The 576,716-nt window shown below is 47.1% G+C and overlaps 3 protein-coding genes across 3 annotated transcripts; all 3 read right to left on the bottom strand.

The window, feature by feature from the left end:
- Positions 1-28,881: 28,881 nt before the first annotated feature.
- On the bottom strand, positions 28,882-33,537 carry LOC147965418 (uncharacterized). Its single transcript, XM_087530452.1, has 2 exons — positions 32,541-33,537; positions 28,882-29,339 (listed from the first exon to the last, which is right to left on the bottom strand). Exons 1-2 carry the CDS (start codon positions 33,349-33,351, stop codon positions 28,882-28,884), a joined length of 1,269 nt encoding a protein of 422 aa, XP_087386578.1. The 5' UTR covers positions 33,352-33,537.
- A 32,990-nt stretch (positions 33,538-66,527) lies between these two features.
- LOC125513616 (uncharacterized) lies at positions 66,528-73,672 on the bottom strand. Its single transcript, XM_087528133.1, has 4 exons — positions 73,471-73,672; positions 68,175-68,235; positions 67,487-67,573; positions 66,528-67,200 (listed from the first exon to the last, which is right to left on the bottom strand). Exons 1-4 carry the CDS (start codon positions 73,473-73,475, stop codon positions 67,108-67,110), a joined length of 246 nt encoding a protein of 81 aa, XP_087384259.1. The 5' UTR covers positions 73,476-73,672; the 3' UTR covers positions 66,528-67,107.
- Positions 73,673-497,566: 423,894 nt separating this feature from the next.
- Positions 497,567-498,494, bottom strand: LOC147965417 (uncharacterized). Its single transcript, XM_087527928.1, has 3 exons — positions 498,473-498,494; positions 498,126-498,398; positions 497,567-498,051 (listed from the first exon to the last, which is right to left on the bottom strand). The coding sequence occupies exons 1-3, from the start codon at positions 498,492-498,494 to the stop codon at positions 497,567-497,569; spliced, it is 780 nt and encodes a 259-aa protein (XP_087384054.1).
- Positions 498,495-576,716: the final 78,222 nt, after the last annotated feature.

Here is a 576,716-nt window from a genome sequence, read left to right as displayed (position 1 = left end):
GGATAGCTTAGCCAAGAGTCAAAGCTGGCTTGCTGCAATAACTCCACCACCTTCTTGAGAATGAGCATGTATAGTAGGTTCTGATGTAAGACTTGCTGAGTACCTTTGTACTCATGTTTTCTTAATTACTGTTTTTAGACGACAACACCGCCCCCTCCGATGGGTTTTATGTAGATCTCGACGTCGATGAGTGACTTGCCACCTAGGTGGTGATCCTGGCCATGGAGGGGCCTATGTAGATAGACAGGCTTCTAGAAGCCTTCTTTCTTTCTAGTGTCTGTACTCAGACTATTTGCTTCCGCATGTGCTTGTAAGCTTGTATGACTTGAGTGTCGGGTCATGTGACCCCTACCTGTATGAACATGTTATGTATGGCTCCCTAGAGCCTTTAAATAAAGTACTTGAGTTGTAGAGTTTTGTTGTGATGCCATGTTGTATTTACACATATCGACCATATTGTGTGTATGATTGAAATGCTTGGTATGTGTGGGATCCGACAATCTAGTTGTTTATCCTTGGCAGCCTTTCTTATGGGGAAATGTAGTCTGGTGCTCCTCGAGCCATAGTAGTCCGCTACAGCCCGGTTCACCGGAGTCCTGCTAGCCCAGTACTACTGCTCAGGACACTTGACTGGCCGGCATGTGTTTCACTTCATTCCTATGTCTGTCCCTTCGGGGAAATGTCACGCGGTGACATCCGGAGTCCTGCCTAGCCTGCTACAGCCCGGGTTCCCCGGAGTCCTCTTAGCCCAGTGCTACAGCCCTGATTCACTCGCTGATGACCGACATGCTCGATGTGATTCATGTATGCCTGTCTCCATAAGTCTGTGCCGCTTTGGGTTCACGACTAGCCATGGCGGCCCGGGTTCTCTGTCATATGGATGCAAGCGACACTATCATATACGTGAGCCAAAAGGCGCAAACGGTCCCGGGCCATGGTGTAACACCCCGGATGTAACTTTCCCAATTTGTACTCCAACTCTTGCCGTTTCCGGCGTTAAGTTATTTTATTTTCTCGGGTTCGGGTTTTTGTCTCCGTATGTTGTTTTTGTTGTCATGCATCTCATATCATGTCATCATGTGCATTGCATTTGCATACGTGTTCATCTCATGCATTCGAGCATTTTCCCCGTTGTCCGTTTTGCATTCCGGCGCTTCATTCTCCTTCGGTGGTCATTTCTACCTTTCTTTCGTGTGTGGGGATTAAACATTTCCGGATTGGACCGAGACTTGCCAAGCGGCCTTGGTTTACTACCGGTAGACCGCCTGTCAAGTTTCGTATCATTTGGACTTCGTTTGATACTCCAACGGTTAACCGAGGGACCGAAAAGGCCTCGTGTGTGTTGCAGCCCAACACCCCTCCAATTTGGCCCAAAACCCACCTAAGCCTTCTCCATCATCTAGAGCGTTCGATCACGATCGCGTGGCCGAAAACCGCACCTCATTTGGACTCTCCTAGCTCCCCCTATGCCTATAAATGTCTCCCCCATTCAAAATCACGGGTAAAAGCCTAACCTTCCCATCCCCTCGCGCCGCCGGACGAAAACTGCCGGGCCGGACGTGTCCGACCCGAGCGCCGCCGCCACGTGTCGCCTCCTCATTCTCCGCCACCTGCGCCCACTTCGCCGGATCCGCCAGGCCCGCGGGGCCCATCACCGGCCCGCCCCCGGGCCGTGCCTCGCGCCGCCGCCCGAGAGTCGCGCCGCTCGCGTCCGCCGTTCGCCGCGCCGGCCTCCGCCTCCAATGCCGCGCCGCCCGCGCCGGCGAGGTCCTCCACCGCCGCCGCCCCGCTTCGACTCCGGCGGCCGAGCTCGCCACCGCCCGCCGCGGCCACCGCCGCACTCGCCCGCGCCGCCCGACGACGCCACCGGCCGCGTCGCCCACTCCGTCGTCCGGCCGCGCCCCGCACCACCCTGGCCTCGCCTCTCCTTCCTCTCCCGCCGACGAACCCACCTCGCCGGAGCGAACCGACATCGCTGGAGCCACATCGGGAGGCGTGCGATCCAGATCCGTGAACAGTAAACCCTAGGGTGATTTTTCCTCTAAGTCCCTAAATTGCAGATCCAAGTGCTCATGTTCATGGCCTCATAACTTTGCATCCGTAGCTCCGATTTTTGCATATAGCATATCAAAATGTTCATCTCAGAGAGTACATCATTTCATTCCATTGCATCATTTTCATTTGAGTTCATCTTGATGCCCGAAATGCTGTTAGAAGAGGGCTACTTGAGATAATTGTCAGATCTGCTACTCCGTTTAGCTTTTTGTCATTTTTGCCATGATTATTGTGTGCATGATATGCCCGTGAGTTCTACATATGTTTTGTTAAGGGTTTTGTCATCTTTCCAGAGGTGCAACCCATGTATTTTTGTGATGTGTGTGGTGACTAGTGCAAGCTTGCAAAGTGGTGCACTTGTTAATTATGTTTTCAGGGACTTAGCAATTCCACTAAGTCCTTGATCTGTTTATCTCATGATGCCATATGTTCATGTTGTTTCCTAGTGATCCGTGCCTCTTTTGAAGATGCTCAGTAAGGATGTTTTGTTAATATTGTAGTGCTCTATCCATCCATGTCTTTGCTTGTAATTATGGAGCACCGTAGCTTGAGTCAATCGAGCTCTACTTTTGCTACTTTGTGAATCTGGGCAGATTGTCAACTTGTTTGCAATTTTGCCGATGATGTTGTAGTTGATCCGTGCATGCTATGCTATTGTTATTGCCATGTCTAGCTTGCATTTTGTGTGTTCTTAATGGGTGTATGCTTAGCTTATCATGACTTGCACCGTAGTGAGTGCATCGAGCTCGTAAACATGCCTACTTGAGTTATGTTTCAGCATGTGCCAGTTTTCACTAAGTCAGAAAACTGATTATGTTTTTGCTATGTTCACATGCTTGCAATTGTATTTTCTGATCCCTTTTGGCTCAAGGTCACTAAGGGACTTTTGTTAAGCTCTTTGAGTAGCTCCCTTCCATGTCTTACTTTGTCATGTTCAGGTCCTGTAGTATGTAGTTTTGTTGCTCCGAAGAGTGCTACCTGATCTGAAATTCCAGACAAGTGTTAATTTCACTAAGTCTGAGAGCTGTTTGTCATATGCATTTTTGCGATGCTTGTTTGAACCTGTTAATGGATGAATTGGCCATAGATCAGTGCTAGACTCTTGTTAAGAATCTTGAATGCATCACTGCCATGTATTTTCTTGTCATGTTTGGGTGCTGTAGCATGTTCATCTCATTGCATTTAGTTGGCTACTTGCTGTAAATCGCAGACCGGTGTCATTTTTGAATCGCTTGCCATTTCCAAACCGTAACTCCGATTCCGGCGTTCTTTATATCGTTTTCAAGCGATTTCATCTCATCTTTCCAGTGGAACACTTGGATTTCCAAGTTGAGGCCAGGATCTTGCATTTCCTGTCATATCTTGCATTTTGCATCCCGCATCGCATCCCGCATAGCATACCATCTTTGCATCATTTTGTTTGACCCTTGCACGTGGTTGATTGTGTCTTTGTTGCTTGTTTGTCTTGTTTGGGTAGATCCGGGAGACGAGTTCGCTAACGAGGAGCCCGTTGAGTTTGCTTTCGAGGATCCAGTCAACTCTGACAACTGTGCAGGCAAGATGATCATACCCTCGAAATCACTACTATCTTTGTTATGCTAGTTTGCTTACTCTTTTGCTATGCCAATGCTGCGATGCCTACCACTTGCTTTCAAGCCTCCCAAATTGCCATGTCAAACCTCTAACCCACCATTGTCCTAGCAAACCGTTGATTGACTATGTTACCGCTTTGCTCAGCCCCTCTTATAGCGTTGCTAGTTGCAGGTGAAGATTGAAGGCCGTTCCTTGTTGGAACATTTATTTACTTGTTGGAATATCATTATATTGCCATGTTATCTTAGTGCACCTATATACTAGGTAAAGGGTGGAAGGCTCGGCCTCTCGCCTAGTGTTTTGTTCCACTCTTGCCGCCCTAGTTTCCGTCATATCGGTGTTATGTTCCCGGATTTTGCGTTCCTTACGCGATTGGGTTATAATGGGAACCCCTTGATAGTTCGCCTTGATTAAAGCTTTTCCAGCAACGCCCAACCTTGGTTTTACCATTTCCCACCTAGCCTCTTTCACTTGGCTTTCCGAAGCCCGAGGGTCATCTTATTTTAGCCCCCCCCCCTGGGCCAGTGCTCCTCTGAGTGTTGGTCCAAACTAGAGTCCTGTGCAGCGCCCCCTTGGGGAAACTCGAGGTTTGGTTTTAGTTGTATGGAGAGCTCATCTGAGTGTGCCCTGAGAACGAGATATGTGCAGCTCCTATCGGGATTTGTCGGCACATTCGGGCGGTGTTGCTGGTCTTGTTTTAACCTGTTGAAATGTCTTGAAAAACCGAGATACCGAGTCTGATCGGAACGTCTTGGGAGGAGGTCTATTCCTTCGTTGACCGTGAGAGCTTGTCATGGGCTAAGTTGGGACTCCCCTGCAGGGATTTGAACTTTCGAAAGTCATGCCTGCGGTTATGGGCAGATGGGGATTTGTTAATGTCCGGTTGTAGATAACTTGAACCTTAACTTAATTAAAATGAATCAACAGAGTGTGTTACCGTGATGGCCTCTTCTCGGCGGAGTCCGGGAAGTGGACACGGTGTTGGAGTAATGTTTGCGCAGGTTGCTCTCTAGTTTCTCTCTCGCGCTTTGCCTCCTCTTCTCGCTCTCTTTTGCGAATAAGTTAGCCACCATACTTGCTAGTCGCTTGCTGCAGCTCCACATATTTTACCTTGCCATACCTATTAAGCTTAAATAGTATTGATCGCGAGGGTGCGAGATTCCTGAGTCCCTGTGGCTCACAGATTACTATTACACCAGATGCAGGGCCTGATGATTCCGCTCCAGGAGACGTGCTTGAGCTCAAGTGGGAGTACGACGAGGACTCTCAACGTTACTATGTTTCCTTTCCTGATGATCAGTAGTGGTGCCAGTTGGGGGTGATCGGGACCGTGTCGCATGTTGGGTTCTCTTTTATTTTGGCGTCGTAGTCGGGCCATGAGTGTTTGGTTGATGTAATGTTATTTATGTACTTGATTGACGTGGCGAGTGTAAGCCAACTATGTTATCTTCCCTTTTATTATCTTATTACATGGGATGTTGTGAAGATGGCCTAACTTGCGACATATGCCTTCAATGCGATTATGCCTCTAAGTCGTGCCTCGACACGTGGGAGATATAGTCGCATCGAGGGTGTTATACATGGTAAGGCGACACCCGTGGGGATACCGTGCGTGAGGCCGCAATGTGATATGAGGTGTTACCGGCTAGATCGATGTGACTTGGAATCGGGGTCCTGACACTCCTGACACTTGAAAACTTCTTGCTCCAATGCCTCGAGCCTTGCCTCCGTGCTTCCGGTCTTCCTTGGTCCCTCAGCATCGCGGATGTGCAACAGGAGATTTTTGCGTGATACGGGAGTCAAAATCTCCGGGAGATTATATAATTAATTTTTACTGACCAAAATACGTGTCGTGTACGAAAACAGAGTCCGGAGAGCACACGAGGTGCCCACGAGGTAGGGGGCGCGCCTAGTAGGGTAGGGCGCGCACTCCACCCTCGTGGAGCCCTCGTGTCCTTCCCGGACTGCTACTTATTTTTCTATTTATTCCAAAACATAGAAATATTGCCTTCAAAACTGTTTTGGAGTCGGTTTACTTACCGTACCACATACCTATTCCTTTTCGGAGTCTGAAACGTTCCGGAAAGTGTCCCTTATGTATTCCTCCGGGGTTACGGTTTCAATAATATTGGTTTCAAAATTTATGGGATTACCTGAGATATAATGTTTGATTCTTTGACCATTTACCACCTTCGGATTTGTGCCTTCGAAGTTGTTGATTTTTATGGCACCGGAATGATAGACCTCCTCGATAACGTAAGGACCTTCCCATTTAGAGAGAAGTTTTCCTGCAAAAAATCTTAAACGAGAGTTGTATAGTAATACATACTCACCTACATTAAACTCACGCTTTTGTATTCTTTTGTCATGCCATCTTTTAACTTTTTCTTTAAACAACTTGGCATTTTCATAGGCTTGGGTTCTCCATTCATCAAGTGAGCTAATATCAAATAACCTCTTCTCACCGGCAAGTTTAAAATCATAATTGAGTTCTTTAATAGCCCAATATGCTTTGTGTTCTAGTTCGAGAGGTAAGTGACATGCTTTTCCATAAACCATTTTATATGGAGACATACCCATAGGATTTTTATATGCGGTTCTATAGGCCCATAATGCATCATCAAGTTTCTTGGACCAATTTTTTCTAGATCAATTAACAGTCTTTTGCAAAATAAATTTGAGCTCTCTATTACTCAATTCTACTTGACCACTAGACTGTGGGTGATAAGGAGATGCAATTCTATGATTAACATCATATTTAGCAAGCATTTTACGGAAAGCACCATGAATAAAATGTGAACCACCATCAGTCATTAAATATCTAGGGACTCCAAATCTTGGAAAAATAACTTCTTTAAGCATTTTAATAGAAGTGTTATGATCAGCACTACTAGTTGGAATAGCTTCTACCCACTTAGTAATGTAATCAACCGCAACTAAAATATGTGTATATCCATTAGAGGAAGGAAAGGGTCCAATATAGTCAAATCCCCAAACATCAAATGGTTCAATAATGAGTGAATAGTTCATAGGCATTTCTTGACGTCTACTAATATTGCCAATTCTTTGACATTCATCACAAGATAAGACAAACTTACGGGCATCCTTGAAGAGAGTAGGCAAATAAAAACCAGATTGCAATACCTTATGTGTAGTTCTATCTCCAGCATGGTGTCCTCCATAAGCTTCGGAGTGACACTTGCGTAGGATCTGTTCCTGTTCATGCTCAAGTACACAACGTCTAATAACACCATCTACTCCTTCTTTATAAAGATGTGGATCATCCCAAAAGTAATGCCTCAAATCATAGAAGAACTTTTCTTTTGCTGGTATGTGAAACTAGGTGGTATAAACTTAGCAACAATGTAATTAGCATATCAGCATACCATGGAGCAGTATGAGAAGCATTTATGACATTTAATTGCTCATCAGGAAAGCTATCATCAATAGGAAGTGGGTCATCAAGCACATTTTCTAACCTAGACAAGTTGTCTGCAACGGGGTTCTGAGCTCCCTTTCTATCAACAATATGTAAGTCAAATTCTTGTAGCAAGAGAACCCATCTAATAAGTCTAGGTTTAGCATCTTTCTTGTCCATGAGATATTTAATAGCAGCATGATCAATGTGAATAGTTACTTTAGAATCAACAATACAAGGTCTGAACTTATCACAAGCAAATTCAACTGCTAAGAATTCTTTTTCAGTAGTAGCATAATTTCTTTGAGCATTGTCTAGGGTTTTACTAGCATATTGAATAACATTTAATTTCTTATCAACTCTTTGCCCTAAAACAGCACCTACAGCATAATCACTAGCATCACACATAATTTCAAAGGGTAAATTCCAATCAGGTGACTGGACAATAGGTGCAGAGATCAATGCTTTCTTAAGAATTTCAAATGCTTCTACACAATCACCATCAAAAACAAATGGTATTTCTTTTTGTAATAAATTAGTCAGAGGCCGAGAAATTTTTGAGAAGTCCTTAATGAACCTCCTATAAAATCTGGCATGACCAAGGAAACTTCTTATACCTTTGATGTCCTTGGGACATGACATCTTTTCAATAGCATCAACCTTGGCTTTATCAACTTCAATACCTCTTTCAGAAACTTTGTGCCCCAAGACAATACCTTCATTAACCATAAAGTGGCACTTTTCCCAATTCAAGACAAGATTAGTTTCTTCACATCTCTGCAAAACTCGATCAAGGTTGCTCAAGCAATCATCAAAAGAAGATCCATAGACGGAGAAATCGTCCATGAAAACCTCACAAATCTTTTCACAAAAGTCAGAGAATATAGACATCATGCATCTTTGGAAGGTAGCAGGTGCATTACATAAACCAAAAGGCATACGTCTATAAGCAAAAGTACCAAAAGGGCATGTAAAAGTAGTCTTTGATTGATCTTTGGCTGACACAGGTATTTGAGAGAAACCAGAATAACCATCTAGAAAGCAAAAATGTGTATGTTTGGATAATCTTTCTAGCATTTGATTGATAAAAGATAAGGGGTAATGATCCTTTTTAGTTGCCTTATTTAATTTGCGGAAATCAATTACCATCCTATAACCTGTAATAATTCTTTGAGGAATCAATTCATCTTTATCATTAGGAACAACAGTAATACCTCCCTTCTTAGGGACACAATGGACAGGACTTACCCACTGACTATCAGTAACGGGATAGATTATACCTGCCACAAGGAGCTTTAGTATTTCCTTTCTTACCACTTCTTTCATTTTAGGATTCAGCCGGCGTTGATGATCACGAACTGGTTTAGCATCTTCTTCCAAATTAATTTTATGTTGGCATAGAGTGGGACTAATGCCCTTAAGATCATCAAGAGTATACCCAATAGCAGCACAGTGCTTCTTCAGAGTTTTCAATAATCTCTCTTCCTCATGCTCTGAAAGGTTAGCACTAATAATAATAGGATATATATTTTTCTCATCAAGATAAGCATATTTAAGAGTATCAGGCAACGGTTTAAGCTCCAACACGGGATCACCCTTGGGTGGAGGAGGATCCCCTAAGATTTCAACAGGTAAATTGTTTTTCAGAATAGGTTCATGTTTAAAGAATACTTCATCTATTTCCCTTCTTTCATTCATAAACATATCATTATCATGGTCTAGCAAATAATGTTCTAAAGGATCACTAGGAGGTACGGCAATAGAAGCAAGACCAATAATTTCATCCTTACTAGGTAATTCTTCTTCATGGTGTTGTCTACTAAATTTAGAGAAATTAAATTCATGAGTTCTATCATCTAAACCGATAGTAACAACATCCCTTTTGCAATCTATGATAGCATTAACTGTGTTTAAGAAGGGTCTACCAAATACAATGGGACAAAATCTATCTTGTGGGGAACCAAGAACAAGAAAATCAGCAGGATATTTAGTTTTCCCACACAAGACTTCAACATCTCTAACAATCCACATTGGTGAAATAGTATCTCTATTGGCAAGTTTAATTGTGACATTAATATCTTCTATTTCAGCAGGTGCAATATCATGCATAATTTCTTTGTATAAGGAATGAGGTATTGCGCTAGCACTAGCACCCATATCACATAAGCCATGATAACAATGATCTCCTATTTTAACAGAAATAACAGGCATGCCTACGACAGGTCTAGGTTTATCTTTAGCACAGGGTTTAGCAATTGTAACAGTTTCATCACAGAAATAAATAACATGTCCATCAATATTATCAGACAAGAGATCTTTAACAATAGCAATATTAGGTTCAACTTTAACTTGCTCGGGAGGTGTATATGTTTTAATATTTCTTTTACGAACCATAGTTGAAGCTTTAGCATGATCCTTTATCATAACAGGGAAAGGTGGTTTCTCAACATATGCAGTAGGAACAATAGGATCATTATAAGTGACAATCTTTTCTTCAACTTTAATAGGTGCAGCTACTTTTACTTCTATGGGAGGATGATATTTAAACCACTTCTCCTTGGGGAGATCAACATAAGTGGCAAAAGATTCACAGAAAGAAGCTACTATCTCAGAGTCAATTCCATATTTATTGCTAAATTTACGGAAAACATCGGTATCCATAAAAGATTTAACACAATCAAAACTAGGTGTCATACCTAACTCCTTACCTTTGTCGAGGTCCCAATCTTCATAGTTGCGTTTAATTCTTTCCAATAAATCCCATTTGAATTCAATAGTCTGCATCATAAAAGAGCCAGCACAAGTATCAAGCATGGTGCGATTGCTATCATAAAGCCGAGCATAAAATTTTTGAATAATCATTTCTCTTGAGAGCTCATGATTGGGGCATGAATATAACATTGATTTAAGCCTCCCCCAAGCTTGAGCGATGCTTTCTCCTTCGCAAGGCCAAAAATTATATATGTAATTGCGATCACGATGAACAAGATGCATAGGATAAAACTTCTGATGAAATTCCAATTTCAATCGTTTGTAATTCCAAGACCCCATATCATCACATAGCCTATACCATGTCGATGCATCTCCCTTCAAAGATAAATGGAAGACATTCTTCTTAACAACATCTCCGGGTACACCTGCAAGCTTAAATAATCCACAAACTTCATCCACATATATTAGATGCTCATCAGGATGTTTTGTTCCATCTCCTAAAAAAGGATTAGCTAGCAGTTTTTCTATCATACCCGAAGGAATTTCAAAGCAGACATTTTCATTTTCAGTAGGTTCAGTAGGTGGAGGAGCAACTCTTTGCTCTACTGGTCGGGGTGAAGATACCCCGAACAAGCCCCTCAGAGGATTACTTTCCATAGTAACAAGTGACAGTAAATTTCAGCACACTATATAATTTTTTCCTTACCAAATTCCACCTACCAAAGGCGCTTCACTCCCCGGCAACGGCGCCAGAAAAGAGTCTTGATGACCCACAAGTATAGGGGATCTATCGTAGTCCTTCCGATAAGTAAGAGTGTCGAACCCAACGAGGAGCAGAAGGAAATGATAAGCGGTTTCAAGCAAGGTATTCTCTGCAAGTACTGAAATAAGTGGTAACAGATAGTTTTGTGATAAGATAATTTGTAACGAGCACAAGTAACAAACGTAAATAAGGTGTAGCAAGGTGGCCCAATCCTTTTTGTAGCAAAGGACAAGCCTGGACAAACTCTTATATAGAGAAAAGCGCTCCCGAGGACACATGGGAATATCGTCAAGCTAGTTTTCATCACGCTCATATGATTCGCGTTCGGTACTTTGATAATTTTGTATGTGGGTGGACCGGTGCTTGGGTACTGCCCTTACTTGGACAAGAATCCTACTTATGATTAACCTCTATTGCAAGCATCCGCAACTACAACAAAAGTATTAAGGTAAACCTAATCATAGCATGAAGCATATGGATCCAAATCAACCCCTTACGAAGCAACGCATAAACTAGGGTTTAAGCTTCTGTCACTCTAGCAACCCATCATCTACTTATTACTCCCCAATGCCTTCCTCTAGGCCCAAACAATGGTGAAGTTTCATGTAGTCGACGTTCACATAACACCACTAGTGGAGAGACAACATACATCTCATCAAAATATCGAACGAATACCAAATTCACATGACTACTAATAGCAAGACTTCTCCCATGTCCTGAGGAACAAAAGTAACTACTCACAAAGCATAAACATGTTCATAATCAGAGGGGTATTAATATGCATATAGGATCTGAACATATGATCTTCCACCAATTAAACCAACTAGCATCAACTACAAGGAGTAATTAACACTACTAGCAACCTACTAGCACCAATCCCGGACTTGGAGACAAGAATTGGATACAAGAGATGAATTAGGGTTTTGAGAGGAGATGGTGCTGATGAAGATGTTCATGGAGATTGCCCTCTCTCGATGAGAGGAGCGTTGGTGATGACGATGGCGATGATTTCCCCCTCCCGGAGGGAAGTTTCCCCGGCAAACAGCTCCGCCAGAGCCCTAGATTGGTTCCGCCAAGGTTCCGCCTCGTGGTGGCGGAGTTTCGTCTAAGAAGATGGCTTATGATTTTTTTTTCCATCGAGAGACTTCATATAGCAGAAGATGGCCACCGGAGGGCCACCAGGGGGCCCACGAGGTAGGGGGCGCGCCCCCACCCTCGTGGGCAGTGTGTGGCCCCCTGGTGAATTTCTTCCGCTGAGTATTTTTTTATATATTCTGAAAATGTCTTCCGTGAAGTTTCAGGACTTTTGGAGCTGTGCAGAATAGGTCTCTAATATTTGCTCCTTTTCTAGCCCAGAATCCTAGTTGTCGGCATTCTCCCTCTTTATGTAAACCTTGTAAAATAAGAGAGAATAGGCATAAGTACTGTGACATAATGTGTAATAACAGCCCATAATGCAATAAATATCGATATAAAAGCATGATGCAAAATGGACGTATCAAGTAGCCGAGGCATTTGAACCGTCGCCCTCCCTCGTCCAGCACCATCTCCACCCACCATTACTAAAAAAATTCAGTAGCCGCGGTGTATACTCAAACACCACCCCCCCCCCTCCACAATCCCCCACCCGCCCCCTCCTCCCCTCGAACCCTAGCTCGCGGTCGCCGCTGGCGCCGTCGCCAACCCCTTCCGGTATGCCCGTTCCTCCTAGCTTAGATAATAAAGTTTAGATTACCCAGTGATTCCCATACTGTTGCCCCACTCCCCTGAGTTTTTAGATGAGGCCTGCGGTGTCCCTCCCCGCCAGATCCACATCCCCTGCTCCAGAATGTCGCAGCCTAAGCTCGACCACGTATCCCGGGGAGCCCGACGAGCGTTTCGCCAAGAAGAGGTTTATCATGGCCTCTCTGGCAGACGTTGGCGAGGTGGCCGCCGTTCGCCCTGACATGTCGATCCCAGAGCAACACGTCACCGCGGAAGCCGGCGAAGACGTTGACTACGTTGCCATTCCGAAGGCTTCATCTCAGTGGGCTAGCGTATTACTGTATCTCGGGAAAGTTGGCTATGACATCAAGCTCGTCCATACCGACGGCTTCACGCGGGCCATGTCATAGGTTAAGTGGTCCATCCCCAACCCCTCTGGTTCAACCGTCGTCGATCTCTTCGACGACCCTACCGCTGATCTCCTCCGCCAAGCGGTCAAGGATTTGCAAGCTTTATACGCCATCGAGCCCATTTTGTCACTTCTAAAGGACACATTCTACGGCGGCGGCTGGGAATCCTCAATTGCCAAGTCAGATCTCATCGACCACAACCACAACCTCGAGGAGGGCGCCCACGAAGGTTCTTCCAAGGTGAAACAGCCCATCTGTGACATTAGAGAGTGCACCATGGGTTTGTGCTCTTCCAACTGGAAGGATCCCGTCCATGAAATGTGAGGCAACATTCTATCAGCAAATCTTACCTTTTATAGCTTGCCAACCCGTATCCTTTGTTGTAGTAGCAATTGCCGTGTGGTGCTTTAACTGTGTCATGTTTAATTATTTTAGTTATGCAAAAATGTATTGTTCAATAGGTCTATGTGATGTTTAAGTATGAATTGTCCACTTTAGTTTCACGAATGGTTATATTTTGTTGTTTATAGTGAGTAGATGCCTTGTTTATCTGTATTTGGTTGTTAGGTTGGTTGGAGTGAGCATTTTTCAGTTATCGAGCAGATGCCTTGTTTATCTGTATTTGGTTCTTAGTTTGGTTGCAGTGAGTATTTGTCCAGTTATCAAGGAGATGCCTTGTTTATCTGTATTTGGTTGTTAGGTTGCTTTTTTTAGCATTTGTCCAGTTATCAAGCAGATGCCTTGTTTATCTGTATTGGTTGTTATGTTGCTTTTTTTAGCATTTGTCCAGTTATCAAGCAAATGCCTTATTTATCTGTATTTGGTTGTTAGGTTGCTTTTTTAGCATTTGTCCAGTTATTAACCAGATGCCTTGTTTATATTTATCTGCTTGTTAGGTTGGTTGCAGTGAGCATTTGTCCAGTTTTCAAGCATATGCCCTATTTATCTGTATTGCTTGTTAGGTTGGTTGCAGTGAGACTTTGTCCAGTTTTCAATGGCTATATTTGGTTGTTATACTGGTCATTTATGCCTTGTTTATTTTAGTCATTCACAATGTGGTGTTCATTATGTGCAAGTCGGAACTGTGCCGCTCGACTACATCAATACCAGTTTGAACGGCTATATTTGGTTCCAGTTATTCCTGGTGTAGTTAACACATGCGCTTTATTTCAGTTGTACACATTTATCCAGTGTGATGTTTAAGCGTTACCTACATTCTATTCATTTCAACAATACCAGTTTAAACTGCAATATTTGATGGATGTTAAGCCTGCTGTCGGTAACATTGCCTTCCATTTTATATCTGCTTTAACAGCATGCTGAAACCAACACATTCAAGCTATCATTTGGAGATGATGTTGTTTACCTTTGCTATATTTGTTTGATGTTAAGATTGTTGTACTTATCATGCTTTCCACTACTTATGCAGGACAACAACGGGAGTGGCCACTATTTTCCGCCGAGGTTAGCTTTATCCCTCGGCTTGTACTCCCCCGTCGTTCCATAATGTAGTGCGTATAGATCCAGGCCTGGACACTAGTTAGATTCTATTATTGACTTGTTGCTTGTAGGTACATATGCCCTTGGCAATGATCCACGCATCGACCCTTTTTGCGTATGGGGTAATGAGATATTGATGAACAAGCATCAAGTGAGGAAACTGATAAGAATTATTAGCAAAAATATACGAATGGTGGCAAGCAAACTATTTGTTTATGCTCTATCCAACACAACAGTGAGTTGTGGGATGGTAACTACAAACTCTGTAGCCTTCTCTTTTTACTGCCCATAATGAGTTGTTAGACAACAATGTATGAATCTTTTTCGTTCCCAGTGGTTCCCGAAGCAGTTCACTCAAGATGACCTCGCAAAGTACATGATTGGTGGACACGCAATGAAGGTTAAAGTATTTCATCCAGACTACAATGAGCATCGGGAAGTCCTAATGAAGACAGTGAAGGATGGACGGGCAGCCATCACAAGTGGTTGGCCTAGATTCGTGCGCGCCTTACGCATGGAGGAGGGCACAATATGGGCATTCCGCTTCACCTTCTCCAGCAACCAGAATGTCTTTCGCCTCTCTCTTTACAGCCTTTAGTACAACTATGGTTCATCATTCTTTACTTGGTGCTTCTGTAGTTCTTCAGTATATGTACATGTGCATCGAATTATGGATTCATGGTTGAACCTATATTTGTAATAAACATGGTTGGATATGAAATAAGTGATTGCCTACTTTCAAATTCAAAACATGTGATTTTTAAATTAGGGATTAATTGGATTAATTATGGATTAATTAGGGATTACACTGCACACAGTTTGTGAAAGCGAAATGTGTGTGATATACGTGGAGATCAGAAACGTTTCTAGGATCCACTACGTGTGCGATCAATCTCCACTACACACACGGCTTTCTCTTGAAAACTGTTTGCGTTAGGCCACCTTGCACAAACGTTTACAACATAAAAAGTGTGTGTGATGGACAACCTTTGCCACACAGTTTCTTCTACGGACCATGTGTGATACATTCAATAACGCAAACGATTTAATAGGAAAAATTGTGTGTGATGTACCTGTGAACGGAAACGTTTTCCTTAGAGCGACTGTGTGGGATGTACATACGAAAGAAACGTTTAGCAGGGACTGACTGTGTGGGATGTACTTGTGACCGGAAACAATTTTGCCGTATAATTGTATTTTTTAGCTATATTGTACGTATTTCCGTATTTGAGCCCTTGCCGGTCGCACACGTTCTCATTTTGCCGAGCATGCGTGCGAGGATGGCATATCTCCGACGGTTTTTGGGTCGTGTGGGAAGGAACCCCCTATCGCCCACACTCACTTGCCGACGGTTCCAAATGCCGTCGCGGAAAGGGGTTAAAACCGTTTGTTTAGGACCGACGTGCACCAGTGCATGGCCTCGGAACATTGAGACCGAAAGGTCAAACGTGAATCATATAGTAGATATGATCAACATAGAGATGGTCTCACGTGATGATCAGGCATGGTTTAATTGATATGGATCACGTGATCATTTAGATGACTCGCGGGATGTCTATCTAAGTGGGAGTTCTTAGGTAATATGATTAATTGAACTTAAATTTATCATGAACTTAGTCCTGATAGTATTTGCATATCTATGTTGTAGATCAATTGCTCGCATATAGCTTCCCCGTTTTATTTATGATTTGTTCCTGGAGAAAACTAAGTTGAAAGATGATAGTAGAAATGATGCGTACTAGGTCCGTGATCTGAGGATTATCCTCATCGCTTCACAGAAGAATTATGTCCTTGATGCACCACTAGGTGACAGAACTATTGCAGGAGCAGATGCAGACGTTATGAACGTTTGACAAACTTAGTACGATGACTACTTGATAGTCTAGTGCACCATGCTTTACGGCTTAGAACCGGGACTTCAAAAATGTTTTGAACGATATGGAGTATATGAGATGTTCCAAGAGTTGAAAATGGTATTTCAGACTCATGCCCGTGTTAAGACATATGAGACCTCTGGCAAATTACTTTGCCTGCAAGATGGAGGAGAATAGCTCAGCTAGTGAGCATATGCTAAGAATGTCTGGGTACTACAATTGCTTGAATCAAGTGGGAGTTAATCTTCCATATAAGAAAGTGATTGACAGAGTTCTCTAGTCACTATCACCAAGTTATTAGAACTTCGTGATGAACTATAATATGCGAGGGATGACGAAAACGATTCCCATGCTCTTCGCAAATGCTGAAATTAGCGAACGTAGAAATCAAGAAAAAGCATCAAGTGTTGATGGTTAACAAGACCACTAGTTTAAAGTAAAAGGGCAAGGGAAAGAAAGGGAACTTCAAGAAGAATGGCAAGCAGGTTGCCACTCCCATGAAGAAGCCCAAAGCTAGACCTAAGCCTGAAACTGAGTGCTTCTACTGCAAAGGGAATGGTCACTGGAAGCAGAACTACCCTAAATACTTGGCGGATAAGAAGGATGGAAAAGTGAACAAAAGTATATTTGATATACATATTATTGATGTGTAGTTTACTAGTGTTCATAGTAACCCCAGGGTATTTGATACAGGTTCAGTTTCTAAGATTAGTAACTCGAAACAGGAGTTGCAAAATGAACAGAGACTAGTTAAGGGCAAGGTGACGATGTGTGTTGGAAATGATTCCAAGGTTGATAAGATCACCATCGCACACTCCTTTTACCTTCGGGATTAGTGTTGAACCTAAAATAAATGTTATTTGGTGTTTGCGTTGAGCATGAATATGATTGGATCATGTTTATTGCAATACGGTTATTCATTTAAGCCAAAGAATAATTGTTATTATGTTTACATGAATAAAACCTTCTGTGGTCATACACCCAAGGTGAATGGTTTATTGAATCTCGATCGTAGTGATTCACATATTCATAATATTGATGCCAAAGCATGCAAAGTTGATAATGATAGTGCAACATATATACTAGTGGCGTTGTCGTTTAGGTCATATTGGTGTAAAGCGCATGAAGAAACTCCATGCGGATGGACTTTTGGAATCACTTGATTATGAATCATTTGATGCTTGCGAAACATGCTTCATGGGCAAGATGACTAAGACTCCATTCTCCGGAACAATGGAGTGAGCCACTGACTTACTGGAAATAATACATACCGATGTATGCGGTCCGATGAGTGTTGAGGCTCGCGGCGGGTATCATTATTTTCTGACCTTCATAGATGATTTGAGCAGATATGGGTATATCTACTTAATGAAACACAAGTCTGAAACATTTAAAAGTTCAAAGAATTTTAGAGTGAAGTTGAGAATCATCGTAACAAGAAAATAAGGTTTCTACGATCTGATCACGGAGGCAAATATTTGAGTTACGAGTTTGGCCTTCATTTAAAACAATGTGGAATAGTTTCACAACTCACACCACCTGGAACACCACAGCGTAATGGTGTGTCCGAACGTCGTAAGTGTACTTTATTAGATATGGTGCGATCTATGATGTCTCTTACTAATTTGCCACTATCGTTTTGGGGTTATGCATTAGAGACAGATGCATTCACGTTAAATAGGGCACCATCTAAATCTGTTGAGACGACACCGTTTGGCAAAAACCTAAGTTGTCGTTTCTTAAAGTTTGGGGCTGCGATGCTTATGTGAAAAGGCTTCAACCTGATAAGATCGAACCCAAATCGGAGAAATGTGTCTTCATAGGATACCCAACGGAAACAGTTGGGTACACCTTCTATCACAGATCCGAAGGCAAGATATTCGTTGGATCCTTTCTAGAGAAGGAGTTTCTCTTGAAAGAAGTGAGTGGGAGGAAAGTAGAACTTGATGAGGTAATTGTACATTCTCCCGAATTGGAAAGTAGTTCATCACATAAATCTCTTCCAGTGATTCCTACACCAATTAGTGAGGAAGTTAATGATGATGATCATGAAACTTCAGATCAAGTTACTACCGAACCTCGTAGGACAACCATAGTACGTTCCGCACCAGAGTGGTACGGTAATCCTATTTTGGAATTCATGTTACTAGACCATGAAGAACCTACGAACTATGAGGAAGCGATGATGAGCCCAGATTCCATGAAATGGCTTGAGGCCATGAAATCTGAGATGGGATCCATGTATGAGAACAAAGTGTGGACTTTGGTTGACTTGCCCGATGATCGGCAAGCCATAGAGAATAAATGGATCTTCAAGAGGAAGACGGACGTTGATGGTAGTGTTACTATCTACAAAGCTTGACTTGTCGCAAAAAGGTTTTTCGACAAGTTCAATGTGTTGACTACAATGAGATTTTCTCACTCGTAGTGATGCTTAAGTCTGTTCGAATCATGTTAGCAATTGCCGCATTTTATGAAATCTGGCAAATGGATGTCAAAAATGCATTCCTTAATGGATTTCTTAAAGAAGAGTTGTATATGATGCAACCAAAAGGTTTTTTCGATCCTAAAGGTGCTAACAAAGTGTGCAAACTCCATCGATCCATCTATAGACTGGTGCAAGCATCTCGGAGTTGGAATATATATACTTTGTTAAGGTGATCAAAGCATATGGTTTCATACAGACTTTCAGAGAAGCCTGTATTTACAAGAAAGTGAGTGGGAGCTCTGTAGCATTTCTGATATTATATGTGGATGACATATTGTTGATCGAGAATGATATAGAATTTCTGGATAGCATAAAAGGATAATTGAATTAGATTTTTTTCAATAAAAGACCTCAGTGAAGCTGCTTATATATTGAGCATCAAGATCTATAGAGATAGATCAAGGCGCTTGATATGACTTTCACAAAGCACATACCTTGAAAAGATTTGAAGGAGTTCAAAATGGATCAGTCAAAGAAAGGGTTCTTACCTGTGTTACAAGGTGTGAAGTTGAGTAAGACTCAAAACCCGACCACGGCAGAATATAGAGAGAGAATGAAAGTCATTCCCTATGCCTCAGCCATAGGTTCTATAAAATACCAGACCTATTATGTACCTTACCATGAGTTTGGCAAGGGGGTATGATAGTGATCCAGGAGTGGATCACTGGACAGCGATCAAAGTTATCCTTAGTTACCTAAGAGGACTAAGGAAATATTTCTCAGTTATGGAGGTGATAAAGAGTTCGTCGTAAAGATTTACATCGATGCAAGCTTTAACACTAATCCAGATGACTCTGGGTCTTGATCTGGATACATATTGAAAGTGGGAGCAATTAGCTAGAGTATCTCTGTGCAGAGCATTGTAGACATAGAAATTTGCAAAATCATACAAATCTGAATGTGGCATACCCGTTGACTAAACCTTTCTCACAAGCAAAACATGATCATGCCTTAGTACTCTTTGGGTGTTAATCACATGGCGATATGAACTAGATTACTGACTCTAGTAAACCCTTTGGGTGTTGGTCACATAGCGATGTGAACTATGGGTGTTAACTACATGGTGATGTGAACTATTGGTGTTAAATCACATGGCGATGTGAACTAGATTACTGACTCTAGTGCAAGTGGGAGACTGAAGGAAATATGCCCTAGAGGCAATAATAAAATTGTTATTTATATTTCCTTATATCATGATAAATGTTTATTATTCATGCTAGAATTGTATTAACAGGAAACTTAGTGCATGTGTAAATACATAGACAAAACAGAGTGTCCCTAGTATGCCTCTACTTGACTAGCTCGTTAATCAAAGATGGTTAAGTTTCCTAACCATAGACATGTGTTGTCATTTGATAAACAGGATCACATCATTAGAGAATGAAGCGATGCACAAGACCCATCCGTTAGCTTAGCATAATGATCGTTTAGTTTTATTGCTATTGCTTACTTCATGACTTATACATAGTCCTCTGACTATGAGATTATGCAACTCCCGAATACCGGAGGAACACCTTGTGTGCTATCAAATGTCACAACGTAACTGGGTGATTATAAAGATGCTCTACAGGTGTCTCTGAAGGTGTTTGTTGAGTTGGCATAGATCGAGATTAGGATTTGTCACTCCGAGTATCAGAGAAAGTATCTCTGGGCCCTCTCGGTAATGTACATCACTATAAGCCTTGCAAGCAATGTGACTAATGAGTTAGTTGTAGGATGATGCATTACGAAACGAGTAAAGAGACTTGCCGGTAACGAGATTGAACTAGGTCTGAGGATACCGATGATCGAATCTCGGGCAAGTAACATATCGATGACAAAGGGAATAACATATGTTGTTATGCGGTTTGACCGATAAAGATCTTGATAGAATATGTAGGAGCCAATATGAGGATCCAAGTTCTGCTATTGGTTATTGACCGGAGATATGTCTCGGTCATGTATACATAGTTCACGAACGCATAGGGTCCGCACGCTTAACTTTCGGTGATGATTTGTATTATGACTTATGTGTTTTGGTGACCAAAGTTTGTTCGGAGTCCCGGATGAGATCACGGACATGACAAGGAGTCTCGAAATGGTGGAGAGGTAAATATTGATATATTGGAAGGTTATATACAGACACCGGAATGTTTCCGATAAGGTTCGGGGATTTTTCGGAGTACCGGGAGGTTACCGGAACCCCCTGGGAAAGTTAATGGGCCTAATGGGCCATAGTGGAGGAGAGGAGGCAGGCCACGGGAGGTTGCACCCCCCCCCCCCTTGCCCATCCGAATTGGACAAGGGGAGGGGTGCGGGCCCCCTCTTTCCTTCTCCTTCTCCCTCCTTTCCCCTTTCCCCTCTCCGTTGGAAGGAAGGAGGAGGTGGCCGGCCCACCAAGATTTCTCTTAGCCGTGTCCAGTGCCCCCCTCCACAATTTACTCCTCCGGTCATATTGTCGTAGTGCTTAGGCGAAGCCCTGCGCGGATCACATCACCATCACCACGCCATCGCGCTTACGGAACTCTCCCTCGACCCTCTACTGGATCAAGAGTTCGAGGGACGTCATCAAGCTGAATGTGTGCTAAACACGGAGGTGCCATAAGTTCGGTAATTGGATCGGTTGGATCATGAAGACGTTCGACTACATCAACCGCGTTAACATAAATCTTCCGCCTTCGGTCTACGAGGGTACGTGGACACACTCTCCCTCTCTTGTTGCTATGCATCTCCTAGATAGATCTTGCGTGATCGTAGGAATTTTTTGAAATTGCATGCTACATTCCCCAACACTACAAGGAGTAATCAACACTACTAGCAACCCACTGGTACCAACCTGAGGTTTTGAGACAAAGATCGGATACAAGATATGAACTAGGATTTGAGAGAAGATGGTGTTGGTGAAGATGTTGATGGAGATTGCCCCCCTCTCGATGAGAGGATCGTTGGTGATGATGATGGCTTCGATTTCCCCCTCCCGGAGGGAAGTTTCCCCGACAGAACAGCTCCGCCGGAGCCCTAGATTGGTTCTGCCCAGGTTCCGCCTCGAGACGGCGGCGCTTCATCCTGAAAGCTTCCTTCTGATTTTTTTCATGTCAAAACACATCATATAGCAGAAGATGGGCATCGGGGGCCTGCCAGGTGGCCCACAAGGCAGGGGGCGCGCCCAAGGGGTAGGGTGCGCCCCCCACCCTTGTGTCTGGCAGGTGGCCCCCCTCTGGTGCTTTCTTTGCCCAATATTTTGTATATATTCCAAAATAATTCTCTATGAAGTTTCAGGACTTTTGGAGTTGTGCAGAATAGGTCTCTAATATTTACTCCTTTTCCAGTCCAGAATTCCAGCTGTTGGCATTCTCCGTCTTCATGTAAACCTTGTAAAATAAGAGAGAAAAGGCATAAGTATTGTACCATAATGTGTAATAGCAGCCCATAATGCAATAAATATCGATATGAAAGCATGATGCAAAATGGACGTATCACCCATCATCTACTTATTACTTCTCAATGCCTTCCCCTAGGCCCAAATCATGGTGAAGTGTCATGTAGTCGACGTTCACATAACACCACTAGAGGAAAGACAACATACATCTCATCAAAATATCGAACGAATACCAAATTCACATGATTACTTATAACAAAACTTATCCCATGTCCTCACGAACAAACGTAACTACTCACAAAGCATATTCATGTTCATAATCAGAGGGGTATTAATTATCATTAAGGATCTGAACATATGATCTTCCATCGAATAAACCAACTAGCATCAACCACAAGGAGTAATCAACACTACTAGCAACCCACAGGTACCAATATGAGGTTTTGAGACAAAGATCGGATACAAGAGATGAACTAGGGCTTGAGAGGTGATGGTGTTAGTGAAGATGTTGATGGAGATTGACCCCCTCTCGATGAGAGGATCATTGGTGATGACGATGGCTTTGATTTATCTCTCCGGGAGGGAAGTTTCCCCAGCAGAACAGCTCTGTCGGAGCCCTAGATTGGTTCTGCCCAAGTTCCGCCTCAAGACGGCGGCGCTTCATCCCGAAAGCTCTCTTCTGATTTTGTTTCTAGGTCAAAAGACATCATATAGCAGAAGAGGGGCACCAGAGGCCTACCAGGGGGGCCACAAGCCAAGGAGGCACGCCCATGAGGGTAGGGCCCCCCACCCTTGTGGCCACCTGGTGGGTCCCATCTGGTGTTTTCTTCGTCCAATATTTTTTATTCCAAAATAACTCTTCGTAAATTTTCATGACTTCCGTGACTTCCCGGGGGTGCCCGGAACCCCTTCCGGTGATCCGATAACTACCCGGTGCACTCCGAAACTCTTCTGTTGTCCGAATATCATCATCATGTATATCAATCTTTACCTCCAAACCATTTTGTAGTTCATCATCATGCCCATGATCTCATCCGGGACTCTGAACAACATCTGGTCACCAAATCATATAACTCATATAACACTATATCGTCAACAAACGTTAAGCATGCGGACCCTATGGGTTCGAGAACTATGTAGACATAACCGAGACACCTCTCCGGTCAATAACCAATAGCGGAACCTGGATGCCAATATGAAATCCTTCATCCAGACTCCTTCATGCACTGCTTCCGAAGCAGCGATGTGATACGTCTCCAACGTATCTATAATTTTTTATTATTCCATGCTATTATATTATCTGTTTTGGATGTTTATGGGCTTTATTAAACACTTTTATATTATTTTTGGGACTAACCTTTTAACCCAGAGCCCAGTGCCAGTTTCTGTTTTTCCCTTATTTCAGTGTTTCACAGAAAAGGAATATCAAACGGAGTCCAAACGGAATGAAACCTTCGGGAGTGTGATTTTTGGAACGAACGTGATCCAGGAGACTTGGAGTTGAAGTCAAGGAAGCTTCGAGGTGGCCACGAGGTAGGGAGGCACGCCTGCCCCCCTGGGCGCGCCCCCCACCCTCGTGGGCCCCTCGTGGCTCCCCTGGCCGACTTCTTTCGCCTATATATGTCCATATACCCTGAAAACATCAGGGAGCAGAATAGATCGGGAGTTCCGCCGCCAGAAGCCTCTGTAGCCACCGAAAACCAATCTAGACCCGTTCCGGCACCCTGCCGGAGGGGGAATCCCTCTCCGGTGGCCATATTCATCATCTCGGTGCTCTCCATGACGAGTAGGGAGTAGTTTTCCCTCGGGGCTGAGGGTATGTACCAGTAGCTATGTGTTTGATCTCTCTCTCTCTCTCTCGTGTTCTTGAGGTGATACGATCTTGATGTATCGCGAGCTTTGCTATTATAGTTGGATGTTATGATGTTTCTCCCCCTCTACTCTCTTGTGATGAATTGAGTTTTCCCTTTGAAGTTGTCTTATCGGATTGAGTCTTTAAGGATTTGAGAACATTTGATGTATGTCTTGCACGTGCTTATCTGTGGTGACAATGGGATATCATGTGATCCACTTGATGTATGTTTTGGTGATCAACTTGCGAGTTCCATGACCTCGTGAACTTATGCATAGGGGTTGGCACACGTTTTCGTCTTGACTCTCCGATAGAAACTTTGGGGCACTCTTTGAAGTTCTTTGTGTTGGTTGAATAGATGAATCTGAGATTGTGTGATGCATATCGTATAATCATACCCACGGATACTTGAGGTGACATTGGAGTATCTAGGTAACATTAGGGTTTTGGTTGATTTGTATCTTAAGGTGTTATTCTAGTATGAACTCTATGATAGATCGAACAGAAAGAATAGCTTCATGTTATTTTACTGCGGACTCTTGAATAGATTGATCAGAAAGGATAACTTTGAGGTGGTTTCGTACCCTACCATAATCTCTTCGTCTGTTCTCACTATTAATGACTTTGGAGTGACTCTTTGTTGCATGTTGAGGGATAGTTATATGATCCAATTATGTTATTATTGTTGAGAGAATTTGCACTAGTGAAAGTATGGACCCTAGGCCTTGTTTCAATGCATCGCAATACCATTTGAGCTCACTTTTACCATTAGTTACCTTGTTGTTTTTATATTTTCAGATTACAAAAACCTATATCTATCATCCATATTGCACTTGTATCACCATCTCTTCGCCGAACTAGTGCACCTATACAATTTACCATTGTATTGGGTGTGTTGGGCACACAAGAAACTCTTTGTTATTTGGTTGCAGGGTTGTTTGAGAGAAACCATCTTCATCCTACGCCTCCCACGGATTGATAAACCTTAGGTCATCCACTTGAGGGAAATTTGCTACTGTCCTACAAACTTCTGCACTTGGAGGCCCAACAACGTCTACAAGAAGAAGGTTGTGTAGTAGAAATCATGATGTACTCTGCTTCACACGTAGATCCCGCCACGGCGCTCTACTTGGAACTGCACCAACTGATAGCTCCACCATTCAATATAAATATGTATCCGGTTTGTGACTTAGAGTCATCTGGATCAGTGTCGAAACTAGCATCGATGTAACCATTTACGACGAGCTCTTCATCACCTCCATAAATGAGAAACATATCCTTGGTCCTTTTCAGGTACTTCAGGATGTTCTTGACCGTTGTCCAGTGATCCACTCCTAGATTACTTTGGTACCTCCCTGCCAAACTTTATGGCAAGGCACAGATCAGGTCTAGTACACAACATAGCATACATGATAGTGAAGGAAATATGCCCTAGAGGCAATAATAAAGTTATTATTTATTTCCTTATATCATGATAAATGTTTATTATTCATGCTAGAATTGTATTAACCGGAAACATAATACATGTGTGAATACATAGACAAACTTAGTGTCACTAGTATGCCTCTACTTGACTAGCTCGTTAATCAAATATGGTTATGTTTCCTGACCATGAACAAAGTGTTGTTATTTGATTAACGAGGTCACATCATTAGTTGAATGATCTGATTGACATGACCCATTCCATTAGCTTAGCACCCGATCGTTTAGTATGTTGCTATTGCTTTCTTCATGACTTATACATGTTCCTATAACTATGAGATTATGCAACTCCCGTATACCGGAGGAACACTTTGGGTACTACCAAACATCACAACGTAACTGGGTGATTATAAAGGAGTACTACAGGTGTCTCCAAAGGTACATGTTGGGTTGGCGTATTTCGAGATTAGGATTTGTCACTCCGATTGTCGGAGAGGTATCTCTGGGCCCTCTCGGTAATGCACATCACATAAGCCTTGCAAGCATTACAACTAATATGTTAGTTGTGAGATGATGTATTACGGAACGAGTAAAGAGACTTGCCGGTAACGAGATTGAACTAGGTATTGGATACCGACGATCGAATCTCGGGCAAGTAACATACCGATGACAAAGGGAACAACATATGTTGTTATGCAGTCTGACCGATAAAGATCTTCGTAGAATATGTAGGAGCCAATATGGGCATCCAGGTCCCGCTATTGGTTATTGACCGGAGACGTGTCTCGGTCATGTCTACATTGTTCTCGAACCCGTAGGGTCCGCCCGCTTAAGGTTACGATGATAGTTATATTATGAGTTTATGCATTTTGATGTACCGAAGGTTGTTCGGAGTCTCGGATGTGATCACGGACATGACGAGGAGTCTCGAAATGGTCGAGACGTAAAGATTGATATATTGGAAGCCTATGTTTGGATATCGGAAGTGTTCCGAGTGAAATCGGGATTTTACCGGAGTACCGGGAGGTTACCGGAACCCCCCGGGAGCTATATGGGCCTTAGTGGGCTTTAGTGGAAAGGAGAAAGGGGCAGCCCAAGGTGGCTGTGCGCCTCCCCCCTTCCCCTAGTCCTATTTGGACTAGGAGAGGTGGCCGGCCCCCTCTCTCTCTCTTTCCCCCCCTCAAGGAATCCTATTCCAACTAGGATTGGGGGGGGGGGGAATCCTACTCCCAGAGGGAGTAGGACTCTCTTGGCGCGCCCTATGTGGCCGGCCAGCCTCCCCCCTTTGGTCCTTTATATACTGAGGCAGAGGCACCCCAGAAACACACAAGTTGATCCACGTGATCTATTCCTTAGCCGTGTGCGGCGCCCCCAGCCACCATAGTCCTCGATAATACTGTAGCGGAGTTTAGGCGAAGCCCTGCTGCTGTAGTACATCAGGATCGTCACCATGCCGTCGTGCTGACGGAACTCTTCCCCGACACTTTGCTGGATCGGAGTCCGGGGATCGTCATCGAGCTGAACGTGTTCTCGAACTCGGAGGTGCCGTAGTTTCGGTGCTTGATCGGTTGGATCGTGAAGACGTACGACTACTTCCTCTACGTTGTGTCAACGCTTCCGCAGTCGGTCTGCGTGGGTACGTAGACAACACTCTCCCCTCTCATTGCTATGCATCACCATGATCTTGCGTGTGCGTAGGAAAATTTTTGAAATTACTACGAAACCCAACAGATAGGACCTATGGTTGAGGCATAGGTCCTATCTACGACAGGATTACCGTACCACTTTGGTGTGGATTGTGCTCTGGTCGACCTACGAGGTTCAGAAGTAACTTGATCTGAAGTTTCATGATCATGATCATTTGCTTCCTCTGTAGTTGGTGTAGGCTTCACGGGAACGGTTTTTTATGATGTGCTACTCTCCAATTCGAGAGAAGGTACAATTACCTCATCAAGTTCTACTTTCCTCCTACTCACTTCTTTCGAGAGAAACTCCTTCTCTAGAAAGGACCCATTCTTAGCAACAAAGATCTTGCCTTCAGATCTGTGGTAGAAGGTGTACCCAATAGTTTCCTTAGGGTATCCTATGAAGATGCACTTCTCCGATTTAGGTTCGAGCTTATCAGGTTGAAGCCTTTTGACATAAGCGTTGCATCCCTGAACGTTAAGAAATGACAGCTTAGGTTTCTTGCCAAACCATAGTTCATATGGTGTCATCTCAACCGATTTAGACGGTGCCCTATTTAAGGTGAATGCGGTTGTGTCTAATGCATAACCCCAAAATGATAGTGGTAAATCGGTAAGAGACATCATAGAACACACCATATCTAATAAAGTATGGTTACGACGTTCAGACACACCATTACGCTGTGGTGTTCCAGGCGGCATGAGTTGTGAAACAATTCCACATTGTTTTAAATGAAGGCCAAACTCATAACTCAAATATTTGCCTCCGCTATCAGATTGTAGTAACCTTATTTTCTTGTTACGATGATTCTCCACTTCACTATGAAATTCTTTGAACTTCTCAAATGTTTCAGACTTGTGTTTCATCAAGTAGATATACCCATACCTACTCAAATCATCTGTGAAGGTCAGAAAATAACGATACCTGCTGTGTGCTTCAACACTCATCGGACCACATACATCGGTATGTATTCTTTCCAATAAGTCATTAGGTCACACCATTGTTCCGGCGAACGAAGTTTTAGTCATCTTGCCCATGAGGCATGGTTCGCAAGTATCAAATGATTCATAATCAAGTCATTCCAAAAGTCCATCCGCATGGAGTTTCTTCATGCGCTTTACACCAACATGACCTAAATGGCAGTGCCACAAATATGTTGCACTATCATTATCAACTTTGCATCTTTTGGAATCAATATTATGAATATGTGTATCAGTACTATCGAGATTCAACAAGAATAGACCATTCATCAAGGGAGCATGACCATAAAAGATATTACTCATATAAATAGAACAACCATTATTCTCTGACTTAAATGGATAACGTCTCACAATAAACAAGATCCAGATATAATGTTCATGCTCAACGTGGGCACCAAATAACAATTATTGAGGTCTAAGACTAACCCCGAAGGTAGATGTAGAGGTAGCATGCCGACAGCGATCACATCGACCTTGGAACCATTTGTAACACCCCGGATATGATTTACCCAATTTGTACTCCAACTCTTGCCGTTTCCGGCCTTAAGTTATTTTATTTTCTCGGGTTCGGCTCTTTGTATCCGTGTGTTGTTATCGTTGTCATGCATCTCTTATCATGTCATCATGTGCATTGCATTTGCATACGTGTTCATCTCATGCATTCGAGCATTTTCCCCGTTGTCCGTTTCGCATTCCGGCGCTTCGTTCTCCTCCGGTGGTCATTTCTACCTTTCTTTCGTGTGTGGGGATTAAACATTTCCAGATTGGACCGAGACTTGCCAAGTGGCCTTGGTTTACTACCGGTAGACCGCCTGTCAAGTTTCGTATCATTTGGACTTCGTTTGATACTCCAACGGTTAACCGAGGGACCGAAAAGGCCTCGTGTGTGTTGCAGCCCAACACCCCTCCAAGTTGGCCCAAAACCCACCAAAACCTTCTCCATCATCTAGAGTGTTCGATCACGATCGCGTGGCCGAAAACCGCACCTCATTTGGACTCTCCTAGCTCCCTCTACCTCTATAAATAGAACCCCATTTCCAATTCCCGGATCTTCTCCCCCCTAACCCTAAAAATCGGATCTCCACCGCCGGACATGTCCGGACGGAGCCGGACGCGTCCGGATCCGCCACCGCCAACCGCCGCCTGCCACGTGGCGCGCCGCCACCCGCGCCCGCTCCGGCCCGCTCCGGCCCGGGGAGAGCCCCCGAGGCCCGAGCCGCCCGCCGCCCGATCCCGCCTCCACCGGCTCCCGGCCGACCTTCTCCTCCATCTCCGGCCGCCCGGGCCACCGCACCGCCATCGCCGGACCGCGCCGCTCCGGTCGCCGTCTCGCCGAGTCGCCCCGGCCACCGCCGGCCAACTCTGTCGCCGCGCCGCACCGCGCCGGTCGCCGCATCGCCGCACCGCGCCCCTCGCCGGCGGAGCCGAGCTCCACCCCGGCCACCTCGCCGCCTCCCCGAGCTCCGGCCACCTCGGTTTCTTCTCCGGCGAACAGCTCCGGCGACCTCGGGAGACGTGCCAGATCTGAGATCTAAAATCTCGAGGATTGACTTTTTGCCCGAAACCCTAGTTCATATGCTCATGTTCACCGCATCGTAACTTTGCATCCGTAGCTCCGTTTTTGGCATATAGCATATCAAAATGTTCGCCTCAGAGAGTACATCATTTCATTCCATTGCATCATTTTCATTTGAGTTCATCTTGATGCCCGAAATTCTGTTAGAAGAGTGCTACTTGAGATAATTGTCAGATCTGCTGCTCCATTTAGATATTTGTCAGTTTTGCCATGATTATTGTGTGCATGATATGCCCATGAGCTCTACATATGTTTTGTTAAGGGTTTTTCCATCTTTCCAGAGGTGCAATCCATGTATTTTTGTGATGTGTGTGGTGACTAGCACAAGCTTGCAAACTGAGGCACTTGGTAATGCTGATTTCAGGGACTTAGCATTTCCACTAAGTCCTTGATCTGTTTATCTCATATGGCCATATGTTCATGTTGTTTCCGAGTGACCCGTGCCTCTTTTAAGGATGATCAGTAAGGAGGTTTTGTTAATATTGTAGTGATCTATCCATCCATGTCTTTGTTTGCAATTATGGAGCACCCTAGCTTGAGTCAATCGAGCTCTACTTTTGTCATTTCGTGAATCTAGGCAGATTGTCTACTTGTTAGCGATTTTGCCGATGATGTTGTAGTTGGTCCGTGCATGCTATGTTATTGTTCTTGCCATGTCTAGCTTGCATTTTGTGTATTATTGATGTATGTATGCTTAGTTTGTCATGACTTGCTCTATAGTGAGTGCATCGAGCTCGTAAACATGCCTACTTGATATCTGTTTCAGCATGCTCTAGTTTTCACAAATCTGAGAACTGATTATGTTTTTGCCATGTTCACATGCTTGCAATTGTATTTTCTGATCCCTTTTGGCTCAAGGTCACTAAGGGACTTTTGTTAAGCTCTTTGAGTATCTCCATGCGATGCTTTACTTTGCCATGTTCACGTCCTGTAGCATGTAGTTTTGTTGCTCCAAAGAGAGCTACCTGATCTGAAATTCCAGACAAGTGTTAATTTCACTAAGTCTGAGATCTGTTTGTCATATGCATTTTTGCCATGCTTGTTTGAACCTGTTAATGGATGAATTGGCCATAGCTCAGTGCTATACTTTTGTTAAGCATCATGAATGCATCCCTGGCATGTATTTTTATGCCATTTTTTGGTGCTTTAGCTTGTTCATCTTGTTGCATTTAGATGGCTACTTGTTGTAAATCGCAGAACGTGGCCATATTTAAATCGCTTGCCATTTCCAAACCGTAGCTCCGATTCCGGCGTTCTTTATATCGTTTTCAAGTGATTTCATCTCATATTTCCAGTGGCACACTTGGATTCCCAAGTTGAGGCCAGGGTCATGTGTTCCTTGTCAAATCTTGCATATGCATCCCGCATCGCATCCCGCATAGCATACCATCTTTGCATCATATTGTTTGAGCTTTGCACGTGGTTGATTGTGTTCCGTTTGCTTGTTTGTCTTGTTTGGGTAGAGCCGGGAGACGAGTTCGCTAACGGGGATCCCGTTGAGTTTGCTTTCGAGGATCCAGTCAACTCTGACAACTTTGCAGGCAAGATGATCATACCCTCGAAATCACTACTATCTTTGCTATGCTAGATTGCTTGCTCTTTTGCTATGCCAATGCTACGATGCCTACCACTTGCTTTCAAGCCTCCCAAATTGCCAAGTCAAACCTCTAACCCACCATGTCCTAGCAAACCGTTGATTGGCTATGTTACCGCTTTGCTCAGCCCCTCTTATAGCGTTGCTAGTTGCAGGTGAAGATTGGAGACCGTTCCTTGTTGGAACATTATTTACTTGTTGGGATATCATTATATTGCCATGTTATCTTAATGCATCTATATACTTGGTAAAGGTTGGAAGGCTCGGCCTCTCGCCTAGTGTTTTGTTCCACTCTTGCCGCCCTAGTTTCCGTCATATCGGTGTTATGTTCCCGGATTTTGCGTTCCTTACGCGGTTGGGTTATAATGGGAACCCCTTGATAGTTTGCCTTGATTAAAGCTTTTCCAGCAATGCCCAACCTTGGTTTTACCATTTGCCACCTAGTCTTTTTTTCCCTTGGGTTTCCGGAGCCCGAGGGTCATCTTATTAAACCCCCCCGGGCCAGTGCTCCTCTGAGTGTTGGTCCAACCCGTCAGCCGCCGGTGGCTACCAGGGGCAACTCTGGGCTGGCCTACCGGAAGTTTAGACAATCTGAGTGTGCCCTGAGAACGAGATATGTGCAGCTCCTATCGGGATTTGTCGGCATATTCGGGCGGTGTTGCTGGACTAGTTTTAACCTGTCGAAGTGTCTTGAAGAACCGAGGTACCGAGTCTGATCGGAACATCTCGGGAGGAGGTCTATTCCTTCGTTGACCGTGAGAGCTTGTCATGGGCTAAGTTGGGACTCCCCTGCAGGGATTTGAACTTTCGAAAGCCGTGCCCGCAGTTATGGGCAGATGGGAATTTGTTAATGTCCGGTTGTAGATAACTTGAACCTTAACTTAATTAAAATGAATCAACTGAGTGTGTTACCGTGATGGCCTCTTCTCGGCGGAGTCCGGGAAGTGGACACGGTGTTAGAGTAATGCTTGCGCAGGTTGCTCTCTAGTTTCTCGCTCGTGCCTTGCCTCCTCTTCTCGCTCTCTTTTGCGAACAGGATAGCCACCATATATGCTAGTCGCTTGCTGCAGCTCCACTTATTTACCTTGCCTTGCCTATTAAGCTTAAATTGTCTTGATCGCGAGGGTGCGAGATTGCTGAGTCCCTGTGGCTCACAGATTACTTCCAAACCAGATGCAGGGCCTGATGATTCTGCTCCAGGTGACGCGCTTGAGCTCAAGTGGGGGTTCGACGATTACTCTCAATGATACTATGTTTCCTTTCCTGATGATCAGTAGTGGTGCCCAGTTGGGGTGATCGGGACCGTGTCGCATGTTGGGTTATCTTTAATTTTGGCGCCGTAGTCGGGCCATGAGTGTTTGAATGATGTAATGTTATTTATGTACTTGATTGACGTGGCGAGTGTAAGCCAACTATGTTATCTCCCCTTTTATTATCTATATTACATGGGATGTTGTGAAGATTGCCTAACTTGCGACCTATGCCTTCAATGCGATTATGTCTCTAAGTCGTGCCTCGACACGTGGGAGCTATAGTCGCATCGAGGGTGTTACACCATTCCTGACGTGCATCGTCACCTCGTCCTTAGCCAATCTTCGTTTATTCTGCAGCTCTAGTTTCAAGTTACAAATATAAGCAACCGAACCAGTATCAAATACCCACGCGCTGCTATGAGCATTAGTAAGGTACACATCAATAACATGTATATCAAATATACCTTTGTTCACTTTGCCATCCTTATCCGCCAAGTATTTGGGGCAGTTCCGCTTCCAGTGACCATTCCCTTTGCAGTAGAAGCACTCAGTTTTAGACTTGGGTCCAGCTTTGGGCTTCTTCTTAGGAGTGGCAAATTGCTTGCCATTCTTCTTGAAGTTCCCTTTATTTCCCTTGCCCTTTTTCTTGAAACTAGTGGACTTGTTAACCATCAACACTTGATGTTCCTTCTTGACTTCTATCTCTGCAGCCTTAAGCATTGTGAGAAGCTCAGGAATTGTTTTGTTCATCCCTTGCATATTATAGTTCATCATGAAGCCTTTGTAGCTTGGTGGCAGTGACTGAAGAACTCTGTCAATAACACTATCAACTGGAAGATAAACCCCCGGCTGAGTCAAGTGGTTGTGATACCCAGAAATTTTGAGTATGTGTTCATTGACAGAACTGTTCTCCTCCATCTTATAGCTATATAACTTGTTGGATACTTCATATCTCTCAACCCGGGCATTTGCTTTAAATATTAACTTCAACTCTTGTAACATCGCATATGCTCCATGTCGTTCAAAACGTCTTTGAAATCCTGGTTCTAAGCCATAAAGCATGGCACACTGAACTATCGAGTAGTCATCAGATTGACCCTGCCAGACGTTCATAACATCTGCAGTAGCTCCTGCGGCTGGTCTGTCACCTAGTGGTGCATCAAGGACATAATTCTTCTGTGCAACAATGAGGATAATCCTCAAGTTACGGACCTAGTTCGTGTAGTTGCTACCATCACCTTTCAACTTAGCTTTCTCTAGGAATGCATTAAAATTCAGGGGAACGGTAACTCAGGCCATTGATCTACAACATATATATGCAAAACTATAAGACTAAGTTCATGATAAATTAAGTGCAATTAATAAAATTACTAATGAACTCCCACTTAAATAAACATCCCTCAAGTTATGTAAGTGATACATGATCCAAATCAACTAACCCATGTCCGATCATCACGTGAGATGGGGTAGTCATCAATGGTGAACATCTTTATGTTGATCATATCTACTATATGACTCACGTTTGACCTTTCGGTCTCCAGTGTTCCAAGACCATGTATGTACATGCTAGGCTCGTCAAGTTTAACCCAAGTATTCTGCATGTGCAAAACTGTCTTACACCCGTTGTATGTGAATGTAGAGTCTATCACACCCGATCATCACGAGGTGCTTCGAAACAACAAACTTTGGCAATGGCGCATACTCGGGGAGAACACTTTTATCTTGAAATTTAGTGAAGGGATCATCTTATAATGCTACCGCCATTCTAAGTAAAATAAGATGCATAAAGGATAAACATGACATGCAATCAAAATATGTGACATGATATGGCCATCATCATCTTATGCTTTTGATCTCCATCTCCAAAGCATCATCATGATCTCCATCGTCACCAGCTCGCCACCTTGATCTCCATCGTTGCGTCGGGGTCGTCTCGCCAACTATTGCTAATGTATATGGTTAAAGTAAAGCAATTACATGGCGCTTGCATTTCATACAATAAAGAGACAACCCTAAGGCTCCTGCCAGTTGTCGATATTACAAAACATGATCATCTCATGCATCAACATATATCGCATCATATCTTGACCATATCACATCACAACATGCCCTGCAAAAACAAGTTAGACGTCCTCTACTTTGTTGTTGCAAGTTTTATGTGGCTGCTACGGGCTTCTAGCAAGAACCGTTCTTACCTACGCAAAAACCACAATGATGAATCATAAAGTTTGCTGTTGTAACCTTCTTCAAGGATCGGTCGTAGTCAAATTTGATTCAACTAAAGTAGGAGAAACAAACACCCGCCAACCAACTTTATGAAAAACTAGTTGCATGTCAGACGGTGGAACCGGTCTCATGTACGTGGACATGTAAGGTTGGTCCGAGCCGCTTCATCCCACAATACCGTTGAATCAAAATAAGACGTTGATGGTAAGCAGTATGACTATCACCGCCCACAACTCTTTGTGTTCTACTCATGCATATCATCTACGCATAGACCTGGCTCGAATGCCATTGTTGGGAAACATTGCATGGAAAAAAATCTACGCACACGCAAGATCTATCCATCGAGATGCATATCAACTAGGGGGAGAGTGTGTCTATGTACCCTCGTAGACCGTAAGTGTAAGTTTTTAGTAACGTGGTTGATGTAGTCGAACTTCTCCGCGATCCAACCGATCGAGTACCGAACATACGACACATCCGCGTTCAACACACATTCATCTCGGTGACGTCCACGCCTTCTTGATCCAGCAAGACGGCGAAGTATTGGATGAGTTCCAGCAGCATGACGGCATGGTCATGATGATGGTGATGCTATCTTCGCAGGGCTTCTCCTAAGCACTACGAAAATATGACCGAGGGTGTAAACGGTGGAGGGGGGCGCGCACATGGCTAAGAGATTGTCGTGGTTATGTGTGACGCCCCCCTCCCACATATATATATATAGGTGGCGGAGAGGGAAGAGGCCAAGAGGCGCCCCAAGTAGGGCCGAATCCTACTTGGGCTCCTGCCCTTGCCCCCCCCCTTCCTTATTTGCTTCCGGGAGAAAGGAAAGGGGGAGATAAAGGAAGGGGGAGGCCGAATCCCCCCCCCCCTTTACGTTCCTCCCCTAGGCCGGCTGCCATAGGAGGGGTGCGCCAGCCCCTTGTGGGCTGGTGTGCTCCCCTCTTTTGGCCCATATGGCCCATATACTTCCCAGGGATGCCCGGAACCCCTTCCGGTGATCCGATAACTACCCGGTGCACTCTGAAACTCTTCCAGTGTCCGAATACCATCATACTATATATCAATCTTTACCAACGGATCATTCCAGAGTTCCTCGTCATGTCCATGATCTCATCCGGGACTCTGAAAAAAATTCGGTCACCAAATCATATAACACTATATCGTCAATGAACGTTAAGCGTGCGGACCCTACGGGTTTGAGAACTATGTAGACATGACCGAGACACCTCTCCAGTCAATAACCAATAGAGGAACCTAGATGCCCATATTGGCTCCAACATATTCTACGAAGATTTTTATCGATTAAACCTTATGACAACATACATAATTCCCTTTGTCCATCGGTATGTTACTTGCCCGAGATTCGATCGTCGGTATCTTCGTACCTAGTTCAATCTCGTTACCGGCAAGTCTCTTTACTCGTTCCATAATACATCATCTTATAACTAACTCCTTAGTCACTTTGCTTGCAAGGCTTCTTATGATGTGTATTACCGAGAGGGCCCAGAGATACATCTCCAATACTTGGAGTGACAAATCCTCATCTCGATCTATGCCAACTCAACAAACACCTTCGGAGATACTTGTAGAACATCTTTATGATCACCCAGTTATGTTGTGACGTTTGATAGCACACAAGGTATTCCTCCGGTATCCAGGAGTTGCATAATCTCATAGTCAAAGGAATATGTATTCGTCATCAATAAAGCAATAGCAATAAACTGAACAATCAATATGCTAAGCTAACGGATGGGTCTTGTCCATCACATCATTCTCCTAATGACGTGATCCCGTTATTAAATGACAACACATGTCTATGGTTAGGAAACCTTAAACATCTTTGATCAACGAGCTAGTCTGGTAGAGGCTTACTAGGGACATGGTATTTGTTTATGTATTCACACATGTATTTAAGTTTCCGATCAATACAATTCTAGCATGAATAATAAAACTTTATCATGAATAAGGAAATATATAATAACAACTTTATTATTGCCTCTAGGGCATATTTCCTTCAATATATGCTTCCGCTTTTGGTCTATAAGGGTATGTAGACACACTCCCCTCTCGTTACTATGCATCTCCTAGATTAGATCCTGGGTATTTCATAGGAAATTTTTTGATTTTCATGCAATGTTCCCCATCAATAAGAACTTGCATGGCATCTTTTGTCCTACCCTCCTGTGGCAGTGGGGTCCATTAAGAAACTAAGGGATATTAAGGCCTCCTTTTAACAAAGAACCGGAACAAAGCATTAACACATGGTGAATACATGAAGTCCTCAAATTATAGTCATCCCCAGAGAGTATCCCAACTATTGTCACTTTGGGTATGCGGATCATAACAACAACAAGTGCATATAACTAGCAGATTGGATCAAGAACTCAAATATATTCATGCAAACATAGAGCGTTCAAATCTGACATCATGTCGCTCGGGCCCTAGAGACAAGCATTAAGCATAGCAAAGTCATAGCAACATCAATCTCAGAACATAGTGGATACTAGGGATCATGCCCTAACAAATTGACTCGATTACATGATAAATCCCATCCAACTCCATGACCATCCAACAAGCCTACAAAGGGATTACTCACTCCCAGCAGTGAGCATCATGGAATTTTTGATGATGATGATGTCGATGAATCCCCCTCTCTGGAGCCCCGAACGGAGTCCATCTCATCCCTCCCGATGAAGAACAAGAGGTGGCGATGGCTCCGAATCGTAAAACGCGATGGAACTTTCTCTCTGATTTTTTTCTCCACGAGACGGTACCTATGGACTTGGAGGTAGGGCAAATGAAGTCTTCAAGGGCCCACAAGCCTGGGCGGCGTGCCCTAGGAGGGGCCACCTGAGCTTGTGGCTCTCTGGTGTCCCCCTCTGTTAGATCTTTTCGCCAGTATTTTTATATATTCTAGAAAAAATCTCTGTAAAGTTTCAGCCCAATCCGAGAACTTTTATTTCTGCTCAAAAAATAACAGCATAGTAGTTTTGCTGAAAATAGCGTCAGTCCGGGTTAGCTCCATTGAACTCATGCAAATTAGAGTCCAAAACAGGAGCAAAAGTGTTTGGAAAGTAGATACTTTCGAGACGTATCACCATCCCAGAGGGGGAAGCCATCACGGAGGTCATCTTCATCATCCTTGCTGCCTATATGGTGATGCGTGAGTACTTCATCCTCAGGGTTTAGAGTTTGTAGCAGTAGCTATGTATTTGATCTCTCTCTCTCTCTCGCTCGCTCGCTCTCGTGTTCTTGATTTGACACGATCTTGATGTATCATGAGCTTTATCAATATAGTTGGATCACATGATGTTCACCTACCTCTCTTATTTTCGTGGTGAATTGAGTCTTGATCTTTGATGTTTCTTTATGTTGGATTGAATATTTTGGATTCCATATCACTTGATGCATGTCTCACTCGCGGATACTCGTGGTGAAATTGGGGTATCTAGGTGACATTATAGTTGATTGATGCGTATCATATATATGGTATATGGTGTTGTCATAGTACGATCCCTAGAACTATCTGTGACACTTTGTAGTGGTTCATAAGATTGATTGGAAACACAACTTTGAGGTGGTTTACTACCTAGGCAATTTGATCCTACTTTGTCTGATCAGACAAGAGACTTTTAAGTGATTCTTTGCCGCACTTTGAGAGATTCTTATGTGATTCAATTATGTTAATGATGTTGAGAGATTGCACTAGTGAAACTATGAACCATAGGCCTTGTTTCTAAGCATTGGGGCACCATTTTCACACACTTTTGTTGCTTGCTACCTTGCTGTTTATTTGATCAGATTATAAAACCTATTTCTACCATCCATGTTACACATCTATCATCATCTCTTTGCCAAACTAGTGCACATATACAACTGACAATTGTATTAGGTGTGTTGGGGACACAAGAGACTTCTTGTATTTGGTTGCAGGATTGTTTAAGAGAGAACCATCTTCATCCTACACCTCCCATGAATTGATAAACCATAGGTCATCCACTTGTGTGAAATTTGTTGTTGTCCTACAAAACTCTGCGTTTGGAGGCCCAATAGAATCTACAAGAATAAAGTTGTGTAGCAGACATCAGAGTCACAGCATGGTCTTGAGCTACCATCCTTATTTTTGATGGGCTGATGACTGTGGCCCATGGCCCAGGGTCTTCTTGGCCGAGTCGTCGTGGGGTCATGGGCTTAAATGGGCCATCCATATACTTGGGTCTACCTCGCATTTATAACCCCGACAGTAGCCCCCGAGTCAGTCGAGGTCTTGGTAGAGAGAATGGTCGTATGCTTCTCCTTGGCAAGGTGTCCGACTATTCGGCGAGCTTGAGTTTCGACTAAGAGACTTTGGTGGACTCAGTATGTTCATGCCCTCGGAGGACAAAGAGGCAAGAAAATCGGATGAAGACTTGGCAATACCCATTTTTCAATCTCTTCTAGAGAAGATGGCCCGTGGTCCAATTGTATGCATATCATCCGATTCCAAGTGGTGATCTGGGGCATTTGGGCTCGATCATATCAAGCATAGCCATTCGGTATCCATCATGAGGAACACTTGCCAGATGCGTTTCTGCGGAACCAAGTCTGCGCAGCCGGATATTCGGTTCTTCGAAAAGAATCTGACTCGCGCCACGGGGAGGTATCTCGGGCGCTCCTTGCTCTTACACAGAACGGATCTACGACGAGTGTCGCTTCACTCAGGTTTCTTCGAGTGTCTGGCACTCGGATAATCATCGTGCCTCGGGCATGGGTTGCACGACTAGGGACGGACCCTACCAGCCGATTTGATTCGTGATTCTCAGTCCACTGAAGGTCCTTAGCCGATTGGAAGGCGAGTTGTGAGCAGTCATCATTGCGAATCTTTATGAGTCATCACATCGAGATCTTTTGCGTGTCCGTCGGGTTTCTTTCACACCGCGTGTGAGGGAAGACTCCTCGAATTCCTCGAGCCGACTGATAGAAAATCCAAGTGACGCTCTGCGGTGTAGTGGGTTTTAAATGTTGATCGTGTGGATTCCTGTGCTGAATTGACGCCATGACTCCTTTTTTGACACGTGCCGCGTAGGTTTGCGGCAGTTCGTTGCCCACTCTAGTATAAATATCGAGCCGAAGGATTTTGCACGTCCCCCACCTATCTCGCAGCCGCCTGAGTAGTTCCACCTTTCTCTTTGTCTTCAACCCCCCGAGCTCACGGATAGTCTTGTCTTCCTCCACCCGTGGTGACGAAAAAGGCGTGTGTGGAGACAAAGATGTCGCGGACAACGAAGGAGGTGTCGGTGACCTCGAAGGCCATTAGTACAAGGTCGTCCGCTACTATTATGCACAGTTTAGGTTTATTATAGTTTAAATTTATTTCAAACTTGTTAAATTCATCTGTTTATATGTAAAAATAATAATGAACTTTCTTAAATTCCGGTTAGATGGCCGGCGTTTGACTGGATGTCCGTAAATATGTTGGCGCATACCTCCAAACATGTCCACGATATTTGATGATGTGCATTTGGTGATCCGGGTAGGAGGTGCGTCACAGTCAGATGTGAGTTCGTTGATGTAATATGTTGAGTCAACAAAAAATAGTACTTGCTCCGTTCTAAAATAAATGACTTAATTTTAATACAAAGTTAGTATAAAATTGTGTCATCTATTTTGGAACAGAGGGAGTAGCTTTTATTATTAAAAAAGCAATGCATATAGCCAAACATATCGCTTCAACTCTCGCCAATAATGCAGGTGTGCAAGGACGGCGCACGGCAAGTACGAATGGCTGCGAGGAAACATGGGATGATTTGGTTAGCCACATGCATGTGGTCTGGGATTTGATTTGGACAGAGCCACGGAGCGTGGATTAATCAAGTCGAGTCACGGTGTCGCTTGCACGGCCGCGGCTGATATGCCCAGGCCGGACAAAGCAGAGCTAGTTATTGCTGCTAGTAGGAGTTGTTACCCGTCTGGGCACCCACCAAGATTCGAAGGATCGTGGTAAGCAGGCGCCTTTTAGCCCGTCCAGCTTAATTTAAACCTAGCTTTGCTGGGGACTACTGTAGTAGTACTACTAGAAAACTATAATCACACACACACACACACTACCGTATCAGCAGCAAGCAGCTACAGGAGTGGACTCGAGTCGAGCCCAGAACACGTATGTACAGTACAGTATGCGCCACTAACTCGCCCGTCGTCGCTACTGCACGCACGGTCATGGCGAATTGGCGAGATCGAGCGAGCAAACAGTCCCAGGGGCCATGGGGTGCCACAGTACCTGCTGTGCTGTGCTCTCTCGACAAGGAGGGAGGCCTGGCGGGCTGGCCCATGGAGATCACAATAAATCACTTACGTACGTACCAAAATGTAGCACGGGCGGCGACAAGCGCAGGAGCACGACTGATCTAAGCGGAAGGGAGCTGCTGATTCAAGGACCAAGGGCCCGGGATCAAGGCGTCCGTGGAGGCCACGGAGACGATCTCTTCCGCTGTAGCTGACGCGGAGCCATAGATTTTGCGCACGACGGCAGACGCAGACGGGGACTCACGTATACATGATGCGCTCCACTGCAATAATTGCGTTGCGTACAGGCACAGGTACAGCTGATTCGGATCGGAAAGGCGGAAGGACATGATCGATCGATACTAGACTGCTCCTATGTGGAATGGCTGGCTGTTTTTGGAAGGAAGGAGCGTCGTGCACGCGTATGCATGCGATTGAAACGGGATCCGGCTTGTCTGCTCTCTTCTCATGCTCTTATCCGTACTTCTACTTTATCCTACGGTTGTTTTTTTTCTCTTTTCTTTCTAATCTAATCATATGCATGCGTTTGAAACGCATCCGGCTTGCCTGCTCCCTTCTCATGCTCCCATCCACTTCATTCTACGGTTGTTTTTTTTTCTTTTTTCTTTATAATCTAATTATCTCCCCCCTGATTTTAAAGGGATGGGGTCATGCCTTATTTTGTTCTAATCAAATCAAGCCACGTACGCGTGAGCACGGATGGGCACACGCCGGGGGAGTAGGCAAGTCTCGTACTTTGAAACGGATCCGGATTGCCTGCTCCCTCCCCATGCTTCCATCCGTGCTTCCATTTCATCCTACAGTTATTTTTTTCTTTTTTTTTCTAATCTAATCATCTTCCCCCCTAATTTTAAGGGGATGGGGTCGTGCATTATTTTGTTCCAATCAAATCAAGCCACGTACGCGGGAGCACGGATGGGCACACGCCGGAGGAGCAGGCAAGTATCGTCCTTTGAAATGGATCCGGCTTGCCTGCTCCCTCCCCATGCTTCCATCCGTGCCCCCACTTCATCCTACGGTATGCTCCTCTGACATGTGCCCATCCGTGCTTCCGCGTACGTAAGGCCCGGCCTCATCTCCTTAAAATCAAGGGATGATTAGATTATAAAAGAAAAAAGAAAAAATAACCATAGAATGAAGTAGGAGCATGGATCAGAGCATAGGAAGGGAGCAGGCTGATCATTGAAACGGACGGATGAGCCTCCGGTCCGGACGTCATTCTTGCTTGCCTGAGCTTGCATGGCCGCAGCACGGCGCAGTTGATCACACCGTGAGTAATGTTTGGTAAGCAGGCAGAGGAAGGGAAAGGTGGCCTGCCACTTTTGCTAGAGGGCCAAGGTCTCGGCATGTTAGCATGGATATGGAATTTGGGGACCGTAGGAGCAGTTCTTGTGGGCATCACTAGACGATTTTGTGCATCCACCATCTTTTCTCGCCGGCAGAGGAGAGTTGGGCGGTGCCCGGTATTAACGTCGTTGTGGTCGTCATCGTCGAATGGAAAGAAGATAAGGGCCCCGCCGCATAATAAGTAACATATGGGGGTGTGATCAAATCTCAATCAACTAAGATTTAACTAAGTCTAAACACGCACAGAAAAAACACGCACAGAAAAAGAAAGAGAAAATTTAAAGTATTTTTTGCACGGTCGACTGAGATTTAGCTATCCCGATAACATATATACTCCCTCAAATTATGAACATAGGTTTTCGTCCAACTTTAAAGGTTGTTTTGACAGGCCGGCATTAGTGCTAACTGGAATTTTTTTTCAGAATTCGCAAGAGTGAGATGGACGTGTGAAAGACCTTTTTTTTTAAAGGATAACGCCGGTGTGGAAGACATGAAGTATGCATTTAGACTCAATGAGAGCAGGTCCACTCCCTCCCTAGCGCCAATCTAACCTTGGTAGGCGCCTCTAGGCTGCATGGCGGGCGAAAGTGAAAGCCCATGAACGTCACTCCAGATCCGCCATGACCACCTTTCAACGGCGCAATGGAGTGCATGCGCGCGGCCGGATCTGCGCACAAACGAAACGGACGCGGCGCCCGCACACACACACACACGCACACATACTCCTACATAGTACGCGGTTGCAGCAGGTACGCGTGATGATAGCACCATGATATCGCTTTCTTCAGCCCGGCGGCCCCTTAGCCCTAGGTGGGTGACAAAAGAGGCAAAATGGCTACGCACCCGGCCGGCCGGTAGAGGGACGATCGAATCGAAGCCGTGGCCAAATCCGCCGCATCTCGCGCGCCCCACCATTGTTCTGGGATTAGATTGGAAAGGAGGAATGATTTCGCTTGCTTGGCCGATGGAGCCGCAAAAGCTACGCTCGCTCGTCATGCAACAGCTTGACGCCTAGCTGCGTGCGAAAAGGGCTAGCTCCTCATCCACGTCTCAGCCTTGTTCGGCTTGATGATTATCTACTACTACTCCTACTTGGTAGGACATGGCCATGGGAGCAGTATATTAATATCACGAAGATATCAATTACATCAACCTCAGCATCTATAATATATTATAAAGACATCCAGGATGCACACAATCAAAAGAAAAATTAAAAAGAAAAAAAAAGAAAGGTCCCATCACAGTGATCGACTCCTCTCAACAGCAGCACACCTACCACCACCTAATACAACACCCGAAAAACATAAAAAGTCTCCAAACTCCAAGAAGAAAACAGTGCACAAGCGTCGTCGTTGCGCGATCCAAGATCTTAGTTTTTCACCCTGGAGAAAGTCCGCGCTTTCAAAACAATTCCTTCAGCAAGGCAACCGACAGACACAACCAATGAAGGTCAGGCCTTATGTTTTCATCCTGAAAGTCACAACTCGGCACCCGAGGAGTACCACCTAAAATGAAATCCGTCAGTGTTGCCATCCCCACTTATCACTGCTGCTACTGAGAGTTATCTGACACATGGCTGACTCCATCGCCTCCAAGGCTCCATCCGTCCAACCGATCCTCTGATCTCGGCCACCATGACTGATGTAGGATGGAACCCTAGATGGCCAATCTTTCACGAAAGGAGCGGATCCGCGATGAACACGAAGAACACGAGGGGAAAACATGAGAGAATGACTCCAACCAACAAGAACGATCACACATATGCTAGATCATCAAACACATAAGAGATACATGATCCACAGTCAACTAAGGACGATACAAGTAGCACGATCTTCTCCGTGAGGAGGTCTTAAGGTTCTTCCCGTGACGGGATCTTGAATCCGCTTGGGGATCTTCTCCGAGGAGGCGCGATCTCCGAGGAGAAGGTAACCAAGTGGATGAGCAAAGCTCTCACACAAATATGAGCTAATCCTTTGCTAACCCTAGAAAATTGGTGGAGGAGTCGTTCATATAGGCAAAGGGGCCGAAGGGGTACATGGGCTTCGGCCCAACACGCACACACATGTGGTGGTCCGGATGATCCGGACGGGCAACCGGATAATCCGGGAGGAGGTCCGGACGAGGCGAGTAGGCGGGCGACGTCGGCGGCTGCCCGAATCTCTGGAGGGTGGTCCGGACGTCCGGCTGGGGTCCGGATGATCCGGGACATGTCCGGATGGTCCGGCTTTAGGGTGCAGCTTCGGGTGTTCTCGGGTATCCACTTATCCGGATCGTCCGGGCTCTGTCCGGATCGTCCGGGACCTTGTCCGGATCGTCCGGGACCTCGTCCGGATCGTTCGGCCAGCCTGGTGTCGTGGTTCTAACTCTGACAGTGATGTAGGGGGGTGTGTATGGAGAGGCTAGATCTTAGCTATGGAGGAGTTGTAAGCACGCGAGGATTACGAGTTCAAGCCCTTCTCGGAGGAAGTAACAGCCCTACGTCTCGGTGCCCGGAGGCGGTCGATTGAATTATGCGTGTGTGAATAACAGAGGTGCGAACCCTTCATACTGAGGAGGGGGGTGGCTTATATAGAGTTCGCCGGTCCTCTCCTGCCCTCAGTAATGCAGGGTTTAAGGTACATTTAAGGTTGGGCGTTCCTGGTAACGCCCCTAATAAAGTGCTATAATGACCATAAAGACTACTTAATAGCCGACCGTTTGCCTGCGGAGTGACTTTGGGTCTCCTGGCAGTCGAGTGGTTGGCTTCATGGTCGAGTGATAGCTTCTTGGTCGAGTGTCTTGAATCCGTCGAGTGGGATACCTTCAAGTCGATTGAAAGGTGACTTCTTCTAGGGATGTCCTTGGGTAGGGCTCTTTGGACAGGTCCGTGCCCCTACCCTAGGTACATAGCTTCATCATTATCCCCCGAATGGATCGAGGTTTGAGTGGGGAAAGAGTTGGAGATCCTTCCGACTGGTTCTTTGGGCTACATGAGTGCCTCGTTTTGGGTCAGTCGTCATGGATGACGTCATCAACCTCTTCCAGTCGCCTTGATCCATTCCAGGCCTTTCGTCGAGTGAATTTCTTCACTTGTGACATACCGAGTGTCGGCGCGAGCGGGGTCTTCTGTTTTGACAAGTTGTTTTGCAGCCCGCGGATGTCGTGGGATTCGGATTTCGGGAAGCGCGCGGGACGGGAGCGGCCGCAGTAATCGGAAGCGATAAAGCGGAAGCTCCTCGATTTCCGTGCCACCTTTTTCGCCACGTACTGTGCGCGCGTCTGCTGCGGGATTTGACTGGATTGCCTGGGCCTACCAGTCAGCCACTCGGGAGCAGCCTCTTATAAGTAGCCAGCTCGGGGTTTCCAAACAGTGTGCTCTCTTCTTCCTCTCTCCCTTCGCAAGCTCCTCCGCCACCTCCGCTCTCACCCTAGCGCCGCAGACCCGTGCGAGATTTGCCGGCGACGATGGCGAAGGACAAGACATCCGCTCTGGAGCGCGCGAAGAAGGCGGCGGCGCAGGGGAAAGGGAAGAGATCTGCTCGGGGCGGATCTTCCTCAAGGTCTGCTCTGCCCCGCGGCTGGATCCAGGGCGACTGGATGCCGTCGGTGATCCGGCAAGAAGATCTCGACGACATGGTCGAGGGGGGAGTCATTCCCCACGAAGCTGCGCGTCTCCCGGGGAGAGAGATCGAACCTCACCCTCGCGACGGTGAGTGTGTGCTCCTAGCCACCCATGTCGACCGCGGGTTTTCTCTGCCGCCCCACCCTTTTTTCCGGAGCTTTCTGAACTTCTTCGGAGCGCAGCTCCACCACTTCACTCCCAACTCCATCGTATACCTTGGTGCTTTCATCTCCATGTGTGAGGGTTTCTTGGGTTGCCGCCCCCATTGGGGACTCTTCAAGCACATCTTTACCTGCCGTTCCCAATCGGTCAAGAAGGCCAAGTCGAGTGACGAAAGGACGCAGGTGATCCAGCTGTGCGGGGGCCTGGCGATCCAGACGAGGGGAAAGAGTTGTTTTCCATCTATCACCTTCCCGGAGTCGGTCCGCGGTTGGCAGGCGACCTGGTTCTACTGTCAAGACCAGGCGACCCTAGGACAGTCGACTGGTCTCCCCCCTTTCTCTCTTGACCGAGCTGAAAAACCTGCTTCTCTGAAAGTGACGCCGGAGGAAAAGGCCCAAGTCAAAGTACTGGTTGGTCGAGTGGTTGAGCTTGTCCGTGAGGGCGTGACTGGTATGGACTTGCTGGAGGTCTTCCTCCGGAGGCGCATCCAACCGCTCCAGGCTCGTGACCACCCGATGTGGCTGTACTCGGGTCTCGACGACACCACTCGAGTCCACCCAGAGGAGGTTACTGACGAGATGCTGGAGGGGTGGCTGTCGAGCATCACGGGGAACAAAGACAACCCCCGAGGAGCCAGGAGGGTAATTCCACTCGACAACTCGTATGACGTGGACCAGGTATGTCTTTATGCTCCTGACTGAGATCTTGTTTTCTTCATTGATCTTCTTTGAGTAGGTCGATTGACTTTCGTCTTGTCTGTTGTTTTCCAGGCGACTACCGAGATGTACTCGACACCCAACGGGGCACAGGGGCCAACTGAGGAAGGGGAGGCGAGCGGAGGTGAGAGTGGAGACGATCAAAGCGAGTGGGAGTCCGACGGTGAAGGAGAGGGAGGAGACGACGTCGACTCCAGTGAAGAGGAGGAGGAGGTTGAACCCCCCCCCCCCCCCGCCCGGAGGGGCGATCCAAGCTCACACACGACCCAGCGTGGGAGCGTGGTAGGGCGACTGCTCCTGTTGGGCAGTCGTCGAAACGCCCTCAGACCTCTTCTCCTACGCCGACTGGAAAGGCTCCCAAGCACCCACGCGCGACGCCGTCCAAGCCGCCCAAGGCTCTGCCCAAGATGAAGATGGCCGTCCCCACCATTTCTGGGTAATAATAAAACTTGTTTTCCTTTGTCGACCGTGGACAGATCCTTGGTCGATTCATTGAGCCAACTGACTGACTTTCGAGACTTGCAGTGCTGCTACTTCTGAGATCTCCGCCAAGGACGACGACCAAGAGATGGAGGATGCTGTTACCTCCAACCCTGGTACGATTACTGACGTTCCGCTTTGAGTCGACTGAACATTTATTGCAACTTTGGTCGATTGAATGTTTCCCTTGTAGCCCCTCCTCATGTTATCGACCTCCCGGATGACGACGACAACGAACCGCTGAGAGTGAGGAGGAACAAGAGGGCGTCGGCTGACAAGACCCCCCCAATCTGCTCCGGCGTCTGAGGCCGTAGCTCGGGATGGTGGCGACACCGCTCGGGCTTCTGTGACTTTCGCCATTCCTCTGACAAGTGTGCGGCCTTCGACGTCGACTGCGGATCCGCCTTCGCTTTTTGCCGCGTACCCTGTCCCTGAGGACCAAGCGGCTGCCGCAAAAGAGGCTATACGCCAGGCGGGAATCATGATGGAGCAAGTGAAGGTGGCTCGGGAGGCCAGCCAAGCAGCTTATGACGCGAGCTCGGCTCTTCAGAGCAACGTCCAGGTCAGTCGACTCAACACTTGGTCTGTTATGATATGCTGTTTGAAGAATCTCTTTTCCGAATATCTTTGTATCTGTACACCCACTGGGTGTGTCTGCCAATTCTTGGACGAGTGGGGGCACGCTAAGTGCACCCACTGGGTGTAGTCCCCGAGACTATGGTGGACTGCTGGCAGTCGACTGTAGTCTTTATATTGTGTTGCTGTAGCTGTATTTCTTCACTCGGTCTGGTCAGGCCATGTCGAATGGGACTGTATCCGGTCGACTGCGGGCAGTCGACTTTTTTTTACAGTGGGGGCACGCTGAGTGCACCCACTGGGTGTAGTCCCCGAGACTACTGTCGAATGTTCTTGATTCGGTTGTAGTCTTAGAAACGTCATCATTGTCTCTTAGTTACTCGGAAGCAACTTACTTTGGACGTCTGTCGACTGATTTTTCTTTTTACAGAAATCCTGCAAACTTGTAGCTCGCTATACTGAGTTGGAGAATCAGTAGATCCAGCTCAACCTTAACTTGGAGCTTGCTCAGGAGAATTTGAAGAAGGCGCAAGAAGAAGCAAAAGGTATGGCTGGTGAGGTTCTCCATTCTTGACGAGTGGCTTTTCTTTCTTGTCCATTCTTGATGTTGATTGCACTCGACGCGCCGCAGATAAACTGGAGGAAGCTCTAAAGAAGAAGGATCAAGATCTTGCAGAGGCACAGAAGGAGGTCTTGGACAAAACGAGGCTTGCTGAAGAGAAAATGGCCTCGGTCGGAGCTCTTGAGCAGGAGAACTCCAGACTGAAAGCTGCTCTCGAGGTAGCCAATCAAGAGGTCAGCCGACTGAAGAACGACAACGTGACTCTGCACGACAAGGCAGGTGAGCTGGCGGGGAAGAGGAACAATCTGGAGGCTTATCTCGGTGGACTCGCCAAGAAGCTGTTCGTCGTGCTCGAAGGTAATTACTCTGCCCCGACTGTCTTGCAGTTACCAAGTCTGTGTAGGGTCACTGTCTTATTCTTGAATCGTGTTTGCAGAATTCTGTCAGAACTTTGAAGAGGAGACCAGTCGAGTGGAGCCAGGCTTGGACCCTGCTAACTGCCTTGTGAAGGACGAGGCTGCAATGAACGTGCTCCGTCTGGAGTCTCGTATTGCCAGCGTGGTTGACTATCTTGCTCGACTGAAGGTTGCGATGTCGCGGATCGACACATCACTCTGGCCTAGGACGACGCTTCAGAACGACCTCGAGTCCCTGATGGCTCGACTTAATGAAGTCCCAGGTCGAGTGGCGGAATGGAAGAAATCTTCTGCTAGATGTGGTGCTGATGTCGCTCTGTCTCTGGTCCGCGTCCATTGCAAGGAGGCACGAGAAGAAAAGCTGGCCGCCATCCAAGTTGCCAATACCAGGAAGCACAACTTTCAAGACTTCATGAAGGCTTTCATTGCTGCTGCCACTCGTATTGCAGACGGAATCGACTTGGACGAGTTCGTCGCCCCTTCCAGTCCTCCTCCTGAGGAATGAAAAACTTTTATGCTTCACTTTAAATTTGCCTCGGAATGCCGAGTGGATTTGTAACCGTTAAACTCCGCCGAGCCGAGGGCTCGAGTACTTTGATCTGAGGTCTGGGACCTTTTAGGCTTTATCTGATCTTGATTTCTCGTTGAATATCTTCATGATTTGATTCGTCGAGTGGAACTTGATCTTCACTCGGAATAACCTTGTATTTGCGGCGCAACTCCGAAGGAGAAGGCAGCAGTCGACTTGCGCCTCGTCGTCCTTGCGGATTGGGTTGTGTCCTGTACTTAGGCGAGCACTGGGCTGCAGCTAAGCCTCCGAGTGGGAGGTTTGCTCTACACTCGGTAGGATTTTTAAACACTTAGGCGAGCGCTGGGCTGCAGCTAAGCCCTCGAGTGGGAGGTTTGCTCTCCACTCGGTAGGATTTTAAAACACTTAGGCGAGCGCTGGGCTGCAGCTAAGCCCCCGAGTGGGAGTCTGGCTCGCCACTCGGTAGGATTTTTAAACACTTAGGCGAGCGCTGGGCTGCAGCTAAGCCCCCGAGTGGGAGGATTGCTCTCCACTCGGTAGGATTTTTTCAAACTTAGGCGAGTGCCTGACTGCAGCTAAGTCTCTAAGTGGGAGAACTTAGGTGAGTACTGGACTACAGCTAAGCCCCCGAGTGGGAGGATTGCTCTCCACTCGGTAGGATTTTTCAAACTTAGGCGAGTGCCTGACTGCAGCTAAGTCTCTAAGTGGGAGAACTTAGGCGAGTACTGGACTGTAGCTAAGCCCCTGAGTGGGAGGATTGCTCTCCACTCGGTAGGATTTTTTCAAACTTAGGCGAGTGCCTGACTGCAGCTAAGTCTCTAAGTGGGAGAACTTAGGCGAGTACTGGACTGCAGCTAAGCCCCCAGTGGGAGGATTGCTCTCCACTCGGTAGGATTTTTTCAAACTTAGGCGAAACGGATTCGCAGCTAAGTCACCCACTGGGGGATTTCATATGCAAACAAGAGTGACAGCAATTATTGGAACACTCTTGTCTTTGATAAAAATGTACTGCAGAAATTTTTTCCTTATTACATCTCGTCCGAGTGAGAATTCAAGTGTAAAATGGGCAGAGTAGTTCCGCATTCCAAGCTCGTGGCTCGTCGATCCGGCGACCAACGTTGTAGAGATGATATGCTCCATTGTGGAGGACTCTGGTGATGATGAAGGGGCCTTCCCAAGTAGGAGCAAGTTTGTGTGGTTTCTGCTGATCCACTCGGAGGACCAAATCTCCTTCTTGGAAGGCTCGGCTCTTCACATTTCTGGCATGGAATCGACGCAAGTCTTGCTGATAGATGGTCGATTTGATCATAGCCATTTCCCTCTCCTCCTCTAGGAGGTCGACTGCGTCTTGCCGGGCTTGCTCTGCTTCGTCTTCGTTGTAAAGCTCGACTCTGGGGGCGTTGTGAAGTAGATCACTCGGCAGGACGGCTTCGGCTCCGTAAACCAGAAAGAATGGCGTTCTTCCAGTCGACCGGTTCGGGGTGGTCCTCAGTCCCCACAAAACTGACGGAAGCTCGTCGACCCAAGCGCCTGCTGCGTGCTTGAGATCACGCATCAGTCGAGGCTTCAGTCCTTTGAGAATTAGACCATTTGCTCTTTCAGCTTGTCCATTCGACTGGGGATGCGCGACCGACGCGTAGTCGACTCGTGTGCCTTGAGAGGCGCAAAAAGCTCTGAACTTGTCTGAATCGAAGTTTGACCCATTGTCAGTGATGATGCTATGCGGGACCCCATATCTGAATATCAACTCTCTGACGAAACTGATAGCAGTGCTGGCATCAAGATTTTTGATAGGCTTGGCTTCAATCCATTTAGTGAACTTGTCGACTGCCACAAGCACATGCGTGAATCCATTCCTGCCTGTTCTCAGTGGACCAACCATGTCCAGTCCCCAGACAGCAAAGGCCCAGACGAGTGGAATGGTCTTCAGGGCTGATGCAGGCTTGTGTGACATGTTGGAGTAGAACTGGCAGCCTCCACACTTGTCGACTATCTCTTTTGCCATCTCATTTGCTCTTGGCCAGTAAAATCCCGCTCGGTATGCTTTAGCCACAATGGTCCGAGAGGACGCATGGTGACCACAGGTCCCCGAGTGGATATCATCAAGGATTATCTGACCCTCTTCTGGTGTTATGCACTTCTGACCGATTCTAGTCGCGCTTTCCCTATACAACTGTCCCTTTATGACTGTGAAGGCCTTGGATCGGCGGACGATCTGTCGAGCCTCTTCCTCGTCCTCTGGGAGTTCTTTCCTCAAGATATACGCGATGTATGGTACCGTCCAGTCGGGAGTGATTGCCAAGACCTCCATGACTAGGTCGACCACAGCAGGAATTTCGACTTCAGTCGGATCTGTGGCACTTTCCGGTTGCGGGGCTTCTTCTGTAAAAGGATCCTCCTGGACTGACGGCGAGCGGATGTGCTCCAAAAACACATTGCTGGGAATGGCTTCTCTCTTGGAGCCTATCTTTGCCAGATCATCAGCTGCTTGATTTTTCAGTCGGGGGATGTGATGAAGCTCTAGCCCCTCGAATTTCTTTTCTAGCTTTCTTACTGTGTTGTAGTAGCCAGTCATAGCTGGGCTTCTGACGTCCCACTCCTTCATCACCTGATTAACCACCAAATCTGAGTCACCATAGACCATGAGGCGCCGGACGCCGAGTGAAATGGCCATGCGCAACCCATACAAGAGTGCTTCATATTCTGCTTCATTATTGGAGGAATCGAAGTGGATCTGGAGAACATATCTGAGCTTATCTCCTCGGGGGGAGACCAAGACTACCCCAGCACCAGAACCATTCAGCATCTTAGATCCATCGAAGAACATGGTCCAGTGCTCCGAGTGAACTTGAGTCGGAAGCTGCTGTTCAATCCATTCGGCGACGAAATCTGCAATTGCTTGGGACTTGATAGCCTTCTTTGCTTCAAACTTGATATCTAGGGGAAGGAGTTCAATCGCCCACTTTGCCACTCGACCAGTTGCATCTCTGTTATGCAAGATCTCTGACAGTGGAGCGTCGCTGACGACTGTAATGGAATGGTCAGAGAAGTAGTGTGCAACCTTCTTCGTGGTCATGTAGATCCCATATACAAGCTTCTGGTAATGGAGATATCTTTGCTTCGAAGGGGTCAAAACTTCAGACACATAATATACTGGGCGCTGAACTCTGAAGGCCTTTCCTTCTTCTTCCCGCTCGACTGTAAGTACTATACTGACAACTTGTCCCGTGGCCGCAATGTACAGCAGCAGAGGCTCTTTACTGATTGGGGCAGCAAGCAGTACTGTACTGACAACTTGTCCCGTGGCCGCAATGTACAGCAGCAGAGGCTCTTTACTGATTGGGGCAGCAAGCACCGGCTGGGTGGAGAGCAGAGCTTTGAGCTCTGCAAACGCTGCGTCAGCTTCTGGAGTCCACTCGAACTTGTCAGACTTCTTCATCAGTCGGTAAAGAGGCAATGCCTTTTCACCGAGACGAGAAATGAATCGACTTAGAGCGGCCAAGCAACCTGTAAGCTTCTGGACATCGTGTACACGCACAGGGCGCTTCATCCGGAGTATGGTGCCAACTTTCTCGGGATTGGCGTCGATTCCTCGTTCGGAAACAAGAAAACCGAGTAACTTTCCACCTGGAACTCCGAATGTGCACTTTGATGGATTGAGCTTGATATCGTATCCCCTGAGGTTAGCAAAGGTTTCGGCAAGGTCAGTCAGTAGGTCGGAACCTTTCCGTGACTTAACCACAATATCATCCATGTATGCTTCTACGTTCCGACTGATCTGAGTGAGCAAACACTTCTGAATCATCCTCATGAACGTGGCTCCAGCATTCTTGAGGCCGAAGGGCATGGTGACATAACAGAAGCACCCGAATGGGGTGATGAAAGCCGTTTTGATTTCGTCGGGTCCATACAGACGGATCTGATGGTACCCTGAATAAGCATCTAGAAAAGACAAACGCTCACACCCCGCGGTCGAGTCAACTACCTGGTCGATGCGGGGGAGAGGGAAATGATCTTTCGGGCAGGCCCGATTGATGTGTTTAAAGTCAATGCACATGCAAAGTGACTTGTCCTTCTTGGGGACCATGACAACATTGGCGAGCCACTCGGAGTGGTAAATCTCTCGGATGAACTCCGCTGCTAAGAGCCGAGCCACCTCCTCGCCAATAGCTTTCCTCTTCTGGACGACGGACCGTCGAAGATGTTCTTTCACAGGCTTGAACTTCGTGTCGACTCGTAGACGGTGCTCAGCCAGCCCCTTGGGAACTCCAGTCATGTCAGAAGGCTTCCATGCGAAGATGTCCCAGTTCTCACGGAGGAACTGGATGAGCGCTTCTTCCTATTTGGAGTCGAGCGTCGTTGAGATGTGAGTCGGGGCGGCATTGGGGTCGGTCGGGTGAATGTGAACTGGCTTAGTTTCACCGGACGACTGAAAAGCTGATTCTGAAGTTGGCTTCTTGGCTCGCAGCAATTCACTCGGATCAGCAGTCTTCTGGTACTCTTGCAGTTCGACTACCGACATCTGAGCATCAGCGATCTTTGATCCTTTCTGAAAACACTCCTCTGCTTTCTTCCGATTGCCTGTAACGGTGATCACGCCTTTGGGGTCGGGCATCTTCAACTTGAGATACACATAGCACGGTCGAGCCATGAAGCGTGCATAAGCTGGCCGGCCTAGAATAGCATGATAAGCACTTTGGAAGTCCACAACCTCAAATGTCAACTTTTCCTTGCGGTAATTCTTTGAATCATCGAAAACCACATCGAGAGCAATATGGCCGAGTGACTCGGCTTTCTTTCCAGGAATGACTCCATGGAAACTCATGTTGCTGGCACTGAGCCTGGACATCAGAATGCCCATCCCTTTCAATGTTTCTGCATACAGTATGTTCAGGCCGCTGCCACCATCCATCAGAACTTTGGTCAGTTGAGTGCCTTCGACAATTGGATCGACCACCAGAGCTTGCCTCCCAGGGGTGGCAATGTGCGCAGGGTGATCGGACTGGTCGAACGTGATGGTTGTCTGAGACCACTTCAGGTAGCTGGGTGTTGCCGGAGCAACCATATTCACCTCACGGTTAATGACTTTCAGTCGACTTTTGCTTTCGACATCAGCAAAAATCATCAGGGTGGAATTGATTTGGGGGTATCCATCGTCACTATCTTCCTTGTCCTCAACCCTGTCCGACTCTTTTTCCTTATCTTTGGACTGTTTGCCCTGAAACTGCTGGATCAGGAGCCGGCACTGTCGAGTGGTATGCTTTGGGTAAATAAAATTACCCTCTTCATCTTTCTTGGTGTGGATGTGGCATGGCAGATCCAAAACATCATTTCCATCTTGATCCTTGACTTTCTTGGGCTTCCAGGGGCCTTTGGGTTTTCCCTTGAAATTTCCCTGGGTTACGGCCAGGGCCTCCCCAAGGGCGGCTGGCTCGGCCTTCCGCTTCTGCTTCCGACTGGAATTGCCTCCGGTTTCCTGGGCGACTGCTTTCTGCTTGCCACTCCGGAGTCGATCTTCATCTTCTCCGTTAGCGTATTTGGTGGCAATTTCCATCATCCGATTCAGAGACATTTCTTCGGTCCGACCGAACTTCAGGTTCAACTCTCTGTTCTTGACGCCTTCTTTAAAGGCACAAACTACTTGGTGATCCGGTACGTTCTCAACTGTGTGATGCAAAGTGATCCACCTCTGAATGTAATCCCTCAGAGTTTCACTTGGTTTCTGCACGCAAGACCGCAATTCTGTAAGGCCTGCTAGTCGCTTGCATGTTCCTTCAAAGGTCGTGACAAACACTCGAGAGAGATCCTCCCAAGTGTAGATGCTGCTGGGTGCTAACTGATTCAGCCATGCTCTGGCCGAGCCCTCTAACAGGAGGGGCAAATGCTTCATAGCCACCTCATCATTGCCGCCACCAATCTGGACAGCCACTCGGTAGTCTTCGAGCCAAGTGTCAGGCTTAGACTCACCGGTGAACTTGCTGACTCCAGTCGCCAACCGAAAGTTGGGAGGAATCACTGCGGCCCTGATGGCTCGACTGAAACACTCTGGCCCCGAAACACGTACTCTGCTGCTGGCAGGCGCATCTCTGTTGTGGCCTTCCTGATGGACCCTGTTCCTGTCAACCAAACCTTGAATGAGGATAGATCTCGCGTCAAAGCCTGGGTCCCTGGGGTCAACTGGAATCCTCTTCCCAACACTATGAGGGCGCCTGTCATCTCGATGTCGAGGCGCATATGACCCGCTCCTCAGGGGAGGGGTTGGTACTCGACGTCGATCATCACGATCGGATCGGTGATCATACTGCTCATTCCTTCTATACTGATCATGCCGGTCACCACGTCCCTCACGCCTCGGGGGCGATCTCGGGCTGTGAGCCGACTGGACTGTATCTGTTGCAACGGATCGACTGTGGATCCTATTCCGCGACTGAGAAACAGCGGAATTCTGGTTTCCCGCCGCCCGGAGCAACGCTCTGATCTGCAACAAGCCCCTGCCAGCCTCCGACTGGGAGGGCTGAATCGATTCTGCTATACGGGCCGCGGCGGCCAAATTCTGAACTGGGGTTCGGTATACCTGCATCGGCGGGAAGAGCTGACGTCGACTAGACTCGGGAGCCCGCTGACGCGCTTGCTCGTCGAGTGCTCGCTGGAGATTCTCCAGTCGAGTGCGCTCGGCCAACTTAGCCAAGCGCGCGTCCTCCAAGGCCCGGGCCTCGGGGGTCTCTTCGACGATAGGAGTGTGGAGTGCGTCCATGTTCCGGCGGCGAAGCTCCTCTCGCTGTAATGACGTGAGAGGTTCGGGGAGATACTCATCGTGGGAATGCGACGGGTCGCCCCCACCTGCGCCTCCATCAGCGCGAGGGAAACCGGGAGGACTGTGCGTTCCATTGACCGCCAGAACCTCAGCCGCTGGGTCGCTGTTGTCGCACTCGGATGCGGTCTCCGCGGAGCCAGTCGAACAGGCCGCAGAGGGATTCGTCGGGCTCGATTGCCGCGACTTGTGGGGCGGCCGACTGGCGAGCCACGGCATGCCTCACCCACCTCTGAAGTCTCGACCGACCGGAGCGCTTGCGTCGGTGGGAGACAGAGCGGGGAGACGACACGGGGGCCGACCGATACTGGGTCGACGGCTGCCGCAGGAGGACGCCACGAACGCATGCGCGGAAGTGCGTCGCACCGCGGACGGGGAGCGCGTCGATGTCGAGTGGTGCCTCCTGAAGCCAGGCGGAGTCTTCGGCGATGAACGTGAGCGCGCCGAGGCGGATCTCGCGGCCCTCCACCAAAACTCCGCACGAAACCATGATCAAAGGAATCGGAAAAATCGCAACTTCTCCAACTAGGCGCTAAGACTCCGGCCCCATGGTGGGCGCCAACTGTCGTGGTTCTAACTCTGACAGTGATGTAGGGGGGTGTATGAAGAGGCTAGATCTTAGCTATGGAGGAGTTGTAAGCACGCGAGGATTACGAGTTCAGGCCCTTCTCGGAGGAAGTAACAGCCCTACGTCTCGGTGCCCGGAGGCGGTCGATTGAATTATGCGTGTGTGAATAACAGAGGTGCGAACCCTTCATACTGAGGAGGGGGGTGGCTTATATAGAGTTCGCCGGTCCTCTCCTGCCCTCAGTAATGTAGGGTTTAAGGTACATTTAAGGTTGGGCGTTCCTGGTAACGCCCCTAATAAAGTGCTATAATGACCATAAAGACTACTTAATAGCCGACCGTTTGCCTGCGGAGTGACTTTGGGTCTCGTGGCAGTCGAGTTGTTGGCTTCATGGTCGAGTGATAGCTTCTTGGTCGAGTGTCTTGAATCCGTCGAGTGGGATACCTTCAAGTCGATTGAAAGGTGAATTCTTCTAGGGATGTCCTTGGGTAGGGCTCTTTGGACAGGTCCGTGCCCCTACCCTAGGTACATAGCTTCATCACCTGGGACTTGGCTGATTTCTTCTCCGTCTTCACGCATGTCTTCCGCTTCCGATCCTTCTTGCTCCTTAACTTCTCCATGGCTAACTCCTTGATACATGAGTATGCATAGTGTGTCCGTTTGAGGTAGTAGCCATGTCTCATGTGCATCAAAGTGGAATCGTGAGAGGAGAGATGTCACCTCGGTTTCGAGAGCTCTTGCACGTGCTCGTGTCATGGGTCTTCTAGGCACTTGGTGAGACGATGATAGGTCCATGGGGATGACCTTGGGATGCTCCGCATCAATGACATTCTCCACCGCTATCTTCACTATGAAAATCGAGAAGCCGACATGTCCCAAGGTGTCATCAGCAAAGAGAGCTTCGCGCCACGCTCTCAGGATCTCGTAGGCTGATATGGGCGTGCACGACCGAAATCTAACCGGTCCAGATATCATGAACAAGATCTCCGGCGATCGTCCCGGAACACGTCGATGGCCAGATCGAGGAGGAACGATCATGTAGGGTGTTGTCGTGATGTGAGAAGAGCACGAGGACCGCCACCTTAATCATCACGGCGGCAGGCCCCCACGCCGCCCGATCCAGCCTGTCGCCGCCAGGCCGGGCGCCGACACCACCACGGTGCCTAGCAGTCGGCACCGTCAGGCACCACCGCGCCAGCCTGCAGCCACGTCCCAGAGTCGTCGATCCGCCCAAGCCCATCCGAGTCGCGCAAGATCGGCGCTAGGAGATGGAGCAGACCTCACGCGGATTGACACCACCACCGGAAGACTATCGGAGGCACCATCCACCACCGCCACACCTGCCGCAAGGGGCAAGTGCTGCACCACCGAGACGAGGACGGACACGAAGGCAATCCGAAGGCCGGCGGCGCCCAGATCTGGACCACCAGCCCCGGCCGTCAACGCTCCGTCCCCGCCACGTTCCTGAGCATCCTCGTCGCCGTCGACCCTTGCCAAACACACGGCGAAGACCTCCGCCCCACCCTGCCGCCGACCCATGCAGATAAGGAGTGCGCCGCCGAGCCGCCGCCACACGCCATCGAGGCCGAGAGAAAGGGGAGCGGAGGTTGCCCAGGGAACCACCCCGCCGCCGCTGTCATTGGATCCCGCCCGGGCTTCGCCGGCGGCGCCTCCAGCAGCGGCGAGACGTGGAGGATCATGTGTCACTAACCGTGTGCACGCGTGCGTGCGTGCGTGTGTGTGACATATGCTTGGTCTCGATCAAGTGTTCACATATATCCTAGCTGCCATTTCTAACTCCACTACCTTTTTGATTGATTTCCATAGAAATCTTAAAATATTGACATCTTTAAGATTTTTTCTGTATAGGTTGTTGGATTCATAAGAATTTTTCTGCATTGAAAACTTTTAGGATTTCTCTGCATTGATACCTCGCATGGCCCCCCTACACCGCGTTCTTTTCCAACACTGCCTACGGGATGCTCACGCCGATGGTCGCCTTGATGTTGCCCCATCGCAGAACCTTTGTCTCCAAACCGGGTCCTGTCCAAGTTGAATCGGTGTAGAAGTTCTCTTCGCCCCGCCAGTCTCGGAAAAATAGAAAATCTCGAAAAGAAAGAATTGCTTGTTTTCGTGTGTCGATGAAATTGTAAGAATCGAATGTACAAAACATCTTAATTCTGTGGTTTTTCAGATTCCTTTGTTTTAGAATCCTGCGAATCAAAGAAGTCATAAAATTCATGAGAAACCAGGAGATACTAGTAGAACAATTTTTTACCTCTCACGATTCTCATGCCACGGCCTAGAATTTAGATTCTACTAGCCAGCTAGCTAGTATAGCAATGCTGCGATTGATGATGACTCTAAATAGTTACCAATCATCATCAATCAGTAAAGAATTTTGGTAAAGCTCCTCTTCAGATGGAAGGTGCTCAAGAATCTACGAGCCTAGCTCGGCAGCCTTTCAACTAGACCTGGCCATGGGCAGCCCGGCCCGGCTGGCCCGGCTCGACCCGGCCCGAAAAAGCCTGACCCGGCCCGGCCCGACGCTGCTCCCGGGCCGGGCTCGGGCCTAGATTTTGAGCCCAGTGGCCTGGCCGGGCTGGGCCTGAGCTCATCATTTTTGCCGTTTTTTGAAGGGGCCCGACGGGCTTTTGCATGTTCGGGTCGGGCTTGGGCCCAAAAACTAGGCCCGATGGCCGGGCTCGGGCCCAGGTTTTTCGGCTTGGGCTTGGCTAGGCCTAGCCCGAAGCCCGGCCCAACCCGAGGTTTGGCCAGGTATACTTTCAACACAAAGGGAGGCACGTTTCATCAGAGGCCATCTTCTTCTTCTGGTAACTGTTGAACAATGTTTTATATACACACCAAGCTTTCTCCTAAACTAAAGTGAGAGGCCGTGCTTCCTATCCCTAAAATTATTATTTAGGAGTCTTCTTTAGGTTTTCTATTAAAATAAAAAGCTGCAAAAACAGAAGCAAAATCTCAAGCAAACAGGGCCTAACTCACGACTTACTGACCAGCCATGATACAACAAGAAGAAAGAGCCCGGGAACGAAGAACGCGCGGTGTTAGAATAAATCCGAGGCGCTCCGTCGATCTACCGAGAACCAATCAATCATACAAGCACGACACCGAGATTTGTTAACGAGGTTCACCATCATGGCTATATCCCCGAGGCCTGACTACGGGCGCTCCTTCCCATGACACCGTCACAATACCGCATCCCGGCCGCCCGGGCGCCGGCACACGCCGCCGGCTCCCCCTTGCGTGCCTGTGCTATTATGTTGGCATAGGTTACATCATGTGTCTACCCCCACTATATATGAAAGACCTAGGATACAAGTGTCCTACTAGGACACGACTCCATATCCTATCTAAATACAATACAACTACAAGTTCAACTGTAACCTACCTTGTACAATAATATTCGACTGAACTCTAACAAACTCCACCTTGACGAATATTCTCCACCATCTTGAATTCGTCTGTGCATCGAACCTCCGTGTACATTGGACTTGAGATACACCATGAGCACCGCTGCTACTCTCAGACTCCATGTGACTCCACCTGCAACTGTAGTCCCTTCTCGTCTTCTTCACAGTCAACCCTCGAGCAAAATTAAGTTCCTCATTACTCTATTTTGTGCTCTCAATTTCCGGAGTTTCCGTTCAACGCCATCACACACCGATAATTTATCTGCGTGAAAATGAACAACTCACATATTGGATGTCACATACAAGAGTTACCTGAACTTAACATCACCGCTCTTTCTTGACCGTCTGTCTGAAATTTGAAGGAATTTCACCGTCGCCCTATGTCACCTTGAGTCAAATTCACAGTTGTCTCATCCTTTTTCCGGATTATCCCTGACATGCCCCATAGCTATAGCACTCCGCCTCCTTTTGTCCTTGTCATCCGCACTTTGCCATGTGCACCGAAACACCACAGAATATACGGCCATGTACTCTCTCAGTTTTTGACAATTTCAGACTCTCCACCACTTTCTCAGATTCTCCATGGTCAACTCCTGTCCATCTTCCGGCACCGATAGACCCAGTCACCAACTTGAATCCGGTACTCGTCAACACTGCTTCAGCACCCCCTGCACACTTTGTCTGACCACATGTCTCACCATTAGTGCATTGGCCTGTCGCTGTGTCCCGTGCTTACCGCACGCCTCGCCGTTATCACTGCGTCGAGTCTCTGCTGTCCTGGTCGAGCCTCCCGAGTAGCTAGCCCCCACTGCCCCAACCCCCACTGTAGAGAACCACCGATCATCACCGACCGATGCCGAGTATCACGTCTCCATCAGACCATTGGTACCCAGTCTGAAACCACGTGTCTCTCGCTACCCCGCTGAAATAGGCTTCGACTCTCCGTTAACTTACGCCGTAGCCCCTCCATCAACTCAGAGTGTAGTCATCCGTCAGACTCCAGCTCCACCTTCAACATGACTCCATGTAGCCGCGCCTTGCTACCCCGCGCCTTGTTGAGTTCAAGCTCCCTTGTGCGCACTGTCTTGAATCAACCCCGCGTCATAGTCTGTCGAAGCCGCACAAGCCCTCAGGCCTGCACCACGTGTTTTCACGCCCCAGAAGTCGGTCACCATCAGCATCACGCTCCTATGTCGTCGTCGCTGAAATCACGACCGTCTTCTGCTTTGACCAACATCCACGTCGATCCGCTAGACTATCCAGTCCGACCCAGCCGAAATTATCCGACTGCAACCATGCTCCATCCTACATCGTGTCCGCCCGCACATCTCCGTGCATTGTCTTGACGCCCTGTGTATGCATGATTCTTATCACGACACACTCCAGACTCCTCCGAGCCTTGTACGCACGTCATTGCTATAAGCACACGAAGTCCATCTGCAAGAAAAACTGGACCCAAAGAAAAAATATCCGTGCAAACCTTGACCATGCTGGATCCCTTTACACAATTTCTTCTTCTTGTCTTGTCATGCCATTAGCTTCTCCACGTATATGCAAGCTCTTTTTTATTCAGCAACAAATCTCACGTCTTGTACCTGGACATCAGCCTCAATTGTGTCAGCTTTGCTCGTGTAGCACAGCAACCGAACTTGTCCTCTCCACGGCCTGCCTAACGCCAACTCTGTGGCTGGCCTCCATGGGCCTCGAAGGCACGCCTGTATGAGCCACCTCCTTCCCAAGGCTTCCTTGCTCTGGTGCCTGTAGCCTGCTGCTGCACCGGTCACACCTGGCTACCCACGCCCACGGTCGGGACTCCTATCGCCGCACGCTACACTTTGACCAATCTCGCCGACTCCTCTGGAACTCGCCGCCGCCAGCTTCGCTGCTTCGGATCGGGCCGATCCGATCTGCCTCCCTTGCAACGGCTGCTCGCTTCGATTGATTCTTGAAGAATTACCACCGACCCTGTGTATCTGTTTCTAGATCGCTTCCTCGCTCCAGGTTACAACTTGTAGCGACAACTCGCCCAGTGCTTCCACTCCCGCGACTACGATCGTCTTTCACAGAACTCCGTCGATATATTCTTCCTCCTCCTCTAGATCAATAATTCACAGCCTCCAAATAATTAAAATAAATTCGAGGCGCTCCATCGATTTATCAAGGACCAAGCAATCACATAAGCACGACACCGAGATTTGTTAACGAGGTTCACCATCATGGCTACATCTCCGGGGCCTGACTACGGGCGCTCCTCCTCGTGACGCCGTCACAATACCGCACTCCGGCCGCCCGGGCGCCGGCACACGCCGCCGGCTCCCCCTTGCGTGCCTGTGCTATTATGTTGGCATAGGTTACATCGTGTGTCTACCCCCACTATATATGAGAGACCTAGGATACAAGTGTCCTACTAGGACACGACTCCATATCCTATCTAAACACAATACAACTACAAGTCCAACTGTAACCTACCTTGTACAATAATATTCGACACAACTCTAACACGCGGCACCTTCTAGTCTTTCTTTATGCATGCTCCTCTTTTTTTTTGTCAATTTGAGATTGGTTTTACCATGCTTGCCGCGTGGTGCATGCTCTTCTCCTTGATTGGCCTTTGGTTGCGCGAGCACATGTACACGAGTGACTGCAAAACGTCTGAAGATCGGTGAGCCAAGCGTGTAGTGCAGCACCGTCCGTCACAGACTCACAGCGCCGTGTCCATGTGTCCATCAAAGAAACAAACGAAATACATTTCCGTAACCTCCACGCACATGAAATGAAATATCCTTCTCCGGGCGGACGAGGTGGACGTTGGCGTCGTTTCCACCAAGCGCAGAAAAAGGACGAGGTTTTCAGTTTTCACCAAGTGGTAAAGTAGGAAAAGGCCTTCACACAGATTTCACCAAGCGGTGAAACGCACACGGATTTGCCCGTCAAGCAAGCGCTGCAACGTTAGTCAAAAGGAGCGATCGCATCGGCCGTAAAAACCCCAAGTTTCTACCGCGGAAAATTCAGTGGCGAACCGCGTGAAATCTGAATATATATGTGCAATGTTGCTGTCAAGCTAACCAACAACGTTTCCGGGCCATGGATCCTGACGAGAGGTCTTATCTACCGATCCGAACGTGGGAGGCGCTAAGATATGTTTACGCCACTGGCCCGATCGCCCTATCTCAATCGCCCGTCAAAAGCCAGCATCATTAGCTCTACCAGCGGATACAGCCAAAGCGTGGTGTCGCTCTCCCACTCCGATTCCATTTCAGTCGTCAGTGCCGGCGCTGTAGCAGAATGAAAATAACGTGCTGTGCTAACCTTCGTTTTTTCTTTCTTTCAAGAAACATAATTTTCCCGAGAATCCTCGGTGCTAATACGTAAGCTTTGGTGTTAGCAGTCTACTGCTACGAGGCCTTGTGTTGCTATGGAATAGCAAAAAGGTATGAAATCGAGCTCTTTTTAGGTACTTTTTTCAACACAATACAAACGCAAACACTTGTATATGCACATATTCACTCACTTCAATAAACGCACGCACACACATCCTATTCCTATGAGCATCTTCAAGAGATTGCTAGCACGTCATCTTGAGATTGATGAAATCGGCACAAACGCCTTCATAGTCGAGGAGAACGTCTCCTTTCACTGAACGCACATCGTCAGATGTCCTAAAATAAATTTAAAAAAATGTGACCACCAATGTGCTTAGTTCACAGTACCTTTTCTACTTGAGAAGCATAGTAGATAATATAAACACATTCCTCTTTGTGCCATCAGTTTTGAACTTCAAATGTTGCCTAACTTTTCTTTCACATATTAACCATAGTTTTAAATAGCCGGCTATAGCCCCGCTATAGCTCTGCTATGCCTGTTTGAGGATGTTGCCATTAAATGATTTCATGTACAATTTACCGCTATAGCTATTTTTAAGGATTGCCGCTAAATGCCATAGCCCGGTATTTAAAACATTGATATTAACTCAACTACCTGAAACTGCACATCTCTTAGCCCTGAGTAGCAATACTGAAAATTGTGCCATATTAGCAAGCACAACAGTGACATCTAGAGTTCAAGCTTTATATGAAGTGGCAGGTGGGATAAGAGTGTGTTTGATTGAGTTGTGGATTTTGAAAAAACTACCGTGAGGTATGAACTATGGAAAATCTGAAAGTTGTTTGGTTGAGACAACTTTGAGAGTGTGGATTTGTCATGAACTGTCTGTAATGTCCATGGAAAAAATATGTTTATTTTTTAAAAAAGAGGATTGACCCCGGCCTCTGCATCAAGCGATGCGCACAATTATTTTATTATTTAAAGTGGCAAAAAAGTACAAAACTCATCTCATGTACAAAAGCATAAGCATAAGTGAATCATGAAAAAATGTTTATAACCTAAAATTGAACTTAAAGTAGTGATTTGCACATTGGTTCATGCAATGAACATTATTCACATTATTTTCGACAGGTCATGTACATCTTCTTTGTTAACGAAAACAGAATTTTTTAGGTTTCCTCTTTCTCGCGCCGGCTTCGCCGTTGGTCCGCCTCGTCACCGGTGGCCTTAGGGCCATGGCAGCGTGATGGATCATGACCTTTACCTGCGGGAGGGCTCCATCTTTAGATGTTTCTTCAAGTTTTGTTAGGGTTTGTGTCCTGCTCGGGAAGAGGAGACGACGGCGGCTTTCTAAACATGAAATAAGATTCTCCCCGCCTAGTCCTCGTTTCAATGGTGCGTCTAGCATAGTCGGGCAGCGTGTAGATGTGTGTCTCCGGTGGATCTGTCATTGGTGGATTTGCTCGGATTTTGTCGTAGTTCGTCTACATTTGTGTGTCTTTAGGGTAATCCTTCCGATCTATGCTACTCTTTAACGGTGGCGGTTGCTGTTCTGATGCGTTAGTCCAATGGGGTCTTAGCACGACGATTTCCCAACTGTCTACAACAACAAAGTTTGCTCGGCCCTAGCGAGGGAGGGGGATGACGGCGGCGCGCCTTCGGTTCGCTTCAGTGCTTGTAATGGTCGTTAGGTGGTCTACAGATGGATGCAATTTTTATTATTCAGTGTTTGTTGTACTACCATGACTGGAGATGAATATGTTTGAAAGTTTTTCAGAAAAAAACGAAAACAACTTTTCAAAAAAAGAACTTTTTCAATAAGTGGCCCTTTACTACTTAAAAAAATGTATCTGTTAGAAAAAGATCACGTGGGCAATCGCAATTTGCATAAAGAAACTGTCTGTGGTAATCTAGTCCTCGTTTGATGTTGTTAAATCTCTCATGTGACATTCTAAATCTAGTCCTTGCATCCATCGGAGAGGTAGTGCCCGTACTTGTCCGTGGAGATGGCGATCCCGAGGAGACCTGGCCATGGGCAGCCCGGTCCGCCCGACCCGGCCCGGCCCGACACTGCTCCCGGACCGGGCTCGGGCCTAGATTTTGAGCCCGGTGGCTTGGCCGGGCCGGGCCTGGGCCCGTCATTTTTGCCGTTTTCTGAAGGGACCCGGCCCAAAGTCCAAGACCCGGCGGGCTTTTGCATGTTCGGGCTGGGCTTGGGCCCAAAAACTAGGCCCGATGATCGGGCCGGGCCGGGCTCGGGCCCAGGTTTTTTTGGCTCGGGTTTGGCTAGGCCCGGCCCGAAGCCCGGCCCGGCCCGAGGTTTGGCCAGGTATAATCCCGGGACAGTGAAAGCCAAGTTGGCCATCGCACTGTGGCCGCAGTGGACAGACTCTCCATGTTTTTGTCATCTGCCAATCCAGGCGCAGCTGATTCAGGCCCTTGAATTCTGAACTGTAAATCAAGACCTGATTACAGCAACGCCACTGTGCAATCTCAGCTCAGACGGAGGCGATAAGGACTGTTTCTGAGCATGAGCTTTTTGCTGGCTCCTAGGTTTCGATTGGATGAGGAGTTAATCAGTAGAGTGGGACTCACACACGCCGGCTCGCCGCACTGCAGAGCTGCATGCGTGTGCTGCCGAGCTCTGCCGGATCTGTGGCGCGATGCATGTGTGCGTGCTTGAGCAAATCTCCCCCCGGATTTGCCTTGCCTTGTGGTGACTTGATGCACTAGCTACCAGTAGATTCAGAAAGATGGACTCAATAGCGGTTGCACGGCTCAGCTGTCGACGAGCGATTGATTGATGGGTGAGAGCTAGAGCCAAGTTTATGGCAACAGCTAAGCACGCCTCGGCTGTCGACGATGATTGACGAGTGAGTGAGCGAGCGAGCTAGGCACGCACGCACGCATGGTTATCTACCAGATGTGGACGATCTTAGCTCTTCTGTGCGCCAGAATTGTAGTCTCCAAGTTTCCTGTCGGTTCAGCTGCTTTGCGCCTCCACCTCTGCTGGGGAGCGGCATGCGCACACGTGAACAAGTTTAGGACAATAGCCAGGCGTAACAAGACGGCCTACACTTTTTGCACGCGCACCTGCAGTTTGCTATTCTCTCCGTGCTAAAACACAATGCGCATTTTGTTTCGTTAATAAGGAAACCTCTGATCAATGACTACTACGATATGTGGATTATATGCTAATAAAAAATGGCAACCGCGAGAAAAGTACTTTCGGAAACAAATACGGTGACGTGGTAAATTTCATGGCACATAACACCCGTTTGTGTTAAATAATCATCAATCAAAGTCTTGTCTTCACAAAACAAAAACAAAGAAAAGGTTCCAGCCAAATGACAGCTCTTCCTTGGTAGTACAATCCCAAGTGATAACTGCAGATTCATTTATGAATAGAATTCATCTGATGTGCGAGGACCTTTCTCCGGAGATTCTGCAGGGGTCCTTTTAGTGGAGCTACAGTACCACTACCAGCTGGTCAGTTGCATTGCAGTGTCCTGTAATATTAATGCCGCTGCATATGCTTCCATGCTTCATACAGCTCGTGATGATACTGCGGCACCATCTCCTTTCACTGCCATGGCTACAGATATAATGGTGCAGTATCGATGTGCAAGGTAAATTTAACAGGGCTCAGCTTACGACACTCGAGTATCTCAAGACAACAGCACAGGACAGGGGTAAGGAGATAAACATAAAAGCTGAAACGTTGGCAGGGGAAACGCCTCAGAAATAAGCAAAGAAAGCTCTCCGTTGAGCACCATTTTGGCGCATCATGGCACTAGCTCATTTTCAGGATCTTCCACCTGAGTGCATGCTACAGGTATTTCCTTGCAAGAGCCCTGACCTTGGTATTGAAATGAGAGGATGTGATGCGAGAACCAGGCAAGTAGAGTGGATTAAGGAATATCTGCACAGCAAAAACATGCAGAAATATAAGTAGAAATCTAGCACGACTGCGCAAGCAAGAAGAATGCTGGAATGGAATGCATGACAACATCCTGATCCTTGTGCAGCTCTATGACGTATAAAAAGAGCTCATGCGACACTAATGAAGTTTTTTTCATCCGGCTGCAAATAGTAGGATGGCATTTCAACACGTGTATTTTTTATATATATTCATATGAATGTCTGACTTAGTTTAGAACAGCAATCAAAATAAATGTAGCTTTCTCAGTACACAGCTAACAGTTTACCTTGATGTAAAGTTCGTGAACTTCCTGAAAGAAGCTTTTTATACCATCTTCACTCCGTGAATCATGAAGCAACATAAATCTAGTATGTGATGAACTGGCTGTTAAGAAAACAACTAGCAAAGTGCCCTGTGTTACATTGGATCCAAAATAGACTAATACATGCTCAGAAACTTGAAACAAAATCGTGTGTATATAAATTTATTCCTCTTGTTTGTTTGAATGAGGCAGGGGAGGGACGGAGATGAGATGGTCTGGGGGAGTAAGGGGTTTCTGCAAATGTGGAGCAGAATGGTCATATCCTTTGCAAAAATATCACAGCTTGCCTCGCAATGTTTTAGATGCAGATTGTATGGTCAGAATGACGGATGGCAGACACACCACCATCACCAACTGTTTCTTTATATATAGGAGTCAAGATAATACTACTATGAGGAAAAATTTAAAGAAATGTAGCAAGGGCAATCGCGGTTATGAGTTATCACTCTGACAGGAATTAAAGACATACACAAGACCCCAAATTTACCTGTTACGGCTATATCTTAAGTCGTTTGCAGACAGAATAATGATAATTCTGATCAAAGGAATTATCACCAAATTCTCACATTTCTAGATTCTTTTTCTGCCAAGACATCACACAAGATTTCGGCTCTCTAAAAAGACACCACATATAAGCACTCAAAAGGATATGACCAGCAGTTACATAAACAGACACCACAAGATCGTTGAATCTATCTACTGACTTCAGAAACCTGAAAATGGCGAAAAAGAGGAATAGTTATGTGAAGCAAGAAACAAGAAAAACTACAAGGCGTTCTACGTTGAATCTTTGGATACACCTTGACTGGGTAATGACAAATCAACAACCACTCACATTGCACTTGTAGCCCATGCACAGAATCAAACGACCCCCGAGCCGCTCCCGCGAGCGTCCTCGGGGGAAACCCTAGCGCGTCGCCCCTCGTCCTCCCTCGTCGATCTCTCCCCCCGCCGCCACCGCACAGCGCAGCCGGGCAAAGACCGGCCGGCGTTGGTGGCGGCGGGGATCTTGCCCCTTTCCTCGCGGTTGGCGTCCGGCGCGGGACGTCGCGACGCGAGACGGCGCTGGGCTGGGCAGGGCCCAGCGGCGCGGCGGAGGGCGTACTGGGTGGCGGCGCCCCTGCCTGGCGGCGGTGCAGCTGCGGCTCGAGGCCCCTCCAACGCACGGCGGCTGCGGCTTCTCTGGCGGCGGTGCGAGTTATCCCGGTGGCGGCTTGCAGGCGTGGCGCGGCGGAGCTCCGGCGATGACTCGGCGGCGGGCTGGAGGGCTAGGCACCGTCCAGTGGTGATGCCTCCGCGGCGGTTGCGGCTTGGGGCCCTTGACCCCGATCTGATCTGGATCTGGTGGTGCCTAGGTCTGGGCCATGGCGGCTGGCGAGGCATGGGAATCGTCGGGGCTTGTCGGCCTCTAGGCACCATGGGGGTGCCGGCGGCGACGCGTGCCCAGCGTGGTGACGCTGGTGGATGTGGTGGTCATCTTCTTCCTGAGATGGCCGGCCAGAGGCTTGGTGATCGGATCTCGAGATCCATCATCTTGACCCGGCTGCGAGTAGGAGAGACATGGTTGCCGGTGAAAACCGAGCCGACGGTAGGCGATGGCAGCATTTTCGCCGTTACCTTGATGGAGCCATCATCGTGTAACTACTGTCGACCCACTCGTGTTGCTCCGGGGGAAACCCTAGGATCTGGTGTTCCAGATCGGACGATGGCGGCACTGCGGTGTCGTCTCTCTTTTGGGAGCATCGTTTGCGGAGCAGCGCTGGATGTCAGAGGCAGGAGGTGGAGCGGCTTCGTCTTGCACAGAGCTTCGGTGGTGATGTCAAGTCATGCCTGACCGGCAGGTGCTACACTTTTTCATGCCTGGTCGGCAGGTGCTACGCACGACAGATCTTCCAAGGACTTCAAGCTGTGTCGGCTGGTGATACCTGGCAGCATGGCGCTGAGGTGTATCAGTGGCGACCGCGACGTGCTCAGCTATTTGCGCGCAGGGAGGAGGTGCCGTTTGGCGCCGTGGTGGCGTCAACGATAGCTAGACCGAGCAAGGTTGATGCATCAGTACGTTTCTGAAGATGGAGCGGTGGCAGTTGGCGGCGGCGGCATCTGAGTGCACGCCGGACCGGTGAGACCCATGCCTGGCAGGCGTCCTGGATGGGATCTCAGGTCTTAGATGTTAGATTTGGCTGCGATGTCTGTTTGGTATTAGGCCCAGACTATCTGCGCCCCTTCATCAGCTGGATAGAGATGCTTAGACGGCGGTTTTAGTCTTACTGTTGTATTACTTTGTAAGGTCTTGTGAGAATAATTAATAAAGTGGTTGTATGCATCGCCCATATGCAGAGGCCGGGGGTCATCCTCCTTTTTTTTAAAAAAAACTTGTAGCCCATGCAAGGTCCTGAACAACATCTAATGCAGCATGCAAAATGAACTGATGCTGATAAGCCTGATCTTCTTTTCTGCAAGAGGAAGTAAATTGGGTCCTCATGAAACAACTGACTGACATACGCTAATAGGATGACCTACAGGGAGAGGTAAATGCAATGCATGCCTCTACTGTTAATCATGTACAAAATATAAATATGAGAAATGGTGCATGCATTCTCGGTTGATCTCACATTTCTAGCATCCACGGTGAATGGCTCATCCTTTCTTTGAACCTTGTCAACGATCGAACAAATTTACAGATATGAACTGGGTACCATTTGATTAGTAAGATTGTCAGAGGTAGAGGGGTATGTAAAGGAGGAAGTAATAAAAGAGGAAGCCATTGGTAGTAGTAACAACTTGTCATGATCATTGGTTCATATAACATCCATGTCCTAGGTATTATAAAAATATATTATTTTTGCTAAGCGTCTACAATAAAATAGAATTTAAGAGTCCACCTCGAGTCTCGAGACGAAGAGGTTAGGCCTCCTTTGGTTTGCAGGAATTTTGTCGGAACTCTATATGATAGGATTTGCAAAGGAAAAATTCCTTTGAAGTCCTTTAGTTTATAGGAACGGATTCCTATTCCTATGTAGGATAGGAATCAATTCTTCACATTTTGAAGGAAAAAAACATTAGCCTAGACTCAATGGAAAAATTCCTATCCTATGCACCAAATAAAATCTCTTTCTCTAAAGGAATTGAGATGCATGTCATCTCACTTCCTATGATTTTTCTATTCCTATAAAATCCCTATCCTATGAACCAAAGGAGGACTTACTAGTTACTATGCCTCTATGAGGGGGGAAATAATGTGACAAGATCACAAGAGTTGCAAGTTTTCATCATTTGGTTATCTTAGAAAATAACTGTAAAGCTGATGTTTATAATACAGATGAACAATTTATTCTTGCTCGAGATGGGATGGACAGTAGATGTCCCATAAAGTAAGGTTGCAAACAAGTGATAATACTGTAATGAACAATACATGTGCACATTAATACATGATCTACTTTCAGATACAAGATTATGTGCATCGTGGATTCCATCAGTAGCAAAGGAATATGGGAACAAAACTACAATGAATATTTAACAAAGGCACGTATAAAAATACCACAAATGTAAGAAGTGGAGTAGAATATACATTAATTACTAAAGGGAATAAACTAAACGAATCATACTTTTGGAGCGGATCCAACTTCAGCATCATAGATTGGGATATCATTCTTACTGACAATCACAAAGCATGCTGTGCTCGCCATATCTGACAGGCAAATTGCAATTTGTTTATCTGAAAGTAGTTTAAAATTTCCGCAGACACTGAAACACAAATGTCATGACTACACAGCTAAAGCAAATTCATTTTTCGAATATTTGAAAATCACATAAGCATGAGACATGAGTAAGGCAACCTACCTCACCATGATACTATTATACATGAAGACATTAAGAACCAGGAACAGCTAAACAGTTGAAGTGTGTCATAATAGTAAGTAGCAGCAAGATAAATATCAGAGCATTCACTTAGCTAATATCAGATATATGATACAATATAGATGCCAAGTAAGTGAGAACATTACAGGGTTTAGACAATTCAATTCATTCTATCCACGAAACATTTGGCTTATGTAGTTTGCAGGTACAAAGCTACAAGCATCAATAGAGCTAAAGCTAAAGCAAAAATCAGGGAAGGACACCTATTTGTATGAAAAGATAGAAAATTGGAATTTTAACCATAAATACTCTTAACTTTTTGAAAAGAATATTTTTTGGTAAAAATAAATACCATAAATACCCTTAGCTGCATAGCATCCAACATAGCACAGTTGTCTTCTTAAAAAAATTATTATTTTTTGGTAAAACTATGCAGTACACTTTTAATTGCCGACTTAGTAAGAATGACAAGGCGTTATTCTTTAACTAATCTGTCAGGTGAAAAATTCCCCAATCATACAACCGGTGACGACACCAGTGCGCACTTCTGGGCGACTATACGTCTTTTTAGTTGCCTGCACGAAGAGAGCTAAAATTGGTGAACACCAGGATGCATTCACTAGTTGAATGGATCTACAAGTTGATGGATGGCTAAAATTGGCTGCCAATGACTTCCAACTTTACACTGTCTCTGGGATTAGGAATGCTAGAGATCAAGATTATCAGCTAACAAACCAGACCGGCGATTTTGGGGAACATATAGTCTAGATGAGTGCATGCCAGTAAGGGATGTTTGGTCATCCCTGCCCGTTTCAGTTGGACATGGCTGAGTGAAAATGTTTCTGGGTTGGCTGCATTACAGGATTGGTGGGGATGTTGCATGCGAGAGCGTGTTTGGTTGGATTTGTCCGTAGATATTGCAATCACTATTTCTACAGGGTGGTGAATTTGCCCCCTTATGTTGTGGGGTGGGTGGTTTGGAAAACAGCCAAGTCCTTGTGATTAAAAAATTTGTACTTTGAATCTAAGTTGACTACTTATGTTGTTTCTTAGGAAAATATACAACACCATCCACTCAGCCGTCTGTAACACATGCCACATGGGATTTTTATCTAGGTGGAGGGGAGAGAATGAAGAGAGAGGAGGAGGGTGTCTATAATCCCTCAGACAGTCGATATCCAAAAATATCGCTCCTTATCAACAACCATTTATCTCGTCTGTCGAACCCTCGTATCCCGTGCTCCAACATGGCGATATCTTTTCCTTTTTTACGCTGCCTACTCCGGCGAGACCTGCACGACATTGCGCTGCTTGGGTCGACGCCGAGGCACCACTAGCCGGCCAAGGAGCATCTGCCATGGATGCCAGCGAGCACATGTTCTGCTACAGAGCATCAGCCCTATGACTTCGTTGTGGGAGGCCTTGCCAATCAGTGGGAGGACATCAATGGTGCCTAGCAGACCCAACTCTGCTAGATGGACAGCAGCGAGCCAGCAGAGCATGATTGATGCTCCTTCTCGTCGTCAATGTTCAACTTGTTGGCTAGGCAGAGCGCCGTAGGACGGCGGTGCCTACGGACATAGCTTTTACTACTTGTCTAACACACACCTTGTCATCGGAGAGCATTGCGCTGGACTATGACTGTGCTCGCATCGTTGACTAGGGTGGAGGAGCGGCGGCGGCCAGACTGTGCAAGGTTTATTTTCAGTTCCTAATTTTGTGGGGTTGCAGATAGAAAATAGACAGACTGTTGTACAGGGAGTCTTCAATGCTGTCTAGAGGTGATTGCAACAGACGGGGTTATCTAAACTACTGAACATGTCATTATGCACCATTAGGATGTAATCAAGATAGGCACGATGCAGTTAGAATTCTGATCTATGCGCAATTCATAAATTGAAGGGGGCTCTACAAGTAATAGCACTCGGAATTGTTTGGATCACTTGGAATTGTTTGGGATCAAAATCGCGTCACGAAAAATCTCGTGAATCCTCGACGCCGCAATTGAACAACAAAATTGACAGGGAAGCAAAGACCGGATTGATAGGACCACCGCGCTCAGATTGGTCAGGGAATCCCGTTAAACTTACCTCATAGGCTCGAGGAGTCGAATGAATGGAGGGCGGAGAGATGCAAGTAGCGGCCGGAAGCACGACGGAGGTCAGCAGAGGAAACCCTAGCTTGGACGAAGACGTGGAAGAAGGTTTTTTTTCGATGGGAAGGAGGTGTCGGACGAGTAGTTTTGGCCCTTAGAGCATCCCGTACACCCAGTACCGGCAAAACATTTTTTAATATCACTTTTGTTCCGGAAGAACAGATTCCATAAAAATATTTTATTGTCCCGATAAAATTGCACAAACCCCAAAAAACATCAGTTAAATTACAATTGGATCCATCTAGACTGCTCCCACCGTGAGAATCTCGTGAGGGACAGAGGAGGAGCGTGGGCGCCGCCTAGGAGCAAGACAAAGACCACAGGGATGAATGTGACGAGCAGGCAGCAGCTAGCTAGCTTGTGGCGGCAGCTAGCTAGCTCGCTCGCTCGCTACGCAGCGGCTGCTAGCTAGCTAGCTAGCTCGCGGTGGCGACAGTAGCAGTAGCTTAGCTAGCTCGTGGGAGGGGACGGCGATGTGCGGCAGCTCGCATGGGGCGGCGGCGGTGAGATTTGACCAGAATTTGGCTCGGGAAGCCATGGCGCCGTTGCGAGGAAAGCGGTTGGGACTGAAACTTCACTCCCGTCAAAGGAGAGGTGAGCCTCCAAAACCGAGCGAAATCTCGATATAGAGGAAATGGACTCGCGAAATCGGGATCTCATAAAAAATCAGGACGATTGGATTCGAAGGATTTGTTCGGGACGGGTTTATGGGATACATCCCACAAATCAGCGGTTATCATATCTGATGGTCCGGTTTGCGAAATCTGTTAGAGATGCCCTTAGGCCTTGTGCACAATGCACATGCATTGTGCTTAAGTTGCTTAGAAAAATAAACTGTGATTTTTCTAAGCATTAGTGATTATCTCTACTTTTAGAGTGGGACTTGGTAGCTTCATCTTTAGAATTTAATTTTGTCTGGTTTTTTCATCCCATCCCCATCATCTACCACTTGTTTTTTTTCACCCACAAAAAACCAAGTCGCATGACCCCTTGCCTGGTCATGTATCATCTTCTAGGGTTCACCGTTGCCACCTGCCACACCAAAAACGTTGGAGCGAAGATCCATCTATCTAGACTAGATCGATCTCTTCTCCCGTCGATGACGAGCCCTAGCTAGCTTTAAACGCATGTGGTGGTCGTGTGCAGCGGCGAAGAATGCGAGGCGAGAGCTGCCGGATTTGTCCGCCTCGTCGTGGCCGATGATCGCGTCGCATGTGTCCGCGTCCTTCTCCAAACGGCAATGATAATGGAGGGAGCCACTAGCGCTGGCTAGGATCCCGATCGATGGACACGTTGGGTTGCCGCAAACCCTGGTTGATGATTTTCCCAAATGATAAGTGTCACACGTGTGGCACAAAGCAACATGGTCCAAACACCCTAATTACCATCCATTTTTCCACATTAAACAGATGACATCAGCGGAATCTTTTTGGTTTTTCGGACTTAAAAATGTTTTATCTCTTAAATAAAAATCCGATTAAAAATTTGATTTCATCATTAAATTAGTCTCAATGAGATCTTCAAAACTAAATCTCACATTGATATGTTTCAACGACTTTTTTTGGGTCAAAAGTTGGCATGATGTTACACTGAAGTTGCCATGGTGTTTACACTAAAGTTGTCATGTTATGTTTTATCATTTTTTTCTAGATTTAAAGCTACCATTTTATTTCAACTACTTTTTATGGTAAATTTTATTAATTTATCATGGCTGTTTTAAGGAATTAACCACGACAATTTAATTCATGGATCATGACATTTTTAGTAATTCATCATGGCAATTTTAGTTTATAAATCATGACAATTTTGGTATTTTCACCATGAAAATTATTTTTTGTATGAACCATGGCAAATTTTAGTGTATGTAAAAAATTTAAGTAATTCACCATGGCAATTTTAGTTTCTGGTCCATGGCAAATTTAAGTCATTGATCATGCATTTTTAAAGTAATTGATGACGGATTCTTTTTATTATGAACCATGTCCAAATTATTTCATGGATCATGACAAAATTTAGTAATTCACCATGGGAAGTTTAGTTTTTTAATTCTCTTTTTTATAAAATGTCAAAATTTACTTTAAACGTAGAAGAAAAAGTAGATGAAACATATGACGGCAACTCCAGTGTAAACACCATGACAATTTATATGCAATAGACATGACAACTTTTGACCGCCAAAAAATATCATCAAAATATATCAATATGGGATCTAGTTTTAAAGTCTTCGTCGCGGCGGATTTAATGGTGAAACGGGATATTCAATCGGATTTTTCATGTAAGAAATAAAGCATTTTAAAGTTTGAAAAACTCAAAAGACTCCCGCTGACATCATCTGTTTTCATGTGTGTGTTGGCGTTTGGTCTGACCTCCTTCAACCCACACGTGTGACACTTATCAGGATCCATGATTTTTTCACACTTGAAGAGGGGAAAAGACAAATCAAGAGCAGGTAAGGAAATAGTTGGAATTGGATTCATGAACGTAGCAAGATTCTTATCATCATGATATGCAGCAACATGTTAACATAAGTTATATACACACTGGTTTGTTACTTGCACACTTATTAAGGACTAAGCATTATTCTACAATTGTCTGTAGGCTCTTTCTTCAAATAACTTGTTATTCTTTCTTTGAAATGTTAGTTGTGTTCAACTTACTTCATGAATACAAATTACTAGCAAACTAGCACCAACATTACTTGCATCAAAACTCACATGTATCTACACGTGTGATGAAGGCATTTTATTTCTTTGTATTCATCACTACTTGTACTTGATCATGCTTCCTGCTATGTAGAAACAAGAAAAATAGATTTTCAGCACATTTTTTTATCTCACACTCCATTATAACGCTTCCTAGAGCCGGGACATCAAGGTATATTTTCCTCAAAAAAAAAGAATGGCACTTCTTGTCTGATTGTACCGAATGTTTGTAATCTGATTGTTGATACCGTCATTTACTTTAAAGTTGGATGCCTTGATCGATTGAGCAATAAACAAGAAAACTACGCCATCTCTTTCTTTGTGGACATAATCAATCTTCTTCTTCATCCTTGAGAAGTATCTTTTTTTCATTCTTGAGATTATCCTCGAGCTCGAGTAGCCCGAGTGTGGGGAGCACCACCGCGTGTTGGAGCGAGACTGGGAACGAGAATCCGATTGCTCAATGACACGATTAGCAAGCATTGTATAGCGTAATCACGCAGAGCGCGCCGCGTGACATGAATCCCGTCGAGCGCTGTCCAGATCGAGTACATGTCCATGGTGATCAACCACAACTTCGTGTTGGACCAATATGGTGATGATCGCAGGAAGCAGCGGCGTATCTAGCCCTCGTATCCCTGAACCCCTTCGAGCGCGACGACCACCACGACGGCTCCGTCCAGATCAAATACATGTCCTTGTCCTTGGTGATCAATCGTGGCTTTGTGGCGGCTGCGTCCCTTCATAGGGCACGAGGCCCTCTCCTGGCGGTTGCTTGGGCTAGGAGACGGGCAGGGGCGACGACCGAGACGACAACAAGCTCAACCCTCGGTCGAAGAAGATGTTGAACAAGCTCAACCCTTAGTTAGCCCTAGGGATAGATCGAAAGGAGAAACGAGGATGAGATGCAGGGTGGACTAGTTTTTGCTTGGGCTAGGTGTTTTCATGCGGGACAAGGGGGCAATCGTTGATAACCCACAAGTATAGGGGATCGCAACAGTTTTCGAGGGTAGAGTATTCAACCCAAATTTATTGATTCGACACAAGGGGAGCCAAAGAATATTCTCAAGTATTAGCAGCTGAGTTGTCAATTCAACCACACCTGGATAACTTAATATATTCAGCAAAGTGTTTAGTAGCAAAGTAATATGATAGTAGTGGTAACAGTGGTAAAAGGTAACGGTAGCAAAAGTAATATTTTTGGGTTTTGTAGTGATTGTAACAGTAGCAACAGAAAAGTAAATAAGCGAAGAACAATATATATAAAATCTTGTAGGCATTGGATCGGTGATGGAGAATTATGCCGGATGCTATCGATCATGTAATAGTCATAACCTAGGGTGACACCGAACTAGCTCCAGTTCATCAATATAATGTAGACATGTATTCCGAATATAGTCATACGTGCTTATGGAAAAGAACTTGCATGACATCTTTTGTCCTACCCTCCCGTAGCAGTGGGGTCCTATTGGAAACTAAGGGATATTAAGGCCTCCTTTTAATAGAGTACCGGACCAAAGCATTAACACATAGTGAATACATGAACTCCTCAAACTACGGTCATCACCAGTAAGTATCCCGATTATTATCACTTCGGGGTTAACGGATCATAACACATAATAGGTGACTATAGACTTGCAAGATAGGATTTAGAACTCTCATATATTGATGAAAACATAATAGGTTCAGATCTGAAATCATGGCACTCGGGCCCTAGTGACAAGCATTAGGCATAGCAAAGTCATAGAAACATCAATCTCAGAACATAGTGGATACTAGGGATCAAACCCTAACAAAACTAACTCGATTACATGATAAATCTCATCCAACCCATCACCGTCCAGCAAGCCTACGATGGAATTACTCACGCACGACGGTGAGCATCATGAAATTGGTGATGAAGGAAGGTTGATGATGACGATGGCGACGGATTCCCCTCTCTGGAGCCCCGAACGGACTCCAGATCAGCCCTCCCGAGAGAGTTTAGGGCTTGGCGGCGGCTCCGTATCATAAAACGCGATGAATCCTTCTCCTTGATTTTTTTCTCCCCGAAAGTGAATATATGGAGTCAAGGTTGAGGTCGGTGGAGCATCAGGGGGCCCACGAGGCAGGGGGGGCGCGCCCAGGGGGGTAGGGCGCGCCCCCACCCTCGTGGACAGGGTGTGGGCCCCTTGGCGTGGATCTTTCTTCTAGTATTTTTATATATTCCAAAATAATTCTCCGTTGATTTTCAGGTCATTCCAAGAACTTTTATTTCTGCACAAAAACAACACCATGGCAATTCTGCTGAAAACAGCGTCAGTCCAGGTTAGTTCCATTCAAAGCATGCAAGTTAGAGTTCAAAATAAGGGAAAAAGTGTTTGGAAAAGTAGACACGACGGAGACGTATCAACTCCCCAAGCTTAAACCTTTGCTTGTCCTCAAGCAATTCAGTTGATAAGCTGAAAGTGATAAAGAAAAACTTCTACAAACTCTGTTTGCTCTTGTTGTTGTAAATATGTAAAGCCGGCATTCAAGTTTGCAACAACGATTATGAACTAATCATATTCACAATAACACTTAGGTCCCATGTTTACTCATATCAATGACATAATTAACTAGCGAGCAATAATAATAAATCTCGGATGACAACACTTTCTCAAAACAATCATAATATGATATGACAAGATGGTATCTCGCTAGCCCTTTCTGAGACCACAAAACATAAATGCAGAGCACCTTTAAAGATCAAGGACTGACTAGACATTGTAATTCATGGTAAAAGAGATCCAGTCAAGTCATACTCAATGTAAACTAACAGTAATGGATGCAAATGACAGCGGTGCTCTCCAACTGGTGCTTTTTAATAAGAGGATGATGACTCAACATAAAAGTAAATGGATAGGCCCTTCGCAGAGGGAAGTAGGGATTTGTAGAGGTGCCAGAGCTCGGTTTTGAAATAGATATGAATAATATTTTGAGCGATATACTTTCATTGTCAACATAACAACCGAGAGATCTCGATATCTTCCATGCTACACACATTATAGGAGATTCCCAAACAGAATGGTAAAGTTTATACTCGCCCTCCACCAACAAGCATCAATCCATGCCTTGCTCAAAACAACGAGTGCCTCCAACTAACAACAATCCTGGGGGAGTTTTGTTTGCAGTTATTTTGATTTGATTTGCATAAAGCATGGGACTGGGCATCCCGGTGACCAGCCATGTTCTCGTGAGTGAGGAGCGGAGTCCACTCCTCTTGAGAATAACCCGCCTAGCATGGAAGATACAGACAACCATAGTTGATACATGAGCTATTCGAGCATACAAAACAGAATGTTTATTTGAAGGTTTAGAGTTTGGCACATACAAATTTACTTGGAACGGCAGGTAGATACCGTATATAGGTAGATATGGTGGACTCATATGGAACAACTTTGGGGTTTATGGAATTGGATGCACAAGCAATATTCCCGCTTAGTACAAGTGAAGGCTAGAAAAAGACTGGGAATCGACCAGCTAGAGAGCGACAACAGTCATGAACATGCATTAAAATTAATCAAAATCGAATGCGAGCATGAGTAGGATATAATGCACCATGAACATAAATATTGTAGAGGCTATGTTGATTTTGTTTCAACTACATGCGTGAACATGTGCCAAGTCAAGCCACTTGAATCATTCAAAATAGGATACCATCCTATCATACCACATCACAACCATTTTAATAGCATGTTGGCACGCAAGGTAAACCATTATAAGGCATGGCATAAGCAACTATAATCTCTAATTGTCATTGCAAACATGTTTCTTTCATAATAGGTTGAATCAGGAACGATGAACTAATCATATTTACAAAAACAAGAGAGGTCGAGTTCATACCAGCTTTTCTCATCTCAATAAGTTCATCATATGATCATCATTATTGTCTTTCACTTGCACGACCGAATAGTGTGGATAATAATAATAATAGTGCACGTGCATTGGACTAAGCTGGAATCTGCAAGCATTCAATTCAAGAGAGAAGACAAGGTAATATGGGATCTTTGTTAGATCAACAATAATGCATATGAGAGCCACTCAATCATTTTAATCATGGTTTTCTCCTCTCGACCCCCAAAGAAAAGAAAAGAAGTAAAACTATTTACATGAGAAAGCTCCCAACAAGCAAAAGAAGAACATGAGATCTTTTTGGGTTTTCTTTTAATTACTACTACAAGCAAGAAAGTAAACTAGCTAAAAGCTACAACTAATTTTTTTGGTTTTTCTTAAGGTTTATCAAACACACAAGAAGAAAGCATAAAAAGAGAAAATAAACTAGCATGGATGATACAGTGAAAAAGTATGAGCACCGCCAATTAGCATGAGTGTGTGAACATAAATGTAATGTTGGTGAGAAATACGTACTCCCCCAAGCTTAGGCTTTTGGCCTAAGTTGGTCTATGGCCACGACTGGCCTAGCAGATATCCAAAGTTGTAGTTGGGGTCGTACTGAGAAGAATCCCCCTGGTGTCACTGGTTGGCGATCTCTTCCGGATTCCACTGATAAACAGACTGTGGTGAGGATCAAATTGTGGTTCCGGCTCTGGCTCTGTAGCTGGTGCGGGGTTTCGGTAGGCATGAATGGTCTCCGGCGGAACAAGGTACTTGCCTGCAGATAAGTCAAACAAGGAAGGAGCAGGGAAAGTAATAGTCTCAGGGTGATTTTTATCAAATATCAGCTTGTACTTAAGCATCTTTTTCTTATTCTTAACGATAAAATCATGTGCTACCATATTCTTATAGTCTAGAAAAACAGGAGGGAACAACTTCTCTTCCTTCTCATAATACCTAATAGGTATGTTAAAGTGTGCAGCGAGGCGCGAGGCGAAGATGCCTCCAAGGACGGGGCCCTTAGTACGGTTAAGATTTAACCGCTTTGCAAAAATAGCGCTTATACTAAATGTGTCATCACGGAACAAGGCATGGCACAAAATAACAATATCAGGGGCACTAAGGTTGCCGCAGTTTCCGCGACCACTTAAGCATCTACTAGAAAATATTGCGAAGTAACATAAAACAGGAAAATGTATGCTAGTAATTCTTGCATCAAAAACTTTTCTCGTTTTCCGTACAACAATTGTATCAATAAACCCTTCCACATCATCACGATGTGGTTCCTCTACACTGCCCTCAAAAGGGATCAAACAAACCCGACAAAAATCACAAAGTGACATCTCCTTATGCTCATCATATAAATAAAATTCCACCGTAGGTGGTGAGCTCCTAGCATGGAAATGAAAGTTTTGCACAAATATATTGGTGAGTAAGAAATATTGTTCGCGTTGGTCGTGGATGAAGGTGGTGAGGCCTGCATGTAACGCCCCGAGACCGACACTCCAGATGCCTTCCATTTATCTCGTTGCCGTTGCGTGTTTCAACTATTTGTTGCCATGATTGATGAGTGCCATTGTCATATTTTGCTTCTTGTATCATGTTCATCATTCGGTTATATTGCATTGTCATGCCCATCATTGTCATATTGCATTTGTGCCCTTGTCATTTTGCATTTCATCATGCTCATCATGTGCATTGTGAGATTCACCTTGTTGTTTTACTTGCTCTATGTATGGTGTTGTTCTTAAACCCCTTTGCTATCTCTCTCAAACCTAGCCATGCACCATCATCTTCTTCTTCCTATTCTTTTAATTCTGTATGCAAGTGAGTTCTTCCCTGCCCCCATTAATGTTCACTCTTTTCCTAATGCTAGTTCACCATGCCTACATCCTCTCTGTCAATTTTCAGCTTATTTGAAAATGTTTTGGTTGGGTTAAAAAATGGCTCAAGTTTGAATTTAATTCAAACTTGAATTATTTTTATATCTCTAAAAATGCCCAAACCATTTTATTCAAATAGGTCTTAAGCCCAAGATCTCATATATATTTTTATATCATCCTAGTTCCCTACCAAACACCATGGCCTTTTCCTTTTCTAAACCTGGATATTTAAATTTTCAGAAGGAAAAATAAAGGGAAAGGGCTCTCCCAGCCGCATCACACTTGGCCTAGTTGCTCCCAGCAAACCCACAGCCCACCTTAGCGCCTCCCCGGTAATTTCCAGCATTGCACCCTCGCAACCCCACCTGCCAGCCTACCGTTGCCATCCTTTTCTTCCACCTCACGCTCCCCCTCTCGCTCACAGTAACTTTGCACCAGGGCATCACACATGGCCACGATGGCGACCTGGTCGTGCCCAAGCCCCTATTTAACCCCCTTCCATGTCCGCACCCATCCCCTAGGGTTTCCCTCTCGCCGCCGCCACCCTTTTCCCTTCCCCTGTTTCTCCTTCTTCCTCAAGAGACGGAGAACAAAGAGCACCACCGAGAGCTTCGCCATTGCCTACGTGGACGGAGGCCACCACAGTCATCTCCGGTATGTCCAATTTCTTCCTCGACGTCGGCTACTTCCATTCAGACGTCTTCCCCGCCCTAGCTCGCCTCCACTACGCCGCGTCATCATCTTCTTCCTCTGCTACCTCTTCTTCACAGACAACGCCGGTCTACGCCTCGCTACGTCGTCTCCGTTGCTTCCCCGCCAACAGCCCCATGGTGAAGATCCACACCTCCCAACTTCTTTCCCTATAGTTTTCCGCCTCGTAGTTGCCGATCCTTTCGCCCCGAGTTTGTCCGCCATGGACGATCTCGAGTTCGAGCTTGAGCTCGTGCCCCTGCTCTAGTCACCGCTCACACACTCACAACACCTGGAGCCAAGCAGTCGTACACCCTCTCCTCCCACACGCGCACTCTCATGCTCGATCGCGAGCCCATTGCCCTGCTTCGCCTGGCCGCCGCTATGACCAAGGCAATCTTGAGCTCGTCGAGCTCCTCTGTTCGGCCCCTTGCACACCCACACCCTCGCGTCGTTACTCTACCACACGCACCCTGGCATGTTTCCGCACCCCCGCCGGTCCTCTGCAACCACAGCAGCGGTTGCTGCTAGCTCCCGTCGCCGGCGAGTCCCCGTGCGCACGCTTCAGTTTTGGCCCTGGTCGCGATGCACATATGCTTTGTTACCTGTCGATCTCCCTTTTCGACACGAATACATAGCTGGCCCAGTGGCTAGCGCAGCCGCTATCGACCCGATGGGTCTGGGGTTCGAATCCCACGATCTCCCTATTTTCTGCACTGCTTCCTTTTCTTTTTTGCTCACACACACTCATCCGCTTCGGGCCAGATCTGCTGCTGGGCTTCCACAGTGTGCAGCATTCGGCCCGTTTCATGTTTTTTTCATAGAACGTTTTTCCTATTTTCCAGAGAGAGCAGTTTTGAAGAAAACCCCCTGTTGTTCATGCATATAATAACTCTCAAACCGTGCTTCGGATTAAAATGATTTAAATATGAAAAATGCTTAGAATTTTGTGCAGATTAATATTTTGCCACTTTCATCTATGTTAAAAACGTTTAAAATGTTGTTTGTTTAAATTTTCTTAATAACTTGCTAAACTGTTTTAATTCATAACTTAATAACCGTAGCTCCATTTTAAATAAACTTTATATGTAAATGGGGTGATGCCTAGTTTAACATGGTGCATTCATCTTGTATGTTTAACAACTCTAAAATATGGTTTAGGGCAGAACAGTACCAAATCCATAATATGCACATGGGGATTTTCCGGTTTTGTTGTTTGTTGTTCCGGCCTCATTTAAACTTGCCTAAATAGGTAGTTTTGTCATGATTCATCTCTTGCCATGCTAACCAACATTTAATATTGTTGATTACATAAGTGGGAGAGAACTAAATAAGTCATGTGATGTTTTGTCAATATGCAACTTGTTGCATATTGAGCTCCACTAAACTTGTAGTTTTGCTTGTGCACTTTGCCATGCCATGCCTCTTTAAACCGGACATGCATCATACTTGGTTGTGCATCATGCCATGTTTATGTGATGGTTGTTTACTATGTTGTTTGCTTCTTTCCGGTGTTCCTTCTTCGGGTTAGTTCCGATAATGTCGTGTTTGTGAGGATTCATTCAACTTCGTCCGTTTGTCTTCTTCATGGACTCGTTCTTTTTCATTGTGGGATCTCAGACAAGATGACCATACCCTCGAAATCACTTCTATCTTTACTTGCTAGTTGCTCGCTCTATTGCTACGCCGCGCTCCCTATCACTTGCTATATCATGCCTCCCATATTGCCATGTCAAGCCCCTAACCCACCTTTCCTAGCAAACTGTTGTTTGGCTATGTTATCGCTTTTGCTCAGCCCCTCTTATAGCGTTGCTAGTTGCAGGTGAAGATGAAGTTTGTTCCATGTTTGGAACATGGATATTGTTGGGATATCACAATATCTCTTATTTAATTAATGCATCTATATACTTGGTAAAGGGTGGAAGGCTCGGCCTTATGCCTGGTGTTTTGTTCCACTCTTGTCGCCATAGTTTCCGTCATACCGGTGTCATGTTCATTGATTTTGCGTTCCTTACGCGGTTGGGTTATAATGGGAACCCCTTGATATTTCGCTTTGAATAAAACTCCTCCAACAAGGCCCAACCTTGGTTTTACATTTGCCTAACAACCTATTACCCTTCCCTTGGGTCGGCCAACCCAAGGTCATCTTTATTTTAACCCCCCCGGGCCAGTGCTTGTCTAAGTATTGGTCCGAAACGGGTAGCCTACGGGGCCACCTCGGGGCAACTCGAGGGTTGGTTTTGATCGTAGCTTGACCTATCCGGTGTGCCCTGAGAATGAGATACGTGCGACTCCTATCGAGATTTGTCGGCACATCAGGTGGCTTTGCTGGTCTTGTTTTACCATTGTCGAAATGTCTTGTAACCGGGATTCCGAGCCTGACCGGGTGTTCCTGGGAGAAGGAATATCCTTCATTGACCGTGAGAGCTTGTGAAGGGCTAAGTTGGGACACCCCTGCAGGGTTTGAATTTTCAAAAGCCGTGCTCACGGTTATGGGCAGACGGGAATTTGTTAATATCTGGTTGTAGAGAACTTGACACTTGACTTAATTAAAATGCATCAACCGCGTGTGTAGCCGTGATGGTCTCTTCTCGGCGGAGTCCGGGAAGTGAACACGGTTCTTGTGTTGTGCTTGAACGTAAGTAGTTTCAGGATCACTTCTTGATCACTTCTAGTTCACGACCGTGCATGGCTTCTCTTCTCGCTCTTATTTGCGTATGTTAGCCACCATATATGCTTAGTGCTTGCTGCAGCTCCACCTCATTACCCCTTTCCTACCCATAAGCTTAAATAGTCTTGATCTCGCGGGTGTGAGATTGCTGAGTCCTCGTGGCTCACAGATACTTCCAAACAGTTGCAGGTGCCGATGATACCAGTGCAAGTGACGCAATCCAGCTCAGATGGGAGCTCGATGAAGATCTTGTTCGTTGTGTTGTTTCGTTTCCAGTTGATCAGTAGTGGAGCCCAGTCGGGGCGATCGGGGATCTAGCATTAGGGGTTGTCTTCTTTTATGTTGGTTCCGTAGTCAGACCTTGTTTGTATTCTGGATGATGTAATGCTATATTTATGTATTGTGTGAAGTGGCGATTGTAAGCCAACTCTTTATCCCTTTCTTATTCAGTACATGGGATGTGTAAAGACTACACCTCCCGCGACATGCCTACCATGCAGTTATGCCTCTAAGTCGTGCTCCGACACGTGGGAGATATAGCCACATCATGGGTGTTACAAGTTGGTAATCAGAGCCTTCCCCGACTTAGGAGCTCCCTGCTTGATCGAATCGCTGACGTTGTTGAGTCTAGAACAAAATGTTTTGAGTCTTAGGATTATATATATCAGAGAGTAGGATTCTTTTTACTCCTCAGTCCCTTCGTCTCTCTGGTGAGGCCTCTTGACGTAGAGTTTTGACTCTTCTCTTCTCAAATTTCACGAATTTTTTTAGGATCACGTGGGTATCTTGGAATCGTTTAGATGGTTTTGTGACGAGAACATTGTTCTTGGTGCCTCCTGACATTTAGGGGTTGTGGCAGTGTCCCGGGGAGTTGAGCTCCGAGGTGTTGTCGTCACAATTTTACTGTTGCAGTTCTGGAATACCTGAGTTCGCCGACATCGAAAATCTCTTTTATGCAGTTGTTGGTGAGATAACCTCGACGCCACCCAGTACTGGGGCGGGAGTTCAGGAGTATTGCCATAACTCGTATAACGGATGCTTTTCGAAGGTTGAGGTACATGATTTCCGAAGGTTTATTGGTTATGTGTTGAAGGATGGATACAACTGGATGTAAGATTTGCTAGTTTTGGGTGAGATATTATGCTTCCCCTGTATCCCCAACACCTGATTGCATAATCAGAAAGTTTCGGGAGTTTATAAGTGGGAATGCAAGTAGCTCCTAGAATATATTTTCAACAGACACATGATACGATATGGGATCTATCATATGTTTGTTTCCACCTTATTTTGTAAGCCAATCCTTTGTTTTGTTTTCAGTTGTGGTATTCGAGTTGCTTCAATGTCAAGTGTTGATTCCATACCTTTCCTAAGTGGTGTTCTCACACTTCTATGTGAATACTAATCCCTCATGATTATTGAGGTTATCATCCCAATTATATTTCCAACCGGCGTCCTTCTTTTCGAGATGATCCTATCATTTTTTCCATCTGTAAGATCAACTCAAAATCTTCTCAACGTTATTTGTGTCATCCGTCCCAAGTTACCTTTGTTTTTCCCGCCCTCGCACCCTTGTTTCTTCAAGGACTCGGATTTCTTAATCAAGTATTTAATTTATGGATGTGAAGTCTCTCCATTCTTTTCCGTTAATGTTCTTATCCGGTGGTTCTCATGAAGACACTAACGGAGCCTCAAGTTCATCATTATTCGTTCTCTTTCTTCTCCGGTGGATTCAATTCAAGCTTTTGGTATTAAAAATCCCTTTCCTCGTTTCAAATGTTTTCCCAAGCCGGTGCACCTCATAATCATTCCCCACTTGCTATTCAGTTGTTCCGGAGTGCTGAAGATATCTCGAAGATTCATGTTTCCACTCTGCATTTGTTCAAGCTCTTTCGAGGATGTTATCTCTTTTGAGCCATTTAATTCAGCCGGTGCAACCTCTCTTTCAAATCATTCAACGGTGTATCTTTTGAGTGGGACCTAACCCACAGGTCTTTTCCCAGGATCTTACCTGACTCTTCTAATTTTCCGGAGTTATCCTCAAATTCATTTCAAAGTTTGACATAAGAATGATGTGCCATCAGTCAAATGCCTTCTCCAAGATCTTTCACATTCTTTTCATCATTGGTTCAACCTTTCTAATTTCCATTCCGGAGTACATCAACAATTCATGGCGCTGTTTCTCGTCGTCATTCTCAGATTTGAAGCCCGAAGAAGATTTTTCTCTCAATCTTGTCCATTCTCTCGAAGATTCATGATTCTAGCTTGACGCCATCCTCTCATAATTGTTTTTGATTGTGAGAATTCTTTTCACCCACCTGAAGCAGTTCATGAGGTCTTTCCATTTTAGTCCTACGAAGGCCATCATTTTGGGTTTATTCATTCTCAGCTTTCACCTCTCGTTCTTGAATTCTTCCGGGGCATCATTCAAGTTTTCTCTAATCATATCATGATCTCTTCGTTCTCATGTATCTAAATTCTCTCAAGTATCTCTGTTCATTTTCTAATTCTTCTTGGTGTTTCGCTATCTTTTCTTTGTTCGCTTTCAATCCTTATGGTGGTTCCATCAAGATCTCACTTCATACGTTATCACATCAATTTATTCGTTGTTTCAATACTACCGGTGGTTCGTTGAAGACCTTCCCAAGTTTACGCTATATCTCTCCTTTATCATTTCCAATGAGAATGAGTAGTATGCCAAATCCGTTGCTTGTTATCAATTTAATTGATGAAGGATAAGCATAATGTAATTCTTATTCTTGTCTCATCCAAGTGATTAATTCCTTATTCCGAAGGCTCATCAAATTATCGGTTTCAATTGTTTCATATTTTCTTTTCCCGAAGTTCCAAGCTCTCTCAATTATATCATCGCGAAGATCCATCTAAATCATCACAAGGCTTCACTTTGTGTTTTCAACTTCTCTTTCTTTATATCATCCTTTTGTTTACCGGAGTTCTTCATGGAGGCTCTACATGGTGGTTCGTCAAGGATTCTTTCCATTCTTCAATTGTTCTTCAAGATTTCTCTCGAAGTTAAGATCCACCAAGCTATACTCTCAAATAAACATGGTGCCTGACACATGTTTTGTTTCGAGGAGTTCAAGAATTCTTCATCTTGCATTCTGTAGTGCAATTCTTTCTACCTTATCTTTTGAGGTGGTGTTATGTCATTCTTGACAATTTCCCTTCGTGTTTCATGAGTCACAAGTTGTCACGGATGAGATATGTAAACCCTTCATTTTCTTTTCGTTCAGGAGATCCTTTCCAATCCATTAACCTATTCGTTGGATTTATCTTGTGTCATTTCTCACCTAAAGCTTTCCCTAAGGATTGTGCTATTTATGGTGCTCATAAATGACCCAAGTTCTTCATTTATCCTCCCGGTGAATAAGTTTTCTCGTCACCTTGTTGATGTCAATTCAATCTATTGTTTTCGTTAGTGGCAGAATTTCACCTCATAATTTTGGGATGTTTTCCATAAGCCCACTACAAGCTTTTTCATTTCGTTGGTGGTTTTCCAACAACTTCGTTATAACCTTCTTGGAAGGGTGTTTTCCAAGCTCATTTGTGCAGAAGTTGTCATTTTCTTCTCAATTCTTTTCTTTCCGATGATCTAGCTTCTATTCGTTCGTTCCGGAAATGTTGCACTCTTCGACCCATCATCCCATTTTGTCAAAGATCATGTTTTTTCCTTGGCTTATCCTTTTAACCGGAGTGTCGTGTCCGTCATTCAAGTTCTTCCCATTTTGTCAAGTTTTACCTCCCTTCTCAACCGGAGTGCTGTATGAAATCTTTCTTACCCATTGGGGCCATTCTTTAAATAGTTCTGGAGGCAGTGTGTTTGTTATTTTCATCAAGTATACACTTATCTTGTCAAGTTCATGTTCAATTCCTTCCATTTACAGTCGGAGTGCTGCCCATATTATATAAATCGTATTCCCTCGGTATCTTGTTTTAACCGGAGTGGTTTCAATATCTATCTGTCACTCAACTTCTTGGTTCTCGTCGTGTCCCATGTTTCTCTTATCTAACGGAGTGTTTGCAATCTTGTTCATCTTCATTGTATTCTTTCTTTCAATTTGTTCAACCTCTCAAGGTTCGTGGTTTCACTCGTTTGTCAAAGTAGCAACTTTTTTTACCCCTTCCTCTTCCGTTTCTCCTCGGTGCCATCCTTAGATCTCGGGTTGAGATCTCTTGTTAGTGGAGGAGAGTTGTAGCGCCCCGAGACCGACACTCCAGATGCCTTCCATTTATCTCATTGCCGTTGCGTGTTTCAACTATTTGTTTCCATGATTGATGAGTGCCATTGTCATATTTTGCTTCTTGTATCATGTTCATCATTCGGTTATATTGCATTGTCATGCCCATCATTGTCATATTGCATTTGTGCCCTTGTCATTTTGCATTTCATGATGCTCATCATGTGCATTGTGAGATTCACCTTGTTGTTTTACTTGCTCTATGTATGGTGCTGTTCTTAAACCCCTTTGCTATCTCTCTCAAACCTAGCCATGCACCATCATCTTCTTCTTCCTATTCTTTTTATTTCTTTATGCAAGTAAGTTCTTCCCTGTCCCCATTAATGTTCACTCTTTTCCTAATGCTAGTTCACCATGCCTACATCCTCTCTGACAATTTTAAGCTTATTTGAAAATGTTTTGGTTGGGTTAAAAATGGCTCAAGTTTGAATTTAATTCAAACTTGAATTATTTTTATATCTCTAAAAATGTCCAAACCATTTTATTCAAATAGGTCTTAAGCCCAGGATCTCATATATATTTTTATATCATCCTACTTCCCTGCCAAACACCCTGGCCTTTTCCTTTTCTAAACCTGGATATTTAAATTTTCAGAAGGAGAAATAAAGGGAAAGGGCTCTCCCAGCCGCATCACACTTGGCCCAGTTGCTCCCAGCAAACCCGCAACCCACCTTAGCGCCTCCCCGATAATTTCCAGTGTTGCACCCTCACAACCCCACCTGCCAGCCTCCCGTTGCCGTCCTTTTCTTCCACCTCACGCTCCCCCTCTCGCTCATAGTAACTTTGCACCAGGGCATCACACATGGCCACGGTGGCGACCTGGTCGTGCCCAAGCCCCTATTTAACCCCCTTCCACGTCCGCACCCATCCCCTAGGGTTTCCCTCTCGCTGCCGCCACCCTTTTCCCTTCCCCTGTTTCTCCTTCTTCCTCAAGAGACGGAGAACAAAGAGCACCACCGAGAGCTTCAACATTGCCTGCATGGACGGAGGCCACCGCGGTCATCTCCGGCATGTCAAACTTCTTCCTCGACGTCGACTACTTCCATTCAGACGTCTTCCCCGCCCTAAGTCGCCTCCACTACGCCGCGTCGTCATCTTCTTCCTCTGCTACCTCTTCTTCACAGACAACGCCGGTCTACGCCTCGCTACGTCGTCTCCGTTGCTTCCCCGACGACATCTCTGATGCAAACAGCCCCATGGTGACGATCCACACCTCCCAACTTCTTTCCCTGTAGTTTTCCGCCTCGTAGTCGCCGATCCTTTCGCCCCGAGTTCGTCCGCCATGGACGATCTCGAGTTCAAGCTTGTGCTCATGCCCCTGCTCTAGTCACCGCTCACACACTCACAACACCTGCAGCCAAGCAGTCGTACACCCTCTCCTCCCGCACGCGCACGCGCACTCTCGCGCTCGATCGCGAGCCCATTGCCCTGCTTCGCCTGGTCGCCGCCATGACCAAGGCAATCTTGAGCTCGTCGAGCTCCTCTGTTCGGCCCCTTGCACACCCACACCCTCACGTCATTACTCTACCACACGCACCCTGGCATGTTTCCGCACCCCCGCCGGTCCTCTGCAACCATAGCAGCGGTTGCTGCTAGCTCTCGTCGCCGGCGAGTCCCCGTGCGCACGCTTCAGTTTTGGCCCTGGTCGCGATGCACATATGCTTTGTTACCTATCGATCTCGGTTTACTACATGAATACATAGCTGGCCCAGTGGCTAGGGCAGCCACTATCGATCCGATGTGTCGGGGTTCGAATCCCAGGATCTCCCTATTTTCTGCACTGCTTCCTTTTATTTTTTGCTCACACACACTCATCCGCTTCGGGCCAGATCTGCTGCTGGGCTTCCACAGTGCGCAGCATTCGGCCCGTTTCATGTTTTTTTCATAGAACATTTTTCCTATTTTCCAAAGAGAGCAGTTTTGCAGAAAACCCTCTGTTGTTCATGCATATAATAACTCTCAAACCGTGCTTCGGATTAAAATGATTTAAATATGAAAAATGCTTAGAATTTTGTGTAGATTAATATTTTGCCACTTTCATCTATGTTAAAAATGTTGTTTGTTTAAATTTGCTTAATAACTTGCTAAAATGTTTTAATTCATAACTTAATAACCGTAGCTCCATTTTAAATAAACTTTATATGTAAATGGGGTAGAAAAATGCCTAGTTTAACATGGTGCATTCATCTTGTATGTTTAACAACTCTAAAATATGGTTTAGGTCAGAACAGTACCAAATCCATAATATGCACATGGGGAGTTTCCGGTTTTGTTGTTTGTTGTTCCGGCCTCATTTAAACTTGTCTAGATAGGTAGTTTTGTCATGCTTCACCTCTTGCCATGCTAACCAACATTTAATATTGTTGAGTACATAAGCGGGAGAGAACTAAATAAGTCATGTGGTGTTTTGTTAATATGCAACTCGTTGCATATTGAACTCCACTAAACTTGTAGTTTTGCTTGTGCACTTTGCCATGCCATGCCTCTTTAAACCGGACATGCATTATACTTGGTTGTGCATCATGCCATGTTTATGTGATGGTTGGTTACTATGTTGTTTGCTTCTTTCCGGTGTTCCTTCTTCGGGTTAGTTCCGATAACGTCGTGTTTGTGAGGATTCGTTCAACTTCGTCCGTTTGTCTTCTCATGGACTCGTTCTTCTTCCTTGCGGGATCTCAGGCAAGATGACCATACCCTCGAAATCACTTCTATCTTTGCTTGCTAGTTGCTCGCTCTATTGCTACGCCGCGCTACCTACCACTTGCTATATTATGCCTCCAATATTGCCATGTCAAGCCCCTAACCCACCTTTCCTAGCAAACTGTTGTTTGGCTATGTTATCGCTTTTGCTCAGCCCCTCTTATAGCGTTGCTAGTTGCAGGTGAAGATGAAGTTTGTTCCATGTTTGAAACATGGATATTGTTGGGATATCACAATATCTCTTATTTAATTAATGCATCTATATACTTGGTAAAGGGTGGAAGGCTCGGCCTTATGCCTGGTGTTTTGTTCCACTCTTGCCGCCATAGTTTCCGTCATACCGGTGTCATGTTCCTTGATTTTGCTTTGAATAAAACTCCTCCAGCAAGGCCCAACCTTGGTTTTACATTTGCCTAACAACCTATTACCCTTCCCTTGGGTCGGCCAACCCAAGGGTCATCTTTATTTTAATCCCCCCGGGCCAGTGCTTGTCTAAGTGTTGGTCCGAAACGGGCAGCCTGCGGGGCCACCTCAGGGCAACTCGAGGGTTGGTTTTACTCATAGCTTGACCTATCCGGTGTGCCCTGAGAACGAGATATGTGCGACTCCTATCGGTATTTGTCGGCACATCGGGTGGCTTTGCTGGTCTTGTTTTACCATTGTCGAAATGTCTTGTAACCGGGATTCCGAGCCTGATCGGGTCTTCCTGGGAGAAGGAATATCCTTCGTTGACCGTGAGAGCTTGTTATGGGCTAAGTTGGGACACCCCTGCAGGGTTTGAACTTTGGAAAGCCGTGCCTGCGGTTATGGGCAGACGAGAATTTGTTAATATCTGGTTGTAGAGAACTTGACACTTGACTTAATTAAAATGCATCAACCGCGTGTGTAGCCGTGATGGTCTCTTCTCGGCGGAGTCCAGGAAGTGAACACAGTTCTTGTGTTGTGCTTGAATGTAAGTAGTTTCAGGATCACTTCTTGATCACTTCTAGTTCATGACCGTGCATGGCTTCTCTTCTCGCTCTTATTTGCGTATGTTAGCCACCATATATGCTTAGTGCTTGCTGCAGCTCCACCTCATTACCCCTTTCCTACCCATAAGCTTAAATAGTCTTGATCTCGCGGGTGTGAGATTGCTGAGTCCTCGTGGCTCATAGATACTTCCAAACAGTTGCAGGTGCCGATGATACCAGTGCAAGTGACGCAACCCAGCTCAGATGGGAGATCGATGAAGATATTGTTCGTTGTGTTGTTTCGTTTCTAGTTGATCAGTAGTGGAGCCCAGTCAGGGCGATCGGGGATCTAGCATTAGGGGTTGTATTCTTTTATGTTGGTTCCGTAGTCGGACCTTGTTTGTATTCTGGATGATGTAATGCTATATTTATGTATTGTGTGAAGTGGCGATTGTAAGCCAACTCTTTATCCCTTTCTTATTCAGTACATGGGATGTGTAAAGACTACCCCTCTTGCGACATGCCTACCATGCGGTTATGCCTCTAAGTCGTGCTCCGACACGTGGGAGATATAGCCGCATCGTGGGTGTTACACTGCATTCTCAGCCAATTCATAGAAATCATCATAAATCCCGGCTGCTCTCAAGAAATCATCACAAGGCCATTCACACGGCCGAACGTCCGCGGTGCGAGGGAGATTATACTTTGGTTTCTTGTTCTATTCACTCTGTTTATCCTTCAAGCTTTGGCTCGATGAGCCCCTAAAAAATCTCTTCATTATTTTTTGAAAATTTCTGAAATTTTTAGTAACTTCAAAATAAAAGTGAACCAAACTCAACAAAATTGATAGCAACTACTCCCACAAGTGCCTAGAGACTATATCATGCATTAAAACTACTTTTGACCATATAAATTTGACATGCAAGCTCAAGAACAGGGTCACCTAAGCAGCAAAAATTTGCAATAAATAAAGCACTAGAACAAAAACTAATTGGACCATTGGAGGAGTCACGTACCAAAGAATAATCCCCCAAAGCAGTGTGAATGGAGCTTTGAGCAAGGAGATCGAAGATGGCAGCAAGATTAGCTAGAACTCGTGCTTGAGCTGGTTAGTGATTTTTTTGGGAGGAAGGAGTGTGTGGTGGCTAGAATAAGTGGAGGGGAGCCACCATGGGCCCACGAGGCAGGGGGGTGCGCCCAGGGGGTGGGCGCGCCCTGGACCCTCGTGGCCAGGTGCTTGCTCCCCCTGATGAGTTCTCAGTGCCAGATATCTTCAAATATTCCAGAAAAAATCATATTAAATTTTCAGGGCATTTGGAGAACTTCTATTTTCGGGGTATTTCTTATTGCATTGATAATTCAGGAAACAAACAGAAAGATATTATTTTTGCTTTATTTAATATAAATAACAGAAAGTAAAAAGAGGGTACAGAGAGTTGTGTTTTCTAAATCCATCCATCTCATGCTCATCAAAATGAATCCACTAACAAGGTTGATCAGGTCTTGTTAACAAACTCATTCCGAATAACATGGAACCAGAGAATTTTCGCATAACACTAGGTTACCTCAACGGGGATATGCACATCCCCAACAGTAATAATATCATATTTCTTTATGACAGTAGGAAGAGGAAATTCAAAACCTCCAATAGTAATTGTTGAAAATTTTCCAATAGAACTGATACTGTTGACTTGAGGTTGTTTCCTCAGAAAGTGTACTGTATGCTCATTACCATTAACATGAAAAGTGACATTCCCTTTGGTGCAATCAATAACATCCCCTGCAATATTCAAAAAAGGGTCTTCCAAGAATAATAGACATACTATCGTCCTCGGAAATATCAAGAATAATAAAGTCCGTTAAAATAGTAACATTTGCAACCACAATAGGCACATCCTCACAAATACCGACAGGTATAGAAGTTGATTTATCAGCCATTTGCAAAGATATTTCAGTAGGTGTCAACTTATTCAAATCAAGTCTACGATATAAAGAGAGAGGCATAACACTAACACCGGCTCCAAGATCACATAAAGCAGTTTTAACATAGTTTATTTTAATGGAGCACGGTATAGTGGGTACTCCTGGATCTCCAAGTTTCTTTGGTATTCCACCCTTAAAAGTATAATTAGAAAGCATGGTGGAAATTTCAGCTTCCGGTATCTTTCTCTTATTAGTAACTATTTCCTTCATATATTTAGCATAAGGATTCATTTTAAGCATATCAGTCAAACGCATACACAAAAAGATAGGTCTAATCATTTTAGCAAAGCGCTCAAAATCCTCATCATCCTTTTTCTTGGATGGTTTAGGAGGAAAAGGCATGGGTTTCTAGACCCATGGTTCTCTTTCTTTTCCGTGCTTCCTAGCAACAAAGTCTCTCTTATCATAACGTTGATTCTTTGATTGTGGGTTATCAAGATCAACAACAGGTTCAATTGCTACATCATTATTATTACTAGGTTGAGCATCAACATGAACATCATCATTAACATTATCACTAGGTTCATGTTCATTACCAGCTTGTGTTGCACCATCAGAAATAGAAATATCATTGGGATTCTCAGGTGTGTCAATAACAGGTTCACTAGAAGCATGCAAAGTCCGATCATTTTTCTTTTTCTTCCTTTTAGAAGGACTAGGTACATCAATATTAATTCTCTGAGAATCTTGCTCAATTCTCTTAGGGTGGCCCTCAGGATACAAAGGTTCCTAAGTCACTTTACCTCCTCTAGTTGCAACTCTAACAACAAAGTCATTATTTTTACTATTCAATTCATTGAGCAAATCTTCTGAGCTTTAAGTACTTGTTCTACTTGAGTGGTAACCATAGAAGCATGTTTACTAATAAGTTTAAGTACACCTTTAACACTAGCCATATAATCACTCAAGTGTTCAATCATATAAGCATTATGTTTCAATTTTCTACCAACGTAAGCATTGGAGTTTTCTTGTTTAACAATAAAATTATCAAACTCATATAGGCATTGGCTAGCAGACTTATTACGAGGAATATCACCTTCATCAAATATATAGAGAGAATTTACCTTTACTACGTGTGTCGGGTTATCAAGACCGTGTGTTTCTTCAATAGGTGATGAATTAAGACCATGTATTTCTTCAACAGGAGGTAAATTCTTAACATCTTCAACTTTTATACCTTTTTATTTCATAGATTTCTTTGCCTCTTGCATATCTTCAGGACTGAGAAATAGAATACCCCTTTTCTTCGGAGTTGGCTTAGGAGTTGGTTCAGGAAGTGTCCAATTATTTTCATTAGTCAACATATTATTCAATAGAATTTCAACTTGATCAACTGTTCTTTCCCCGAAAACACAGCCAACACAACTATCCAGGTAATCTCTGGAAGTATCGGTTAGTACATTATAAAAAGATATCAAGTATTTCATTTTTCTTGAGAGGATGATCGGGCAAAGCATTAAGTAATTGGAGAAGCCTTCCCCAAGCTTGTGGGAGACTCTCTTCTTCAATTTGCACAAAATTATATATTTCCCTTAAAGCAACTTGTTTCTTATGAGCGGGGAAATATTTAGTAGATAAGTAAAAAATCATATCCTAGGGACTACGCACAGAACCAGGATCAAGAGAATTAAACCATGTTTTAGCATCACCCTTTAATGAGAACGGAAATAACTTAAGGATATAGTAATAGCGAGTTTTCTCATCATTAGTGAACAGGGTGGCTATATCATTTAATTTAGTAAGATGTGCCACAACAGTTTTAGATTCGTAGCCATAAAAAGGATCAGATTCAACCAAAGTAATTAACTTAGGATCAACAGAGAAATCATAATCCTTATCAGTAATAAAGATAGGTGAAGTAGCATAAGCAGGGTCATATTTCATTCTAGCATTCAGAGTTTTTTCTTTTAGCTTAGCTAATAATTTCTTAAGATCACTTCTATCATTGCAGGCAAGAAAGTCTCTAGCAGTTTCTTCATCCATAACATAATCCACAGGAACAACAGGCAATTCATATCTAGGGGGAGAATCTTCATCATCACTTTCATAAATATTATCAGTTTCGATAATTTCATTCTCTCTAGCCCTAGCAAGTTGTTCATCAAGAAATTCACCAAGTGGCACAGTAGTACCAAGCATAGAAGTAGTTTCATCATAAGTATCATGCATAGCATAAGTGGCATCATCAATAACATGCGACATATCAGAATGAATAGCAGGTGTAGGTGACGCAAGCTTACTCGAAACAAAAGGTGAATCAAGTGCAGAGCTAGATGGCAGTTCCTTACCTCCCCTCGTAGTTGAGGGAAAAATCTTGGTTCTTTGATCTTTCAAGTTCTTCATAATGATAAGAAGATATAAATCCCAAGTGACTCAAAGAATAGAGCTATGCTCCCCGGCAACGGCGCTAGAAAATGGTCTTGATAACCCACAAGTATAGGGGATCGCAACAGTTTTTGAGGGTAGAGTATTCAACCCAAATTTATTGATTCGACACAAGGGGATCTAAAGAATATTCTCAGGTATTAGCAGCTGAGTTGTGAATTCAACCACACCTGGATAACTTAATATTTGCAGCAAAGTGTTTAGTAGCAAAGTAATATGATAGTAGTGGTAACGGTGGCAAAAGGTAACGGTAGAAAAAGTAATATTTTTGGGTTTTGTAGTGATTGTAACAGTAGCAACGGAAAAGTAAATAAGCGAAGAACAATATATGGAAAAGCTCATCGGCATTGGATCGGTGATGGAGAATTATGCCAGATGCGATCGATCATGTAATAGTCATAACCTAGGGTGACACCGAACTAGCTCCAGTTCATCAATGTAATGTAGGCATGTATTCCGAATATAGTCATACGTGCTTATGGAAAAGAACTTGCATGACATCTTTTGTCCTACCCTCCCGTAGCAGTGGGGTCCTATTGGAAACTAAGGGATATTAAGGCCTCCTTTTAATAGAGTACCGGACCAAAGCATTAACACATAGTGAATACATGAACGGACTCCAGATCAGCCCTCCCGAGAGAGTTTAGGGCTTGGCGGCGGCTCCGTATCATAAAACGCGATGAATCCTTCTCCCTGATTTTTTTCTCCCCGAAAGTGAATATATGGAGTCAACGTTGAGGTCGGTGGAGCATCAGGGGGCCCACGAGGCAGGGGGGCGCGCCCAGGGGGGGTAGGGCGCGCCCCCCACCCTCGTGGACAGTGTGTGGGCCCCCTGGCGTGGATCTTTCTTCCAGTATTTTTTATATATTCCAAAATAATTCTCCGTTGATTTTCAGGTCATTCCGAGAACTTTTATTTCTTCACAAAAATAACACCATGGCAGTTCTACTGAACACGGCACCAGTCCAGGTTAGTTCCATTCAAATCATGCAAGTTAGAGTCCAAAACAAGGGCAAATGTTTTTGGAAAAGTAGATACGACGGAGACGTATCAATCATGAAGAAAATCGGTGGGAGATGCTGCATTAGTTCGATTTGATTGTACTAATCAATGGAGACAAGTTCTGTTTTCTAATCTAATCAATATATCAAATTAGATTTGATTTGAAGGAAACATGGAAGTATATATTGATTTGATTAGGAAAGCGTGGGTTTTTTCTTCCTGGGTTGATGCCTACCGTTTTTTAGGGGAGATAAAAATCGGATTTGATTAGGAAAGCGTGGGTTTTTTCTCCCTGGTTTGATGCTTACCAGTTTTCTAGGGAGATAAAAAATCGGTGGGAATGAGTTCTGATGGAGGTATCGATCGAGGGGGTGGGGGTGAGTGTCAGGGGTGTCGTGCGACATATGCCAAAGGATGGCTTATGATGGTGGGGGAGAGTAATACGTCGCCGGTGCCTGGAAACGGGATAATGCGTAGATAGGTACGCCAACGCATCTTTCCCAGATTCGGGGCTCTCCTAGGAGATAACACCCCTAGTCCTGCTCTGCAGGGTCTCCGCATGATCACTATCTCAACAAGTAGCTACAAGCTTGCTCCTTGAGCTGTATGCCTAGAGGAGGAAGAAGGGCAAGGCTAGCTCTACTCCTCTCTCTATGTGTGCGTGTTATCTAAGAGGCTGAATGTGATGCCCCTGATTTAATCGTACACTAATCATACACGCAAATGTGTACAATCAAGATCAAGGACTCACGGGAAGATATCACAACACAACTCTAGACACAAATTAAAATAATACAAGCTTTATATTACAAGCCAGGGGCCTCTAGGGCTCGAATACATCAGCTCTAATACAAACGAGTCAGCGGAATCAACAATATCTAAGTACAGACATAAGTTAAACAAGTTTGCCTTAAGAAGGCTAGAACGAAAGTAGCAACGATCGAAAAGGTGAGGCCTCCTGCCTGGGACCTCCTAACTACTCCTCAAAGCCGAACTCCATGTAGAATCATCCTCGGGATCCTCTGTCTCCTGGACTCCATCATATGATTGCAATAACCGAGAAAGGGGAAAAAAGAAGTAGCAAAGCAACCGTGACTACTCATCCAAAGTACTCGCGAGCAAGGATCTACACTACATATGCATTGGTATCAATGAAATGGGTAGTATATGTGGATTGAACCGCGGAATGCCGGAATAAGAGGGGGGTAGCTAGTCCTATCAAAGACTACGCTTCTGGCACCCTCCATCTTGAAGCAGTAGAAGAGAGTAGATGGTAAGTTAACCAAGTATCATCGCATAACATAACCCTACCCAGCGATCCTTGATACGTCTCCAACGTATCTATAATTTTTGATTGCTCCATACTATATTATCTTCTGTTTTGGACATTATTGGGCTATATTATCCACTTTTATATTATTTTTGGGACTAACCTGTTAACCGGAGGCCCAACCCAGAATTGCTGTTTTTTTGCCTATTTTAGGGTTTCGAAGAAAAGGAATATCAAATGGAGTCCAAACGGAATGAAACCTTCAGGATCGTGATTTTTGGAACGAACAAGATCCAGGAGACTTGGACCCTACGTCAAGCAACCAACAGGGAGGCCACGAGGTAGGGGGCGCGCCTACCCCCCAGGCGTGCCCTCCACCCTCGTGGGCCCCCTGTTGCTCCATCGACGTACTTCTTCCTCCTATATATACCTACGTACCCCCAAACGATCAGATATGGAGCCAAAACCCTAATTGCACCGCCGCAACTTTCTGTACCCATGAGATCCCATCTTGGGGCCTGTTCTGGAGCTCCGCCGGAGGGGGCATCGATCATGGAGGGCTTCTACATCAACACCATAGACTCTCCGATGAAGTGTGAGTAGTTTACCTCAGACCTTTGGGTCCATAGTTATTAGCTAGATGGCTTCTTCTCTCTTTTAGGATCTCAATACAAAGTTCTCCCCCTCTCTTGTGGAGATCTATTTGATGTAATCTTCTTTTGCGGTGTGTTTGTTGAGATCGATGAATTGTGGGTTTATGATCAAGTTTATCTATGAACAATATTTGAATCTTCTCTGAATTCTTTTATGTATGATTGGTTATCTTTGCAAGTCTCTTTGAATTATCAGTTTGGTTTGGCCTACTAGATTGATCTTTCTTGCAATGGGAGAAGTGCTTAGGTTTGGGTTCAATCTTGCGATGTCCTTTCCCAGTGATAGTAGGGGCAGTAAGGCACGTATTTTATTCTTTCCATCGAGGATAACAAGATGGGGTTTTCATCATATTGCATGAGTTTATCCCTCTACATCATGTCATCTTGCTTAAAGCGTTACTGTGTTCTCTTGAACTTAATACTCTAGATGCATGCTGGATAGCGGTCGATGTGTGGAGTAATAGTAGTAGATGCAGGCAGGAGTCGGTCTACTTGTCTCGGACGTGATGCCTATATACAGGATCATACCTAGATATTCTCATAACTATGCTCAATTCTATCAATTGCTCAACAGTAATTTGTTCACCCACCGTAAAATACTTATGCTCTTGAGAGAAGCCACTAGTGAAACCTATGGCCCCCGGGTCTATCTTCATCATATTAATCTTCCAATACTTAGTTATTTTCATTGCCTTTTATTTTACTTTGCATCTTTATCATAAAAATAACAAAAATATTATCTTATGATATCTATCAGATCTCACTCTCGTAAGTGACCGTGTAGGGATTTACAACCCCTTATCGCGTTGGTTGTGAGGATTTATTTGTTTTGTGTAGGTGCGAGGGACTGGTGCGTAGCCTCCTATTGGATTGATACCTTGGTTCTAAAAAACTGAGGGAAATACTTACGCTACTTTGCTGCACCACCCTTTCCTCTTCAAGGAAAAACCAACGCAAGTGCTCAAGAGGTAGCAAGAAGGATTTCTGGCGCCGTTGCCGGGGAGGCTTATGCAAGGTCAAGTCAAGATTTGACTCCTGACAACAAGCCATTTCTGGCGCCGTTGCCGGGGAGGTCTACGCAAAAGTCAACATACCAAGTACCCATCACAAACCCTTATCTCCCGCATTACATTATTTGCCATTTGCCTCTCGTTTTCCTCTCCCCCACTTCACCCTTTCCGTTTTATTCACCCCCTCTCTCTCTATCCTCCCTCTCTTTCTCTATTTGCCTCTTTCTGCCCGTTCCTCGTTTGCTTGTGTTAGATTGCTTGTTTGTCATGATGGCTCAAGATAACACTAAATTGTGTGACTTTACCAATACCAACAACAATGATTTTATTAGCACTCCGATTTCTCCTCTTACCGATGCTGAATCTTGTGAAATTAATGCTGCCTTGCTGAATCTTGTCATGAAAGATTCGTTTTCTGGCCTTCCTGGTGAAGAGGCCGCTACCCATCTAAATAGCTTCGTTGATTTGTGTGATATGCAAAAGAATAAAGATGTTGACAATAATATTGTTAAATTAAAGCTATTTCCTTTTTCGCTTAGAGATCGTGCTAAAGCTTGGTTTTCGTCTTTGCCTAAAAATAGTATTGATTCTTGGAATAAGTGCAAAGATGATTTTATCTCTAAGTATTTTCCTCCCGCTAAGATTATCTCTCTTAGAAACGATATTATGAATTTTAAGCAACTTGATCATGAACATGTTGCACAAGCCTGGGAGAGGATGAAATTAATGATACGTAATTGCCCAACACATGGTTTGAATTTGTGGATGATTATACAAAATTTTTATGCCGGATTGAATTTTGCTTCTAGAAATCTTTTAGATTCGGCCACGGGAGGCACTTTTATGGAAATCACTTTAGGAGAAGCTACTAAACTCCTAGATAATATTATGGTTAATTATTCTTAATGGCACACTGAAAGATCTACTAATAAAAAAGTGCATGCGATAGAAGAAATTAATGTTTTGAGTTGAAAGATGGATGAGCTTATGAAATTATTTGCTAATAAGAGTGTTTCTTCTGATCCTAATTATATGCCTTTGTCTACTTTGATTGAGAATAATAATGAATCTTTGGATGTGAATTTTGTTGGTAGGAATAATTTTGGTAACAACGCGTATAGAGGAAACATTAATCCTAGGCCTTATCCTAGTAATTCCTCTAATAATTATGGTAATTCCTACAACAATTCTTATGGAAATTATAATAAGATACCCTCTGATTTTGAATCCAATATTAAAGAATTTATTACTTCGCAAAAGAATTTCAATGCTTTGATTGAAGAGAAATTGCTTAAGATTGATGAGTTGGCTAGGAACGTTGATAGAATTTCTCTTGATGTTGATTCTTTGAAACTTAGATCTATTCCTCCTAAGCATGATATCAATGAGTCTCTCAAAGCCATGAGAATTTCCATTGATGAGTGCAAAGAAAGAACCGCTAGGATGCGTGCTAAGAAAGATTCCTTTATAAGAGCGTGTTCTTCTAGTTTCCATGATAATAAAGATGAAGATCTAAAAGTTATTGATGTGTCCCCTATTAAATCTTTGTTTTGCAATATGAATCTTGATAATGATGGGACTGAATATGATCCACCTTTACCTAGAAGGCGTTCCAAAAATTCGGAGTTTTTAGATCTTGATGCTAAATTTGATAAAAGTGGGATTGAAGAGATCAAAACTCTAGATGTTAATGAACCTACTATTTTGGATTTCAAGGAATTTAATTATGATAACTTCTCTTTGATAGATTGTATTTCCTTGTTGCAATCCGTGCTAAATTCTCCTCATGCTTATAGTCAAAATATAGCTTTTACCAAACATATCGTTGATGCTTTGATGCAATCTTATGAAGAAAAACTTGAGTTGGAAGTTTCTATCCCTAGAAAACTTTATGATGAGTGGCATGCCCGTCGATGAGGGAGGCCAAAGTGGCCGACCGCACAGGGCCCCCAAATCTTGGGGCCCCCGACTGGAGAAAAAAACGGAGTTGAACCGCCTGTTACAGCCTGAACCCTAGCGCTGTGACCCTTCCCAGTCCTCTGACCACGCATATTGCGCCGCCTCTGGCCATCTTGCATACTCGCCTGCGACGAATTCGACAACTGTTGGTCTGTTGCATACCGAGTTACCGACGCCAGCGGCCGCTCACCCTCTGTCTAGCCCCGCCTAGTATCTGCTCCGCACTAGTGCCAATCGCATGGTTTTCGACAGTGCTCCCCATCCTCTACACGGCCGCTGCAGCCGTGGTGCTGCTACCACCGGGTGCTGACCATACCTAGCCACGCCCAAAACTGGCAGTGAGTCCAAATCTGAGAAACGTCGGCACTGCTCGCAGCCTCGGCCACTGACCAGTGAGTAATTTCTTTGATTGAGATAGGCAAACAACAATACAAGATGTATTTGAACTGACATGATGTATGTGTTGATTTCAAGATTAGTGAATTTGAACATTTAACTGATATTGAATTGAAAAAGAACTGTATGCGTGTATGGATTAAATGCAAAATGATGCATATTTATATCAATTTTATTTGCTATTGCAGAAAAATAAGAAACAAATATATTTTCACCGGTTGCATGCAACAATAGTAAAGAGGAGTGTCTACAAATATGGCATATGGGAGGAATGGATAAAGCAAACTATTGATTTGGTATTCTCTTGTATCTCTTATTACAATTTGTTTTTTTGTCATGTTTTATATGTTTCTTTGATCATTGAGTATTGAGTTTAAATTCTCTATATATTGTGGGGTTGAGATAATTTTTGTATGCTTTCACATGAGGTATTTCCTGGATAGCTACGAGGTATTTTCTGGATAGTTCTTCAGTATACAAAATTTCAAAATTTATGACCCCATTTTGCATTTCGTCCCGGGCCCCCAAATTCCTGGAGACGGCCCTGATGAGTGGGAACCAACTATTAAAATTAAAATTAAAGATCATGAATGCTATGCTTTGTGTGATTTGGGTGCTAGTGTTTCCATGATTCCAAAGACTTTGTGTGATTTGTTAGGTTTCCGTGATTTTGATGATTGCTCTTTAAACTTGCACCTTGCAGATTCCACTATTAAGAAACCTATGGGAAGAATTAATGATGTTTCTTATTGTTGCAAATAGGAATTATGTGCCCGTAGATTTTATCGTTCTTGACATAGATTGCAATCCTTCATGTCCTATTATTCTTGGTAGACCTTTCCTTAGAACGATTGGTGCAATTATTGATATGAAGGAAGGAAATATTAGATTCCAATTTCCATTAAGGAAAGGCATGGAACACTTCCCCAGAAATAAAATTAAATTACCTTATTAATCTATTATGAGAGCCACTTATGGATTGCCTACCAAAGATGGCAATACCTAGATCTATCCTTGCTTTTTATGCCTAGCTAGGGGCGTTAAACGATAGCGCTTGTTGGGAGGCAACCCAATTTTATTTTTATTCCTTGCTTTTCTCTACTGTTTAGTAATAAATAATTTATCTAGCCTCTGTTTTGGTTGTGTTTTTTGTGTTTAATTAGTGTTTGTGCCAAGTAGAACCGTTGGGAAGACTTGGGGAAAGTCTTGTTAATCTTGCTGTAAAAAACAGAAACTTTAGCGCTCACGAGAACTGCTGCCATTTTTATTTGGGAAGTGATATTTAGTTAATTATTTTTTCATATGATTAATATATAAATTCCTCACGTCCAGAAATTTATTTTAGAATTTTTGGGGTTCCAGATCTTGTGCTAGCTACAGATTACTACAGAATGTTCTGTTTTTGACATATTCTGTTTTTCGTGTGTTGTTTGCTTATTTTGATGAATCTATGGCTAGTAAAATAGTTTATAAACCATAGAGATGTTGGAATACAGTAGGTTTAACACCAATATAAATAAAGAATTAGTTCATTACAGTACCTTGAAGTGGTCTTTTGTTTTCTTCCGCTAACGGAGCTCACGAGATTTTCTACTTTAAGTTTTGTGTTGTGAACTTTTCAAGTTTTGGGTAAGGATTTAATGGATTATGGAACAAGGAGTGGCAAGAGCCTAAGCTTGGGAATGCCCATGGCACCCCCAAGATAATCTAAATACACCAAAAATCCAAAGCTTGGGCATGCCCCGGAAGTCATCCCCTGTTTCGTCTACTTCCATCGGTAACTTTACTTGGAGCTATATTTTTATTCACCACATGATATGTGTTTTGCTTGGAGCGTCTTGTATGATTTGAGTCTTTGCTTTTTAGTTTACCACAATCAACTTTGCTGTACACACCTTTTGAGAGAGACACACATGATTTGGAAATTATTAGAATACTCTATGTGCTTCACTTATATCTTTTGAGTTATATAGTTTTGCTCTAGTACTTCACTTATATCTTTTAGAGCATGGTGGTGGATTTGTTTTATAGAAACTATTGATCTCTCATGCTTCACTTAGATTATTTTGAGAGGCTTAAATAGCATGGTAATTTGCTTAAATAATCCTAATATGCTAGGTATTCAAGATTAGTAGAATTCTCTTATGAGTGTGTTGAATACTATGAGAAGTTTGATACTTGATAATTGTTTTGAGATATGGAGATGGTGATATTAGAGTCATGCCAGTTGAGTAGTTGTGAATTTGAGAAATACTTGTGTTAAAGTTTGTGATTCCCGCAGCATGCACGTATGGTGAACCGTTATATGATGAAGTCGGAGCATGATTTATTTATTGATTGTCTTCCTTATGAGTGGCGGTCGGGGACAAGCGATGGTCTTTTCCTACCAATGTATCCCCCTAGGAGCATGCACGTAATACTTTGCTTTGATAACTTGTAGATTTTTGCAATAAGTATATGAGTTCTTTATGACTAATGTTGAGTCCATGGATCATACGCACTCTCACCCTTCCACCATTGCTAGCCTCTCTAATACCGCGCACCTTTCGCTGGTATCATACACCCACCATATACCTTCCTCAAAACAGCCACCATACCTTCCTATCATGGCATTTCCATAGCCATTCTGAGATATATTGCGATGCAACTTTCCACCGTTCCGTTTACTATGACACACTCCATCATGGTCATATTGCTTTGCATGATCATGTAGTTGACATTGTATTTGTGGCAAAGCCACCCTTAATAATTCTTTCATACATGTCACTCATTAGTCATTGCATATCCCGGTACACCACCGGAGGCATTCACATAGAGTCGTATTTTGTTCTAAGTATCGAGTTGTAATTCTTGAGTTGTAAGAAAATAAAAGTGTGATGATCATCATTATTAGAGCATTGTCCCAAGTGAGGAAAGGATAATGGCCCCACAAGTCGGGATGAGACTCCGGACGAAAAAAAGAGAGGCCAAAGAATCCCAAAAAAAGGGAGGCCATAAAAAAAGAGAAAAGGCCCAAATAAAAAAATATGAGAGAAAAAGAGAGAAGGGACAATGCTACTATCCTTTTACCACACTTGTGCTTCAAAGTAGCACCATGATCTTCATGATAGAGAGTCTCCTTTTTTATCACTTTCATATACTAGTGGGAATTTTTCATTATAGAACTTGTCTTGCATATTCCAATGATGGGCTTCCTCAAAATGCCCTAGGTCTTCATGAGCAAGCAAGTTGGATGCACACCCACTTAGTTTCTTTTTGAGCTTTCATATACTTATAGCTCTAGTGCATCCGTTGCATGGCAATCCCTACTCACTCACATTGATATCTATTGATGGACATCTCCATAGCCCGTTGATACGCCTAGTTGATGTGAGACTATCTTCCCTTTTGTCTTCTCCACAACCACCATTCTATTCCGCCTAAAGTGCTATGTCCATGGCTCACGCTCATGTATTGCGTGAAGATTGAAAAAGTTTGAGAATGTCATAAGTATGAAACAATTGCTTGGCTTGTCATCGGGCTTGTGCATGATTTAAATACTTTGTGTGGTGAAGATAGAGCATAGTCAGACTCTATGATTTTGCAGGGATAACTTTCTTTGGCCATGTTATTTTGAAGAGACATAATTGCTTAGTTAGTATGCTTGAAGTATTATTATTTCTATGTCAATATTAAACTTTTATCTTGAATCTTTCGGATCTGAATATTCATGCCACAATTAAGAAGAATTACATTGAAATTATGCCTAGTAGCATTCCACATCAAAAATTCTGTTTTTATCATTTACCTACTCGAGGACGAGCATGAATTAAGCTTGGGGATGCTTGATACGTCTCCAACGTATCTATAATTTTTGATTGCTCTATGCTATATTATCTTCTGTTTTGGACATTATTGGGCTTTATTATCCACTTTTATATTATTTTTGGGACTAACCTATTAACCGGAGGCCCAGCCCAGAATTGCTGCTTTTTTTTGCCTATTTTAGGGTTTCGAAGAAAAGGAATATCAAACGGAGTCAGATACGTCTCCAACGTATCTATAATTTTTGATTGCTCCATGCTATATTATCTACTGTTTTAGACATTATTGGGCTTTATTATCCACTTTTATATTATTTTTGGGACTAACCTATTAACCGGAGGCCCAACCCAGAATTGCTGTTTTTTGCCTGTTTTAGGGTTTCGAAGAAAAGGAATATCAAATGGAGTCCAAACGGAATGAAACCTTCGGAAACGTGATTTTCTCATCAGATAAGATCCAGGATACTTGGACCCTCCGTCAAGAAAGCCATGAGGCGGTCACGAGGGTGGAGGGAGCGCCCACCTGCCTCGTGGGCCCCTCGAAGCTCCACCGACGTACTTATTCCTCCTATATATACCTACGTACCCCCAAACGATCGGGGACGGAGCAAAAAACCTAATTCCACCGCTGCAACTTTCTGTATCCACGAGATCCCATCTCGGGGCCTGTTCCGGAGCTCCATACATGATTTGTGTTTTGCTTGTTAGTCTACCACAATCAGTGGGCGCAAACTTCGCCGGTGCATCCAAACCCCGTGATATGATACGCTCTTTCACACATAAACCTCGTTATATCTTCTCAAAACAGCCACCATACCTACCTATTATGGCATTTCCATAGCAATTCCGAGATATATTGCCATGCAACTTTCCATCATTCCGTTCATCATGACATATTCATCATTGTCATATTGCTTAGCATGATCATGTAGTTGACATAGTATTTGTGGCAAAGCCACCATTCATAATTCTTTCATACATGTCACTCTTGGTTCATTGCATATCCCCGTACACCGCCGGAGGCATTCATATAGAGTCATCTTTGTTCTAGTATCGAGTTGTAATCATTGAGTTGTAAATAAATAGAAGTGTGATGATCATCATTATTAGAGCATTATCCCAAGTGAGGAATAAAAAAAGAAAGGCCATAAAAAAAGAGAAGGCCCAAATAAAGAGAGAAAAAGAGAGAAGGGACAATGTTACTATCCTTTTACCACACTTGTGCTTCAAAGTAGCACCATGATCTTCATAGTAGGGAGTCTCTCATATTATCATTTTCATATACTAGTGGGAATTTTTCATTATAGAACTTGGCTTGTATATTCCAACAATGGGCCTCCTCAAGTGCCCTAGGTCTTCATGAGCAAGCAAGTTGGATGCACACCCACTAGTTTCTTTTGTTGAGCTTTCATACATTTATAACTCTAGTGCATCCGTTGCATGGCAATCCCTACTCCTTGCATTAACATCAATCTGTGGGCATCTCCATAGCCCATTGATTAACCTCGTTGATGTGAGACTTTCTCCTTTTTTGTCTTCTCCACATAACCCCCTCATTATATTCTATTCCACCCATAGTGCTATATCCATGGCTCGCGCTCATATATTGCGTGAAAGTTTATAGGTTTGAGATTACTAAAGTATGAAACAATTGCTTGGCTTGTCATCGGGGTTGTGCATGATGAGAGCATTCTTGTGTGACGAAAATGAAACATGACTAAACTATATGATTTTGTAGGGATGAACTTTCTTTGGCCATGTTATTTTGAGAAGACATAATTGCTTAGTTAGTATGCTTGAAGTATTATCATTTTTATGTCAATATGAACTTTTGTCTTGAATCTTTCAGATCTGAATATTCATACCACAGTTAAGAAGAATTACATTAAAATTATGCCAAGTAGCACTCCGCATCAAAAATTCTCTTTTTATCATTTACCTACTCGAGGACGAGCATGAATTAAGCTTGGGGATGCTTGATACGTCTCCAACGTATCTATAATTTTTGATTGCTCCATGCTATATTACCTACTATTTTAGACATTATTGGGCTTTATTATCCACTTTTATATTATTTTTGGTACTAACCTATTAACCGGAGGCCCAACCCAGAATCGCTGTTTTTTTGCCCGTTTTAGGATTTCGAAGAAAAGGAATATCAAACAGAGTCCAGAGGGAATGAAACCTTCGAAAACGTAATTTTCTCATCAGATAAGATCCAGTAGACTTGGACCCTCCGTCAAGAAAGCCACAAGGCGGTCAAGAGGGTGGAGAGCGCCCCCCTAGGGCGCGCCCCCTGCCTCGTGGGCCCCTCGAAGCTCCACCAACGTGCTTCCTCCTCCTATATATACCTACGTACCCCCAAACGATCGGGGACGGAGCAAAAAACCTAATTCCACCGCCGCAACTTTCTGTATCCACGAGATCCCATCTTGGGGCCTGTTCCGGAGCTCCACCGGAGGGGGCATTGATCACGGAGGGCTTCTACATCATCATCCAAGCCCCTCTGATGAAGTGTGAGTAGTTTACTTCAGACCTATGTGTCCATAGTTAGTAGCTAGATGGCTTTTTCTCTCTTTTTGGATCTCAATACAATGTTCTCCCCCTCTCTCGTGGAGATCTATTCGATGTAATCTTCTTTTTGCGGTGTGTTTGTTGAGATCGATGAATTGTGGGTTTATGATCAAGTCTATCTATGAATAATATTTGAATCTTCTCTGAATTCTTTTATGTATGATTGGTTATCTTTGCAAGTCTCTTTGAATTATCAGTTTGGTTTGGCCTACTAGATTGGTTGTTCTTGCCATGGGAGAAGTGCTTAGCTTTGGGTTCGATCTTGCGGTGTCCTTTCCCAGTGACAGAAGGGGCAGCAAGGCACGTATTGTATCGTTGCCATCGAGGATAACAAGATGGTTTTTTTTTATCATATTGCATGAAACTATCCCTCTACATCATGTCATCTTGCTTAAGGCGTTACTCTGTTTTTCACTTAATACTCTAGATGCATGCTGGATAGCGGTCGATGAGTGGAGTAATAGTAGTAGATGCAGGCAGGAGTCGGTCTACTTGTCTCGGACATGATGCCTATATACATGATCATACCTAGATATTCTCATAACTATGCTCAATTCTGTCAATTGCTGAACAGTAATTTGTTCACCCACCGTAGAATACTTATGCTCTTGAGAGAAGCCACTAGTGAAACCTATGGCCCCCGGGTCTCTTTCTCATCATATCAATCTGCATCACTTTATTATTGCTTTGCTTTTACTTTGCTTTTACTTTTTTACTTTGCATCTCTATACAAAAAATATTATTTATCATCTCTATCAGATCTCACTTTCGTAAGTGACCGTGAAGGGATTGACAACCCCTAAGCGCGTTGGTTGCGTTGAGCTATTGTTTTTGTGTAGGTACGAGGGACTCGCGCGTAGCCTCCTACTAGATTGATACCTTGGTTCTCAAAAACCGAGGGAAATTCTTACGCTACTTTGCTGCATCATCCTCTCCTCTTCGGGGAAATCCAACGCAGTGCTCAAGAGGTAGCAGAGTCCAAACGGAACGAAACCTTCGGGAACGTGATTTTTGGAACGAACAAGATCCAGTAGACTTGGACCCTACGTCAAGCAACCAATAGGGAGGCCACGAGGTAGGGGGCGTGCCTACCCCCCAGGCGCGCCCTCCACCCTCGTGGGCCCCCTATTGCTCCACCGATGTACTTCTTCCTCCTATATATACCTACGTACCCCAAATGATCAGATACGGAGCCAAAACCATAATTCCACCGCCGCAACTTTCTGTATCCATTAGATCCCATCTTGGGGCCTGTTCTAGAGCTCCGCCCGAGGGGGCATCGATCACGGAGGGGTTCTACATCAACACCATAGCCTCTCCGATGAAGTGTGAGTAGTTTACCTCAGACCTTTGGGTCCATAGTTATTAGCTAGATGGCTTCTTATCTCTTTTTGGATCTCAATACAAAGTTCTCCCCCTCTCTTGTGGAGATCTATTCGATGTAATCTTCTTTTGCGGTGTGTTTGTTGAGACCGATGAATTGTGGGTTTATGATCAAGTTTATCTATGAACAATATTCGAATCTTCTCTAAATTCTTTTATGTATGATTGGTTATCTTTGCAAGTCTCTTTGAATTATCAGTCTGGTTTGGCCTACTAGATTGATCTTTCTTGCAATGGGAGAAGTGCTTAGCTTTGGGTTCAATCTTGCGGTCTCCTTTCCCAGTGACAGTAGGGGCAGCAAGGCACATATTGTATTGTTTCCATCGAGGATAACAAGATGGGGTATTCATCATATTGCATGAGTTTATCCCTCTACAACATGTCATCTTGCTTAAAGCGTTACTCTGTTCTCTTGACTTAATACTCTAGATGCATGCTGGATAGCGGTCGATGAGTGGAGTAATAGTAGTAGATGCAGGCAGGAGTCGGTCTACTTGTCTCGGACGTGATGCCAATATACATGATCATACCTAGATATTCTCATAACTATGCTCAATTATGTCAATTGCTGAACAGTAATTTGTTCACCCACCGTAGAATACTTATGCTCTTGAGAGAAGCCACTAGTGAAACCTATGGCCCCCGGGTCGCTTTCTCATCATATCAATCTGCATCACTTTATTATTGCTTTGCTTTTACTTTTTTACTTTGCATCTCTATACAAAAAATATTATTTATCATCTCTATCAGATCTCACTTTCGTAAGTGATCGTGAAGGGATTGACAACCCCTAAGCGCGTTGGTTGCGTTGAGCTATTGTTTTTGTGTAGGTATGAGGGACTCGCGCGTAGCCTCCTACTGGATTGATACCTTGGTTCTCAAAAACCGAGGGAAATACTTACGCTACTTTGCTGCATCATCCTCTCCTCTTCAGGGAAATCCAACGCAGTGCTCAAGAGGTACCAGAGTCCAAATGGAATGAAACCTTCGGGAACGTGATTTTTGGAACGAACAAGATCCAGTAGACTTGGACCCTACGTCAAGCAACCAATAGGGAGGCCACGAGGTAGGGGGCGTGCCTACCCCCCAGGCGCGCCCTCCACCCTCGTGGGCCCCCTATTGCTCCACCGACGTACTTCTTCCTCCTATATATACCTACGTACCCCAAATGATCAGATACGGAACCAAAACCATAATTCCACCGCCGCAACCTTCTGTATCCACGAGATCCCATCTTGGGGCCTGTTCTAGAGCTCCGCCCGAGGGGGCATCGATCACGGAGGGATTCTACATCAACACCATAACCTCTCCGATGAAGTGCGAGTAGTTTACCTCAGACCTTTGGGTCCATAGTTATTAGCTAGATGGCTTCTTATCTCTTTTTGGATCTCAATACAAAGTTCTCCCCCTCTCTTGTGGAGATCTATTCGATGTAATCTTCTTTTGCGGTGTGTTTGTTGAGACCGATGAATTGTGGGTTTATGATCAAGTTTATCTATGAACAATATTTGAATCTTCTCTGAATTCTTTTATGTATGATTGGTTATCTTTGCAAGTCTCTTCGAATTATCAGTCTGGTTTGGCCTACTAGATTGATCTTTCTTGCAATGGGAGAAGTGCTTAGCTTTGGGTTCAATCTTGCGGTCTCCTTTCCCAGTGACAGTAGGGGCAGCAAGGCACATATTGTATTGTTTCCATCGAGGATAACAAGCTGGGGTTTTCATCATATTGCATGAGTTTATCCCTCTACAACATGTCATCTTGCTTAAAGCGTTACTCTGTTCTCTTAAACTTAATACTCTAGATGCATGCTGGATAGCGGTCGATGAGTGGAGTAATAGTAGTAGATGCAGGCAGGAGTCGGTCTACTTGTCTCGGACATGATGCCTATATACATGATCATACCTAGATATTCTCATAACTATGCTCAATTCTGTCAATTGCTGAACAGTAATTTGTTCACCCACCGTAGAATACTTATGCTCTTGAGAGAAGCCACTAGTGAAACCTATGGACCCCGGGTCTCTTTCTCATCATATCAATCTGCATCACTTTATTATTGCTTTGCTTTTACTTTTTTACTTTGCATCTCTATACAAAAAATATTATTTATCATCTCTATCAGATCTCACTTTCGTAAGTGACCGTCAAGGGATTGACAACCCCTAAGCGCGTTGGTTGCGTTGAGCTATTGTTTTTGTGTAGGTACGAGGGACTCGCGCGTAGCCTCCTACTGGATTGATACCTTGGTTCTCAAAAACCGAGGGAAATACTTACGCTACTTTGCTGCATCATCCTCTCCTCTTCGGGGAAATCCAACGCAGTGCTCAAGAGGTAGCAGAGTCCAAACGGAATGAAACCTTTGGGAACGTGATTTTTGGAACGAATAAGATCCAGTAGACTTTGACCCTACGTCAAGCAACCAATAGGGAGGCCACGGGGTCAGGGGCGCGCCTACCCCCCAGGCGCGCCCTCCACCCTCGTGGGCCCCCTGTTGCTCCATCGATGTACTTCTTCCTCCTATATATACCTACGTACCCCAAACGATTAGATACGGAGCCAAAACCATAATTCCACCGCCGCAACTTTCTGTATCCATGAGATCCCATCTTGGGGCCTGTTCTGGAGCTCCGCTGGAGGGGGCATCGATCACGGAGGGGTTCTACATCAACACCATAGCCTCTCCAATGATGTGTGAGTAGTTTACCTCAGACCTTCGGGTCCATAGTTATTAGCTAGATGGCTTCTTCTCTCTTTTTGGATCTCAATACAAAGTTCTCCCCCTCTCTTGTGGAGATCTATTCGATGTAATCTTCTTTTGCGGTGTGTTTGTTGAGACCGATGAATTGTGGGTTTATGATCAAGTTTATCTATGAACAATATTTGAATCTTCTCTGAATTCTTTTATGTATGATTGGTTATCTTTGCAAGTCTCTTCAAATTATCAGTCTGGTTTGGCCTACTAGATTGATCTTTCTTGCAATGGGAGAAGTGCTTAGGTTTGGGTTCAATCTTGCGGTCTCCTTTCCCAGTGACAGTAGGGGCAGCAAGGCACATATTGTATTGTTTCCATCGAGGATAACAAGATGGGGTTTTCATCATATTGCATGAGTTTATCCCTCTACATCATGTCATCTTGCTTAAAGCGTTACTCTGTTCTCTTAAACTTAATACTCTAGATGCATGCTGGATAGCGGTCGATGAGTGGAGTAATAGTAATAGATGCAGGCAGGAGCCGGTCTACTTGTCTCGGACGTGATGCCTATATACATGATCATACCTAGATATTCTCATAACTATGCTCAATTCTATCAATTGCTGAACAGTAATTTGTTCACCCGCCGTAGAATACTTATGCTCTTGAGAGAAGCCACTAGTGAAACCTATGGCCCCCGGGTCTCTTTCTCATCATATCAATCTGCATCACTTTATTATTGCTTTGATTTTACTTTTTTACTTTGCATCTCTATACAAAAAATATTATTTATCATCTCTATCAGTTCTCACTTTCGTAAGTGACCGTGAAGGGATTGACAACCCCTAAGCGCGTTGGTTGCGTTGAGCTATTGTTTTTGTGTAGGTACGAGGAACTCGCGCGTAGCCTCCTACTAGATTGATACCTTGGTTCTCAAAAACCGAGGGAAATACTTACGCTACTTTGCTGCATCATCCTCTCCTCTTCGGGGAAATCCAACGCAGTGCTCAAGAGGTAGCAGAGTCCAAACGGAATGAAACCTTCGGGAACATGATTTTTGGAACGAACAAGATTCAATAGACTTGGACCCTACCTCAAGCAACCAATAGGGGGGCCATGAGGTAGGGGGCGCGCCTACCCCCCAGGTGCGCCCTCCACCCTCGTGGGCCCCCTATTGCTCCACCGACGTACTTCTTCCTCCTATATATACCTACGTACCCCAAACGATCAGATACGGAGCCAAAACCATAATTCCACCGCCGCAACTTTCTGTATCCACGAGATCCCATCTTGGGGCCTGTTCTGGAGCTCCGCCGAAGGGGGCATCGATCACGGAGGGGTTCTACATCAACACCATAGCCTCTCCGATGAAGTGTGAGTAGTTTACCTTAGATCTTCGGGTCCATAGTTATTAGCTAGATGGCTTCTCTCTCTTTTTGGATCTCAATACAAAGTTCTCCCCCTCTCTTGTGGAGATCTATTCGATGTAATCTTCTTTTGCGGTGTGTTTGTTGAGACCGATGAATTGTGGGTTTATGATCAAGTTTATCTATGAACAATATTTGAATCTTCTCTGAATTCTTTTATGTATGATTGGTTATCTTTGCAAGTCCCTTCGAATTATCAGTCTGGTTTGGCCTACTAGATTGATCTTTCTTGCAATGGGAGAAGTGCTTAGCTTTGGGTTCAATCTTGCAGTCTCCTTTCTCAGTGACAGTAGGGGCAGCACGGCACATATCGTATTGTTTCCATTGAGGATAACAAGATGGGGTTTTCATCATATTGCATGAGTTTATCCCTCTACATCATGTCATCTTGCTTAAAGCGTTACTCTGTTCTCTTAAACTTAATACTCTAGATGCATGCTGGATAGCGGTCGATGTGTGGAGTAATAGTAGTAGATGCAGGCAGGAGTCGGTCTACTTGTCTCGGACGTGATGCCTATATACATGATCATACCTAGATATTCTCATAACTATGCTCAATTCTGTCAATTGCTCAACAGTAATTTGTTCACCCACCGTAGAATACTTATGCTCTTTAGAGAAGCCACTAGTGAAACCTATGGCCCCCGGGTCTATCTTCATCATATTAATCTTCCAATACTTAGTTATTTTCATTGCCTTTTATTTTACTTTGCATCTTTATCATAAAAATATCAAAAATATTATCTTATCATATCTATCAGATCTCACTCTCGTAAGTGACCGTGTAGGGATTGACAACCCCTTATCGCGTTGGTTGCGAGGATTTATTTGTTTTGTGTAGGTGCGAGGGACTGGCGCGTAGCCTCCTACTGGATTGATACCTTGGTTCTTAAAAACCGAGGGAAATACTTACGCTACTTTGCTGCACCACCCTTTCCTGTTCATGGGAAAACCAACGCAAGTGCTCAAGAGGTAGCAATACTCTCCTCGTTGCCCTGTGAGAGAGCGATCACCAAGTTGTATATGGTACTTGGAAGGGTGTATTTTGTTAAGTATCCGGTTCTAGTTGTCATAAGGTCAAGGTACAACGCCAGGTCGTCCTTTTACCGAGGGAGACGGCTATTTGAATAGATAAACTTCCCTGCAGGGGTGCACCACATTTCCCGACACGCTCGATCCCCTTTGGCCGGACACACTTTCCTGGGTCATGCCCAGCCTCGGAAGATCAACACGTCGCAGCCCCACCTAAGCACAACAGAAAGGTCAGCACGCCGGTCTAAATCCTATGGCGCAGGGGTCTGGGCCCATCAGCCATTGCACACCTGCACGTTGCGTATGCGGCCGGTGAGCAGACCTAGCAACCTCCATTACAAAGGAAGTTGTGTTACGCGGTCCAACACGGCGCGTGCCGCTCAGTCACTGACGTTACGAAGGCTTCGGCTGATACCACGACGTCGAGTGCCCATAACTGTTCCCGCGTAGTTGGTTAGTGCGTATAGGCCAGTGGCCAGACTCAGATCGAATACCAAGATCTCGTTAAGCATGTTATTTTGAAGTAACCGCGAACACCGACCAGGGCCAGGCCCACCTCTCTCCTGGGTGGTCTCAACCTGCCCCGTCGCTCCACCACAAAGATCCACACAAAGGGCTGTCGGGAAAGTATGTCCTTTCAGCCCCCAATTCATGAATCAACCGCGAGTACTCAACGAGCTGACCCGACTTTAGTCACAACATGTATCATGTGTAATTTGTATAGTATATACCCGTGATCAACACCGACGTGATCATGGCCCGATAGTATAGCATGGCAGACTGACAAGAATGTAGGGCCACTGATGATAAACTAGCATCCTATACTAAGCATTTAGGATTGCAGGTAAAGGTAACAATAGTAGTAGCAAGGACAGGCTATGCAACAGAATAGGATTAACAGAAAGCAGTAACATCCTACACTACTCTAATGCAAGCAGTAGAGAGAAGAATTGGCGATATCTGGTGATCAAGGGGGGGGGGCTTGCCTGGTTGCTCTGGCAAGAAGGAGGGGTCGTCAACACCGTAGTCATACTGGGTAGCAGCGGCGTCGGTCTCGGTGTCTAATGAGAGAAGAGGGGGAAGAAACAATAAATATAATGCAAACATAAGCATGACGATGCCTGACATGACAATGAGCGGTGCTAGATGGGCTCTAACATGGTAGTAGGTGGTACCCGCGAAGGAGGGAAACATCCGAGAAAGTTTTCCCGGTGTTTTGTGTTTTCGGACAGATGAACTGAAGGTGAAATGTTGCACGTTCGCTATGCTAGGAACGTGTGGCAGGCGAACGGACTACCGTATCCGGATTCGTCTCGTCATTCTGAGCAACTTTCATGTACAGAGTTTTTTCGTCTGACCTACGGATTATTTTATATTAACTTTTAAAGTTTTAATTCATTTACTAGATTTAATTTAGTTCGAAATTAAATTTAATGTTTAAATGCTATGGGTACACAGGAAGTGTACCAAGCCATTTCCATGAGAGGCTGACAGGGGGGACAGTTGACTGGGTCAACTGCCCAGTCAGCAGAGGCTGACTGGTGGGCCAGGGTTGAGTCATCAGCCCAGTCAAACCTGACCAGCAGGCCCCACTGGTTAGTGAGAGAGTTCAATAACATGTTTTATTTCTTTCAATTAAACCAATTACCTAGTGGGCCCGACGTGTCAGTGACTATTGACTTGTCAGTTTAATCAAAGCCATTTTTATTAGTGGAGGGGCCCACATGTTGTAGTCTAATTAGTTATTAGGGTTATTTTTCTTAACAGGGTTAGTTAGGGTCGGCGGGGCTCAAAGTCAGTGAGGTTTAGTGGGGGGGGGGGGGGTTATAGGCTAATCTTTGGGGCCCACGAGTTATTGTCCCGGGACCGGTGTTAGACGTGCGCGTGCCAGCGGAGCTCCTCGGCGAGAAGCAGAGCGGGCGGCGTGTGCGGAGTGTCCCACTCCGGCGACCATTCGGTCAGCCACAAGTGCCACACGGATGAGCGCCGTGATGCACATGCAGTGGCATGTGCAGGGGCGGCTGGAGCGATGGCTACGACGACGGCCGAGCGGTGGTGGCGGCGGAGATGCGAGCAGAGGGGAGCGGGCCGGGAGCGGTCAGCGCGACGGGCACATGACCGAGCGTGGTCTGGGACGCGAGGCAGGGTGCATGAGGAACTGCCGGTGCGGACGCAGGCGGTCGAAGGGTCGGCCATGGGGTTACAAGACGCGGAGGGGAGGGGAAAATGGCCACAGATGACTGAAAGCTCATAGGGGGCTCGAGAGGGCGGTCGATAGGGTCGGGGTAGCGCTCGGGGAGTACGATGGCGCCATGGCTCTCCGACGAGTAGAGGACGGTGCGGGGCAGCCGAGGTGCACGGGAGCAGTCCGGGACAGCATGGACGGGCGTCGAAGGAGTGGATGCGCGAGGCGACAGGTCCTTGGCGAGGACGATGGTGCAAGGACGGAGGGAGGGGTCGCGGGGCGGAGGTGATGGTTCATTGGGCGCGGGCGCGTCGGGTGCCCCCGAGATCTAGAGAGGGAGAGGGGAGCATGGGGGAAGAAGTGGGGTTCGGGGGAAGGAGTGGGGGTCATGGGGAGGGGATTGGTAGGGTTTGATCGCCCCAACGAGGTTGTAGGTGCCGGCCGAGCCGGCCTGGTTGGCCCAGAAGCCAGCTGGGCCATGGCCCAGTGGGGGGGGGGGGTTCTCTCTTTACTTTTTTTCCTGTTATTTTCTTTTTCTTTTCTTTTTATTTATACTTTTCTATTTATTTTAGCTGCCAAGTGATTTTTGTTAATTATGAAACTTTACACATAATTCCTAGCCAACACTATAAGGTTGTGTGAAAAGTTTGAGGCCAATTGGAACTGTTCTAATTTATAGTTGAATTAAAATGCTCTTATTTAATCTTGTTATTCCACTAAATGAATTCCAGGGGCAATTTGGGAAACCAAATGAGGTTGGTTCCAACATGTTCATTACTTAGTGAATATTTGCGACCGATCGAACATTTTTATTTGATAGTTTAAAGAAATATAATTTGACTTGTTATTTAAATTTGAATTTGATCTCAGTTTGAAACAAGTGAGGTTTAGCAAAAGTTTAATCATGATGACCTGGCATGATTAGCAAGGGTTGACTGTAGCTTAACTATCGGGGTGTCACAAATCTCCTCACTACAAGAAATCTCGTCCCGAGATTTAAGAGGTGTGGTAAGGATGAATGTTCTGGTTACGAAATTATAACGGATCTTTTTGGTCTTGCTTGCTATTATCAAAGAGGTTGATCCTTCTCATCGATGTCTTCATCTCTCTGCTCTAGGTCATCATGGTGAAGTCGTCATCCTTTCCTCAGGACCTTTATCGCACTTACGAAAGGATAGGAGGGAAAACTACAAGGACAGATGTCTGCGAGGACTGATATTCGGTAATTAGCCCAGGGATTTGGCCCAAGTTATCTCTCGAGTTGACACATAGGAAAACATCGAGAGCAAGGTAAGAAGGTACAATAAGGAGTTTCAACCGGCCAGGCAATCGTTTGATACCTAATCAGAAGGTGAAAGGGTTTCAACGTAACGAGAATAAGTAGTGTGTCTGATACCAAAATAAATCACTAGGAAGGTGGCTCGCGAATTACATGTGAAACCAAGTGCAAGGGATAACTTTGAAACATGGATGTACAATAGAGTCAGGTTCCGATCATGTGGAACTGTGGGTTATGGGCCCACCATGTGGGTTAAAATTAGAAGGAGCGAACACATCTTGCACGGTTATGATAGCAAGGCACGTCAGAGGATAGACTGTCAGTTATGCCGGCAACAACATCGGTACCAAGGGCGAGGGACGGAGAGAACCATTTTCCTGCTTGTTGAAACGAGGCGGACCAATAGGCAAAGTTCACGTCCATCGGTGGTTACCGGAAGGTCGTCAACAGTAGTAACAGGGTCTTACCGACAGAGTTGTACAACCGAGGTGTTGACATACGCAGGAGCATATTACTGAAGGAAATATGCCCTAGAGGCAATAATAAAGTTATTATTTATTTCCTTATATCATGATAAAAGTTTATTATTCATGCTAGAATTGTATTAACTGGAAACATAATACATGTGTGAATACATAGACAAACAGAGTGTCACTAGTATGCCTCTACTTGACTAGCTCGTTAATCAAAGATGGTTATGTTTCCTAACCATGGACAAAGAGTTGTCATTTGATTAACGAGATCACATCATTAGTTGAATGATCTGATTGACATGACCCATTCCATTAGCTTAGCACCCGATCGTTTAGTATGTTGCTATTGCTTTCTTCATGACTTATACATGTTCCTATGACTATGAGATTATGCAACTCCTGTTTGCCGGAGGAACACTTTGTGTGCTACCAAACGTCACAACGTAACTGGGTGATTATAAAGGAGCTCTACAGGTGTCTCCAAAGGTACATGTTGGGTTGGCGTATTTCGAGATTAGGATTTGTCACTCCGATTGTCGGAGAGGTATTTCTGGGCCCTCTCGGTAATGCACATCACTGAAGCCTTGCAAGCATTGCAACTAATGAGTTAGTTGCGGGATGATGTATTACGGAACGAGTAAAGAGACTTGCGGGTAACGAGATTGAACTAGGTATGGGATACCGACGATCGAATCTCGGGCAAGTAACATACCGATGACAAAGGGAACAACGTATGTTGTTATGCGGTCTGACCGATAAAAGATCTTCGTAGAATATGTAGGAGCCAATATGAGTATCTAGGTTCCGCTATTGGTTATTGACCGGAGACGTGTCTCGGTCATGTCTACATTGTTCTCGAACCCGTAGGGTCCGCACGCTTAAGGTTACAATGATAGTTATATTATGAGTTTATGCATTTTGATGTACCGAAGTTTGTTCGGAGTCCCGGATGTGATCACGGACATGACGAGGAGTCTCGAAATGGTCGAGACATAAAGATTGATATATTGGAAGCCTATGTTTGGATATCGGAAGTGTTCCGGGTGAAATCGGGATTTTACCAGAGTACCGGGAGGTTACCGGAACCCCCCGGGAGGTATATGGGCCTTAGTGGGCCTTAGTGGAAGAGAGGAGAGGTGGCCAGAGATGGGCTGCGTGCCCCTCCCCCCTTGGTCCGAATAGGACAAGGAGAGGGGGCCGGCCCCCCTTCCTCCTCTCTCTCCTCTTTTTCCCCCCTCCGCGAATCCTATTCCAACTAGGAAAGGGGGGGAGTCCTACTCCCGGAGGGAGTAGGACTCCTCCTGGCGCGCCTCCTCTTGGCCGGCCAGCCCCCCCTTTGAGCCTTTATATACGGAGGCAAGGGGCACCCCTAGAGACACAAGTTGATCCACGTGATCATATTCTTAGCCGTGTGCGGTGCCCCCTTCCGCCATAGTCCTCGATAATATTGTAGCGGTGCTTAGGCGAAGCCCTGCAACGGTAGTACATCAAGATCTTCACCACGCCGTCGTGCTGACGGAACTCTTCCCCGACACTTTGCTGGATCGGAGTCCGGGGATCGTCATCGAGCTGAACGTGTGCTAGAAATCGGAGGTGCCGTAGTTTCGGTGCTTGATCGGTCGGGCCGTGGAGACGTACGACTACATCAACCAAATTAACGCTTCCGTTGTCGATCTACAAGGGTACGTAGATCACACTCTCCCCCTCTCGTTGCTATGCATCACCATGATCTTGCGTGTGCGTAGGATTTTTTTTGAAATTACTACGAAACCCAACAGTGGTATCAGAGCCAGGTTTTATGTGTTGATGTTATATGCACGAGTAGAACACAAGTGAGTTGTGGGTGATATAAGTCATACTGCTTACCAGCATGTCATACTTTGGTTCGGCGGTATTGTTGGACGAAGCGGCCCGGACCGACATTACGCGTACGCTTACGCGAGACCGGTTCTCCCGACGTGCTTTGCACAAAGGTGTCTAGCGGGTGACAGTTTCTCCAACTTTAGTTGAACCGAGTGTGGCTATGCCCGGTCCTTGCGAAGGTTAAAACAGCACCAACTTGACAAACAATCGTTGTGGTTTTGATGCGTAGGTAAGATTGGTTCTTGCTTAAGCCCGTAGCAGCCACGTAAAACTTGCAACAACAAAGTAGAGGACGTCTAACTTGTTTTTGCAGGGCATGTTGTGATGTGATATGGTCAAGACATGATGCTAAATTTTATTGTATGAGATGATCATGTTTTGTAACCGAGTTATCGGCAACTGGCAGGAGCCATATGGTTGTCGCTTTATTGTATGCAATGTAATCACGCTGTAATGCTTTACTTTATCACTAAGCGGTAGCGATAGTCGTGGAAGCATGAGATTGGCGAGACGACAACGATGCTACGATGGAGATCAAGGTGTCGCGCCGGTGACGATGGTGATCACGACGGTGCTTCGAGGATGGAGATCACAAGCACAAGATGATGATGGCCATATCATATCACTTATATTGATTGCATGTGATGTTTATCTTTTATGCATCTTATCTTGCTTTGATTGTCGGTAGCATTATAAGATGATCTCTCAATAATTATCAAGAAGTGTTCTCCCTAAGTATGCACCATTGCGAAAGTTCTTCGTGCTGAGACACCACGTGATGATCGGGTGTGATAGGCTCTATGTTCAAATACAACGGGTGCAAAACAGTTGCACACGCAGAATACTCAGGTTATACTTGACGAACCAAGCATATACAGATATGGCCTCGGAACACGGAGATCGAAAGGTCGAGTGTGAATCATATAGTAGATATGATCAACATAGTGATGTTCACCAATGAAACTACTCCATCTCACGTGATGATCGGACATGGTTTAGTTGATTTGGATCACGTAATCACTTAGAGGATTAGAGGGATGTCTATCTAAGTGGGAGTTCTTTAAGTAATATGATTAATTGAACCTAAATTTATCATGAACATAGTACCTGATAGTATCTTGCTTATGTATGTTTGATTGTAGATAGATGGCCCGTGCTGTTGTTCCGTTGAATTTTAATGCGTTCCTTGAGAAAGCAAAGTTGAAAGATGATGGTAGCAATTACACGGACTGGCTCCGTAACTTGAGGATTATCCTCATTGCTGCACAGGAGAATTACGTCCTGGAAGCACCGCTGGGTGCCAGGCCTGCTACTGGAGCAACACCAGATGTTATGAACGTCTGGCAGAGCAAAGCTGATGACTACTCGATAGTTCAATGTGCCATGCTTTACGGCTTAGAACCGGGACTTCAACGATGTTTTGAACGTCATGGGGCATATGAGATGTTCCAGGAGTTGAAGTTAATATTTCAAGCAAATGCCCAGATTGAGAGATATGAAGTCTCCAATAAGTTCTATAGCTGCAAGATGGAGGAGAACAGTTCTGTCAGTGAGCATATACTCAAGATGTCTGGGTATTGTAATCACTTGATTCAACTGGGAGTTAATCTTCTGGATGATAGCGTCATTGACAGAATTCTCTAATCACTTCCACCAAGCTACAAGAGCTTCGTGATGAACTATAATATGCAAGGGATGAATAAAACTATTCCTGAGCTCTTCGCAATGCTGAAAGCTGCGGAGGTAGAAATCAAGAAGGAGCATAAAGTGTTGATGGTCAACAAGACCACTAGTTTCAAGAAAAAGGGCAAAGGGAAGAAGAAGGGGAACTTCAAGAAGAACAGCAAGCAAGTCGCTGCTCGAGAGAAGAAACCCAAGTCTGGACCTAAGCCTGAAACTGAGTGCTTCTACTGCAAGCAGACTGGTCACTGGAAGCGGAACTGCCCCAAGTATTTGGCGGATAAGAAGGATGGCAAGGTGAACAAAGGTATATGTGATATACATGTTATTGATGTGTACCTTACTAATGCTCGCAGTAGCACTTGGGTATTTGATACTGGTTCTGTTGCTAATATTTGCAACTCAAAACAGGGACTACGGATTAAGCGAAGATTGGCTAAGGACGAGGTGACGATGCGCGTGGGAAACGGTTCCAAAGTCGATGTGATCGCGGTCGGCGTGCTACCTCTACATCTACCTTCGGGATTAATATTAGACCTAAATAATTGTTATTTGGTGCCAGCGTTAAGCATGAACATTATATCTGGATCTTGTTTGATGCGAGACGGTTATTCATTTAAATCAGAGAATAATGGTTGTTCTATTTACATGAATAATATCTTTTATGGTCATGCACCCTTGAAGAATGGTCTATTCTTATTGAATCTCGATAGTAGTGACACACATATTCATAATGTTGAAGCCAAAAGATGCAGAGTTGATAATGATAGTGCAACTTATTTGTGGCACTGCCGTTTAGGTCATATCGGTGTAAAGCGCATGAAGAAACTCCATACTGATGGACTTTTGGAACCACTTGATTATGAATCACTTGGTACTTGCGAACCGTGCCTCATGGGCAAGATGACTAAAACGCCATTCTCCGGTACTATGGAGAGAGCAACAGATTTGTTGGAAATCATACATACATATGTATGTGGTCCGATGAATATTGAGGCTCGTGGCGGATATTGTTATTTTCTCACCTTCACAGATGACTTAAGCAGATATGGGTATATCTACTTAATGAAACATAAGTCTGAAACGTTTGAAAAGTTCAAAGAATTTCAGAGTGAAGTTGAAAATCATCGTAACAAGAAAATAAAGTTTATACAATCTGATCGTGGAGGAGAATATTTGAGTTACGAGTTTGGTGTACATTTGAAACAATGCGGAATAGTTTCGCAACTCACGCCACCCGAAACACCACAGTGTAATGGTGTGTCCGAACATCGTAATCGTACTTTACTAGATATGGTGCGATCTATGATGTCTCTTACTGATTTTACCTCTATCGTTTTGGGGTTATGCTTTGGAGACGGCCGCATTCACGTTAAATAAGGCACCATCAAAATCTGTTGAGACGACGCCTTATGAACTATGGTTTGGCAAGAAACCAAAGTTGTCGTTTCTGAAAGTTTGGGGCTGCGATGCTTATGTGAAAAAGCTTCAACCTGATAAGCTCGAACCCAAATCGGAGAAATGTGTCTTCATAGGATATCCAAAGGAGACTATCGGATACACCTTCTATCACAGATCCGAAGGCAAGACTTTTGTTGCTAAGTTCGGGAACTTTCTAGAGAAGGAGTTTCTCTCGAAAGAAGTGAGTGGGAGGAAAGTAGAACTTGACGAGGTAACTGTACCTGCTCCCTTATTGGAAAGTAGTGCATCACAGAAAACTGTTTCTGTAACACCTAAACCAATTAGTGAGGAAGCTAATGATAATGATCATGAAACTTCAGAACAAGATACTACTGAACCTCGTAGATCAACCAGAGTGAGATCCACGCCAGAGTGGTATGGTATTCCTGTTCTGGAAGTCATGCTACTAGATCATGATGAACCTACGAACTATGAAGAAGCGATGGTGAGCCCAGATTCCGCAAAATGGCTTGAAGCCATGAAATCTGAGATGGGATCCATGTATGAGAACAAAGTGTGGACTTTGGTTGACTTGCCCAATGATCGGCAAGCAATTGAGAACAAATGGATCTTCAAGAAGAAGACTGACGCTGACGGTAATATTACTATCTACAAAGCTCGACTTGTCGCAAAAGGGTTTCGGCAAGTTCAAGGGATTGACTACGATGAGACCTTCTCACCCGTAGCGATGCTTAAGTCTGTCCGAATCATGTTAGCAATTGCCGCATTTTATGATTATGAAATTTGGCAGATGGATGTCAAAACTGCATTCCTGAATGGATTTCTGGAAGAAGAGTTGTATATGATGCAACCAAAGGGTTTTATCGATCCAAAGGGAGCTAACAAAGTGTGCAAGCTCCAGCGATCCATTTATGGACTGGTGCAAGCCTCTCGGAGTTGGAATAAATGCTTTGATAGTGTGATCAAAGCATTTGGTTTTATACAGACTTTCGGAGAAGCCTGTATTTACAAGAAAGTGAGTGGGAGCTATGTAGCATTTCTGATATTATATGTGGATGACATATTACTGATTGGAAATGATATAGAATTTCTAGATAGCATAAATGGATACTTGTATAAGAGTTTTTCAATGAAAGACCTCGGTGAAGCTGCTTACATATTAGGCATTAAGATCTATAGACATAGATCAAGATGCTTAATTGGACTTTCACAAAGCACATACCTTGACAAAGTTTTGAAGAAGTTCAAAATGGATCAAGCAAAGAAAGGGTTGTTGCCTGTGTTACAAGGTGTGAAGTTGAGTCAGACTCAATGCCCGACCACTGCAGAAGATAGAGAGAAAATGAAAGATGTTCCCTATGCTTCAGCCATAGGCTCTATCATGTATGCAATGCTGTGTACCAGACCTGATGTGTGCCTTGCTATAAGTCTAGCAGGGAGGTACCAAAGTAATCCAGGAGTGGATCACTGGACAGCGGTCAAGAACATCCTGAAGTACCTTAAAAGGACTAAGGATATGTTTCTCGTATATGGAGGTGACAAAGAGCTCATTGTAAACGGTTACATTGATGCAAGCTTTGACACTGATCCGGACGATTCTAAATCGCAAACCGGATACGTGTTTACATTAAACGGTGGAGCTGTCAGTTGGTGCAGTTCTAAAAAAAGCGTCGTGGCGGGATCTACATGTGAAGCGGAGTACATAGCTGCTTCGGAAGCATCAAACGAAGGAGTCTGGATGAAGGAATTCATATCCGATCTAGGTGTCATACCTAGTGCATCGGGTCCAATGAAAATCTTTTGTGACAATACTGGTGCAATTGCCTTGGCGAAGGAATCCAGATTTCACAAAAGAACCAAGCACATCAAAAGACGCTTCAATTCCATCCGGGATCTAGTCCAGGTGGGAGACATAGAGATTTGCAAGATACATACGGATCTAAATGTAGTAGACCCGTTGACTAAGCCTCTTCCACGAGCAAAACATGATCAGCACCAAGGCTCCATGGGTGTTAGAATCATTACAGTATAATCTAGATTATTGACTCTAGTGCAAGTGGGAGACTGAAGGAAATATGCCCTAGAGGCAATAATAAAGTTATTATTTATTTCCTTATATCATGATAAATGTTTATTATTCATGCTAGAATTGTATTAACTGGAAACATAATACATGTGTGAATACATAGACAAACAGAGTGTCACTAGTATGCCTCTACTTGACTAGCTCGTCAATCAAAGATGGTTATGTTTCCTAACCATGGACAAAGAGTTGTCATTTGATTAACGGGATCACATCATTAGTTGAATGATCTGATTGACATGACCCATTCCATTAGCTTAGCACCCGATCGTTTAGTATGTTGCTATTGCTTTCTTCATGACTTATACATGTTCCTATGACTATGAGATTATGCAACTCCCGTTTGCCGGAGGAACACTTTGTGTGCTACCAAACGTCACAACATAACTGGGTGATTATAAAGGAGCTCTATAGGTGTCTCCAAAGGTACATGTTGGGTTGGCGTATTTCAAGATTATGATTTGTCACTCCGATTGTCGGAGAGGTATTTCTGGGCCCTCTCGGTAATGCACATCACTGAAGCCTTGCAAGCATTGCAACTAATGAGTTAGTTGCGGGATGATGTATTACGGAACGAGTAAAGAGACTTGCCGGTAACGAGATTGAACTAGGTATGGGATACCGACGATCGAATCTCGGGCAAGTAACATACCGATGACAAAGGGAACAACGTATGTTGTTATGCGGTCTGACCGATAAAAGATCTTTGTAGAATATGTAGGAGCCAATATGAGCATCCAGGTTCCGCTATTGGTTATTGACCGGAGACGTGTCTCGGTCATGTCTACATTGTTCTCGAACCCATAGGGTCCGCACGCTTAAGGTTACGATGACAGTTATATTATGAGTTTATGCATTTTGATGTACCGAAGTTTGTTCGGAGTCCCGGATGTGATCACGGACATGACGAGGAGTCTCGAAATGGTCGAGACATAAAGATTGATATATTGGAAGCCTATGTTTGGATATCGGAAGTGTTCCGGGTGAAATCGGGATTTTACCGGAGTACCGGGAGGTTACCGGAACCCCCCGGGAGGTATATGGGCCTTAGTGGAAGAGAGGAGAGGTGGCCAGAGATGGGCCGCGCGCCCCTCCCCCCCTTGGTCCGAATAGGACAAGGAGAGGGGGCCGGCCCCCTTCCTCCTCTCTCTCCTCTTTTTCCCCCTCCGTGAATCCTATTCCAACTAGGAAAGGGGGGGGGAGTCCTACTCCCGGAGGGAGTAGGACTCCTCCTGGCGCGCCTCCTCTTGGCCGGCCGCCCCCCCCCTTTGAGCCTTTATATACGGAGGCAAGGGGCACCCCTAGAGACACAAGTTGATCCACGTGATCATATTCTTAGCCGTGTGCGGTGCCCCCTTCCACCATAGTCCTCGATAATATTGTAGCGGTGCTTAGGCGAAGCCCTGCAACAGTAGTACATCAAGATCGTCACCACGCCATTGTGCTGACGGAACTCTTCCCCGACACTTTGCTGGATCGGAGTCCGGGGATCGTCATCGAGCTGAACATGTGCTAGAACTCGGAGGTGCCGTAGTTTCGGTGCTTGATCGGTCGGGCCGTGGAGACATACGACTACATCAACCAAATTAACCCTTCCGTTGTCGATCTACAAGGGTACGTAGATCACACTCTCCCCCTCTCGTTGCTATGCATCACCATGATCTTGCGTGTGCGTAGGAATTTTTTTGAAATTACTACGAAACCCAACAATTACTGCTTAGATCATATCGATCACAAGAAGGGTTGAACAAAACAATGAAAAGGAAAATGTGACTAGCAGATTAAACAGAACTATGGAAAGGAAAATGTGTTTAAACACATATTTCAGGGGTATATCCTTCCCAAGAACATGCAGATCATGATATCCTTGACAGAATAGGAAGTAGAAAACCATTTAGGTAAGTGGATAGGAATTTCATGACGTTACCCATACACTGGTGTTTGGATAATTGATAAAGAAAGTTTATCATTGCGCTTCAAATGTTCTTATTAATGACTGGAGTACCACAGACATGCTTTGAGATAGAATTGACATGGTTTTCAGGTAAAGGTCAGACTTTGGATACACAAAGGATCCATCAGGATAAACTTATTAAACAAGGCATTCAATTTCCTCATGTAAAAATGGTTAACCTTGTTAAAAAGGAAACTATAACACTAGGTCCTCCGGTCAGGTGTGCTAGGCATGACATCACCTTACCGGGTCATATGAGGACCAATGTTATAACTCTTGAAAATATGTTCCAACCATCATATCTGACTGAGATTCAGATCTGTTTGGTGTCAAGATACCTTAGACTCGGGATGCCTGAGAAGAAAAGGTGCAACACAAATTGACGGGATAACATTGTAAGATTCTCGGGAAATGAACTATGGAAGCAAATTCCAAAACAAGAGTTCATCATTAAACAAGGAGAAGAAGAGGATGTGGCTGATGGACTCAACGTCAATTCACCGAGATTTCCACAATTATGTTAACAAAGAGATGACAATTGTCAGGTCAAAAGATATAATGAGGTATGCTCGAGGAAAACATACACAGTTAAACATTGGTTGAAAGGTGCACCCGAAATATGGGCTTAGGTAGCATGATCAATGTTAGAATGGTGATTCGATAACCAATAGTCTAAGAATGAAATATCGACCATTAACTTCAAAGCAATAGGGTTGCTAGAAGTTTTGAAGTCGCACATCAAAGTTCAATTGTCAGTTTTCCGATTTAGAAACAACACGGGGACCAGGGAGTGAATGGATATGGCAAGAAGGATCACCTGTATCAAGAATTCTTAAGAGGTGGTGAAATTTTCTCATGACTTTCTTGACATAAAAGATGGTAATACTTCCAAGGTAAAGAAGAACAAATGCTGGGTAGCAAGGATCTCAAGGTATAACACAAAACACGAACAAGTTTGTGTTGAGAGGGAAATCAAGAATGTTGTCGATGTTAACACAAATCATTGAGGGGAAAGCAAGGAATTTCTCATCAGGGACTCAATGTACGTCTCGGAAGAAGTTAAAATGTTGACGATGACCACGACACATTTATCAAGAGGTTTCCAGAAGATGTAATCGATCGGCGACGACATCACACCAAGGGAATGGTGAAGCAGAAGGTTACTGGAACCATGGGTACGACACAAACTCTAAATAAAGTTTGCTATTCAAGGAGAAATGATATGACGAGGGAGATTAACGTAAGATTAGCTCATCATCGAAATTTGTGCTCCGGGAAGAAGGACCAAGTAGCACAATTACAATTAGCATGGTAATGATGTAGCCGAACAGGTTAGGAATGACGTGATCGGGTACAAACTCGTAAGTAAAGAAGATTACTAAAAGTTGTTGAACCGTAGTGCGGACTCGGTTCAGTTATCGGTGTCTTTGAGTGTTTACTAACTCAGAGCGCTTGAAAAATTGGAATCAATGAGAATGTAGTACTTGATGAAGAACTCATAAGAAGTTTTGCAGTTCCAAGATAATCTCGAGATACCAGGGGGGTAATACTCAATGATAGATCAAAGTAGAGGTTGGACTAGGGTATTGCTCTGCAGAAGACAAGTGCTTAAACTTGCCCGTGAAATGGGATCAGAGAAGAACATATGGTCGGAAACACGATTGCAAAGAATAAATTCACCGATACCAAAGGATATTATTTCAAGGAAATAGTTATTATTGCAAGAAGCTTCCATGATAGGATCTACATCGCGTCCATGGGCATGAACACAAAGGTTCAAGGTCGAATCCCACTTCCACAATGCATAACCTTCCATTCACTTCTCATCCTCAAAGAAGTTGTATGGTAGAAAATTATCTGGTAAAACACCAGAAGGGTATGACTTGTGAAAACCTTCGGGTTCATACGGTTTTTAGGGAAGGTATAGGTTCAACCCATCGGGGCATCTTAGAAACATATACCTCAAGCTTCAGGAGTGAATACCACCAACTCTAAAACGGAGAATGGTTGGCCAAATCCGAGAATAGGATTTACCAATGGCATTTTGTATCAGGGAAAGAACTTCCAAAGTGATTGAATATGAAGGACGTTGTCGGATAAAATCCAACAAAGAATCTGGTGGTCCTCAAGGGATCTGATGGGAGCATTGGTACTCAACCAGAGGAAGAAACAATGCAAATACATTGGATTATAGAAACAACTGACTAACTCAGAGCTCAATTGCAAAGGAATTGTGATTTACCAAGCGAAGGATCAAAAGTAGACGCTCTAATCAAGGATGGATAAGCTCAATAGACTTAGGGGCACAATTGACGGCAATTTGATTGGTCAAGAACCAGCTCATGTTTTAAAATGACGTCTGAGCCGGAGGATAATTTCTAGGATCTGATTGAGGATTGCGAGCATTCGCAACATATTGACTCAATGGACTCAAAAGATAGTGACAAAGGATGTCAATAAGATTACTATACTTATGGGATTAACCATAATGCAGGCAAGCAAGAATTTCAAGAACAATGGGCTTTTGAGGATCGGAAGATCGAATGGTATTTTGAAGACTTATGTGAAACACATGAACAATTGGGGACGAATTGATACTTGGTAAGTGTGAGGAATTATCCATAGGGGGTATTCATGTGGCAAGAACTGCAAGGCAGTAGGCACAAAGTATTCTCGGAACAATAGAGAGAATTTTGGGGTATCTTGTAATAACAAGATCAACGGGGAATGATTGTATGAATGGCAAGTGTACATGGCTATCCATAGGGGTTTATCGATGGAAGTGAATTGCAAAAGCGATGGCACATAGTCTCGAGAGCGCATCGTAGAGTGTCTTAGAAATCTTCTGGTGCAGCAGGCGATCATCGGTAATAAGGGGCTCTCTGGTTGGAAGTGATCACGAGATCTTAATGTTAGATTTAGCAAAATTCATTTAACCCGAATAGAAGGGAGATCAGAGTCCCAGAGTATAGATGAGGAATAAAAGATCCTAATACCACCCAATGGCGACGTGGGCCCATGGGCCCCACAGCCATGTTAGTAAAACAATTTTAATCGACTAGACTCAACTTCGTCCAAGGAGTGTGGAAGGGGGATTCCTACAGGCAGTCGACTTTGATACCAACTTGTGACGCCCCCGATTTAATCATACACTAATCATACACGCAAATGTGTATGATCAAGATCAGGGACTCACAGGAAGATATCACAACACAACTCTAGACACAAATTAAAATAATACAAGCTTTATATTACAGGCTAGGGGCCTCGAAGGCTCGAATACATCAGCTCGAATACAAACGGGTCAGCTGAGTCAACAATATTTGAGTACAGACATAAGTTAAACAAGTTTGTCTTAAGAAGGCTAGCACAAAAGTAGCAATGATCGAAAAGGCGAGGCCTCTTGCCTGGGACCTCCTAACTACTCCTCGAAGCCAAACTCCATGTAGAATCATCCTCGGGATCCTCTGGCTCCTGGACTCCATCATATGATCGCAATAACCGAGAAAGGGGGAAAAAGAAGCAGCAAAGCAACCGTGAGTACTCATCCAAAGTACTCGCAAGCAAGGATCTACACTACATATGCATTGGTATCAATGAAACGGGTAGTATATGTGGACTGAACTGCAGAATGCCAGAATAAGAGGGGGATAGCTAGTCCTATCGAAGACTACGCTTCTGGTAGCCTCCATCTTGAAGCAGTAGAAGAGAGTAGATGGTAAGTTAACCAAGTATCATCGCATAGCATAACCCTGCCCGGCGATCCTATCCTCGTCGCCCTTTGAGAGAGCGTTCACCGAGTTGTATCTGGCACTTGGAAGGGTGTATTTTATTAAGTATCCAGTTCTAGTTGTCATAAGGTCAAGGTACAACTCCGGGTCGTCCTTTTATCGAGGGACACAGCTATTCAAATAGATAAACTTCCCTGCAGGGGTGCACCACATTTCCCAACATGCTCGATCCCCTTTAGCCGGACACACTTTCCTGGGTCATGCCCTACCTCGGAAGATCAACACGTCGCAGCCCCACCTAAGCACAACTGAGAGGTCAGCACGGCGGTCTAAATCCTATGGCGCAGGGGTCTGGGCCCATCGTCCATTGCACACCTGCACGTTGCGTACGCGGCCTGTGAGCAGACCTAGCAACCTCCATTACAAAGGAGGTTGCATTACGTGGTCCAACCTGGCGCGTGCCGCTCAGTCACTGACATCACGAAGGCCTCGGCCGATACCACGACGTCGAGTGCCCATAACTATTCCCGCATAGTTGGTTAGTGCGTATAGGCCAGTGGCCAGACTCAGATCAAATACCAAGATCTCGTTAAGCGTGTTAGTTTGAAGTAACCGCGAATACTGGGTAGTCTCAACCTGCCATGTCACTCGGCCAGAAAGATCCATACAGAGGGCCATCGGGAAAGTATGTCCTTTCGGCCCCCAATTCGTGAATCGACCACGGGTACTCAACGAGCTGACCCGACTTTAGTCACAACATGTATCATGTGTAATATGTATAGTATATACCCGTGATCAAAACCCGACGTGATCACGGCCCGAAAGTATAGCATGGCAGAATGACAAGAATGTAGGTCCACTGATGATAAACTAGCATCCTATACTAAGAATTTAGGATTGCAGGTAAAGGTAACAACAGTAGTAGCAAGGACATGCTATACAACAGAGTAGGATTAACGGAAAGCAGTAACATGCTACACTAGTCAAATGCAAGCACTAGAGAGAAGAATAGGCGATATCTGGTGATCAAGGGGGGGCTTGCCTGGTTGCTCTGGCAAGGAGGGGTCGTCAACACCATAGTCATACTGGGTAGCAGCGGCGTCGGTCTCGGTGTCTAACGAGAGAAGAGGGGGAAGAAACAATAAATATAATGCAAACATAAGCATGATGATGCATGACATGACAATGAGCGGTGCTAGATGGGCCCTAACGTGGTAGTAGGTGGTACCGGCGAAGGAGGGAAACATCCGAGAAAGTTTTCCCGGTGTTTCGTGTTTTTGGACAGATGAGCCGGAGGTGAAATGTTGCACGTTTGCTATGCTATGAACGTGTGGCAGGCGAATGGACTACCGTATCCGGATTCGTCTCGTCGTTCTGAGCAACTTTCATGTACAAAGTTTTTTCGTCTGACCTATGGATTATTTTATATTAATTTTCAAAGTTTTAATTCATTTACTAGATTTAATTTAGTTCAAAATTAAATTTAATGTTTAAATGCTCTGGGTACACAGGTAGTGTACCAAGCCATATCCACGAGAGGCTGACAGGGGGGACAATTAACTGGGTCAACTGCCCAGTCAGTAGAGGCTGACTGGTGGGCCAAGGTTGAGTCATCAGCCCAGTCAACAGTCGTTGACTGTTGACTGGTTAAACCTGACCAGGGGGCCCCACTGGTCAGTGAGAGAGTTCAATAACAGGTTTTATTTCTTTCAATTAAACTAATTAGCTAGTGGGCCTGACGTGTCAGTGACTATTAACTTGTCAATGACTATTAACTTGTCAGTTTAATCAAAGCCATTTTTATTTGTGGAGGGGGCCCGCATGTTGTAGTCTAATTAGTTATTAGGGTTATTTTTCTTAACAGGGTTAGTTAGGGTCGGCGGGGCCCAAAGTCAGTAAGGTTTAGTGGGGGGGGGGGGGGGGGGGGGTTATAGGCTAATCTCCGGGGCCCACGAGTTAGTGTCCCGGGACCGGTGTTAGACGTGCATGTGCCGGCGGAGCTCTCCTGCGAGAAGCAGAGCGGGCATCTTGCACGGAGTGGCCCACTCCGGCGACCATTTGGTCAGCCGCAAGCGCCACACGGACGAGCGCCACGATCCGCATGCAGTGGCACATGCAGGGGGCGGCTGGAGCGACGACTACGACGACGACTGAGCGGTGGCGGCGGCAGAGATGCGAGCGGGGGGGGGGGGGGGGGGGGGGGGGGAGCGGGCCTGGCGTGGTCAGCGTGATGGGCACGTGACCAGGCGTGGTCTGGGACACGAGGCAGGGCACACGGGGATCTGCCGGCGCGGACGCAGGTGGTCGAAGGGTCTGCCATGGGGTTACGAGACGCGGAGGGGAGGGGAAAAAGGCCACAGATGACCGAAAGCTCACAGGGGGCTCGGGAGGGCGCTCGATAGGGTCGGGGTAGTGCTCGGGGAGGCCGGTGGCGCCATGGCTCTCTGACGAGCAGAGGACGGTGCGGGGAAGCCGAGGTGCAGGGGAGCAGTCCGGGACAGCGGGGACGGGCGTCGAAGGAGTGGAGGTGCGAGGCGACAGGTCCTGGGCAAGGACGATGGCGCAAGGACGGAGGGAGGGGTCGCGGGGCGGAGGCGACGGTTCATTGGGTGCGGGCGCATCGGGCGCCCCCGAGATCCAGAGAGGGAGAGGGGAGCGTGGGGGAAGAAGTGGGGTTGGGGGAAGGAGTGGGGGTCGTGGGGAGGGGATCGGTAGGGTTTGATCACCCCAACGAGGATGTAGGCGCCGATCGGGCCGGCCTGGTTGGCCCAGAGGCCAGCTGGGCCATGGCCCGGTGGGGTGGGGGTGTTCTCTCTTTACTTCTTCTTTTTGTTATTTTCTTTTTCTTTATACCTTTCTATTTATTTTAGCTGCCAAGTGATTTGTGTTAATTATGAAACTTTGCACATAATTCCTAGCCAACACTATAATGTTGCGTGAAAAGGTTGAGGCCAATTGGAACTGTTCCAATTTATAGTTGAATTAAAATGCTCTTATTTAATCTTGTTATTCCACTAAATGAATTCCAGGGGCAATTTTGGAAACCAAATAAGGTTGGTTCCAACATGTTCATTACTTAGTGAATATTTGCCACCCATCGAACATTTTTATTTGATAGTTTAAAGAAATAATAATTTGACTTGTTGTTTGAATTTGAATTTGATCTCAGTTTGAAACAAGTGAGGTTTAGCAAAAGTTTAATTATGATGACCTGGCATGATTAGTAAGGGTTTACTGTAGCTTAACTATCGGGGTGTCACACTGAACCCTTTGCATGGGCGCCCTGGGGGGTTTATATAGGCCTACCCCTCAGGTGTACAATGGTAATACGGCTGGGCGTAGGACCCATCCGCCAGTGTCTCTGGTGGCCGGCTTCTCCGCCGGCTGCTGGGGCCCGCCGCATGGTGGGTCCCACTAGTTGTCTTGTACTTCGCCGACAGGCCGCGCCCGCTGCTGGCGGGTCTTGCCGGCTGCTTAGCACTGTGGCAATGCCACTGATGATGTGTGCTTTGTCAGGGGGAGCGTGGCTACAGCGCCGCCGCCTGGTGGGCGTTTACTGTAGCCATTCCCCATCTCTTCTGATTAATGGCGCACCGACTTTGAGGGAAGGAGAGGGCCGGTTGCTGGGAGTCGGCCTCCTCCTCACCGACTGGTTAGGGCCTGTCGTCTTCTAGCTTCTCATAGTCAGGTAGGGCCCACCGCCTGCAAGCCATACCGACAGCCCGTAGTGGGAGCATGGCTCCTCCTATCATGGGTGATGTCATGGGTCGCATGGCAATAGTGCCGCGCCGGGTGAGGGATGCCCGCTCGGCACGTAGCACTGTGGCCATGCTCATCCTTGGATTCGGGGGTGGTAGGCTATACTGTAGCCACACCCCGTCTCCTCATCATAATGAGGTGCAAACTTTGAGGGAGAGGGGGTCCGACTGTCAGGAGCCGACCTCCCTAGAGGCCTCCTGGTAGGAGTCGGCCCACCTCATGGCCGTCCTCTGGGCCCTGCCTCCGTCTATCAGCCGGCCACTTGGACCAGTTGGCCCAAAGAAGGCGGCTATTCATCTGTGTGGTTTGAGGGATGCACCCGGTCCCGATGTCTTGAAATACCAGGGGGAGTGGATGAGGCTACCCGTGGCCATTTACTCCGACAGTAGTCCCCGAAGCTGGTGGGGCGCCGCGGCTGAGTAGGTGAGAAGCCTCAGCAGCTTCCCGCTCCGAGTGGTCTAGTGACTTTGCTTTGTTCGCCTTCTAGAGTGCCGATAGTAGGGAGTCGACCGTTTTTAAGCATGTCGCATGTCGAATGTGAAACACCCACGATGAGTCGGACGGCCGGCCTGCAGCCCGTTGCTTGCCCACCACGTGGCGTCAGTAGGCTGGGCCAACCTGCCAGCCCACGCGCGTGACGGGACATCACCGTAGACCTGGGCCCGCCACTACAGGGCCTCGGCATGCGCGCAGATCCGCTGTGGCCGAGGCGATCGGTTGGGCTTCCGTGGTAGTTATCCTGTGCCTTAATTGGCACGGTAATCGTGGGATCATGGGGGAGTGGGCGCAGTTAATCCCATGCCCCCCACGTTCGCGCCTCCTCGGCTCCGCCGCCTGAAGCTATAAGTAGGCAGAGGAGGGGGGCATCAGACGCATGCGCGTCCTCCTCGCCCTTCTTCCTCTTCTTCTCCATTGCTGCCGCAACACCCCTGCCTCTCGCCGAAGTGTTGCCGCAACCCGTCGTTGCCAAGCCTTTCCTCCCCGCGCGTCGCTGCTCCACCGCAGGTTCACGCTTTCGTTACTGCTCTGATGACCCACAAGTATAGGGGATCTATCGTAGTCCTTCCGATAAGTAAGAGTGTCGAACCCAACGAGGAGCAGAAGGAAATGATAAGCGGTTTTTAGCAAGGTATTGTCTGCAAGCACTGAAATAATAGGTGACAGATAGTTTTGTGATAGGATAATTTGTAACAAGTAACAAGTAACAAAATTAAATAAAGTGCAGCAAGGTGGCCCAATCCTTTTTGTAGCAAAGGACAAGCCTGGACAAACTCTTATATGATGTAAAGCGCTCCCGAGGACACATGGGAATATCATCAAGCTAGTTTTCATCACGTTCATATGATTCGCGTTCGGTACTTTGATAATTTGGTATGTGGGTGGACCGGTGCTTGTGTACTGTCCTTACTTGGACAAGCATCCCACTTATGATTAACCTCTATTGCAAGCATCCGCAACTACAGCAAAAGTATTAAGGTAAACCTAACCATAGCATGAAACATATGGATCCAAATCAGCCCCTTACGAAGCAACGCATAAACTACGGTTTAAGCTTCTGTCACTCTAGCAACCCATCATCTACTTATTACTTACCAATGCCTTCCTCTAGGCCTAAATAATGGTGAAGTGTTATGTAGCCGACGTTCACATAACACCACTAGAGGAGAGACAACATACATCTCATCAAAATATCGATCGAATACCAAATTCACATGACTACTAATAGCAAGACTTCTCCCATGTCCCCAGGAACAAACGTAACTACTCACAAAGCATAATCATGTTCATAATCAGAGGGGTATTAATATGCATATAGGATCTGAACATATGATCTTCCACCAAATAAACCAACTAGCATCAACTACAAGGAGTAATTAACACTACTAGCAACCTACTAGTACCAATCTCGGAATTGGAGACAAGAATTGGATACAAGAGATGAACTAGGATTTTGAGAGGAGATGGTGCTGGTGAAGATGTTGATGGAGATTGCCCTCTCCCGATGATAGGAGCGTTGATGATGACGATGGCGATGATTTCCCCCTCCCAGAGGGAAGTTTCCCTGGCAGAACAGCTCTGCCGGAGCCCTAGATTGGATCCGCCAAGGTTCTGCCTCGTGGCGGCGGAGTTTCGTCCGAGGAGATGGCTTATGATTTTTTCCTCATCGAAAGACTCCATATAGCAGCAGATGGACATCGGAGGGCCACCAGGGGGCCCACGAGGTAGGGGGCGCGCCCCCCACCCTCGTGGGCAGGGTGTGGCCCCCCTGGTGAACTTCTTGCACTCAGTATTTTATATATATTCTGAAAACGTCTTCCGTGAAATTTCAGGACTTTTGTAGATGTGCATAATAGGTCTCTAATATTTTCTCCTTTTCTAGCCCAGAACCCCAGCTGCCGGCATTCTCCCTCTTTATGTAAGCCTTGTAAAATAAGAGAGAATAGGCATAAGTATTGTGACATAATGTGTAATAACAGCCCATAATGTAATAAATGTCGATATAAAAGCATGATGCAAAATGTACGTATCAACTCCCCCAAGCTTAGACCTCGCTTGTCCTCAGGCGAAGCCGAAATCGAAAAGTATGTCCACATGTTTGGAGATAGAGCTGTCGATAAAAGTAAAATACGGACATGAGGGCATCATGATCATTCTTAGAACAGCAACTTACATAATTCTTGTCATATGATTTCTTATGCTAGAGTAATAATTCAATCACAATTTCAAGTATGAATCGTAAACTTCATTGAAAACTAACAAACTATAATCTCAGTCATTGGAGCAATTGCAATTTATAATAACATATGAAAGAGTCAATATACAAGAGCTTTTCAGCAAGTCCACATACTCAACTATCATATAATCTTTCACAATTGCTGACACTCACGCAATACTTATGGGTATGGAGTTTTAATCAGACACAGAGAAAGATAGGGGCTTATAGTTTTGCCTCCCAACGTGCCACCTTCGGGGATGAAACAATATCCGTTGCCTCTTATTGCTTTCAAAAGTTTTCGAGTGTCAACATAGAACAACAAGAGTGTTGTGTTCAATTTTGGAATTTTTCGGGGTTCGTTTGGACATTTTTATACATTAACTAGGTTTTCCAGGCATTTTGTGTGCATAATTCAAATTTGAACTACATGCACACTCTCCAATGCATATGAACTGGTTGAAAAATCAAATATGTGTCCTTGGGTTCATGCTTAGGTCCCATGAAATAAAAAGGAAGGAATAAAAAGGAATGAATTTTAAATCAAAAACTCGTGTGAAATTCATGAAACTTGGCATGCTATCATGGAGCGGCATCAACATGTCATGGTAAAAAAATTGTCAGCTTCCCCAGGTTTAATTCGGTTTCCATAGTTTAATTCGGTTTTTAAATATAAAACACTCATCGCAAACGTTTTAGTTAGAACACCCGTATGCAAACCGACAACTTGCCTGGGAAGCCAAGGGAAAATGTGCCGAGAAGGATTTGTGCAGCTCTTGATCGCAAACGTTTTAGATAGAAAACCCGTATGCAAAGTGAGAGCAGCGCATGATTTGTGCATCTCTTCAACGCAAATGGTTGTTTTGGATGAGCCGTGTGTAACCACATACAAACAATTATTTGGTATGTTGCCATTTGTCAAACTGGAAAGATTTGCATTTGTTGATCTAGTAACGATGCCATTTGTCCATCCTTGTAACACTGCGATTTGTCAAAATATGCAGCTAGAAATCATTAGCACTATCTAATTTTTGCAACTAAAATTCAGTAATTAAGCATAGATTTCATTCATAGATTAAGCAGTCGTTCTTAATTTATACTAACAGTTCAACTCGATAGCTGAACTGATCAAACTTCTCCCCACTTGTTGCCAACCACGTACTGAAATAGCTAGTTCAACTATATATACAAGCTAATTTTAAGTACATCGTACAGTTCGACCACACATCTATAGTCAGATGAACTGAACAAAATAGCCCCTAAATACTACTACTACTCCTACCACCGAGGGGCTTTGTGCTACTTCCGGCAGCCTCTCCTCTGCCGAGCGTGCTCACCCCCTCAGTAAGAGGCAGAGGAGGAGGAGCCTACTGACAAGTTGAACAAATGCAATACGGTACCTGCCGATGCTGCACGTTCAGCGACGCTCGCTAGCTCAAATGCCCACTGCCGCTCCAGACGATTCCTCTTGAAGCGGCTGGACTGCTCGTAGATCTCCTGATTCCTCGCGCTCTACGTCGGCGTGTGCTGTAGCCACGACTACGGTAAGTGTCTTTGTATGCTCGACGAGGCGGTCCTCCTCCTCCTCTCGCAGGAACTCGATGTAGCGCGCAAGGTCGCTGATGCACGTGCGGGCGTCCACCTTTGCCCCCCGCCTTCGGGCCGCGGCGGCGGAGCGGGTGATTATCCCGACGGTCGACGGTGGGCTGGCGGCCACGGCGGACGACGATGGGGTGGCGGCCACGACCACCACCTCCCGCCTTCGGCCGCGGTGGCGGAGCGGGTGATGGCCATGGTGGCCGCCAGTGGGGTGGCAGCCATGACGGCCACCTCCCGCCTTTGGGCCGCGGCGGCGGAGCAGGAGATGGCCCTGGCTTTCGATGGTGGTGTGTCGGCAACGGCGACCAAGAACAGCTGCTGACGGGCAGCGGCGGCGAAGCGTGTGGTGGGTCTTCCACTCACACCCAACAGGGACACCACGCGCACTACACTACGCCGGGGACTGCGCCGCCGCCGTGGTGTAGCCTCCCAGTTGGAGCTGTCATTTGATGACGGCGGAGTGGTTGAGCGACGACGACGGACCTGTGCCATTGGAGATTGTGGGAGAAGCAGATGAGATAAGCTACAGGGAGGGAGGGGAAATGCGACGCAGGACTCGCCGGCCGTGAGGGTTTTATAGCAGGCCGGTAAGCATTGAGATTTTGGGGGCTTTCACCGAGTCGGGTGGGAATCTTGCGTGGGAACCTATGAGGTTGTGCGGGAACGGGCTCACCGACGATTCATTGGCGCCACCGTTTGGCCAAAAGAACGCCCCCGCGCGCTGCGCAAGCTTGCGGTGTAAGCCGTCTACGGCAGTGGGGTGACATGACGTGCGAGAGGACACATTTAATAAAAAAACGTTTGCGATTTAATTACCTACTATACCCCCGTCCTGGTTTATAAGTACGATTTAACTAATAAAATATGAATGCATGTCACCAAAGAGTATATCGTTGGAGTCGTATTTGAACATAGTTTCTAGGTATACAATTTTTGTAACATGCATTAACACTGTTTTGGTTAAATTTAAGTTTATATACCATCAAGCGTTTGCCCGCAACACACACGGCTTATTCCATCACAAACAACTCGGATGGATCAATGGTATGCCACGTATAGCACACGCAACTCTAATATGATTCGTGCTTGATGTCTCCGACACCGCTCGCACAGTTCGTCTTATTTGCCACGTATCACTGTGCCGGCCTCTGCTCGCGTCCCTCGGCAAGCTCTGCTCGCCGTTAGGTGCTGCGGTGCGTTGTGCTCACCGTTAGGCACCGCGGCACGCTCTGTCGCGTCCGTTGGCGCACTCTGCTCGCGTCCGTCGGCGCGCTCGGCTTGTGGACAACTTTTCCTTGCGCGTTCAACTGCTATATGCATATATATACTAGCAAGATGCCCGTGTGTTGCACAGAACATCAAGATACATTTGTATGAGTAGTTTATCTTGTGAGAGAAAAGGATGAACGAGAAAGTCCTTATCTGCAAGTGTGAAGAGAGGTGCGGGTATCTTTTTGCAAAATTGTCATAGTTTGCTTTCTAACCGTCAAATACAGATCGGACAGTCTATATTACACGATGGCAGGCACACCATCATCACCAACTCGAACTTTTATAAGAGTAGAGATAGAGATGGTTGATCGCTGTTGAGGCGACCGCGGAGCGCTCTGCTCGCGTCCCTCCGCGCGCACTCTGCCAGCGGTTGGGCATGCGCAAGATCATGTCGGCGCCCCATATGCATGCGGTTGCGCCGTGCGCGTTGCGACGTGATGTAGTTACATGCGGCATGATGGAGTTACGCGTTGCAAATTAGAACTGCCATCAGGGCCTGCCGATATTCCTGGCCATCGGGTTTCCCCTTTAATTCCCATGGCCATTATAACATTAGTCTCCTCAACCTTTCGATCGCGCCCCACAACACAACAAGCACACCCACGACGACACATAGAGAGGGGATGTCCAGCGGCGCTCCAATGGAGTTCGGCGAGCATAGAGTGGAGACCCACGCGAGGGAGACGGATCTCTCGGTGGTGTACACCATCGACCCGGCCATGGGGGATGACTACATCGACAGCATTGAGCAGTTGCTTGCTCAAGACAAGTACAAGGTGGTCGGCATCGACCTCCAGTACACCACCGGTTGTCCCGGCATAGATCAGAAGGTTGCCGTCGCCCAGTTGTGCATGGGCCATCATGTTCGCATCTACCACTGCTCCGTGGCCACAGAGCCTTGCGACCGTTTCAAGAGGTTTGTCAACAACTCCGACTACAAGTTCGCCACGGTGGAAATCAGCAACGATGTAAACGCGCTCCGTGTTACGGGCTTGGCCTGCAAGAACCTTGTCGAAATCTGTGACCACTATAGGGTCTGGGGCAGCACGAAGAAGGACTCCCTGGTCGAACTCGCCTCGGCCATCATCGACCCCTACTATGAAAAGATGAAGCAGGATGCCTAGAGAACAAGTCCCGTATCCTGGCACGGGGTCTGGATGCGGCAACTGGATGAACCTCTCCTCAGGTTCACGGCCAAGAGCATGTACACATGCTACGAGATGCACAGGCGGATCGTTGACATGAAGAAGTGCCTCGTTACCAAAATCGACGAGCCTGAATCGAGCCACAAGCAGAGCAAGCGTCACAAGAAGTAGATGATGATCAGATGATCGTTTATGCTAGTTAATCATGCATGTAATATATAGTTTACTTTATTGTTGGTGTGTGGAAATGTCATGTGTATAGTAGCCACCCATGTAATTATGCATGTAATAGTTTACTTTTTGTTGGGGATGTAACATTGGGTTAACCCGCCCAGGAGGGGCCGGGTTAAGTCACGGCGGTCTATCAAGACAAAGCCCATAAAGACGCTGAAGATGGCGGTTCACTATGAAAACTCGTTAAAAGGCCCAAGGCCTAGAGGCAGCTTAAAGCCCATAAGCATAAACCGCCATATATGTATGACTTGTATTGTAAGGCATGTGCATTTGGTCACCGAGCCGGACACATTATATGAACCGGCCGGGACTCTGTAAAGCCGCTGGGTGTCAACCTGTGTATATAAAGGGACGACCCTGTGGCGGTTTAGGGCAAGAGACAACAGATCGAAAGCTAGGTCAAGTGTATTCGCTCCCTGGTAATCGAAACATAAGCAATACCACCTCAACTGGACTAGGCCTTTACCTTCACCGCAAGGGGCCGAACCAGTATAAACTCATGTGTCCTTTGTCCCGTTTAACCCCTCTAAGCTAACCTAGTGTGATGGCTCCACGACTAAGTCCTCACACTAGGACATCTACCGTGACAATTCCACGACAGTTGGCGCCCACCGTGGGGCTCGAACCCATGACCACAAGGTTAAGAGCCTTGTGCTCTTATGAAATTATCATATTGGCTTGATAGCCAAATTACCAAGGGAATCAGAGCTGTGCTCTTATGAAATTATCATATTGGCTTGATAGTCGAATTACCTTGGCAATTCGTCTATCAAGCCAATATGATAATTTCATAAGAGCACAGCTCTGATTACCTTAGGATTTTGGCTATCAAGCCAGTATTATAACTTCATCGGAGTATAGCTCTGGCCTACTTGGAGGATTAATGACCAGGCTACAAAGACAAAAAAGAGTCTGTTCCATAGCCCGACTCAAACATAGTTATACAATGAACCAGCAAAATATGATGATATTAAGTACTTGGAAGTATTGTCTTCTAAATTTTGGGTTATCACCCTTACTGCAATGGTATGGTAAGTGATACGTCTCCGTCGTATCTACTTTTCGAAACACTTTTTCCCTTGTTTTGGACTCTAATTTGCATGATTTGAATGGAACTAACCCGGACTAACGTTGTTTTCAGCAGAATTGCCATGGTGTTATTTTTGTGCAGAAATAAATGTTCTTCGAATGACCTGAAAATCAATGGAGATTATTTTTGGAATATATAAAAAATACTGGCAAAAGAATCAATGCCAGGGGCCCACACCCTGTCCACGAGGGTGGGGGCACGCCCCCTGCCTCGTGGGCCCCCTGGTGCTCCTCCGACCTCAACTCCAACTCTATATATTCATGTTCGGGGAGAAAAAAATCAGAGAGAAGGATTCATCATGTTTTACGATACAGAGCCGCCGCCAAGCCCTAATCTCTCTCGGGAGGGCCGACCTAGAGTCCATTCGGGGCTCCGGAGAGGGGTATCCGTTGCCATCATCGTCATCAACCTTCCTCCATCACCAATTTCATGATGCTTGATAACCCACAAGTATAGGGGATCGTAACAGATTTCGAGGGTAGAGTATTCAACCCAAATTTATTGATTCGACACAAGGGGAGCCAAAGAATATTCTCAAGTATTAGCAGCTGAGTTGTCAATTCAACCACACCTGGATACTTAATATCTGCAGCAAAGTGTTTAGTAGCAAAGTAATATGATAGTAGTGGGAATGGTAGCAAAAGGTAATGATAGCAAAAGTAATGTTTTTGGTATTTTGTAGTGGTTGTAACAATAGCAACGGAAAAGTAAATAAGCAAAGAACAATATATGGAAAGCTCGTAGGCAATGGATTGGTGATAGAGAATTATGCTGGATGCGGTTCATCATGTAACAGTCATAACATAGGGTGACACAGAACTAGCTCCAATTCATAATTGTAATGTAGGCATGTATTCCGAATATAGTCATACGTGCTTATGGAAAAGAACTTGCATGACATCTTTTGTCCTACCCTCTCGTGGCAGCGGGGTCCTAATGGAAACTAAGGGATATCAAGGCCTCCTTTTAATAGAGTACCGGACCAAAGCATTAACACATAGTGAATACATGAACTCCTCAAACTACGGTCATCACCGGGAGTGGTCCCGATTATTGTCACTTCGGGGTTGCCGGATCATAACACATAGTAGGTGACTATAGACTTGCAAGATAGGATCAAGAACTCACATATATTCATGAAAACGTAATAGGTTCAGATATGAAATCATGGCATTCCCTAGTGACAAGCATTAAGCATAGAAAAGTCATATCAACATCAATCTCAGAACATAGTGGATACTAGGGATCAAACCCTAACAAAACTAACTCGATTACATGATAAATCTCATCCAACCCATCACCGTCCAGCAAGCCTACGATGGAATTACTCACGCATGGCGGTGAGCATCATGAATTTGGTGATGGAGCATGGTTGATGATGACGAAGGCGACGAATCACCCTCTCCGGAGCCCCGAACGGACTCCAGATCAGCCCTCCCGAGAGGTTTTAGGGCTTGGTGGCGGCTCCGTATTGTAAAACGCGATGAATCCTTCTACTCTATTCTTTTTCTCCCCGAAAGCAAATATATAGAGTTGGAGTTGAGGTCGGAGGAGCTCCAGGGGGCCCACGAGGTAGGGGGGCCCTAGGGTGTGGGCCCCCTGGTCTTCATTTTTTATTATTTCCAAAAAGATGTTCCGTGAAGTTTCAGGTCATTCCGAGAACTTTTGTTTCTGCACATAAATAACACCAGGGCAATTCTGCTGAAAACAGCGCCAGTCCGGGTTAGTTCCATTCAAATCATGCAAGTTAGAGTCCAAAACAAGGGAAAAAGTGTTTGGAAAAGTAGATACGATGAAGACGTATCAACTCCCCCAAGCTTAAACCTTTGCTTGTCCTCAAGCAATTCAGTTGACAAACTAAAAGTGATAATGAAAAAGTTTTACAAACTCTGTTTGCTCTTGTTGTTGTAAATATGTAAAGCCAACATTCAAGTTTTCAGCAAATATTATAAACTAAACATATTCACAATAACGCTTAGGTCTCATGTTTACTCATATCAATGGCATAATCAACTAGCGAGCAATAAAAATAAATCTCGGATGACAACACTTTCTCAAAACAATCATAATCTGATATAACAAGATGGTATCTCGCTAGCCCTTTCTGAGACCGCAAAACATAAATGCAGAGCACCTTTAAAGATCAAGGACTGACTAGACATTGTAATTCATGGTAAAAGAGATCTAGTCAAGTCATACTCAATGTAAACTAGCATTAATGAATGCAAATGACAGCGGTGCTCTCCAACTGGTGCTTTTTAATAAGAGGATGATGACTCAACATGAAAGTAAATAGATAGGCTCTTCACAGAGGGAAGCAGGGATTTGTAGAGGTGCCAGAGCTCGGTTTTGAAATAGAGGTGAATAATATTTTGAGCGGTATACTTTCATTGTCAACATAACAACCAAGAGATGGCGATATCTTCCATGCTACACACATTATAGGCGGTTCCCAAACAGAATGGTAAAGTTTATACTCCCCCTCCACCGACAAGCATCAATTCATGGCTTGCTCGAAACAACAAGTGCCTCCAACTAACAATAGTCCCAGGGGGAGTTTTGTTTGCAATTATTTTGATTTGATTTGCATAAAGCATGGGACTGGGCATCTTGGTGACCAACCATTTTCTCGTGAGTGAGGAGCGGAGTCCACTCCACTTGAGAATAACCCGCCTAACATGGAAGATACGGACAGCCCTAGTTGATACATGAGCTATTCGAGCATACAGAACAAGATATTTATTTGAAGGTTTAGAGTTTGGCGCATACAAATTTACTTGGAACGGCAGGTAGATACCATATATAGGTAGGTATGGTGGACTCATATGGAATAACTTTGGGGTTTATGGGATTGGATGCACAAGCAGTATTCCCTCTTAGTACATGTGAAGGCTAGAAAAAAACCCGGAAAGGGACCAACTAGAGAGCGACAACAGTCCTGAACATGCATTAAAATTAGTCAACACCGAATGCAAGCATGAGTAGGATATAATTCACCATGAAAATAAATATCGGGAAGGCTATGTTGATTTTGTTTCAACTACATGCATGAACATGTGCCAAGTCAAGTCACTTAAATCATTCGGAGGAGGATACCACCCTATCATACCACATCACAACCATTTTAATAGGATGTTGGCACGCAAGGTAAATCATTATAAGCTCCTAGCTAATCAAGCATGGCACAAGAAACTATGATCTCTAGTTGTCAATGCAAACATGTTTATTCATAATAGGCTGAATCAGGAACGATGAACTAATCATATTTACAAAAACAAGAGAGGTCGAGTTCATACCAGCTTTTCTCATCTCAGTCAGTCCATCATATATCGTCATAATTGCCTTTCACTTGCACGACCGAATGATGTGGATAATAATAATAGTGCACGTGCATTGGACTAAGCTGGAATCTGCAAGCATTCAATAAACATGAGAAGACAAGGCAGTATGGGCTCTTTTATCAGATCAACAATAATGCATATAAGAGCCACCTCAGCAATTTAATCATGGTCTTCTCCTATCGACCCCCAAAGAAAAGAAAAGAAATAAAACTATTTACATGGGAAAGCTCCCAACAAGCAAAAGAAGAACATGAAATCCTTTTGGGTTTTCTTTTTAATTACTACTACAAGCATGGAAATTAAAACTAGCTAAAAGGTACAACTAATTTTTTGGTTTTTCTTAAGGTTTGTTAAACACACAAGAAAGCATAAAAAGGAAAATAAACTAGCATGGATATTACAATGAAAAAGTATGAGCACCGACATCTAACAATGAGTGTGTGAACATAAATGTAATGTCGGTGAGAAATACGTACTCCCCCAAGCTTAGGCTTGTGGCCTAAGTTGGTCTATGGCCACGGCTGGCCTGGCAGATATCCATAATAATAGTTGGCTTCGTACTGCGATGCAGCGGCTATTGCCTCCTGAGCTGCAGCATGGCGGCGAGCTGCCTCCGCCCTCCTCTCGTACTCATCTGCCTCCTCTCTAGTAATAAAATGTCTTCCTGTTGCCTGATAATCAAAGAAGGCAGGAGCAGGGAGAGTAATACAGATAGCATGACGTCTATCAAAGATTAAGCGATACTGGAGAGGTGATTCATTCCTCTCGACAAACTGGTGGTGAACCATAGCATTAAAGTCTAGGTAAGCAGGAGGCAATTCAATATCATCATTACGTATGGTTACACCAAGAAAATCAGCTAAGCGGGTTGCATAAATTCCTCCAAAGAAATCTCCATTAAATCTATTATGATGCAACCTACGTGCAACAATGGCTCCCAAATTATAAAATTTGTCTCCTAACACATCACTCTTAAGAATACTGAGGTCAGGGACACACATATGACATGCTTCATCTTTACCATTTATGCATCTACCCATGAAGAGAGCAAAATAATGTATAGCAGGAAAATGAATGCTCCCTATGGTAGCTTATGCTATGTCTCTAGATTCCCCCACAGTTATACTAGCAAGAAAATTTCTAAATTCAGATTTGCGGGGTTCACTAGCACTACCCCATTGTGGAAGTTTGCAAGCAGCGGTAAAATCCTCTAAGTCCATAGTATAAGATTTTTCATAAAGATCAAACAGGACCGTTGGAGAATTACGTGAAGATAAAAATTCAAACCTCCTTACAAAGGAACTAGTGAGATAGTGGTACTGGCGGCATTTTTCTGCCTCGAAGCTCACAAGATCAGCGTTACGCAAATATGCGTTAAATTCTTCCTTGATTCCCGCTCGATCCATAAAGTTTTCTGAAGGTCATTCACAGGGCCGCACTGGAGCGTCCCTTGGTAGCTCATCGTCAGCATCACGCATTGCAAGCCTGGGTCCTTGCTTCCTTGAAGAACCACCTTGGTACATTTTCCTAAGCATATTTCTACCTCTGAAAAATTTCTGAAATTTTTAGTAACTTCGAACAAAAGTGAACCAAGATCAATAAAATTGATAGCAACTACTCCTACAAGTGCCTAGAGCCTACATCATGCATTAGAACTACTTGGAACCATATAAATTTGACATGCAAGCTCAAGAACATGGTCACCTAGGCAGCACAAATTTGCAATGAATAGAGCACTAGAACAAAAACTAATTGGACCAATGGAGGAGTCACATACCAAGGAACAATCTCCCCAAGCAGTTTTGTGAGAGGTGCTTTGAGCAAGGAGATCGAAAATCACAGCAAAATGAGCTAGAACTCGTGCTTGAGCTGGATATTGGTGTTTGTGGGAGGAAGAAGAAGCGTGTGGGTGCAGGAATAAGTGGAGGGGAGCCACCATGGGCCCACGAGGTAGGGGGCGCGCCTAGGGGGGTAGGGCGCACCCTCCACCCTCATGGCTAGGTGGATGCCCCCCTGCTGTGTTCTCAGTGCCAAATATTCTCAAATATTCCAGAAAAAAAATCATATTTAAATTTCAGGGCATTTGGAGAACTTTTATTTTCAGGGTATTTTTATATTGCACGGATAAATCAGATAACAGACGGAAAATACTTATTTTTATTTTATTTAAAATAAATAACAGAAAGTAAAAGGAGGGTACAGAAGGTTGTGCCTTCTAGTTTCATCCATCTCATGCTCATCAAAAGGAACCCACTAACAAGGTTGATCAAGTCTTGTTAACGAACTCATTCCAAATAACATGGAACCAGAGAAATTTCGAATAACACTATGTTACATCAACGGGGATATGCACATCCCCAATAATAAGAATATTATATTTCTTTTTGACAGTAGGTATAGAGGAAATTCAAAACCTCCAATAATAATCGATGGAATTTTTCCAATAGATTTGATACTATGAACTTGAGGTTGTTTCCTCGGAAAGTGTACCATATGCTCATTACCATTAACATGAAAATTGACATTGCCTTTGTTGCAATCAATAACAGCCCCTGCAGTATTCAAAAAGGGTCTTCCAAGAATAATAGACATACTATCGTCCTTGGGAATATCAAGAATAACAAAGTCCGTTAAAATAGTAACGTTTGCAACTACAACAGGCACATCCTCACAAATACCGACAGGTATAGCAGTTGATTTATCAACCATTTGCAAAGATATTTTAGTAGGTGTCAACTTATTCAAATCAAGTCTGCAATATAAAGAGAGAGGCATAACACTAAGTGCATTACTAGTAGAGCCCTCAAACCCCTAAAAATAACTGCCTTTTTTTTTTACAGTTTTCATCGAAAAAACCCCGTAGACTAGAACCCCTTAACCCTCAAACCCTCAAATTTTTTAAAGGTCCAACCCTCAAACCCTCTCCCAATCCTCAAAAGTAAGGGTTGGGGAGCAAAACCTACGCCAACCCTCATTTGCGGTTATCCTCGCGCGGGAGGGAAAAATCCTCCCAACTCCCGCGCCCACGCCCGGGACCGCCGCTGCTAGTCGCCCCCGTCACCGGTGGCCGCCCTGTCGACCTCCCGCGCGCAACGACAATGTCGTTCATGGGGAATATTCCGTTATAAGGGTTGGGTTTGAGGGTTCTAATCTTTGCCCTTGTTTTTCAACCGGTAAAAGTGCACAAAAAGATCATTTTGGACCCTTAAAACGCTAGTGAGGGTTTGAGGGTTCTACTAGTAATGCTCTAACACCGGCTCCAAGATCACATAAATCAGTTTTAACATAGTTTCTTTTAATGGAGCATGGTATAGTGGGTACTCCTGGATCTCCAAGCTTCTTTGGTATTCCACCTTTAAAAGTATAATTAGCAAGCATGGTGGAAATTTCAGTTTCCGCTATCTTTCTTTTATTTGTAACAATATCTTTCATGTACTTAGCATAAGGACTCATTTTAAGCATATCGGTTAATCGCATACGCAAAAAGATAAGTCTAATCATTCCAGCAAAGCACTCAAAATCCTCATCATCCTTTTTCTTGGATGGTTTGGGAGGAAAAGGCATGGGTTTCTGAACCCATGGTTCTCTTTCTTTACCATGTTTCCTAGCAACAAAGTCTTATAATAATGTTGATTCTTTGATTGTGGGTTATCAAGATCAACAACAGGTTCAATTTCTATATCATTATCATTACTAGGTTGAGCATCATCATGAACTTTATCATTAACATTATCACTAGTTTCAGGTTCATTGCCAGATTGTGTTTCAGCATCAGAAATAGAAATATCATTTGGATTCTCAGGTGTTTCAGCAATAGGTTCACTAGAAGCATGCAAAGTCCTATCATTTTGCTTTTTCTTCCTTTTAGAAGGACTAGGTGCATCTATATTATTTCTCTGAGAATCTTGCTCAATTCTCTTAGGGTGGCCTTCAGGATATAGAGGTTCCTGAGTCATTCTACCAGTTCTACTAGCCACTCCAATAGAATAATCATTATTCTTACTATTCAATTCATTGAGCAAATCATTTTGAGCCTTAAGTACTTGTTATACTTGAGTGGTAACCATAGAAGCATGTTTACTAATAAGTTTAAGTTCACCTTTGACATTAGCCATATAATCACCCAAGTGTTCAAGCATACCAGCACTGCATTTTAGTTCTCTACCAAAATAAGCATTGAAGTCTTCTTTCTTAACCATAAATTTATCAAACTCATCTAAGCATGGGCTAGAAAACTTAGTAAATGGGATTTCAGCTTTATCATATCTATAGAGAGAATTTACCTTTACTACTTGTGTCGGGTTATCAAGACCATGTGTTTCTTCAATAGGAGATGGATTAAAATTATGCATTTCTTCGACAAGCGGTAAATTAAGACCATGTATTTCTTCAATAGGAGGTAAATTCTTAACATCTTCATCTTTAATACCTTTTTCTTTCATAGATTTCTTTGCCTCTTGCATATCTTCAGGACTGAGAAATAGAACACCTCTTTTCTTAGGAGTTGGTTTAGGAATAGGCTCAGGAGCTGGCTCAGGAAGTGTCCAATTATTTTCATTTGTCAACATATTATTCAATATAATTTCAGCTTCATCCTGTGTTCTTTCCATTAAAACAGAACCAGCACAACTATCCAGGTAATCTCTGGAAGCATCGGTTAGTCCATTATAAAAGATATCAAGTATTTCATTTTTCTTAAGAGGATGATCAGGCAATGCATTAAGTAACTTGAGAAGCCTCCCCCAAGATTGTGGGAGACTCTCTTCTTCAATTTGCACAAAATTATATATATCCCTTAAAGCAGCTTGTTTCTTATGAGGAGGGAAATATTTAGCAGAGAAGTAATAAATCATATCCTGGGAACTACGCACAAAACCAGGATCCAGAGAATTAAACCATATCTTAGCATCACCCTTTAATGAGAACGGAAATATTGTAAGGATATAAAGGTAGCGAGATTTCTCATCATTAGTGAACAGGGTGGCTATATCATTTAATTTAGTAAGATGTGCCACAACAGTTTCAGATTCATAGCCTTGAAAGGATCGGATTCAACCAAAGTAATTATATCAGGCTCAACAGAGAATTCATAATCCTTATCAGTAACACAGATAGGTGAAGTAGAAAAAGCAGGGTCAGGTTTCATTCTAGCATTAAGAGATTGCTGCTTCCATTTAGCTAATAACCTCTTGAGCTCGTATCTATCTTTGCAAGCTAAAATAGCTAAAGCAGCTTCTTTTTCCAAAACGTAACCCTCAGGAATAACATGTGATTCATATTTATTAGGGGGAGAGTCTTCATAATCACTTTCATCAATGTTATCAGTTTCAATAATTTCATTCTCTCTAACCCTAGCAAGTTGTTCATCAAGAAATTCACCAAGTGGCATAGTAGTATCAAGAATAGAAGTAGTTTCATCATAAGTATCATGCATAGCAGAAGTGGCATCATCAATAACATGCGACATATCAGAACGAATAGCAGAAGCAGGTTTAGGTGTCGCAAGCTTACTCAAAACAGAAGGTGAATCAAGTGCAGAGCTAGATGGCAGTTCCTTACCTCCCCTCGTAGTTGAGCGATAAATCTTGGTTTTTGGATCTCTCAAGTTCTTCATAATTATAAGCAGATATAAATTCCAAGTGACTCAAAGAATATAGCTATGCTCCCCGACAACGGTGCTAGAAAATAGTCTTGATAACCCACAAGTATAGGGGATCGCAACAGTTTTCGAGGGCAGAGTATTCAACCCAAATTTATTGATTCGACACAAGGGGAGCCAAAGAATATTCTCAAGTATTAGCAGCTGAGTTGTCAATTCAACCACACCTGGAAATTTAATATCTGCAGCAAAGTGTTTAGTAGCAAAGTAATATGATAGTAGTGTAATGGTAGCAAAAGGTAATGATAGAAAAACTAATGTTTTTGGTATTTTGTAGTGGTTGTAGCAATAGCAACGGAAAAGTAAATAAGCAACGAACAATATATGGAAAGCTCGTAGGCAATGGATTGGTGATAGAGAATTATGCCGGATGCGGTTCATCATGTAACAGTCATAACATAGGGTGACACAGAACTAGCTCCAATTCATAATTGTAATGTAGGCATGTATTCCGAATATAGTCATACGTGCTTATGGAAAAGAACTTGCATGACATCTTTTGTCCTACCCTCTCGTGGCAGCGGGGTCCTAATGGAAACTAAGGGATATCAGGGCCTCCTTTTAATAGAGTACCGGACCAAAGCATTAACACATAGTGAATACATGAACTCCTCAAACTACGGTCATCACCGGGAGTGGTCCCGATTATTGTCACTTCGGGGTTGCCGGATCATAACACATAGTAGGTGACTATAGACTTGCAACATAGGATAAATAACTCACATATATTCATGAAAACATAATAGGTTCAGATCTGGAATCATGGCACTCGGGCCCTAGTGACAAGCATTAAGCATAGCAAAGTCATAGCTACATCAATCTCAGAACATAGTGGATACTAGGGATCAAACCCTAACAAAACTAACTCGATTACATGATAAATCTCATCCAACCCATCATCGTCCAGCAAGCCTATGATGGAATTACTCACGCATGGCGGTGAGCATCATGAAATTGGTGATGGAGGATGGTTGATGATGACGAAGGCAATGAATCCCCCTCTCCGGAGCCCCGAACAGACTCCAGATCAGCCCTCCCGAGAGGTTTTAGGGCTTGGCGGCGACTCCGTATCATAATATATTTTTCTCTCCCCTATTTTTCTCTATTTTTCTCCTCTATTTTTCTCTCCCCGAAAGCAAATATATAGAGTTGGAGTTGAGGTCGGAGGAGCTCCAGGGGGCCCACGAGGTAGGGAGCGCACCCAGGGGGCAGGCGCGCCCCCTACCTCATGGGCCCCCTGGAGCGCGCCCCCACCCTTGTGGCTAGGGTGTGCCCCCTGGTCTTCATCTTTTGCAAGGATTTTTTATTATTTCCAAAAAGGTGTTCTGTGAAGTTTTAGGTCATTCTGAGAACTTTTGTTTCTGCACATAAATAACACCATGGCAATTCTGCTGAAAACAGCGTCAGTCTGGGTTAGTTCCATTCAAATCATGCAAGTTCGAGTCCAAAACAAGGGCAAAAGTGTTTGGAAAAGTAGATACGACGGAGACGTATCAATGCTCACCGCCGTGCGTGAGTAATTCCATCATAGGCTTGCTGGACGGTGATGGGTTGGATGAGATTTATCATGTAATCGAGTTAGTTTTGTTAGGGTTTGATCCCTAGTATCCACTATGTTCTAAGATTGATGTTGCTATGACTTTGCTATGCTTAATGCTTGTCACTAGGGCCCGAGTGCCATGATTTCAGATCTGAACCTATTATGTTTTCATGAATATATGTGAGTTCTTGATCCTATCTTGCAAGTCTATAGTCACCTATTATGTGTTATGATTCGTTAATCCCGAAGTGACAATAATCGGGATACTTACCGGTGATGACCGTAGTCTGAGGAGTTCATGTATTCACTATGTGTTAATGCTTTGGTCCGGCACTCTATTAAAAGGAGGCCTTATTATCCCTTAGTTTCCAATAGGACCCCGCTACCACGGGAGGGTAGGACAAAAGATGTCATGCAAGTTCTTTTCCATAAGCACGTATGACTATATTTGGAATACATGCCTACATTACATTGATGAACTGGAGCTAGTTCTGTGTCACCCTATGTTATAACTGTTGCATGATTGATCGCATCCGACATAATTATCCATCATCGATCCAATGCCTACGAGCTTTTCATATATTGTTCTTCGCTTATTTACTTTTCCATTGCTCCTGTTACAATCACTATAAAACCAAAAATATTACTTTTGCTACCATTACCACTACTATCACTACAAAAAAAGACACATCCGTGACATTTTGGGCCGAACGAAATTTCTTTCTGTCATACATATGACACTTCTATGACGATAATTGTGACAAAACTCGGTATCATCATAGATGTGGTGGGCTCCTACTTCTATGACAAAAAATCATGACAGAAAATGGGCTTTTCGTCCTGGGCAGGCCGGAGACGCAGCTGCCTGACATTCTTTCGGCCGTCCATGACGGAAAAAACCGTGGTAGAAGCGAGGGGGAGGAAAATTTCGGGGAGTTCCCGGTTACGATGGGAGGTCGGGGGCCGAGCGATGCGCGTTTCTCTCATACACGTACGCGTGTGCGTGCGAGGCGTTGGCTCTAATTGAACCCGAGTGAGGCGTTGGGCTCTAACTGAACCCGAGCGATTGCACTGCAGGCTACGCGTTACTGAACCCGAGCGATCGATCGATGGCTGTTAACTGAACCCGACCGAGCGATTCCTTCGCTACTGCTGCTAACTGAAGCCGATCGATGCTGCCTCTGGATGAACAGTGAGCATTGGGGGGGGGGGGTTGGATGAACAATTCCCGGTGGGGGTGGATGAACAGGACCCCGTGGTGTTGCCTCTGGATGAACAGGACCCCGATCGATCGAGCCGGTTGGGGCTGGATGAACAGGACCCCGTGGAGGGTTGGATGAACAGGACCACCCCGTGGAGGGCAGGATGAACAGTAGACAGTGGAGGGCAGGATGAACAGTAGCCCGTGGAGGGGTGGTTGAACAGGAGCCCGTGGAGAGGGCTGGTTGAACAGTAGCCGGTGGAGTAGCGCGCAGTGGAGGCTGGATGAACAGGAGCCCGTGGATGAACAGTCGCAGGTGGAGGCTGGAGGAGGTTGACGGTGGATGAACAATAGCTCGTGGAGGCTGGAGGGGGTCGACGGTGGAGATGAACAGTATCCCGTGGATTCCTGTTTTGCGGTACGCCACACCCCTCCCGATGAACAGGACCCCCGTTTCGACTGTCGCGCTCCAACACAAGTCCGTTTCGTCCGTTTTGCGGTACGCCACACCCCTCCCGATCAACAGGACCCCCATTTCGACCATAGGAGGCCCGTTTCCTCCGTTTTGCGGTACGCCAGACCCCTCCCGATGAACAGGATCCCGTTTCGAACGTGGCCGGTTGAACACAAGGCCGTTTCCTCCGTCCTGCGGTATGCCAGGCCTCGTTTCCATCGCCTGTTCCGTCCAAGGCATCCCGATGAACACAACGCATTCTGTTGCCTCCCCATGAACACGACGACGACGCTAGTTCTCCGTTCCGACCCAGCCATGTACACGAGCCCTGGCCGTACGTATGCGCGAGTAGGCGTTCGAGACCCCGCCCGTATGTACACATACGTGGCCGTATTTTCTTTCTTGCACCCTGGCCGCCGTACGTACATGTACATGCTACGTGCGTGCCTCTACTACAACACGTGCGCGCCTCTACATCGACCAGTATATATGTACGTACACGTTCGCGACCAGAATGACAACGCTGCATACGCTTCGACCAGGTGGGTCCCGACTGTCAGGCACTTCCTTGCGTGTGAAGATGTAGCTGGTGGGTACCAGCAGTCAGGGGCAAACGTTTTTTCACGAAATACGGTGGCCCGTCCGGTGGGTCCCCACTGTCAGGTGGAGGAATAATTATTTTGCGCGTAATAAGGAGGCATTTCCTTGCTGCGGTCGTGGACCCAGCTGTCAGCGTCTCCACGCACAGTACTCTTCCGATGGAAGTCGGTCGTTGACCACATTGACCACGCCGCGCCGAGAGCACCACGGCGGTGGACGACGGCGAGGACTAGGAAGGGGACGACGCAGAGCCGGGGAAGACGCGGCAGTGGAAGCCCGCGCGGAGAGGAGTACGAGGGTTCACTGGTTTGGCTGCGGTGTGAGGCTACCGTCGCCGCAGGGCCTGGCCAGCGGTGGGAATAGTAGGGGGTGGTGAGGCCTCCGCGGCAGCACAGCCAGCCACGGGAGCCAGGAGCATGCGGCACGACCGGCGCTGCTTTGGGCGGCTGGAGCAAGAAGACCAGAGGTTGAAGAAGCACTACGGCCGTTGGATGGACATCGTACGGTCACTGGATCTAGAATCGTTCATATTGACTAAGTTGACGAAGCCCTTCGTCCCCATCAACTTAGTAGGTCAGCCTCCCACCAAGGTGGGTCCCAGCTAGCCGGGGGAGTATTCATTTTTTGTGCATAATAAGGAGGCACTTCCGGTGGGTCCGAGCTGACAGCGAGGAGAACGTTTTTTTTGCAAAATACGGTGGCCCGTTCGGTGGGTCCCAACAGTTAGGGGGAAACGATTTTTTCACAAAATACTGGTGACCCGTCTGATGGGTCCCCGCTGTCAGGTGGAGGAATAATTATTTTGCGCGTAATAAGGAGGCACTTCCTTGCGGCTGCCGTGGACCCAGCTGTCAGCCTCTCCACGTACAGTACTGTTCTGATGGAAGTCGGTCGTTGACCACATTGACCACGCCGCGCCGAGAGCACCACGGCGGTGGACGACGGCGAGGCATAGGAAGGGGACGACGCGGAGCCGGGGAAGACGCGGAAGTGGATGCCCACGCGAAGAGGAGTACGAGCGTTCACCGGTTCGGCTGCGGTATGAGGCTGCCGTCGCCGTAGAATAACAGGGGGTGTGGGTGAGTAGAGGGATGCCCTGGCCAGCGGTGGGAGTAGTAGGGGGCGCTGAGGCCTACGCGGCAGCACAGCCGGCCACGGGAGGCGGGAGTAGGCGGTCCCACCGGCGCTGCTTTGGCGGCTGGAGCAAGAAGATCAGAGATTGAAGAAACACGACGGCCGTTGGATTGACATCCAAATCCAGCGGTTACGTCTGCTAGAATCGTTCGTTGACGTATATAATAACTAAAAAAATCTTGCATACGCGTCAACTAAACAGGCCCACAAGTCAGACCACTCCCTCTTTTTTTAATAATTTATATATAGCTCAAGGCAACTTCTTATGCAATTTATTGCAGTTGTTTTTTTGGTTGGCCAAGGCCAATTTTGCATATTTCTGTGGGTTCCAAACTATTTTGAATACTAAAATGTCCAGCTAGGTTTAAAGTACTTTGTAGATATATTTAAATTAGGTTAATGCCCAGTGAAATTGGAATCTAAAAATGTAATAAAATTTAGAAATTATAAAGTAATTGCCAATTTGTCATCTATTTTTATATTTACAACCCATTTCATATTACTTTCAAGATTTGCAGGCGTCCTGAAAGAGTTGCAGCCCATCAGGGTGTAGAAAAATAAGTAGGCCTGGATTGGGTATTCTTCAGAAAAAATAAACTGGGCTCATTTTCACAAAGAAAAAATAGCTGGGCTGGTCACATGGTGAACATAAAATATAAGCCTGGGCTAGACGGGCCACAACCCAGTTCAAACCCTACTCCGTCTCAACAATACCAAAAAAATACTGCTCGAGTAGCTACGTCCCAGGTGTCAGCCGATCTTGTGCTGTTCTCTTGTCTATTGACTATATACGCTCCCAATGTCGTGGGTCCCAGATGTCAGGAAAACACTAGGAGGAAGCATTTTATTTTTCCATACGCTGACGTGGTGGGCCCCTACTGTCATCCTCTCCACGTACTTCTACCGATTCCTGTTGTTTGTTGAACATGTTGACAACGCGAGAGGGCGGCGCCGCGGCGAGCGCACCAAAGCGCGTGGAGGACGTCGGCGTTAACGATTTAGGAGACGGTGGGGCGGCGATGCATGCGCTGAGGCACAGCCAGCCGTGGGAGGCGGAAGCAGGCGGCCCCGCCTGTCGTGGTTCTAACTCTGATAGTGATGTAGGGGGGTATGTATGGAGAGGCTAGATCTCAGCTATTGGGAAGTTGTAAACACACCAAGATGTACGAGTTCAGGCCCTTCGTGGAGGAAGTAACAGCCCTACGTCTCGGTGCCCGGAGGCGGTCGACTGGATTACTGGCGTGTGAATAACAGGGGTGCGAACCTTTCATAGTGACGAGGGGGGTGGCTTATATAGAGTTCGCCGGCCCTCTCCTGCCCTCAGTAATGCAGGGTTTAAGGTACATTTAAGGTTGGGCGTTACTGGTAACGCCCCTAATAGAGTGCTAAAATGACCATAAAGACTACTTAATAGCTGACCGTTTGCCTGCGGAGTGACTTCAGATCTCTGGGCGGTCGAGTGGCTAGCTTCATGGTCGAGTGGTAGCTTCTTGGTCGAGTGTCTTGAACCCGTCGAGTGAGATACCTTCAAGTCGATTGAAAGGTGACTTCTTCTAGGGATGTCCTTGGGTAGGGTTCTTTGGATGGGTCCGTGCCCCTACCCTAGGTACATAGTTTCATCATTAGCCCCCGAATGGATCGAGGTTAGAGTGGGGAAAGAGTTGGGGATCTTCCCGACTGGTTCTTTGGGCTACACGAGTGCCTCGTTTTGGGCCAATCGTCACGGATGACGTTATCAACCTCTTTCAGTTGCCTTGATCCATTCCAGGCCTATCGTCGAGTGAATTTCTTTACTTGTGACATACTGAGCGCCGGCGCGATTGGGGTCTCCTGTTTTGACAAGTTCTTCTGTGGCCCGCGGATGTCGCAGGATTCGGATTTTGGGAAGCGCGCGGGACGGGAGCGGCCGTAGTAATCGGAAGCGATAAAGCGGAAGCTCCTCGATCCCCGCATCGCCTTTTTCGCCACGTACTGCGCGCGTCTATTGCGGGATTTGACTGGATAGCCTGGGCCTACCAGTCAGCCACTCGGAAGCGGCCCCTTATAAGTTGCCGGCTCGGGGTTTCCAAACAGTGCGCTCCCTTCTGCTTTCTTCTTCCTCTCTCCCTTCGCAAGTCCTTCCGCCACCTCCGTTGTCACCCTAGCGCCGCAAGCCCGTTCGAGATTTCACCGGCGACGATGGTGAAGGGCAAGACGACTGCTCTGGAGCGCGCGAAGAAGGCGGCGGCGGCGGGGAAAGGGAAGAGGTCTGCTCGGGGCGGATCTTCCTCTAGGACCGCTCTGTCCAAAGGTTGGATCCAGGGTGACTGGATGCCGTCGGTGCTCCGGCAAGAGGATCTCGACGACATGGTCGAGGGGGGAGTCATTCCCCACGAAGCCGCGCGTCTTCCGGGGGGAGAGATCGAACCTCAACCCCGCGACGGTGAGTGCGTGCTCCTAGCCACCCACATCGACTGAGGGTTTTCTCTGCCGCCCCATCCTTTTTTCCGGAGCTTCTTGAACTTCTTCGGAGCGCAGCTCCACCACTTTACTCCCAACTCCATTGTATACCTTGCCGCTTTCATTTCCATGTGTGAGGCTTTCTTGGGTTGCCGCCCCCATTGGGGACTTTTCAAGCACATCTTTACCTGCCGTTCCCAATCGGTCAAGAAGGCCAAGTCAAGTGACGAGAGGACGCAGGTGATCCAGTTGTGCGGGGGCTTGGCGATCCAGACAAGGGGGAAGAGCTGTTTTCCATCCATTACTTTCCCGGAGTCGGTCCGTGGTTGGCAGGCGACCTGGTTCTACTGTCAGGACCAGGCGACCCCAGGACAGTCGACTAGTCTTCCTCCTTTCTCCCTCGACCGAGCTGAAAAACCCGCTTCTCTGAAAGTGACGCCGGAGGAAAGGGCCCAAGTCAAAGTGTTGGCCGGTCGAGTGGTCGAGCTTGTCCGTGAGGGTGTGACTGGGATGGACCTGCTGGAGGTCTTCCTCTAGAGGCGCATCCAACCGCTCCAGGCCTGTGACCACCCGATGTGGTTGTACTCGGGTCTCGATGACACCACTCGGATCCACCCGGAGGAGGTCACCGACGAGATGCTGGAGGGGTGGCTGTCGAGCATCACGGGGAACAAAGACAACCCCCGAGGAGCCAGGAGGGTAACTCCACTCGACAACTCATATGAAGTGGACCAGGTATGTCTTTATGCTCCCGACTGAAATCTTGTTTTCTGCATTGGTCTTCTTTGAGTTGGTCGATTGACTTTTGTCTTGTCTATTGCTTTCCAGGAGACCACCAAGATGTACTCGACGCCCAACGAGGCTCAGGAGCCAACTGAGGAAGGGGAGGCGAGCGGAGGTGAGAGCGGGGACGACCAAGGCGAGTGGGAGTCCGACGGTGAAGGAGAGGGAGACGACAACGTCGACTCCAGCGAAGAGGAGGAGGAGGAGGTTGAACCCCCTCGCCCAGAGGGGCGGTCCAAGCACACACATGACCCGGCGTGGGAACGTGGCAAGGCGACTGCTTCTGTTGGGCAGTTGTCGAAACGCCCTCGGACCTCTTCTCCTACGCCGACTGGGAAGGTTCCCAAGCACCCACGCACGACGCTGTCCAAGCCGCCCAAGGCTCTGCCCAAGATGAAGATAGCTGTCCCTACCATTTCCGGGTAATAATAAAACTTGCTTTCCTTCGTCGACCATGGACAGATCCTTGGTCGATTCATTGAGCCAACTGACTGACTTTCGAGATTTGCAGCGCTGCTACTTCTGAGGTCTACGCCAAGGACGACGACCAAGAGATGGAGGATGCTGTTACCTCCAACCCTGGTACGATTACTGACGTTCTGCTTTGAGTCGACTGATCTTTTATTGCAACTCTGGTCGATTGAATGTTTCTCTTGCAGCCCCTCCTCATGTTATCGACCTTCCGGATGACGACGACAACGAACCGCTGAGAATGAGGAGGAACAAGAGGTTGTCGGCTGACAAGACCCCCCAACCTTCTCCAGCGTCTGAGGCCATGGCTCGGGATGGTGGTGACACCACTCGGGCTTCTGTGACTTTCGCCATTCCTCTGACGAGCGTGCGGCCTTCGGCGTCGACTGCGGATCAACCTTCGCTTTTTGCTGCATACCCCGTCCCTGAGGACCAAGCGGCTGCTGCAAAGGAGGCTATACGCCAGGCGGGGATCATGATGGAGCAAGTGAAGATGGCTCGGGAGGCCAGCCAAGCAGCCTATGACGCGAGTTCGGCTCTTTAGAGCAACGTCCAGGTCAGTCGACTCAACACTTGGTCTGTTATGATATGCTGTTTGAAGAGTCTCTTTTCCGAAGATCTTTTGTATCTGTATCTGTACACCCACTGGGTGTGTCTGCCAATCCTTGGACGAGTGGGGGCACGCTAAGTGCACCCACTGGGTGTAGTCCCCGAGACTACGGTGGACTGCTGGCAGTCGACTGTAGTATTTACATTGTGTTGCTGTAGCTGTATTTCTTCACTCGGTTTGGTCGGGCCAGGTCGAGTGGAACTGTATCCGGTCGACTGCGGGCAGTTGACTTTTTCTCTCTTTCTCTATGTTTTTTTGGTCGAACCAGTGGGGGCACGCTGAGTGCACCCACTGGGTGTAGTCCCCGAGACTACTGTCGAATGTTTTTGATTCGGCTGTGGTCTTAGAAACGTCATCATTGTCTCTTAGTTACTCGGAAGCAACTTATCTTGGACGTCTGTCGACTGATTTTTCTTTTACAGAAATCCTGCGAACTTGTAGCTCGCTATACTGAGTTGGAGAAGCAGAAGATTCAACTGAACCTTGATCTGGAGCTGGCCAGAACAGAGCTGCAGAAGGTCAGAGATGGCGCCGCAGGTAAGACGACTTTGTCGACTGGCTAGCTTTTAGGCTTGAGTATCCTTCTGCTATTTCCGATTCAATCATTATTTCTTCGCAGAAAAACTGAATGAAGCTCTGGCGAAGAAGGATCAGGACTTGGCTGCTGCCCGTAAGGAGGCTGATGACAAGACCGCTCTGGCCGTACAGAAGCTGGCTTCGGTCGACCACTTAGAAGAAGAGAATACCAAGCTGAAGACCGCTCTGAATGAAGCCAACAGGGAGTGTTCACGTTGGAAGAAGGAGAACCTCACCCTGAACGAGAAGATGGAAGGCATCGCTCGCAGGAGGGACGACCTGGAGAGCTACTTGAGGAGCCTCGCCAAGAAGTTGTACATCAAGCTTGAAGGTGCACATTCAGTTCCGACTGGTTTTTTTTGTGTCGACTCAGTCTATGAAAATTGACTTATCCTTGGATCGTGTATGCAGAGCTTTGCCAGAACTTTGAAGAGGAGACTGGGCGGATCGAAACAGGTTTGGATCCAATCAACTCTCCCATGAAAGATGAAGCTGCCATGAATCTGCTCCGACTGGAATCTCGCATTGACGGCGTCGTGGACTACTTGGCTCGACTGAAGGTTGCCATGTCACGGATCGACCCAGCACTTTGGCCAGAGGCTACGCTCCAAAACGATCTTGAGTCTCTGATGACTCGACTTAACGGAATCCCTGACCGGGTGCAGGAGTGGAAGAAGTCTTCTGCTCGGTGTGGTGCTGATGTGGCTCTGTCTCTGGTCCGCGTCCATTGCAAGGAGGCGCGAGAAGAGAAGCTGGCCGCCATCCAAGTTGCCAATACCAGGAAGCACAACTTTCAAGATTTCATGGAGACTTTCATCGCTGCTGCCACCCGTATTGCAGACGGGATCGACTTGGACGAGTTCGTCGCCCCTTCCAGTCCTCCACCTGAGGAGTGAAAAACTTTTAAGCTCCACTTTAAATTTGCCTCAGAATGCGGAGTGGATTTTGTAACCGTTAAACTCCGTCGAGCTGAGGGCTCGATTACTTTGGCCTGAGGTCTGGGACCTTTTAGGCTTTATCTGATCTTGATTTCTCATTGAATATCTTCATGGTTTGATTCGTCGAGTGGATCTTGATCTTCACTCGGAATAACCTTGTATTTGCGGCGCAGCTCCGAAGGGGAAGGTAGCAGTCGACTCGCGGATTAGGTTGTGTCTTGTACTTAGGCGAGCACTGGGCTGCAGCTAAGCCTCCGAGTGAGAGGTTTGCTCTCCACTCGGTAGGATTTTTAAACACTTAGGCGAGCGTTGGGCTGCAGCTAAGCCCCCGAGTGGGAGGTTTGCTCTCCACTCGGTAGGATTTTTAAACACTTAGGCGAGCGCTGGGCTGCAGCTAAGCCCCTGAGTGGGAGGTTTGCTCTCCACTCGGTAGGATTTTTAAACACTTAGGCGAGCACTGGGCTGCAGCTAAGCCCCCGAGTGGGAGGTTTGCTCTCCACTCAGTAGGATTTTTTCAAACTTAGGCGAGTGCCTGACTGCAGCTAAGTCTCTAAGTGGGAGAACTTAGGCGAGTACTGGACTGCAGCTAAGCCCCCAAGTGGGAGGTTTGCTCTCCACTCAGTAGGATTTTTTCAAACTTAGGCGAGTGCCTGACTGCAGCCAAGTCTCTAAGTGGGAGAACTTAGGCGAGTACTGGACTGCAGCTAAGCCCCCGAGTGGGGGGTTTGCTCTCCACTCGGTAGGATTTTTTCAAACTTAGGCGAGTGCCTAACTGCAGCTAAGTCCCCGAGTGGGAGGTTTGCTCTCCACCCGGTAGGATTTTTTCAAACTTAGGCGAGTGCCTGAATGCAGCTAAGTCTCTAAGTGGGAGAACTTAGGCGAGTACTGGACTGCAGCTAAGCCCCAGAGTGGGAGGTTTGCTCCCCACTCGGTAGGATTTTTTCAAACTTAGGCGAGTGTCTGACTGCAGCTAAGTCTCCAAGTGGGAGAACTTAGGCGAGTACTGGACTGCAGCTAAGCCCCCGAGTGGGAGGTTTGCTCTCCACTCGGTAGGATTTTTTCAAACTTAGGCGAGTGCATGACTGCAGCTAAGTCTCTAAGTGGGAGAACTTAGGCGAGTACTGGACTGCATCTAAGCCTCCGAGTGGGAGGATTGCTCTCCACTCGGTAGGATTTTTTAAACTTGGGCGAAATGGATTCGCGGCTAAGTCACCCACTGGGGATTTCGTATGCAAACAAGAGTGACAGCAATTATTGGGACGCTCTTGTCTTTCGTAAAAATGAACTGCAGAAATTTTTTCTTATTACATCTCGTCCAAGGGAGAACTCAAGTGTAAAAGGGGCGGAGTAGTTCCGCATTCCAAGCTCGTGGCTCGTCGATCTGGTGATCAACATTGTAGAGGTGATATGCTCCATTGTGGAGGACTCTGGTGACGATGAAGGGGCCTTCCCAAGTAGGAGCAAGTTTGTGCGATTTCTGTTGATCCACTCGGAGGACCAAATCTCCTTCCTGGAAGGCTCGGCTCTTCACATTCCGGGCGTGGAATCGACGCAAATCTTGCTGATAAATGGTCGATCTGATCATGGCCATCTCCCTCTCTTCTTCTAGGAGGTCGAATGCGTCTTGCCGGGCCTGTTCTGCTTCATCTTCAGTGTAAAGCTCGACTCGGGGCGCGTTGTGAAGAAGATCACTTGGCAGAACTGCTTCGGCTCCATAAACCAGAAAGAATGGAGTTCTTCCAGTCGACCGGTTAGGGGTGGTCCTCAATCCCCACAGAACTGACAGAAGCTCGTCGACCCAAGCACCTGCCGCGTGCTTGAGATCACGCATCAGTCGAGGCTTTAGTCCTTTGAGAATCAGACCATTTGCTCTTTCAGCTTGTCCATTTGACTGGGGATGGGCGACCGATGCGTAGTCGACTCGAGTGCCTTGAGAGGCGCAAAAAGCTTTGAACTTTTCCGAATCGAAGTTTGACCCATTGTCAGTGATGATGCTATGCGGGACTCCATATCTGAATGTTAGCCCTCTGACGAAATTGATAGCAGTGCAAGCATCAAGATTCTTGATAGGCTTAGCTTCAATCCATTTGGTAAACTTGTCGACTGCCACAAGCAAATGAGTGAAACCACTTCTGCCTGTTCTCAGTGGACCAACCATGCCTAGTCCCCAGATAGCAAAGGGCCAGACGAGTGGAATGGTCTTCAGGGCTGATGCAGGCTTGTGTGACATGTTGGAGTAGAACTGGCAGCCTCCACACTTGTCGACTATCTCTTTTGCCATCTCATTTGCTCTTGGCCAGTAAAATCCTGCTCGGTATGCTTTAGCCACAATGGTCCAAGAGGACGCATGGTGACCACAGGTCCCTGAGTGGATATCATTAAGGATCATCTGACCCTCTTCTGGTGTTATGCATTTCTGGCCGATTCTAGTCGCGCTTTCCCTATACAACTGTCCCTTTATGACTGTGAAGGCCTTGGATCGGCGGACGATCTGCCGAGCCTCTTCCTCGTCCTCCGGGAGTTCTTTCCTTAGGATATACGCGATGTACGGTATCGTCCAGTCGGGAGTGATTGCCAAGACTTCCACGATTAGGTCGACCACAGCAGGAACTTCGACTTCAGTCGGATCTGTGGCACTTTTCGGTTGTGGGGCTTCTTCTGTGGAAGGATCCTCCTGGACTGACGGCGAGCGGATGTGCTCCAAAAACACATTGCTGGGAATGGCTTCTCTCTTGGAGCCTATCTTTGCCAGATCATCAACTGCTTGATTTTTCAGTCGGGGGATGTGATGAAGCTCTAACCCCTCGAATTTCTTTTCTAGCTTTCTTACTGCATTGCAGTAGCCAGTCATAGCTGGGCTTCTGATGTCCCACTCCTTCATCACCTGATTAACCACCAAATCTGAGTCGCCCTAGACCATGAGGCGTCGGACGCCGAGTGAAATGGCCATGCGCAACCCATATAAGAGTGCTTCATATTCTGCTTCATTATTGGAGGAATCGAAGTGGATCTGGAGAACATATCTGAGCTTATCTCCTCGGGGGGAGACCAATACTACCCCAGTGCCGGAACCATTCAGCATCTTAGATCCATCGAAGAACATGGTCCAGTGCTCCGAGTGAACTTGAGTCGGAAGCTGCTGTTCAATCCACTCGGCAACGAAATCTGCAATTGCTTGGGACTTGATAGCCTTCTTTGCTTCAAACTTGATATCTATGGGGAGGAGTTCAATCGCCCACTTAGCCACTCGACCAGTTGCATCTCTGTTGTGCAAGATCTCTGACAGTGGAGCGTCGCTGACGACTGTAATGGAATGGTCAGAGAAGTAGTGTGCAACCTTCTTCGTGGTCATGTAGATCCCATATACAAGCTTCTGGTAATGGGGATATCTTTGCTTCGAAGGGGTCAAAACCTCAGACACATAATATACTGGGCGTTGAACTCTGAAGGCCTTTCCTTCTTCTTCCCGCTCGACCGTGAGTACTGTACTGACAACTTGTCCCGTGGCCACAATGTACAGCAGCAGAGGCTCTTTACTGATTGGGGCAGCAAGCATCGGCTGGGTGGAGAGCAGAGCTTTGAGCTCTACAAACACTGCGTCAGCTTATGGAGTCCACTCGAACTTGTCAGACTTCTTCATCAGTCGGTAAAGAGGCAACGCCTTTTCACCGAGACGAGAAATGAATCGACTTAGAGCGGCCAAGCAACCTGTAAGTTTCTGGACATCGTGTACACGCACAGGGCGCTTCATCCGGAGTATGGTGCCAACTTTCTCGGGATTGGCGTCGATTCCTCGTTCGTAAACGAGAAAACCGAGTAGCTTTCCACCTGGAACTCCGAATGTGCACTTTGATGGATTGAGCTTGATATCGTATCCCCTGAGGTTAGCAAAGGTTTCCGCAAGGTCAGTCAGTAGGTCGGAACCTTTCTGTGACTTAACCACAATATCATCCATGTATGCTTCTATGTTCCGACTAATCTGAGTGAGTAAACACTTCTGGATCATCCTCATGAATGTGGCTCCAGCATTCTTGAGGCCGAAGGGCATGGTGACATAACAGAAGCACCCAAATGGGGTGATGAAAGCCGTCTTGATCTCGTCGGGTCCATACAGACGGATCTGATGGTACCCTGAATAAGCATCTAGAAAAGACAAATGCTCACACCCCGCGGTCGAGTCCACTACCTGGTCGATGCGGGGGAGAGGGAAATGATCTTTCGGGCAGGCCCGATTGATGTGTTTAAAGTCAATGCACATGCGAAGTGACTTGTCCTTTTTGGGGACCATGACAACATTGGCGAGCCACTCGGAGTGGTAAATCTCTCGGATGAACTCCGCTGCTAAGAGCCGAGCCACCTCCTCGCCAATAGCTTTCCTCTTCTGGACGGCGGACCATCGAAGATGTTCTTTCACAGGCTTGAACTTCAGGTCGACTCATAGACGGTGCTCAGCCAGCCCCCTGGGAACTCCAGGCATGTCAGAAGGCTTCCATGCGAAGACGTCCCAGTTCTCACGGAGGAACTGGATGAGCGCTTCTTCCTATTTGGAGTCGAGCGTCGTCGAGATGTGAGTCGGAGCAGCGTCGGGGTCGGTCGGGTGAATGTGCACTAGCTTAGTTTCACCGGACGACTGAAAAGCAGATGCTGAAGCAGGCTTCTTGGCTCGTAGCAATTCACTCGGATCATCAGTCTTCTGGTACTCTTGTAGCTCAACAACTGCCATCTGAGTGTCAGCAATCTTCGATCCTTTCTGAAAACACTCTTCCGCTCTCCTCCAATTGCCGGTAACGGTGATCACACCTCTGGGGCCAGGCATCTTCAACTTGAGATACACGTATCATGGTCGAGCCATGAAGCGTGCATAAGCTGGCCGGCCCAGAATAGCATGATAAGCACTTTGGAAGTCCATAACCTCAAATGTCAACTTTTCCCTGCGGTAATTCTTTGAATCACCGAAAACCACGTCGAGAGCAATCTGGCCGAGTGACTCGGCTTTCTTTCCAGGAATGACTCCATGGAAGCTCATGTTGCTGGCACTGAGCCTGGACATCGGAATGCCCATCCCTTTCAATGTTTCAGCATACAATATGTTCAGGCCACTGCCACCATCTATCAGGACTTTGGTCAGTCGAGTGCCTTCGACAACTGGGTCGACCACCAAAGCTTGCCTCCCAGGGGTGGCAATGTGCGTAGGGTGATCGGACTGGTCGAATGTGATGGCAGTCTGAGACCACTTCAGATAACTGGGTGTCGCCGGAGCAACCATATTCACCTCACGGTTAATGACTTTCAGTCGACTTTTGCTTTCGACATCAGCAAAAATCATCAGGGTGGAATTGATTTGGGGGTATCCATCGTCACTGTCTTCCTTGTCCTCAACTCTGTCCGACTCTTTTTCCTTATCTTTGGACTGTTTGCCCTGAAACTGCTGGATCAGGAGCCGACACTTTCGAGTGGTATGCTTTGGGTAAATAAAATTACCCTCCTCATCTTTCTTGGTGTGGATGTGACATGGCAGATCCAAAACATCATTTCCATCTTGATCCTTGACTTTCTTGGGCTTCCAGGGGCCTTTGGGTTTTCCCTTGAAATTTCCCTGGGTTGCGGCCAGGGCCTCCCCAGGGGCGGCTGGCTCGGCCTTCCGCTTTTGCTTCCGACTGGAATTGCCTCCGGTTTCCTGGCCGACTGCTTTCTGCTTGCCACTCCGGAGTCGATCTTCATCTTCTCCGTTAGCGTATTTGGTGGCAATTTCCATCATCCGATTCAGGGACATTTCTCTGGTCCGACCGAACTTCAGGTTCAACTCTCTGTTCTTGACGCCTTCTTTAAAGCCACAAACTGCTTGGTGATCCGGTACGTTCTGAACTGTGTGATGCAAAGTGATCCACCTCTGGATGTAATCCCTCAGAGTTTCACTCGGCTTCTGCACGCAAGACCGCAATTCTGTAAGGCCTGCGGGTCGCTTGCATGTTCCCTCAAAGGTTGTGACGAACACTCGAGAGAGATCCTCCCAAGTGTAGATGCTGCTGGGTGCTAACTGATTCAGCCACGCTCTGGCCGAGCCCTCTAACAGGAGAGGCAGATGCTTCATAGCCACCTCATCATTGCCACCGCCAATCTGTACAGCCACTCTGTAATCTTCGAGCCAAGTGTCAGGCTTAGACTCACCGGTGAACTTGCTGACTCCAGTCGCCAACCGAAAGTTGGGAGGAATCACCGCGGCCCTGATGGCTCGACTGAAACACTCTGGCCCTGAAACACGTATTCTGCTGCTGGCGGGCGCATCTCTGTTCTGGCCTTCCCGATGAGCGCTGTTCCTGTCAAGCAAGCCTTGAACGAGGACAGATCTCGCGTCAAAGCCTGGGTCCCTGGGGTCGACAGGAATCCTCTGCCCAACGCAATGAGGGCGCCTGTCATCTCGATGTCGAGGCGCATATGACCCACTCCTCAGGGGAGGGGTTGGCACTCGACGTCGATCATCACGATCGGATCGGTGATCATACTGCTCATTCCTTCTGTACTGATCATGCCGGTCGCCACGTCCCTCACGCCTCGGGGGCGACCGCGGGCTGTGAGCCGACTGGACTGTATCTGTTGCAACGGATCGACTCTGGATCCTATTCCGCGACTGAGAAACAACGGAATTCTGGTTTCCCGCCGCCCGGAGCAACGCTCTGATCTGTAACAAGCCCCTGCCAGCCTCCGACTGGGAGGGCTGAATCGATTCTGCTATACGGGCCGCGGCAGCCAAATTCTGAACTGGGGTTCGGTATACCTGCGTCGGCGGGAAGAGCTGGCGTCGACTAGACTCGGCAGCCCGCTGACGCTCTTGCTCGTCGAGTGCTCGCTGGAGATTCTCCAGTCGAGTGCGCTCGGCCAAATTAGCCAAGCGCGTGTCCTCCAAGGCTCGGGCCTCGGGGGACTCTCTGACGATAGGAGTGCGGAGTGCGTCCGTGTTCCGGCGGCGAAGCTCCTCTCGCTGTAATGACGTGAGAGGTTCGGGGAGATACTCATCGTGGGGACGACGGGTCGCCCCCACCCGCGCCTCCATCAGCGTGAGGGAAATCGGGAGGACTGTGCGTTCCATCGACCGCCAGGATCTCAGCCGCTGGGTCACTGCTGTCGCACTCGGATGCGGTCTCCGCGGAGCCAGTCGACAGGTCGAACAGGCCGCAGAAGGATTCGTCGGGCTCGATTGCCGCGACTTGCGAGGCGGCCGACTGGCGAGCCATGGCATGCCTCACCCACCTCTGAAGTCTCGACCGACCGGAGCGCTTGCGCCGGTGGGAGACAGAGCGGGGAGACGATACGGGGGCCGACCGATACTGGGTCGACGGCTGCCGCAGGAGGACGCCACGAACGCATGCGCGGAAATGCGTCGCACCACGGACGGGGAGCGCGTCGACGTCGAGTGGCGCCTCCTGAAGCCAGGCGGAGTCGTCGGCGATGAACGTGAGCGTGCCGAGGCGGATCTCGCGGCCCTCCACCAAAACTCCGCACGAAACCATGATCAAAGGGATCGGAAAAATCGCAACTTCTCCAATCAGGCGCTAAGATTCCAGCCCCACGGTGGGCGCCAACTGTCGTGGTTCTAACTCTAACAGTGATGTAGGGGGGTATGTATGGAGAGGCTAGATCTCAGCTATTGGGAAGTTGTAAACACACCAAGATGTACGAGTTCAGGCCCTTCGCGGAGGAAGTAACAGCCCTACGTCTCGGTGCCCGGAGGCGGTCGACTGGATTACTGGCGTGTGAATAACAGGGGTGCGAACCTTTCATACTAAGGAGGGGGGTGGCTTATATAGAGTTCGCCGGCCCTCTCCTGCCCTCAGTAATGCTGGGTTTAAGGTACATTTAAGGTTGGGCGTTACTGGTAACGCCCCTAATAGAGTGCTAAAATGACCATAAAGACTACTTAATAGCCGACCATTTGCCTGCGGAGTGACTTCAGATCTCCTGGCGGTCGAGTGGCTAGCTTCATGGTCGAGTGGTAGCTTCTTGGTCGAGTGTCTTGAACCCGTCGAGTGAGATACCTTCAAGTCGATTGAAAGGTGACTTCTTCTAGGGATGTCCTTGGGTAGGGTTCTTTGGACGGGTCCGTGCCCCTACCCTAGGTACATAGTTTCATCACCGCCGGTGCTGGTTTGGTTTTGGCGGCTGGAGGAAGATAGGACTGAAGAAACACGACAGACTGTAGTAATTAACAACCTTAACTGAAACCAGCAGGGGCACTTAACAACCAAAGCTGAAAGCAGTATGAGTACTTATACAGGTTCAACTGTACAAAGCACGCCTCGAACAGTGCTACTTCGCCTACAGTTAACCAAGGGTGAGGCCGTCAAGCCCTAGGACAAGGCCCAGGCGCCACCCCGCGCATCCACAACCTTCTGAAAGCGGCTTCATCTCGCAACGTGGTCAATAAACAGGATATTCGTTCTAGAGCCATGGAAAAGCATGAACATAATCTTCTGTCCTATTCTCCAAGATGGACAGGCCTTCATTATTTGAGACCACCCATGAATAAGTATCTTTTCACCTCCAAGGGGAATTGAGTAGGTCGACATAAACATCATGTTGTGACCAAGCGCAAGTCTGACCCGACCATGGTTAGGCATCTGTATAGGAACAATAGAACTCGCCAGTTCCTGTTTCAAGAAGATCATAGCTGTAAAACTGTGTATAAGCAATAGTTTATGAACAACATATATAACAGAAAACAGCTCGTACCATAAGTTTCTCGACACAGTTGGACCTGTTCAACGAGTGCAGTAGTGGCACACATATCCCACGTGGCCTTCCACCATTGAAATGCCCCACAAGGACCTCAAGACGATCAATAAAGTGTAGGAACTTGTGGATGTCGATCCAGTCAACTTCAGTGCCATTACTAACAGCCGAGTTATTACAGAGTAACAAACGAGCAGATTGCTTTACTCTGAAAAAACCTACACGTGCCACCAATTATAAGAAAATATTAGTTAGAAGTAGCATCTTCGTGAGAGATTCGTTGCTACTTCTAAAGTTAAATTGTGATTAGTTAGACAGAATAGGTGGATTAAGAAGTAATCGAGGCAATAAGCAAGAACCAGATACAAAACTAACATGTATGAACAATTGGAACGACGTCGGGGTGGAAGATCGCAGTGAAGATGAGACCAGGTTCTGCTATTTCCATCAACATTCATGCGCCAACTTTCAGTCCGTAACACTTGAGAAAGTTTATCCAAGTTCGGCCATAAAAAAAGCAGTGATCTTCTTAGTTCATGAACCCAACTCGGAACTTATATCTATGGCTTGTATTCACTGTGACCATTAAACTAGTGTATTCAGTTATGGCAAGGCCGAGCATCTTGAGTACATGTGTTCTGGCAGAGCAAATAATACACTGCAGGAAAAATAATATGAGAACACAGCATGTTCAAAAAACCCCCACCCTCCCGGATAGAAAAGAGGATTCTAGGAACATACTGTGCGCGTTTCAAAATGCCGTGTTAGGATGAGAAGGAACAAGTGTGGCGTCTCGCCGAGGGCGTAGAAACCTGTAGGGTACTCGCACTTTGGGCACTGCAAATGAAACACACTAGATTTAGTAGGAAGAAAAATGCATCAACGGCGGCGGCTGCCATCCTAGGATTACCTGCGACCAAGGGACTTGGGTTTATCGGGGATGGATGAAGAATTCGTACCTGGTTCTCCATGAGAAAACCCTATGCAATCGCCGAGAGGGGGTTTTCTCTGAACAAGCAGACGAGGGAGAAAGGGATGCAGGCCCAGTGAAATATTGCCGCTTCGTCCGTCTAGCTTACTGCTAAAGCTGGAAAGGGGGGGGGTTGTGATTTGACGAATCATTGGGCATTACTGCGACGCTACGACCGAGGTGTGTCTACCCTGAAGTTGTGCACTCTAATTTGTGCATATGGCATGTGGACCCCGTTGCTGGTTGCCCCACATATCAGCGAAAGGAAGTAGAAAGACATGAGTAACTAGTTACACATAAATATATTTTTTGACAGAGAGATACTCCCTCTGTAAAGAAATATACAGATCTTTTATATCACAGGCTCACCTTGCCGAGAAAAATACTCCCTCTGCAACGCACAGGCATTATGGGGGTTCAGCTGAGAATATAATACTCAGATGTTTTTTTTGAGGGATAAAAGCTTCTTTATTGAAGATTAACAGTCATATGTATACAAATAATTTCGGGGGTTCCTGTGAGCCAAAGATGGCATCCATAGGGCAAAGAAGTAGCAGCTTTTGCAAGCACATGCACTTCAACATTATACTCGCATTTTTCATGTATGATCTCCATGGTTTGGAACATATTCTTCTTCATCTTGATCTCGTCCATAATAACTTTGCTGGGCCCCAAGTATGCCTCTCCGATATGCTTGACTGTTGCTGAACAATCGGTGCTAATCTGAACTTGTTGCAGGTTTAAGTCAAGAGCCAGAGATAGCCCCTCGCAACATGCCATTGCCTCTAGGATCTCTGGATCAGTAACACTTTCGCACACCAGTGCCGATGCTCCAAGGAAGAAGCCTGTATGGTCCCGGCTCACAACTGCCAGGGCTCCCCTTTCACCATTGCGAGATAACACAGCATCAACATTCATCTTTTCCCAACCCACAGTAGGAGGAGGACGCCACTTCTGCACTGAGCTAGTGCTTCTCGAAACCAGGTTTTGGACTTTGGGCCACAGGCCGACCCTTCATGTTTGGGGGACCATGTGTTCTACTCGGCGCTTTTCATATTGCAAGCGATCGGTACGGCGCTGGTTTTAGATGCTGTCGCAAGTCGAATACACAAAATTGAATAAAGCACGGCAGCTGTTGGAATGAAATCGAACGATAGTTCCTAACCAGCAATCAGAGTTGCAATTCTATCAATGATATACCATGTGATAAATAATACTATCGTACTACTTATACACACAGGACATTTGTTTCACCATGCCAGATTATTACATCAAAATCTCTCGGAGGGTAGATCAGTTAGGCAGTTGCGTGCTGCTACTGAAGAATTTCAAAGTTGATTTGGACCAGCTCTCCTTGCCAAGAAAGTTCAATTTTGACATCATCCCCTACTGCAAGATATGATTTAGATTTGAACCTTGACCATCCTTTAGCATCAATCATCATGCGACCATCCTTTGTACTTACGATATATTGAGCAGGTTCATTCACACCAAGGCTGCGCATGGTAAGAGAAACTTGGCCACGGTCACCCGGATTGTTGAACGACTCCCTCGTTGCTCTAGGAATTCTCTGTTTGCAAACAAGAAGACATACCCAAACAGTTAGATCAACACAGTGAATCATGTGAAACAACATGGAAAGAAAAAAGAACGAAGCACTTGGGCGGCCAATGCTTACCAAGAAGGTGGACATGTCGGTTTTTGTAAGGACTTTGGTATATGAAGTGCGAACTGCAGCCCAGTCTGTTGCCGGTGCAACTGCACGGGCCAGAGCAGATGCAAGTGCAAGTGTTGGTGCAGGTGCCGAAGCCGCCGCTGCTGCCGGAGATGGTGCTCCTTGTAGAGCAGGTGCCGGTGTCGGAGCAGGTGCCGGTGTCGATGCCCGATCCTCCGGTAGATCAGACTGATCCTATGACGCGGTCGGTGCCCAATCCTTAGCTGGATCAGACTGAGCTGCTGCCGCTGTCAGTGCTAGAGCAACTGTCGGTGCTCGATCTATGCGAGACAGCAGCGATCGTGTCTGGTCTGCTATGATCAGCTTTCTAACTTGACTAGGATCCGTGACCGTGATCTAGTCTTTTTCTTCATTTCTTTTAAACACGAGAAGGACTAATTGTGGCGTTTTTGTTAAACCAAACTGCAATTCATCATAGGGATTCAGCTTGTACTCAGACAACAGATTGGTCCAATTTCTTCCATTAATATAAGTGATGGACAGTGCCTTCGTTACTGACACGACATAAGAAGTGAAACCTGCAAAAATAGCCATTGTAAAGCAAACCAAACGGTTTATTCTGTGATGAATTTCACATGGCAAAACCTGCATCATAAAATTGCAGGAAAAGAAAGAAAACATGACATTAAATCAATAAGATTTAGACATTAAATCAATAAGATTTACTTGATGTGACACAAGTGAATCCTTACCAGGCAATCACTATGTTGAAGTACTAAACAGAAGATTGATCGTTCAACTACGCATGGCATGCAGGGGCCCCGCCTACTCCCACAAGCAGGACAGTCCAAAGGTCGTGACAAATTGTATGGACCGAACATCCATGGGGCTGGAAATCCTTGTGGGTGCGATAAACCCTGCAATGCATATAGATATTGGAGTGTAACCATAATTGATAGACCGTCCTCACAAAAAATATGATATGGATACTTAAAAATATACAGACTGAATTGAGTGGACATACATTAACATAGACCATTCTCAGGACTGACCACACACCAAAAGCGGCAGTACTAATAAACAATACAGGGTTCACAAACACAAATCAAGTACTGAACAATAGTACTTACTACAGACAAGCAAAGTTGCACTAACTAAACTCTGCAGACTATTTTTTGCCACCGACCTACGGGATGAATCCCGCATAACTGACTAGGCCATGGACTTCGTGTGAGATGTCTACATGCACCATCACCATCTTGTCAACCTTGGAGAACCTAACAGAGTGGTCTTTCCATTCATAAACGTGATGATGAAGACAGGCCGCATCACATTTGTTGGGAAGCTTTACAAGAACCACACCCTTCGTAATCGAAGGCACATCCAGGAAATTGTTGTGGTCAAGTACAGCCTTGAGAACACGCCTGACAACAATGCTACATGAAAACACTAGTTCAGGACACGTGGCGACAAGGACACAAGAGCTGGATAGTTCAGCAGTAGAACTCATCATCAGGTATTCCAGTTCACACGGCATGACTTTGAGAACTTCATCTCCACCGCGGACCTGGTTCTAATTCAAACAGAAACCATATATTATTACTACCTCCGTTCAGAAATATAAGATGATTTTCGATATTATACTCCATATATGACTACATATACGCACAGAAATGAGTGAACAAATACACTAGAACATGTCTTCAAAGGCATGAGAGCAGAGGGATTACATGCAATATCCATAACACAAGTTACTGAGGCAAATATACCCTCTTAAAAGGTAGCATTGATGTTCATAAAGTACTCCCTCCGTCCCAAAATTCTTGTCTTAGATTTGTCTAGATACGGATGTATCAAGTCACATTTTAGTATTAGATACATCCGTATCTAGACAAATCTAAGACAAGAAATTTGGGACAGAGGGAGTATTTGAATGTAATCTATAAGAAATCTGTGTCAACCTCTCACATGTTTTGGTCAAAAGAGGAATTTAGAACCGTCATTTGGCACACAAAAATCACATGCAAGATCACCCAGAAAGTTGTACTACTAGTACTAGTACTGCATGTTAGATGAAAAAACACGATCAAGATCGAGAAAAAGATCATCAAGAAGAGATATTACCTGGACTTGCTTAATGAGGGATCCCGGAGGGGGGGCTTGGACAGGGCGATGGCTTTGAGCTTGTCTGCAGTAGTCTCGGCGGGGTGCTTGCGCTTCTTCGTACCATGAGCCTCGACGGTTTTGGCCGGAGTGATAGACATCACTTCAGCCGGTGCTCCAGCGTCCATCAAGAAACTGACAAATAGAAATAAAAGAAAAGAAACCATAATCACAAACCCAAAAGAAGAAAAGAGAGGGAGTTATAGGATTAGTCTCGGGGTTGCAAGACCGGGCCTTGGCCAGAATCAACACCATTGATGCGCTCACCTTTCCTTCTTTGGGAGAGAAGAACAATGGCAGAAGCATCTCGGGGTTTTCTTGAAGAAATGAGGAAAAAGATGGGGCAGAAGCGAGGGTTGGGTAGACTCGAAGCTGAGAGAGAAGAGTGAAATGATGGTTGCTTCGTCCGTCCAACTTACTGCTGGAAAGGAGGGGGTTTTGTGATTTGACGGCTCATTGGGAATTACTGCGGCGCTTCGATCGGGGTAGTCTACCGTCACTCTACTATGGAGTAATTTAGTGCATGGCTGGTGGACCCCGATGCTGACTGTCCCACACGTCGGCGAAAGTGAGTACTTTAGTGCATGGCTGGAGGAGGATCCACACAGTAGAGCGTGTCCACTATTTTTCAGAAGAAAAAAATGATCACAGCAAGCGTTTCCACTCTTACGACGGAGGAGTGCGAAACACGGCAGCCACTTGAACTTACACAGTGCTCCTACTACTAGGCATGTGCTGTGGTTCATACGTCAGTACTACACAATCTTGTTGCTAGTGTAGCAAGATATGAAGATAACAAATGATGTTGTGCGCATGTCAACTACTCCTATATGTAACATAGTACCGCTTTTTCGACTGTCCGGTCGAGAATGGACGGTGAGATCGATGTTAATAGAACTAGGTCCACAACGCACGGAGAGTACGGTGCCACAGTACTCCACGAAACATGAACCACATGAAGCACGAATAGTGTTAGGCAGGGTGTATGAAGGGTGCACGGGATGGGAGCAAAAGTTCCCTTCTCGACCCACTTTTGGTTGTTTGGCAGAGTGCATGAACGTTGCTTGAGTCCACACTAGTAGGTTGACAAAAATACACGAAGAGGAAACAACTATATTGAGATGAGAATGCAACCAAACACACCCACACGCTTTGTGCTACAGTGACTGATCTGCACCGTCTGAGTTTGATCCAACGGTCATATTGCGCCGAGACATGGACAAGCCCATGCAGAGGGTTTAGCCCGACGGCCGGCATCGTCGCGCTGGCACGACGGTAGGCATCACGCATCCGCAACACATGCGTGGCAACTTGGTTCACCAAGTGGCTGAGGCAATCCTGGACCTCGTCACGATCGGCCCGCTCGCGCTCCAGCCGGCTCCCCTGACGGCCTATCGTATCTCCCGCTTTCTGCAGCAATGCTGCCGATGCCTCGAGCATCTTTGTGGTGGACGCCTGCCGCTTTTGAAGCTCCATGAACTCCCGCACATAACGGAGGAGCATGGCACTCCTCTCCTCCTTGAGCTCACAGAGCTCCACGTCCTTGGCCCTGAGCTCCACATCCTTGGCATGGAGCTCCTGTGTCAGGAGCCTCACCTCGGACTGCGTGATCTGCTGCGCCGCCATGGCACCAGGTAGAAGCAATGGGGAGAGGAAGCAAAGGGGGCAAAATGGCTGAAAGGCAATGCAATCTATGGGAAGGCGGAGGGAGCGGGGAATCTTTTAGTTTTCACCATGGTAAAACACCAGTCGACGACTTCTCACATCAGCGAGCAGTGGGTACAGGTGGAGTCATCGTGACTAATTGCTGCCACGCCTCCTGCCGTCAATCAAAAAATTAAAAATCCTGCCGCGCCTGCTCCTGTCAATCAAAAAAAATTTAAAAATCCCGCCTCACCCAAACACCAGAGCAACGCCGCAGTGGATATTTAAATTTACCTGCTGGCAAGTAGATAAAAAAGGGGTGAAAAAAATGTGGCGGCGGCCTAGCTAATCGGTCGAACTAGCCCAACTAGCTAGCCACCGTGCTTCACTGATGTACTCGGCGGGAAAGGTGGTCTTTCGTGATTTGACGACTCATTTACTTTCTTCGGTGCTACGACCGAGGAGGACCCAGAAAACGCGCGGTAGGGCGTCCCACGTCAGGAAGAATATATGCGTGCACCACCCGGGAGGACCCTGAAACCGCGCGGTAGGGTGTGCCACATCTCTACACGGAGGAAAAATGTGCGTGTAAAAATATACTCCCTCCGGTCCTTTGTACTCTGCATATTAGGTTTGTCTGAAGTCAATCTCATCCAACTTTGACCAAGTTTATACAAAAAATTATTAACAATCACATAACAACACATTTATTATTAGATCCATCTCGGAATATATTTTCATATTATATTTATTAGATGTTATAGATGTTAATATTTTCTAATATAAATTTGGTCAAACTTAGCAAACTTTGACTTCAAACAAAGCTAATGTGCAGAGTAAAAAGGACCGGAGGGAGTACTATATCAGACGTAGTAGAGTACCTATGGTTCGACCTCGGGACCCATCCAGTCGGTTGAAAACACCCCACTAGCCACACAGCTTCATCATGCAAACGTGGCACGAAGGATAGATGTGGTTAGCTCCGTCTCGACCAGCCACAACGTTTCTTGTTCTAGGCGATTCTTCTATTTTCCAAGTTTTTTTAGTTGTAATAACACCACGGCAAGATAGCGCCGCTCTTTGTGTGTGCCCGTGCAAAGGTTAGACGATGGAGAGAAGAGAGATTGAGATCGCAGACCTGGGACCCACCAGTAAGTGAGATAACGGTCATGCACGTGTTGACGAGGCACTCCCTCTACTCTACTCAACGCAAGTACTGTATAAAATCAAGTTATGGGACAAAGCCAACAACCGTTCGTTTTTTTAGGCTATCGACTTACACTTTGTAGTCCAGGTCGCCAGTTCGAATCTCATCTTTCAGATTTGTTAGTTTTAGGTCCAAATTTGATTAATGACAAGTGGGACCCCCGTGTGTTGTTCCGATATTTCAGTGTAGGATGGTTTTTTTGAACAAACACTCTGCGCGGTTAGACAAGTAACGACACGAGTTACACGTTTTTTTGCAAGTTTATGAACAAAAATGACAGCGGCATAGAATATCACATCCACCCCGCAGCTTAGATACTATGGTGATACGAGTTTTTACACCGTTGGAAGTGAGATCCAATGGCTTGGGAGTAGTCTTTGTAATTATGCGCAATTTCCAAACTCTCCAAAGGTTTTTTTGCATATAAAACATTCAGGCCTCGTGTGTGCCGCTGCATCTTCGATCCAACGGCTCCCTGTCGGCGTTCTGGGAACGGGGGTCCCCAGACTTGCCTGCCTGCGGCCTACGGCGTGGCTCAAAGGAGGCCCGGCACGGCCCATCTTCATCAACGCAAGACTCAAGACCCTCGCGAGGGGCCAAGCCTCATGGGGCAGACGACGTGGAGCTTCCTCAGGCGCGGCCTCGTCAGGCTGGCTCACGAGGAGGCGGAGAAATCAAGGCGGGGTACCTCGCGAGGTGCCCGTGACGCGAGCCATGACGACTCAGGGCGCCAGGCGGGTGCCAGCCCGCGCAGCGTCCTCCTTTCCTCTTTGGTGCAAAGGGAGCAAGCGCAGCCGCGGAGTACTAAGGCATCAGACAAAGGTTGCCATTTCGGTGCAACGAGACCAAGACCAGGAGGACTACGAGACGGAGGTCACCATGGAGCCCAAGACGGCGTCATCACCAGAGCTTTGCGCAGGCGAAGACTGCTTTTGTCACGATAGTTGATACTTGCTGCCCCCCTTCAAATTAGCCCGCCATTGTTGGCTCCCTTCCCGCTCAAATATTTGGGAAGAGGACCAGGGCCTCTATAAATAGGACCAGCCGCCCGCAGAGCAAAGGGTCGACCGGTTGAAAAGAGAGAGAGAGAGAAAGGTGGCTGAACTCCTCCCAGCAGTTCATCGCCCCAGCCAAGAGCAGACCCTCGCGAGGCTGCTCTTCCTTGTATTGTTCATCATCATTAGCCCCAAGAGGCAATCCACCCACCACACACTGGAGTAGGGTATTACACCACAACGGTGGCTCAAACCAGTATAAATCTTGTGTCTCTTGTGCAGTTCTTTCAGTAGTCTAGATCTTTGCGAGATGGAGAGGTAGAAGGCGTAATCTCCGCGCACACCCCAGTGTTCGAACCTTAAGGGTCTGCCGAAACCCAAAATCCGACATTTGGCGCGCTAGGTAGGGGTGCGCTGGAATTCGTCTTCCACCGCCCCGTTCTCCTCCTACCGTCGCATCCATGTCCGATGCTCGTCGGGCCCGCGCCGAGCGCTGGGCCGCCATCGCTTCCCGCGTCACCCAGACGGCGCCCGTCGGCGGACGTCCTTGTCGTTCCCCGTCGCCCGCCATCAACACCGCCACCGGCCCGGCAGGGGGCAAGCAGCAAGCATCGTCTCAGCATCCATCCGTGCGGCAAGACGGCCGCACCGCTACTCCATCGCTCGCACCAGCTGGTTCTTCGTCCCGCGCGCTCCGCGCACCCTTGGAGGCTCGAGCTGCGCTCATCGCGGCAAACGAGCTCCTGCGCTACCGTCCCATCGATGATGTCTACGAAGAGTGGCTCGACCGCGTCGCCGAGCTCGTCCGCGCCGCGGGGGGCTCTCCTGCGCCGTCCGTTCCGCTGCGCCGCACCCCGTCCCGCGCGGGCAACGAAGCTCCGGGGGCGTACCAGCCGCATCCTCTCCAAGAAGACGCCATGGCTCCAAGGCGCGTGGCCCCTGGGCAGAACCCGCCCCGTCAGGTGCCAGCGCAGCAAGAACGGAGCTGCAAGAAGTCCCTCGCCCGCAAGGAGCTGCCCGGGCGCTCCCTGCTCCGGCACGCCACGACCCTGCTCCGGCTCCGGCACGCCAAGACCCCGCGCTGCTCCTAGCTGCAGCGCGTGGGGACCCTCAAGACCGAGCTCTCCACCAGCCGAAGCCTTTCGTGGCCACCGCAGGCTGCCGTGCCTACACCACCGAGCTGCGTAGCGTCGCGTGGCCCGGCAAGTTCAAGCCAGACCTGCCTCCTCGTTACGACGGCACGACTGACCCTACAGAGTTCCTCCAGCTCTATGAGCTAGGCATCGAAGCTGCCAGCGGGGACGAGAAGGTCATGGCAAACTGGTTTCCCATGGCGCTCAAGGAAGGAGCTCGCACCTGGCTCCTGAATCTGGCTCCAGGAACGATCTCTTCCTGGGACCAGATGCGCACCCGCTTCATCGCCAACTTCTAAGGTACTCACGACCGGCCACCCGCCGTGAGCGACATGCGCCGCATCAAGCAACAACCCAAAGAGACCCTGCAAAAGTACATCCAGCGCTTCAATAGCGCGTGCCTCAAGATCCCCAAGGTGTCCGAGGAGGCCATCATCTCCGCCTTCTCTGATGGTGTGCGCGACGTCAAGATGAAGGAGGAGCTGGCGATGCATGAAGACCTGTGCACCTCCCTGGAGCTGTTCAACTTGGCGACCAAGTGCGCCAGGGCTGAGGAGGGACGCCTCTCCCTCCTCGAGCTGCCTGCCGCAGATCCAGAAGAGAAGAAGCCCAAGGCCAAGGATGTGAAGCGCAAGGGGGTTTCCGTGCTTGCCGCAGAACCAGACACCAAGCGGGGCAAAGATCTGCTCGAGTCCTCCAGGGGCGGCCGGTACTGTGTGTACCACGACCTCCACACCCACAACACCAACGAATTCCAAGAACTTCGCGCCGTGCGAGAAGGAAGGGTCGGCCGTCGTCCCGAACGCGCCGATCGGGGCTACGGCCGAGGAGGAGGAAGAAACGCAGGACGCTGGGAAGACCACGGCCCGCGCCAAGGGTGGCGCGATCAACCTCGCGAGGATCGCTGGCGAGACCTGCCTCGTGAGGGGGACTGGAGGGATCAGCCTCGTGAGGATCGCCCACAGGGCAACGCAGGCCTCCCTCCACTGCCGCCTCAGCTAAGGAGAAATGAGGACCGCCATCGAGACGAAGGGGCTGGGGGCTTCCAGGAGCCACGCGCAATCGCCTGCATCCTGGGCGGAGCTCAAGCCCCAGCCTCACAACGCATCTTCAAGCAGTTTGCCCGCAAAGTGAATGCAGTCCTCCCCAGGCTTGAAGCAACGCGCCCTCTCAGGTGGTCGGCCTGCTCCATCACATTCAGCTCGGCGGATCAACTCAAGTGTGCGGCCACAGCCGGAGTCCTCCCGATGCTTTGCTCCCCAGTCATCAACAATGTACTGGTCACCAGGACCCTCATGGAAGGTGGGGTAGGGCTCAACGTCCTGTCCGTGGAAACATTCAACAATCTCCAAGTGCCTTACGACCAGCTTCAACCAACCAAGCCCTTCTCCGGAGTCACCGACGGCTCCACGGTCCCGATTGGGCAGGTCCGCCTCCCTGTCACCTTCGGGGCACACGACAACTACCGCACCAAGCTCATCGACTTCGACGTCGCCCACATCCGCCTGCCGTACAACGCCATCCTCGGGTACCCAGCGATGGCCAAGTTCATGGCCGTGACTCACCATGGCTACAATGTCCTCAAGATGCCAGGAAGTGGCGGAGTCATCACGATGCCCTGTGAAGAGAAGGATGCAGTGTGTTCCCTGGAGCGAGCCTTTCAGGCCGCGACACTGGAAGACCCAGATCGCTGAAGCAGGAGGCTTCCCGAGACCACCCCCAAGAAGAAGACATCGTCCGGACTGGCCCCTCGGGAGGCGGGCCCCTCAAGGCCCGCATCTGCCAGGGGGAACCTCCTTCCATCGCATAGGAAAGCGCGCCTGGCGCCCTCCTCAGGCCGGGCTCGGGGGCTCTCCCCTGGAGGGCCACCGACCTAACCAAGGTCATGAGGGAGGCGCTTGGGCACCACATGGAGGCGTGTTATGAAGCACGTTTCCCTCAAGAAGGAGCAAGGCAAGGAAGGTCAGACCCGCAGGGGTTCGTCGACAAGGCCATTCAAGAACTACAGGAATCAAGAATCATGAGAGGCTGCCACCGTCTACCGGCTGTGGCTCCCCATCCGGGCGAGGATGGTGGGCTGCGTGTCTGCATCGACATACCAGGGCTCAACCAAGCCGCCACGATGGGGCGCCTCCGGCCCTCGCGAGTGGGGCGCTGCGGGGGTCCGCCCCACAGCTATGTTCGCATGCCTTACGGCTTGCCGAGCGCGGTTGCAACATGCCAGCGCCTCATGAGGGGCATCACGGAGGCTCAAGAAGACAGGCGTTCCGCAGCCTTGGCGGAGATGGAGATGATTCGCGAAGAGCTACCAGTGCCTCCGGAGCCTCCCGAGGCCCCGGGGCCTGGGGGCTCGTGAGGATCGGCTTCCGCAGCCCGCCGAGTCTGCTGCACCAACACCCCCTCGCCCTCGACACCCTCAGGTGACATCTTACAAGTTTCATTTCCAGCTGGGAGCACCCTCCCAGGGCTGCATCATTCCCAGGCTGCGTGGGTCCGTCCCTACGGTATGTATCCCTTTTATTTCATGTCGTTAGCTTGCTTTGTTGGGGGCGCCCCTCGGGCTGCATCATCCCCAAGCCGCTCGGGCCAGGCCCAACGGCATGTATCTCCCTTGCGTTTATTTCCGGCTATGCATTCGCCCATCATGCTTGATTACTTGATGCCTGTCCACGGCACCTCTTCTTCTCCATGTCGACCACTTGCATGTTAAAGGGGGGGTACCTGAGCATCGCGACTCAGGGCTCTTACTGGCTCTCCAGCCCTCACCCTCTGGCCATGTCCACGGCATCGCGACCTGGCATACCAGCGACGGCTGAGACAAGCTCGAGGGCCGGGACCTGAGGACGTAGAGTGCCGGCATCTAACCAAATTTGCAGGAACACAGCACAAGATAAGGCCTAGTGCCAGGCGCAACCCGCCTAGAGGTAGGGCCCCGTGAGTCCCGCGATGGCTCACGGGTGCCCAGATACACCTCACCTAGCCCTACCGTGCCGGCCACGTGTCAGGGCGGGGCTGTACACGCCCCGGGGCTCCTCCCGGAGGGGAGCCCCCTCCCACGTACCAGTGGAAGCACCATGCTCCGTGCTGGCTGACGACACTACCGAGGAGCGGCTATGCCCGTACACATGCGGAAGCGCTATGCTCCGCGCTGGTGATAAACAACTGAGGGCGGCCCCCGGGCCGCATCAACCTCAGGGAGCCCAGAGCTCAGTGTCTAGCCTCATTGCAACGCCTCCCCTCGGGAGCGCCGCGCGAGGGGGCTGGGCACGGGGGTTGTGCCTGGGTCACGCCCAGACGTACGCCACCCAGCCAGGCCCCTCGGGCCTGGTTCACCGCACGTCTCGCCCCGAGTGGAGCCAAGGTATGAAGGCCGTTTGAGTGTCAAGGGGGACCCCTGAGCATCGCGACTCAGGGGCCTAACTGGTCCCGTAGCCCCTCACTCCCTAGTTCCGAAAGGCTAGTGCTGGGTGAGGCACGCGCGGGGCCGGGCTCTGCAGACGTAGAACGGTGGTCACACTTGCATCTCACCTCATCACTTGCTGTTTGGGCGTCAAGGGGGACTCCTGAGCATCGCGACTCAGGAGCCTAACTGGCTCTGTAGCCCCTCACTCCTTTGGTCCCGTCCTGGTTTCCGTTCGGGGCTAATGCTGGGTGAGGTACGCGCGGAGTCGGGCTCTGCAGACGTAAAACGGAAGATCCACCTACATCACACCTCCCTACTTGTTGTTCGTGCACCAAGGGGGACTCCTGGGCATCGCGACCCAGGAGCCTAACTGTCTCCGTAGCCCCTCACTCCTTTGGTCCCGTCCTGGTTTTCGGTCGGGGCTAATGCTGGGTGAGGTACGCACGGGGCCGGGCTCTGCCGGCGTAGAACGCAAGCAAGTAGGGAAGAAAAGCATAAAATCCAAGGAATTTAAAAGAAAATATTACAGTCCATACTATCGTCTCAATACCAAACGCGAGTTTAAACACCTCCCCGAGGCATGATGCATGTGCAGGAATTAAAAGCAGGACAGGAGCAGTAGAGGAGTCACTCGGCGGTGGTAGAGCAGCGCGGGTGGCCCCGTCTCATGGAGCAGCAGGACCGGCAACATCCTGCTTCGACTTGGTACCGAAGGCCCGGAACCTCCGCAGCAGAGCCTCCGCGCGACCCTTCACGGCCTCGGCAGCGGCGGCAGCACCCTCGCCGCTTACTGGCTCCAACAGGCTGTCGAGGTCGGCGCTGGGGTCGCGAAGGTAGATGTGGGTGAAGACCCGCGTCAGCGCAGCAGAAGACAGGACACGCGCCTCGGCCTCGGCCGTGGGGCCAAGGCCAAGGGTGACATCCTCAAGAGCACGAACCAGGAAGGGAAGCAGCTTGGCGGGGCCGTCCTTGGCACCGGCCAGCGGGCTCTCCAGGCCACTGGCGTAGAGCATCTTCAGCGAAGCACGAGCCTTCTCCTCCATGTCTGCGAAGGCCACGTGATCCTCGGCAAGAACCTGGGCCTTCTTGTCCAGCTCGACCTTCGTCGCCTCCAACTCCTTCCCCAGCGCACCCAGGCGGTCGCGGCGCTTCTTGAGCTTGGCCTCCCGGCCCTCGATGGCCACCTTGCGAGTCTTCATGCCTTCTTCTTGCTCCTGGCGAAGACGAACCTCTTTCGTGAGTTGGTCCCGCAGGCCTTGCAGCTTGTCCTCCAGCGCCTTGCAGCGATCGCGGACTTCAACCACCTCCTCCAGGGCTGCGTCACGAGCAGCCTTCGTCTCGAGGACGGCCTGCCTCTCCTCATCGCAGGCCGTCGAGGCTTGAACCAGCGCCGCCCGGATCGAGGCGTCGAGCGAATCCATCCTGAAGCTAGCTCCAAGCGCCCGGCCACCAGGCAAGGGTCAGCGAGAAGATCCTGCCGCAGTCGGTCCAGTCCAGCAACAACACACTCCAGGACGGCAGGAGGAGTTGGAGAAACAACAGTCGGCGGAACGGGGGAAGAAGGCGGCAACAGCAAGACCACAACGTCCTGAGGTGGAGCCTACTGCGCCCCAGCGGCTGTGGTGGCGGCAGTGGGCAAAGGCACCACAGGAGTCACTTGGGCCATGGGGGCTGAGCTCGCCCCAGCCAGCTCGGCCAGGCCTCGCGAGGACGACCGGACAGGAGAAGCCCGCACGCCACGGTCACCCCCCTCCACAGGTGGAGGCGCTGCCGCGGATGGAGCCTCAGGAGCCCCCTTCGGCTTCTTCGCCGCGGGCGCCAGCCTATTCAAGAGACGCGAACGTCAAGCCTCGGCAGCGGAACAAGAAATAAAGACAAGGGTCAAGCACTTACGGGTCATCGCCGGTGAGATCGGGCAGCCTCCGGCCAAACTTGAAGCCTGACAGCCGGCTGGAAGGGTCAACCTCGGAAGCAGAAGGCGCGTCTGCAGACTGCCTCGGGGCAGGGGCAAACCCGCGGGAGATCAGCCTGGTCCTGTCCTTCTTCAGGATCAGGGGCAGGCTCCCGTCGACCTGCTCGTCTCCATCCTCGTCATCATCGCTCGAAGAAAGGCGGAGATCGCGGGGCCTGCGCCGGGGGAGGGGAGCCCTCGACTCTTCGTCGGTCGCCTCGAAGTCAGGCCCCTTTTCCCGCTCCTCTTCGTCCTCCTCTTTGTTGGAGTCACCGGAGGGCACGTCCACCAGTCCCTCGGAAGCCGCCACGGGCACGAGCCCGTCCCCGTTAAAAATGGGCATGGACTCCACCACCCGCTCCCAGTCGTCGCGAAGGAACAAGGGCTTGGGAGCGCCCTCCAACCTTGCCACCTCGCCCCCGACCAGGGATTGGAGGACCGCGGCCAAACCTTCGTCGCCCAAGGCCGCGGGGCTCGGATGAGGCCTCCACATTGGAGGTGAGTACTGCCGGAGTGGAGCCTGCTGGTGCTCGAGGAACTCCCTCAGCAGCAACGCACCGGACAACTTCGCCGCCGCCGTGCTGACCGGCCTCAGGTCCGCGTCCATCTTCTCCAACACCAGTTTCGCGCGGGGGTCCGTGAGCTCCGCTCGGCACCAGTCGCTGGAGCTTGCGGGCTGCTCCGCGGGCAAGATCAGCCGAGGGTGGATGCGCCCGGCATCTACCAATACCCACTTGCTCCTGAAGCCCTCAATCCTCTTCCTGGGATTCGAGATGGCAATGGTGCCGCCATACGCGACGAAGCTTGCGCACGCGGAAGGAGAACCGCGAGAGACCCGGAGGGAGAAGTAGTGGCGCAGAAAGGGCACTTAGGGCTGCACCCCTACGTGAGCCTCGCAGTAGTAAGCGAAGATCGCCAGGAGAAGGACGGAGTTGGGGTGGAGATGCAGAGCCTGCAAGTTGTAATGGCGGAGGACAGAGAAGAAAAACTCGGAGAAGGGAGGCACCAGGCCCGCAGCAATGGAGCTTACAAAGAGAGGGTAAAAGGTGCTCCCACGGCCCTCAGGAGTGGCGGAGTCAGCCTTGAACACCTGCGCCCCATTGATGCCCTGCGCCGCCGCCATCTGGCGTAGCCTGGCAAGGCCCGCCTTGGACACGTTTGGCAAGTCCAGAGCAGGTGAGTACCAAGCTTCGGCCAGAGACTGACGAGGCGCCATGGCTTCCTAGGTCACGCAGCCGGAGTAGATCTGGAAATTTGGAGGAAGAAAGGGGAGGCGCAAGAAAGGGGATCTGAGCAGCAACCAGAGAAAGCAAAAGTCAAAGTCTGGGCAGATGCCGTTCCTTTATCAACCTGCGCGGTTGCAGGAGCACTTGCGTCCCATCAACCGCCACGCGGCGCCCAAGGCCGCAGGCTGTTAGGGCCCGCGGCGCTTCGCCCTTGCCCTTTCGCCTCTCAGCACGGCCAAGTCCGAACGCGCCTTGGGCCCGGGGGCTACTGTCGGCGTTCTGGGAACGGGGGTCCCCAGACTTGCCTGCCCGCGGCCTGCGGCGTGGCTCAAAGGAGGCCCGGCACGGCCCATCTTCATCAATGCAAGACTCAAGACCCTCGCGAGGGGCCAAGCCTCGCGGGGCGGACGACGTGGAGCTTCCTCAGGCACGGCCTCGTCAGGCTGGCTCATGAGGAGGCGGAGAAATCAAGGCGGGGTACCTCGCGAGGTGCCCGTGACGCGAGCCATGACGACTTAGGGCGCCAGGCGGGTGCCAGCCCGCGCAGCTTCCTCCTTTCCTCTTTGGTGCAAAGGGAGCAAGCAGCCGCGAAGTACCGAGGCGTCAGGCAAAGGTTGCCATTTTGGTGCAACGAGACCAAGACCAGGAGGACTACGAGACGGAGGTCACCGTGGAGCCCAAGATGGCGTCATCACCAGAGCTTTGCGCAGGAGAAGACTGCTTTTGTCAGGATAGTTGATACTTGCTGTCCCCCTTCAAATTAGCCCGCCATTGTTGGCTCCCTTCCCGCTCAAATATTTGGGAAGAGGACCAGGGCCTCTATAAATAGGACCAGCCGCCCACAGAGCAAAGGGTCGACCGGTTGAAAAGAGAGAGAGAGAGAGAGAAAGGTGGCTGAACTCCTCCCAACAGTTCATCGCCCCAGCCAAGAGCAGACCCTCGCGAGGCTGCTCTTCCTTGTATTGTTCATCATCATTAGCCCCAAGAGGCAATCCACCCACCACACACTGGAGTAGGGTATTACACCACAACGGTGGCCCGAACCAGTATAAACCTTGTGTCTCTTGTGCAGTTCTTTCAGTATTCTAGATCTTTGCGAGACGGAGAGGTAGAAGGCGTAATCTCCGCACGCACCCTAGTGTTCGAACCTTAAGGGTCTGCTGGAACCCGAAATCCGACACTCCCCAGTGCTCATATTAGGTGCTCCCCATAGCTTAATTACCTGCTATGCTGATTGGAGTAGTTGTGGGCCGAATGCTACGAAAATATAATCTAAACCGACCGGAATAAATGCCTACACAAATTAATCCAAGGTTGGAGTTCCCCTCGCAATGTAAATAGCTCCGGCTTTGCGAGGGATGGAGAGGTAGTAGCTTCAACGCGTGGAAGATATAGTGTGAGAAAGCGAGGTCAATCGAGAGACATATAGATAGAGAGACAAAGTGAGTGTGGTCCGACATTCATTGAACAAATATATATGCTCTGGAGAGATATTGTCCGATTGAGCTTTTTGGCAAGGGTGAGGGCTGTAAGATAGAGCTTGAGAGATGATCCAGTCACAGACGTGTAGATATCACTACAAAAAAATACACTTCCATGATGATACGTGTTTGTCACAGTAGGTCGCTTTTTTGTCATGCATGTACATCCATGACAAATTTATGACAGAATCAAGATAGTCATACCTGTGCTGTCGTAGAAGTGTTCCATGACATTACCAAAATTATCATCATGGAAGTGTCCACTTCCATGACAATAAATCGCGCGTCACAGAAGTGCTTTCGTCAAGGGTAACCGACACGTGGCATCCACCATAACGGAACGCCGTTAAGCTATCGGGTCGGGTTTCGGATCCATAACCCGTTAACAGCCCCGACCAATGGGAAATTTCCACGTGTAAAATTCTTATTGGCCGGACGAAACAGGTGTCAGCTCGTTAATGGGTTAGATAGGCGCCTATGATACGTCGACAGGTGGCACGGCCCAACAGAGGCCCATTCCTGTGAAAAGGCCGGCCCATGGAATGCTTGTTAACGGCCTGTTTGAATATAGCCCAATTTACAGCCCGCTAACCCAAGGCCCGTTACGCCCTATCCGAATTAGGCCCAGTAGCGTCATCCTGGCCATCCAATATGATTCCAGCCCGTTTTCACTTCTGGCCCATGTATGGCCCATGACGTCTTTTGGCCCATATGAGGCCCTATGTAACTCTTGGCCTACTAACGGCCCATGGTGAAACTGGCCCGTAATGAACAGTGTATCACTTTACACCCATTAATGGCCCGTGGTGAAACTGGCCCATAATGAACAGTGTATCACTTTATACCCATTAACGGCCCGTTATTCTGTTGGGCCGTTTCCAGCCCATGTTATCTTTCGGCCTTCTCAGAGCCCATTTATTCTTGGGCTCATTTCCAGCATTCATTTACTTACGGCCCGTTACTGTCATTTTCTGCTTGTGGGCCAAATTCAGCCCGTGGTTACAGTCGGCCCGTTTGTGGTCCGTTAATATGTTGGGACGATTTCATAGCGTCATCAAATACGGCCTATTAACGATGGCCCGTTATGGTCGGCCCATGAACGGACGATTCCAACTCTAGCCCGTTTACGGCCATAATGCGGTCTGTTTGGCCCGTGTTTGGCCAATCGATTAAACGACCTGTATAAGGCCCATTGATAATACGGCCCGCAGAAGGCCCATTGTTTCTACGGCCCATAGAAGGCCCATTGTTTCTACGGCCCGTAGAAGGCCCACTGTTTCTACGGCCAGTAGGAGGCCCAGTGTTACTACAGTAAATATTAGCCCGTGGTTATTGTGGCCTAGTTTTAAAAAATAGGCTATTGCAGCCACTAGCTAACCGCGGAAAAAGAACTACAATGACTACAAGCAAACAAATAAACAAGACAACAAGGAAATAATACGCAAGCAACTAACGCTTGGCTATCACGGCTATTACACATATTACATCCACTGGGCATCAAAGTTCGCCACCAGTGCAAATATAGGGAACAAAGCAGCATATCATATACACTGGTTGTCAAAGTTGGCGACCAGCGCAAATAAACGCCGCAGCAAAACAAATCCAGAACTGAAACCACTTCAGAAGATCTCAAGAAACAATATCCTGGGTACCCATAATGCTGGCAAGATGCTTAGCAAGCTTATTAACTTTCTCTTGTTTGGCACTTAAATCCTCCAGCGCTTGCTGTTGCACCAGAAAATATGCATCTGAATTCTGCAGGGACTTCCTCAGTCCTTTAGCTTCCTGTGACAGCACATCTGATCGATGTCTTTCCACTTGAAGTTGAGACTCAAGAAGGCGAACTGATTCTGGTAGAGAGTTCGAAGAGCTTGTGCCAGCAGTAGTGGCCAGTAACTCGAACACTACATCAAGACAGGACTTTTGGGTTCCCTCATTGTCGTCAAGATAGTTTTTATCAGCTTTCTTGGAGACCAACAGGGATGTCTCACTATCTTGAACCTTATCTGCATTACTTCCTTTACCATTGGATAACGCGGTACTGTTCTCCAATATTTTGTCCGCATTCTAAAAGAGAAACAAGCAGACACATCACATGTTTACCATGTTGTATATGAAACTCATTTTGGTAAATGAGTTCAGTAGTAAAGTGGACAGGATAACAGCATGAAACAAACATATGTCTATGTACCATGGTCACTTTATGGTCTATATCATTCTAGTTTTTGTTGCCAAATCAAGATAGAGACACAGTTCAAATAATATTTGTTCAAGACAAAGCAGAATAGACAGAATATAAGTGTGGGTAACTATAGAGCAATAACAACACTTGTAATGTGCATGACATGAGAACGTAACTGTTTATTCAATTGAAACTAAAATCAACATAGAGCAGGTTACAACAGCAAACCAGTTAAAGAAACAAGTTTAAAACATACCTGTTGCGCCATTGGAGTTTCAATTCCATCCTTCAAATTTGAAAATAGTTGGTATGAGTAAATACAGTCATGCAAGAACAAAGGAGTATGAACCATAGCTACAGAACCTGACCTGAGAACAAATTTTCTTCTCCTTTAATCATTGAGTTGGGATTCGGAGTGCTGGTCCTCGTGCTTTGGGCACTGCAGTTCCCTTACTAACTGCTCATGTTTGGGTGCTCTGTGGTGGAGACGGTGCTGTGTCAACTGGAACTGGGTTACTATCTATCGGGGTTGGGGTTAGAAGGGGTGTAGCTGGTTCTGTGTCCAACTGGGTAGGGGTACAATCTGCGAGTGTCTGGGTTATGTGCGGTGGATCTGGTCCTTGGGCAAGTACAACCGTGGTTCTATATGCATCAACTGGTAGCACTATCTTTTCTGAAGACAATGTTGTTACTCCCTTAGATACTGCCATCACGCTCTCCAATTCAAATGGCTGATAAACAAGAAAAGTAATTGAAAGTATAGACATTGTATGATACACAGGTGCAATGGATAGTGGGGAATAAAAGAGGGCATGAAATAATTCATATTTATTTTGTCTAACCAAACAAGATAGCATGACACAATTTCACATATATGATGGCTAACTAAACAGGATATCATGACACAATTTCACATTATGATGGCTAAGTAAAAAAGATGGAAATACATAGTTCAAAATATGAGACTATGTAAACAGGATGACATGACATAACTATATAATGTGTTTATTAAATAGGTTGGCATGCCATAATTCACATACATTCACGGATAGAATGCCATAATTCAAAATATGATGACTGCAAACACTAAACAGGATGAGATGATATAACTATATGATATCTTTATTAAATGGGTTGCCATGCCATAATTCAGATAGATGATGTGTATGTACTATGTAAACATGATGGAATGATATAATTCAAATATATGATTTATATAGTAAGCAAGTAAGCAGATGGCAATCCATATATGATGTAAAAACTAAGCAATGCAAGACAACATGCATGACATGGGTAATATAACCCTGCCAAGTTTGAGCATAGACCTCAGGGGGAAAATAGGACTGGTCATCAGTCTCTGAATCCTCCTCTGAGGAGCTCTCTGTAACCAGCAAGATGTCTGCTTCAGTAGGTAGCATTGTCTGCTCTGAATACCTTGTTTTCACTCCAGATACTTCCATCACCGCTTCAAATGGCTGATGCACAGGAAGAGTAGTTGAATATACAAACTTTGTCGACAAATGGAACACATAATACAAAAAAATGATAGCATGATATAATTCACATACATGATGATTGGCTAAACAACATGGCATTTCATAATTCACATATATAATGCCTTTGCAACAAGATAGCATTGTATAACTCACATATATAATGTCTTGCAACAAGATGGCAATGCATAATTCACATATATGGTAATTAGACACTGAACAGGTGGCATTCACACAAAGCATGTCTAAACTAATCAAATGACATAGCAATGCGAGACACCATACACACGATATGAGCAACATAACCCTGCCAAGTTAGAGCATACACCTCGGGGGGGGGGATAGGACTGGTCATCTGTCTCTGAATCCTCCTCTAAGGAGCTATCCGTAACCAGCGAGATAGGCGCTTTGTCAGATAGCATAGTCTGCTCTGAAGACCTTGTTTTCACTCCAGAATTTGCCATCACCGTGTCAAATGGCTGATGCACACGAAGAGCAGTTGAATGTAATAACATTTTTGACAAATGTAATATGTAACAAAAAAAGGATGGCCTGATATAATTTACATATAAGATGACTGGCTAAGCAGGATGGCATTGCAAAATTCACATATATGATGCCTGGCTAAACAAGATGGCGTTGCATAATTCACATAAACGATGAATAAACTAAATAGATGGCATTCGCCCAAAGGATGTCTAAACTAAGCAGATGACATATTTGATGTATAAAGTAAGCAATGCAAGACACCATATGCATGATATAACCAACATCAGCATGCCAAGTTAGAGCAAAGACCTCAGGGGGTAAATAGGAGTTGTCTTCTCCTTCTGAATCCCCCTCAGAACGGATATCTTCCTCTCGATTACAGTCCAAAATGCGTGGAGGGGGGCTGCCTTTGCGCCTACCATGGAGCGACGTCTGCATGAAATTTTATTGCCACGCAAGCCTCGTCTCTTTTGCTCTACATGTTCAGTTCCATTGTTTACAATAACTGTCATGCATAGGAATAAAACATAGTGAGATTATGTAAGGAGTGCATGCATAAATCCAGAGTGATGGTAGCAACCTATGGATAGACCCAAAACCAATAATAGCAGGCAGATAATGGCTTCAGTTAAAAAATACAGATAATGGCTTCTTTGCTGTTTGTTTCCCACCCAACATGAAACTCATAGTAGACACCGGAGATTAACTAGATAGTAGATAGATACTATTGATAGCGGCCCCGATATGTACCCCAAAACCATTTAAAAACTCAAGTTTGACCATTAGTTTGGAGCTGACTCAGAGTCTAATCGGTGAACAGGACGATAAAGTAGCATGTAATATTAAGCGATGCATAACGTAAGCAGACACGAAAGAGTGAGACCTCTCTTGCGGACCCGTGTAGTCCTCGAGGTCATCTGCTCGGTTGATGATGGTAGTGCAGTTTTCATGGCTGCCAGCAGCGGGGAAGAAGATCTGAGGCGGCGAAAGACAGTCTGGAGGCTGGATCCCTGCTGTGCTGGACCCTTCTGTCGTTGGAGCAGCTGAGCTGGGGTGGACGACGGCGCAACAGGAGCGGGACAAACGACGCAAGGTTTTCTTTGACAACTATCTGTAAGAGAAGTAATTCTGTAAGGTCTCGTTTGAATTGGAGGATTCCAACAATGCAGGGATAGGAAATAGACCGGAATAGGATAGGAATGCACATGCAAAATAGAGAATTTAAAAACACAGGATTTCTGCCAATCTGGGTGTTTGATTCACAACAATTGGAAGATCACAGGACGCAAAGAAGCATGGTGACATTAAGTCAAACCACAAGAAAATATACGGTTATAATGCTATTATGCTACTATCTCTTAGTCTTGTGCTTCATGAATAGGAATTTGAAAAGGAGGACAAGTGAAAATTAAAATTCCTATGTTTTTCTTTCAAGGAGACACTAAAGGAACAAATCCGTGTGCTCAGTGGACAATATATATATCATGTAGAGTAAAAAAGGGATGCAACAAGTGTAGAACCTCTTTGCCGAAGCCATGTCGATCTCAGCGTGATTGGGTTGGCCGGTGAGGATGCTTCAGCTGACTTGGCTGTCGGAGGAGGGGAAGAAGATCTTAGGTGTCTCGAGATGGAGCCCGAGGTACTGCTCCGCTGTGATGGAGGGTTTTGTCGTTGGAGCAGCTCCGGTGAGTTGTATGACGCCGAGGCTGAAGCAGGACAAGAGAGACAATGAACAACGTTAACCTGAGTGGAATTCTAATAGCATCTCCAATACATGACGTAAAATACATAACCACAAAGTGCTAGATGTAAAATACATCAGCCGCTCATCTCTGAACTTAAGTGTCGAAACTGAACTTAACTGTCGAAACTGAACTTAACTGTCGAAACTGAATTTTGCTGTCGAAACTGAATTTTGTTGTCGAAACTGAACGCACTAGCAAGGTGAGGCTACACGTCGGTCGACTGACTTTTTCATTTCTAGTAAGTCGATTTTGCAGCCGTTGGATACGAAATCAAGGGCCTGCGGTTCATCTTCAACCTCCACCCCCCTGAGCCAGCCAAACAGCAGCCCCCCGCCGCCCGCGGCCGGCGGTGCGCCGCCTCGCCCGCCCCGAAAACACTCCTCACCGCCGATTCGCCGCCGCCCCGGCCATCCCTCTAGGCCACCCTGTGCCAAGCTTTTTCTCCGGCAATCCCCACGCCACCGCCCCGCCACCGCCGGCGACCACTGCCCCATCCTGAACCCTAAGATAGATAGTGGGGTATCTCTCCGGCGAGCCCCCCTCCCCGCTGCGGCTGGTTCTTCCTTCACCCCGGCGAGCCCCCCACCACCTGAAAATCGACTGACCCAAAAGTCGATTCAGTTGACTGAAGTGTAGCTAAATTGGAGCAGCATCGCAAGTAAGAGCAAGAGCGAGAGCAGCAGTGCGAGCAAGAGCAATAGCAAGAGCAGACCAGGCAGGGGACCGAGAGCAAGAGCAGAGCAGCAGCGCGAGCGAGAGCTAAAGCAGCAGTAGGTCCTACTGATGTGGACGTCGCTGCCGAGGGAGCGACGCCATGGAGGAAGTGGCCGGCGATACCGCCGTGGATGGAGCCGCGCCGTGTCGGCTCGGGACCGAGCGCCGGCAGCGCCGTGAGATCGAATCAAGAAGAAAATGCGGCGATTAGTGTACAACCTCTTTGGTGGCGCTGATTAGGCCGCAGCTTCATCCGAGGAAACGGTGATGATGATGCTCTTCGGTGGTGCAGGTGAAGATGGCGGTGTGGGAATGGAGGTGGCACAAAAGACGAGGGGAACGTCGGGGCAGCTCCTTGGAGGTGGAGGACGGGGTGGCTGAATCGGCGGGACGATGAGATCGACGACGGATCCTCATCCGGTACGGTGGATGAGGGACGTCGAGGTGTTGCTGTGGACGACGTCGTCGGGGAAGAGGCTCCGGCTGGGTGGCGGACGGAGCAGGGTGTGGGGTTTCGTCGCGGGTTTTCGCGGCCTCGGTGAACAAATGGGTGGGCGGATGGGATGGCAGTGGGGAACCATGGCTTAGAGACGCGCTTGTCTGAAATGTGGGGTAAGTTATGAAAGTACCCCCACTGATTTGAGGCGGTTCTTTCGGTTCAGGGGTACCACGGGCATTTCGCGTGTCTGGATTTCACAGGAGGTGGGAGTTTTCGCGCGCGTTGTAATTTCGGAATAGCAAGGCGCGGCTTGAGATGGAGGGAGTTGTCGGAGCACAACGAGACAAAGATATATCTTAAATATTTCGGGCTAACAAGGCGCGGGTTGAAATTTCCGGATAAGCCTAACGTGTACTGTCCTAAATCAATGCGCCCTACAAATGTCATTCAAAACTTTGAATTCATGTTATGTTCAATTAAAATATTTCGCTACGTGTATAATGCGTGCAACCTACTACTCAAATGAACGTTTTAGTGCATTCCAAAGTTATATACTTCCGCTTCAATATGAACTAAATTTGAATTCGTTTCTCTATTTGAATAAGATCTACAGTAATGATTGTTGTGAAGTCAAAGCATTTGAATTCGTTTCTCTGTTTTAATAAGATCTACAATCATCATTATTGTCAAGTTAAATCTGTCGGATTCCGGGTTCCGGCAGACCCTTGAGGTTCGAACACTGGATGCGCGCGGAGATTTCGCCTCCTACCTTCCTGCACCCCTCCGCCTTGCTAGGATCTGAACTAAGGAAAGAACAACGCAAGAGACACAAGGTTTATACTGGTTCAGGCCACCGTTGTGGTGTAATACCCTACTCCAGTGTGTGGTGTGGTGGATTGCCTCTTGGGCTGATGATGATGAACAATACAAGGAAGAACAGACTCGCGAGGGTCTGTTCTTGGCTGGGGCGATGAACTACTAGGAGGAGCTCAGTCACCTTTCTCTCTCTCTCTTTCCGATCTTCTCTATCCTTCCAACCCTCCGGCCCAGCTCTCTTGGCTCTATTGGTGGCTGGTCCTATTTATAGAGGCCCTGGTCCTCTTCCCAAATATCGAGCGGGAAGGGAGCCAACAATGGTGGGCTAATTTGAAGGGGGACAGCTAGTATCAACTATCCTAACAAAAGTAGTCTTCGCCTGCGCAAAGCTCTGGTGATGACGCCGTCTTGGGCCCCACGGTGACCTCCGCCTCGTAGTCCTCCTGGTCTTGGTCTCGTTGCATCGAAATGGCAACGTTTGCCAGATGCATCGGTACTCCGCGGCTGCGCTTTCGCCCTTTGCACCAAAGAGGAAGGGAGGACACTGCGCGGGCTGGCACCCGCCTGGCGCCCCCGGTCGTCATGGCTTGCGTCATGGGCACCTCGTGAGGTACCCCGCCTTGATCTCTCCTCCTCCTCATGAGCCAGCCTGACGAGGCCGTGCCTAAGGAAGCTCCGCGTCGTCAGCCCTGCGAGGTTTGGCCCCTCGCGAGGGTCTTGGGTTTGTGTTGGTGAAGATGGGCTGCGCTGGGCCCCCCTTTGAGCCACGCCGTAGGCCGCAGGCAGGCAAGTCTGGGGACCCCCATTCCTAGAACGCCGACAGTAGCCCCTGGGCCCAAGGCGCGCCTGGACTTGGCCGTGCAGGGAGGCGGAAGGGCAAGAGCGAAGCGCCGCGGGCCCTAACAGCCTGCGGCCTTGGGTGCCACGTGGCGGTTGATTGGACGTGGGCGTCTCCACTTCCCCATGGCGCCTCGGCAACTGCACGGATTGGACAAGTCCCTGCATGCAAAGCGGGTCATAATTACATGCGATCGTGGGGGCCGTTGGTTGGCCATCGCCAGTTATAAGTATGGACCGGCGCGCGCCCTTCCAGTTCATCCCTCCTTGCTTCTCCTTTTCTTCATGGCCCCGTCAAGCAGGTTCTCGGCCGCAGAGAAGGGGAAGGCTCATCAGGTTGAGCCCGCCTCTACCCCACCCAATTGCGGCCGAGGGCGCCCTCGTAAACATCCTGTGGCCACCACGGTGGCTCCCCGCGGCCGTAGAGGCGATCTTCAGCACAGCGACGGGCGGATTGCTGCGGCTGGGGGCGCGCTCCGGCTGCGCGTCCCCCTAGGCCGCGCTTTCGCGCTGCTGAAGTGCTGCCGGAGTTCGTCGTGTGGTCGGTGGGGCCGACCAGCACCCGGCTTCCACTTCCTCGCTTCCTCCTTGGCGAGCTCCCGGCCGGCGCCCCGGGCGGCCTCTGGCTCCAGGCCGACGGCTGCTGCAGCCGGGCCTCATGGGTCTCACTGGAGGTCTCCGCGGTCGGGAGCCTGTTCCTGGCCCACGGTTGGCAGACGTTTGCCCGCGCGCGTGGCCTGGGCCGTCGGTGCACCCTACACTTCAAGTTCGACGGTGATGCCACCCTCTACGTGAGGGTGTTTGGGGAAGATGGTCGCCGCGCAGGGTGTTGCCCAGAGGGTGATGACCGCGGCTGGGAACCCAGCTCCGGCAATGATGGAGAGGGCAGCGCTCGGGCGGCCGGCGGCGCTCAGGGTTCCTCAAGCTTCTCTGGTTCGTCTTCAGGCGGCGACTCTTCTAGCAGTGGCCGCGGTCAGCCTCCACGCCGTCGTATCTGCTTGGGAGGTGGCAACATGTCTGCCCGCCGTCGCGCCCTGGTGAAGCGCGAGAGGGAGTCCGCCTGAGCTCCGGAGGCAGCTCGGGCCTTCCCTGCGGGCCGGTGTGAGGCGAGCCGCACTGGATTTGTTCTTTCTTTTCCTTTTTCCTGCGTAACAAAGATAATTGTGTGGAGCCCCGCGGGGGCGTGTTTGGGTTATTGCTGTTAATCATCGTTTTGCTTTCGTGACCGTACCTTCCGGCTACGTGCCCGAGCATGGATAGTTCCCGGCCCCGGCCGTGGGGGGGCGACCGACCCAGGCCCTTTGTTTGTGTCGCGGTGCCCGTGGGGCACGGACTGGAGGGGTGATCCTGTAAGGGGCCCAGGTTGCGAACTCTTTGAATGACTAGGATAGGAACACTCGCGAGGGCGCTTAGCTGCCCTCCTCGCGAGGCCTTGCACAAGAGAAGTCGAGGCAGGAGAGTGAAAAGTCGAAGAACCACAAGCCAAAGACGGCAACAACTTCAATAAAACTTCGAATGAGAAGGAACAAGCCAACTGCGGAAAGCAAATGAAAAGCCGCGTCCGGCACCTAATCTAGTCTTCGACGTCTTCTCACCAGCGCGGAGCTAAGTGCTGCCACTGGGCGTGGGAGGGAGCCCCAGGGCCAGAGGCCGGCGCTCCTGAGACTCCGGGGCGTGTACAACCCCAACTCATTATTACGTGAGAGTGTCACGGGCGGCGAGCTTCACAGGCATTGGCCTTCTTCACAGGCTCTGGGCCTTTTCCAAAACGCGATAGCTTCACAGGCATTCGCCTTCTTCACAGGCTCTGGGCCTTTTCCAAAATGCGATAGCTTCACAGGCATTCGCCTTCTTCACAGGCTCTGGCCCTTTTCCAAAATGCGATAGCTTCACAGGCATTCGCCTTCTTCACAGTCTCTGGGCCTTTTCCAAAACGCGATAGCTTCACAGGCATTCGCCTTCTTCACAGGCTCTGGGCCTTTTCCAAAACGCGATAGCTTCACAGGCATTCGCCTTCTTCACAGGCTCTGGGCCTTTTCCAAAACGCAATAGCTTCACAGGCATTCGCCTTCTTCACAGGCTCTGGGCCTTTTCCAAAACGCGATAGCTTCACAGGCATTCGCCTTCTTCACAGGCTCTGGGCCTTTTTAGGGGTAGAACCTCCGGAGGTGCTGGATGTTCCATGCATTCTGGACTGGCACCCCCTCCTGAGTCTCCAAGCGCGCGGAGCCGGGCCTGGAAACATGAACAACTTTGAATGGGCCTTCCCACACAGGAGAGAGCTTGTGCAGCCCCTCCCTAGAGAGAACCCGCCTGAGCACGAGGTCTCCTACCTCGAGAGTTCTGGGGCAGATGTTGCGGCAGTGATATCGCCGCAGTGCTTGTTGGTACCTCGCCGCTCGTAGCGCGGCTTCTCGGCGACTTTCCTCCCCCAGCACGAGGTCCATCCCCCGCATGGCGTCCTGCTGCGCCTCGTCAAACGCCAGGAGCCGCGCGGAGCGACGTCTGACCTCATGAGGGAGGACCGCTTCGGCTCTGTAGACCAGGAAGAACGGGGTCTCTCCAGTCGTCTTGGTCGCGGTTGTGCGGATGGACCACAACACGGACTGAAGCTCGTCGTACCAACCTCTGCCGCAGGCCTCCAGCTTCTTCTTGAACGTCCTGGTCTTGAGGCCCCTCAGGACCTCTGCGTTGGCTCGCTCGGCCTGGCCGTTGCTTCGGGGGTGTGCCACCGAAGCGTGGCATATCTGCGTTCCAAGGTTAGCACAATATGTTTTGAAGAGGTTACTGGTGAACTGCAAACCGTTGTCCGTGATGATGCGATTTGGCACCCCGAACCGGCTCACGATGCCCTTGATGAACTTGACCACGGAACCCACGGGAATGGTGCGGACAGCCTCTACTTCAGCCCACTTGGTGAACTTGTCCACGGCGACGTAGAGGTAGCGGTAGCCCCCAGGCGCCCGAGGAAACGGGCCCAAGATATCCAGCCCCCAGACTGCGAATGGCCATGAAAGGGGTATAGTCTGCAAGCCTCCTGCTGGCTGATGGATCTGCTTGGCGTGGAACTGGCAGGCCTCACAAGCTTTTACTAGTTCGACGGCGTCATTGAGCGCGGCGGGCCAATAAAACCCACTGCGGAACGCCTTGCCGACGAGGGTCCGTGATGATGAATGATGTCCACAATCTCTGCCGTGTATATCTTCCAGCAGTTCCTTCCCTTGCTCCCTGGAGATGCAGCGCAGGGATACATCGTTTGGCCGCTTCCGGTAGAGCTCTCCATCCTTGATGCAGTATGCCGTGGCCTGGCGTGCCACTCGCTCCGCTTCCTCCTCCTTCTTCGGTAGGGTCCCTTGCGTTAGGTAACTCCGGAGCTCCGCGATCCAAAATCCCTCCTGAGGTTCCATCGTCAGGAGTAGACGTGCTCTTGAGGCCGGGCCACAGGCCGGAGCCCCTGAGGCAGGTGGCTGGGGGAGCTCCTCCCGGGGCTGAGCTCTGTTTGATAATGACGGCAGGGCTGATGGCTTGAAGAGCCGTTCCTCGAAAACGCCAGGCTCCTGAGGTAACTGCCTGGATGCCAGTTTGGCGATGTCGTCGGCCTCCTGATTGGTGCCACGGGGCACATGCTGCAACTCCATCCCCCAGAACTGCTTCTCCATCTTGCGGACCTCCGCTAGGTAGGCTTCCATGTGCTCATCCTTCGGCTCGTACACCTTGTTGGAGAAATTGACAAGGAGCTGCGAATCGCCCTTGATGGTGAGGCATTTCACCCCCAGGGCAGCCGCGGCCTTCAAGCCCGCTATTAAACCTTCATACTCTGCTATGTTGTTGGAGACCTTTTCACCTTGCTGGAAATAGAGCTGCACGGCGTAATAGAGCTTGTCCTGAGCGGGCGATATAAGCACCGCCCTAGCCCCAACGCCATGCCTGGAGAACGCCCCATCGAAGTACATGACCCAGCCTTCTGGCGCCTCGCTTCCCGGGTGTCGGATTTCGGGTTCCGGCAGACCCTTGAGGTTCGAACACTGGGGTGCGCGCGGAGATTTCACCTCCTACCTTCCTGCACCCCTCCGCCTTGCTAGGATCTGAACTAAGGAAAGAACAACGCAAGAGACACAGGGTTTATACTGGTTCGGGCCACCGTTGTGGTGTAATACCCTACTCCACTGTGTGGTGTGGTGGATTGCCTCTTGGGCTGATGATGATGAACAATACAAGGAAGAACAACCTCGTGAGGGTTTGTTCTTGGCTGGGGCGATGAACTACTGGGAGGAGCTCAGTCACCTTTTTCTCTCTCTCTCTTTCCGATCTTCTCTAACCTTCCAACCCTCCGGCTCGGCCCCCTTGGCTCTGTGGGTGGCTGGTCCTATTTATAGAGGCCCTGGTCCTCTTCCCAAATATCGAGCAGGAAGGGAGCCAACAATGGTGGGCTAATTTGAAGGGGGACAGCTAGTATCAACTATCCTGACAAAAGTAGTCTTCGCCTGCGCAAAGCTCTGGTGATGACGCCGTCTTGGGCTCCACGGTGACCTCCGTCTCGTAGTCCTCCTGGTCTTGGTCTCGTTGCACTGAAATGGCAACCTTTGCCTGATGCCTCGGTACTCCGCGGCTGCGCTTGCCCCCTTTGCACCAAAGAGGAAGGGAGGACACTGCGCGGGCTGGCACCCGCCTGGCGCCCCCGGTCATCATGGCTTGCGTCATTGGCACCTCGTGAGGTACCCTGCCTTGATCTCTCCGCCTCCTCGTGAGCCAGCCTGACGAGGCCGTGCCTGAGGAAGCTCCGTGTCGTCCGCCCCGCGAGGCTTGGCCCCTCGCGAGGGTCTTGGGTTTGTGTTGGTGAAGACGGGCCGCGCTGGGCCCCCTTTGAGCCACGCCGCAGGCCGCAGGCAGGCAAGTCTAGGGACCCCCGTTCCCAGAACGCCGACAGTAGCCCCCGGGCCCAAGGCGCACCCGGAGTTGGCCATGTAGGGAGGCGGAATGGCAAGAGCGAAGCGCCGCGGGCCCTAACAGCCTGCGGCCTTGGGCGCCGCATGGCGGTTGGTTGGACGTGGGTGTCTCCACTTCCCCATGGCGCCTCGGCAACTGCACGGATTGGACAAGTCCCTGCATGCAAAGTGGGTCATGATTACCTGCAATCGTGGAGGTAGGCAGTTGGCCTTCGCCGGCCATAAGTACGAAACAGCGCGCGCCCTTCCAGTCCATCCCTCCTTGCTTCTCCTTCTTCCCGATCCTTGCTCCGTCTTGCTGCGATGGCTCCGATTTGCCGGTTGTCGACGGCAGAGAAGGGAAAGGCTCCCCGAGGGGAACCAGACCCACTCCCGCCAAAGAAACGGCTCGCCCCCCGTGGCCCGGACGAGGGGTCCCTTCAGGTGGTGTCGAGGCCTTGGTGCGAGTGGGTGCCGCCGGGGTTCCCGCTGCCTTTGTACGCCCACGTCGAGGGCCCCGAAAGAGCTGATGCTGACCGCCATGGGCGGCGCCGCCGTCGGCACCGACGGGTCATGAAGGTGTGGGTCGTCCCCCCTGGGGTCCACACCGAGGGCTCCTCCCAAGAGTTCGTGCTCCACGTCGCCATTCCTCTTCAGTCTTGGATCCGCCTTCCTCCCTTCTTCGCCTCCATCGTCCCGCAGGGGAGCCCCTGGAGCTCTGGCTGCAGCACGCCGGCTGCAGCACCCTCGCGACCGAGGCAGAGGTCGCGGTCGTTGCCCCGGGCGAGGTCTTCATGACTCGGGGCTGGAGAGAGGTCGCCCGGGTTTGCAGGGTAAGGGGCGTCTTCGCGGTCCACTTGGATTACGACGGTGCTTCGGTGATGCTCTTCAAGGTCTTCGATGCGAGCGGACGCCGGCTGGAGTGCTGCCCCGGGGAAGGTGGCCCGGACCCTGCCGCGATGAGGACTTGGCCCGACAACCGCTCCCTTGGCGGCTCCTCAGGCGGTGGAGGCGTCGGAGGCTCCAGCGACTCCGCGAGCTCTTCGCGACTCCGGAGACGAGCGACGACAGCTACGAGTCCCTGAGCCAGCTCCGCTCCTGGAGCAGGGCGGGCTCGTCAGGCCGCCGCCGACTCTGATCTGGATGGGGTTGGCGTCGGTGCTTGACGGCCCACTGTTGATGATGGCGTCTTTTGCAGGGTCGCGCGTAGTTTGTGTCCCTTTAGGATCTGTTCCCTGCGAGGAATCAAAAACATGCCCCGTGGGGGCTTGTAAGGCGCCCGTGATCCTGTTTTGTTAATATAACCCTTGTCATAGAATTGCGCGAGTTGCTCATTCTGTCTTAGCTCAGTCCTCCCTTTCAAACCTCATGAGGGCTTGGTGCTCTGCGCCGACAGGTCCCAGTCCCAAGGTGGCTTCAGCCGTCGCTGGTATGCCAGGTCGTGATGCCGTGGTCAAGGCCAGGAGGTGAGCGACCCGGAGTCCGGTAAGAGCCCCTGAGTCGCGATGCTCAGGAGGTCCCCTTTGGCGCCCAAGCAGCCGTTGTTTGGTGAGAAAGGAGAGCGGCGTCGCTAACACGGGATAGCATTAGGTGCGGGGATGGTGCCACGGCAGCTGGCGCTTCCGGGTGATGACTTATCTCGAGGATCAGGGGCAGCTCTCTGGTGTGTCGCCGGATCCGTGCATCGGCACACGCGAGGTTGCTCGGCGAGGTCCTTGTGTGTCTCTCCCCTCCTGCCTTTGCTCCCCTTTCTGCTCTATGTCCTCGGGTCCCGGCCCTCGAGTGAGTCTCAGCCGTCACTGGTATGCCAGGTCGCGATGCCGTGGTCAAGGCCAGAGGGTGAGGGCTGGAGAGCCGGTAGGAGCCCTGAGTCACGATGCTCAGGCACCCCCCCTTTAACGTGCAAGCAGTTCGCGCGGACGAGAGCGAAGGAGACACCGCAGGGGCCTCGACTGACGTAGCTCCTTCAAGAGGTCCTACAGGTCCATCACAGAAAAAACAAGGGGTTGCCATGACAATTGACAGTGAGCCGTCGGTTGCTTCCGAGGGGTAGTGAGGCACTGAAGGCTTGATGAGGTGATGCTATGCGGGGCTGCCGCGGCCAGAGCTCAGCCATCCAGGTTTGTCGGCGTTGCAGGGACGGACCCATGCGCAAGCGTCGTGCCGTTTGGGAGCAGCTCCGTTAGTTGGCGTCAGCTGAGCAGGCAACTAGGTAAAACACATTAGCCGCGAAGGAGTGGATTCGTTCAAATAGATGCTGGGAATGCGGACATCACTGGGTCAGGCCCGAGCGACTTGGGGGGTCATGCAGCCCGAGGGGCGCCCCCAACAAGGTAAGCTAACAACATGGAATAAAAAGGGATACACGCCGTAGGGACGGACCCACACGGCCTGGGAATTATGCAGCCCTGGGGGGGGGCGCTCCCAGCTGGAAATAAAACTCGAAAGACGTCACCTGATGATCTTGAGGACGAAGGAGCATTGATGTAGCAGGCTTGGTGGGCTGCAGGAGCCGATCCTCACGAGCCCCCAGGCCCAGGGGCCTCGGGAGGCTCCGGAGGCGCTGGCGGCTCCTCACGGGCCATTTCCATCCCCGCCAGGGCTGCGGAACGCCTGGCCTCTTGTGCCCCCGTGATGCCCCTCATGAGGCGCTGGTACATGTCAACCGCATTCGGCAAGACGTAAGGCATGCGAACGTAGCTGTGGGATGGGCCTCCGCAGCGCCCCACTCGCGAGGGCCAGAGGCGCTCCAGAGAGGCGACTCGGTTGAGCCCTGGTATGTCGACGCAGACGCGCAGCCCACCATCCTCGCCTGGATGGGGATCCACTGCTGGTAGGCGGCGGCCGCCTTTCATGACTCTTGACTCCTGTAGCTCCTGAATGGTCTTGCTGACAAACTCCTCAGGGTCTGGGTCTCCTTGCCTTGCTCCTTCTTGAGGGAAACGTGCTTCGAAACATGCCTCCATGTGGTGCCCAAGCACCTCCCTCGTGACCCTAGCTAGGTCGGTGGCCCTCCAGGGGAGAGCCCTCGAGCCCTGCCTGAGGAGGGCACCGGGCGCGCTTTCCTATGCGATGGAAGGAGGTTCCCCCTGGGCAGGCGCGGGCCCAGAGGGGCCTGCCTCCTGAGTGGTCAGGCCGGACGATGTCTTCTTCTTCTTAGGGGCGGTCTCGGGAGGCCTCTTGCTTCCACGATCCGGGTCTTCTAGTGACGCGGCTTGAAAGGCTCGTTCCAGGGAACACACTGCGTCCTTCTCTTCACATGGCACCGTGATGACTCCGCCGCTTCCTGGCATCTTGAGGACATTGTAGCCGTGGTGAGTTACGTCCATGAACTTGGCCAGCGCTGGGTACCCAAGGATGGCGTTGTACGGTAGGCGAATGTGAGCGACGTCGAAGTCGATGAGCTCGGTGCGGTAGTTGTCGCGTGCCTCGAAGGTGACAGGGAGGCGGACCTGCCCAATCGGGACCGTGGAGCCGTCGGTGATATTGGAGAAAGGCTTGGTTGGCTGAAGCTGGCTGTATGGCACTTGGAGGTTGTTGAATGTTTCCACGAACAGGACGTTGAGCCCTACACCGCCATCGATGAGGGTCTTGGTGATCACCACGTTGCTGATGATTGGGGAACAAAGCATCGGGAGAACTCCGGCTGTAGCCGCACACTTGAGCTGATCTGCTGAGCTGAACGTGATGGCGCATGCCGACCACCTGAGAGGGCACGTGGCTTCGAGCCTGGGGAGGACTGCGTTCACTTCGTGGGCGAACTGCTTGAAGATGCGCTGAGAGGCTGGGGCTTGGGCCCCGCCCAGGATGCAGGCGATCGCGCGCGGCTCCTGGAAGCCCCCAGCCCCCTCGTCCTGGTGGCGGTCCTCGTTTCTCCTTGGCTGTGATGGCAACGGTGGGAGGCCTGTGTTGCCTTGTGGGCGGTCCTCGCGAGGCTGATCCCTCAAGTCTCCCTCGTGAGGCTGATCCCTCCAGCCTCCCTCGCGAGGCGGGTCTTGCAAGCGATCCTCGCGAGGTTGATCGCGCCACCCTTGGCGCGGGCCACAGTCTTCCCAGTGTCCTGCGTTCCTTCCTCCTCCTCGGCCGTAGCCCCGGTCACTGCGGTCAGGGCGACGGCCGATCCTTCCTTCTCGTACGGCTCGGAGCTCTTGACATTCGTTGGTATTGTGGGTGTGGAGGTCGTGGTACACACAGTACCGGCTGCCCTTGGAAGGTTCAGGCTGATCTCTGCCCCGCTTGGTGTCTGGTTCTGCCGCGAGCATGGCAGCCCCCTTGCGCTTCACATCCTTGGCCTTGGGCTTCTTCTCTTCTAGGTCTGCGGCAGGCAGCTCGAGGAGGGAGAGACGCCCTTCCTCGGCCCTGGCGCACTTGGTTGCCAGGTTGAACAGTTCCAAGGAAGTGCACAGGTCTTCATGCATCGCCAGCTCCTCCTTCATCTTGACGTCGCGCACACCGTCGGAGAAGGCCGAGATGATGGCCTCCTCAGTCACCTTGAGAATCTTGAGGCGCGCATTGTTGAAGCACTAGATGTACTTCTGCAGGGTCTCCCCGGGCTGTTGCTTGATGCGGCGCATGTCGCTCACGGCGGGTGGCCGGTCGCGAGTGCCTTGGAAGTTGGCGATGAAGCGGGTGCGCATCTCGTCCCAGGAGGAGATTGTGCCTGGAGCCAGGTTCAGGAGCCAGGTGCGGGCCCCGTCCTTGAGTGCCATGGGGAACCAGTTCGCCATGACCTTCTCGCCTCCGTTGGCAGCTTCGATGCCCAGCTCGTAGAGCTGGAGGAACTCCGCAGGGTCAGCCGTGCCGTCGTAGTGAGGAGGCAAGTCTGGCTTGAACTTGCCGGGCCACGCGACGTTGTGTAGCTCGGCGGTGAAGGCGCGGCAGCCTGCTGTGGCCACGGGAGGCCTTGGATGACGGGGAACTTGGTCTTGCATGCTCCCACGCGCTGCAGCTGGGAGCAGCGCGGGGTCTTGACGCGCGGGAGCAGGAGCATGGTCGCGACGTGCTGGAGCAGGGAGCGCCCAGGCAGCTTCTTGCGGGCGAGGGACTTCTTGACAGCTCTGCTCTTGCTGCGCTGGCGCCTGACGGAGCGGGTTCCGCCCAGGGGCCACGCGCCTTGGAGCCATGGCGCCTTCCTGAGGAGGAGGCGGCCGAGGCGCCGCCAGAGCTTCATTGCCCGCGCGGGGCGGGGTGCGGTGCAGCGGAACGGACGGCGCACGAGAGCCCCCTGCGGCATGGACGAGCTCGGCGACGCGGTCGAGCCATTCTTCGTAGACGTCGTCGACGGGACAGTAGCGCAGGAGCTCGTTCGCCGCGATGAGTGCAGCCCGAGCCTCCATGGGCGCGCGGAGTGCGCGGGACGAAGAACCAGCTGGGATGAGCGAGGGAGTTGCGGTGCGGCCGTCTTGCCGCACGGGCGGATGCTGGGACGATGCTTGCTGCTCGTCCCCCGCCGGGCCGGTGGCGGTGTTGACGGCAGGTGACGCGGAACGGCGAGGACGCCCGCCGACAGGGGCCGTCTGAGCGACACGGGAAGCGAGCGCGGCCCGGCGCTCGGCGCGGGCCCGACAAGCGTCAGACATGGGCGTGATGGTCAGAGGAGAATGGGGTGGTGGAAGACGAATCCCGGCGCACCCCTACCTGGCACGCCAAATGTCGGATTTCGGGTTCCGGTAGACCCTTGAGGTTTGAACACTGGGGTGCGCGCGGAGATTTCGCCTCCTACCTTCCTGCACCCCTCCGCCTTTCTAGGATCTTTACTAAGGAAAGAACAACGCAAGAGACACAGGGTTTATACTGGTTCGGGCCACCGTTGTGGTGTAATACCCTACTCCAGTGTGTGGTGTGGTGGATTGCCTCTTGGGCTGATGATGACGAACAATACAAGGAAGAACAGCCTGGCGAGGGTCTGTTCTTGGCTGGGGCGATGAACTACTGGGAGGAGCTCAGTCACCTTTTTCTCTCTCTCTCTCTCTTTCTGATCTTCTCTAACCTTCCAACACTCTGGCTCGGCCCCCTTGGCTCTGTGGGTGGCTGGTCCTATTTATAGAGGCCTTGGTCCTCTTCCCAAATATCGAGCGGGAAGGGAGCCAACAATGGCGGGCTAATTTGAAGGGGGACAGCTAGTATCAACTATCCTGACAAAAGTAGTCTTCGCCCGCGCAAAGCTCTGGTGATGACGCCGTCTTGGGCTTCACGGTGACCTCCATCTCGTAGTCCTCCTGGTCTTGGTCTCGTTGCACCAAAATGGCAACCTTTGCCTGATGCCTCGGTACTCCGCGGCTGCGCTTGCCCCCTTTGCACCAAAGAGGAAGGGAGGACACTACGTGGGCTGGCACCCGCATGGCGCCCCCGGTCATCATGGCTTGCGTCATGGGCACCTCGTGAGGTACCCCGCCTTGATCTCTCCGCCTCCTCGTGAGCCAGCCTGACGAGGCCGTGCCTGAGGAAGCTCCACGTCGTTCGCCCCGCGAGGCTTGGCCCCTCGCGAGGGTCTTGGGTTTGTGTTGGTGAAGACGGGCCGTGCTGGGCCCCCCTTTGAGCCACGCCGCAGGCCGCATGCAGGCAAGTCTGGGGACCCCCGTTCCCAGAATGCCGACACCGGGCACAGGGACCGATCCTCGTCGGCCTTGAGGCCTGGCGCCTCCGTCCATTCTGCCACAAAATCCGCCAACGCTGCTCCCTTGATGACTCTGGTCGTGCTGAATTCGAGCTGAAACGCTTGCAGTTCTATGTTCCACTCGGCGACCCTTCCAGCTGAATTAGGGCTCCTGAGTACTCTCTCCAGGGGGTATGACGAGACGACCTTGATGGGGTGACCCTGAAAATAGTGCCACAGCTTGCGCGAGGCCACCAGTAGTGCGAGGAGGAGTTTCTGAGGCATGGGTTACCGTGCCCTTGCATCCCGCAACACCGTGCTGACGAAGTACACTGGGTGCTCAACAAGGTGGAGTGCGTCAGTGCTGGTGGCTCCCTTTGGAGACCGTGGCGCCTCTTAAGGCAACAGGCCCCCTGAGACTGGCCATCTGGAAGAGGGGCCTCTTCCGCCTCTAGTGCGCCCTTCTGCGGCGGCTGATCCTCCTCAGCCGCGGTGGTGGTTTCTGTAGGCCTTCCTTGTCCCTGTTCTGCCTTGTCCCGGGCTGCTGCCGTGGTTTTGGTTTGGCGCTCCTCTCTGACTGCCACCAAGGCTGCGCTGGCGGAGTAGGGAGTGGCGGCGAGGTAAAGCACTAGGGGCTCTTGAGGGCGCGGAGCCACCATGACCGATGGGCTGGTCAGGTATCTCTTGAGATCCTGGAACGCCTTGTCGGCCTCTTCAGTCCACTCGAAGGGCCCCTTTTCCTTTATTAGCTGGAAGAAGGGCAGTGCTCGTTCCCTCAACTTGGAGATGAAGCGCCCTAGCGCGGTCACGCGCCCCGTGAGCTTCTGCATTTCTCTGAGGGTCTTTGGCGGGCTCAAGTCTTCCACCGCCTTGACCTTCTCCGGGTTAGCCTCGATGCCTCGGTGGGACACGAGGAAACCCAAGAGCTTGACCGAGGGGACTCCGAACACACACTTCTCTGGGTTGAGCCGTAGGTTCACTGCGTTGAGGCTCGTGAAGGTTTCCTCCAAGTCTTGTATCAAGGTCCCGGCCTCCCGAGACTTTACCACAATGTCATCGACGTAAGCTTCAACATTCTTCCCGAGCTGCGGGCCCAAGGTGATGTGCATCAGCCGCTGGAAGGTTGCCCCTGCGTTACGCAGCCCGAATGGCATGCATGTGTAGCAGTACACCCCACACGGGGTTAGGAAGGCTGTCTTCTCGACGTCTTCTACCGCCATCTTGATCTGGTGATACCCAGAGAAGGCATCCAAGAAGCATAACAGGTTGCATTCCGCAGTGGAATCGACGATCTGGTCGATGCGGGGGAGCGGGAACGGATCTTGTGGGCATGCTTTGTTGAGGTTGGTGAAGTCGACACACATGCACTCCTTCCCTCCCTTCTTTGGCACAACGACAAGGTTGGCCAACCAATCCGGGTATCGGACCTCGCGAATGACCCCAGCGGCTTCTAATTTGCGGGTCTCTTGGACGATGAAGGCCTGCTTTTCTGTGGACTGCCGCCTGGCCTTCTGCTTCACAGGGCGCACGTTGGGGCACATGTTGAGGTGATGCTCGATTACACTCCTAGGGATCCCTGCCAACTGGTCAGGCTCCCAAGCGAATACCTTCTTGTTTGCGCGCAAGAACCCGACCAGGGCCTTCTCCTGCTCAGGTTTGAGGTGGGCGCCTATGGTGAAAGTGGCATTGGTGGATCCGTCCTCATCGACGGGTATCTGTTTGGTTTCTGCCTTGTCTTGGGTGAACAACTGTTTCTTCTTGGCGGGTGCAGCCCCCTTGGGCCCGGGGGTCTCCAAGTTGGCGGGCTGTGCCGATGCCGCCATCTTGAAGGAGAGCTTGAGCACCCGCAGCGCGTCCCCGGTGTCCCCGTGCACAGTGAGGACACCGCTACTCCCGGGCATCTTCATGAGGTTGTACGCCGGGTGCGTCGCGGCCATGAACTGGGCCAGCGCTGGGTAGCCGAGGATGGCGTTGTAGGGGAGGCCGATGGGGGCGATGTCGAAGTCGACCAGCTCCGTGCGGAAGTTGTCGTAGGTGCCGAAGGTTACTGGGAGCCGGATCTGTCCCAAGGAGCTGGACGACTTGCCCCCAACGCCTGAGAAGGGCCGGCTGGGTTGTAGCCGTTCCAGGGGTATGCAGAGGAGGTTGAAGGCCTCGACCGAGAGCATGCTGAGGCCCGCGCCGCCATCAATGAGGATTCTGGTGACGGCCACCTGGCAGATGGTGGGGGTGCACAGCATGGGGAGCGCACCCGAGCAGGCCGAGTTGGAGGGGTGGTCCTCCGAGCTGAAGGTCAGGCCGGTCTCGGGCGCTGCCCGGTCCAGGGGAGCCCCCTGCCGCGTGGAAGCGGCGCTGACCCGGCGGATGAACGACTTGACGTGGTTACTTGTAGGCGGTGCCTGCGAGCCGCCCAAGAGGGCCGCGACGACCGAGGGTGTTGGTGCAGCGCAATGGACGGGGGAGAGGTTGCGGGGCTCCATGGGCGCGCGGAGCATGCGGGACGAAGAACCAGCTAGGGTGAGCGAGGGAGTTGCGGCGCGGCCGCCTTGCCACACGGACGGATGCTGGGACGATGCTCGCTGCTCGTCCCCCACCGGGCCGGTGGCGGCGTTGACGGCAGGCGACGGGGAACGGTGAGGACGCCCGCTGACAGGGGCCGTCTGGGCGACGCGGGAAGCGAGCGCGGCCCGGCGCTCGGCGCGGGCCCGACGAGTGTCAGACATGGGCATGATGGTCGGAGGAGAACGGGGTGGTGGAAGACGAATCCCGACGCACCCCTACCTGGCGCACCAAACGTTGGATTCCGGGTTCCGGCAGACCCTTGAGGTTCGAACACTGGGGTGCGCGTGGAGATTTCGCCTCCTACCTTCCTGCACCCCTCCGCCTTGCTAGGATCTGAACTAAGGAAAGAACAACGCAAGAGACACAAGGTTTATACTGGTTCAGGCCACCGTTGTGGTGTAATACCCTACTCCAGTGTGTGGTGTGGTGGATTGCCTCTTGGGCTGATGATGATGAACAATACAAGGAAGAACAGCCTCGCGAGGGTCTGTTCTTGGCTGGGGCGATGAACTAGTAGGAGGAGCTCAGTCACCTTTCTCTCTCTCTCTCTTTCCGATCTTCTCTATCCTTCCAACCCTCCGGCCCAGCTCTCTTGTCTCTGTGGGTGGCTGGTCCTATTTATAGAGGCCCTGATCCTCTTCCCAAATATCGAGCGGGAAGGGAGCCAACAATGGTGGGCTAATTTGAAGGGGGACAGCTAGTATCAACTATCCTGACAAAAGTAGTCTTCGCCTGCGCAAAGCTCTGGTGATGACGCCGTCTTGGGCCCCACGGTGACCTCCGCCTCTTAGTCCTCCTGGTCTTGGTCTCGTTGCACCGAAATGGCAACCTTTGGCTGATGCCTCGGTACTCCGCGGCTGCGCTTGCCCCCTTTGCACCAAAGAGGAAGGGAGGACACTGCGCGGGCTGGCACCTGCCTGGCGCCCCCGGTCGTCATGGCTTGCGTCACGGGCACCTCGTGAGGTACCCCACCTTGATCTCTCCGCCTCCTCGTGAGCCAGCCTGATGAGGCCGTGCCTGAGGAAGCTTCGCATCGTCCGCCCGCGAGGCTTGGCCCCTCGCGAGGGTCTTGGGTTTGTGTTGGTGAAGATGGGCCGCGCTGGACCCCCCTTTGAGCCACACCGCAGGCCGCATGCAGGTAAGTCTGGGGACGTTCCCAGAACGCCGACAAAACCACCGTTTGTGTATTATCTTCACAGCACACCATGATTAGTCTCGAGTTACATATGAACTATGTGTACTCCTATATGAACTCCAACTAGATTTTTTGATTCCACTTTATTTTGATTTCAAATCACATTAAATTTCTAGCTCTACCTAGATCTTCATAATCTAAACCATGTCTCATATGTATAATGTGTTTATGACATTATGTATGGTGCCCCGCCCCCTACAAGTATTTAGATGTGAGTTGCAAACACCACACATTACCACAAATTCAAATAAAATGTGAGAATGTTCGATATATAGTATTGTTTAGATTGTTTGATATTTAGTTGTAAGCTGCGAACGCCACACATTATCACAAATTCAAATAAAATGTGAGATTGTTTGATGTATAGTATGGTTTAGATTGTTCGGCATTTAGCTGTGAGTTGCAAACGCCATGCATTATCACATTATGGTATAACATGTGCACATCACGTGTATCACCTCTATATTCATGCATGCAATGTTTAAAACACTATCATCTCCTATTCAAATATATGAATCCGCTTTCATATCAAATTATAATCTTTGTTAGTCTCTTACACCCACACAACCCTCTAACCTTTGTAGCTACCACTAACTTTCTCTTGTGCATGCACATGCCCTCCTCGCCCTCCCCCTCCCTCGGCATTCTATCCACCTGGCACATTCATTTTTTTCTTTAGGTCGTTCTCCCAGAGTCTCCACAACTCCTTTCTGACACACACCAATCAATAAACCTCTCCAGCGGTGCCTGCCTACAACATACAAACACACCTTCAATCTCCTCCTTTATGTGTCCTTGCCTCGTGTCTCTCATATGGTCAGACACACGTGTAAACTCTCGCCCCTCTTTTCATCGCTCTCACAATCGCACACTCCTACCCCTATCTAGCTAGTAGTTGGGCCTCTTGCACCACCTCCTAGCTCCATTCTCTCTGTCTATCCATTTCGCTGGGCCTTATTTGCCTCTAACAAATGGATGTACACCGACCGATCTCTCGCTATACATATAGCTTGCTAGGTCCTTATAACTCGTTTTTACCCACACGTCAATCGATCTACCTCATTAGTTGTGTCTCTCCCTTCCTCCGACAAACAACAATTGATCTACCGATCTAGTTAGGTTTGCTTACCAAACACATGGTTCCCCTTCATCATCCATGGATGTGTCCTGACAGATCTATCACGCACAGGCACACACAGAAACACATCCCCACTCTTATTGATAACATTGCAGTTCCACCCTCAGTTTGTCTAGTAGGCCTCTCCCACCATCTTCGAGAAGCAACTCCATCACCCATCCAGCACTCTACCCCTCTCCCTCCCTCTCTCCCTCCTCTCTCTCTCTCTGTCCCATCATATTTCCCGTCCTTCAGTTATTTATGGATGTCGACCTATCTCCCTCAAGACATAGCTGGGTCTCTCCTTCTCAACACATATACGAGTCGTTCTACCTCTATAGTTAGGCCTCTGCCTACCCCTCCCACCACCCCCTCCCCCCACACACACCGATACATCGAGCGCTCTAGTCATGTCTCCCTGCCACACACAAACTTGACGTGTGCCCTCTAACATTCCGATAGGCTAGTCGCCCTATATCTTTGACTTGTACACATAAACAATTTCGATGGCTCTCTTCATCGATCTCGCACCCACCCACTTGATCCTCTCTTTGACTCTATCGATAGCTATGACCCCTCCCTCTCTTCTCGTGGATTGCCTGACCCTCTATGTATGATATGGATAGGCCTCCATTTCACACACATTGCATGCAAAATTTTGTTTGAGATGTCATCGACACATATTCCCACAAATAATTCACGAAATCAGCCCCCACCCCAAAACAAAAAACACTCACGAACGCGGTTTGTATCTCTCACACACATCCCACGTAGGTGGGGGACGTGCACGAAAAGAAGAGGTGCATGCACGACACACGTACTCCTGTCTCTTTCCCAACCACACCCGTGCGGGTACACGGTGGAGCTCATTTCTGTACAAAAAAGGCAGCCCACATGGTAATTTGGCACGTGTACTGGTTGTCCACTTGGTGGAGGGAGGATCGTCTACCATGGGTGAACAAACAAATTGCGACTTGACGTGTTATGTTAAAAAAAGAGGCAAACCATGTGGGGCCTACCTTAGAGGCAAGGCTTTATACACTGGAGTACTTTTGATGTGTCCCATCAACTCGCAGAACGAGGAGAAGCTTGCTTAGTATGCCGTCTCCCCCGCCCACGAGCGCGGTGGCTCGCAAGATGAAGTGAAGCTTGCTTACCACGCCTTATGCCCGCTCCCTCGCCCACACGCGCGGTGGCTCGCAGCCCAAGGAGAAAATTTTACTACTCCCTCCGTTTACTCCTCGTCCCTACTACCTTGGTTATAGAGATTATACTATCATATTGTTTGGAATATATATGTCCTTTAGTAGATTTCAATATGAACTACTAGTACATACTCCAAACACTGATGTATATAGACGTATTTTAGAGTGTAGATTCACTCATTTTGCTCCGGATGTAGCACCCTCCCTCGCCCCCCGACCCTCGCCCACGTGGTGGATGTGCAGCAATTCATTCGGTCTCATATAGCCAGAACGATATATACTGCACTACCATTATTGCTCGACTTCCCGAAGAGGCGAAGAGCCAATCGCAAGGTTAATATCTTGGAGATGCCAAGCGCAAGGTTATAGGAGAACGAGTAGTAGGTGCCGCGTCATTTATAAATAAAGTTTTTTTTCTTCAGTGGAACGTACGCAATATGATAGGTTCATATGGAGAGAAAAGGAAACCGCTCCACTATATACATAGTTAGGACGGGCCAGCCTACACGGTTGCTTGCTGGGGTTGCTCTCTTCACACTCTCTCACACAAAACGACTGTGGCCACATCTCTAACATCCCAGCGGATCATGTCCGCTTGGGGAAGGGGTGGATGCTTAGTGTAGATGCGGTGGCCGTCGCCGACGGCGAGAAACCACTGTCGACACATCCCGATCAGGGGTCCCCGCCGTTCTCTCTCACAAAGCCGGTGAGGTTGCCTTCGTCCCTTCCTCACTGCCGTGACGTGGGCAGTTGCCGCCTCCCGCCGCCCTCCTCAAGGTTGAGCTATGTCCCTCAGGTACAACTCCCTTTACAGCCGGCTTGCACCACTGCTCCAGCTGCCCACATCACTCCCTGTGGATATTTCTCTACTTCTTTGCCCCGCGCATACCTATACTGGCTTCTACATACTGTATTTGTGATGAGTTTATGTCTCATCAACTAGTCCCAGTAATCTTATTCTAATCACGCTTGTTAAATTTCTTTGCCACAGGGATGCTCATCTCGATTTTGGTGAAACTGCACAAAATGATCCGATGGTAAAAAGGTTGCAAACTTCATTTATTAGGAAGCTCGAACGTTGCCAGCAAATTGAAGCCTGGTCAGGGTTCACGGTTCAAGGGCTAGGGACTGCATGGATCATTTTTTTCTTTAGTTGCCTCTGTTCCAAAATAAGTGTCAACTTTAGTAGTAGTACAACTTTGTACCAAAGTTTGCACAAAGTTGAGAAACTTATTTTGGAACGGAGGGAGTACATATTTGCTATGATCTGTCAATCATTGAGATGCAATAGCATGCATGTTAGTCTCCTTTGTATTTGATGAAATGTTGCAATGAGGAACCTTGGACGCAAGATACATGTAACAGAAGTTGGAAGCTTCATAGCATTGTACAAATTTATCTCGCTGATAAATTACAGTACGTACTATACTAGTACTTCCTCCGTTCCTAAATATAAGTCTTTGTAGAGATTTCACCATGAACCACATGCAGATCACTGAGCCTGCGTGTTTTCACTGCTCTTGCACGCCTTCGCTGTAAGAATGTAGAAAATTGTAATCTAGTAGGTATACCTCCTTTCACCGAAAGCGTGGGACATCCAGCAGTCCTACGACCTCAGTAATAAAGACCAATGAGCCGCCAAATCACATAGACTCAGCAGTAAGTTGGACGGACGAAGCAACCATCACTCTTGCGCCAGTGAGAGGTCGCGTCCGCTCTGCCCGGGCATGAATGCGGCACCGATTCTTTGGAGCGGCGCTGACCGTTTCGGGCGGGAAGCGCGCACAGGCGATGGAGGGGCTTTGGGTGGGCCAGGCTGGTCAGGAGCGGCCGTGGCAGCTGTCCGCATGTCCCTACCGGACACGCCAGGAAACAAGAGGATGCACCGACTCTCGCGGCTAAAATCGTACACTACACATGTCGGAGTAAATAGCCATGGGTAGCCTAGCCGGCTACCCCCGGCCCTTCTGAAAAAATTACGAGCCCTTCCGGCTCTCAAGAATCCAAGACATGGGGCCGCCTTCCCCTTGCTGGCTGTCACCCAGGCCGGCTTTCGAAAGGCGGCCCGACTTTAGCCCTCATGAAGAAAGCCATGGGAGGGCCGACTTCGAGAAGCCGGCCGCGAGGAGGCCGACTCCAAGAAGCCGGCTCCCATAGAGCGGTCGAGACCGTACCCTCAAAGTTTGCATCCACCTAGCGGCGATGAGACGGGGCGTGGCTACAGTAAAGCCTGCCACCCCCAAATCCCGGAGCACGATCGGCATAGTGCGCCGTACGGGTGACCATGACCCGCCCGGCGCAACACTGTTGCCATGCCGACCCTGACGCCATCCACGACGGACTACCAGCACGGCCCACGGGCGGTGGGTCCCTTCGGGCAGAGAGACACCCGAAGGCGGGCACACCTCCCCCAGTCGGCCCAAGAGAGAGCCGGCTCCCCGCAGCCGGCTAGCCATCTTCCTCGAAGGAGACGCCCCATTAAGGAGACAAGACGCGGTGAGGCTACAGCAATCGCCCGCCGGGCGGCGGCACTGTAGCCACGCCTACCACGACGAAGCCCACGTCACCAAGATGGAGCAACAGTAACCAGCCGCCGACCAGGTCCTGGACAGTGGGCCCTGCCTGTCGACCAAGGGGCCGCCAGCCGGCGGGACCCACCAGTCGGCGGGCCCCAGCAGCCGGCGCAGAAGCCGGCGAGCGCAATCACAGACGGCTGGGCCCTGCGCCCAGTCGGATTACCATTGTACCCCCGGGGGGTAGGCCTATATAAACCCCCCGGGGCACCCATGCAAAGGTTTAGACCCCCAGCTAGTTTTAGACACCACACAAGGAGAAGAAGCAAGCTAGCCGTGCCCTTCTTCCTCCTCCCACCGAACAGCTCAAGGAGCATTGTGTAGCTACTTGTCCATCTAGTGATCATGCGGAGACCCCGCAGAGCAGCAGTAGGGGTGTTATCTCCACGGAGAGCCCCGAAGCTGGGTAAGATTCACCGGCGTGCATGTCTTTGCCTCATCCCGTTTCCAGGCACCGGCGACGTCTTACTGGCTCCCACGATGATAAGCCACCTGTTGGCATATGTTGCACCTACCACCCGACATTTGGCGCCCACCGTGGGGCCAGGTGCACCGTCGTCCGGAGACCTGTTCTGGACGGGAACCCTCTTCCTCCCCAGCGAGCGTAGCCAGCCCGGCACGCCCGATGGCGGTTGCCACGACGCGCTGCAAGGCGTCACCAGCATCTGCGCGGCGAGCAGCCTCGCCAATCTCCTCGACGAAACCCTCATCTCCGACGAGCTCGCCTCCGATGCGGGCACCGACCACCTCGCCAACCTCCTCGGCCAGCTCCATGTCTCCAGCGAGCCCGCTGTGGATCTGGAGTCGGTTGGCTCCACCGACCCGATGCCTGTCGACTCCGATACGGCCTCCTTCGACACCTTCCCCACCAACGTCGTGATCTACAATGACCCGCTTCCTCGGACCGACGGCCGCGATACTGTCACCACCAAACTGATGGTCATCGGCCACGGCGGCCCGGCCGACGAGAGCGCCCACGACGCCCTGCACGCGGCGGCCCATGACTTGTCCACCCCCTCCCGGCTGATGCCGACGACGAAGCACTGGAGGCGGGCCGCCTCGCCCTCCTCGCAGAGGGCCGGAGTCTGGCTTCCGTGAGACGCCTCACTGAGGCCTACCAGCGCGAAGCTGACCGCGCCGCCTTCGGCACGCCGGCCCCGGGCGGGCCAAGCCGGGCCGGCATTGTCAAGCAATGCGGCGCCGTCACCGCCGACATGCTGGGAGTCGACCGCCCGGTCTATGCCACTCCGCTCGAGAACTTGCGTGCCGCCCAGGCGGCCGTGGACGAGTTGGACGGCTTGGAGGCCGAAGAACTCCCCCACATGACCCGGCGCATCCAGCAACTAATTGACGCGGCCACACGACGGTACGAAGCCGACGCCCGCGCGGGAAGCCCTCCACCGCGCCGAGATCACGGCGCGACGTCCCGGACACCGACTACGAGCAACGCCCGCGCGCGGCGCGATAAAGAGCCGGCGGCCAGCCGAAGCCGGACCTGAATCTCCATCGAGCGAGACGCGGACGGCCATCCCCGAGCCATGGAATGGCGGGGCAACCCGCCTCTGCCTCGACCCCGTGGAGAGAGATATCCCACCCCGCCGCTAGTGGCGCACCCGACTCTCAGGGGCCGACTAGGTCGCCGCGAAGGAGTCAGCGAGAACGACGCCCGCCATCGGATCGACCGCCTGGCGCGATCCCTGGCGCTGGAAGAAGAAGACGATGTCGGCCCGCCTTGTTTTGGCCCCCGCATCCGCGACGAGCCTTTCCCCAAAGGGTTCTCGCTCCCAAGAGACACGCCCAAGTACAACGGCTCCGTGAAGCCGGAAGATTGGTTGATCGACTACTCCACGGCGGTCAGCATAGCCAATAGCAACCGGCGCGTTGCCGTGAAGTACGTGCCCCTCATGCTGCAAGGCATGGCGCGGACCTGGCTCAACAGCCTCAAGCCTCTCAGCATCAACAGCTGGCTAGATTTCACCGAAGCTTTCATCCGCAACTTCACCAGCACCTACAAGCGGGCCCCAAGCCCAGGCAGCTCTCCCTGTGCATACAGGGCCCAGCCGAGTCCACTCGCGACTACCTCACGCGTTGGGCCGAGCTCCGCAATTCTTGCGAAGGGGTGCACGAGGTGCAAGCCATCGAATACTTCACTGCCGGGTGCCGAGAAGGTACCCTCCTCAAGCACAAGCTCCTCTGCGACGAGCCGACTACCCTCGACGAGCTTCTGGACATAGCAGACAAATACGCCACCGCCGACTCTTCGATGAAGACCGAGCTCCGGTAGACGCGTCCGGGAAAGTACTCAACCCGGCGCCCAAGACGCCGGCAGGGGATTCCGGCCGACGCCCACACCCGAACGACCACAAGCGCAAGGGCCCTGCGCCGCCTCCCGCCAGTCGGCAGGTGGCCACGGTCGAAGATGCGCTGCCTGAAGGGCGACCCGCGCCCAAGAAGCCCAAGGGCGGCCGGCCGGCTTGGCAGCCGGCTTTCTCCTACGAGCAAACTCTCGACGCCCCGTGCAAATTCCATAGCGGCGCGAAGCCATCCAACCACACAACCCGGAAGTGCCATTGGCTCACCCGAATCTCTAAAGGCAAGGGGCTCGCGCCGCCTCCGCCTGCTGGCCCGCCGCCTCCGGCTCCGCTGCCTCCGGCCGCTCGGCCCGTAGTCGGAGCCGTGCACGACGAATTCCCCGACGAGCAAGCAACCTACATCGTCTTTACAAGCCAGCTTGAAGACCGGCGCGGCAAACACCGAGAACACCAGGAAGTCAGCGTGGTCGCTGCCAACCCCGCCGGACACATGCATTGGTCAGAAAAACCCATCAGCTGGAGCCGGGCCGACCATCCGGAGGTGATGCCGTCTCCCGACTCTTATGCGTTGGTCTTGGAAGCCACCCTCGCGACGGACAGACGCGCTGCCCGCTTCTCCCGCGTGCTGATAGACGGCGGGAGCAGCATCAACATCCTGTACCGTGACACCCTGGAGAAGCTAAATGTCAAGATGAAGCAGCTCATGCCTACTCGGACAGTGTTTCATGGCATCATACCCGGCTTGTCCTGCGCCCCCATTGGCAAGATCAAGATTGATGTACTCTTTGGGGACAAGGAGCATTTCCGCCGGGAAGCAATATGGTTTGAAGTGGTGGACCTGGAGAGCCCCTACCACGCGTTGCTTGGCCGACCCGCCTTGGCCAGGTTCATGGCAGTTCCCCACTATGCATACCTCAAGATGAAGATACCAAGTTCCAAGGGCGTCATCACCGTAGCCGGCGATTACAAGAAGTCTTCCGAGTGTGCTGTCGCCAGCAGCCGGCTGGCCGAGTCCCTTGTGATTGCCGAAGAGAAGAAGATGTTGGACCGGGTCGTGGCCATGGCCAGCAAGCAGCCGAACCAGTCCCCCGACCCCAAGGAGTATGATGCCCAAGGATCTTTCCAGCCAGCCAAAGAAACCAAGAAGATACCCCTTGACCCCGAGCACCCCGAGAGGTTTGCCGTCATCGGGGCAAGCCTGAACAGCAAATAGGAAGGCGAGCTCGCTGATTTCCTCCGTGAGAATCGGGACATCTTTGCATGGTCCCCCAAGGATATGCCGGGTGTTCCGAAGGAATTCGCCGAGCACAAACTACATGTCCTAAAAGACGCGAAACCAGTCAAGCAGCCCCTCCGCCGACTATCAGAGGAAAAGAGAAGGATTGTAGGGGAGGAGATAGCCCGGCTTCTGGTAGCCGGCTTCATTATGGAAGTCTTCTTTCCAGAGTGGCTTGCCAACCCGGTCCTCGTGTTAAAGAAGAACAACAAGTGGCGCATGTGTATAGACTACACAAGCCTCAACAAGGCCTGCCCTAAAGATCCCTTTGCCCTGCCGAGGATTGACCAAGTGATAGACTCCACGGCCGGATGGGAGCTGTTGAGTTTCTTGGATGCTTACTCAGGATATCACCAGATAAAGCTAGATCCGAACGACCGCCTGAAGACCGCCTTCATCATGCCATTTGGAGCCTTCTGCTACCTAACTATGACATTCGGCTTAAGAAATGTCGGTGCCACTTTTCAGCGTTGCATGCAGAAGTGCCTCCTCAAGCAACTCGGCAGAAATGCTTACGTCTACGTGGACGACATTGTGGTGAAGACGAAGAAGCGCGGCACCTTGCTGGAAGACCTCAAAGAAACGTTTGAGAACCTACGCCGGTTCCAAATCAAGCTCAACCCCGAGAAATGCGTGTTCGGAGTGCCAGCCGGCCAGCTCCTAGGCTTCCTGGTCTCCGAACGCGGCATCGAATGCAACCCGGTGAAGATCAAGGCCATCGAGAGAATGGCGATCCCCACCAAGCTTCGAGACATCCAAAAGTTCACCGGATGCTTGGCCTCCTTGAACCGCTTCATCAGCCGGCTCGGAGAGAAAGCTCTCCCCCTCTACCGCCTCATGAAGAAGAGCACTCACTTCGAGTGGAACGACCAGGCCGACCAAGCTTTTCACGAGCTGAAGAAGATGCTGGCCACGCCGCCCGTCCTAGCGGCGCCGACTGAGAAAGAGCCCATGCTCCTTTACATTGCCGCAACCAGCCGGGTGGTCAGCACCGTCATCGTAGTCCAACGCCCAGAAGAAGGCCGAGCCCAGCCGGTCCAGAGGCCGGTGTATTATTTGAGCGAGGTGCTGTCCGCTTCAAAGCAGAACTACCCGCACTACCAGAAGATGTGTTACGACGTGTACTTCACCACCAAGAAGCTGAAGCCCTACTTTCAAGAGCATCCCGTCACGGTCGTATGCACCGCCCCGCTGGCCGAGATCATAGGCAGCCGGGACGCATCCGGCCGGGTGGCGAAATGGGCCATCGAGCTGGCCCCTTACACAATCTTCTACCAGCCCCACACCGCCATCAAGTCCCAAGCACTGGCCGACTTCCTCGTCGACTGGGCCGAGACCCAGTACCTGCCGCCGGCTCCCGACTCCACCCATTGGCGCATGCACTTTGACGGATCCAAGATGCGCACCGACTTGGGAGCCGGCGTCGTCCTTACCTCTCCCAAAGGCGACAAGCTTAGATACACGCTGCAGATTCACTTTGCCGCCTCCAAAAATGTAGCCGACTACGAGGCACTCATACACGGGCTCCGGCTTGCCAAGGAACTCGGCATCCGCCGGATCCTATGTTATGGCGACTCAGACTCGGTGGTTCAGCAATCATCCGGCGACTGGGACGCCAAGGACGCAAATATGGCAAGCTACCGCTTCCTGGTTCAACAACTCAGCGGATACTTTCAAGGATGCGAGTTCCTCCATGTACCGCGAGCTGACAACGAGCCAGCCGATGCCCTGGCTCGAATAGGCTCCACTTGGCAAGCAATACCAACCGGCGTCGCTCTACAACGCCTCCTCAAGCCATCCATCAAGCCGTCTCCAGAGTCCGATTCCATCTTCGTACCGCCTGACCCCGACGCGGCCGGGTCCGGCTCGAAGAACCAAGCAGGCGACCCCGGGACTTCAGTAGTCGGCCCGGGGGCTTCGGCAACCGGCTCGGGGACTGCCACACCCGGCTCGGGGACTGCAGTAGCCGGCCCGGGGACTGCACCAACACAATAGCCGGCGGCCGACTCCAGCATCTCACCACCCAGCCCGCCCACCCTGGTGGCAGTAGCCACATTGGCAGTAGGAGAAGTCGCGGCTCCATCATGGGCTCAGTCCATCCTCAACTTCCTAGTAAACCAAGATCTGCCGGCTAACGAAACAAAGGCAAGACAAGTCCAACGTCGAGCCGGAGCATACACAATCGTCAACAGAGAACTCATCAAGCGCAGTGTCACTGGAGTCCTCCAACGGTGCGTCCAGCAAGAGAAGGGCATTGCAATCCTCAGAGACATTCACCAAGGAGAATGCGGCCACCATGCGGCTTCAAGATCACTCGTCGCCAAAGCTTTCCGCCATGGTTTCTTCTGGCCGACTGCTTTGGATGACGCCAAAGAATTAGGTAAATATTGCAAAGGGTGCCAACTCTTCAGCTCCAAGCAACACATGCCGGCTTCGGCACTCAAGACCATTCCCCTCACCTGGCCCTTCGCCGTTTGGGGACTGGACATGGTGGGCCCATTCAAGACGGCGCGCGGCGGCATGACGCATTTGCTCGTCGCCGTGGACAAATTCACCAAGTGGATTGAGGCAAAGCCGATCAAGTAGCTGAATGGGCCGACTGCTGTGACATTCATCGTAGACATAACAACTCGGTACGGCGTGCCACACAACATCATCACCGACAATGGCACGAATTTTTCCAAAGGAGCCTTGGCACGTTTCTGCGCAGCCCAAGGTATCCGATTGGACTTAGCGTCCGTCGCCCACCCGCAGTCAAACGGCCAGGTCAAGCGAGCCAACGGCCTCATCTTCTCCGGCATCAAGCCCCGACTGGTCGTACCACTGGAGCGTTCAGCTGGCTGTTGGCTTGATGAGCTGCCGGCTGTCCTCTAGAGTCTGCGCACTACCCCAAACAAGTCAACCGGCTTCACTCCTTTCTTCCTCGTGTACGGTGCCGAGGCGATCATCCCAACCGACATCGAGTTCGACTCGCCCCGGGTAACCATGTACACGGAGGCGGAGGCCAAGGAAGCACGAGAAGACGGCGTCGACCTGCTGGAAGAAGGCCGGCTGTTAGCCCTCAGACGGTCTGCCATCTACCAGCAGGGTTTGCGCCGCTACCACAGTCGGAAGGTCAGGCCAAGATCTTTCCAAGAGGGCGATCTTGTGCTCCGGTTGATCCAGCGAACAGCCGGCCAGCACAAGCTCTCGGCCCCTTCATCATCAGTAGAGCTCTAGGCAATGACTCCTACTACCTAATCGACGCGCAGAAGCCCAATGCACGCAAGAGAGATGACTCCGGCAAGGAGTCGGAACGACCATGGAACGCCAACCTCCTTCGAAGATTTTACAGTTGAAATGCAGTATGTATCATGCTAACTTTTGTACTAAATACGAGACAATAGGCCCCCCGAGGAGGGCTCGAGGACTGCCATCTTTTATCTATGAATGAAAAGTATCATGCTTATGACCTTGTCATTTCATTTACTTGTTCCGTCCGGCACCGGGTTCGACTAGTCAGCCCAGGGACTGGCCGACTGGAGTTATATTAGAAGTCCTACCCGCGGTCAGACAAGTAGTGTGCCGACACCCAGGCTTAGCTCTTGCCAAAGTCGCAGTTCGAAGAACCGGCTGTCCGGCTGGCAAGAGTCAAAAGCAGGAAAGGATGCCCACACGAAAAATGGCCAGGGACCAACGGACTAATATAACGAAAGCTGGTTTGCCGCCTACCACCGACCGACTACCAAAGTAGCCGGCCGGCCGGTTTCCATTCACTTCACTTCAATCCAAGAAAGCTCGAGTACTTGCCTCCCCAAAGAGGGAAGGCGGCAAAGGAAAAAGCCTAAGGATAAAAAGCATACGCGAATGGAAACCAAACATGCACATAATAATATTTACATAAAAGACCTCCAAGAGGCCAGCATTCAACATAGTTTGAATACACCCCCAGTGGGTGGAACTGCGAAAACTTAATAAAGATTGTTCAAAAGGCAACAAGCAGGAAAAATAAGGACGGCAGGTCAAGCTGGCGGAGCGACCGACGAGCCGGGCTGGTTGGCGGAGATGGTTGTGCCGGCTGAAGGAGTGGCCGGCTGGCGAACCTCGGCTTGATCACCGCCTCCCGCAGAGGGCGTGCTTCCACGTGCCTCGTTGCTGGAGGCACGGTCAGCCTGAGGCCGGCCGGTTGTTCCACTAGCCGGCTCGACGTCTTCACCGTCCTCTTCTTCGTCATCCTCGCCCTCGTCGCTGGAGGCGATCTCCTCTGCCGAGTCCTCGCCCACCGCCGGGTTCAGCCCGAACCACTCCTCCGGCTGGGCAACGCCGTCATCATTGATTTCAGGTGCAAAAACGCTGATGTCGGTGCACTCGGCGATCGTCGAACCACGCTAGGCGATAGCCGGCCGCACCTCCTCCAGCTCCGCGTTGGCCTCCAGCCGCCAAGTGCGCAGCTGGTCCAGGTTCAGCCTCGGGTACCAAGCTCGAACGAACTGCAACGCCCGCCCGGCTCCAAGACGGGCCGCCGACGCCTTCCAAGCTTCAAAGCGACCGACTGCGACCTCCAGCCAGTCGGCAGTCCGGCTTGGGGTGCGGGGGATTGTCTCACCAAGCTAGAGGGCGGCCAACACCTGCGCCCCGGCACGTTGGAGCCGGCGAAGCATCCGGTGAGCCGGCTGCAGCCGCGCTTGGACAGCCAAGAGCTGCTCCTCAAGCGCCCGATTCGCGTCCGGCGCGATGTTGACCCCCGCCTGACGGCGCACCTCGCGATGGGCCTCGATGGTTTGGGCGGCGAAGGCGGAGTAGCCGGGAAAGTAGTCTGCACAAGAAAATAGGCAGCAGCACAAGTCAGGCCAAAAACCAGGCGGCAAGGGGCAGGAGAGGAGCGAGGAAGGCGGCTTACCATCGATCAAGTCCTCGATGCGGCCGAAGCCTTCATCCAGCGCTCGCCGGGTCTCAGCCCAGCTTGCCGCCTCGGTCTCAAACTCTGCCTTCAGGGCGGCCTCGCTATCCTGCGCTTTCTGCAGGGCCGCCTTCTAGCTCTCCTCTTGGTCAGCCAGCTTCTTGGCCAGGCGGTCACGCTCCTGGACCAAGGCAGCGTACTCAGCATCCTTGGTACGAAGGGCGGCCTGCGCTTCGCCGAGCTCCCTCCTCAAGTCGGCGTTGGCCCCTGAAAGCACGAAAGACGAAAGAGAAAAGAAAAACCAATAAGGAAAAAGTCGTCAAGGAAGATCCGACCCGACTGCTCAGCAGTCAGCCCGAATCTCAGGGACTACACCCAGTGGGTGCGCTGACGCGCCCCCACAGGAGACAGACAAGATCAAGCACTTACTTCGGCTGTTGGCCAGGTCGTCGGTCTTCCGACCCAACTCCTGAGCCTGGGAGTTGAAGGCGGCAGCACGGGAGTTATGATATTCCTGGAAGTTCAGACAGGAAGCAAAAATAAGGTAGTCGTCAAGAAAGATCCGACCCGACTGCTTAGCAGTCGGCCCGAATCTCGGGGACTACACCCAGTGGGTGCGCTGACGCGCCCCCACGGAAGAAATCAAGAGACCAAAGTGGCCAAGAATGAAAGACTCACCCGGATGGCGGCCCGCGTCGACAAGAACTCCTGGGTGTACTGCTGCAGCAGGGCGGCCTGAGCTTGAAGCCGGCTCCGGACCTCTTGAGCCGCCACATTCAGCTCGCCAGTCCCCCCGCTGGGAGTCCACTCGGACGTGGCGGTGCTGGCCGCCTCCAGATCCTCCGCCGACTGGCCGGCGCCCGCAACTCGGCGCGACTCCGGCGGAGCGGCGCCTCCCGCTGCGCGCCGACGCGTCACCGGCTGCACCTCGAAGCCGGCTCCGTCCTCCTGCTCACCCCGGCCGGCCCCTCTGGCGCCGCTGACGATTGGCCGCCTTGGCCCGCTCCGGTTGGCGCTGCCGGCGGCGCTCTCCCCGCGAAGACCACGAGGTCTTCCCTCCTCTCCATCAGCGGCGGGTCTTGGACGATTTCCTCCGCCAGGGGCAATGGGGTGTCAGGGGCCACGGCTCGGAGGGGAATGGCGAGCAGCGGAGGCTGGTTACGCAAACCCTCCGCCTCCGTTTTCGTGGTCGCTGCCTCCGCCTAGGCCATGGCTGCCGCGTCGGCCTGCTCCCTCGCCGCCTGGGCGGCCGCTTTTTCCGCCGCCTCACACTCCTCCCGCGCCTCACAGGCGTTCCACTTCGTGGCCTCCCTGAGGTCGGCGCGGGGGTCCACGCGGTGGGAGCCCGAAGACCCTCCAGTCGGCCCAACTACGGAGCCGCCCGGACCCCGCTCAAGGGAAAGCGGCGCCCTGTCCAGCGAGCGGGAAAAGGTTAGGAAGAATGTTCGAACAGGAGAGAACGATGAAAAGCATGCGACCAGGCAATCGACGACTTACGCTGAGACCGCCTGAGGCTGCTTCACCACCTTGCGGAAGCGGGCCGCTTTCGCGACCGCCTCATCTCGTTTGGTCGCCGCGGTGGAGGCTTTGGACTTCTTCGGCCAACTGCCAAAGAGGATTGATGCGGCCCGACGCTTCTGTGCGCCGCCGCTGGCAGCCGGCGCGATGGACGAGCCCGCGCCCTGATGGTCGGCCGTCGGCTGGCGACGCGGGGCGACTTCGGCTGCGGCATCATCCGGCCAGTCCTCAAGGATGGCGGTAAGCCCTGTGCCTCCGGGCTCGGCGTCGTCCCCCACGACGGCGTCTTCCATGGCGGCCGCCCCCAAATCCGGGTCGTCGACGTCATCCACCGTGCGGTCGGGGACGTACTGGCGTTCTATCCCTGCTGCCCCGGTCGTCGGCGGAAGAAGGGGGTTCTGCTAAGAAGAACCGACCGATCAGAAGCCGGCCATCATAAAGCCGGCCATCATAAAGCCGGCTACCAACAAAAAGAAGAAAGAGAGGAAAGCTTACCACGGGCGGAGGGTTGGCGCGAGAATACGGCACCTTGCCGTATCGCCAGTCCTCGGCGAGCTTGCAATTGGAGATATGATTTACCATGTACGACACCTCCGCATGAGGCATCTCCCTGGTGCTCAGCCGGCTTGGGTCGAAGCGGCCGCTCATCTGACACATCATGTGGGGCCGGCTTTGGAGTGGAAGTATCCGGCGCTCCACGAAGGCGGCCACCAAGTCGGCCCCGCTCAGGCCTTCCGACTGGATCATCACCCGAAGTCGGGAGACGGCAGCGTTCCCGGCCTGAGACAGTGACCTGGACCAGAAACTCCATGAGGGCTGCCTCCCAGCCTTGGGCCGGCTGCGTAAGCCGGCAGGTTGACGTGGTCTCCTTGCTGGGCGATGTTCTTCACGTAGAAGTACGACTTCTGCCAGATCTTCACCGACTGGATCAGGGGGATGGACGGGAACGGGTTGTTCTCGCCCGACCTCCTCATGGCGATATAGGCCCCGCAGGGGGCGGGCACGCCTGCGACGACGGTGCCGAGTTTGCTCTGGAAGAATTCCCCCAGAGCTCCAGCGTGGGGAGGAGCCCCAAGAAACCTTCGCAGAGAGAGACGAAGGCCGACAGCAGCATCACCGCGTTGGGCGTGAGGTGATGCGGCTGAAGATTGTAGAACTCGAGGAAGGAGCGCAGGAATCCGCTCGCCGGAAGGCCGAAGCCGCGCAGGAAGTGCGAGCGGAAGACGACCCGCTCGCCCTCCTCCAGTGCCGGCGAGATCTCCGTCTCTGGCGCCAGGCGGACCCGCACGAGGTTGGGGTCGGGCAGGCGCCGAGTCTGGCGGAGGAACTCAACATGGTCCTCATGGACGTTGGATCCATCCCACGAGCTCGACAGCGCCATGGGAGCAAGACGCTGTGGCGGCGCGGCGGCGCTGAGACAGGAGGCTGCGGCGGCAACGAGAGGAAGAAAGGAGGACGAGAAGGGGCGGAGCGAGAGAGAGCGTGCGAACCTCTGTCTCTCCCCCTCCCCCCCTACTTATAGGCTCGCGTGGCGGAGCCGAGGAGGCGAGGCGTGGGGAAACGTGGGGATCGATCGTGCCCACTCCCCCACGTCCCGCGTTTATTGCGCCGTAACGGCGAAATAAAATCGCCACGGGAAGGCGAGCGGTCCACCTGGGCCGCAGAAGATCAGCGTTCGGGCCGAGGCCTAGGAGTGGCAGGCCCGTGGGAAGGCCCGCGGTCAGCACGCGGGTCGACCACTTTCCCGCCTGCAAGACGCAGGGCTCCCCGAAATCGGCATACACCAGCAAAGCCGGCTCTTCAGGGTAGGAAGCTGACCAAGCTTCTCGTCCCTTTGTCCGCCTCGAAGCTCGATCAGCTTCGGGGACTACTGTCGGAGTAAATAGCCATGGGTTGCCTAGCCGGCTTCCCCTGGCCCTTCTGAAAAAATTACGAGCCCGTCCGGCTCTCAAGAATCCAAGACATGGGGCCGCCTTCCCCTTGCTGGCTGTCACCCAGGCCGGCTTTCGGAAGGCGGCCCGACTTTAGCCCTCATGAAGAAAGCCATGGGAGGGCCGACTTCGAGAAGCCGGCCGCGAGGAGGCCGACTCCAAGAAGCCGGCTCCCATAGAGCGGTCGAGACCGTACCCTCAAAGTTTGCATCCACCTAGCGGCGATGAGACGGGGCATGGCTACAGTAAAGCCTGCCACCCCCAAATCCCGGAGCACGATCGGCACAGTGCGCTGTACGGGTGACCATGACCCGCCCGGCGCAACAATGTTGCCATGCCGACCCTGACGCCATCCACGACGGACTACCAGCGCGGCCCACGGGCGGTGGGTCCCTTCGGGCAGAGAGACACCCGAAGGCGGCCACACCTCCCCCAGTCGGCCCAAGAGAGAGCCGGCTCCCCGCAGCCGGCTAGCCATCTTCCTCGAAGGAGACGCCCCATTAAGGAGACAAGACGCGGTGAGGCTACAGCGATCGCCCGCCGGGCGGCGGCACTGTAGCCACGCCTACCACGACGAAGCCCACGTCACCAAGATGGAGCAACAGTAACCAGCCTCCGACCAAGTCCTGGACAGTGGGGCCTGCCTGTCGACCAAGGGGCCGGCAGCCGGCGGGACCCACCAGTCGGCGGGCCCCAGCAGCCGGCGCAGAAGCCGGCGAGCGCAGTCACAGACGGCTGGGCCCCGCGCCCAGTCGGATTACCATTGTACCCCCGGGGGGTAGGCCTATATAAACCCCCCGGGGCACCCATGCAAAGGGTTAGACCCCCAGCTAGTTTTAGACACCACACAAGGAGAAGAAGCAAGCTAGCCGTGCCCTTCTTCCTCCTCCCACCGAACAGCTCAAGGAGCATTGTGTAGCTACTTGTCCATCTAGTGATCATGCGGAGACCCCGCAGAGCAGCAGTAGGGGTGTTATCTCCACGGAGAGCCCCGAAGCTGGGTAAGATTCGCCGGCGTGCATGTCTTCGCCTCATCCCGTTTCCAGGCACCGACGACGTCTTATTGGCTCCCACAATGATAAGCCACCCGTTGGCATATGTCACACCTACCACCCGACAACACAACATCTCTCTGTAGGAGTAGGTCGATCTATCGCTCTCTCTAACACACACATGGTGTTAAACACACACGCGCACACACACACACACACACGCACGCACCTTGGTCCCGTTGCACCTTCTAACGTGACTTATTACACCTAGACGGAGGGAGTAGTAAGTATACGAGATACGGTGGCACACTGACTTAACTCGAATACAAGTGCCCAAAATTTGTGTCCATGTTATAATAAGGATTCAGGAATGTATAAAAGGTTATTTCCCTCGCGTTGAACATAACGGGAGGGTTGTGTTTTGACTGGTTAAAATGTTTTCTAGGGTTTGCACGCTTCACACTCTCTCTCTCCAGTATATATACACGCCGGAGCCTCAGCGGTTGTAGTTGCTCTCTTCACACTCTCTCGCCCTCTCCAGATCTAAACAAGACTTCATTGGCCTCTCTCTCCCCTCACTGCTGCTCAAAGAGCCGGCAGGATCCGTCCGTCGGGAAGGGAAGGAGGCTTAACGCTGTCGCCGTCGGCGAGGGACTACCGGCGCAGCTGTTCACTTTCCACTCAGCGGCGGCGCGGGAGGGCCTCTGACCCCTTCTTCTTCGCCGCCGTCCCGTCGCCCGCCGAACCACGCCCCAAGAACCTTAAGGTATAATTTACTTACTCCACATGCATTGCTCTAGCTGCATGTATACCATGAATCTAGGACGCGGTTCAAAGAGGAAAGGAGTGGGCAAAGTTGTATATAGCATGAATCTTGGACGTGGTTCAAAGAGGAAATTTAGAGGGAAAGTTGTATAGCATTAATCTAGGACATGGTTCAAAGAGGAAAGGAATGGGGGAAAGTAGTGGGGAAATTTTTATCGCATAAATCTAGGACGTGGTTCAAAAAGGAAAGGAAGGGGCGAAAGTACTAGTTCAAAAACGAAAGGATGGGACAAGGCTGTAGAGTTTGAGCAGGACTAGATTTGCTGCGCTCACATAGGGAAAGGCGTCTGATAACAAAACTGGGACAACACGGACTGACATGGAGTTTTTTTAGTCCCTACACCGAAATGTCCCTGTAAACAAACACCCTCTAATAATGCCGCTGCAAAATTGATGCAATGCCACAGTTAAAAGCAAATTACATGTTTAACAAATTTTATTGTTAATATAATCTCTATGTTAATATTAATCAATGCCACCGTTTGAGAAATGCTACTGTCTTGCTTTCTTTCCCATTTAGATAAGGTAGATGCTTCTTTTTGTTGGCTTCTGTGTCATCCACCGTTATTGACCACTAATTGTTTCCTGTGCACCTCTGCGTAAATAGGGTTATCTGCTTCACCTCATTGCCATTGTGACCTTTTGTTGCACTGCACAAAACACTTTTGTTCTAAGAGTGTTTTGTGTAGTTCAACCAAAATGTCACACCGACAACGTTGCTTGATTGCTAGATCTTAGTGGAACTGCACAAGAGGAGATCTTACTTCCTATCCGTTAAGGTGAATTTGGTTCAGATCTTCTTCTTGTGAGTTATTTCAATTCCGCATCATGAGAGGTCAGTACTAGCCTTCTTTCACATGATTCTGCAGTGTGCATTCATATGTTGTGCTACTTGTATGATAATGTTGCTTGATTTTAGTGAACTTCACAAATGGAGACAAGACTTCCAATCTGTACATGCACCGTAATATCCCATTGAGGTAAGATAAGGATATTTCACAACTGCTGGCCTGTATTTTGCCACTTTCATCAGAAAATTAAGTTTAGTACTATACTTGTGCTCCCTAATTGACATGCCAAATCTTACGTTGAAGGCGAAGCTTGTTTGTTATTGAACCAAGTGATGAAGGGGAAGAACAAGGGGAAGAAAAACAAAAATCAACTCCCGGTGCTGTAATGAAGCACTAGAACTGTGATGGCACAAGTAATGATACAGTTTTGCATCTTAATTTATTGCTATGGCTGGAACGAGCAATTGTTTTGCCACTGATTTGATGCCACTCTTAATGTAATATGTAATTATCTCTACTTGTGCAAACAGAGATCTTCTTTGAAGATACCATATATTTTAGTGGAACTGCACAAGAAGATGTTGGGAACATTAAACTAATCGAGGAGTATATAGTAAGCTTGGCCACCACTATAGATGCTTCATCTGTATGCTCTACACAATAAGCCTCCTGACAAAGGTTGGTACTCGCCCACTGATTTCATCCATATGATTGAGCTTTGTCATCTCTATTGGTGTTGTGCTACTGTTTAGATACTGTCATGAAAAAGTGGTATTGTCCTTGAGAAGTGCTTCATCTATGCTGTTTTAAATATTTCCTTTCCTTTTTTTCGAGCAAACAGTGATGCTAGCATTTAGTAGTCCTCTTGTTGGTGCACAACAGGATCATCTTCCTCTGAAGAAGAATATGGAGTACGTGAAGTGATTAGTTCCGATTATGCCAGGATGAAGAAGCCCTGTCTATCTTATCACCAGAAGGAGCAGTTGAAGGATGGTTACATTACTCCACACAAGACCAAACTAACTTCAGCTCAGAAGGACTGACAAAATCTCCATTTTTTTGCTGTTGTTCTAAGATTCTTTCTGGTGAGTTCCATTTTTCTAAAAGTGTGCTCTACATGGACCATGTATGTTCCTGTTGAAACTGTCAATTCATAGTACAGTTTGCTCTATACTAATCACTTTTTTGTATTTGTGCAAACAGGGGTGCTCAGCTTGATTTCAATGGGAACTACACAAAATGTTCATGAATACATCAAATCATTCATTTCCACCAAAAGAAAGGAGGTGCCGATAAGTTCAAGGTGTTGCAACATATAAGGGCGAAATCATATAAGCTACGCGCGAATTTCGTTGATTTTGGTGGAACTGCACAAAAAGAACAGCTGGTTTATTTAGCACGAGGTGCCATGTCAATGTCCGAACTGATGGAAAACCCTGTCCATTCCACAATCGCAGACATTTGATATTTTGGAATGGGACAACCTTGTCAAATTTTGCTCATTGATTTTAGCAAGACATGCGTTTGATATTTTCGAATGGGACGCCCTTTGCTGTCAGCAACGTCGGTCAATTTTTTCTTTATTCTTTAGTTGTGAAGTAAATATTGCCTCTGACATGTGAGTCGCTGAGATGCATAATCATCGATTGTTTTGAATGTTCTCTATGGATTGCCAGGCCTATGTGTTTGATTGCAATGTACAGAAACGCTAAAAAGCTGCTCAAACTCTTTGTACTCCTTCTATTCCTTTTTACTTCACACATTGTGTAAGTGCATACTTTTTTGTATAAGATTGGTCAAAGTAGAGATACTTTGACTGCAGACAAAACTTGTATGCAGACTAGAAAGGACCGGAGGGAGTACATGTGAAACTGCTGCAAACGAGGTGATCACCCTGGGAATAATGCTAGCCCGTATTGTTTTGCATGTTCATCCAATGCCAGTGATACAGGAATTCAAAATAATCGAAATAAATTCATTCATACACGGTCGGATTTCATATAAACATGCCGGATTTCATTACATTTCAACTATAAAGGGGTGCGCTGGATGTATAATTAATTAACCAGCCTAGCTTGTCATAGCGATTAGGGCAACTAGGAGCCCAATGATCAGGATCACCACATGACAAACACCTTTATTCTTGTCATTCTTCTTCTTGAAGTTCGTGTGTTGCACAACCTTGTTCTTCCCATCAAACTTTGCTTTACCATCAAACTTGCCCTTGTTCTTGAACTTGTGGGGCTGGAAGTTCTTCTGTACCATATTGGCACTAGATCCTCCCTCAATTCCTCAAGCATGTGTGTCCTTTTCTCTCGCCTTTTCTTCCACATCAAGAGTGCCAATGAGATCCACGAAGGAGGAAGCTCGGTGATGAAGGAGGTATAATTAATTAACCGAAGCTACCCACCTGTGTCCCGCTGAGCCGAACAGAAGCTTAAGTGACTTAACTGCTGGTGCAGTTGCATAACTGACATGTGGCCTGTTGGGCCCACGTGTCAGTCAGCCAACTGCACCAGCAGTTAAGTAGAAGCAGCATTATTCTCCAGCAGAACTCCCCGACTCCACGTCACCGCCAAGAAGCTAACCGGCCGTCAATGGTCAACCCGCCTAGCTTGGCTTCAACTGGAGGGTAGCAGCGCTGGCCTTATGTAGGATCGAAAGTATGTCTAGAGGGGGGGGGGTGATTAGACTACTTGACCAAATAAAAACTTAACCTTTTCCAAATTTTAGTTCTTGGCAGATTTTAGCTATTGTAGGACAAGTCAAGCAATCATCGCACAATTCAAGCAAGCATGCAAAGAGTATATTGGCAGCGGAAAGTAAAGCATGCAACTTGCAAGAATGTAAAGGGAAGGGTTTGGAGAATTCAAACACAATTGGAGACACGGATGTTTTTCCCGTGGTTCAGATAGGTGGTGCTATCCTACATCCACGTTGATGGAGACTTCAACCCACGAAGGGTAACGGTTGCGCGAGTCCACGGAGGGCTCCACCCACGAAGGGTAATGGTTGCGCGAGTCCACGGAGGGCTCCACCCACGAAGGGTCCACGAAGAAGCAACCACCCACGAAGGGTCCACGAAGAAGCAACCTTGTCTATCCCACCATGGCCATCGCCCACGAAGGACTTGCCTCACTAGCGGTAGATCTTCACGAAGTGGGCGATCTCCTTGCCCTTACAAACTCCTTGGTTCAACTCCACAATCTTGTCGGAGGCTCCCAAGTGACACCTAGCCAATCTAGGAGACACCACTCTCCAAGAAGTAACAAATGGTGTGTTGATGATGAACTCCTTGCTCTTGTGCTTCAAATGATAGTCTCCCCAACACTCAACTCTCTCTCATAGGATTTGGATTTTGTGGAAAGAAGATTTGAGTGGAAAGCAACTTGGGGAAGGCTAGAGATCAAGATTCATATGGTAGGAATGGAATATCTTGGTATCAACACATGAGTAGGTGGTTCTCTCTCAGAACATATGAGTTGGAATTGTGTATGTGTTCTGATGGCTCTCTCCACGAATGAAGAGGAGGTGGAGGGGTATATATAGCCTCCACACAAAATCCAACCGTTACACACAGTTTTCCAATCTCGGTGGGACCGAATCAACAAACTCGGTCGGACCGAAAAGGTAAACCTAGTGACCGTTAGAGATTTTCGGTGGGACTGACATGCAACTCGGTAGGACCGATATGGTTAGGGTTTGGGCATAACGTAATCTCGGTGAGACCGATTACACAAACTCGGTGAGACCAAGTTTGGTAATAAGCTAACCAGAGAGTTGGTCAGGCAAACTCGGTGGGACCGATTTGCTCTTTCAGTGAGACCGAAAGGTTACAAAAGGGAAACACAGAGTTTACATTGCAATCTCGGTGGGACCGATTCGCTCTTTCGGTGAGACCGAAAAGTTACGAAAGGGAAACAGAGAGTTTGCAATCCCATCTCAATGAGACTGAGATCCCTATCGGTAGAACCGAATTGCTAGGGTTTGGCAGTGGCTTATGACAAGTGAAACTCGGTGGCGCCGGATAGAAAGAATCGGTAGGACCGAGTTTGGCTTAGGATTTAGGTCATATGTGGATATGGGAAAGTAGTTGAGGGTTTTGGAGCATATCACTAAGCACATGAAGCAAGAGGCTCATTAAGCAACACCTCATCCCTCCTTGATAGTATTGGCTTTTCCTAAAGACTCAATGTGATCTTGGATCACTAAAATATAAAATGAAGAGTCTTGAGCTTTTGAGCTTGAGACAATCCTTTGTCCTTAGCATTTTGAGGGTTCCACTTTCACATCCATGCCATGCCAATCATTGAGCTTTCCTGAAATAGTCATCTTGGAATAGCATTAGCTCAATGAGCTATATGTTGTTATGAATTACCAAAACCACCTAGGGATAGTTGCACTTTCAATCTACCCCTTTTTGGTAATTGATGACAACATATAGATCAAAGCTTCGACAAATGATAATAAGCATGAAATATATCGTCGCTTTGAGAAGTATGTGACAAGTAAGAGCTCCCCCTAAATTTGTGCATATTTAAAATTTGCTTTGGACTGCAAATGCACAAAGAGTTAGAGTCATGGGTTACTCTTCCATGTCACATACATCTTGGTGGAGCGCTTAAAATGATAAGAATGAAATACATGCACTCATCACCAGGAATAGTGAATGATCACATAAGATAGATAAGATGATAATATTAAGCAAACATTAAGTGTAGCTTATGATCAAACACATGATCATCAATGTCTCACGAGCATTGACATAGTATCTCACACAAAAGCAAACAAAGTTCAAAAAACCACCAACTAAAACAAGAGAGAATAAAAGCAACACTCTCTCTCGAAGCCTATGATCTATACATTTTCTCCCCCTTTGGCAACAAATGCATAGTGCTAAGTCGACACTCAGGCTTGATCTTCAGGTGGTGGTGGAGTCCGGAGCACTCCAAGGACGAAGCCTTCTATAAACGTGGTCGGAGTCGAGGCTGAAGTGGACGCTGGAGCTGGTGGAACTGAGGCTGTAGCTGGTGCAGACGTGGTGGCTCTGGGGTCAGCAACTGGCACTGCAGACGACCTCGGACCTCGTGGCACTCTGGCAAAGGCATCAGTTGTAGTCTTGCCTCTCCTCTCCTGCATGTCATCCTGGAGCTGCTCCACTGCAGTCTGAATCTCTGTCACTTTGACATCCAAGTCATAGAACTTTTGTTCCATGATCCTCTCTAAGCTTGCCTGGTTCTGAGTTAGGGTGGCTAGTCCTTGCTCAATCCACAGGGTGGATGCAATAAAGTAACCAAGCTGCTCTTGTTTGGTTTTCAGGAAATATTCAGATGCCTCCTCTTGAGTAGGCATCTTGGCAGCTTTCTCCTTCCTCGCCTTCTCCTTCTTGGCTTGTGCTTGGGCAGATGATGGCTCATTCTCAGTCATGACCACTTGATTATCTTCAAAGTATGGACGGATGGGCAGGTGTTCCTTGTCCAATAAGTATATGCCCGTGCCCATCTTAGAGTTGATGATCTCCTGAATCTGTGGGGCATATCCACAGCTCCTCTTCTGGTCTGCTGCTGTCCTCTTGATTGTTTCAATCATAAGGCTCATGACTTTGAATTTCTGTGGCACGTCAAAGATATGAAGCAAGTTGATCGCGTGGCCCCTGATCATCTTGTGATCTCCAGACTTGGGCAATAGGGTGTGCCTAAGAATCCAGTTGATGGTTGGCAGCCCTGACAGAAGATAGTGTACTGAGCCAAATTTGAACGTATCAAGTGCTTCATTTGGAATCTCCTTGTACATGTTTGACATTGAGTTGTGGTCCATCTTCTTCTTGGCATAAATGTCCAAGTCATCGTCATGCTCTTCTGGGGCATTAATCAGCTGAGCCCATTCAGCAACTGTAGACTGGTACCTCGTACCCTCTGACATCCATACAATCCTGCCATCTGGATAGAAATGGGCTATGGAGTAGAACTGCATGATGAGTTCCTCGTTCCACTTTGTGAGCTTCTACCAACAAAGTCCTCTACTCCACATGCCTTGAAGCTGTCCTGCACTCCAGGGTAGTACTCTTCGTTGTCCTTGATGTATTGCCAATCAACCCATCTCATATCACAGACAATTGGCTTCTTGTCTAGCAGCACTGTCTCATAAAAGTCTTGCTGCTCCTTGGTGTGAAACCTGTAGTCAACTGCAGTCCTTCTCCTTGAAGCATACGGGTCTGCTTCTCTCCACTTCCGGAGCCCTGAATATCTCCTGAGTTTCATATCCTCAGCCACAGGATGAGCATCGTTGTGGTCTGGGATCTTGGGCTTGAGCTTTCTAAGAACATTCTCTTCTTCTTCTTCTGCAGCTTCAGGCACTGGGGCCTTGTTCTTCTCAGTAGCTAGGATGCTTCTTGTGTTCCTCTTTGGCTTTGGCTTTGGAGCTGGCTTGGCCTTGGAAGCAGCTGCCCCTGTTCTTATGGCATCACCCATCAGCTTGGGTGCCTTAGGTGCTGGTGCAGCTACCTCTTCTTCTTCCTCCTCATCTTCCATGATGGAAGCCTTGCCAAGCACTTTGGCTACAGTTTTCTTCACCCTTTCTTTCCTCTTCTTGCCTTCAGCAGCAACTGGCTCAATGGGAGTGGGCTTCTCAGTTGAAGCTCTAGCCTTTGACATAGGCTGCCTGCCTGCTGGCCTTTTGATCTTCATCCCTGGTTTTATGCCCTGTGCTGGCTCAACTCTCTTGGAAGTTGCTTCCTCTTCTGCCACATAATCCTCATCTTCTGAGTCTGAAGTTCTCTTCTTTCTCTGTCTTGTGGCAGCTTTAGGCAGATTGCTAGGGGTGCTCCTGCTGCCATCATCTGAGGAACTTGAGGGACTAGTGCCCTCACTCATCTGCACTTGCTGCTCTGACAAGCTCTGGCTATCACTTTGGTCTGACATGATGCAAACTCTGACTGCTGACCCTGTGAATAGGTTATAGATGAGATAGAGTGGATAAGCATCACAAAATGCAGAGATTTTTGCAAAAGAATAATTCAAAAACTTAGTTTTAGTTTCCCAGTGAAAGCATCTCGGATCTACCGATTTCTAAACTCGGTGATACCGAAGCAGTTTTGGCACCTAAACTAGTGAACTCGGTCAGACCGAGTCACAGTTCGGTGGCACCGAGACTGCTAGGGTTTCACAGAGTTCCAAAATCGGTCACACCGATAAGTAATTCTATGTCAGACCGAGTCTCACTTGTGCAATGGCATAAGCCAAATCGGTGGGATCGAGTTTTTCAACTCGGTGGGTCCGAGATGGTTTCGGCGGAAACCTAACCCTAAAATTTTCGAATTAAACCTAATCTACGAGTTCATTGACTAGATAGAAGTTTAACAAACGTGGCAAGAATCATGATGATCACAATGTGGTAAGAATCGGATTGGGGAATAGCACAAAGATCGAGTCCATACCATAGTTCGGCGGAGACTCGCTACGGCGGCAACGGCGGGGTTGAATTTCCGTTGACGGCGACGGAGACCAGCGACTGGAGGCGGCTGGCGGCGAGGAGACGATCCGGAGACCAAGTTTGCAGAGCAGGCTATCGCGTGGGCGAAGGGGTTCGGAGAAATTTCCAAATTTTTGCCCGTGACTATATATAGCCCGACCCTGTCGGTGTGACCGAGTGGAACAACTCGGTGGCACTGAGATGCAAAACCGTATACAGTTGTTGCAACTCAGTGTGACCGAATGGTTCAAATCAGTTGCACCGAGATCGAAAACCTAGATCAACTTAATGATCTCGGTAGGATCAAAAGTAGGGTATCGGTCAGACCGAGAATCATAAAGAGGTTTTGGAAGTTTAAGTCTATGACGAATCGGGGACTCCGAGCGCTCCTCACACAGAGTGGTTCAAATCTGACTTGATCAAATTTTGTGATGTAGCATGAATAGAGTTTGAGACGAGAAAAGCATAGATAGCTAGAGGAGGTTCTTAGGCATTCTTGTCCATCCACTTGGCAAAAGGAAATAAAACCAAACAATCAAAACAACAAGTGGATGTCCTCGAATGAGTAAAATATGCAACCAGCATGCTCACACAATAATATGGCAAATGAAATATGTGACAAGGCATGCACAACCAATTCTAGCATCTATCAAGCAATTTGTGATGACAAGGTCATCTATATATGAGTATATTGACTTAGGAGTCAAGTGAGAACACTTGATCATAGGTCATACTCATCGTTTAAACTCAAGTGGCGTTACCACTTTTACATAAAGCATTGTTGTGTTCACATCTTTAGAGTTGCTTTAGCTCAAGTCTTAGAGTAAAGCTCCCCCTAGATGTGATATCCCCCCTTAGAGGGATGAAATAACCTCGGGTTTTGTCGATGATGACTTCATGTAGATGTTAAAGATGTGGATGCTCAATGTTGATGTAGATCACTTGGAGCTATCCATTTGAGTGAATTGCACTTTCAATACCTACACGGGTTAGTCCCACAAGGAACAAACAAGGATATCCATAGACATAGAGTGATGCACACACAAGATGATGTCCATGAAAACTTTTAGGTTACCTTGTCCCTTGTCTTACCAACAAGAGGGTTTGTGACTCCTTGAACTAGTGCAAGATGTGGAAGTTGATTGCACTTGTTCTTGCCAAAATGATAAGAGTGAAGTATGTTGGCGGAGTCACCCTCAAGAACTCTCTAGTTCTTCTTCTTTTGGATCCACACCATCTTGATGGGAATCCTTGGAGTTGTAGTCATACTTGATGAAGTGGAACTTGAAGTAGTTTTGGGAATCCAGTTGACTAAGGTCTTAGGAGCTTCTTCAAATGCATCAATTTCCTCTTGAAGCTTGTCCTTGCCTTTTTGCTTGTAGTCTTGTGGTGGAAGATCATCTTGAGCTTGTGTCCCCTCGAAAGAAGTATCATACTTCTCTTGTTGAGGAACAAACTTTGTCTTGGGGTATTGATCTTCTTCCCACTCAACTCCATTGGCATTGAACTTTCGTTCAAAACCAACACCTTGATTCTTCCGGTGCATTCCTTGCTTGCGCACAATTTCCTCGAATTGCTTACTCCCGGCAAGGCTTTTGTCCACTCCTTTCTCTATAATTCCCTTCAATAAGCTATTTTCTTGCTCAAGTGTAACTTGGCTAAGAGAATCATTAGTGGAATCAAGAGAACTACTAGAAGCAACAATATTGGATTTAGCATGATCATTATTACTGCTAGAGGAAGAATCTTTCTTGTTCTTGTTACTAGACTTGACTTGAGGCATGTAAGTGGATAAGAGTAAACGCTTGGCAATGTAAGAAGAACTTTTCTTGCGGAGATCATCATTGATTGCTTTTAAGAACTCATGCTCTTGCTCAAGATTGAGCTTTTCAAAGCGTAATTTCTCATGAGCTCTTAAAAGTTCTCGATGATCTTCGAAGATAGTTTCATGAGCTAACTTAAGAGTGTTGAGTTCTTTAGTTAGAGCCTCAATCTTCTCCTTATCATTGTCATTCGTTTTATCTTGATTAGCATGATTAATTGACGTTTCATCATAGTATTCATCATTAGAGTTGTCAACAAGCAAATCATCACCTAACAAGTCATCTTCATCACTATTGAAATCAACATACTCGGGGTGTGTTACCTTAGGACCTTTGGCCATGAAGCATCTTCCAATTCCTTCATTTGGTGAGTCAAATATGTTGTAGGAGTTGGTTGACACAAGTGCTAGACCGGCAACACCTTCATCTTGAGTATCTTCGGAGTCGGAGTGATAACTTCTCTCGGAGTGGCTGTCGGAGTTGGAGCCGGATACCCATTCACCAACATGAGCTTGATGTCTTCGTTTTGTGTAGCTCCTTGATGATTTTTCCTTACTTTCCGAATCCTTGCTTCTCCGTGAGTATCTTCGTTCATAACGATCATCTCTACTCCTTCTCTCTCTTGGTGGTGATTCTTTGCTTCTTCTTTTTGGAGAATCTTCTCTTCTCTTGTAGGAAGCCGTACACTCATTGGAATAGTGTCTGGCTCTTCCACAACTGTAGTAGTTTCGCTCTCGACTAGAAGATCTTTTGTCATTGTAGGACCTTGACTTGAAGCTTCTATCTTTGCTTCTACTCTTGTAGAACTTGTTGAAGTTCTTCACCATTAAGCTCAATTCTTCATTGAAGTTTTGTTTCTCACTTGATGATGTAGGGGCTTCACATGAGGCTTTGTAGGCACCACTTGATTTGTTGTGATGTTCCTCTTTATCCTTAAGTGACATCTCATGAGCAACAATTCTTCCAATCACCTCCGTTGGCTTGAGATCTTTGTAATTGTCATCATTTGGATCAATGTGCACACGGTATCATATTTTCCATCCAAGGCTCTTAGAATCTTCTTGATGATGAATCTATCGGTCATCTCTTCACTTCCTAAGGTGACAATATCATTTGTGATGAGAGCAAGCCTAGAGTACATTTCAGCGACACCTTCACCATCCTTCATTTTGAACTTGTCAAGTTGACTTTGAAGCACATCCAACTTGGATTCCTTGACGGAGTCGGTACCTTCGTGCATATCAATCAAAGTGTCCCAAATTTCCTTTGCATTCTCAAGACGGCTGATTTTGTTGAATTCTTCGGGGCACAATCCGTTGAAGAGAATATCACAAGCTTGAGCATTGTATTGCAACATCTTCAACTCATCTGCGGTAGCTTCACGGTTTGGTTCTTTCCCATCAAAGAAGTCACCTTGCAAACCAACACACACAATAGCCCAAACAGCGGGGTTATGTCCAAGAATATGCATTTTCATTTTATGCTACCAACTAGCAAAATTAGTACCATCAAAGTAAGGACCTCTACGGTGATAATTTCCCTCGCTAGACGCCATACTCTCCTAGGTTGTGAAACCAAGGCTATGACCACCAAAAGCTATGGAGATCAAAGCAAATGGAAACCTGGCCCTGATACCACTTGTAGGATCGAAAGTATGTCTAGAGGGGGGGGTGATTAGACTACTTGACCAAATAAAAACTTAACCTTTTCCAAATTTTAGTTCTTGGCAGATTTTAGCTATTGTAGGACAAGTCAAGCAATCATCACACAATTCAAGCAAGCATGCAAAGAGTATATTGGAAGCGGAAAGTAAAGCATGCAACTTGCAAGAATGTAAAGGGAAGGGTTTGGAGAGTTCAAACGCAATTGGAGACACGGATGTTTTTCCCATGGTTCGGATAGGTGGTGCTATCCTACATCCACGTTGATGGAGACTTCAACCCACGAAGGGTAACGGTTGCGCGAGTCCACGGAGGGCTCCACCCACGAAGGGTAATGGTTGCGCGAGTCCACGGAGGGCTCCACCCACGAAGGGTCCACGAAGAAGCAACCACGCACGAAGGGTCCACGAAGAAGCAACCTTGTCTATCCCACCATGGCCATCGCCCATGAAGGACTTGCCTCACTAATGGTAGATCTTCACGAAGTAGGCGATCTCCTTGCCCTTACAAACTCCTTGGTTCAACTCCACAATCTTGTCGTAGGCTCCCAAGTGACACCTAGCCAATCTAGGAGACACCACTCTCCAAGAAGTAACAAATGGTGTGTTGATGATGAACTCCTTGCTCTTGTGCTTCAAATGATAGTCTCCCCAACACTCAACTCTCTCTCATAGGATTTGGATTTTGTGGAAAGAAGATTTGAGTGGAAAGCAACTTGGGGAAGGCTAGAGATCAAGATTCATATGGTAGGAATGGAATATCTTGGTCTCAACACATGAGTAGGTGGTTCTCTCTCAGAACATATGAGTTGGAATTGTGTATGTGTTCTGATGGCTCTCTCCATGAATGAAGAGGAGGTGGAGGGGTATATATAGCCTCCACACAAAATCCAACCGTTACACACAGTTTTCCAATCCCGGTGGGACCGAATCAACAAACTCGGTCGGACCGAAAAGGTAAACCTAGTGACTGTTAGAGATTTTCGGTGGGACTGACATGCAACTCGGTAGGACCGATATGGTTAGGGTTTGGGCATAACGTAATCTCGGTGAGACCGATTACACAAACTCGGTGAGACCGAGTTTGGTAATAAGCTAACCAGAGAGTTGGTCAGGAAAACTCGGTGGGACCGATTTGCTCTTTCAGTGAGACCGAAAGGTTACAAAAGGGAAACACAGAGTTTACATTGCAATCTCGGTGGGACCGATTCGCTCTTTCGGTGAGACCAAAAAGTTACGAAAGGGAAACAGAGAGTTTGCAATCCCATCTCGATGAGACCGAGATCCCTATCGGTAGAACCGAATTGCTAGGGTTTGGCAGTGGCTTATGACAAGTGAAACTCGGTGGCGCCGGATAGAAAGAATCGGTAGGACCGAGTTTGGCTTAGGATTTAGGTCATATGTGGATATGGGAAAGTAGTTTAGGGTTTTGGAGCATATCACTAAGCACATGAAGCAAGAGGCTCATTAAGCAACACCTCATCCCTCCTTGATAGTATTGGCTTTTCCTAAAGACTCAATGTGATCTTGGATCACTAAAACATAAAATGAAGAGTCTTGAGCTTTTGAGCTTGAGCCAATCCTTTGTCCTTAGCATTTTGAGGGTTCCACTTTCACATCCATGCCATGCCAATCATTGAGCTTTCCTGAAATAGTCATCTTGGAATGGCATTAGCTCAATGAGCTATATGTTGTTATGAATTACCAAAACCACCTAGGGATAGTTGCACTTTCACCTTACTTGGACCCAAGCGGCAGTGACCTACCGTGTTCTACTCTTCCTCGTTTTCTATGTGGCGCGGCCTCGTTGGTAGCGGGGCGGGGCCTTGGCAGAGCCGGCGATGTCCTCTATCTCGTTGCCAGCGGGCGGCGCCTTAGCGGAGCGGTGGAAATCCTCCCCCGCGTTGCCGGCAGGGTGGGGCCTCAGCTGAGCCGGCGATGTCCTCTGCCTCGTTGTTGGTGGGGTGGGGCCTCGGCGGAGCCGGCGGTGTCCTCTGCCTCATTGTTGGCACCGCAGGGCCTCGGCGGAGCAGGGCCTCGTCGACGCCAGCGGAGCGGGGACTCATCGGAGTCGGCATTGTCCTCTGCCTCATCCTCGGTCTCGCCAAATAGCGCCTCGCCCACTTCATCGCCGTCTTTGCTAGCCTCTTTGTAGGCGGCCGCAGCCTCCGCCACCCGCATGCAGTACCGCCAGCGCTCGAGGCGGCCCTTGCAGTGGAGCGGTACGAGTCGAGCAGCGCCTCCTGCTCTGCCCGCTCCGCGGCGATCTGCTCCTCCGCCTGCAGGTGCTCCTGGAGGAGATGGTGGTTGTAGGCGGCATCAGCCTGCACCTCCGGGAACTGCTCCTGATGCATCTGCCTCACACTGTCCATATATTGGGCACGGGCCTCGCCGATGGTCATGGTGCAATGCACCGAAGAGGATGGCGCGGAGGAGGGGGTTGGCGCCGGATCGTCGACTACCATGTTCTCCATTGGGATGTCGTCGTCCTCCGGCTGCCTGCCGGCCAGCCGGTCGGCAGCAATGGCTGCCATCTCCTTGTGGTCCGTCGTCCGCCCGTCCCGAAGAGCGCTGGAGCGCGAGGAAGCCATGGTGGGCAGTAGTGGTGTGGACAGGAGAAAGGGAACGGATGCGGATGACTACGCCTATGGCCGGCGTAGCAGTTTATATAACAATGGTGGGCGGGTGGAGGGACGGACGTGTGGCGCCAGAGTAGCCGCCACGGCAACCGCGTATCATTAATGTGGGTGGCAGATGGACGGACGGACGACACTTGTGTCGTTTGAAGGCGGAGCAATCGCCTGCACTGGGAAGCGGGGCAGGCGGCGCTGACTGATTCGGGCGGAAAGCGCGCGCGAGCGAGGAGATGACTTTACTTGGAGAGGATGACAATGGGGACCCACCAGGTCCATAGCCTCACGTACGCAAGTGCCTCCTTATTTTATATATATATATATATGTATAAAACTATACTCCATCCATCTAGGTGAATAAGTCGTATTAGAAGGTGCATCACGTGTTGGGGAACGTAGCAGAATTTTAAAATTTTCTACGCATCACCAAGATTAATCTATGGAGTCATCTAGCAACGAGGGAGAGAGGATTGCATCTACATACCCTTGTAGATCGCGTGCGGAAGCGTTCAAGAGAACGGGGTTGATGGAGTCGTACTCGACGTGATTCAAATCACCGATGACCTAGTGCCGAACAGACGGCACCTCCGCGTTCAACACACGTACGGTTAGGAAGACGTCTCCTCCTTCTTCATCCAGCAAGGGGGAAGGAGAGGTTGATGAAGATCCAGCAGCACGACGACGTGGTGGTGGATGCAGCAGGATCCCGGTAGGGCTTCGCCAAGCGCAAGCGGGGAGGAGAGGTGTTATGGAGGGAGAGGGAGGCGCCTAGAGCAAGGGGTGCGGCTGCCCTCCCTCCCCCCTCTTTATATAGGGGCCTTGGGGGGGGGGCGCCAGCCCTAGGGAGATGGATCTCCAAGGGGGCGGCGGCCAAGGGTGGCTTCCCCCCAAGCCAAGTGGGGGGCGCCCCCACCCCTAGGGTTTCCCAACCCTAGGCGCAGGACAGGCCCAAGGGGGGGGGGGCGCACCAGCCCACTAGGGGCTGGTCCCCACCTAATTCAACCCATGGGGCCCTCTGGGATAGGTGGCCCCACCCGGTGGACCCCCGGGACCCTTCCGGTGGTCCCGGTACAATACCGGTAACCCCCGAAACCTTCCCGATGGCCAAAACTGGACTTTCCATATATAAACCCTTACCTCCGGACCATTCCGGAACTCCTCGTGACGTCCGTGATCTCATCCGGGACTCCGAACAACTTTCGGGTTACTGCATACTAATATCTCTACAACCCTAGCATCACCGAACCTTAAGTGTGTAGACCCTACGGGTTCGGGAGACATGCAGACATGACCGAGACGCCTCTCCGGTCAATAACAAACAGCGGGATTTGGATACCCATGTTGGCTCCCACATGCTCCACGATGATCTCATCGGATGAACCACGATGTCGAGGATTCAATCAATCCGTATACAATTCCCTTTGTCAATCGGTACGTTACTTGCCTGAGACTCGATCGTCGGTATCCCAATACCTAGTTCAATCTCGTTACCGGCAAGTCACTTTACTCGTGCCATAATGCATGATCCCGTGATCAACCACTTGATCACTTTGAGCTCATTATGATGATGCATTACCAAGTGGGCCCAGAGATACCTCTCCGTCATACGGAGTGACAAATCCCAGTCTCGATTCGTGCCAACCCAACAGACACTTTCTGAGATACCTGTAATGTACCTTTATAGTCACCCAGTTACGTTGTGACGTTTGGCACACCCAAGGAACTCCTACGGTATCCGGGAGTTGCACAATCTCATGGTCTAAGGAAATGATACTTGACATTCAGAAAAGCTACAGCAAACGAACTACACGATCTGTGAGCTAAGCTTAGGATTGGGTCTTGTCCATCACATCATTCTCCTAATGACGTGATCCCGTTATCAATGACATCCAATGTCCATAGTCAGGAAACCATGACTATCCTTTGATCAACGAGCTAGTCAACTAGAGGCTCACTAGGGACGTGTTGTGGTCTATGTATTCACATATGTATTACGATTTCCGGATAACACAATTATAGCATGAAAATAGACAATTATCATGAACAAAGAAATATAATAATAACCATTTTATTATTGCCTCTAGGGCATATTTCCAACAGTCTCCCACTTGCACTAGAGTCAGTAGTCTAGTTACATTGTGATGAATCGAACACCCATGCAGTTCTGGTGTTGATCATGTTTTGCTCTAGGGAGAGGTTTAGTCAACGGATCTGCCACATTCAGGTCCGTATGTACTTTACAAATCTCCATGTCTCCATTTTGAACACTTTCACGAATGGAGTTGAAGCGACGCTTGATATGCCTGGTCTTCCTATGAAACCTGGGCTCCTTGGCAAGGGCAATAGCTCCAGTGTTGTCACAGAAGAGAGTCATCGGGCCCGACGCATTGGGTATGACTCCTAGGTCGGTAATGAACTCCTTCACCCAGACTGCTTCTTGTGCTGCCTCCGAGGCTGCCATGTACTCCGCTTCACATGTAGATCCTGCCACAACGCTTTGCTTGCAACTGCACCAGCTTACTGCCCCACCATTCAAAATATACACGTATCTGGTTTGTGACTTAGAGTCATCCAGATCTGTGTCGAAACTAGCATCGACGTAACCCTTTACGACGAGCTCTTCGTCACCTTCATACATGAGAAACATGTCCTTAGTCCTTTTCAGGTACTTCAGGATATTCTTGACCGCTGTCCAGTGTTCCATGCCGGGATTACTTTGGTACCTTCCTACCAAACTTACGCCAAGGTTTACATCAGGTCTGGTACACAGCATAGCATACATGATAGAACCTATGGCCGAGGCATAGGGGACGACACTCATCTTTTCTCTATCTTCTGCCGTGGTCGGGCATTGAGCCGTGCTCAATCTCGTATCTTGCAATACAGGCAAGAACCCCTTCTTTGACTGATCCATTTTGAAATTCTTCAATATCTTGTCAATGTACGTACTCTGTGAAAGACCAATGAGGCGTCTCGATCTATCTCTATAGATCTTGATGCCTAATATATAAGCAGCTTCTCCAAGGTCCTTCATTGAAAAACACTTGTTCAAGTAGACCTTTTATGCTTTCCAAGAATTCTATATCATTTCCCATCAACAGTATGTCATCCACATACAATATGAGAAATGCTACAGAGCTCCCACTCACTTTCTTGTAAATGCAGGCTTCTCTATTAGTCTGCGTAAACCCAAACGCTTTGATCATCTCATCAAAACGAATGTTCCAACTCCGAGATGCTTGCACCAGCCCATAAATCGAGCGTTGGAGCTTGCACACCTTGACAGCATTCTTAGGATCGACAAAACCTTCCGGCTGCATCATATACAATTCTTCCTTAAGGAAACCATTAAGGAATGCCGTTTTGACGTCCATTTGCCATATCTCATAATCATAGAATGCGACAATTGCTAACATGATTCAGACGGACTTCAGCTTCGCTATGGGTGAGAAAGTCTCATCATAGTCAACCCCTTGAACTTGTTGATAACCCTTAGAGACAAGCCGAGCTTTATAGATGGTCACATTACCATCCGCGTCTGTCTTCTTCTTAAAGATCCATTTATTTTCTATGGCTCGCCGATCATCGGGCAAGTCAGTCAAAGTCCATACTTCGTTTTCATACATGGTTCCTATCTCGGATTTCATGGCTTCCAGCCATTTGTCGGAATCCGGGCCCGCCATCGCTTCTTCATAGTTCGAAGGTTCACCGTTGTCTAACAACATGATTTCCAAGACAGGGTTGCCGTACCACTCTGGTGCAGAACGTGTCCTCGTGGACCTACGAAGTTCAGTAGCAACTTGATCTGAAGTTTCATGATCATCATCATTAACTTCCTCTCTAGTCGGTGCAGGCACCTCAGGAACATTTTCTTGAGCTGCGCCACTTACCGGTTCAAGAGGTAATACTTCATCAAGTTCTACTTTCCTCCCACTTATTTCTTTCGAGAGAAACTCTTTCTCTAGAAAGGACCCATTCTTGGCAACAAAGATCTTGCCTTCGGATCTGAGGTAGAAGGTATACCCAATAGTTTCTTTAGGGTATCCTATGAAGACGCATTTTTCTGACTTGGGTTCGAGCATTTTAGGTTGAAGTTTCTTGACATAAGCATCACATCCCCAAACTTTTAGAAACGACAGCTTAGGTTTCTTCCCAAACCATAATTCATATGGTGTCGTCTCAACGGATTTCAACGGAGCCCTATTTAAAGTGAATGCGCCAGTCTCTAAAGCATAGCGCCAAAATGACAGCGGTAAATCGGTAAGAGACATCATAGATCGCACCATATCCAATAGAGTGCTATTACGACGTTCGGACACACCATTAAGCTGAGGTGTTCCAGGCGGCGTGAGTTGTGAAACTATTCCACATTTTCATAAGTGTGTGCCAAATTTGTGACTCAAGTATTCTCCCCCACGATCTGATTGCAAGAACTTGATTTTCTTGTCACGTTGATTCTCAATCTCACTCTGAAATTCTTTGAACTTTTCAAAGGTCTCAGACTGGTGTTTCATTAAATAGACATACCCATATCTACTCAAGTCATCAGCGAGGGTGAGAACATAACGATAGCCACCGCGAGCCTCAACACTCATTGGACCGCACACATCAGTATGTATGATTTCCAATAAGTTGGTTGCTCGCTCCATTGTTCCTGAGAACGGAGTCTTGGTCATTTTACCCATGAGGCATGGTTCGCACGTGTCAAATGATTCGTACTCAAGAGACTCTAAAAGTCCATCTGCATGGAGCTTCTTCATGCGTTTGACACCTATGTGACCAAGGCGGCAGTGCCACAAGTATGTGGGACTATCATTATCAACCTTACATCTTTTGGTATGCACACTATGAATATGTGTAGCATTACGCTCGAGATTCATTAAGAATAAACCATTCACCATCGGAGCATGACCATAAAACATATCTCTCATATAAATAGAACAACCATTATTCTTGGATTTAAATGAGTAGCCATCTCGAATTAAACGAGATCCTGATACAATGTTCATGCTCAAAGCTGGCACTAAATAACAATTATTGAGGTTTAAAACTAATCCCGTAGGTAAATGTAGAGGTAGCGTGCCGACGGCGATCACATCGACCTTGGAACCATTCCCGACGCGCATCGTCACCTCGTCCTTCGCCAGTCTCCGCTTATTCCGCAGCTCCTGCTTTGAGTTAAAAATGTGAGCAACCGCACCGGTATCAAATACCCAGGAGCTACTACGAGTACTGGTAACGTACACATCAATTACATGTATATCACATATACCTTTAGTGTTGCCGGCCTTCTTGTCCGCTAAGTATTTGGGGCAGTTCCGCTTCTAGTGACCACTTCCCTTGCAATAAAAACACTCAGTCTCGGGCTTGGGTCCATTCTTTGGCTTCTTCCCGGCAGCTTTCTTACCGGGCACGGCAACTCCCTTGCCGTCCTTCTTGAAGTTCTTTTTACCCTTGCCTTTCTTGAACTTAGTGGTTTTATTCACCATCAACACTTGATGTTCCTTTTTGATTTCTACCTCCGCTGATTTCAGCATTAAATATACCTCAGGAATGGTCTTTTCCATCCCTAGCATATTGAAGTTCATCACAAAGCTCTTGTAGCTCGGTGGAAGCGACTGAAGGATTCTGTCAATGACCGCGTCATCCGGGAGATTAACTCCCAGCTGAGTTAAGCGGTTATGCAACCCAGACAATTTGAGTATGTGCTCACTGACAGAACTATTTTCCTCCATCTTACAGCTGAAGAACTTGTCGGAGACTTCATATATCTTGACCCGGGCATGAGCTTGGAAAACCATTTTCAGCTCCTCGAACATCTCATATGCTCCGTGTCTCTCAAAACGCTTTTGGAGCCCCGGTTCTAAGCTGTAAAGCATGCCGCACTGAATGAGGGAGTAATCATCGGCACGTGACTGCCAAGCGTTCATAACGTCTTGGTTCTCTGGGACAGGAGCGTCACCTAGCGGTGCTTCTAGGACATAATCTTTCTTGGCAGCTATGAGGATGATCCTCAGGTTCTGGACCCAGTCCGTATAGTTGCTGCCATTGTCTTTTAGCTTGGTTTTCTCTAGGAACGCGTTGAAGTTGAGGACAACATGGGCCATTTGATCTACAAGACATATTGTAAAGATTTTAGACTAAGTTCATGATAATTAAGTTCATCTAATCAAATTACTCAATGAACACCCACTCAGATAGACATCCCTCTAGTCATCTAAGTGAAACATGATCCAGGTTAACTAGGCCATGTCCGATCATCACATGAGATGGACTAGCCAACATCAGTGAACATCTTCATGTTGATCGTATCTTCTATACGACTCATGCTCGACCTTTCGGTCTTCCGTGTTCCGAGGCCATGTCTGTACATGCTAGGCTCGTCAAGTCAACCTAAGTGTATTGCGTGTGTAAATCTGGCTTACACCCGCTGTATTCAAACGTTAGAATCTATCACACCCGATCATCACGTGGTGCTTCGAAACAACGAACCTTCGCAACGGTGCACAGTTAGGGGGAACACTTTCTTGAAATTATTACGAGGGATCATCTTATTTAAGCTACCGTCGTTCTAAGCAAATAAGATGTAAAACATGATAAACATCACATGCAATCAAATAGTGACATGATATGGCCAATATCATTCGCTCCTTTTGATCTCCATCTTCGGGGCTCCATGATCATCGTTGTCACCGGCATGATACCATGATCTCCATCATCGTGTCTTCTTGAAGTTGTCTCGTCATCTATTACTTCTACTACTATGGCTAATGCTTTAGCAATAAAGTAAAGTAATTACATGACGTTTATGTTGACACGTAGGTCATAAATAAATAAAGACAACTCCTATGGCTCCTGCCGGTTGTCATACTCATCGACATGCAAGTCGTGATTCCTATTACAAGAACATGATCATCTCATACATCACATATATCATTCATCACATCCTTTGGCCATATCACATCACAAAACACTTGCTGCAAAAAACAAGTTAGACGTCCTCTAATTGTTTTTGCAAGTTTTTACGTGGCTGCTATAGGTTTCTAGCAAGAACGTTTCTTACCTACGCCAAAACCACAATGTGAATTGCCAATTTTTATTTACCCTTCATAAGGACCCTGTTCATCGAATCCGATTCGACTAAAGTGGGAGAGACAGACACCCGCCAGCCACCTTATGCAACTAGTGCATGTCAGTCGGTGGAACTAGTCTCACGTAAGCGTACGTGTAAGGTTGGTCCGGGCCGCTTCATCCCACGATGTCGCCAAATCAAGATAAGACTATTAACGGCAAGCAAATTGACAATATCGATGCCCACAACTGCTTTGTGTTCTACTCGTGCATAGTAACTACGCATAGACCTAGCTCATGATGCCACTGTTGGGGAACGTAGCAAAATTTTAAAATTTTCTACGCATCACCAAGATCAATCTATGGAGTCATCTAGCAATGAGGGAGAGAGGAGTGCATCTACATACCCTTGTAGATCGCGTGCGCGCGGAAGCGTTCAAGAGAACGGGGTTGATGGAGTCGTACTCGACGTGATTCAAATCACCGATGACCTAGTGCCGAACGGACGGCACCTCCGCGTTCAACACACGTACGGTTAGGAAGACGTCTCCTCTTTCTTGATCCAGCAAGGGGGAAGGAGAGGTTGATGAAGATCCAGCAGCACGACGACGTGGTGGTGGAGGCAGCAGGATCCCAGCAGGGCTTCGCCAAGTGCAAGCGGGGAGGAGAGGTGTTACGGAGGGAGAGGGAGGCGCCTAGAGAAAGGGGTGTGGCTGCCCTCCCCCCTCTTTATATAGGGGCCTTGGGGGGGGCCTAGGGAGATGGATCTCCAAGGGGGCGGCGGCCAAGGGTGGCTTCCTCCCCAAGCCAAGTGGGGGGCGCCCCCACCCCTAGGGTTTCCCAACCCTAGGCGCAGGCCAGGCCCAAGGGGGGGAGTGCACCAGCCCACTAGGGGCAGGTTCCCCACCTAATTCAACCCATGGGGCCCTCTGGGATAGGTGGCCCCACTCGGTGGACCCCTGGGACCATTCCGGTGGTCCCGGTACAGTACCGGTAACCCCCGAAACCTTCCCGATGGCCAAAACTGGACTTCCCGTATATAAATCTTTACCTCCGGACCATTTTGGAACTCCTCGTGACGTCCGTGATCTCATCCGGGACTCCAAACAACTTTTGGGTTACTGCATACTAATATCTCTACAACCCTAGCGTCACCGAACCTTAAGTGTGTAGACCCTACGGGTTCGGGAGACATGCAGACATGACCGAGACGCCTCTCCGGTCAATAACCAACAGCGGGATCTGGATACCCATGTTGGCTCCCACATGCTCCACGATGATCTCATCGGATGAACCACGATGTCGAGGATTCAATCAATCCATATACAATTCCCTTTGTCAATCGGTACGTTACTTACCCGAGACTCGATCGTTGGTATCCCAATACCTAGTTCAATCTCGTTACCGGCAAGTCACTTTACTTATGCCGTATTGCATGATCCCGTGATCAACCACTTGATCACTTTGAGCTCATTATGATGATGCATTACCAAGTGGGCCCAGAGATACCTCTCCGTCACACGGAGTGACAAATCCCAGTCTCGATTCGTGCCAACCCAACAGACACTTTCTGAGATACCTGTAATGTACCTTTATAGTCACCCAGTTACGTTGTGACGTTTGGCACACCCAAGGAACTCCTACGGTATCCGGGAGTTGCACAATCTCATGGTCTAAGGAAATGATACTTGACATTCAGAAAAGCTACAGCAAACGAACTACACGATCTTTGAGCTAAGCTTAGGATTGGGTCTTGTCCATCACATCATTCTCCTAATGACGTGATCCCGTTATCAATGACATCCAATGTCCATAGTCAGGAAACCATGACTATCCTTTGATCAACGAGCTAGTCAACTAGAGGCTCACTAGGGACGTGTTGTGGTCTATGTATTCACACATGTATTATGATTTCCGGTTAACACAATTATAGCATGAACAATAGACAATTATCATGAACAAAGAAATATAATAATAACCATTTTATTATTGCCTCTAGGGCATATTTCCAACATCACGACCTAGGTGCAAGCAGATTGGTGGAAAAGAAGAATATTTCTCTCTTCTAAACACAACATTTAATCACAGCAGTTAAGAGGATGCCTTATTAGCTACCCATGCAGGCCATCGTAATTCATAGCATGCAAAGCGCTTTTATTTCTTGCCTAATAACCGCATGGACGTGCTGCATGCATTGGTCCTTGCCCGAGAAAAAAAAGGGAGGAAAGGGGTTTCCACGGGAGATAACGAGGCGGAGGTGAAAGCGCTCGCTGGAGTAATTTATTTTTCTTCCCCTTGGTTTCCTGACATCACGGTCCCACACAATTGTCAACCTATGTAGTAGTCAATAAACTAGAGAATTGCACAAGAAGCGGCCGACAGCTGGGACCAAGTAGCTCGAGCAGTATTTGTGTTTTTGAGGTGTGAGAACTACAGAGTTTTTCGATGTTTAACCCAGATATTAATTTTTCTCCTCTGAACAACAACGAAAACATCGCTGCAGGTATTAACTGGGCGGGCTGTGGCCTATCTAGCCCAGGCCAGATATCCAGCCCAGATATTAATTTTTTTCAAGCTGAAAATGGCTAGCCCAGCTATACTTTTTTTAGGAATACCCAGGCAAGGTCAAGTTGTTATTCTCCGCCCCGCTGGGCTGCAAATCTTTCCTAGGAGGGATGCATTAGGCTTAACAAGAAAATGGGCTTTAAGAAATAATAAATGGGATGAAATTATAAAAACTGGGTAGTAACTATAAAAAATGCACCAAACACGTGATTACTTTATAAAATATTATTTTTGGATATTGAAAATTTTAATTTCATTAATTGTTGCGAGCGCAATGTTTCATTGGATTTTTACGTAATATAAATTTATTTAATCTGACTAGAAATTTCGGGATAAAAATATTTCGGATCCCATCAAAATGTGGGAAATTTTATTGAATTCTGTTTTGAACGGTTGGTTGAAATGGGCTGTACTTTTAACAAACTGTAAATGGGCTGTAGTAAATTCCATTAGAATTCAAAAATGGGCTACACAATCTTACAAATCTCAAATGGGCTATAAGTTCTCTACCACACACTTCTGGCCTTACTAAGTTGACGCGTCCCCTAAAAAAACAGAGTTGACGCGTATGCAAGGCTTTGTCAACTTATAGTCAACACACGGTTCTAGAAGCAGTGGCCGTTGGATGTCCATCCAACAGATGCCGTGCTTCTTCTTCAATCTCGGATATTCTAGCATCACCCGCCCAAAAAATGATTCCTCCCCCTGACATCTGGGGCGCACTGTTTCGGAAGCTGACCCGTGGGCCTACTAAGTTGACGTACCATGGGCTTTGTCAACTTAGTCAATATAAATGATTCTAGCTGAAGTGACCGTAGGATGTCCATCCAACGGCCGTAGTGCTTCTTCAACCTCTGGTCTTCTTGCTCCAGCCGCCCAAAGCAGCGCCGGTCGTGCCGCCTGCTCCTGCCTCCCGTGGCCAGCTGTGCTGCCGCGGAGGCCTCATCGCCCCCTACTATTCCCACCGCTGGACAGGCCCTGCGGCGACGGCAGCCTCACACCGCAGCCAAACGAGTGAACCCTCATACTCCTCTCCGTGTGGGCATCCACTGCTGCGTCTTCACCGGCTCCGCGTCGTCCCCTTCCTAGGCCTCACCGTCGTCCACCGCCCTGCTGCTCTCGGCGCACCGTGGTCAACGTGGTCAAGGAACGACTTCCATCGGACGTGGACTGTACGTGGAGAGGCTGACAACTGGGTCCACGGCGGCAGCAAGGAAGTACCTCCTTATTACGCAGAAAATAACGATTCCTCCCCCTAATAGCAGGGACCCACCGGACGGGGCACCGTATTTCACGAAAAAACGTTTCCCCCCTGACTGCTCGGACCCACCAGCTACACCTTCGCACGCAAGGAAGTGCGTTCGGGCAAAAAAAAACGATTCGCCCCCTGACTGCTGGGAACCACCAGCTACATCTTCGCACGCAAGGAAGTGCGTCCGAGCAAAAAAAAGAAAACCAAAATGATTCGCCCCCCTGACTGCTGGGACCCACCGGCCCCCCGATTGCTGGGACCCACCAGCTACATCTTCGCACGCAAGGAAGTGCGTCCGGGCAAAAAAAAACGATTTCCCCCCTGACTGCTAGGACCCACCAGCTACATCTTCGCAGGAAGGAAGTGCCTGACAGTCGGGACCCACCTGTTCGAAGCGTACGTAGGATTGTCATTCTGGTCGCGAACATGTACGTACATACTGGTCGATGTAGAGGTGCGCACGTGTCGTAGTAGAGGCGCGCACGTGTCTAGTAGAGGCGCGCACGTAGCATGTACATGTACGTACAGCGGCCAGGGTGCAAGAAAGAAAATACGGCCACGTATGTGTACATACGGGCGGGGTCTCGAACGCCTACTCGCGCATACGTACAGCGAGGGCTCGTGTACATGCCTGGGTCAGAACGGAGAAACAGCGTCGTCGTCGTGTTCATGGGTCGGAACGGAATGCGTGGTTGTGTTCATCGGGAGGGCTTGGACAGAAGAGACGATGGAAACAAGGCCTGGCATACCGCACAACGGAGGAAACGGACCTCCTACAGTCGAAACGGGGGTCCTGTTGATCGGGAGGGGTGTGGCATACCGCAAAACGGAGGAAACGAACCTCCTACGGTCGAAACAGGGGTCATGTTGATCGGGAGGGGTGTGGCGTACCACAAAATGGAGGAAACGGACCTCCTACGGTCGAAACGGGGGTCCTATTGATCGGGAGGGGTGTGGCGTACCGCAAAACGGAGGAAACAGACTTGTGTTGGAGCGCTACGGTCGAAACGGGGGTCCTGTTCATCGGGAGTGGTGTGGCGTACCGCAAAACGGGACTCCACGGGATACTGTTCATCTCCACCGTCGACCCCCTGCAGCCTCCACGAGCTACTGTTCATCCACCGTCGACCTCCTCCAGCCTCCACGGGCTCCTGTTCATCCAGCCTCCACCGCACGCTACTGTTCAACCACCCCTCCGCCGTCTACTGTTTATCTAGCCCTCCACACCACGGGGTCCTGTTCAACCACCCCTCCATGGGCACCCCTCCACCATCTACTGTTCATCCTGCCCTCCACACCACGGGGTCCTTTTCATCCACCCCTCCACGGGCACCCCTCCACCGTCTACTGTTCATCCAGCCCTCCACCACACCACGGGGTCCTGTTCATCCAGAGGCAACGCCACCGCTCACTGTTCATCCACCCCCACCCCCCCGCAATGCTCACTGTTCATCCCATCGATCGGCTTCAGTTAGCAGCAGTAGCCAAGGAATCGCTCGATCGGGTTCAGTTAACAGCCATCGATCGATTGGTCGGTTTCAGTAACGCGTAGCCTGCAATGCAATCACTCGTGTTCAGTTAGAGCCCAATGCCTCGCTCGGGTTCAGTTAGAGCCAACACCTCGCACACACGCGCATACGTGTATGAGAGAAACGTGCATCGCTCGGCCCCCTCACCTCCCACCGTAACCGGGAAGTCCCCAAAATTTTCCTCCCCCTCGCTTCTACCACGGGTTTTTCCGTCATGGACGGCCCAAAGAATGTCATGCTGCTGCGTCTCCGGCCCGGCCAAGACGAAAAGCCCATTTTCTGTCATGATTTTTTGTCATAGAAGTAGGAGCCCACCACATCTATGATGATACCGGGTTTTGTCACAATTATCGTCATAGAAGTGTCATATGTATGACAGAAAAAAAATTCGTTCGGCCCAAAATGTCACGGATGTGTCTTTTTTTTGTAGTGTATATTTTGTGCGTGAGAGGAAGCAAGGTCAACCGATCACATAGGGTCGCCGTGCGATCGAAAGAGTGAGACGGGTTGGAGAGAGTGACCTAGATAGACGATGTGCGTGAGAGAGTATACAATGTGAATAGGTCGAATTGGGCTCAACATGGTGATATATCGTTTTTGTCCGAGAAAGAGCGAGGTCAATCGAGACATACAGAGAGAGAGAGAGATTGAGTGAGCGTGGCCCACCATGAGGTCGAAAGAGTGGTGGCGGCTTGGATGGACTGACCTAGATAGACAATCTGCGTGAGAGAGTATAGAGTATGTCGATCGAGGCCCGAACAGGGAGATATATCATTTGTGTGTGAAAGAAAACGAGGTTAAACGAGACTCAGATAAAGAGAGAGAGAGATTGAGCAAGTGTGGCCCGCCGTGTGGAAGAAAGAGTGAGACAGTCTCGAGGGAGTGACCTAGATATACAACGTGCGTGCGTGCGCATGCACGAGAGGTTGGGGGGCTAGATAGGCAATGCATGTATTTAGCGCGAGAGGGTGAGAGGGAGAGGGGGGAGAGAGAGAGAGAGAGCTCGGCATGGGGTGCAATGGCGGGTGTGTGAGGTAAATACATTTGGTAACAGAGTAGAAAAAGGGGTTGTGTAGTTGAGAGACTAAGAGATCGAAACATGGAGAGAAAGAATGAACGTGTGTTGGAAACCGATAGCTTCCTAAGGTGGTTAGGAGAGGAAGATTGACCGATACAGGAAGTATGTAGGGTTTGTGCGGGGGGGGGGGGGCTAAAAACAACATTTGAATGTACATAGTACGAGACTTAATATCGATGTTTCGATTCGGTGTACATTGTAAGATTTGAACCGAGGACCAGGCATACGGGTAATTATTTCGAATTCGTGCCATACTAAGTTTCGAAAAGTTGACATTGACTCGGTTTGTTGTGCTATTTTGTAGGTCATATGTTTGAATCCATCCAAAAGTTTTCTCACTACCATGGTGTTCATCATATACATATGAATTTGTATTAAAAAGTAGCATGGATATAGTGAAATGCGAAATCCACGTTAGAATTGGAGATCGCTACGTGACACACACTCTAATTCAAATAACTAACTACGTGACACACACTCTAATTCAAATAACTAATTATGTGACACACACACTCTAATCCACGTTAGCATGGGTACCGTTTCGATTTTTTTTCAAATAACTCCTCATTAATTAATTTATAGTACTCCCTCTGTTCACTTTTATAAGACCTTGAAGACATTTCAGACAATGTGCAAAACAGTTCATTTTAAGTTGTCTGAAACGACTTACAAAAGTGAGCAGATGGAGTATCTTGTTTCAAATGACTAATTATTGCAAGGAAAACACGGGCATGGTAATACATACAGATTCGTTTGCAAATGAAAGAAGATTCGTTTGCATTCTCAAATGTAGGCGCACCAGGCAAACCAGGGTCGTGTCGGGGTGGACGCTGCTTCGGTGCCTTAAAGGCAACTGCCTTTGGGTCACTGACATGTGGGCTAGCCACCTGTTGGGCCCATATGTCATGGACACAAAGGCAGGTGCCTTAAGGCACCGAAGCATAGTCCTGTCGGGGTGGTCGCGTGTGTCGGACGAACGCGTAGCACCCAGCCACCCACCCCCTCCCCCCCCAAAAGGACGACGACAATATAAGTTCGCGCTTCCATGTTTCGGATTGAAATATCTGGCAGCCCCAATTCCAGCCCTGCAAAATCTCTCTTCTCCACCGCCCCCTTCCGCGCCCAGATTGCTCAAACCCCTAATTCGCCGCCAACCCTCGAATCGCCCCTCGTCTCGTCTCTTTCCCCACCGTTCCCCACCTCTGTGCCGGACGACGACGACGAAGACGACGGTCGCGCTTCACCACCGCACCGGAGCTACCTCATCTACACCCTTGTCCACCGCACTGGTTGGTCCACCGACAACGTCGGCCGCCGCAACTGACGTGCCTCACAGACACCGAGTTCCACCGCATCAGGTGCGCTTCACTGTCGTCGTCTCCCAGCTCATCGGGGCTACTTCACCGAGAACATCGTCGCACCTCCGCCCCCCGAGGCCGTTGGGCTTCACCAACGGTCTCGTCCACCGCATCATAGTGCTCCGCTGCCACTCAAGATCTGCATCCGTGCGCGGCCAGCCAATGCCAGCGCATCACCCTCAACGGCTCTGAAGTGACCCGCACTCTAGCTAGGCGAGCATGCCCAAATGCCGGCCCGAACTAGGTATCCACACATCACTCCCTTGTGCACTGTTCCGACGATGTTTGGATATCCTTTCACTGCTCTCTTAGCTTACCCGCCTATGCAACTCTGACCTTAACTCTTATTTCTTCTGGAGATATCATCTGAAACAAGCAAATCCATATTTTAGCGAAGCATGACGGTGCTATGGGATCTGGTACACATCCTGCACACCCGTATAACCTTGTATGTATCTGTCCTCCGGTACAACATCAAGGTCGATTCCTCTTATTTGATCAACCATTCGCCGTGTCAAAAATGCAGAGGGGGATGCAAGGAGCACAAGGCCTGCACATCCAAGCAAGTGGTAACATGGACTTGTACATGGAATATCCCAAGCGCAAGCAGAGCTGCAGTGAGCCTGTACAACGAGCTAGCGTAAGTCCCTGCATTTCATTTAATTCGTACTGGCATTCGTGTATGATTTGTGTGCAGTGGCTGATCCATGAATTCAAGTTACCAGGGGCGAACATTTAACTTAAAAAATACGAAGGCACTTGCACTCCGGAAATCAACATAACTTGAGAAATGTGAAGCTACATGTATTTTGAAAACCAGCTAATGATCCAAAGTAGTTCGGATTATAAACACTAAATGATGTAAGCACCAAAAAACACAAAATACAACATGGTGTACAAGGACTACAAACATGGTCTGTACCTGCTTGAATTATTCGTTCTCTGGCTGAAAATATTGAAGTGTAATTGCATGTATAACCAGTGCGCAAACTGCATATCAATATATCTATCCTGCACAAGTATGCCAATAGTTTCAAACAACAGATTAGAAAAGTATTTATGCTATGTTGTCATGATACGGGGACTTTCTGGTAGATGGCCTCGATGTTTCCTCAAGCTATGAAAATGCACTATAATTTGCTTGTCATCAATGCCTGCAAATCTTTGTCTCTCTCAACATAGTAGATCATCATTAGACACTAAATCCTTCAATGAGCATGCAAAATGCTTGCATTAGATCCCTCATTAGACACTATATGTTCATCACTAGGAGCATGTAAAATGTTTGCATCAAATCCTTCATTAGCAGTCTGTTCATTAGGCACTTCAGGCTCAAGAACAACATGAGCTTGTATGTTTGCACCGGAAACTTGATTAGATACATCAGATTCAGCCAGTTCAGTATTGATTGCGGGAGTTGTAAAATAAGTAGAAATTGGTTTCATTTTCTCATAGATTCCCTACATACAAGCAGTTTTACAACACCGTCAGGTTTAACTATTGGCCAGAAATTGAAGAGTTGAATTAGATATAATCAGGGATGTGATGTACCTGCTCATTGCGCATGCTACTCTTGCAAGCTGCGACTGTCCGTTTGCGCAAGCTCGATGCCATGCCCGTGCTGCCACCACTGCCTCCCATGCAGGCTACACCCAGGGTTGGATCTTCATCTTCGTGTCCTTCCGTTCGCTTGAAGCCCGGCGACCGCCCTCCAACGAGGGCGCGAGGAAGTGCTGTGTCGGTCTGTCCAGCGGCGGCTAGGTTAGGAGCGAACCAGACTGGAGGCTGGAGCGAATGAATTGGGATTTTTCCTGCTGTCGATCGATATGGGAGGCGCTCATTTGGGCCGCGAGCCTGCTATAGGGCCTGCCTTGCACTTATATTATTGGCCCATCCAAATTGAAACATTTTTCTTCATTTTTTACATTGCCTGCTCGTGCGCTGGGACGAATAAAACTAGCATGGGCCAACCTGGACGACTCAAACTAGGTGAACACTTTCCAGCCACCTGAGGCGGCCGCCCATACCAGCCCCTATGGTGGCGTCGCCCCATTTTGCGTGTATGATTGAATAGTGAAAAATATTCCAGTGGCGCTTTTGATTTACCCATAGAATGGTTGAATTGCTTGTTTCTATGAACTGAGTTCGCCAATAATGTGAAGGATGCCAGTCTTTTCATCCTATTGTAGATTGCTTAGATCTCGATATGCCAAAAGTAATCGCATGAAATATACAGTAAAAGCCAGTGTGATGTGTTTGGCTACAACTAGTCTAACTACACGTCCTCATATAACATATCAAGGACGCACCATCTTATCAGATTAACCATTCGACTTACCCATGCAGTGTGGGAAGAAAGAAGTATTGGGACTGCGTATCCAAGCAATTGATGCCATGGACTCCTTCGTACAACCTTGTAAGCGAAAAAGAAGTTGCAGTGTGCCTGTACAAAGAACTAGCGTAAGTTTAGTTACCTGCTTCTCAGAATTTTAGTTAGCCACTTATTCCAAAATTGTTCAATTATGTTGCTTGGCTTAATTTAGTTTGCTACTGATTACATAATGGCATAGCCTGTTAATCATATCGTAGATTGCACCTATCTATGTGTTTGATACTTACTGTTAAGAATTACCTGTTTGCCTTAACTTAAATATCTACTTCTTTGTTTAACTGCTTTGCTGCTGCAACAACGGGTTACAATGATGTTAATAACTACTTTTCAGCATCCAATTGAAACTCTTTAATTCCTTGTTTGTTTAACTGGTTTGCTGTTATAACTCCTAGTTGAGATGTTTTGCTAACTTCAACTTTTCTGAATCCAATCAGAACTTTAATGGCAAAACAGGTTAGCCCAAGATCAAAGAGCGAGGTCCCCATGGACGTTGCATCATCCCACTGCAGTGGCACCGGCCCAATCGTGCATTATGAATTGCCAACTGCTGATGCTCTAGAGGCTAAACTAGTGTTAGAAAGAGATTCTGCTTCTGCACTTAGAGATGAAGTTGACATGTTGAGGAAGCAAACAACACAATCACAAGCAGTACTCAAGACAACCATTAAATATTTGGTGGATTTCAAAACGAAGCAAGCTAAGACTGACCAGATTGTTAAGGTCCTGAAGGAAAAAAGGAAATTAAATTCCTACTTGGTAAATCATAGGTGAAATGTTTTTTCCATAGTTGAATAACCTTTGTGTTGTCTGTTCATGTAATCAATCAAACCATTTGTTTTAGAGATCATGTAATAATTGTTTTTTTGTTTTTTGTTTGTAATTTTATTTGAGCACAAATCTGTATTAGTTGATAAGACTCGGAGACATTTCATTTGGATTGTTGTGCCAGACCTACAAATATGCCAATCGGGCTGAATGTGCATTCAGCAATAGTTGTATAGATGGACCATAAGTGGCACGCATCGGAAAGGGCCAAGATGCTGGCTAAAAAAAGGATGCTGTTGTAGCCAAAAAAAGTACAGCGGCCTGGATTATGTATGTTAGTTGATATTATTGATCCATATACTCTATAAGTGTTTATATGTCTGTTAGTTCCATACATTCTTGGTTGATTGACTCGGTATTTGAGTCTTGATACATCGCTTGTGTACATATCTAAATGGGAGTACACATTATGCTGCGAGTTGGACATGAAGTGTTCCAAATATTCAAATCCACCTTAAACTGGATTCTAGTTTCTGAATTTGAGTATCGGCATTTGTAAACCATATTCACATATGACAGTGGAATACATCTTTGTCGTCCTTTTCAAGATATATAAAAACACATAGAATGATTTATAAAGATGCATATAGGAATACAAAATGGATTCGAATTTAGTTGCCAGGGTAAACGTGGATGCTTATTGTCCGAAAATTCGAAAGAAACAGCAAAATGTCCACTCCCACATCGGCTGCCCGAAGCCAAGTGTTTGGGAGATGGAAATTACTGTCTACCCATTACACGGACAATCCATCAGCCCAATTTCCACTGCTCTAAATAGGGGTAGGTTAGTAACTTCAATTAGATGTGACACGACCGCCTCTGAGCCCATTCCGACACGGTGGGCGTCAAACATAGGCGGCAAAACTCATTTGATTCAAGCTCGTCCGAAAGACCTCTGTTTCTCCCTCCATTCCCCATTCATACATGGTGGGCGGCAAAACACCCTCTCCTCGTCCGAAATAGATGTAGGCTAATATTTTAAATAGGGGCAGATGTGTAACTTCCATCAGATGTGACACAACCGCCCTACCTGTCAGCCCGGTTCATACACCATGGGAGCCAACCGTGGGCGGCAAAACACCCTCTCCTCGCCCGAAATAGTTACCGGCAAATATTTGGGAGATGCGAGATTACCGTCCTATCCCCAACCGACGAGACGTCCAAATTTGAAAGGGGGATAAGTTCGTAACTTTCCCATATTTCAGACAGGCGCGTCCCAAAAACATGGTTCCCCGTACCTCCCTCCATTTTCCCATTCATACACCGTCCGCGCTAGAACACCCCATTCCCACACCAGCCTTCGTCCGCCACCCCATCCATCGCCGCCGTCCTCCACCACATCCATCGCCACCGTCCTCCACCATGCCGGAGCGCCTACCAAGACCGCGTCGTCCACTACTAGAGATGGACGTTTCTCATCCACGGCGACGGACCAATAGCCTTGCATCTCGTCCTCTCGCTTCATCGGCGCCATCGTCCTCTTTGCTGGGGCCGCTCACACGACCTTCTCTTCCACTGCAATGGGACTTATCCCCCGATGCACCCATCTACCGTTGCAGATCTGCTTCAACGCCACCGACAGCCATCGCACCTACGATGCCTACACGGCGCCGCAAGAGAGGTGGTACTTCATATCTCCTCAACTTTTTGATCTCAACCAGAAAATAGATCTTAACTTGGTTACTCTACTTTCTTTTCAGCTCTTAGAATTTAGTTCTTAGTTCGAAGCAAACAATGGATGCTAAATATCATTTCTCCGGTTTGTAGCTTCAAATCTGCCATGGCACAACTACAATACGGTTTAATTGATCATGCTTAGGGTTTAATTGATCATGTTGGTTCCGTGGTGGTTTCTTTAATAGAAATCAGAGGGGAAACCCTCTTTTGCTAAAAAATATATGCTTAGAGTTTCCCCCTTTTATGATCACTATACAATCAGAATACATGCTTCGTGTCATAATAACACTGCTACACCCATCAAGCTAAACAAGCTTAGTTGTTCAAATACGAATATGATATTATTAAACAGGGTTGTTTAATTGGTCAGCTAAATGTTCCTAAATTAGTTTCGAAAATGCATGTTCGCTGCTCGTGTGTGTATCTCTGTGTGTGGTCTTGTCAGCACGGTTGGGGAGGTGAACTTTGCATATGCAGGGGTTTATAGGGAGACACTCTCCGAGTTGAAACCGCAATGCATTCCATAGATAATCTGACTACTTTTTATGTTTTCATGAATCTCAGATTCTGAACAGCATCATAATGATTATGAGCTTGTGCGCATGAAAAGAATAAAGCAGAACAATGCCATGGCTGTCAAACTTGGCATTAAGGGACTGAAATCACATCTGGATGCAATGCAATGCAAACACCCTCCACCTACAGATTCATGCTCAGAATATGATCCTAACAGTGATTCTGAGCTAGAGGGAGACCTAAGTCAATGTAGCTCCCTAGTGGAGGAGTCAGAGGAAGATGCCCTATCTTATTCACCCATCAAGGTACTTGCTCTAACTTTGCAAGGTTACATTGCTCGCACATATCTTGCAACTGATGATTTGCATTGCTTCTACTTTGTTGAACTGCCACTTGCTTAGTTTACACATCGTGTATGTGAATACGCCCTGCCTATCTATTTTTAGTACATATTCCATCTGTCATCATACCATATTTATCCATTCAAATGTTGTTCTTGTGTATCAGATGTTCAAAAGGAAGAGGGCGATTGCTGATCGTGGAGGAGCACAAGCAAAGTATTTGGAAAAGGTAGTGGCACCTGATAAATTAAATAGCCCATTAGGTGTAGTTGAAATATCACCTGACCCACAAAATACCCCAACTCTAGCAGACTCTAGCCCTACTACACTGGTCATTTCTGATGCCCCAACTCAGCAGACCCCAACTACAGCAAACAATACGATTATGCTAGTTGACATAGCACCAGCTGTACGATGCAAAACCCCCATTCCAGCAAAGAGTACACCAAATCCAGTTGCCAAATCCCTTTTCCAACCAGAGAGAGCCCCAATTGCAGCAAATAGGACCCCTATTCCATTTCTTCCCAGTTTAGAAGACGAAGCTTATGTTGTTGTCAGGAACTTTATGCACATATTTCCTTCATGGAAAGATTATACCGCAGACACAGAACAGTTTCCAGTCTTCCCCCGCAACTTACGCGTAAGTAATGTACTAATGTTATTCATGGTCATTACTACATATGTTTCTGCTGACAGAAGACACAAGATTTCATTCTTTTAAATAGGTGAGGCGCAAACTGGATTGTGATGACAAGCAAGGGTTGGTTGCGCTTTTGAAGCACTCGTTGATGAAGTATCGTTCCTACCTGAGGCAATTGCACTTCGATGGCATGCCTCTGAACGAAATTTCTGTAAAGTCTCCGGTGCTACATTTATCCGACGGTGACTGGAATAATCTTGTTACACATTGGTCTCGGCTGCAGTGTAAGGTACTGTCTATGATATCACATCACAATTTGAACTACATTTCTGCATTTGCCTTAATGTATCACTTGTATGAAAACTGTTAGCAGAAGAACATTCGTTCTCAAGGGACCACAGAATCTCGCAACTATACTGCACACTGCATTGCTCTTGTGAGTACCTCTTGCCCTGTATGACCATACTTACTTTCATAGCTGTTTCATTATGTAGCATCACTGCACATGTTAGCCTCGTAATCGTCCATTTGGTGGCCATTATAAGATCCGTATGGACTCTTACATAAATTTAGAATCAACCTAATGCTTTTGAAGAGGTTTAGCTCTCCTGTCCTCTTGTAAGGACTGAACATGGTCTATCACTGTACTTACATTAACAGCTACTCCCTCCGTCCCATAATATAAGAACGTTTTGTACAGTACACCAGTGTTCAAAACACTGTTGTATTATGGGAAGAGGGATTGGTTCATTTTGTAACATTCTGCATCTTATCTCCCTCGCCCACCATTTACTAAAAAAGATTAGATCTATATTTAATCTTACCAACAAGTAGAATACACAGACAATGCCAGTGCAGAAGTGTAGCCCATTGCTCTTGTCAGTACATTTTGTCCTATAACGCTTGTACTTCCAGGGATTGGTAGTTGATTATGTAGCATCAATCTGCATCTTATCTTCATTATCCTCTATCCCTTCCAGTATTATCATATCTATAATTACTCTCTAGAAAATGTAGAGTACAGGCAATGCTTATGAAGAAGATTATGTGCTGAAATTCTTGAGTTATCCTTCCCTTGCCATGGAGAAGGGCATTATAAAGACGGTGTTAACTGTTAATGTAAGTCAGTCCTTCTAAAGCCTTTATCCTCAACTGCTGTTTAATTTTCTCATACTCCCTATCGTTTACTGCTGTTTAGTTTGCTGTTTCTACCAAAATGCATGTTTGTAAGAACCGTAAGTTCTAAGTTTTACTTGTAAAACCAAATTCCTTATTCATACCATGCACATTACTTAATACTCGCTATATGTATGCTTGTTTTTGTGGATCTATAATCCAGTGTGTGGTGAAGCAGCCCACGTTTGCACCTTGTCATCTCCTGTTTTATCTTACTGATGTGGCTGATGATATGAACAACATGCCATGCACATTATCCAAAATAGATACAATGATCTTCTTTGCCCTTCATCTATGCTTGTTATGTTGACATGGTAATCCAGTAGTGTGGTGAAGCTCCCCGCATAATGAACAATGCCAAATTATGCTATTGATATTTTGAACATACTCTTTATTTTCTAATTTGAAATTGGATAGAATTGAGAGAACAGTTATCATATTTGTTTATACACGTGCAAAACCTGTCATCTCTCTGCTTTGTTTCAGGGTGATATGCCTGATGGCATGCACAAGTCTGCTGAAGGCTGTGAGACAAACCCAACATATATTGCAGCAAAGAAGGCAAAACATCTTGAAGATAGCGAGACAACCCCAAAGTCTTGTCTTGATGCAGTGTTCAAGTTACTTGAGACTAATAGTCAGACAAGCTCACAAAATTCGTTGTCTGAATCAGTTCGACTTCCTCAGTCCCAAGTTCTAGCAGAAAGGCATTCTGCAACTCAACTTCGAGTTGAAGTCCTATCTCTAAGAAAGATTGCGGAGAACACCAATGAGAACCTCATCGCTAAACAGCTACACCTGGAAGCTATGACCGACATGCTAGGCTGGTCTCACAGCCTTGCTCAGCAGCTTGCGCAGCAGTTCCCCCGCAAGGCTAACCTTTCTTGAACTGTCTTGGAAGTGGTCTCGGTTCAGTATTATTTTGTTACGCTGCAATGGTGCCCAGTTTTTGTAATCTACTTCTTCGTTGCGCTTTATGATCACTGGTGGCAAACTTTGATGCCTAGTGGATGTAATATACCTTAAATCCTTTATTGTGTAGTGTAGGTTTATTCTTAGTTACTATGCCGCAATTTCTTTATTGTATAGAGTAGGTTTGTTCTTAATTCCTACTAGTTACGTAGCAGCCAGAAATGAACCCCGGCCCATGATTGTGCGAATCAAATCACGGGCTTTTAACCGGCCAAAATTGTCTGGGTCCTTGTTTGGCCCAATCAGATATCGGCTGCGAGCAGGCCGGATGCAAACTGGGCCGTAGTTAGGCCCAACTATATGACGGGCTTTTAACAGGCCGAATTTAATATAGGGCCGAAATGTTAGACGAGCCCTTAATAGGCCAAAACTAATATTAGGCCGAATTACTAAGTGGGCCTTTAGCAAGTGGGCCCAAAAGCATAGTGTCCAGTTGACGGACCGAATCTGATATGGGCCATAATTGAGCCCAAAGCCTCTTAAAGGGCCGGACCTGATCTGGGCCGTAATTTGGCCCAGAACGTGGTAGGCTTTTAACGGGTCGGATCTCATATGGGCGCTATTAGGCCCGGAGCGTGGCAGGCCATTAATGGACCGGATCAAATATGGGTCGGCATTTGGCCCAAAACATGGCAGCCAGTTAATGGGCCGGCCTACTAGGGTCCTCAAAATCTTGTGGGCCTACAGCTGGGCCGGCCCATTAATGTTGGCGAAATCTCGTGGGCCTTTAGCTGGGCCGGCCCATTGTGACCCGCAAGAATCTTGTGGGCCTTTACCTAGGCCAGCCCATTATGGCACAAAAAAATCTCGTGGGCCTTTACCTGGGTCGGCCCATTATGGCCCGCAAAATCTTGTGCGCCTTTAGCTGGGCCAGCCCATTATGGTCCGCAAAATTTCGAGCCCCTTTAGATGGGCCGGCCCATTATGGTCCGCAAAATCTTGTGGGCTCTAGTTGGGCCGGCCCATTTAAACTTGTTGGGCCGTGCCACGTGTCGATGTATCATAGGCACCTTCTGTCCAGTGAGTGGATGACATCTGTCCCGACGATGAGCCAACACGTGTTTCCTCTAGCCAATGATGATTTTACACATGGAAAATCCCCATTGGTCGGGGCTGTTAACGGGTTATCGGATCCAAAACCCGTCCCGATAGCTTAACGACGTTCCATTACGGTGGATGCCACGTGTTGGTCACCCTTGACGAAAGCACTTCTGTGACACGTGAATTATCGTCATGGAAGTGGACACTTCCGTGATGATAATTTTGGTAATGGCATCGAACACTTCTACGACAGCACATGTATGACTATCTTGATTCTGTCATAAATTTGTCATGGATGTACATGCATGACAAAAAAAGCGACCTACTGTGACAAACATGTATCATCACGGAAGTGTATTTTTTGTAGTGTATCATATTACTTTGCTACTAAATACCTTGCTGCAGATATTAAGTTTCCATGTGTGGTTGAATTGACAACTCAGCTGCTAATACTTGAGAATATTCTTTGGCTCCCCTTGTGTCGAATCAATAAATTTGGGTTGAATACTCTACCCTCAAAAACTGTTGCGATCCCCTATACTTGTGGGTTATCAAGACTATTTTCTGGCGCCGTTGCCGGGGAGCATAGCTCTATTCTTTGAGTCACTTGGGATTTATATCTGCTGCTCACTATGAAGAACTTGAAAGATCAAAGAACCAATATTTTTCCCTCAACTACGATGGGAGGTAAGGAACTCCCGTCTAGCTCTGCACTTGATTCACCTTCTGTTTTGAGTAAACTTGCGACACCTACACCTGCTATACATTCTGATATGTCGCATGTTATTGATGATGCCACTTCTACTCTGCATGATACTTATGATGAAACTACTTCTATGCTGGATAATACCGTGCCACTAGGTGAATTTCTTGATGAACAACTTGCTAGGGTTAGAGAGAATGAAATTATTGAAACTGATAATATTGATGAAAGTGATGATGAAGATTCTCCCCCTAGATATGAATTGCCTGTTGTGCCTGAGGGTTATGTTATGGATGAATAAACTGCTAGAGACTTCTTAGCTTGCAATGATAGATCAGATCTTAAGAAATTATTAGCTAAGCTTAAAGAAAAGTCTTTGAATGCTAGAGTGAAATATGACCTTTCTTTTGCTACTTCACCTATCTTTATTACTGATAAGGATTATGATTTCTCTGTCGATCCTGAGTTAATTACTTTGGTTGAATCTGATCCTTTTGATGGCTATGAATCTGAAACTATTGAGGCACATCTTACTAAATTCAATGATATAGCCACCCTGTTCACTCATGATGAGAAAACTCGCTATTACTTTATCCTTAAGTTGTTTCCGTTCTCATTAAAAGGTGATGCTAAAACATGGTTTAATTCTCTTGATCCTGGTTGTGTGTGTAGTCCCCAGGATATGATTTATTACTTCTCTACTAAATATTTCCCCGCTCATAAGAAACAAGCTGCTTTAAGGGAAATATATAATTTTGTGCAAATTGAAGAAGAGAGTCTCCCACAAGCTTGGGGGAGGCTTCTCCAATTACTTAATGCTTTGCCTGATCATCCTCTCAAGAAGAATGAAATACTTGATATCTTTTATAATGGACTAACCGATGCTTCCAGAGACTACCTGGATAGTTGTGCTGGTTGTGTTTTCAGGGAAAGAACTGTTGATCAAGCTGAATTACTATTGAATATTATGTTGACTAATGAAAATAATTGGACACTTCCTGAACCAACTCCTAATCCAACTTCAAAGAAAAGGGGTATTCTATTTCTCAGTCCTGAAGATATGCAAGAGGCAAAGAAATCTATGAAAGAAAAAGGTATTAAAGCTGAAGATGTGAAGAATTTACCACCTATTGAAGAAATACGTGGTCTTGATAACCCAACACAGGTAGTAAAGGTAAATTCTCTCTATAGATTTGATGAAGGTGATATCCCTCGTTATAAGTCTGCTAGCCAATGCTTAGATGGGTTTGATAATTTTATTGTTAAACAAGAAAACTTCAATGCTTATGTTGGTACACAATTGAAACGCAATGCTGATATGATTGAACACTTGAGTGATTATAACTCTAGAGTTAAAGGTGAACTTAAACTTATTAGTAAACATGCTTCTATCGTTACCACTCAAGTAGAACAAGTACTTAAAGCTCAGAATGATTTGCTCAATGAATTAAATAATAAGAAAAATGATAATGTTGTTAGAGTTATGACTAGAGGGGGTAAAATGAATCAGGAACCTTTGTATCCAGAGGGCCACCCTAAGAGAATTGAGCAAGATTCTCAGAGAATTAATGTTGATGCACCTAGTTCTTCTAAAAGGAAGAAAATAAAAAATGATAGGACGTTGCATGCTTCTAGTGAACCTGTTGTTGACACACCTGAGAATCCCAATGACATTTCTATTTCTGATGCTGAAACACAATCTGGTAAGGAACATGAACCTAGTGATAATGTTAATGATGATGTTCATGTTGATGCTCAACCTAGCAATAATAATGATGTGGAAATTGAACTTGTAGTTGATCTTGAAAACCCACAATCAAAGAATCAACATTATGATAAGAGAGACTTTGTTGCTAGGAAACACGGTAAAGAAAGAGAACCATGGGTTCAGAAACCCATGCCTTTTCCTCCTAAACCATCCAAGAAAAAGGATGATGAGGATTTTGAGCGCTTTGCTCAAATGATTAGACCTATCTTTTTGCGTATGCGTTTGATTGATATGCTTAAAATGAATTCTTATGCTAAATACATGAAAGATATTGTTACAAATAAAAGAAAGATACCGGAAGCTGAAATTTCCACCATGCTTGCTAATTACACTTTTAAGGGTGGAATACGAAAGAAACTAGGAGATCCCGGAGTACCAACTATACCATGCTCTACTAAAAGAAACTATGTTAAAACTGCTTTATGTGATCTTGGAGCCGGTGTTAGTGTTATGCCTCTCTCTTTATATTGTAGACTTGATTTGAATAAGTTGACACCTACTGATATATCTTTGCAAATGGCTGATAAATCAACCGCTATACCTGTCGGTATTTGTGAGGATGTACCTGTTGTGGTTGCAAACGTTACTATTTTAACGGACTTTGTTATTCTTGATATTCTCGAGGACGATAGTATGTCTATTATTCTTGGAAGACCTTTTCTTAATACTGCAGGGGCTGTTATTGATTGCAACAAAGGCAATGTCACTTTTCATGTCAATGGTAATGAGCATACGGTACACTTTCGGAGGAAACAACCTCAAGTCCATAGTATTAATTCTATTGGAAAATTTTCAACGATCACTATTGGAGGTTTTGAATTTCCTCTCTGTCAAGAAGAAATATGATATTCTTATTGTTGGGGACATGCATATCCCCGTTGAGGTAACCTAGTGTTATTCGAAAATTCTCTGGTTTCATGTTATTCGAAAATAGTTTGTTAACAAGACTTGATCAACCTTGTTAGTGGATTCCTTTTGATGAGCATGAAATGGATGAAGTTAGAAAGCACAACTTTCTGTACCCTCTTTTTACTTTCTGTTATTTTTCTTAAATAAAGTAAAAATAGTTTTTTTGTCTATTTTCTGAATTATCCTTGCAATAAAAAATACCCCGAAAATAAAAGTTCTCCAAATGCCCTGAAAATGAAATATGATTTTTTTTCAAGCATATTTGAGGATTTTAGGCACTGAGAACACAGCAGGGGGAACAACCACGTGCCCACGAGGGTGGAGGGCGCGCCCACCCCCTGGGCCCGCCCCTGCCTCGTGGACCCCACATGGGTCCCCTCCACTTATCCTTGCACCCACACACTTTGTCTTGCTCCAGAAAAAATCACTAGCCAGCTCAAACCCGAGTTCTTGCTCATCTTGCTGCCATTTTCGATCTCCTTGCTCAAAGTTCCATTCACAAAACTGCTTCGGGGGATTGTTCTTTGGTATGCGACTCCTCCCATGGTCCAATTAGTTTTTGTTCTAGTGCTTTATTTATTGCAAATTTTTGCTGCTTAGGTTGCCCTATTCTTGAGTTTGCATGTCAAATTTATGTGTTCAAAAGTAGTTTTAATGCATGATATGGCCTCTAGGCACTTGTAGGAGTATTTGCTATCAATCTTGTTGAGTTTGGTTCACTTTTATTTTAAGTTACTAAAAATTTCAGAAATTTTCAGAAAAAGATGAAGAGATTTTTGAGGGGCTCCTCGAGCCGAAGCTCGAAGGATAAGCAAATTGAAGAGAATAAGAAGCCCAAGTATAATCTCCCTCGTACTACGGAGGTTCAGCCGTGTGAATGGCCTTGTGATGATTTCTTGAGAGAAGCCGGGATTTATGAAGATTTTTATTATTTGGCTGAGAATGCAAGCCTCACCGCCTTCCTCCACGACCAGCGTGAACAGTATCTCTTACTCACCAATATTTTTGTGCAAAAGTTTCATTTCCATGCTTGGAGATCGCCACCTTCGATGGAATTTTATTTACATGATGAGCATAAGGAGATGTCACTTTATGTTTTTTGCCGAGTCTGTTTGATACCCTTTGCGGGCAGCGTCGAGGAACCGCATCGTAATGATTGGGAAGGGTTTATCGATACGATTGCTGTAGGGGAAACTAGAAAGGTTTCCGATGCAAGAATCACTAGCATACATTTTCCTATTATGCGTTACTTCACAATATTTGCTAGTATATGTTTAATTGGTCGTGGGAACTGCGGAAACCTTAGTGCCCCTAATATTGTTATTTTGCGCCATGCCATGTTTTGTGATACTACTTTCAGTTTAGGCGCTATTGTTGCTAAACGGTTAAATTTGAACCGTACAAAGGGCCCCGTCCTCGGAGGTATCTTTGCCTTGCGCCTTGCTGCACACTTTAACATACCTATCAGGCATTTTGAGAAAGAGGAAAAGTTGCTGCCTCCTATTGTTCTAGATTATAAGAGTATGGTAGCACATGAGTTTATCGTTAAGGATAAGAATAAGATACTTAAGTACAAATTAATATTTGGTAAAAATTATTGTGAGATTATTACCTTGCCTGCGCCCTCTTTGTTTAACATATTTTTAGGCACACACTTCATTTTGCCTGAGGCCATTAATGCGTACCGGGGCCAGATGTCAGCTCCAGAGCCTGAGCCGGAGCCACCATCCGATCCTCACCGTCTGTCTGTTTATCAGTGGAATTCGGAGGATATTGCCAACCAGTGGCAATCTGAGGACCCTTCTCAGTACGACCCCAGCTATAATTTTGATCCATGGGCATAGACCAACTTAGGCCAAAAGCCTAAGCTTGGGGGAGTACGTATTTCTCACTGACATTACATTCATGTTCACACACTCATGCCAATTGTCGGTGCTCATACTTTTTCATTGTATCATCCATGCTAGTTTATTTTCTTTTTAAGATTTCTTCTTGTGTGTTTGAAAAATCTTAAGAAAAACAAACAAAAAATTGGTTGTAGCTTTTAGTTAGTTTACTTTCCATGCCTTTAGTAGCAGTAATTAAAAAGAAAACCCCAAAAGATTTCTTGTTCTTCTTTTGCTCGTTGGGAGCTTTCCCGTGTAAATAGTTTTGTTTATTTTCTTTTCTTTGGGGGGTCGAGAGGAGAAGACCATGATGAAATTGTTGAGTGGCTCTTATATGCATTATTGTGGATCTAACAAAGAGCCAATATTATCTTGTCTTCTCCCTTGAATTGAATGCTTGCAGATTCCAGCCTAGTCCAATGCACGTGCACTATTATTATTATCCACACTATTCGGTCATGCAAGTGAAAGGCAATAATGACGATATATGATGAACTAATTGAGATGAGAAAAGCTGGTATGAACTCGACCTCTCTTGTTTTTGTAAATATGATTAGTCCATCATTCCTGATTCAGCCTATTATGAATGAAACATGTTTGCAATGACAATTAGAGATTATAGTTTCTTTTGCCATGCTTAATTTGCTAGGAGTTTATAATGGTTTACCTTGCATGCCAACATGCTATTAAAATGGTTGTGATGTGGTATGATAGGGTGGTATCCTCCTTTGAACGATTCGAGTGGCTTGACTGGGCACATGTTCATGCATGTAGTTGAAACAAATCAACATAGCCTCTACGATATTTATGTTCATGGTGAATTATATCCTACTCATGCTTGCATTCGGCATTGATTAATTTTAATGCATGTTCATGACTGTTGTCGCTCTCTAGCTGGTCGCTTCCCAGTCTCTTTCTAGCCTTCACTTGTACTAAACGGGAATACTGCTTGTGCATCCAATTCCACAAAGCCCAAAGTTATTCCATATGAGTCCACCATACCTTCCTATATACGGTATCTACCTGTCGTTCCAAGTAAATTTGTATGTTCCAAACTCTAAACCTTCAAATAAACATTCTGTTTTTATGCTGGAATAGCTCATGTATCAACTAGGGCTGTCTGTATCCTCCATGCTAGGCGGGTTATTCTCAACAGGAGTGGACTCCGCTCCTCACTCACGAGAAAATAGCTGGTCACCGGGACGCCCAGTCCCATGCTCAAATCAAATCAAAATAATTGCAAACAAAACTCCCCCAGGATTGTTGTTAGTTGGAGGCACCCGTTGTTTTGGGAAAGCCATGGATTGATGCTTGTTGGTGGTGGGGGAGTATAAACTTTACCATTCTTCTTGGGAACCATCTATAATGTGTGTAGGATGGAATATATCGAGATCTCTTGGTTGTTAGGTTGACAATGAAAGTATACCGCTCAAAATATTATTCATCTCTATTTCAAAATCAAGCTCTAGCACCTCTACAAATCCCTGCTTCCATCTGCGAAGGGCTTATCCATTTACTTTTATGTTGAGTCATCATCCTCTTATTAAAAAGCACCAATTGGAGAGCACCATTGTCATTTGCATGTATTATTGTTAGTTTACATTGAGTATGACTTGACTGGATCTCTTTTACCATGAATTACAATGTCTAGTCAGTCCTTGATCTTTAAAGGTGCTCTGCATTTATGTTTTGCGGTCTCAAAAAGGGCTAGCGAGATACCATCTTGTTATATCATATTATGATTGTTTTGAGAAAGTGTTGTCATCCGAGATTTATTATTATTGCTCGCTAGTTGATTATGCCATTGATATGAGTAAACAGGAGACCTAAGTGTTATTGTGAATATGGTTAGTTCATAATCCTTGCTGAAAACTTGAATGCTGGCTTTACATATTTGCAACAACAACAGCAAACAGAGTTTGTAAAAGTTTTTCTTTATCACTTTCAGTTTATCAACTGAATTGCTTGAGGACAAACAAATGTTTGAGCTTGGGGGAGTTGATACGTCTCCGTCGTATCTACTTTTCCAAATGCTTTCGCCCTTTTTTTGGACTCTTACTTGCATGATTTGAATGGAACTAACCCAGACTGATGCTGTTTTCAGCAGAATTGCCATGGTGTTATTTTTGTGCAGAAATAAAAGTTCTTGGAATGACCTAAAAATCAACGGAGATTATTTTTGGAATATATAAAAAATACCGGCAAAAGAATCAAGGCCAGGGGGCCCACACCTTGTCCGCGAGGGTGGGGGCGCGCCTACCCCCTGGGCACGCCCCTGCCTTGTGGGCCCCCTGGTGCTCCTCCGACCTCAACTCCAACTCTATATATTCGTGTTCGAGGAGAAAAAAATCAGAGAGAAGGATTCATCACGTTTTACGATACGGAGCCACCGCCAAGCCCTAATCTCTCTCGGGAGGGCTGATCTGGAGTCCGTTCGGGGCTCCGGAGAGGGGAATCCGTCGCCATCGTCATCATCAACCTTCCTCCATCACTAATTTCATGATGCTCACCGCCGTGCGTGAGTAATGCCATCGTAGGCTTGCTGGACGGTGATGGGTTGGATGAGATTTATCATGTAATCAAGTTAGTTTTGTTAGGGTTTGATCCCTAGTATCCACTTTGTTCTGAGATTGATGTTGCTATGACTTTTCTATTCTTAATGCTTGTCACTAGGGCCCGGGTGCCATGATTTCAGATCTGAACCTATTATGTTTTCATGAATATATGTGAGTTCTTGATCCTATCTTGCAAGTCTATAGTCACCTATTATGTGTTATGATCCATTAACCCCGAAGTGACAATAATCAGGATACTTACCGGTGATGACCGTAGTGTGAGGAGTTCATGTATTCACTATGTGTTAATGCTTTGGTCCGGTACTCTATTAAAAGGAGGCCTTAATATCCCTTAGTTTCCAATAGGACCCTGCTGCCACGGGAGGGTAGGACAAAAGATGTCATGCTAGTTCTTTTCCATAAGCACGTATGACTATATTCGAAATAGATGCGTACATTACATTGGTGAACTGGAGCTAGTTCTGTGTCACCCTATGTTACAACTGTTGCATGATTGATCGCATCCGACATAATTATCCATCACTGATCCAATGCCTACGAGCTTTTCATATTTTGTTCTTCGCTTATATACTTTTCTGTTGCTACTGTTAAAATCACTATAGAACCAAAAATATTACTTTTGCTACCGTTACCACTACTATCATATTACTTCGCTACTAAATACCTTGCTGCAGATATTAAGTTCCCAGGTGTGGTTGAATTAACAACTCAGCTGCTAATACTTGAGAATATTCTTAGGCTCCCCTTGTGTCGAATCAATAAATTTGGGTTGAATACTCTACCCTCGAAAATTGTTGCGATCCCCTATACTTGTGGGTTATCAGTAAGCTGGCTGTTTTCAATTACAGGTATGATATTCTTTTTATCATGATTGTACCGGCCCTGGTAATAAATTATTTTCATCACTAGTGGTTTTATATGGGGTATTATGACCCGCCCGCGGTAAACCGCCAGGGCAATTGTGATTTACTTGTGTGCAGGGTAATGATAAAATCTCATCTGCACAAATTGACGTTATCATAAGCATAAAGGGATACACTCTTCAAATGGCGGATCAAACGGTGTGGTACAAAGCAAAGACGCGCACGATGTCATGATAGATCAAAGTTTTACTAGCCTATTACATGACTCAGTGAGCCAAAAAGATCAAGTGTTTTCCAAAAGTTCAAATATTTGAACCGCCCAACAGATCAATCTTCTAGGTCTTGGTGACTTGAATCTTCTGGATCATCCTTTTCCGGTTCTTCGTCCTCTTCTGCCGTCTGGAAGTTTGGTGATGACCAATTAATGCCACGTAAGGCATGGAATTCAGCTTCATCATCAATAAGATTCGATGGGTCAACTTCAGGGGTGAAAGTATGCTTACGAATTGGAGGAATCAGATCCATCACTTTATAAGCCGGCGTGGGTTTCTTTTGATTCTCTGCATCATAAGCCGGTTGATACTTGGATAGATTTATCTCATCAGCAATCAAAGTCGCCACAGAACGTATTTCCTTCACGCAGGCAGCGAAGTCCTTCTGATCAAAAGCAGTACCATCTTCCTTCAAACTTGGATACCCAGTAGCTACCTCATCCGGGTCTAGCTCTAGTACCCATGCCTTAGCATGGCTCAAGACCGTCATGGCACCGGCTCTTGCACATGGCCATTTGATCTCCTGAATCCCTGCAGGCAGAATTGACAATTTTTTCAAGACGTCGCTAAACAGATTGGGTCCTTGATTTGTTGGTGAAATTGTGGCTAGCATGCGTTGAGCTCCAGTATACAGCTATTCAACAAGCGTATATACGGCTTTCAGCTTCACCAGCGTATCTTGACTAAGATTGCTGCTCCTTGAACCTATATAACAATTGTGGAATAATCAGTGGCGGTTTATAATATGAAATAAAGAGATTCAAGTTGAATGTTGGTATGGCGACTCACCAAAGATAGCAGAAACCATCTAGGATACATGGTACTTTAAACCAGTAAGCTCAGTGGTCACCTCTTGAAGAGCCGCTTTAGCTTTCTTAGCCTGCTGCGTCAAAGCAGTCTTTTCCTTAGCCCAGGCATTTCTTTCAGCCTCAAAACTGGTTTTCATTTTTTCCGTTTCAGCCACGCTAAATTGGAATTTTGAATCCGCTTTCCGGGTCTCAGATTCTCGATTCTCTAGCCGGGTATTTGCATCAGCTAATTGTGATTGAAGTTCAGCAGTGGCGTCTTGTAAAAACACAGAGTTACAAACACATTTATATCCAGGTTACAGGAATATAAGTCCCAAGTATTCTACAGGCAACAACACTTGGCACTTGGGGGCTAATGCCTACTGAAGAGTTCTTCCTACAACGGCTTATATGACCAAGTCCCATGCACTTTGCAAGCAACAGTACTTAACACTTGGGGGCTAATGCATATTTGCTCATATTTCATTACTACTTTATGATGACCCGGCAGTACCGCAGACAAACACAGACAGTTCATAGAGGCTATATGAGTAAGTTTTGATCTTTAAAACAATGATAAGTACCGGTTCATTCATGATGACTAAACCGGCCCTTGGGGGCTATGGATGCAATGTTGATCATTAAAATCCAGTTTAAGTGAAAGACGACTTTTTTTACCAAAGATGCTTTATATTCATTGCTATTTTAAAGTCTACATCATACTCAATTCTATTATACACAGTAGACTTGGGGGCTGACAGGATATGCATCATGTACTTAAGCCGGAATTCATACCTCATATTTTTGATGCATCTGCTTCACCATATTGATTTCAAGATCGCGGCTGGTGTGTACTTGGTTGAGGTAGCCAGAGAGTACTTCTCTACTGCTCAATTGAGAATAGTGGGCGACATCAAATCTCACTTTCCGTTTTTGAATGAACTCCTGTTTAGTAGAGTGTTTGGCCAAGACAGTTGGATTTCTGAAACCCACAAGAATAGGGGATCAATTGTAGCCTCTTTAGATAAGTAAGAGTGTCGAACCCAACGAGGAGCTAAAGGTAGAACAAATATTCCCTCAAGTTCTATCAACCACAGATACAACTCTACGCACGCTTAACGTTCGCTTTACCTAAAACAAGTATGAAACTAGAAGTACTTTGTAGGTGTTTTTGGATAGGATTGCAAGATAATAAAGAGCATGTAAATAAAAACTAGGGCCTGTTTTAGTTAAAGAAGCAATAAAGTTAGTATAGCGAGTGTGGAAAAGTGGTGGTAGGAGTTGCGAAATTGTCCCTAAGCAATTGACTACGTTACTAGACCGATAGCAAGTTTTATGTGGGAGAGACCACTGCTAGCATGTCATCTGATACATCTCCGTCGTATCTATAATTTTTGATTGTTCCATGCCAATATTCTACAAATTTCATATACTTTTGGAAACTTTTTATACTATTTTTGGGACTAACATATTGATCCAGTGCCCAGTGCCAGTTCCTGTTTGTTGCATGTTTTTTGTTTCGCAGAATATCCATATCAAACGGAGTCCAAACAGGATAAAAAATGACGGGGAGTTTTTTGGAATATATATGATTTTTGGAAAGAAAAATCCACGCGAGACGGTGCCCGAGGGGGCCACGAGGCAGGGGGCGCGCCCCAGGGGGGCAGGCGCGCCCCTGACCCTCGTGGCCACCCCGTAAGGCAGTTGATGCCCTTCTTTCGCCGAAAAAAATCTAATATCTGGATAGAAATCGTGTTAAAATTTCAGCCCAATCGGAGTTACGGATCTCCGGGAATATAAGAAACGGTGAAAGGGAAGAATCTGAGAACGCATAAACAGAGAGAGACAGAGAGTCATATCCAATCTCGGAGGGGCTCTCGCCCCTCCCACACCATGGAGGCCATGGACCAGAGGGGAAACCCTTCTCCCACCTAGGGAGGAGGTCAAGGAAGAATAAGAAGGAGGGGGGCTCTCTCTCCCTCGCTTCCGGTGGCACCAGAGTGCCACCGAGGCCATCATCATCACCGCAATCTTCACCAACAACTTCACCGCCATCATAACCAACTCTTCCCCCCTCTATGCAGCGGTGTAACCTCTCTCTTACCCTCTATAATCTCTACTTAAACATGGTGCTCAATGCTATATATTATTTCCCAATGATGTATGGCTATCCTATGATGTTTGAGTAGATCCATTTTGTCCTATGGGCTATTTGATGATCAAGATTGGTTTGAGTTGCATGTTTTATTATTGGTGCTGTCCTATGGTGCTCTCCGTGTCGCGCAAGCGTGAGGGATTCCCGCTGTAGGATGTTGCAATACGTTCATGATTCGCTTATAGCGGGTTGCGTGAGTGACTTAAACACAAACCCAAGTAAGGGGGTTGTTACGTATGGGATAAAGAGGACTTGATGCTTTAATGCTATGGTTGGGTTTTACCTTAATGATCTTTAGTAGTTGCAGATGCTTGCTAGAGTTCCAATCATAAGTGCATATGATCCAAATAGAGAAAGTATGTTCGCTTATGCCTCTCCCTCAAATAAAATTGCAATAATGATTACCGGTCTAGTTATCGATTGCCTAGGGACAAATAACTTTCTCGTAACAAAAAGCTCTTTAGTAAAACTAACTTAGTTGTGTTCTTATCTAAACATCCCCTACTTTTTATTTACATACTCTTTATTATCTTGCAAACCTATCCAACAACACCTACAAAGTACTTCTAGTTTCATACTTGTTCTAGGTAAAGCGAACATCAAGCGTGCATAGAGTTGTATCGGTGGTCGATAGAACTTGAGGGAATATTTGTTCTACCTTTAGCTCCTCGTTGGGTTCGACACTCTTACTTATCGAAAACTGTTGCGATCCCCTATACTTGTGGGTTACCAAGACCTTTTTCTGGCACCGTTGCCGGGGAGCAATAGCGTGGGGTGAATATTCTCATGTGTGCTTGTTTTCTTTATCACTAAGTAATTTTTATTTGCTGTTATTAGTTGTTCTTTATCTTTAGTTATAGATATGGAACACGAAATACCAAAAAAATTAGGTGTACTTGCTACTCATGGAGATGGGGAACCTCCTAAAATCCTCGATGCTGGTTATGTGAAAGATATTATGTACTACTTTAATAATCCTGAGAAAACCCCATTCAATTATGTAATGGGAGTAACGTTGGATCAACGTGAATACTTTAGGGATTACCTCTTGACACAAAAAGGGAAACTATTATGGGATCAAATTCATATATTGAATTCGTATGCTAGGCAACTATGCTTGAGATATGATTATACTTGTTGCTCTAGGATGAAGGCTCGACACCTTCCATTTTTATGCGAATTTAATGATAATAAAACCTTAGCTTGTTATGCTAATGGTATATATGATTACTATGATGTGGAACAAATAGAAGAATTTGTTGCTTTTATGGGTGCTTATGAAATTGAATCTATGTTTAAAGAGTTTGAAGATTTTGATGATCTGGTTTATAGACCTGAAAATTAGCTATCCTTAAATATTGCTATGAGAATTATGAATACAATTCCGATATTAATGCACTTATTGAGAAAGTGTCCGCTGTCCAAGAAGAGACTAATATTTTGCAGGAATCTATGGAAGAAGAAGTTGATGAAACTATGAGCTCATTGGATGACAAAGATGAGGAGGAGAGCGAAGAACAAAAGGAGGAAGAGCGGATTGATCACCCGTGCCCACCTTCTAATGAGAGTAACTCTTCAAATCATACATTGTTTAGTTCCCCTTCATGCTTACCGAAGGATGAATGCTATGATAATTGCTATGATCCCGTTAATTCTTTTGAAATATCCCTTTTTGATGATGCTTGCTATGCTTGTGTCCAAGATGCCAATATGAATTATGCTTATGAAGATGAACTTGCTATAGTTCCTTATGTTAAACATGAAATTGTTGCTATTGCACCCACGCATGATAGTCCTATTATCTTTTTGAATTCTCCCAACTACACTATATCGGAGAAGTTTGTGCTTATTAAGGATTATATTGATGGGTTGACTTTTACTACACATGATGATTTTGATATATATAATATGCATGTGCTTGCTGCTCCTACTTGCAATTATTATGAGACAGGAACTATATCTCCACCTCTCTATGTTTCCCACACGATAAAAATGCAAGAAACTGTTTATACTATGCATTGGCCTTTACATTGTGTGCATGAATTGTTCTTTTATGACATGCCGATGCATAGGCAGAGATTTATACTTCGCTGTTGCATGATATATGTTACTTTGTGCTCAATACTAAATTACAAATCATTGTTAATTAAAATTGGCTTTGATATACCTTGGGATCCGGGTGGATTCATTACTTGAGCACTATATGCCTAGCTTAATGGCTTTAAAGAAAGCGCTGCCAGGGAGACAACCCGGAAGTTTTAGAAAGTCATTTATTTCTGTTGAGTGCTTTCATATAGTTTAAAAACAACAAAAATAAAGACGGGAACCCAAAACTTTTTCAAAAAGGAAAGTGAAAGTGAGAAAGACAAGCATTGTTGAAGTGGGAGAGCTCCTTGAAATTTGTTCATGCTCACAGAAACTTTGTGAATCTTGATTACAAAAACTTTTCAATAAAAATAATTATCCCCTTGTACAATTCCATTGTATTATAAAAATAATGTGCCAAGGTTTGCCTTTAGGATGTTTACATTTGCTTGATGGTTTGTACGGTGCAGGACAGAAACTCTGGCTGTAGTGCGCGATTTTACATTTTTAGTTGGAACGTCAAACGGTTCTGATTCTTTTTGCACTGTCTTCCTATACAAATTTTTTATTTTTCCTAATTTTGGTAGAATTTTTCAAGTAACATAAGTATGGTGAATGTTCAGATTATTACAGACTGTTCTGTTTTAGATAGATTCTGTTTTTGATGCAACGTTTGCTTGTTTTGATGAAACTATCGATTTATATCAGTGGATTAAGCCATGGAAAAGTTATATTACAGTATACAAAATACAAAAACAAAATATGAATTGGTTTTCAATAGTACTTAGAGTAGTGATTTGCTTTATTATACTAATGGATCTTATCGAGTTTTTTGTTGAAGTTTTGTGTGGATGAAGTGTTTGATGATCGAGAAGATCTCGATGTGAGAAGAAGGAAGAGAGGCAAGATCTCAAGCTTGGGGATGCCCGAGGCACCCCAAGTAAACATTCAAGTAGACTCAAGCATCTAAGCTTGGGGATGCCTCGGAAGGCATCCCCTCTTTCTTCAACAAGTATCAGTATGTTTTCGGATTTGTTTTGTTCATGCGATATGTGCAATCTTGGAGCGTCTTTTGCTTTTAGTTTTCATTTTTATTTTATGCACCATGCTCGTATGAGATAGTCCTTGGTTGATTTATAGAATTCTCTATGCACTTCACTTATATCTTTTGAGTATGGCTTTATAGAATGCTTCATGTGCTTCACTTATATCATTTGAAGTTTGGATTGCCTGTTTCTCTTCATTTAGACAACCGCCATTTGAAGAATGCTCTTTTGCTTCACTTATATTTGTTAGAGCACGGGCATACCTTTTGTAGAAAGAATTAAACTCTCTTACTTCACTTATATCTATTTAGAGAGATGACAGGAATTGGTGAAAGTGCAACTATCCCTAGGTGGTTTTGGTAATTCATAACAACATATAGCTCATTGAGCTAATGCTATTCCAAGATGACTATTTCAGGAAAGCTCAATGATTGGCATGGCATGGATGTGAAAGTGGAACCCTCAAAATGCTAAGGACAAAGGATTGGCTCAAGTTCAAAAGCTCAAGACTCTTCATTTTATGTTTTAGTGATCCAAGATCACATTGAGTCTTTAGGAAAAGCCAATACTATCAAGGAGGGATGAGGTGTTGCTTAATGAGCCTCTTGCTTCATGTGCTTAGTGATATGCTCCAAAACCCTCAACTACTTTCCCATATCCACATATGACCTAAATCCTAAGCCAAACTCGGTCCTACCGATTCTTTCTATCCGGCGCCACCGAGTTTCACTTGTCATAAGCCACTGCCAAACCCTAGCAATTCGGTTCTACCGATAGGGATCTCGGTCTCACCGAGATGGGATTCCAAACTCTCTGTTTCCCTTTCGTAACTTTTCGGTCTCACCGAAAGAGCGAATCGGTCCCACTGAGATTGCAATGTAAACTCTGTGTTTCCCTTTTGTAACTTTTCGGTCTCACCGAAAGAGCAAATCGGTCCCATTGAGTTTGCCTGACCAACTCTCTGGTTAGCTTATTACCAAACTCGGTCTCACCGAGTTTGTGTAATCGGTCTCACCGAGATTACGTTATGCCCAAACCCTAACCATGTCGGTCCTACCGAGTTGCATGTTAGTCCCACCGAAAATCTCTAACGGTCACTAGGTTTACCTTTTCGGTCCGACCGAGTTTGTTGATTCGGTCCCACCGAGATTGGAAAACTGTGTGTAACGGTTGGATTTTGTGTGGAGGCTATATATACCCCTCCACCTCCTCTTCATTCATGGAGAGAGCCATCAGAACACATACACAATTCCAACTCATATGTTCTGAAAGAGAACCACCTACTCATGTGTTGAGACCAAGATATTCCATTCCTACCATATGAATCTTGATCTCTAGCCTTCCCCAAGTTGCTTTCCACTCAAATCTTCTTTCCACAAAATCCAAATCCTATGAGAGAGAGTTGAGTGTTGGGGAGACTATCATTTGAAGCACAAGAGCAAGGAGTTCATCATCAACACACCATTTGTTACTTCTTGGAGAGTGGTGTCTCCTAGATTGGCTAGGTGTCACTTGGGAGCCTCCGACAAGATTGTGGAGTTGAACCAAGGAGTTTGTAAGGGCAAGGAGATCGCCTACTTCGTGAAGATCTACCGCTAGTGAGGCAAGTCCTTCGTGGGCGATGGCCATGGTGGGATAGACAAGGTTGCTTCTTCGTGGACCCTTCGTGGGTGGTTGCTTCTTCGTGGACCCTTCGTGGGTGGAGCCCTCCGTGGACTCGCGCAACCATTACCCTTCGTGGGTGGAGCCCTCCGTGGACTCACGCAACCGTTACCCTTCGTGGGTTGAAGTCTCCATCAGCGTGGATGTAGGATAGCACCACCTATCCGAACCACGGGAAAAACATCCGTGTCTCCAATTGCGTTTGAATTCTCCAAACCCTTCCCTTTACATTCTTGCAAGTTGCATGCTTTACTTTTCGCTGCCAATATACTCTTTGCATGCTTGCTTGAATTGTGTGATGATTGCTTGACTTGTCCTACAATAGCTAAAATCTGCCAAGAACTAAAATTTGGAAAAGGTTAAGGTTTTATTTGGTCAAGTAGTCTAATCACCCCCCCTCTAGACATACTTTCGATCCTACAAGTGGTATCAGAGCCAGGTTTCCATTTGCTTTGATCTCCATAGCTTTTGGTGGTCATAGCCTTGGTTTCACAACCTAGGAGAGTATGGCGTCTAGCGAGGGAAATTATCACCGTAGAGGTCCTTACTTTGATGGTACTAGTTTTGCTAGTTGGAAGCATAAATTGAAAATGCATATTCTTGGACATAACCCTGCCGTTTGGGCTATTGTGTGTGTTGGTTTGCAAGGTGACTTCTTTGATGGGAAAGAACCAAACCGTGAAGCTACCGCGGATGAGTTGAAGATGTTGCAATACAATGCTCAAGCTTGTGATATTCTCTTCAACGGATTGTGCCCCGAAGAATTCAACAAAATCAGCCGTCTTGAGAATGCAAAGGAAATTTGGGACACTTTGATTGATATGCACGAAGGTACCGACTCCGTCAAGGAATCCAAGTTGGATGTGCTTCAAAGTCAACTTGACAAGTTCAAAATGAAGGATGGTGAAGGTGTCACTGAAATGTACTCTAGGCTTGCTCTCATCACAAATGAGATTGCCGGCTTAGGAAGTGAAGAGATGACCGATAGATTCATCATCAAGAAGATTCTAAGAGCCTTGGATGGAAAATATGATACTGTGTGCACATTGATCCAAATGATGCCCAATTACAAAGATCTCAAGCCAACGAAGATGATTGGAAGAATTGTTGCTCATGAGATGTCACTTAAGGATAAAGAGGAACTTCACAACAAATCAAGTGGTGCCTACATAGCCTCATGTGAAGCCCCTACATCATCAAGTGAGAAACAAAACTTCAATGAAGAATTGAGCTTAATGGTGAAGAACTTCAACAAGTTCTACAAGAGTAGAAGCAAAGATAGAAGCTTCAAGTCAAGGTCCTACAATGACAAAAGATCTTCTAGTCGAGAGCGAAACTGCTACAGTTGTGGACGACCCGGACACTATTCCAATGAGTGTACGGCTCCCTACAAGAGAAGAGAAGATTCTCCAAAAAGAAGAAGCAAAGAATCACCACCAAGAGAGAGAAGGAGTAGAGATGATCGTTATGAACGAAGATACTCACGGAGAAGCAAGGATTCGGAAAGGAAGGAAAAATCATCAAGGAGCTACACAAAACGAAGACATCAAGCTCATGTTGGTGAATGGGTATCCGGCTCCGACTCCGAAAGCCACTCCGAGAGAAGTTATCACTCCGACTCCGAAGATACTCAAGATGAAGGTGTTGCCGGTCTAGCACTTGTGTCAACCAACTCCTACGACATATTTGACTCACCAAATGAAGGAATTGGAAGATGCTTCATGGCCAAAGGTCCTAAGGTAACACACCCCGAGTATGTTGATTTCAATAGTGATGAAGATGACTTGTTAGGTGATGATTTGCTTGTTGACAACTCTAGTGATGAATACTATGATGAAACGTCAATTAATCATGCTAATCAAGATAAAATGAATGACAATGATAAGGAGAAGATTGAGGCTCTAACTAAAGAACTAAACACTCTTAAGTTAGCTCATGAAACTATCTTCGAAGATCATCGAGAACTTTTAAGAGCTCATGAGAAATTACGCTTTGAAAAGCTCAATCTTGAGCAAGAGCATGAGTTCTTAAAAGCAATCAATGATGATCTCCGCAAGAAAAGTTCGTCTTACATTGCCAAGCATCTACTCTTATCCACTTACATGCCTCAAGTCAAGTCTAGTAGCAAGAACAAGAAAGATTCTTCCTCTAGCAGTAACAATGATCATGCTAAATCCAATATTGTTGCTTCTAGTAGTTCTCTTGATTCCACTAATGATTCTCTTAGCCAAGTTACACTTGAGCAAGAAAATAGCTTATTGAAGGGAATTATAGAGAAAGGAGTGTACAAAAGCCTTGCCGGGAGTAAGCAATTCGAGGAAATTGTGCGCAAGCAAGGAATGCACCGGAAGAATCAAGGTGTTGGTTTTGAACGAAAGTTCAATGCCAATGGAGTTGAGTGGGAAGAAGATCAATACCCCAAGACAAAGTTTGTTCCTCAACAAGATAAGTATGATACTTCTTTCAAGGGGACACAAGCTCAAGATGATCTTCCACCACAAGACTACAAGCAAAAAGGCAAGGACAAGCTTCAAGAGGAAATTGATGCATTTGAAGAAGCTCCTAAGATCTTAGTCAAGTGGATTCCCAAGACTACTTCAAGTTCCACTTCATCAAGTACGACTACAACTCCAAGGATTCCCATCAAGATGGTGTGGATCCAAAAGAAGAAGAACTAGAGAGTTCTTGAGGGTGACTCCGCCAACATACTTCACTCTTATCATTTTGGCAAGAACAAGTGCAATCAACTTCCACATCTTGCACTAGTTCAAGGAGTCACAAACCCTCTTGTTGGTAAGACAAGGGACAAGGTAACCTAAAAGTTTTCATGGACATCATCTTGTGTGTGCATCACTCTATGTCTATGGATATCCTTGTTTGTTCCTTGTGGGACTAACCCATGTAGTTATTGAAAGTGCAATTCACTCAAATGGATAGCTCCAAGTGATCTACATCAACATTGAGCATCCACATCTTCAACATCTACATGAAGTCATCATCGACAAAACCCGAGGTTAGTTCATCCCTCTAAGGGTGGATATCACATCTAGGGGGAGCTTTACTCTAAGACTTGAGCTAAAGCAACTCTAAAGATGTGAACACAACAATGCTTTATGTAAAAGTGGTAACCCCACTTGAGCTTAAACGATGAGTATGACCAATGATCAAGTGTTCTCACTTGACTCCTAAGTCAATATACTCATATATAGATGACCTTGTCATCGCAAATTGCTTGATAGATGCTAGAATTGGTTGTGCATGCCTTGTCACATATTTCATTTGCCATCTTATTGTGTGAGCATGCTGGTTGCATATTTTACTCATTCGAGGACATCCACTTGTTGTTTTGATTGTTTGGTTTTATTTCCTTTTTGCCAAGTGGATGGACAAGAATGCCTCAGAACCTCCTCTAGCTATCTATGCTTTTCTCGTCTCAAACTCTATTCATGCTACATCACAAAATTTGATCAAGTCAGATTCGAACCACTCTGTGTGAGGAGCGCTCAGAGTCCCCGATTCATCATAGACTTAAACTTCCAAAACCTCTTTATGATTCTCGGTCTGACCGATACCCTACTTTCGGTCCTACCGAGATCATTAAGTTGATCTAGGTTTTCGATCTCGGTGCAACCGATTTGAACCATTCGGTCACACCGAGTTGCAACAACTGTATACAGTTTTGCATCTCGGTGCCACCGAGCTGTTCCACTCGGTCACACCGACAGGGTCGGGCTATATATAGTCACAGGCAAAAATTTGGAAATTTCTCCGAACCCCTTCGCCCGCGCGATAGCCTGCTCTGCCAACTTGGTCTCCGGATCGTCTCCTCACCACCAGCCACCTCCAGTCGCTGGTCTTCGTCGCCGTCAACGGAAATTCAACCCCGCCGTTGCCGCCGTAGCGAGTCTCCGCCGAACTAGGGTATGGACTCGAACTTTGTGCTATTCCCCAATCCGATTCTTAGCACATTGTGATCATCATGATTCTTGCCACGTTTGTTAAACTTCTATCCAGTCAATGAACTCGTAGATTAGGTTTAATTCGAAAATTTTAGGGTTAGGTTTCCGCCGAAACCATCTCGGACCCACCGAGTTGAAAAACTCGGTCCCACCGATTTGGCTTATGCCATTGCACAAGTGAGACTCGGTCTGACCGAGAATTACTTATCGGTGTGACCGATTTTGGAACTCTGTGAAACCCTAGCAGTCTCGGTGCCACCGAACTGTGACTCGGTCTGACCGAGTTCACTAGTTTAGGTGCCAAAACTGCTTCGGTATCACCGAGTTTAGAAATCGGTAGATCCGAGATGCTTTCAGTGGGAAACTAAAACTAAGTTTTTTAATTATTCTTTTGCAAAAATCTCTGCATTTTGTGATGCTCATCCACTCTATCTCATCTATAACCTATTCACAGGGTCAGCAGTCAGAGTTTGCATCATGTCAGACCAAAGTGATAGCCAGAACTTGTCAGAGCAGCAAGTGCAGATGAGTGAGGGCACTAGTCCCTCAAGTTCCTCAGATGATGGCAGCAGGAGCACCCCTAGCAATTTTCCTAAAGCTGCCACAAGACAGAGAAAGAAGAGAACCTCAGACTCAGAAGATGAGGATTATGTGGCAGAAGAGGAAGCAACTTCCAAGAGAGTTGAGCCATCACAGGGCATAAAACCAGGGATAAAGATCAAAAGGCCAGCAGGTAGGCAGCCTATGCCAAAGTCCAGAGCTTCAACTCAGATTCCTGAAAAGCCTGCAACCATAGAGCCAGTTGCTGCTGAAGGAAAGAAAAGGAAGGAAAGGGTCAAGAAGACCATAGCCAGAGTGCTTGGAAAGGCTTCCATCATGGAAGAAGAGAAAGAAGAAGAGGTTGCTGCACCAGCACCTAAGGCACCTAAGCTTATGGGTGATGCTATCAGGACAGGGGCTGCTGCATCCAAGCCCAAAGAAGCACCCAAAGCTGCCTCCAAGCCCAAGTCTTCCCCAAAGAGAAATACAAGGAGCATACCTGCAACTGAGAAGAACAAGGCCCCAGTGCTTGAAGCTGCTGAAGAAGATGATGAAGAGCACGTTATGTGAAAGCTCAAGCCCAAGATCCCAGACCACAATGATGCTCATCATGTGGCTGAGGACATGAAGCTCAGAAGAGACTCAGGGCTGAGGAAGTGGAGAGAAGCAGATCCATATGCTTCAAGGAGAAGAACTGCTATTGATTATAGGTTCCACACTAAGGAACAACAGGACTTCTATGAGACAGTTTTGTTGGACAAGAAGCCCATAGTTTGTGACATGAGATGGGTCAATTGGGAGTACATCAAGGAGAATGAAGAACACTACCCTGGAGTGTATGACAGCTTCAATGCTTGTGGAGTAGCAGACTTTGTTGGGCAGAAGCTCACAAAGTGGAATGAGGAACTCATTATGCAATTCTACTCCACAGCACATTTCTACCCAGATGGAAAGATCACATGGATGTCTGAAGGTACGAGGTACCAATCTACTGTTGCTGAGTGAGCACAGCTCATCAATGCCCCAGAGGAGCATGAGGATGACTTGGATATCTATGCCAAGAAGAAGATGGACCACAACTCTATGTCCAATATGTACAAGGAAATTCCAAACAAGGCACTTGATACTTTCAAGTTTGGGTCTGTGCAGGGCTGCCAACCATTAACTGGATCCTTAGGCACACTCTGTTGCCCAAGTCAGGTGATCACAAGATGATTAGAGGCCATGCAATCAATTTGCTTCATGTATTTGATGTGCCTCAGAAATTCAAGGTCATGAGCCTCATAGTAGAAACTATCAAGAGGACTGCAGCAGATCAGAAGAGGAGCTGTGGTTATGCCCCTCAGATTCAGGAGTTAATCAACTCGAAGATGGGCACAGGCATATACTTGTTGGACAAGGAACACTTGCCTATTCATCCAGACTTTGAGGACAACCAAGTTGTGATGAATGAGAATGAACCATCATCAGTTCAAGCACAAGCAAAGAAGGAGCAGGCGAGGAAGGAGAAAGCTGCCAAGATGCCAACTCAAGAGGAGGCATCTGAGTATTTCTTGAAAACCAAACAAGAGCAGCTTGGTTACTTGATTGCATCCACACTGAGGATTGAGCAAGGACTGGCCACCCTCACTCAGAATCAGCAGAGCTTAGAGAGGATCATGGAGCAAAAGTTCTATGACTTGGATGTCAAAGTAACAGAGATTCAGTCTAGAGTGGAACAACTTCAGGATGACATGCAGGAGAGGAGAGGCAAGACTACAACTGATGCATTTGCCAGAGTGCCAAGAGCTTAGAAATCACATGCAGTGCCAGTTGCTGACACCAGAGCCACCACTTCTGCACCAGCTACAGCTTCAGTTCCACCAGCTCCAGTATCTACTTCAGCCTCAACTCCAACCACGTCTACAGAAGGCTTCGTCCTTGGAGTGCTCCGGACTCCACCACCACCTGAAGATCAAGCCTGAGTGCCGACTTAGCACTATGCATTTTCTAGGATCTTTTTGGTAACTTGTTGCCAAAGGGGGAGAAAATGTATAGATCATAGGCTTCGAGAGAGAGTGTTGCTTTTATTCTCTCTTGTTGTATTTGGTGGTTTTTCGAACTTTGTTTGCTTTTGTGTGAGATACTATGTCATTGCTCGTGAGACATTGATGATCATGTGTTTGATCATAAGCTACACTTAATGTTTGCTTAATATTATCATCTCATCTATCTTATGTGATCATTCACTATTCTTGGTGATGAGTGCATGTATTTCATTCTTATCATTTTAAGCGCTCCACCAAGATGTATGTGACATGGAAGAGTAACCCATGACTCTAACTCTTTGTGCATTTGCAGTCCAAAGCAAATTTTAAATATGCACAAATTTAGGGGGAGCTCTTACTTGTCACATACTTCTCAAAGCGACGATATATTTCATGCTTATTATCATTTGTCGAAGCTTTGATCTATATGTTGTCATCAATTACCAAAAAGGGGGAGATTGAAAGTGCAACTATCCCTAGGTGGTTTTGGTAATTCATAACAACATATAGCTCATTGAGCTAATGTTATTCCAAGATGACTATTTCAGGAAAGCTCAATGATTGGCATGGCATGGATGTGAAAGTGGAACCCTCAAAATGCTAAGGACAAAGGATTGGCTCAAGCTCAAAAGCTCAAGACTCTTCATTTTATGTTTTAGTGCTCCAAGATCACATTGAGTCTTTAGGAAAAGCCAATACTATCAAGGAGGGATGAGGTGTTGCTTAATGAGCCTCTTGCTTCATGTGCTTAGTGATATGCTCCAAAACCCTCAACTACTTTCCCATATCCACATATGACCTAAACACTAAGCCAAACTCGGTCCTACCGATTCTTTCTATCCGGCGCCACCGAGTTTCACTTGTCATAAGCCACTGCCAAACCCTAGCAATTCGGTTCTACCGATAGGGATCTCGGTCTCACCGAGATGGGATTGCAAACTCTCTATTTCCCTTTCGTAACTTTTCGGTCTCACCGAAAGAGCGAATCGGTCCCACCGAGATTGCAATGTAAACTCTGTGTTTCCCTTTTGTAACTTTTCGGTCTCACCGAAAGAGCAAATCGGTCCCACCGAGTTTGCCTGACCAACTCTCTGGTTAGCTTATTACCAAACTCGGTCTCACCGAGTTTGTGTAATCGGTCTCACCGAGATTACGTTATGTCCAAACCCTAACCATATCGGTCCTACCGAGTTGCATGTCAGTCCCACCGAAAATCTCTAACGGTCACTAGGTTTACCTTTTCGGTCTGACCGAGTTTGTTGATTCGGTCCCACTGAGATTGGAAAACTCTGTGTAACGGTTGGATTTTGTGTGGAGGCTATATATACCCCTCCACCTCCTCTTCATTCGTGGAGAGAGCCATCAGAACACATACACAATTCCAACTCATATGTTCTGAGAGAGAACCACCTACTCATGTGTTGAGACCAAGATATTCCATTCCTACCATATGAATCTTGATCTCTAGCCTTCCCCAAGTTGCTTTCCACTCAAATCTTCTTTCCACAAAATCCAAATCCTATGAGAGAGAGTTGAGTGTTGGGGAGACTATCATTTGAAGCACAAGAGCAAGGAGTTCATCATCAACACACCATTTGTTACTTCTTGGAGAGTGGTGTCTCCTAGATTGGCTAGGTGTCACTTGGGAGCCTCCGACAAGATTGTCTCTCTCTCTCTCTCTCTCTCTCCGCGCCAGGCCAGCCGGCCCAGCAGGCCGTGGCCCAGCCCGCGTCGCCCCGTCCCCGACCTCCGCTCGGTCTCCCGAGCCAGCACGGGAGCGCCGCCGCCGCCATGGACGTCGTGTCGCCTCCGGCCTCCTCCTCGCCCCCTTCTCCAAGTCCTCCTCCCCTCCCCTCCTATAAAGGGCGCCGCCCCGGCCCCGTTTCCCTCTCTCTCCTCTCGCCGCGCCCCGCCGAATCGCGCCGCCTCGCCGGACTTCGCCGCTGCCGCTGCACGCTTCGCCGCCCTGTGCCGCGCGCCGCCGCCGCTTCCCCGCTGCTGCCGCCGGCTTGCTGCTTCGCCCCGCGCCGCTCCCCGTCCTAGCCGCGCCGCCACCTGCCGGTGTCACCGCTCCTCGCAGTCGCCGGAGCCGCGCCGCCCTCGCCGGAGATCCGCCGCCGGTTCCTCACTGAAGAACCGCCCCGAACCGGTATAAAACCGCCCCGGTCCGGTTTATTTTCCTTTTAGTTTTTTCTCTTTTCTATAATTTCGGCCAGGGACCTAGATGTGAATACTTTATTTACAGAATAGTCCCTATACTTCAAACAAGCACAACTTTTTACTCGTTAGTCCAAATTCAACGAAACCAAAGCCCAGTTCTTCGTTATGATCTCCTCTATCCAGTAAAACAACTCAAACATGTTTTTGAAAATTTTCAAATTTGAATTAGATCAGATTTGAATTCAAACTTCGTTTGATCATAACTTGAGTTTCGTAGCTCCGTTTGAGTTGATTCTTTTTGCAAATCGAAGCTCTTCACCTAAACCTTCTAATAAGGCCAAATTCACATAATTTTGGTACTGTTAGAAATAGTTTTATGTTGCAAGAGTTGTTTGCTTGGTTTTGATGTTTTCCGAATCGTCTTCTTCGTTCTTTCTGATCTTTTGAGTGATTGCTTATGTGTGGTTACTATTGCTTGCTTACGATAGATTGACCGGAGTGTGACGAGTAGATCTATCAAGAGTTTTGAGTGCGAATCATCTTCATCAACATTGCAGGCAAGTTCACACTTTGATCATACCTTTTTCTACAACCCAGTTTTATTGCATTAGATCAATCTTCACACATTTCATGATTAGGTTTATCTAAGGTGGCAACTTAAACACACATCTGGGTGGATTGAGGCACCTGGGGTTTCCAGGACTTGCCTGTTTTTTTTGGACCGCCACCCAGGCTCAAAGGGATCATGAGATTATTCATACTAGAAACTTCCGTGTGCAGCCACAAGCCATTATGGGCTCTGGCATAGTTGACTAAGTTGTGCGAACTCTTACAGTGGTAGACTAGCAGATGTAGGGGATGTAGGTGGTACGGTCTACCCGATCGTAAGGTGCTAGCGCTTCTGAAAGACTATGTCTCGCTCATCCGTCTTCTCAAACACCCTGTAGTGCGAGAAACCAAACGGAGGCGATCGAGTCTTGTGGGGAAAAGTGCGCAAACCTCTGCAGAGTGTATAAACTAATCATGATTAGCCGTGTCCCCGGTTATGGACATCTTGAGTATCTAGTTTTGGATTATCCTGTTGATCTCATCACATTACTTTAAATGAATATTGTTGGGTTTTAATGATGTTACTTAATTGGGATTGAGAATGCTGTCAACCATTCTCAATGTTCAACAACCACCATGATAGTTAAATAAATTATATTCCTTTGCAGTAGGGAAAAATTGGCTTTACGCAAAAACCTTATAACCATAGAGCTTTTCCACCAGCCAAATATGCATGTAGTGATAGTCTTTATTCATCTTTCTCTATGGTGTGAATTTGCCAGTACATTCAATGTACTGACCCGTTTTCGGGCTGCAACGTCTCATGTTGCAGGATTATCTTACGACGAGTAAGTGATACGTTAGGGTTACGATTTCTACACTCAACTTTGCCGTTGGTGTTGATGGGAATCCACAACCTTGTTGCTTCCGCTATATGGATTGAGGTAATAGTATTTATGTTACTTTTACATGTGATTTACCTCTGTTATAAATCCTCGAGTACTGTGTGTGTCAGCATACCGATCCAGGGATGACACTTAAGCACAGAGACTTGACCCATTCGGGTCGGGTCGCTACAAGATGGTATCAGAGCACATGTTGACTGTAGGACGTGACCCTAGAAACCGGCAAGCCCATAGCAAAGATTTTTTCTCTACAACTTTCCCTTTCAAAAAGACCTTTTACCTCTCTTCTCTTCTGAGCTTATTCAAAAATTCTCTTTAGTGAGACCATACCCCTTTCCCCTTTTGACCACTCGAAGATTCCACTGATGAGACCACTCCAAGAAGTACAAGATATCGGACAACTAAGACCACTTCCGAATGAAGAGTATTTTCCGTGCATCTGAATAATGGAAACTACAACGGTTGAAGGCCGAAGACAAGTAGAATTTGAAGGCTCTGAAGAATTCCCAGATTTATATGACCTAGGAAGGCTACCCTTATGGAACTTGGCAGACTATGGAAGTTGTCAATACCCGAGATCAAGGTGTATTGGAGAAAGACCAAAACATGGAGAGCATGAGAACTCAAAGTTTTGTCAAGAAAACCCTAAGGCAGGAGATATCAACTATGGAAGATGGCTCCTGGCAATGACAAGGGCAGAAACACGGTTATCCGTGATGTCATCGCCGCTGATGCTATTGTCACCATGCTGAGTTAAGGATGCATTTCTTCAGAATGGATTTGATGGAAGAAGGCTGATGGAGCACCTAACAGTAAGATGAAGTTTTAACCTTAGCTGGTGTAACGCCAGAATCTGGAGTAGTACATCAAGAAATTTTAAGATGGAGCTCCAGGAAGCCATATTAGACAAGGAAGCATTTCGTGAAGAACTTAGGAACCAGAAGCTGAAAGTAGCCAAGCTGGAGGAGCAAAACCTCGAGATTCGTCGGGAATTGAAGGACAGTAGGACATGGTTCATGCCAAGGATGATGAAACCTAAAAGTTTGGGACGCAACTCCAGAATAATAAAGGACGTCATGAGAGACTTCGCGTCAACAGAGATGATCTGGCAAAAGAACTTGAGAAAGACAAGCATGATCAGAAGAAGCCATTGGAGGTATGAACAAGGCTTGAAGAGTTTGGAGACGTTGAAGATTTATTGACCTTTAGAAGACCAAACCCCTGTTATATACCTACGTTAGATGCGACGTTTGTGAGCTGTCATTTGTTTGATGTTTTTCCGACAGCCACAAATAAAATCTGTCTTTTCAAAACCATTGTTTGTTTTGTGCATCCCTCTCCCTCTCTCTCATCTCACCCCAAAACCCTTGGACCCAATAGAGGATGAATGGAGATGAGCTTGTATTTTCTAGACCGATGAGTCAATTGGAGACAGACCGATGGATTCAGAACATGGGGGATCACATGGAGAATAACCCTGTAGTCGGAAAGGATATGACCCAGCATGCTTTTCAGTGCTTTGAAAGAGGTGCTGCTACTTGGTGGAGGATATACCAAACCATGAATGGATGGCAAGGAGTAACCACTTGGAGAGAATTTAAGTTGACTATGCCAAAGCCTCGGTTTGTGTCCCAAAAGTTGAAGCATTATAGAAAGGATATGAAGAAACCTTGTGCATACAAGATTTGTGGAGAAATCGGACACACCCATAAAGAACGCAAGGAAGAGTGCCCTAATTGTGAAGGAAGTCACCCAGTTGAAGAATGCCCAACTAGGCAGATTACTTGTTTCTTGTGTGAAGGGATTTCCCACTATCCTACTTAGTGTCACATTTACCCAATGGTACGAAGGACTGTACAACAGAAGAAAGAAGTAAAGAAAGGATCCCTTATGGAAATTTTAGAAGAACCCGTGATGAAGGAGGTCACACCTAAAGAGGAACCGAGTAAACCCTGCACTAAGTCTTGCTATTCATGTGGAGAAGAAGGACACATCTCCCAAAATTGTTTGAATGGGGATCTAGTAGAATTCCCGACAAAGGAAGTAGAATATGACCCACAGGAAATAGAAGCCATGATTGGCATGGAAAGGTCTAGGAAGAGAAGCAGATTGGATTCCAGGAAGGACCTGAGTCATATCACCTGTTACAGGTGCAAGGAGTCAGGGCACTACCTCAACAGTTGCCCCACAAGGAAACCTCGATACTTGTCAGAAGTAATATGTTTTAGTTGTAATGGAGCAGGGCACTTTGCCAGAGAATGCCCCAAGGAGAAGGAAACTTGTGCTAGATAGTTGAGTTTGCAACAAAAGAAATGGAGTAGTAGAAGTGAGAACATTTTTCTTTTATATTGAGGTGTTGAGTTGAGACATGTAATGGAAAAGCGAGAGATTGTAATCACTTGAGAATGAATAAAGTAGCAACGTTGGTACTGATATGGATTTTATGAGTTGTTACTCTATGAAGAAGGATTTTGACCATTTCGAGGATAAGAGAAATATGGTCTATGGAAGGTTTGTGCATTTTAAGGGTGGTAGTACCCTATAAGAACCCTTGACTCTTGGAAAAGATAAGGATACTCCACTGAGTGGATTTCGGACAAAATGAATATGAGTTTTGTCTCGATTTGTGCGATACCCCAAGAGTGTGTGGGATGAAGTTGGAGACGTCAGTTGTTTGGACCAAATGTGATCAAGGAGTCAGAAGAGAATGTTAAGTTGATTCGAGATAGACTGAAGGTAGCTCAGTCCAGGCAGAAGAGTTATGTAGACTCAAAAACTCAAGGAGGTAGTCTATGAAATTGGAGACAGAGCATGTCTTCGTGTGACCCCTCTGCGAGGAGTTAAACGATTTGGAGTTAAGTGACAGTTAGCCCCGAGATTTGTAGGACCATACCGAGTTTTGGAGCGTATGGGAGAAGTGGCCAACAAGTTGGAGTCACCCAAAGGACTGTCAGGAGTTCATGATGTGTTTCTCAGTTGAAGAGTGCCATGCAGAGATGGCCAATATTTCCCTGTAAGGACGCTTGACCCTGGAAAGGATAATGATGTTCCACGAAGTGAATATGGACTTCATAAGTATAAGTTTTATCTCGGTATGAGGGATATCCCAAGAGGATGAATAGATAAATTACTATTGGATGTAAAGGAGGTATGATGTTGGAAATATGGATCAATGAAAATTCCATGATGAGTCTGAGTAATCATGTCCTAGTTTGGTGCCAATAGAAGGAAGGAAGACAGTACAATTGGATGGATTAAAGAGTACTAGGAAGTTGGAAGTTGAAATAATGATCAGTTGCCCGATGATAAGTTCAAGGACTACAAGTGATGAGATGGGCCATAACTCACAGGCCCCAGGACCTGCCAAGAAGCAAGCACACTCTTGCTGAAGGAAAAACCCTGGAAGAGGATATGCCCTTATCGATAGACGATCTTATAGGAGTAACGCAAAACCTGAGAGTTGTGAAGGAACGATAGATGTTTGTTTGGCTTGCAGAATCTATGGAGTTATCCGAACTTGGTTCGTCGACAAGAGAAATTCTGCAATGCTTGTGAGGATGACCGAGTGTTAGAATGCGAGATTCGCTAAACTGTATACAAGGTAATGATTTGGGTGCGGGATGGATTGATCACCATACTGACTTACTCTTATTATTCGCCTTGCTATATGGGATGGTAAATCTGAGTGACTTGCCTATAGTAGAGAGACGACGATATTAAACCTTGTTAAACCTTAGAATGGTATAAGAATTTTTCCCTTGTACACGGCAGCTTTGCCAACCGTAGGTTATGCGGTGAGGATCACCCAGACCCATTTCCTGCAGGAGAAACCATAAATTGTTGACCACCATGAGATATCGATAGTTGTTTAGTTTTGGCGCCAGACCCGTCAGCTAAGAAGACCCAATCTTGGAATAACCTTACCAAGATGAAAGGACAAAAGAATTGAGGAAAAGGTTATGCCATCACCGGAAGAGCCTAGAGAAAGGAATTATACTGAAGATCTGAGAAGACCGACACTGTCAAGAATAAGGATGGAGTATATGAGTTTTGATAGAACCATAACCATGCTTCTAAGGGTGGTAGCACCCCAGACCCCGGAGACGATCGATGGATTTTGAGGAGACCCCCAAACCCTAACTTTTTTCTTGCTAGCCTCTCCGAATCTCGAGGACGAGATTTTTTTAAGGGTGGTAGGTTTGTAACATCCCAAAATTCTAAATTTTGGAAGGTTATAATAAATAGATAGATTTGATTGATTGTTTGATTGATTGTCTGAAAGTGAGTGAATTCGAAACTTTTGGAAGTTAAATGAGAGGGAATAAAAGGACTTTCCCAAACTTTCATATGTGCTTTCTGATCTCCATGAATTCAAATTCTTTTCAAATACAAAACCCTTGAGCGAAGATGATATGACTTCTTCCATTTAATTTAAATGAAAGGGTATTTGAAAATAATTGGATTTCATTTGGAAATATTTCAATTCATAAACCTCATGCAGCTCAATGATTTTCATGAGAGAAGATAAAAGGACTTCTTCAAATTATATGAAATATGAGTTGGGAGGTTCAAAGGATCAATTTCAAAGTCCTTTTGAAATTATTTTCAATTTGGATTTAATTGAGTATTATTCAAATTATTTTTCTCCAAAAACAAAATACATGGAAAATAGGGTAACATGATTCCCTACAATAGAAAATTGGAGAGAAATTAATTTGAAATCATTTTGGTATTTTAAAAATGAATTTTACGGGATTTTATTAGAGCAGAAGCACTTTTTGAATTATTTGAATTTTTCTGGATTTTATTTGACATTATAAAAATGTTCATGTCGTAGAAAATCTTTTTCTGAAAATTTTGATATATTGTATGCCAATATAATATTTTAGTTTATTATTTTTTTTGTTGCCTGTGAAAAATGTTAAAAAAAAACTCTTCGAACAGTGCCAGGCCGAAGCCCAGCACTGCTCTCTCTCTCTCTCTCTCTCTCTCCACGCCAGGCCAGCCGGCCCAGCAGGCCGCGGCCCAGCCCGCGTTGCCCCGTCCCCGACCTCCGCTCGGTCTCCCGAGCCAGCACGAGAGCGCCGCCGCCGCCATGGACGCCGTGTCGCCTCCGGCCTCCTCCTCGCCCCCTTCTCCAAGTCCTCCTCCCCTCCCCTCCTATAAAGGGCGCCGCCCGGCCCCGTTTCCCTCTCTCTCCTCTCTCCGCGCCCCGCCAAATCGCGCCGCCTCGCCGGACTTCGCCGCCGCCGCTGCATGCTTCGCCGCCCTATGCCGCGCGCCGCCGCCGCTGCTGCTTCCCCGCTGCTGCCGCCGGCTTGCTGCTTCGCCCCGCGCCGCTCCCCGCCCTAGCCGCGCCGCCACCCGCCGCTGTCGCCGCTCCTCGCAGTCGCCGGAGCCGCGCCGCCCTCGCCGGAGATCCGCCGCCGGTTCCTCACCGAAGAACCGCCCCGAACCGGTATAAAACCGCCCCGGTCCGGTTTATTTTCCTTTATTTCGGTTTTCGTTTAAAAAAACGGTTTAGTTTTTTTGATTGATCTATTTAGAGAACGTTCGCTGGTTAGGTATAGAAAACGAACGTTCACCTTTTAGTTTTTTTTCTTTTCTGTAATTTCGGCCAGGGACCTAGATGTGAATACTTTATTTACAGAATAGTCCCTATACTTCAAACAAGCACAACTTTTTACTCGTTAGTCCAAATTCAACGAAACCAATGCCCACTTCTTCTTTATGATCTCCTCTATCCAGTAAAACAACTCAAACATGTTTTTGAAAATTTTAAAATTTGAATTAGATCAGATTTTAATTCAAACTTCGTTTGATCATAACTTGAGTTTCGTAGCTCCGTTTGAGTTGATTCTTTTTGTAAATCGAAGCTCTTGACCTAAACCTTCTAATAAGGCCAAATTCACATAATTTTGGTACTGTTAGAAATAGTTTTATGTTGCAAGAGTTGTTTTCTTGGTTTTGATGTTTTCCGAATCGTCTTCTTCGTTCTTTCTGATCTTTTGAGTGATTGCTTATGTGTGGTTACTATTGCTTGCTTACAATAGATTGACCGGAGTGTGACGAGTAGATCTATCAAGAGTTTTGAGTGCGAATCATCTTCATCAACATTGCAGGCAAGTTCACACTTTGATCATACCTTTTTCTACAACCCAGTTTTATTGCATTAGATCAATCTTCACACATTGCATGATTAGGATCTAATTAAATTGTGGGATGGGAAGTAGATGAGGTAGTACCTATTACCTGTTTATTATCAAACCTTTGGGAGTTACTTCTACGTTTGCTTATTATGCCATGCTATGCTAGTAGACGTGGATTGGGTGAGTGAAATCCATGACAGATGTGAGATTGATAATTAATGGTTTATCTAAGGTGGCAACTTAAACACACATCTGGGTGGATTGAGGCACCTGGGGTTTCGAGGACTTGCCTGTTTTTTTTGGACCGCCACCCAGGCTCAAAGGGATCATGAGATTATTCATACTAGAAACTTCCATGTGCAGCCACAAGCCATTATGCGCTCTGGCATAGTTGACTAAGTTGTGCGAACTCTTACAGTGGTAGACTAGCAGATGTAGGGGATGTAGGTGGTACGGTCTACTCGATCGTAAGGTGCTAGTGCTTCTGAAAGACTATGTCTCGGTCATCCGTCTTCTCAAACACCCTGTAGTGCGAGAAACCAAACGGAGGCGATCGAGTCTTGTGGGGAAAAGTGTGCAAACCTCTGCAGAGTGTATAAACTAATCATGATTAGCCGTGTAACCGGTTATGGACATCTTGAGTATCTAGTTCTTGGATTATCCTGTTGATCTCATCACGTTACTTTAAATGAATATTGTTGGGTTTTAATGATGTTACCTAATTGGGATTGAGAATGCTGTCAACCATTCTCAATGTTCAACAACCACCATGATAGTTAAATAAATTTTTTTCCTTTGCAGTAGGGAAAAATTGGCTTGACGCAAAAACCTTATAACCATAGAGCTTTTCCACCAGCCAAATATGCATGTAGTGATAGTCTTTATTCATCTTTCTCTATGGTATGAATTTGCCAGTACATTCAATGTACTGACCCGTTTTCGGGCTGCAACGTCTCATGTTGCAGGATTATCTTACGACGAGTAAGTGATACATTAGGGTTACGATTTCTACACTCAACTTTGCCGTTGGTGTTGATGGGAATCCACAACCTTGTTGCTTCCGCTATATGGATTGAGGTAATAGTATTTATGTTACTTTTACATGTGATTTACCTCTGTTATAAGTCCTCGAGTACTGTGTGTGTCAGCATACCGATCCAGGGATGACACTTAAGCACAGAGACTTGACCCATTCGGGTCGGGTCGCTACACTACTTCGTGAAGATCTACCGCTAGTGAGGCAAGTCCTTCGTGGGCGATGGCCATGGTGGGATAGACAAGGTTGCTTCTTCGTGGACCCTTCGTGGGTGGTTGCTTCTTCGTGGACCCTTCGTGGGTGGAGCCCTCCATGGACTCGCGCAACCATTACCCTTCGTGGGTGGAGTCCTCCGTGGACTCGCGCAACCGTTACCCTTCGTGGGTTGAAGTCTCCATCAACGTGGATGTAGGATAGCACCACCTATCCGAACCACGGGAAAAACATCCGTGTCTCCAATTGCGTTTGAATTCTCCAAACCCTTCCCTTTACATTCTTGCAAGTTGCATGCTTTACTTTCCGCTGCCAATATACTCTTTGCATGCTTGCTTGAATTGTGTGATGATTGCTTGACTTGTCCTACAATAGCTAAAATTTGCGAAGAACTAAAATTGGGAAAAGGTTAAGTTTTTATTTGGTCAAGTAGTCTAATCACCCCCCTCTAGACATACTTTCGATCCTACAATTGGTCATTCACATGGTTAGTCATAAAATCCTACATAAACCTTGTAGATCACTGAATATGATATGATTGATTCCTTGTAATAGTTTTGCGATATAAAGATGGTGATATTAGAGTCATGCTAGTGGGTAGTTTTGGATTATTAGAAATACTTGTGTTGAGGTTTGTGATTCCCGTAGCATGCACGTATGGTGAACCGTTATGTAACGAAGCCGGAGCATGAGGTATTTATTGATTGTCTTCCTTATGAGTGGTGGTTGGGGACGAGCGATGGTCTTTTCGTACCAATCTATCCCCCTAGGGGCATGCGCAGTAGTACTTTTCTTCAAGGGCTAATAAACTTTTGCAATAATTATGTGTGTTCTTTATGACTAATGTTGAGTCCATGGATTATACGCACTCTCACCCTTCCATCATTGCTAGCCTCTCTAGTATCGCACAAATTTCGCCGGTACCATAAACCCACCATATACCTTCCTCAAAACAGCCACTATACCTACCTATCATGGCATTTCCATAGCCATTCTGAGATATATTGCCATGCAACTTGCATCATCGTCATATACATGACTTGAGCATTCATTGCCATATTGCTTTGCATGATCGTAAGATAGCTAGCATGATGTTTTCATGGCTTGTCCGTTTTTGATGTCATTGCTACGCTAGATCATTGCACATCCTGGTACACTGCCGGCGGCATTCATATAGAGTCATATCTTTGTTCTAGTATCGAGTTGTAATATCGAGTTGTAAGTAAATAAAAGTGTGATGATCATCATTATTAGAGCATTGCCCCAGTGAGGAAAGGATGATGGAGACTATGATTCTCCCACAAGTCGGGATGAGACTCCCGACAAAAAAATAAAAAAAGAAAAAATATTAAAAAGAAGAGAAAGGCCAAAAACGAGAAGGCCCAAAAAAATAAAAAAATAAAAAAATAAAAAAATGGGAGAAAAAGAGAGAAGGGGCAATGTTACTATCCTTTTACCACACTTGTGCTTCAAAGTAGCACCATGTTCTTCATATAGAGAGTCTCTTGAGTTATCACTTTTATATACTAGTGGGAATTTTCATTATAGAACTTGGCTTGTATATTCCGATGATGGGCTTCCTCAAATGCCCGAGGTCTTCATGAGCAAGCAAGTTGGATGCACACCCACTTAGTTTCAGTTTGAGCTTTCATACACTTATAGCTCTAGTGCATCCATTGCATGGCAATCCCTACTCACACACATTGATATCTTTTGATGGGCATCTCCATAGCCCGTTGATACGCCTAGTTGATGTGAGACTATGTTCTCCTTTTTTTCTTCTCCACAACCACCATTCTATTCCACCTATAGTGCTATGTCCATGGCTCACGCTCATGTATTGCATGAAAGTTGAAAAGGTTTGAGAACGTCAAAAGTATGAAACAATTGCTTGGCTTGTCATCAGGGTTGTGCATGATGTGAATATTTTGTGTGGTGAAGATGGAGCATAGCCAGACTATATGATTTTGTAGCGATAACTTTCTTTAGCCACGTTATTTTGAAAAGACATGATTGCTTTATTAGTAGGCTTGAAGTATTATTGTTTTTATGTCAAATGATAGACTATTGCTTTGAATCACTCGTGTCTTAATATTCATGCCATGATTAGATATGTGATCAAGATTATGCTAGGTAGCATTCCACATCAAAAATTATCTTTTTTATCATTTACCTACTCGAGGACGAGCAGGAATTAAGCTTGGGGATGCTGATACGTCTCCGTCATATCTATAATTTTTGATTGTTCCATGCCAATATTCTACAACTTTCATATACTTTTGGCAACTTTTTATACTATTTTTGGGACTAACATATTAATCCAGTGCCCAGTTCCAGTTCCTGTTTGTTGCATGTTTTTTGTTTCGCAAAATATCCATATCAAACGGAGTCCAAACGGGATAAAACTGATGGAGATTTTTTTGGAATATATATGATTTTTGGAAAGAAAAATCCACGCAAGACGGTGCCCGAGGGGGCCACAAGGAAGGGGGCGCGCCCCTGACCCTCGTGGACACCCCGTAAGGCGGTTGATGCCCTTCTTTCGCTGCAAGAAATCTAATATCCGGATAGAGACCGTGTTAAAATTTCAGCCCAATGGGAGTTACGGATCTCTAGGAATATAATAAACGGTGAAAGGGAAGAATCCGGGAACGCATAAAGAGAGAGAGAGAGAGAGACAAATCCAATCTTGGAGTGGCTCTCGCCCCTCCCATGCCATGATGGCCATGGACCAGAGGGGAAACCCTTCTCCCACCTAGGGAGGAGGTCAAGGAAGAAGAAGAATGAGGGGCGCTCTCTCTCCCTCGCTTCCGGTGGCACCTGAGTGCCACCGGGGGCCATCATCATCACCACAATCTTCACCAACAACTTCACGGCTATCATCACCAACTCTTCCCCCCTCTATGCAGCGGTGTAACCTCTCTCTTACCGCTGTAATCTCTACTTAAACAAGGTGCTCAACACTATATATTATTTCCCAATGATGTATGGCTATCCTATGATGTTTGAGTAGATCCGTTTTGTCCTATGGGCTATTTGATGATCAAGATTGGTTTGAGTTGCATGTTTTATTATTGGTGCTGTCCTATGGTGCTCTCTGTGTCGCGCAAGCATGAGGGATCCCCGCTGTAGGGTGTTGCAATACGTTCATGATTCGCTTATAGCGGGTTGCGTGAGTGACTGTAACACAAAACCGAGTAAGGGGGTTGTTGCATATGGGATAAAGAGGACTTGATGCTTTAATGCTATGGTTGGGTTTTACCTTAATGATCTTTAGTAGTTGCAGATGCTTGCTAGAGTTCCAATCATAAGTGCATATGATCCAAGTAGAGAAAGTATGTTAGCTTATGCCTCTCCCTCAAATAAAATTGCAATAATGATTACCGGTCTAGTTATCGATTGCCTAGGGACAAATAACGTTCTCATAACAAAAAGCTCTTTACTAAAACTTAGTTGTGTCCTTATCTAAACAGCCCCTACTTTTTATTTATGTACTCTTTATTATCTTGCAAACCTATCCAACAACACCTACAAAGTACTTCTAGTTTCATACTTGTTCTAGGTAAAGAGAACGTCAAGCGTGCGTAGAGTTGTATCAGTGGTCGATAGAACTTGAGGGAATATTTGTTCTGCCTTTAGCTCCTCGTTGGGTTCAACACTCTTACTTCTCGTAAACTGTTGCGATCCCCTATACTTGTGGGTTATCATCATCCCTGACTTGGAATTCTATGCACTTATGATTGGAACTATTAGCAAGCATCCGCAACTAGTAACATTCATTAAGGTAAAACCCAACCATAGCATTAAGATATATTGGTCCCCCTTCAATCCCGTATGCGTCAATTTCTATGCTAGGTTGAAGCTTCTGTCACTCTTGCCCTCCAATACATAGTCCTATCAACACACAACTAACTCTATGGTGTGATCCACGCACGCGCTCATATGATGGGCACCAAAGGACAGCAACATAACCACAGGAAAATTAAACCAATCAAAGCAATTCACCAATTATAGATAGGACAACGAAAATCTACTCATACATCATAGGATGGCAACACATCATTGGATAATAATATGAAGCATAAAGCACCATGTTCAAGCAGAGGGTACAACGGGTTGCGGGAGAGTGGACCGTTGTAGATAGATGGGGGAAGGTGATGAAGATGTTGGTGAAGATGGCCCCGGCAGCATTCCGGCGCCACCGGGAGAGAGGGGGAGAGGGTCCATAGATGGGAGAAGGGTTTCCCCTCTGGTCCATGGCCTCCATGGCGGCGGAGGGGCGAGAGCCCCTACGAGATTGGATCTGTGTCTGAGTCTCTCTCTATTTTTGCATTTCAGATTCCGGCCTTTCACCGTTTCTTATATTCCCGGAGATCTGTAACTCCGATTGGGCTGAAATTTTAACACGATTTCTATCCGGATATTGGATTTCTTGCGGCAAAAGAAGGGCAACAACCTCCTTACAGGGTGGCCACGAGGGCCCAGGCCGCACCCGGCCCCCTGGGGTGCGCCCCCTGCCTCGTGGCCCCCTCAGGCATCGTCTCACGTTGATCATTCTTCCCAAAAATCACATATATTCCAAAAAAAAATCTTCGTCAGTTTTTATCCCGTTTGGACTCCGTTTGATATGGATTTTATATGAATAAAAAAACATGCAACAAACAAGAACTGGCACTGGATCAATATGTTAGTCCCAAAAATAGTATAAAAAGTTGCCAAAAGTATATAAAAGTTGTAGAATATTGGCATGGAACAATGAAAAATTATAGATACGACGAAGACGTATCAGCATCCCCAAGATTAATTCCTGGCCATCCTCGAGTAGGTAAAAGATAAAAAAGATAATTTTGATGTGGAATGCTACCTAGCATAATCTTGATCATGTAATCTAATCATGGCATGAATATTAAGACACGAGTGATTCAAAGCAATAGTCTATCATTTGACATTAAGACAATAATACTTCAAGCATACTGATACGTCCATTTTGCATCATGCTTTTATATCGATATTTATTGCATTATGGGTTGTTATCTAACATTATGACACAACACTTATGGCCATTCTCTGTTATTTTACAAGGTTTACATAAGAAGGGAGAATGAATGCCGGCAGCTGGAATTCTGGGCTGGAAAAGGAGCAAATATTAAAGACCTATTCTGCACAACTCCAAAAGTCCTGAAACTCCATGGAATACCTTATAATAAATAATGAAAAATCCTCGCCAAAGATGAAGACCAGGGGGCCCACACCCTTTCCACGAGGGTGGGGGGCGCCCCCCCTAGGGCGTGCCCCCTACCTCGTGGGCCCCCTGGTGGCTCTCCGATAACCATCTTCTCCTATATGAACTCTTTCGTCGAGAAAAAATAAGAAGCAACCTTTCACGAGAAACTCCGCCGCCACGAGGCGGAACGTTGGCGGATCCAATCTAGAGCTCCGGCAAAGCTGTTCTGCCGAGGAAACTTCCCTCCCGGAGGGGGAAATCATCGCCATCATCATCACCAACGCTCCTCTCATCGGGAGAGGGAAATCTCCATCAACATCTTCATCATCACCATCTCATCTCAAAACCCTAGTTCATCTCTTGTATCCAATTCTTGTCTCCAAGTCTGGGATTGGTGCTAGTAGTTTGCTAGTAGTGTTAATTACTCCTTGTAGTTGATGCTAGTTGGTTTAATTGGTGGAAGATCATATGTTCAGATCCTTTATGCATATTATTACCCCTCTGATTATGAACATGCATATGCTTTGTGAGTAGTTACTTTTGTTCCTGAGGACAAGGGAGAAGTCTTGCTATTAGTAGTCATGTGAATTTGGTATTCGTTCGATATTTTGATGAGATGTATGTTGTCTAGCCTCTAGTGGTGTTATGTGAACGTCAACTACATAACACTTCACCATTATTTGGGCCTAGAGGAAGGCATTGGGAAGTAATAAGTAGATGATGGGTTGCTAGAGTGACAGAAGCTTAAACCCTAGTTTATGCGTTGCTTCGTAAGGGGCTGATCTGGATCCATATGTTTCATGCTATGGTTAGGTTTACCTTAATACTTTTGTTGTAGTTGCGGATGCTTGCAATAGAGGTTAATCATAAGTGGGATGCTTGTTCAAGTAAGAAGAGCAGCCAAGCACCGGTCCACCCACATGTCAAATTATCAAAGTACCGAACGTGAATCATATGAACGTGATGAAAATTAGCTTGACGATATTCCCATGTGTCCTCGGGAGCGCTTTTCCTTATATAAGAGTTTGTCCAGGCTTGTCCTTAGCTACAAAAAGGATTGGGCCACCTTGCTGCACTTTATTTACTTTTGTTACTCGTTACAAATTATCTCATCACAAAACTATCTGTTACCACTTATTTCAGTACTTGCAGAGAATACCTTGTTGAAAACCGCTTATCATTTCCTTCTGCTCCTCGTTGGGTTCGACACTCTTGCTTATCGAAAGGACTACGATAGATCCCCTATACTTGTGGGTCATCAAGACTCTTTTCTGGCGCCGTTGCCGGGGAGTGAAGCGCCTTTGGTAGGTGGAATTTGGTAAGGAAAAATTTATATAGTGTGCTAAAATTTACCGTCACTTGTTACTATGGAAAGTAATCCTCTAAGGGGCTTGTTCGGGGTATCTTCACCCCGACCAGTAGAGCAAAGAGTTGCTCCTCAACCTATTGAAAATTAAAATGAAAATGAAATTCCTTATGAGTATCCTTCGGGTATGATAGAAAAACTACTAGCTAATCCTTTTACAGGAGATGGAACAAAGCATCCTGATGAACACCTAATATATGTGGATGAAGTTTGTGAATTATTTAAGCTTGCAGGTATACCTGATGATGTTGCTAAGAAGAAGGTCTTCCCTTTATGTTTGAAGGGAGATGCATTGGTATGGTATAGGCTATTTGATGATACGAGATCATGGAACTATAGAAGATTGAAATTGGAATTTCATCAAAAGTATTACCATATGCATCTTGTTCATCATGATCGCAATTATATATATAATTTTTGGCCTCGCGAAGGAGAAAGCATCGCTCAAGCTTGGGGGAGGCTTAAATCAATGTTATATTCATGCCCCAATCATGAGCTTCCAAGAGAAATAATTCTTCAAAAAATTTATGCTCGGCTTTCTGAAAATAATCGCACCATGCTCGATACTTCTTGTGCTGGCTCTTTTATGATGAAGACTGTTGGATTTAGATGGGATTTATTGGATAGAATTAAACACAACTCTGAAGATTGGGACCTCGACAAAGGTAAGGAGTCAGGTATGACACCTAAGTTTGATTGTGTTAAATCTTTTATGGATATCGATATTTTTCGTAAGTTTAGCACTAAATATGGACTTGATTCTGAGATAGTAGCTTCTTTATGTGAATATTTTGCTACTTATGTTGATCTCCCTAAGGATAAGTGGTTTAAATATCATCCTCCCATAGAAGTAAAAGTAGCTGCACCTATTAAAGTTGAAGAAAAGACTGTCACTTATAATGATCCTATTGTTCCTACTTGTTATGTTGAGAAACCACCTTTCCCTATTAGGATAAAGGATCATGCTAAAGCTTCAACTGTGGTTTGTAAAATCAATATTAAAACATATACACCTCCTGAGCAAGTTAAAGTTGAACCTAATATTGCTATTGTTAAAGATCTCATGTCTGATAATATTGATGGGCATGTTATTCAGTTCTGCGGTGAAACTGCTAGAATTGCTAAACCTTGTGCTAAAGAAAAACATAGACCTGTGGTAGGCGTGCCTGTTATTTTTGTTAAAATAGGAGAACATTGTTATCATGGCTTATGTGATATGGGTGTTAGTGCTAGTGTTATACCTTATGACTTGTATAAAGAAATCAAGCATGAAATTGCACCTGCTGAGTTAGAAGATATTAATGTCACAATTAAACTTGCTAATAGAGATACTATTTCAGCAGTGGGAATTGTTAGAGATGTTGAAGTCTTGTGCGGGAAAACTAAATATCCTGCTGATTTTCTTGTTCTTAGTTCCCCACAAGATAGCTTTTGTCCCATTATATTCGGTAGACCCTTCTTGAACACTGTTAATGCTAAGATAGACTGCGAAAAGAATGTTGTTACTATTGGCTTGGATGATATGACCCATGAATTTAATTTCTCTAAATTTAGTAAACAACACCGTGAAGAAGAATTGCCTAGTAAGGATTACATTATTGGTCTTGCTTCTATTGTCATACCTCCTAGTGATCCTTTAGAACAATATTTGCTAGACCATGAGAATGATATGTTTATGAATGAAAGAAGGGAAATAGATGAAGTATTCTTTAAACAGGAACCTATGCTGAAACACAATTTGCCTGTTGAAATCCTAGGGGATCCCCCTCCACCTAAGGGTGATCCCGTGTTTGAGCTTAAACCATTGCCTGATAATCTTAAATATGCTTATCTTGATGAAAACAAGATATATCCTGTTATTATTAGTGCTAACCTTTCAGAGCATGAAGAAGAAAGATTATTGAGAACTCTAAAGAAGCACCGTGCTGCTATTGGATATACTCTTGATGATCTTAAGGGCATTAGTCCCATTCTATGTCAACATAAAATAAATTTGGAAGCAGATGCCAAACCAGTTCGTGATCCTCAACGACGTCTGAATCCTAAAATGCAAGAAGTGGTAAGAAAAGAAATACTAAAGCTTCTGGAGGCAGGTATAATTTATCCCGATGCTGATAGTCAATGGGTAAGTCCTGTTCATTGTATCCCTAAGAAGGGAGGTATTACTGTTTTTCCTAATGATAAAGATGAATTGATTCCACAAAGAATTATTACAGGTTATAGGATGGTAATTGATTTCCGCAAATAAATAAGGCTACCAAGAAAGATCATTACCCCTGACCTTTTATCGATCAAATGCTAGAAAGATTATGCAAACATACACATTACTGCTTTCTAGATGGTTATTCTGGTTTCTCTCAAATACCTGTGTCGGCTAAAGATCAATCAAAGACTACTTTTACATGCCCTTTTGGTACTTTTGCTTATAGACGTATGCCTTTTGGTTTATGTAATGCACCTACTACCTTTCAAAGATGCATGATGGCTATATTCTCTGACTTTTGTGAAAAGATTTGTGAGGTTTTCATGGACGACTTTTCCGTCTATGGATCTTCTTTTGATGATTGCTTGAGCAATCTTGATCGAGTTTTGCACAGATGTGAAGAAAGTAATGTTGTCTTGAATTGGGAAAAGTGCCACTTTATGGTTAATGAGGGTATTGTCTTGGGGCATAAAGTTTCTAAAAGAGGTATTGAAGTTGGTAAAGCCAAGGTAGATGCTATTGAAAAGATGCCATGTCCCAAGGACATGAAAGGTATAAGAAGTTTCCTTGGTCACACTGGATTTTATAGGAGGTTCATTAAGGACTTCTCAAAAATCTCTCGGCCTCTGACTAATTTATTACAAAAAGATATACCATTTGTCTTTGATGATGATTGTGTAGAAGCATTTCAAATACTTAAGAAAGCATTAGTCTCTACACCTATTGTTCAGCCACCTGATTGGAATTTACCCTTTGAAATTATGTGTGATGCTAGCGATTATGCTGTAGGTGTTGTTTTAGGGCAAAGAGTTGATAATAAATTAAATGTTATCCATTATGCTAGTAAGACCCTAGACAATGCTCAAAGAAATTATGCTACTACTGAAAAAAAAACTTTTAGCAGTTGTATTTGCTTGTGATAAGTTTAGACCTTATATTGTTGATTCTAAAGTAACTATCCACACTGATCATGCTGCTATTAAATATCTTATGGAGAAGAAAGATGCTAAACCTAGACTTATTAGATGGGTTCTCTTGCTACAAGAATTTGATTTGCATATTGTTGATAGAAAAGGAGCCGAGAACCCCATTGCAGACAACTTATCTAGGTTAGAGAATGTTCTTGATGACCCACTACCTATTGATGATAGCTTTCCTGATGAACAATTAAATGTCATAAGTACTTCTTGTAGTACCCCTTGGTATGCTGATTGTGCTAATTACATAGTTGCTAAATTTATACCACCTAGCTTCACATACCAACAAAAGAAAAGGTTCTTCTATGATTTGAGACATTACTTTTGGGATGACCCACATCTTTATAAAGAAGGAGTAGATGGTGTTATTAAACATTGTGTACCTGAGCATGAACAGGAACAGATCCTACGCAAGTGCCACTCCGAAACTTATGGAGGACACCATGCGGGAGATAGAACTGCACATAAGGTATTGCAATCCGGTTTTTATTGGCCTACTCTCTTCAAGGATGCTCGTAAGTTTGTCCTATCTTGTGATGAATGTCAAAGAATTGGTAATATTAGTAGACGTCAAGAAATGCCTATGAATTATTCACTTGTTATTGGACCGTTTGATATTTGGGGCTTTGATTATATGGGACCTTTTCCTGCCTCTAATGGATATACACATATTTTAATTGCTGTTGATTACGTTACTAAGTGGGTAGAAGCTATTCCATCTAGTAGTGCTGATCATAACACTTCTATTAAAATGCTTAAAGAAGTTATTTTTCCGAGGTTTGGAGTCCCTAGATATTTAATGACTGATGGTGGTTCACATTTTATTCATGGTGCTTTCCGTAAAATGCTTGCTAAATATGAAGTCAATCATAGAATTGCATCTCCGTATCACCCACAGTCTAGTGGTCAAGTAGAATTGAGTAATAGAGAACTCAAATTAATTTTGCAAAAGACTGTCAATAGATCTAGAAAGAATTGGTCCAAGAAACTTGATGATGCATTATGGGCCTATAGAATTGCATATAAAAGTCCTATGGGTATGTCTCCGTATAAAATGGTATATGGAAAAGCATGTCACTTACCTCTCGAACTAGAACATAAGGCATATTGGGCTATTAAAGAGCTCAATTATGATTTTAAACTTGCCAGTGAAAAGAGGTTATTTGATATTAGCTCACTTGATGAATGGATAACCCAAGCTTATGAAAATGCCAAGTTGTTTAAAGAAAAGGTTAAAAGATGGCATGACAAAAGGATACAAAAGCGTGAGTTTAATGTAGGTAATTATGTATTGCTATACAACTCTCGTTTAAGATTTTTTGCAGGTAAACTTCTCTCTAAATGGGAAGGCCCCTATGTTATCGAGGAGGTCTATCGTTCCGGTGCCATAAAAATCATCAACTTCGAAGGCACAAATCCGAAGGTGGTAAACGGTCAAAGAATCAAACATTATATCTCAGGTAATTCCATAAATGTTGAAACCAATATTATTGAAACCGTAACCCCGAAGGAATACATAAGGGACACTTTCCAGAACGTTTCAGACTCCGAAAAGGAATAGGTATGTGGTACGGTAAGTAAACCGACTCCAAAACAATTTTAAGGCAATATTTCTCCATTTTGGAATATTTAGAAAAATAGAAAATTAAGTAGCATTCCGGGAAGGACACGAGGGCCCCATGAGGGTGGAGGCGCGCCCTACCCCCATGGGCGCGCCCCCCTACCTCGTGAGCTCCTCGTGTGCCTTCCGGACTCCGTTTTCTTGCATGATATGTATTTTGGTCGATAAAAATTCATTATATAATCTCCCGGGGGTTTTGACTCCCGTATCACGCAAAAATCTCCTGTTTTTGTTTTGAGCTGTTTTTCTGACAGATCTAGATTATCATGACATCCCCAAGTGCTTCCAAGGACAAGTTCTTCGAGAAGGTCATCAACCCTTACCTCGCGGAGGTGCTGCGACACCCTCAAACCATTGAGATGCGTGATGGGTTTCTTCACATCCGCGATGCTGAGGGACCAAAGTGAACCGGAAGCATGGAGACGAGGCTCGAAGCAATGGAGCAACAAGTTTTCAAGTGCCATGGGATGGTGGAGCGTGGAATCAACACTAGCCACACGATGCTCGCGGAGTTCACTAACAACTATAAGCCGGATGCCAAGAACACCGAGGAGGCCATCTTCAAGCTACATGAGAAGATCGAGCACCTCCAAGCCCAAATCTATGACCTACAAAACCAAAACTGTGAGTATGAATATAGATTCAAAAGAATGAGTTTGGTTGCAGATTCGAGGATTCCGGAGACTCGATCATCCTTCTATGATGGTGAACCTATGCCTTGGAAGATGGATGACAAGCCCGAATCATCAACAACACCTCCACCTTCTTCACCAACCAAGGAGAAATAATCACATGGGTATGGGCACTCCCCTTGGCAACTGCCAAGCTTGGGGGAGGTGCCCCGGTATCGTATCACAATCACAACTCCTATCTTTACCATGTTCCTTAGTTCGATCCTATTAGTAGTATTTTGATCTAGTAGAATAAAGTTTATGGCATGATCTAGTCATGAGTTTTGCTTTATTATCCTTCTATGTAATCGAGTCCTTGAGCTATATAATAAAGATTAGTGTTGAGTCAAGGGCTTGATTTTCTTGCTATGATCTTGGGTGAATAAAAGAAAAGAGAAAAAGAATAAGAAGAAACAAAAGTTCATATTGATATTATTGATAGTAATGACTTCACATAGAAAGAGTTTGATGATTAAAAGTTGTTGGGAGTTGGCAGACATAGCTTTGGTCATCGTTGCAATTAATAGGAAGTAATAAGGAAAGAGAAGTTTCACATATAAATATACTATTATTGACATCTTTTATGATTGGGAGCACTCATCAAAATATGACATACTAAAGAGTTGATGTCGGACAAGGAAGACAACGTAATGGGTTATGTTTTCTTATATCTGAGATAAAGTATGTTTTCATGGATCATCCAACATGTTGAGCTTGCCTTTCCCCCTCATGCTAGCCAAATTCTCAGCACCAAGTAGAGATACTACTTGTGCTTCCAAATACCCTTAAACCAGTTTTGCCATGAGAGTCCACCATATCTACCTATCGATTGAATAAGATCCTTCAAGTAAGTTGTCATCGGTGCAAAGCAATAAAAATTGCTCTAAATATGTATGATTAGTGTGGGAGAAATAGGCTTTATACGATCTTGTGATGTGGAAGTAATAAAAGCGACGGACTGCATAATAAAGGTTCATATCACAAGGAGCAATATAAAGTGACGTTCTTTCGCATTAAGATTTTGTGCATCCAACCATAAAAGCGCATGGCAACCTATGCTTTCCTCTGCGAAGGGCCTATATTTTATTATTATCTTCTACCTTATGCAAGTGTCATGGTGATCTTCACCTTTCCTTTTTCATTTTATCCTTTGGCAAGCCCAGCATGTTGGAAAGAACCTGATATTTATTGTTAACATGGGGACATATTTGTTGTTATCGGCTTTCGCTTGAGGACAAGCGAGGTCTAAGCTTGGGGGAGCTGATACGTCCATTTTGCATCATGCTTTTATATCGATATTTATTGCATTTTGGGTTGTTATTTCACATTATGTCGCAATACTTATGGCTATTCTCTCTTATTTTACAAGGTTTACATAAGGAGGGAGAATGCTGGCAGGTGGAATTCTGGGCTGGAAAAGGAGCAAATATTAGAGACCTATTCTGCACAACTCCAAAAGTCCTAAAACTCCATGGAATACCTTATAATAAATAATGAAAAATCCTCGCCAAAGATGAAGACCAGGGGGCCCACACCCTTTCCACGAGGGTGGGGGCGCGCCCCAACGTCATGGCCCCCCTGGTGGCTCTCCGATGACCATGTTCTCCTATATGAACTCTCTCGTCGAGAAAAAAATAAGAAGCAACCTTTCGGGACGAAACTCCGCCGCCACGCGGCGGAACCTTGGCGGATCCAATCTAGAGCTCCAGCAGAGCTGTTCTGTCAGGGAAACTTCCCTCCTAGAGGGGGAAATCATCGCCATCGTCATCACCAATGCTCCTCTCATCGGGAGAGGGCAATCTCCATCAACATCTTCATCAGCACCATCTCATCTCAAAACCCTAGTTCATCTCTTGTATCCAATTCTTGTCTCCAAGTCCAGGATTGGTGCTAGTAGGTTGCTAGTAGTGTTAATTACTCCTTGTTGTTGATGCTAGTTGGTTTAATTGGTGGAAGATCATATGTTCAGATCCTTTATGCATATTATTACCCCTCTGATTATGAACATGAATATGCTTTGTGAGTAGTTACGTTTGTTCCTGAGGACAAGGGAGAAGTCTTGCTATTAGTAGTCATGTGAATTTGGTATTCGTTCGATATTTTGATGAGATGTATGTTGTCTAGCCTCTAGTGGTGTTATGTGAACGTTGACTACATAACACTTCACCATTATTTGGGCCTAGAGGAAGGCATTGGGAAGTAATAAGTAGATGATGGGTTGCTAGAGTGACAGAAGCTTAAACCCTAGTTTATGCGTTGCTTCGTAAGGGGCTGATTTGGATCCATATGTTTCATGCTATGGTTAGGTTTACCTTAATACTTTTGTTGTAGTTGCAGATGCTTGCAATAGAGGTTAATCATAAGTGGGATGCTTGTTCAAGTAAGAACAGCACCCAAGCACCGGTCCACCCACATGTCAAATTATCAAAGTACCGAACGCGAATCATATGAACGTGATGAAAACTAGCTTGATGATATTCCCATGTGTCCTCAGGAGCGCTTTTCCTTATATAAGAGTTTGTCCAGGCTTGTCCTTTGCTGCAAAAAGGATTGGGCCACCTTGCTGCACTTTATTTACTTTTGTTACTCGTTGCTCGTTACAAATTATCTCATCACAAAACTATCTATTACCACTTATTTCAGTACTTGTAGAGAATACCTTGCTGAAAACCGCTTATCATTTCCTTCTGCTCCTCATTGGGTTCGACACTCTTACTTATCGAAAGGACTATGATATATCCCCTATACTTGTGGGTCATCACATACTAATAAAGCAATCATGCCTTGTCAAAATAACATGGCCAAAGAAAGTTATCCCTACAAAATCATATGGTCTGGCTATGCTCCATCTTCACCACACAAAGCATTCAAATCATGCACAACCCTGATGACAAGCCAAGCAATTGTTTCATACTTTTGACGTTCTCAAACCTTTTCAACTTTCACATAATACGTGAGCGTGAGCCATGGATATAGCACTATAGGTGGAATATAATATGATGGCGGAGGTTGTGTGGAGAAGACAAAAAAAGGAGAAAGTCTCACATCGACGCGGCTAATCAATGGGCTATGGAGATGCCCGTCAATTGATGTCAATGTGAGGAGTAGGGATTGCCATGCAACGGATGCACTAAGAGCTATAAGTGTATGAAATCTCAAACTGAAACTAAGTGGGTATGCATCCAACTTGCTTGCTCATGAAGACCTAGGGCATTTGAGGAAGCCCATCGTTGGAATATACAAGCCAAGTTCTATAATGAAAATTCCCACTAGTATATGAAAGTGATAACTCAAGAGACTCTCTATATGAAGAACATGGTGCTACTCTGAAGCACAAGTGTGGTAAAAGGATAGTAACATTGTCCCTTCTCTCTTTTATCTCAATTTTTTTATTTTTTTTTCTCTTTTTAGGCTTCTTTGGCCTCTCTCTTTTTTTTGGGGGGGGGGGGCTTCTTTGACCACTTTTATTTTGATAACCTCAAATGGGACAATGTTCTAATAATGATGATCATCACACTTTTATTTACTTACAACTCAATATTACAACTCGATACTAGAACAAAATATGACTCTATATGAATGCCTCCGGCAGTATACCAGGATGTGCAATCATCTAGCGTAGCAATGACATCAAAAAATGGACAAGCCATGAAAACAGCATGCTAGCTTTCTTACGACCATGCAAAGCAATATGACAATGATGCTCAAGTCATGTATATGAAGATGATGGAAGTTGCATGGCAATATATCTCGGAATGGCTATGGAAATGCCATGATAGGTATGGTGGCTGTTTTGAGGAAGATATAAGGAGGCTTATGTGTGATAGAGCGTATCATATCACGGGGTTTGGATGCACCGGCGAAGTTTGCACCGACTCTCAAGGTGAGAAAGGGCAATGCACGGTACCAAAGAGGCTAGCAATGATGGAAGGGTGAGAGTGCGTATAATCCATGGACTCAACATTAGTCATAAAGAACTCACATACTTATTGCAAAAATCTATTAGTCATCGAAACAAAGTACTACGCACATGCTCCTAGGGGGATAGATTGGTAGGAAAAGACCATCGCTCGTCCCCGACCGCCACTCATAAGGAAGACAATCAATAAATACCTCATGCTCCAACTTCGTTACATAACGGTTCACCATACGTGCATGCTACGGGAATCACAAACTTCAACACAAGTATTTCTACAATACACAACTACCCACTAGCATGACTCTAATATCACCATCTTTATATCACAAAACTATTTCAAGGAATCAAACATATCATATTCAGTGATCTACAAGTTTTATGTAGCATTTTATGACTAACCATGTGAATGACCAATTCCTGTCATCTCTCTAAATAGATATAAGTGAAGCAAGAGAGTTTAATTCTTTCTACAAAAGATATGCCCATATTCTAACAAATATAAGTGAATCAAAAGAGCATTCTACAAATGGCGGTTTTCTAAGTGAAGAGAAACAGGCAATCCAAACTTCAAATGATATAAGTGAAGCACATGAAACATTCTATAAAGCCATACTCAAAAAATATAAGTGAAGTGCAATGAGCATTCTATAAATCAACCAAGTACTATCTCATACCAGCATGTTGCATAAAAGAAAAGTGAAAACTAAATGCAAAAGACGCTCCAAGATTTGCACATATCGCATGAACGAAACGAATCCGAGAACATACCGATACTTGTTGAAGAAAGATGGATGCCTTCCGGGGAATCCCCAAGCTTAGATGCTTGAGTCTCCTTGAATATTACTTGGGGTTCCTTGGGCATTCCCAACCTTGAGATCTTGCCTCTCCTCCTTCTCCTCACATCGAGACCTCCTCGATCTTCAAACACTTCATCCACACAAAACTCAACAGAAAGCTCGGTAAGATCTGTTAGTATAATAAAGCAAATCACTACTCTAAGTACTGTTGCAAAACAATTCATTTTTTTTGCATTGTAGCTACTCTAATATAACTTCTCCATGGCTTAACCCATTGATAGAAATCGATAGTTTCATCAAAACAAGCAAACTATGCATCAAAAACAGAATCTGTCTTAAACAAGACAGTCTGTAGTAATCTGAACATTCACCATACTTCTGTTACTCCAAAAATTCTGAAAAATATGAAAAATAAACAATTTGTATAGAAAGACAGTGCAAAATGTTTCAGAACCGTTTGACGTTCCAGTAAGAAATGTAAAATCGTGCACTACAGCCAAAGTTTCTGTCTTGCACCGTACAAAAGAACAAGCAATGTAAACATCCTAAAGGTAAATCTTGGCACATTATTTTTATTTTTAAACTTTATAAAAGCACACAACATAAATAAATGACTCTCTAAAACTTCTGGGTTGTCTCCCTGGCAGCGCTTTCTTTAAAGCCATTAAGCTAGGCATATAGTGCTCAAGTAATGGATCCACCCGGATCCCAAGGTATATCAAAGCCAATTTTAATTAACAATGATTTGTGATTTAGTAGTGAGCACAAAGTAAGATATATCATGCAACAGCAAAGTCTAACTCTCTTCCTATGCATCGGCATGTCATAAAAGAACAATTCATGCACACATAGTAAAGGCTAATGCATAGTATAAACAGTTTCTTGCAATTTTATCATATTGGAAACATGGAGAGGCGGAGATGTAGTTCTTCTCTCATAATAATTGCAAGTAGGAGTAGAAAGCACATGCATATTATATTCATCAAAATTATCATGTGCAACGGTAAAATGCAGCCCATCAATATACTCCTTAGTAAGGGCAAACTTCTCTGATATAGTGTAGTCGGGAGAATTCAAAAAGATAATAGGACTATCATGCGTGGGTGCAATAGCAACAATTTCATGTTTAACATAAGGAACTATAGCAAGTTCATCTCCATAAGCATAATTCATATTGGCATCTTGGCCACAAGCATAGCAAGCATCATCAAAAAGGGATATTTCAAAAGAATCAACGGGATCATAACAATCATCATAGCATTCATCCTTCGGTAAATTCAAAGGGAAATTAAACAATGTATGAGTTGAAGAGTTACTCTCATTAGAAGGTGGGCACGAGTAGCTAATCCGCTCTTCCTCCTTTTGTTCTTCGCTCTCCTCATCATCTTTTTCATCCAATGAGCTCCCAGTTTCATCAATTTCTTCTTCCATAGACTCCTGCAAAATGTTAATCTCTTCTTGGACAGCATAGGACTCCTCAATATATGGTTTAACATAGGCATTAGAAGCATAATTATCATAACAATATTTAAGTATGGCAATTTTTTTAGATTTTTAAAGAGTAGCATCATACTTTTCAATCAAAGAAGCAATTTCATAAGCACCCTTAAAAGCAACAAATTCTTCAATTTGTTGAACATCATAGCAATTATAAACACCCTTAGCATACGAAGATACGATTCCATTATCACTAAACTCACGTTGGTAGGGAAGGTGTTTCTTAGGGTCTTCAGAACAATAAGTAAAATCATATATTTCACATAAATTCTAGGCATAGCATTGCAAACGATGAATTTGATCCAGTAAAAGTTTCCCTTTTTCAGATAAGCAGTGTTGCACATAAAAAGGATGCTCATCTAATGATTTGCTCTCAACTAAGCTAGTAGGGGTTTCAGCACGAGCACATAGGGATCGAAGATGATCCAAGTAAAAAGCTTCAGGAGTGTGATAAATTTTGAGTGGTTCTTCAACCATTGGTGTAGTTGGTACAACTAATTTTTTCGTATTTTGTGTTTGCTACACATAACTAAAGATAGAAAACAAGAGCACAAAATAAAAACTACTTAGTGATAAAGCAAACAAGCACACACGAGAATATTCACCCCACGCTATAGCTCCCCGGCAACGGTGCCAGAAAAAGGTCTTGATAACCCACAAGTATAGGGGATAAATTGTAGCCTCTTTCGATAAGTAAGAGTGTCGAACCCAATGATGAGCTAAAGGTAGAACAAATATTCCCTCAAGTTCTATCCACCACCGATACAACTCTATGCACGCTTAACGTTTGCTTTACCTAAAACAAGTATGAAACTAGAAGTACTTTGTAGGTGTTTTTGGATAGGTTTTCAAGATAATAAAGAGCGCGTAAATAAAAACTAGGGGCTGTTTTAGGTAAAGAAGCAATAAACTTATTATAGCGAGCGTGGAAAAGTGGTGGTAGGAGTTGCGAAATTTTCCCGAAGCAATTGACTATGTTACTAGACCGATAGCAAGTTTTATGTGGGAGAGGCCACTGCTAGCATGTCATCCCTGACTTGGAATTCTATGCACTTATGATTGGAACTATTAGCAAGCATCCGCAACTACTAACGTTCATTAAGGTAAAACCCAACCATAGCATTAATATATATTGGCCCCCCTTCAATCCCGTATGCGTCAATTTCTATGCTAGGTTGAAGCTTTTGTCACTCTTGCCCTCCAATACATAGTCCTATGAACGTACAACGAATCCTATGGTGTGATCCACGCACGCGCTCATATGATGGGCTCCAAAGGACATCAACATAACCGCAAGCAAATTAAACCAATCATAGCAATTCACCAATTACCGATAGGACAACGAAAATCTACTCAGACATCATAGGATGGCAACACATCATTGGACAATAATATGAAGCATAAAGCACCATGTTCAAGCAGAGGGTACAACAAGTTGCGGGAGAGGGGACCGCTGTAGATAGATGGGGGAAGGTGATGAAGATGTTGGTGAAGATGGCGGAGGTGTTGGTGTAGATCACCGTCACACGATGATGGCCCCGGCGGCGTTCTGGCACCACCGGGAGAGACGGGGAGAGGGGTCCTGAGGGAGTCCTGGATTAGGGGGTCTCCGGACAGCCGGACTATATCCTTTGGCTGGACTGTTGGACTATGAAGATACAAGATTGAAGACTCCGTCTCGTGTCCGGATAGGACTCTACTTGGCGTGGAAGGCAAGCTAGGCAATACAGATATGTATATCTCCTCCTTTGTAACCGACCTTGTGTAACCCTAGCCCCCTCCAGTGTTTATTTAAACTGGAGGGTTACATACAATCATACCATAGGCTAGCTTCTAGGGTTTAGCCTCTCTGATCTCGTGGTAGATCAACTCTTGTAATACTCATATCATCAAGAATAAATCAAGCAGGACATAGGGTTTTACCTCCATCAAGAGGGCCCGAACCTGGGTAAAACATCATGTCCCCTGCCTCCTGTTACCATCCGCCTTAGACGCACAGTTCGGGACCCCCAACCCGAGATCCGCCAGTTTTGACACCGACATTGGTGTTTTCATTGAGAGTTCCTCTGTGCCGTCGCCATTAGGCTTGATGGCACCTACGACCATCGATAGAGATGCAGTCCAGGGTGAGACTTTTCTCCCCGGACAAATCTTTGTGTTCGGCAGCTTCGCACTGCGGGCCAACTCGCTTGGCCATCTGGAGCAGATCGAAAGTTACGCCCCTGGCCACCAGGTCATGTTTGGAAGCTTAAAGTACACGGCCGATATCCACGGAGACTTGATCTTCGACGGATTCGAGCCCCTGCCTTGTGCGCCGCTGGGTCACGATGAGTACGATTTAGCTCTACCATCGGACAGTGTTCGAGAAATCGCACCGGCAGCTGCTCCGACCCTCAATTCGGAGCTGGTTTCACCATCCGTGGACGGGTGGAAAGACCTCGCCACGGAGGTCGTATCCTCTGCGGTGATCGAGCCGAATATCGACCTTACCCTTCACGAGAGCCGTGTTGGCAAACTACCGGATCCTTCTCCGGCCACGGACTCCGAACCGCCTGCGCCCGTTCCTATCGAATCCTATTGGGCGCCGATCATGGAGTTTACCTCCGCAGATATTTTTCAGCACTCGCCGTTCGGCGACATACTGAACTCATTAAGGTCTCTCTCCTTGTCAGGAGAGTCCTGGCCGAACTACGTCCGGCAGGATTGGGATGCGGATGACAAAGAAATTCGCCGCCCACCCACCACCCACTTAGTAGCCACTGTCGATGATTTAACCGACATGCTCGACTTCGACTCCGAAGACATCGATGCAATGGAAGACGATGCGGGAGGCGAAGAGGAACCACTGCCCACAGGGCACTGGACACCCACTTCATCACATGACGTATACATGGTGGACACACCTAAAGAAAATAACGACGAGGAACGGAAGGACGCAGTGAAGGGTTGTTCCCTCGAGAAGCAGTCAAAGCGGCGGCGTAAACGCCGCTCCAAATCCCGCCTCGGGAGAAATAACGATCACATAGACCCAGCGTTAGAGCAGGGTGAACCATTGCCCGACCACGGCAACACGGAAAATCAAGCCGAACAACCCAACCCCGTCGAAGATAACAGTCCGGACGACATCACACCGGACAGGCGCCAGGAGCAACATAATGCCCACCAAAGGCTTGTTGCCTCGGCGAGGAGTCTGAAAAAACAGAAGCAAAGGCTCAAGGCTGCACAAGACACACTCAAAATCAAATGGAGTGAAGTACTCAACACTGCAGCGAAATACGGGAGTAATCGCCACACCAAGAGCTATCCGAAGCGAAAGTTGCTACCCGAATTTGATGAGGTGGCCTTAGATCCTCCACAATTAAAAAATAAAACGGCCATCTGATCAGATAGACGACCTCATAGCCAACATAAAGCGGCAATCGACGCCGCACATAAACCAGTACGCGATACGCGTAAGGCCTCGCATCAAAAGGACGGCGCAACCAGATCCATCTATGGACCACGCAGGCGCGCTCCAACATACAATGCAACACAACAAACATCCGAACACCACGGTACACCCAAATACAGGGGTGCCGCAAACCCTCTATGTTTCACCGACGAGGTGCTGGATCATGAATTTCCAGAGGGATTCAAACCCGTAAACATAGAGGCGTACGACGGAACAACAGACCTTGGGGTTTGGATTGAGGACTACATCCTCCATATCCATATGTCTCGAGGAGATGATCTCCACGCCATCAAGTACTTACCCCTCAAGCTCAAAGGGCCAGCTCGGCACTGGCTTAAAAGCCTCCCCGAAAACTCCGTCGGAAGCTGGGAAGAGCTCGAAGACGCCTTTCGGGCAAATTTTCAAGGGACATATGTCCGACCACCGGATGCAGACGATTTAAGTCATATAACTCAACAGCCCGGTGAGTCAGCACGAAAACTTTGGAATAGGTTCCTCACTAAGAAGAACCAAATAGTTGACTGTCCGGACACCGAAGCCTTAGCAGCCTTCAAGCACAGCGTTCGAGACAAATGGCTTGCCAGACACCTCGGTCAAGAAAAGCCGAGAACAATGGCAGCATTAACAAGCCTCATGACCCGTTTTTGTGCGGGCGAGGACAGCTGGTTAGCTCGATGCAGCACCAGCGACCCAAGTACATCCGAAGTCAAGGATGGAAACGGGAAATCACGACGCAGCAAGAATAAGCTCCGGAATAAAGAAGACTGCCCGAAGAGCACGGCGGTAAACGTCGGATTTACAAGCTCTCGGTCAGGGCAGCAGAAGCCGCCCTCCAAAGGCAACAGAGATGAATTGTCCAGCCTAAACAAAATTCTGGACCAAATATGTCAGATCCATAGCACCCCTAATAAGCCTGCAAATCATACCTACAGAGAATGTTGGGTCTTCAAACAGTCCAGCAAGCTCAACGCCGAACACAAGGGGCAGGATACACTAAGTGAAGACGAGGACGAGCCTCGCAAGCAAAGCACAGGGGAACAGAAGAAATTCCCACCAGAAGTCAAAACGGTCAATGTGTTACACGTGATAAAAGGGAGAGACAAAGAGGCACCTTTAGAGGAACATGCCCCAGGGCCTATCACCGTGGAGCTCCGCCACTTGTCATCCCAACCGATCACCTTCGACCATCGGGATTACTCGGCAAGTATCCAGCATGCAGGATGGGTTGCCTTGGTATTAGATCCAATAATTGACGGATACCACTTCACCCGAGTCCTGATGGACGGCGGCAGCAGTTTAGATCTGATATATCAGGACACAGTCCGCAAAATGGGGATAGACCCAACAAAAATTTGCGGCAGCAATGCTACCTTTAAAGGAGTAACACCAGGCCCGGAGGCTCATTGCAGGGGCTCCCTGCTACTAGAGGTTGTATTAGGCTTCCCCGATAACTTCCGCAGCAAACATTTAACTTTCCACGTCGCTCCGTTCCAAAGTGGCTATCAAGCACTACTCGGACGCGAAGCTTTCGCTCGCTTTAACGCAATACCGCATTACGCTTCCCTCAAGCTCAAGATGCCCGGTCCACGCGTCATCATTACAGTAAATGGAAATATTGAGCGCTCTTTGCGCGCCGAAGATGGTGCGGCCGCCTTGGCCGCCGCACACTAAACAGCCTCACCAACTCAAGCATTTGACAGGTCGTTAAGACCACGGACACAGCTAGACGAGTCCGGCTCAGCTATATGTAATTAATACAGGTTTAATGGCTATACCCTATTACAATACAAGGGGCTCAACGCGCGTGCAAAAGTGGCAATAAGGCTCACCTTTACTCATTTTCAACTATATATTGTTTATTTAGTATAACTTAACTTTTCCACGACAACTTTTCAATTAAGTTCCTCTCTTTTTTCAGATGACCATCATGCTACACCCGTCCAGGATACGGCACAACGGAGACACAGGCGCCGACGTGCAACAGGGACCCGTTCCAAGGATTCTTTGTAGATTAAGACCATGCGTAAACCTTTTTTAATGTCTCTTGTTGATTTACATCCCTCGGATTCTCAGTAAAACCGAGAAGGATGCTGACGTCTTGGCATGTGGCCATGCCAGAATAATGCACGTACCTGGACACCAGGGGCTTATTACAAAGGGTACTGTTTAGACCCGGTTTACACCATAAAGACCGAATACCTTAGGGAGTGTTCGGCGTCGCGAGTTTGGCCTTATATGCACTAGCTCCAAATCATGTCTTTGGTCAAATGTTGGGTTTGCCCGGCTCCTATGTTTTGGTGCCTTACGTTCCGCTCTATTGGCTAAGGCGGCACCAGGAGAACTACTGCGATTGTGCCCTGGTTCATCCGGACGAGCACCTCAGTAGAGAAAGCCGAAAACTGACTGTCATGATATAGTGTGAGACTGGTCAACCACTCGATGACCTATTGGAATCTTCAGGATTCCTCCGCATTAACGAAGGGCCGTTTCCCGACCAGGCATGTACGCACCCTGAATCCGGATGAGTGCGGAGCCACCAAGGGCTATATAGTAGCCCCATTGTCAAACTCCTATGGCTAAGTGAAAGTGTTAAAGCATTATAGTCTGGTTGCCTAGTTCGCTACGCTATCACCTCCTTATTAGGACCAAGACATTGGATTAAGTGTGAATACGCGTCTTCTGCGAACACCCCCGCATTGTATGCGTGGGGGATGAAGCCGACGACTGCAATCTTTCAGGTTATATACATGTATACATAAACGGCCGCACACGGGGCATCACAATACTTTCGGGCAAAAGTATAAATACAGCCTTGATAAATTCAATACAATGTTGTTTTTACAATCGGAATACATGTCACTCAAACATAACATTCTTCGAGCACTGGGCCTCTATCATAGGAGCGCCCTCAAGAACTTCTTCAAAATAGTGCTCGACAGCCAATCGGCATATGGCCGAACCCTGTGCCGCGATAGTGGTGGCGTCCATCTCCGCCCAGTATGTTTTGACACGGGCAAGGGCCATCCGCGAGCCTTCTATGCACGCCGACCTCTTCATCGCATTGATGCGTGGCACCGCACCAAGGAACTGCTGCACCAAGCTAAAATAGTTGTTCGGCTTCGGCCTTTTCGGCCACAGATGATCCACGACAGACCTCATGGCGAGTCCGGACAATCTATTGAGTTCGGCCATTCGGCAAGCTGATCAGTCAATGGAAGCGGACGCTCTGGAACGTTCAATTGCGACCAGAACAGCTTGTCCACTTCACGATCTGTTTGGTCTCGGAAGTATTCGGGCACATCAATAGCGCTCGCCGCTAAGTACAGATATGCGTCGACCGAACTCCACAGCCGATCCAGAGGGGCATACCGCGGATCGCCGAACTTCCTCCGCAGCATAAATGGCTTCCCAACCACAATATCCCCGGCTTCACGCAGTTCCTCCTTCTTTGCTCTCATTGCAGAGCGGGTGTCTTTGGTCGCCATTGTGGCCTTTTTGTGGTCCGTAGCCTTCGCCCGGCTTTCTTCTTCAAAAAACTGGCAGCTGTCGGCCGTGTCTTTTAACTTCATAGCCATTTTGGCCATTTTCTCTTTGCTCTCACTATGCGCGGCCTTCTCGGCTCTCAACTCTTCGGCCGCCTTCAAAGCGGCCGCATTACTACTTCTTGCTTGCTCCTTGGCTCGGTCAAGCTCCGCCCGCAGGGCCTCCATGATGGCAGCTCCATCTGCAGTCACAACATATTAAAGATACTGGCATCACTCTGCTCTTACTATGTGACATTCACTATAAATATCACCTACCCTGTGCCTCGTCAAGCCGCTTGTTAACAAGCTCGATGTCGGCATCCGCCGCATCTAGTTGCCGCTTTAGTTCGGCAACCCCATAAATCCGGCTAGCCACCGGAGCTCCAGCCACCTGCACATAAAGGCGGACTGGTTATTACCTAGGATTACGATCCTCTGATCGCTGCCGTTCTCGACGACAACCAGAGTCTCAGGGGTCACTATCTACACAGGGCACACCTAAAAATGTGCGATACCATCACAAATGTATACCATTTCACGTACATCAAAGCCCGTCAGTATACTCATAAAGTCTTCATGCAACCCATTTTCGACGGACGAAATCCTTTCAATCACCGTACACATTAATGTACGGTGCTCTTCTGAGATAGTCGCTCGCTCTAGTAGACCCTTCAGTATGTCCGACCGCATACCAGATGGTGCCGGACTCTTTTCCTTGCTCTCTTCAAGAGCCGGGTACTGAAGGCTTCGGGTGACCATGGGATTATCTTCTGGCCTTGCCGGATCCGGAGAAACTCTCTGTGATGACACTTCAGGGTCGCCCGCTTCTTGAGCCAGGGAGTCCGGGGGAGGCGTTTCGCTCTTCATCATCTCCGGAAGAAGATCCCCCGAAGACGAGCTCTGCTGAGAAGGGCTCAGATCTGAACTACAAGATAGATGCTTCGGTTATTTTCCTCAGAAGTAAGGTAGTACATCTTCACCACTAAGTACTTTTTGATTACTTACAGCTTGTTAGAGGGCTGATCCCCGCATGGACTTTGTGCAGCAAGAGCACCCTCCGAGGCGGGACCCTCTGGTGGAGTTTTCTTCTCCCGTTTGGAAACCTTGGTTTCCGGATAATCAGAGGTAGTCCTCTTCCTCCCCCGGGGAGGGAATGTCAGATTCCTTCCCTTGCCTATCCTCCCTCACGGAGGCACTCATTCCCTCGGTTGGAACAGGTAGCACTGGAGGCCTGCTTTGGCCCTCTCTATTCCCCCCTTCATATTCCTTTGAGGGCACCGAGCAACGTGCTGGCTCGAGCATCTTTTCCGGCACCGGATTGTCCAAGCCTTCGGGATGGGAAGCTGAACACCAGACCATCTTCGCCTTTGTTATCCAGTCCTAGTCAAAGAGCAATCCTTCAGAATGATGTCATGATAAAAGAAAGATAGTGTGTTCAGCTAGAGGATTACTTACCTGGGCCGCGGTGCGGTTGCTGCTCAGGCCCACGTCCTCGGAGGTGTCCGGACACTCTATTTGGGGTCCGAAGAATGACTTGTACATCTCCTCGTGCGTCAGGACGAGGAAATTCTGAATAGCGCGCGGCCCTTCTGGGTTGAATTCCCATAAACGGAGGGGCCGGCATTTGCAAGGCTGGACTTGACGAACCAGCATGACTTGCACTACCATAACCAAACTAAAATCTCCCTCGAAGAGATCCCGGATGCGGCTCTGCAATATGGGCACATCCTTGGCTGGACCCCAGCTCAGCCCCCTGCTGATCCATGACATTAGTTGTGGTGGAGGGCCCGAGCGAAAGGTGGGGGAAGCTACCCACTTGGCACTTCTGGGAGCAGTGATGTAGAACCACTCCCGTTGCCATAATCCGGACAGCTCTGGAAAGGAACCTTTTCGCCACGGAGCTCCGACAATCTTGCTTATTAATGCACCCCCGCACGTTGCATACTGCCCTTCGACCGTCTTCGGCTTCACATCAAAGGTCTTGAGACACAGGGCGAAGTGAGGGGTAATGCGGAGGAAGGACTCACATACGACAATAAATGTCAAGATGTGGAGAAAGGAATCAGGGGCTAGATCGTGGAAATCAAGCCTGTAATAGAACATCAAACCCCTTATGAAGGGATCCAGAGTGAGGCCTAGTCCTCCGAGGAAGTGGGAGATAAACACGACGTCTTCATTGGGTTTAGGAGTAGGGACGACCTGCCCTCGGGCGGGCAGCCGATGTGAGACTTCGGCGGTCAGGTATCTTGCCTCCCTCAACTTCTTGATATCCTCTTCCGTGACGGAGGAGGGTATCCACCGGCCCTGGAGGCTGGATCCGGACATGATTGAAGGTTTGAAGCACCTGACCTAGGCTTTGGGTGTTAGAACTCGAGGCGGGGGAAGGATTCGATTAAGCACGGGAGGAAAAAAGTAAAAGCCTTGACCCTTTATAAAGAGGGTGAATATCAAGCGTCCTCCTCGTGGCCGTTTGGGACTTGCCTAAAATCTAGGAGTCCTAGGCGTGGTTGGGTTACCCACGACCGTATTGATGAGAATCCCATAATAAGGGGGACACGATCTCTGCTTTGACAAAACGTGTCAAGAAACTGCCTCGCGTTATGTTCGAGGCTAGTTAAAGGAAACGGTTCGAATAATCACCGGGCCATGGCATAATGTCATGTTGCCAAAACGTGTCAGCAGATTAGATTTGTGGAAATATTATTCTCTCTACGGTGGTATGTGGAACTTATTTTGCAGGGTCGGACACTATCCTTGTATTCAAAATTCTTCCGTGGTGTATTCGGAGGAGGAACCCGCCTTGCAATGCCGAAGACAATACTGCACGCCGGACTCATCGTCATTGAAGCCTGGTTCAGGGGCTACTGAGGGAGTCCTGGATTAGGGGGTCTCCGGACAGCCGGACTATATCCTTTGGCCGGACTGTTGGACTATGAAGATACAAGATTGAAGACTTCGTCTCGTGTCCGGATAGGACTCGACTTGGCGTGCAAGGCAAGATAGGAAATACGGATGTGTATATCTCCTCCTTTGTAACCGACCTTGTGTAACCCTAGACCCCTCTGGTGTCTATATAAACCGGAGGGTTTTAGTCCCTAGGACAACATACAATCATACCATAAGCTAGCTTCTAGGGTTTAGCCTCTCCGATCTCGTGGTAGATCAACTCTTGTAATACTCATATCATCAAGAATAAATCAAGCAGGACGTAGGGTTTTACCTCCATCAAGGGGGCCCGGACCTGGGTAAAATATCGTGTCGCCTACCTCCTATTACCATCTGCCTTAGACGCACAGTTCAGGACCCCCTACCCGAGATCCGCTGGTTTTGACAGCGACAGGCCCCCTTCTTCTTCTTCTTCTTCTTCTTCTTCTTCCTTGACCTTCTCCCTAGATGGGAGAAGGGTTTCCCCTCTGGTACATGGCCTCCATGGCGGCGGAGGGGCAAGAGCCCCTACGAGATTGGATCTGTCTCTCTGTTTCTGCGTTTCAGATTCTAGCCTTTCACCGTTTCTTATATTCCCGAAGATCCTTAACTCTAATTGGGCTGAAATTTAACATGATTTGTATCCGGATATTGGCTTTCTTGCGGCAAAATAAGGGCACCAACCGCCTTACGAGGTGGCCACGAGGGCCTAGGGCGCGCCCCCTGCCTCGTGCCCCCCTCGGGCATCGTCTCGCGTTGATTCTTCTTCCCAAAAATCACATATATTCCAAAAAAAATCTCCGTCAGTTATTATCCCGTTTGGACTCCGTTTGATATGGATTTTCTACGAAACAAAAAACATGCACCAAACAGGAACTGGCACTGGGCACTGGATCAATATGTTAGTCCCAAAAATAGTATAAAAAGTTGCCAAAAGTATATAAAAGTTGTAGAATATTGGCATGGAACAATCAAAAATTTATAAATATGATGGAGACGTATCAATTTCCCGGTTCTGTAAAACCCATGCCAGTGATCATAACATCGTCGGCATGTGTCTCCGGCCGTTTAAGTGGGCTTGATAATTCAGTATGCAAGGGGTTGAGTACTGAATGGTCACCGGAAGGGTCAGGAATCTCTGGTGGGGCTTCATGGGCAGGTTCTTCTGGTTATTTTTCAAAAACGCCTAATGCTAGGACTTGCTGCTCCGGTTTAGGGACTTTAGGATCTTCAACCGACTTGGTCACCTTTGCCTTTTTGTTAGGCTTTGTTTTTCCACTGCACGGTTCATGAGAGATCAGTACAAGTATAAGAGCATAAGGAGATAGAAAACAAAAGAGATGTTACCCAGGGGCAGTCTTGAAATCCGGTAGCTGGGTTTGAGACGAGTCGTCAGAGGAAGAGCGAGAAGCCTCCTGATAGTTTGAATGGGAAGGAGTAAGTGGCTGACGAATGAGACCCACCAGGGGGTAAAAAGAGTTAAGTTTGGAAAGACCTCATTTTGCCGTTTTTGTGGATCTGGAGTATTTGATAAGTCGGACGGACGATAACTCTTCACCTCCGCTGGTCGGAGTTTGTCGCCGGATCTCGTGCTGTTGTTGCTTCAAAATAAAGTGAGGATCCAAATGAGCTAAGGGGTGTGAAAAGCTTACTTTCCGGGTTACCAGTCGAATTTTCTGGCAAAGGCTCTGAGTTGTACAAAATAATAGTTACCTGTTCTTCAGTTGCTTGGCTGGCCCCCATGTCATCCTGAGAATAATCAGCGTCAATAAGGTAATTGAAAAAGGAGCCAAGGGAGTCAAGGGCTACTGAGGGAGTCCTGGATTAGGAGGTCTCCAGACAGCCAAACTATATCCTTTGGCCGGACTGTTGGACTATGAAGATACAAGATTGAAGACTTCATCCCGTGTCCGGATGGGACTTTCCTTGGCGTGGAAGGCAAGCTTGGCGATACGGATATGTAGATCTCCTCCCTTGTAACTGACTATGTGTAACCCTAGCCCCCTCCGGTGTCTATATAAATCGGAGGGTTTAGTTCGTAGGACAACATCAATCATACCATAGGCTAGCTTCTAGGGTTTAGACTCTATGATCTCGTGGTAGGTCAACTCTTGTAATACTTACATCATCAAGATCAATCAAGCATGACGTAGGGTATTACCTCCATCAAGAGGGCCCGAACCTGGGTAAATGTGTCCCCTGCCTCCTGTTACCATCTGCCTTAGACGCACAGTTCGGGTCCCCCTACCCGACATCCGCTGGTTTTGACACCGACATTGGTGCTTTCACTGAGAGTTCCACTGTGCCGTCACCGTAAGGCTCGATGGCCCCTTCGATCATCGTAACAATGCGGTCCAGGGTGAGGTTTTCCTCCCTGGACAGATCTTCGTATTCGGCGGCTTCGTACAGCAGGCCAATTCGCTTGGCCATATGGAGCTAATCGAGAGCTACGCCCCTGGCCATCAGGTCAGGTTCGAAAACTTAAACTACACTGCCGACTTCCGCGGAGACTCCCATGTCAGGTGCGCCGCACAATCATGACGAGCATGACGTAACTCTACCGTCGGACAGTGTTCGGGAGATCGCATCTGCAACTACTCCGGCCTTCAATCCGGAGCAAATTGCGCCATCTGAGGACGGAGGGATAGACCCTGCCATGAGGCCGCACTCTTAGTGGCGATGGAGCCGGATACTGACGTCACCCCTTACGAGAGCCATGTTGCTGAACCATTGGATTCGTCTCCGGCCACGGACTCCGAGCCGCCTGCATCCGTGCCTATCAAATCCGATTGGGCACCGATCATGGAGTTCACCTCCGCGGATATCTTTCAGCACTCTCCTTCTAGCGATGTGCTAAATTCATTAAGGTCTCTCTCCTTGTCAGGAGAACCTTGGCTGAACTATGTCCGGCTAGAATGGGATGCGGACGACGAAGAAATTCGCTGCCCACCCACCACCCACTTAGTAGCCACTGTCGACGATCTAACCGACATGCGCGATTTCGACTCCGAAGACATCGATGGCACGGACGACGACGTGGGAGAGGAAAAGGAACCAGTACCCACAGGGCGTTGGACAACCACTCCACCACATGACATATACATGGTGGATACACCCAAAGAAAATAATGACGAAGAACGGCAGGATGCAGTGAAGAATAGCTCCCTCGAGAAGCAATCAAAGCATCGGCGCCGCTCAAAATCCCGCCTCGGCAAAAACAGCGATAACGGCGCAAGAGAAAACAACACTCCAGTCGACTCCAGAGGAAACGGCGACCACATCGACGCAGCGGTAGAGCACGATAAAACTGCAAACGGCGAACATAGTACGGATCCGATGTCCGAACACGGCGACGCCAAGGATAAACCTCATCAAACCCCCTTTGGGGAGGAAAACAGTCCGGACGAAGATGCACACATCACCCCGGAAACGCACTTGGAGCAAGAGAACCTCCGCAGAGGATTCTGAAGAAGCAAAAGCAAAGGCTTAAGGCTGCACAAAATATGCTCAACAGCAGGTGGAACAAAGTGCTCGACAACGAAGAAAAGTATGGTGGAAGTTACCACACAAAGAGCTATCCAAAGCGCAAGCTATTACCTGAATTCGACGATGAGGCCTTAGAGCCCACACAGCCGAAAAATAAAATGGCCAACCGATCGGATCAACCACCTTGTGACCGCGATAGAGCAGCTAACAAGGTCGCACATAAGTCAACACACGACCTACGTGAGGACTTGCGCCAAAAATCTAGTATGACCAGTTCCATCTATGGATCTCGGAAGCGCGCTCCGGCACAAAATCAAAACCGAATACTACAACCGTGCAAACGCCATGATACATCCAAATACAGGGGTGCCGCACACCCCCTATGTTTCACTGATGAGGTGCTGGACCACGAATTCCCAGAAGGATTCAAACCAGTGAACATAGAGGCGTACGACGGGACCACAGACCCTGGGGCCTAGATTGAGGACTTCATCCTCCATATCCATATGGCTCGCGGAGACGATCTCCATGCCATCAAGTACTTGCCCCTCAAGCTTAAAGGACCAGCTCGGCAATGGCTGAAAAGCCTCCCCGAAAACTCAATTGGAAGTTGGGAGGAGCTCCATGATACTTTTCGGGCTAATTTTCAAGGGACCTATGTCCGACCTCCGGATGCAGACTATTTAAGTCATATAATTCAACAGCCCGGAGAGTCAGCCCGAAAGCTTCGAAACAGGTTCCTCACTAAGAATAACCAAATCGTCGACTGTCCGGACGTCGAAGCCTTAGCAGCTTTCAAACACAGCATCCGAGACGAATGGCTCGCCAGACACCTCGGCTAAGAAAAACTGAGAACAATGGCAGCCCTGACAAGCCTGATGACCCGCTTTTGCGCGGGCGAAGATAGCTACTTAGCCTGCAGTAGCACCAGCGACCGAAGCACATCCGAAGTCAGGGATGGAAATGGAAAACCATGATGCAGTAAAAGCAAGCATCGCAATAAAGAAGATAGCCCAGACAATACGGCGGTAAACGCCGGATTTAGGGGCTCTCGACCAGGTCAGCGGAAAAAGCCTTTCAAAGGAAGCAGAGATGGACCGTCTAGTCTAAACAAGATTCTAGACAAACTATGTCAGATTCATGGCACCCGCGATAAACCTACAAATCACACCCATAGAGAATGATGGGTCTTCAAGCAGGCCGGTAAGCTTAACGCCGAACACAAGGGGGGAGACACCAAGCGAAGATGAGGACGAACCTCGCCAGCAAAGCACTGGAGGACAGAAAAAATTCCCACTAGAGGTTAAAACAGTAAACATGATCCATGTGACGAAGAGGAGAAGCAAACATCCACTCCGAGACATACGCGCCGTAGAGCCCGTCACCCCAAGTTCACCCCCTGGTTGGCCTGCCCGATCACTTTCGATCACAAGGATCACCCGACAAGCATCCGGCATGAAGGATTGGCTGCCTTGGTGTTAGACCCAATAATAAACGGATACCATCTCACACGAGTCCTTATGGATGGTGGCAGTGGTCTAAATCTGATATATCAGGACATAGTCCGCAAAATGGGGATAGACCCGACAAAAATCAGCCACAGTAATACTACCTTCAAGGGAGTAATACCAGGCCTAGAGGCCCGCTGCACCGGCTCTCTATTACTAGAGGTTGTATTCGGTTCTTCTGACAACTTTCGAAGCGAAAAGTTAACTTTCTACATCGCTCCATTCCGAAGTGGCTATCAAGCACTACTCGGAAGAGCGGCTTTCGCTCGTTTTAATGCAGTACCGCATTACGCTTCTCTCAAGATTAAGATGCCCGGTCCACGTGGCACCATCATAGTTAGTGGGAATATTGAGCGTTCTCTACGCGCGGAAGAATGTGCGGCGGCTTTAACAGCCGAGCACTAGACGGCCTCACCAACCAGAATAAATGACAGGTCGTCAAGACCACGGACACGGTTAGATGAGTCCGGTGCATCACTACATATACATGAGATTGGTTTGATGGTTAAACCCTCATAGACGGTACCAGGGGCTTCCCGTGGTAATCAGGGCTAGTTCGGCTCAACTTGACTTATCTTAATTTTAATGGCTTATTGATAATAACCAATTTTCCGGCACAGCAACTTTCACCTAAGTTCTTCTTTTTTACAGATGAAAATCATGCTACACCCGTCCAGGACATGGCACAACGGAGACACAGGCGCAGACATGGAGCAGGGACCCGCTCAAAGGTTTCTTTTCAGATTAAGACCCTGCGTAAACCTTTTTTACTGTCTCTTGTTGTTCACTTCCTCTGGATACTCAATACAACCGAGAAGGATGCTAACGTTATTGGCATGTGGCCACGTCAGGATATTGCATGTACCTGGACACTCGGGTTTATTATTAAGTGCATTGTTCAGCCTAGCATATGTTATAAAGACCGAATACCTTAGGGAGTGTTCGGCATCACGAGTTTGGCCTTATATACATCAGCTCCGAATCATGTCTTTGGTCAAACGTTGGGTTTTCCCGGATCCCGTGTTTTTCTACCTTATGTTCCGCTCTATCGGCTAAGGAGGCACCGGGATAACTACTGCGATTGTGCCCTGGTTCATCCGGATGAGCACCTCAATAGAGAAAGCCGAAAACTGACTGTCATGATAAAGCGCAAGACTGGTCAACCACTCGATGACTTAGCGGAATCTTTGGGATTCCTCCGCATTAACGAAGGGCCGTTTCCTGGTCATGTACCTACGCGCCCCGTATTCGGACGAGCGCGGAAGTACCAGGGGCTATATAGTAGTCCCACCGTCAAACTCCTATGGCTAAGTGAAAGTGTTAAAGCAATATAGTCCGATTGCCTCGTTCGCTGTGCTACCACCTCCTTAATGGACCAAGACGTTGGATCAAGTGTGAATACGCGTTTTCTGCGAACACCCCCGCATTATACGCGTAGGGGCTGAAGCCGACAACTACAAACTTTTAGGTTATATACATGTATACATAAACGGCCGCACATGAGGCATCATAATACTTTCAGGCAAAAGTATAAACACAACCTTTATAATTCAATAAAACATTGTTTTTACAATGGGAATACATGTCACTAGAACATAATATTCTTCGAGCACTGAGCCTCTATCGAACGAGCGCCTTCAAGGACTTCTTCAAAGTAGTGATCGGCAGCTACTCGGCCCACGGCCGAACCCTGTATTGCAATAGTGGTGGCCTCCATCTCTGCCCAGTATGTCTTGACACGGGCAAGTGCCATCCGTGCAGCCCCTATGCACACTGACCTCTTCATAGCGTCGATGTGCGGCACAACACCAAGGAATTGTTGCACTAAACTAAAGTAACTATTCGGCCTTGGACCTTCCGGCCATAGATGATCCACAACAGACCTCATGGCTAGTCCGGACAACCTATGGAGCTCGGCCCAAGCGGCCATTCTCTCATTCAACAACAGCAGATGCACTGGAGCATGGAACTATGACCAGAACAACTTTTCCACTTCATGATCTTTTTGATCCTTGAAATACTTGGCCGCATCAGCAACACTTGCTGCCAAATCCACATATGCGTCTGCAGAACTCCATAGTTGATCAAGAGGGGCATACTTTGGATCTCTGAACTTAGCCCGCAACAAAAAGGGCTTCCCAGCCGCGATTTCCCCAGCTTGACGCGGCTCCTCCTTCGCCGCTCTGATTTTGGAGTGGGCTTCCTTGGATGCTACCATGGCCTTCTCCAGGTCCATCGCCTTCACTCGGCTTTCTTTTTCAAGAAGCTGGTAACGGTCGGCGGCATCTTTCAACTCAACTCTTGGCTATTCTTTCCTTGCTTTGGCAATGCACAGCCTGTTTGGCCCGCAGTTCTTCGACCGCCTTTAGAGTGGCCGCATCACTATTCCTGGCTTGTTCCTTGGCTCGGGCAAGTTCCGCCCGAAGGATCTCCACGGCGGCAGCTCCATCTGCAGTCACAACATATTAAAGATACTGGCATCATGCTCCTCTTACCATGTGTTGATTACCGAAGAAATCACACACCCCGTGCCTCGTCAAGCCGCTTGTTGACAAGCACGATGTCGACATCTACCGCATCAAATTGCCGCTTCAGCTCGGTGGTGACCCACAAGTATAGGGGATCTATCGTAGTCCTTTCGATAAGTAAGAGTGTCGAACCCAACAAGGAGCAAAAGGAAATGATAAACGGTTTCCAGCAAGGTATTATCTTCAAGTAATGAAATAAGTGGTAACAGATAGTTTTGTGATAAGATAATTTGTAACGAACAACAAGTAACAAATGTAAATAAAGTGCAGCAAGGTGGCCGAATCCTTTTTGTAGCAAAGGACAAGCCTGGAAAAACTCTTATATGATGTAAAGCGCTCTCGAGGACACATGGGAATATCGTCAAGCTAGTTTTCATCACGTTCATATGATTCGCATTTGGTACTTTGATAATTTGGTATGTGGGTGGACTGGTGCTTGGGTACCGCCCTTACTTGGACAAGCATCCCACTTATGATTAACCTCTATTGCAAGCATCCGCAACTACAACAAAAGTATTAAGGTAAACCTAACCATAGCATGAAACATATGGATCCAAATCAACCCCTTACGAAGCAACGCATAAACTAGGGTTTAAGCTTCTATCACTCTAGCAACCCATCATCTACTTATTACTTCCCAATGCCTTCCTCTAGGCCCAAATAATGGTGAAGTTTCATGTAGTCGACGTTCACATAACACCACTAGAGGAGAGACAACATACATCTCATCAAAATATCGAACGAATACCAAATTCACATGACTACTAGTAGCAAGACTTCTCCCATATCCTCAGGAACAAACGTAACTACTCACAAAGCATAAACATGTTCATAATCAGAGGGGTATTAATATGCATGTAGGATCTGAACATATGATCTTCCACCAATTAAACCAACTAGCATCAACTACAAGTTGTAATTAACACTACTAGGAACCTACTAGCACCAATCCCGGACTTGGAGACAATAATTGGATACAAGAGATGAGCTAGGGTTTTGAGATGAGATGGTGCTGATGAAGATGTTGATGGAGATTGCCCTCTCCCGATGAGAGGAGCGTTGGTGATGACGATGGTGATGATTTCCCTCTCCGGGAGGGAAGTTTCCCTGACAGAACAGCTCCGCCAGAGCCCTAGATTGGTTCCGCCAAGGTTCCGCCTCGTGGCGGCGGAGTTTCGTCCGAGAAGATGGCTTATGATTTTTTTCCCATTGAAAGACTCCATATAGAAGAAGATGGCCACCGGAGGGCCACCAGGGGGCCCATGACGTAGAGGGGCGCGCCTAGGGGTGTAGGGCACGCCCCCACCCTCATGGGCAGGGTGTGGCCCCCCTGGTGAAGTTCTTGCTCTCAGTATTTTTTATATATTTGGAAAAGATCTTCCGTGAAGTTTCAGGACTTTTGGAGCTGTGCAGAATAGGTCTGTAATATTTGCTCCTTTTCCAACCCAGAATCCCAGCTGCCGGCATTCTCCCTCTTTATGTAAACCTTGTAAAATAAGAGAGAATAGGCATAAGTATTGTGACATAATGTGTAATAACAGCCCATAATGCAATAAATATTGATATAAAAGCATGATGCAAAATGGACGTATCACTCGGCAAACTCATCAGTCCGGCTAGCCACCGGACCTTCAGCCACCTGCACATGATGGCAACCTGATTATTTCATGTGACTATGATCCTCTGTTTGCCACCGTTCTCGACGGCAACCAGAGTCTCAGAGGCTACTATCTGCATAGGGCACACCTAACGTGTGCGGTACTGTCAAAAACATACACTATTTCACATACCTCAAAGCCTTTTAGTAGACTCATAAAAGCTTCATGCAACCTGCTTTCGACGGATGAAATCCTCTCAATCACCGTACCCATTAGCATACGGTGCACTTCTGAGATGGCCGTTTGCTCCAGAAGATTCTTCAATGTGTCTGATTTCACACCGGACCGTTCTGGACTCTGTCTGTTGCTCTCTTTAGGAGCCGAATAATGAGGACCTCGGGTGGCCAAAGGATTACCCTCTGGCCTTGGCGGATCAGGAGAAACCCTCCGCGATGACACTTCAGGGTCGCCTGCCTCATGAGGCGGGGTGGCAGGGGGAGGTGTTTCGCTCTCCATCATCTCCGGAAGGAGATCCCCCGAAGACGAACTCTGTCGAGAAGGGCTACGACCCGAACTACAAGACATATGCTTCAGTTATTGTCTTTAGAAATAATTTAGGATATTTTTACTATTAAGTACTTTTTGTTTACTTACATCTCGGTAGGGGGCTGATCCCCTTGTGGACAATGTGCGGCAAGAGTACCCTCCGAGGCAGGACCCTCTGGCGAAGATTTCTTCCCCCGTTTGGAAACCTTTGTTTCCGGGTCTTTAGAGGTGGTCCTCTTCCTTCCTTGGGGAGATGTAATTTTAGATTCTTCTCCCTGGTTATCCTCCTTCACGGAGGCGCTAATTCCCCTGGTTTGGATGAATAATGAGTGAGGCCTGCTTTCAGCCTCTTTATTCCCCCCTTTGTCTTCCCCTGAGGGCGCTTCATAAGGTGCCAGCTCGAGCATTCCGGCTAGTACTGGATTTGCTGAGCCTTCGAGAAGGGGGGCCGGACACCTGATCATCTTCGCCTTTGTTACCCAGTCCTAGTCAAAGAGCGACTTTTCAAAATAATGTTATGATAAATAAAAAGACAGCATGTTCGGCCACGGGATTACTTACCTGGGTATCTAGGCGATTACAGCTCAGACCCGCATCCTCGGTGGTCTCCGAACACTTTATTTGTGGTCCGAAGAACAATTTGTACATATCTTCGAGTATCATGCCGAGGAAGTGCTGAATAGTTCATGGTCCTTCCGGGTTGAATTCCCACATACGGAGGGGTCGACGTTTGCAAGGCGGGACTCGATGAACTAGCATGACTTGAATTACCATGACCAGGCTGACATGTCTCTCGAGGAGATCTCGGATGCGACTCTACAATATCGACACATCATTTACTGGCCCCCAGTTCAGCCCCTTGTTGATCCATGACGTCAGTTGTGGTGGGGGGCCGAGCGAAAGGCAGGGGCGGCTACCCACTTGGCACTTTGGGGAGCTGTAATATAAAACCACTCCCGTTGCCATAAACCGGACACCTCTGGGAAGGAACCCTCTGGCCACGGAACATCAGTAATTTTGCTTATCACGGCACCTCCGCACTCTGCGTGTCGCCCCTCGATCATCTTCGGCTTCACATTGAAAGTCTTGAGCCACAGGCCGAAGTGTGGGGTAATGCGGAGGAAGGCCCCACACATGACGATGAATGACGAGATGTGAAGGAGGGAATCTGGGGCTAGGTCATGCAAATCCAGCCCATAATAGAACATGAGCCCCTAACAAAGGGATCCAGAGTGAGGCCTAGCCCTCGGAGGAAATGAGAGATAAATACAACGCTCTCGCCGGGTTCGGGAGTGGGAATGACCTGCCCTCGAGCAGGCAGCCTGTGCGAGATTTCGAGGGTCAAATACATGGCCTCTCTTAGCTTCTTGATGTCTTCCTCTGTGACAGAGGAAGGCATCCACCGACCTTGGAGGTTGGATCCAGACATGGTTGAAGGTCCGAAGCGCCTGACCTGAGCCTTGGGTGTTGGAACTCAAGGCAGGGGAAGGATTCGAATGAGCACGAGAGGGAAAAAGGACAAGCCTTGGCCTCTTTATAAACAGGGTCAATATCAAGCGTCCTCCTCGTGGCCGTTTGGGACTTGCCTAAAATCGAGGAGTCATACCAACGGGCATGATTGGTTTACCCACGTCCATATTGATGAGAATCCCGTAATAAGGGGGACACCATCTCTGCTTTGACAAGACGTGTCAAGAAAACCGCCTCGCGATATGTGCAATGCTGGTTGAGAAAAACGGTTCGAATAAAGACCGGGCCATGGCATAATGTCATGTTGCTAAACATGTCAGTAGATTAGATTTGTGGAAATATTATTCTATCTACGATGGTATGCGGAACTTCTTTTGTAGAGCCAGACACTATCCCTGTGTTCAAAATCTTCTATGGAGTATTCCAAGGAGGAACCCGCATTGCAATGCCGAAGACAAATCTGTGCGCGGGACTCATCGTCATTGAAGCCTGGTTCATGGGCTACTGAGGGAGTCCTGGATTAGGAGGTCTCCCGATAGCCGGACTATATCCTTTGGCCGGACTATTGGACTATGAAGATACAAGATTCAAGACTTCGTCCCGTGTCCGGATGGGACTTTCCTTGGCATGGAAGGCAAGCTTGGCGATACGGATAAGTAGATCTCCTCCCTTGTAACCGACTCTGTGTAACCCTAGCCTCCTATGGTGTCTATATAAACCGGAGGGTTTAGTCCGTAGGACAACAACAATCATACCATAGGCTACCTTCTAGGGTTTAGCCTCTATGATCTCGTGGTAGATCAACTCTTGTAATACTCATATCATCAAGATCAATCAAGCAGGACGTAGGGTAGTACCTCCATCAAGAGGGCCCGAACTTGGGTAAACATCATGTCCCCTTCCTCTTGTTACCATCTGCCTTAGACGCATAGTTTGGGACCCCCTACCCGAGATCCGCCGGTTTTGACCCCGAAACTACCTCTGACTCAGAGCTGTCATCCAGTTCAAACATGCCGGAGGCACTTGATTTCTTCTTATTTTTCTTAGTGGTTTTCTTGGCGGCTTTCTTGGCAGCCCTAGCCTTCTTGGTACCTTCATGGTCATATTTCTTTTTCCAAAAATCAGAATCAACTTGTGAAGGTCATCAAAGGTTGAGTTAATAAAATATTTGAATAATGTGGTAAAAGTAAGTGAGTTTGGAGACTCATATCCGGTGGCGGGTTAAGTTTGCAGAAAGGGTTCAGACCCACTTTGCTGCAATCTTCTGGATCTTCATTCAGAAGGGACTTGGTTATTTTGTTGATTGCCTTGTCAGTTAAGCGCACAGAGCTGTGGCGCAGCGGATCCTTTATACCACCAGTGTAAGTACACATTAAGCCGGGCCGATGAGTCAAGGGTATGATTCGCCAAGAAACCCAGCATCGAACCAAATCAATGCCAGTTAACCCATTTCCCGGCAGAGATTTAACCTTTGCAATGGTGGGAGCAAGCTTTGCACGTTCGGCAGTGGTAAGATTTTCAGGAAGATGATGCTTTGGGTCTAGGCGCTCGACACGATAACCCGGCAATGGATTCTCATCAGCCAGACAGGTATCTTTGTAGTAAAACCATGTCTGGTTCCAATCATTGGGATGATTCGGCAAGCAAGCATAGGGGAAGATAGCATCTCTTCTTCATTGAATTGAGACTGCACCAAGTCCCAAACTGTGTCCGTTCGTGAACTCGTTTTGGCGGTTCAAATAAAAATATTCTCTAAAAAGTTCAACACTGGGCTCCTCTTGAAGGTATACTTCACAGAAGACTTGAAAGTTGCAGATGTTTGACACGGAATTGGGTCCGATATCTTGTGGATGGAGTTGAAAGAAGTGCAGAACATCTCAGAAAAATTTAGAGCCGGGCGGTGAGAAGCCCCGGTTCATGTGGTCAGTGAAAACAATGACCTCATCATCCTTTGGTTGATGTCGTTCTTCGTCTAGATTCAGGACGCGCCAATGCATGGCATTTTTTGCTGGTAAATAGTCAATTTTGACAACGTCTTTGAGCATGTTCTCAGTGACAATGGAAGGAACCCAGTTACATGAAGTGACTGTCCTTGGCGGCATTGTGAAGGAAGATGCGTGCAAGAAAGAAAAGTTTTTGCCGTTTTAAATTGATTTATTAAGCCAGAATTAAGACGTGGCAGTGTATTCAGAGTGGCGGCTTAAATGGAGCCTAATGACATATGGCTAGTGAGAACCGGTGATGTAAGCCGCCATGATCAGATTGGTATCTGTCAAAGTGTGAAATCTGCTAAGTGTTGAATAAACATGTTTTACAGACTGGAGCAGGGTATTTGGATCTAGCGTTGTGCGGAAAAGGAAAATAAATTTGAAACCGAAATATTGCAGTAGTGGAGGAACTAACACATTGGTGAGATTTCTGCGGCTCAAGGGCATGTTCAGTGATTAAGGCAAAGGATAGAAACAGGTTCTGCATATTTCAAAGCCCAGTTTTGGATCAAAGTAAGGATTAAACAGAAACGTGATGAAGAACGATGATGAACTCATAAGAACTGAAGAAACCCTAATGAAGATATATGGTGGAGAAGATAAGGTACTCACCGGAACCGCTGAGTGATACGTCTCCAACGTATCTATAATTTTTGATTGCTCCATGCTACTTTATCTACTGTTTTGGACTATATTGGGCTTTATTTTCCACTTTTATATTATTTTTTGGACTAATCTATTGACCGGAGGCCCAGCCCAGAATTGTTGTTTTTTGCCTATTTCAGTATTTCGAGGAAACAGAATATCAAACGGAGTCCAAACGGAATGAAACCTTCGGGAACGTGATCTTCTCACCGAACGTGATCCAGGAGACTTGGACCCTACTCCAAGAAGTTTCCAGGGAGGTCACGAGGGTGGAGGGCGCGCCCCCCTGGGCGCGCCCCCTGCCTCGTGGGCCCCTCGGAGCTCCACCGACGTACTTCTTCCGCCTATATATCTCCATATACCCTAAAAACATCCGGGAGCAACATAGATCGGGAGTTCCGCCGCCAGAAGCCTCCGTAGCCACCGAAACTCAATCTAGACCCGTTTCGGCACCCTGCCGGAGGGGGAAATCCTTCTCAGGTGGCCATCTTCATCATCCCGGTGCTCTCCATGACGAGGAGGGAGTAGTTCTCCCTCGGGGCTGAGGGTATGTACCAGTAGCTATGTGTTTGATCTCTCTCTCTCTCGTGTTCTTGAGATGATACGATCTTGATGTATCGCGAGCTTTGCTATTATATTTGGATCCTATGATGTTTCTTCCCCCCTCTTCTCTCTTGTAATGAATCGAGTTTCCCCTTTGAAGTAATCTTATCGTATTGAGTCTTTAAAGACTTGAGAACACTTGATGTATGTCTTGCCGTGGATATCTGTGGTGACAATGGGATACCACGTGCCACTTGATGTACGTTTTGGTTACCAACTTGCGGGTTTCGTGACATTGGGAACCTATGCATAGGGGTTGGCACACGTTTTCGTCGTGATTCTCCGGTAGAAACTTTGGGGCACTCTTTGAGGTTCTTTCTGTTGGTTGAATAGATGAATTGAGATTGTGTGATGCATATCGTATAATCATGCCCACGGATACTTGAGATGACATTGAAGTATCTAGGTGACATTAGGGTTTTGGTTGATTTGTATCTTAAGGTGTTATTCTAGTACGAACTCTAGGGCTGTTTGTGACACTTATAGGAATAGCCCAACGGATTGATTGGAAAGAATAACTTTGAGGTGGTTTTGTACCCTACCATAATCTCTTCGTTCGTTCTCCACTATTAGTGACTTTGGAGTGACTCTTTGTTGCATGTTGAGGGATAATTTTATGATCCAATTATGTTAGTATTGTTGAGAGGACTTACACTAGTGAAAGTATGAACCCTAGGCCTTATTTCCTATCATTGCAATACCGTTTACGCTCAGTTTTATCATTAGTTACCTTGCTGTTTTTATATTTTCAGATTACAAATACCTTTATCTACCATCCATATTGCACTTGTATCACCATCTCTTCGCCGAACTAGTGCACCTATACAATTTACCATTGTATTGGGTGTGTTGGGGACACAAGAGACTCTTTGTTATTTGGTTGCAGGGTTGCTTGAGAGAGACCATCTTCATCCTACGCCTCCTACGGATTGATAAACCTTAGGTCATCCACTTGAGGAAAATTTGCTACTATCCTACAAACCTCTGCACTTGGAGGCCCAACAACGTCTACAAGAAGAAGGTTGTGTAGTAGACATCAAGCTCTTTTCTGGCGCCGTTGCCGGGGAGGTGAGTGCTTGAAGGTATATCTTTAGATCTTTCAATCGAGTCTTTTAGTTTCTTGTTTTATCACTAGTTTAGTTTATAAAAGAAAATTACAAAAAAATGGAATTGAGTTTGTCTCATACGCTTCACCTTTTTAATATCTTTCGTGAGTATGATGGAAAGGATAATTGTGCTCAAGTGCTAGAAGAAGAAATCTACAAAATGTTTGGCACTAAATCTTTGAATGATGAGCATGATTGCAATGTTGTTAGTACGAATTCTTTGAATATCCATGATGCTAATGATGATTGCACTAGTTATGATGAAAATACCTCCTATAAACATGTCAATTTTTGTGGAGTAGATTGGGTTTGCAAGTACACACCGAATAGGGAAGATAGATATTGTAAGAGGCATAAGTACTTAGAAACTAAATTGTTGCAAGAAATTCTAGATGAATGTGCTGAAAGATTCAATATTTTTCGTGCCCCTTGTGAACTTTGCAATGAACATGGTCATTTAAAGCTCCAATGCTATTTGTTTCATGATAAAATCGTGTCCAAACATTGTGATAATTTGATTACCCTTGAGCATCATAAAGAGCTTAGCCTTCTTTTGGGTTATGAAGAAATGAAACGTATAACTGAGGGTATTCCAAAGTTTAATCTTGATAGAGTTCTTGATTTTGATCTAGAGAATATTTATATGTATTGTGCGGTGAATTGCATTGAAAATCCTTATATTGCCAACTACATAAAGAAAAGGAAACAAATAGAAGATGAAGAGAATACTAATGAAAGGGAAGAGACTTCCCAATATCCTCCTATTATCTCTTATGATGAATTAGGCAACGAGGAGGAGCCTCCTATTCAAGAAATCTCATTAATAAGGAGCTCCAAAAAGAGGATTGAACCCACACACGATGTGGTAGAGAAGAAGAAAAGAAAAAGGAAGAGAGGTAAAAAGGTATCTCTCCCAAATAAAGTTGCTCCTATTATTGTTGTGCCTCATGAAAATGAAGATGATACACTTGATGATGATCTCGTTATGCCTATTGCTTGTTGTGATGATTATGATTGGGAAGATAATGATACTTCTTATGATCTTGAAAATCTTTTTGGCACATGCTTGGAATAATATAATAATTGCTATACTATTGGTGCTATCCATGCTATTAATGATGAGAGTGATTATGCTTATGATACGAAAAGGCCCAAGCTTGGGGAAGCTATGTTTGATGAGGATGACATATTTGAGAATATATTTGCTGCAATTAATGTCTGTCCCAAGCTTGGGCATTCTATGTTTAATAATGATGATATTTTTAGCCTTCCATGTTTTGATATGCAAAGTGATTATGATGAGAACAAAGTTGCTACTTATGATGATTATTGTGATGAAACTTATGCTATAAAAAGTAGTGATGATTATATTTATAAAACTTGTCATGATTATGATTACCCCTTCTTTGAACATTACTCTTTTAATATGGAAACAATTTATAGTATTCGACTTCCCTATGATACTCCCACTATTCCGAATGAGATGAATTTTGCCTATGTGGAGAGTAATAAATTTTCTATGCTTGTAGATCACGAAAAGAATGCTTTAGGTGCTGGTTATATTGTTGAATTCATTCATGATGTTACTGAAAATTATTATTAGGGAGGAACATATTCTTGTAGAAATTGCAATAATATCAAGTTTCCTCTCTATGTGCTTAAAATTTTGAAGTTATGCTTGTTTTACCTTCCTATGCAAGTTGATTCTTGTCCCCACAAGTTGTTTTTTCACAAAATACCTATGCATAGGAAGTGGGTTAGACTTAAATGTGCTAGTCATATTCTTCATAATGCTCTCTTTATGTTACAATTCTTATCTTTTATGTGAGCATCATTGAAATCATCATGCCTAGCTAGGGGCGTTAAACGATAGCGCTTGTTGGGAGGCAACCCAATTTTATTCTATGTTTTTTGTTTTCGGTTCTGTTTAGGAATAAATAATCCATCTAGATTCTGTTTAGATGTGGTTTTATCTTTTAATTAGTGTTTGTGCCAAGTTAAACCTATTTGATCTTGCTGTAATTTCCAGAATCTTTGCGCTCAGTGCCCGGATTGTCAAAAATCACCAGAACGTGATAAAATAGTGATTCAAATTTCGGCTGATCAATAAACAAATTTCCCAGGTCGTCTAATTTTGGTAGAATTTTTTGGGTTCCAGAAGTTTGCGTTAGTAACAGATTACTACAGACTGTTCTGTTTTTGACAGATTCTGTTTTGCGTGTGTTGTTTGCTTATTTTGATGAATCTATGGCTAGTAAAATAGTTTATAAACCATAGAGAAGTTGGAATACAGTAGGTTTAACACCAATACAAATAAGGAACAATTTCACTACAGTACCTTAAAGTGGTCTTTTGTTTTCTTTCTCTAACGGAGCTCACGAGATTTCTATTGAGTTTTGTGTTGTGAAGTTTTCAAGTTTTGGGTGAATTCTTTTGATGGATTATGGAACAAGGAGTGGAAAGAGCCTAAGCTTGGGGATGCCCATGGAACCCCCAAGATAATCCAAGGACACCAAAAAGTCAAAGCTTGGGGATGCCCCGGAAGGCATCCCCTCTTTTGTCCACTTCCATCGGTAATTTACTTGGAGCTATATTTTTATTCACCACATGATATGTATTTTGCTTGGAGCGTCTTGTATTATTTGTGTCTTTGCTTGTTAGTCTACCACAATCATCGTTGCTGTACACAACTTTTGAGAGAGCCATGTATGAATTGAAATTTGTTAGAATACTCTATGTGCTTCACTTATATCTTTTGAGCTTGATAGTTTACTCTGTGTGCTTCACTTATATCTTTTTGAGCGTGATAATTTTTGCTCTAGTGCTTCACTTAGATCTTTTAGAGCACGGTGGTGGTTTTTTTAAATAAACTTGATCTCTCATGCTTCACTTAGATTATTTTGAGAGTCGTTAATAGCATGGTAATTTGCTTAATGTTAATATACTTGGTATTCAAGATATGTGAAACTTTCTTTTTAGTGGGTTGAATACTAAGATAAGTTTGATGCTTGATAATTGTTTTGAGATATGGAGGTGATAATATCATAGTCGTGCTAGTTGAGTAGTTGTGAATTTGAGAAATACTTGTGTTGAAGTTAGCAAGTCCCATAGCATGCACGTATGGTTAAAGTTGTGTAACAAATTTGAAGCATGAAGTGTACCTGGCTTGTGCATCCTTATGAGTGGCGGTCGGGGATGAGCGATGGTCTTTTCCTACCAATCAATCCCCCTAGGAGCATGCGCGTAGTACTTGATTTTTGATGACTTCTAAATTTTTGCAATAAGTATATGAGTTCTTTTGACTAATGTTGAGTCCATGGATTATACGCACTTTTACCTTTCCGCCATTTGCTAGCCTCTTCGGTACCGTGCATTGCCTTTTCTCACATTGAGAGTTGGTGCAAACTTCGCCGGTGCATCCAAACCCCGTGATATGATACGTTCTTTCACACATAAACCTCCCTATATCTTCCTCAAAACAGCCACCATACCTACCTATCATGGCATTTCCATAGCCATTCCGAGATATATTTCCATGCAACTTCCACCATCATCATCATCATCATGACATGCTTTACTTTTGTCATATTTCCATTGCATGATCATGTAGTTGACATCGTATTTGTGGCAAAGCCACCGTTCATAATTTTTCATACATGTCACACTTGATTCATCGCAATCCCGGTACACCGCCGGAGGCATTCATATAGAGTCATACTTTGTTCTAGTATCGAGTTGTAATCATTGAGTTGTAAATAAATAGAAGTGTGATGATCATTATTTTTAGAGCATTGTCCCAAGTGAGGAATAGAAAAAAAGAGAAGGCCCAAAAAAAGAGAAAGGCCATAAAAAAAGAGAAGGCCCCCAAAAAAGAGAAAGGCCATAAAGAAAGAGAAGGCCAAATAAAAAAATGATAGAAAAAGAGAGAAGGGACAATGTTACTATCCTTTTACCACACTTGTGCTTCAAGGTAGCACCATAATCTTCATAGTAGAGAGTCTCTCATGTTATCACTTTCATATACTAGTGGGAATTTTTCATTATAGAACTTGGCTTGTATATTCCAACGATGGGCTTCCTCAAAATGCCCTAGGTCTTCATGAGCAAGCAAGTTGGATGCACACCCACTAGTTTTCTTTTGTTGAGCATTCTTAGCTCTAGTGCATCCGTTGCATGGCAATCCCTACTCCTTGCATTAACATCAATTGATGGGCATCTCCATAGCTCATTGATTAGCCTCGTTGATGTGAGACTTTCTCCTTTTTTGTCTTCTCCACACAATCCCCATCATCATATTCTATACCACACATAGTGCTATGTCCATGGCTCGTGCTCATGTATTGCGTGAAGGTTGAAAAAGTTTGAGATTATTTGAGTATGAAACAATTGCTTGGCTTGTCATCGGTGGTATAGAAGTTGGGAACATCTTTGTGTGACGAAAATGAAGCATAGCCTAACTATATGATTTTGTAGGGATGAACTTCCTTTGGCCTTGTTATTTTGAGATGACATAATTGTTTGATTAGTATGCTTGAAGTATTATCATTTTTTATGTCAATATGAACTTTTGTCTTGAGCCTTTCGGATTTGAATATTCATACCATGATTAAGAAGATTTACATTGAAATTATGCCAAAGTATCACTCCGCTTCAAAAATTCTCTTTTTATCATTTACCTACTCGAGGACGAGCAGGAATTAAGCTTGGGGATGCCTGATACGTCTCCAACGTATCTATAATTTTTGATTGCTCCATGCTACTTTATCTACTGTTTTGGACTATATTGGGCTTTATTTTCCACTTTTATATTATTTTTGGGACTAACCTATTAACCGGAGGCCCAACCCAGAATTGCTGTTTTTTTGCCTATTTCAGTATTTTGAGGAAACAGAATATCAAACGGAGTCCAAACGGAATGAAACCTTCGGGAACGTGATCTTCTCACCGAACGTGATCCAGGAGACTTGGACCCTACTCCAAGAAGTTTTCGGGGAGGTCACGAGGGTGGAGGGCGCGCCCCCTACCTCGTGGGCCCCTCGGAGCTCCACCGACGTACTTCTTCCGCCTATATATCTCCATATACCATAAAAACATCCGGGAGCAACATAGATCGGGAGTTCCGCCACCAGAAGCCTCTGTAGCCACCGAAACTCAATCTAGACCCGTTCTGGCACCCTGCCGAAGGGGGCAATCCTTCTCCGGTGGCCATCTTCATCATCTCGGTGCTCTCCATGACGAGGAGGGAGTAGTTCTCCCTCGGGGCTGAGGGTATGTACCAGTAGCTATGTGTTTGATCTCTCTCTCTCTCTCTCGTGTTCTGGAGATGATATGATCTTGATGTATCGCGAGCTTTGCTATTATATTTGGATCCTATGATGTTTCTTCCCCCCTCTTCTCTCTTGTAATGAATCAAGTTTCCCCTTTGAAGTAATCTTATCGGATTGAGTCTTTAAAGACTTGAGAACACTTCATGTATGTCTTGCCGTGGATATCTGTGGTGACAATGGGGTACCACGTGCCACTTGATGTACGTTTTGGTGACCAACTTGCGGGTTTCGTGACATTGGGAACCTATGCATAGGGGTTGGCACATGTTTTCATCGTGATTCTTCGGTAGAAACTTTGGGGCACTCTTTGAGGTTCTTTGTGTTGGTTGAATAGATGAATTGAGATTGTGTGATGCATATCGTATAATCATGCCCACGGATACTTGAGGTGACATTGAAGTATCTAGGTGACATTAGGGTTTTGGTTGATTTGTATCTTAAGGTGTTATTCTAGTACGAACTCTAGGGCTGTTTGTGACACTTATAGGAATAGCCCAACGGATTGATTGGAAAGAATAACTTTGAGGTGGTTTCGTACCCTACCATAATCTCTTCGTTCGTTCTCCACTATTAGTGACTTTGGAGTGACTCTTTGTTGCATGTTGAGGGATAATTTTATGATCCAATTATGTTAGTATTGTTGAGAGGACTTACACTAGTGAAAGTATGAACCCTAGGCCTTATTTCCTATCATTGCAATACCGTTTACGCTCACTTTTATCATTAGTTACCTTGCTGTTTTTATATTTTCAGATTACAAATACCTTTATCTACCATCCATATTGCACTTGTATCACCATCTCTTCGCCGAACTAGTGCACCTATACAATTTACCATTGTATTGGGTGTGTTGGGGACACAAGAGACTCTTTGTTATTTGGTTGCAGGGTTGCTTGAGAGAGACCATCTTCATCCTACGCCTCCTACGGATTGATAAACCTTAGGTCATCCACTTGAGGAAAATTTGCTACTATCCTACAAACCTCTGCACTTGGAGGCCCAACAACGTCTACAAGAAGAAGGTTGTGTAGTAGACATCACTGAGCAATGGAGAGGCGCTGCAGTTTTTCTCTGGTCACGTTCAGGTTGATGCAGCGGCCGAGGTCGAGGAAGATGATGAGCTTCGCGGCGGTGGCAGTGCTCAGACATGCAGAGGCGTCACAGGGAGAGGTGGAAGATGAGAAGGAAAGAAGGGGGGAATGGGGAGGCTGTCGGGGCCTATTTATAAGGAATGGTTCAGTAGGCAGACGCAAGAAACGAGGAGGCCAAAAGATGATTATCCAGCCATTTCGACGCCTTGATTTTTGGGGTGGTTAATTAAAGATAAATATCCGTTAAGATATGTTGTGTCTTGTGCGAAATTAATGGCAGATGACGTCATGGCATGTTTCCGTAATTCCAGGAGATGACGTCATGGCGAGTTACAGTATCTTGTGAAGAACAAGTGAAGAAGGATTTTTTTCCTAAGTGTTGAAGATTGACATGAACAAGTTCAAATCAACCTGGGGCCTAATGTTGGGGATGTAACTATTGGGTTAACCCGCCCAGGAGGGGCCAGGTTAAGCCATGGCGGTCTATCAAGACAGAGCCCATAAAGACGCTGAAGATGGCGGTTCACTATGAAGACTCGTTAAAAGGCCCAAGGCCCTAAGGCGGCTTAAAGCCCATAAGCATAAACCGCCATATATGTATGACTTGTATTGTAAGGCATGTGTATTTGGTCACCAAGCCGGACACGTTATATGAACCGGCCGGGACTCTGTAAAGCCGCTGGGCATTAACTTGTGTATATAAAGGGACGACCTAGTGGCGGTTTAGGGCAAGAGACAACAGATCGAAAGCTAGGTCAAGCGTATTCGCTCCCTGGTAATCGAAACATAAGCAATACCACCTCAACTGGAGTAGGCCTTTACCTTCACCGCAAGGGGCCGAACCATTATAAACTCATGTGTCCTTTGTCCCGTTTAACCCCTCTAAGCTAACCTAGTGCGATGGCTCCACGACTAAGTCCTCACACTAGGACATCTGCCGTGACAATTCCACGACAACTTTGGTGTGTGCAAATGCCATGGTTGTAGTAGCCACCTATGTAAGTGGATGTTTAATTTGGTTATGCAAGCATGTCCTTATAAGTGTGTGTGTGTGTGTGTCTATATATATATGTGTGTGTGTGTGTGTGTGTGTGTGAGTGTGTGTGTTGTCCTGTATGCAATCCCAACGCACAACACACATGTGTTGTTACGTTGAACCATTTCTGTTCTCTTGTGTCAACGCAAACAGTTAATCCAAGTGAACCGCATGCCGTATATCGCACACACCTTGATCTGGCTGACCATTTCTTTTGTGTTGCCTAATCACAAACAGTTCATCCGAGTGAACCGTATGTTGTATATCACACACACCTTCATCTGGCTTCCCATTTCTTTTGTTTTGCGTAATCACAAACAGTTCATCCGAGTGAAACGTATGCTGTGTATCGCACACGCCTTCATCTAGTTGCCCGTTTATTTTGTTCCTCCTCATCGCAAATAGTTAATTGAACTGAACCGTATGCCCTTCATCGCACACGCAACTAAAATCTGAACCGTGTTTGATGCATCCTCCATCGCAAACGTTTTGCACCTTTTTTGATGGTTTTCATACACCACCATTTGCGGTTATTGCATCGCACACAATTTCTCGAAGGGTCTCTGATCGTAGTGTCACTTTAGCAGCATCCTGTAGTAGTGTTTGGACCCATTTTACTAACAACCTTTATCAGCTTCCTCACTTGATGCTGGTTCATCGATATCTCATTGCCCCGTACGCATAAAGGGTCGAAGCGCGGATCTTTACCAGTGACATATGTACCTAAAAGCACCAAGTTAATATTAGAAGCTAAACAGCAATTGCACAATGATGTAGCACAACACTCTTTTATAATATGTCTATATACATCTGTATGTGGTAGTCCATTTGAAATCTCTAAAAAAGACAAATATTTAGGAACGGAGGGAGTATCTTATAACATCCAATATACTCACATATTAGATGAATTAACATCTTATATTATGGGCCGAAAGGAGTTTAGTGCATTCTTACAAAATATCGGCTAATTAACTGCTCCTGTATCCAGGGGTTATAGTTAGTTTGAGCTAGATCGGGCTCAAATAGCCCTAAAGTATATCTAAACATGAGGGCTAGTTTGAGCTAGTTGCATCTATAACCCACCCAAAAAAACTATCCAACCCAAGAGGTGCTAATTGGAGCTAGTTCTCCTAGTGCATTTATTGTCAATCTAACCCTGCCATCCAAACAACTCTTTGGATGGAGTTAGTTCAGTGTTAGTAATGAGCTAGAAACTAACTCTAACCTCTAGCTAAGTTGAGTATCCAAACAGGGTTGTGTTGTTGTTGCTACTCTTCTACGTATATCTAGACATCATTAGAACATTAATGTAACACTCTTCCTTGTTGCTATGTAGCCTAGGATTGCATATTTAGACATTAAATACAGTGCATGTTGCTATGTAGCCTCAGATATATTACATATGGCCCTAGTTAAGCTAACGATAAATGGGTTGCAGATATATTCAGTTAAAAGTCCGATTCACCGATTAGTCCCTTATCAGCCGCCGACCTATATGGTACCAGCTACCGATATCCTGAACAGTGAGCAGATATAAGCCATGGGATGAAACTAACCTTGATGGAAAACATCAGTCGTTCCCAAAATTGTCCTGTATAGGTACATCGAGAAGCATGTTAAGCACAACAGTTCATACTTGCACATATAGAACATCACGGTGTGAATAACTGGAATGAACAAGGCATACTACGAACAACCAAAGATAGCATTTGAAATTGGACATATGCTAACTACAAACAACCGAACAATCAAAAAACTTTAAAAGAGGCATATGCTAGCTATAACAGGCTTAACAACAAGTAAATATATGCATTCCTATCGGTATGTTTAAAACTGGATTGATGAAATGTACTGCACAGTAAATAATTTCACATATAGAGCATCACATTGTGAACAACTGAAATAAACAAGGCATACTGCAAACAACCAGATATAGCAATTAAAATTGGACATATTCTCACTACACTACAAAAGGGACTCGACAAAACAAATCATGGGTTTCCCCCCTATGAAGAGGCACGGCAAAACAAATCATGGGTTTCCTCACTTGTCACGGATGGGCTTGTTCCCATCGGAAGAGCATGAACCCTGGATGCGCTCCATGTTGTCACAGATGGGCTCCTTCCTCTTGGAAGAGCACGACTGTAGGGTGCCCTCCTTGATGTCGTAGACAGGAACTTTCGCCTTGGAAGAGAAGATGGGCTCTTTCCCCTTGAAAGAGCCGGAGAGGGTGCCCTCCTCATGGTCGCCGTTGATGAGGTCTGACTTGGAAGCTGTGGATCCCAAGCCAGCGTCGCAGAACGTGTCCTTCAGAAATGACAAAAGGGGCTCGATGGCGGTGTAGAATGGCAAATTGTTGACAGCGAGCGAGAGGAGATCAGCGGCGGGGCCATGCATGAGATCGACGGTGGTTGAACCCGAGGGGTTGGTGAAAGCACAAGTGCTCCCTAGGTGATTTTGGTAATTAATGTCAACATATCTCTTGTTGGACTAATGCTTCTACCTAGTATGTTTCTGTAGCGACCCGACCTGAATGGATCAAGTCTCTGTGCTTAAGTGTCATCCCTGGATCGGTATGCTGACACACATAGTACTCGAAGGATTTATAACAGAGGTAAATCACATGTATAAAGTAACGTAAATACTATTACCTCAATCCATATAGCGGAAGCAACAAGGTTGTGGATTCCCATCAACACCAACGGCAAAGTTGAGTGTAGAAATCATAACCCTAACGTATCACTTACTCGTCGTAAGATAATCCTGCAACATGAGACGTTGCAGCCCGAAACGGGTCAGTACATTGAATGTACTGGCAAGTTCACACTTTGATCATACCTTTTCTACAACCCAGTTTTATTGCATTAGATCAATCCTCTCACATTGCATGATTAGGATCTAATTAAATTGTGGGATGGGAAGTAGATGAGGTAGTACCTATTACCTGTTTATTATGAAACCTTTGGGAGTTACTTCTACGTTTGCTTTTTATGTCATGCTATGCTAGTAGACGTGGATTGGGTGAGTGATATCCATGACAGATGTGAGTTTATTAATTTTAATGGTTTATCTAAGGTGGCAACATAAACACACATCTGGGTGGATTGAGGCACCTGATGTCTATCAGGACTTGCCTGTTTTATTTTTGGACCGCCACCCAGGCTCAAAGGGATCATGAGATTATTCATACTAGAAACTTCCGTGTGCAGCCACAAGCCATTATGGGCTCTGGCATAGTTGACTAAGTTGTGCAAACTCTTACAGTGGTAGACTAGAAGATGTAGGGGATGTAGGTGGTACGGTCTACCCGATCATAAGGTGCTAGCGCTTCTGAAAGACTATGTCTCGGTCATCCGTCTTCTCAAACACCCTGTAGTGCGAGAAACCAAATGGAGGTGATCGAGTCTTGTGGGGAAAAGTGCGCAAACCTCTGCAGAGTGTACAAACTAATCATGATTAGCCGTGTCCCCGGTTATGGACATCTTGAGTATCTAGTTCTTGGATTATCCTGTTGATCTCATCACGTTACTTTAAATGAATATTGTTGGGTTTAATGATGTTACTTAATTGGGATTGAGAATGCTGTCAACCATTCTCAATGTTCAACAACCACCATGATAGTTAAATAAAATTTATTCCTTTGCAGTAGGGAAAAATTGGCTTTTCGCAAAAATCTTATAACCATAGAGCTTTTCCACCAGCCAAATATGCATGTAGTGATAGCCATTGTTCATCATTTTCTCTATGGTGTGAATTTGCCAGTACATTCAATGTACTGACCCGTTTCGGGCTGCAATGTCTTATGTTGCAGGTTTCTTACGACGAGTAAGTGATACGTTAGGGTTACGATTTCTACACTCAACTTTGCCGTTGGTGTTGATGGGAATCCACAACCTTGTTTCTTTCGCTATATGGATTGAGGTAATAGTATTTACGTTACTTTATACATGTGATTCACCTCTGTTATAAATCCTTCGAGTACTGTGTGTGTCAGCATACCGATCCAGGGATGACACGTAAAGCACAGAGACTTGACCCATTCGGGTCGGGTCGCTACAAGATGGTATCAGAGCACATGTTGACTGTAGGACGTGACCCTAGAAATTGGCAAGCCCATAGCAAAGATTTTTCTCTACAACTTTCCCTTTCAAAAAGATCTTTTATCTCTCTTCTCTTCTGAGTTTATTCAAATTTCTCTTTAGTGAGACCATACCCCTTTCCCCTTTTAACCACACGAAGATTTGACTGATGAGACCACCCCAAGAAGTACGAGATATCGGACAACCGAGACCATTCGGAATGAAGAGGATTTTACCATACATTATGATAATGGAAACTACAACGGCTGAAGACCGAAGACAAGTAGAATTTGAAGGCTCTGAAGAATCCCCAGATTTGTATGACCTAGGACTGCTACCCTTATGGAACTTGACAGACTATGGAAGTTGTCAATACCCGAGATCAAGGTGTGTTGGAGAAAGACTGAAACAAGGAGCATGAGAACTCGAAGTTTTCCCTAAGGCAGGAGATATCATCTATGGAATGATAGCTCATGGAAATGACAAGAGCAGAAACCCAGTTATCCAGCGTGTTATGGCCCGCTAATGCTATTGTCACCGTGCTGAGTTAAGGATGCATGTCATCATAATGGATTTGATGGAAGAAGGCTGATGGAGCCCCTATCATAAGATGAATTTTAGCCCTAGCCGGTGTATCACCAGGATCTGGAGTAGTACATCAAGAAGTTAAAATGGAGCTCCAGGAAGTCGTATTAGACAAGGAAGTATTTCATGAGGAACTCAGGATCCTGAAGATGAGAGTAGCCAAGCTGGAGGAGCTACAACCTCGAGATACCGGAGAATTGTCAAGAACTGAAGGACAGTAGTACCATGGTTCATGCCAATGTTGAAACCCAGAAGTTTGGAATGCCACTCCAGAAATATTAAAGGACATCACGAGAAACTTTTTGTCAACAGAGAGGATCTGGCAGAAGAAATTAAGAAGGACAAACACGATCAGAAGAAGCCATTGGAGGCATGAACAAGACATGAAGAGTTTGGCGACGTTGACCTTAGAAGACCAAATCCCTGTTATACACCTACGTTAGATGCGACGATTGTGAGCTGTCATTTGTTTGTTGTTTTCCCGACAGCCACAATAAAATCTGTCTTTTCAAAAACCTTTGTTTGTATTGTGTGCATCTCTCTTGATCTCTCTTATCTCACCCCAAACCCATGAACCCAATAGAGGATGAATGAAGATGAGCTTGTATTTTCTGGACCGATGAGTCAATTGGAGACAGACCGATGGATTCAGAACATGGAGGAACATATGGAGAACAACCCTATAGTCGGAAAGGATATGGCCTAGCATGCTCTTCAATGCTTTGAAAGAGGTGCTGCTACTTGGTGGAGGATGTACCAAACCATCAATGGATGGCAAGGAGTAACCACTTGGAAAGAATTTAAGTTGACCTTGCTAAAGTCTCAGTTTGTGTCCCAGAAATTGGAGTCTTATGGAAATGATATGAAGAAAACTTGTGCATGCAAGCTTTGTGGAGAAATAGGACACATCCATAAAGAACACAAGGATGAGTGCCCTAATTGTGAAGGAAGTCACCCAGTTGAAGAATGCCCAACTAGGCAAATTACTTGTTTCTTGTGTGAAGGGACTACCCACTACCCTGCTCAGTCACATTTACCCCTTGGTACAAAGAACCATCCAGCAGAAGGAAGAAGCAACGAAAGGAGCCCTCATGGAAGGTTTAGAAGAACCTGTGATGAAGAAAGAGGTGGAGGACACACCCAAAGAGGAACCAATTAAACCCTACACCAAGTCTTGCTATTCATGTGGAGAAGAAGGACACATCTCCCAGAATTGTATGAATGGGGATCTAGTAGAATTCCCAGCTGAGGAAGTAGAGTATGACCCACAGGAAATAGAAGCCCTGATTGGAATGGAGAAGTCCAGAAAGAGAAGTAGATTGGATTCCAGGAAGGATCTGAGTCATGTCACCTGTTATGGGTGCAAGGAGTCAGGGCACTACCTCCGCAGTTGCCCAAAAAGGAAGCCAAGAACCCAAGGAGGCTATATAATCACAAGAAAACCTCGAAACTTGTCAGAAGTAATATGTTTTAGTTGTAAATGAGTAGGGCACTTTGCTAGAGAATGCCCCCAAGGAGACGGAAACTTGTGCTAGATAGTTGAGTTTGCAACAAAAGTAATGGAGTAGTAGAAGTGAGAACATTCTCTTTTATATTGAGGTGTTGAGTTGAGACATGTAATGGAGAAGCGAGAGATTGTAATCATTTGAGAATGAATAAAGGAGCATCGTTGGTACTGATATGGATTTTATGAGTTGTTACTCTATGAAGAAAGATGTTGGCCATTTTGAGGATATGAGAAATATGGTCTATAAAATATTGGAGCATTTTAAGGGTGGTAGTACCCTGTAAAGAACCGTTGACCCCTGGAAAAGATAAGGATACTCCACTGAGTGGATTTCGGACAAAATGAATACGAGTTTTGTCTTGATATGTGCGATACCCCAAGAGTATGTGGGATGAAGTTGGAGACCGTCAGTTGTTTGTGCCAAATGTGATCAAGGAGTCAGAAGAGAATGTTAAGTTGATTTGAGATAGACTGAAGGTAGTTCAGTCCAGGCAGAAGAGTTATGTAGACTCAAAAACTCAAGGAGGTAGTCTATGAAATTGGAGACAGAGCATGTCTTCATGTGTTTCCTCTGCGAGGAGTTAAACGAATTGGAGTTAAGGTAAAAGTTAGCCCCGAGATTTGTAGGACCATACCGAGTTTTGGAGCGTATGAGAGAAGTGGCCTACAAGTTTGAGTTACCCGAAGGACTGTCAGGAGTTCAAGATGTGTTTCATGTTTCCCAGTTGAAGAAGTGCCATGCAGAGATGGCCAATATTCCCCTGTAAGGACGCTTGACCGGGGAAAGGATAATGATGTTCCACGAAGTGGAATATGGACTTCATAAGTATAAGTTTTATCTCGGTATGAGGGATATCCCACGAGGATGAAGAGATGAAGTACTATTGGACATAAAGGAGGTATGATGGTAATATGGACCAATGGCAACCTCATGACAAGCCTGAGTAATCATGTCCTAGTTTGGTGCCAATAGAAGGAAGGAAGACAATACAATTGGAATGATTTAAGTATGCTAGGAAGCTGGAAGCTGGATGTTGGAATAATGACCAGTTGCCCGATGATAAGTTCAAGGACTACAAGTGATGAGATGTGCCATAACCCACAGGCCCCAGGACCTGCCAAGAAGCAAGAACACTCTTGCTGAAGGAAAAACCCTGGAAGAGGATATGCCCTTATCGATAGACGATCTTATAGGAGTAACGCAAAACCTGAGAGTTGTGAAGGAACGATAGATGGTTGTTTGGCTTGCAGAATCTATGGATTTATCCGAACTTGGTTCGTCGACAAGAGAAATTCTGCAATGCTTGTGAGGATGACCGAGTGTTAGTATGCGAGATTCGCTAAACTGTGTACATGGTAATGATTTGGGTGCGGAATGGATTGATCACCATACCGACTTACTCTTATTGTTCGCCTTGCTATATGGAATGGTAAATCTGAGTGACTTACCTATAGTAGAGAGACGACGATGAAAACCTTGTTTAAGCCTTAGAATGGTATAAATATTTCCCCTTGTACAAGGCAGCTTTGCCAACCGTAGGTTATACGGTGAGGATCACCCAGACCCATTTCCTGCAGGAGAAACCACAAATTGTTGACCACCATGAGATATCGATAGTTGTTTAGTTTTGGCGCCAGACCCGTCAGCTAAGAAGACCCAATCTCGGAATAACCTTACCAAGAGGAAAGGACAGAAGAATTGAGGAAAAGCTTATGCCACTACCAGAAGAGCCAGAGAAGGAATTTTCTGAGGATTTGAGGAGACCGACACCGTTAACAATATGGATGAAGTATATGAGTTTCGATGGAGCTGTAACCATGCTTCTAAAGGTGGTAGCACCCCAGACCCCTGTGATGATTGATGGATTTTTGAGGAGACCCCCAAACCCTAACCTTTTCTTGCTAGCCTCTCCGAATCTCGAGGACGAGATTCATTTAAGGGTGGTAGGTTTGTAACATCCCAAAATTCTAAATTTTGGAATGTTATAATAAATAGATAGATTTGACTGATTGTTTGATTGATTGTCTGAAAGTGAGTGAAATTCGAAACTTTTGAAAGTTAAATGAGAGGGAATAAAAGGACTTTCCCAAACTTTCATATTTGCTTTCTGATCTCCATGAATTCAAATGCTTTTCAAACACAAAACCCTTGAGCAAAGATGATATGACTTCTTCCATTTAAATTAAATGAAAAGGGTTGTTGAAAATATTTGAATTTATTTTGAAAATATTTTTCAATTCTGAAACTTTATGCAACTCAATGATTTTCACGAGAGAAGATAAAATGACTTCTTCAAATTATATGAAATATGAGTTGGGAGTTTCAATGTAACACCCCAAATTTTCAATTTGGTATGTTATACATTAGATCATCATGCATATCTTATTTTCTTGCAGTTTGGTCAATCCTAGAAATTTCACGCAACTCAAGGACCTTCGGAGAGAGTTGGAGATTTCGTTATTTTCATATTTGAGAGTTTTCTCGAATTTGAAAAGAGGATCATTTGATTTATTTATTTCATCTTCAATTATTTTTCCGATATCAAAATATGAGAGAGGGAATAATATGACTTTCCCAAAATATAGGAAAAATGAAGATTTAATAAATAGATCAAATTTCGTTTTCCGGTGTTTGTTTGTTTTTCTTTGGGATAGGGAAAAATGTGTGTTTTCGAAAATTGCATTTTAGGTCCGGAGTAAAGTTCATTTTGTTCGGCTCATTTTTAGGAGTCGGGGAAAATTTACTTTAGGTTTTTCGGAGTTCGTTTAGTTTCTTTTTCTTTTGTTTTCTGCGCGCGAAAACCAGCTAAAAAAAAACTCCCGCAGGCCAGCCGGGCCAAGGCCCAGCCGGCCGCCGCTGCGTCCCAGCCCCAGCCGCGCGTGCGCCAGCGCCAGCGCCAGGCGAGGCAGCCGCCGCCTCTTGCCTCTTAGCCGAGTCCTAGAAGGACTCTAGGCTAGCCCCTTTTCCCTTGTTTCGTTTTCCTTTTCCTACTCTTTTTCTTGTCCCCTACCCCAAGTAATCTCTCCCCTCTCCTATATAAATACTCCCATAGACCCCCCCCCTCTCCTCACACCAAAAACCCAAACCCCTCTCCTCCCCAAGCCACGCCCCACCCCGCGCCCCTCACCCGCCGCCGCCGCCCTAGCACGCCGCCGTCGCCACCGTTCGCCCCGCCTCGCCGGAGGTAGCCCCGCGCCTCTCTTTTTCTTCCCCGCGGTTCGGTTCTTTTAAAAGAAACCATTCTGGTTTTCTTTTCCGGTTTTTCTCTCCGATTCTTCGTTTCGGTTTCTTTTCCAAAACCCTAGATCGGTTTTCTATTTTCTTTTTTGGTTTCTTTTCCGAAAACCCTAGATCGGTTTCGTTCTTCTTTCGGACCGTTCGTCTCAACGAATGTGATCACCGATTATTCCCGGTTAACGACGCCCGTTCGTTTAACCGTTTGTCTCTTTCTTTTCGTCGGATTTATTCCGCGATCGCAATCTCAGATCCGATCTTCGTTCTAGTTTATCTTCTCGCCCGTTTATCGGAATCAGGTGATTCAAGCGCCTGGAGTTTCATCTCGAAACTGTCGTTCCGTCTAAACAACTTGAACAAGTTTTGTTATGGTAAAATTTGACCTAGTTTCAACTTGCTAGAACCGAGTTGTTTTCTTCCGCCGTTTGTTCGGTTCGTTCTTTCTTTGCAAACCGGAGTTCTTAAGTTGAACCTTCTGGTTCGTTCTCTCGTTCGAGTTTTACTTGTGCATTAGATGAGTACTTATTGTGTGGTTACTATTGTTTGCTTACAATAGATTGACCGGAGTGTGACGAGTAGATCTATCAAGAGTTTTAAGTGCGAATCATCTTCATCAACATTGCAGGCAAGTTCACACTTTGATCATACCTTTTCTACAACCCAGTTTTATTGCATTAGATCAATCCTCACACATTGCATGATTAGGATCTAATTAAATTGTGGGATGGGAAGTAGATGAGGTAGTACCTATTACCTGTTTGATTATCAAACCTTTGGGAGTTACTTCTACGTTTGCTTATTATGCCATGCTATGCTAGTAGACGTGGATTGGGTGAGTGATATCCATGACAGATGTGAGTTTATTAATTTTAATGGTTTATATAAGGTGGCAACTTAAACACACATCTGGGTGGATTGAGGCACCTGATGTCTATCAGGACTTGCCTGTTTTATTTTTGGACCGCCACCCAGGCTCAAAGGGATCATGAGATTATTCATACTAGAAACTTCCGTGTGCAGCCACAAGCCATTATGGGCTCTGGCATAGTTGACTAAGTTGTGCGAACTCTTACAGTGGTAGACTAGCAGATGTAGGGGATGTAGGTGGTACGGTCTACCCGATCGTAAGGTGCTAGCGCTTCTGAAAGACTATGTCTCGGTCATCCGTCTTCTCAAACACCCTGTAGTGCGAGAAACCAAACGGAGGCGATCGAGTCTTGTGGGGAAAAGTGCGCAAACCTCTGCAGAGTGTACAAACTAATCATGATTAGCCGTGTCCCCGGTTATGGACATCTTGAGTATCTAGTTCTTGGATTATCCTGTTGATCTCATCACGTTACTTTAAATGAATATTGTTGGGTTTAATGATGTCACTTAATTGGGATTGAGAATGCTATCAACCATTCTCAATGTTCAACAACCACCATGATAGTTAAATAAATTTTTTTCCTTTGCAGTAGGGAAAAATTGGCTTTTCGCAAAAATCTTATAACCATAGAGCTTTTCCACCAGCCAAATATGCATGTAGTGATAGCCATTGTTCATCATTTTCTCTATGGTGTGAATTTGCCAGTACATTCAATGTACTGACCCGTTTCGGGCTGCAACGTCTTATGTTGCAGGTTTCTTACGACGAGTAAGTGATACGTTAGGGTTACGATTTCTACACTCAACTTTGCCGTTGGTGTTGATGGGAATCCACAACCTTGTTGCTTCCGCTATATGGATTGAGGTAATGGTATTTACGTTACTTTATACATGTGATTTACCTCTGTTATAAATCCTTCGAGTACTGTGTGTGTCAGCATACTGACCCAGGGATGACACGTAAAGCACAAAGACTTGACCCATTCGGGTCGGGTCTCTACAGTTTCAGATAAGTTCAACAATGGAGTGACATGGACTAGAGGATGTGGAACCCCTTCAAGATGCTGAGGACAAAGGATTGGCTCAAGCTCAAAGCTCAGGACTCTACATTTGACTTTAGTGATCCGAGATCACATTGAGTCCATAGGAAAGCCAATACTATTAAGAGGGGATGAGGTGTTGCTCAATGGCTTTCTTGCTCAAAGTGCTTAGTGATATGCTTCAAAGTCCTCAACTACTTTCTCACATCCACATATGTGCCAAACCAAAAGTCAAACTCGACCCCACCGAAACTTTCTATCCGGCGCCACCGAGTTCTCTTGACATAGCCACTGCCAGAAACCCTAATCAATTCGGTCTCACCGATGGGATCTCGGTCTCACCAAGATGGGCTTGCAAACTCTCTGTTGCCTATTGCAATAATTTCGGTCCCACCGAGACATGCAATCGGTCCCACCGAGTTTGCTTGGCCAACTCTCTGTTTTGCTTATTACCCAAATTGGTCCCACCGAGTTTGTGTAATTGGTCAAACCGAGATGAGGCTTTACCCTAACCCTAGCACATCGGTCCCACCGAGTCGATTATATCGGTCCCACCGAAATGCCTAATAGTCACATTTTGAACTAAATCGGTCTGACCGAGTTTCATGATTCGGTCCCACCGAGTTTGGTGATTTGTGTGTAACGGTTAGATTTTGTGTGGAGGCTATTTATAACCCTCCGCCCACTCTTCATTCATGGAGAAAGCCATCAGAACATTCCTACACTTCCAACATACATTTTCTGAGAGTGAACCACCTACACTTGTGTTGAGGTCAAGATGTTCCATTCCAACCACATAAATCTTGATCTCTACCCTTCCCCAAGTTGCTTTCCACTCAAATCATCTTTCCACCAAATCCAAATCCTGTGAGAGAGAGTTGAGTGTTGGGGAGACTATCATTTGAAGCACAAGAGCAAGGAGTTCATCATCAACACACCATTTGTTACCTCTTGGAGAGTTGTGTCTCCTAGATTGGTTAGGTGTCACTTGGGGGCCTCCGTCAAGATTGTGGAGTTGAACCAAGGAGTTTGTAAGGGCAAGGAGATCGTCTACTTCATGAAGATCTACCTGAGTGAGGCAAGTCCTTCGTGGGCGACGACCATGGTGGGATAGACAAGGTTGCTTCTTCGTGGACCCTTCATGGGTTGAGCCCTCCGTGGAATTGCGCAACCGTTACCCTTCGTGGGTTGAAGTCTCCATCAACGTGGATGTACGATAGCACCACCTATCGGAACCTCGCCAAAAATCTCCGTGTCTCCAATTGCATTTGCACACTCCAATCCCATCCCCTTACATTCTTGCAACTTGCATGATTTACTTTCTGCTGGTCATATACTCTTGTCATGCTTGCTTGATATGTATTGTGAATGTTTAAACTTGTGCCAAAACTCCACTTCAACTTAAAGAAATTAAAAACTGCAACTTTTCTTACTTAGAGTCTATTCACCCCCTCTAGACACCTCTTCTCGATCCTTTCAATTGGTATTAGAGCCAGGTTTCCATTGCTTTGGTTTAATCACCATTGGAGGAAGATGGATGAGTCTACGTTGGGGAGTCTTAGACATAGAGTGCCTATTCTTGATGGAGAGTTCTTTCATGAGAGGAAAAATGAGATGCTTGAGATTTTCAATGAATATCATTTGAACAAGTACATTACTAGCGCTTGTGCACCTCATGTTGATTCTTTGCATCCTACCCTTGATGAGTCTATTGACATGATACGCAACCTTAGAACTGTTAATCTTATCACTAGAGGCTTGCCTAGAAACTTGATTGGATGTTTGCCTACTCTTGATTGTGCCTACACTATATGGAGATTTCTTTAGGAAAGATTTCCAAACTATTCCTTGCAAAACTTAGATGAAATTCTTCATAAGTTTATTGCCTTGAGCAAGATGAATTCTAGTAATCCTATGTTTGGTGATTGTCTATTTGAGCTTACCAATCTCATGCGTGCCAAAGGAGATGTTGGAATCATTAGCAACATCATATCCGAAGCTATTAGAGTTCATAAAGGTGACCATTGTGATGATCATTTATCTAATGAATTACCCTCTCTAGGAATTGATCAAATACAAGACGATGTTAAACATGGATACTATGATGAGGATGATGATAGTGACAGTGATCTTGACGATGCGATGAGACACTTTGGTCTTATGGCTAATCTTCGCGGCTACATGGCTGGAGGAAAGGAATGGGTTCTTGATAGTGGATGTACTGATCATATGACCGGAGACAAAGATATGTTTCGTGAGCTTTCTGAAAACGACGGCCCTCGAAAGTATGTCACTTTTGGTGATAACTCAAAGGGTAAGGTGGTTGGCCTCGGTAAGGTGGCCATCTCACATGATAGCTCCATACAAAATGTCATGCTCGTTGAATCTCTTGGGTACTATTTACTTTTAGTACATAGACTTGTTGATTTCGGTTTCAATGTCCTATTTACTGAAGTAGACTGCCAAGTGTTTCGAAGAAATAATCATAAAATGGTCTTTACCGGTATACATAATGGTGATCTTTACATTGTTGATTTCACTAAAAAGGCTCAACCTAGAACTTGCTTAATTGCTAAATCCTCTACAGGCTGGTTGTGCCATAGAAGGCTAGGTCATGTGGGCATGCGAAATCTTGATAAGCTTATTAAAGGTGACCATATCCTTGGAGTAAAAGATGTCATATTTGACAAGGATAGACTTTGTAGTTGTAACATCCCAAATTTTCAATTTGGAATGTTATACATAGATCATTCTTGCATATCATGTTTTGTTGCATTTCGTCTCGCGATACTCGAAATCCTAAGCAACTCAATGATCCTCGGAGAGAGTTGGGGATTTCCCAGATTTCGTATTTGACTTATATCAAATATTGAAACGAGGATTTTGGTTTTAATTATTTTTCTCTTCGAAAATATTTCATATTAATATATGAGAGGAGATAATATGACTTCTCCAAAATAAATGAAATATTGGAGGAAATATATTAATATCAATTTTTGCTTTTATTTGCAATTTTGGTTGCATTAGAAAAATTGCACGTTTTCAAAATTGCATTTTAGGGCCAAGAAAATGTACGTCTCGTTCTAAATATTTTATTTAGATGGAGAAAATTTGTTTTGGCATTTTTAGAATTTTATTTTATTTTCTAGGATTTTTCTGAGTATCGATAGAATTAATTTAAAAAAAACACGTCTAGGCCTAGCTGGGCCGAAGCCCAGCGCCGACCCCCTCGCCCCGCGCCGCCATCTCCTGGCGGGACTACGCCGCCGCCACCGCCGACAGGGAGTCCGGCTCGGACTCCCGTTCCCCCGTGCCGTGCCCCCTCCCCCAAGGCACCTCCGCCTCCCCTCCTTTAAAGCCGCACCCACCCCGCCGCCCTTGGAGCCCCACCCCGCCGCAAGCCGCCGCCCCGCCGCCGAAGCCGTCGCGCCGCCTGCCGCTACTGCTGAGCCGCCGAGCCGCCGCCTTGTCGCTATCGCGCCGCCGTCGCCCGGAGCCGCCGCCGCGCCGCGCCACCCCTCGTCGGAGCCCCGCCATGCCGGACCTCGCCGAGGTTAGCGTCGTTCATTTTTTTAGAAAACCGGATTGGTTTTCGTTAGAAAACCCTAGTCATTTTTTTCAGTTCGCCAGTTTTTCTTTTTATTGGACGTTCGTCCGGACGATCGTTTTAACAAACGGTTTTCGCCCGTTAGTTACAGATAACGAACGCTCGTTCGTTAGCCTGTTCATCAGTTTTCTTATATCAGATTAATCCGCGATTATTTCTGATCGTGATTTCTGATCCGATTTTCGTTTTAGTTTTTCTTTTGGCTCGTTAGTCGGAATCAGGCGATTCAAGTGCCTAGATCTTCGTCTCGAGACCCTCTTTTCGTTTAACCAACTTACACAAGTTTTTGCTACTGTAAAATTTGACCTAGGTCCAGATTAGTAAACGAATCTTGTTTCTTTCGCCAAATGAGTTACGTTGCTCCGTTTGATTTGATTCTTTTTTGCAAACCAGAGTTCTTAAGTTGAAATTTCTGGTTAGATCTTCTTATTTGAGTTTTACCCATGTTTCTTTGTTTGATTGCTTATGTATGCTATTGTTTGTTTGCGATAGAATTCCCGGAGTGCGAAGCGTGTTATTTGGAGTCTCTAGGATTCGCGGATCATCAGCAAGGCAAGTAACACTTTGATCATACCCCTTTATCACCCAGTTTTATGCATTAGTTCCAATCCTCAAACATTGCATGGTTAGGATGTCATTAACATGTGGGTTGGGAAGTAGTTGATGAAGTAGAACCTATTACCCTGTTACATTCAAACCCTTGGGAGTTACTTCTACGCGTAGCTTATATTGCTTTGCTATAATCGTAGACGTGGTTTGGGTGAGTGAAATCCATGACAGACGTGAGATTGTTAATTAATGGTTCAACTTAAGGTGACAACTTAAATACACATCTGGGTGGATTGAGGCACCTGGAGTACCCAGTGTTGCCTGTTTTTTTGGAAATCCCGGAGTACCCGTGTGATCTTCCTATGGACCGCCACCCAGGCTCAAAGGGAACTGAGATGATTCTGGCTTGAAACTTCCGTGTGCAGCCACAAGCTATTATGGGCTCTAGCATAGTTCAGTAAGTTACGTGAAGCTCTTGAAGAGGTGGATCAGCAGGTAGTGGGTTTGTAGGTTTGGTATGGTCTGCCCGGAGTAGAGAGTTAATGTTTCCGAAAGACTGTGTCTTGGTCATCCATTTCTCAAACACCCTGTAGTGCGAGAGAACCAACGGAGGAGATCGAGTCTTGTGGGGAAAAGTGCGCAAACCTTTGCAGAGTGTATAAACTAATCATGGTTAGCCGTGTCCCCGGTTAGGGACAATCTTGAGTATCTAGTACTTGGAGTATCTTAAGTATCTCATCACCCTAAAAATAATATTGTTGGGTTGTTAATCACTGAGGGAGTCCTGGATTAGTGGGTGTCCGGATAGCCGGACTATACCTTCGGCCGGACTCCTGGACTATGAAGATACAAGGTTGAAGACTTCGTCCCGTGTCCGGAAGGGACTTTTCTTGGTGTGGAAGGCAAGCTTGGCGATACGGATATGTAGATCTCCTACCGTTGTAACCGACTCTGTGTAACCCTAGCCCTCTCCGGTGTCTATATAAACCGGAGGGTTTTAGTCCGTAGGACGAACAACAATCATACCATAGGCTAGCTTCTAGGGTTTAGCCTCCTTGATCTCGTGGTAGATCTACTCTTGTACTACCCATATCATCAATATTAATCAAGCAGGACGTAGGGTTTTACCTCCATCAAGAGGGCCCAAACCTGGGTAAAACATTGTGTCCCCTGCCTCGTCTTACCATCCGCCTAGATGCACAGTTCGGGACCCCCTACCCGAGATCCACCAGTTTTGACACCGACATTGGTGCTTTCATTGAGAGTTCCTCTGTGTCATCACTTTTAGGCCCGATGGCTTCTTCGATCATTAACAACGATGCGATCCAGGGTGAAACCTTTCTTCCCGGACAGATCTTCATATTTGGCGGCTTTGCACTGCGGCCAATTCGCTTGGCCATCTGGAGTAGTTCGAAAGCTACGCCCCTGGCCGTCAGGTCAGATTTGGAAGTTTAAACTACACAGCAGACCTCCGCGGAGACTTCATCTTCGACGGATTCGAGCTGCAGCCGAGCGCGCCGCACTATCACGATGGGCATGATCTAGCTCTCCCGCCGAACAGTGCCCTGGAGGCCACACCCGCATCAGCTCTGACCCTTAATTCAGAGCCATGCGCCAATCGAGGATGGGTGGTTGGACACCGCCTCGGGGGCTGCAATCTCTACGGCAATCGAGCCGAACACCATCCCTATTCTCTGCGAAGCCCGTGACTCCAAGGAGCCGGACTCCTCTCCAGACTCCGAGCCCTCCGCGCCCCTACCGATCGAACCCGATTGGGCGCCGATCACGGAGTTCACCTCCGCGGACATCTTTCATCCCTCGCCCTTCGGCGATATTCTGAATTTACTAAAGTCTCTCTCTTTATCAGGAGAGCCCTGGCCGGACTATGGTCAACAAGGTTGGGATGCGGATGATGAAGAAATTCAAAGCCCTCCCACCACCCACTTCGTAGCCACTATTGATAATTTAAATGACGTGCTCGACTTCGACTCCGAAAACACAGACGGTATGGACGACGATGTAGGAGATGAACATGAACCAAGGCCTATAAGGCACTGGACAGCCACCTCATCTCATGATGTATACATGGTGGACACACCCAAAGGAAGCGACGACGAGGAACACAGGGATGCAACGAGGGATCGTTCACTCGAAAAGCAATCAAAGCGGCGACGTAAGCGCCGCTCCAATCCCCGCCTCGACAGAGACAACAGCCATACAGACCCAGCCATAGAGTAGGACGAGCCGGCGGACGACGAACATGCCTTCGAGCAATCGTCCGAACAGGGAAACTTGGATAAACAAACCGAACACCCCGTCCCCCGCGAAAACAACAGTCCAGACGACCTTACGCCGGATAGGCTCATGGAGCAGAAGAACCTCCACGAAGGGCTCATCGCTACTGCGCGTAGCCTGAGAAAGCAGAAGCGGAAGCTCAAAACTGCGGAAGATGCACTCAGAATCAGATGGAGCAAAGTACGCAACACCGCAGACAAATATGGCAGCAGTCGCCGCACAAAAAGCTATCCAAAGTGAAAGCTACTGCCTGAATTTGACGAGGAGGCCTTAGAACCCCCGCAGTCAAAAAATAGGAAAGCCACCCGGTCGGATAGACGACCGAATGGCCAGCATGGAGCGGCAAGCGGCGACGCACACAAGCTGGCAAGCGATCCACCAAAGGATCCGCATCAAAAAGATGGCCCAGCCAGATCTATCTACAGGCCAAGAAAGCAAGCTCTAGTAAGCAATGCAACACAACAAATATCCGAACATCACAGCACACCCAAATACAGGGGTGCCGCACACCCCCTATGTTTCACCGATGAGGTGCTGGACCATGAATTTCCAGCAGGATTCAAGCCCGTAAACATAGAGGCGTACGACGGAACAACAGACCCTGGGGTCTGGATCGAGGATTATATCCTCCACATACACATGGCCAGAGGAGATGACCTCTACGCCATAAAATACTTACCCCTCAAGGTTAAAGGGCCAGCCCGGCGTTGGCTCAAAAGCCTTCCCGAAAACACCATTGGAAGTTGGGAAGAGCTTGAGGATGCTTTCCGGGCAAATTTTCAAGGGACCTATGTCCGCCCTCCGGATACAGACGATCTCAGTCACATAACTCAACAGCCTGGAGAGTCAGCCCGGAAATTCTAGAACAGATTTTTTACTAAAAAGAATCAGATAGTTGACTGTCCGGACACCAAAGCCCTAGCAGCTTTTAAGCATAACGTTCGAGACGAATGGCTCGCCAGACACCTCGGCCAAGAGAAGCCAAGAACAATGGCCGCATTAACAAGCCTCATGACCCGCTTTTGTGCAGGAGAGGACAGCTGGTTGGCAAGATGTAGCACCAGCGACCCAAGTACATCCGATGTTAGGGATGGAAACAGAAAACCCCGACACAACAAGGATCAGCGCCGGAATAAGAGAAACAGCCCAAAGAGCACGGCGGTCAACGCCGGATTCAAAAGCTCGCGGCAGAATCAGAGAAAGCTGCCCCTCAATGATAACAGGGACGAGCTATCCAACTTGAACAAAATTTTGGACAAGATATGTCAAATACACAGTACTCCCGGGAAGCCTGCGAACCATATCCACAGACATTGTTGGGTTTTCAAGCAATCCGGCAAACTCAGCGCCGAACACAAGGGGCTCGACACACCAAGTGAGGACGATGATGAACCCCACAAGCAGAGCACCAGGAAACAAAAGGATTTCCAACAAGAAGTCAAAACAGTAAACTTACTTCACGTGACGAACAGAATGGCGCCAACAGAAATACGCGCCATACGGCCTATCCCAAAGGAGTCTCGCCAATGGTTGTTAAAACTGATCACCTTTAACCATCAGGATTACTCTAGAAGTATCCGAAACGCAAGCTGGACTGCCTTGGTATTAGATCCAATAATCGGCGGACTCCACTTTACAAATGTCCTAATGGACGGCGGCAGTGGTCTAAACCTGTTATACCAGGACACAATCCGCAACATGGGGATAGACCCAACAAAAATTAGACATAGAAAAACCTCCTTTCAAGGGGTAACGCCAGGCCCAGATGCCCGTTGCATGGGTTCTCTCCGGCTAGAAGTTATGTTCGGCTCCCCCGATAACTTCCGTCGCGAACAGCTAACTTTCCACATCGCCCCATTCTCAAGTAGCTATCAAGCACTGCCGGGACCCGAAGCTTTCGCCCGCTTTAACGCAATACCGCATTATGCATCTCTCACGCTTAAGATGCCCGGTCCACGACGCATCATCTCATTAAAGGGAAAACATTGAGTGTCCCCCCCGCGTGGAAGACAGTGCGGCTGCCTTGACAGCCCCACAATAAAGCGGCTTCACCAGCCAAAGCACCTAAACAGGTCGTCAAGACCACAGACACGGCTAGACGAGTCCGGCATAAACATACAATTGATAAAGGTTTAATAGCCATATGCTCCTGTACTAGGGGCTCCGCGCATATAAAACAAGAGACAATAAAGCTCAATTTTACACATTTCGATTTATACTTCGTTTATTTAGTATAACTCATGTTCGGCACGATCTTTCTTTAACGAAGTTCCTCTCTTTTACAGATGAACACCGTGCTACGCCCGTCCAGGATACGGCACAACGGAGACACAGGTGCAGACGTGCAGCAGGGACCCGTTCCAAGGATTCTTTTCAGATTAAGACCCTACGTAAACCTTTTTTACTTTCTCTTGTTGATACACATCCCCTGGTTTCTTGGTATAACCAAGGAGGAGGCTGGCGTTTTGGCATGTGGCCACGTCAGAGTTTTTGCGCGTACCTGGACACTAGGGGCTTATTACTAAGGGCGTTATCCCGCCCGCCCTCATAAAGACCGAATACCTTAGGGAGTGTCCGGCGTCGCGAGTTTGGCCTTATATGCATCAGCTCCGAATCATGTCTTTGGTCAAATGTTGGGTTTGCCCGGCTCCTGTGTTTTGCTACCTTACGTTCCGCTCTATCGGCTAAGGCGGCACCAGGAGAACTACTGCGATTGTGCCCCGGTTCGGCCAGGCGAGCACCTCAGTAGAGAAAGCCGAAAACTGACTGTCATGATATAACGTGAGACTGGTCAACCACTCAATGACTTACCGGAATCTTTAGGATTCCTCCACATTAATGACGGGCCGCTTCCCGGCCAGGCACATACGTGCCCCGAGTTCGGGCGAGCGCAGGCGCCACCAGGGGCTATATAAGTAGCCTCACTGTCAAACTCCTATGGCTAAGTGAAAGTGATAAAGCATCATAGTCCGATTGCCTAGTTCGCTGCGCTATCACCTCCTTTGTAGGACCAAGACGTTGGATCAAGTGTGAAAATGCGCCTTCTGCGAACACCCCCGCATTATGTGCGTGGGGGCTGAAGCCGACGACTGCCATCTTTCAGATTATATATACATATATGTTAAACGTCCGCACAGGAGGTATTATAATACTTGCAGGAACAAGTATAAAAAGCCTCTACAATTTATCAAAATATTGTTTTACAATAATGCTATTCGAATATAGTGTCCTTCGAGCACCACGTCTCTATTAAACGAGCACCTTGCAGAACTTCCTGAAAATAGTGCTCGGCAGGTACTCGGCTTCCATCCGAGTCTAGGGATGCAATAGCGGTGGCCTCCATTTCCGCCCAGTATGTCTTGACACGGGCAAGAGCCATCCGCGCACCCTCTATGCATGCTGACCTCTTCATCGCATTGATATGCGGCGCCGCACCAAGGAACTGTTGCACCAAGTTGAAATAACTTTTCGGCTCTGGCCTCTCTGGCCACAGATGACTCATGACATACTTCATGGCGAGTTCGGACAACCTATTTAGCTCGGCCCATTCGGCCAAACGATCGGCTAATGACAGCAGACGCTTCGGATTGTGGAACTGCGACCAAAAGAGCTTTTCCACTTCGCGATCTTCTTGATCTCGGAAGTGTTCGGCCGCATCCGCGGCACTCGCTGCCAAATCCAGATAAGTGTCCATCGTACTCCACATCCGGTCCAACGGAGCATGTTTAGGATCATAGAACTTCCTCCGCAGCATAAAGGGCTTTCCAGCCACGACCTCTCCGGCCTGACGCAACTCCTCCTTCATAGCCCTCTTCGCAGAGCAAGCATCCTTGGCATCGGCAACGGCCTTCTCCAGGTCCGTCTGTTCCGCCCGATCTTCTTTTTCAAGAAGCTTGCAACGGTCAGCAGCGTTCTTCAGCTTCACGGTCATCTCGTCCATTTCCTTCTTGCTTCGGCAGTGAGCAGCCTGTTCGGCTTTCAGCTCTTCAATTGTCTTTCCGGCAGCCGCATCACTTTTCCTGGCTTGGTCCTTGGCTCGGGCAAGTTCCGCCTGAAGATTCTCCAGGGCGGCAGCACCATCTGCATCAAGCGCACACATTGTAAGATACTGGCATAAAGCTCCTCTTACCAGGTGCCGCCGGAGCAATTACATACCTTGCGCCTTGTCAAGCCGCTTGTTGACAAGCGCGATGTTGGCATCTGCCACGTCAAGTTGCCGCTTTAGCTCGGCAAATTCATCAGTCCGGCTTGCCTCCAGACACTTCGCCACCTACATATGAAGGCGGCATATTAGACCTGGGATTACGATCCTCTGCGCGCCGTCACTTTTGACAACACACAGAGTCTTAGGGGCTACTATCTACACAGGGCGCACCTTATTTATGCGCAACTGTCCAAAAAGGGTACATTATTTCGCGTACCTCAAGACCTGTCAGTAAACTCCTGACGGCCTCATGCAATCCGCTCTCCGCGGATGAAATCCTCTCAATCACCGTACCCATCAATGCATGGTGCTCCTCTGAGATAGATGCTCGCCCTAGTAGATCCTTCAGCTCCTCCGACCGTGCACCAGACGGCGCCGGACTCGTCCGATGGCCCTTTTCGAAGGCCGGACGCAGAGGACTTTGGGGGGCCATATGACTGCCTTCCGGCCCTGCCGGATTCGAAGAAACCCTCCGCGATGATACCTCAGGGTCGCCCGCCTCGCGAGGCGGTATGGCAGGGGGAGGCATTCCGCTCTCCATCATCTCCGGAAGAAGATCCCCCGAAGACGAGCTCTGCTGAGAAGGGCTAAGGTCTGAGCTACAAGGTAAATTTTCGATTACTTTACTCAAATATAAAGCAAGGATTTCTCTCGTTCCTTAAAAAGAAAACTCCTCTCTACTTACGGCTCGGTGGAGGGCTGATCCCCTTGAGGGCATAATTCGGCCGAAGTATCCCCCAACACAGGACCCTCTCACGAAGATTTCTTCCCCCGCTTCGAGGCCATGGTCTCCGGGTCTTCAGAGGTGGTCCTCTTCTTCCCCCGAGGAGAGGAATTTTCGATTCCTCCCTTCCGGACAACCTCCTCCGAGGAGGCTATAGCTTCCTTATCCCCTCCCTCGCTTTCCTTTGAAGGCACAACCTCCAACATCCTGACTAGCACGGGACCCGGCGTGGTCTCGGGGAAGGGGGCCGGACACCTGATTAGCTTTGCTTTCGCTATCCACTCCTATTTAAAGGATAGCTCTTTTAGGGGCAATTTTGTGATAAATATATGGATAGCGAGTCCGTGCACAAGGCTACTTACTTGAGTATCCGGACGATTGCAGCTCAGACCTGCGTCCTCCATAGAATCCGGACACACTACTTGTGGTCCGAAGAACAATTTGTACATCTCCACGGGCGTCATGCCAAGAAAATGTTGGAGAACTTGTGGTCCCTCCGGGTTGAACTCCCACAGGCGGAGGGGGCGACGTTTGCAGGGCAGAACTCGGCGAATTAACATAACCTGCATCAACACGACTAGACTGATATCTCTTTCTAGGAGATCTCGGATGCGGCCCTGCAACAGGGGCACGTCCTTTGCCGACCCCCAGTCCAACCCCTTATTGACCCATGATGCCAGTCGCGGCGGGGGACCCGAGCGGAAAGCAGGCAGCGCCACCCACTTGGTGCTCCTCAGAGCTGTGATATAAAACCACTCTCGTTGCCATAAGCTGGACTCCCCTTGAAAAGAGCCCTCGGGCCATGGAGTACCAGCATTCTTGTTTATAAAGGCACCTCCGCACTCCGCGTGCCGTCCCTCGATCATCTTCGGCTCTACTTTGAAGGTCTTGAGCCATAGTCCAAAGTGAGGAGTAATACGGAGGAAGGCTTCACACACGACGATGAATGAGGAAATATGGAGGATGGACTCTGGAGCTAAGTCGTGAAATTCCAGCCCATAATAAAACATGAGCCCCCTCACAAAGGGATCCGTCGGGAAGCCTAGCCCCCAAAGGAAGTGAGACATGAACACCACACTCTCACCAGGCTTGGGAGTGGGATGACCTGCCCTTGAGCAGGAAGCCTATGCGAGATTTCGCCGATCAAGAACCTGGCCTCTCTCAACTTCAGCACGTCCTCCGATTGGCCTCGAAGGTCCGAAGCGCCTGAAATCTGGAGACTTGGGTGTTGGAACTCGAGGCGAAGGGCGAACTCGTTTGAGATTGAAAGAAAGGGCTAAGGCCTTGGTCTCTTTATAAGAGGTTGAATACCAAGGGCCCTCCCCGTGACCGTTTGGGACTCGCCTTTGATCGAGAAAACATACCAACGGGTAAGGTTGGGTTACCCACGCCCGTATTGATGAGAATCCCGGAATAAGGGGACACAATCTCTGCTTTGACAAGGCGTGCCAAGGAAACCGCCTCGCTAAACGCGCTGAGGTGGGATAGTAAAACGATTCGAATAAAGACTTGGTCGCGGTGTGATGTCACGCTATGGAATACGTCAGCAGATTAGATTTGTGTAAATATTATTCTCTCTATGGCAATATGTGGAAACTTATTTTGCAGAGACGGACACTACCTTTCTGTTCAAAATCTTCTATGAAGTACTTGGAGGAGGAACCCGCCTTGCAATGCCGAAGACAATCTGCGCGCCGGACTCGTCGTCATTGAAGCCTGGTTCAGGGGCTACTAAGGGAGTCCTGGATTAGGGGGTGTCCGGATAGCCGGACTATACCTTCGGTCGGACTCCTGGACTATGAAGATACAAGGTTGAAGACTTCGTCCCGTGTCCGGATATCACACCCTAGTTAGTTCAAGCATTAGAGTGTGCATCATGTTTAAATTCCTCTTAAATTTGCAAATGGGGAAGACAGAACCCCCAGCACCCCCCTGGAAACAACTAGGGTTTACTAAAATTATTTTCAATGAACCTGAAATGCCCTTCTAAAAAGTTCACTCTCTTTGTCTTGGGTTAGAACCTCTGGAAAAAATTGGTGCACAATTTTCTAGGTCAACAGAAGGTCATTGAATTAAATCATAAGTATTTGAATTTGGGCATTTAAATGCTATAAAATAATTTAAATGCTCAAATAATTCTGGAAATAAGTGTGGGCTCTTGGAAATAATCTAAACAGAGCCCCTAATTATTTTCAGGATTTTTAAAGATGTGTAGGTATTTTTAATAAAGCCCAACAGTTGCAGAAAAAACAGAAAAGAAAACAAATAAGAAAAAGAGAGAGAGGGAAACCCACCTGGGCCTCACCTGTGCTGGCCCGGCCCACCTGTGCTGGCCCAGCCCACCTGGCTTGGCCCAGTCGACTGGCCTTGCCAGTCGTCCTCCTCCTCCCACCAGGAGTACGAGGAGCGCGTGGCCGGCGCCCGCGGCCACACGCCGGCCACCTCCTGCTTCTGCCGACGCCCTGGAGGCGTCTAGGGGTGCCACGCCGACCCCCACGTCCCCCTCTCTCCCTCCCTCACTCTCCCCGTGCTCCTCTCCCTCCTCTGGCTCTCCTCTCACACGCACCGAGAGCCATTGTCACCGTCGTACGCCGTTGCCACGCCCACCGCCACTGCCTCGCCTCTCCGACAAGCCCATTAGCTCCGCGCTGCCGTCCTCGACCTCTCCGTCGACCCTCGCAAGCTCGGATGACCCCAAGACAACGTGGTGACCTTCTTCCCCGTCTACGGCCGCTGGATGCCGTCGTTCGATTCGCTGGCCTCAAGTCCTCCCCGAGCTCACTAGCCTGCTCCGCGAGTCCCCTGTGAGCCCATCTTTCCTCCACCCCTCTCCCCGCGCTCGTCCGCGTCCTCCAACCCCCTCTGCCATCGAGGCCGAGAGCTCGGCTCCGCCGGCCATGTCGCTGCCGTGGCCACAGGCACGTAAGCTCGAATCCGAGCACGCCTTCGTCTTCCACGCGCTCCCAGGAGCCTAATGCACCACTCCCCGCGCCTCGCCGTGCCCCGTAGCGTCGGGTTCATCCACGCCCGAACTCCGGCGACCGCCAAGGTTGTCGCCGGCGTCGTTTCCGGCCTCCCCGAGCCCCACTTCCTCCACCAAACGCTGCGGCTCGCTCCCCGCATCATGTAGCTGCTCTCCGTCGTTGTTTTGGTCACCGGAAATGCAAACCCGAGCCCCTCCGCCGCGTCTGACGTCGCCGGCATCAAGCCGCCGGCGAGTTTGACTCAGTCTGACCCCTGTGTGGGCCCAGGTAGACCCCCCTGGGTCTATCATAGGTGGGGCCGGTCTGCAAATCAGTTTAAGATTAGTTTTAACTAATTCTAATTAGTTTAGACACTGACATGTGGGCCTACGCCCCACTGACAGCTAATTAGTGATAATCAAATTCTGTTAACTAGTTGTGACACTGACAGAGAGGGCCCACCAGTCAGGTTTGACTGGCCGACCCATTTGACCGCTGACGTCACACCTATGTCATGCTGACGCATTAATTCAATTACTGGAATTATTCTTTAATAGGAAATTCCAGAAAATAGTCAAAACTTCTAAAAATCATAGAAAATCAACCATAGCTCCAAATGCAATGATTTATATATGAAAAATGATCAGAAAAATTCAATCTATCCATCTGTAATGGTTTCATGCATGACAAAACAAGTTAACCTTGCTGTTTAAGAAGAATAAGGTAATGCACTAATAAGGCCTTGTTTAATGAGCTAATATTTGAATCTTTGATTCAAATGAGTTCATCCCTTTTTGTTTTAGCTTGCATTAGGCCAAGACACTTTCATCTTGCCATGTCATAGCATGCATCATATTGTTGCATATTGCCATGTGTTGATTATGTTCGGTGCGACTTTCGTGGTAGGTTCTACCTCCGAGGATAACCCCGAGTATCCGTCTGAAGGGCAGTACCCTACTACCTCTACAACAGGCAAGCAACCCATTGATCATTCCGATACAAACCCATGTTCTCGCTTCTGCTCTTGTTTACTGCATTAAGACAACGCGATTCAAACTGCTGTGTGCTACGGTAGTTGAACCCTTATCCTCTGCATGACCTGTCATTGCCACAGTAACTAGATGAAAGCCACTAGCATGTGTAGGAGTTGATTGAGCCATGTATGTGATTCCTGCCTTGCTATGCTTGCTATGCTTAGAGTTGTGTCAGGTCTGGTTCATCTGGGTGATGGGCTAGAGTGATATGATTATGTCAGTAATGTGAGGGATGTGTTGAACATGTTTTGGTAAAGGTATCGATGAGAGGCCATGTAGGAGTACATGGTGGGTTTTTTCATTGAGGCCGTCCATAAGAACTGAGATCTGTATGTGTGTGATTTAAGATGCAGTTACTACCGTACATTGGGCCCGAAACCAATGGACCCTCTCGGCTTCTTAATCACCCTAGTACTCTGTCTAGGAGTTGCAAATAGTTTCTGGTGTTTGTAGGTTATGTGTTAGCGGTCGTGCGTAGCGCTGACCCTAGGGGTGGGCTATGTTGCGGTAGATACACCGTGGCCGGGTATGCCGGGCGCCCGTTTGGCGTCTCGGAACCCTGTTCACATCGTTCGGGGCCGTAAGTGGAAACCTCGGCCGGACTCCCTGTGGATGGAACCTGGATAGGCGATAAACCTGGACTAGAGACTTAAGTGTTTAGGTAGGCCGTGGCCGACACCCTCGCTGGGCTTCCGCTTGAAGGTTGCCGAGTACATGTCATGTAAACGGCGGTAAGTGGTGAAAGCATGTATGAAGAAGTACACCCCTGTAGGGTATAAAACTATTCGAATAGCCGCGTCCGCGATAAAGGACTACTTGGTTGCCTATACAGTTCATAGACAAGTTAATGGTTACTACTAAAAGACTCAAGATAAGTGTGAGTACCGAGGATGGCCCTCTCGTAGGATGACGAGGGAGGATCCCCGGTGGAGTATTGTGTTGGTGACTAGTGGACTCGTGTGCGAAACTATTTTACTAGTGGAGTTCCGTAGGATAGCTTAGCCAAGAGTCAAAGCTGGCTTGCTGCAATAACCCCACCACCTTCTTGAGAATGAGCATGTATATTAGGTTCTAATGTAAGACTTGCTGAGTACCTTGTACTCATGTTTGCTTATTTATTGTTTTCAGACGACAACACCGCCCCCTCCGATGGGTTCTACGTAGACCTTGACGTCGACGAGTGACTAGCCACCCAGGTGGTGATCCTGGCCATGGAGGGGCCTATGTAGATAGACAGGCTTCGAGAAGCCTTCTTTCTTTCTAGTGTCTGTACTCAGACTAGCTGCTTCCGCTTGTGCTTGTATGATTGTATGACTTGAGTGTCGGGTCATGTGACCCCTATCTGTATGAACATGTTATGTATGGCTCTCTGGAGCCTTTAAATAAAGTACTTGAGTTGTAGAGTTTTGTTGTGATGCCATGTTGTATGTACTCATATCAGGCATATTGTGTGTATGATTGAAATGCTTGGTATGAGTGGGATCCGACAATCTAGTTGTTTATCCTTGCAGCCTTTCTTATGGGGAAATGTAGTCTAGTGTTCCTCGAGCCATAGTAGTCCGCTACAGCCCGGTTCACCGGAGTCCTGCTAGCCCAGCACTACTGCTCAGGACACTTGACTGGCCGGCATGTGATTCATGTCATTCCTATGTCTGTCCCTTCGGGGAAATGTCACGCAGTGACATCCGGAGTCCTGCCTAGCCTGCTACAGCCCGGGTTTCCCCGGAGTCCTGTTAGCCCAGTGCTACAGCCCGGAATCACTCGCTGATGACCGACATGCTCGATGTGATTCATGTATGCCTGTCTCCATAGGTCTGTGCCGCTTTGGGTTCACGACTAGCCATGTCGTCCCGGGTTCTCTGTCATATGGATGCTAGCGACACTATCATATACGTGAGCCAAAAGGCGCAAACGGTCCCGGGCCATGGTAAGGCGACACCCGTGGGATACCGTGCGTGAGGCCACAAAGTGATATGAGGTGTTACCGGCTAGATCGATGTGACTTGGAATCGGGGTCCTGACAGCGTTGGCATCAGAGCCGGATTGCCTCTAGGTTCGTTGAGCCAAACTGGTCGATGTCGAGTCTAGAAATGCTTTAGTTATATGTAGGGGAATTGATTGTGGGAGGGAACATAAGGCTCTCTTACTCCTTTACCCTATGCCCTCTGATCTGAGTCATTCTCTTCTCATTCAACATGGGTTAAGGACTAGGCTCTCTTCTTCTATCAGGTTCACGTGTTACTAATCCGTAGTAGCTTATAGGATTGTTGTTACAAGCCTCAGTACAGTTTCTACTACTTTTAGTATGTTGCTAATTGAATCAGAACCTTGATATGATGTTGTTGAGTGGTATTGCAGACTGTTGTGGATGTCTCAAATCTTTTTCTGAGCATTTACAGCTGTTATGCTGTCCAATTTTCCCTAGAAATTCTAATGTCTTTGCATTGTGGTTGTGCTTTCAGATGGCCAACCGTGCTCAAAACCAAGTGGTTCGCCTGACCCGGTGCCTCGACGTGCCCGGTCATACTGCTATGTTAGTCCGGGTAATGATCGAGACGGGTTACCGTTGGTATCCCGAATACACTGTCGAAGAGCAGTTCCGCGACTTTAATCAAAGCTAATATTTCTGCACCGTCAGGATATTTCCTTCTTATCCTGGATCTACCGAGCCCCTTCACTGTTCCTATGGACTCGGGGTTACTGTTGAGATGGCTGTGCAGGATGCTGCCTATTCAATGATGACCATCATGCGAGTCCGGACTGGCCTGCTTCGGAACACCAACTTCCGTTACATGCCAGCTTCACTTCCGGGAGCGCAAGGGTATCTTCAGGCTATCTATGCTGACTCCACTCAGGAGGACTCATTAACTCATACCACTGCCGAGATGCTCGAAGATAAGGACCGAGAGAATTGGGCCTTGAGGTTGGAGCTATTCAATACCCATGCTGATCATTGGGCCACATTGACTCGGTTTGCACCTGCGGTGCCAGCTGGATGTATGGATACAAGGGATCTGTATCCTGTGAGATCTGCTCTGCTAGACATGGTGGATTGGCGTGATGTGGGAGGCATCACCCCACCCCGTGGTCCCCGCGGGCCACCGTTTGTTGGTCCAAGACCTCATCCTAGTCCCTATGGTCCACAAGCTCCTCAGGACCATCTGTTCCCGGATGATCACATTGAACTTCCAGGCTATGGAGGTGACTTCTATGAGGACTACTACAGAGCTGTCTGAGTTAGTAGTAGTACCACTAGTATTGTAACAGTTGTATCTCCACTGTCCTGCGTGACTTGTGGAATATGACTTTGTGTGTAATCAATTCCGGAGGTGTAGACAAATAATGTATAGGAGATTGGAATGCCTCCAATGAGATGTAATGTCTTTCATCATAGTTGTACTGTAGCCTGGGCTTGTACTAAACTATGTATGATGTGTATGACCGTTGGTATATATATGGCAGTTTTATATTACCATGTCATACGGATGAACATCTCTGCATTCTGTGTTATCCATTACATTCTGCACTTCCTTGCTAAGTTTGAGCCATCCTTATCTAAACCGTTGTCTTGTTTTCTCCTAGGATGGTCAACACCCATAGCAACCCTGCTGCCCTGGAGTAGGGGGAAGCCAGTGCAGCTAGGGGTGAAAATCTGCCTCACCCGCCTTCTCTGGCCGAAGTAATGCTGGAGGCGGAAAGAAACAAGCGTGAGACTAACTGCCTGCTGGAGAGGATTGAGCAGAACACTGCACGACATCCAAGAAATGACTTGGTGTCAATCAATGACTTTATCAAGCTGTACCCACCAAAGTTTAACCATTCCGTCGAGCCCCTCGACGCGAATGACTGGCTTTGTAGCATCACCCACAAGTTATGTTCTGCCAATGTAGCCGAAGCCGACAAGGTTACTTACGCTGCCTACCATCTCGAAGGCCCTGCTAGCCTCTAGTGGGAAAATTTTGAAGCTATGCGCCCGGTCAGCCAAATCACTACTTGGGCTGAATTCAGTGAGGCTTTCTGTGAGCATCACATTCCGAAAGGTCTCATGGATCGCAAGAGGGAGGAGTTCTGCAATTTCACCCAAGGAAGACTGACTGTGGATGCATATAGTCGTGAATTTGGGAATCTGGCACGTTATGCCCCTAAAGAGGTATTTACTAACGCTAAGAAGCAGGCAAGGTTCCGCAAGGGACTTAACCCTGAGCTTCGCCGCGATCTTCGTCTGCACGAGTGCACCTCCTTTTAGAAGTTGGTCAATAAGGCCATCAGTGCTGAGACAGGCCAGACTGATTATGACGCTTCACGCAAGCACTCCCGTGATTTTGGCTCTTCATCCGGCTCTGGAGCTCAGAAGCGCCGGGTGTGGATCCCAAGCACGGCACTGCCACCTAGGTTCATCCCGAGGCCATCCTTTGAGGCGCCTCGTCCCAACCAGCAGTTTGCACCGCCCAAGCCCTATGGTGGCCCTGCTGCTAATGCTGCTCCACGCCCCAATGTGGTGACATGCTTCAAATGTGGAGAGCCGGGTCACTATAGCCGAGAGTGTCCCCAGAACAACAACCCCAATCAAATTGGAAAGTCTGTTGGCCGTGGTAAGCCCGCGGGAAAGACATTCTACGCCAAGCCGGTCACCACTGCCCGTGGCCATGTCAACTATGTTTCAACCGAGGAGGCTCATGAGGATCCTAACGTCTTCCTTGGTACGCTCCTTGTTAACTGCCATCCGGCATCTGTTCTTTTCGATATTGGAGCATCTCATTCATTCATATCCGAGAACTATGCTCGATTGCACAACACGACATTTTGTGACATGCCCTCTACCATGGAAATTCAAACTCCTGGCTCTAGATGGCAAACTTCTAGAGTAAGCCATGGGAACGAAATTCTTGTCGATAGACTTGTCTTCCTTGCATCCTTAATAGCTCTCAAGTCCTCGGACATAAACATCATCTTGGGTATGGACTGGATGTCAGCTCATTATGCTAAGATTGATTGTGCCACTAGAACCGTTCAACTTACTCACCCATCGGGCAAGACAGTCAATGTCTTAACTCGAGTGGCCAAGCGCCAGCTTTACTCCTTAAATGCCAACCCCCTTCTAGACCTTGAAGATGTTCCGGTAGTCTGAGACTTTCCGGATGTCTTTCCAGAAGAACTGCCAGGTGTTCCACCTGACAGGGATGTCGAGTTTGTGATAGACCTTGTTCTAGGAACCATTCCAATTTCTAGAAGACCCTACAAGATGGCACCCTTAGAACTAGCCGAGCTTAAGAACCAACTCGATGAGTCCTTGAAAAAGGGTTTCATCCATCCTAGTTCCTCTCCTTGGGCTTGCCCCGTCCTCTTTGTCAAGAAGAAGGATGGAACGGACCGAATGGTTGTAGATTACCGACCTGTCAACTTGGTCACCATCAAGAACAAGTATCCGCTTCCCAGGATCAACGATCTGTATGATCAGCTCGCTGGATCCTCGGTCTTTTCCAAGATGGATTTGAGGTTAGGCTACCATCAGATCAAAATCAGAAACGGGGACATTCCCAAAACGGCCTTTGTTACTCGTTATGGCCAATACGAGTACACCGTTATGTCCTTCGGTTTAACCAATGCCCCAGCCACCTTCTCCCTGTTAATGAACTCGGTCTTCATGGAGTATTTGGATAAATTCGTCGTAGTATACCTCGATGACATACTCATCTACTCCAAGAATGAAGAGGAACATGCTGAACATCTAAGGCTGGTATTGATGGAACTTTGAGAGCATCGCCTTTATGCCAAATTCTCCAAGTGTGAATTTTGGTTGCCAGAAGTGACCTATCTAGGCCATGTAATCTCTAGTAAGGGTATTGCTGTCAATCCAGAGCGAGTTCAAGCTGTCCTTGATTGGACTCCACCTGAGACGGTCAAGCAAGTTCGGAGCTTCCTTGGCTTAGCGAGCTATTGTCGCCGCTTCGTCAAGAATTTCTCCAAGGTTGCTAAACCTCTAACTGAACTCCTCAAGAAAGATAAAAGTTCGAGTGGACTCCACAGTGCGAGTTCAGCTTTCAGGAACTGAAAAGACGCCTGACATCTGCTCCCGTACTGGTACCACCAGATTTATCCAAGGACTTTATTATCTATTGCGATGCCTCGCGACAAGGACTAGGTTGCATACTCATGCAAGATCGTCAGGTAATTGCCTATGCTTCACGGAAATTACACCCACATGAGGAAAATTATCCCACACATGATCTAGAGCTTGCAGCTGTAGTCCATGCACTTAAAACTTGGCGACATTACCTTCTCGGTAATCGTTGCGAGATCTTCACCGATCACCAAAGTTTGAAATATATCTTCACCCAAGCAGATTTGAATCTCAGGCAAATACGTTGGGTCGAGTTGATCTCGGATTACGACTTAGGAATAACTTACACCCCGGGCAAAGCCAATGTCATGGCTGATGCGCTAAGCTGTAAGTCCTATTGTAACAACCTGATGTTACAACAAAGTCAACCACTTCTCCATGAGGAATTTCATAAGCTTAATCTTCACATTGTTCCTCGAGGATTCCTATCCACCCTGGTGGCGAAACCTACCCTTACGGATCAGATCATCAAGGCACAGAAGGTAGATCCGGGAATCTCCCGTATTAAGAGAAACATTAAGAAAGGAGTCGCGAATTGTTTCTCCATTGATGATCAAGGTGTCATATACTTTGGAAATCGCCTAGTGGTTCCAAAGGCACGAAACCTGAGGCGGCTGATCCTTAAGGAAGCTCATGAATCCCCTCTCAGCATTCATCCCGATAGTACTAAAATGTATCAAGACCTACGCTAGAGGTTTTGGTGGACTAGGATGAAGAGAGAAATCGCTCAATACATTGCTAATTGCGACGTTTGTCGTCGTGTTAAAGCAGAGCATCAACGGCCTGCTAGCACCCTTCAACCTCTGGCTATTCCTGAATGGAAATGGGATAAAATCAGTATGGATTTCATCACTGGGTTTCCCAGGACCAAGAGAGGGAATAATGCCATCTTCGTCGTCATCGACCGACTTTGCAAAGTAGTCCACTTTCTACCTGTTCATGAGAGTATCACCGCTAGCCAGCTAGCCAATTTATACATCTCCCGAATAGTGTCTCTTCATGGTGTCCCATTGGAAATTAACTCAGACCGTGGGAGTCTCTTCACCTCTTGATTTTGGGAACGTTTCCAAAATGCTATGGGAACTCGTCTCTCTTTTAGCACCGCCTTCCACCCTCAATCAAGTGGTCAAGTAGAACGAGTTAATCAAATTCTGGAAGATATGCTCCGAGCCTCTGTCATCTCGTTCGGAACGGGTTGGGAGAAATGCCTTCCATTCGCAGAGTTCTCTTACAACAGTAGTTATCAAGCTAGTTTGGGCAAGGCTCCTTTCGAAGTTCTCTATGGATGAAAATGTCGAACGCCTCTTAACTGGTCAGAAACCGGGGAAAGACAACTCTTTGGCCCGGATATGATTCAGGAAGCAGAAGAGCAGGTTCGCGTTATTCGTGAGAAATTGAAAACAGCCCAATCTCGTCAAAAGAGTTAATATGATCATAAACATAAGCCTATGACTTATGAAGTCGGCGAGAAGGCTTACCTTCGGGTTACTCCATTAAAGGGAACCCATTGTTTCGGTATCAAAGGCAAATTGGCTCCTCGTTACATTGGACCCTTTCGCGTTCTTGCCAAACGAGGAGAAGTTTCCTACCAATTGGAACTACCTTCGCATCTTTCTAGAGTTCACGATGTCTTCCACGTTTCTCAACTCAGGCGTTGCTTCGCGGATCCTATCCGTGGAGTGGACCACGAAATGCTTGATCTACAAGATGACCTCTCATATCGGGAATATCCCGTTCATATCCTTGATCAAGCCAAGCGTACCACTCGACGCCATAACATCAAGTTTCTCAAGGTTCAATGGTCACACCATTCCGAGAAAGAAGCCACTTGGGAAAGGGAGGATCGTCTTCGACTCGAGTACCCCACCTTCTTCCCGGAGGATCCTAAATCTTGGGACGAGATTCTTTTGAGTGGGGGTAGTTGTCACACCCTAGTTAGTTCAAGCATTAGAGTGTGCATCATGTTTAAATTCCTCTTAAATTTGAAATGGGGAAGACAGAACCCCCAGCACCCCCCTGGAAACAACTAGGGTTTACTAAAATTATTTTCAATGAACCTGAAATGCCCTTCTATAAAGTTCACTCTCTTTGTCTTGGGTTAGAACCTCTGGCAAAATTGGTGCACAATTTTCTAGGTCAACAGAAGGTCATTGAATTAAATCATGAGTATTTGAATTTGGGCATTTAAATGCTATAAAATAATTTAAATGCTCAAATAATTCTGGAAATAAGTGTGGGATGTTGGAAATAATCTAAACAGAGCCCCTGATTATTTTCAGGATTTTTAAAGGTGTCTAGGTATTTTTAATAAAGCCCAACAGTTGCAGAAAAAAATAGAAAAGAAAACAAATAAGAAAAAGAGAGAGAGGGAAAACCACCTGGGCCTCACCTGTGCTGGTCCAGCCCACCTGGCTCGGCCCAGTCGACTGGCCTTGACAGTCGTCCTCCTCCTCCCGCCAGGAGGACGAGGAGCGCGTGGCCAGCGCCCGCGGCCACACGCCGGCCACATCCTGCTTCTGCCGACGCCCTGGAGGTGTCTAGGGGTGCCATGCCGACCCCCACGTCCCCCTCTCTCCCTCCCTTACTCTCCCCGTGCTCCTCTCCCTCCTCTGGCTCTCCTCTCGCACGCACCGAGAGCCATTGTCACCGTCGTACGCCGTTGCCGCGCCCACCGCCACTGCCTCGCCTCTCCGACAAGCCCATTAGCTCCGCGCTGCCGTCCTCGACCTTTGCGTCGACCCTCGCAAGCTCGGACGACCCCAAGACGACGTGGTGGCCTTCTTCCCTGTCTACGGCCGCCGGATGCCGTTGTTCGATTGGTCGGCCTCAAGTCCTCCCCGAGCTCACTAGCCTGCTCCGCGAGTTCCCTGTGAGCCCATCTTTCCTCCGCCCCTCTCCCCGCGCTCGTCCGCGTCCTCCAACCCCCTCTGCCATCGAGGCCGAGAGCTCGGCTCCGCCGGCCATGTCGTCGCCGTGGCCACAGGCGCGTAAGCTCGAATCTGAGCACGCCTTCGTCTTCCACGCGCTCCCAGGAGCCTAACGCACCACTCCCCGCGCCTCGCCATGCCCCGTAGCGTCGGGTTCATCCACGCCCGAACTCCGGCGACCGCCAAGGTCGTCGCCGGCATCGTTTCCGGCCTCCCTGAGCCCCACTTCCTCCACCAAACGCTGCGGCTCGCTCCCCGCATCACGTAGCTGCTCTCCGCCGTTGTTTTGGTCACCGGAAATGCAAAGCCGAGCCCCTCCGCCGCGTCTGACGTCGCCGACATCAAGCCGCCGGCGAGTTTGACTCAGTCTGACCCCTGTGTGGGCCCAGGTAGACCCCCCTGGGTCTATGATAGGTGGGGCCGGTCTGAAAATCAGTTTAAGATTAGTTTTAACTAATTCTAATTAGTTTAGACACTGACATGTGGGCCTAGGCCCTACTGATAGCTAATTAGTGTTAATCTAATTCTGTTAACTAGTTGTGACACTGACAGAGAGGGCCCACCAGTCAGGTTTGACCTGGCCGACCCATTTGACCGCTGACGTCACACCTATGTCATGCTGACGCATTATTTCAATTACTGGAATTATTCTTTAATAGGAAATTCCAGAAAATAGTCAAAACTTCTAAAAATCATAGAAAATCAACCATAGCTCCAAATGCAATGATTTATATGAAAAATGATCAGAAAAATTCAGTCTATCCATCTGTAATGGTTTCATGCATGACAAAACAAGTTAACCTTGCTGTTTAGGAAGAATAAGGTAATGCACTAATAAGGCCATGTTTAATGAGCTAATATTTGAATCTTTGATTCAAATGAGTTCATCCCTTTTTGTTTTAGCTTGCATTAGGCCAAGACACTTTCATCTTGCCATGTCATAGCATGCATCATATTGTTGCATATTGCCATGTGTTGATTATGTTCGGTGTGACTTTCGTGGTAGGTTCTGCCTCCGAGGATAACCCCGAGTATCCGTCTGAAGGGCAGTACCCTACTACCTCTACAACAGGCAAGCAACCCATTGATCATTCCGATACAAACCCATGTTCTCGCTTCTGCTCTTGTTTACTGCATTAAGACAACGCGATTCAAACTGCTGTGTGCTACGGTAGTTGAACCCTTATCCTCTGCATGACCTGTCATTGCCACAGTAACTAGATGAAAGCCACTAGCATGTGTAGGAGTTGATTGAGCCATGTATGTGATTCCTGCCTTGCTATGCCTGCTATGCTTAGAGTTGTGTCAGGTCTGGTTCATCTGGGTGATGGGCTAGAGTGATATGATTATGTCAGTAATGTGAGGGATGTGTTGAACATGTTTTGGTAAAGGTATCGATGAGAGGCCATGTAGGAGTACATGGTGGGTTTTTTCATTGAGGCCATCCATAAGAACTGAGATCTGTATGTGTGTGATTTAAGATGCAGTTACTACCGTACATTGGGCCCGAAACCAATGGACCCTCTCGGCTTCTTAATCACCCTAGTACTCTGTCTAGGAGTTGCAAATAGTTTCTGGTGTTTGTAGGTTATGTGTTAGCGGTCGTGCGTAGCGCTGACCCTAGGGGTGGGCTATGTTGCGGTAGATACACCGTGGCCGGGTATGCCGGGCGCCCATTTGGCGTCTCGGAACCCTGTTCACATCGTTCGGGGCCGTAAGTGGAAACCTCGGCCGGACTCCCTGCGGATGGAACCTGGATAGGCGATAAACCTGGACTAGACTCTTAAGTGTTTAGGTAGGCCGTGGCCGACACCCTCGCTGGGCTTCCGCTTGAAGGTTGCCGAGTACATGTCGTGTAAACGGCGGTAAGTGGTGAAAGTGTGTATGAAGAAGTACACCCCTGCAGGGTATAAAACTATTCGAATAGCCGCGTCCGCGGTAAAGGACTACTTGGTTGCCTATACAGTTCACAGACAAGTTAATGGTTACTACTAAAAGACTCAAGATAAGTGTGAGTACTGAGGATGGCCCTCTCGTAGGATGACGAGGGAGGATCCCCAGTGGAGTATTGTGTTGGTGAGTAGTGGACTCATGTGCGAAATTATTTTACTAGTGGAGTTCCGTAGGATAGCTTAGCCAAGAGTCAAAGCTGGCTTGCTGCAATAACCCCACCACCTTCTTGAGAATGAGCATGTATATTAGGTTCTGATGTAAGACTTGCTGAGTACCTTGTACTCATGTTTGCTTATTTATTATTTTCAGACGACAACACCGCCCCCTCCGATGGGTTCTACGTAGACCTTGACGTCGACGAGTGACTAGCCACCCAGGTGGTGATCCTGGCCATGGAGGGCCCTATGTAGATAGACAGGCTTCGAGAAGCCTTCTTTCTTTCTAGTGTCTGTACTCAGACTAGCTGCTTCCGCTTGTGCTTTTATGATTGCATGACTTGAGTGTCGGGTCATGTGACCCCTATCTGTATGAACATGTTATGTATGGCTCTCTGGAGCCTTTAAATAAAGTACTTGAGTTGTAGAGTTTTGTTGTGATGCCATGTTGTATGTACTCATATTGGGCATATTGTGTGTATGATTGAAATGCTTGGTATGAGTGGGATCCGACAATCTAGTTGTTTATCCTTGGCAGCCTTTCTTATGGGGAAATGTAGTCTAGTGTTCCTCGAGCCATAGTAGTCTGCTACAGCCTGGTTCACCGGAGTCCTGCTAGCCCAGCACTACTGCTCAGGACACTTGACTGGCCGGCATGTGATTCACGTCGTTCCTATGTCTGTCCCTTCGGGGAAATGTCACGCGGTGACATCCAGAGTCCTGCCTAGCCTGCTACAGCTCGGGTTTCCTCGAAGTCCTATTAGCCCAGTGCTATAGCCCGGAATCACTCGCTGATGACCGACATGCTCGATGTGATTCATGTATGCCTGTCTCCATAGGTCTGTGCCGCTTTGGGTTCATGACTAGCCATGTCGGCCCGGGTTCTCTGTCATATGGATGCTAGCGACACTATCATATACGTGAGCCAAAAGGCGCAAATGGTCCCGGGCCATGGTAAGGCGACACCCGTGGGATACCGTGCGTGAGGCCGCAAAGTGATATGAGGTGTTACCGGCTAGATCGATGTGACTTGGAATCGGGGTCCTGACACCGGAAGGGACTTTTCTTGGCGTGGAAGGCAAGCTTGGCGATACGGATATGTAGATCTCCTACCATTGTAACTCACTCTGTGTAACCCTAGCCCTCTCCGGTGTCTATATAAACCGGAGGGTTTTAGTCCGTAGGACGAACAATAATCATACCATAGGCTAGCTTCTAGGGTTTAGCCTCCTTGATCTCGTGGTAGATCTACTCTTGTACGACCCATATCATCAATATTAATCAAGTAGGACGTAGGGTTTTAGCTCCATCAAGAGGGCCCGAACCTGGGTAAAACATTGTGTCCCCTGCCTCCTATTACCATCCGCCTAGACGCAGAGTTCGGGACCCCCTACCCAAGATCCGCCGGTTTTGACACCGACAATCACCTTAATTGGGGTTCAGTTGGAGGAACCTTCTCAATGATGTTTCAACTACCATGATAGTTAAAATTAAAACCTATTCCTTTGTTGTAGGGAAAAATAGCAAAACTATAACCATAGCGCTTTCCACCAGACAAGTGTGCATGTAGTGCTAGCATTATTCTGTTTCTGCTCTACTGTGTTATTTTGCCAGCATATTCCATGTGCTGACCCGTTTTCTGGCTGCAACGTATTATGTTGCAGACTTTTTAGACGAGGAGTAAGGTTCGTTAGGTCGTTGCCGTGCAGCTCAGCTATGCCGTTGGAGTTGATGGACTCACTTTATCTTTCAAGCCTTCCGCTGTTATCGTATTAGATGGCCTTAAGCCATATTTATTGTAATAAGTTCTCTTTGGAGACATTCGATGTAATAAGTGTTTGATTGCTACTCTGTTATAAATCCTTGAGTACTGTGTGTGTCAGCATTACCGATCCAGGGATGACACTGAAGCACAGAGACTTGACCGTTTGAGGTCGGGCCACTAGAAGATGGTACAGAGCACACGCTGAGCATAGGACACGACCACTAAGCTAAAGCCATAGATCACTATTCTCTTCTCACTTCTGACTCCTCTCCATTTTCTACTCTTTAGGATGGTGGATGCAAGGAACAAGTTTGCAAAACCGGAGGAAGAATCACCTTTTCGACGACACCTGAAGGAAGTTACTAGGTACCTGAACATAGGAATACCAAGCTTCACCGGGACCTACAACGCCACTTTACCAGAAGAGGAGCGATGGATGATTCAAGTTCAAGTTCTAGGAAGGGCCTTCACGCCAGTCACTAAACCTATAGAGTTTTCTTCGACGCACCAACCTGGAGTTTAGGAAAGAGTATGGCAGCTCACATCACTATGGGACGCATTGGAGAAGTATATCACAAGGATCTTAAGGACACTATCTACCAGATATGTGGGCGCCAAGACGAACAATGGGAGATGATCAGCACCAGGAAGGATAGATCAATTGCAGCTTTCATCCAGGAGTTAAACTAGCACATTCGATGTCAGGAGAATCAGATGTGCGCAGACATGATAGATTTGAAGAAGGAAAAGACAAGGATCATCGAGCTGGAAGAAGAACTTAAGTCTACACGTGATGGATATGAGGAGGAAATTTCGACACTATTGGAGAAGAATGACGACCTGATTAAGAAGATCAGAATATTTATGGGAGATCCCACACAAGTAGAAGAAGATGAAGAACCCAAGGAGATTCGCCCGGACGACTACATCATCATTGATGACACCGACTCCGACCTTAGCGATGATGACTTTGAAGACGAAGCTGGAGCAGATATCATGGAGTCTGCAACCGAGCAATATTTTTAGTAGACCACCATATCAGTAGTAGTATTCCACCATGTAAATATAGTAGTCCCAGCACTTTTGCGATAGTTAGATCGATTGTATGCCTTGCTTGATTGAGTGAAATGTTTGTGTTTGTCTCAGGTGCATATGGGTAGTGCTTTCTCATTAGACCTCATTCTATTCTAAACTCTCCCCTCTAAACCCATCAGATGCCTCCGAGACATGACCCCGGATTTGCATTCCCACCCGAGCTCACTCAGTTGATCTAGCAGCAGAATACCCTAATGCAGTTGTTAGTTCAGAATCAGGGCAACAACAACAACAACAATCCACCACCACCACCACTAGTTGACAACTTAGCCCATTTTCTGAGGTTGCAACCGCTGGTGTTTTCCAATAGCACAGAGCCTATAGTAGCAGATGATTGGCTCCGTAAGATTGGAAGGGAGTTGACCACTGCAGGATGTACTATTGCTGAGAAGGTGCGTTTTGCCGCACATCAGTTGGATGGACCAGCAGCATCATGGTGGGAGAATTACACTGTCACCTACCCTATAGCCACGGTGACATGGGACCAATTTCAGCAATCTTTCCGTATAGCCCATGTCTCCACTGGAGCCATGAATTTGAAGAAGTGTGAGTTTTGCAACTTACGCCAGGGGAACCACGCTGTGGCTCAGTACACGGATGACTTTAGCAAGTTATCTCACTATGACCCTGATGATGTGGCCACAGATGCCGCAAAGAAGGAGAATTTTATGGAAGGGTTGAATGATGATCTGAGTATGCAGTTGATCGTGGCAACATTCACCAACTACCAGGAGTTGGTAGATAAGGCTCTTATGATTGAAGGGAAGCAACAGCAGATTGAGAGCCGTAAGAGGAAGTATGGACAAGGGAAGTATAACTCAGGAGCTCAGCAGAAGCCTCGCCTAACCCCGAACTCGGGAGGACTTGTTCATAACCATGGAGGCCACACCCATAATGGAGGAAGTAACCATAATCATACTGGCACAAGGAATGGAAATGGGAATGGAGCAAGCAACAATCAGAACCGCCCCAATCCAGCCACACCCACCAAGAGGGACCTAAGCCACGTTACTTGTTTCAAGTATGGGAAGACTGGACACTATGCCACGGAGTGCCCTGAAGGGAAGAATGGAAACGGAAACAGGAGCACTGGGAAGAAGCCCAATCCATTCAACAAAGGACAAGTGAACCACGTTAACGTGGAGGAGGTTGAAGAGCAGCCAGACGCAGTTATAGGTAAGTTTTTGGTTAAGTCATTTACCGCTCTTGTTCTTTTCAATACTGGTGCATCGCATTCATACATATCAAGGGAATTTGTGGATAAGTTTAAACTACCGACCCAAACCCTTAGGACCCCTTTGTTAGTAAGTTCACCTGGAGCAGAGTATATGGCTAGTCGATGGTGCGACCAGATACCGTTAACCATTGGTAGCCATGTTTTTCTGTCCAACCTAATTATCTTGGAGTCACAAGGATTGGATGTGATATTAGGTATGGACTGGATGTCAAAGTATGGAGGAAGCATTGACTGTGTTAGTAAGTCAATTTGTCTCACCACCCCGGAGGGAAAAAGGATCATGTATATATCTAGGCATGCGCCAAGAAGTAGCCAAGTAAATACCCTCACGGGAGTTGTTCAGGAGGAAGTGCCTGTAGTAAAGGATTATCTGGATGTTTTTCTAGAGGAGTTACCAGGCATGCCACTGGATCGAGATATCGAGTTCTTGATAGAGCTATTACCAGGCACAGGGCCAATATCCAAGAGACCCTATAGGATGCCCGCAAATGATCTGGAGGAGATTAAGAAACAAATCAAGGAGTTATTGGAGAAAGGTTACATTCGACGGAGTTCATCACCATGGGGAGCTCCAGTGCTTTTGGTTGAGAAGAAGGATAAATCCCTAAGAATGGTTGTTGATTATCGGGCCTTGAACGAGGTAATGATTAAGAACAAGTACCCATTGCTGATGCTCAATGATCTGTTTGACCAGCTGCAAGGAGCTATGGTGTTTTCGAAGATCGATCTGTGATCAGGATATCATCAGTTGAAGATACGAGAGAAGGATATACCAAAGACAGCCTTCACCACACGGTACGGGTTATACGAGTATATGGTCATGTCGTTTGGACTGACTAATGCCCCTGCCTATTTCATGAGCATGATGAACAAGGTGTTCATGGAGTAATTGGATAAGTTTGTTGTGGTGTTCATTGATGATATAATGGTATATTTGAGGAATGAAGAGGAACACAAGGAGCATTTGCGTTTAGCTCTCGAGAAACTTAGGGAACATCAGTTATATGCCAAGTTCAGCAAATGCGATTTTTGGTTGAAGGAAGTTGGATTCCTTGGACATGTTATATCAGGAGAAGGTATAGAAGTAGATCCCACAAAGGTTCGGTCAGTCACTGAATGGTTGGCACCCACTTCAGTTAGCGAGATCCGCAGTCTTCTTGGACTCGCAGGATACTATCGGAGATTCATTGAGAATTTTTCCAAGATTGTGAAGCCCATGATAGAATTATTGAAGAAGGATACCAAGTCTAAATGGATGGAATATTGTGAGGCAAGTTTCCAGGAGCTAAAGAAACGTTTGACTACAGCCCCAGTGCTGACCCTGCCGGATATACGCAAGGATTTTCAAGTGTATTGCGACACCTCTCGCTTAGGACTTGGAAGTGTGCTTATGCAGGACGGAAGAGTTGTTTCGTATGCCTCACGACAACTAAAACCGCACGAGTTGAACTATGCCCCGCATGATTTGGAACTAGCAGCCGTAGTGCATGCGTTGAAGACTTGGAGACATTACCTTATTGGAAATCATTGTGATGTGTATACGGATCATAAGAGTTTGAAGTACATTTTCACCTAGAAGGAGCTGAACCTTAGGCAGAGAAGATGGTTGGAGCTCATAAAGGATTATGACATGAAGCTTCATTATCATCCAGGAAAGGCCAATGTCCTAGCAGACGCCTTGAGCCGGAAGAGCTATGCTAATACCCTAATAAGCACGGGATTGCCGAAGGAGTTAGCAGAGGATCTCCGGGAAATACGTTTGGAGATTGTTCCAAGAGGTTTTGTTGCAACAATGGAGGTACAGTCTACATTGCTGGGAAAGATTCGAGAAGCTCAGAAGGATGACAAAGAGATTGCCAAGATAAAGGAGAAAATGAGCGAAGGAAAGGCCAAAGGTTTTCGTGAGGATGAGCACGACACCTTATGGTTTGAGGACCGTGTTTATGTGCCCAATAACGCAGAGATTAGGAAGTTAATACTTTAGGAGGCACATGACTCACCATACTCGATACACCCCAGAAACACCAAGATGTATTTGGATTTAAAGGAACGTTTCTGGTGGACAGGGATGAAAAAGGATATCGCCGAGTATGTGGCCGTATGTGATGTATGTCAGAGAGTGAAGGCAGAGCATCAAAAGCCAGCAGGATTGCTACAGCCTATGCCGATACCCGAATGGAAGTGGGATAAACTAGCCATGGATTTTATCACCGGATTACCCAGGACCAAATCAGGATATGATTCTATATGGGTAGTAGTTGACTGTTTAACCAAAGTGGCACACTTTATCCCAGTGAAAACAACTTATACTAGTGCAAAGTTGGCCAAGATATATATGACTAGGATCGTATGTCTGCATGGAGTTCCGAGGGCCACCGTATCGGATAGAGGGACACAGTTTACCTCAAAGTTTTGGCATCAGCTGCACCAGACCTTGGGAACCAGATTGGAGTTCGGTACAACATTTCACCCGCAGATGGATGGACAGACCGAGAGATTCAACTAGATTCTGGAGGACATGTTGAGAGCCTGTGCGCTAGATTATGGATCTAGTTGGGATGACAATCTGCCTTACGCAGAGTTCTCATACAACAATAGTTACCAAGACAGTCTGAAGAGGGCACCGTTCGAAGCTCTGTATGGCCGAAGGTCCAGAACACCATTAATGTGGGATGAAGTTGGAAGCCGATAGTTGTTTGGACCAGACTTGATCAAACAGTCTGAGGAGAAGGTTAAACTGATCCGGGATAGACTGAAGATAGCTCAGTCCAGACAGAAGAGTTATGCAGATTCGAAACGCAAGGAGGTAACCTATGAAATTGGAGAAAGAGCATATTTGCGAGTATCACCTTTGCGGGGAGTGAAATGTCTTGGAGTTTAGGGAAAGTTAGCCCCGAGATTTGTAGGACCATATCGTGTTTTGGAACGGATGGGAGAATTTGCCTACAAGTTAGAGTTACCTGAGGGACTGTCAGGAGTTCACGATGTGTTTCACGCTTCCCAGTTGAAGAAGTGCCATGCTGAGATGGCCGACATACCACTAAGACATACCGTACCTTTGGAGGCGATTTAGTTGGACAATGACTTGACTTATGAAGATAAGCCAGTCAAGATTTTGGAGTTTGCCAGTCGAGTCACCCGCAGCAAAGTCATCAAGATTTGCAAAGTTCAGTGGAGCCACCAAACCAAGGACGAAGCCACATGGGAACGAGAGGATGATCTCCGCAACGACCACCCACAACTATTTTCTAGCCAACCCGAATCTCGAGGGCGAGATTCATCTTAAGGGGGTAGGTTTGTAACATCCCAAATTTTCAATTTGGAATGTTATACATAGATCATTCTTGCATATCATGTTTTATTGCATTTCGTCTCGCGATCCTCAAAATCCTAAGCAACTCAAGGACCCTCGGAGAGAGTTGGGGACTTCCCAGATTCCATATTTGACTTATATCAAATATTGAAATGAGGATTTTGGTTTTAATTATTTTTCTCTCTGGAAATATTTCATATTAACATATGAGAGGAGATAATATGACTTCTCCAAAATAAATGAAATATATGGAGGAAATATATTAAAATCTATTTTTTCGTTTATTTGGATTTTATTTGCAATTTTGGTTGCATTAGAAAAATTGCACGTTTTCAAAATTGCATTTTAGGGCCAAGAAAATGTTCGTCTCGTTTTAAATATTTTATTTAGACGGAGAAAATTTGTTTTGGCATTTTTAGAATTTTATTCTGTTTTCTAGGATTTTTCTGAGTTTCAGTGGAATTAATTTTAAAAAAACGCGCCTAGGCCTTGCTTGGCTGAAGCCCAGCGCCGGCCCACCTCGCCCCGCGCCGTCGTCTCCTAGCGGCACTGCGCCGCCACGGACAGGGAGTCCGGCTCGGACTCCCGTTCCCCCGCGCCGTGCCCCCTCCCCCAAGGCACCTCGCCCCCCCTTTAAAGTTGCACCCACCCCGCCGCCCTTGGAGCCCCACCCTGCCACAAGCCGCCGCCCCGCCGCCGAAGCTGCCGCGCCGCCTACCGCTGCTGCCGAGCCGCGGAGCCACCGCCGCCGCCTTGTCGCTGTCGCGCCGACGTCGCCCGGAGCCGCCGCTGCTGCCCGCTGCCCGCACCGTCGCTGCCCCACGCTGCGGTACCCCTCGCCGGAGCCCCACCATGCCGGACCTCGCCGAGGTTAGCGCCGTTTGGTTTTTTTAGAAAACCGGATCGGTTTTCGTTAGAAAACCCTAGTTGTTTTTTTCGGTTCGTCGGTTTTTCTTTTTAGCGGACGTTCGTCTGGACGTTCGTTTTAATGAACGGTTTTGGCCCATTAGTTACAGATAACGAACGCCCGTTCGTTAGCCTGTTCGTCAGTTTTCTTTTATCGGATTAATCCTCGATTATTTCTGATCACGATTTCTGATACGATTTTCATTTTAGTTTTTATTTTCACTCATTAGTCGGAATGAGGCGATTCAAGCGCCTAGATCTTCGTCTCGAGACCCTCTTTTCGTTTAACCAACTTGCACAAGTTTTTGCTACTGTAAAATTTGACCTAGGTCGAGATTAGTAAACGGATCTTGTTTCTTTCACCGTTTGAGTTTCGTTGCTTCGTTTGATTTGATTCTTTTTGCAAACCGGAGTTATTAAGTTGAACTTTCTGGTTAGATCTTCTTATTTGAGTTTTACCCGTGTTTCTTTGTTTTATTGCTTATGTATGCTATTGTTTGTTTGCGATAGAATTCCCGGAGGTGCGAAGCATGTTATTTGGAGTCTCTAGGATTCGTGGATCATCAGCAAGGCAAGTAACACTTTGATCATACCCCTTTATCACCTAGTTTTATGCATTAGTTCCAATCCTCAAACATTGCATGGTTAGAATGTCATTAACATGTGGGTTGGGAAGTAGTTGATGAGGTAGAACCTATTAACCTGTTACATTCAAACCCTTGGGAGTTACTTCTATGCGTTGCTTATATTGCTTTGCTATGCTCGTAGACGTGGTTTGGGTGAGTGAAATCCATGACAGATGTGAGATTGTTAATTAATGGTTCAACTTAAGGTGGAAACTTAAATACACATCTGGGTGGATTGAGGCACCTGGAGTACCCAGTGTTGCCTGTTTTTTTTGGAAATCCCGGAGTACCCATGTGATCTTCCTATGGACCTCCACCCAGGCTCAAACGGAAATGAGATGATTCTGGCTAGAAACTTCCGTGTGCAGCCACAAGCTATTATGGGCTCTAGCATAGTTGAGTAAGTTACGTGAAGCTCTTGAAGAGGTGGATCAGCAGGTAGTGGTTTTGTAGGTTTGGTATGGTTTGCCCGGAGTAGAGAGTTAATGTTTCTGAAAGACTATGTCTCGGTCATCCGTTTCTCAAACACCCTGTAGTGCGAGAAAACCAACGGAGGAGATCGAGTCTTGTGGGGAAAAGTGCGCAAACCTCTGCAGAGTGTATAAACTAATCATGGTTAGCCGTGTCCCCGGTTATGGACAATCTTGAGTATCTAGTACTTGGAGTATCTTAAGTATCTCATCACCCTAAAAATAATATTGTTGGGTTGTTAATCACCTTAATTGGGATTGAGTTGGAGGAACCTTCTCAATGATGTTTCAACTACCATGATAGTTAAAATTAAAATCTATTCCTTTGTTGTAGGGAACAATTGGCTTTTCGCAAAACTATAACCATAGAGCTTTCCACCAGCCAAGTATGCATGTAGTGATAGCATTATTCTGTTTCTGCTCTACTGTGTTATTTTGCCAGCATATTCCATGTGCTGGCCCGTTTTCGGGCTGCAACGTATTATGTTGCAGACTTTTCAGACGAGGATTAATGTTCGTTAGGTCGTTGCCGTGCAGCTCAGCTATGCCGTTGGATTTGATGGACTCCCTTTATCTTCCAAGCCTTCCGCTGCTATCGTATTAGATGGCCTTAAGCCATATTTATTGTAATAAGTTCTCTTTGGAGACATTCTATGTAATAAGTGTGTGATTGCTACTCTGTTATAAATCCTCGAGTACTGTGTGTCAGCATTACCGATCCAGGGATGACACTGAAGCACAGATACTTGACCGTTTGAGGTCGGGTCGGTACAGTAGTGCTTGTCAGGCAGGAAAACAAGTTGGACGAAGTCACCCCGTGAAGAACATCATGACCACGAGAAGACCGCTCGAGCTACTTCACATGGATCTCTTTGGTCCCAATGCCTACAAGAGTCTCGGTGGTAACTCATTTGGTCTAGTCATAGTCGATGATTTTTCAAGATTTACGTGGGTGTTCTTTGTTGATGATAAATCACAGGTCCAAAAGATCTTCAAAAACTTTGCTAGGAAGGCCCAAACTAAATTTGACGTGAAGATCAAGAAGGTTCGAAGCGACAATGGAACAGAGTTCAAGAACGCAAATGTGGATACCTTTCTTGACGAAGAGGGGATTTCACACGAGTTCTCGGCTACGTACACACCTCAACAAAATGGAGTTGTTGAGAGGAAGAACCGGACTCGTATTGAGATGCCAAGGACGATGCTTGATGATTACAAGACTCCAAAACACTTTTGGGCGGAAGCGGTTGAGACAGCTTGTTATGCAACAAATCGCTTGTATCTTCACAAGCTACTCGGCAAGACGGCATACGAGCTCCTCACCGGTAATAAACCCCAAGTTGGATACTTTCGAGTATTCGGCTCAAAGATCTACATTCTAGATAAGCATCATCGTTCTAAATTTTCTCCTAAATCTCATGAAGGTTTCCTACTTGGTTATGGCTCAAACTCTCACACTTACCGTGTCTACAACAATTTCACCTGAAAGGTTGAAGAGACGGTAGATGTGAAGTTTGATGAATCTAACGGCTCGCAAGTAGAGCAATTGCCAATTGATGTAGGAGACAAAGACCCTTCGGAAGCAATCCAAGACTTGTCTATTAGCCAGATTCGTCCAACGGAGGTGAAGGAGAGTACCTCATCCGTCCAAGTGGAAGCTTCCACCTCACGACAAGGTGAACCAAGAGTTGATACGGAAACATCCACAAGTGGGACACACCAAGACGAAGAAAATGAGGAAGTACACCAAGATGAACATCAACAACCTCCTTCTCCACCACAACAAGAGAACGACAACGTCAACAATGAAGAAGGCCAAGAAGAAGAACAAGATGAAGAGGATGTTCCACCCCGAGCCAAGCAAAAGCTCCAACGAGTTCGAGAAAGAGTCGCCAAAGACCATCCCGTCAAGCAAATCTACAATGATATCCAAACCAGGAGAATCACTCGCTCTAAAACTCGTTTGGCTAATTTTTGTGAACATTATTCATTCATCTCAAGCATTGAACCTATGAAGGTTGAAGAAGCATTAGAAGATCCAGATTGGATAAACGCCATGCATGAAGAGCTACACAACTTTGAGAGAAATCAAGTGTGGACATTGGTCGAGAAGCCCGACAACAACCACAGCATCATTGGTACCAAATGGGTGTTTCGCAACAAGCAAGATGAAGATGGTCATGTCGTCCGCAACAAAGCACGTCTAGTGGTCCAAGGCTACACTCAAGTCGAAGGTATGGACTATGGTGAGACATACGCTCCCGTTGCTAGACTTGAGTCCATTCGCATCTTACTTGCTTATGCTAATCACCATGATATCACCTTGTACCAAATGGACATTAAAAGTGCTTTTTTAAATGGTGAAATTGAGGAGGAAGTTTATGTTAAGCAACCTCCCGGCTTTGTCAATCCTAAGAAACCTAATCATGTTTACAAACTTCACAAAGCTCTTTATGGTCTTAAACAAGCTCCTAGAGCATGGTATAAATGCTTGACCAAGTTCCTTATTGAAAAAGGCTTTGAAATTGGAAAAATAGATTCTACTCTTTTTACTAAAAGGGTTAATGGAGAACTATTTGTGTGCCAAATTTATGTTGATGATATAATATTTTGTTTGACTAACTCTTAGTTTAGTGAGAAGTTTGGAAAGCTAATATCAGAGAAGTTTGAGATGTCTATGATGAGTGAACTCAAATTCTTTCTTGGTTTGCAAATCAAACAAACTAAGGAAGGTACCTTTGTCTCTCAAACAAAGTACACCAAGGACTTATTCAAGAAGTTCAAAATGCAAGAATGCAAAGGTATGACTACACCCATGCCTACTAGTGGACATCTTGATTTGACCAAAGGTGGTGAACCGGTTGATCAAAAGGTTTACCGCTCCATGATTGGCTCATTGTTATATCTATGTGCCTCTCGTCCCGATATTATGCTAAGTGTGTGCATGTGTGCACGATATCAAGCGGCTCCTAAAGAATGGCATCTTAAGGCTGTGAAAAGGATAGTGAGATACTTAATACACACACCAAATTTTGGCATTTGGTATCCTAAGAGGTCTTCTTTTGATCTTGTTGGTTACTCCGATTCGGACTATGCCGGAGACAAGGTTGATAGAAAGTCCACTTCGGGTACTTATCAATTTATTGGTAGATCTCTTGTGTCTTGGTCTTCCAAGAAACAAAACTCGGTATCCTTATCCACCACCGAAGCGGAATACATTACCACTGGTTCATGTTGTGCTCAATTACTTTGGATGACCCAAACTCTTAAAGATTATGGGATATATGTGAAACATGTTCCTTTGCTTTGTGACAATGAAAGTGCTATCAAGATTTCTCACAATCCCGTGCAACATTCTCGAACTAAGCATATTGAAGTTTGTCATCATTTCATTCAAGATCACGTTGCCAAAGGGTACATTGATCTTAAGCATGTTCGTACCAATAAGCAATTGGCAGATATATTCACCAAACCGCTTGATGAGAAAGTCTTTTGTCATTTGAGAGCTGAATTGAACATCATCGATGCTTCAAACTTGGAGTAGAAACTCCATTTGGATACATGCAAGGCATGAGCCTTTGACTAATCCTTGATATTTCTTTCATGATGCTATTTATATGTCTTGGATATACTTGCACCCTTGCATGCTACCTAACCCTTGTAGGTACTTGGATGAACCTAAATCCATGAGATTGCAACTCACTCATATCTTGAGCAATTTCTACATCACCAAGTCTCTACACAATGGTGGTTGAAGGCAAGGAAGCACGAAACCCTTCAAACATATCCTTTGACAAATTCTACATTAAGTTTTATGATTGTCATCTTTGATATACAAGTGCTCTTCCTTGCAAAGCTAACCCATGTAGGAAGATGAACTCAAATTCCAAGTGGTGCTCCTAACTCTTGATGAGCTACACCAACCTTGAGCAACCCACACAAGTTTAACTACGTGATCAAGATCAACACCACCACCCAAGGTATGTTATTCCATCTTAGAGAAGCTTTACTCCAAGACATGGATCAAAGAAACTCAACAAGATGTGAATACATCAAGATGCTTAAAGGAAAAATGGTAACCCCATTTTGAGCTTAAACGATGAGTATGACCTATGATCAAGTGTCCTCACTTGACTCCTAAGTCAATATACTCTAACATAGGTGACTTTGTCGTCGACCAATTCTAGATGAAGTTCTCTTGTGTTTGTCTATGCTCTTGCATTTGTCTCGTGCATATTTATCTCGCCTTTCAAAAAAACTTCATCTAGATTTCCTTTTTGATTATTTGTGTTCTGCATTCCCTGCATCCAATTCATTGCAAATCTTTCAGCTAATTCCTTGCAAATCCTTGTGAGATCTAAATTGTCTAGTGAGCTGAGGTGACAAGTGTTTTCTCTGTGATGGACTCGGTCAGACCGATTTGTTTCCTTCGGTCCAACCGAATTCTTTCGGCTCCACCGAAGTATACAACTCGGTGCCACCGATTTCACTATAGGAAAGACAACTTGCCACTTGATTCCTGCATTCTTTTTGCTCCAGCTCCACTCAATGTTTCTTGTCCTCTACCAGCATCACATTCAACTTGCTACTTTGCATTGTGACTCAAGGACCGAACCCATTTGTAATAACAATCCAGAAGAGCCCTTCTTGGAAATTGATGTCAAAGGGGGGAGAGAGATCACTCAAAGCTTAATCTTAATCATTTCTATAGGGGGAGAGCATACTCAGGGGAGAGTGTAAGAAACCCAGATGCTTGGTATTCCAGAGGAGAGAAGTCACATGTCTTTAAGAGGGGAAAGACATGTTCATATTTGATTATTTGCATTAGCTTTGTTTCTTTTCATTGCTCTGATTTTTTGTTCCCTATCTTCTCCCAATATCCCATGGAAGATTCAGGGGGAGCAAGACATCTAAGGGAAGGAAATCCTTGAATTCATTGCACATCTTTACCTTTGGGGACATGTCTATATCCAATAGAGTACTCAGTACTCACTCTCTACATGTCATCCCAGTCTTGGTACTCTTGTGGTTTCCTTTGTTTGCTTTGGCTAGTAGGTGTATCTATGTTATCTATCCTTACTTACCCAGGTTCATTCCTTCCTAAGCCAACTCAAGACCACAAGGTAAGTATATGCATCAGAGTCATGTGTATGAGGATTTCTTGCTGATGAACATACTGTTTGCAAGAAGGACTCATGAGCATGAAGGTACATCGCCTATATTCACATCATTTGCTCTGATGCATATAGCCAAGATACATGTAACACATTGCTTACTCTGTCATGCTTATGCATTCACATGCTCCTATATTCCATATTTACATGATTGCATACATGTAGGGGGAACCTATATATGTTACATGTCTTTCCAAAGCTTTACTTGTTATTCTCTATATCTTTATATAAAGCTTTGATGTATGTTGTCATCAATTACCAAAAAGGGGGAGATTGAAAGCACAAGTGCTCCCTGGGTGATTTTGGTAATTAATGCCAGCATATCTCTTGTTGGACTAATGCTTCTACCTAGTATGTTTCAGATAAGTTCAACAATGGAGCGGCATGGACTAGAGGATGTGGAACCCCTTCAAGATGCTGAGGACAAAGGATTGGCTCAAGCTCAAAGCTCAGGACTCTACATTTTATTTTAGTAATCCAAGATCACATTGAGTCCATAGGAAAGCCAATACTATTAAGAGGGGATGAGGTGTTGCTCATTGGATTTCTTGCTCAAAGTGCTTAGTGATATGCTCCAAAGTCCTCAACTACTTTCTCACATCCACATATGTCCCAAACCAAAAGACAAAATCGGCCCCACCGAAACTTTCTATCCGGCGCCACCGAGTTCTCTTGACATAGCCACTACTAGAAACCCTAATCAATTCAGTCTCACCGATGGGATCTCGGTCTCACCGAGATGGGCTTGCAAACTCTCTATTGCCTATTGAGGGAGTATCGGATTAGGGGGTCTCCGGACAGCCAGACTGTTGGACTATGAAGATACAAGATTGAAGACTTCGTCTCATGTACGGATGGGACTTTCCTTGGCGTGGAAGGCAAGCTTGGCAATACGGATATGTAGATCTCCTCCCTTGTAACTGACTCAGTGTAACCCTAGCCCCCTCCGGTGTCTATATAAACCAGAGGGTTTAGTCCGTAGGACGACAACAATCATACCATAGGCTAGCTTCTAGGGTTTAGCCTCTACGATCTCGTGGTAGGTCAACTCTTGTAATACTCATATCATCAAGATCAATCAAGCAGGACGTAGGGTATTACCTCCATCAAGAGGGCCCGAACCTGGGTAAACATCGTGTCCCCTGCCTCCTATTACCATCCGCCTTAGACGCATAGTTTGGGACCCCCTACCCGAGATCCGTCGGTTTTGACACCGACATTGGTTCTTTCATTGAGAGTTCCACTGTGCCGTCAATGTAAGGCTTTATGGCTCCTTCGATCATCGCTAGCGATGCGGTCCAGGGTGAGGTTTTCCTCCCCGGACAGATCTTCGTATTCGGCGGCTTCGCATTGCGGGCCAACTCGCTTGGCCATCTGGAGCAGATCGAGGGCTACGCCCCTGGCCATTAGGTTAGGTTCGGAAACCTAAACTACACTGTCGACATCCGTGGAGACTTGATCTTCGACGGATTCGAGCCCATGTCAGGTGCGTCGCATGATCACGACAAGCATGATTTATCTCTGCCGTCGGACAGTGTTCGGGAGATCACACCTGCAACTACTCCGGCCTTCAATCCGGAGCAAATTGCGCCATCCGAGGACGGGTGGACAGACCCCGCCATGGAGGCCGCACTCTCAGTGGCGATAGAGCCGGATACTGACTTCACCCCTTACGAGAGCCGTGTTGCCGAACCACTGGATTCGTGTCCAGCCACGGACTCCGAGCCGCCTGCGTCCATGCCTATCAAATCCGATTGGGCGCCGACCATGGAGTTCACCTCCGCGGATATCTTTCAGCACTCGCCTTTCGGCGACGTGCTAAATTCATTAAGGTATCTCTCCTTGTCAGGAGAACCTTGGCCGAACTATGTCCGGCTAGAATGGGATGCAGACGACGAAGAAATTCACTGCCCACCCACCACCCACTTAGTAGCCACTGTCGACGATCTAACCGACATGCGCGATTTCGACTCCGAACACATTGACGGCACGGACGACGACATGGGAGAGGAAAAGGAACCGGTTCCCACAGGGCGTTGGAAAACCACTCCACCACATGACATATACATGGTCCCGCCATAGAAAAAATAGTGATACCGGCACAAGACACAATAACACTCCGGATAGTGCCGAAGACGACAACAATCCCCCAACACGATTTAGAGCAGGAGGGTGAACAAGCTAGCCCTCCAGAGCGGGCAGCAGATGGAGAATCGGAGGAGGACAATTACATGCCTCTCTCCGAAGACGAGGTGAGCCTCGGCAACGAAGAGTTTATCATGCCTGAGGATCCCGTCGAACAGGAGCGCTTCAAGCGCCGGCTTATAGCCACAACAAATAGCTTGAAGAAAAAGCAACAACAGCTTCGAGCTGATCAAGATTTGCTAGCAGACAGATGGACCGAAGTCCTTGCGGCCGAGGAATGCGAACTCGAGCGCCCAACCAAGAGTTATCCAAAGCGCAGGTTGCTACCTCACCTTGAGGAGGAAGCATTGAGACCCGCATCACCAGCGTATGATGCGGCTGACGGACCACCTCGTGGCAAAGACAGAAAGGCATTTCAGCCAGAAGTCAAGCCCGCACCCCGCAGCCAATCAAACAAAAATACCAAGGCCTGGGGCAACACGCAGGACCTGCGAGACGTATTGGAAAACAAGGCAAAACATGCAAGATCGATCTACGGATCACGGGGGCATGCACCAATACGCGACGATGATCGTCACACTGGATACACTAAAAGAAAATCCGGCCGAGCCGAACACGGCAGACAAGACTCGTATGAACCGCGTCGCGATAAAGCCCGGCACAGAGGCGCCGCGCACCCCTTATGCTTCACTGATGAAGTAATGGATCACGAATTCCCAGAAGGGTTTAAACCTGTAAACATCGAATCATACAATGGTACTACAGACCCCACGGTATGGATAGACGACTTCTTCCTCCACATTCACATGTCCCGCGGGGATGACCTACATGCCATCAAGTATCTCCCGCTAAAACTCAAAGGGCTGGCTCGGCATTGGCTCAATAGCTTGCCGTCAAACTCCATCAGAAGTTGGGAGAACCTGGCAGAGGCATTCCTGGACAATTTCCAGGGCACTTATGTGCGACCGCTAGACGCTGACGATTTAAGTCATATAACTCAGCAGCCAGGGGAATCGGCCAGGAAATTCTGGACCCGGTTCCTAACCAAGAAGAACCAAATTGTCGATTGTGCGGATGCAGAGGCCTTAGCGACATTGAAGCATAATATCCGTGACGAATGGCTCGCCCGGCACCTCGGCCAAGAGAAGCCAAAATCCATGGCAGCCCTCACGACACTTATGACCTACTTTTGTGCGGGCGAAGATAGCTGGTTGGCTCGTAGTACCAATACAGCAAGCAAACCTGGCATATCAGAAGCCAGGGATAGCAACGGCAAACCACGACGCAACAAACACAAGCGCCGTAAATATTGTGAAAAAGTGAAAAATGCGGCAGTTAATGCCGGGTTCAGGGGCTCAAAGTCCGGTCAGCGGAAAGGGCCACCCAAAAATACAAATCCGGGTCCATCCAGTCTGGACCGCATACTCGCTCACCAATGCCAAATTCATGGCACCCCAGAAACGCCAGCCACCCATACCAACAGAGAATGCTGGGCCTTCAAACAAGCCAGCAAGGCAGGCGCCAAAGACGAAGAGGGGTCTCAAAGCGACGATAGCGACGAAGAGCCTAGATCACTGAACACAAGAGGGCAAAAGAAATCTCCCCCTATTCAATCGGTGAATGTGGTATATACCACCCAAATTGCCAACTTGGACCAGATATGCACCCTTAGGGATGGCGGCTCAACGGAACTAGCCGCCCCACAATATAAGCTAAGGCCGGTCACCTTCAACCGCACGGATCATCCGGTTAACGCCAATCAGGGCAATCCAGCCGCACTAATCCTCGACCCAATAGTAGACGGGTTCCACCTCACTCAAGTCCTTATGGACGGAGGTAGCAGTTTAAATCTGCTTTACCAGGACATAGTGCGCAAGATGGGCATCGATCATTCAATGATCAAGCCCACTAAAGGCACTTTTAGAGGCATCATACCAGGTATGGAGGTTAGCTGTATATGCTCCATTGCCCTCGAGGTAATCTTCGGATCACCAGAAAATTACCGTATCAAAGAGTTAATCTTCAAAATCGCCCCTTTCCGCAGTGACTATCAAGCACTGCTCGGGCGAACCGCGTTCGCTCGATTCAACGCGGTGCCACATTATGCCTACCGTAAGCTCAAAATGCCCGGTCCACGCGGCGTCATCACGGTTCATGGCAAGGCCGAACCTTCCTTTGGCACCAACGAATACATCACTGCCTTAGCAGCAGAAACAATGAGCAGCACCTTGCAGCCGAACCTCGAGTCAATGCCCAGGCTCCCGGACACCGTCAAGGGGCGCCGAACTACTTCCTGGAAGGATACCCCGGCTCGTACAGAGCTCAACTAAAACACTCCGGCGAAAGGCCATGATAGGCCGAACTCAGCGGTTCAACCGCCCTCTGGCACGCAAACATTTCTTATAATTCCTTCGCAGGTTCACCTTTGCACCGACCAGGACGAACTCCACGGACGTAGCTTGAACGTGTCAGGGGATCCTTAGACATTCCCCACAATGAACGTCCGGCTAAAATATGGATCCGCACTCAACCTCTTCCCCCTAGTCACATCAGGTTCTGCTATCACAACTCCTTTTTTATCACATTACTTGTACCCATATGCGTAGACGTATTATTCAAATACAACATGTGGATTTATATGACGTTTACTGATACGTCCATTTTGCATCATGCTTTTATATCGGTATTTATTGCATTATGGGTTGTTATTACACATTATGTCACAATACTTATGCCTATTCTCTCTTATTCTACAAGGTTTGCATAAAGAGGGAGAATGTCGGCAGCTGGGATTCTGGGCTGGAAAAGGAGCAAATATTAGAGACCTATTCTGCACAGATCCAAAAGTCCTGAAACTTCACGGAAGATGTTTTCAGAATATATATAAAATACTCAGCGAAAGAAGTTCACCAGGGGGCCACACCCTGTCCACAAGGTGGGGGCGTGCCCCCCTACCTCGTGGGCCCCCTGGTGGCCATCTTCTACTATATGAAGTCTTTCGATGAGAAAAAAACCAGAAGTCATCTTCTCGGACGAAACTCCGCCGCCACGAGGCGGAACCTTGGTGGAACCAGTCTAGGGCTCTAGCGGAGCTGTTCTGCCGGGGAAACTTCCCTCCCGGAGGGGGAAATCATCGCCATCGTCATCACCAATGCTCCTCTCATTGGGAGAGGGCAATCTCCATTAACATCTTCATCAGCACCATATTCTCTCAAAACCCTAGTTCATCTCTTGTATCCAATTCTTGTCTCCAAGTCCGGGATTGGTACTAGTAGGTTGCTAGTAGTGTTAATTACTCCTTGTAGTTGATGCTAGTTGGTTTAATTGGTGGAAGATCATATGTTCAGATCCTATATGCATATTAATACCCCTCTGATTATGAACATGTTTATGCTTTGTGAGTAGTTACGTTTGTTCCTGAGGATATGGGAGAAGTCTTGCTACTAGTAGTCATGTGAATTTGGTATTCGTTCGATATTTTGATGAGATGTATGTTGTCTCTCCTCTAGTGGTGTTATGTGAACGTCGACTACATGAAACTTCACCATTATTTGGGCCTAGAGGAAGGCATTGGGAAGTAATAAGTAGATGATGGGTTGCTAGAGTGATAGAAGCTTAAACCCTAGTTTATGCGTTGCTTCGTAAGGGGTTGATTTGGATCCATATGTTTCATGCTATGGTTAGGTTTACCTTAATACTTTTGTTGCAGTTGCGGGTGCTTGCAATAGAGGTTAATCATAAGTAGGATGCTTGTCCAAGTAAGGACAGCACCGAAGCACCGGTCCACCCACATACCAAATTATCAAAGTACTGAACGCGAATCATATGAGCGTGATGAAAACTAGCTTGACGATATTCCCATGTGTCCTCGGGAGCGCTTTTCTCTATATAAGAGTTTGTCTAGGCTTGTCCTTTGCTCCAAAAAGGATTGGGCCACCTTGCTACACTTTATTTACTTTTGTTACTTGTTGCTCGTTACAAATTATCCTATCACAAAACTACCTGTTACCACTTATTTCAGTACTTGCAGAGAATACCTTGCTGGAAACCACTTATCATTTCCTTCTGCTCCTCGTTGGGTTCGACACTCCTACTTATCGAAAGGAATACGATAGATCCCCTATACTTGTGGGTCATCAAGAGTATTTTCTGGCGCTGTTGCCGGGGAGTGAAGCGCCTTTGGTAGGTGGAATTTGGTGAGGAAAAATTTATATAGTGTGTTGAACTTTACTGTCACTTGTTACTATGGAAAGTAATCCTCTGAGGGGCTTGTTCGGGGTATCTTCACTCCGACCAGTGGAGCAAAGAGTTGCTCCTCAACCTATTGAAAATGAAAATGTCTGCTTTGAAATTCCTTCGGGTATGATAGAAAACAAAGCATCCTGATGGGCATCTAGTATACGTGGATGAAGTTTGTGGATTATTTAAGCTTGCAGGTGTACCCGGAGATGTTGTTAAGAAGAAGGTCTTCCCTTTATCTTTGAAGGGAGATGCATCGACATGGTATAGGCTATGTGATGATATGGGGTCTTGGAATTACAAACGATTATTGGAATTTCATCAGAAGTTTTATCCTATGCATCTTGTTCATCGTGATCGCAATTATATATATAATTTTTGGGCTTGCGAAGGAGAAAGCATCGCTCAAGCTTGGGGGAGGCTTAAATCAATGTTATATTCATGCCCCAATCATGAGCTCTCAAGAGAAATGATTATTCAAAAAAATTGTGCTTGGCTTTCTGATAGCAATCGCACCATGCTTGATACTTCTTGTGCTGGCTCTTTTATGATGAAGACTATTGAATTCAAATGGGATTTATTGGAAAGAATTAAACGCAACTCTGAAGATTTGGACCTCAACAAAGGTAAGGAGTCAGGTATGACACCTAGGTTTGATTGTGTTAAATCTTTTATGGATACCGATGTTTTCCGTAAATTTAGCACTAAATATGTACTTGACTCTAAGATAGTACTTCTTATGTTGAGAAACCACCTTTTCCTGTTAGGATAAAGGATCATGCTAAAGCTTCAACTGTGGTTCGTAAAAGCAATATTCAAACTTATACAACTCATGAGAAAATTAAAGTTGAACCTGATATTGCTATTGTTAAAGCTCTCTTGTCTAATAATATTGATGGGCATGTTATTCATTTCCTTGATAAGACTGCTAGAATTACTAAACCTTGTGCTCAAGATAAAAACAGACATGTGGTAGGCATGCCTGTTATTTCTGTTAAAATAGGAGATCATTGTTATCATGGCTTATGTATATGGGTGCTAGTGCTAGTGCAATACCTTATTCCTTATACAAAGAAATTATGCATGATATTGCACCTACTGAGATAGAAGATATTGATGTCACAATTAAACTTGCCAATAGAGATACTATTTCACCAATGGGAATTGTTAGAGATGTTGAAGTCTTGTGTGGGAAAACTAAATATCCTGCTGGTTTTCTTGTTCTTGGTTCCCCACAAGATAGCTTTTGTCCCATTATATTTGGTAGACCCTTCTTAAACACTGTTAATGCTAAGATAGACTGCAAAAAGGATGTTGTTACTATCAGTTTAGATGATGTGTCTCATGAATTTAATTTCTCTAAATTTAGTAGACAACACCGTGAAGAAGAATTACCTAGTAAGGATGAAATTATTGGTCTTGCTTCTATTGCCGTACCTCCTAGTGATCCTTTGGAACAATATTTGCTAGACCATGAAAATGATATGTTTATGAATGAAAGAAGGGAAATAGATGAAGTATTCTTTAAACAGGAACCTATTCTAATGTTGGGGATCATAGCAGAAATTTAAAATTTTCTATGCATCACCAAGATCAATCTATGGAGTCATCTAGCAACGAGGGGAATAGGAGTGCATCTACATACCCTTGTAGATCACAAGCGAAAGCGTTCAAGAGAACGGGGATGATGGAGTCGTACTCGTCGTGATCCAAATCACCGATGATCCTAGCGTCGAAAGGATGGCACCTCTGCGTTCAACACACGTATGGAGCGAGGACGTCTCCCGCGCCTTGATCCAGCAAGGAGGAGGGAGAGGTTGAGGAAGAGGGCTCCAACAGCAGCACGGCGGCGTGGTGGTGGTGGAGCAGCAGTACTCCGGCAAGGCTTCGCCAAGCTCTTGCGGAGGAGGAGAGGTGTTGGGGAGGGGAGGGAATGCGCCTTGGATGTGGTGTGCAGCCCTCCCCTTGCCCCTCTATTTATAGGGGAAGGAGGAAGGGGGCCGGCCCCCTCTAGATGAGATCTAGAGGGGAGGGCGGCGACCAAGGGGAGGGGGCTTGCCCCCCAAGCAAGGGGGCGCCCCCCTTAGGGTTTCCCCCCAAACCCTAGGCACATGGGCCCATGGGGGGATGCGCCCAGCCCATGTAGGGCAGGTTCCCTTTCCTCTATGGCCCATTAGGCCCTCCGAGAGAGGTGGCCCCTCCCGGTGGACCCCCGGAACCCCTCCGGTGGCCCCGGTACAATACCGATATACCCCCGAACCTTTCCGGTGACCGTATGACAACTTCCTACATATAAATCTTCACCTCCGGACCATTCCGGAACTCCTCGTGACGTCCGGGATCTTATCCGGGACTCCGAACAACATTCGGTAATCACATACAAGTCTTCCTAATAACCCTAGCGCCATCGAACCTTAAGTGTGCAGACCCTACGGGTTTGGGAACCATGCAGACATGACCGAGACAACTCTCCGGCCAATAACCAACAGCGGGATCTGGATACTCATGTTGACTCCCACATGTTCCATGATGATCTCATCGGATGAACCACGTTGTCGAGAATTCAAGCAATCCCGTATACAATTCCCTTTGTCAATCGGTACATTACTTGCCCGAGATTCGATCATCGGTATCCCAATACCTTGTTCAATCTCGTTACCGACAAGTCACTTTACTCGTTCCGTAATGCATGATACCGTGACCAACTACTTAGTCACACTGAGCTCATTATGATGATGCATTACCGAGTGGGCCCAGAGATACCTCTCCGTCATACGGAGTGACAAATCCCAGTCTCGATTCATGCCAACCCAACAGACACTTTCAGAGATACCTGTAGTGTACCTTTATAGCCACCCAGTTAAGTTGTGATGTTTGGTACACCCAAAGCACTCCTACGGTATCCAGGAGTTGCACAATCTCATGGTCTAAGGAAATGATACTTGACACTTAGAAAAGCTCTAGCAGACGAACTACACGATCTTGTGCAATGCTTAGGATTGGGTCTTGTCCATCACATCATTCTCCTGATGATGTGATCCCGTTATCAATGACATCCAATGTCCATGGTCAGGAAACCGTAACCATCTATTGATCAATGAGCTAGTCAACTAGAGGCTCACTAGCGACATGTTGTGGTCTATGTATTCACACATGTATTACGATTTCCGGATAACACAATTATAGCATGAACAATAGACAATTATCATGAACAAGGAAATATAATAATAACCATTTTATTATTGCCTCTAGGGCATATTTCCAACAGTCTCCCACTTGCACTAGAGTTAATAATCTAGTTACATTGTGATGAATCGAACACCCATAGAGTTCTGGTGTTGATCATGTTTTGCTCGAGGAAGAGGTTTAGTCAATGGATCTGCGACATTCAGGTCCGTATGCACTTTACAAATATCTATGTCTCCATTTTGAACATTTTCACGAATGGAGTTGAAGCGACGCTTGATATGCCTGGTCTTCCTGTGAAACCTGGGCTCCTTGGCAAGGGCACTAGCTCCAGTGTTGTCACAGAAGAGAGTCATCGGGCCTGACGCATTGGGAATAACTCCTAGGTCGGTAATGAACTCCTTCACCCAGATTGCTTCTTGTGCTACCTCCGAGGCTGCCATGTACTCCGCTTCACATGTAGATCCCTCCACGACGCTTTGCCTGCAACTTCACCAGCTGACTACCCCACCATTCAAAATATACACGTATCCGGTTTGTGACTTGGAGTCATCCAGATCTGTGTCGAAGCTAGCATCGACGTAACCCTTTACGATGAGCTCTTCGTCACCTCCATAAACGAGAAACCTATCCTTAGTCCTTTTCAGGTACTTCAGGATATTCTTGACCGTTGTCCAATGTTCCATGTCGGGATTACTTTGGTACCTTCGTACCAAACTTACGACAAGGTTTACATCAGGTATGGTACACAGTATGGCATACATAATAGACCCTATGGCCGAGGCATAGGGGACGACACTCATCTTTTCTCTATCTTCTGCCGTGGCCAGGCATTGAGCCGTGCTCAATCTCGTACCTTGCAACACAGGCAAGAACCCCTTCTTTGACTGATCCATATTGAACTTCTTCAATATCTTGTCAAGGTACGTACTCTGTGAAAGACCAATGAGGCGTCTCAATCTATCTCTATAGATCTTGATGCCTAATATATAAGCAGCTTCTCCAAGATCCTTCATTGAAAAACACTTGTTCAAGTAGGCCTTTATGCTTTCCAAGAATTCTATATCATTTCCCATCAATAGTATGTCATCCACATATAATATGAGAAATGCTACAGAGCTCCCACTCACTTTCTTGTAAACACAGGCTTCTCCATAAGTCTGCGTAAACCCAAACGCTTTGATCATCTCATCAAATCGAATGTTCCAACTCCGAGATGCTTGCACCAGCCAATAGATTGAGCGTTGGAGCTTGCACACCTTGTCAGCATTCTTAGGATCGACAAAACCTTCCGGATGCATCATATACAATTCTTCCTTAAGGAAACCATTTAGGAATGCCGTTTTGACGTGCATTTGCCATATCTCATAATCATAGAATGCGGCAATTGCTAACATGATTCGGACGGACTTCAGCTTTGCCACGGTGAGAAAGTCTCATCGTAGTCAACCCCTTGAACTTGTCGATAACCCTTAGCGACAAGCCGAGCCTTATAGATGGTTACATTACCATCCACGTCTGTCTTCTTCTTAAAGATCCATTTATTTTCTATGGCTCGCCCATCATCGAGAAGTCAGTCAAAGTCCATACTTCGTTTTCATACATGGATCCTATCTCGGATTTCATGGCTTCCAGCCATTTGTCGGAATCTGGGCCCGCCATCGCTTCTTCATAGTTCGAAGGTTCACCATTGTCCAACAACATGATTTTCCAGGACAGGGTTGCCGTACCACTCTGGTGCGGAACGTGTCCTTGTGGACCTACGAAGTTCAGTAGCAACTTGATCTGAAGTTTCATGATCATCATCATTAACTTCCTATCTAGTCGGTGCAGGCACCTCAGGAACATTTTCCTGAGCTGTGCCACTCTCCGGTTCAGGAGGCAATACTTCATCAAGTTCTACTTTCCTCCCACTTACTTCTTTCGAGAGAAACTCTTTCTCTAGAAAGGATCCATTCTTGGCAACAAAGATCTTGCCTTCGGATCTGAGGTAGAAGGTATACCCAATAGTTTCTTTAGGGTATGAAGACGCATTTTTCCGATTTGGGTTCGAGCTTTTCAGGTTGAAGTTTGTTCACGTAAGCATCGCATCCCCAAACTTTTAGAAACGACAGCTTAGGTTTCTTCCCAAACCATAATTCATATGGTGTCATCTCAACGGATTTCGACGGAGCCCTATTTAAACTGAATGCGGCAGTCTCTAAAGCATAGCCCCAAAATGACAGCGGTAGATTGGTAAGAGACATCATAGATCGCACCATATCTAATAGAGTGCGATTAGGACTTTCGGACACACCATTATGCTGAGATGTTCCAGGCGGCGTGAGTTGTGAAACTATTCCACATTTCCTTAAGTGCGTGCCAAATTCGTGACTCAAATATTCTCCCCCACGATCTGATCGCAAGAACTTGATTTTCCTGTCACGTTGATTCTCAACCTCACTCTGAAATTCCTTGAACTTTTCAAAGGTCTCAGACTTGTGTTTCATTAAGTAGACATACGCATATCTACTCAAGTCATCAGTGAGGGTGAGAACATAACGATAGCCACCGCGAGCCTCAACACTCATTGGACCGCACACATCAGTATGTATGATTTCCAATAAGTTGGTTGCTCGCTCCATTGTTCCGGAGAAAGGAGTCTTGGTCATTTTGCCCATGAGGCATGGTTTGCACGTGTCAAATGATTCATAATCAAGAGACTCCAAAAGTCCATCTACATGGAGTTTCTTCATGCGTTTGACACCTATGTGACCAAGGCGGCAGTGCCACAAGTATGTGGGACTATCATTATCAACCTTACATCTTTTGGTATTCACACTATGAATATGTGTAACATCACGTTCGAGATTAAATAAGAATAAACCATTGACCAGCGGGGCATGACCATAAAACATATCTCTCATATAAATAGAACAACCATCATTGTCGGATTTAAATGAGTAGCCATCTCATATTAAACAAGATCCTGATACAATGTTCATGCTCAAAGCTGGCACTAAATAACAATTATTGTGGTTTAAAACTAATCCCGTAGGTAAATGTAGAGGTAGTGTGCCGACGGCGATGACATCGACCTTGGAACCATTCCCGACGCGCATCGTCACCTCGTCCTTCGCCAGTCTCCGCTTGTTCCGCAGCTCCTGTTTTGACTTACAAATATGAGCAATCGCACCGGTATCAAATACCCAGGAGCTACTAGGAGTGTTGGTAAGGTACACATCAATAACATGTATATCACATATACCTTTGGTGTTGCCGGCCTTCTTGTCTGCTAAGTACTTGGGGCAGTTCCGCTTCCAGTGACCACTTCCCTTGCAATAAAAACACTCAGTATCGGGCTTGGGTCCATTCTTTGGCTTCTTCCCGGCAGCTTGCTTACCGGGCGCGGCAACTCCCTTGCCGTCCTTCTTGAAGTTCTTTTTACCCTTGACTTTCTTGAACTTAGTGGTTTTATTCATCATCAACACTTGATGTTCCTTTTTGATTTCCACCTCCGCTGATTTCAGCATTGAATATACCTCAGGAATGGTCTTTTCCATCCCCTGGATATTGAAGTTCATCACAAAGTTCTTGTAGCTAGGTGGGAGCGACTGAAGGATTCTGTCAACGACCGCATCATCCGGGAGATTAACTCCCAGCTGAGACAAGAGGTTGTGCAACCCAAACATTTTGAGTATGTGCTCGCTGACGGAACTATTCTCCTCCATCTTACAATTGTAGAACTTGTCAGAGACTTCATATCTCTCGACCCGGGCATGAGCTTGGAAAACCATTTTCAGCTCTTGGAACATCTCATATGCTCCATGTTGCTCAAAACGCTTCTGGAGCCCCGGTTTCTAAGCTGTAAAGCATGCCGCACTGAACCAAGGAGTAATCATCAGCACGGGACTGCCAAGCGTTCATAACGTCTTGGTTTGCTAGGGGTGGTGCTTCACCTAGCAGTGCTTCAAGGACATATGCTTTCTTGGCAGCTATGCGGATGATTCTCAAGTTCTGGACCCAGTCCGTATAGTTGCTACCATCGTCTTTCAGCTTGGTTTTCTCTAGGAACGCGTTGATGTTGAGGACAACATTATCGTGGGCCATTTGATCTACAAGACATATTGTAAAGATTTTAGACTAAGTTCATGATAATTAAGTTCATCTAATCAAATTATTTAATGAACTCCCACTCAGATAGACATCCCTCTAGTCATCTAAGTGATACATGATCCGATTCAACTAGGCCATGTCTGATCATCACGTGAGACGGACTAGTCATCATCGGTGAACATCTTCATGTTGATCGTATCTTCTATACGACTCATGTTCGACCTTTCGGTCTTCCGTGTTCCGAGGCCATGTCTGTACATGCTAGGCTCGTCAAGTCAACCTAAGTGTTTTGCGTGTATAAATCTGGCTTACACCCGTTGTATGCGAACGTTAGAACCTATCACACTCGATCATCACGTGGTGCTTCGGAACAACGGACCTTAGCAACGGCGCACAGTTAGGGGGAACACTTTCTTGAAATTGTTGTGAGGGATCATCTTATTTATGCTACCGTCATTCTAAGCAAATAAGATGTAAAACATGATAAACATCACATGCAATCAAACAGTGACATGATATGGCCAATATCATTTTGCTCCTTTTGATCTCCATCTTCGGGGCGCCATGATCACCGTCGTCACCGGCATGACACCATGATCTCCATCATCGTGTCTTCATGAAGTTGTCTCGTCAACTATTACTTCTACTACTATGGCTAACGGATAGCGATAAACTAAAGTAATTACATGACGTATAAGTTGACACGCAGGTCATAAATAAATTAAGACAACTCCTATGGCTCCTGCCGGTTGTCATACTCATCGACATGCAAGTCGTGATTCCTATTACAAGAACATGATCAATCTCATACATCACATATATCATTCATCACATCCTTTTGGCCATATCACATCACACGACATATGCTGCAAAAATAAGTTAGACGTCCTCTAGTTGTTGTTGCCAGTTTTTACGTGGCTGCTATAGGTTTCTAGCAAGAACGTTTGTTACCTATGCCAAAACCACAACGTGATATGCCAATTTCTATTTACCCTTCATAAGGACCCTTTTCATCGAATCCGATCCGACTAAAGTGGGAGAGACAGACACCCGCTAGCCACCTTATGCAACTAGTGCATGTCAGTCGGTGGAACTAGTCTCACGTAAGCGTATGTGTAAGGTCGGTCCGGGCCGCTTCATCCCACGATGTCGCCGAATCAAGATAAGACTAGTAACGGCAAGTAAATTGACAAAATTGACGCCCAGAACAACTTGTGTTCTACTCGTGCATAGAAACTACGCATAGACCTAGCTCTGATACCACTATTGGGGATCGTAGCAGAAATTTAAAATTTTCTACGCATCACCAAGATCAATCTATGGAGTCATCTAGAAATGAGGGGAATAGGAGTGCATCTACATACCCTTGTAGATCGCGAGCGGAAGCGCTCAAGAGAACGGGGATGATGGAGTCATAGTCATCGTGATCCAAATCACCGATGATCCTAGCGTCGAAAGGATGGCACCTCCGTGTTCAACACACGTACGGAGCGAGGACGTCTCCCGCGCCTTGATCCAGCAAGGAGGAGGGAGAGGTTGAGGAAGAGGGCTCCAACAGCAGCACGACGGCGTGGTGGTGGTGGAGCAGTAGTACTCCGGCAGGGCTTCGCTAAGCTCTTGCGGAGGAGGAGAGGTGTTGGGGAGGGGAGGGGCTGCGCCTTGGATGTGGTGTGCAGCCCTCCCCTTGCCCCTCTATTTATAGGGGAAGGAGGAAGGGGGCCGGCCCCCTCTAGATGAGATCTAGAGGGGAGGGCGGCGACCAAGGGGAGGGGGCTTGCCCCCCAAGCAAGGGGGGCGCCCCCCTTAGGGTTTCCCCCCAAACCCTAGGCACATGGGCCCATGGGGGGATGCGCCCAGCCCATGTAGGGCTGGTTCCCTTTCCTCTACGGCCCATTAGGCCCTCCGAGAGAGGTGGCCCCTCCCGGTGGACCCCCAAAACCCCTCCGGTGGCCCCAGTACAATACCGATATGCCCCCGAACCTTTCCGGTGACCGTATGACAACTTCCTACATATAAATCTTCACCTCCGGACCATTCCGGAACTCCTCCTGACGTCCGGTATCTCATCCAGGATTCCAAACAACATTCGGTAATCACATACAAGTCTTCCTAATAACCCTAGCGCCATCGAACCTTAAGTGTGTAGACCCTACAGGTTCAGGAACCATGCAGACATGACCGAGACAACTCTCCGGCCAATAACAAACAGCGGGATCTGGATACCCATGTTGACTCCCACATGTTCCATGATGATCTCATCGGATGAACCACGATGTCGAGGATTCAAGCCATCCCGTATACAATTCCCTTTGTCAATCGGTACGTTACTTGCCCGAGATTCGATCATCGGTATCCCAATACCTCGTTCAATCTCGTTACCGGCAAGTCACTTTACTCGTTCCGTAATGCATGATCCCGTGACCAACTACTTAGTCACACTGAGCTCATTATGATGATGCATTACCGAGTGGGCCCAGAGATACCTCTCCGTCATACGGAGTGACAAATCCCAGTCTTGATTCATGCCAACCCAACAGACACTTTCGAAGATACCTGTAGTGTACCTTTATAGCCACCCAGTTATGTTGTGACGTTTGGTACACCCAAAGCACTCCTACGGTATCCGGGAGTTGCACAATCTCATGGTCTAAGGAAACGATAATTGACACTTAGAAAAGCTCTAGCAGACGAACTACACGATCTTGTGCTATGCTTAGGATTGGGTCTTGTCCATCACATCATTCTCCTAATGATGTGATCCCGTTATCAATGACATCCAATGTCCATGGTCAGGAAACCGTAACCATCTATTGATCAATGAGCTAGTCAACTAGAGGCTCACTAGCGACATGTTGTGGTCTATGTATTCACACATGTATTACGATTTCCGGATAACACAATTATAGCATGAACAATAGACAATTATCATGAACAAGGAAATATAATAATAGCCATTTTATTATTGCCTCTAGGGCATATTTCCAACATCAGAAACACAATTTGCCTGTTGAAATCCTAGGGGATCCTCCTCCACCCAAGGGTGATCCCGTGTTTGAGCTTAAACCGTTGTTTGATACTCTTAAATTTTCTTATCTTGATGAGAAAAAGATATATCATGTTATTATTAGTCCTAACCTTTCAGAGCATGAGGAAGAGAGATTATTGAAAACTCTGAAGAAGCACCGTGCTGCTATTGGGTATACTCTTGATGATCTTAAGGGCATTAGTCCCACTCTATGTCAACATAAAATTAATTTGGAAGAAGATGCTAAACCAGTTCGTGATCATCAACGACGGCTGAATCCTAAAATGAAAGAAGTGGTAAGAAAAGAAAAACTAAAGCTTCTTGTGGCAGGTATAATTTATCCCGTTGCTGATAGTCAGTGGGTAAGTCCTTGGTCATGTCGGATTTTATAGGAGGTTCATTAAGGACTTCTCAAAAATTTCTCGGCCTATGACTAACTTATTACAAAAAGATATACCATTTGTCTTTGATGATGATTGTGTAGAAGCATTTGAAATACTTAAGAAAGCATTGATCTCTGCACCTATTGTTCAGCCAGCTGATTGGAATTTACCCTTTGAAATTATGTGTGATGCTAGTGATTATGCTGTAGGTGCTGTTCTAGGGAAAAGAGTTGATAAGAAATTAAATATTATTCAATATGCTAGTAAAACCCTAGACAATGCTCAAAGAAATTATGCTACTACTGAAAAAGAATTCTTAGCAGTTGTATTTGCTTGTGATAAGTTCAGACCTTATATTGTTGATTCTAAAGTAACTATTCACACTGATCATGCTGCTATTAAATATCTTATGGAAAATAAAGATGCTAAACCTAGACTTATTAGATGGGTTCTCTTGCTACAAGAATTTGACTTACATATCGTTGATAGAAAGGGAGCTGAGAACCCCGTTGAAGACAACTTGTCTAGGTTAGAAAATGTGCTTGATGACCCACTTCCTATTGATGATAGCTTTCCTGATGAGAAATTAAATGTCATAAATGCTTCTCATACTGCTCCATGGTATGCTGATTATGCTAATTACATTGTTGCTAAGTTTATACCACCTAGTTTCACATACTAGCAAAAAAAAGTTCTTCTATGATTTGAGGCATTACTTTTGGGATGGCCCACATCTTTATAAAGAAGGAGTATATGGTGTTATTAGAAGTTGTGTACCTGAGCATGAACATGAACAGATCCTACGCAAGTGTCACTCCAAAGCTTATGGAGGACACCATGCTGGAGATAGAACTGCACATAAGGTATTGCAATCTGGTTTTTATTGGCCTACTCTGTGACGCCCGGATAATTAGGCTACAGTGAACCTCTACTAATGATGCCACGTCACCTCGATTACTGTTGCTAATCTCGCGTTAGTTCAAAACCGATTCAAATTCAAATTTAAAATAAAGTTAAATAATAAAACTTTTCAAACATTAAAATAAAAATGTTCGATTTGTACTAAATATTACCTAGATAATTATGGTGTAGAAGACACAGTTTTATAAAATGCCTAAATAAATTAAAATGAATTAAAACAGTAAAAGAAAATAAATAAAAGAAAAGAAAATACAAAAGTAGAAGACAAATAAAAAATGAGAGAAAAGGCTCCCCCCCACTGGGCCTCGGCCAAGCCACATGCCAGGTCGGCCCATCCCCACTCCCCCACTCCTCCTTATCCCCCCACTCCACCCGGTCAACCCCACCGACACCCCCACTCCTCCCCCACATCGTTCGCCCTCCCCCTCCCGATCCGATCTGGATCAGGGGCTCGTTCCACACCGCGCCGCCGCGACCCCCCCGTCGCCGCCTGGAGACCTCCCCCCCCTCACCTGACCTCGCCGGAGCCACCCTCGCCGCCCTCCGCCGGATTCCCCCTCGTCCCTGTCTGGATCGGCACCCGAGCCGAACCCCGACGCCCCGCCACCTCGTCGCCGGACCGCTCCCCGTCTCCGTCGCTTGCCCCGTCCTCCTCCTCGCCGGACTTCATCACGCCTCTTCGCCCCTCTCAACAACGCTCATGAGGCCCCAAACCGCCCTATCTCTGTCTCCTTCCCACTGCAATGTCGCAACACCGCCCGTTCCCCTATCTGTCACCGCGACCCCTTGCATGCACCGGTCGTGCCCGCGTCACCCCTGGATGGTGCTCACCGCACCCGCAGCCGAGTTCGCTCGCGCCCGCCTAGGCTGCGGCAACCCAGGGCCGCGCCCTGCCTCCTCACACCCGCCTCCCCTCCCCCCCCCACGCAACTCGTCGTCCAGCCTCTGCCGCTCTGCCGCGCGCGCTGCTGCTCCGATGTGCCGCTCCGCCCGCCGCATGCATCCTCGCTCACACCCCGCGCCGCTCCGCCTAGACCGCTGCTCGCGGCCACTCGTTGATCTGCCTCCCTTCGTTGGCGCCATCCGTGGGTGGGTGCGCCCTCCCTCGTCTGCTCGCCGTGGCCGCGCTCCAGCGAGCCACCCGCGGCGCTCCGGCTGGCTCCGCTTGGGACTCGCCCGTTCAGGTGCCCATGCCCGGTGCCCGCAAACCCCACACCTGCTAAGTCCCCCAAGGGCCAATGACATGTGGGGCCTAGCCCCAGTATGATTAAAAAAATTAAAATAAATAAATAATAAATAAATGTATTAATTAATTAAAGAATTAGTTAAATTAATTAATTTTGATTAATTAACTTAATTAACTACTGTTAATTAACAGAACAGTCAATGACAGTAGGGACCCACTAGTCAATTTGACCAGTCAACGGTCAATGCTGACTGGACTGTTGACTTTGACTGGTCCCACCAGTCAGCCTCTGCTGACTAGGCAGTTGACCAAGTCAACCGGGCCTACTGGTTAGCCACACAAGCCCTTCTGTGGATACACTTTTGTGTACCCATAGCAATTTAACATTTAATTTTTGAATTAAGACAATTTAGAAAATTATTTAAAACTTTGAAAAATAGTATATAATAAACCGTAGCTCGAATGGAAAAACTTTGTACATGAAAGTTACCCAGAACAACGAGACAAATCCAGATACGCAGCCCGTTCGTCTGCCACGCATCCCTAGCATAGAGAACACGCAACTTTCCCCCTCCGATTCATCTGTCCGAAAATGCGAAACACTGGGGATATTTTCCCGGATGTTTCCCTCCTTCACCGGTACCACCTCATACCGCGTTAGGGCACCCCTAGCACCGCTACTTATCTTGTCATGCATCATTATGCATCTGTTTGCATTATATTCATTGTTTCTTCCCCCTCTTCTCTCCGATAGACTACGAGACTAACGCTGATGCTACCCAGTACGACTACGGTGTTGACGACCCCTCTCTCTTGCCAGAGCAACCAGGCAAGCCCCCCCTTTGACCACCAGATATCGCCTACTCTTCTCTCAACTTCTTGCATTAGAGTAGTGTAGCATGTTACTGCTTCTGTTAATCCTATCCTGATGCATAGCCTGTCCTTGCTACTACTGTTGGTACCTTTACCTGCAATCCTAATGCTTAGTATAGGATGCTAGTTTATCATCAGTGGCCCTACATTCTTGTCCGTCTGCCATGCTAGACTATCGGGCCGTGATCACTCGGGAGGTGGTCACGAGTATATACTTATACATATATACATACTATACAGGTGGTGACTAAAGTCGGGTCGGCTCGTTGAGTACCCGCAAGTGATTCCGATGTAGGGGCTGAAGGGGCAGGTGGCTCCATCCCGACGGCCCTCGACTGTTACTTTGAGGTGGAGCGACAGGGTAGGTTGAGACCACCTAGGAGAGAGGTGGGCCTGGCCCTGGTCGGCATCCGCGGTTATGTCAAAATAACATGCTTAACGAGATCTTGGTATTTGATCTGAGTCTGGCCACCGGCCTATACACACTAACCAACTACACGGGAACAGTTATGGGCACTCGACGTCGTGGTATCAGCCGAAGCCTTCTTGACGTCAGCGATTAAGCGGCGCACGCCGAATTGGACTAGAATGCCTGCTATTGTATTCGGGAGGCTAGGTCTGCTTACCGGCCGCGTTCGCAACGTGCAGGTGTGCAACGGGCGATGGGCCCAGACCCTGCGCCATAGGATTTAGATCGGCGTGCTGACCTCTCTGTTGTGCCTGGGTAGGGCTGCGACGTGTTGATCTTTCGAGGCCAGGCATGACTCGGGAAAGTGTGTTCGGCCAAAGGGGATCGAGCATGTTGGGAAATGTGGTGCACCCCTGTAGGGAAGTTAAACTATTCAAATAGCCGTGATCTTCGGTAACAGGATGACTTGGAGTTGTACCTTGACCTTATGACAACTAGAACCGGTTACTTAATAAAATACACCCTTTCAAGTGCCAGATACAACCCGGGGATCGCTCTCTAACAGGGCGACGAGGAGAGGATCGCCGGGTAGGATTATGCTACACGATGCTACTTGGTGAACTTACCATCTACTCTCTTCTACATGCTGGAAGATGGAGGTGGCCAGAAGCGTAGTCTTCGATAGGACTAGCTATCTCCCTCTTATTCCGGCATTCTGCAGTCCAGTCAACATATGATACCCTTATTCCATTTGATACCAATGCATACATTTGTAGTGTAGTTCCTTGCTTGCGAGTACTTTGGATGAGTACTCACGGTTGCTTTGCTCCCTCTTTTCCCCCTTTCTTTACCCGATTGCTACGACCAGACGATGGAGCCCAGGAGCCAGACGCCACTATCGATGACGACTACTACAACTCGGGAGGTGCCTACTACTAGGTGCAGCCCACTGACGACGACCAGGAGTAGTTTAGGAGGATCCCAGGCAGGACGCCTGCGCCTCTCTCGATCTGTATTCCAGTTTGTGGTAGCCTTCTTAAGGCAAACTTGTTTAACTTATGTTTGTACTCAGATATTGTTGTTTCCGCTGACTCGTCTATGATCGAGCTCTTGTATTCGAGCCCTCGAGGCCCCTGGCTTGTAATATGATGCGTGTATGATTTTTTTATTTGTAGAGTTGTGTTGTGATATCTTCCCGTGAGTCCCTGATCTTGATCGTACACGTTTGCGTGTATGATTAGTGTATGATTGAATCGGGGGCGTCACAAGTTGGTATCAGAGCCGACTGCCTGTAGGAATCCCTCTTCCACACTCCTTCGCCGAAGTCGAGTCTAGACATTAGTAAACTTTTTACTAACATGGATGTGTGCCTTACGAGCCCACGTCGCCATCTAAGTGGTATTAGGATCTTTTACTCCTCGATCCTTACTATGGGACTCTGAACTCTCTTCTATTCGGGTTAAATGATTTTGCTAACTCTAACTCTAGGTTCTCGTTAATACTTTCTCCTGAAGAGCCCCTTCATTCCAGATGATGGCCAGCTTCACTAGAAGATTCCGAAGATACTCTCCATTATTCTCTCGAGACCTTGTGCCCACAACTTTTGCTATTCCCGACCACCGATAAATCCTTATGGATAACTGCTTACACTTCTCATTCTTACCTTTGTTCCTAGTTGCCCCTGTTATTACTTGATACCCTGAAAATTTCTTCGATAATTCGAGAATCCTTTGTGCCCACCGCTTTGCAGCTCTTTGCCGCAGACATACCCTTACGGATAATTTCTCGCACTTATCGAGTATCCGCTCATCCCCAGTTGATTCATGTATTTCACAAAAGTCTTCAAAATACCATTCGATCCCCGAAAATCCTCAACAGCCTATTGCTCTTGAAATTCTTGCTTGCTTGCATTATGATTAACCTCATAAGTACGGTAATCTTATTGGCATCCTTAGTCATTATCAGTTTGAGTCTATTGAATCATTATGTTGCGAATGCTCGCATTCCTTAATCAGATCCTTCGTTTCGTCCTTCCGGCTCAGACGTCATTTTAAACATGAGCTGGATCTCGACCAATCAAATTGCCATCGATTGTACCTCTAAGGCTATTCAACTTGTCCATCCCTAATCAGAGCATTGCTTCTGATCCCTTGTCTTGGAAATCATAATTCCTTTGCATTTGAGCTTTGAGTTAGTCAGTTGTTTCTATAATCTGATCTCCTTGCATTCTTTCTTCCTCTGGTTGAGTACCGATGCTTACATCAGATCCCTTGAGGAACATCGGATCCTTTATTAGACTTTGTCCGACAACGTCCTTCATATTCAATCACTTTGGAAGTTCTTCCTCTGATATATAATGCCATTGGTAAATCCTATTCTCTGTTTGGCCAACTATGCTCTGCTTTTGAGCTGGTGATATTTACTCTTGAAGATTGTGGTATATGTTTCTATGATGCCCCGATGGGTTAAAGCTATGCCTTTTCTAATCTGAGTAAACCCAGAAGCTTCTATGAGCCATACTCTTATGGTATTTTGCTAAATAAAATTTCTACACTACAACTTTATCAAAAGCGAGAAGTAAAATGAAAGGTTATGCATGGAAGAAGTGGGAGTCGACCTTGAGCCTTTGCGTTCATGCCCATGGACCCAATGTGAAACTTATCATCGAAGCTTCTTGTAAATGATATTAATCCCCTTGTTATAAGTTCGTCCTGTATCTATGTTTGGTCCTTTGCAATCATGGTTCCGACCATATTTTCTCATTAATACCATTTATTAGACAAGTTAAGTACTTGTCTTGTGCAGATCATTGCACCTGTCCAACCTTTACTTTGATCTACCATCGAGTATTACACTAGGATATCTTGATAATGTCATAGAACTACAAAACTTCTTATGGGTTCTTCATCAACTGTTATTTCTCACTGATTTCAATTTTTTCGAGTTCTGGGTTGTCGTCAACCGAGAACACCGATATGAGAACTGATTCCTCATTCTGGTTCGATAACCCTAATTAATTTTCGTTGCTTATGAGTTTAATAATCCTTCCCATCATTCCTAGCCTGATTGGCTATACCATTATTGGGCTAAATTTTAACTGTGCTACCTGGTCCTTATCCCCGGAGCACCACTTTTGACGATGAGCTAAGCTTACGTCAATTTTCCTCGTCATATCATTTCGTCTTGAACAACAAGATTGATTTCGAGTTTGTGTCGTACTCGTGGTTCTAATAATTTTTCGCTTCATCATTCCGTTGACTTGATGTCATCGCCGATTGGTTACATCCACTACACAAAAATACACTTCCGTGATGATACGTGTTTGTCACAGTAGGTCGCGTTTTCTGTCATGCATGTACATCCATGACGATTTTATGACAGAATCAAGGTAGTCATACATGTGCTATCGTAGAAGTGTTCCATGACATTACCAAAATTATCATCACGGAAGTGTGCACTTCCATGACGATAAATCGCGCGTCACATAAGTGCTTTCGTCAAGGGTGACCGACACGTGGCATCCACCGTAACGGAACGTCGTTAAGCTATCGGGTCGGGTTTTGGATCCGATAACCCGTTAACAGCCCCGACCAGTGGGGATTTCCACGTCTAAAATCATCATTGGCTGGAGGAGACACGTGTCAGGTCCGCGTTGGCACAGGTGTCACTCATCCAATGGGCGAGACGCGCCTATGATATGTTGATACGTGGACCGGCCCATCAAGTTTAAATGGGTCGGCCCAACTGAAGGCCCATAAGATTTTGCGGGCCATAATGGGCCGGCCCAGCTAAAGGCCCACGAGAGGTCCGGCCCTTTATGAGGCTTTGGGCTCAATTATGGCCCATATCAGATTCGACCCGTCAACTGGACACTATGCTTTTGGGCCCACTTGCTAAAGGCCCACTTAGTAATTTGCGGACCATAATGGGCTGGCCCCGCTAAAGGCCCACAAGATTGTGCGGGCCATAATGGGCCGACCCAGGTAAAGGCCCACAAGATTTTTGTGTGCCATAATGGGCCGGCCCAGGTAAAGGCCCACAAGATTCTTGAGGATCATAATGGGCCGGCCCAGCTAAAGGCCCACGAGATTTCGCCGACATTAATGGGCCGGCCCAGCTGTAGGCCCACAAGATTTTGAGGACTGGCTGCCATGTTTTGTGCCAAATGCCGACCCATATTTGATCCGGTCCATTAATGGCCTGCCACACTCCGGGTCTAATAGTGGCCCATATGAGATCCGGCCCGTTAAAAGCCTACCACGTTCTGGGCCAAATTACGGCCCTGATCAGGTCCGGCCCTTTAAGAGGCTTTGGGCTCAATTATGGCCCATATCAGATTCGACCCGTCAACTGGACACTATGCTTTTGGGCCCACTTGCTAAAGGCCCACTTAGTAATTTGGCCTGATATTAGTTTTGGCCAGTTAAGGGCCCGTTTACCATTTCGGCCCTATATTAATTTCGTCCTGTTAAAAGCCCGTCATATAATTGGTCCTAACTACGGCTCGGTTTGCATCTGGCCTACTCGCAACTGATATCTGATTGGTCCAAACAAGGATCGAGACAATTTTGGCCTGTTAAAAGCCCGTGTTTTGATTCGCCGAATCATAGGCCGGGGTTCATTTTGGGCTGCTGCCGGCCCATGAGCTGTTCGGCACGTTTCAGGCCCAACCTACATCGTGATTGCATGACGACCCGATTATGTACCGTAATTTTATGGTTTGGCTGGTTTACTGCGAAGACAGGATATATATATATACAGTAAAATAACTGCAGCATCGTGAATAAGAAAAAACCTAGACTATACAATAAAGAAATTACGGCATATTACATCCACTGGGCATCAAAGTTCGCCACTATGATAATAAAGCACAAGCAGACAGCAGATTACATACACTGGGCATCAAAGATCGCCACCAGTGCAAATAAACACGCCGATAAAATAATATACAAAACCGACAGCACTTCAATAGAGTTCAAGAAAGGTTAGCCCTGCTGGGGAGTTGCAGCGCAAGCAGCTGAGCAAGATGATGAGACTGTGGTTTTTCGACACTTATATCTTCCTCACTCTAAAAGATAAACAAGCAGACAGATGACAGGTTTTTCACATAAAAGTATCAGTGCTGACAATTCATCACATTTCTTACTGACAAATAAAGTGACACAGTTTAAAATTGCATTAACACAATATGGTATTGTTCAGGTCAAGACATGGCAGGAAATGACATTGTGAAGGAGTTGGCAGCTTCACGACACCACTGGATTACAGATCAAGAACTCATAAGTATCAATGGTTAGTGTGTTGTCAATTTATACCATTTCAGATTGGCAAATAAAGAGATGGTTTAAATAATAGTAGAATGATATGACATTGGTCATAGTTAAGACATTGCAGAATATGACATTGTGTTGTAGTGGGTAGGTTCACCACACCACTGGATTACGGATGAAGAACAAAAGTATACGTGCAGTGCAAAAGAAGATCACTTGCTCTGTATAGTTTAATTTACATGGTATGAAGAAGGAACTTGGTTGTACAACTGAAAACTTAAATTGAGAAAGGACAAACTTTTGTTTATGAACTACATAATAAACTTTAAACAAGCAATTTGATGCAAACACCAAAAATAAACAGTTGTTGCAGTCATGCCTAACCAAATATATACAACAAAGTTTGAAGGCTTGAGATGGACAAACTTACATTATTGGTGAAGACAGACTCTATAAAGGCCCTGTCCATGCTGATGGGGGGGGAATTCAAGAAGTTTACCACAGAATCTTCTTCAAAAGCATTGCCTTTATTCTACATTTTGTTAAGAGTAAATATAGATGTGATAATATACGAAAAAATGGAGAATATTTAAGATAAGATGAAGAGTGATGCTACATAACCAAGTAGCTATAAATGTAAGTGCAGCGATACAGGCAAAAGGTACAGCCAAGAGCAATGCACAGCTAAACTTCTTCAGTACCAACCTTATGGTAAGAGTAAATATATATCTGATGTGTAGAAAATGGAGGGCAAAGGAAAATAAGCTGCAGAGTGATGGTACATGAACAACTACCTGTCATTATAAGTACACTGATAAAAGACATCATGTACTTACAAGAACAATGCAGAGCTAAAAAAATATTGGCATTGGATATATTCTACACTAATGTAACCATTCATACAGATCAGATAATTTGGAGCGAACGATTGATAAGCAAGCTATCATGCATACTGCTGTCACATAATGAACCAGGTATGTATGCAAGTACAGTGATACAGGACAACAGGTACTAACAAGAGCAAAGCAGCGGGTAACATATTTGTGATATCCTGTCGTTCTTGTCAAACCAGAATTCTTCTTCGAGCAGATTTCCTGCAAAAAAGACCCGTAAGGCACATGCGGAAAAGTAGAAGTTCAAATTGTCATGTGATTTCATAGATAGTACCTCATCCTGGGAACGAGACTAGTGCATAACAAGGTTTTTCCATTCAATGTCTTCTAAATTTAGCACAGGAGACTTCATTGGAAATTCGTTATAGACTTCCCATCAAAGTGTGATTTCCTCAGGTAACACCAATACTGCTGCAATGCTTCCTTGAAAAGCACAAGCAAGCTTTGCTCGTCATGACTATCCAGATTGACCCTCGCCTAGTTACAACAATGTAATGTAAATCATTCATGTGTTCAATCAGCAGAAAACAGGAAAATAATAACCATGAATAATAGCACTTACACGTAAGTTGGACAGGAAGATGTGAAAATGGTGTTTGTCTTCACAATAATCTTCCCATGATGGGAATATATGCATGTAGTCCCTAACAACATTGAAAGCATTGTCTTTTAAATTGGGAATAAATGGAATGGGGTTCCAATCTGCAGGAATTGGCTGTCTCTGCAGTTGGGATAGGTCTTCGGCCGGTGGACTTGCTGTACTTTTTGCTGGAGTGGGATTTTTCTATGGTACAGCTGGTGCTATGGAAAATGAAATCGGTATACCTTTTGCTGGAGTGCAGGTCCTGTGTGGTGAGGCTAGTGGTGTGTCCAGTGATGTATGGGTACAGTCTGCTGGAGTCGGTCCTACGTTTTGTGTCACTGGTTGTACAGCCAATATAAGTGGGGTGCTGTATGATTTCTCCGGCACCACCACGTTTTTCAAGGACTTTGCTGGTGCTCCTTCAGGTTCGGCAATCAGCCTCTTCCTTTTTGATGTCTGATGCACAAGAACAGCATTTGAGTGGAAAAACATGGTATGATGACAAATGGAATATGTATTGATAATGGATGGGCATGGCATCTCGACATATATGATGAGTAAACTAAGCAGATGGCGGTGCAACAAAGTAGAAGAAATGCAAGACAACATATGCAAGATACCCGCAATCAATAAAACATTGCCAAATTAGAACAGACACCTTGATGGGTGAACAGGACAAGCCATCTGCCTTTCACTCCTCGAGGTTAGAATAGTCATTAGGATCATATTCTGAACAAGAATCAACAGGTGGGGAGCGTATGAGTTTCATTGCATCCAGAATGGCACTCAATGCCTTGGTGCCAATTTTGTAAGTCATTGCAGTGTTTAGCTTCAAGAGTGGACTGCTGCTAGTGCAACACAAAGCAGCTACGCAGATCATAGTGTAGATATAACGGGAAAACCTTAAGCATCAGAGTAAAATCAGCAAAGTGGAACTTGCTGGAATATATGTGCTAGTATTGCTGGTACGGCTAGAAAGGCTTCGGATACCAGCTCTCTTCAAGTGAAGGTGCGGTACAGTTAATATCAGTGTAACTCTCAAAGGTGACACAGCTCCCCGCATTACCTTGCTATTCTTATAGGATTCAAGTGGGCAGGCCACTACAAATCCTATTCCTATGTTTACAAGATCCTACGAATCAAAGAGGCTCAAAGTGTCCATCACAACCGAACGTATAGACCTCTACACTGCAAATGTCCCTGCTCATCTTCAGTACAAGGAACATACTATACTACTATCATGCTCCCTCCGTTCCAAAATATAAGTCTTGGTAGATATTTTGTAACACCCCGGATGTAACTTTCCCAATTTGTACTCCAACTCTTGCCGTTTCCGGCGTTAAGTTATATTTATTTTCTCGGGTTCGGGTTTTTTTGTCTCCGTGTGTTGTTGTCGTTGTCATGCATCTCATATCATGTCATCATGTGCATTGCATTTGCATACATGTTCGTCTCTTGCATTCAAGCATTTTCCCCGTTGTCCGTTTTGCATTCCGGCGCTTCGTTCTCCTCCGGTGGTCATTTCTAGCTTTCTTTCGTATGTGGGGATTAAACATTTCCGGATTGGAACGAGACTTGCCAAGCGGCCTTGGTTTACTACCGGTAGACCGCCTGTCAAGTTTCATATCATTTGGACTTCGTTTGATACTCCAACGGTTAACCGAGGGACCGAAAAGGCCTCGTGTGTGTTGCAGCCCAACACCCCTCCAATTTGGCCCAAAACCCACCTAACTCTGCTCCATCATCTAGAGCGTTCGATCACGATCGCGTGGCCGAAAACCGCACCTCATTTGGACTCTCCTAGCTCCCTCTACCTCTATTTAAAGAACCGCTCCGTTTTCAGATCTCCTTCCTCCCCGAAACCCTAAAAAAAATCCACCTCACGCGCCGAACATGTCCGTCCCGGCCCGGACAAACGCCGCCGCCGCCCGCAGCCACTGAGGGGCTGCCACGTGTCCGCCGCCGCCGCCTCCCACCGCGCGGCCCGGGAGCCCGTGGCCAGCCCGCCCGCGCACGCGCACAGGCCACAGGAGCCGCCCGCGCCGCCTTCGTCTCTCCCGTGGCCGAGCCGCCACCTCGCCGGCCCCGCCGCCTCCGCCCGCCGGCGCCACCACCAGCCGACGCCGGCACGCCTCGCCGCCCGACCGGCCTCGCTCGCCGCGCTGCCTCACCGGCCGCCGCCTGTGCCCGGCGCCGCCTCCTCCCTCCTCCGCCGGATCCGGCCCCGGCCCGGCCTCTCCTCTCCACTTCGGCGACGTCCGCGACGAATTCCGGCGAAGATCCGGCGATCTCCTCGGTTCCCGTGCAGATCTCAGATCCGGAGTGATTTGGGTTGACTTTTGTCTTTCTAACCCTAATTTTTATGCGATCTTTGACCTGTGATAACTTTGCATCCGTAGCTCCGATTCATGCATATAGCATATCAAAATGTTCATATTAGAGAGTGCATCATTTCATTCCATTGCATCATTTTCATTTGAGCTCATCTTGATGCCCGAAATGCTGTTAGAAGAGGGCTACTTGAGTTAATTGTCAGATCTGCTACTCCGTTTAGGTTTTTGTCATTTTTTCCATGATTAATGTGTGCATGATATGCCCGTGAGTTCTACACATGTTTTGTTAAGGGTTTTGTCATCTTTCCAGAGGTGCAACCCATGTATTTTTGTGATGTGTGTGGTGTCTAGTGCAAGCTTGCAAAGTGAGGCACTCGGTAATTCTGTTTTCAGGGACTTAGCAATTCCACTAAGTCCTTGAGCTGTTTATCTCATGATGCCATATGTTCATGTTGTTTCCTAGTGATCCGTGCCTCTTTTGAGGATCATCAGTAAGGGAGTTTTGTTAATATTGTAGTTCTCTATCCATCCATGTCTTTGTTTTCAATTACGGAGCAACCTAGCTTGAGTCAATCGAGCTCTACTTTTGCTACTTTGTGAATCTGGGCAGATTGTCAACTTGTTTGCAATGTTGCCGATGATGTTGTAGTTGATCCGTGCATGGTATGCTATTGTTCTTGCCATGTATAGCTTGCATTTTGTGCCTTCTTGATGGGTGTATGCTTGTCTTGTCATGACTTGCACCGTAGTGAGTGCATCGAGCTCGTAAACATGCCTACTTGAGTTATGTTTCAGCATGTTCCAGTTTTCACTAAGTCTGAAAACTGATTATGTTTTTGCTATGTTCACATGCTTGCAATTGTATTTTCTGATCCCTTTTGGCTCAAGGTCACTAAGGGACTTTTGTTAATCTATTTGAGTAGATCCATGCCATGCTTTACTTTGTCATGTTCAGATCCTGTAGCATGTAGTTTTTTTGCTCCGAAGAGTGCTACCTGATCTGAAATTCCAGACAAGTGTTAATTTCACTAAGTCTGAGATCTGTTTTCCATATGCATTTTTGCCATGCTTGTTTGAACCTGTTAATGGATGAATTGGCCATAGCTCAGTGCTAGACTTTTGTTAAGCATCTTGAATGCATCCCTTCCATGTTTTTTGTTGTCATGTTTGGGTGCTGTAGCATGTTTATCTCATTGCATTTAGATGCCTACTTGTTGTAAATCGCAGACCGGTGTCATATTTGAATCGCTTGCCATTTCCAAACCGTAACTCCGATTCCAGCGTTCTTTATATTGTTTTCAAGAGATTTCATCTCATCTTTCGAGTGGCACACTTGGATTTCCATGTTGAGGCCAGGTACATGCATTTCCTGTCATATCTTGCATTTTGCATCCCGCATCGCATCCCGCATAGCATATCATCTTTGTATCGTGTTGCTTGAGTTTGCACGTGGTTGATTGTGTCCTTGTTGCTTGTTTGTATTGTTGGGTAGAGCCGGGAGACGAGTTTGCTAATGAGGAGCCCGTTGAGTTTGCTTTTGAGGATCCAGTCAACTCTGACAACTGTGCAGGCAAGATGATCATACCCTCGAAATCACTACTATCTTTGTTATGCTAGTTTGCTCGCTCTTTTGCTATGCCAATGCTATGATGCCTACCATTTGCTTGCCAGCCTCCCAATTGCCATGTCAAACCTCTAACCCACCTTGTCCTAGCAAACCTTTGATTGGTTATGTTACCGCTTTGCTCAGCCCCTCTTATAGCGTTGCTAGTTGCAGGTGAAGATTGAAGGCCGTTCCTTGTTGGAACATTTATTTACTTGTTGGGATATCATTATATTGCCATGTTATCTTAATGCATCTATATACTTGGTAAAGGGTGGAAGGCTCGGCCTCTCGCCTAGTGTTTTGTTCCACTCTTGCCGCCCTAGTTCCCGTCATATCAGTGTTATGTTCCCGGATTTTGCATTCCTTACGCAGTTGGGTTATAATGGGAACCCCTTGATAGTTCGCCTTGATTAAAGCTTTTCCAGCAATGCCCAACATTGGTTTTACCATTCGCCACCTAGCCTTTTCTTTCCCTTGGGTTCTGCAAACTCAAGGGTCATCTTATTTTAACCCCCCCGGGCCAGTGCTCCTCTGAGTGTTGGTCCACCTGTCAGCTACCGGTGGCCACCAGGGGCAACTCTGGGCTGGCCTACCTATACCTTGAACAATCTGAGTGTGCCCTGAGAAAGAGATATGTGCAGCTCCTATCGGGATTTGTCGGCACATTCGGGCGGTGTTGCTGGTCTTGTTTTAACCTGTCGAAGTGTCTTGAATTACCGAGATACCGAGTCTGATCGGAACGTCTTGGGAGGAGGTCTATTCCTTCGTTGACCGTGAGAGCTTGTCATGGGCTAAGTTGGGACTCCCCTGTAGGGACTGAACTTTCGAAAGCCGTGCCCGCGGTTATGGGCAGATGGGAATTTGTTAATGTCCGGTTGTAGATAACTTGAACCTTAACTTAATTAAAACGAATCAACTGAGTGTGTTACCATGATGGCCTCTTCTCGGCGGAGTCCGGGAAGTGGACACGGTGTTGGAGTAATGCTTGCGCAGGTTGTTCTCTAGTTTCTCGCTCGCGCTTTGCCTCCTCTTCTCGCTCTCTTTTGCGAATAAGTTAGCCACCATATTTGCTAGTCGCTTGCTGGAGCTCCACTTATTTACCTTGCCTCACCTATAAGCTTAAATAGTCTTGATCGCGAGGGTGCGAGATTGCTGAGACCTTGTGGCTCACAGATTACTATTACACCAGATGCAGGGCCTGATGATTCCACTCCAGGAGACGCGCTTGAGCTCAAGTGGGAGTTTGATGAGGACTCTCAACGTTACTATGTTTCCTTTCCCGATGATCAGTAGTGGTGCCCAGTTGGGGGTGATTGGGACCGTGTCGCATGTTGGGTTCTCTTTTATTTTGGCGCCGTAATCGGGCCATGAGTGTTTGGATGATGTAGTGTTATTTATGTACTTGATTGACGTGGAGAGTGTAAGCCAACTATGTTATCTCCCCTTTTATTATTATATTACATGAGATGTTGTGAAGATTGCCTAACTTGCGACATATGCCTTCAATGCGATTATGTCTCTAAGTCGTGCCTCGACACGTGGGAGCTATAGTGGCATCGAGGGTGTTATATATTTCCACTATGGATCACATACAGATGTATCCAGATACATTTTAGAGTGTAGATTCACTCCTTTTGCTCCATATGTAGTCCATGGTGGAATCTATAGAAAGACTTGTATTTAGGAACGGAGAGAGTACATATTAAAGAAGAACAGAAGAGGAACATGGTAAAGAAGAGGAAGCAGATTTTGGATAATAAAATGTTGGTTGCACAGTGCCCACACATGATGAACCAGAGCGCATTAAGAATGCAACGCCCAGCTATCTCTCGACCATTTCAGGCGGTTGGATGAAGATCCTACGTCTCCTAACCCTTCTTCTTCCCCATCTCTGATTCTTCCCATACAGAACATTGCACGGGCCGCCGGCCGGACCACTGGCCCCCACCGCCTGTGTTCCTCCGCCACCCCCACCCCCGCCCCCACCCCAACCCCCACCCGCATCGAGTTTTCTTCGTTCAGCAAGGCCCCACAACCAACCGAGCCCCTTCGATCGCACCGGCGAACTCCGGCGAGCTCTAAAAAATCGACTGACCCAATTTTGAAATTTAGTCTACTGTGATTTAACTAGTGTGGAATATAAAAGGGGAAAACCATAAGCATTGGGAGTATAGTGTTGAGCATGCCATGGCGGATCTGAAGGTGCAAACCGGACAAAGGCAACTTCGCAACCAAGACAAGAAATCAGAGTAAAACAGTGGTGATCTATTTTCTTGTTGCGATAAATAAGTTGAGCAGATATGAAAGAGTACCGCCTCTGGTGCGGCGCCGTGTACGCATCTGCTGAGAATTTGATGGTGCTGCGGTAGCGATGGCTGTTGGCGGCATGGAAGCAGATCTAGGAGGGTATACGGTGGCTGCGGGGCGCGGTGAACAAGACGGTCGTAGGAGCGGCGCCGGCAAGGTGGACAACGGCGGGGATGAAGCGAGAGGACGAGATGCAAGGATCATGGTCCGAAGCCGTGGATGAGAGAGGTCGATCTCTTGTAATGGACGATGGCGTCGGGGTATCAGCTCCAGCATGGTGGAGGAGGACGGCGGTGGATGGGGTGGCGGACGGCGGTGGACGGAGGAGGGTGGGGTGGAGAGGGTGTTTTGGCGCCCACGGAGTATGGATGGGGAAAAGGGAGGTAGAGAGGAAGTGGGGAACCATGTATTCAAGGCGAGCTTCTCTCAAATGTGAGGAAATTTACAAACTTAGCCCCCGTTTCAAATTTCTACTACATGATAGCAACATTAGTCGGTTGGGGATAGGAAGGTAATCTCGCATACACCGAATATTTGTCGACGAGAGTTTGTTTTTGGCGCCCACCATGTATGAATATGAATCGGGGAGGGAGTCGATTTCGACCGAGGACACATTGTGTTTTGGCGCCCACCGTGTATGAATCCGGGTGAGAGGTGGTTACGTCACATTTGGGTGAAATAACAAACCTACCCCTATCGAAACCTATAGAAATCCAGCAGATAGGCTTTGCGTGGCAGGGATAGGCAGTAGTGATTTCCATCTCGCAGATTTTGGTTTCGGGCGGTTACTGCGACTTTCCCCGCTTCGTTCAAATGTTGCAGAGTGCACGTTTACCGTGCCAACTCAATTCGAATCCCGTTTGTATTCTATTTTTTCGGGCGGGATCCATTTTCAATTGGAATTACATTCTATATACATCATTTTTTATATATACTTTCAAAAGCACAACACCATTTATACATAAATATGGTTTACAAATGGCATGATCTCAGATTCATAAGGTTGTATCCATCAATTTAGATTTTCAAATATTTGAAACCACTTTATGTTGAAATCCAATGTATGCATTCCTCGCTAACTGTCTCCAATTAATGTGTGTTTCATGCGGGTTTTTTTACTTCTCAAACATGTATAATGTGTTTCACACACGCAACATATAGTGTAATCCTGTTTAGACATTAATTGCATATAAACCATGCATTGTTTGTAATTGAAGAATCTATGGATCACCAATATTGATAAACTATATAACATTACACATGTTCCCAAATTCAAATGAATATGCATGTTTGATACACCAATTTGCGTTATGATATTATCGATGTCGTGATCTCCAGTTTAAATATTTGAATCCCCTTTAATCCAGATATTCGTATCATATATCTATCACTCATGCTTATATAGGACTATCTCTCTGCACCTATACATGTTCATCGTCTCTCAGATATCTCTCGTGCTACCTGTATGTCGACAATGATCTTTTATCTTTGTAACACACTGACGGTACTCTCTCCCTCGGCCTTCATCACTCTATCTCTCTCTAAGTATATCTCGCTCCCTGCTATGTGTCTCTAACTATGATTCTCCATGTGGAATCTCTTTCTCTCACACAAACACAAAACTTTGTCTCCCGGGGTCTCATTTCTCTCTACTATTCCCATGTGTGCCACTCGCACACCCCTCATACAGAGATGTCTTTCGCTCCTTCGATATGAGAACCTACAACTCTTCCTCTTCAATATCTCTTTCTCACACACACACAAACTCTGTCTCCCAGGGTCTCATATTTCTCCATTGTTCTCTTGTATGTCGCTCACACACACCCTCTCTCCCTAGAGATATCTTGCGTTCCCTCGTATGTCTCTCTAGCTATCACTCTCGTTGTGAAATATCTTTCTCTCTCGCAGACACAAAACTCCGTCTCTCTGGATCTCATTTCTCTCTGATATCTGTTTGTATGTGACTCACATGCACCCTCTCTCTATCTCTCTCACACCAACACACATAACCCAGCCTTCTGATCCACTCGACTCCTATCTCTAACGCACACTATCTAGCATCTTTACCTTTCTATTTATCTGTTTCTCCATCAACCTTCTTTCTCGCCCTCACTCTTGATTCCTATCACGCACACTACATATGTTTCTCTCTACATGTAGTCAAGTGCCCTCTCACACACATATATAACTTCACCCTTTGAACCACCTGACGGTCATCTCCAACACCCAAACTAGCGGATGTCCCTCTAGCTAGCATCTCCATCTCTGTATCTATCTGTAGTTTCTCCATCAACATTTCTTTCTCGCACGGAGTCTTGCTTCCTATCACCCACACTATATATGTATCTCCATACATATGCATTTATAGGTTGGTCTCTTTTGCACAATCGTTGCGCCTCACTCCCTCTGCTCGCCATAGATGCATGCTCCTGCCCACGCCACTATCTCTTGAAGACAAAAACACATGCTCAATTGTCGGGCCTTCTTCCCTGCATTCTCACATGCATGCATATTGTCATACCGATCCGTCTCTCCCATGTCGTTGATCTTATGACTTATGTCTTCTTTCTTTTATCTCGATCATGCGCGCGCACACACACATCCCACGTATACATGTATACCTCTCACACATGCACGTTCAAGGTCTCTATGTCTCCATACGTAGTTAATTACCCTCAATCCTAACACCACATCGAATCATTCTCCTCTTTTGTGCACATAACTTCCGCCTGGATGGGTAAAACACACACTCACACTTAACAATCTCCTTCTAGCTACCCCCCCCCCCCCCGCCTCTCACTCTTCCCTTATATCCCTGAAACCAATAAGACCATCCCTTTGTTTAATTCCCACCTACATGCACCACCGATATATAGTAGTCTTCCTCGGTGTCTCTCTAACAAACACGTTCTCTCGATGTCGACTCCTCTCACGCGCACACACCTTCCCTTCCCTCTCTACGGGCATTTTCTCTCTCGCACCCCATCGTTGGTGGCCTCTGCCATACACATCACCTCTCTATGATGAAGCCATGCACACTTAAATTACATCCGCCACAGAGGACCCCGCGACACACACACACACACACACGCACACACACACACACCCACACACACACACTAAGACTCCATCTCTCTCTCTCTCTCACACACACACACACAAACACACACACACACGCACGCACGCATGCACGCACCCCCCCACACACACACTAAGACTCCATCTCTCTCTCTCTCACACACACACAAACTAAGACTCCATCTCTCTCTCTCCTCTTTCTCTCTCACACACACACAGACACTAAGACTCCATCTCACACACACATGCTCTAGGCAGAGCATTTGTTCCTACCACCCTTCATCCAACCTTACCCATATGATAAACAATCACCTTTATTTACTTGCATAACATGGAAAAATTCCACTTTACTTTAGTAGTCAGCAAACTTATCATCTGTACCCTTATAAAAAAACGAGTTGGCGGTGATGGTGTGCCTGCCATCTTGAAATACAGACCGTATGATCTATATCTGAGGATAGAAAGCAAACTATAATAATTTTACAAAAGATACCCGCACCTCTCTCCACATCATTATCTCCCGCAACCTCATTGCTCAGCAATTAAAAAAGGAATAAGTTTCTAGAACAATCTAGCATGCATGGTGGCCGCCTGCTGCCTGCCGGCGCCGTCCATCCCCATGCATCCGCCCATTCCGACCACCAGTCACCACCACACTCCACTCCTCCTCGCCTTATCTCTCATCTTTCATTTTTTGATGACATTCTTGAGATACCGGTTTTTCGATAAAATTCTCGAGATATCATTATTTTTACACATGGGATTACTCCTGCATGGGTCAATCACAACAGGTGTTTTGTAAAAAAATGCACATTGATGTTCCCTGCAATGCACGAGAATCTTGCTTGTAATTATATAACACAAATCACGAGCAGGAAGTGACATTTTTTTGACACAACCACGTTAACATGGCCACATAAATCACTAGCTAAAGTAAATACCATTATACTTATATCCCGATGCAAAAGGTTGAGTACATGTCCGAAGAGTAGAGTCGCACACACGCACTTTGTCTCTCAGAATCTCTCTCACACACACCAGTTACGTGACGCCCACTTAAGCAGACACATATGTTACAATTTGTGCACCCGCGGGTACACGTGATGCTGCGCATTTATTTAAGCCAGAAGGCGAACCCAAACAGTAGCTGCACTCATTCCCCTCCCGCCGCCTCTTCTCTGGTCGCCGTCGCCTGGTAGCCATGGGCCGACCGAAGGTAACAGCATACGCCATACTCCCGCCGGAGCGGCGCTTTAATATGGAAATTTTAGTGGTCATGCATGCATCTTTTTGTGCTAGCACTCCTATATAAGGGTTGACTGGTTGCTTCCCGCGGACGTGCGCGGGCGGTGGAAGAGGATGGAGAAGGGAAGTGGGCTGTGGAGTAACGTTTTTTACCACAATTTCTTAGGAAACTGAGTGCAATAATTGAGTAGTTTTGCAAACTACCAGTACTACGCCTGAAACTGTTCAAAACCTATACTCCCTTGATAGCGCGCGCTTCCCGCATGAAACGGTTAATGCCGCATTAATGCCGAGCCAGAGCGGAGGCGACCTCTCACTGGCACAGGCTTTGAAGTGGCGCGACAGCTGAGAGAGCGCCGCTTCCCGGTGCACGCGACTGCTCCGCGTCGAGACTGGCCATAGGCCCTGTTTGGATGCATCGGTTAGAGTTAGTTTGAGCTAGTTGGGGCTCAAATAGCCCTAAAGTATCCAAGCATGAGGATTTAAATTGGAGCAAGTTGCACTGAACCCACCAAAAAAAACTATCCCACCCAAGAGGTGCTAACTGGAGATAGTTCTCATCGGGACCACTGAAAAATCACTTTTCTCTCTCCATGAAGTGCATTATTGTCAATCTAACCCTGTCACCCAAACACCTCTTTGGCTACAGTTAGTTCAGGGTTAGTCATGAGTTAGTCTAACCTCTAGCTAAGTTAGAGTATCAAACAGGAGCAGTATAGGACATGCAAGTTGCTCAAAGCATACAGGCAAATTCGTACGTGAAAGGATTTTTTTTTCTTTTTGAAAACGGAACGTGAAAGGAATTTTTTTAGAATGCTCTTGGCATGTCGCTAACATGTGATAGTTAACCGACCTCAATAGATGGCAGAAACGCCAGCCCGCCGCACTTTGATAGAGACGAGGAGGGAGAAGCGATACGGGCTGCTGGATTACTAGAGATAGGTGTCGCATGGAAGCCAAGAAATATGGTGATAGCATGGGTTAGCCATGTACTAGTATGATGTAACTACACTGGGATGCTGTGTTTCGTACTCTTCCAGTCCACTGTGGAGATGATTGGTTAATTTATATCGCTGAATAATATTAAATATTATGAGTGCAGACGATCCACCACGAGGTTCCTTGCCCCTTCTCGGTCGTCCGGAATCTATGTTTTTCCACTCTATTTTTTACGTGAGCTTTGTTCATCCTTTTGCCAACACGCGAGACATCTAGCATGAAGGTGCACGTGTTATGCAAGGATCGTTCCATCTATATGAAGAACACGTGGGAGTGGAACTACGAGACGGACATGTACCCAGGAGTGGACGTACGAACTTGAGTAATGTAGCGCAGTAAGTGAAGTAGAAGGACACAAATGGTATGAACATGCGTGGCATATAGGGTGTGTTTGGTTGCGTTCTCATCTTAGCATAGTTGTTCCCTCTTCATGCATGCTCAACTCAACACCCCTGTTCATGCATGCTCTCTTCATGCATGCTTCTAGTGTATTTGTGCTAAACTAGTGTGGACACATGCACCCTCCATACACTCTACCAAACACCCAAAAGTAGGTCGAGAAGGGAACTCTTGGGCGGCATTTGTCTCTTACTACGTACTACCACTAAATGTTGTACGTGCAATGCACGGTGATGTTATGGAGTACGTGCCTAAGTACTCTACTACTACTATATTAGTTGGAGGCTCATATTAACTTTTATATTTGTGTACGTGTATGCCCCGAGACCTTCCAACTAGACGTGTCTTTCTCTCCAGGTTGCACTTTGTATCGTTCATACCACTAAGTACTACTACGTGTGGTCTCCGACCCAGAAGTGGAAGAAGTGGAGACGCTCTACCACACTATTTTTTACGTTGGGCTCTACCACGCTGTTCATGTCCCACTCCTTTCGCTGACGTGTGGGACATCCAGCACGTGCCGTGTTTGGCACCCTTCGTCCTAAGAGTTGAAACGCTAGCATTCATCAGAAATAAAAAATAATTATAATCGGCAGTGATACAATTTTTTTGTGAACCAATCATCAGTGATACTATACCACGCGGTTTCCATTCTCCTCGATATCGGAAAGAATACTTCCGTTCGCCAACATGTGGGACGTCGACCATCCTGGTCCACTTGCCATGCACACAGAATCCCAAGGGAGAGTCACCCAGGTCGTCGCGCCGCAGTAACAATGACTAATGAGCCGTCAAATCACAGGCCCACTTCCCACTTTGAAGTTGCTCGGACGAAGGAACCATCATGACTTCGTTGAATTCCGCTTCTTGAAGAAAACTACTGTACCAGCAGTACTGCTAGCTACAGTAGTTACTCCAACAGAGGCCTCCTTTCGTTCATAGGATAGGAATATGAAAATCATAGGAAGTGAGATGACATGCATCTCAATTCCTATAGAGAAAAAGATGCCATTTGATGCTTAGGATAGGAATTTTTCCATTTAGTCTAGGCTAATGTACTGGTAATTTGCTCTAAAAACTACAATAGTAACTAGTAGTCTTGGTACATGCTCGTACTCAGACACAGACACACACACTAACTACTAGTACTACTACTTCTCACATGCTGGCCAGACGCCGTCGTTCTCCTTCCTGACTTTGTCGGCGACACCCCACCATGCTTGGATCTCCGCCGACCACTCCGCAGCAGCGCGTGCGTCCTTTTATTTCTTGCGGCGGTGGGCCTCTCTTTTCTTGAGTGCTTTCTGACTTTTCCGCTCCCTCTGTGCGGCTTTGGCCGCCTCTTGCTCTACCGCCCATTCGGCCTTGGCATCTTCAAATTCCTCCCACATAGTTGTGAGGTCGCGAGTGGCGATGAACTCGGCACGGCGGGATGCCATCGCTTCCCTACCATTTTGTGTGCGGTCGTGGGCGGCGAGGAACTCGGCGCGGTGGGATGCCATCGCTGCCTTACCGGTTAGTGTGCGACGCGGTGGCATGAACGACGCTTGGTGAGAGCTCAGGGGTGGAGTGGCCGGACAACCGTATAGTGCATTGGTTTGTCAAGAGCTCAAGGACAGAAGACGAAGCAAATTTAGATTCCCCTTCAATCCTGGTCATTTATTACCGAGTAAAATGCATTGGCGGTCATCGAACTTGTCTTGATAGCTCACTTTGATCATTGTATACGAGATATGGTGATTATACGGTCACTGGCTCAGCGTATAGCTCCATATTTGTCTGGTTGACCAGTCAAACAGTCCGCATGCGCCTCATCAGCTCGTGTTCTTTATCTATCTACGCGGGCCTACCTGTCAATGGAGAAAGAAATACTGTAAAAACCAAAATTATGCGTATGTGGGGAATCAAACCACGGACTCGTCGCTGCAATGCACCCTCGTCAGCCAAATGAAAATGAAATACTTCGCGTCAGACACTCACGCTCACGCTGTCAAAGCATGCTAATGCATGCACGTCGCCCTCTAAATCAAAGTCCTGCTCATGGCGCAACGCAAATGGTGAGCCCATCACCTGCGCGCCCCGGCGGTGCCTGACATTACCGTTTAGACGTTTGATGGAGGTCTACGCGAACGCCGAGCATGTATTCACCTGGCTCAACACCAACGGTCATACTCGGACCGCCTTCCTCATGTATATAGTCCATCACAACGACAATCTATAAAACAGCCTAAGCTAGAGAGGGTACTGTGGTAGTATGGTACGGAGTATGTACTATCGTGGGCGACCGATCTTTGTGCCACTGCACACCGAAACCCCTTCCATCGCTAGTACGCGCTTCCCGCTTGAAACGGTCACCGTCTCTCCAGAATGTCAATGCCGCATTCACCGGACTTAGCTGCAGGTCCAATTGGTGTGTCACTGACATGCGGGCCAGATGCCCGTTGGGCCCACATGTCAGTAACCCAAACACATCTGCAGTTAAGTCACTGAAGCAGCGTCCGCATTCACGCCCGACGAACCTACTCCGGCGCCAGTTGTCCATCCGTCTGCTGCAGCTCATTGCCATTCCCCCGCTATATTAACTTGAGCCCCAGCTCCCAGCCATAGCCAAAGACCCACACTTATTCTCCTCTGGTCCCTTCCTTCTGTCGGCACCACTTCAACCATGGCCTCCTGGCGCTCCGAAGCTCTCTTGGACGTACTGTCGTAGGAGCAGACAAGGGACATCGGCGGCTCCGCTCTGGGCGCACTCCAAAGCTCTCTTCGACGTACTGTCGCAGGAGCAAACGAAGGAGATCGCCGGCACCCCCACAGCCGCCTTCCGCCACCACGACCACGAAGCCGGCGCGCGTGCGCGGGCGTAGCCGGCAGCGAGGAAGATTAGTACATGGTAGGTCGCCGCCACTCTGGTCCCGGGAAGGCCACCGCTACTCCACTCAGTCGACGCCAAGCTTGGTGGGGTAAACATCGGCGGCCGATTAGCCGCTTGACGGCGATGTGGAGGTGGAAATCTTCACAACCTTATGCTCCAGAGGAGGAGGTTATCGAGGCGGATGAGGAGGAGGCAAAGGCAATGGCCAGCTTTCTCGGGTTCATGGCTGAACATGGTGGTAGGGCGCCAGCGATCGTTTAGATTTGGTTTACAGTAGGTTTTAGTACGGTTTGTGCGAAATATGTAATGAATTTCGTCCAGTTTGTAGGAAAAGTTTTCAAAATGTAATGAATTTCATCCGGTTAATTTGAAATTTGCTTTGTTTGCACGAATTTCGTCTGGTTAGTTCATATAGTTGTTGAAAGGTATGCGCGCAGCATCGGATGGCATCCATCAGTGTCCTCGGACAGATGCCGGTGTAAATTTGTGGGCCAGCGCTGGAGATGCCCTAACTATCATGCTATAGTCGCTAACAATCCTCCATTATTTTGTAGGGAACAGTTACCCCTCGATCAAAATCAGATCCGCGGTGTTTCTCACTCCTCTCGCGTAAGAGTGTAAACTCTTGCTTACATAAAAATGGAGCAAGTGGACGGCACTGTAGCACGTCATATCACTCGAACTAGCCCTCCTAACGAGCGGGAAAGCACCGCCCTCGTCATTTTGTTCTGGATTTCTATCGATCGATCGCGCGAAAATGTTACGCTTCGCAAGTTCTAAAGGAAAAGGTGGCACACATACGACTCGTACGCGTCGCAACCCCGACAGTCCGGCTCGCGCGCCTCTCACCAGAGGGGACACGTGTTGTCTTGCAATTTCACTGACATGTGGGACCGTAATTGAATAAACCGTCGATAGCCAAAATCTAATCACTCGGCGGGCATCGGCTGAGAAGGGAGAAACGGGGGAGGGAGAAGAGATCGCCCGCCCGCCGCGCACGGACTCCAAGAAATATATGGTGATAATGTGAGGTGGGCCATGCTGGAGTCCGGACCGCTTCCGGAGCCCGCTCTCACTGCCCTGGCCCCTCAAGATGCCAGCTGCCCACCGCATGCATGCATAGCAAGTAGTACTCCTTATGTGGAGGAGAGAGAGGCATTGACAAAGTCAAGGAGTGGGCTCTGCAAGAGCCCGTCTCTACACAAGTTCCTAGGTATAAAAAAATTCTAAAAAAGGCATAAAAACAATTGTGTCTTAAAAAAGAAAGGTAAAAAAACATTTGAGAGGAAATAGATAGAGAGAAAGTGAGAAAAAGTTGTAACCTGGGCATTACATGAGGAAGGAGGGAGTGGTGCACATGCCAAGTTCACTGGGCTGCCGTGTTTCACACACCTCCATCGTAATAGTGGAGACAATAGCTTTCATCAAAAATAAACAATGAGTACTCGTTGCTCGTCCTCTATATCGGAAAGAATACTTTCATTCGCCGACATGTGGGACATCGACCATCCTGGTCCACCTGCCATGCACAAAATTATCTTGGTCTACCCCGGTCGTATCGCAGGCCCAACCTTTCCCACTGTAAGTTGTTCGGACGAAGGAACCATCATGACTTTGTTGAATTCCGCTTCTTCAAGAAAACTTACTGTAACCGCAATACTGCTACCACACGCGAAGACTGGACGGCACTGTACCACGTCATATCACTGAAACCCACTAGGCCAAACTAGCCCGCCTAGGTCATCTATTTTGGAACGGAGGGAGTACGTCTCTGCACTGCTATGATTTTGTGTTGCACGTTCTCTGTACTTTTGCTATGATTTTCCTACCCTTTGAACCAAATGAGGATTGAATGTATGTCGACTATTGTCTGGTTGATCGCTAAGCCTACAATTTTTGGAGCTAGGTCTATTGGTCGATCGACGAGGGATAAGTATAAGCATACCACGAGCTCATCAGCCCCAACGTTTCTCTTCGGTGAGTGTTTTGAAAGTACTGTAGCTCGCACAGTAGCTAGCCTACTAACACCAAGAATCATCAAACAAGCCCTGCTGATATGATAAGCAGTTCAAACTTACATCTAAGCATGCCATATATTACATCAAAAGCTGGTGAGGATACATCTGTTTCCATAACTCGGAGAGGGTTCGCATGATTCACTGCATGATTCACTATCAAACAAAAGTAGCAAGTTCCGCCCACATAAGATAGTGCACTAGCCCTAAGATGGTTTGATAACACGCATCGTTCTGGTAATTAAACACAGGGCAATGCAAACTACCCTGAAGGATTAGCGCGACCAACTATTTCTTGTCATCGATCTCTCGGGCAATGACCACAGCATGGATAGCGGCATGGGAATCGATTTCTGGGGCGATGTCCACATGACTGCCCATGACATCGAAATCAATCTCTGGGGTGATGTCCACAGGATGGACAGCGGCATCGGAATCGATCTCCGGGGCGATGCCAACAGGACGGGCCACGACATCGGAATCATCAAGGACGTCCACCGGCACCTGCACAACCCTAACATATTAGCAGGCACATTGCAAATAATGAAAAACCACAACTATGGTAATAAGACATTATTTTTTACCTTGTGCAGCTCACCGGGGGACCTCATCCCTCCGGGGACCATCTCCTCGTCCTCGATGGGGGCCATCACCTTGCCAGGGGAATACTGCTTCTCAACGGCGACTATCTCCTCAAACTCGGTCTTGAGCCTCACATAGGTGGCAATCAGAGTTCTTGGGGTAGGCACGGTGGGGCCCTTGATGTTCTTCCAACTTTCTTTGAGGAGTTCGTCCGCCAACGTCCTCAACTCTTTGGCCAGTGCTTGTTTCTTGGAGTTCTTCGTCTCCATGGGTTGGCCCGCCAACATGGTCAACTCGTTGGTCGGTGCTTGCTTCCTGGAGATCGCTGTCTCCAGTGGGTTGTCCGCCGGCAAATCTTTGCCTAGTGCTCCAGGATCCATCAATGAACTGACAAACAAAAAGCAATCGAAGGGAAACCACAATCGCAATGAAAACGGGAAAAGAATAGGGTGTGAGAATCGGTCAGTGCTTCGCAAAAAGAAGATTCTTGGAATGAAAATATAGCAGCATAACTGATTCGCCCACCTTTCCTTCGTTGGTACAGAAGAAAAATGCCAGAAGTGAGTAGCCTGGAGTGAGGTTTTCTTCAAGAAAGGGAAGAAAGGGCTTGAACGAGCGTTCCAGTGAAATGATGGTTGCTTCGTCCATTCCAACTTGGAGGCCACCTTACCACTGCTGGTAAAGGTGTGGGTTTTGTGATATGATGGGTCATGACAGCCACACCGGGGTGACAGGTGAGTCTCGACTGTAGCACCTCGATGTGATTTGGTGGATGGAACGCGGGCCCGGATGCTTTGAAATGTCCCCCATGTGCACCGCGACCAAGGCGGAGAGGAAAACGAGAGAACTACGTAATTAATGCATGAGTTTAATTAGGGTAGTTTTGTAAAGTATGAGATACATTCCTCCAATCGCAAAATGCCTAGGTTCATGAGATTTGAGATTTGAGCCCTATAAACCGGAAGGGAGGGAGTACTGCACATGGTGTAGTCTAGTCACTTGTTGAAATCTCTAGAAAGGCAAATACTCCTTTCCGGTTTACAGGGCTATACTACTCCCTCCGTCTAGGTGTGTAAGTCATCTTACGAAAACCAAATAGTCCCAAAACACTTAGTGCGGTGCATTAACTTCTACCTTGTTTCTTGTTTCTTGACATATCAACCAATAAGAGATGAGAGGTGTGCATGCTTTTAATGACATGCAATGGCTAGTTCATTGCATGCAATGCTATTAATTAGCAAATAAACATTAGTGACCCCAGGAGGAAACGGTGCTAAGCGCATGGACCTATGTAGAGTGAGTATCAACCAATGGATAATGGAGTTTAATTGTTAAACAGTAGCAATTTTGTCTCATGCAAGAGCCTGGCTAGTACTCCAAGGAACTGCACCACGCGAGCGTTCACAATTGCCACATTCAGGTTGCGCTTGGCTCTTCGCCTCTTCGAGAAGACGAACAATGATGTTACTCCTACTTCTACAGTATCGAATCCACTACTTCATGTCCGTCCACCTCATGCGGGAGGGATAGCGTGTAGCGAAAGCTTCTACTTACTTCTCCTGCCTTTGCGTCTATGACAGGTGGGCCCAACAGGTGGTTGGCCCTCCTGTCATGCAGCCAAAGGCAGGTGCAGTTAAGGCACCGGAGCTCAGTCCGCGAGGGAGAGGGCATTTTAGTAAGCAAATTTCTCGGTCTTTTACGAGTTGATGCACTCGATATAAGTCTTTTTACACATTTCAAATGGGCTACTTCGTATGTAGGAGTAGACATATTCTGCTTCATATGTAGTCACTTGTTGCAATCTCTAAAAAGACTTATATTTGGAAACGGAGGGAGTACAACGCATGCATGCCGTGACTTTCCTTTTGATACTTGCATGTGTTGATTTGATGCACCTTTCCAAATTTTGACTATAAATTTAACTAACCAAATTTTCATGCATGTCACAAAAAATTACGGGGCTGTTAGGATTGTGACTATGTTTGTCTTATGTTGCCACATTTTTTCCCACACTTGCCACACTTGCCTAACCTGAGTTGCTCAAATTGTTAGACACACTTTGGCTTGCCTAAGGGAATCTTTCCACAATTTTTGTGTCTATGACATGTGGGGTTCACTGCTAATAAAAAATTTCTTGTCTTAGGTGTGGCTAATAAAAAAGACTTATATTTACGAATGGAGGGAGTAGAAAATATAAATAATAATGCATGTTGGGGCAACCCACGTTTCCGCTAATTTTAGCCGTGGGCTTGTTCACAATTTTTATGAGGGGGTGGTTGTTCATTTAATGGAGGGACTTGTAGTACCAGACTTGAACGATACAAAGTGCGACCTGGCACACCGTAACACCACTTGGAACAAGCGGGTAGCTATCTCAAAAAACAATCAACAACTAAAAAACCGCAACCTGGCATGTAGTAGTACAAAATTTTAAAATATTGTTTTGATGGAGTGAAAAAGGAAAACTACCCCACTACGTATATATAGGCCGGAGCCTCCGTGCTTGCTTGCTAGGGTTGCTCTATTCACACACTCTCATCCTCTCCAGATCTAAACAAGATAGGGGTAGTAACACTGTCTTTCTCCCTTCAAAAAACACTAGCTTTCTATCCTCATCGTTGGTTACAGATCCAGATGTATCCCCCTCCACCGGTGAAGGGGAGGAGGGGCAGCGTTTAGGCCGTTGTTGACAGTGAGGGAGGAGACCCACTGCCGGCCACACTATTATCTCTGGCCAAGCGCCGGCGCAGAAGGTCCTCCAATCCCTTCGTCGTTGCCTGTGGGCGGATCCGGCCTCCCGCCGCCCACCTATCCACATCCCGACGACCTACGGGTATATCTTCGTTCGAAACCGCCTTAGCTCTACTTCCCCAGCTCACTACGTTGCTGCATGTGCATCATTTTCTACCTCTTAGCCCCTCTTGATCGGATGGTCCAACATCACATATTTTTTTTCTTCTATTGTTAGAGGTAAAGCTACTTCATGGAGTCGAATCTTGTACTCCCTTCGTCCGAAAATACTTGTCGTTGAAATGGATGTATCTAGATGTATTTTAGTTCTAGACACATCCATTTTGATGACAAGTAATTCCGGACGGAGGGAGTACTTGGTTCAAACAAGAAATAAAGTGGGGGTGGGGGAATTTAGTATGTACATCGGACTTGGTACAAACAGGAAGGAAAGGGGGTGAAAGTAGTACAGACTGGTCATCCAACCGGTCTCTTGGTCGGAAAGGGAAATATATGTGTAACGCTGTACACAGGGGTATGACCAGTACTAGATTTGCTATCCACACATAGGAGTAGGTGGCTAGAGTGAACAAAAATGGGACCAACCCAGATATGTTTCTTGGATGTTTGTTTCTCGGGGCAACAAACTATGAATCACCACTTTATGCCCCTGTTTACGTACATGGTGCTGGACTGCTAGTACACCCACTGTCCCATGCCCTTATACCAAATATTTAGGCTCCGTTCGGAATAAAGGGGCAGAAAACATAGGTCTTGATGAAAATAGAGGAATAGGAAAGGAATGTAGGTATAAAACTATGGAACAGCGAACCGGAGGAAACTCTCAAGAGAATGTGTTCGGATGGACTACGAAATGTACAGATTTGTTTTTTTAGAGTGGCATGCTTGGCAGTATGAGATGCTATTTGTTTATTTAGCTGCACAGTGACTACTCTTGTCCTCACCTCACGTACCACACATAGGTTGATTTTTTTATTCTGGCAACACAGCACAGCAACCTGTCTAACGCATGGCAGCGAGCGCCTGCCTCGGGCTTCTGCCCAAAAAATGAGCAGCGCGTGGATGTTTCTAATCCTATGGAATCAGTACTACCAGACCAGCTTTCCTATGAAACACTATTCACCTTTCCCGTGTTCCGAACGGTTCGAAGGGAAAGAATACCGTAGGAATTGTGTTCCTACGAAAATCCTGCACCAAACCTGTGAACCGAACGTAGCCTTAGTTGTTCTTAATCTAATGTCCCTGGTAAAAATGAAGCCATGCCACTATTATAAGCCATGACAAGTTTAGTCAAATGTTTTTTCCTGTAATTGTTTGAGACTCTGACTATTTCCTCTGTGCCTTTTTGTGCAAACAGGGATATCCAATTCACCTGGTTGTTGTGACCTTTTGGTGCACTGCACAAAACTCTTCTTAAAAGAAGTGACTTTTGTGCTGTTTAACTGGAATGTCAGAATGGAATAGTTGGTTCATTTTGGAGGAACTTCACAAAGGGAGATCTGTGCTCCAATCCTCATCATCCATATTTGCGCCATAACCTTCCTTTAGGTAAGAATGATATTTAATGCATGTGTTCATCTCTATTTTCCGACTGCCATGAGAAAATAATGCTGTTTTTTACTAGTACACTTGTACTCCCTCACGGACAAAACCAATTCTGAATTAGAAGGCCAATCATGTACTTGGTTTCACCAACTGGTGAGGAGAAAGAGAAACAGAGCATGAAGAGGAAGAAGAAGAAGAATAAACAGTGCCAAGGCGATCTTGCTGAAGCCAGAGGCCTCAGTCGAGGCCATTCAAGGGCTCCGGCAATGACTACCTTACATGTGAGACGGTCCTCCAGGGAGCCCTTCCACTTCTGCTGTCTCACTTAATTAATTAGGAGTACTTAAGTACCACTAATTTATTACTACCTAATTTTCCTGTTGGAGTTAAACAAATCTTTAGTAGGACCCTATGCTGAATCATGTACGTGTGTATGTTTGTCTATGGAGGTGAATCATGTGATGGAGCAGATAGGGAATATTATTAGTGTCATGACATAATAGTTCTATTGTTTTTCATGTCAATTTATTGCCATTGGTTCAATGAGGCAATGTTTTGCGTATTGTCCATCATGAATTTGATGCTACTGTTTGAGTAATATGCTAATGTCTTTCTATCTTTTCTCACTAAGCTAATGAAGGTTTCACCTTGTACCTACTTGTGCAAACAGGGATCATGTTGTGCCAATCATACATTTTAGTGGAACTACACAAGACAATACAATGAACTGTATCCCAGCCAGTGCTTTAACTCTGCTGGAAGTTCTTGATAATATTTCGATATAATCTCAGCACTGGTAAACAAGAGTGATTTCAACCATACATTTGAAGTGCACAAAAATATATACTATTGTGTGATTCCAGTGAGTGCTTTATCATCTCTTATGGGACTACATGAATAAGCTTTTTTTCTCAGGTTGGTACGGGCCTAAGGCCTTCATCCATATTAGTTTGCTGTCATCTCTACTTGTATCGTGCTACTGTCATGAGAAACTCCTTTATATTTGCACGTTAAAGTTTTGCAACCTATGATAAATGGCAATGCTTTGAGTGTTGAGTTGAGCTAATTGGCACTGATTAAATAAACAAATGCCTCTCTTTAAGCAAGACTACTATGTTGCTAACTTTACCCATTAAGATAATGAGGGTGCTTCTATTTGTTAGTGTATGTTTCATAAACTAGTCCCACTATTACAGTAATCTCACTCTCTCAATATATGTGCCAACATGGATGCTCGATTTTGGTGGAACTGCACAAAAACTTTGGGTGCTTCATTGCCTCGACAGCTTCCGTCCTTTCCTGTCAGTCGCTAATCTCTGCTTGCTTTCTTCCTTTGCTGTCAGTCGCTTGGCTTATCTCGGCTTCCAGTCAAAGGAAATAGTAATTAATATGCTACCTCACACAGGTTCGTACTGGTCTTTATCCTGATTATTGTGCCTGTCATATGTATTGGTAATTTGGTATTGTGCTACTATTTTCCAATTTCATAAAGGAGTAATTTGGAGCCTGAACTCGCAGGCAAATCATTACATCGGGTGATTTCAGTAGAACTGCAAAAATGATCAGATGGACAGGTACTTATGCTGCTGCTATGTACTCCAAAGTTCACTCAGACAAGCATCAATGTTGACAAGAAGTGCCTATATTCATTCGAGTATCAACCGGCGTCAACCAATTGTCAAACTCCAAGTATTAGGAGAGTGAACACCAAAAATATTGCTTGGTGCATAGCCCAGAAAAACGCAGTCCAGTCTTTGGTCCCAACCTGTGCCTTTTGGTTATCGGCACATATGGTAGCGAACTATATGGCATGGAGTCTAAAGATTCCAGACCAGTTGGTTGACGCGTATATTCATCTGGCACTTAATCAATCTATATGACAAGGATGCTCCATTTCAGTTGGATTGCACAAAAAATTTAGGTGGTTCATTTTCTCAACCGCCTCCTTTCTCATCTGCAATGTAGAATTTTGGCGAGATACAGGACCAAGATGAGCTAGTAAACTAGTTGGATGAAAGTAGTGTCCAAGTCGCTCAAACCTCCCTCGGCACGAGGCCACTATATAAGGATAAACCTACAAGCAAAGTTCAGATTGTCTGTGCTGCCTCTTATGTACTCGAAAGTTTACTCGTACAAGAACTAATTTTAGCAAGAAGTACCTCCGATTGAACACCATTTACCAGTCTGTACCCTAGGTAATTAAAGTTCGTCCATGGATCATATTGGTTGTGATCTCAATCATTTGGATGCATAAACATACTGAACATGTGTATATCTGAATCTTTTTGTGAATTATGTATGAATATTGTCATGTGATCTATCAATCATTTGGATGCATAGATATGCTGAGCTTGTGTATATATGAATCTTTTGAGTTGTTGATAGTGAATGTTGGCTATGAATATGAACGTGTCCTGTGAACCTGAGTTTGATATGAATGTTTTCCTTTTCTGTTGTATTTGTGTGTGAACTTGTTAGTATGCCTACTGTGGGGTATAAAACACAGGACTCTTATAAGGGCCCGTGCGTTGCAACGGGAAAAAATATGGCAGACACTTACGTTCTATTCTTCTTTACCGGGTCTGTCATTACATGTGCTCTGGTGTAATAACATCATAAATTACCAAACTGCTTTAGGAGTTTTTGTCTCAAGCACCACAGTGAGAATGATTGACAATATGAGCATCACCAGCCTGAAGAAAGTTGTTGCTGTTATGACTGGCATGGCCAAGAGGATATATGATGCGCACTGACATCCAACAACAACATTTATCATGGTTTCGGTTTTTTTCTGAACCAGTGCTATATTTGATTATTTGGCACAAAAAAGTTGTAATTCTTTCACTCCAACTACGGCCAACATGGCTCATCATTCTTCCAAAAGATGTCCCTTATGATATTTTTTCAGAAAAAAGGAGTGCATTGTCTCCTTGCTATCGTCTAACTGAAGGAAACTGAATGTGAAAAATTAAGTGTATATAGACTGACCCACTCGGAGTGCATACAAAAATATTTTTATCCAAGTCGTCAGTGCCAACACTGTACCTCCAATGTCCATTTGCATCTACACGGCTAGGTCTAATCTTAAGCAAGAATGAAACTACCAAGCAAACTGAGATAACAGCATGTAGCCGACCCCGGGCAGCAGGTGGTCAGGGATCATCAGCAGAGAAACACGAAGTCGGCTGACGACCGCCGAGCATGGCCAGGCCCATCTCGCTCTCGTGGCTGCCGTGGTGGCTCCCGGGCCTCTCCGTGGCTCCTCCACTCCGAGTCCACAACCCGACCTCGGCATTCCGCCTCCATCCTCCTCCGCCCTCTGTCCCGCGTGCTCCTCCACACCTCCCTCTCCAAGCCGACAGATCTGACCTTCCCCTCGCTGGATCCGGTCCACCACGAGCCTCAAGCCACCCTACCGCCGTGCTCGTGTCCATGTCGTGTGTGGTGTAGAGGTGGCCAACGTGTGGAACAGGCTGCGTCGCAGGCGTCTGTGCGCTGCGCCTCCGCTTCCTCACCCCGGCGACCGCCAGACTGAACAGCGTCACGCCGGACTGCCGTTTTGTTGTACAATTTCCCTTCGTTCTCATTCTGTGTTTGTTGATTCAAGAGGCTCGTTGTTGATATGCAATTTTCCAAGGTATATAAACTGGTAGACTTTCATGTAAGCAATCGAGGTGCGATTCCTCCGAGTACATGTGTGAAAATCAGGTAAGGTACAGATACAGAAGCGTGCATGCAGGCCGAAACATGCGTGTAGGCTCAATAAGAGAATGTGGACGTGGACCAATTGGATGGAAAAAGTTTTTAGTACCGCCTCGCAGCAATTGGATGGACTGTCGATCAAAACTAATGGAAAAAAACTAAAAGCGTAAATTCACGGAAAGAAGCGTATTGTGACGGTGAACCCAAAGAGTCAATCCCACGTGTATTTTATAGAGACTTATATATACATTATAAAAACATCCCACGTGTTATTAACTTATAAAAGTAAATGTTTAACGGAAGTTGGCAAGGAAAATTCTGGTTGTTTTTGACTCACAGGCAAGGAAAATCCTGGTGATTGCGTACAAAACCTTGCGAAGATTTTAAGGACCAATTTAATAATAACGCGCTCATTTTTATTTTGAGCAATAACTCGCTAATTTCTTAATTATATATATATAATGTGCCCTCCAGTTTATTCTTTGATATTAATTGCTCCTTCTAACATAACATTTTATATATAACGAGCCCACCTAATACGTGTATTTCAAGGAAGTGCAAATGAGCTGGGATTTCTTAGAAAATATAAATGGGCCTGATTGACGCGAAATTATTTGTTCACCCAGCCCAGCAAATGGATTGTACATTCTAGAAAACATGGGTTAAATATATGCCACATTTTTGCAGGCTGACATGTGGGCCAACAGGTCAAAGCCTACGCAGGCCATTGTCAACTTGGTCAAAAAATGATTGTGTCATCCACAGCCATTGGATTTATATCCAACAGCCGGCATGCACCTTCAATCTCTTGTCTACTTCCTCCAGCGTCACCGGGACCGCCTGGTCCGGCCTCCGGCGGCTAGCGGCTCTGCTTAGCACACATCGCTGCGAAGCGCTACCCCACCGCCGGCGAGGATATCCCTCCACCCCTCGACACCTCCTGTTATTCTCCACAGACTACAGCCCCACGCCGCAACAGAACCAGTTATAACCCTTATCCTCCTCTCAATCTGCGACTCCACTGCCGCGTTTTCCCATCTCCGAGTCATTCCCGTCCGGGGCCTCGCCGTCGTCCACCGCCTTGCTGCGTTCGGAGCGGTGTGGTCAACAAACAAGAGTCATCGGAAGAGGACTGTACGTGAAGAGCCTGACGGCTGGGATCCACGAGGTCCATGGTCGCATGCAAGGGAAGTTCCTCCTTATTAAGCTGGAAAAAACTGTTTCCTCCACCTGACAGCTGGGACCCACCGGCTGTATCTTCGCACGAAAGGAAGTGCCTCCTTGTTTTGCGAAGAAAATTATTCATCCCGTTGACAGCTGGGACCCGTCAGATTTGGTGACTGACTTGTGGGCCTACTAAGAGGACGTGTACGCACGGCTTTGTCAACTTAATCAACAAATGATTCTAGCAGCTGGACCATTGGATGTTAATCCAACAGCCGTGCTCCTTCTTCAACCTCTATTCTTGCTCCTGTCTCCCGTGGGCGGCACTGCGGCTGTGCTGCCGTGCACCCGAACCAGTGAAGTTTCCCACTCCTCTCCATCTGCGACTCCACTGCCCCGTCTTCCCCATCTCCGGGTCGTTCCAGTCTGGGTGCGCTCGGCACGGTGTGGTCAACGTGGTCAACAACCGAGAGTCATCAGAAGATGACTATACGTGAGAGGCTGACAGTGGGGATGCACCACGCCCATGGACGCATGCATGCAATGTAACGCGGCTAGGTCAACGTGGTCAAGGAACGACTTCCATCGGAAGTATACTGTACGTGGAGAGTCTCAGCTGGGTCCACGGCCGCAGCAAGTAAGTGCCTCCTTATTATGCGGAAAATAATGATTCCTCCAACTGATGGCAGGGACCCACTGGACGGGCCACCGTATTTTGCGAAAAAACGTTTGCCCCCTGACTGCTGGGACCCACCTGACGGGCCATCGTATTTCACGAAAAAAATGTTCCCCCCGCTGTCAACTCGGACCCACCGGAAGTGCCTCCTTATTACGCACAAAAAATGAATACTCCCCTGGCTAGCTGGGACCCACCTTGGTGGGAGGCTGACTTGTGGGCCTACTAAGTTGACGGGGACGAAGGGCTTTGTCAACTTAGTCAATATGAACGATTCTAGCTCCAGTGACTGTATGATGTCCATCCAACGGCCGTAGTGCTTCTTCAACCTCTGGTCTTCTTGCTCCAGCCGCCCAAAGCAGCGCCGGTTGTGCCGCATGCTCCTGCCTCCCGTGGCCGGCTGTGCTGCCGCGGAGGCCTCACCGCCCCTACTATTCCAACCGCTGGCCAGGCCCTGCGGCGATGGCAGCCTCACACCGCAGCCGAACCAGTGAACCCTCGTACTCCTCTCCGCGCGGGCTTCCACTGCCGCGTCTTCCCCAGCTCCGCGTCGTCCACCGCCGTGGTGCTCTCCACGCGGCATGGTCAACATGGTCAAGGAACAACTTCCATCGGAAGAGTACTGTACGTGGAGAGGCTGACAGCTGGGTCCACGGCCACAACCCAGTTTTTTTATGATTTGCCAAGTAAGTCGCTTTGTCAGGCCCGTTGGTCTGCAAATCTTTCAAGACGAGGAGAGATTTTATTCGGCTGGCCGAGAAAATGGCCCATCAGTAATGAGAAATGGGTTGTACATTTTTAAAACACATCAAACCGGCAATTAGTTTCAAATATTTTTTTTCATTTCGAGATTTTAAAATACATTAATTTTTATGCGTGGAGAATTTGTTGGATTTTATATTGATATACATTTATTTTTAAAATCAGTTTGAACGTGAGTCGAAATTTCAGGATTAAAAATAGTTCGGACCGCACCGAAATATGCAAAATTTCGTATAATTTTTTAACCGTGGCCACAATATGGGCTGTAATGCCAACAAAAAGAATATGGGCTCCAAAATAAACCTTAAGAATTAGTGTCGGTGTCAAAACCGGCAGATCTCGGGTAGGGGGTCCCGAACTGTGCGTCTAGGCAGATGGTAACAAGAGACAAGGGACACGATGTTTTTACCAGGTTCGGGCCCTCTCGATGGAGGTAAAACCCTACTCCTGCTTGATTAATATTGATGATATGGGTAGTACAAGAGTAGATCTACCACGAGATCAAGGAGGCTAAACCCTAGAAGCTAGCCTATGGTATGATTGTTGTTCGTCCTATGGACTAAAACCCTCCGGTTTATATAGACACCGGAGAGGGCTAGGGTTACACAGAGTCGGTTACAATGGTAGGAGATCTACATATCAGTATCGCCAAGCTTGCCTTCCACGCCAAGGAAAGTCCCTTCCGGACATGGGACGAAGTCTTCAATCTTGTATCTTCATAGTCCAGGAGTCCGGCCGAAGGTATAGTCCGGCTATCCGGACACCCCCTAATCCAGGACTCCCTCAGTAGCCTCTGAACCAGGCTTCAATGACGACGAGTCCGGCGCGCAGATTGTCTTCGGCATTGCAAGGTGGGTTCCTCCTCCAAGTACTTCATAGAAGATTTTCAACACAAAGGTAGTGTCCGGCTCTTCAAAATAAGTTTCCACATATTGCCATAGAGAGAATAATATTTACACAAATCTAATCTGCTAACGTATTCCGTAGCGTGACATCACACCACGGCCAAGTCTTTATTCGAGTCATTTTACTGTCCCACCTCAGCGTGTTTAGCGAGGCGGTTTCCTTGGCACGTCTTGTCAAAGCAGAGACCGTGTACCCTTCATTTACGGGATTCTCATCAATACGGACGTGGGTAACCCACTCGTACCCGTTGGTATGTTTTCTCGATCAAAGGCGAGTCCCAAATGGTCACGGGGAGGGCCCTTGGTATTCAACCTCTTATAAAGAGACCAAGGCCCTACTCCTTTCTTTCAATCTCAAATGAGTTCGCCCTTCGCCTCGAGTTCCAACACCCAAGGCTCCAGATTTCAGGCGCTTCGGACCTTCGACAATGTCCGGTTCTGACCTTCGAGGCCGATGGATGCCCTCCTCCATCACGGAGGAGGACGTGCTGTAGTTGAGAGAGGCCAGGTTCTTGACCGGCGAAATCTCGCATAGGCTGCCTGCTCAAGGGCAGGTCATTCCCACTCCCAAGCCTGGTGAGAGTGTGGTGTTCATGTCTCACTTCCTTCAAGGGCTAGGCTTCCCGACGGATCCCTTCATGAGGGGGCTCATGTTTTATTATGGGCTGGAATTTCACGACTTAGCTCCGGAGTCCATCCTCCATATTTCCTCATTCATCGTCGTGTGTGAAGCATTCCTCCGTATTACTCCTCACTTCGGACTATGGCTCAAGACCTTCAAAGTAGAGCCGAAGATGATCGAGGGATGGCACGCGGAGTGCGGAGGTGCTTTTATAAGCAAGAATGCTGGTCCTCCATGGCCCGAGGGCTCTTTTCAAGAGGAGTCCAGCTTATGGCAACGAGAGTGGTTTTACATCACCGTTCCCAGGGGCACCAAGTGGGTGGCGCCACCTGCCTTTCACTCGGGTCCCCCACCACAGCTAGTGTCATGGGTCAATAAAGGACTGGACTGGGGGCCATCCAAGGACGTGCCCTTGTTGCAGGGCCGCATTCGAGATCTCCTAGAAAGAGACATTAGCCTGGTCGTGGTGACGCAGGTCATGTTGATCCGCCGAGCCTTGCCCGACAAACGTCGCCCCCTTCGCCTGTGGGAGTTCAACCCGGAGGGACCACGAGCTCTCCAGCATTTCATGGGCGCAACGCCCGTGGAGATGTACAAATTGTTCTTCGGATCACAAGCCATGTGTCCGGATTTGACCGAGGACGCAGGCCTGCGCTGCAATCACCCGGATACCCAAGTAAGTAGCCTTGTGCCCGGAGTCGCTATCCGTATATTTATCATAAAATTTCCCCTAAAAGAGATGTCCTTTAAACAGGAGTGGATAGCGAAAGCAAAGCTAATCAGGTGTCCGGCCCCCCTCCCTGAGACCATGCCGGATCCCGTGCTAGTCAGGATGTTGGAGGTTGTGCCTTCGTAGGAAAGCGAGGGAGGGGACAAGGAAGCTACAGCCTCCTCGAAGGAGGTTGTCCGGAAGGGAGGAATTGAAAATTCCTCTCCTCAGGGGAAGAAGAGGACCGCCTCTGACGACCCGGAGACCATGGCCTCAAAGCGGGGGAAGAAATCTTCGTCAGAGGGTCCTGCGCCGGGGGATACTTCGACCGAATTATGCCCTCAAGGGGATCAGCCCTCCACCAAGCCATAAGTAGAGAGGAGTTTTCCTTTTTAAGAAATGAGAGAAATCCTTGTGTTATATCTGAGAAGAGTAATCTAAAATTTACCTTGTAGCTCAGACCTTAGCCCTTCTCAACAGAGCTTGTCTTCGGGGGATCTTCTTCCAGAGATGATGGAGAGCGGAACGCCTCCCCCTGTCGTACCGCCTTGCGAGGCGGGCAACCCTGAGGTATCGTCGCGGAGGGTTTCTCCGAATCCGGCAGGGCCGGAAGGTAGTCATATGGCCCCCAAAGCCCTCCGTGTCCGGCCTTCGAAAATGGCCATCAGACGAGTCCGGCACCGTCTGGTGCGCAGTCGGAGGAGCTGAAGGATCTGCTAGGGCGAGCATCTATCTCAAAGGAGCACCGTGCATTGATGGGTACGGTGATTGAGAGGATTTCATCAGCGGAGAGCGGATTGCACGAGGCCGTCAGGAGTTTATTGACAGTTTTTGAGGTACGCGAAATAATGTACCCTTTTTGGACAGTTGTGCATAAATAAGATGCGCCCTATGTAGATAGTAGCCCCTGAGACTCTGTGCATTGTCAACAGTGACGGCGCGCAGAGGATCATAATCCCAGGTCTAATATGCCGCCTTCATACGTAGGTGGCGAAGTGTCGGGTGGCCAGCCGGACTGATGAATTTGCCGAGCTAAAGCGGCAACTTGACGTGGCAGATGCCGACATCACGCTTGTTAATAAGCGGCTTGACGAGGCACAAGGTATGTAATTACTCCGGCGGCACCTGGTAAGAGGAGCTTTATGCCAGTATCTTACAATGTGCGCGCTTGATGCAGATGGTGCTGCTGCCATGGAGAATCTTTGGGCGGAACTTGCCCAGGCCAAGGAGCAAGCCAGGAAAAGTGATGTGGCTGCCGGAAAGGCAATTGAAGAGCTAAAAGCCGAATAGGCTACTCACTGCCGAAGCAAGAAGGAAATGGCTGAGATGGCTGTGAAGCTGAAGAGCGCTGCTGACCATTGCAAGCTTCTTGAAAAAGAAGATCAGGCGGAACAGACGGACCTGGAGAAGGCCGTTGCCGATGCCAAGGATGCTCGCTCTGTGATGAGAGCTATGAAGGAGGAGCTGCATCAGGCCGGAGAGATCGCGGCTGGAAAGCCCTTTATGCTGCGGAGGAAGTTCTGTGATCCTAAACATGCTCCGTTAGACCGGATGTGGAGTACGGCGGACACCTATCTGGATTTGGCAGCGAGTGCCGCAGATGCGGCCGAACACTTCCGAGATCAAGAAGATCGCGAAGTGGAAAAGCTCTTTTGGTCGCAGTTCCACAATCCGGAGCGTCCACTGTCATTAGCTAATCATTTGGCCGAATGGGCCGAGCTAAATAGGTTGTCCGGACTCGCCATGAAGTATGTCATGAGTCATCTGTGGCCAGAGAGGCCAGAGCCGAAAAGTTATTTCAACTTGGTGCAGCAGTTCCTTGGTGCGGCGCCGCATATCAATGCGATGAAGAGGTCAGTGTGCATAGAGGGTGCGCGGATGGCTCTTGCCCGTGTCAAGACATACTGGGCGGAAATGGAGGCCACCGCTGTTGCATCCCCAGACTCGGATAGAAGCCGAGTACCTGCCGAGCACTATTTTCAGGAAGTTCTGCAAGGCGCTCATTTAATAGAGACGCAGTGCTCGAAGGATACTATATTCGAATAGCATATATTATTGTGAAACAATATTTTGATAAATTGTAGAAGCTTTTTATACGTGTGCCTGCAAGTATTATAATACCTCCTGTGTGGCCGTTTAACATATATGTATATATAATCTGAAAGATGGCAGTCGTCGGCTTCAGCCCCCACGCACATAATGCGGGGGTGTTCGCAGAAGGCGCATTTTCACACTTGATCCAACGTCTTGGTCCTACAAAGGAGGTGATAGCGCAGTGAACTAGGCAACCAGACTATGATGCTTTATCACTTTCACTTAGCCATAGGAGTATGACAGTGAGGCTACTTATATAGCCCCTGGTGGCACCTGCACTCGCCCGAACACGAGGCGCGTATGTGCCTGGCCGGGAAGCGGCTCTTCGTTAATGCAGAGGAATCCTAAAGATTCCGGTAAGTCATCGAGTAGTTGACCAGTCTCACGCTATATCATGACAGTCAGTTTTCGGCTTTCTCTACTGAGGTGCTCGCCTGGCCGAACCGGGGCACAATCACAGTAGTTCTCCCGGTGCCGCCTTAGCCGATAGAACGGAACGTAAGTTAGCAAAGCACAGGAGCCGGGCAAACCCAACATTTGACCAAAGACATGATTCGTAGCTGATGCATATAAGGCCAAACTCGCGACGCCGAACACTCCCTAAGGTATTCGGTCTTTATGAGGGCGGGCGGGATAACGCCCTTAGTAATAAGCCCCTAGTGTCCAGGTATGCGCAAAACTCTGACGTGGCCACATGCCAAAACGCCAGCCTCCTCCTTGGTTATACCAAGAAACCAGGGGATGTGTATCAACAAGAGACAATAAAAAAGGTTTACGCAGGGTCTTAATCTGAAAAGAATCCTTGGAACGGGTCCCTGCTGCACGTCTGCGCCTGTGTCTCCGTTGTGTCGTATCCTGGACGGGCGTAGCACGGTGTTCATCTGTAAAAGAGAGGAACTTAGTTGAATAAAGATCATGCCGAACATGAGTTATACAAAATAAACAAAGTATAAATCAAAATGGGTAAAATTGAGCTTTATTGTCTCTTGTTTTATATGCGCGGAGCCCCTAGTACAGGGGTATACGACTATTAAGCCTTTATCAATTGTATGTTTATGCTGGACTCGTCTAGCCGTGTCCGTGGTCTTGACGACCTATTTAGGTGCTTTGGCTGGTGAAGCTGCTTTATTGTGGGGCTGTCAAGGCAGCCGCACTATCTTCCGCGTGGAAGGAACACTCAATGTTTTCCCTTTAATGAGATGATGCCTCGTGGACCGGGCATCTTAAGTGTAAGAGATGCATAATGCAGTATTGCATTAAAGCGGGCGAAAGCTTCACGTCCCAGCAGTGCTTGATAGCTACTTGAGAATGGGGCGATGTGGAAAGTTAGCTGTTCGCGACGGAAGTTATCGAGGGAGCCGAACATAACTTCTAGCCGGAGAGAACCCATGCAACGGGCATCTGGGCCTGGCGTTACCCCTTGAAAGGAGGTTTTGCTATGGCGAATTTTTGTTGGGTCTATCCCCATGTTGCGGATTGTGTCCTGGTATAACAGGTTTAGACCACTGCCGCCGTCCATCAGGACATTTGTAAAGTGGAGCCGCCGATTATTGGATCTAATACCAAGGCAGTCCGGCATGCATTCTGGATACTTCTAGAGTAATCCTGATGGTCGAAGGTGATTGGTTTTAACAACCATTGGCGAGACTCCTTTGGGATAGGCCGTATGGCGCGTATCTCTGTTGGCGCCATTCTGTTCGTCATGTGAAGTAAGTTTACTGTTTTGACTTCTTGTGGGAAATCCTTTTGTTTCCTGGTGCTCTGCTTGTGGGGTTCGTCATCGTCCTCACTTGGTGTATCGAGCCCCATGTGTTCGGCATTGAGTTTGCTGGATTGCTTGAAAACCCAACAATGTCTGTGGGTATGGTTCGCAGGCTTCCTGGGAGTACTGTGTATTTGACATATCTTGTCCAAGATTTTGTTTAAGTTGGATAGCTCGTCCCTGTTATCCTTGAGGGGAGGCTTTCTCTGATTCTGCCGCGAGCTTTTGAATCCGGTGTTGACCGCCGTGCTCTTTGGGCTGTTTCTCTTATTCTGGCGCTGGTCCTTACTGCGTCGGGGTTTTCCGTTTCCATCCCTAACTTCGGATGTACTTGGGTCGCTGGTGCTACATCTTGCCAACCAGCTGTCCTCTCCTGCGCAAAAGAGGGTCATGAGGCTTGTTAATGCGGCCATTGTTCTTGGCTTTTCTTGGCCGAGGTGTCTGGCGAGCCAATCGTCTCAAACGTTATGCTTAAAAGCTGCTAGGGCTTCGGCGTCCGGACAGTCGACTATCTGATTCTTTTTAGTAAGAAATATGTTCCAGAATTTCCGGGCTGACTCTCCGGGCTGTTGAGTTATGTGACTGAGATCGTCTGCATCCGGAGGGCGGACATAGGTCCCTTGAAAATTTGCCCGGAAAGCATCCTCAAGCTCTTCCCAACTTCCAATGGTGTTTTCGGGAAGGCTTTTGAGCCAATGCCGGGCTGGCCCTTGAAGCTTGAGGGGTAAGTATTTTATGGCGTGGAGGTCATCTCCTCTGGCCATGTGTATGTGGAGGATATAATCCTCGATCCAGACCCCAGGGTCTGTTGTTCCGTCGTACGCCTCTATGTTTATGGGCTTGAATCCCACTGGAAATTCATGGTCCATCACCTCATCAGTGAAACATGGGGGGTGTGTGGCACCCCTGTATTTGGGTGTGCCGTGATGTTCGGATATTTGTTGTGTTGCATTCCTTACTAGAGCTTGCTTTCTTGGCCCGTAGATAGATCTGGTTGGGCCATCTTTTTGATGCGGATCCTTTGGTGGATCGCGTGCCGGCTTGTGTGCGGCGCTGCTTGCCGCACCATGCTGGCCATGCGGTCGTCTATCCGACCAGGTGGCTTTCCTATTTTTTGACTGCGGGGGCTCTAAGGCCTCCTCGTCAAATTCAGGCAGTAGCTTTCGCTTTGGATAGCTTTTTGTGCGGCGACTGCTGCCATATTTGTCTGTGGTGTTGCGTACTTTGCTCCATCTGATTCTGAGTGCATCTTCCGTAGTTTTGAGCTTCCGCTTCTGCTTTTTCAGGCTACGCGCAGTGGCGACGAGCCTTTTGTTGAGGTTCTTCTGCTCCATGAGCCTATCCGGCGTAAGGTCATCCAGACTGTTGTTTTCGTCGGGGACGGGGTGTTCGGTTTGTTTATCCAAGTTGCCCTATTCGGACGGTTGCTCGAAGGCATGTTCATCGTCCGCCGGCTCGTCCTGCTCTATGGCTGGGTCTGTATGGCTGCTGTCTCTGTCGAGGCGGGGCTTGGAGCGGCGCTTACGTCACCGCTTTGATTGCTTTTCGAGTGAACGATCCCTCGTTGCATCCCTGTGTTCCTCGTCGTCGCTTCCTTTGGGTGTGTCCACCATGTATACATCATGAGATGAGGTGGCTGTCCAGTGCCTTATAGGCGTTGGTTCATGTTCATCTCCTGCATCGTCGTCCATACCGTCGATGTCTTCGGAGTCGAAGTCGAGCACGTCGTTTAAATTATCGATAGTGGCTACGAAGTGGGTGGTGGGTGGGCATCGAATTTCTTCGTCGTCCACATCCCAATCCTACCGGTCATAGTCCGGCCAGGACTCTCCTGACAAAGAGAGAGACCTGAGTGAATTCAGAATGTCGTCGAAGGGCGAGTGCTGAAAGATGTCTGCAGCGGTGAACTCCATGATCGGCGCCCAATCGGATTCGATCGGTAGGGGTGCAGAGGGCTCGGAGTCCGGAGAGGAGTCCGGCATCTTGGAGTCACGGGCTTCGCAGAGGACAAGGCTGTTGTTCGGCTTGATCGCCGTAGAGATTGTAGCCCCCGAGGCGGTGTCTAACCACCCATCCTCGATTGGTGTGGTCGGCTCCGAGCCAAGGGTCGGAGCGGACACAGGTGCGGCCTTCAGGGCACTGTTCGGCGACTGAGCTAGATCATGCCCACCAGGATAGTGCGGCGCGCTCAGCTACGACTCAGATCCGTCGAAGATCAAGTCTCCGTGGTCGTCCGCTGTGTAGTTTAAACTTCCAAATCTGACCTGACGGCCAGGGGCGTAGCTTTCAATCTGCTCTAGATGACCAAGCGAATTGGCCAGCAATGCAAAGCTGCCGAATACGAAGATCTGTCCCGGGAGAAAAGTCTCACCCTGGATCGCATCGTTGTTGATGATCGGAGGAGCCATCGGGCCTAAAAGTGATGACACAGAGGAACTCTCAATGAAAGCACCAATGTCGGTGTCAAAACCGGCGGATCTCGGGTAGGGGGTCCCAAACTGTGCGTCTAGGCGGATGGTAACAGGAGACAAGGGACACGATGTTTTTACCCAGGTTCGGGCCCTCTCGATGGAGGTAAAACCCTACTCCTGCTTGATTAATATTGATGATATGGGTAGTGCAAGAGTAGATCTACCAAGAGATCAAGGAGGCTAAACCCTAGAAGCTAGCCTATGGTATGATTGTTGTTCGCCCTATGGACTAAAACCCTCCGGTTTATATAGACACCGGAGAGGGCTAGGGTTATACAGAGTCGGTTACAATGGTAGGAGATCTACATATCCGTATCGCCAAGCTTGCCTTCCACGCCAAGGAAAGTCCCTTCTGACATGGGACGAAGTCTTCAATCTTGTATCTTCATAGTCCAGGAGTCCGGCCGAAGGTATAGTCCGCCTATCCGGACACCCCCTAATCCAGGACTCCCTCAATTAGCAAATGGGTTGTAAATTATTAGAAATAATGGCAGATGGGTTGTATGCTGTTTTCCACAGATTTGAGGCTTTCCTAAAAAAAGGTTGACGCACAAGCAGTGACTGTTGGATGTCCATCGAATGGTCGTCGTGCTTCTTCAATCTTTGCTCTTCCTGCTCCAGCCGCTCAAACAAGCGCTGGCGGTACTGCCTGCTCCCTCCTTCCCGCGGCCGGCTGTGCTGCCGTGCAGGCCTCATCGCCCCACCGTACTCCCATTGCTGGCCTAGCCATCCCTCTACTCACCCACACTTGCTGTTATTCTCCGGCGACGGTAGACGAACCAGTAAACCCTCGTACAGTCGTACTCCCCTCCGCGTGGGAAACAACTGCCGAGTCTTCCCTGCCTTCGTGTCGTTCCCTTCCTAGGCCTCGCCGGCGTCCACCGCCTTGGTGCTCTCGGCGCGGCCTGGTCAACGTGGTCAACGACCGACACCCCCTGTCATTCTGCGGCGACGGCAGCCTCACACCGCAGCGAACCAGTGAACCCTCGTACTCCTCTACGCGTGGGCATCCACTGTCGCGTCTTCCCTGCCTCCGCGTTGTCCCCTTCCTAGGCCTCGCTGTCATCCACTGCCCTGGTGCTCTAGGCGCGGCGTGGTCAACATGGTCAAGGAACGGCTTCCATCGGACGTGGACTGTACGTGGAGAGGCTGACAGCTGGGTCCATGGCCGCAGCAAGGAAGTGCCTCCTTATTATGTGCAAAATAATTATTCCTCCACCTGACAGCGGGGACCCACCAGACGGGCCACCATATTTCACGAAAAAAAACGTTTGCCCCTGACTGCTGGGACCCACCAGCTACATCTTCACACGCAAGGAAGTGCGTCCGGGCAAAAAAAACGATTCGCCCCCCTGACTGCTGGGACCCACCAGCTACATATTCGCAGGCAAGGAAGTGCGTGACAGTCATGACCCACCAGCTACATATTCACAGGCAAGGAAGTTCCTGACAGTCGGGACCCACCTGGTCGAAGCGTACGTAGCGTTGTCATTCTGGTCGCGAACGTGTACGTACATATATACTGGTGGATGTAGAGGCGCGCTCGTGTCGTAGTAGAGGCGCGTACGTGTCGTAGTAGAGGCGCGCACGTAGCATGTACACGTATGTACAGCGGCCAGGTTGCAAGAAAGAAAATACGGCCACGTATGTGTACATACGGGCGGGGTCTCGAATGCCTACTCGCGCATACGTACGGCCAGGGCTCGTGTACATGGCTGGGTCAGAACGGAGAAACAGCTTCGTCGTCGTGTTCATGGGGAGGCAACGGAATGCATCGTGTTCATGGGGAGGCAACGGAATGCGTCGTGTTCATCGGGAGGCAACGGAACGCGTGGGAGCCAACCGGCTGGGTCGGAACAGAATGCGTGGTCGTGTTCATCAGGAGGGCTTGGACGGAACAGGCAATGGAAACGAGGCCTGGCGTACCGCACAACGGAGGAAACGGACCTCCTACGTTCGGAACGGGGTCCTGTTGATCAGGAGGGGTCTGGCGTACCGCAAAATGGAGGAAACGGACCTCCTACGGTCGAAACGGGGGTCCTGTTGATCGGGAGGGGTGTGGCGTACCGCAAAACGGAGGAAACGGACCTCCTACGGTCGAAACGGGGGTCCTGTTGATCGGGAGGGTTGTGGCGTACCGCAAAACGGACGAAACAGACCTCCTACGGTCGAAACGGGGGTCGTGTTCATCAGGAGGGGTGTGGCGTACCGCAAAACGGGACTCCACGGGATACTGTTCATCTCCACCGTCGACCTCCTCCAGCCTCCACGGGCTATCGTCGACCTCCTCCAGCCTCCATGGGCTCCTGTTCATCCAGCCTCCATCGCGCGCTACTCCACCGGCTACTGTTCAACTACCCCTCCACGGGCACCCCTCCACCATCTACTGTTCATCCAGCCCTCCACACCACGGGGTCCTGTTCAACCACCCCTCCACGGGCACCCCTCCACCATCTACTGTTCATCCAGCCCTCCACCACACCACGGGGTCTTGTTCATCCAGAGGCAACGCCACCGCTCACTATTCATCAAAACCCCCCCGCAACGCTCATTGTTCATCCCAGAGGCAGCATCGATCGGCTTCACTTAGCAGCAGTAGCGAAGGAATCGCTCGATCGGGTTCAGTTAACATCCATCGATCGATCGCTCGGGTTCAGTAACACGTAGCCTGTAGTGCAATCGCTTGGGTTCAGTTAGAGCCCAACGCCTCGCTCGGGTTCAGTTAGAGCCAATGCCTCGCACACACGCGCGTACGTGCACGAGAGAAACGCGCATCGCTCGGCCCCCGACCTCCCACCGTAACCGGGAACTCCCCGAAATTTTCCTCCCCCTCGCTTCTACCATGGTTTTTTCCGTCATGGACGGCCCAAAGAATGTCATGCAGCTGCGTCTCCAGCCCGCCCTGGATGAAAAGCCCATTTTTTGTCATGATTTTTTGTCATAGAAGTAGGAGCCCACCACATCTATGATGATACTGGGTTTTGTCACAATTATCGTCATAGAAGTGTCATATCTATGACAATTTTTTTTCGTTCGGCCCAAAATGTCACGGATGTGTCTTTTTTTAGTGATCTTCTTGAAATCTCTCGACAACTGTGTTGTGATCATCATCAACATTCTGAGGTCTTCCAAGATATCGATCGAATTCATGGTGAGAAGTACCATCCTTTCCCCTTGATGAGTTGGGTTATCACTGACAACATTATTGCTTTCCCTCCAACACAAACTTGTTCGTGTTTTGTGTTATACCTAGAGATCCGTGCTATCCAGCAATTATTCTTCTTTACCTTGGAGTATTACCATCTTTGATGTCAAGAATGTCGTGAGAATTTCACCACCTCCTGAGAATTCTTGATACAAGTAATACTTATCACCATCACCATTCCTTCTCGGTCCTCGTGTTGTTCCTAACCGGAATACAGACAAATGAACTATGATGTGTGAATTCAAAACTTCCAGCAACCCTATTGCTTTGAACCAATGTTTAATTGTGTATGTTTTCCTCGAGCATACATCATTATACCATTTTTATTTGACAAATGTTATCTCCTTGTTCACATAATTGGGGAGATCCATCTTTTGAAAATCTCGATGGATTGTCACCGAGTCCATCAGCCATCTCCTCACCCTACCCCTGTTTTAATGACGACCTCTTGTTTTGGGACTCATTTCCATAGTTCATTTCCCTAAGAACCTTACAATGTCATCTCGACAATTTGTGTTGCACCTTTCTCCTCAGGCATCCTGAATCTGAGTTATCCTAACATCAATCAGATCTGAATCTTGGTCAGATATGATGATTGGAACATATTCCCAAGAGTTATAACATCCGTCTTTATGTGACTCGGTAAGTTGATGTCGTGCCTAGCACACCCGGCCGGAGGACTGTTGTTATAGTTTCCTGTTTAGCAAGGTTAACCATTCTTCCATGAAGGCTTATTCTATAAGTTGTTCCTGATGAATCCTTTGTGTATCCAAGTCTGACCTTTGCTTAAAGACCAATGATATCTCAAAGCATGTCTGTGGTACTCCAATTTTCATCAAAGAACATTTGAAGCCCAATGCTAAATGTTTCCTGCTCAATTATCCAAACACCGTTGTATGGGTAAAGTCATGAAATTTCTGTCCCCTACCTAAAGAGTTTTCTACATTATATCATGTCATGGATACCATGCTCTGCTTGTCCTTGGGAAGGATATACCCCTGAAATATGTGTTTAAACACTTTTACCTTTCCATTGTGCTGTTTAACCTGATGATCACATTTTCCTTTCCATTGTTTGGTTTAACCTTTCTTGTGATCTATATGATCTAAGAAGTAATATTCTCCTGCTTATGTAACCACCTCGGTGTACAACTGTGTCAATAAGACCATGTTGGATTTGTCGATAGCATCCCGGTAACCACACATGGACAAGAACTTTGCCTATTGGTCCGCCTCGTTCAACGAGCAGGAAAATGGTTCTCTTCGTCCCTCGCCCTTGGTATCGATGTTGTTGCCGACATAACTGATAGACTATCCTCTAACATGCCATGCTTACAAGGTCGTGCAAGACATCACCGCCCTTCCTACTTTTAACCCACATGGTGGGCCCATAACCCACAGTTCCACAAGATCGAAACCTGACTCTCTTATACACCGCTGTTTCCGAAGTTATTCCAACCACATGGCTTCGAATGAGATTCATGAGCCACCTGATTATCACCTATTCTAGAGTCAGACACGATACCGATCCCCGTTGCTCTGAACCCCTCTCACACTCTGTTTCAGGCAACGACAATTGTCTATCCGCTTGAAACTTCTTATGGTACCTTCTTACTTTGCTCTCGATGTGTTTCATTTCTTCAACTCGAGAGATACTCATGTGTTCATTCTTGGGATAACCCCTAATGATTTTCCCTTATAACATCCTACCGTTGTAGAGCTGCCCCTTACCTATTCGTAAGTATGATGGAGTTCCCGAAGAAAGGACGACAACTTCATCATGATGCATTGGAATAAAGAATTGAAGACATCAACAAAAGGGATTAACTTCTTCAAGAAGAGAAGCCAAGACCGTGAAGACTCGTTAGAATTTCGTAACCAATTCCTTCCCTTTAATTCTACCTCTTAAATCTCGGGACGAGATTTCTTGTAGTGGAGAAGAATTGTGACGCCCGGATAATTAGGCTACAGTGAACCTGTGCTAATGATGCCACGTCACCTAGATTACTGTTGCTAATCTCGCGTTAGTTCAAAACCGATTCAAATTCAAATTTAAAATAAAGTTAAATAATAAAAGTTTTCAAACATTAAAATAAAAATGTTCGGTTTATACTAAATATTACCTAGATAATTATGGTGTAGAAGACACAGTTTTATAAAATGCCTAAATAAATTAAAATGAATTAAAATAGTAAAAGAAAAAATAAAAGAAAAGAAAATACAAAAGTAGAAGACAAATAAAAAGAGAGAGAGAAAAGGCTTCCCCCCCCCCACTGGGCCTCGGCCCAGCCACATGCCAGGCCGGCCCATCCCCACTCCCCCACTCCTCCTTATCTCCCACTCCATCCGGTCAACCCCACCGACACCCCCACTCCTCCCCCTCCCAATCCGATCTGGATCGGGGGCTCGTTCCACACCGCGCCGCCGCGACCCCCCCCCTCGCCGCCCGGAGACCTCCCCCCTCGCCTGACCTCACCGGAGCCACCCTCGCCGCTCTCCGCCGGATTCCCCCTCGTCCCTGTCTGGATCGGCACTCGAGCCGAACCACGACACTCCGCCACCTCGTCGCCGCACCGCTCCCCGTCTCCGTCGCTCGTCCCCGTCCTCCTCCTCGCCGGACTTCATCACGCCTCGCCGCCCCCTCTCAGAAACGCTCGTGAGGCCCCGAACCACCCTCTCTCTGTCTCCTTCCCACTGCAACGTCGCAACACCGCCCGTTCCCCTATCGGTCATCGCGACCCCTTGCATGCACCGGCCGTTCCCGCGTCACCCTTGGCTAGTGCTCACCGCACCCGCAGCTGAGTTCGCTCGCGCCCGCCTGGGCCGCGGCCACCCAAGGCCGCGCCCTGCCTCCTCACACCTGCCTCTTCCCTCCCCCCCCCCCCCGCGCGCAACTCGACGTCCGGCCTCTGCCTCTCTGCCGCGCGCACTGCTGCTCCGATGTGCCACCCCGCCCGCCGCCTGCATCCTCGCGCACACCCCGTCCCGCCCCGCCTCCACCGCTGCTGGCGGCCACTCGTTGATCCGCCTTCCTCCGCTGGCGCCATCCGCGGGTGGGTGCGCCCTCCCTCGTCTGCTCGCCGTGGCCGCGCTCCGGCGAGCCACCCACGGCGCTCCGGCTGGCTCCGCTCGGGACTCGCCCGTTCGGGTGCCCACGCCCGGCGCCCGCAAACCCCACACCCGCTAAGTCCCCCAAGGGCCAATGACATGTGGGGCCTAGCCTAGAACGATTAAAAATGAATAATAAATAAAAATATTAATTAATTAATTAATTAATTAACTTAATTAATTTTGATTAATTAACCTAATTAACTAAATAACTTAATTAACTAATGTTAATTAACAGAACAGTCAATGACAGTAGGGACCCACTGGTCAATTTGACCAGTCAATGGTCAATGCTGACTGGACTGTTGACTTTGACTGGTCCCACCAGTTAGCCTCTGCTGACTGGGCAGTTGACCAAGTCAACCGGGCCTACTTGTCAGCCACACAAGCCCTTCTGTGGGTACACTTTTGTGTACCCATAGCAATTTAACATTTAATTTTCAAATTAAGACAATTTAGAAAATTATTTAAAACTTTGAAAAATAATATAAAATATACTATAGCTCGGATGGAAAAACTTTGTACATGAAAGTTGCTCAGAACGACGACACGAATCCGGATGCGTAGCCCGTTCGTCCGCCACGCATCCCTAGCATAGCGAACACGCAACTTTCCCCTCCGATTCATCTATCCAAAAACGCGAAACACTGGGGATATTCTCAATCCCCATTTAAATAACATCACTAAAATCCCACAAAATTAATTTAGAGTAACATGTTGAGATTCACATGATAATGCAGGTACTAGATACTCAAGATGTCCATAACTGGGGACACGGCTAATCATGACTAGTTTATTACACTCTGCAGAGGTTTGCGCACTTTTCCCAACAAGACTCGATCGCCTCCGTTTGGTTTCTCGCACTACATGGTGTTTGAGAAGACGGATGACCGAGACATAGTCTTTCAGAAGCGCTAGCACCTTACGATCGGGTAGACCGTACCACCTACATCCCCTACATCTGCTAGTCTACCCCTGTAAGAGTTCACACAACTTAGTCAACTATGCCAGAGCCCATAATGGCTTGTGGCTGCACACGGAAGTTTCTAGTATGAATAATCTCATGATCCCTTTGAGCCTGGGTGGCGGTTCAATAAAAACAGGCAAGTCCTGGTAACCCCAGGTGCCTCAATCCACCCAGATGTGTGTTAGGTTGCCACCTTAGATAAACCATTAATTAACAATCTCACATCTGTCATGGCTTTCACTCACCCAATCCACGTCTACTAGCATAGCATGGCATAATAAGCAAACGTAGAAGTAACTCCAAAAGGTTTGATAATAAACAGTTAATAGGTACTACCTCATCTACTTCCCATCCCACAATTTAATTAGATCCTAATCATACAATGTGTGAAGATTGATCTAATGCAATAAAACTGGGTTGCAGAAAAGGTATGATCAAAGTGTTACTTGCCTTGCTGATGATCCGCGTAACCTAGAGATTCAACATAACAGGCGGCGCACTCCGGGTATTCTATCGCAGACAAACAAAAAGCATACAATAAGTACTCATCTAATGCACGGGTAAATCTCAAATAGAGGATCTAACCAGAAAGTTCAACTTAAGAACCCTGGTTGGCAAAAGAATCAAATCGAACGAAGCAAAAGAAATCAAACGGCGAAAGAAAACAACTTCATTCTAGTAATCTGGATCTAGGGCAAATTTTATAGTAGCAAAAACTTGTTTAAGTTGATTATTCGGAAAGAGGGTTTCGAGACGAAACTCCAGGCGCTTGAATCGCCTGATTCCGGTAAACGAGCGAAAAGTTATACTAAAACGAAAATCGGATCAGAAATCGCGATCAGAAAATAACCGCGGAAAAATCCGACGAAAAAGAAAAATGACGAACAGAATTTTTTTTAAACAGCACGGAAAACGAGGTGGCGGCGAACCTCGGGCGGCGCGCACTCCGGCGAGTCGGCGGCGGCGGGCGGTGGCGGCAGCGGCGGCGGCTAGAGGCGGCGGGGCTGGGGCTAGGGTTAGGGTTTGCTGGCGGCGGCTGTTGGGCTCTTCGGGCCCCGAGGTGGCGGCTTATAAAGCCCCCCGGCCAGGGAGTCCTGGCCGAGTACGGCCCAAAGTCGGTTTCCGTTTTTTTATATAAATCCGCTCAGAAGAAAAATAAAAAGAAATACTAAACGGACTCCAAAAATCACGAAATAAATTTTTCCGGGTTCCTAAAATCAAGCCCGATAAAGTGAACATTTATCTGGGCCCAAACTACAACTTTGAAAAACGCGCATTTTTCCTAAATTCAAATAAAAATACCGAAAAACTCCGAAATAAATCTTATTTGATTTTTTATTAAATCCTCAATATTTCTATATTTTGGGAAAGTCATTTTATTCCCTCTCTCATATTTTTGTAATAGAAATAATTGATGATAAAATAAATAAAATCAAATGATCCTGTTTACATAATTTGAGAAAACTCAAATATGTAAATAACGAAATCCCCAACTCTCTCTCCATGGGTCCTTGAGTTGCTTAGGATTTTCTAGGATCAAAACCAAAAGGAAAATAAAATATGATATGCATGATGACCTAATGTATAACATTCCAAATTGAAAATTTGGGATGTTACAAACCTACCCCCCTTAAGATGAATCTCGCCCTCGAGATTCAGGTTGGCTAGAAAATAGGTGAGGGTGGTCTTTGAGAAAATCTTCCTCTCGCTCCCAGGTGGCTTCATCCTCCGTGTGGTGGCTCCACTGAACTTTGCAAAACTTGATAACCTTGCTACGAGTAACTCGGCTGGCAAACTCGAGGATCTTGACTGGTTTCTCCTCGTAGGTCAAATTGTTTTCCAACTGAATTGCTTCTAATGGCACTGTGTCTCTCAAAGGTATGTCAGCCATCTCCGTGTGACACTTCTTCAACTGAGAAACGTGGAACACATCATGCACTCCGGCCAATCCTTCTAGCAATTCCAACTTGTAGGCCACTTCTCCCATACGCTCCAAAACTCGATATGGTCCTACAAATCGTGGCGCTAACTTCCCCTTAACTCCAAAACGCTTAATCCCTCGAAGTGGGGATACTCGAAGATAAGCTCTATCTCCGACTTCGTAAACTGTCTCCTTGCGTTTAGAATCTGCGTAGCTCTTCTGCCTGGACTGGGCTACCTTGAGCCTATCGCGAATCAACTTCACCTTCTGTTCAGACTCCTTAATTAGATCTGGTCCAAACAACTGGCTGTCTCCAACTTCGTCCCATGACAACGGTGTCCTGCACCTCCTTCCGTACAAAGCCTCGAAAGGTGCCATCTTCAAACTGGTCTGATAGCTATTATTGTAAGAGAACTCTACATATGGCAAATTATCGTCCCAACTAGATCCATAATCTAGCGCACAAGCTCTCAGCATATCCTCCAAAATCTGATTGACTCTCTCGGTCTGTCCATCTGTCTGCGGATGAAAAGCGGTACTAAATTCTAGCCTAGTACCTAAAGTCTCATGCAACTGCTTCCAGAACTTTGAGGTAAACTGGGTTCCTCTATCTGATACGATGCTCCTCGGAACTCCATGCAGACATACGATCCTGGTCATGTATATCTTTGCCAACTTAGCACTTGTGTAAGTGGTCTTTACTAGGATGAAATGAGCTACCTTCGTCAATCGATCAACTATAACCTAAATTGAGTCATAGCCTGAACGAGTCCTTGGTAATCCCGTGATAAAATCCATGCCTAACTTATCCCACTTCCATTCGGGTATCGGCAATGGTTGCAACAATCCGGCTGGCTTCTGATGCTCTGCCTTTACTCTCTGACATACATCACAAACTGCTACATACTCCGCAATATCCTTCTTCATTCAAATATCCTTCAAATCCAAATACATCTTGGTATTTCCTGGGTGAATCGAATACGGTGAATCATGTGCCTCTTGCAAAATCAACTTTCTAATCTCCGGGTTATTGGGCACATAAACACGGTCTTCAAACCATAGGGTGTCGTGCTCATCCTCACGAAATCCTTTAGCTTTTTCTTTGCTCAGTTTCTCCTTTATAGCGGCAATCTCTTTGTCAGTTTTCTGAGCTTCTCTGATTTTGTCCATCAATGTTGACTGAATCTCCAATGCTGCTACATAGCCTCTCGGAACTACTTCCAAACGTAGTTCACGAAAATTTTCTGCTAAATCCTTGGGTATTTCTCCTGTCATTAACGTATTGACATGGCTCTTGCGGCTTAATGCATCAGCTACTACATTAGCCTCCCCGGGATGATAATGCAATCTCATATCATAATCCTTGATGAGTTCCGACCATCTCCTTTGTCTGAGATTCAACTCCTTCTGCGTGAAAATGTACTTCAAACTCTTATGATCCGTGTACACCTCACAATGGTTTCCAATGAGGAAATGTCTCCATGTCTTCAATGCATGCACTACGGCTGCTAACTCCAAATCATCCGTAGCATAATTCGATTCATGGGGCTTCAGTTGTCGTGAAGCATACGAAACAACTCTTCCTTCCTGCATAAGCACTGCTCCAAGTCCTCGACGTGAAGCGTCGCAATACACCTCATAATCCTTGGTTTGATCTGGCAAAATCAACACTGGTGAGGTAACCAAACGTTTCTTCAACTCCTGGAAACTAGCCTCACACTCCTCAGTCCATTTGAACTTAGTATCCTTCTTCAGCAACTCCGTCATAGGCTTTGCAATCTTTGAGAAATTCTCAATAAATCTCTGGTAGTATCCTGCGAGTCCAAGAAAACTCCGGATCTCTCCAACTGTTGTTGGTGCTTCCCACTTGGTCACGGTTTCAACTTTAGCGAGATCTACTGCTATACCTTCTCCAGATATAACGTGTCCAAGGAATCCTACTTCCTTCAACCAAAATTCACATTTGCTAAACTTGGCGTATAATTGGTGTTCTGTGAGCTTTCCAAGTACCAAACGCAAATGTTCCTTATGCTCCTCTTCATTCTTCGAATAAACCAGGATATCATCAATGAACACTACGACGAACTTATCCAAAAACTCCATAAACACTTTGTTCATCATGTTCATAAAATAGGCAGGTGCGTTGGTCAGTCCAAATGACATAACGGTATACTCGTATAGTCCATATCTTGTGGTGAATGCTGTCTTAGGTATATCCTGTTCTCGAATCTTCAACTGGTGGTATCCTGATCGCAAATCGATCTTGGAAAATACTTTAGCTCCTTGCAACCGATCAAACAGATCGTTGATCATTGGTAGTGGGTACTTGTTCTTGATCGTTACTTCGTTCAATCCTCGATAGTCAACAACCATCCTTAACGATCCATCCTTCTTCTCCACTAGAAGTACTGGCGATCCCCAAGGCGAAGAACTTGGGCGAATGTAACCTTTGTCCAGTAACTCCTTAATCTGCTTCTTAATTTCCACCAAATCTTTTGCTGGCATGCTATATGGTCTCTTCGATATTGGCCCAGTGCCTGGCAATAGCTCAATCAAAAACTCAATATCTCTATCTGGTGGCATGCCTGGCAACTCTTCTGGAAATACATCAGGAAAATCCTTTACCACTGGTACTTCCTCCTGCACAACTCCTGTTAGGCAATTTACTTGAGTCCTCTTTGGCACATGCCGGGATACATACTTGATCCTTCTCCCTTCTGGTGTGGTAAGAAAAATTGACTTACTAGCACACTCAATATTCCCTTCATACTTTGATAACCAATCCATGCCTAATATCACATCCAATCCTTGAGATTCCAATACTACTAGGTATGAGGGAAAAACATAGTTACCAATCCTTAATGGTAACTGATCACACCATAGACTAGCCACATACTCTGCTCCTGGCGAGGTTACTAACATGGGTGACCTAAGGGCTTGGGTTGGTAGGTTATACTTATCCACAAATCCCCTTGAGATGTATGAATGCGATGCACCAGTATCAAAAAGAACGAGTGCAGTAAATGACTTAACCAAAAACTTACCTATTACTGCATCGGGCTGAGTTTCAACCTCCTCCACATTAACGTGGTTCACCTGTCCCCTGTTGAAAGGGTTCGGCTTCTTTCCAGAGCTTCCGTTTCCGTTTTGGCCTTCAGGACATTCATTGGCATAATGTCCGGTCTTGGAACACTTGAAACAGGTGACTTGACTCAGATCTCTCTTGGCTGGGGTTGATGGGGTGCTGCGGTTCTGGCCATTGCTTCCTCCATTCCCATTACCATTCTTGGTGCCATTGTGATTGTGCGAACTTCCTACTCCGTGGGTATGCTGAAAATGTCCTCCCGGTCTAGGGGTAAAACGTGGCTTCTGCTGAGCTCCTGAATTATACTTTCCTTGTCCATACTTCCTCTTGCGGTTCTCAATTTGTTGCTGCTTCCCTTCAATCATAAGAGCACGATCTACCAACTCCTGGTAGTTGTTGAAGGTGGCTACCATCAACTGCATACTCAACTCATCATTCAGTCCTTCCAGGAATTTCTCCTGCTTAGCTGCATCTGTAGCAACGTCATCTGGGGCATAACGTGCTAGCTTACTAAACTCCTCCACATACTGGCCAACTGTCCGTCCTCCTTGGCGCAAGTTACAAAACTCACGCTTCTTCATGGCCATTGCTCCTGCTGAAACATGGGCAGTACGAAAAGCCTGCTGAAACTGGTCCCATGTGACAGTGTCGACTGGGAAAGTGGCTGTGAAATTCTCCCACCAAGATGCTGCGGGTCCCTCTAACTGATGTGCGGCAAACTTAACCTTCTCCACATCTGTGCATCCTGCTGTGGTCAACTCCCTAGCTATCTTGCGGAGCCAATCATCTGCTACTATCGGCTCGGTGCTACTCGAAAACACCGGCGGATTCAGCCTAAGAAAACGGGCTAAGTGGTCAACAGGTGGTGGTGGTGGTGGTGGGTTGTTGTTGTTGTTCCCTTGATTCTGAACTAGCAACTGCATCAAGGTGTTCTGCTGCTGGATCAACTGGGTGAGCTCCGGCGGAAAGGCAAATCCGGGGTCACGTCTCAGAGGCATCTGAGGGTTTAGAAGAGATGAGATATAAGAATAGAGGGGGTCTAAAGGGAAAACACTACCCATATGCACATGAGGCAAAAGCACACAATTCACTTCAATCAATCAAACAAGGCATACAATCGATCTAGCTATCGCAAAAGTGCTCGGACTACTATATTTACATGGGGGACTACTACTACTGATGAGGTGGTCTACTAGAAATATTCTACGGTTGTAGACTCCATGATATCCGCTCCTGCTTTATCAACATAGTCATCATCGCTACTATCTTGTTCCGAGTCAGTGCCATCGATGATGATGTAATCTTCCGGGCTAATCTCCTTGGGTTCTTCGTCTTCATCTATTGGTGTTGGGCCTCCCATAAATATTCCAATCTTCATAGTTAGGTCGGCATTCTTATCCACCAATACTTCAATTTCTTCTTCATAATCTTTGTGTGTAGCCTCGAGTTCTTCCTCTAGTTCCTTGATTCTAGTCTTAGCCTTCTTCAGATCTATCATGTCGGCGCACATCTGATTCTCCTATCGTCGAATGTGCTAGTTTAACTCCTGGATAAAAGCTGCTATTGATCTATCTTTCCTGGTGCTGATCATCTCCCAGTGTTCATCTCGGCGCCCAAAAATCTGGTAGATAGTATCCTTAAGATCCTTGTGGTAGACTTCTCCAATGCGTCCCATGGCGATGTGAGCTGCCATGCTCTTTCCTAGACTCCAAGTTGGTGCATCAAAAGAAAACTCTATGGGCTCAGTGACTGGCATGAACGTCCTTCCTGGAACTTGAACTTGTATCATCCAGCGCTCTTCTTCCGGTAAAGTGGCGTTGTAGGTTCCCGTGAAGCTTGGTATTCCTATGTTCAGGTATCTAGTGACTTCCTTCAAGTGGCGTCCAAAGGGTGTATCTTCATCTGGTTGGGTGAACTTGTTCCTTGCATCCGTCATCCTAAAGAGTAGAAAAGATGAGAAGTCAGAAGAGAAGAGAGTGAGTAGTGATCTAGGTCTTTAGCTTAGTGGTCGTGTCCTACAGTCAGCGTGTGCTCTGATACCATCTCTGTAGCGACCAGACCTCAAATAGTCTGATCTCTGTGCTCCGGTGTCATCCCTGGATCAGTAATGCTGACACCACACAGTACTCGGAGGATTTATAGCAGAGTAGCAATCACACACTTATTACATCGAGTGTCTCAAAAGAGAACTTATTACAATAAATATGGCTTAAGGCCATCTAATAATGATAACAGCGGAAGGCTTGGAAGGTAAGTGAGTCCATCAACTCCAACGGCATCACTGAGTATAGAACCACGACCTAAAACTCCTTAATCGTCGTCTGAAAAGTCTGCAACATTAACGTTGCAGCCCGAAAACGGGTCAGCACATGGAATATGCTGGCAAGGTAACACATAGAGAATAATGGAATGCAACAGCTATACTATATGCATATTTGGCTGGTGGAAAGCTCTATGGTTACTGTTTTTGCGTAAAGCCAATTTTTCCCTACTTCAAAGGAATAAAATTAATTACTATCATGGTGGTTGTTAAACATTGAGAATGGTTGACAGCATTCTCAATCCCCATTTAAATAACATCATTAAAATCCTACAAAATTAATTTAGAGTAACATGTTGAGATTCACATGATAATCCAGGTACTAGATACTCAATATGTCCATAACCGGGGACACGGCTAATCATGATTAGTTTATTACACTCTGCAGAGGTTTGCGCACTTTTTCCCACAAGACTCGATCACCTCCGTTTGGTTTCTCGCACTACATGGTGTTTGAGAAGACGGATGACCGAGACATAGTCTTTCAGAAGTGCTAGCACCTTACGATCGGGTAGACCGTACCACCTACATCCCCTACATCTGCTAGTCTACCACTGTAAGAGTTCGCACAACTTAGTCCTGGTAACCCCAGGTGCCTCAATCCACCCAGATGTGTGTTAGGTTGCCACCTTAGATAAACCATTAATTAACAATCTCACATCTGTCATGGATTTCACTCACCCAATCCACGTCTACTAGCATAGCATGGCATAATAAGCAAACGTAGAAGTAACTCCCAAAGGTTTGATAATAAACAGGTAATAGGTACTACCTCATCTACTTCCCATCCCACAATTTAATTAGATCCTAATCATACAATGTGTGAAGATTGATCTAATGCAATAAAACTGGGTTGCAGAAAAGGTATGATCAAAGTGTTACTTGCCTTGCTGATGATCCGCGTAACCTAGAGATTCAACGTAACAGGCGGCGCACTCCGGGTATTCTATCGCAGACAAACAACAAGCATACAATAAGTACTCATCTAATGCACGGGTAAAACTCAAATAGAGGATCTAACTAGAAAGTTCAACTTAAGAACCCTGGTTGGCAAAAGAATCAAATCGAACGAAGCAAAAGAAATCAAACGGCGAACGAAAACAACTTCGTTCTAGTAATATGGATCTAGGGCAAATTTTACAGTAGCAAAAACTTGTTTAAGTTGATTATTCGGAAAGAGGGTTTCGAGACGAAACTCCAGGCGCTTGAATCGCCTGATTCCGATAAACGAGCGAAAAGTTATACTAAAACGAAAATCGGATCAGAAATCGCGATCAGAAAATAACCGCGGAAAAATCCGACGAAAAAGAAAAACGATGAACATAAATTTTTTGTTTAAACAGCACGGAAAACGAGGCGGCGGCGAACCTCGGGCGGCGGGCGGCGGCGGCGGCTAGGGGCGGCGGGGCTAGGGCTAGGGTTAGGGTTTGCTGGCGGCGGCTGTTGGGCTCTTCGGGCCCCGGGGTGGCGGCTTATAAAGCCCCCCGGCCAGGGAGTCCTGGCCGAGTATGGCCCAAAGTCGGTTTCCGTTTTTTTTTTAAATCCGCTCGGAAGAAAAATATAAAGAAATACTAAACGGACTCCAAAAATCACAAAATAAATTTTGCCGGGTTCCTAAAATCAAGCCCGATAAAGTGAACATTTATCTGGGCCCAAACTACAACTTTGAAAAACGCGCATTTTTCCTAAATTCAAATAAAAATACCGAAAAACTCCGAAATAAATCTTATTTGATTCTTTTATTAAATCCTCAATATTTCTATTTTTTGGGAAAGTCATTTTATTCCCTCTCTCATATTTTTGTAATAGAAATAATTGATGATAAAATAAATAAAATTAAATGATCCTGTTTACATAATTTGAGAAAACTCAAATATGTAAATAACGAAATCCCCAACTCTCTCTCCGTGGGTCCTTGAGTTGCTTAGGATTTTCTAGGATCAAAACCAAAAGCAAAATAAAATATGATATGCATGATGACCTAATGTATAACATTCCAAATTGAAAATTTGGGATGTTACACTTAGCTATGGAGTAGTTGTAAGCACACGAGGTTTACGTGTTCAGGCCCTTCTCGGAGGAAGTAATAGCCCTACGTCTCGGAGCCCGGAGGTGGTCGACTGGATTATGTATGTATGAATCACAGGGGTGCGAACCCTCTACACTGAGGGGGGAGGTGGCTTATATAGAGTTCGCCAGACCCCTCCGGCCCTCAGTTATGCAAGGTTTTATGTACATTAAGGTCGGGCATTACTAGTAACGCCCCTAATAAAGTGCTATGATAACCATAAAAGCTCCTTAATGACCGACCGTTAGCGTGCGGAGCGACTTTAGGTCTCCTGGCCATCGAGTGGTTGCTTCTTGGTCGAGTGTCTTCGAGTCTGTCGAGTGGAACACCTCCAAGTCGATTGAAAGGTGATTTCTTCTAGAGATGTCCTTGGGTAGGGCAGTTAGGACAGGTCCATGACCCTACCCTAGGTACATAGCTTCATCAAGAGGCCTGCGCCTCTTTTGATCTGTATTCTAGTTTGTGCTAGCCTTCTTAAGGCAAACTTGTTTAACTTATGTCTGTACTCAGATATTGTTGCTTCCGCTGACTCATCTATGATCGAGCTCTTGTATTCGAGCCCTCGAGGCCCTGGCTTGTAATATGATGCTTGTATCACTTTTTTTATTTGTAGAGTTGTGTTGTGATATCTTCCCGTGAGTCCCTGATCTTGATCGTACACGTTTGTGTGTATGATTAGTGTACGATTGAATCGGGGGCGTCACATACTCTCTTCAAGGATGCCCGTAAGTTTGTATTATCTTGTGATGAATGTCAAAGAATTGGTAATATTAGTAGACGTCAAGAAATGCCTATGAATTATTCACTTTTTATTGAACCATTTGATGTTTGGGGTTTTCACTATATGGGACCCTTTCCTTCCTCTAATGGATATACACATGTTTTAGTTGCTGTTGATTATGTTACTAAGTGGGTAGAAGCTATTCCAACTAGTAGTGTTGATCATAACACTTCTATTAAAATGCTTAAAGAAGTTATTTTCCCAAGATTTGGACTCCCTAGATATTTAATGACTGATGGTGGTTCTCATTTTATTCATGGCGCTTTCCGTAAAATGCTTGCTAAATATGATGTTAATCATAGAATTGCATCTCCTTATCATCCTCAGTCTAGTGGTCAAGTAGAATTGAGTAATAGAGATCTCAAATTAATTTTGCAAAAGACTGTTAATAGATCTAGAAAGAATTGGTCCAAGAAACTTGATGATGCATTATGGGCCTATAGAACTGCATATAAAAATCCTATGGGTATGTCTCTGTATAAAATGGTTTATGGAAAAGCATGTCACTTACCTCTCGAACTAGAACACAAGGCATATTGGGCTATTAAAGAGCTCAATTATGATTTTAAACTTGCCGGTAAGAAGAGGTTATTTCATATTAGCTCACTCGATGAATGGAGAACCCAAGCCTACTAAAATGCCAAGTTGTTTAAAGAAAAAGTTAAAAAATGGCATGATAAAAGGATACAAAAGCGTGAGTTTAATGTAGGTGATTATGTATTGCTATACAACTCTCGTTTAAGATTTTTTTGCAGGAAAACTTCTCTCTAAATGGGAAGGTCCTTACGTTATCGTTGCGGTCTATCGTTCCGGTGCCATAAAAATCAACAACTTCAAAGGCACAAATCCGAAGGTGGTGAACGGTCAAAGAATCAAACATTATATCTCAGGTAATGCCATAAATGTTGAAACCAATGTTATTGAAACCGTAACCCCGGAGGAATACATAAGGGACACTTTCCGGAATGTTTCAGACTCCGAAAAGGAATAGGTATGTGGTACGGTAAGTAAACCGACTCCAAAACAGTTTTTAAGGCAATATTTCTCTGTTTTGGAATATTTAGAAAAATAGAAAAATAAGAAGCAGTCTGGGAAGGACACGAGGGCTCCACGAGAGTGGAGGGCGCGTCCCCTACCTTGTGGGCACCTCGTGTGCTCTCTGGACTCCGTTTTCGTACACGACACGTATTTTGGTCGGTAAAAAATCATTATATAATCTCCCGGGGGTTTTGACCACCATATCACGCAAAAATCTCTCATTCTTGTTTCGAGCTGTTTTCTGCCAGGTTTGTCGAAGCTAAGCATCATGTCGTCTCCCTCCTCCTCCAACAATGAGGGCAACGATGCTTGGCTAATGAAGATAGAGCTGAAGAGAGAAGAACCCATGGAGACCCACAAGGATGGAGGGATCAAGAAGGCCACAGAGGACCAAGCTCCGGCAACAGAAGATATCCTTCAACTTGATCACAATCTTCTTACCCCAACTAAGAGCGAAGCTTTCAAGATGATCGAGTTAGCTCGTATACAAAATAAGTATCTCACACGTGAAAATATTTTGTTGAAGGCTCATATCATCGCACTCAAAGGTATTATCCACAAGTGAGAAGACCTCCTACGCTCGATGTGCGACTATCCATCATCAACAACTCCACCTTCTTCACCAAAAAAAGGAGACATAATCACATGGGTATGGGCACTCCCCTTGGCAACTTCCAAGCTTGGGGGAGTGCCCCGGTATTGTATCACCATCACTTCTACCTTTACTGTTTTTCTTAGTTCGATCCTTTTGGTAATATCTTGTTCTAGTAGAATAAAAGTCTTAGTATGATCTAGTTGTGAGCTTTGCTTTATAATTCTTCTATGTAATCGAGTCTGTGAGCTATATAATAAAGATTAGTGTTGACTCAAGGGCTTGATTATTTTGCCATGATCCTAAGGGAACAAAAGAAAAGAGAAAGAAATAAAAAGAAACAAAGAGGTCATGTGAGTCTTATGGAGAGTAATGAGCTCACATAGAAAAAGTATGATGAATAAAAGTTGTTGAGAGTTGACAAGCATAGTTTTGGTCATCGTTGCAATTAATAGGAAGTAATAAAGAAAGAGAGGTCTTCACATATAAATATACTATCTTGGACATCTTTTATGATTGTGAGCACTCATTAAAATATGACATGCTAAAGAGTTGACGTTGGACAAGGAAGACAATGTAATGGGTTATGTTTTCTTACATCTGAGATAAACTATATTATCATGGATCCTCCAACATGGTTGAGCTTGCCTTTCCCCCTCATGCTAGCCAAATTCATCGCACCAAGTAGAGATACTACTTGTGCTTCAAAATACCCTTAAACCAGTTTTATCATGAGAATCCACTATACCTTCCTATGGATTGAGTAAGATCCTCTAAGTAAGTTGTCATCGGTGCAAGCAATAAAAATTGCTCTCTAAATATGCATGACTTATTAGTGTGGGGAAAATAAGCTTTATACGATCGTGTGATATGGAAGAAATAAAAGCGATAGACTGCATAATAAAGGTCCATATCACAAGTGGCAATATAAAGTGACGTTCTCTCGCTTTAAGACTTTGTGCATCCAACCATTAAAGCGCATGACAACCTCTGCTTCCCTCTGTGAAGGGCCTATCTTTTACTTTTATCTCCTACCTTGCATAAGAGTCATGGTGATCTTCACCCTTCGTTTTTACATTTCATCCTTTGGCAAGCACAGTATGTTGGAAAGATCTTGGTATATATGGCTAATTGGATGTGAGTTTTCATGAACTATTATTGTTGACTTACCCTAGAGGTAAAACGTTGGGAGGCAAAACTATAAGCCCCTATCTTTCTCCGTGTCCGATTAAAACTCCATACCCCTAAGTATTGCGTGAGTGTCAGCAATTGTGAAAGACTATATGATAGTTGAGTATGTGGACTTGCTGAAAAGCTCTTATACATTGACTCTTTCCTATGTTATGATAAATTGCAATTGCTCCAATGACTGAGATTATAGTTTGTTAGTTTTCAATGAAGTTTACGATTCATACTTGAAATTGTGATTGAATTATTACTCTAGCATAAGATCTTATATGACAAGAATTATATAAGTTGTTGTTCTAAGAATGATCATGATGCCCTCATGTCCATATTTTATTTTATCGGCACCTCTATCTCTAAACATGTGGACATATTTTTCGATTTCGGCTTTCGCTTGAGGACAAGCGAGGTCTAAGCTTGGGGGAGTTGATACGTACATTTTGCATCATGCTTTTATATCGACATTTATTACATTATGGGCTGTTATTACACATTATGTCACAATACTTATGCCTATTCTCTCATATTCTACAAGGTTTGCATAAAGAGGGAGAATGCAGGCAGTTGGGATTTTGGGCTGGAAAAGGAGGAAATATTAGAGACCTATTCTACACAGCTCCAAAAGTCCTGAAAGTTCACGGAAGACATTTTCAGAATATATAAAAATACTCAACGGAAGAAGTTCACCAGGGGGCCACACCCTGCCCACGAGGGTGGGGGCGCACCCTACCCCCTTGGGCGCCCCCCCCCCATACCTCGTGGGCCCCCTGGTGGCCCTCCGGTGGCCATCTTCTACTATATGAAGTCTTTCGATGAGAAAAAAAAATCATAAGTCAACTTCTCGGACGAAACTCCACCGCCACGAGGCGGAACCTTGGCGGAACCAATCTAGGGCTCTGGCGGAGCTGTTCTGGCAGGGAAACTTCCCTCCCGGAGGGGGAAATCATCGCCATCGTCATCACCAAGGCTCCTCTCATCGGGAGAGTGCAATCTCCATCAACGTCTTCATTAGCACCATCTTCTCTCAAAACCCTAGTTCATCTCTTGTATCCAATTCTTGTCTCCAAGTCCGGGATTGGTACTAGTAGGTTGCTAGTAGTGTTAATTACTCCTTGTAGTTGATGCTAGTTGGTTTAATTGATGGAAGATCATATGTTCAGATCCTATATCCATATTAATACCCCTTTGATTATGAACATATTTATGCTTTGTGATTAGTTACATTTGTTCCTGAGGATATGGGAGAAGTCTTGCTATTAGTAGTCATGTGAATTTGGTATTCGTTCGATATTTTGATGAGATGTATGTTGTCTCTCCTCTAGTGGTGTTATGTGAACGTCGAATACATGACACTTCACCATTATTTGGTCCTAGAGGAAGGCATTGGGAAGTAATAAGTAGATGATGGGTTGCTAGAGTGACAGAAGCTTAAACCCTGGCATACTTTTGTTGTAGTTGCGGATGCTTGCAATAGAGGTTAATCATAAGTGGGATGCTTGTCCAGGTAAGGACAACACCCAAGCACCGGTCCACCCACATACCAAATTATCAAAGTACTGAACGCGAATCATATGAGCGTGATGAAAACTAGCTTCACAATATTCCCATGTGTCCTCGGGAGCGCTTTTCTCTATATAAGAGTTTGTATAGGCTTGTCCTTTGCTCCAAAAAGGATTGGGCCACCTTGCTGCACTTTATTTACTTTTGTTACTTGTTGCTCGTTACAAATTATCCTGTCACAAAACTATTTGTTACCACTTATTTCAGTACTTGAAGAGAATACCTTGCTAGAAACCACTTATCATTTCCTTCTGCTCCTCGTTGGGTTCGACGGTCTTACTTATCGAAAGGACTACGATAGGTCCCCTATACTTGTGGGTCATCATTTACCTGCTAATTATTTCTTATCAAAATCATTTCGTCAAGTGGCATCCGTACATAGCGATATGCCTTAAATATGCCAGGGGCTTCGTTTTTCCCGTAACACGGCAATAAAAGTCCGAACACCTTCATGGAAGTTCGGCACCCCGAACCTATAGCATTATATGCATCAGCTCGGGTCAATAGTTGGATTTGCCCGGCTCCCATGTTTTGGTACCTTACGTTCCGCTATATCGGCTAAGGTAGCACTGGGAGAACTACTGCGATTGTGTCCCAGTTCTTCCGGATGAGCACCTCAGTAGAGAAAGCCGAAAACTGACTGTCATGATACGGCAAGAGCTGGTCAGCTGTTCGAGCGATCACAAAATCTTTAAGGATTTCTCCCGCATACTGCCATAACCAATGCAGCGTGCGATGGATCAGCTTTTTCTCCGATCAGGTGCTTGTAGAGCCCCTAGTGCGGTCTTCCGAACACAAGGGGCTGTACCGACCATACTAAAGCTCCTATGGCTAAGTGAGAGTGATAAAGCCTTATAGTCCGATTGCCTAGTTCGTTGTGCTGAGCACCTCCTTCGGAGGACCCAAAACTGGGATAAAGAGTGCTCAGGTTTATCCCGACCACCCCCATACTTCTTACGTGGGGGCAGAAGCCGACGACTGGCCAACTCTCAGTTTTAACATAAAAACGGCTGCACAGGAGGGTAAACTTTTAAATAACAGGCAACATATAAACTACCTTGTTCAAACATTACAAAGGACAACATGATCGGCATTCATGGAAATATAATGTCCTTGGTGCATAGCTCCGCTGCAAGGTAGGATCCTTTCAGGACACTCTTATAATATAATTTGGGCTTGCGGTGCTCCTTCCCCTCTGGCGGTCCCTCGGTCACTAGCTTTTTGGCATCCATCTTCCCCCAGTGCACCTTTGCGAGGGTGAAGGCTATTCGCGCTCCTTCTATACAGACCGACCGCTTGATGACGTCAAGTCGAGGGCAAGCGCTTACAAGCCGCCTCACGAGCCCGAAGTAGCTGCTTGGAATCGGCTCGGCAGGCCATAGCCGGATAACCATATCTTTCATGGCTAGTTCTGCCGCCTTATGCAGTTCGATCAGCTGTTTTAGTTGATTGGCAAAAGGCACCGAATAATTCAGCGCCAAATACTGTGACCAAAAGAGCTTATCGGCGGTGTTCCTTCCTTCGGCTCGGTAGAATTGAGCGGCATCTGATATGCTATGAGGTAGCTCGGCAAATACACCTGAGAAGTCCGAATTCACAATCAAAAACATAGTTTTCCCTTCAAATACTTGCTTTACATGGGAAAAGCCTTACCCACCGCGATCTTCCTCGCCTCTTGGATCCCCTGCAGGGCGCTTTGGGTTTCCCCCCGGGCATCGCTCGTGGCTTGACATGCCTTGGTGAGTTCGGACTCTTTCTCCATTAAACTCTGCTCCAAGGTCTCACATTTACTTATGGCCTCTTGCAGCTCCTGCTCAGCTTTAATAACTCTGGCCTCGTGTTTCTCACGAAGAGTCCGCTCTGTGGCCGCCTTTTCCTCGACCTCGGCAACAGCCCTTTTGAGGGCCTCGACTTCGGTCATAACCCCTAGCACAAATTATGCGGCTTATTTCATGCTGAACATTTACTTCACAATAAATGCGCGCAACACTGGTGCATACCTTGTTTATCCCTCAACTGCATTTTCAATTGGCCAATTTCTTCTATGGCCCGCTCCAGACTTTGATTCAGTCTAGAGATCTCCGCAGTACAAGAGGCAGCAGCCGCTACAGGTATCTGCTTGAAACAGAAGAGAAATCAATATCATTCAATAAGTCTTCCTGTGATCATCAATGCGATCCCCTGTCCAGTTCTTTCTTTCACCGAATAGTGTATCAGGGGCTACTATCTATACTATGACACTCTTCGGCAACTTATAAAACATACCTCAAAGCCTCTTATAAGGCTGATACAGGCTTCTTTCAGTTCACTCTCAGTTGACCGAATCTTCTCAATCACCGCACCCATAAGGGCACGGTGTTCGTCAACGATGGAGGCGTCTCGTAACGCCACCAACAAAGCATCCGACACCTCTGGATGGACAGAGGTCGCCGGCAGAACAGGCACGCCCCCTCCAGCCAAAGGAGTCTGCCTTCTTGATTCTGGAGCCGTATAGGCCTCTGGAATCGCATCCGGTGGGGAGCCGAACTCAGGATCGCCCCGCCATCAGACCCCATGGGAATCTTTTCCCCCATGTGTCCGACCCCTGCAGTTTGACCTCCAGGCGCTGCCTTCACGGTTTCTTCATTTCCTCCTTGGCGGGGGTCCTTCTGGGATGAAGCCTCGGTGTTATGCACCTTTTTGAAGGAAGGGGCCTTTGGGGGCGTCCCGCTCTCCATAGCATTTGAGCTCAGCAGGTCCTCTCATGAGGATTGTTTGGTACGGGACCTCACCGGACTACCAAAAAATATGGCTTAAAGGTTAAAATACTAAGCCACGATGAGTCCGAACGCTTAAATGTATTCAGATTTTATATACTTACGAGTTCACCAGGGGCTGGTCCCTGGGATCCCATGCCGGGCAGCTGTCGGCAGCGGCAGTGGACTCCTCCGGAAGAGAAGCCCTTCCCCTTTTGGGCAGTTCGGCCTCCAAGGGTGCGGAGGCCGTCCTCTTCCTTCTTCCCCCCGCAGGGGATTCATCTTCCTCCTCCTTTTCATCCTCTTCGGAGGCGGAATGGGCATCAAAGCCTTCGGGTATTGTGTCCAAAGTGTCGCGACGACGAAGGCCGCCCCGGGTCTTTTTGACCTCCTTCTCGGCCGTCTTCTTCGGCACCTTGTAAGGCGTCGGTACCAGCATCTTCGTCAGAAGTGGGATGGCCGGGTCTTCGGGCAGTGGGGCCGGACAATGGATCTGCTCCGCCTTCTTCGTCCAGCTCTGGGAGAGTTGAATAAACACGCGTTAAGCGCTTCCTTTGGGTCATGCGGATAGAAAAGTTTGATAAACTCACCGAACTTGCAGGGCGGGACAGTTGGTACCCGCGGTCTTCGGCAGAGTCCGGCCATCATTTGCTGGACTTGAAAAGCACCTTCCAACTGTCCTTGTGCGAGGAGCCAAAGAACCCTCGCAAGGTTTGGTGCCTGGCCGGATCGAATTCCCATAGATTGCATGTCCGGTGTGGACAAGGCAGTATCCGGCGGACTAACATCACCTGGACTACATTGACAAGTTCAATGTTCTTATCTCCCATATCTTTAACGCGTGCCTGGAGCACCGACAGTTTGTCGGACAAGGACCAGTCTAGGCCTTTCTTGACCTAGGATGTAAGCCGTAGAGGGGCGTCGGATCGAAACTTGGGTGATGCGGCCCATTCCTTGCCGCACGGCTCAATGATGTAAAACCACTGTTGTTGCTACTCCTTGACAGAATCATTAAAGGTTCTCGTTGGCCATATGACGTTGGGCATCTTGCTCACCATAGCGCCCTCACACTCGGCGTGCTCGCCTCCCACCACCTTGGGCCTCACATTAAAAACCTTCAGCCATAAACCGAAGTGCGGCGAAATGCGTAGGAAAGCCTCGCACACGACAATGAATGTCGATATGTTCAGGAAGGAATTAGGGGACAGATCGTGAAGATCGATCCCATAATAGTACATGATGCCACAAACGAACGGGTGGAGGGGAAACCCTAGCCTGTGGACAAAGTGGGGGAGGAATACAACCCTCTCGTAGGGTTCTGGAGTGTGGACGATCTGTCCCGCCGTCGGGAGACGGTGGCTGATTTTCTTGGCCAGATACCCGGCCTCCCGAAGCTTTTTGATGTCCTTCTCTCAGACAGTAGAGGCCAGCCATTTGCCTCCTGCTTCGGATCCGGACATCTTTGGAAGGCCTTTTGTGGGCAGAGAAGGTGAATGCTTGGGCGCTGGAGCCTGAGCAGCAGGGAATGAATCGGGAAGAAGGCATGGGTGAAAAGTGTGAATCCTTGTCCCTTTATAAGGGCAAAAGAGACGGTGCGCCTCCCCAGTCACCTGGTAAAACCTCTTATTCCCCAAGCGCCGTAATTGATGGCGCGGTTGGGTTACCCACATCCGTATTGATGAGAATCCCGTGATAGGGGGACACGATCTCTACTTTGACAAGACGTGTCAAGAAAATCGCCTCACGATATGTGTAGTGCTGGTTGAGAAAAACATTTCGAATAATGACCGGGCCATGACATGATGTCATGTTGCTAAACGTGTCAGCAGATTAGATTTGTGGAAATATTATTCTCTCTACGGTGGTATGTGGAACTTATTTTGCAGAGCCGGACACTATCCTCGTGTTCAAGATCTTCTATGGAGTATTCGGAGGAAGAACCCGCCTTGCAATGCTGAAGACAAATCTGCACGCTGGACTCATCGTCATTGAAGCCTAGTTATGGGGCTAGTGAGGGAGTCCTGGATTAGGGGGTCTCCAGACAGCCGGACTATATCCTTTGGCCGGACTGTTGGACTATGAAGATACAAGATTGAAGACTTTGTCTCGTGTCCGGATGGGACTTTCCTTGGCGTGGAAAGCAAGCTTGGCAATATGGATATGTAGATCTCCTCCCTTGTAACCGACTCTGTGTAACCCTAGCCCCCTCTGGTGTCTATATAAACCGGAGGGTTTAGTCCGTAGGACGACAACAATCATACCATAGGCTAGCTTCTAGGGTTTAGCCTCTACGATCTCGTGGTAGATCAACTCTTGTAATACTCATATCATCAAGATCAATCAAGCAGGACGTAGGGTATTACCTCCATCAAGAGGGCCCGAACCTGGGTAAATATCGTGTCCCCTGCCTCCTGTTACCATCCGCCTTAGACGCACAGTTCGGGACCCCCTACCCGAGATCCACCGGTTTTGACACCGACACCTATTGCAATAATTTCGGTCCCACTGAGACATGCAATCGGTCCCACCGAGTTTGCTTGGCCAACTCTCTGTTTTGCTTATTACCGAAATCGGTCCCACCAAGTTTGTGTAATCAGTCAAACCAAGATGAGGCTTTACCCTAACCCTAGCACATCAGTCCCACCGAGTCGATTATATCAGTCCCACCGAAATGCCTAACAGTCACATTTTGAACTAAATCGGTCTGACCGAGTTTCATGATTAGGTCCCACCAAGTTTGGTGATTTGTGTGTAACGGTTAGATTTTGTGTGGAGGCTATTTATACCCCTCCACCCACTCTTCATTCATGGAGAAAGCCATCAGTACTTGCCTACACTTCCAACATACATTTTCTGAGAGAGAACCACCTACACTTGTGTTGAGGTCAAGATGTTCCATTCCAACCACATAAATCTTGATCTCTAGCCTTCCCCAAGTTGCTTTCCACTCAAATCATCTTTCCAGCAAATCCAAATCCTGTGAGAGAGAGTTGAGTGTTGGGGAGACTATCATTTGAAGAACAAGAGCAAGGAGTTCATCATCAACACACCATTTGTTACCTCTTGGAGAGTGGTGTCTCCTAGATTGGTTAGGTGTCACTTGGGAGCCTCCGTCAAGATTGTGGAGTTGTACCAAGGAGTTTGTAAGGGCAAGGAGATCGCCTACTTCGTGAAGATATACCCGAGTGAGGAAAGTCCTTCGTGGGCGACGACCATGGTGGGACAGACAAGGTTGCTTCTTCGTGGACCCTTCGTGGGTGGAGCCCTCCGTGGACTCGCGCAACCGTTACCCTTCGTGGGTTGAAGTCTCCATCAACGTGGATGTATGATAGCACCACCTATCGGAACCACGCCAAAAATCTCCGTGTCTCCAATTGCGTTTGCACACTCCAATCCCATCCCCTTACATTCTTGCAACTTGCATGCTTTACTTTCCGCTGCTCATATACTCTTGTCATGCTTGCTTGATATGTATTGTGAATGTTTAAACTTGTGCCAAAACTCCACTTCAACTTAAAGAAGTTAAAAACTGCAAGTTTTCTTACTTAGAGTCTATTCACCCCCCCCCCATCTAGACACCTCTTCTCGATCCTTTCAGTTGGGTGTGGGCCACTTAAACTGTGAGATAGCCAGCCTCAGGTCGTCGCTGTCGATGACCTCGATGTCGTAGCCGGCGGACGAGACATGCCCGCATACTCTAGCCCGATGCTTGAGTGCTTGCTGCTAGTAATGGTCGTTAGCTTCCTCGGCGACGTCGGGTGAAGAGACCACTATGCACCTCTTTTGGGCCAGTCGCTCCTCGAGCTCCACGGGAAGCATAGGCTGGCTTAGGCTGCGACGCTCTAGAGTGGGGGATGGGGATGAGGATGGGGATCTGTGGGAAAGGGGCGTTTGGCAGGCGTCATCTAAGAAACTCAGGGCGGCCTGGGTATGGAGATCGATGGGTAAGCTGCACGGGCAAACCGACAGATGTTGATAATGAAGGCCTTACGGCGGCGGCGGTGTCAGCGGCGGCGGTGGTGTCAGCGGTGGCGGGGACCTTGCTAGGGTTTTGAGTGAGGGAGGGGGTGTGTGTGTGTGTGGAGGGGGGGTGTTTGAGGAAATGACGCAGATACTGAAAATTTTACTACGCGGGATTGAAATGCCGGGCTATTAAACTTTTTGATGATAATGCATCACACACGGTCCGGAGATAACAACCATGTGTTATGAAACAGAAAAACCCTCGAGGAGGGCAAATATTTTCTAGGGATGCAGGCGGGATTGGGAACAATAAAAATCCCACACGGTCCGGAGATAACAACTGTGTGTTATGAAATAGAAAAAACCTCGAGGCGGGCAGATATTTTTGAGAGGGGGAGCCTCGTGGAGCCCAATGTACTGTGCGGATGTGTGCATGACAGGTGCACCAGCGTGGCACATGCTTAGTTTGAGTGAACCGTGTCTGTTGCGTCATCCAACTTATCTAATGTTCATAAATTTGGCGAAAAATGACGCGGGATAGGGTCAGAACACGAACACACTTGCATGTGGACCAAATTTATGTATCAAAAGGGTGGTTTGATTTTCAAATACCAAATGCAACTTGGATGTGGCACCTCTCTCGCAAAGCGCACTGTATTGCTTGTCCCCACCCCCCCTCGTGTCGGCACGAAGGGAATCCTAAGATATGAATGCATGCCCCCTCCCCCCCAACCGAGGTTCATCCTAGCAAAGTGCGAAGTAGCTAGCAGCCCCCTCCTCCCTTGTGTCGGCACAAAGGAAATCCTAAGCTATGAATGCACCCCCCCCCAATCGAGGTTCATTCACCTAGCAAAGTGCGAAGTAGCTAGCAGCCCCCTCCCTCATGTCGGCACGAAGGGAATCCTAAGCTATGAATGCATGCCCCCCCAACCGAGGTTCACCTAGCAAAGTGCGAAGTAGCTAGCAACCCCCTCCCTCGTGTCGGCACGAAGGGAATCCTAAGCTATGAATGCATGCTCCGCCCCCCAACTGAGGTTCACCCTAGCAAAGTGCGAAGTAGCTAGCAGCCACCCCTCCCTCATGTCAGCACAAAGGGAATCCTAAGATATGAATGCATGCCCCCCTGACCGAGGCTCACCTAGCAAAGTGCGAAGTAGCTAGCAGCCCCTCTCTCGTGTCGGCACGAAGGGAATCCTAAGCTATGAATGCATGTCCCCTCCCCCCCAACCGAGGTTCACCTAGCAAAGTGCGAAGTAGCTAGCAGCCCCCCACCCCCCTCGTCTCGCCACGAAGGGAATCCTATGCTATGAATGCATTCTCCCCCAACCGAGGTTCACCTAGCAATGTGCAAAGTAGCAACCCCCCCCCCACACACACACACTTTCAGTTGGCGGGCCAGAGAGGCATATATCTCACCAAGATGGATCGTAAAACATACCAAGAATAATCCACCTTGGTCATACAACCTCTCTCTTGTTGTTGGTCAAAGTGATGGCCGTCCATGCGACCCCGGAGATGGGCTAGCTCGCTAATAATCACGCAAGTAGCTAGTCCCCGAAGACAACCACTGCATGCGTGTGGCCCAAACATATGTATGGAGAGGTGTGTTTTTGAGTAACAATGGAACAACTTTGATGTGGCAAAGTGATTTCAAACTAGAAATCCCCAGACTGAGTGAGGGTTAGGTGGACGATGCATATATATATATATATATATGTTACACCACACTTCAAGCCAACGACGGGGATTCATGCATGCATGCATAGTATATGCGCTCAAACTTAATTAGGTATGAATCTCACCATGACCTATACTACGATAACACAAACCAAATGAAGAATCTGCCATGGTAACCTATATTGTTGTTGGTCAGGTGATCATGGATGCCCATGCGGGCCCACGAATATATAGGCTTGTCGCCGATAACCACGCGAGGGAGTGTACCGTTTGAAGGCAACCACTACATGCATATGTATGGAGGTGATGCGTGCATGCATGTTTGAATACACAACATTGATGTGGCACGTGTGTCAAAAATAGTACACTGGCTCCCCACACAGAGCGAGATCGGTTCATGATGCATCGTTGTACTAGCCTCTTCGACTCGATGGGAGGGATTCATGCGTACACATGCATGTGTGCGTGCTCAAGCTGTATCATGCATGTCATCCCAGAGCAAAAATAATAATCCCCTCCTAAGTCAAATTAACCTCTCTTGTTGTCAGGCAAAAAGTAGTGATGGACCAAGCGGGCCCACAAATGGGAAGCATCGATATCGCTGATAACCACTTAAGTGGGTGCGAGAGGACAACCACAACCGCTTTGCATGTGGGCCAAACATATATATGTTGAATACCCAAAATGCACAACTTTGATGTGCCACGTGCCTCCAAAACTTTAAACCATGCACCCACACAGAGCGAGGTTCATATCAAGCGTACTACATATGATGGTCCCCTTCGCCCTCTTCACCGCATACTATATGCTCCTGCCGTAATATATGTAACACAAAAGAATCATCATCGATGGTGAAATTAATTAACCTCTCCCAATGTAGGTCAAAGTGATGCATACATGCATCGATGATGGCCTTGTGGGCCCACAGATGGAAGCGTCACATGTGAGTGTCCTAGCTAGGATATGCATGTGGCCCAAAAAGGTGTTGTGTGATGTTTGAATAACCAATTTCATAATTTTGATGTGGCCCGTGCCTCGGAAACCAAAAAGTCCCGACACTAAGTGAGGTGTCACTACTAGGGAAAAGCCTAGCAGCAACGCGGGTTTTAGGCCTATCAGTAGCGCGGGATGGAGCGCTACTGGTACGGCGCTATAGCTAAAGATTAGGCAGTAGCGTGGGTTAACCCACGCTACTGCTATATCGACTTAGTAGTAGAGTTTTCTCCAAACAGTGCTACTGGTAACTACTAGTAGCGCTTCTCCCAGCACACGCTACTACTATTATTTCGTATTTTATTTCATGTTTTATACATACACCTTTATACAAGTTTTCATACAATAGCATACACCTTTATACAAGTTTTCATACAGCAGCAATTTAGATATTGTTTTTACATCATAATGAGTTATTACATCACTGGTGAAAGAACCGTGGACTAGTTTCAAGTGGATGGACATCCACTTGAAACTAATCCGCGGTTCTTTCACCCAATGATATAATAAATATCATCGTCATCATCATCATATCATTAACAACTTATCATCATAATACATCATTGTCATATAACACCTCCTCATGATCATCGTTTTCATCAATGAGACATCACATAGCAAGTTGGTCACTAGTCATAATCACAACTACTCCTCATCATCAACTCTAACACATTGTACCACATAATAAATATTGTACCTCATAGGACCTACTACATTCTCTTAGGACCTACTATATTCTCTTAGGTAAAATAGCATAAAACAAGGTAGCCCCTGACTCTCCATTATGGAGAATGGAGATTATCCTGTCTCCAATTCTTGTCTTTCGCACAATGTTGCTTCCATGTAGCTCCTTACGACTGTCCATACATTTTTTCCGTTCTGTGATTTTCATGTCTCCACCTCTTTTAGAAATCCGATATGGACAGGTGAGATTCGTGGCACGACCTGTCTGTATGTTCAAAATATTAAGGCGACCTTTCTGATACATCAGATGAGGCACACAATCATCCGGGATTTTCTGTTGAAAAACATAGTAATAACTTCGTAGTTAGCAATGTAGTTAAGTTTTAAAAGAATTTATGCAAAATATGCACGTATGTCGTAATAGTAAAAAATCTTACCATGGCATCTCCATGGATGTTACCGTAGTTCAACACGTGCACTAGTGGCACGTGTTGACCATAATGTGGAGGAGTTTTATTATAGATATTGTAATTCTCAAGATTAGTACAAAATGCGACCAGATGATTTTTCTCCTGATAAGTTAACTCAGAGCCATCGGTGTAGTAGGTTCTGTCTACCATGTTCCACACATTGTTTGAACAATTCAAATAAGCTGTTAATGGAAATAAGTTGTCAACTATTTTGAAATGAACAATATAAATTAGTTAATAACTATGTTTGAGAAACTCACATAGCGGTAGAATTGGAAGCGTATCAACAAGGACCCAAATGTCCAAATTGTCTTGGTCGATGTCAGGATCACCAAGATCCATGGTGACAAACATACCCTCTTGAAAATCATACATCTTGCACAGTGCTTCCCAACCCGGGAAACCAAAATGGGATACGCTCTTAGAATTGTATAGATTTACCACAAAATCCATACCATGATGGGTCCTTAGGTTAATTTTCTTTTTTTCATTCCTCTCATGATCTTCAAAACCCATCCTCTCCAAGACATAGCGTCTTGCATGGCATGGGATAAGCTAGTCGAATTGTAAAAGACGAAAATTACACGTTGAAGTAGTAGAAGTCGAGCTTAATTATAAAAAAAAATTGTGTCGTAGCTTACCGTATCACAATCGAAGGCTTCCTCGAGCTTAATGCTAAAGTGCTGACCTTCGTCCAGGTGAGGCCTGTCGCAAAAACCCCGGTCGTCGTGGCACTAGGAGCACTCCCTTGGGAGACTTTCGTCATCCGAGTACGACATTTCCTATGTTCATAATTCAAATGTTAAACTTGTACAATTAAATGTATGTACTAAATGAGTACGACATTACACCCCACAACAAACAGTTGGGATTCTTCGGCCTCAACAGACTTAAAGTCAACCTGAAATATCATTTAATTACTTTCTAGAAAATCCAGGCCACTCGATATTTCCTACATATTCTAGCACAAGTCTTGCCAAAATTCACGGAAAATTCCGGCATGACCTTTGCTAAAACAAGACATATCAAGAGCCTGAAATTTGTTGGAACAGAAATTAATCAACACTCCGGCAAAACATAGGCCACTCATAGTAACATGAACATGAACATGACCGGCCACTTGGGAAACCACATATCCTATTTGAGCAACACAAGATATACATGTTTTTATCTACATCATATCTTATAGGACTCATATTGACATGGAGATTTGGCTGGTCTCACCTCGAGGTCGGAGGGGGTCGGTGACGGGGACGACAATGGGGATGATGGAGGGGCTCCTTGATTTCTGCAAAAACAAAATCCCTATAAATAAAACCCTAGCGAACGGCATCAATGTGGGAATAATTTCTTAAACAAAAAAAATAACAACAAATGTGACATATTCAACTAGTGCTATTAATTCAAATAGTTCTTACTAAATATAAACTTACTATAAATAGAAATAAACTAAAAATAAACTAGTTCAACTAGTTATATTAATTTTCTTACTAAAATACATTAGTTCTATTAATTCAACTAGTTCTTACTAAAACTAAACTAGTTCAATTAGTTTATTAATTTACTTACTAATTATTTTAAACACTTACTAAAAATAGTAAAAAAAACTACATTATACAAAGTAGGAAGGAGGGGAATGGAGGAGGAAGAGAGAGGAGGAGGGGGACGAGGCCGGTGGGATCAGAGGAGGGAGGGGCGGGGGGAGGGGGAGGGGGCGGCCGGAGGAGGAGGAGGGAGGGGGAGGGGCGGCTAGAGGAGGAGGGAGAGGGGCGGTGGGAGGAGGGCGGCCGGAGGAGGAGGGAGTACCTCGGCGAGGAGCAGCGCGGCGGCGGCGGCGGACCACGTACAGGTTCGGCGCAGGCGAGAGGGACTGAGAGGGAGTGAGTGTCCAGGGTGAACCGCTCCAGGATAAGGTAAGTAAGTAGTAGCGTGTTTCAGAGAAACGCGCTACTGCTACGGGCCGTAGCCGTAGCGCTGGTCAGCGGTACGCGCTACTGCTAAGTGGGGCTAGCCATTGCGCCCAGTACAAATATAGCAGCAGCGCGGTTTCGCGGAACGCGCTACTGCTAAAGTAGTAGCAGCAGCGTAGTTTATTTAAAAACGCTACTACTAAGTAGCAGTAGCAAACTATTTTGTCAAGTGCTACTGCTAAGATTCTATGTATAAGGTTTTCCCTAGTAGTGTGTACTTGTTCACGGACGCGTACATATAGTATATATGCTTGTCTCCTCCCACCTCTTCGGCATGTACTATATACCACCATAACACAAACAAAAAAGATTATATCTTGCTAGTTAAATTAACTTCACTGCCGGTTGTTTGTCAAAGTGATGGATGACGACCTCACGGGCCCACAGAAAGCGTCACACGTGAGTATCGAGTGTCATGTAGGACAACCATCGACTGCATGTGGCCAACACATTTATGTATGGCAGGGTTGTGTAATGTTTTAAATAACGAGTTCACGACTCTGATGTGGCACCGGCCTGCCTAACGAAACAGCCAACCCACACGGTGGCTCACAACTCATAGTGTACTACGAGCCACCCGCCACCCCAGATGCACACACCCACACACACCGCGAATCTACCACACCTACGATGCATGTTAAATTAATTATCCCGCGGTGAACATACATGTTACCAAATGAGGGACGTTTTAATTTCAAAGAAATCATTAAGACGTTTTACTACATTGATTGATTGATTTTCTACGGGTATAATGTGCAAAAATCAAATTTGAGCTACATGCACATGTGACAGTGCACCTAAATGGATTGCTAAAACACATGTGTCTCACTGGGTGCATGTGTACTCCCCGTGCAACAAATTTCAAACATTGAGAATCTTGATTTTTAAGTTCCATTACATCCAAAAGTTATTTGAAGTTCATGAAATTTATCATGTTGTCATATGGACATGAATACAAACTGGCATTGTACCTTTTTTTCAAATTTGAGACATGTAATATTTATCTAATTACAGATGGGAGATTATTAATAATTGGGAACCAATATCCCAATTGGATTATTTATTCGAACCATGAGCGTTAGACCAACAATGGACACGTGCCATGCTTCGGTTAAGCAATAAAGTAGCAGCATTAATCATCCAAATAGAAAAACAATATACGTGTCGCCGTGCGACCCGTGTGGCATGCGAGCAGGCGTGAGTTGACGGGACGCGTCCGCCATGCAGGCAGACGGGGAGGTGTGCATGCAGGTGTGTGAATTGATGGAGACGTGCTCGCTGCGCAGTGTCATCGGGAGGCGTGCGAGTAGCTGTGTGAAACTTTGGTAGGCATGCCAGCAGTCTGGTGCGCAGGATCACCGGGAGGTGAGCCATCGGTTTGATCGCCGCCCGCCTCTCTCCCACAACTCCCACTACTCCATATTAATGGTGCACCCGAGCGGCCGCACCCCCTATCCTCGCTACGCACACATAATCCTCTCTCTCCGCTTGCATCCTCAACGCCGCTCTCAGCCCTCAAAGCCGTCAGTGTATGAGGATGCCGCCGAAGCACCTCATCGGAGGGAGTGGCGACGCCGGGGCTGCTAAAGCACCGGAGCACGGCGTGGAGATGCAGACAGAGGTTGCCGTCACCGCCGGAGAGTTATCACTGCACCCTGACTTCGTCGAGCTTCCACAGCCGGAGGCGGAGTTCCACACCGACTCCGACGACCACTCCAGTGACGACTCCAATGACCACTCTAGCGATGACTCCGACGACGACGGACAGTTGGTTAGTCATCTATACCCATTTATGTGTCAAATAGATCATAGGGTTTCTCTGGATACTCCTGCCCTCCCCCTTTTGGAATAGAAATCCTATGGTTATGTTCTCCCAATCCATGAAATCTGAGTAAGTTTCGTTAGATCCGTGTAGTGTATTGATTGCTTGAATGGTATAGGTGATAAGTGATTAGTTGTTTCATCTGTGCAAATGATTTCTGCTAGTAATCCGACTAGGGTTAGTGTTCGTGCTAATAATTCCTAGCCAAGGCTCGACAATTGTTTTTCGATGACCTACATATATTTGTGCCATTATTTTCTTCAAGGTCTGTACATAGACAACTGCGCTTAAAAATTGAACCATAATCTCTGGATATGTATAAATAAATAGCCATAAATTCATAATCCTACTTCACGGCATGTAATCATTGATTTGATGCCAAATTTGTTTTACTATTTATATAGGTGTTGTCTGACAATGTGGACAGCGAGGATGAAGATGTCCAGAGGAGGTACAATAGGCAAATCCCGAGGGAGCTTCATGCGGGAAAGCATAAAAGGCATATTAGGACCTGGGACGGCGGCTATGGATGCCCATTTTGCAACCAGAAGCTTCATGACGTGTATCTAAGTGTTATGGCGCATGCAAGAGGACGGGCCGTTGGCTCCTTCAAGCAGAAGTATTCTCGCAAGGTGGCGCACGACGCGTACGCCGAGTACCTGGAGAAGCTTCAGGATCGTGCCGACCTGTGAGATGAGATGTGGGATGGATGGAACTATATATGTAGCTTGAGTATGCTTAATACTGTTGAACTATGTACTACTTATGGTTGAACTATGCTTATCAACGTGTACGCTTATTATCTATGTCTGAGTATGTTAAATATTTCGCCAAATTTTGGTAAAAATTACAACGGGGGACCAATAAACCAGGACGGAGGTAGTACGTCAATAACACACGGTTCCCAAAATTGGAACCGTGTGCAATGACTTTCATTTTTCCTGCTGCGTCAATCACACACAGTTTTCTCTAGCAAACCATCGCCCCCAAAATTATTTGTGGGACAGAAAACCCTCATCACCCAATTCAAAAAAGAAAAAAGAAAACCCTCACCATCCCCACATCACAAAAACCCTCACCCCGCCCGCCACCCCCTCGGACCCTCTGGTGCGTTCCCCATTCACACCTGCACAAACTCCTCCGCGTCTATGCCATGGCACCGCCTATCGTGGCGGTAAACACTTAGCTCGACACCTACCACTGCCAGGCTGCCGGCAATGCCCACCGCATTTCGCCACTTCTGCTTGCCGCCGCCTATCGCCATCGACTTTCTCGACGCTGCTCGCGGTCGACCCAGCTCTGCTCGGTTGGGGAATCTGCCGTACTGAGGGTTGTTTCTCATGGACGACAAGGTAACTAGTTTAACGAGATATTATCTCATCTCGTTTCCCAGTTCATCTGCCTCCTTTAATCACCCGGCGGAAATCGCCATGAATTCATTTTTATTCGAGCTGATTTGAGGGTTTTCTTCCATTCATAGAATGTACAGTGCGCCAACACTTCAGGACTTTGCGGCCGCCGCCAGAGATTCCATCTCTCCATACCAGATAACTTGAGCACGCACGCATATGTTTAATCTCATCCTAAATCGGTTGGCATGGCCTACTTTCCTGAACATATTCTAAATATTGCTACATTTGGATTAAAGGTGCCACATGCACCATATACGTCAAAGGGGATTTTCCCCCTCTTCTTTCTATATTAGGCAAATTAATGATGTATTGTTCTTTCAATTACTCTCATTTTTCCATGCCATCATGTTTACCCTATCTATTTAATTATAGACTTTTGTCCTTCGATTTCAACTATTGTATAGTTCTTTCAATTTGGGCCCATATTTGCATGTTACCATATTTTCTTTAACAATCCTACCATTTTCTGCAGAACATCCCTCTCTATGCAATAGATTATGTAGTGCACAATTTTTCCCTTTACATACATCAAGGCTCCATGGATGTCATACTGCACACAAACCATGGATTTACAATTGTTGCTACTTTAAGACTTGATGAACGTGGTGACTCCTATTTTGGCACTGGCTTTTGGAATGAAATTGCAAAGTTTTATGTACTAAAAGCTGGCACTAAAATTGCACTGCACATAAAAGGGCCTGGCCATGAGATATATGCTAACTTCCCCGACAAAATGATCCGTCCAGACTTTGTTCGAAGTAAGTTTTCTTTTCAACTATCTGCATATGTTGACTTACCCCGCAATGTCAAATGAATTGTGTAGTATTTAAGCAACCAATTGTTATTCCCTTTTCTTACTATATTCCTACCTAATATCTTCTAGTTACCAATACACTTTTCTATTGCCCTGTTTTAACTAAATATCCCCTGTACTCCCATTTCTATCAGAAAGCTCCGCTAACAAGGAGACTCCAGAGGTGGAGAATGGGGCTGCCAACAAGCGGAGGCGGGGCGAGCTAGAACCGCAAACGACTCCAACAGGCCTAGACATAATCAGCAGGCTCCCCGATGATATGTTGAGAGTCATCATCTCCCTCCTACCAATCAAATATGGGGCGCGTACAACCCTCCTTTCCCGAGGGTGGCACCCCCTATGGAACTCCAGCCCTCTCGACCTCATCGACACCCACGAGCTCTGCCATGGCTATCGCAAAATCTTGGATGCGTTCTCCAAGATCCTCGGCAGTCACCTTGGCCCAACCAAAGGCCTTAGAATGGGCAAGTTATGTTCCAACGGCAAGGACCGAGCCAAGCTTGCTGACTGGTTTCGATCCCCCACCCTAGATCAGCTCGCAGAGCTCACTTTTGATGATGGGCATATGCGGTCGCTGCCAACGTCCACACTCCACCTTGCGCCCAGATTGCGCGTCGCCAAGTTCAGGAACTGCCATTTCCCACGCCTTAATGACGCGCCCGCTCTTATTCTAGCATGACTGAAGCACCTTAAGCTCGTCGCCTTCTGCCTCTCAAAGGGTGACATGGAGCGCTTGCTTCGTGGCTGTACTGCACTCGAGTACCTTCGTGTTCAGGCGATCAATGGGTTGAGTACCTTCCACATCACCTCCATGACTCTCCGGACTATTAATGTGTGTTGCTGGTGCGGCAGGAAGACATCATAAGATGTGTACCATGGTATGGTCATCCATGACACACCTGCACTTGAGAGATTACTTGTAGTTGATCAAGAAGGTCCAACAAGAATCAATGTCATTTCTGCGCCGAAATTGACAGTGGTGGGCTACTCATCTAACAAATGCTCCGAACTTGTTATTGGATCCACACCCGTTCAGGTACAATAGCCACCTTCTAAATCTCCTTCTACAAATTGACATTATTTATAATTTTGAAGATGTTTGTTCGTCTGTCATTTAGAAAATGATTTCGACAAGCTTGACCCCGAAACTGCGCATAGTGAAGGTCTTGGCACTAGAATCTATCGGGCCCGACCTGGAGCAAGTTGTCAGTTTCCTGAGATGCTTTCCGTGCCTGGAGAAGCTATATATCGAGGTGATGTTCCTTTCATGTTAAATGTTAACCATAAGGGAGTCCAATTTGTGACACCTTTTTCCAAGTTTACAATGACAATGTACTACTATTTCTGAAGGTTCTTTTGAACGATTTCAGTACATACATGTCCACCCCCCATATTGGTTGCTTGATCCATATGGTTACAATCAATAAGCATTTCTCCTTTGGATTCATCTGTACTAGTTTTCTTAGGGAACTTTTCATCCACTCCAACCTCTCGTGAAGAAGGCTACATTTTTCTAGAATGTAATCAAATGCCCATGTTAATCATGTTAGATCAAAGATGGCATGTTAGTGCATTTTTACAAATCCTGCAAACCAAATAGCTAGGCCTGTAGTAATGTTCAAAACTGCATGTAGGTACTAACACGTTTTCTTCTTTTGCAGATAAGATTCGGCCCAGTGGTGGATAATGTGATGCAATATAACAATCACGGTGAATACCTAGATCTGCATCTCTCGGAAATTACTTTGAACTCCTACCGAGGGACCTCACCGGAGATTATATTCGCCAGGTTCTTTGTTCACAGAGTAAGGGTGCTGAAGGAAATGAGGTCTGCCCAACGTTTATTTCGCAAAAATGAATGGTTTGTTGATGAGCGATGGCGCCTGCGGCAGAATGGAGTAGGCTCCAAAAATGCTGAATTTCATTTTGGAACTTCAGATGTCAGGGTAATTAGAAGTCATCGTGTCAACCCCATACATGACTTCTCAGTGGCTGACCCCTTTGAAAAAAAATTGAGGTTTCAAAGCCAGACATAGAAGCGGTGATATTAGTTTGATCCTCTCTGATATCCATGTTTAGCGAATCAGCGCGAGCATTTGCAGCTGATGAGATGAATTTCATTTCTAATATCAGTTTGAACATTGTAATATTTGAATTTGAGCCATATAACTCTGGAATTTGAACATTGTAACATTTTGAGCTTTTGTGGTACAATCGTTGAAATGGCATCGTATGAGACTCGTATATTGCTAGCACTATTTTTGTCGGTGTTCTGGGAACGGGGGTCCCCAGACTTGCCTGCCTACGGCCTGCGGCGTGGCTCAAAGGGGGGCCCAGCGCGGCCCATCTTCACCAACACAAACCCAAGACCCTCGCGAGGGGCCAAGCCTCGCGAGGCGGACGACGCGGAGCTTCCTCAGGCGCGGCCTCGTCAGGCTAGCTCACGAGGAGGCGGAGAGAACAAGGCAGGGTACCTCACGAGGTGCCCGTGACGCAAGCCATGACGACCGGGGGCGCCAGGAGGGTGCCAGCCCGCACAGTGTCCTCCCTTCCTCTTTGGTGCAAAGGGGGCAAGCGCGGCCGCGGAGTATCGAGGCGTCAGGCAAAGGTTGCCATTTCGGTGCAACGAGACCAAGACCAGGAGGACTACGAGACGGAGGTCACCGTGGAGCCCAAGACGGCGTCATCACCAGAGCTTTGTGCAGGCGAAGACTACTTTTGTCAGGGTAGCTAGTACTAGCTGTCCCCCTTCAAATTAGCCTGCCATTGTTGGCTCCCTTCCCGCTCAATATTTGGGAAGAGGACCAGGGCCTCTATAAATAGGACCAGCCACCCACAGAGCAAAGAGAGCTGGGGGGTTGGAAGAAAAGAGAGGGATCGAAGGATAGAGAAGATCAGGTAGAGAGAGAGAGAAGGGTGACTGAGCTCCTCCCAGCAGTTCATCGCCCCAGCCAAGAACAGACCCTCGCGAGGCTGTTCTTCCTTGTATTGTTCATCATCATCAGCCCAAGAGGCAATCCACCACACCCCACACTAGAGTAGGGTATTACACCACAACGGTGGCCCGAACCAGTAAAAACCATGCGTCCCTTGTGTTGTTCTTTCCTTAGTTTAGATGCTAGCAAGGCGGAGGAGTGCAGGTAGGTAGGAGGCGAAATCTCTGCGCGCACCCCAGTGTTCGAACCTCAAGGGTCTGTCGGAACCCGAATCCCGACATTTGGCGCACCAGGTAGGGGTGCGCCGGGATTCGTCTTCCACCACCCCGTTCTCCTCCGACCATCACGCCCATGTCTGACGCTTGTCGGGCCCGCGCCGAGCGCCGGGCCGCGCTCGCTTCCCGCGTCGCCCAGAAGGCCCCTATCGTCAGGCGTCCTCGCCGTTCCCCGTCACGTGCCGTCAACGCCGCCACCGGCCCGGCGGGGGGCGAGCAGCAAGCATCGTCCCAGCATCCGTCCATGCGGCAAGACGGCCGCACCACGACTCCCTCGCTCACCCCAACTGGTTCTTCGTCCCGCGTGCTCCGCGCGCCCATGGAGGCTCGGGCTGCACTCATCGCGGCGAACGAGCTCCTGCGCTACCATCCGGTCGACGACGTCTACGAAGAATGGCTCGACCGCGTCGCCGAGCTCGTCCGCGCCGCAGGGGGCTCTCCTGCGCCGTCCGTTCCGCTGCACCGCACCCCGCCCCGCGTGGGCAATGAAGCTCCGGCGGTGCCCCGGCCGCCTCCTCCTCAGGAAGGCACCATGGCTCCAAGGTGCGTGGCCCCTGGGCGGAACCCGCTCCGTCAGGCGCCAGCGCAGGAAGGGCAGAGCTGTCAAGAAGTCCCTCGCCCGCAAGAAGCTGCCCGGGCGCTCCCTGCTCCAGCACGTCGCGACCATGCTCCTACTCCGACGCGTCAAGACCCCGCGCCGCTCCCAGCTAAAGCACGTGGGGACATGCAAGACCAAGCTCCCCGTCATCCAAGGCCTCCCGTGGCCACAGCAGGCTGCCGCGCCTTCACCGCCGAGCTACGCAGCGTCGCGTGGCCCGGCAAGTTCAAGCCAGACTTGCCTCCTCGCTACGACGGCACGGCTGACCCTGCGGAGTTCCTCCAACCCTACGAGCTGGGCAACAAAGCTGCCAACAAAGACGAGAAGGTCATGGCGAACTGGTTCCCCATGGCACTCAAGGACGGGGCCCGCACCTGGCTCCTGAACCTGGCTCCAGGCACAATCTCCTCCTGGGACGAGATGCGCACCCGCTTCATCGCCAACTTCCAAGGCACTCGCGACCGGCCACCCGCCGTGAGCGACATGCGCCGCATCAACCAACAGCCTGGGGAGACCCTGCAGAAGTACATCTAGCGCTTCAACATCGCACGCCTCAAGATTCCCAAGGTGACTCAGGAGGCCATCATCTCGGCCTTCTCCGACGGCGTGCGCGATGTCAAGATGAAGGAGGAGCTGGCGATGCATGAAGACTTGTGCACTTCCTTGGAACTGTTCAACTTGGCAACCAAGTGCGCCAGGGCCGAGGAAGGGCGTCTCTCCCTCCTCGAGCTGCCTGCCGCAGACCCAGAAGAGAAGAAGCCCAAGGCCAAGGATGTGAAGCGCAAGGGGGCTGCCGTGCTCGCGGCAGAACTAGACACCAAGCGGGGCAGAGATTAGCCCAAACCTTCCAAGGGCAGCCGGTACTGTGTGTACCACGACCTCCACACCCACAACACCAACGAATGTCAAGAGCTCCGAGCCATGCGAGAAGGAAGGATCGGCCATCGCCCTGACCGCAGTGACCGGGGCTACGGCCGAGGAGGAGGAAGGAACGCAGGACGCTAGGAAGACCGTGGCCCGCGCCAAGGGTGGCGTGATCAACCTCACGAGGATCGCTGGAAAGACCCACCTCGCGAGGGAGGCTGGAGGGAACAGCCTCGCGAGGGAGACTGGAGGGATCAGCCTCGCGAGGATCGCCCACAAGGCAACGCAGGCCTCCCACCGCTGCCGCCGCAGCCAAGGAGAAACGAGGACCGCCACCAGGACGAGGGGGCTGGGGGATTCCAGGAGCCGCGCGCGATCGCCTGCATCCTGGGTGGGGCACAAGCCCCAACATCTCAGCGCATCTTCAAGCAGTTCGCCCGCGAAGTGAACGCAGTCCTCCCCAGGCTCGAAGCCACGCGCCCTCTCAGGTGGTCGGCGTGCGCCATCACATTCAGCTCAGCAGATCAGCTCAAGTGTGCAGCTACAGCCGGAGTTCTCCCGATGCTTTGCTCCCCGATCGTCAGCAACGTGGTGGTCACCAAGACCCTCATCGATGGCGGGGCAGGGCTCAACGTCCTGTCCGTGGAGACATTCAACAACCTCCAAGTGCCCTACAACCAGCTTCAGCCAACCAAGCCTTTCTCCGGTATCACCAACAGCTCCACGGTCCCGATTGGGCAGGTCCGCCTCCCTATCACCTTTGGGGCACGCGACAACTACCGCACCGAGCTCATCGACTTCGACGTCGCTCACATTCGCCTGCCGTACAACGCCATCCTTGGGTACCCAGCGCTGGCCAAGTTCATGGCCGTAACTCACCACAGCTACAACATCCTCAAGATGCCAGGAAGCGGCGGAGTCATCACGGTGCCATGTGAAGAGAAGGACGCGGTGTGTTCCCTGGAACGAGCCTTTCAGGCCGCATCACTGGAAGACCCGGATCGTGGAAGCAAGAGGCCTCCCGAGACTGCCCCTAAGAAGAAGAAGACATCGTCCGGCCCGACCACTCAGGAGGCAGGCCCCTCTGGGCCCGCGCCTGCCCAGGGGGAACCTCCTTCCATCGCATAGGAAAGCGCGCCCGGCGCCCTCCTCAGGCAAGGCTCGGGGGCTCTCCCCTAGAGGGCCACCGACCTAGCTAGGGTCACGAGGGAGGTGCTTGGGCACCACATGGAGGCGTGTTTTGAAGCATGCTTCCCTCAAGAAGGAGCAAGGCAAGGAGACCCAGACCCTCAGGAGTTCATCAGCAAGGCCATTCAGGAGCTACAGGAGTCAAGAGTCATGAAAGGCGGCCGCCGCCTACCAGCAGTGGCTCCCCATCCAGGCGAGGATGGTGGGCTGCGCGTCTGCATCGACATACCAGGGCTCAACCGAGTTGCCTCTCTAGAGCGCCTCTGGCCCTCGCGAGTGGGGCACTGCGGAGGCCCACCCCACAGCTACGTTCGCATGCCTTGCGGCTTGCCGAACGCGGCTGACATGTACCAGCGCCTCATGAGTGGCATCACGGGGGCACGAGAGGCCAGGTGTTATGCAGCCCTGGCAGGGATGGAGATGGCCCGTGAGGAGCCGCCAGCGCCTCCGGAGCCTCCCAAGGCCCCTGGGCCTGGGGGCTCGTGAGGATCGGCTCCCGCAGCCCACCGAGCCTGCTACATCAACGCTCCTTCATCCTCAACATCATTAGGTGACATCTTTCGAGTTTTATTTCCAGCTGGGAGCGCCCCCCCCCCCAGGGCTACATTATTCCCAGGCCGCGTGGGTCCGTCCCTGCGGCGTGTATCCCTTTTTTTATTCCATGTTGTTAGCTTACCTTGTTGGGGGCGCCCCTCGGGCTGCATCATCCCCCAAGTCGCTCGGGCCAGACCTAGCGGCATGTATCCCTTTTGCGTTTATTTTCGGCTATGCGTTCGACCCACCATGCTTGATTATTTGATGCCTGTCCACGGCACCTCTTCTTCTCCATGCCGACCACTTGCACGTTAAAGGGGGGGTACCTGAGCATCGCGACTTAGGGCTCTTACTGGCTCTCCAGCCCTCACCCTCTGGCCTTGTCCACGGCATCGCGACCTGGCATACCAGCGACGGCTGAGACCAGCTCGAGGGCCGGGACCCGAGGACGTAGAGTGTCGGCATCTAACCAAGTTTGCAGGGACACATCACAAGATAAGGCCCAGTGCCAGGCGCAACCCGCCTAGAGGTAGGGCCCCGTGAGTCCCGCGCTGGCTCACGGGTGCCCAGATACACCTCGCCAGGCCCTACCGTGCCAGCCACGTGTCAGGGCGGGGCTGTACACGCCCTAGGGGCTCCTCCCAGAGGGGGGCCCCCTCCCACGTACCAGTGGAAGCATCATGCTCCGTGCTGGCTGACGACACTGCCGAGGAGCGGCTATGCCCGTACACATACAGTAGCGCTATGCTCCACGCTGGTGATAAACAACTGAGGGTGGCCCCCGGACCGCACCAACCTCAGGGAGCCCAGAGCTCAGTGTCTAGCCTCATCGTAACGCCTCCCCTCAGGAGTGCCGCGCGAGGGGGCTGGGCACGGGGGCTGCGCCTGGGTCGCACCCAGACGCACGCCGCCCAGCCAGGTTCCCCCCCCCCCCGGGCCTGGTTCGCCGCGCGTCACTCCCCGAGCGGAGCCAAGGTACGCAGGCCGTTTGAGCGTCAAGGGGGACTCCTGAGCATCGCGACTCAGGAGCCTAACTGGTCACGTAGCCCCTCACTCCGTGGCCCCGTCCTGGTTTCCGGTCGGGACCAACGCTGGGTGAGGCACGCACGCGGCCGGGCTCTGTAGACGTAGAACGGTAGATCCACCCGCATCACACCTCCCTACTTGTTGTTCGTGCGCCAAGGGGGACTCCTGAGCATCACTACTCAGGAGCCTAACTTGTCACGTGGCCCCTCACTCCTTGGCCCCATCCTGGTTTCTGGTCGGGACCAACGCTGGGTGAGGCATGCGCGGGGCCGGGCTCTGCCGGCGTAGAACATAAGCAAGTAGGAAGGAAAGGCGCAAATTTCAAGAAGTTCAAAAGCAAATATTACAGTCCACACTGTTATCTCGATGCCAAATGCAAGTTTAAACGCCTCCCCGAGGCATGATACATGTGTAGGAATTAAAGGCAGGACAGGAGCCGCGACGGAGTCACTTGTCAGCGATGGAGCAGCACGGATTGGGTACACCTCATGGAGCGGTGGGGTCGGCAGCGCCTTGCTTCGGCTTGGTGCTAAAGGCCCGGAACTTCCCCAACAGGGCCTCTGTGCGACCCTTCACGGCCTCGGCAGCGGCAGCGGCACGCTCGCCGCTCACTGGATCCATCAGGCTATCGAGGTCGACACCGGGATCGTGAAGGTAGATGTGGGTGAGGACCCGCGTCATTGCTCCAGAAGACAGGACACGCGCCTCGGCCTCGGCCGCGGGGCCAAGGCCAAGGGCGACATCTTCAAGAGCGTGAACCAGGAAGGGAAGCAGCTTGGCGGGGCCATCCTCGGCGCCAGCCAATGGGCTCTCCAGGCCGCTGTCATAAAGCGTCCTCAGTGAGGAGCGAGCCCTCGCCTCCATCTCCGCGAAGGCCACGCGGTCCTCGGCAAGAACCAGGGCCTCGTCGTCCAGCTTGGCCTTCCTCGCCCCCAACTCCTGCTCCAGCGCGCCTAGGCGGTCGCGGCGTTTCTTGAGCTTGACCTCCCTCTCCTTGAGAGCCGCCTCGTGAGCCTTCACGCCTTCTTCCTGCTCTTGGCGAAGGCAGACCTCGTTCGCGAGCTGGTCCCGCAAATCTTGCAGTTCGCCCTCCAGCGCCTTGCAATGACCATGGACATCGACCACCTCCCCCAGGGCTGCGTCACGAGCAGCCTTCGCCTCAAGGACGGCCTGCTTCTTCTCGTCACATGCCGTCGAGGCCTGGACCAGCGCCGCCCGAATCAAAGCGTCAGAGCGAACCCATCCTGAAGCCAGCTCCAAGCGCTCGGCCACCAAGCGGGGGTCGGCGCCAAGAAGATCCTGACGCAGTCGGTCCAGCTCAGCAACAGCACGATCCAGAATGGCAGAAGGAGTCGGAGAGACAGCAGCCGGTGGAGTAGGAGGAGAAGGCGGCAGCGCGGCCACAACATCCTGAGGCGGAGTCTGCCGCGCCCTGACAGCTGTAGTGGCGGCAGCAGGCAAGAGCACCTCGGGAGCCACTTGGGCCGTGGGGGCTGAGCTCGCCCCAGCCGGCTCAGCCAGGCCTCACAAGGACGACCGGGCAGGAGAAGCCTGTGCGTCGCGGTCACGCTCCTTTGCGAGCAGAAGTGCTGCCACGGATGGAACCTCGGGAGCCCCTTCGGCTTCTTTGCGGTGGGCGCCAGCCTATCCAAGAGATGCGGACGTCAAGCCTCAGAAGTAGAGCAAGAGATAAAGACAAGAATCGAATTCTTACGGGTGGTCACTAGTGACCTCAGGCGGCCTCCGGCCAAATTTGAATCATGAAAGCCGGGTGGAAGGGTCAACCTCGGGAAGCTTGGAGGCGGAAGGTGCGTCTGCGGTCCGCCCCGGGGCCGGGGCAGACCCGCGGGAGATTAGCCCGGTCCTGTCCTTCTTCGGGATCGGGGGCGAGCTCCCGCCGTCCTGCTCGTCGTTGTCCTCGTCATCGTCTTTGTCGCCAACCTCGCCACATCGCCCCCGACCAGAGATTGGAGGACCGCAGCCAGATCTCCATCGGCTAAGGCCGCGGGGCTCGGACGGGGCCTCCACATCGAAAGTGAGTACTGCCGAAGCGGAGCCAGCTGGTGCTCCAGGAATTCCCTCAGCAGCGACGCGCCGGTCAGCTTCGCCGCCGCCATATTGGCCGGCCTCAGATCCGCGTCCATCTTCTCCAACATCAGCTTCGCGCGGGGGTCCGTGAGCTCCGCTCGACCACAATTGCTGGAGCTTGTGGGCTGCTCCGTGGGCAAGATCAGCCGAGGGTGGATGCGCCCAGCATCCACCAAGACCCACTTGCTCCTGAAGCCCTCAATCCTTTTCCCGGGGTTCGAAATGGCAATGGCGCCACCGTACGCGATGAAGCTCACGCACGCGGAAGCAGTACCACGGGAGGTCCGTAGGTAGAAGTAGTGGCGCGGCAAGGCCACTGAGGGTTGCACCCCTACGTGAGCCTCGCAGTAATAGGCGAAGATTGCCAGGAGAAGGACGGAGTTGGGTGGAGATGTAGGGCTTGTAGCTTATAGTGGCGGAGGACAGAGAAGAAGAACTCAGAGAAGGGAGGCACCAGGCCAGCAGCAATGGCACTTACGAAGAGCGGATAGAAGGTGCTCCCTTGACCCTCAGGGGTGGCGGAGTCGGCTTTAAACACCTTCGCCCCGTTGATGCCCCGCGCCGTTGCCATCCGGCGCAACCGGGCAAGGCTCGCCTCCGACACGTTCGGCGGGTCAAGGGCAGACGAGTACCAAGCTACGGCCGGGGGCTGACGAGGCGCCATGGCTTCCTGGGTCACACGGTCGGAGTGGATCTGGAAATTTTGGAGGAAGGAGAGGCGCAAGAAAGGGGATCTGGGCAGCAACCGGGGAAAGCAAGAAGCAAAGCCTAGGTGGATGCCGCTCCCTTATCAACTCGCGCAGTTGCTAGGGCGCCCGCGTCCAATCAACCGCCACGCGGTGCCCAAGGCCGCAGGCTGTTAGGGCCCATGGCGCTTCGCTCTTGCCCTTCCACCTCCCTGCACGGCCAAGTCCGGGTGCGCCTTGGGCCCGGGGGCTACTGTCGGCGTTCTGGGAACGGGGGTCCCCAGACTTGCCTGCCTGCGGCCTGCGGCGTGGCTCAAAGGGGGGCCCAGCGCGGCCCATCTTCACCAACACAAACCCAAGACCCTCGCGAGGGGCCAAGCCTCGCGGGGCGGATGACGCGGAGCTTCCTCAGGCGCGGCCTCGTCAGGCTGGCTCACGAGGAGGCGGAGAGATCAAGGCGGGGTACCTCACGAGGTGCCCGTGACGCAAGCCGTGACGACCGGGGGCGCCAAGCGGGTGCCAGCCCACGCAGTGTCCTCCCTTCCTCTTTGGTGCAAAGGGGGCAAGCGCAGCCGCGGAGTACCGAGGCGTCAGGCAAAGGTTGCCATTTCGGTGCAACGAGACCAAGACCAGGAGGACTACGAGACAGAGGTCACCGTGGAGCCCAAGACGGCATCATCACCAGAGCTTTGTGTAGGCCAAGACTACTTTTGTCAGGGTAGCTAGTACTAGCTGTCCCCCTTCAAATTAGCCCGCCATTGTTGGCTCCCTTCCCGCTCGATATTTGGGAAGAGGACCAGGGCCTCTATAAATAGGACCAGCCACCCACAGAGCAAAGAGAGCTGGGAGGTTGGAAGAAAAAGAGAGGGCGGAGAGGTTGGAAGAAAAGAGAGGGATCGAAGGATAGAGAAGATCAGGTAGAGAGAGAGAGAAGGGTGACTGAGCTCCTCCCAGCAGTTCATCGCCCCAGCCAAGAACAGACCCTCGCGAGGCTATTCTTCCTTGTATTGTTCATCATCATCAGCCCAAGAGGCAATCCACCACACCACACACTGGAGTAGGGTATTACACCACAACGGTGGCCCGAACTAGTATAAACCCTGCGTCCCTTGTGTTGTTCTTTCCTTAGTTTAGATCCTAGCAAGGCAGAGGAGTGCAGGTAGGTAGGAGGCGAAATCTCCGCGCGCACCCCAGTGTTCGAACCACAAGGGTCTGCCGAAACCCGAAACCCGACAATTTTGACCTTAATATGCAATGGTCTTAGATTTTATTAACCATTCTCGAATTAGTTTACCTTGTCGATCTCACAACACACGATCTGTATAGCTAACTCGACTGTGATCTTCGACATTATAACACATAGTTGGTTTCTTCCACCATGTGTACTGTAGAGCGCAGAATTAATTATCGCACTCGAGTGTCCATCATCACCCTTCTGTGTAACTTTGACCTCATCACCCAAGGGTAAACTTATGGCCGAAGTCATTCCACACACTTCGTTTTTACAAAGATTTTTGCCAATAAATGCCCATGATTTGTCCCTCTTCTAGCCGATGCGTGGCCAAACTAGCCGAGCGGGAAGCTTGCGTGTAACAGCGCGGTAGCGTGGGAACAGGCTCACCGATGATACATTTGGCGCCTCTTTGAGCCCATGCGTGCGGTGCGGTGTTGTCAAGCGTGCACTGGAATCCTCCGCTATGAACGTCGTGACAAGACATGACGATTACAGGCCGGCCGGCCCCCATTTATTACAGCGGTCATTTAACCTACCCTTGTGTCTCTTCTACCTTTCGATCACGCCCCACCTTTGCAAGAAGCGCACCCACCACGAGAAATTCTTAGAGGTATCCTGCGCGGCTCCAATGGCGCTCCGAGCGGCTGCCAACGACGAGCAGCAGTTCACCATGCGTGCCATGGTGGACACCCACAGAAGGTTCATGGACCTCTCGGTGGTGTACACCAATGACCTGGTCTGGGTGGAGCACTCCATCCACATCATGGAGCCGTTGCTTGCCGCAGAGAAGTACAAGGTGGTCGGGTTCGACCTCGAGTACACCCGCACTCGTGTCGGGTCTCATCACAAGGTTGTCGTTGCCCAGATGTGCGTGCGCCACCACGTCCTCGTCTACCACTACTACCTGGCCACAAGGCCTTGCGAGTGTTTTGCCAGGTTTGTTAATAGCCCCCACTACATGTTCGCTACCACTACTGCAGGAGACTGCTAACGTGAGACTACGATTAGAGACCCTTTGTCGAAACTATGTGCAATGCAATAATCGCAAATGGTGGTGTAAAAAACCCATCAAAAAGGTGCAAAATGTTTGCGATGATGGCTGCATCAAACACGGTTAAGATTTTAGTTGCGTGTGCGATGCAGGGCATACGGTTAATCCATTCAAACTGTCTGCGATGAGGCAGAGCAACAGAAACGGGCAGCCATAAAAATGTGTGTGCGATGCAGGACACACGGTTAATTCATTCGAACTATTTGCGATGAGGTAGAATAACATAAACGGGCAGCCATATCAATGTGTGTGCGATATACGGCGTACGGTTAACTCGGACAAACTGTTTTTGATTAGGGAACACAAAAGAAACGGTTCAACTTAACAAGATGTGTGTGATATGCAGCATACAGTTCACATGGATGAACTATTTGTGATGAGCGAAAAGAACACAAATGAGTCGTGTAAACAAGATGTGTGTGATACGTGGCAAACAGCCGACTCAGCTTAACTGTTTGCGATGAGAAATTACAACACAGACGGTCAATACAGTTACTTCTTGTGTGATTCTGTGTGTACAAAAAACTTTGAAAAATGGAAACTAGTTGCTTGCGGTGGCTAGGAGTATCGCACATGATGCGACTGCGAGTACTCATGTGCGATGATTAGTATATTACACATACATTTCCTTATGTGAACATGTGTGTGAATTTGCAATATGGACAGTTAATATGCAAATGCGTTCTGGACATCGGACACACGCTTAAACTCAATGAACTGTGTACGATACTAATACTTTCCATGAGAATTTATGAACTTGGATAACAACATTTGAGTAACATATATATAGTGGTTACACTATTCGACAAAAGGAGGATCTTCGTAACACGGTTTTGACAACCATATGGTCCATATCTAAATACTTAACATAGTAACAACTATAACATTTTAAGAGGCTAAGGGCCAACAACCATATGGTCCATATCTACGTACTTAACATATATATAAATAGCTAGCACATTTTAAGAGGCCGAGGGCCAACAACCACAACTATCCACTAGAAGCAGCTTGATCACAGCGACTCGACATCTTGTCAATGAAAAGGAAGAGCCCTCCTGTGCCTTGGTAGAGTAGGAGTAGAACAGTGTCTCCAATTTTCCAATATGGATGCATTGCCATGAGAAGCGAGAACTTGTTAATATGAATGGTTCCATTTTTGCGGGAAATGCAGTACCTTGCAATCACTTTGGCGTTATTAGCAGGCACAAGTGTAATTCGACCACTCCGGGAAATCGATCCAGGAATGGCTACAGGGGGCAATTTCTATTGACATGTATAATAAAAACAATTGTAACATATCGTTTAAGATATATATAGTTTATGAGCATCAACATTAAAATAAGACTTTTTACCAGCGCTTTGTGCACACAATTGGCCTTGTTCAGTGTGTGCACCATAGGTCTAATTAATCCCATCCAAAATCCAGCGTTCATACATTGTGCTATCTCTGTCAGATTATCAACAAAGTTTATGACATGCTTCAAGTCCTTCGAGTGAAATTTGGTACGCTTAGTAACATACAGATCGTTCACTATGCATCCAACATATCCTGCTTAAAAGGTGGAAAGGTATTGTTTATTCAGAACATGGCAGAAGAATATATAGTGCGCATAAATTGGTAAACAGAATTTGTTACTGCCTAGGAACGGAGTTAGAATATGATATCAAAATTGGTTGCTTAAATAGTAATATGATAGCATGGAGAAAGTTGAAAGGACACTAACCTCGATCAGACTTTGATCGGATGATGACGTTGGGGAAGTAAACATCCATGTTAATTAGACCAGGCTGTGGTGCACGCACTAGAATTTTATTGCCAGCTTTCAGTTCATAACACTTAGACATTTTTCTCCAAATGTCCGCATTAAAATAGGAGTGACCATCTTTATCATGTTTTACGCTAACCGTCATTGTAAATCCATGTTGTGTTGTCAATATGACATCCTGGGAGTCATCAGCAAAGTAAAGCCCAAGATTTCCTTCTACTCTTGTTCTTGCAAAGCAAGGGATGTACTGCTTGAAATGAAAATTAAGATCGTAAATTAGATATATTTAAATAACCGAGCAAGATGCAAATATGGGAGTAACTGATAGAACATATTCATATATAGATGCAAGCAAAGTACAAAAATATAGAATTAAAAATAGATAATGTAACAAAGATTTGATGCAAATATATAGATAATGTAGCAACAGACGGTATATGTTCACAAATTTAGGCCATGCCGACCGTGGTAGGTTGAGATTGAACATACTGAGCGCTCCCTAAAGTCATCCGGAATGGTGAGATAGAACTTTGTTTCCGACTGGCCACGACCATAGTTGCCCGATTTGTGCTCGCACTGTGCACACATGAATGAACACCCATGAATCAGCTAGAACAAAAATGATTCCACGACGATTTCCGCCGGTTGATTAACAGCGATGGACGGACTGCGATAAGAGATGAGTGAATATTTTGCTAATTAAGTTGATTACCTTCTCCATGAGAAAAAATCCCCGCCCCAATCCCACAGAAAACCCCAGTCGACCAGAGTCTAGAATGTCGGTGCAGATAGGTGGCGGAAAGCGGTGGAGGCGAAATCTGGTGCCGTTTGGAGTGCGACCTACGCCCGCCGCCAACAGTCGTTGAGCTTAGGGTGTAGAGTTGTGGAGGAGTCCGCAGCCAGTGAGTGGGGATGAAGTGGGCGAGGGTTTTCTTTTCCTTTTGCATGTGTGAGTGAACACACACGATTCGCAGAGGCGATGAAGATGAATCGTGTGCGATAGTAAATCACCGAGATTGAATGGGAATCCGAATTTCCTTTGTCCTTCATCCATGAGTTTTTTCTACGATGAACATAAACCCTGCTAATCACTGTGTTCAAATTTGACACTTTTCTGGGTTCATTTACAATATTTAGGGGATTATGTGCATTTTGTAGGCATTAATGCAGATAATTCAAATTCAAACAATTGGTGAATGAAATGGTGCACAAGAACGATCAGGAAAAAACCATACTCGTGGTATTTAGTAATTTGTCAATCCTTTTACAAGGAATGGGTAGAGATTTCAATGGAATGCGTGGCAATAGTCAGCCACAAACGCGTCAATTACTGGGTTATCAACTATAGAACAATGAAATATGTGCTTGAAGAACATGACGGCTGGCATGGTGCCATGGTATGGCCTCACCGTGCCTTGGTTAAAAGCGGAGAAGGTTTGATTTATGTCGTCATGCATGCCCTTAATAAATCAAACCATCATCGAGGAAGTTCAATGCTTTCGAGAGAGAAATCACCAAGATTGAAGGGGAATCCAAATTTCCGTCCTAGTATGTCATTCAGTTTTTTTCCAACGATCAACATACCGCCTCAAATGAAACGTGTTCAAATTTGACATTTTTTCGAACTCATTTACCATATTTAGGGGATTTTGTGCATTTTCTAGTCATTAATTATGCACATAATTCAAATTCGAACAATTGGTGCATGAAAAGGTGCACAAGAACGGTCTGGAAAACCATGCTCGTGCTATACAAAAAATGAAACACATGGTTGGAAAACATGACACCTCGTGTGGTGCCATGGTATGGTGCCACCATGCCCTGGGAAAAATTGGAGAATGTTTTCCTTAGGTCGTGATGCGCGCCTTTCATAAAACGAACCATCATTCGAGGAAGTTTCATGGTTTCAAGGGGGAATCACCAAGATTGAAGGGGGTCCAAATTTCCTTTGTCCTTTGTCCACAAGTTTTTTTCTATGATGAGCATACAACCTGCAAATCACCGTGTTCAAATTTGGCACTTTTCCGGGTTCATTTGCCATATTTAGGGGATTATGTGCATTTCCTAGGCATTAATGCACATAATTCAAGTTCAAACAATCAATGCATGAAAGGGTCCACAAGAACGGCCTAGAAAATCATGCTCATGCCATTTAGTAAATTCTCATGCCTTTTACAAGGAATGGACAGATATTTCGATGAAATGTGTGGCAATAGTCAACCACAAATGTCTATTTGTTGGGTTTTCAACTATAGAAAAATGAAATAAATGCTTAAAAACATGACGCCTAGCATGGTGCCATGGTATGACCTCACCATGCCCTGGTAAAAATTTGAGAAGGTTTGGCTTATGTCGTCATGCACGCCCTTCATAAATCGAACCATCACCGAGGAAGTTCCATGCTTTCGAGAGGGAAAATCCCCAAGATTGAAGGGGAATCCTAATTTTCGTCCTAGTTTTTTCATTCAGTTTCTTTCTAACGATGAACATACCGCCTCAAATGCAACGTCTTCAAATTTGACATTTTCCCGGGCTCATTTACCATATTTAGGGGATTATATGCATTTTCTAGGCATTAATGGACATAATTCAAATTTGAACAATCGGTGCATGAAAAAGTGCACAAGAACAGTCTGGAAAACCATGCTCGTGTTATTTAGCACATTCTCATGCCTTTTATAAGGAATGGGCAGATATTTCAAGGAAATGTGTGGCAATAGTCAACCATAGATGCGTCGTTTACTCGGTTAACAACTATACAAAAAATGAAACACATTGTTGGAAAACATGACGCCTGGCGTGGTGCCATGGTATGACCTCACCATGCCCTGGTAAAAATTGGAGAATGTTTTCCTTATGTTGTGATGCGCACCTTTCATAAATCGAACCATCACCGAGGAAGTTTCATGGTTTCTAGGAGGAAATCACCAAGATTGAGTCCAAATTTCCTTTGTCCTTTGTCCACGAGTTTTTTTTCTATGATGAGCATACAACCTGCAAATCACCGTGTTCAAATTTGGCACTTTTTTGGGTTCATTTGCCATATTTAGAGGATTATGTGCATTTCCTAGGCATTAATGCTCATTATTCAAGTTCAAACAATCGATGCATGAAAGGGTCCACAAGAACGGCCTAGAAAACCATGCTCATGCCATTTAGTAAATTGTCATGCCTTTTACAAGGAATGGACAGATATTTCGATGAAATGTGTGGCAATAGTCAACCACAAATGTCTGTTTGTTGGGTTTTCAGCTATAGAAAAAATGAAATAAATGCTTAAAAAACATGACGTCTGGCATGGTGCCATGTTATGACCTCACCATGCCTTGGTAAAAATTTGAGAAGGTTTGGCTTATGTTGTCATGCACGCCCTTCATAAATCAAACCATCACCGAGGAAGTTCCATGCTTTCGAAAGGAAAATCCTCAAGATTGAAGGGGAATCCAAATTTTCTTCGTTCATTGCCCTGGAGTTTTTTCTACGACGAACATACAACCTGCAAATCACCATGTTCAAATGGCATTTTTCCGGGCTCATTTACCATATTTAGGGGATTATGTGCATTTTCTAGGCATTTAGCGCATATAAATCCAATCCAGCTACAAGTGCACGGGTGTGATGTGAGGGACATGGATTGCCATTCGATCGCGGCGCATCCAATAGTGCACACGCGCGATCCACGTGGCTGGGGTTCCAGCCAATAATAACGCAACACACAATAGGCTCAGCGCACACTATTTCCAGAAGCGACGGAGATGAACCGTGTGCGATAATGAATGAGCAAAATTGTAAGGGAAGCCAAATTTCTGTTGTCGTTTGTGGTTGAGCTCTTGAATACCACCGCACTGTACGGCTGCCCGGCCCCTCCGTCCTAGAGCTCTCTCCAGGCGTCGTCCATGGCACCGCGGCGCACAATAACTGGTAAGGAAGCGATGGCATCCCGCCGCGCCGCGTTCCTCGCCGCTCGCGACCGCACACATGGTAAGGAAGCGATGGCATCTCGCCGTGCTGAGTTCATCGCCGCCGCCGGCCTGACAGTTACATGGGAGGACTTTGAGGTTCCCATGGCCGAATGGGTGGTGGATCTAAAGCCGGCCAAAGCTGCACAGAAGGGGAGGAAACGGCAGAAAGCAGTCAATAAAAGAGAGTCCCGCTGCCGCAAGAAAAAAGAGGCCACACACCGTGGTGAGGAGAGCTTGCCAGAGATCGAAGCACGATGGGCTGCCGCCTACAAGGCCAGGAAAGACAACGCCGGCATCTGGCCAGCATGCCCTTATGGTAGCATGTGAGAAGTAGTTTAAGTTTGTAGTATTAGAGCAAATTACTAGTAGTACTTTAAGTTTGCAGTATTAACGTACAATGTCGGTAAGAGCATCCTTTGAGGGCTTTGAGTGTTGATTAGCATGTGTGCCCGTGTGCGTTTTTTGCGTTAATCATTAGAAGATCACAAAACACATGGTTTCTATGCCGTACCCGTATGAGTTTTTTGCGTTAATGACCCATAAGTCAGTTACCTGTGCGATATTTCCTAATAAACCAGGCGTACCATTGATCAAAAAAAATCAAGTACACGTGTTTATTTTTTTGGAGACGGGATCTGCCAACTTTCTTTTTTTTCTCGCACACGAGTATTTTATGCGCTTTTTCTGTGTTGTGTGTTTCCCCCACCCAAGTTTCAAATTTCGCACCGAAATTTTCATTAGGCGCGCGATCTCAGAATTTATTCCTCCAACCAAATCCCCTTCCCCTCAGTATCCCTCCTTCCTGTTGGAAATATGCCCTAGAGGCAATAATAAAATGGTTATTATTATATTTCTTTGTTCATGATAATTGTCTATTGTTCATGCTATAATTGTGTTATTCGGAAATCGTAATACATGTGTGAATACATAGACCACAACACGTCCCTAGTGAGCCTCTAGTTAACTAGCTCATTGATCAAAAGATAGTCATGGTTTCCTGACTATGGACATTGGATGTCATTAATAATGGGATCACATCATTAGGAGAATGATGTGATGGACAAGACCCAATCCTAAGCATAGCTTAAAGATTGTGTAGTTCGTTTGCTAGAGCTTTTCTGAATGTCAAGTATCATTTCCTTAGACCATGAGATTGTGCAACTCCCGGATACTGTAGGAGTGCTTTGGGTGTGCCAAACGTCACAACATAACTGGTGACTATAAAGGTACACTACGGGTATCTCCGAAAGTGTCTGTTGGGTTGGCACGAATTGAGACTAGGATTTGTCACTCCGTATGACGGAGAGGTATCTCTGGGCCCACTCGGTAATGCATCATCATAATGAGCTCAATGTGACCAAGTGGTTGATCACAGGATCATGCATTACAGTACGAGTAAAGTGACTTGCCGGTAACGAGATTGAACAAGGTATTGGGATACCGACGATCGAGTCTCGGGCAAGTAACGTACCGATTGACAAAGGGAATTGTATACGAGATTGATTGAATCCTCGACATCATGGTTCATCCAATGAGATCGTCGAGGAGCATGTGGGAGCCAACATGGGTATCCAGATCCCACTGTTGGTTATTGACCGGAGAGTCGTCTCGGTCATGTCTGCATGTCTCCCGAACCCGTAGGGTCTACACACTTAAGGTTCGGTGATGCTAGGGTTGTTGAGATATTAGTATACAGTAACCCGAAAGTTGTTCGGAGTCCCGGACGAGATCTCGGACATCACGAGGAGTTCCGGAATGGTCCGGATGTGAAGATTTATATATAGGAAGTCGAGTTTCGGCCATCGGGAAAGTTTCGGTGGTAATCGGTATTGTACCGGGACCACCGGAAGGGTCCCAGGGGTCCACCGGGTGGGGCCACCTATCCCGGAGGGCCCCATGGGCTGAAGTGGGAGGGGAACCAGCCCCTAGTGTGCTGGTGCACCCCCCTTGGGCCTCCCCCTGCGCCTAGGGTTGGAAACCCTAGGGGTGGGGGCGCCCCACTTGGCTTTAGGGCACTCCACCACCCTTGGCCGCCACCCCCCCCCCTTGGAGATTCAATCTCCTAGGGACGGCGCCCCCCCAGGGGTCCTATATATAGTGGGGGAGGGAGGGCAGCCGCACCCTAGCCCCTGGCGCCTCCCTCTCCCTCCCGTGACACTCCTCCCTCTCCCTGAGCTTGGCGAAGCCCTGCCGAGATCACCATTGCTTCCACCACCACGCCGTCGTGCTGCAGGATCTTCATCAACTTCTCCTTCCCCCTTGCTGGATCAAGTCGGAGGAGACGTCTTCCCAACCGTACGTGTGTTGAACGCGGAGGTGCCGTCCGTTCGGCGCTAGGTCATCGGTGATTTGGATCACGACGAGTACGACTCCATCAACCCCGTTCTCTTAAACGCTTCCGCGCGCGATCTAGAAGGGTATGTAGATGCACTCCCCTCTCCCCTGTTGCTAGATGACTCCATATATTGATCTTGGTGATGCGTAGAAAATTTTAAAATTCTGCTACGTTCCCCAATAGTGGCATCATGAGCTAGGTCTATGCGTAGTTTCTATGCACGAGTAGAACACAAAGTAGTTGTGGGCGTGGAAATTGTCAATTTGCTTGCCTTTACTAGTCTTATCTTGATTCGGAGGCATCGTGGGATGAAGCAGCCCGGACCGACCTTACACGTACGCTTACGTGAGATTGGTTCCACCGACTGACATGCACTAGTTGCATAAGGTGGCTAGCAGGTGTCTGTCTCTCCCACTTTAGTCGGATCGGATTTGATGAAAAGGGTCCTTATGAAGGGTAAATATAAATTGGCATATCACATTGTGGTTTTGGCGTAGGTAAGAAACGTTCTTGCTAGAAACCTATAGCAGCCACGTAAAAACTTGCAACAACAATTAGACGGCGTCTAACTTGTTTTTGCAGCATGTGTCGTGTGACGTGATATGGCCAAAAAGGATGTGATGAATGATATATGTGATGTATGAGATTGATCATGTTCTTGTAATAGGAATCACGACTTGCATGTCGATGAGTATGACAACCGACAGGAGCCATAGGAGTTGTCTTTATTTATTTATGACCTGCGTGTCAACATGAACGTCATGTAATTACTTTACTTTATTGCTAAAGCGTTAGCCATAGTAGTAGAAGTAATAGATGACGAGACAACTTCAAGACGACACGATGATGGAGATCATGGTGTCATGCCGGTGACAACGATGATCATGGAGCCCCGAAGATGGAGATCAAAAGGAGCAAATGATATTGGCCATATCATGTCACTATTTGATTGCATGTGATGTTTATCATGTTTTACATCTTATTTGCTTAGAACGATGGTAGCTTAAATAAGATGATCCCTCATAATAATTTCAAGAAAGTGTTCCCCCTAACTGTGCACCGTTGCGAAGGTTCGTTGTTTCGAAGCACCACGTGATGATCGGGTGTGATAGATTCTAACGTTCGAATACAACGGGTGTAAGCCAGATTTACACACGCAATACACTTAGGTTGACTTGACGAGCCTAGCATGTACAGACATGGCCTCGGAACACGGAAGACTGAAAGGTCGAGCATGAGTCGTATAGAAGATACGATCAACATGAATATGTTCACCGATGTTGACTAGTTCGTCTCACGTGATGATCGGACACGGCCTAGTTGACTCGGATCATGTTTCACTTAGATGACTAGAGGGATGTCTATCTAAGTGGGAGTTCATTGAATAATTTGATTAGATGAACTTAATTATCATGAACTTAGTCTAAAATCTTTACACTATGTCTTGTAGATCAAATGTCACATGCTAATGTTGCCCTCAACTTCAACGCATTCCTAGAGAAAACCAAGCTGAAAGATGATGGCAGCAACTATACGGACTGGGTCCGGAACCTGAGGATCATCCTCATAGCTGCCAAGAAAGATTATGTCCTAGAAGCACCGCTAGGTGACGCACCCATCCCAGAGAACCAAGACGTTATGAACGCTTGGCAGTCACGTGCAGATGATTACTCCCTCGTTCAGTGCGGCATGCTTTACAGCTTAGAACCAGGGCTCCAAAAGTGTTTTGAGCGACACGGAGCATATGAGATGTCCGAAGAGCTGAAAATGGTTTTCCAAGCTCATGCCCGGGTCGAGAGATATGAAGTCTCTGACAAGTTCTTCAGTTGTAAGATGGAGGAAAATAGTTCTGTAAGTGAGCACATACTCAAAATGTCTGGGTTACATAACCGCTTGACTCAGCGGGGAGTTAATCTCCCGGATGACGCGGTCATTGACAGAATCCTTCAGTCGCTTCCACCGAGCTACAAGAGCTTTGTGATGAACTTTAATATGCAGGGGATGGACAAGACCATTCCTGAGGTATATTCAATGCTGAAATCAGCGGAGGTGGAAATCAAAAAGGAACATCAAGTGTTGATGGTGAATAAAACCACTAAGTTCAAGAAAGGCAAGGGTAAAAGGAACTTCAAGAAGGACGGCAAGGGAGTTGCCGCACCCGGTAAGCAAGCTGCCGGGAAGAAGTCAAAGAATGGAACCAAGCCTGAGACTGAGTGTTTTTATTGCAAGGGAAGTGGTCACTGGAAGCGGAACTGCCCCGAATACTTAGCGGACAAGAAGGCCGGCAACACTAAAGGTATATGTGATATACATGTAATTGATGTGTACCTTACCAGTACTCGTAGTAGCTCCTGGGTATTTGATACCGGTGCGGTTGCTCACATTTGTAACTCAAAGCAGGACCTGCGGAATAAGCGGAGACTGGCGAAGGACGAGGTGACGATGCGCGTCGGGAATGGTTCCAAGGTCGATGTGATCGCCGTCGGCACACTGCCTCTACATTTACCTAAGGGATTAGTTTTAAACGTCAATAATTGTTATTTAGTGCCAGCTTTGAGCATGAACATTGTATCAGGATCTCGTTTAATTCGAGATGGCTACTCATTTAAATCCGAGAATAATGGTTGTTCTATTTATATGAGAGATATGTTTTATGGTTATGCTCCGCTAGTGAATGGTTTATTCTTAATGAATCTCGAGCGTAATGTTACACATATTCATAGTGTGAATACCAAAAGATGTAAGGTTGATAATGATAGTCCCACATACTTGTGGCACTGCCGCCTTGGTCACATAGGTGTCAAACACATGAAGAAGCTCCATGTAGATGGACTTTTGGAGTCTCTTGATTACGAATCATTTGACACGTGCGAACCATGCCTCATGGGTGAAATGACCAAGACTCCGTTCTCAGGAACAATGGAGCGAGCAACCAACTTATTGGAAATCATACATACAGATGTGTGCGGTCCAATGAGTGTTGAGGATCGCGGTGGCTATCGTTATGTTCTCACCCTCACTGATGACTTGAGTAGATATGGGTATGTCTACTTAATGAAACACAAGTCCGAGACCTTTGAAAAGTTCAAGGAATTTCAGAGTGAGGTTGAGAATCAACGTGACAGAAAAATCAAGTTCTTGCGATCAGATCATGGGGGAGAATACTTGAGTCACGAATTTGGCACACACTTAAGGAAATGTGGAATAGTTTCACAACTCACGCCGCCTGGAACACCTTAGCGTAATGGTGTCTCCGAACATCGTAATCGCACTCTATTGGATATGGTGCGATCTATGATGTCTCTTACCGATCTACCGCTATCATTTTGGGGCTATGCTTTAGAGACTGCCACATTCACTTTACATAGGGCTCCGTCGAAATCCATTGACACGACACCGTATGAATTATGGTTTGGGAAGAAACCTAAGCTGTCGTTTCTAAAAGTTTGGGGATGCGATGCTTATGTCAAGAAACTTCAACCTGAAAAGCTCGAACCCAAATTGGAAAAATGCGTCTTCATAGGATACCCTAAAGAAACTATTGGGTATACCTTCTACCTCAGATCCGAAGGCAAGATCTTTGTTGCCAAGAATGGATCCTTTCTAGAGAAAGAGTTTCTCTCGAAAGAAATAAGTGGGAGGAAAGTAGAACTTGATGAAGTATTACCTCTTGAACCGGAGAGTGGCGCAGCTCAAGAAATTGTTCCTGAGGTGCCTGCACCGACTAGAGAGGAAGTTAATGATGATGATCATGAAACTTCAGATCAAGTTGCTACTGAACTTCGTAGGTCCACAAGGACACATTCCGCACCAGAGTGGTACGGCAACCCTGTCTTGGAAATCATGTTGTTAACGAGCTAGTCAACAGTGAACCTTCGAACTATGAAGAAGCGATGGCAGGCCCGGATTCCGACAAATGGCTGGAAGCCATGAAATCCAAGATAGGATCCATGTATGAAAACGAAGTATGGACTTTGACTGACTTCCCGATGATCAGAGAGCCATAGAAAATAAATGGATCTTTAAGAAGAAGACAGACGCGGATGGTAATGTAACCATCTATAAAGCTCGGCTTGTCGCTAAGGGTTATCGACAAGTTCAAGGGGTTGACTATGATGAGACTTTCTCACCCGTAGCGAAGCTGAAGTCCATCCGAATCATGTTAGCAATTGCCGCATTCTATGATTATGAGATATGGCAAATGGACGTCAACACGGCATTCCTTAATGGCTTCCTTAAGGAAGAATTGTATATGACGCAGCCGGAAGGTTTTGTCGATCCTGAGAATGCTGACAATGTGTGCAAGCTCCAACGCACGATCTATGGGCTGGTGCAAGCATATCGGAGTTGGAACATTCGTTTTGATGAGATGATCAAAGTGTTTGGGTTTATGCAGACTTATGGAGAAGCCTGCATTTACAAGAAAGTGAGTGGGAGCTCTGTAGCATTTCTCATATTGTATGTGGATGACATACTGTTGATGGGAAATGATATAGAATTCTTGGAAAGCATAAAGGCCTACTTGAACAAGTGTTTTCCAATGAAGGATCTTGGAGAAGCTGCTTATATATTAGGCATCAAGATCTATAGAGATAGATCGAGACGCCTCATTGGTCTTTCACTGAGTACGTACCTTGACAAGATATTGAAGAAGTTCAATATGGATCAGTCAAAGAAGGGGTTCTTGCCTGTATTGCAAGGTATGAGATTGAGCACGGCTCAATGCCCGACCACAGCAGAAGATAGAGAAAAGATGAGTGTCGTCCCCTATGCCTCGGCCATAGGGTCTATCATGTATGCTATGATGTGTACCAGACCTGATGTAAACCTTGCCATAAGTTTGGTAGGAAGGTACCAAAGTAATCCCGGCATGGAACACTGGACAGTGGTCAAGAATATCCTGAAGTATCTGAAGAGGACTAAGGATATGTTTCTCGTTTATGGAGGTGACGAAGAGCTCGTCGTAAAGGGTTACGTCGATGCTAGCTTCGACACAGGTCTGGATGACTCTAAGTCACAAACCGGATACGTGTATATTTTGAATGGTGGGGCAGTAAGCTGGTGCAGTTGCAAGCAAAGCTTTGTGGCGGGATCTACATGTGAAGCGGAGTACATGGCAGCCTCGGAGGCAGCACAAGAAGCAATCTGGGTGAAGGAGTTCATTACCGACCTAGGAGTCATACCCAATGCATCGGGCCCGATGACTCTCTTCTGTGACAACACTCGAGCTATTGCCCTTGCCAAGGAGCCCAGGTTTCACAGGAAGACCAGGCATATCAAGCGTCGCTTCAACTCCATTCGTTAAAGTGTTCAAAATGAAGACATAGAGATTTGTAAAGTACATACGGACCTGAATGTGGCAGATCCGTTGACTAAACCTCTCCCTAGAGCAAAACATGATCAACACCAGAACTGCATGGGTGTTCGATTCATCACAATGTAACTAGACTATTGACTCTAGTGCAAGTGGGAAACTGTTGGAAATATGCCCTAGAGGCAATAATAAAATGGTTATTATTATTTTCTTTGTTCATGATAATTGTCTATTGTTCATGCTATAATTGTGTTATCCGGAAATCGTAATACATGTGTGAATACATAGACCACAACACGTCCCTAGTGAGCCTCTAGTTGACTAGCTCGTTGATCAAAAGATAGTCATGGTTTCCTGACTATGGACATTGGATGTCATTGATAACGGGATCACATCATTAGGAGAATGATGTGATGGACAAGACCCAATCCTAAGCTTAGCTCAAAGATCGTGTAGTTCATTTGCTGTAGCTTTTCTGAATGTCAAGTATCATTTCCTTAGACCATGAGATTGTGCAACTCCCGGATACCGTAGGAGTGCCTTGTGTGTGCCAAGCATCACAACGTAACTGGGTGACTATAAAGGTACATTACAGGTATCTCCGAAAGTGTTTGTTGGGTTGGCACGAATCGAGACTGGGATTTGTCACTCCGAATGACGGAGAGGTATCTCTGGGCCCACTCGGTAATGCATCATCATAATGAGCTCAATGTGACCAAGTGGTTGATCACGGGATCATGCATTACGGTACGAGTAAAGTGACTAGCCAGTAACGAGATTGAACGAGGTATTGGGATACCGACGATCGAGTCTCGGGCATGTAACGTACCGATTGACAAAGAGAATTGTATACGGGATTGATTGAATCCTCGACATCGTGGTTCATCCGATGAGATCATCAAGGAGCATGTGGGAGCCAACATGGGTATCCATATCCCACTGTTGGTTATTGACCGGCGAGTCATCTCGGTCATGTCTGCATGTCTCCCGAACCTGTAGGGTCTACACACTTAAGGTTCGGTGACGCTAGGGTTATTGAGATATTAGTATACGGTAACCCGAAAGTTGTTCGGAGTCCCGGATGAGATCCTAGACGTCACGAGGAGTTCCGGAATCATCCGGAGGTGAATATTTATATATAGGAAGTCGAGTTTCGGCCATCGGGAAAGTTTCGGGGGTAATCGGTATTGTATCGGGACCACCGGAAGGGTCCCGGGGGTCCACCGGGTGGGGCCACCTATCCCGGAGGGCCCCATGGGCTGAAGTGAGAGGGGAACCAGCCCCTAGTGGCTGGTGCGCCCCCCTTGGGCCTCCCCTGCGCCTAGGGTTGGAAACCCTAGGGGTGGGGGCGCCCCACTTGGCTTTGGGGCCACTCCACCCCCCTTGGCCGCCCCCCCCCCCTTGGAGATTCAATCTCCTAGGGCCGGCGCCCCCCCCCCTAGGGGTCCTATATATAGTGGGGGGGAGGAAGGGCAGCCGCACCCTAGCCCCTGGTGCCTCCCTCTCCCTCCCGTGACACTCCTCCCTCTCCCTGAGCTTGGCGAAGCCCTGCCGAGATCACCGTTGCTTCCACCACCACGCCGTCGTGCTGCTAGATCTTCATCAACTTCTCCTTCCCCCTTGCTGGATCAAGTCAGAGGAGACGTCTTCCCAACCGTACGTGTGTTGAACGCGGAGGTGATGTCCATTCGGCGCTAGGTCATCGGTGATTTGGATCACGACGAGTACGACTCCTTCAACCCCGTTCTCTTGAACGCTTCCGCGCGCGATCTACAAGGGTATGTAGATGCACTCCCCTCTCCCTCATTGCTAGATGACTCCATAGATTGATCTTGGTGATGCGTAGAAAATTTTAAAATTCTTCTACGTTCCCCAACACTTCCCTCGCGCCTCCCCCTACCGGCATCTCAAACCGCCGCAGCCGCAACCACAGCTTCAACCACATCTATGTTCTGCTCGGATCCAGTCAGGTAACTCACCGATCTCTATCACGTCCCCAGCCTGATTGCTTAAATGGTGCCTGTGAAACATCCTCCTGCCTCCAAATCCCCCCGCCAGGAGCTGATGGTGGTCCATGGCGCAATGGCCGCTGTGCGTGTTGACCCAGAGGAACACCTCGCCTCCGCCGCCACCGACATGGTGCAGGCTCTGGCCGAGATGAAGTCCCCTAGCGACTACCCCGCAGGACTTAACAGGTAAGATTTGACTAGGTAAATCTTACCAATAGCACTTGCAACGGCTATGATTTGTACGGTTGATGTATTAAGCATGTTCGTGCCTTGTTTATTTCAGTACTACACACTATGTGATCTTCAAATATTACCGCGTCCAGCTCAATTTCACCAATACCAGCAACAAACTTACAATACATGACTCAGGATATCACTAAAGATGCTGCCCATTTGCTATTTTTAGTGGATGCTATCCCTGTTGCACTTAACATGCTTGTCCATGTACTTACGCAGGGCCATAACGGCCGATGCTTTTGTTTGCCGTCGAGGTGAGCTACATCCCATGTCTTACAGTATTTCACATAATTTGTGCAATTGCAGTTTAACTTCTACCCATTTACTAGTTGCCTGTAGGTATACATGTCAGTGGCACTAATCCACGCTTCGGCCCGGAGGAACAGCTCGCCTCCGCTGTCGCTGACTTTGGGTGAGCTCTGGCCAAGATGAAGTGCCCCAGCAACTACCTCTCAGGACTTACCAAGTATGTACTCACTAGTTCAATCTTACCAATACCAGTTGCAATTAATGACTATGTTCTGTACGGTCGATGTATTAAGCATGTTCTAGTAAACATGCCTAACACGTTTTTGCCACTTTCCCTACCTTTTTATAGACATTTGGGCCATTCTCTACTCTGGCAGCACCTGCCTTGTGATGTTTAACTATGCCAATTGCATTTTAATCAGTACCGGTTTCAATGTCTATTAAGCCTGTTGCAATTAACATTTGGATTCTGATACGTCCATTTTGCATCATGCTTTTATATCAATATTTATTGCATTATGGGTTGTTATTAAGAGGGAGAATGCCGGCAGCTGGGATTTTGGGCTGGAAAAGGAGCAAATATTAGAGACCTATTCCGAACAACTCCAAAAGTTCTGAAACTTCACGGAAGATGTTTTCCAAATATATAAAAAATATTGAGAGCAAGAACTTCACCAGGGGGGCACACCCTTCCCCCCGGGCGCGCCCCCTACCTCGTGGGCCCCCTGGTGGCCCTCCGGTGACCATCTTCTGCTATATGGAGCCTTTCGATGGGAAAAAATCATAAGCCATATTCTCGGACGAAACTCCACCGCCACGAGGCAGAACCTTGGCGGAACCAATCTAGGGCTCTGGTGGAGCTGTTCTGCTGGGGAAACTTCCCTCCCGGAGGGAGAAATCATCGCCATCATCATCAACAACGCTCCTCTCATCGGGAGAGGGCAATCTCCATCAACATCTTCATCAGCACCATCTCATCTCAAAACCCTAGTTCATCTCTTGTATCCAATTCTTGTCTCCTAGTCCGGGATTGGTGCTAGTAGGTTGCTAGTAGTGTTAATTACTCTTTGTAGTTGATGCTAGTTGGTTTAATTGGTGGAAGATCATATGTTCAGATCCTATATGCATATTAGTACCCCTCTGATTATGATCATGTTTATGCTTTGTGAGTAGTTACTTTTGTTCCTGAGGACATGGGAGAAGTCTTGCTATTAGTAGTCATGTGAATTTGGTATTCGTTCGATATTTTGATGAGATGTATGTTGTCTCTCCTCTAGTGGTGTTATGTGAACGTCGACTACATGACACTTCACCATTATTTGGGCCTAGAGGAAGGCATTGGGAAGTAATAAGTAGATGATGGATTGCTAGAGTGACGGAAGCTTAAACCCTAGTTTATGAGTTGCTTCGTAAGGGGCTGATTTGGATCCATATGTTTCATGCTATGGTTAGGTTTACCTTAATACTTTTGTTATAGTTGCGGATGCTTGCAATAGAGGTTAATCATAAGTGGGATGCTTGTCCCAGTAAGGGCAGTACCCAAGCACCGGTCCACCCACATACCAAATTATCAAAGTACCGAACGCGAATCATATGAATGTGATGAAAACTAGCTTGACGATATTCCCATGTGTCCTCGGGAGCGCTTTACATCTTATAAGAGTTTGTCCAGGCTTGTCCTTTGCTACAAAAAGGATTGGGCCACCTTGTTGTACCTCATTTACTTTTGTTACTTGTTGCTCGTTACAAATTATCTTATCACAAAACTATTTGTTACCACTTATTTTAGTACTTGCAGAGAATACCTTGCTGGAAACCGCTTATCATTTCCTTCTGCTCCTCGTTGCGTTCGACACTCTTACTTATCGAAAGGACTATGATAGATCCCCTATACTTGTGGGTCATCAAGACTCTTTTCTGGCGCCGTTGCCGGGGAGTGAAGCGCCTTTGGTAGGTGGAATTTGGTAAGGAAAATTTTATGTAGTGTGCTGAAATTTGCTGTCACTTGTTACCATGGAAAGTAATCCTCTGAGGGGCTTGTTCGGGGTATCTTCACCCCGACCAGTAGAGCAAAGAGTTGCTCCTCAACCTATTGAACCTACTGAAAATTAAAATGAAAATGAAAGTGCTTGCTTTGAAGTTCCTTCGGGTATGATAGAAAAACTGCTAGCTAATCCTTTTTTAGGAGATGGAACAAAACATCCTGATGAACATCTGATATATGTGGATGAAGTTCGTGGATTATTTATGTCGGAGTAATGGGCCACGGGTAGGCCAAGCCGAGTCCCATAACCTTTCAAGACATCGGGGCAGGTTGCGCCCCTCAAGACCCCGGGGCGAAGAGCCGCCTCCTGAGGAGTCGACGGCAGGGCGGCCGACTGCCCGCTCACAGCCGAGTCCCAGGGACGACTTCCAGAGAAGCCGGCTTTGGGGAGTCGGCCGGCGACTCCAACAAACCATGACCTCATCGAAGGGGACGGGGCAGGGGCGTGGCTACAGTGAAGCCCACTCCCCGTCCCTTACCAAGGGCAGGCATGGCCACAGCACGCCGTACCCGGGAAGATCTCCGTGCGGCGTGGCACTGTTGCCCGGCCGGCCCTGACATCAGCACCACAGTACCAAGTACTACTCCCACGGCGGCTTGTCTATACGGCCTGGAGGCAGCGGGGCCCACCAGTCAGCGAGACCTCGGGAGACGGCGGGAGAACCGCCAGTCGGACCCGTCGGGAGTCGGCCCGGGGGAGTCGGCCGAGCCCTCCCCCGGGGCCCACGCCCCATTAATCAAGATGAGATGGGGAGTGGCCACAGTGATCGCCTGCCAGGCGGCGGGGCTGTTGCCACGACCCCATGACCAAGCCTGCGTCATCAGAAGCACGGCTACAGTAATCAGCGGCCGGCAAGACCCGCCCGCGGCGGACGTGGCCTGTCGGCAACGTACCAGACCAGTCGCCGGGGCCCACCAGTCGGCGGGGCCCACCAGTCGGCAGGCCCAGCAGTCGGCGGAGAAGTCGGAGGTCGGAGGCACTCACGGCGGGGCCCGCACCCAGTCGAATTACCATTGTACCCCTGGGGGGTAGGCCTATATAAACCCCTCAGGGCACCCATGCAAGGGGTTGGATCCCAGTAGTTCTAGACCATACCAGATAGAAGGAGAGAGCTAGCCTTGCCCTCTTCTACCACCAGAAACAGCTCAAGGAGCAACCGTGTAAACACTTGGCCATAGTGATCATGCGGAGACCCCGCAGAGCAGCAGTAGGGGTATTATCTCCCCGGAGAGCCCCGAAGCTGGGTAAGATTCGCCGACGTGCATGTCTTCGCCTCATCCCGTTTCCAGGCACCGGCGACGTTCTACTCGCCCCCACCATGATAAGACATCCGTTGGCATATGTCGCACCAAACCCCCGACATTTGGCGCCCACCGTGGGGCCTGGTGCACCGCCGTTCGGAGATCTGTTCTGGACGGGAACCCTTTTCCTCCCTGGCGAGCGCAGCCAGCCAGGCACGCCAGGCGAAGTTTGCATTGACGCGCTGCGCGGCGTTGAGATCGCCTGCGCAGCCAGCTCCTTGGCCGAACTTGTCGGCGAGGTCCGCCTCTCCGACTAACCTGCGTCCGACGCAGGCGCGGGCGGCCCCGAGAACCTCCTCGCGGGCCTCCTCGATCAACTCCATGTTTCTGGCGAGCCTGTCGTAGACTTGGAGTCCGTAGGCTCCACTGACCCGATGCTGGTCGACTCCGACACCGCGTCGATCGACGCATTCCCCACCAACGTGGTGGTCTACGACGAACCTCTCCCCCACGCAGAGAGCGACGGAAGCACCGTCACTGAGGTGCTAGTCATCAGTCATGACGAGTTCCCTGGCGGAGGAGCGCCTGACTCACTCGGTGCGGCGCTGCAAGACCTAGCTGCGCCCATTCCGGAAGGTGCCGACGCGGAGACGCTAGAAGCGCGCCGCCTTCATCTCGTTGAAGGCAGGAAGAAGCTGGCCAGCATGAGACGCTTGTCAGAAGCTTACCAGCGGGAGATGGATCGCGCCATTGGCAGCTCGCCGGCCCCGGCAGGGCCCAGCCGCCTTGGTGCGGTCCAGCAGCGTGGCGTAGCCATCGCCAGCCTGTTTGGGGCTAGCCGCCCCGTGTACGCTACACCGGCGGAGAACATCCGAGCCGCCCAGGCAGCGGCGGATGAGCTGGACAATTTCGAGGGCGAAGAACGCTGCCTCATGATGGAGCGAGTCCAGTGGCTCCTCGACGCAGCCGCCGCGCAGAACGAGGCCGGCTGCCACACGGAGGCGCCGCAGCGGCCAAACGACGACCCGCACCGAGATCAAGGCGCGACGTCTCGGACGCCGACTGGCGGTGCCCGAGGAAGAAAGGACAAGGAGCCGGCTGTCAGCCACAGTCGGACTCGCATTACCATAGAGCGCGACCAAGATGGCCGCCCGAGAGCAGTGGAATGACGGGACGACTGTCCGCCTCCCCCTCCCCGCAAGGAGAGACGAGTCTCCCCACCGCCTGTTGACCATCCGACTCTCGGTGACCGCCTTGGCCGCCAAGAGGGACTTGGAGAGAATGACGCCCACCACCAGATCGACCGACTTCACCGGTCCCTGGCGCTGGAAGAAGAAGACGAGCTGGGTCCGCCTTGTTTCGGGCCCCGCATTCGGGACGAGCCCTTTCCCAGAGGGTTCACGCTCCCAAGAGACATGCCCAAGTATACCGGCTCCGTGAAGCCGGAAGACTGGCTAGTCGACTACTCCACGGCTGTCAGCATAGCAAACGGCAACAAGCGTGTCGCTGTAAAGTACGTTCCGCTCATGCTCCAGGGCACGGCCCGGACATGGCTGAACAGCCTAAAGCCCCGCAGCATCAACAGCTGGGTTGACTTCACTGAAGCGTTCGTCCACAACTGCACCAGCACGTACAAGCATCCTCCCAAGCCTCGTCAGCTCTCCTTGTGCGTGCAAGGTCCTGACGAGTCGACTCGCGACTACCTCACGCGCTGGGCTGAGCTCCGGAACTCCTACGATGGCGTGCACAAGGTGCAGGCCATCGAGTACTTCACAGCCGGGTGCCGAGAAGGCACCCTCCTCTGCGACGAGCCAGAAACCCTCGACGAGCTGCTGATCATAGCGGACAAGTACGCCACGGCCGACTCCTCCATGAAGGCGGAAATTCAAATCAGCACGACTGGCAAAGTAGCTCCTCCGGCTCCAAGAACTCCGGCGGCAGACGCCGGCCGGCGACAACAGCAGGGCGACAACAAGCGCAAGGCCCCGCAGCCAGCTTCCGGCAGCTGGCAGGTCGCGATCGTTGAAGCCCAGCAGCCAGAAGAGCAGCCTCCGCCCAAGCGACAGAAAGGCGGCAAGCCAAACTGGTTGTCGGCCTTCTCCTATGAGCAGACCTTGGATGGACCTTGCAAGTTCCACAGCGGCGTGAAGCCGTCGAATCACACCACCCGGAAGTGCCACTGGCTCACCAGGATCGCCAAGGGAGACGGTCTCCTGCCACCCCCGCCTGCTGGGCAGCCACCTCCGCCCCAGCAGCCGGCAGTCAGGCCAGTCGGTGTAGTACAAGACGAATACCCTGAAGAGCATGGAGCCTATGTGGTGTTCACTAGTGTGGCTGATGATCGACGCAGCAGGCGGCTGCAGCGACAAGAGGTGAACGCAGTAGCCTCAGAGATGCCAGAGTTCATGCACTGGTCTGAGAAGCCCATCAGCTGGAGCAGGGCTGACCACCCAGAAGTGATGCCGAGTCCGGGCTCCTACGCCTTGGTCCTAGACGCCACCTTTGCTACGGACAAACGGGCCGCGCGTTTCTCGCGAGTTCTGATAGACGGGGGCAGCAGCATCAATATCCTATACAAGGACACCGTGGAGAAGTTAGGAATCAAGCAAAGACAGCTTCAGAACAGCCGGACTGTGTTCCAGGGCATTGTTCCTGGGCTTTCCTGCTCACCAGTCAGCAAGATCCTGATGGACGTCCTCTTTGGGGATAAAGATCACTTCCAAAGAGAGTCTGTTTGGTTTGAGGTGGTGGACCTTGAGAGCCCATACCATGCGCTACTTGGTCGACCCGCCTTGGCCAAGTTCATGGCGGTCCCCCACTACGCCTACCTCAAGATGAAGATGCCTAGTTCCAGGGGAATTCTGACTGTGGCCGGCGACTACCGTAAGTCATCCGCTTGCGCGGCCGAGAGCAGTCGGCTGGCCAAGTCCTTGGTGATCGCAGCCGAGAAGCAACTCCTTGAATGAGTTGTGGCGATGGCCGGCAAGCAGCCGGAGATATCGCCCAACCCGAAGGAGTCGGAAGCTAAAGGTTCATTCAAGCCAGCCAAAGAGACAAAGAAGATACCCTTGGATCCGGAGCACCCGGAGAGGTACGCTGTCATAGGTTGGAACCTCGACAGCAAATAGGAAGGCAAGCTCGTCGATTTCCTCCGTGAGAATTGGGACATCTTCGCATGGTCCCCCAAAGACATGCCAGGTGTACCGACGAATTTCGCCGAGCACAAGTTACATGTCCGATCTGATGCAAAGCCGGTCAGGCAGCCCCTACGCCGCTTATCAGAAGAGAAGAGAAGAGTTTTCGGAGAAGAGATAGCCCGACTCCTAGCAGCCGGATTCATTATGGAAGTTTTCTTTCCGAAGTGGCTGGCAAATCCGGTCCTGGTACTAAAGAAGAACAAGCAGTGGCGAATGTGTATTGACTACACGAGCCTCAACAAGGCCTGCCCCAAGGACCCGTTTGCTCTGCCAAGAATTGATCAGGTGATAGACTCCACAGCCGGATGCGAGCTATTGAGTTTCTTGGATGCATACTCAGGATATCACCAGATCAAGCTGAACCCGGCTGACAGATTGAAGACTGCCTTCATCACACCGTTTGGAGAATTCTGCTACTTCACCATGACGTTCAGCTTGAGGAATGCCGGCGCCACCTTTCAGCGTTACATGCAGAAGTGTCTCCTCAAGCAGCTCGGCCGGAACGCCCACGTTTACGTGGACGACGTGGTGGTGAAGACGGAAAAGCGTGGAACACTGCTGGAAGACCTCAAGGAAACCTTTGAGAACCTGTGACAGTTCCAGATCAAGCTCAACCCCGAGAAGTGTGTCTTCGGAGTACCAGCTGGCCAGCTGCTAGGCTTCCTGGTCTCTGAACGCGGCATAGAATGCAACCCAGTAAAAATCAAGGCCATCGAGAGAATGGAGGTACCCAACCGACTGCTGGATGTGCAGAGGTTCACCGGCTGCTTAGCGTCCATCAGCCGATTCATCAGTCGGCTGGGCGAGAAAGCTCTCCCCTTATACCAACTCATGAAGAAGACCACTTTTTTCGAGTGGAACCATAAGGCGGACGAAGCTTTTCACCAGTTGAAGAAGATGCTGACTACTCCACCCGTCCTGGCGGCTCCGACTCCCAAGGAACCTATGCTCCTGTACATCGCCGCCACCAGCCGAGTAGTCAGCACAGTCATGCTAGTGGAGCGCAAGGAGGAAGGCAAGGCGCTGCCTATCCAGAGACCAGTATATTACCTGAGCGAGGTATTGTCGACCTCCAAGCAGAACTACCCCCACTACCAGAAGATGTGCTATGGCGTACACTTTGCTGCGAAGAAATTGAAGCCTTACTTTCAAGAGCATCCAATCACAGTGGTCTGTACGGCCCCACTTGCTGAGATCATTGGTAGCCGAGATGCCTCTGGTCGAGTGGCCAAGTGGGCCATAGAGCCGGCTCCTTACACCATCTACTACCAGCCCCGCACCGCTATCAAATCACAAGCGTTGGCCGACTTCCTCGTCGACTAGGCCGAGACCCAGTACCTACCTCCAGCGCCTGACTCCACCCATTGGCGAATGCACTTCGACGGCTCCAAGATGCGCACCGGCTTGGGAGCCGGCGTTGTCCTCACCTCTCCTAAAGGCGACAAGCTCAAATATGCACTGCAAATCCATTTTGTCGCCTCCAACAATGTTTCCGAGTACGAGGCGCTCATTCACGGGCTCCGGCTTGCCAAAGAACTTGGCATCCGCCGGATCTTGTGTTATGGCGACTCGGATTTAGTGGTCCAGTAGTCATCTGGCGACTGGGACGCGAAATACGCAAACATGGCGAGCTACCATTTCCTCGTGCAGCAACTCAGCGGGTATTTCGAAGGGTGCGAGTTCCTCCATGTGCCAAGAAACGACAACGACCAAGCAGACGCCTTGGCACGAATCGGCTCTACCCGCCAAGCGATACCATCTGGCGTCGCCCTTCAATGCCTCCTCAAGCCGTCTGTCAAGCCTTCACCAGAATCAGACTCCATTTTTGTGCCGGATCCTCCCGAAGACGGCGGATCCGACTCCAGAGCTCCGGCAGACGGAACGGGGACTTTGGCGGATGACTCCAAAGCCGCCACAGTCGAGCCCGGCCCGGGGACTGCGGTGGCGGACTCGAAGATTCCAGAACTCGGCCCAAGGACCGCGCTAGTTGGCCTAGGGACTTCATCAACCCAGCAAGTGGTTGTTGACTCCAACCCGCCGCCCCCCAGCCCAGCCGCCCTCGTCCAAGTCGCAGTTCTGGTAGTCAAAGAAATAGCAGCACCCTCATGGGCCCAGCCCATCCTCAAATTCCTGGTGAACAAAGAGCTACCAAGTGATGAGACCTCAGCTCGGCAAGTACAATGTCGGGCGGCAGCCTATACCATAGTCAACAGAGAGCTGGTCAGGCGCAGCGTCACTGGTGTCTACCAGCGCTGCGTAGAGCCAGAGCAAGGCCGGGCGATTCTCAAAGACATCCATCAAGGAGAATGCGGCCACCATGTGGCTTCAAGAGCACTCGTCGCCAAAGCCTTTCGGCACGGTTTCTTCTGGTCGACTGCCTTGGAAGAGGCCAAGGAGTTGGTCCAAAAATGCAAAGGGTGCCAGAAGTTTAGCTCCAAGCCGCACCAGTCGGCTTCTGCGCTCAAGACCATCCCCATTGCCTGGCCTTTCGCAGTTTGGGGTCTAGACATGGTGGGACCATTCAAGACAGCACGAGGTGGTTTAACTCACCTACTTGTCGCAGTGGACAAGTTCACCAAGTGGGTGGAAGCGAAGCCAATTAAGAAACTGAACGGTCCGACTGCCGTGACCTTCATCACCGATATCACAATTCGTTACGGCATACCACACAGCATCATCACCGACAACGGCACAAATTTTGCCAAAGGCGCCTTGGCCCGTTTCTGCGCAACACAGGGCATCCGACTGGACCTAGCGTCCGTCGCCCATCCGCAGTCAAATGGCCAAGTGGAGCGAGCAAACGGCCTCATCCTATCCGGCATCAAGCCTCGGTTGATCGAGCCTCTGGAGCGCTCGGCTGGCTGCTGGCTCGACGAGCTGCCAGCCGTCCTCTGGAGTCTGCGCATGACTCCAAACAAGTCAACCGGCTTCACGCCCTTCTTCCTTGTCTACGGTGCCGAAGCTGTCATCCCAACGGACATAGAGTTTGACTCCCCACGAGTCACCATGTACACCGAGGAGGAAGCAGAAGAAGCACGACAAGACGGCGTCGATCTGCTGGAAGAGGGCCGGCTGTTGGCACTCAGCCGGTCCAGCATCTACCAGCAGATCTTGTGCCGATACCACAACAGGAAGGTCAGGCCAAGATCTTTCCAAGAAGGCGACCTTGTGCTCCGGCTGATCCAGCGAACAGCCGGCCAGCACAAGCTGTCGGTGCCTTGGGAAGGCCCTTTCATCATCAGCAAAGTACTGGGCAACGATTCCTACTACCTGATCGATGCTCAGAAGCCCCGAGCACGCAAGAGGGACGACTCCGTCAAGGAGACAGAGCGGCCATGGAATGCAAATCTCCTCCGAAGATTTTACAGTTGATGCAGTATGTACCACGCTACCTTTTGTATTAAAGTACCAAGACTTCGGGGCCCCCGAGACAAGCTCGGGGACTGCCGTCTTTTGTCTGTATGATAAAATTATGCCTACAAGTATGTTACTCTTCGGCATGTCGTTTGGCACCGGGCTCGACAAGTCGACCCGGGGACTTGCCGCCTTGCACTATGAAATGCTTCCTGCAGTCGGATAAGTAGTGTGTAAACGCCTAAACCGTCTCATGTTAGAAGCCGCAGCTCGCAGAGCGACTGTACGGTGGGCAGCAGTAAGGTAGAATGGGCACTTGCATGAAAAATGGCTAAGGACTCAGAGCATAAAACATAGCTCAAGACGGCCTCCAGCCTTTCTCACAAACCGACTCTCGGATAGTCGAACTGCCGACTCCTATCCAACTTGCTCAAAAAAAATCTCTTGAAATCGGCTAAGTACTTGCTTTCCCAAAGTAGCCTAGCACTTGATCCAGCAACAGTCCGCAGAGCGGCTGTCTGACTGGCAAGGCAAGCAACTAAGAGAAAGCAGCAAAGGAAAAAAGCCAAAAAAGAACAATGAGCAAGAAAAGATAGATATATATATTTACATACCATAGGCCCTTGGCCGAATTGTCGAGTAGAGGTTCAAAATACACCCCGCGGGTGGAATTGTGCGAATTAACAAGTTCTTCAAAGACTACTGAAGCAGATAAAATAAAAGATACAGCGGCAGCTCAGGAGGTAGCAGACGGATTCGGAGGGTCGGAGGAGGCGCCAGCGTCAGGCATCGGGGCAGCCGGCTGGCTAGTCTCGGCTTGATCACCTCCGGCGGCAGTCGACTCGATCGCACGCGGCTTGTTGCTGGAGGCGCGGTCGGGCTGAGGCTAGCCGTCTGCTCCGCCTTCTGGTGCCTCCGCCTCGCCCCCATCCTCCGCCTCGTCCTCCTCCTCGACGCTGGAGCCAATCACCTCCGCCGAGTCTTCGCCGTAGTCTGGGTTCATCCCAAACCACTCCGGCGGTACCTCCTCGCCGTCTTCAGACCGCTCGGGGATGAAGATGCTGGTGTCGGTGTACTCGGCGATCGCCGCAGCATGTTTGACGAGGGCATCTTCCGCAGCCGCCAACTCTGGCTGGGCCTCCGACCGAAGCGTGGCCAACCGGTCTAGATCCAGCCCCGGGTACCACGCCTTGACGAACTCCAAGGCCTGGCGCGCTCCAGCCCGGGCCGAAGAGCCCATCCAGGCCTCAAGACGACCAGCCGCGACCTCCAGCCAGTTGGCCGTCAGGCTGGGGGTGCGCGGAGCCTGCATATCCAGCCAAATGGCGGCAATCGCCTGGGCACCGACGCGCTGGAGCCGGCGCTGTATCCGGTGAGCCGGCCGGAGGCGAGCCTCGATGCTCAGGATGTGCTCGTCAAGAGTTCGGGGGGCATCGGCGGCGATCTCTGCGCCCTCCGCCCTCCGACCTTCATGGTCAGCCTCGATGGCTTGGATGGCGGCCTGCAACTGCCCAGGGAAGAAGTCTGCACAGACACGAAGAAACGAAGAAGCAAGTCAAAAACCAGGAGTCGGCACGATCTAAGTCGGCAGCTCGAAGAAAGAAAATAAAGAGGCTCACCATCAACGATGTCTTCAATCTCGTGGAAGCCGGAGGACAGCAGCGCCTCCTTGTCAGACCAGGAGGAGCGCTCGCTCGCGAACTCGGCCAAGAGGGCGGTTTTCGTCTCCTCCGCCTTCCTCTGCGACTTCACAAGCAGCTCCTTCTGCTCTGCCAACTGAGTGGCCAGCAGATCGCACTCTGTGGCGAGCTTGCTGCACTCCTCCCCTTTGGCGCGCAGGGCGGAGTTGGCTTCGCTCAGCTGCTGTTGAAGAGCAGCGTTGGCTCCTGAAGGACAGGAAGAAAGACAACAGTCGTCAATAAAGTAGGTCGCCGGGGAGATCCGGCCCAGCTGCTCAGCAGCCGGCCCGAATCTCGGGGACTACAGCCCGCGGGTGCGCTAGCGCGCCCCCGTACAAAAAAAGGGGGACTTACGCTGGCTCTCCGCCAAGTCGGCGGTCCACTTGCCCAGCTCTTCAACGTTACGGTTGAAGGCAGTGACGCGGAGGTTGTGGTAATCCTGCGACAAGCATTTCAGACAAAGTTAGTACCCAGAAGTTCATCAATTGGAGTTCTGGGCCGCCTGCTCAGCAGCCGGCCCGAAACTCGAGGACTACACCCAGTGGGTGCGCTGGCACGCCCCCACAGAGAGGAGCAAGAAAACAAAGACCAAAGGAAAAAAACATACCCGGACGGCTTCCCGCAACGCTAGGAACGCCTTGGTGCAACTCTGGAGAGCGTCGCCCTCTGCACGGAGCTTCACCTGGACGTCCAGGAGCGCCCGGTTCAGCGGCCCTATGCCGCCTCCTCGCACCCACCCAACAGGTGCGGCGCTCGTTGCTTCGGCGTCTGGGGCCGCCGAGCTGGCGGTGCCGGCTTCCAGGGGGCGGGGTGCCGAAGTCGCCTTCTCTAGACGACGGCGCATTGGCGAGCCGACTTGGAGGAGTAGCCTCGTCACGGCCTCGTCTTCGGTCGGTGGCACCGGAGGGTCCGCTGGCTGCTCGCCTTGCGCGCCTTCAGATGGCGGCGGAGGCGGCGGCGGAACGTTCGTGTCTGGAGTAGAGGGGTCGCCGCCTTCCCTCTCCTCGACGAGGTTCTCCCCGTCGGCTTCTCCAGTTGGCCCCGTGAACTCCAGAGGCGGTGGCACAGAGTTCAGCGGGGTGACGAGCAAGGCCGACTGGCGGCGTGCGGCTTCCTCAGCCTGCTGCTTCACCGCGGCAGCGGCTTCGGCCTCCGCTAGTTTTTTCTTAGTGGAGGCCTCCGCCCTGTCGGCCTCCGCCTTCTCTAGGCGGAGGGCCTCTTCTTCGTTGCGCCTCTCCTGCGCATTCCGCTCCGTCGCCTCCCGGAGGTCAGCAGCGGGGTCAATCCGCCAAGTGGTGGCGGTCGTCTCCGCTGACCCCATGACGGAGGCGGCGGCGAGCCGCTCAAGAGAGAGGGGAGCCCTGAAGAAAGAGGGGCAAGCAGAGACTCAGACAAATCACGAAGAAAGAATAAAACTTTGAAGACAGAATACTTACACGGAGACCAACGGCGGCTTCTTCACTTCCTTACGGAAGCGGATGGCCTTCGCGGCTGCCTCAACCCGCCGGGTCGCCGCAGCCGAGCCCTTGGGCTTCTTCGGCCGACTGCCGAATAAAGTCGGCGTGGCCCTGCGCTTCTTCCCGCCGCCTGGAGGGCCCGGCATGGCGAAAGAGCCGCACCAGGCTGGCTGGCTCCTGGCCGACGGCGAGGGGCGACTTCTCCCTTGGCGTTGTCTTCAGGCCAGTCGGCGAAGGTAGCCGAGGGCCTGAAGTCGCCTGCTGTCCCTCCTCCTCCCTCGGCGTCGTCTTCCAGAGCCGCTGCCCCCAGATCGGGGTCGTCGACATTGCTCTCCGCCCGATCGGCGACGAACTCATGGGCCGGCCCCGAGGTGCCGGCTGGTGGGTGAAGAAGGGGATTCTAACCAAAGCCGACTGGTCAAAACAAAACCCGGCAAGAAGAAGACAATCTAAAGAAAGAAAAGAAAGGCGACTCACCACGGGCGGGGGGTTGGCGCGGGAGTACGGCTCCTTGCCGAATCTCCAGTCCTCCGGGAGCCTGCTGTTCGAGAGGTAGTTCACCATGAGGGCCACCTCTTCGTGAGGCATGTCCTTGGTGCATAGCCGACTCGGGTCGCGGTGCCCACTCATCTGGCATATCATGTGAGGGCGGCCTTGGAGTGGGAGAACTCGGCACGAAACGAAGGCAGCCAGCAGGTCCGGACCAGTCAAACCCTCCGACTATGTCAGCACTCGGAGTCGCGTGATGGCGCCGGCGGCCGCAGGCGTCAGCGACCTGGCCCGGTACGACTAGTTGGGCAGTCTCCCAGCCGGCGGGCCGTCTTCGAAAGCCGGCAGGTTGACCCAGTCGCCCCTCGTGGTGACGTTCCTGACGTAGAAGTAGGATCTCTGCCACATCTTCACTGACTTTATCAGCGAGATGGAGGGGAAGGGGTTGTCGGCTCCTGACCTTCGCACGGTGATGAAGGCGCCGCATTGAGCCGTCACGCCCGCGGCCTGGGTGCCGAGCTTGGAGAAGAAGAACTCCCCCTAGAGCTCGAGGGTGGGGAGGACTCCGAGGAAGCCTTCGCACAAGGCCACGAAGGCGGACAGCAGCACCACTGTGTTGGGGGTGAGGTGGTGCGGCTGGAGGCCGTAGAACTCCAAGAAAGACCGGAAAAAGCTGCTCGCCGGCAGCCCCAGCCCGCGTAGGCAGTGCGAGCGGAAGATGACCCGCTCGCCCTCCTGTGGGGCGGGGGAAATCTCCCCCTCCGGCGCAAAATGCACCTGCACGCGATCCTCACCGGGAAGCCGACGGGTCCGGCAGAGGAACTCGATGTGGTCTTCATGAACTTCGGAACCGTCCCAGGTGCCGGAGCGCACTGGGGGAGGCGCGGCAGCGGAGGAAGAACTCATCGCGAGCTGTCACCGCGGCGTTCGCCGGAGCTTGGGCGTGCGGCAGAGCGAAGAAGAGAAGAGGAAGGAGGAGAGCGAGGAGCAGCAAGGAGGAAGAGAGCGAGGGGTAGTGGGAAGGAGGGGCGCGCGTGCCCCCCTCTTCCCCCTACTTATAGCCCCGTGGGCTGCGAAGCCGAGGAGGCGGACGTGGGGATTTACTGCGCCCACAACCCCACGACCCCCATGATCCACGTAAAGTTACTGCGCGCAGTAACTCCACGGGAATCCCAGCCGTCCACCTGTGGTCCTGTCCCGTCGCGCGCGTGGGCTGGCAGGACGGCCTAGCCACGTGCCCTTGCGTAATAGGCCAAGAACGGGCGGCGGCCTGGAGGCTTAGCTAGCATGCCGCTTAAATCCCGCTGTGGCATTAGAGATGCTGAGCGAGCCGGAATCAAGTGAATCCGAGTTGAGCAAGACTGATTCCTTCTAGTCAGCCCGACAGAAGTCAATCAAGACCATGTGTTGAGCACCCGGAAAGAGAAACTGCTGAGGCTTCTCGGCCGATCGTCCGCGGCGCCTCACCAGCTTCGGGGACTACTGTCGGAGTAATGGGCCATGGGTAGGCCAAGCCGAGTCCCATAACCTTTCAAGACATCAGGGCAGGCTGTGCCCCTCAAGACCCCGGGGCGAAGAGCCGCCTCCTGAGGAGTTGACGGCAGGGCGGCCGACTGCCCGCTCACGGCCGAGTCCCAGGGATGACTTCCAGAGAAGCCGGCTTTGGAGATTCGGCCGGCGACTCCAACAAACCATGACCTCATCGAAGGGGACGGGGCAGGGGTGTGGCTACAGTGAAGCCCACTCCCCGCCCCTTACCAAGGGCAGGCATGGCCACAGCACGCCGTACCCAGGAAGATCTCTGTGCGGCGTGGCACTGTTGCCCGGCCGGCCCTGACATCAGCACCACAGTACCAAGTCCTGCTCCCACGACGGCTTGTCTGTACGGCCTGGAGGCGGCGGGGCCCACCAGTCAGCGAGACCTCGGGAGACGGCGGGAGAACCGCCAGTCGGACCCGTCGGGAGTCGGCCCGGGGGAGTCAGCCGAGCCCTCCCTCGGGGCCCATGCGCCATTAATCAAGATGAGATGGGGAGTGGCCACAGTGATCACCCGCCAGGCGGCGGGGCTGTTGCCACAACCCCATGACCAAGCCTGCATCATCAGAAGCACGGCTACAGTAATCAGCGGCCGGCAAGATCCGCCCATGGCGGACGCGGCCTGTTGGCTCCATACCAGACCAGTCGGCGGGGCCCACTAGTCGGCGGAGAAGTCAGAGGTCGGAGGCACTGATGGCGGGGCCCGCGCCCAGTCGAATTACCATTGTACCCCTGGGGGTAGGCCTATATAAACCCCCCAGGGCACCCATGCAAGGGGTTGGATCCCAGTAGTTCTAGACCGTACCAGATATAAGGAGAGAGTTAGCCTTGCCCTCTTCTACCACCAGAAACAGCTCAAGGAGCAACCGTGTAAACACTTGGCCATAGTGATCATGCGGAGACCCCGCAGAGTAGCAGTAGGGGTATTATCTCCCCCGAGAGCCCCGAAGCTGGGTAAGATTCGCCGGCGTGCATGTCTTCGCCTCATCCCGTTTCCAGCACCAGCGACGTTCTACTCGCCCCCACCATGATAAGCCATCCGTTGGCATATGTCGCACCAAACCCCCGACAATTTAAGCTTGCAGGTGTACCCGGAGATGTTGTTAAGAAGAAGGTCTTTCCCTTCTCTTTGAGGGGAGATGCATCGACATGGTATAGGCTATGTGATGACATGAGGTCTTGGAATTACAAACGATTGAAATTGCAATTTCATCAGAAGTTTTATCCTATGCATCTTGTTCATCGTGATCGCAATTATATATATAATTTTTGGCCTCGTGAAGGAGAAAGCATCGCTCAAGCTTGGGGGAGGCTTAAGTCAATGTTATATTCATGCCCCAATCATGAGCCCTCAAGAGAAATGATTATTCAAAATTTTTATGCTCGGCTTTCTGGTAATAATCGCACCATGCTTGATACTTCTTGTGCTGGCTCTTTTATGATGAAGACTATTGGATTCAAATGGGATTTATTGGAAAGAATTAAACGCAACTCTGAAGATTGGGACCTCAACAATGGTAGGGAGTCAGGTATGACACCTAGTTTTGATTGTGTTAAATCTTTTATGGATACCGATATTTTTCGTAAATTTAGCACTAAATATGGACTTGACTCTGAGATAGTAGCTTCTTTCTGTGAATCTTTTACTGCTTATGTTGATCTCCCCAAGGAGAAGTGGTTTAAATATCATCCTCCCATAGAAGTAAAAGTAGTTGCACCTATTAAAGTTGAAGAAAAGACTGTCACTTATAATGATCCTATTGTTCCTACTTCTTATGTTGAGAAACCACCTTTCCCTGTTAGGATAAAGGATCATGCTAAAGCTTCAACGGTAGTTCGTAAAAGCAATATTAAAACATATACACCTCCTGAGCAAGTTAAAGTTGAACCTAGTATTGCTATTGTTAAAGATCTCTTGTCTGATAATATAGATGGGCATGCTATTTATTTCTGTGATGAAACTTCTAGAATTGCTAAACCCCATGATAAAGATAAACTTAGACCTATGGTAGGCATGCCTGTTATTTCTGTTAAAATAGGAGATCATTGTTATCATGTCTTATGTGATATGGGTGCTAGTGCTAGTGCAATACCTGATTCTTTATACCAAGAAGTTATGCATGGTATTGCACCTGCTGAGATGGAAGGTATTGATGTCACAATTAAACTTGCCAGTAGGGATACTATTTCACCAATGGGAATTGTTAGAGATGTCGAAGTCTTGTGTGGGAAAACTAAATATCCTGCTGATTTTCTTGTTCTTGGTTCCCCACAAGATAGCTTTTGTCCCATTATATTTGGTAGACCCTTCTTAAACACTGTTAATGCTACCATAGATTGCAAAAGAGATGTTGTTACTATCGGCTTAGATGATATGACTCATGAATTTAATTTTTCTAAATTTAGCAGACAACACCGAGAAGAAGAATTACCTAGTAAGGATGAAATTATTGGTCTTGCTTCTATTGCCGTACCTCCTAGTGATCCTTTAGAACAATACTTGCTAGACCATGAAAATGACATGTTTATGAATGAAAGAAGGGAATTAGATGAAGTATTCTTTAAACAGGAGCCTATTCTAAAAAACAATTTACCTGTTGAAATCCTAGGGGATCCTCCTCCACCCAAGGGTGATCCCGTGTTTGAGCTTAAACCATTACCTGATACTCTTAAATATGCTTATCTTGATGAGAAAAAGATATATCCTATTATTATTAGTGCTAACCTTTCAGAACATGAAGAAGAAAGATTATTGAAAACTCTAAAGAAGCACCGTGCTGCTATTGGGTATACTCTTGATGATCTTAAGGGCATTAGTCCCACTCTATGTCAGCATAAAATTAATTTGGAAGAAGATGCTAAACCAGTTCGTGATCATCAATGCCGGCTGAATCCTAAAATGAAAGAAGTGGTAAGAAAGGAGATACTAAAGCTCCTTGAGGCAGGTATTATTTATCCCATTGCTGATAGTCAATGGGTAAGCCCTGTCCATTGTGTCCCTAAGAAGGGAGGTATTACTGTTGTTCCTAATGATAAAGATGAATTGATTCCTCAAAGAATTATTACAGGTTATAGGATGGTAATTGATTTCCGCAAATTAAATAAGGCTACTAAAAAAGATCATTACCCCTTACCTTTTATCGATCAAATGCTATAAAGATTATCCAAACATACACATTTTTGCTTTCTAGATGGTTATTCTGGTTTCTCTCAAATACCTGTGTCAGCCAAAGATCAATCAAAGACTACTTTTACATGCCCTTTTGGTACTTTTGCTTATAGACGTATGCCTTTTGGTTTATGTAATGCACCTGCTACCTTTCAAAGATGCATGATGGCTATATTCTCTGACTTTTGTGAAAAGATTTGTGAGGTTTTCATGGACGACTTTTCTGTCTATGGATCTTCTTTTGATGATTGCTTGAGCACCCTTGATCGAGTTTTGCAGAGATGCGAAGAAACTAATCTTGTCTTGAATTGGGAAAAGTGCCACTTTATGGTTAATGAAGGTATTGTCTTGGGGCATAAAGTTTCGGAAAAAGGTATTGAAGTTGATAAAGCCAAGGTTGATGCTATTGAAAAGATGCCATGTCCCAAAGACATCAAAGGTATAAGAAGTTTCCTTGGTCATGCCAGTTTTTATAGGAGGTTCATTAAGGACTTCTCGAAAATTTCTCAGCCTCTGACTAATTTATTACAAAAAGATATACCATTTGTCTTTGATGATGATTGTGTAGAAGCATTTGAAATACTTCAGAAAGCATTGATCTCTGCACCTATTGTTCAGCCACCTGATTGGAATTTACCCTTTGAAATTATGTGTGATGCTAGTGATTATGTTGTAGGTGCTATTCTAGGACAAAGAGTTGATAAGAAACTAAATGTTATTCAATATGCTAGTAAAACTGTAGACAATGCTCAAAGAAATTATGCTACTACTGAAAAAGAATTCTTAGCAGTTGTATTTGCTTGTGATAAGTTTAGACCTTACATTGTTGATTCTAAAGTAACTATTCACACTGATCATGCTACTATTAAATATCTTATGGAAAAGAAAGATGCTAAACCTAGACTTATTAGATGGGTTCTCTCGCTACAAGAATTTGATTTGCATATTGTTGATAGAAAAGGAGTTGAGAACCCCGTTGCAGACAACTTGTATAGGTTAGAAAATGTGCTTGATGACCCACTACCTATTGATGATAGCTTTTCCTGATGAGCAATTAAATGTCATAAATGCTTCTCATACTGCTCCATGGTATGCTGATTATGCTAATTACATTGTTGCTAAGTTTATACCACCTAGTTTCACATACCAGCAAAAGAAAAAGTTCTTCTATGATTTGAGGCATTACTTTTGGGATGACCCACATCTTTGTAAAGAAGGAGTAGATGGTGTTATTAGACGTTGTGTACCTGAGCATGAACAGGAACAGATCCTACGCAAGTGTCACTCCGAAGCTTATGGAGGACACCATGTTGGAGATAGAATTGCACATAAGGTACTGCAATCAGGTTTTTATTGGCCTACTCTCTTCAAGGATGCCCGTAAGTTTGTCGTATCTTGTGATGAATGTCAAAGAATTGTTAATATTAGTAGACGTCAAGAAATGCCTATGAATTATTCACTTGTTATTGAACCATTTGATGTTTGGGGCTTTGACTATATGGGACCTTTTCCTTCCTCTAATGGATATACACATATTTTAATTGCTGTTGATTACGTTACTAAGTGGGTAGAAGCTATTCCAACTAGTAGTGCTGATCATAACACTTCTATTAAAATGCTTAAAGAAGTTATTTTTCCAAGATTTGGAGTCCCTAGATATTTAATGACTGATGGTGGTTCACATTTTATTCATGGTGCTTTCCGTAAAATGCTTGCTAGATATGATGTTAATCATAGAATTGCATCTCCTTATCACCCTCAGTCTAGTGGTCAAGTAGAATTGAGTAATAGAGAACTCAAATTAATTTTGCAAAAGACTATTAATAGGTCTAGAAAGAATTGGTCCAAGAAACTTGATGGTGCATTATGGGCCTATAGAACTGCATATAAAAATCCTATGGGTATGCCTCCGTATAAAATGGTCTATGGAAAAGCATGTCACTTACTTCTCGAACTAGAACATAAGGATTATTGGGTTATTAAAGAACTTAATTATGATTTTAAACTTGCCAGTGAGAAGAGGTTATTTGATATTAGCTCACTTGATGAATGGAGAACCCAAGCATACGAAAATGCCAAGTTGTTTAAAGAAAAAGTTAAAAGATGGCATGACAAAAGGATACAAAAGCGTGAGTTTAATGTAGGTGATTATGTATTGCTGTACAAATCTCGTTTAAGATTTTTTGCAGGAAAACTTCTCTCTAAATGGGAAGGTCCTTATGTTATCGAGGAGGTCTACCGTTCCGGTGCCATAAAAATCAACAACTTCGAAGGCACAAATCCAAAGGTGGTGAACGGTCAAAGAATCAAACATTATATCTCAGGTAATCCCATAAATGTTGAAACCAATGTTATTGAAACCGTAACCCCGGAGGAAAACATAAGGGACACTTTCCAGAACGTTTCAGACTCCGAAAAGGAATAGGTATGTGGTACGGTAAGTAAACCGACTCCAAAACAGTTTTTAAGGAAATATTTCTCCGTTTTGGAATATTTAGAAAAATAGAAAAATAAGTAGCAGTCCGGGAAGGACACGAGGGCTCCACGAGGGTGGAGGGCGCGCCCTACCCCCTGGGCGCGCCCCCTACCTCGTGGGCACCTAGTGTGCTCTCCGGACTCCGTTTCGTACACAACATGTATTTTGGTCGGTAAAACTTCATTATATAATCTCCCAGAGGTTTTGACTGCCGTATCCCGCAATTATCTCATGTTTGTGTTTTGAGCTGTTGCTGCTGCAGATTAGAGCAGGATGTCTTTGCAAGAGTCAGTCGGGGAGAGCCGGGTGTCTCATCCGGCACCGAGATCAACAACAAACAATCATGTTGACCCCTTTGGGCCAGCAACGAAGGATGAGATGGAGGCTGATTTGAAGAGGATAGATGCTATGGAAGAGTATCAAGAAGTCACTTCCCGCCTCCAAGCTGGATTCACAATGGGAGAACTGCAGAGCTCAGCTATTCCTAACTCGGTTATCCCTTCCAATGTTAGATTTCTTTCTTATGATAATATGAAAAAGAGTGTCACTGGTTCTCCCGCAGCTATGCAGCACCCTTGGGTGCAGGGAGCTTTGGCTGTTACAGGAAAACTCCGAAAGGAAATAATGGACCTCAAGCAGCAAGTCAACAAGCTTGAGGAGGAGAACCGTATCTTGAGGGGCATCATCGCCAAGAATATCACATCACCATCCCCGAAAAGAGATACATAATCACATGGGTATGGGCACTCCACTTGGCAACTGCCAAGCTTGGGGGAGTGCCCCGATATCGTATCACCATAACTTTATCTTTACCGTTTTTCTTAGTTCGATCTTTTTGGTAATATCTTGATCTAGTAGAATAAAAGTTCTTAGTGTGATCTAGTCATGAGTTTTGCTTATTTATCCTTCTATGTAATCGAGTCCGTGAGCTATATAATAAAGATTAGTGTTGAGTCAAGGGCTTGATTATTTTGCCATGATCCTAAGTGAATAAAATAAAAGAGAAAGAAATAAAAAGAAACAAAGAGATCATGTTAATCTTATGGAGAGTAATGAGCTCACATAGAAAGAGTATGATGAATAAAAGTTGTTGAGGGTTGATAAACACAATTTTGGTCATCATTGCAATTAATAGGAAGTAATAAAGAAAGAGAGGTCTTCACATATAAATATACTATCTTGGACATCTTTTATGATTGTGAGCACTCATTAAAATATGACATGCTAAAAAGTTGACATTGGACAAGGAAGACAACATAATGGGTTATGTTTTCTTACATCTGAGATGAATTATATTGTCTTGGATCTTCCAACATGATGAGCTTGCCTTTCCCCCTCATGCTAGCCAAATTCATTGCACCAAGTAGAGATACTACTTGTGCTTCCAAATACCCTTAAACCAGTCTTGCCATAAGAGTCCACCATATCTACCTATGGATTGAGTAAGATCCATCAAGTAAGTTGTCATCGGTGCAAGCAATAAAAAATTGCTCTCTAAATATGTATGATTGATTGGTGTGGAGGAAATAAGCTTTATACAATCGTGTGATATGGAAGTAATAAAAGCGACAGACTGCATAATAAAGGTCCACATCACAAGGGGCAATATAAAGTGATGTTCTTTCGCATTAAGATTTTATGCATCCAACCATAAAAGCGCATGACAACCTCTGCTTCCCTTTGCGAAGGGCCTATCTTTTACTTTTATCTCCTACCTTGCATAAGAGTCATGGTGATTTTCACCTTTCCTTTTTACACTTTATCCTTTGGCAAGCACAATATGTTGGAAAGATCCCGGTATATATGGTTAATTGGATGTGAGTTTTCATGAACTATTACTATTGACATTACCCTTGAGGTAAAACGTTGGGAGGCAAAACTATAAGCCCATATCTTTCTCTGTGTCCGATTAAAACTCCATACCCATAAGTATTGCGTGAGTGTCAGCAATTGTGAAAGATTATATGATAGTTGAGTATGTGGACTTGCTGAAAAGCTCTTATACATTGACTCTTTCCTATTTTATGATAAATTGCAATTGCTTCAATGACTGAGATTGTAGTTTGTTAGTTTTCAATAAAGTTTACGATTCATACTTGATATTGTGATTGAATTATTACTCTAGCATTAGAGATTATATGACAAAGAATTATATAAGTTGTTGTTCTAAGAATGATCATGATGCCCTCATGTCCGTATTTTATTTTTATCGACACCTCTATCTCTAAACATGTGGACATATTTTTCGATTTCGGCTTTTCGCTTGAGGACAAGCGAGGTATAAGCTTGGGGGGGTTCATACGTCCATTTTGCATCATGCTTTTATATCAATATTTATTGCATTATGGGCTGTTATTACACATTATGTCACAATACTTATGCCTATTCTCTCTTATTTTACAAGGTTTACATAAAGAGGGAGAATGCCGGCAGCTGGGATTCTGGGCTGGAAAAGGAGAAAATATTAGAGACCTATTCTTCACAACTCCAAAAGTCCTGAAACTTCACAGAAGATGTTTGCCAAATATATAAAAAATACTGAGAGCAAGAACTTCACCAGGGGGGCCACACCCTGCCCACAAGGGTGGCGGCGCGCCCTACCCCCCTGGGAGCGCCCCCCTACCTCGTGGGCCCCCTGGTGGCCCTCCGGTGACCATCTTCTGCTATATGGAGCCTTTCGATAGGAAAAAAATCATAAGCCATCTTCTCGGACGAAACTCCGCCGCCACGAGGCGGAACCTTGGCGGAACCAATCTAGGGCTCTGGCGGAGCTGTTCTGCTGGGAAACTTCCCTCCCGGAGGGGGAAATCATCGCCATCGTCATCACCAACGCTCCTCTCGTCGGGAGAGGGAAATCTCCATCAACATCTTCATCAGCACCATCTCATCTCAAAACCCTAGTTCATCTCTTGTATCCAATTCTTGACTCCAAGTCCGGGATTGGTGCTAGTTGTGTTGATTACTCTTTGTAGTTGATGCTAGTTGGTTTAATTGGTGGAAGATCATATGTTCAGATCCTATATGCATATTAATACCCCTCTGATTATGAACATGTTTATGCTTTGTGAGTAGTTACTTTTGTTCCTGAGGACATGGGAGAAGTCTTGCTATTAGTAGTAATGTGAATTTGGTATTCGTTCAATATTTTGATGAGATGTATGTTGTCTCTCCTCTAGTGGTGTTATGTGAATGTCAACTACATGACACTTCACCATTATTTGGGCCTAGAGGAAGGCATTGGGAAGTAATAAGTAGATGATGGGTTGCTAGAGTGACAGAAGCTTAAACCCTAGTTTATGCGTTGCTTCGTAAGGGGCTGATTTGGATCCATATGTTTCATGCTATGGTTAGGTTTACCTTAATACTTTTGTTGTAGTTGCGGATGCTTGCAATAGAGGTTAATCATAAGTGGGATGCTTGTCCAAGTAAGGGCAGTACCCAAGCACTGGTCCACCCACATACCAAATTATCAAAGTACCGAACGCGAATCATATGAACTTGATGAAAACTAGCTTGACTATATTCCCATGTGTCCTCGGGAGCGCTTTACATCTTATAAGAGTTTGTCCAGGCTTGTCCTTTGCTACAAAAATGATTGGGCCACCTTGCTGCACCTTATTTACTTTTGTTACTTGTTGCTCATTACAAATTATCTTATCACAAAACTATCTGTTACCACTTATTTCAGTACTTGCAGAGAATACCTTGCTGGAAACCGCTTATCATTTCCTTCTGCTCCTCGTTGGGTTCGACACTCTTACTTATCGAAAGGACTATGATAGATCCCCTATACTTGTGGTTCATCAAATCCATTTTTAAACAGTTGCATTTCAATGGCTACAAACTTACAAAAGATGACTTAGGATGTTGTTAAGCCTGTTGCAATTAACAGTTGTATCCATTTTTTAATCTGTCCATTTGCTACCATGCTACTCTCCGCAATGAAGATATACTAGAGATGTTGCCCCATTTTCTTTTTTGGTGGATGCTAACCCTGTTGTACTTAACATGCTTGTCCATGTACTTACGCAGGGTCATAACGGCCGATGTTGTTGTTTGCCGTCAAGGTTAGCTGCATCCCATGTCTTACAGTATTTCACATCATTTGTGCAATTGCAGTTTAAGTTCTACCATTTACTGATTTCCTGTAGGTACACATGTCAGTGGCACTGATCCACGCTTCGACCCGGAGGAACAGCTCGCCTCCACCGCCGCTGACTTTGGGCAGGCTCTGGCTAAGATGAAGTGCCCCAGCAACTACCTCTCAGGACTTACCAAGTATGTACCCACCAGTTTAATCTTACAAATACCAGTTGCAATTAATGGCTATGTTTTGTACTATCAATGTATTAAGCATGTTGTAGTAAACATGCCTAACACATTTGAGCTATTTTCCCTACCTTTTTATAGACAACTGGGCCATTATCTTCTCTGGCAGCACCTGCCCTGTGATGTTCAACTCTGCCAGTTGCATTTTTATCACTACCGGTTTCAATGGCCATTAAGCATGTTGCAATTAACAGTTGTATCCATTTTTAAAGAGTTGTATTTCAATGGCTGCAAACTTACAAAACATGAATTAGGATGTTGTTAAGCATGTTGCAATTAACAGTTGTATCCATTTTTTAATCCGTCCCTTTGCTACCGTGCTACTCTTAATAAATGAAGATATCACTACAGATGCTGCCGTTTTATTACCATTTGCTATTTTTGGTGGATGTTAACCCTGTTGTAGTTAACATTGGCTTTCCATGTACTTACACAGGGCTACAATGGGCAATGCTATTGTTTGCCGTCGAGGTTAGCTGCGGCAATGCTGTTGTGTGCCGTCGAGGTTAGCTGCATCCCATGTCTTATACACCATCTATTCCTAAATATAAGTATTTTTAGATATTCCAATATAGACTACATAAGGAGCAAAATGAGTGAATCTAGATTCTAATCTAAACTATATCTATAATTCTATATACATCCGTATGTAGTTTATATTGAAATCTCAAAAAAATAGTTGTACTTAGGAACATATGTAGTTGTATTTTACATCATTTGTGCAATCTCAGTTTAGCTTCTAACATTTACTGGTTGCTTGTAGGTACATATATGAGGGGTACTTATCCACGCTTCGATCCCTTTTGCGTATGGGGCAATGAGATATTCATGAACAAGCGTCAATTAAGGAAACTAAGAAAGATTGTTAGGCGAAAGAAACAGGTGATTGGAATTAAGCTCTTTATTTACACTTTGTCGAACACAAAAGTGAACTTTAGGATGGTAAGTAATGTGTTGCCTTTTCCCCTGCCCACAACAAGCTACTCTATTAGACCTCAGTATCTGATATTTTTCTCTTTTCAGTGGTTTCCGAAGCTATTTACTGATGATTACCTTGCAAACTACATGACCGGAGTGGAGGCAACTAAGGTTAAAGTATATAATTCATGCTACCATGATAATGCTCTAGAAGTCTTCCTGAAGGCAATGAAGGATGGGCGAGCGATCGTCACAAGCGGTTGGACAAAAGTGGTTCGTGTCTATGGCATGTAGGAAGGCACATTATGGGCATTCCGCTTCTTCAACAGCGTCGGCAGTCAAAATGATTTACACTTGTCTCTTCACCTTTACCGCCTTTAAATATTGCGGTTCATTATAGTTAATTGTTGCCTAATCCTGTAACTACTAAACATATTGTACTAGAAATTTTATTTATTGATTGTTGTTGAACCATTGTGCTGAGAATTTGAATTGCACATTTCCTATTTGAAAATTTCCAATTAGAATAATAAATTACAGGCAAAAATAAAAATAGAACAAATGGTCATGGACCTTTGCAAACGATTCTAGGAGTAAAAGCGCTTGTGATGGATAGACCAATGCCACATAGTTTTCTACATCAAATCGTTTGTGATGTAGTTAATGAAAGCAAACAATTAACCAAGGTAGAGCATGTGTGATAGTTACACATTTCACACACGAGTGTATACATAAAACCGTGTGGGATGTACATCCGAACGGAAACGTTTTCCCTGGATTGACTGTGTGGGATGTACATAAGAACAAAAACGTATTCCTTGGATTGACTCTGTGTGATATACATACAAACGGAAATGTTTTTCTAGGATTCACCGTGTGGGATGTACATACCTACGGAAATGATTTTCTCGGATTACCGTGTGGAATGTACATGCCTACGGAAATGATTGGGTTACGATGCCTCGCCCGATCGCACACGGCCCCAGCCTGGGTCCCAGGAGGGCCCATCCCTGATGATTTCTGGGTCGTGTGGGAAGGACACCCTATCGCACACACTCACTTGGCGACGGTTCCAAATGCCATCACAGAAAGGGGTAAAAACCGTTTGTTTAGGACCGACGCGCACCAGTGTACGGTGGACATCACCAACGATGTAAAGGCGCTCAAGAATTCAGGCATCGCCTGTCAGAATCTTGTCGACATCCAGGGCCAATACAAGATCTGGGGTAGCAAGGAGCATGAGAAGGACTCACTGGTTCACCTCGCCGAGGCCATCATCGACCCCTACTACAGAGACATGAAGGATTCGTGCAACAAGGACAAGCGTGCCTGGCACTCGGCCTGGATGGAGAAACTTGACAAAGCTCACGTCGTGTACACGGCCAAGGAGGCGTACACGAGCTACGACATGTACAGGCGGATTGTTGTCATGAGGAAGTGTCTCCTTCCCCAAAACCGCCAGGGATCCTGCCGGAAGCAGATCAATGGCAAGCATCGTCGCAACAATAAGTAGATGATTAGATCATCATTTCTCCTACTTTAGTATGCATGTAATTGCTTTATTTGGTGTGTGGAAATGTTATGTGTGTAGTCACTTGTGTAATTGTATGGTTAATTTGGTTATGCAATGCTGTCATTTTAAGTATATATGTTGATACTCTGTAGACAGAGCGTAGATGTTGTGCGGACAAATAAAATCACATCGCACACGGACTAAACAATGGAACCCGTCGGTGATGTTTTCATCAATCACTCACAGTTGTATACCAGCAATCGTTTGCTCACAACACACACGGCTTGTTAGCAGTAATCGTCTGTGTTGTTATCGGTCTTCGCACACATTTCCGATTACAAACCTGGTTGCCTCGTATCACACACATCTTGTTCATTTGAACCATTTCTGTTCTCATGTCTCAACGCAAACAGTTCATCCGAGTGAACCGTATGCTGTATATCGCACACAACTTCATCTGGCTGCCCGTTTTTTTGTGTTGCCTAATCACAAACAGTTCATCCAAGTGAACTGTATGCTGTGTATCGCACACGTCTTCATCTGGCTGCTAGTTTCTTTTGTTCCTCCTCATCGCAAACAGTTAATTGAACTGAACCGTATCCCCTTCATCACACACGCAACTAAAATCTGAACCGTGTTTGATGCATCCTGCATCGCAAACGTTTTGCACCTTTTGACAGGTTTTTTACACCATCGTTTGCGATTATGGCATCGCACACAATTTCGTCGAAGAGTCTCTGATCGTAGAGTCGCGTTAGTAGCATCCTGCAGTAGTGTGCCTATCCGGGTGCTCGGGGTCCAAGGGGATCTTCTTTGTTTCTTTAGCCGGCTGGAAGGAGCCCTGGGCCTCTGACTTTGTGGGGTCTAGCAATAGGTTCGGCTGCTTGCTGGCCATGGCCACCACTCGGTCCAGGAGTTTCTTCTCGGTGGAAATCACAAGGGACTCGGCCAACCGACTGCTAGCTGCAGCGCAGTCGGCCAACTTCTCAGTCTCCGGATATCATGATAATGCCCTTGGTCCCCGGCATCTTCATCTTGAGGTAGGCGTAATGCGGCACCGCCATGAACTTGGCTAGAGCTGGCCGACTTAGGAGTACATGATAAGGACTCTCCAGGTCAACCACCTCGAACTAAATTGCCTCGCGGCGGAAGTGATTGTCTCCAAAGATGCCATCTATTTTGATCTTGCCGCTTGGTGAGAAGGACAGGCCGGGCACAATGCCATGAAAAACAGTCCAGCTAGGCTGGAGCTGCCTCTCTTTGATGCACAATTTCTTCATGGTGGCACGGTACAGGATGTTGATGCTGCTGCCGCCATCTATCAGAATCCGGGAGAAATGAGCAGCTCGCCTCTCCGTTGCAAGGGTGGCATCAAACACTAGGGTATATGAACCCGAAGAAGGCATTACTTCCGGGTGGTCCGCAAGGCTCTAGCTGATAGGCCTCTCAGACCAGTGCATGAACTCTGGGCAGCTGACGCAACGACGTTTACTTCACTATGCTGTTGACGTCGGCTGTGCCGGTCACCGGCCACACTAGTGAAGACTGTTGGAAATATGCCATAGAAGCAATAATAAAATGGTTATTATTATATTTCTTTTTTCATGATAATTGTCTATTGTTCATGCTATAATTGTGTTATCCAGAAATCGTAATACATGTGTGAATACATAGACCACAACACGTCCCTAGTGAGCCTCTAGTTGACTAGTGTAAGTGCATCTAGTGCCACCCCTAGTTGGTTTTGGAGTATTGACGACAAACCTAGTTGAGGGACTAATGTGTTTGTGAGAATTGCAGGAAAAACACAGGTAGAAGTCCCTCATTGATTCGGTTTTACTACTAGAGATGACCCCTAAAAATGTATGAAGACATTGAAGACAAAGGTGGTATATGAAGATATTCACATTGAAGACTATGACAAAAGAAGACACGTTATGAAGCCTCTGGAGCTCGAAGACTTAGATCTTTCGTAGTTCTTTCTATTTTGTGTTGAGTCATAGGAACCACCGTACTGTTAAGTGGGGTCCAGGAGAACGAGTCAGAATGACTGAAGTGATGCCTAAATCAAAAACCTATGTCTTCGAGTGAAGACAATGAGAACAAATCTTGTCCAGAGCCGGACAAGTCAGCTTTGCTTGTAGCCCAAGTAAAGTTGCCATGAGAGTTCAAAATCTGACCGTTGAGACACGTGTCAGTTCCTTAGTGACTCAGGGTCATTTCGGACAAATCAGGTCGGGTTGCCAAGTGGCTATAAATAGCCCACCCCCACAACCATAAACCGTTGGCTGCTCAGATTTCAGTGCACGGCTTTTGTCGTTTGAGAGCAACCCACCTCGAAGCCTTTGAGAGAAAATTCCAAGTGAGGAGAAAAGCCCTAACCACCCAGAGCCAGAGTAAATTGGGCATCACTTAAGTCTTCTTGTCTGTGTGATCTGAAGACTTATTACACTTGAGGACTGTGAATCCTCCAGACGGTTAGGCGTCACATTCAGAGCATCCAAGAGACATTGTGGATTGCCAGTGAATGAAGTCTGTGAAGGTTTGGAAGTCTACCTTGAAGACTCACCAGAGTGATTGGGCGAGGTCTGTGTGACCTTAGCTCAAGGAGAAAACGGTGAGGACTGGGTGTCTTGAGCTGCGTGTTCAGGACTGGGTGTCCGGGACTGTGTGTCCTTTGGTTTAAATACCTAGCCGCTCCAACCAGACGTACAGTTGTCACAGCAACTGGAACTGGTCCAACAAATCATTGTCTTCAACGTGTCACTGGTTTCATCTTCACTTCCTTTGACTTACTGTTATTCATTGTGAAGCCATTGCATGCTTGCTCTATCTTTTGTCTTCACAACGTAACTGTATGAGTTGTTTGGCTTCATAACTTCTTCCTACCTGATCCTTATTACACTGAAGTTGTTTGTCACTGTGCTTTCACTATATTGAATACTGGACCATGGCTTGCCTTGTGTAATCTAACTTCCGCTGCATAGTGATAGGCTTATCTATTCTGTTTGTCTTCATAACTTTCATGTTTTGAAGACTTTCACAAAAATCGCCTATTCACCCCCCCCCTCTAGTCGATATAACGCACTTTCAATTGGTATCAGAGCAAGGTGCTCCCTTGTTCTGTGTGATTCGGTTTAACCACCTGGAGTTTTAGCTATGTCGACTGCAGGGATAATCAAAGTCTCCGCTGCGTGCCCCGTCTTCGATGGAACTGAATATCCCTACTGGAAGAATAAGATGCGCATGCATCTTGAAGCCATTGACGTCGACCTATGGTATGTCGTCGAGAACGGCGTTCCCAAGGCTGGAGAAGGCGTCACTGCTGCTGATGTCAAGAAATTCATTCAACTGGACTCTACTGCCAAGAACATCATCTGTGGTCATCTGACCAAAGGACAGTATGGCCGTGTGAGTGCCTTGAAGACATCCAAACTGGTCTGGGACTGGCTCTCCAAGGTCAATGAAGGCATCTCAACCCAGAGAGATCAACGAATCAGTGTCCTTCGCAATCTCTTCAACCGCTTCAAGCGAAATGACAATGAGAATGTCCAGCACACATTTGATAGACTCACTGACATCACAAATGAGCTTCAAGCTCTCGGCGCCACTGAAATCACCAAACATGAAATCGTCAAAACGCTGATGAGATCACTTGATAGTTCGTTTGACATCCTGGCCCTGATGATTCAAGAACGTCCTGATTTCAAGACACTCAATCCGTCTGACATACTTGAGAGGCTCAACACACACGAGTTTCAGCTTTCTGAGAAAAGAGATATCTACGGTCCAAACTATGGGCGAACTTGCGCCTTGAAGGCAAAAGCTGTCTCCTCATCTGAAGAAGAATCTGACTGCAGTTCTGATGATCCTGAAGACATTGGAAGAGAACTTGCAATGCTAGTGAAGAAGTTCCAAAAATTCACCAAGAAGAAAGGCTTCAGAAAATCTTCACGATCAAGCTCAAGGAATGATGAAGCTTCTGCTCATGACTACAAGAAGAAAACATGTCACAAGTGCAAGAAAACTGGACACTTCATCTCTGAGTGTCCACAGTGGGACAATGAGAACAGAAGGAAGAAGAAGAGCAAGGAATATGATTCTGACGACAAGAAGAAGAAGAAATACTCAAAGTCTTCTTCCAAGTCTTCATCAAAGTCTTCATCACACAAGAAGAGCTCATCTGGCAAGGCACGTGCGTTTGTTGGAAAGGAGATGGATTCAGAGGAGGAGTCCGCATCTGAGGAGGCAGAGGTGGAGTCTGAGGAGGAGTCTGATTCTGGCATTGCGAGTCTGGCTACAGCATACGTCGCCAAGTCCATCTTCAACACTGAAGACAATGACTGCATCACCGACACCGACGCAAATGACAAGAACGACTCCACTCCTACCTACTGCTTCATGGCACGCGGTGCCAAGGTAAACACACGCACTACTCACTATGAAACATCTAGTGACGATGACTTTGAATGTGATTCAAAACCTAGCTACAAAACACTTGCTAAAATTGCAACTGAACAACAGAAAACTATGGAACATATTCAAAAACTGTTAGACAGAAGCGATGATCTGTTGGGTGCTGAAATGACTCGATCGGAATCCTTAATTGAAGACATAAGAAACCTTCACGCTAAGTATCAGGAACTTGAAGATCGTCATGATACTCTCTCAACAACTCATGAAAAGCTTTCCTATGATTATCTTCAAAGGAAGCAAGAACTTGAGAAATTGAGGGTGGCTCATGAAGATCTTCAAAAGGAAAACGAGTCACTTCGCTCCGAACAGATCAGTCCCGCTCAGGAAGGATTTGAACCACCATGTCTTAAATGCATTGAGCGTGATAATGCTAATTCTGTTGCTGAATGTTCCACTGCTACTGCTGTTGCAATATCTTCAACTGTTGACGTGGTAACTAACCCCTCTGCTGAGGATACCACTGCTATTGCTGATGAGAATGCTATGTTGAAGACATTGCTTGAAACAGGGATGTACAAAAGTCTTAAAGGACATCAGACACTATGTGATGTCCTCAAGAAGCAGATCCTGAATCGAAACCCTAGGAAAGAGGGTGTTGGATTTGTGAGGAAAATCAATGCAGATGGCTCTTACCGGAAACCTGAGCAGTACCCCAAAACCACATGGGTTGCTGCAAAGGAACTTTCAGCAGATCCATCCAACTTATCTGGCTTCACTTGTGCTAACCCCATTATAATTGATGAATCCTTTGATGCAAACTATAAACTGTTTAAGAATCAGAATGGTGAAGTGTTTGCCAGGTACATTGGTACTAACTGCAGGAATGGACCGCCTATGAAGAAGATCTGGGTTCCGAAAAAGTGTCTGGAAAATCTTCCTGTGAATGTCTTCATGACACCTCGCTTAAGGAAGACAAACCTCAGACCAAAGGCTTCATATGGTCCAAAGGCTTCATACAAACAGAGGACTCACCTGAGTCGCACTAACGCAAATATTTTGCAGGGAAACTATACTCAGGCATATGAATATGAGAGCGGTTCATCGAACCGTGTTCATGTGACCAAAAATTATTCTGCTTATTCCTATGAGTATTATTGTCCACCTGCTAGACTGTTTGCTAAGGCTTCAAAGCCAAAATTCTCAGATGCTGCACTTAGACTTATTGCTTCTAAGCCACCCTTGAAGATGTGGGTGGTTAAGAAAGCTTAACTCTCTTTTGCAGGGAAAGGTCTCCAGCAGAAAAACAAAATCTTCTGATGCTATTGCTGGGGACCTTAAAAATCTTGTAGGGCGCAAGATAAAATTCCCGAATGGCATCATTATGTACTTTGCTCCTGAATCGCATGCTACTCTCCCTATTAGTCCTAACCTAGATCTAAGTTTTCATAACCCACTGGTTCGTCAAATGTTTATGCTTCACAATTCTCTTCGTGAAGCCTATCCCCCTAACTGCACTGTAGGGTACGACACCAGCGACTTCAAGGTCTTCAGAATGGATTATTGACAGTGGGTGTACAAATCACATGACTGGCAGAAGAAGCCTTCTTATGGACTCAACTTTACGTCCATCCGACAAGAGCCACATCACATTTGCTGACACTGGTAAAAGTAAGGTATTGGGTCTAGGTAGAGTTGCAATCTCAAAGGATCAACACATGGATAAAGTCATGCTTGTTGAATCCCTTGGCTTCAACTTAATGTCTGTCTCAATGCTTTGCGATTTGAATATGATTGTAATGTTTGGAAAATATCGTTGCCTGGTGCTAATGGAATCTGACAAATCTCTAGTGTTTGAAGGGTATCGGAAAGGTGATTTGTACGTGGTAGATTTCTCAGCAAGACCACAACTTGCAGTATGTCTTCTTGCAAAAGCTTCAGAATGCTGGCTTTGGCATCGGAGGCTTGGGCATGCTAGAACCTCCACACCCTTGCGAAGAAAAAGCACGTCATAGGCATCGAGGGCGTCAAGTTTAAGAAAGATCATTTATGCGGTGCCTGTGAAGCAGGGAAGATGACAAGGGCAAAACATCCTTCGAAGACAATCATGACTACTACACAACCCTTCGAACTGCTCCACATGGATCTTTTCGGTCCCACTCACTACTCAACTTTTACTACTACTGCTTGCCTCTATGGCTTCGTCATTGTTGATGATTACTCTAGATATACTTGGGTACACATAATCCTTTACAAGACTGAAGTGCAGGATGTCTTCAGACGCTTCGCCAATCGAGCTATGAACAATTTTGGCGCCAAGATAAAGCACATTAGAAGTGACAATGGCACTGAATTCAAGAACACTGGCCTTGATACATATCTTGATACCTTGGGCATCACACATGAATTCTCAGCTCCGTACACGCCACAGCAGAATGGCGTCGTCGAACGCAAGAACAGAACACTCATTGAAATGGCCAGAACAATGCTAGATGAATACAAGACTCCAAGAAAATTCTGGACTGAAGCCATTGATACTGCATGCCATACAATCAATCGTGTTTATCTTCACAAGCTTCTGAGCAAGACATCTTATGAACTCCTAACTGGCAAGAAGCCAAATGTCAGTTACTTCAGAGTATTTGGCGCAAAGTGCTGGATCAAGGACCCACATCACACCTCAAAGTTTGCACTAAAAGCACATGAGGGCTTTATGCTTGGATATGGAAAGGATTCACACTCCTACAGAGTCTTCAATCTCTTCCATTACAAAGTGGTCGAAACAGTGGATGTGCGGTTTGATGAAACAAATGGTTCACAAAGAGAGCAACTGCCAAGTGCGCTGGATGAAGCCCCAGCTAGTGAATCAATCAAGCTTATGGGAACTGGAGAGATTATGCCTTCTGAAGCTCATCCTGAGGAAGAACTCATCATCTCAGCACCTGATCAACATGAAGACAATGCTCATCATGAAGACATTCCTCCAAACAACAACGCAGATCAGCAAGAGCAAAGTCTTCGCCCTATACATCCTCGTGTTGCAAATGAGGTGCAGATTGACAGAATACTTGACAGCATCAATGCACCTGGTCCACTCACTCGTTCAAGGGCAATTCAGCTAGCAAACTTCTGTGGGCATTTCGCATTCCTCTCAATATCAGAACCCAAGAAAGTTCAAGAAGCCTTCATGGAACCTGAATGGATTCAAGCTATGCAAGAAGAGCTTCAACAGTTTGAGCTGAATAATGTATGGGAACTGGTTAAGCGTCCTGATCCACGGAAGCACAACATAATAGGCACCAAATGGATATACCGCAACAAGCAATATGAGCATGGTCAAGTTGTCAGAAACAAAGCTCGCCTCGTTGCTCAAGGATATACTCAAGTGGAGGGCATTGACTTCGATGAAACATTTGCTCCTGTGGCTAGGCTTGAAGCCATACGCATACTGCTGGCCTATGCAAATCATCATAACATACTTCTATATCAAATGGATGTGAAAAGTGCCTTTCTCAATGGCAAGATTGAAGAAGAAG

The sequence above is a fragment of the Triticum urartu genome, chromosome 6A, assembly GCF_056163025.1.
Source record: "Triticum urartu cultivar PI428250 chromosome 6A, HENAU_Tu73, whole genome shotgun sequence".
NCBI classification, from domain to species: Eukaryota; Viridiplantae; Streptophyta; class Magnoliopsida; order Poales; family Poaceae; genus Triticum; species Triticum urartu.
The sequence above is the reverse complement of the archived record's forward strand: the minus strand, read 5'-3'. Positions and strand labels throughout refer to the sequence as shown.

Coding starts and splice junctions, on each gene's coding strand:
- LOC147965418 (XM_087530452.1), bottom strand. CDS start 33,351: ATGAACGTCTGGCAGGGTCAATCTGATGACTACTCGATAGTTCAGTGT. Junction 29,340..32,540: donor GACGATGCACGTCAGGAATG/GTGTAACACCCT, acceptor TTTAGATCTCAG/ATCTGGCACGTCTCCCGAGG.
- LOC125513616 (XM_087528133.1), bottom strand. Junction 67,574..68,174: donor CTGTTTATGTAACTGCTGGT/CATATCCTTTTG, acceptor GCCAGTTCATCA/CATACTAGATTTATGTTGCT. Junction 67,201..67,486: donor TTCACGAACTTTACATCAAG/GTAAACTGTTAG, acceptor TTTGCTGTGCAG/ATATTCCTTAATCCACTCTA.
- LOC147965417 (XM_087527928.1), bottom strand. CDS start 498,494: ATGCAGTTGAGGGATAAACAAG. Junction 498,399..498,472: donor GCAGTTGAGGGATAAACAAG/GTATGCACCAGT, acceptor AATTTGTGCTAG/GGGTTATGACCGAAGTCGAG. Junction 498,052..498,125: donor GGCGAGGAAGATCGCGGTGG/GTAAGGCTTTTC, acceptor CGGACTTCTCAG/GTGTATTTGCCGAGCTACCT.